Source organism: Ursus americanus, chromosome 9, assembly GCF_024610735.1.
Source record: "Ursus americanus isolate L20-20 chromosome 9, mUrsAme1.1.p, whole genome shotgun sequence".
Lineage (NCBI taxonomy): Eukaryota > Metazoa > Chordata > Mammalia > Carnivora > Ursidae > Ursus > Ursus americanus.
Window position 1 is genome coordinate 72,117,553 of NC_142135.1, and position 576,716 is coordinate 72,694,268.

The window sequence follows — 576,716 nt, forward strand, 5'->3', positions numbered from 1 at the left end:
GAGCTTCAACTCTGCCACAAGACAAGGTTGTTTTCTCTTACTTTTGGGTAATAGCCTTTTTTTTTTGTTTTGTTTTTTGTTTTGTTTTGTTTGTTTCTTTTTACTGTTATGTGTTTTTTTTTCAATGTAGACAATTGAAAATCATTTAATGCAGTTGAATCGCTTCTCCTTTGTTTGTTTGTTTGTTTATTTATTTATTTATTTATTTATTTATTTATTTATTTAAAGACCTTCTCCCCCTTTTAAATGGTTCCTGGATTTTGAGTCTTTATTAGAAGAGGTCTTTCCCACTTTGGGATAATGAAATAGTTTCCCAGGGTTTCTTCCGACTCTCTTATAAATGTTTCTTTTTTTTAAAGGTTGAAATCTTTCAGACATCTGGAATTTATTTTGGTATAAAGAGGGAATTAGAAATCTAACTTATTTTTTCCCCAATAGCTACTTTTGATGCAGATGTCCATCTTGTCCCCACTAATATGCAAAGCCACCCTCGTTGCTAACTAAAAGATCATCTGGAAATGGATTTATTTCTGGACTCTCTCTTCCCTTCCAGTCTCCCTATCTATCCATGCACAATGCTATTCTGTTAATTATTATAGCTTTGTAACATATATAACTCTTTGCAGGGTTAGATTGCCCTATTGTTCTTGTTTTTAGAAGAATTTTCCTCATGATTTTTGCATATTTCTTGTATGGTTCTTCCTTTTTCGGGGGTCATTTTTAGGAGATTTTATTTATTTATTTGAGAGAGAGACAGAGGGAGAGAGAGAATACAGAGGGAGAGGGAGAAGGACAAGCAGACCTCTCACTGAGCAGTGCGCCCGATGCAGAGCTCCATCCCAGGACCCCAAGATCATGACCTGAGCCTAAGGCAGGTGCTTAACTGACTGAGCCACCCAGGCGCTCCTCTGTAGTTCTTCCTTAGAACTCAACTTTACACAGATGATACACATGTACACATTAAACACACTGACAGCTTCGCTTTGGGCTTCTAGACACTCATGAGCTGCCTTTAAGCTGTAGTCTGCTTGCAGGTAGAAAAGATGCTGTGTCTACTCTGTTTGGTGCAGAGCTCGGGGCAGTTAACCAAGGAAGGAGCCCTGGAAGAAGACAGCAATCTACAACTGCTGGAGAATCAAGAATATTAGAGTTGGAAGGGCTTCTAAAGATTAACTTCTCACTTGATAGATGAGAAGGTGGAAATTTTTGGCATTTAAGTGCCTTGGCTAAGATCATACAATTCATTGGTGGAAAAATCAGGACGAGAGCCCCCGTCTGCTGTCTGTCAGTCAAATCTTTCTACTGCACCACGCATCACCCGCTCTAGAATCATTAGCATAAGGTTTTTGTTTTTAAAATAAAAGTGCGGGGGACTTTAGTTCTTTCTAGTCCCTTCCCTTTAAATTGCCCACAAAAGGTACATATTAAAGAAAATGTGCTGGATCTGAAAACTGCTGGATTTCTTCTTCATTGAAAGCCTACTTAGTAAGTTAGCGAGGGTTGAAGCATGAAAATGGGATTCTAGAATTTTTTTTTCTTTACTTGAATTAGTAACTCATATATTTTATAAGAACTGTACACATCTCTACCTCTGCATTTTATTTCTTCCTATTGACAAAATATCCTAAACCATCTGGAGAGAGCTGGAGCTTGGCTCCATTTCTGTTTAGCAGAAATTATGTTTTGGGCAGTGAGGGAGGAGAATGAAATGTCTCTGGAGTAATCATCCCTAGCCAGTGATGGCTAGGTCCAGAGATAACTTTATATTTTTCTCTACAGTGATGGAACAGAAGTTTGCAAGTGGACCCCTCTGAGAGCTTGCTTGGGGAGCGAGGTCTCCCAAATGCATACTCACTTTACAGAAAAAAATGGAATGATATCTTCAGAAAGCTAAGAGTAGAAATTGAAATTGATGAAGAATAACTGAGTGTGCAGCTCAGAGCTTGTGTTTATCTTCCAGGGTTAAATTTGAATAAAAAAAAATTAATCTCTGCATTTCATGCTTATTACTTGGGTGATATATCTCTGTGTTAATTATTTTCTATTTATGTGAGCGAGGTTTAAAATGTGCTAAAATGTAAACCAAATGCAAACAGCTTTTCTTCATTTGAGCCAATTTTTTTAATGCCCCATTTTCCAATAATACATCTTATTTTGGGAAGAAGTCGAGATATGTGGCCAGAGTTAAGTATATTGGGTATTAACTGTCTGTGAGTTGCACGTGGCTATTTATAAAATGTTCTATTTTTGCCGTCTGTTTCCACATTCTCTTATCTCATTCTATGTCCTTCTTTTCCTAAAATGTTAGCTATGACTCTTAAATTAATTTTCAAGTCCTTTTTTTTTCTTTTGACTAAGGTTCCTTTTCGATATTTGATATCATTCAGGGATTTTTAAATACAATGTTATTCACTCTGCTCAACCCTTAATTTTATACTTTTGTTTTCATCCTTCCTTCAGCTTAGTGGAATGTCGTACAACCTCTCCTCTTTGCTTACCTCACACCCAGGTTGAGCTGGGGCCTGCAGAGGGGTGTTGGAGGCCTCTCCCTGAGCTAGCGAGCCATGAGGACAATCATTCTTTCTGCTTCTCTTCCCATCCCAGGCCTAACAGCTTGTTAAACCAGACTCCTTAGAGTAGTTTCTTTCATCAAACCTGAATCCATTTTTATATTTATTTATTTACTTTTAATTTTTAAAAAAGATTTTATCTATTTATTTGAGACAGAGACAGAGAGAGCACAAGTGGGAGAGGGGGGTGGAGGTTGGCAGAGGGAGAGGAAGAGGCAGACTTCCTGCTGAGAGCAGCGAGCCCAACGCATGGTTTCATCCCAGGACCCTGGGATCACGACCTGAGCCGAAGGCAGGCACTTAACCAACTGAGCCACCCAGGTGCCCCCTGAAACCATTTTTAAATCATTGATTTCAGATGAACATTTTCTTAGAGATCACAAAACGCAGTCTCCCCATTTTATGGATATGGAAACTGAGACTCAGGAATGATAAATGCTTACAGAAGTGTATCTGAGTATTGATAGAGTAGAATAATGTAATTTGTAGATTTTTACTCCATATTCATGACAGATTTAGAACATATAAGTGGAAAGTAACATAACACATTCTACAAACTAAATAGTAATAGTGAAACTCATAAACCTATATTCATCCTCGTGATAATCTTGTATGTTAGTTTGCTAGGGCTGTCGTAACAAAATAAGGGGACCAGGTGACTTACACAACAGAGATTTATTTTCTTATAGTCCTAAAGGTCAGGTTCAAGAGCAAGGTATTGGCAGGGTTCGTTTCTCCTGAGGATTCTCCCCTTGACTTGTAGATTTTGGCCTTCTTGCTGTGTCTTCATATAGTTTTTCCTCTGTGCTCTCATCTCCCGCATCCCTCAGTGTGTCCAGATTTCCTTTTCTTATATAAGAACACCAGTTAGATTGGATTAAGATCCACTTTAATGGCCTCATTTTAAATTAGTCACTTTTTAAAAGACCCTACCTCTAAGTACAGTCACATTCTGAGGCATTGGGCATTAGGACTTCAACATATGAACTTTTGGGAAACATAACTCGGCCCATAACACCCTGTTAGGTCAGGATTATCAATATCCCAATTAACTGATAATGAAAGTCACACAGAGATGTCAAGTAACTTGCCCAAGATTGCATAGCAGATAAACGGTGGAGCCAGGTTTTGACGCAGGCAATCTGGCCTCCGAAAACCTGCTGAGAATGTCATTCAGTGCTCAGAGTCCTTCTTAGAAAATGTTCCATAAGTGCATTATTGTAATGTTATGAATCTTCCCCTGAGCAATCTGTGTGACATAAAGATATTTTTCTACAAAGGACAGTTTTTATTCATTTGCCATGACTTTTTCCAGCACATTTAGTTCTTCTTCACTGTATATAAGAAGGTCAGGGTCTTTGTCACCCAAGGAGTATATAAACATAGCCGTGTCACCTGAAACTGCATGAGGAGGCATAGAAATGTACAGGAAATCTTCAAAGCAGATAAGAAATTTTCGTCAAACGAAATCTAATCTTAGATCATCCATAACTAATTACATTTGAGATCAAGGGTATATGAATAAGTAATTTTAATTCCAAAATTATCAGTAAGGATACTCGACTATACCTTCACTCTGTAGAAGTTTCCTGTAGCCTATTATCATAAGAAATGAAAATGGTTCTGTAATAGTTCTATAATCTGGAGAAAATCTCCCAAGGAAATTCAATAACACAACCAAAGGAGAGTTGAATATCTATTAAAGAATGATTTTCTCTGTGGGAAAGCTGTAGATTCACCCTCATTCCTGGTCATCCTGTCAAAACCCTTCTTAATTGTAACTTTGACACATTAGTGACAAAAATAGTTGTCCTCCATTCTTTAGATCTTCCACCGGAAGAATGACCTGCCGGGCCCTGCTGTTATAAAATTTTTACGGTCGCTGTCGGCTAGATGAGTCCTTACAACCCAGTGTGAAAGCTCTAAAGATGGAGTCAAGGCCTTTCGCATCTAAAGGGAGGTCCAGAATTTCACCTTCACTTAACACTTACAATTGAAACAAGATGAAAAATGCGCACAAATTTATGCAACAATGGGAAATTTAAAATCCTAAAATAAAAGTAGGGTCTTTTTCAGCCATATATTTCCAAAGCTCTCAGGGCATAAATAAGAAAATGCATTTGCAAATGCATTCAGATTTTAAACCCTCCACTTCTCAACTTTAATGGTTAACAACAATATTATAAAAGAAAGCCTGTGCTATGGGAAAGCTGTCAATGAGAAATAGAGGTTTAATTTCCTCATTAATAATGAAATTTCTAAAATAAAGCAGGGTATAAGTACATGTAACATATGGCTCCATTTTAATGATTGAAGTCTAGAAAAATTAATTGTCTCTCCTTCATTGCTTTCAGTGGTTGGCTTCTGGTTCTCTGAATGAGATCTAGATGCCTCCACACAGACCCTATACAGGATCATAAGACTTGTCGGGTCGGATTTCTCATTTATTTATAAAAAAATTTGTGACCCAGAAATTTAGACCCAGAGTGTCTAAATCACGCAGCTCCTGCTAGATCCTGGTGGAAACACTAAAATCTGGGAATCTGACCTCGCTTTTCAGCCCTCTGTTCACACCTGTCGTTATGGGAAGATAATAATGGAAAGTGGTACAGAAACACTTTCCCTGGCACAGAGAACTTTATTGTCTTTTAACCTTAGAGAAATTATGATCCCTGTCCTAAGGACAGTTTTATCTAAGGTAATGATATCATCTCTAGGTACTTCCATTAAGCCCAAATATATTTTTCCCTTGTTCCTAAAATCACATTCACGAAGATATTTACAATTCTAAAACCAGGTGCAGCTTTTATGTCTTGCACAATAATTAAGTATGGGAAGCAATCTGAAAAATCCCAAAGCATGCAGGTTTTACTGCAGCTGCAAACTTGTAAATATAGTGAGTGAATACTTAAACACAATTGCAGCTGATTAGTGAGAAATGCCAGCACACTTCTTTCTAAAAAGGATTTGAAGAGCAAACAAATACCTGCCCATGTGGAAACTTCTTCAGAAAATAAGAGCCACTTATGACATTATTAAAATGGTGACTTTGATGATAAAATAATGATAGGTAGATCAGATCACTGAATAAGACCAAGATAGGTTTACAAAAACAGACAAGCTCCTGGCATAAAACCCTGAAGTATACTAGTCATCTGACTTGATGTATGGCCTTGAGGTCAGGCTGCAAATCCACTGAAGGTTGCAGAGACCAGAACTAGCCCTTAGAATCCACCCCTAAAGCCTCTGCAGAATAAGATGTTTGGCAAGAATGGCTAAGCCTTGCTGGTTGTCCAGGTCTGTTCAAATATCGTCGAGTGTTCAAGGCTACTTGTGGAGATGGAGCCATGTGCAATTATGTTATTTGATATTCGAAGGAAGAACGGATTCTGCATGGGAGGACTGGGGAAGTAGCTACCCAGATGGAGTTTGAAAGCTTGTCCTTGAGGATGAATCTGGAGTGTTTAGTCAGGCAGAGCTAGAGATGTCAGGAGAAAAGTGGGAGGACTAGGAATTCCTTTTTTTTTTTTTAAAGATTTTATTTATTTATTTGTCAGAGATAGAGACAGCCAGCGAGAGAGGGAACACAAGCAGGGGGAGTGGGAGAGGAAGAAGCAGGCTCACAGCGGAGGAGCCTGATGTGGGGCTCTATCCCATAACGCTGGGATCATGCCCTGAGCCGAAGGCAGACGCTTAACAGCTGTGCCACCCAGGCGCCCCGGGACTAGGAATTCCTAATATGGACTAGGAATCAATAATTACAAAACAAATTTTAAATTGATAAGAGCTCTAAGTGAAATTTCATTTCCAATAATGGTAGGCTGGGGTATTCAGACTAATCCTTCTTATGTAGGTAATAAATTATACTGCATTCTATGTTTTAAAAATAATAACAGAACTGGAGAGGTGACAAAGTAGTGGGGAACTACAAGGCCTAATCTAAGGGTAAGTGGACTGTTCAACAAGGAAGACAACCCTCCAATTCTTCCCCTCACACCCAAGCTCCAGTGGGGCTGGTTCATAGCACATGATCTAATCAGAACCAAGGAAAAATACCATATTTGGAAGGGTTGGAATACTGTTCCTTGGATTATCCTGGAACCATGGGCTGTGAGGTATGATCACTATTTAGCAACTGTAAGGGGAGAAGATCCTAGAATGGTGCAAACAGAAATAAGATAGATCTAAGATACATGCAGGAAACCAGGTTCTGGAGATTTTTTTTAAAAAAAGATTTTATTTATTTATTTGACAGAGAGAGAGAGAGGGTACAAGCATGGGGAACAGTAGATGGAGAGGGAGAAGCAGGCTTGCCGCTGAGCAGAGAACCCAATATGAGGCTTGATCCCAGGACCCTGGGATTATGACCTGAGCCAAAGGCAGATACTTAACTGATTGAGCCACCCAGGGGCCCCTGAAGACCTTTATAATCCCTGGATCAAACTGTGTCTGGGGTGTGTTCAGTTACAAAGGTCGATATATCCTCTCCTTTGCTAAGTCAGTTCTGATCCGGTTTTATCTCCCATGTAATGGAAAAATCTTGAAATAGGAGGCATCTTTGTGACGGAGATAGTCATGATTTGGATGGGCTAATTTTTAAGATGAATGACCAAGGACAGAGATCTGAAAATACCTACATTCAGGCTCTAGGAAGAGAATGGGAAGCTAAACATGAGAACCAGCCTCTCAGACATAAAAACAAAACTAAACAAAATAACTTTCCTTCCTTATGTTGGAGAAAAGAGGATTGACAAGGGCCAGAGTGCCACCCATTGGGCAGGGCAATTGGAATGGAGGGAGTGAAAGTTGAAAGGAACTTTTTAAAAAAGAGTACAGAGTTAAAAAGTCTTGTATAGATAGGAGAGAGATGGGAGATGCAAAACAGAGTAATCCAATAGAGAAGTTTCTGGAAGTGGCAAAAGGAAATGAAACCGAAAAGGATAGGAAAAGGAAGGAAAAGAAGTAAAAGGAGGAATAAAAGAGAGCTGCTTCTTATTTGTAGGCAGGAATGAGAAGGGAAGATGGAACCAGGAGTGGTGAGTGGGCCACTTGTGCTCATTACATTGAGGGAACACCTGGTACAAATGAACATGAGAGAAATATTAACTAAAGGGACATACATGCACTGTCAATTCTCAGCCACTGAGAAACAGAATATTTTTAGAGAAGAAGGAGGAGGATGAACTGTTACTTAGAGCTCCACTGTTTTGGACAATGGTACAGAGGGCTCTTGTGGAGCTCTGGGCAGCTGAAAGGGACTTGTTCTCCTTATCTCAAGCCTCTCCTGACTTGCCTAAATGCCTGAGGAGGCAGCCCTGATACTTGTTTTCCCAAGGTGAGTATTTTTGTAAGCAGGAACCATGCTTAAGCTTCTTGAAATTCTATGAGTGCGCTCTTTGGGAGATACTTAATACCCACGTCCTTATAATGGTGGCCATGGGCTGCTTGTCCTTTTCATATTCACTGGAACATTTTAGTAATTACACTGTTGGAACTAACTAGGTCCTTCGTTCTGATAAGACAGTCTTGATAGGTGAATGCAGGCCAACCCTAGCCGACCAATTTGGGTTCGGGGAGAGGCCACCGTGACCCTGATTGTTTCAAAGTTCAGTTCCATGAGCAAAGTAAGAACTCCTCATAATGCAAGATGCACCGTCAAGGAAGAGCACCTTTTTGCTGAGACAAGTGACACAATCCGTGTGCCACCTTCTGTGACACATGCTGTTTTTAGAAACACATTAGGGTGTGAGCTCTGGGGAATATTTCTATCTACATCTAAGGCAACTTAATGTTTGTAACTGAGCCTCTAGCTGTGCAGTAAGTTTTTATTTATGTTTGTGGCTTTCGAACTGTGCTGGAAGGAGCTTCTTTGGCAGCTATGGTGGGGAGAGGGTGAGGAAGGAGCTGGGAAAGGGGCTCTGCTGTTTCATATGAAGGTTTTTGGCATCTGAAAAGAATTTTATTTAAACAAAAGTTCTAAGGGGGGGCACCTGGGTGGCTCAGTCATTAAGCGTCTGCCTTTGGCTCAGGTCATGATCCCAGCGTTCTGGGATCGAGCCCCGCATCAGGGTCCCTGCTCAGTGGGAAGCCTGCTTCTCCCTCTCCTGCTCCCCCTGCTTGTGTTCTCTCTGCCTCTCTCTCTGTCAAATAAATAAATAAAAATCTAAAAAAAAGTATTAAAAAAAAAAACCACCAAAGGTTCTAAGGGGAAAAAAAAAAAAAGAAAAAAACCCACTATTTTAAATCAACCAAAGCCTATTACCAAGTACATTATTAGCAATTAAGCAAGCAGAATTTTTTTTAAGGGAAGCTATTATCCTTGTTCTTGAATAAGAACCATATTGGATGATAACTTAAGAATGTCAATGCCATTAAAAGTAAATTGCTTTTTTTTGCAGTTTAAAACCTTAGTGAACCCCCCCGCCAAAGCTGCATCTTTTCCAGCTTTGTATTTGTATTCATCTTTTAAAGATATTTCTTACCCCTAAGGTCTTGCCCAAACACAGCACTTAGAGTGGCACATCTCAGATCCCCAAGTCATCATTAATTCCTTCCTCCCCAGTCTTGCAGTAGCCTTTGCGAGTATCTATTTGTATTACTCTACAGGTCACAGTACACACCTTGCCTAAGATTTGCTTGTGTACGAGCTTGTCTTTTCCGCAAGACTCTGAGCCTCTGGAGGGTTCTCATTCATCTTCATATTCCCCGTTGAGCCTGTCTAGGCATGGAGACTTGTAGCGAAGAAACCCTAAATAAATGTTCGTTTTCCCAAGTTCTCAGCAGTCATAATTTTTTTCCAACAAGATAAGGTAGCTGAGCAAATATTTATCATAATAAAAATGAAATTGCTGCCCATAATAATGAAAAGTATTTGGGGGAATGTTTTCACCTATTTGGAAAAGTTATGGATGACAAAAATCACTGTGGTAAAGAATAGGACAAAATCCTATTTAGGCCTAACCTCTCTTGAGTATTCTGTTTCTGGAAACTGCAAAAGTTTCTAGTATGACAGCTACCAGGATATCCCAGGTACAGTTGACCTATTCAAAGGACTCAAGGGCTTTGAAATATCTTCATCATCTTGGGTCATTGTTGACCAGGTGCTTTTTTTCCTGTCTGTGTAACTCAGATGATCTTTGAGGTCCCTTCTAATTCTAGGTTTCATGAATATCTGTGTTCTATGCCTCCCACCTCCTTCTTTACCTTTTAAAAAAGATTTTAATTTTAAATAATCTCTACACCCAACATGGGGCTTGAACTCACAACCCTGAGATCAAGAGTCATATGCTTTACCAACTAAGCCAGGTGCCTTCATTTTGATTTAAGAAGAAAGACTTTGAAATGGTTTGAATAGCTGAGCTTGGGGATGAAAGTGCAATATATTTATATAAAATTTTCATTACATACATACATGTCAGACAGATCATTTGTCGATAATGAGAAATCCTTGAACTGGCTTTATTTTCCTATGCCCGTAGAGTCTGGGTAACATGTAACAGTGATTTATTTGTTTCAGTTGTTTCTATATTAGATTGGATAGGGAAAGGCTCTTAGAAACACTGGTATACTGAATAATGTCCATCTAAGGATGGCCACATTCTAATGCCTGGCACCTATGAATATCCTACCTAATATGGCAACAGGAACTTTGCAGATGTGATTAAGTTAAGGATTTTGGGATAGAGAGATCATCTGGGATTGTCCAAATGGACCCAATGTAATCACAAGGGTTTTTATGAGAGGAAGGCAGGAGACCAGAGTAGGTAGTAGGAGATATGATGATGGGACCAGAAGTTGGGCTGATGCAATAAGGCCATGAGCTGAGGAGGGTGGACAGCCTCTAGAAGCCAGAAGAGGCAAGGCATAGATTCAACTCTGAAGTCTCCAGAATGAACCAGCAGTGACCACACCTTGAGTTTAGCCTTGTGAGACTCATTCTAGGCTTCTGACCTCCAGAACTATAAGAGACGATATTTGTATTGTTTAAAGGCACCAAGTCTGAGGTAAAATTTTATGGTAGCTATAGGAATTATGTATACCCATAATTCATTTGAAAGTCTGTTCTGCTGTTGTACCATATATATGTATCTATGTATATAGATGGATATATACATTCCCTGTTACTTTTTCCTGAAGTAAGCTCACAGACCAAAGCCTAGGAAAATGGAAACATATGAATACAGTAAGTTTAGTTTTTCTTCAAGGACAAGGAAAGCACTGGAAGTGAGACATGCTGGTAAGTGAAAAAAACAACAACAATAACAACAAAAAAACCAAACATATATATATATATCCCTGTCTGTATCCCTTACTTCCATTAGGCTTCCTATATCTTTGATGGGAATGTTCCAGCTGCTGTTGGAAAATGGGTGCGAATTGGAAGCCTTACTCCTGAAATAATATAGAACTCATGGTAGAATTTTTGATGTCATCACTTTGCCATTTTCACAAAGAAATGTATTTTATTCAGACTATTTTGGTTACAAAAAACACAGATTGCAGATTTAATCAACTTAGTTTGTGGAGTTAGACATTTTTTGTAAGTGGAAGTGGATTGTTAAGTATGGCAAGTATAAATTGTTTTCACAATGCTGGGATGAAGGAAATTAGTATTTTTTAGTTTTTCTAAGTCACATAAATTTGGCTTGGTCCCCACTTGGCCGAGTTGGTAGGAAATTTACAACTAGTGATGGTTGAGCTCTTCTCTCTTCCCAAGAACACAAGCTCCAGTGTGCACAACTGTCTCTGCTTGCATCGTACTGGTATCCCATTGGTCAAAGTAGTCATATAGCTGGGCCTAGAGTCAAGTGGGTGTATTACACAAGTCCATAAACACTGAGAGGTGGAGTTCATTGGAGGTCACACTCTAAGCATTCAGCACAGACTGACCTAGCTCATCCACTTACACAGGTCACTTCAGGTTAAATTTCTCTGGCTTGCATTTTTTAGCATTTGGTGCCTATGGTCTCTATGTTCTATTAGACTGTGAATGCCTGAGGTAGAAACCACATGGATCTGGTTCAAGCCATATCACTACCAAAAGGCACAAGTCCTCTTGCCCCAGACGAGTGTGACCATGTAGACTATGATGTGACACAAACATGTCCCACTAGGCTGCCCTGTAAGCAAGTTTTTCTTAGACCTAGCAGTCCCTGGATTGGACACTCCTCATACAGAGAGTTAAGGAAGAAGTTTGGGGTAATAAGTCTTCAGCATTAATTGAAGGAGCTCCGATCAAGTTATAGGAGAATCAAGTCCTAGGGCAGACCAAGTCCCATAGCACTTTTCCAATTTCCCCTATCAAGAGCCATCTCATTCATCAAGCAGTTCTTGGATGCTCATTTGGTTCCCCAATTGGCTCCCAACTAAAAAGAAATTTCCCTGTTTATCAAGTATTACATCCCCCCATACAAATCAGCGCCATATGGATTAGTTGATACGATCAACTCTCCAAATTCGACCAATGACTTGTACTTGGGAAGAAGCAAGGTAGAGTAGACTGAAGATAGATTTTAGAATAAGACAACCCTGAATGTGAACTTGGGTTCTGCTGCTTCTTATCTGCCTGGTCTTGGCCAACTTACTAAACTTCTATGGGTCTTTGTTTCACCATTTGCAAATGGTTATAATAATATCTTCCCTTTAGGATTTAATGAAGATGAAATTAAATGGCATGATCTTCTCCCATCCCCCTGCCTTCCCTTCCCTCTCAGTTTGTCACACACTGACTGGTATTAAGGATTCTTAGAATGATGGATACTTGAGAAGATATATTGTGGTATTAAACTGGAGACTGAGCATGAAGCATTTTGGTATACTTGATTAAAACAGTTTTAATCTTAGGGAAGAAAAAAATTTTAAAATAGCTTATTTTTAGAATCTTAGTGAAGGCCCCAAGCCAAGAAGAGGGTTCCCTATTTATTAAGTGCAAAAAAAATGAAACATGAAATAAAAACAATGTATCTTAAAAGCTTATATGTACTGACTTGGGGTGATTAAGTACTCGTCTACATAAGTATTTTGTGCCTTTCTTGTAAGTGGTTGTAAAATACAGAAAAAATTGAAAGAGACCCAAGTACCACTCATATGAAGGAAAAGACTGTTATTTTGGTATAGAAAGCAGCACAATGATAATTTTTATATTTTATTTCAGTTTTTATTGAAGAATAAAATGGGAAGATTTTATACCCAATCATCTTTTGAAGCTGATGGTTTGGATAACGCATAGGATGTTCAAGATCCAAATGGCAAAGTAGACATGCATTAGAATGATGGCTGAAATTCACTGTATTGTCGGGGAAACCTTGTATCTTGCACTTATTCCACTATATTGCTGCTCATCTAGCTTTAAGTACTATTGTTTAGTTTAAGTTTATTTAGTTTAAGTTTCTTCCTCACATTTAGACTTGCATTTCCATGGACTTCTTTTGATATTATTTTCTTCAAATTAGAGTGGTTTCTAATGAAACCATCACTAAACCATATGGGATTATGTTATAAATTCACTGGAACTCGAAATGAAAGGAGAATATCCAAAGAAAAATATTTTAGAAATGTTTTTGGAAGAAAGGATTTATAATGTGCCTGGAACCTCTGTCTTTGCTTCTTAATCATGTCATTGGTTTTCTATTAGACCACCTTCCAATTCTAGATAATTCTTAGCATTTTCTAATATAACATATTTATCTTAATGAACCACATATAGGTTGATCAATTTTTGAATTCTTTCCTAAAAAATTGTTTATTTCCCCTGCACTGTGATTTTATGCCTGAACATTTTATTTACTGTCCTGTTCCAGCGAGTTGTTATGGTTGTTAGGGACGGAATGCTCTGGTCCGCTCAAAATTCACATGTCAACACCTTAGCCCCCAATGTGATGGTTTAGGAGGTAGCACTTTTGGGAGGTAATTAGGTTTAGACGTGGTCCTGAGGGTGGAGCTTCATGATGGAATTAGTGTCCTTATAGGAAGAGGAAGACAGCTCTCTTTCTCTCTCATGTGAAGGTACGAGAAGGTAACTGTTGCAAACCAGCAGAGGCCTCTCATTCGGAACCTAGTAAGTCAGCACCTTCATCTTGGACTTCCCAGCCTCTGAAACTGAGAAATAAATTTCCGTCGTTTAAGCTACCCGGTCTGTAGTATTTTGTTATAGCAGCCAGAGCTGATTAAGACATGGATTTTCTCTCCTTTTAAAGAAAGCTGGATTTGCTCAGCTCCTTGTTAACTATCCTAAGTGGAATGCAGCCTGAAAACAAGGGAAAATGTTAGTCAGTTGATGAAGCTGTCTAGCCAGGTGGGAAGGGTAACACAAGGGTAATACACACCAATGAACGTTTGCCAACGATGATGAGTTGGTGATGTGAGCATTCCCTGATAAAAATCCGAAGAATGTTCCAGAAGTAGCATATCAAAAAACAAAATTTTTTTTTCCTCCAAATTAATGAGTCATCTGATTGTTTTGGTGTCACAGCCATGGTCATTTCAGTATCTTTCTATGATTGATGGCTTCATCATCATTTTGCAAGTAAATTTTTAAAAAGTTGTTATATTTGATACACTAATGAACTTCCAAATGAGAACATCTGTTGTTTTCCTGTTATTCACAAATTCTGTTAATCTTAAAAATAGAGCTATTGAATTTGTTGGAGATGGTTTATTAATTTTATGAACTCATGGCATTATTTTCTTATTACTTTGATATCCATCAGTAGGCCCCACAGAATTAAATCAAAAGACTGGAAAGCTCTTCCCTCCTCTCTGCTTGCCCTCTCTCTCTTCCATCATTATTACTATGTGGCCAGTAAGGCCCAGGGTCAGCAATACTGAACTCCCTTATAAATCTGAAGGAGATATATTGATTTCAACTGCCTGGAAATACATCTTAAGAATGGAGATAAGCAATGAAAGGACAATTATTAAATAGTCAATAATGCCATTCCCTCAGATAGTGAACTGGGAAAAATCCCCCTTGGCTTGTTGCAGAATTTACCACTTAACATTATATGTTTGTGTTGATAAACGACTTCAGCCCAGTATTTTCCTTTTTGATTCACGCAGTTTTCCCGGAAGGGATGAACTACAGGGGAAGAAGGCTTTCCAGTTGAAAATTCCTTATAGATGAAATTTTAGCAGAATCTATAGTTTGTGCAAGAGTGATATAAACCACAAATAGGGTGTACCCTCAGGATTTGCTGGAGAAATGAAAATAGGAAAATCACCTTCAGAGATAATTTGTTGCTGATGAGACTAAGAAGAAAGCCTTTTAAATCATATGAAAAAATTCTCCAGGAGGTAATATGAATATAATTTAATAAACTTGGTTTAATTAATGATGACATTTATTATTGTTGAGACAGGAGGGTGATATTCTGCACGGAGATTGGAAAAGAAATAAGGGCGAGGAAGAATTTTTCAATATTTCTTGAGTACAGTACAGTTCCAGGTAACTTAGGAAGAAATATTTTCCCTAGAGCAGAGAATCAAAATTTATCATGAAACTATATATCTTTACCAGCTTCATTGACATTGTAAACGCATAATTTTGGCTTTTTGGTTTCTAAATATGAATCATGACGTATTAATCAGAATCCTCTTGTGAGCAAGTGGCAGAAATCAACTCAGACTAACTTAGGTAGAAAGAGTTCATATGGACTCATTCCGGAGGCTTCATGCGTGTGTGACCCAGGACTTGCGCAGGTCCCACCCTCAGGAGGGCCGTGCCCTTGGGGTGTAACGCTCTGTGGTTGCCACTGATACTTTAAATAATTTTACCTCTGAATTTGTTTCTAACTGAAATCTGATGAGGTAATGGAGCCTAGGCCAGACGCGTGGAGCTTTGGCTCACAGGCACCCCTACATCCCCAGGTTGTGTTCGCTACCGCCGCCTTCTCCAGTCCCTGGTGCCCGGTCCGGGATTGCCAAATTTAAACAAAAGCAAAAAACAAAACAGGATGCTCAGTTATATCTGAATTTCAGAAAACAATGAATCATTTTTAACTGTAGGTATGTCTCAACTATTGCATGAGATATAATGCTGAATGATCTGAAATCCAAATTTCACATGGTGTGCAGTATTTTATCTGACACCTCACTCCGTGCCAAGCCACCTCCCGGGCTTCAGCCGATGGCTGGCGGGGATGCGGAAGCGGGAGGAGCGGGGTTGGGCGCACGTGGCCTTGGGGCGGGGCAGGCGCTGTCAGTCGGCTCCCGGCTGGCGGCGCTGTGCGCTCTGGGTGCAGGTGAAGCTTGTCGCCCACCTTTCATTCGGATACCCCGCGCGGAAGTTGCCATTTGAGGGTCCCCCGTTTACGGTGGGACGGGGAGATCTGAGTTCTTTTACAATGAGATGGGGGTGTGACCCCGGACCTGAGTTCCGGCTCAAGAGGCTTGATGGTCAGGGCTGGCTCTCCCGGATCCCTGCCCCACCCCCGGGGGGCGGGGTTCGACGTTAACCATCAAATAAAAAACAGCGCGACAGATCCAGAATGAGACCGCAGAAGAAAGGCAATTGCGTTATATTTTAGTACCTTTAATGACACGTTTTTCTTTCTTTTGAACAAGAGGCCTCATAATTTTATTTTGCATCATAGCGGGTCCTGGACTCATTTCACAGGAAGAGCTGTGGTATTTTTGAAATTTACTGCAGGTGGAGACTACATTGACAGAATTCTTTCCAGCTCACTTTTCTGCTTCTTTATGAACTTCCAGGTTCTTCTTAGAGCACAGCTGCCAGGACCTTACATCGTTTATCAGCCAGGACCAAAGAAGAAAGTTCCAGTTTGAATAATGTTGGGATGCTGTCTGATTACTCCAGCTTTGGTCCCCTGTATCCCCTTGGACCATTCTTGGCAAGCGAAGTGACAATTGCACAGCCCCAAGTCCTGCCTGAGGTCATCTCTCTGTTAGCAGGAGAGCATTGGAAGAAGGGGTAGAACCAACCTAGTTATTTTAGGAAGTCACTGTGAGATGATTTCATTTTTCTACTTCGATTTGATTTTCCTACAGTTAGTTAGTATGACTTTCTTAGGGCACTTTTATCTCTGAATTAATTCATACAATTAATTTTTTGAAAGTATAAAGTTTACAGCAGGGTGCTTACCTGCTATGACCTAACAAAATGCAAACGTCCTTTGCAACCCAGCCAGAGGGAACTTCTGTAAGTCAAATTCTCTCTTAAAAACTGTAAACCTTCTTCATTTAGAGTTCCTCTAAAATTATGTTTGGGAGGACTCTCAGATGTACAGATTACTATTCATCCTTCCATCTATCCGTTCATTTGTCCATTCAACAAATATGTAGTTTTAGCCAAGAACAAATCTTGGGGCTGAAGCTTACTTGGAGGAGAAAATTCTGTAAACCTGTAAATTTTATGAAAACTATTTAAAGTGTCTTGTAAGTCCAAGCAGAGGCACCAAAGAGATGGAGGGCATATATTTTCCCCTTCCTTCTTCCCTTTTTCCTTTCCTTCCTTCCTCCCTCCCTCCTTTCTTTCTTTCTTTTCTTTCTTTGTCTTTCTTTCTTTCTTTCTTTCTTTCTTTCTTTCTTTCTTTCCTTCTTTCTTTCTTTCTTTCTTTCTTTCTTTCTTTCTTTCTTTCTTTCTTTCTCTCTCTCTCTCTCTCTCTCTTTCTTTCTTTCTTTCTTTCTTTCTTTCTTTCTTTCTTTCTTTCTTTCTTGTTAGGATTGAAAGAAACAGACTTTGGATCATGGAGTTAGAGCTCGGTCTGGCTGTTATTAAATTATTGACATTTTCCAGGAGGGGTCTGGAGGAAAAGAGGAGGAGCTTTGAGGGACTGAGTAGTGTAATTGTGCAGTTGTCATGGTGACTTGTGGCTGGGAAAATTGCTCTGTGTTGGTTCCATTGCACCAGTTGTAGGCGTAGCTGATAGAGCATAAATCAGTTTCCCAGGAAATTATTTTAAAGGTGTGTTCCAACTGCAGAGGGAGTCAGAGGCAGTTTTCCGTTTCTGTGTCTAAAAGGGCACGTTTCTTGCTTTCTCTTATACACACATATAAAGGCTCATTATTTTTGCCAGTCCTTTGCACACACACAGAAAGCATGTAATACTTTGAGGTGAGGGAAGTGTTGAATGGATTTTGGCTGACAGATACTAAGGTCAGTCTCTTGATGATTTCTAATTGTAAAGAAAAAAATACTTTTGACCTCAATTTAACTTGAAACTCCCTGTGACAGCAACTAGATCAATTTATAAAGAATAAGACATTAATGGCAAGGTTCATCTCAGGGCATGGTGCTACAAACAGTATTTTTTTGAGTGCTAGTGTAAATGGTATTGTGTTTTTCATTTCAAATTTCCCTTGTTCATTGCCAGTATATAGGAAAATGATTGACTTTTGTTTATTAACCTTGTATCCTGACTCCTTGCTATAATTACTCATTAGTTCCAGGAGGTTTTTTTGATCATTCTATCGGTTTTTCTACACTGATGATCACGTCATCTGTGAACAAAGAGTTTTATTCTCCTTCCTATTATGGACTGAACATTTGTGTCCCCCAAAATTCATATGTTGAAGTCATAACCACTACTCCTCCCTCCCCCCACCAGATAGTGGTATTAGGATATGAAACTTCAGGGAGATAATTAAGTCATGTAGGTGGAGTCCTCGTGAATGAGATCACTGTCCTTATACAAGGGACCTGAAAGAGCTGTCTAGCTCTCTTTCAGCCATATGAGAAACAAAAAGACAACAGTCTGCAACTGGGAAGAGTGTTCTCGCCAGAATCCGATCCTCTGGGACCCTGATTTTGCGCTTGCAGCCTCCAGAATCCTGAGAAGTAAATTTTTGTATTTTATAAGCCAGAATACCCAGTCTGTGGTATTCTGTTATAGCAACCCAAACTAAGACACTTCTCGATCAGAATACCTTTTATTTCGGGGCGCCTGGGTGACTCAGTCATTAAGCATCTGCCTTCGGCTCAGGGCTTGATCCCAGTGTTCTGGGATCGAGCTCCACATCGGGCTCCTCCGCTGGGAGCCTGCTTCTTCCTCTCCCACTCCCCCTGCTTGTGTTCCCTCTCTCGCTGGCTGTCTCTCTCTCTGTGTCAAATAAATAAATAAAATCTTTTTTTAAAAAAGAATACCTTTTATTTATTTTTCTTGTCTTATTGCATTAGCTAGGACTTCCAATGTGATGTTGAAAAAGAATGATGAGAAAGGACATCTTTGCCTTGTTTCTAACACACAGTGAATATTCAAAGGACCATTTCAGAGGTCATTATTTAGCTTGATTAAAAAAAATTTATTATGTTTTCCATATTGACAAGGATGAAAAGATAATGCCTAGGATTGGTGAAAATGTTTGGCTAAAGGTATTCTATTACCCTCATCATAAGATTACAAACTAATACATTTTCAGAAGACTTCTGATCTGGACTGTCTTCCCACATTTAAAATTTAATCATTAAATTTCTAGGCTATGCTCACACAAGTGCAAATATTTAAGAATAAATATTGCAATATTGTTTTTAGCAACAAAAAATTGGAAACAATCCATTATCCATCATAACAATGGATCAAATAAATTATGATATTTTCACATAGTAGAATACACTATTCAGCTTTTAAAAAGAATACTAGATCTCAACTATGTATTGACATTGGGAAGATAACAGTAAAATATATTATTGGGTTAAAACATAAGTTGCAGAACAGAATATATAGTATGATTCTATTTGCACAAATAAAGGACATTTGTAAGTATGCTTATATAAGCACAGACAATATTTAGCAGAATTTATGAGAAATTGTTACCGTTAGTTACCTCTGATTGGGAATGAGTAGATCACTGGAAAAGAGGACTATTTCTATTCATTTTATATTTTCTGTATGTTAATGGAAACCATGTAAAATATTTTCAATTGGGGGAAAAAAACTGTTGTAATTTAAAAACTGTAATACATTTATGAAACATTTGGGTCCTGTGATTTATAAATTACTAACAAAATATTCTTTCTCTACTGATTTGCCTCTGGCCATTTAAAATAGCAAATTATTCTTTCTATTTATTTTGAATATTCCCTCATTACAGCTTAGAAAGGATTTTTTTTTTTTGGTGACTCAGTAATATATATTAAAACATCATTGAGACCTCCAAATATTCATTGGTGTTCTTGTTTGTTTTGTTTTTAAGGTCTGCCGGGATATATTTAATCTGTTACTACTTTCTTTTTCTTGAGGGGTTTGACATGTTGAAGGACTCTTTTTTTTTTTTTAAATGGGGGAGGCTTAAATATGCGTATATGTAGGGAAGAAAGAGTAAGAAAGAGGCAAAGATTAAAGATTAGGGTAGAATCCCAAGAATGGGTGGATGAATAAATGCAGAGATTTTTTGTAGTGGAGAAAATCAGAGAGAACTTTGGCAGATGATTATTCATCTACTACTTGAGGTTCTGACAGCTGAGGGAGCATATGTGGGAGCATATGGGTGCCAGGGCAGGCCTGTGCTTGTAAATGTCTTACAATGGGCTGTCTGGGAAAAAGTGCCCTGATTGTACTGTTATCCCATTTCTGTGGCATCAGTGCTCCCACCAGGGTCAATTTCAGGATACAAATGGTTTAACGATGGGCTTTTCACATTCCTAGAGATTTATTTATCAGAATTCATGAGCAGGCAGAAGGGTGGAAGACATGCACAGACATTTCTCCAAAAAGATATACAAATGGCCAACACACATGAAAAATGCTCAACATCACTCGACATCAGGGAAATACAAATCAAAACCACAATGAGATATCACCTCACAACAGTTGGAGTGGCTGAAATTAACAACACAGGAAACAACAGATGTTGGCAAGGATGCAGAGAAAGGGGAACCCTCTTACACTGTTGGTGAGAATGTCAAGTGGTGCAGCACTCCAGAAGATGGTGTGGGGGTTCCTCAAAAAGTTAAAAATAGAACTACCTTACAACCCAGCAATTGCTCTACCAGGCATTTATCCAAAGGATACAAGTAGTGATCTGAAGGGACATATGCACCCCAATGGTTATAGCAGCAATGTCCACAATAGCCAAAATATGGAAAGAGCCCAGATGTCCATTAACTGATGAATGGATAAATTAGATATGATATATATATATATATATATATATATATATATATATATATATATATATATTAGAATATTACATATATATGTGGTATGTGTGTGTGTGTGTGTATATTTTTATATATAAAATAGAATATTACTCAGGCACCAAAAAGAATGAAATCTTGTCATTTGTAACAACATGGATGGAACTAGAGTAGAGGGTATTATGCTAAGTGAAATAAGACAGAGAAAGACAAATACCATATGATTTCACTCATATGTGGAATTGAAGAAACAAAGCAGATGAATATAGGGGAAGGGAAGGAAAAATAAAATAAGATGAAAATAGAGAGGGAGGCAAACCATAAGAGACTCTTAAGTATAAGAAACAAACTGAGGGTTGCTAGAGGGGAGGTGGGTGGGTTGTTGGGGTAACTGGGTGATGGCATTAAGGAGGGCACTTGAAGTAATGACCACTGAGTATTATATGCAACTGATGAATCACTAAATTCTACCCCTGAAACTAATAATTATAATAAAAACATATATGATATATATTATATGTATGAACTTATATATGAACTTTGGAGGGACAGAACTCAGCCTATTATACATATCAATGAAGCAGAGATGGCAGTGGGGGCTTAAGGATGAGGGAGGAAGGGAGAGAGACAGGTTGAACCAGACATTGATTATTTTGTGTTGTCCACCTCGCCCTGCCCCACCCTTACCTTCAACTTGCCTAGACTACCTCTCATCCTACCAAGTGGTGTGTTACCTGGAGAAACTCAGACATAAAGGGTACTAGGAAACACAGAATTCTAGGTTGAGTTTATGTATCAGCAAGCCAGGTTTGGCCATGCTCAAAATGAGGAAATTTGCTAAGACAGGTAGAAGGCTGACAGGTGCTTTATTTTGATAGAGGTCATGTGAAGGTTTATTTCCAAAACTCCTCTCTGCATTACTTTCTCATTGGAAATCAGCCATACACATGAAGACCACAGCAAACCACAAAATCCCACTGGGTTTCCAGGCCCCTGCACCTGCTCTCGCATCTCCCTGGTACTTCTTCCAGTGTTGCTTTGCATGAAGAATGGCAAGAATCAGCATTCATCTTCTGTAAGCCCACTTGAATATATTTTCCAAAATATCATTGACTATGTGATTCTGTTTAAAATTATCACGAGAGTCAATTTATAAATAAAGGAGCTGCTATTTGCCAAATGTAGCTGCATTAAATTGACTTGATACTGAAGCACATATGCTATGGGAAAAAAAAAAACGTTTATGTGAATCTTCTTTGAAATATTTTGGGATCAGCTGCTCTGAAGTGTAGTACCTTTACCCGTTATGACATTTCCAGGACATTATTTTACCTGTCTTTTTTTTTTTTTTTAAATCAGTTGCTGCTTTTGGTAAAGACTTCCTTACTTTCTAATTGCCCTAAATTTCTTTTCTTGTTGAAGACATGTTTAACAATTGAATTCATTATCTTAGAAATTAATAAGACTTTGGTTTTTTAGCAACTGCCCATCATGGCAGAGCTCCCAAGGAAGTATTAATCCAAGGAAATCTGTAAAAATGTTATGTATGTAATTAGATTCGGTGAAAAGAGAATTAAATTTCAGACTTGAGAATGGAGGGCTGTTACAAATTGCTGGAACTGAATCGTGTGACTCCCAAAATTCATATGTTGACGCCCTAAGCCCCAATGTGATGGTATTTGGAGGTGGGGCTTTTGGGAGGTAAGTGGTGTTAGATCATGAGGGTGGGGCCCTCAAAATGGGATTAGTGCCCTGAAAGAAGAGACCAGAGCTTGCTTGCTTTCTCTCTCTCTTTCTCTTTCTCTAGGACTCAGGAAGGGCCATGTGAGCACACAGAGAGAAGGCAGTAGTCTATGAGTCAGGAAGTGGTTCCTCACCAGGAATAGAATCTGTTAGCCCCTTGATCTTGGATTTTCCAGCTCCCAGAACTGTAAGAAATAAGTGTCTGTTGTTCAAGCCCATCCAGTCTACTTTGTTATAGCAGCCTGAGTTGATGAGAACACAAATATTCATACATGATGATCATATTTGATAGCACTCTGCAATTCCAAGCTTTCTGAACTTCAGGGTAGGGAAAGCATCAAGTCCATATAAACACTCTGTTCCTTATTAGCTCAAACCTGAATGCTGATCAGTCTGTTTGTGCTGTCATGGTCACATTAGCATCCCCCAAACAGAATCAAAGTAAAAACATGAATCAGCAACTTGGCGTTGAGATTTCTTTGTGTTCTATGTGTCTAGCCCTCTCTGAGGCACTGGGCATGCAATGGTCAATAAGACACAAACGATACCTAATGTTGTTGTGCATATATGCTTTTGGGGGAGATAATGAGAAAATAGACAATAGGAAGACAAATATGTTCTGAAGGCAGAGGAACTGGATGCACTGGGAGACCCAGGAGCTCCTAGAAGGAGTGTGTAGAGAAGCTGAGATTAAAGGTGGTCAGCAGCAGGAAAGGTTAAAGGGGCAGAAAGAGTTCCAGGCAAAGAACTGTTTAAGAAACTGAAAATTTCTTTGTGGCTAGAACAGAGTGAGAAGAGGGTGTCATGAGAGATGAACCTGAAAAAATTACCCCCAAATAGACGATGCAGGGCCTTCTTAGCCACAGGAGTTTGAAGTTATTTTAAGGGCACTGATCAACCACTGAAGTCTAATGGCAAAAACTTGATCATATTGGCATTTTAGAAAGATCCTTCTGGTTTCTATATGAAATGGATCGGACTGGAACAAGAAAAAAAGCCAATGATCCCAGTGCCTGGAAAAGTTGTAACAATGTAGGATGGATGATAGAACTGGGCAGAATTTAGAGATATTTAAGAGGTAGATTCACTTTGATAATTGGTTGCTGGATGAGATGAGGAAGAAGGAGAAGTCAAAGAAGACACCTGGGTTTCTGAGAATTACATTTAGATCAAATAAAGGAAAACAATGACCCATTGGACCTTTTAAAAGGGCTGTGGGGACCTTGTGAGAATCAGACTGAAGCGGCCTGAAGAGTTAGTGGGAGGTGAAGAAATGGTGTTAAGTGTAGGGGGACATTCTTCATTGGAGCACTATTCACTGAAACCCATCATTGCCCACTTGCCACATATTATATAGCTGAGAGAGAATGATGTGCAGGAATACCAAAATATCATGTTTCTGTACTGTAGGGCAGATGGACTTTCAGAATGGGGATTCTGTGGATTGATGATATTTCTCATAATATTCTTATAGGTTCTGGTGAGGTTGGGACAAAGGGAATTTTTGACAGGTCTTCACTCCTGTCATTCTAACACTATTGTGTTGGATCCGAGTGGCCCAACTTAGCAGCTGCTTACATACCAGAAGCCCCAAAATCACTGTTTATAGCTTTGAGTTTAATTGAAAATAAAAAGATAGATCCTGGTTGAACATCTGATCAACCAATTCTTTCGGCCTGATCCTAGGAAGGACTGGGAAGCAGTATGCTTGCCTCTGGCTTCCCAAAGAAGTAACACTGTTTGCTCAGAGAAATTTTGAAAGCCCTTACTCAATGAAGAGTCATTTCTGCACCTTACTGTCTCAGTTCTTTTAAGACTGGAATGGGTGTCTCAGACGGAAACTGCCAAAGGAAGCAGTCCTGGGTATATTCTTGGGAAGGAGTCAAGTAATAGCCTCCAACATGCCCCCACCCCTTTTTGTTTTACCCTATCCCCTTTCTCTGCCTGCGCAGTCCAGAGCTTGGTGGACAATCTCACCCCTTCTTCTAACTCACCAGTCCTGATGTGTTCCTCCTCGTGTCTGGAGGGCGGCACCATCATTCAAACCTTCTACTCACTGATTCAGTGTGATCCCAGTCCACCCCACCGACTGTGGCTTTGGTCTCTGCTCTCAAGCTTGTGGTGCTGGAATGCATCCCTCTGACTCAGTTTTGATTCCGTTCCCCTGGGGTTGTCATGAATACACCCTGCCCTTGCCCATGTCTTGCTTCTCCATGGCCAGTTTGTACACTGCTATGCAGACTGTGGGGTTTCTGGAGAGTTTTGTGACTGACATGATTTGGGTCTGAACATATAAGAAGATGGAAGGTGATCTAAACCAACTAACTAGAATTTAAATAAAAACTTGAAACATTAGAAAAACAACAATGAAAGAACAAAAATAAAGTTTATGGTCGTTTAAGTTTAAAAAAAAGAGTGATCTAAACAACATCTTAGTTTTTTTATTTACCTATTTATTTGCTCATTTCATAATTAGAGATTGGTGAGGCTCAGAAAAACCAGCTAGATGTGTTTTTGAAAGTTCTCTGCAAGATATTTTAAAAATGCTCAGAGGTTGAGGGCTTGGAAGAGGGATAGTTAGCCTGGGGAACTCAAATAAAAGTCAACGTAGTAGTTCAAATGAGAAATAAGAGTCAGTTTATTTATTTATTTTTAAAGATTTTAACTATTTATTTTTGTGAGGAAGAGAAAGAGAACAAGCATGAGCGGGAGGGAAGGGCAGAGGGAGAAGCAGACTCCCCGCTGAGCAGGCAGCCCCATTCAGGGTTCCATCCCAGGACCCTGGAATCATGACCTGAGCCCGCCGAAGGCAGGTGCTTAACGGACTGAGCCACGCTGGTGCTCAAGAGTCAGTTTAATAGTTTAAGGTGAGAAGTGATAAAGATGTGAGGTAGAACAGCTGGGATAGATTTGAAACATTACAGTACTATAATCAGCAGGACTAGGTGACAGAATATTGGGGAAGAGAGTGCAAATAGTTGAAGACAACAGAGGTTTTTAGCTTGATGTGCCATTTACAGTGATGCTTACTGAATAGAGAGAAACTAAATGACAGTGACTTTAGTTCTTTACATGTTGAACTTCAGGTGCTTATGGAAAGATTGAGGAGTGAAATCTGGTTAGTAATCAAAGTGATCTGTGTAGAGTCAGGGATGACAGTTCAAGGTTAAGGATTAACACTAATAATCTAGTTTTTCTTATATATTTGCTTATGTTTATGCTTTCGAATTTGAAAATCAACCAGTCTGAGGCAGTTTTCAAAGATACTGGCACACTATAAAATTTAAAAAAAAAGTAACTTAAAATGAGAACTTTTCAGAGTGGATTTGTCAGTAGAGAACTGAAATGTAAGTTTTGAAAAAACCCAAAGTCTGAAGTGTACGCGCGTGCACACACACACACACACACACACACACACACTCATGCATGCACCTTTACATATTGCTAAAGGTAGGCCTCTCTGAGTCTCCTATGACCCACTGCATAGTGGGAAACATTTGATTCACAGTGTTACTAAGACAGAAGTGCTCTTTGGGGTTATAACTATCCTTGGTACTGAGATCTGAAAGACAATTCTTCTGTGTTCTTTATAGAGAGCAATATTCTTAATGATATCCATAGAATGAATTTAATAATAAGTGATCTTATTTTTTTTAAAGCCACGTAAAACAGTCCAGTGGCATAACACCAAAAGACAGTTTGTTCAAAGTGATTGCTTATGGAGAAGATGATGGAATCCAGGTTTACTAGCTGTCTGGTTTCAACAAAAATAAAAAATAAAATCTAGATCTAGAAAGATCACAAAGGTTTGCCATAGACCATATCTGGTTAGTAGACATTGTTTTTAACATGTAGAATTTAGAAAATGGAATTATTTGAATTATTTAAAAGATTAACTATCAGGGATTTTCAAATTAAGAATCTATATTATATTATATTATATTATATTATATTATATTTTGTTTTTTGCTTCTCATGAACCACTAGAAGACCTTGTACCACTGAGCTTGGCTTCCTGTGTGACAGCCATTGGGTAGCTCTGTCTTTAGATGAGGAATATGCTTTTTGTTTTGCCATAGACCTCATGCATTTACGTTACTTACCTGCCCCCCATAGATATGAAATTTGCAACCTCTGCTACAGAGAAAGATATAGACTGCATATCATTCAGGCAATCCTTAATGTGTATTATTCATTACAACTTTAGATAATTATTTTGTGGCAGAGGTTATAAGGTTATATACTATAATAAAAATTTGGAACACTGGTAGTATATATATCAACATTTTTTGAAGGAGAGCCATACATCGACAACCAATTGCACTTGAGTTAATATTGATAGCTTGTTATGAATTAAAAAAATTATGCCTGAGTATAATGTCACTCTCTTTTCCCCAGAGGTCCAAGGAAGGAAGCCTAGCATTCAGGGTAAAGGTTTTCCTCAGAAAATTGTTTTGGATTCCCACTGATGTAGGAAGAATTGTTGATGGAAGTACTAAATGTCTAGGTCTGATTATGCAGCCTTAAATACATTAAAGTTGGTGCTGTACCCAAAGAACTATAATTTTGATTAACGTAATTTCTTAATGAACCCTCCAATTAAACAAATTTTATCTTAGATAATTGAATACATTGCTTGCTAGATATATTTACACATGGCTTAAATTTAGAAGAATATTTACAACATTTATGATCGGGTTGTAGAAATCTCAATCTACTCAAACACTGATTAGCTAGACGGTAAGTTTTCTGTAAAGGCTTGGCCTGGTTCATGCCAGTAAGATAATTTTATCAGCACATAGAATGTTTCTTTCCAATGTAAGAGTTGCATAGGAAGAAAGGGGATGTACACAGTTCATCCAAAATGAGGATCAAGTCTTTAAGATGCAAATTAATGAGACTGTAGGGACAGAACACATTCCTGTTTCACCCACTGGAAAGATTCGCCAAATAATACTTGATGGTCTAGCTGTTCATAGTAGTTTTGCATAAATCTCAACAGAGATGGAAAACAATGAGTTTATATAGGGTATGGAACCAACAGGTAAGCCAAGGTCAATAATACCAACAATCTTAAGCAATTCTTGACATGTTTCTTCTGAAAGCAATAAAGAACGAGACCAAAATCAGTAGTGAAATAACTATACCCCAAACCTCTGCTCTGTGTGGAAACTTATTCTAGGAATTCCATTGTTGGATTGTATCAAAAAGAAAATGGCCAAACTGTGGAAGGAGCCGAGTTGCCCTTCAACAGATGAAAGGATATAGAAGATGTGGTCCATATATACGATGGAATATTACTCAGCCATCAGAAAGGATGAATACCCATCATTTGCATCGACATGGATGGAACTGGAGGGAATTATGCTAAGTGAAATAAGTCAAGGAGAGAAAGATAATTATCATATGGTTTCACTCATATGTGGAACATAAGGAGTAGCACAGAGGACCACAGGGAAGGGAGGAAAAACTGAAGGGGGAGAAATCAGAGAGGGAGATGAACCATGAGAGACTGTGGACTCCAGGAACCAAACTGAGGGTTTCAGAGGGGTGGAGGATAGGGGGGATGGAGTAGCTGGGTCATGGGTATTAAGGAGGGCACGTGTTGTGATGAGCACTGGCTGATATACTCAACTAATGAATCATTGGACACTACATCAAAAACTAATGATGTACTATACAATGGCTAACTGAATATAATTTAAAAAAAGAAAATGGGAACATATTTGGGATGGCATGTCTAATGAGTAAATAGTTCTAAAATCTGGGGGAATAGATGATCTTTTATTTAGTTTTTAAATAGGAGCTTATATGACCGAGCCTACCGAGATGAGGTATTTTTAGCACTCTTCGGTGTACAAGAGTAGTTAAATCCTTAGAAATGGCCTGGAGAGAGCCTTAAGGAAGAAGAGAAGAGGGCAGAAGAAGGAGCTTTGAGAATTACATTTCAGTGTGAAAAGAAGAAGTTCCACTAAGAGAGAGGAAAGGGAGAATACAGAAAGGTTGAAAGAGACTCAGTGGGGGATCACACTCCTACTTGTAGCCAGAAAAATCAAGCAGCAGAAAGAGCAAAGAGGCCATTGAACTTGGAAATTAGCAACTTGTTTAGATTTTTGAGAGTTAATTCAGTAGCAGTAACATCTTACTTATTATTAAGTTGCAGCCACTGAGCTGGCTGATTTCTGTACAGCCTTCACCACCACCACCATCCCTTAGATGAGGAAAATTAGGTTGCAAGAATTTAATGAATTTACTTGTCTCTGGTAATGGTCATTTATTCATTCAATCAAAACCTAAACCAAAACCATGATGCTATCTCTATTCTGAAGGAATTGACACTTTTAATTTTTTGTTTTTGAATTAATAGGTGAAAGGAAGAAGATGAGAAGAGGAGGAAGAGAGAGAGAGGGAAGGAGGAACAAAAATCGAGGTTTTGGTTTTGTCTTGGGTAATTTCAGCATGGTGGTAGACAGAATGAAAATGGTCCCAAAAAAGATGTGAAAGACAGGGGAGAGGAGATGGAGTGATGTCCGATAAATGAAATAAAAAATCAAGAATTTATAAAACACAGGGGGAAGTTTAAGCCCTGGGAAAAGATGTAGGGGTGTCTTTTTGAGACAGTGCAAAGAATAGTTGTGAATACAGATAGATTCTGATTTTCAGGAGGAGGGCCAGAGTTTATGTCTCTTATTTGTTTGTGAGATAGAAAGGCAGAGATGGTTTCTGTTATGCGAGGGGTCAAGGTGAAACAAGGTGATTATCAGGCTTGGTCATGTATAGAGAAATGGTAAGAGAATTGAAACTGGAAATGAGGAGGATTTTAAAGACAGCGATGATTCAATTAAATTTCTTGGGTGATTCTTGGCTTTTGATGCTCTTATTCAACAGAGATCTTATTATATGTAGTAGGCACTGCTTTATTTTGACACTATTGAAAATCCACAAGTGGTTTATTTGCAAGTCTCCTCCAGCAGTCCCGGCTTCCTGCATGCATGTTCCTTCTCAAGGTGACCATTTCTCATCTGTCTTTTTTAGAACTTACTCTGATGGTCTGAAAAATGTAGACTTTTCCTAAAGTCTTTCCAGACCTAATCGCTTTTTGTAAACTAACTCTAGGCACAAATCGTTCAGAGAAACTTTCAGTTACTGCCCTACATGGTTACATCTTTCTTTTAAAAATCTCTCAAATAAATTCAATTCACACCTAGCGTAGTTGCCAATTTCACATGCACTGATCAACGGGCATGTCAGACAAGACTATTATCAGGTAGCTGCATATTTATCTAGAGCCAATTCTCTCCTTTCAATATTCTTTGCTCATTATACCATTATTTGCTTGGTATTCTAATGTACTACTGCATTTTTTTTTATTTTAATGTTTTTTTTATTATATTATGTTAGTCACCATACAGTACATCCCTGGTTTCTGATGTAAAGTTCGATGATTCATTAGTTGTGTATAACACCCAGTGCACCATGCAATATGTGCCCTCCTTACTACCCATCACTGGCCTATCCCATTCCCCCACTCCCCTCCCCTCTGAAGCCCTCAGTTTGTTTCTCAGAGTCCATAGTCTCTCATGCTTCATTCCCCCTTCTGATTACCCCCCCTTTCTTTATCCCTTTCTTCTCCTACCGATCTTCCTAGTTCTTATGTTCCATAGATGAGAGAAATCATATGATAATTGTCTTTCTCTGCTTGACTTATTTCACTTAGCATTATCTCCTCCAGTGCCGTCCATGTTGCAGCAAATGTTGAGAATTCGTTCTTTCTGATAGCTGAGTAATATTCCATTGTATATATGGACCACAACTTCTTAATCCAGTCATCTGTTGAAGGGCATCTCGGTTCCTTCCACGATTTGGCTATTGTGGGCAATGCTGCTATGAACATTGGGGTGCATATGGCCCTTCTCTTCACTACGTCTGTATCTTTGGGGTAAATACCCAGTAGTGCAATGGCTGGGTCATAGGGTAGCTCAATTTTTTATTTATGGTTTACCAAGACACTTGTTTCTTTGTTCTTTACTTTCAAAATGAAGTTTTAACAATTGATATTGTTATTTAATACAAGAAGATATTTTACAAGTAGTTTATATTTATAGTTGTTCTAGCATATTTCATTATAAGGATATGCCATAGCTTTCCCCCAATTTTCCCTGTTATAAAGATCTTTGTATATATATTTTAGGATATTTGTCCAGTCTAGTAGGTTCAGTATTTTTTTATTCAGTTGATTTTTGGACAACTGTGTTGCTCCTTTAAGAGAAATAATGGAAATATATATCTCCTTTGCCTACTTCCTTATTGCTTATAATCTTTCTCTCTCTCTTTAATGAAACTTGAAATATATTTCCCATATCAGGTGACATTAGTGTACTATTTTGTAGTCGTACTTCTTCAGAGTTATATCTTTAATCTGTATGATTTGATTTGAGGGTATAAGATGTCCCTTGTGGTGAGCTGGTTATTCTAATACCATTTATTGAAGGGGCCACCTTTTTTCTACTGATTTAAAATGATCGTTATCATATACTAAATTCACTTTTAGAATATGTAAAGATTCTATTTCTGAACTTTTTAATATATTCTTGTGCTGGTAGTACACTGTTATTGTAACTTCTGATAGGTTGGGAGGGCAAAGTTCCATCACTACTCTCATTTAAAAACAAAATACTTGATTATTTTAGTGCTTTTATTGTCCCATATAAGCTTTATGATCATTTTGTGAAGTTTAATAAAATATATTTGTGGCTCTGTTTTGAGTTGCGTTATGTTTTGAGATTAATCAGAGGCAAATTTCTTTTTTCACCAAATTAAGTTTTTAAATTCAGGAATATAATGTGTTTTTCTTTTTAAAAAATTTCCCCTTAAATATAAATTTTATTTGTTTTCAGATTATAATAACAATACTCATTCATTGTAGAGAACACAGAAAAATACAAATAGCCATTTCTTTTCCTCTTTGTTTTTGAAACTCAGGTAGGGAGCTAATCATACTCATGGTTGAGCTAATTGTATCTTGCTGGTCCATGAAATGCTCCTTTAAAAGTCAGAAAAAGCTAACTGCTGTAACAAACAACTCCGAATGTCAGGAGCTCAACCCAGTAGAACTTTACATACTGCTTGTTTCCATTTTGGTTTAGCCAGGGTGAGGTAGGGACTCTGCTCCATCCACTCAGTCAGGGACCCAGGCTCCCTTGCTGGTGTGACTCCTTCCCCACCCCATCCTCTTCCAAGCCGTTTTAGATGCTCTTGGAATAGTCTATGCAGACTTTTAGTTTTACTACCAAATCATGTAATTCGTGTATCTGGACTTATTTCCCTACTGGACTGTATTCTTTAAGAAGATTATGTGCTTTGTTCATATTTATAACCCCAATATGCATACCAAATGGCTGCGATTTTAAAAAATATTTGTTAAAATCACAGTGTAAAAAATATAAATGTTTACAAAAAAGACTAGAAAGAAGTACATCAAAATGGTGGATTTGTATTTTTACATTTAGCACATGTTACTATTATAGTAATAAAGAAAACTAATAAATTACTCTGAAAAGAAACTAGTGAATTCTTGAAATTTTTTTCATTGGTCCTTCTAATAGTTTTATCTGATTCTATTTGATATTGATAGTAGTTTCTACGCGTATAGTTAGAGCTTATGTTATAGTTCCCTTTTATAAAGGAAGGCTTTTATTTCTTTTTAAAGATCTATTTATTTATTAGCTAGGGAGAAAGGATAAGCAAGGGAGGGGCAGAGGGAGAGGGAGAGGAAGAGAATCCCAAGCAGACTCCCCATTGCGTGCAGAGCCCCACATGCGGCTGGATCTCACAGCCGAAGATCATGATTTGAGCTGCAACTGAATCAGATGCTCAGCTAAGTCACCCAGGTCCCCCTAGAGGAAGGCTTTTATAAACCAGTAGAACTCTTCCCAAACTGTATAGAAAATAGAACATTTCCTTAAAGCAAAAACATTAGAATATTTTAAGAAAAACAATTATATAAAACATAAACCCTACTTTTGTAGAAAAATCAGGAATTTAGATACGTCATCTTTTTTAAAAGCACTTTTGTTCATTGACAGTTTTTCCTTTTATTAATGTTTAGACAAATTATTTAGATTTTTAACACTCTGCAATCTGAAATAGCTCTTTGCTTTTACAGTGGTTCTAGAGAAACATTCTGTAGCACTTTTCAGAAATAAATGAAACATATCTTAGAAATTGATATAATTTCATTTTTAAATTTATTTCAGATTTGACAGAACTCAGCTTTGTTTATTTTCAGGTTTAAATCACTTTGTCTGGAGACTATGCCTGAGAATATGGCCTTCTCCCCCATCTTCCCATCTTAGGCCCACAATGACTGCTCTCTTCCTAGACTGAGAAAGAATCAGGAACTCAGACTTCTGTTAAAATGACCACAGTGTACTTTATTTAATGATTTTGGTACCTTGTGTTGCAATAAAATAAAAAAAAATCTACAAAATCCAAATATATAAAATTTCAAGTTTTCTTTTTTTTTAAGTTTTACAAGAAAAAATCATGTAACCGAGGAAATTTGTTCATTATGAAGCACTACTTTCCACTTCATTTCATCACAAATTGCAACTTACTTAACAGACCAAAATAACTATGTTATTATAGTACATCAAATACTCCACACACTGTGCTTTCAACTAGAGCACATGGGACCGCGGCCTGAGACTGCGGCCTCCAGCCAATAAAGACACTCTTACAATCTGAACGCTAAAGGAATGTTTGGATACATGGAGTTAGAATATATATATTTACAGGAAGGAAAAAATTTTAATAAGTAGTTTAATTCTCCATTTCAAATAAAATTCCAAATACATTTGTACAATGTTTACAAAGTAAAAGCACAAGAACTGCCAAGATTATCATTCGGGTCCAGGCACTGTGCTCGTACTGGGGGAAATGTCTACACCGTTCCCTAAACACACACATGGGGTCTCTCAGACCTTATTTCTGGAATGGTCATGGGAGAGAGAAGCACAGGAATGGCAATTTCGCACAATCAGGATGTCATGCAGAGTTGACAACAGGGAACTGAGAAATGATTGGTCCATTGTCTTGTTTGATGTTCATCTGCCACCTGTTACATTTTCTTTTCAGAGATAGATTTAGAACAAACAAAAAAAATCAAACAGGGAGAGGAGCACAAAATGTTTAAGGCAAATTAAGCAAATATAGAGCAGCTTTTCTTCGTGTTAAGTGGAAACGAGATTTTACCCCAATAGAACTTAGAAACAAATAAACAAAATTAAGAACAACCTCCTGAGGTTGGGTTTCTTATATCATATACAAATTTTTGAAAATTGCTTTGCACCAAGTATCCTTTTGAAATTTTAAATGAAAAACTTGTTGGTCACAAAGTGCATGATTTCATGTTTCTAAATAAAAGAACAGTAGCTGAGGTAGTTAGATGTGAAAATTATTTACTTAAAATAACTGCAGAATGAAGAACAAATGTCAGTAGCAAAAATCCTTGCCATTTGGAAGCAGGTTTATACTGTGCAATGGTTTAATGCTGAGCAAAATGCTCCTTTTTTTTTTTTTTAACTAGATGTTATTAATGAAACCAGAATATTAAGTCGTATTTGTTTCCGATTTGCTAGGTAAGGTGTCAGTACAGACAAAGTCTGTATCTCTGGTAATTTTGTTTGTGACTCATGTTTTCACCATTTCTGCATTGAAGCTATAACATAAAATGGCATTACTTATCATTACTAGAAACTTCTGATCTAAACTGTAAAACGAATTCAGTAAAAACCAAGGAAAGAACCAACAGGAAGGATAATGTTGCTCATACTTTACAATGTTTGTTTTTCGTTTTAGCCCTAAATTCAATGTACTATTTGGTTTCAGAGGTGTGGAACCTCTGGCTCATTGGTTGCCCTCCTTGCTCTGAGAATGGGAAAAACCCAATTTGTATGTCTTACATCATCTTGATCTCCAGGCTACTGAGCTGTCTGGTAACCGAGAAGAAAAGCAGAGACAATTTAATAGAGGCGAGGTTCTCACCAGAGTGCCCTCTCCTCTTGCCACCTTCACTAAAAAGAAGCTTCAGGTGAGACCTTCAAAAAAACAATTTGCTGAAAACTTCATTTTTTTAAAGCTATCTCATACCATCTAGATATGAAAGGAGTTTGGTGATAATAATATGCCAGGGATAAGAGTAGATATAAATAAGTTGGCAGGCATTCCTCTGGAGCAAAAGAGAATTTTCCATGTGTTTTCTGCCACATGTTTATGGGATAGAATTAACTGGAAGTAACCATAAAAATTGACAACTACATTTATGAAGCATCACATCCATCATAATTACATAATGACTGGTCCATGGCAGTATAGTCACATGTATCTTCGCTAAGAATTAGTTTTCTAAAAAAAGTCTACTATATTCAGGGAAGACTCTGGAGAGTTTCATGTGGGCTGGAAAGACGTAAGGGTAAAATATAAGGGGTTCAAATGTCCTTTTTCCTGGTAATTAGATGTATAGCTTCTGTCTAATAACATGTTGTCTCCACCTGTTTCTCATCTTTTTGTTGAAGAATTTCATTTCTATCATTTCACAGAGGTGTCCAGCTCTACTACTTTTAGATTCTGTTTTATACCTTTGTCATAAAGCCTCCCACTGATGAGTTCTCCCCACTGCCCCTGGCCAACCCCCCTAAAAGGCTGCCACACCTTTTCTTATATGCACGGCCCTCAATATATTGCAATTAACTTCAGTTTTCTTGCACAAAAATAAAAGAAAGACATGGATATTTCCCTTCAGAAACAAGGATATTCTGCTGCAGTTTTGGTTTGAAAAATATTGATGCTTGGGATTGGGAAAAAAGGTCAGAGATATCCAAGTTATTTCGACTCACTATTCTCATATTTTAAGTCTAAAAAACTGTATTTATCTTCAGTCTGGCATGGCAACATAAACATTTTTTTAAATGGATCAGATAATTGCCTAGTTAAATTCATGCTTCAGAAAGTTTAATACCATGCATTAGAAATGTTTCACCAATCTGAAATTTTAAGATATACCACCAGCAACCAGATTTTAGAATCCAGAAGAGATTATGTTGAATGTGTACATTATGTCAGCTCCAGGCACAACATGATTTAAAACCCACTTATCAAGATAAACTTTCTGAAACCTTATTTCATATGTTTAAGAGCATGCATTTTTTTTTGCAAAGGAGTATAATTATTATCTAAGGGCACAATAACAATATTTATGTACATAACTTTTTCCCGTGAAGTCACATTTTTAAAACATTACCTGAATTGTTAGTGTACAAGATTGCCTCTGTGACTAAAAAATGATAACTATTTATAACCCCAAATCATGTTATTTAGCACTAGTTCTTACCAAGACTAAATATTTAAGTAAGAAAAAGCATTTACTTTTAGGGGAAGTTGTATAAGATGTTCCCTGTGGTTGTTTTCCCACCATCTATCTGCTTTGTCCTATGGTTGTATACTCAGATCTATGCACGTGTAAGCATACTTGTATGTCACTATATAGAAGCACTTGTGTAAACACATCTCCGAAAATTTTTAAATTTATTTATAATCTGAAAATAAACCAATTCAGAAGTTCCAGGCAGAAAGGCTTTACATTCTTTTATTGGGTTGCAAAGGGAGAGATGTGTCATCTTAGGGATGAAAAAGAATCTCACAGTAGACAACAAAATCTAATCTCAATAATATCAGTTAAAAATATTCCCTCCTGGTAGTGGATTCCAGAACACCCCTTGGCAATCATTAGTCCTGAACTCAGGAGTTCTGGAAAATGCAGTTTGGGATCAGGCATGCAAACTCTCCAGGCATCAGAAGGAGCCCAGTCTCCTAGATATATTTAATAAATATTTAGTAAAGTTCAGTTTGGCTAAGAGGAAAATTGTCATTCTATATGAAGCTTCTCAATGTTTGTATGAAAGGAATTAATTTTTCTCATTAAAAAGCTGATAATTAAAAAAAAGTTCTACATAGACCTTTGAAGAAAAAGTTTCACTTCTGTGAAGTGTTCTCAAATAATCATACTCTGCTTGGTGACTTATTGCTGTCATGTGGCTAGGCTTTCTCCACCTCCCCCACCGCAGCCTATTCAGGGCTGCACACAGGCCTCCTTTGTGCTAACGCTAGTTATCCAGTGTCAAAGCACTTCATGAACTTAATTCATCTTCACAACACCACTATGAGGTAGGTAGATAAAGATTATCTCTCTTTTATATATGGGACAAAAGAGACCAAGGATGAGTTTCTGAGGCTGAAGTGACCAAGCAGGAATGAGGACTCAAGGGGCTCAACTTTCAGGCCCCTATGTTTCCACCACCAGACCACGGCCCCTCCATGTTCTTGTCTCCAGAAAGGAAGAGACTTCGTAGTGTAAAGGGATACTGTTTTGGAGAATATATTGAAGTATATTTAAAATAGTCATTATATTCAACACAGGGATTTTTAGTTTTCTACTAAACCATAAATTCAATTCAATTATTACATAATAAAAGATAACTGAAACAAAATGCTGAATGTTTTTGTAGTTGCCAATTGATTTTTGCCTCTTCATTGCCAGCTGACTGAAACATTGAACTAAATATCCCGTCCATAACATGAAGGTACAAAGATTTGGAAGAGGATTGAGTGAAGTAAAAATCTCAAGGAAAAAGGAAAGCAGAGCCAAATCAGGTTGGTATGTACGTCTGTGACAGGAAGTAGCAGCTCTATTGGGCCAGAAGGCTTTCACAGGTGTGGGATTAGCACAAAGGAGCATTGACAAAACACAATTAGCACAGAGCAATGACACCTGGTGGCTGGAAGCCCTTGCTACACAAGGCGGAGCACCTGTTTTGATTTGGGGGGAAACTTCTGCAACTAATGGGAGGAGGGAGTCAACAAGGATGGGGACTGCTTACCCCATGAAGTTGTTCTCAGTTGGCACTGAAATGTAGAATTTGACACAATCAAAACACTACCTAGGAATGTACAAAAAAAACCATTTAGGTTTTCTCTGGAAATCCTCTCATGACCTTTGCATAGCTGCATACTTTCTGTGTGCCTGCTTACAGTTAATTCCTCAGAGCAAGTTCTGCAACATAAGCTCATGGAAAAGAAAATCGGTCTGAATGGCTTGCCCGTTTTTCTGTCCAGCTTCAGAACAGTAAATGAGGTAAGCACACGATTTGAGGAAATATACACACTCACCAATCCAGAGCCCAATCAGATGAAACAAGGAAGAAAATGTCCACAGATAATCACAAATACAAGAGTCCCGTGACTATCTCAAACTTCCTTCTGGAAAGTGAACTTCTCTTTGATGACATTTTTTCTTTTTCTCTATTCCGTGACTATAAAGAAGACACTAAGATTCCAATATGTATAACCAGTGAGTCCTCGGCAATCAGAATGACATCAACAAACCAAACCAAAAAAAAAAAAGTATTTTGTTTAATTTGGGAAAAAGAGCTTTTACTTCTGTCGACACCACAACATGCACCATAAAATAACTGTATTGAGTTGTTTACATTATTTTTCTGCTTAAAAGATGTAATCCTTAAAATGAAAACTTCTTATTTGAAGAATAAAAAGTTAACAAACTTGTATTTCTCTTGAACAATTCTGGCAAGTAGACTTTGGGAACAACGAAGATTATGTGAAGAGCAGAGGGGAAATTATAGAATTAGAAAGGATGGAAAGGAGTTGAGTAAAAAGTTTCCTTGGCAGGAAGGAGCCGAGTGGCAGGCCTCCAGAACGGTCTTTCTGAAGGAGGTCTGTGCCACAATCACATCTGAACACCCCCAAACCTCTTCCCTTCATGTGTTTGCCAAAAATAAATGAAAATCAAATAGCATTTGCTCTGCATTATTTATTCCTCTTTGCACAACAAAGAGATTTTTAGCAGCAGAATATCACCAGCAATAGATTACTGCATGAGAAAGTTAAATCTCATTACCTACAACACCTGAGCATTTTCTGCCTATCTAGACAACACCAGACAACCAGATGAAAACCGTATCGTTCAAACACCTGGATTTTCCCAAGTGTCCAAATGTTTGACATCACGAAGACCAAATTTACTGCTAGAGTGACCTACTTCTTCTCTTTTCATTGGGATATTTGCATTCATGTGGACAGTCTATTTTTTAACAGTGCCGTAGTGTCTACTTCAGGTTAGTGAAGATGGTTCAGCAATCATCTGGAAAATTCAGATGTTGAAAGCCTCTAAGTGAAAAGAAACTTAGTCATGAGAAAAAAAAAATCAGAGCTTTAGAGTTATCAGCACTCTAGTGGCTTTGTGGATGGTGAAAAATTGCTCAACTGTCCACTTTTTTTCACTTACATTATTCTAAAGATCATTCTCAAAAAATTATTTTTCCAATTTGGGGATAGATACACAGACCTAGACATGTAAACCTGGTTTAGTGAATTTGAACACAGAGGCTCTCATGATGTCATGGTATATTTACAATGGGATGATGAGTAAGGCCATAGTAACCCTGAATCACGTCATTGTTAAAATGAGGGATAATTCAATTTTTTCATGTCTACAAGCAGGAGTACTTACAATACCTTTAAATATCTCATCTTATAATCCATCAGAAGCTCTTGGCATGCAGAGCTAGCTAGCAGCAAAGGGCCAAAGACCAAGGAGAGCTGTTCCCTTAAAGACAGAGTTAGTTTCAGACCTGAAGCCCCTGACAGTTCCTCTGTCTTCTGCCTTGGCCTTTCATATATGGATGTACTTATCCTCATAGTTACGGAATGGCAGGGGCTACTTTGAACCTCTGCTCTATAAAAAGGCAAATATTCTTGATGAGCAACTTGTAGGTGTCCTCTTCAATCACCTGTCCCAACACAGCTTATAGCCACTCTGACTCATGAGCCTTGCTTAAGAGGATTGTTTATTGCTCCTGGGTCCCCACAGTCAACCAACTCATTCTATGTTACAGAGTCTCTTTGTGCCCATTTTGGCTTTGGAGTTCAGGAAATCAAAATTTTCTTCAACTTAGTTTTCATTGCCTTGCAATTGAAAATAAGTCACATGGTAGTAGGCCAGCTTTTGCCATTAAATTTCAGTGCTTGTGCCAAGAGTTAGTTCTGAAAAATGACTTTGACAGAATAGGGTGTGCAGCACGATAATGAGCCTCTAACTGGGACTACCGTTCAGTAGCTCTCAAATCACTAAGATGGTCTGTTAGCAAGGAGAAACATCTTTGAAATCCAAGAAAAAGGATCCCTGCTTCTTTTCTAAAATTTTTCCGTTAGGTTGTTTATTGGATAAACCTGATGATTTTCACTCATTCATCTAGGGTTCACTCCTGAAATTGTTCTACCAAAAGGTTAGATAGAAACTTTGTAAGAACATATGGATGCCTAACACTTGCAAACTCTAAGACTACTATCTGAAGTATATTCGTTCTTATCTTGCAGCTCGAACTTTGGAAAACAGAGAAGCAAGTGGGAAAGAACCATGATTTTTTTAAATTATGAGACTACCTGTTTACTTTTAAGTGAACATTTAGGCAATAAGAATCTCTACTTGATCTTATAGCTTGTAACTGACATTCTGTCGGGTCTCAGCAACGACAGGAGGGCCGATACCATAAACTCATGTACCTCAGTTTGAAACTGGCAATGTCACCACCCAGGAAGGCAGGAATAAAGTTATTGAATAGTTACATCCATGCAGGTTTTACCCCTGAAATGGAATTACAGATTCAATTTTTCATAAATTGGTTATTACAATGCTGACAACAGTACTCTCAAGAAACCAAGTGAGGGCAGCCATGGAACTCAGATCAATCATTAAAGAGATGACAATGACATTTTTTTTTTCCATTTCCAAACACAAGTAGATTTGTATCCATTTAACAGGAGTCTCCATGACCCAGCACCTATTCTCTGAGCTATGCAAGCCCCAGGAATCCATAGACATTTTTCTTTCTTTCTTTTTTTTTTTTTTTCAAAGCAGCGCTTACTGGCAAAAACAAATGAAGCGGATGAATATTCATAGCATGAATGATGAGGAAGCAGGTAGCACGAATTCATTAGTGCTCTACTTCACAGAGGTCTTTCTCTTCAGGCCTGGGCACGGCTTGGCACGGAACGAGTGCTCCTTCCCACTAACTGATTAATTTTCCCTCGCGGTAGCTTGGCTACAATATTACAAGTCAAGAATTTGCAAGATTAAAGGGTCTGTTGCATTAATTAACGCAAATCACCTTCAGTAAAGCTTGACAAGTTCCAAGATGTTTCTGTAAAAAAAGAAGGGAATCGATACCATCAGCCATATACATCTTTGTGACAGTCGAGGCTCACATTTCTGAGCGACTGGCTTGTCCCCCTTCCCTTTCCTCATGGCACAGAGAGATTTACTGCTCTTCACAGGGCACCAAGCCTCTTGATTCAGACCAAGGGAAAGGTTTCGCCCCAGGATTTCAGAACATATTTCAGCGTTCCATTTTCTTTTCTATGTACAATATAATAGAAAGGTTAATAAGGAAAGTTGAATATTTTAGTTCTTTGAAAGAAGGATATAAAATGACAATTCTTTGACTAGCCAACAGATCTCCTTTGGTTACAGGATGACTTGCTATTGCTCCCAATTTGAATAGAATAAGAACTCACAGTGGGGCCCATAGAAAGACCAGGTCGAAGGTTAATTGCTAAGTTAACATAGCAGTACCGGACACACTCATTTTCCAGAATCACAATGGATTGAAATGCTGAAGTTGATTAAGACACGTTCTACTGGTTTGTAATCAAAATAGGAATTTCGTAAGAGAGAAACCTGAGCTACATTTTCAACGCACTTAAGGGTGTTGTAGAACTTACTGATAAGTGAATTAATTTGAAATAATTAAGAGTGTTGATTTGATACAACTCCATACCAGAATGCCACTAGAACAGTTAAATTAAATTAGCTCAAACACAACATCTCCATTTGTTAATATTTGTAGCACTTAAATGAAATAAAAATTTGATTAGTTCCATTTTAATGCAAATCAAGCAATAGAGAGAGGAGAGGGCCACCAGCTTAATTTGATAGATGGAAGTATAATAAAAACATGAAACCTTACATTTTCTGGAATTCTAATAACAGAGTTAGGTGACAGGCTTTAATAACAACACAAGAGAACATTTTGTGTTGGTACTGGGCTGGTAATATTTACTTATCAAGTTGATTAATTAGTTTTGATGTTGGTTTGTTTTATTATCATGATCTTTGCTCTGCAAACATATCAGCAACTATACTCTTCTTGGATGGTGCAATGGCTAAAACAGCAGTAATCACAGTAATGAACTACTTACAGTGGCTTGAACCTAGAAACCATGCCTCATACTTCCCACTGTTATTAGGTCAACTGTTTTATTGATGCTTGATGGGACTCACCAAGGAATTCTTTGAATTATTATGTGCTTATACAAATTAATCTGCCTTCTCTCCTTCCTTTTACTTCTTAGAGAACCTTTGGGTTTATGCATTCCCTGATCAGAATTATTTCACTTGGAGCAAATTAGTTATGCAAGTTAATAGTTACCTTTAAGCAATATACTCCTTACACCTGTCGGGAGCCAACCACGTGGCAATATTGCAGGGAAAGACTCGGTTTGGGTATTATGCCAGTATGGTGAGTAAGGTGAATCTGGCTATCCAGACTCCTGAATGTAATACAGCAGTGTTGCTCTTCTGGGCATGGAAGTATGGCTTTAGACCAACCTTTCAGGTTGCAGTAACTGAGGCTTAGGTCTGGAAATGTGTTATTCCTAAATAACTACTATGCCGGAGACATAGTGTATGAGCTAATGAAGGATATTTCCTGAAGATCAGAGAAGTAGCCTATTAGAAAAGTCTTCAGACATTTTAGAAGCATTCTCATTTCATGCCTCTTCTTAAGAGAGGTTCTCAGTAATATCTCCAAAGCTTATTCAGATATGATTGTTTTGAGTCAAGCGCTATGTGCCAAAAAAGTATTTCAATTTCTTTTTGTTGCTTTATGACCTCAATTTAAAAATGTCTAGTGTGAAGAGGCATAAAAACAAATCATAAAATTACTTTTCTCTTTATAGATGGTCAACCATCGTTGACTTACCTTTATATGTATATCATTATCTTATGTTTGTCATTGTGTGTGGCAGTTGTTTATCATGAGGCTTCCATAATACAACATTGGGAAAGCTATGTTTCTTTTTTGCTCTAGTATGGAATTAAATGTAGATATTAAAAATAGAAACTGTGTAGTAGAGCAAAAAAGAGTTAAAGTCCAAAGACTCCTGTTTTGCTTCTAATAACCAAAGTGTAAGCCTCTGGATTGCGAGACTCCTTCTGCACTTGGCTGTGTATTGCCTGGCAATGCTAGACCTGTGGGTGATGCTTACTGAACAGATGATTGAAGGAATTTTGATTTCAAAAATTACCTGATCTCTTTGGATCTTGGTTATCTCATCTATAAAGGGAATGTGCTGAAGTAACATTTAGATCTCTTTTAGATGTTACTTTCTATAAACATTAGTGACTTCTAATTTAACATATCTTCATAAAGATCTGCTTAAATCTTATCAAAGAAGGAAGAGAGAAGATTGCTTGTATTTTTCATACATTAAAGTCAGAATGATCACTGCGTATTTTTCTAAAATAAATACCAAGGTTGAGAAAATTTGGGGTTTATTACTGGCTATTTGTTTAGAATCAATTCAAACAACATCACATGCAACTTACTGTACAATGTCATTGAATAGGTTTTTACTGTCATCCTGTAGGCCTCAGACATGTTACATTGAAAGTGAGGAGGGAAAGGACACATCAATCATTTTATATTCAATTCAACAAATAGTTGGTAAACATTTGCTTTATTCTTTACACCTAACCTTTTAATCTAAGGTAAGATTCCTCAATTTATATGATGGGTCAAGCTAAGGGTATAATAATCCTCTTAAATATTAAATTTTGTGAACTACAAGACATAAAATTTAGAGAAAAATCATGGCAATGGAATGGAATAATGTCACTTCAAATGTTTGTTGTTCTATCTTTCCTCCCTGCCTTCCTTCCTCTCTCTCTTTCTCTGTCTCTCTCTCCGTCAGAGCATCAAAGTAAGTAGTGGAGTTCAGTTATTTTTCAGTGTGTCTAACTGGATGACAGTATAGCACATGCACAGAATACAAGAGAAGAACCATCTGGTTAGTTTATATTTATCTCTTACTTTAGTGTAGAGTAGGGCCATGGAGGAGGCCAGTTGTCCAGAATGGAAAAATAGCACGTATCTACATACTATGAATTAAGGAGTGGAAGTAAGATTCAGTTACAGGTGATGGCAATTTCCATTTCTCATCATTGACTTTTATTTTTAACTTTTCATCTTGGAAGACATTTTTGACTTTAAATGAAACTTGCTTTGGAAAATTTCGTCATCAGACCATGACTTTGTTTCTTCTGAAAGCTTGCCAAATCAGAAAAAGGTGTCGATGGGAAACTATTCCTTGGTCTTCTAGAAAATTTTGCAGTTTTAAAAGTTGTTACAAGTTGTGTTCAATTCTCAGCTCCACTGTTTCCTAGCTGTGGGACCTCTGGCAATTTGTTTAGTATCTCTGAGATTAGGTTTTGTCTTCTGTAAATGATACTTAACTCATACATGGTTGTGAGGATTCAATATCACATAGGTAAAGCTCTGTAGCCAGCACTGGACACACGATAAGTTGCCAGTCATGGTAAATTACCATCAATATGGGGAACTGAACTGCAAGAATATCTAAGGGTAAAAAAATTACCAAAGCAGAAATTTGCTTGCCAGTGTTTCCGACATATTATGTCAGTATACTGTTTATGAGTAAAATATTTTAGCAAAACAACTAGGCATTTCAAGGACATTGAAACCCATCCCTTATTGAGCAGAACATAGACCACAAAAGGTTGACTGGAGTTTTACATTTTGGATGAGATCACTGCATGCAATATAACAAGAGTCTGATTTCTTTTCTTATGGAATCTAGAGAAAGAGCTTCAAATGGATGATCAAATAACATGATTCCTTAAACACTCAAGGGAGAGTTTCTGAACCCCTCATTTCTGTGGGCAAATGGCTGTTTGCCATTTCTTCCACTTGGCTTTCTGCTATGAGTACAGGCTGTGTTCGAGCTAGCCTAATTGCTACAATTAACAAAATTAAATGGCTCATTGTGTTTTTATACAATTCCACCCACATTCCATGGAGTTTTACTGTTGAATGAGTAATCCTACTGTTTAGACTATTGATTGCAGGCACAAATTGAGTCTTTCTGTGTGCCCATTTCTAGGATAGCAACTGCACCAGACATAGTTTCAGAGAGGAAGCTCTGCAGTGGACAGGGCAGCCTGCCTGAGTGAGCAGGGGAGATGCAACCCAACTGCTGAAATCACTTCACAGCCTGAGACAGGTCAGGGCCAGAGACTTGCAAATGGAGGTAGGGTGCGGGGAGTGAATGGGCAGTAGAGGGAAATGGCCCTTCCCCGGCCATGTTGAAATACCCCGGCTTCAGAGGGGGAAGAAGGGTGTTATGAGTCACAAGCTGGCAGAAGCAATCATTTTGACTGTTTTCAGAAGTGACACTGGACTGTTAAAGATAAATGAACATGAGTTGATCTGCATCCATCACTGAATTTATAGAAACAACCACCTCAGATCGGCTGTGTTTTCACTATGCACTTCAAGCATCCTCTGAGCTGTATTTCTGAAAGACAGTCTGAGCTGTTTGTAAAAAGGCTTTAAGGAATTCTCCTTAGAAACATAAAAATGCAGGGATCTCATCCAAGCTTTATATAGAAACAGCAATGGCTAATGGCAAAGATGTATGCGAAATCAGGGGAGCATATATTTAGTCTAGAAAATGGTGCATTAGGAAAAAATGGATCCTTGTCTAAATGTTGTGGGAGAACTTGTTCCACTCAATGGCATTGGGTACATTTAAAGGCAAATGTGTAGCCTTACACAATCCTGGTAAGGACACAAGTGTTTTACTTTGCTCAATTCAACCAGTTGGGGGAAAGAAACTTTGAAATGATTCAAAACTATTCTATTCGGCTGCCTAAAAGATGAAATCTTTTAGGAATGATACAGCTTATTTAAGCTCAAAGTGTGAAGTTGCATCTAGGTATTTCCCACATTACAAGTGTGTGGATGTCTTATAGACAGGGACCGGAAGCTTGGGCTGAAAAGGAGGAGGAAAAAGATTTTCCACTAAAAGTTCATGTGTCGGTAACATACCAGTTAATATGCGTGAAACGGCAGTATATACTTCATCTTTTTCATCTCTGTCCCTTTAGTTGTGTGTGTGTGTGTGTGTACATATATATGTAAAACATACATGTGTGTTATATATACATATATGACATATACGCATGTTATGGTAGTTTAAAAAACAGTCATTGAGATTTCAATGATTCCCATTCACTTGTAATTGGTCAGTGCTATCACTTCATTTATTCATAGAGCAAAATAAATTGGGCACTTATGAATTATGCATACATACGTCATTATACTTTCATCTTAGGGTTATCTTTGTATTTTATATTGTGCTAATACTCGAATTGCATGTTCTTGCCAAGTCAGTAAGAGAATTTATTTCATTTGTTGGGCTCACAGCAGTATCATAAATGGGTAGTAGTAACTGAGCGTCTGCAAAGTCAGTGTTACTCAACGAGACGGCACATAGTTAAATAGGACAATGTTAATGGCCAAGAGAATTTAAAGGACATAGTCATTATGGGGGAACCAAACTTTGACTTAAATGGAAAAAATTTTTTTTCCTCCAGACAAATACTTAAAAATCTCAGTATAGTTAAGATATATATGTTCTTTAATCTTAAATACAGTTTCATTTCGAAATGCTACTTTGAAAGTGAAAAAAGTGTTTAACGTTTTCTTTTAGAAAATTATATGATCCTATGCAAAAAGTGAGTGCTAAGAGCAGGACCCCCTCTTCCTTCAGAGAATCCAAGTAGACTCAGGCACAGGAAATCGGGTCCCAAAGAAGAAGAATCCAGCATTTCCAATCTGAATGCTAACCATAGCATGTTCATTTTGGATTCTCTGGTTACTGTTTGTGGAGGGTTTCATGGCAGATTGAAAATGAAATCTCAGGAAGAACTAAAATACAAAGACAAAAATCAAACTTTGTTCCTTTGTACATTGACAATGTCTCTTTAAATCCTAATACTTTAAACTCTCTGTTATCTGTGTATCTAGAAACTAATAACAGTTCTCATCACCACACCATCTGAGGGCAGTGCAGTGCTTTTCTGAATCATGGAAAGAAGACTAGGTCACGATTTTCCTTGGAAGTAAATTTTTTTGGTTCTTGTAATCTTGAGAAAGTTTGGATTTATGGTGGAGATATCATTTCCTTAGCAAGAATTTTTGATTAACTGAAACATCACAGTCTTCAAATACTTTGGATAACAGAGTATTTACAGTATTTGGGAAATCACTGAGAAATGCAATCGTCTTACACCCTCCTAACCATATTCTTACCTCCAAGACAAAGTGCAGTACATTATTGTTTATTCACACAGCACTCATTTTGACTCTTCACATGTTAAATGAGGGATCAAATTGAGAAATAACTCAGGACTTACATGATTGAGGCGTGGTGGGGCCTGATGAGTTTGTGTTGATTGACCACTCTACCTGCAATCTGGTATTTACTCATGGAATCAAAGGTATACTTCAATTGAGCCATTCAATTTCCAAAGATCATCAATTAAAAGTTTTCTTGGAAATAAGGAAGCTAATAACTCATGGTCCTGCAAAAAAGTGAAGAATTTTTGCCAATATAATGATTTTTTTCCTCTTCTACAATGGGGGTGCAATGTTTTCACCAATTGCTGACAAGAAGAGCATCTTCCTGGGCCTTTACTGGCGACTAGGTAATCTTTTCACATCCGAACAAAAGGTTATTATTTTTTAGTGGAAATCTTGCTTGGAGGATCAAATCATGGAGTACTAGGCAAGCATGTCTACCGATAAAAAATCATCTATTTTTAAAATATTGCTCTGGGGCTTTGTACCAAAGGAAGTCATAGGTTGAGCCCTCTGCCATTTCCTGTGGATGTGATGGGGACAGCCGTCTCTGTACAACACACCCACTACAGGTGGTGGCTATTGAACTTGACTATTTTAAGTAGATTGTACAGTCCAAATAACTGAATAATTAAGCTTAATGGACTTTCTCTCTTTTTTTTCTCTCTCTCTTTTTTTTAGTGACTTGACTAATACTTAATATATAAGTTGGGTTAATATAAAACCAGGGAAGGAAGTTTAAGACATCTTCCACTGTGGTCAGGTTTGTGATAATGGATGGATGAAAGTAATCATTTACAGCTTTCACATCCTGGGAAACATTGGCCAGTCTTGACAAGCCCTTTCTAGTTAAGCTGATTCTCTTGTCACCTGATATTCTGATAGCACCCCTGGCCAGGTTCCTGGGTGCACCAACATTGCAAAGTTGGGTGATCTTGCAAGAGACAAGTGTTCTCAATCTGCTGAGGCAGGCTGACGGAATTTGTGGACCAGTTTCTGACATCCCAAGTAATTATGATGCTTAAAGGATTTTAAACGATTCCAGGTCTATAAAAAAAGTGATGATGCCTATATGTATACCCTATAGTTTTTATTACAAAAATATTGAAATAATCCATGAGTTATTCCACTCTGCACCAACTATAAAAAAATACTATCAAAGTTTGACCGGCACTTTTAATGCAACAAAAAGCACCATGACCGAGGACACTGGGAACAGAAAGCAGGGAACGTTTACTTGCTGTACGGAGGTATTTAAAACCCAGAAGTTTGTTGTAAGAGTGCGACTTTACAAATGATTCAAATACAAATCTTAGCTGGATCTAGTGATAAGCCCTCAATCAGTTTGGAAGGGTTTTCTCATAGCATATTCACTGCATTGTCTGCTCATACTTACTAAAAAGTGTCCCAAAGCCTCTAAAAGACACATCACTTTGACCTTGGATTGGGGGGAGGGGGGGAGTCTGTACACAGTGGGAAACTTGATGGTGCGCTCTCACATCCACATCTGGGGGCTTGCGCCACGTCTGGGGGGCTTGCGCCACTCGTTCTCGGGTGTTTGGGACTTGCACGTCAGTCCTGTGGTTGGACGGTGTTTGGCACTAGGAAGGTGTGGCGAGGCGTGCTCTGGAGTCATCACACAGAACCACGCATTTCCACGTCTGGAAACATCCAGTTCACCATGCTCCTTTTCTGCCGCTCTGCATCTCCATGCCGGCCGGGGTGAGCTTTGGCAGGCTGGGAAAATCAGACGCTCATTTTTGCCTTGTTTCCCTGCTTCCTCTTCATGTACTTATTAAATTTTTGCAACTGAATACTGAATCATGATTATCATTTAATTTACATCACGAAATCATCGAGCTCCTTGGTCTTGTCGAAAGCCACACATGTGCTGCATAGGATTTCTGTCGGAAAGGACGTTCTCAAATGAAAATTTAAAATAAAAAACAAATCCTGAAATGTGTTGAAAATGAACCATTCCATCCATTCGAATACACATGTAAACAACAGTTGAGTTTGCGGTCCATGGGATAGGATTTGCACGCATGGTAGTGGTTTCCAAATGAGAATGGTCTATGAAATTCTTTTCTAAGTAGTACTGTTCTTTTTTTTTTTTTTCTGGAGTCTTGAGGGATATATTCTCTCTCTCTTTGTTTTTATATTCAGAATCAGAACTTTGCATCAAGAAAAAATCACCTAAGCTATTTTGACAGAGGACTGGTGCCGCGTGTGTTAGCATGTGTGTGCGTGTATGTGTGTGTATGTGCGTGTGTGACTGAATATATTTTTATGCAAAGATCTGTTAACTCCATCAAAACACCCTATTGATTGGAGGCAACATTTTCCGTGCTCATTGTACCCTCTGGTGGACACGCTGAAAGTGGAGAGGAGGGGCTGGTAGCAACAAGGAGTCCTACTGAGCTGGCACGGTTCGGTTCGGTCCCTTTAGCCACTGTTTTGAAAGGAGACCAGCAGCAGGCAGTCAGCTGATGGAGGGTCAGACGAAGCGCATTACAGCCCGTTGCCCTACTCTAGGACAGAGTTTCATTATTGCCACAGCCCTGCTGTCACCCCTCTACCTGGAGGTTGTGGCTCCTCCGAGGCCTTCTATTTTATAAAGTGGTTTCATACTCCAACCGCTCCTGAATAAGGGCATCATCTTTGTACTGCAGCCTTGGAGGAGACGGGGAACATTCAAAGGCTAAAATGGCCTTTCGAAGGCTTCGGTCCAAAACGTGTCTCTCCCACGCTGGGTACCTATTCCTGAACAGGTCAATTTTAATGACAGATTCTTCAATCCGTGGTGGGCGAGAGGATGGGGTGGACGGGGCAGTGGGCCTCACCTGAAAGACAGGTACGCACCCATCCCGCTCTGCAAATTTCTGGTCACGGTCGCTGGTGACACTGCGGTTGTTGGAGATGGACCGGAGTGTGCTTGTGGCCACTTCTGGAGGCAGAGTGAAGGCAGCGACTGGGTCCTCACAAGCACAACTTGGTGACTGCCCGAATCGGGGTCCATTGGGGTGAAAGAAGGCATAATACATCAGCATAAAAACGACGCCAGTTAAAAAGCTGCTGAACACCACACACAGAGCTGGGATGGCAAAAGCATCTGCAATCTGGGGAGCCTTGTAGAGGTACCAGAGGGCACTCAAGGCTGTATTTTCCAACAGGATCACAAAATAGTAAATGAAGAGCCTGCAGCGTGTCCTGCCTTCCTTGACGTTGAACCAGCTAAAGATGTAGATGATCCCCACCACCATGTCGAACACAATCTCTTCCCATTTGGTGATACAGAATTCTGTCTCACAGTGGACGATCCAGAAGGTCATGATGCACCAGTGGAGGACGATGAAGATCCCAAAGTACAGCTGGAAAACCGAGGCAAAGAGGGCGAAGGTGATGACTCTGGCGGCAATGGTGAAGAAGTGCCAACAGAACTGGATGACAACAGCCATGTAGCTGATGGGCTTCTTGTCATCTCGAGAGTCCCGGAGGGCCTTCTGGTAAGAGGCCAAGGCCCAAGCCAAAGACACGAGGGAGGCTGCCGCTGTGAAACCTACAAAGGCAAAAAGGAAGATGGTCTGTCAAAAGTGTGATGCAGTGCTGTAACCTGAAAATAAGGCATGTGATGCTGCGGGCTTGAGACAGGCTAGCTGCGACCTCAGCAAAACTCTCATTCCTTGGAGTTTGAGCTGGGCTAAACGCTCACTTGGGGCTCCTAGTGTCTGTCTTCTGTGGGCCCAACCATATGGAGAAGTCATGACTGTTGGCGGGAATGCTGCTCAAAGCACACATGGGGTATGGGATTGAGAAATCCTGTGGAGGGCGGGTGGTGGTGGTGAACTTTCTGTGTATATGGTGGAAATAGGGAAACTAAGGCGGTGGTTTTGTGGAGTGGGAAAATAACTATGGACTAGGTCGACAGACTGGGTTGCTGTGTCAACTCTGTGTGACTTTGGACAATCATTTAAACTGGTGTCCTCATTTATAAAGTGGGTGATCTCCAAGGTTCCCAGCAGCTTTGAGATTCTATGGATGAAAGGGTAAATAATCACTGGAAATGTGAGGGGCTAGCTTTTTTACCTTTCTGCTTCTAAGCAAGAATAAATACACTTCATTCACAAGAGAAAGTTTACTTTTTTTTTACAAATAAGAAAAGGAGGCCATAAAACCTCCTTGGCAATGATTCTTGTCTTACCTGCGATGCAGTTTGTCCTACTCTAACCTGAACATAATTCTTCCTACAGCTTTTGTCTGTTCCTTACTGCCTTTCCCTTAGAAGAAGACCTGTCTGTTCACTGCCACTCACCGCTTATTCTTTTGTAGAGGGAAAATTGTTCAGAAATCACCTCTCAACCATTTCTCTTATTTTATGAACCCCGTTTGGATAGTATATTCTCTAAAAGTTTGTTTACAAGTTTTTAAAGTAACTTGTATTATTTCCCTCCACTTTTGCTCCATCTTTCGTGTCTGAAGCATCATCTGTATGGTCCAGACAGGGACAGAGCTCACCTGAAAACACACTGGCCTCCTTTGGAAGAGAGCTCTTGTGGGTAATCACTTTGCCACAGAAATGTTAGTCAATCTGCATACTACACAACAAGTGTAACAAGACTTATCAAGACTAAGAATAGGTGGGGTGCCTGAGTGGCTCAGTCGTTAAGCATCTGCCTTTGGCTCAGTTTATGATCCCAGGGTCCTGGGGATCGAGTCCCACATCAGGATCCTTACTCAGCTGGGAACGTGCCTCTCCTTCTCACACTCTCCCTGCTTTGTGTTTTCTCTCTCTCTCTGTGTCAAATAAATAAATAAAATCTTTTAAAAAAAAAAGACTAAGAATATGTTTTGTGTTTTAAAGTCCAGATGGTTTTCCTCCAGAGATACTAATCATAACCAGGCCACATTCTAGTCTTTGGACTAGAATGGAAAAAGTAGAAGAAGGATTGCCAGGAACTTGTGATGGAACTGGTACTTTGCTTTTATATTTTGATAGAGAAAATCTGTTGTCTATGATCGTTGAAAAACAAATTGGAAAAAAAATGACTCTTGCGGGAACGATACACACTAATTAATTGACGGAAAAAACAGTCAACCTCAACAATCATTTCTTGCACATTCTCCTTGAGTAAGGTGAACTCCAAAAGACACTATTGAGGAGAAAATATTTTCCAATGGCCACGTCTTATATCCACCCCCAATCAAGCTAGCAGAGTTCCTACATCTTACTCTGGATCTTCAGCTTTTTTTTCTGGCCAGCACGAAAATCTTCCGTTACCATAACTCTCTGGCAGTTATGGCAATATTTTAGGTCAGTTAGAGACCAGTACAGAAAGGAGTTTTTGATAATATAATTTCTTTCCTTCTTCTTGTATTTTAAAATTTTTTTCTCTTTTTTTATTGTTTGGTTTCTTTTTTTCTTGTTTAAATGGTGATATAATTTCTATGGGTGGAAAACACTGACATCAATTGTAAAGCAAATTTGGAAGTGAAAAGAGATGGTAGGAAGAAAAATTAGAAAAAAAAAGAAAAGAAGGTGAGACAATGGGAAATAAAAGGTCATGGAATAATGACTCTGAGAACGACACCCTCACTTTCAGTTTAGAACATAACAAAAGGTTGTGCAATTTTAATCCTAACACCTTTGAGCGGCATAGGAGCTGCTCATGACCTCGTTCCTTATCTGTACCATTTGCCACGGTAGGGATTGTTCTGGAGTAGACAGCATCCTCCTCGTGTGCATAAACTGTGCCCCAGGAAAGCCCCTCCCTTTTCACACCCCGAGTAGTGGGTACTGGGCTCACGCACAGCGCCACCTTCCGGAAGATGGCTGCATTGCTGGTCAGGTGGACAAAGCATGTGTGGTAGTCAGAACCACGAGGGTACCAGTTTTCACGGGCCGAACTTATTAAAGGCTGTTTTTCAAAGCAGTGACAAATAGTAAAAAAAACAAAAACAAAAACCAAACCTTACAGACATACATCATAAAATCATCTGTTGTCACATTAAAAGAATTGGCAGATTGGCTAAGTCCGAATTCTCCCGTAATCTTCACCCCTTTTACTGCATGTCCTAAAAAAGGAATTCAGCCTGCTCCAGGAACTTGGTAAGACAATACTTTGGCAGTAGAAAAGGGAAGATTTTTCTATCAGTTTTGTTTTCTATGTATCTTACAGTTTACAAAGTTGATTTTTTGCCTATAGCCAAGGCAAATTTCATGTCCATTGATGACCACCCTCTTTATGAATTCTCTGCTTTAACAACAATTAGAATTTCTCTGGTTCATTTGATTTTTTCCCCTTCTGTTTAGCAATTAATTTTTATAAGACAAATATATGCCTGAACGGAAAATATGTTAGAGTTATTCCTTATTACAAATTCACATTACCATGAAATGCATAAGTTTTTGTTTTTTTACACAAATAATATCAGCTCAGTTGTTTCAAGAAAGGTTCCCTCAGTAAGGCACTGCATTATTATTAAAGTAGAATTCTCTGGAACCTCTGGGGCTGACACATAGAACTCTAAGTACTACTTTAGCTAACAATGTATATTTTAACTTTTTATTGGGAAATAATTTCAAACTTAACAGAAGAATTGCAAAAGTAAAAACAGTACATTGAACATCTATATACTCTTTGCCCAGATGATCATTTGGCCTCCTTTGCTTTATCACTGGCCACCCCCCCCCCCCTTTTTTTTTCTCTCCCAACCATTTGAGAGTAAGTTGCTGCTGTGGTCTGAATGTTTGTGTCCCCCTCCACTCATATGTTAAAATCCTAACCCTTAAAGATGATGGTATTAGTAGGAGGGGCCTTTGGGAGGTTCTTAAATTATGAATGGGATTAGTGCCTTATAAAAGAGGCCCATAGAACTCCCTAAGCCCTTCTGCCACATAAGAATACAATGATAAGTCTTCAACCCAGAAGAGAGCTCTCACTAGACCATGCTGACACCTCAATCTTAGACTTCTAGCTTCCAGAACTGTGAGCAATATATTTCTGCTGTTTATAAACTACCCAGCCTGTAGTGTTTTGTTACAGCAGCACCAAAGGACTAAGACAATGGCCCTTTACCTTAAAATATATCAATGTCTATTTCTTATGAATAGAGGTATTCTTTTAGATAACCACAGTAAATTTATCAACTTTAGTCAATTTAACATTGATACAATATTTTTTTCTAATCCACGGCATCCACTATCAATATTCCAATTTCATCAATTGACTTTAACAATGTCCATTGTAGGATTTTTCCCTGTGGTACAGAATGGAGTCTGGAATCAGATATTGCATTTAGTTGTCTTACCAACTTAGTTTTCTTTAATCAGGAATATTTCCACCAACTTTCTTTCTTTGCCTTTTTGACATTGGCATTTTTTTTGATGAGTACAGTACCAAAAAAAAAAAGAGTGTTCTTTGTTTTGGGTTTGTCTGTTTCCTCATAGTTAGATATTCGGGTTACACATCCCAAGCTGGAATATTACATAAGTGACACGGAACAATATTGTGCACCCCCACCATTAAGATATTGAAATATAAGGATTCCTTCAGTGTTCCAAGAAGCATATGATGTGTCCATCAGTATTTTGCTTCAAAATAATGAATAACATATCAGTTACAAAACTTCACTCTAAAATCAAACTCCTAAAACAGCTACAGAGGACTCAGTGGGATTCTATTATTTATTAAAATGTTAAAATAGATGATAAGACCTCAGAGCTTATCTAGTGCAATGATCTCATTTTATAAAAAAGAAATCAAATCTCCCTTGGAGAGGTTACTAGATTTATCTTCCCTCTTTCCTCCCCCAAGGTTATTTCTGATGAAAACCGTCCTTCTACTCCAAAGCTAACCCCCTGCTTCCTGGAGAAAAGACCCTGTCAGTTATTCCCCTGTGTCTGTATCCCAGCTCTTCCTCCTCAGGAGCTCCTTTTCCAGGGATTACAAACATGTGACAAGCCTCATTTTACCCCAAGAATTGCCCTTCACTTGACTGAATCTCTCCTCCTTTTTTTCAGACTTGTCTCTTTCCTGTTTTTCCTTCTATTTTGTTTCTTGTCTTTCCATTTTTATCTGCTCATCCTTGAGCCACTGGTTGGGATGCTGCTCCCGGGCATCCTCCCTTCGCAGCCTCTCCCTGAGAGAGTCCCTGCACTCCTGTGTTTCCCCCCATCTCCTCCACCTCAGCATTCAGTGAAGCCATCCCTGCACCAGACTTCCCTGGCCCCAGAGCTGTGTGTCTGATTATTTCCCTGAGAACCTTCAGACCAACAGTCTGTGTCTCCGTGTCCACACAATCGGATACCTGGAAGCAATCTGGCTGTAGATGACAGCGTTCGCTTTCTCATGGAAAGAAGACAATTCTTCCTCTACGCCCCCTGTTGTTAGTGTAATACACTTCTCAGAATGAGAGAGAACATGAATTTCCGGTAGGCTGCCACAGTTCTAAGAAGATGATTTTGTAGGCAGCTTGAGGGACTGAGAAATACCGGATTGCAAAGCCATCCAAATCCAAGTGTTCACAATATGTGCCGTTCGGGTGTATTGCGTCGGAAGGGGTCCATACTAAACCACTGTGGTGTAAAAACTATTTTGAGCTGAAGGCATTTGAGTTCTGAAATCTCTTATCTGCCTAAAAGCAGAGCATCTTAAAAGAACTCAACTATCATAAATGCCCTCCCCAGGAGCAACTCGAATCTTCTTAGAGAGGAGAAGTTGGCACCACACCCAAATAGACTATCATAAAACTATTATATCTCCCATCTACTCTCTTCAGTGTTTTATCTTTCCAAAAGTCATTCGTTTTTCCATAAATGCCCTTTCTCCCTCACTTTTAAGAAGTCATTTATTCTCCCAGAAGTGTCCCTTGCCCTTTCCCATCCCCTATTAAGATAAACTCCAAAATCTAATGACCTCCTTGGAGTCACATTTCCTTGGGAAATCCTGTGTGTACATACATAATTACACACATAATTTACATATTTACACACATGAGTACACACATGATTATATGTATAATTAAATCTGACTTTGTCTTGCTAATCTGTTTGTCGATTTAATTTGCATGCCCTCAGACACAGAACCAAGTGGGTAGAGGAGAAGTTGTTCCTTCCAGTAAACCCCTGAATTGAGTCCAGCTGACCCCAGGTGTTTTGTTTTCTCACTGTAGCCCAAATAATTGATCTGACTTTGAATAAGACAATTCAATGACCATAAAGTCAGTGTGATAGTTTATTCCATCATTTTGAGCTGAATATCTATATATTTGGATAAGGTTTGGTAAGGGATGTAACACCTTTGGAAATATAATCTAAGAAATTTTCTTTACAAACTTCTAGATGGGGTGGGGTCTACTTCTAGCTTCCGTGAATTGTTACAGACATTGCTTAGTAATTCAGAGACTAGTTTCTCAGAGGAAGACTGAGGTACTTTTCCTTTTGAATAAAGATTTTTTTCAGAATGAAGGTTTTGAGTCTGATACTAGCTAGTCAGCTAATTAGCATTTCAAAGGGAACTGATAGAAATTGATATCATGTTGTCCAAGTGAACAACAAAGTTTTGACTTTCTTCCCTCTTTTCTCCTTGCTTCTTATAGATGTCTTTTCCCTTACTGCTGTTTCCATGTCTCTTTTATGTCCTTTTCTTCCTTCTCTTTCTTCTCCTTCTGTCAGTCTGTCCTTTTTCCCCGCTTTACTTCTGCTCTGTTCTTCTTCATTCTTTTTTCCCCATTTCCTGGGGGAACGTGACATGGAATCGAATTATTTCTTAAACAGTGGTTGTTTAATTAACTAAGGTTTGGTGTTGCCCAAATGTAACCTTCCAACTGTTCCTAAAACTCAAATAAATTCAAAATAAGAAAGGAAGTTACTCTATTTCAATGTTAATGGTCTGTTCTACATGCTCTTCTCTGGCCCTTGCTCTGAATCCCATGGCTTTGCTCCAAATCCAGATTTGCTTTCAAAGAACTCCCACTGAAAGGATTCAGCACTGCTAACTTCTGTTTTTTATTACAAGTAACTTGCTTTCCTATAATCTTCCTTTAAGTTGGATCTAAATGCAATCTTTTTTTTTTTTTAAGATTTTATAAATGTATTTGTCAGAGAGAGAGAGCACAAGCAGGGTGAGTGGCAGGCAGAGGAAGAAGCAGGCTCTCTGCTGATCTGGGAGCCCGATGTGGAGCTTGATCCCAGGACCCTGGGGTCATGACCTGAGCCAAAGGTAGATGCTTAACCGACTGAGGAACCCAGGTGTCCCCTAAATGCAATCTTAATGACAGATGTAAAAAATATTTATATTTTATTCAGGATAAATTAACAGCTTAGAGTATGGTTGATGGGGACTAGGGGAGGGGGTTGTAGGCAAAAGCTGTACTATCTCAATTTAAACATTTCCTTTCCCAAAATGGGGCTGGTATGGAATATAAGACCCTTAGAAATACTATAATGCATGAAACTGTTTTGATTTGGGGATCTCCAGACCAGGAGGGGGGTACTTCTGGCCCCCAAGTGTAAATTTGTTCTCTCTACAAACATGTTTTCATATAAGGTATGCTGTCCTCTTCCTTCAGGGAACATATTCTGGTCCAAAATCATGTTTGATTTTGTGTTTTAATTTATTTCATGTTAATGCTAATTATTTAATTTTAATTTAATTTAATTGTTGTGTTGCTTGTTAGGGTGGACCTTCAGGTAAGGATGGGTATCTGCCTTGTTTACCTTCCTGTCCTCTAGTGCCTTGTATGGTCCCTGACATCATGTTAAGAATTGGCACTTTGAGAGACAGAAAGCAAGGCCAAAGGAAAGGTAGAACGGAAGGGAGAGAGCAAGAAAGAGGAAGAAATAGAGAGGGAGAAAGAGAATTCCAAATATAAAGCTGGAACCACAGAGAGAATGAGATATTCAAAAAATGTGCACATTTCTTCATTGCTTCTTTCCAATTTCAATCTGAGCTGCAAATGCCAAAACACTGAGAAATAAAGTCTGTACTCCTGTCGTGTTGTTTGTGGTCTGGGTGTAAACAATTCTTGGAAATCCCCAGAGAATGCTTCATAGGATTTATAGCCTAATTCCCCAGATGTAGGAGGTTTGGGGAATTGAACCAAGTACTCTAATTCTTTGATTCTTCAACAAACAGAATGAGCCTGTCTCTTTTCTCCTCCTGAGGGAGGGCAATCACAGCCCTTTCCCTGCAAAAGACCAGCCAAAGGTTACAGGCTCAGGGAAACATCTGGCCCCTAACCCATGTTTATAACCAAACTGTTGCTGGTAAGAAAGTGCTCCCTTATTTTTAACTTAAAACATTCATTATTATGTAATATTTCAAGCATCTACAAAAACCGAGGAATAATACAGTAGATATACCCTCCCTGCAGAATCAGTATCCATCACCAGGGAAGATGACTTTTGGCCAGCAGGGGGACGCCTCTGGATGTCCCCTTGGATGCACTCCTTCCTGAATCTGAATCTTCCTGCGTCTTCCTTTCCCTGTACTGACTGACACAGAAGGCCTGTGCCAGAAGCTAACTCACTGATCACTGATGTTTTACCAGCACATTTTGGAAAGCCCGGCCCGGTGCTCTCACGGCCACCCGACTTTGCCTTGCTCATCTCATCTTGCCTCTCTGCGCTTCAGACAAACTGCCTTGTCTCCATTCCTCACATGCTCAAGACTGCATTTTCAGGTGCTTGGGTGGCTTGGTCGTTAAGCCTCTTCCTTCGGTTCTGGTCATGATTGCAGGGTCCTGGGTTTGAGCCCCGCATCGGGTTCCCTGCTTAGCGGGGAGCCTGCTTCTCCCTCTCCTCCCTGCTTGAGCTCTCTCTCACTATCTCTGTCCCTCTCTCTCAAATAAATAAATAAAATCTAAAAAATAATAATAATAAAAGACTGCATTTTCTTCCTAGAGAAAGGAAATGCTGAGCTCCCTCTTGAAAAGCCACTTCTCTCCAGTAAATCCCTACTCATCTTTCACTTGCTAGGTTCAGCTTCATTTCTTAAAGAAGTCTTTCCTAGCCTTCAACCCAAATCCTGTCACTTAGTGTCACCCAAATCCTTGTCACCTTGTGTTTGTTCCTCATGCTGCACCCAGGCACACCTGCTGTTGTTATGCATTCATGTGGCTGATGATAGACATGTCTACCCACCAGGGCTGGATCTGTGTCCTATGGCTGACCATTGTCCCTGACATCTGTCACTCTCTTGTGTATCAATTCTGAAATTAGTGCATTTGTCATCCAGTAGCCGCTTTCATATTGTATTATTTGCCCACTCTCTTGATTTCACACATCTCAACTTCCCTTCCTTTCACCCCATTTTTTCATCTTGTCAATTTCAACATTTTTGTTGGAAATTAAGGTATTTCCCCACCAGTAGTTTGGGAACAGATGATTTGCAACATCACCCTCTCAGCTATGCAGGTGAGATGATCATTTAAGCATTCATACCATATACAGTCTTATCATCACTAACACGGTAACTTTTCCCCCTAAACATACAGTCCCTAACCAACCAAAAACGAGACTTTGAATTTTAGATGACAATATAATATTGATTTCCTGTAGTCAAAATCTTTGTGGTTTCCTTAGCGCATTTGAGGCTCATAATCATAGACAAATAAAAGAGGAGCAAGCATTTGTTGGGCCCTCGCTTTGTGCACTATGATGTGCTGGGTACCTACATCCTTTGTCCCACCTACAGTTCGTGATGACACCTTGAGGCAAGCACTGTTTTGCACTCTGGGAGACAGACGCAAAGAGTTAAATAACTTGCCAAAGTGCGTGTAATTAGCAAGGAGGGCAGGCATCAGAATTCACACATTCCAAACTCTGTTCGTCATGGTAGGAGACGGGTATGACTATCTGCAATGGGGACACTAGGCACGAAAAAGTGCAGGAGCTCTCAGATCTCTCATGGTCTCAGCTCACGGGATAACAGCACAGAGAAATGTACATGACCCAGGAACAGTGCCACCTCTTTGGGCAGCCGACTCCCACAGGGTTCCCACCACACCCGCTCTTTCAGCCTCACAGCAACCATATTTGTTCCCAGGCTAAAAGATCCCATTTTGGATTCTTTTCACAAAGATCAGAAGCGTGAGCACCTTCACATTTCTTGGACTGAAGCAGCCCCCCTGGTTTCCCTGCATTTTCACCTGAGGAAAAATGTTGTCCAATTTCAGTTGATTATGTGATCTAAGAGTAGGAGATCACAAAATGAAGATCCAGAACCAGAGTGGCTTTCCATTTCTTCAGCATGCTTAGAACTTGTCCCTTAGTTACAGATAGAAAAGCAGTAAATCTTCTTGGCTGGACTCATATCGAATTTACCTGGTTGAAAGAACGTAATAATTGAAAAAAATGGAAAGCCCTCTGTGCTCTGATCTTTGGTGAGTGCAGTGAAGGTAAGTAACTAATATAAGCCCCACCGGGTCTTGGGTGTTCTAAGTCTTACATTGAAACCATTTATCTCTGTTTTAAACCTTGTAATAGTTTTGATTAAAAATATTTAAATGCATAATATGTTTAGTTTTGGTAGGGATATGCATACTTCTCGTAATCCATTCTGAGGATTTCAACTTCTTTGCAAGGCAAATTGTAAGGCTGCTAAGGTGTTGATAAGGAAAACACTGAATTGAAATTAAAAAAAGTGTTTTAATATGAAAGTAGTTGAAGAAAGTTGTTGAGAGAAGCAAAGTGTCTTAGCAAATGTGGGAAGTTATTTCCTTCTGATTGGAAAAAAAATCACAGATGATTTCACAGAGCTCCATCCATTTGATAATTTCAAAGTTTATTATTTTTCGATTTTTATTAAAATTTCTCAAGAAGGGGCGCCTGGGTGGCACAGCGGTTAAGCATCTGCCTTCGGCTCAGGGCGTGATCCCGGCGTTATGGGATCGAGCCCCACATCAGGCTCTTCCACTATGAGCCTGCTTCTTCCTCTCCCACTCCCCCTGCTTGTGTTCCCTCTCTTGCTGGCTGTCTCTATCTCTGTCAAATAAATAAAATCTTTAAAAAAAAAATTCTCAAGAAGACAAACATTTTGTGTAGGAGACTTTGAAAACATCTCCTGCTTTCTCTAGGACAAAAAAAATTCTGTGAATAGAAGGCAAGAAGTCACCATTCTCTGTACAATATTACAAATTGCACGGTTAAATTTGTACTGAAAATAAAATGATGATAGAAATTACTACTTAAAAGACATAAAATAAGTAACCTGAGTAAAATTCAATAGGATTGCATTTTTCTTTAAGTTTATTTTCTATCCCTTTTAAAATTTTTAACCACTGTGCTATTTTTTTCTTTAAGTTTTTCTCCCTTATGTTCCCAAGGTGACTTTGCGGTCTGCCATGCGTGCGAAGTTGATTGCCTACGTGCCACACATCACCTGGTAGCGTCATTGGTATTGACAGTTACCAGCCTACTTAGGGGAATCCGTGATTCAGGGCATTCCTGGGAGAGTGGCAGTCTGAATCGCCGGGGTTTATAATCAACTGTTAACTCTAATGGGGACTACTGTCTAGTCCCCCATATTTACAGTTATTCACGCTCAGAGGACTTGGAAGGGGCCCAGAAGATGGGTCATGGTGACAAAAAGTGCCAGGCACTGAGGACACCAATGCAGTCCCTAGAGGAACTGCAAATCAGTGTGGGAGACAGACATAGAGTCACAAGCACGTGATTACAACTTGGTGAGCAGGGTGTGGAGAAGAGAGAAAAAACCGTCTTTGCCCAGAGGCTCTGTCCTGGAGGGGAAGCAGCCCAGGAAGGGGCAGGCACATGCCAAAGCTTACAGGTGTAGTGAGGGGGGTTTGAGGGGAGCTGGCAGGAGGACCGTGGACACAGTGTACCAGACGGAAGGACTTGTACTTGGACCTCATCCTGGAGGCAAAGGCACCTACATGGCAGGTTGTGTACCATCCCTGAGGTGCAGGGGTGGGAGGCTTTGCCAGACATCTGAGGGAGACAGCAGTGAGGATGGGGGAGACTATACCTGCCAGCCATGGGACTCTGAGCAAGTCACTTGATTTTACTTATTCTTCATAGCCTTGAGCAAGGATCAATGAAATAGTATCCATTGAAGCATTTTGTGGGCAGAAAATGTGTTATATAAATAAAATTAGCCATACCAAATCCTAGCTTTTTCCTAATTTTGCTCCCTTCTGCCCATCCCCCCTCCTTGTGCCCAGGAGCCCTTCTATACCTGGATTCAGTGGAAGTTTTACCAGAGGAGGTTGGCTTTAACAGAATAAGACAGAGAAAGAACAAGATAAGAGGTACAATCTACAGGGTAAGGAAACATGTTTTTTTCCTCTTTACAGATATTAAATAATTTTTTTGACAGGATACAATTTCTAAAAATTACTTTAAAATAGGAAGAAAAAATAATTGGTATTATTTACCCAGGTGAAATTTGTACTACATTTTATTTGGATTAAAGGGTGATAAAGCAGAGGCTACTGGGTTGGAAGGAAGGAGGGGATGCAGAATAAATGGTTTCAGAGTTGGCAGAAAAGTATGAGGCAGGGGCAGTTTTGCTGGTATGGTCTTGGGAAAGCCCAGGTCACTGGGACAGTGTTGGTCCCCAGGATTTGCCTGAATTGCATACATGAGAAGAGGGTTTTTGTTTGTTTATTTATTTATTTAAAAGATTTTATTTGACACACACAGAGAGAGAGAGCACAAGTAGCAGGAGCTGCAGGCAAAGGGAGAGGGAGAAGCAGGCTCCGAACTGAGCCTCCCAGGCACCCCAGAAAAGAGAGTTCTTAAAGAAGGGTATGGCTCAACCTAGAGCAGAGGTCCCTGGAACCCTAGGACCTCTGGGCACCTGGTGGGTCCCTCCTATGGCTGGAGGGGAGGCAGTGGAGACAAGGCGGAGGGCAGGAAAGGGGCCACCAGTTGGAGTAAGACAGGGAGGGAGAGGAGATGGTTGCGCCCAAAGCATGTTGAGGTCCTTGGGAAGCGCAACACACACTTCATTTATCTGCTTTTGATCACTTATTTTTCCTGGCTTCATGCCTCAATTTCAGCAGAAATGAATGTACTTTAAAACCACCTTGTTTTTTTTTTTTTTTCCCCACTGGATGTGGCTTTCTCTAAAGCTCTCCAACATCTGATTGTTTCCCTGGCCTGCAGGGTTGGAGGAGAGCAAGAAGAGGCCATTTGGGAGGTGATGGTGGTGGGAGGGGGTTGAAGGGCGGAGGCTGGGACACCCTAGGTTCTGCCCTATTTTCCAGTGCCTTGCCCTTCAGGTTGCCTCATTTTTACTCTGTCAATAAAAAGGACGTGGGTTGCTGCTGGGACCATTTAATAATACAGCAATAAATTGTGCTTTCAAGCCCCGAAATGCTTTTCTAGGTGATTTACAAAAAATGACTCAATACCCCGAGGACACGGATTTGTAGCATTATCTGTTCTTACAGTTGGATTGGCTCAGAGGAAGCTCACCCTGCGAGGATTCCCAAAGGTTCACAAGCGGCACAAAGCCTGGGAGCTAGGGTTCAGCCTTCCCAGCCCCCCTCCCCCAGTCTCTCCTCCTGTGCTGGGACTGGTGTCCTTTGTCCTTTCTCCCCTCCTCTTGGGGGAAGGGGGTGTAATTGGCGCAGTCCTCTGTGAGACACTTGTGCGTTTGGGATAGGAAAGATGAGTGTTTCTCCGAGAAGAAAGACTCTGAGAGCATCTAATAAGATGAGGAATATTGCCCTGGAGAAGCGAGTAGCTGGCTGCTCTATTTCTGGGAGCCCCAGAAAGTTCTGGGGACACTTTCTTCATCCCCACCTGCCCCTCCCCATCAGGCATGGCCCCCCACCTGGGCTGGTCTCCAGTTCCCCACTCCAGTGGCTTTTTCACTTTGTGGTAAAGTCAACTGGCTACAGTGCACATCTGATCATCTCTTTCCTTCTGAAAATCCTTCAAGGCTTCCTGTTGCCTCACAAGATAAATGAGGAAGCAAACTCTTCCAGAACTGGCCCTTTTTAGCCCCTTCCAATTCTCCCTCATTTCTTGTCTCACCCACCCACACCTCTCCTTTCTCTTGCCTAGGCCTCTGTGTCCCCTCCTCCAGGCCGCCTGAAGGATTCCAGCACCAGAGGCCCCAGTTCCTGGGTTCCTGGCTGGGAAGCCTGCCTGGTGGCTCCCCATCACCTGAACTTTTTCTTCCCTGCATCTGTCATGGCCAGGGGACGTGCCAGCACCCCAAAGCCCTCATCACTGCCCCTCACCTGTAACACACAGAGGATGGTGCCATTCTTCCCGTGGCATGTGGGTGCTTCTATAAATAGGTACAACTCTTAACTTCCAGGACTGTGGCTAGCAAGGGGACAGTGGCTTTGAAAGTGCTTTGTAACCTGTAAAGTTTACTGAGGAACACTGTGAACATTTTAATACATCTGTGGCTGTGAGAGAGGCCTCCCTTCCCAAAAGGATAGACTATCAGACCTTTCAAGGATCCTTCTCATCTAAGTATCTTAGATGACAAAATATCTGGTACTTCATGAGTCCTCAAAAATGTGTGAGGGATAACTGGCTTCCAGCTCCTCTGTGCAGGGGTACTGAGACCAATGGAAACATTTTTTCTGGTATAATGTTACTTTAGAAATAAGTAAGCCGCTCGATGGCTCAGACAAAATAGTTTTATATGTACCCTATGTGATGATGGCAAGGTTCCGCTGATCTTTCAGAGTCTGAGGTGCTCTCTTGGTTACTGCATGTTTGAACCTCAAAATTCTGTTTAGGAAGACACATTTGCTTGAAATTACCTATATCACTGCTGGATTATGGAGACTGACTCACAGAATCAATAAAAAGAAAAAAATAAGAAGAAGAAAAAGAAGAAAAGGGAGGTAAAGAAATTTACTTTAGTTAAAGAATTATTCCTGAAAGTATGAGTTCATCATTCAGTTTTGGCTCTGATGGGTTTAGGACACACTACCCCAAAATATGACACATGGACATATTGTTTATTTCAAGATGAAAGTCTTGCGAAGCAGCAGATACAGAAGGGATTTTCTGACCTTTCCTTGAAGCTGGTCTTTAGACCCTCATTTGAGAGGTGTCCTCCCTCTACCTGGAGGAATGGAGTCTCCTTATCTCTGAAGATGGGTGGACTCCAGAGGAACCTAAAGGAACAGGCCTTGCTAAGTTTCCCTCAACTTACTACAGACCACTAGCTCCTCCTTCTGGCTCCCTATGCCATTTCCCCATGACTTTCCCATCTCCATTAAACCTAGAATACAACTGGGCAGGTTTGTTGCTTTGGGTCTCCACTTCCTCAGGGAGATTCATGTACCACGTAAAACTGTTATTAAATACATATGCGTGCTTTCCCCTTGTTAATCTATGGTTACAGGGGCTCCGGCCAAAAATTCAGAAGGCTAGAAAGAAAAGATGTTTTCTCTCTCTTACAGATCTACAAATCAGCATTTTAAAGCTACATAGTAAGTAAGTGGTTCCAAAGATCAATAGTAGCAGGTGAGAACCTGTCTCACATGACACGGGGTTTCCTGAAAGCCTCCTAGTCATGTACCCGCCACCTGCAGGGTCTTCACCAACACAGGAAGAGGGGAGAGGCAGTGCTCCAGAAGCTGTCCTAGTTGGTGAACAGATGGTGACAAAGGAAAAGGTGACCTTTCTCAGTCTGTATATTGTTTGATAGGTACGTGGGACTGAATGGAGTTAAATGCTGTGAACAGACATTGGGCTATTTCATCTCCGTCCCCCAAAGCTTATATATTGAAGGTGGCTTTCACACTTTTCTCTATTGTCTCCTTTCATTGAAAAAATGGAGGGCTGCTTTTATGCAGAATCACTTCCAAATCAGGTTGATACACTCATCCCCAGTTCAAACCAGTCTATAGCCTGAATGTGGAAGCCCTTTAGAGACCCAGGTAAATCAGTAATGATCACCCTCTAGCCAGTAGTTGTCACTTGCTTCTTTTTAAATTTCTTCATGCTCACTTGTTCAATTTCACAGACATTTACTGGGCTAGGAAGGTGCCCAGCTAGTGCCTGGAACACTCATCTCCCTTTCTCTTGAACTTTTTTTGTTTTTTGACCTATATCATGTTTCTCTGACCACTCTGTGATGTCTGAGCCAACCTCTTTGGGAAGTTATCCTGCCCCCTCTCCACTGCTGGCCAGAAGCTCCTCTTCTTGTTCCCTTTCTTACCACCTCATGTACACCTTGATTTTAATTTTCAATTATTAGACATTCTTTTTTTTGTGGAATCCATGAAAGTAGAGACTGAGTTCTATTCATTGCTATACTCCCGGAGACTCAGAAGATGCTCAGTGCACTTGATAATTACTTGATAAATTGCACCGAATTTAACTGAACTGAATCTGGAGATGTTCTAAATTGAGGTATTGCTTGGGTGCCATTTTTGGCTATAATAAAGAGATACAAATGACCTGGATCTGGGACTATTTATTAGTGTCCTGGGGCTGAGGTAGCCTGCAAGGATAGACTCTATAAAACACAAATCATCAGGATTCCAATGCACATTCCTTCCCTGACCCAGACATGTTCTTAATAGGACAGAAGTAAATTAAATGCGTGCCACTACCAGGTGTAAAGGTTTTTCAATTAGGATTTTGTATGCTAGCAAGCAGTAAAAGAACAGTAATTTCCCAAGACAGAGACTTTTAAATGGAAATGACCAACTCCAGATTCAAAGCTCTCTCCAAATGTTCTAAAAATGACCAGAATAAATTATTTTAAGCTTTCTAAAACACAGATAGGAGTGATTTTGATTGTATTAAGAGAAATCTGAGTTCTCAACAAAAACTCTGGGCTTGTAGATAGCTCAGGATTTTTCAATCAGTACAATATAAGGAACTGTACACTTTGGGCCTACTAATATACAAAAAAGGACTTGAAGCAGGTAGTTATAAAATAAACATACCTAAAAAAATGATTAACAGAGAATAATGATAATAAAACAGAGGGACACCACTGCCCTAGGCAAATACTATTATTCTATCAGAGCATGGAAAAATATGTCTGGGCTTCCAAGATGCTAATTAAAAAAGAAAAAAAAATAAATGGGTCAAATCATTTTCATTTTTGGGTACAAACAAGTCATACTTGTCCTGGTAGAATGTTGTAGAAGTAGTGAACCAGCATAGCCACTGCAGTTTTCATGGGGTCAATCCTGGTTGGACTCACAGACTATTGTTTCCATTATAAATAGCCAAAAATCAAAGCCAGCTCAGATACATGGTAGTTCTGTTCTCCTTGTGCTTTTCCTTTCAGGAATGATGCATAATGAGGGCAGGATGGACCTAAAGTCTGCATCAAACTGTGCATGAGACCAGGTTTTATCAGTTATTAGTAGGGAAAGGGAATGTCAATCAATGGATAGATAATGGACTGTTGTGCACATAAAATGATCTCTGCGTTGCAAAAAGATGAGATTTTGAACAAAATGAATGTTCTGTGCAAGGGGAAAGATGGATATCTGGTTTTCCTAGGGCTTCGTCAAGTTTCTTGATAACGCACTAAAAAAAAAAAGGCAAGAAGACTCGAAGACATTGTGGCGGCTGGGTAGTGACTGGGCAAGGCATTGGAAGACAGGCCTGTTGTGCACTCCTGGCATGCAGTTGTTCCTTCCTACAGAGGTCTAAGTGGGGCACTTGTGGCTGGTGTGTGATTTCTACTGTGAGCCCTTCAGCCGCATCTATTTGGTCTCCAAGTGGTAGAGATCTCAAATGGACTCAGGAGTTTTCTTCCTACATTACCCACTTTCCTAAACCCTTCTAGGATGCTGTATGGGCTGGTAAAAATCATCAGTTGAATTGCACCTGTATTTTATGCCTTCATGGGAGTGGGGAAACCTCAAAACCTCTATCAGAATACAGGCTGTGCATCTAGAGGAGAATTGCATTCTGCCCTTCCATTGCTCCAGGGCTATGGAATGGTAGCTACTGGTCTGCTGAAAGCAAAAGCCAATCCATAAATCCATAATTGGATAGTGCATATACCATATAACCAATATCACAGCCCTAGAAAAATTTGCTTCGAACATTCAAATATATATATTTTGTTATAGGAAAATTATTTAGCACATGGTGGACATGGCCTGATTTGGAACAGATAACTTAAAGTATTGTGGTATTTTCTTTAACTTCCTAACTTTTTTTTTTAAATCACATACTAAACAATCAGAAAGAAGACAAATAAGGAACAGAAGACTTGGAACAATATGTGACAATTAGACCTAACATACATACACAGTGTATTCCACCCAATAATATCTGAATATCCATTTTTGTGAAGGGCACATGGACCATTTTCTGGGGTAGACCACATATTAGGCCACTAAACAAGTCTTAAAAAAATTTACAAAGATTAAAATTATGCAGAGTATCTTTTCTGCCACAATGGAATAAAAATAGAAGTCAATAATAGAGGGAAAGTTGGAAAATTCACAAATTTATGGAAATTAAACACTAAGCTCTTAAAGAACTTATGTGTTGAAGAAGAAATCACAAGGGAAATCAGAAAATACCTTCGGACAACATGAAAACTAAAACACAACATACCACAAATCATGGAATGCAGCAAACCATTGCAAAGAAGGAATCTACAGCTGTAAATGCTTACTTTAAAAACATACAAAAAAAATCAAACGGAAATATCTGACTTTACATCTAAGGGACTAAAAAAAGAAGAACAAACTAAACCCACTTCTAGCAAAAAGAAATAATAGAGAATTAGAGCAGATATCTACAAAATTGACAACCCTTTAGCTGACTTTATGGAAATAAAAGGATTATAACAGACTACTGTGAGCAATCATATGCCAACAGAGTGGATAACCCAGATGAAACAGACAGATTCCTAGAAACACTCAACCTGCTAACACTGAATCATGAAGGAATGGAGAGCTTGAACAGACCTATACAACTAGTAAGAAGATTTGATCTGTGATCTAAAACCTGACAACAAAGAAGTCCTGCACTAGACAGTTTCTTTGGTTAATTCTATGAAACATTTAAAGAAAAAATAACACCAATCCTTCTTGAAGACTTCCAAAGACTTGAAGAGAACACTTTCTAATTCATTCTATGAGAGCAGCATTACTCTGCTACCAAAGCCAGACAAAAACCCAACAAGAAAACTACAGGGTGATGGGTAGTAAGGAGGGCATGTATAGCATGGTGCACTGCGTGTTATACGCAACTAATGAATCATCGAACTTTACATCAAAAACCAGGGATGTACTGTATGGTGACTAACATAATATAATAAAAATATTATTATGGAAAAAAAGAAAACTACAGGCCAATATCCTTGATGAATATTGATGTAAAAATCCTCAACAAAATACTAACGAACTGAATTCAGCAGCATATTAAAAGGATTATACACCATGACCAAATGGTATTTATTGCTGGAATGCAAGGATGATTTAATATATGAAAATCAATCAATGTAATACATCACAGTAAGAGAACGAAGAAGAAAAACCCACACAATCATTTCAATTGATTCAGAAAAGCATTTAATGATATTCAACACCCTTTCATGATAAAACAGCATTCAACAAACTAGGAATAGAAGGAACAACTTCAACATAAGAAAGGCCACATAATGAAAACCCCACAGCTAACATCATACTTACTGGGAACTTTTATTCTAAGATGAAGAACAAGACAAGGATGCCCACTCTCACCACTTCTGTTCAACATAAGATTAGAAGGTCCAAACAGAATGATTAAGTAAGAAAAAGAAACAAAATACAACCAAATTGGAAAGGAAGAAGTAAAATCATCTCTGTTCACAGATGACAATGTAGAAAACATTAAAGATTAAACACACACACACACACACACACACACACACACACACAGATGGAGTAAGAAAACCAATTAAACAATGTTGCAAGATACAAAATCAACATGAAGAATCAGAGGCCTTTCTATACACTAATAATGGACAATCTGAAAATGACATTAAGGTAACAGTTCCACTTATAATAGTGTGAGGAAGAATAAACTAATTAGAGATAAACTAACCAAGAAGGTAAAAGACTTGTATGCTGAAAACTACCAAATTTGTAGTTTGTTGCTGAAAGAAATTAAAGAAACAAATAAATGGAAACACATCTTGTGTTCATGGATTGAGGACTTAATATTGTTAAGGTGTCAAAACTTCCCAAAGTGATCTGTGGATTCATTGCAATCCTATCATGATCCCAATGATGTTTTTGCAGAAATGGAAAAATCCATCCTAAAATTCAGATGGAATCTGAAAGGACCCTGAAAAGCTAAAACAATCTTCAAAAACCATAAAGTTAGAGGACTCACACTTCCACTTTCAAACATTACTACAAAGCTACAGTAATCAAGAGTGTGGTACTGACATAAAGACAGACAAGGAGACCAATGGAATAGAAAAAAGAGCCTGGACTTAAACTCTCAAATATACGATCAAATGATTTTTGACAAGGATGCCAATACCAGTCCATGATGAAAAGACAGTCTTTTCAACAAATAGTGCTGGGGAAACTGGACATCCACAAGCAAAATAATGAAATTGGACCTTATCTTACACCATGTACAATAATTATCTAAAATGGATTAAAGGCCTACATGAAGAGCTAAAAAAAAAGTCATAAAAATATTTAAAACCATAGAATTCTTAGAAGAAAACATAGGAGAAAATCTTTATGACATTGGATTTGGGAATGGTTTCTTCACTATGACACCTAAAATGCAGGCAGAAAAAGAAAAGATGAGAAAAAAATTGGATGTGATCAAAATTTAAAACTTTTGTACATCAAAAGATAACATCAACAGGGGCGCCTGGGTGGCTCAGTCGTTAAGCGTCTGCCTTCGGCTCAGGGCGTGATCCTGGTGTTCTGGGATCGAGACCTGCATCAGGCTCCTTTGCTGGGAGCCTGCTTCTTCCTCTCCCACTTCCCCTGCTTATGTTCCTTCTCTCACTGCCTGTCTCTGTCAAATAAGTAATAAAATCTAAAAAAAAAAAAAAAACCAACAAAAAAACAACAAAAGATAACATCAACAGAGTAAAAAGGCAATCCACAGAAAGGAAGAAAATATTTGCAAACCATATATCTGATAAAAGATCAATACCTAGAATATATTAAGAACTCCTACAACTCAACAACAACAAACCCCCCAAAAATCCACTTAAAAAATGGGCAAAGGACTTGAACAGACATTTCTCTTCTTTCTCTAAAAATGCACAGATGGCCAATGAGCACATGAAAGTAACTGAACATCACTAATGATTAGAGAAAGGCAAGTCAAAACCACAGTGAGATACCACTTCACATCCATTAGAATAATTTTTAACAGAAAACAAACAAACAAACAAACAGAAAATAACAAGTGTTAGCAGGAACATGGAGAAATGGGAGCACTTGTGCTCTGTTGGTGGAAATGTTCAATGGTGCAGCTGCTATGGAAAACAGTAAAACAACCCTTCATATATTAAACATAGAATTACCATATGATCTAACAATTCCACTTCTGGGTGTATATTTAATAGAGCTGAAAGCAGGTTCTTGAACAGACATTTGTTTGTATCCCAGTGTTCATCGTAGTATTATACTTAAGAATCAAAAGGTAGGAACAAAGCCCGTGTGCATTGATGGTTGAATGGATGAATGGAGAACACATATGGTGTGTCCATACAATGGTATGTTATTCAGTCTTCACAAGGAAGGAAATTCTGACTCATGCTACAACATGGATGAATCCTAAGGATGTTATGTTGAGAAAAAAAAGCCCGTCACAGAAGGATAAAAAATGATTCCATTTTTATTAGGTACCTACATTAAAGTCATAGAAACAGAAAGTGGAGGGTGGTTTGTAGGGGCTGGAGGAGGGGCATGGGGAGTTATTGCTTAACAGGATGATGAAAACATTTGGGAGATGGATGGTGGTGATGATTGCACAGCAACGTGAACGTATGTACTTAGTGGCATTGGACTGTACACTTAAAATGGTGAAGATAGTAAAGTTTATGATTTGTCTATTTTACCACGATAAAAACAACCGGGTGCTGCTCCTAGTTAAACTTAATATTTAAAGCAGAAGTTGCACATTAATACTGGGTATCAGTTTTGGTTCCAAATATATTTAAGTTTCTATAAAGTTTTTTAAAAAATACATTTGATTTTGTTGCTTTAAGTTGACAAGTCCTTCCAACCAGCCATAAGCTCCAGAATTCCTTACTGTGTTACACCTTGTCTGTTTCACTTAGCTCATTACCTGCCGGGGCCCCAAAGTTATTTGGGTTGGAAACCTATGTGACTCCACCCTGCATCTCTCTATTTCTGTCAGCTTGCCAGCCCAAATCTGCTGGGTGAATAGCTCCTATTAGTTACTTGCTGGAATGTGTGGTAGAATGGAACGAGGTTAGGTTTTGGACTTCAGTTTAGACTTAGAATTGAATGCTAGCTCTGCCTTCATCACTTCTGTGGCATGGGGACCTTGGGTTTTCTTATTGTAAAATAGCGTTAACAGCGTAAATTTTGTAGTGTTTTGGGAAGGATAGACGAGATTGTAAATACCAAAACACATAGCACGTGCCTATCAGGTATCAAAGGGTTCAGCAAATGTTGGTTTCCTTCTTCTCTGCCTCCATAAGCGATGCATGTTTCTGTGAGAGGAAATGGTGTTGGTGCCATGTAATTCTCATAGACTAGTGGTGGGAGACCGCATGAAGAGTGGTTTTGGGAGTTTGCATGAGGGTCTCCTGTAGCAAGCCTAACTGCAAGATCCTAGAGACAAGGACTGGCCATCTTTGTCTTTCATTTAGGGGACCAACATGCTGCTTAATAAATGTGTAGAGAACAATGATTGAATTTTGTCAACTTGGGAAAATAAACATCAAAATGGCATTCACCTAGCTTTGATGACAATCTCAGAAAGAAAAAAAAATAGGTCATCGTACCTTTGGGAATAGATTATGGCTTTCAGTACTGGTGAAGATAATGTCTTAGGCTTGCAGAAATCTGAGAAAAATTAAAGCTAGGTAAAAAAAGAGAGAGAACTCAAGAGTTACCAGCTTAATACTTCTTTTTTCCTTTTTGCTGCAATGTTCTCATTTCTTTAAGTTTTTTGGCCCAATTTGCTTTTAGTAGAACTTCTGACCAACTTGCTCCTACACTTGACCTTCCTTCCCATAGCACAGAGCATCCAGGGGACACATTTTGGGCAATAATGGTGTTTTCCTCACCTTTCCTCTCAAACTCTAGAGAAGAAGGATGGAAGAAATGAAAGAAGAAAATGAATGTTATCAAATTTTTGACACTGGCTATTTTCTTCCCTCTTACTTTCAAGAGACACGTATGTTCTATTTCATACTGAAACAAGGAAGGCACACCTAGGGACTGATAAAATCATAAACTGCAGGAAAATCTCTGGGCTCCATCCTGAATTTCAGTTGTAGCCCACACAAAACAAAAACAAAATGACAAGGGAGAACGGTGGGCTAAAGATGGAGCAGCAGCTGGATATTTAGCTGGCCACTGCATAAATAAATAGAGACCGAATTGGTATTATTAGTGCATGATGGCTTTCCCTGTGAAGCTGATGCAATCAGTTGCTTTGAATTCCCCCAACCATCTTGGAAAGTTTCAGCTTCTTGGCCTGATGGGTCCCAGGGGGCCGGCTCACAATAGGTCTCTCTGCTTACTAACCACACTGCTGAAGTACTTTTTTCACTTTCCTAACTTGTAAATTTGCAAAAAATAATACCAGAATTGATATTTTACCATTCTTTTTCCAAAGATGAAGTCCTCTGGAGCTGAAAACCTCTGTTTCCCAAGGTTCCAAGGACTAACCAATGTGTCACATGGTAGGTGGGAAACGCTTTTCAAATGGCAGGAAGAATGATCTTGAGAGAAAGTTGCTTTACTTTAGGGAACATGTTAATAACCCATTCTTTAATGGACCTCTATTCTCTAGGCATTTAAAATGATAATGACTCCTTGATTTTAAGTAATGCAGTAGTATTTTCAAAGTGTTTTTTTTCCATACATTATCTCAATACAGACTGTGATTTGATATTTTTCATATTTAACATTTAACTTTGGTGACTATGGTCACCATAAGAGCATTATCTGGAAGTCAGTCAACATTCTTGGATTATGAAGATATTTATTACGTTTCCTCATCTAAACAAGACGGCATTTTACCTTACGTTTGATTCAAATACCAGCAGATAAATTTGTGGAAGCTTTATTATGGCCAGTGTTTATTTCAAGCTTTGCCACCTAGGAAGGTGCTTAAATAATCCAGTATTTGGTCAAAGCAGAGCTTCCAAGTCACACTGTCTAGATGTGTCCTGGTGCTGTGACATTAGGGATGTCACTTCCCATCCCCCAGTCTCAATTCCCTACAAAATGGGGATTCAGTTATCCAGCGAATGTTCATGAACTCCCACTAGCAAGTATCCAAAACTAGGTATGTAGCAGTGAGCAAGACCCAATATATCCTTGCTGTCCTAGAATTTATAGTTTTTGGAGGCAGGAAGCAATAAACAAAGACCCATGAGGGTGAACGTGTTCTGAGGAAAATTACACTCGGCAAGAGGGCCCGAGACTGATGGGCGGGGAGCGCTAGTGCTCTGGGAAGGGTGGGAAGCCCCCATAGGATGGCATTTGACAGAGCCCTTAGAGAAGTGGGGCTGAGCCCTACAGGTCTGGGGAGCAACTGTCCCAGACAGAGGAAGCTGTCACTGCAAAGTCCTTAGACCGGGCCAGAGTGCACTTTAAAGGAAGGGCAAGGAGGGCGGCTACAGGAGCGGTGGGAAGATGGGGTCCTGGTGTGTGTGTGTGTGTGAGGGGGACGTAAGCGTCAATCTTGCCCTCCCACTGGCCTCTGACACGCAGCACTGCAGAAGGGAGAGGCCCGGAGGCTGCCCTCTCTGTCCCTGCTAGCTGACTGGTGTCAGAGCCTGCGCGATGCGGGAGGGGCGGGCTGGGGAGCGGGGCACCTGGAGACCCGGGTGCGGAGGGCAATGCTGGAGCGTGGTTTTCCCCGGGCGCCAACCCGTCTGGACCACCGCGTGGGGGCGGGGGGCAGGCTGGACCCAGGGATTGGGGGCGGAGCGGCTGCCGAGAGCCGAGAGCCGGGTCAGCTCTACGGGTCTTCCCTTCGCTAACACACAGCCAGAGATGAAGTTGTTATACTATCAGACAGCGATGCAGAGCGTTAACCCCCAAGCTGGGGCCCTGCACTGGTGGTGAGCGAAGCAGTGGACCCTCGGGGGTGTGATGAGGGGCGGCAGTGAGGAGGGACCCCTCGGGGGCTGCGGGGGCTTGCGGGCCAGCGCGGGACTTTGGGATTCTCTCTGCGGGGCGGCGAGAAGGGACTGGAAGGTCTCCAGCAGAGGGTGACAGGATCGGGCTTGTACTTTAAAAGATCACTTAGGCTATTGTGGTCACTAGACTTTGGGGGGCAAGGAAGGAAGCAGGAGGTCAGTTAGGAGGGAGCCCTTGGAATAATCCAGGTGGTTTGGAATAGAAAGCCACGAAATGTAAACATTTCAAATTTGCAGTTTGCTAATGGATTGGAAGTGGCAGGCGAGTGAAGAGATAGGCCGGTAATGGGTATTAAGGAGGGCACATATTGCATAGTGCACTGGGTGTTATATGCAAATAATGAATCATGGAACATTGCATCAAAAACTGGGGATGTACTGTATGGTGACTAATATAACAAAATAAAAATTATTAAAAAAAAAAAGAAAAAATCAATGATGATGCCAAAGTTTTTGGCCTGAACTGGAAGAGTGGAGTCCACGTTTTCTGAGATGATATCTTTATCCCTATTGGGATGAAATAAATATAATAATGGGACCTACTTTGCTGGATTGTTTTGAGGGTAGAAAAGTCAATAAAGCAAAAGTTTAGAAGTGACCTATAATAAACATTCCATAAACACTATTTCCCCCCAAAGCTATAGCACATTAAAACACACACACACACACACACACACACACACACACACACACACCAGTAAAAAAACCTAAGCTCATATCTGTTACTGTGGTCCATTTAAAAACATATTAAAATAACAAAAAAATCCCCTTTCAGCAGTTTTGGAGAGTTCTTATCAGTGCCTTTTTCACAATTATATTTTGCTCATACAACTTTATAGTTAATTGTTCATTTGACTTTTAGTGTTCAGATTAAGTACTAAAAATAATAGGGAAATAACAATTTGATAAAAGGACATCTGGGAAATACTGCTCAGAATCTTGATTTTTAGAACTTAAACATATTTTTCACTGATCATTGAAGAGAAGGGAGACACTTTCATGGAGGAAATGCATTCATAATCAGTCTCCTTGTCCTGGTGCGTGTAGAATGAAAACATCTACTTAACTTTTAGCTACAGGGGTGGGGAAGTTTCTGGGCAAGCCCTTACAGGTTTCATTTTGAGATGGAGATCACCTCTGAAGGAAGAACAGAGTGGGTAGACTGGCATGAATATTTGCCTTAATTTTCACCCCTATAACATTCAGATCCACTGAACAAACCCTATGGTATCAAATGCTACTTCATCATCATGGAATTATAATTTTGGTTGAAGTATGTATGACACATAGATATTCTAATACAAAATGACACTCAAAAACCATAAAGATTGCTTTTTAGAGTCTAGCTTTCTGCTTTAGTTTGTAAGGAGGATAACTGATACAGAGTTACCTGTAATAGGTTGGTTTTATAATAAAACTATGCATTATTTGTGTGAGAAGTACTCTGCAACCTTGAAATATTATTATCAATGCCTCTAATTTTAAGATGAATAATCTGTAGCTCAGGAGGCTGACTGTCTTTAAGATCCCACCCTTTGGAAGGGACAGAATCAGAATTTGAACCCAGGTGTCTGGCTGGCTCAAAGGCTGATACTTTTTTAAGAACTACAATATGACATTTTCTTTCCTTTCCTTTCCTTTCCTTTCCTTTCCTTTCCTTTCCTTTCCTTTCCTTTCCTTTCCTTTCCTTTCCTTTCCTTTCCTTTCTGTTCCTTTTTCCTTTCCTTTTCTCTCTCTTTCTTTCTCTCTCTCCCCTTCTCCTTTCCTTCCTTCCTGCTTTCCTTCCTCCCTCCCTCCCCTCCCCTTCTTCTTTCCTTCCTTCCTGTCTCTTTCTTTCTTTCTTTCTTTCTTTCTTTCTTTCTTTCTTTCTTTCTTTCTTTCTTTCTTTCTTTCTTTCTTTCTTTCTTTCTTTCTCTTCTGACTGCTTATTTAAAGAGATAACTTATGTTATCAGTCCTTGGTCCTGGAACTGGCTGAGATGCTGAATAAGAGAAAGTGATTCCGGTGGCTATGGAAAGGTTTCCAGAGTCTTAATCTTTATCCATTAAGCATTAGAGCTTAAAAGATGTCTCCTTAACCTGAACAGCTCCATCCACTCAGTATACCAAGTCCTTATTGCCCTCATTACTATTACTTAATGTATATCAAATGCCTCCCGCTTCCCTGGCTTCCCTAAATAACATATTATCAAAGCTTCCTACTGCTGGCCAAGCTTCCAGATGGCCAGCAGGAGAGTGTGATTGAATGACTGAATTAATTTGTAAGCAAACCTTTTTGAGTTCATATTCTCAAGCTAATTTGACCTCGATGTTATGTCTGTGGCAATTTTTCTTAAATATTTCTCATAGGATGATTTTGAGGTGTGTGATCACTTGCATTTGATAAAGAACTTGTTTTACAGTGAATGGATGGATACAAAGGTTATTAACTTCCACAGTGTTTGGGGACCATAAGTAATTAATATTATGGTGAGCAGGAAATCAATATAATCTTTCTTTATTCTTCCCTCAGTGGGAAAATGAGAACTGTGTGGATGGGCGGCACTCTTGGATAAAGGGCACAATCACCTTTACAGTCTGCTTTTGCAAGATCAGTCCAGTTGTAGGTTGGCTTTTCATTTTATTGTTTATTAACTGATAACATCAAAAACTTACAATGATTTAGGGTGAACTTCATATGTGCCAGACACTTTTCTAAGAGCTTTATGAAATACAGATTCTTTAATTCTTGCAATAACCCTACGATGTATGTACTATTGCCGTTGTTGGTTTACGGATGAGAAGACTAACTCTTAGCAGGTGGAGTAGCTGCCCCAATAAACTGTGATAAGTATTGTCTGTTGATACAACCCCATTCTTGCCTTTTATATTCTCCCCATAACCACTGTGGATGGAAACCTGAACACTTCATTTTCCAGACTCCCTGCTTAGCTGGTGCCCAGGAGAGACAGTAGGAGGTAGTCATAACTAATTAAATGTGGAAAGAAAATAGAAACTACCCCTTTTCTGGCAGTGACAAGTGGCTGCAGACAACTGCAAGTTGCCAGCAGTTCTGTAGCACCTGACCATGAGCATGAACTCCTGCAGAGGCAATAGCTAACAAAACCTCAGTCTTCTGGAGCCCACATACTGTGTCAGGGCAGAGGAGTAGGGGCTCAGGAGACTATTGCCTCCTTCCAGGTTGCTATGGCTTTCTGGAGTTTCTGATCTCTGAAAGCTACCAAGTTTCCCATTTTTTGCTCCTTCAGCTCCCAGACTTGGTCTCTTAATTTCCTAATTTAAATAACTTTCTGTTTGAGATACCTATAGTGGTTTGTATGTCCCTGAATGAACCAATATCATCTCCATATGGCCTATTTTATCTTCCTGTGCCATCTCACAATCTAAGTGTAGAGAGGGAGTACCCCGGCCAGTCTCAAAGAGTTGTGGTTGGCACATTCACCAGTGCCCTGCTACTGAGGATTCCATCTGCTCTGTCTGTAACACAACTCTTTCAGGCTGTGCAGGCAAAGTGCTCACAAATTTATGAGCCCCTATGTCAACAGAATGACTTCAGATGTGAGAGCTGCAATTTTGACAAAGCTATATAAAATATCTACAATCCAGCTGGATATCAATATATCAGTTGTAAGTCTTGAGGCTGAAGAAATACTGAATTCCATAGAATTTAAAGGTTTTTCTTAAAAAGACATAAAGATATATAAAGATATATATCTATATCTAGATAGTTAGATATATATCTATATAGATACATATCTTAGGAACAAAAAAAATGCAGGATCTGATTAATTGATCCACCTGAGCAGAAGATGTGGACTTCTGTGAGTAGACTGAAGAATTAAGTCATGTGTCTATTCCGAATCTAGGGATGAGGGCCAAGTGACACTTCTTTTTAAGTTATGGCTTCATTGACATAGAGACTACAACTAGGACTCAGTGAGTCTTGTCAGCACTGCAAAGAAGAACATAGTGTTGTGTTTAAGTTCTGTTCAACTCGATGGGATGGCAATTGTCTTCCTTAGTGCGTGAGAATCTGTCAAACAGGATTAAGTATAACAATGGCTAAGAGAAGTAAAATGGCGGCATTAGTATTTGAGGCATACCTACTTTGGTTTTAACTTGATAAATATTAGCTGTTATTACTCTTGTTACTATTATTATAGCTATCATTAACTGTTAATTGGTTTCAGATTCAGTGGTAAACAGAGGGGTTAGATTTTTTTCATTGGGGTATAATTGACAAATAACATTATATTAGTTCCAGGTGTACAATGCAATTACTAGGCAGCTGTGTACACTATGATATGATCTTCACAATAAGTCTAGTAACTATCCACCACCATAAAAAGTTACAAAAACAATTTATTTTTTCTTGTGATGAGAACTTTCAAGATCCACTTTCCCAGCAATCTTCAAATATGCACTTACAATACTGTTGGCTATAGTCACCATGCTGCACACCAGATCCCTATATCCTATTCATCTCATAGTTGGAAGTCTCCCCCTGAGCCCTTCATCCATTTTGCCCACCTCCCAACCCCTCTTTCCCCTGGCAGCAATCACTCTCTTCTTCATATCCACAAGTTTTATTTCTTTTTTGTGTTGTTTTTTAGATTACACATATAAGTGAGAGCATATGGTATTTGTCTTTCACTATTTGACTTATTTCATTTAGTGTAATATCATCTATGTTATTGCAAATGGCAAGATCATTCTTTTTTATGGCTGAGTAGTATTCCATTGTGTATGTGTGTGTGCGTATTTTTTTTTTCCAGTGTACAAGTGTTTCACCTTCTTGGTTAAATTTATTTCTGGGTATTTTATTCTTTTTGATGCAATTATAATTGGGATAGTTTGTTGTTAGTATATAGAAATGCAGAAGATTTTTGTATGTTGATTTTGTACCCTACGACTATACTGAATTTTTTTATTAGTTATAACAATCTCTTTGGTGAAATCTTTAGGGTTTTCTTTATATAAAATCATGTCATCTGCAAATAGTGACAGTTTTATTTCTTCCTTTGCAGTTTGGATGCCTTTTATTTCTTCTTCTTCCCCAACTGCTCTGGCTAGGACTTCCAGTACTATGTCGAATAAAAATGGCAAAAATGGGCATTCTTGTATTGTTCCTGATCTTAGACGAAAAGATTTCAGCTTTTTAATGTTGATTGTGATGTTAGCTGTAGCTTGGCATTTACCATGTTGATATACGTTCCTTCTATACTCACTTTGCTGAGAGTTTTAATAAAATAAATTGATATTAAATTGATGTTAAATTTTGTCAAATGCTTCTTCTGCATCTGTTGAGATGATCACATGATTTTTATTTTTTATTTTATAAATGTTGTGTATAATGTTGATGATTTGTGCATATTGAATGATACTTGCATGCCTGGAATAAATCCCACTTGATTGTGGTGTATGTTCTTTTTAATGTATTATTGAAATCAGTTTGCTAATATTTGACTGAGAATTTTTGCATTCATGCTCATCAGGGATACTGGTTGTAGTGTGTGTTGTGTGTGTGTGTGTGTGTGTGTGTGTGTGTGTGTGTGGTGTTCTTATCTGGCCAGGGTAACATTGGCCTCATAAAATGAGTTTGGGAGAGTTTTATCTTTTTCACTTTTTTGGAAGAGTTTGATAAAGATAAGTATTAAATTTTCTTTGAATGTTTGGTAGAATTCAGCAGTGAAGCCATCTGGTCCTGAATTTTTGTTTGTTGGGAGGTTTTTGATTACTGATTCAACCTCTTTACTAGCAATCAGTCTGTCCAAATTTTCTATTTCTTCATGATTCAGCTCAGAAGATTGTATGTTTCTAGGAATTTATTCATTTCTTCTAGGTTGTCCAATTTGTTGATGTATAATTGTTCATAGTAGTCTCCTATCATCCTTTGTACTGCTGTGGTATCAGTTGTAACTTCTTTTCTTTCATTTCTAATTTTATTTATTGGAGCCCCCTGTTTTTTTTTTTTTTCTTGGTGAGTCTAGCTAAAAGTTTGTCAATTTTGTTTAGCCTTTCAAAGAACCAGATTTTAGTTTCATTGGTCTTGTTTATCATACTTAATGTTTAATATACTTAAAATTTTTAAGAAATATGGCATTGTAGAAAGGCAGTCTTACAACTTAAGTAAGTTCATAAAATTTTGACAGACTACTCAGAATTGGATTTTCCTTCTTGTCATAAATGACTAAAAACCTAGACAAAATATATTAGATAGCTATTTCAGATACTGAACAACAGGTAACACAGGCCTATATCCTAGATAGAAAGGAAAGAAATAAGGTGAGCCCAACAATTGCCCTGGCTTTTTGCCTGGAGGTACTTTCTAAAACCATGGCATGGGAAGGGGAACTCAAGTACAGTGCTGTTCTGAAAGACATATTAGCATTCAGGAAAGCTGACACGGCTGGAATTTGTGGGGAAGAATACTGGAGAAAAGGGAATGATGCAGAGAAAGAGCTCCAGAAATCTGCATAGGCATCCCCTTGAATTTTTTGCTGAATACTAAGCCACATGTGCACGAGCCAGGCAAAAATAGACCACAGGGGAGTTGTAAGCTGAATTATTCCCAGAGGTTATATGGGGCTAGGAGACTGTAAATTCTGACCAGCCAGAAATAAAAGACCTGAATAAATGCCTTGAACATACAGAAAAGACACCAGAATGGACTCTTACAAAAATAAGTCTCAACTAGCCCCAGAATAATGCCTACTCCAGACTTGGTCTAAAGATTCTTAAAAACAAGCCCTAAAAGTATCATTCTCATCCATAAGTACATTAATTGCCTGCCAGGTCAAAATGCAACATTCTTCAAAAGAAGACAGCAAAGTTCAGAATAACAATATCCAGCATCCAATCAAAAATCAGCCATGTAAAGATGCAGAAGAATGTGACCCATAACCAGGATAAAAACCAGTCAATAGAAACAGAACCCAAAATGACAAAGATGTTGTAACTAACAGACAATAGCTTTAAAAATGCCATTATAAATTTGTTTAAGAATGTAAAAGAAAACATGAGCATGCTGAAGAAAAAATGGAAGACATATAGAAGACCCACTTGAAACTTTAGGGATGAAAAATGTAACATCAGAAATAAAAAAGTATAGTGATAAGATTAATAGAATATTAGGCCTCGAGAAGATAAAAATTAATGACCTTGAATACATAGCAATAGGAACCCTCTATTGGAAGAACGCAGAGACACAGATACACACACACACCCCATAAACGTTCCCTAAAGCACTTCATAGTCAAATTGCTAAAAGCTGTGATAGAGAAAAAAGTCTTAAAAACTGTCAGAGACAAAAAGGCATATTACATGGTTAGGAACAGAGGAAGAGATGACTGCTGGCATTGGAAACAACACAAGCCAGAGGACAATGGAATACCATCTCTAAAGTGCTGGAGGAGAAAAAAAAACGGCACTGATAAACTAAAATTCTCTCTCTAGAGAAAATATTCTTCCAAAATGTAGGCAAAATAAAGGCATTTTGAATAAATACAAGCTGAATTTGTCACCAGTAGACTGGTACTATAAGAAATGTTAAATCAAGTCTGGATTATAGGGAAATAATATCAGATGCAAAACTTGGATCTGCACAAAGTAGTGACAAGTGCCAGAAATAGTAAATATTTGGATAAATACGAAATACTTCTCTTTTTTAAATTTATTTAAAAATAACCAAATATCTTTGTTTAGACAAAGATGATTACAGTACAGTGTGAGGTTTAGAACACAGGTAGAAATAAATGTTTGATGACAATAGCATAAAGACCGGGAGGGGGTAAATGGAAGCACCACTGGAAGATTTCAAAATATTTATAATTAGCCAGAAAACATATCATTCTAATCTATTTTTAGAAGAGCAAAATCAATCTTCCTCTCCTGGTTAGAAACAAATCACAAGATAAATAAATGTTGTAGATGAGGTGGAAAGAACCTTGTAAAGAAGACAGAATTATGGTCATCTCAATCAATGCAGAAAAAGCATTCTGTAAGCTCATTATTCAGTCCTGTTTAAAACAAAACTCTAAGCAAACTAAGAGTAAAAGGGATTCTTTAACCTAATAAAGTTTTAGTTAAGATAAAGTTTGCTGCAAATGGCAAAACAAAAGAAACAGTGGCTCAAGAATCTTGCTTACTCAAGTGAATGTTGTCAGTGCTGGCCAGCATGGCAGCTCTGAGAGCATCAAACCCCAAAGCTTCTCTGTTATGATTTCCTGTCATCTTTCTGTGTTGTAGTTCAAGATGGCTGTTCTACCTCAGCTATCTAGAATGTATACTATCAACAGAAAGGAATAGGAAAAGGAAAGGCAAGAGCATTCCCTTTCCCTTTAAGGACATGCACCTTCTCTAATTTTATCTTCCTAGCTAAAAAGCTTAAAGATAACCATACCTACTAACTGCAAGGGATCCTGAGAAATGTAGTATGCATTTTGGGTAGTTCTATGATCCGCTAAACACTTGGTTTTCTTTTTAAACATAACTCTCCATGGTTTTTTATTTTGCAAAGATATCTCCATGGTTTGGTTTTGTTTAGTTTGGTTTTAGAGAGAGAGTCTGAGGGGGTGGGGAAGGGCAGGAGAGGGAGAGAATCTTAAGTAGACTCTGTGCTAAGCGCTGAGCCCAACGCAGGACTGGATCTAAAGACCCCGGGATTGTGACCTGAGCCGAAATCAAGAATTGAATGCTTAACTGACTAAGCCACCCAGGTGCCCCTCTCCATGTTTTTATTATGAATGTACTTAACTGATAAGAAGTACTTGAAACCTTCTTTGTGGAAAAGTCAGTAAGAACTTTTTAGAGGGTGGCACTGTTACTGTTAACATATCTTTTTAAAAACTTAATGGTTTGATGTTTTTGAGCAGTTTTAAGTTTATAACACCTGCCACTCCAAGTTTCCCTTGTTATTAGCATCTTGGAGTGGTATGGAATTTGTTACAATTGATGATTCAGTATTGACAGATTATTATTAACTAAAAAGCATAGTTTACAATATGGTTCACTGGCAGTGGTGTACATTCTATGAGTTGTGACAAATGTATAATGACAAGTGCCTACAATTACAGTGTCGGGATGTTTGCATTGCTCTAAAAGGCCTGTGCTCCACCTGTTCACCCCTGCCCCCTGCCCCTGACAACTAATGGTCTTTTCACTGTGTCCACAATTTTGCCTTTTCCATATGTCATCTGGTTGGGATTGTACAGCATGCAGCGTTTTCAGACTGTCTTCTTTCACTTAGTAATAAGCATTTAAGGTTTCTCCATGTTTTTCATTGCTTGATAGCTCCTTTCTTTTTAGCACTAAATATTATTCCCTTGTCTGGATGTACCACAGTTTATCCATTCACCTATTGAAGGACTTCTTGGTTGCTTCTGAGTTTTGGCAATTATGAATAAAGCCATTATAAACATTTGTGTGTAGGTTTTTCTGTAGACATGTTTTCAATCCATTTAGGTAAATACCTGGGAGTGTGATTGCTGGATCATTTGATAAAACTATGTTTTGCTTTGTCATTAACTGCCAAACCATTGTTCAAAGCAGCTGGACTATTTTGAATTCCTTCAGCAATGAATGTGAGTATACCCCCGCTCTGCATCTTTGCCAGAATTTGGTGTTGTCAGACTTCCGGATGTTGGCCATTCTAGTAGGTGTGCAGTGGTAACTCATTGTTTCACATGACTTTTTAAATGTTCTTGACCTACATGTGACAAACCATGTGATAGGATTATGTTCCTGCATTGTGACCTCAGGTTAGTAACCTCTGTTCCACCTTCCAGAGGCAGGATTATTGAAAAAGAGTGGACAATCAAAGGAAAGGGCCCAGGATTCTGAGCTGGCAGGGTTGGGGTTAGGGAGAGCTGAGGTCACTTGTCTTGGAGAAATGGGGTGTGACAGGGTGGTCTGCTGAAATGCTTCTTCTCTCTGTTCCGGCCAGCTTGGCACAGATCTCCCTAGCCAGATGGGTTTGTGTACAATTAGAAAATAGGCCATTTCCCTCTTTCCTCTATGTAGCTTCTCACAAGCTCTGACCTGTTTTCTCAGCTTGACTACTCCAAGGTGAAATGGCCCCTGTTCCAGATCAGGACAGTGGTTTGTTTTCCTATCCTGGTGCCTCCTCTGCTCAGCTTCTGGGACCACAGCAGCGCCAGCCCCTGCTGTGTGCCCCAGCGCTTCTCTGACCATTCAATTGGAGAGAAAGCACAGGGAATACAGCAGTCAGGTCTGTAACCAATGGGAAAATAAATGTTTTTCACAGCTTTAACTAATAAATTGTAAGTATCCTGGCTATCTTGTTTCACCCTACAAAGGCAGTCTTCCATAGGTTAAATGGGTGCATACCTACTTTCTCTGTTGTTCTGTGAAAGCTTCTCAGCTTTGTTCAGATTGTTTTGTTGGCTATAAGCATCTGCGTGCCCTGCCCACCTGGAAGGATATAATGGGGGCTGCACAGAGTTGGGGAGAGCCTTGGGAGGGTTTTCCCAAGGTCCCCCACTGGCTCGGAGGACTCCAGACTTGCCCTTCCTCTCCTTTTGAACACCTTTTCAGCTTTGTCTGGCAATCCCTCTGAACTCATTTTCTTAATGCTAAGTAAACTATTTGTTTGCTTCTGCTTATCCTTGTGTGGGCATTATTATTTGTGTTTAATGAACTAGACAAGTACTCATCCTTTGCAAGTGTCCCTGTTCGGTTTCTTTCTTCACACAGCCTTTTCACAGTTCTTTCCTCTGCATCCAGTTCACTACCAATTCTTTATTTTGTTTCTTCTCCTCGCTCCACCAGGATGGGAAGGGTGTCTGTTCATTACCTTCTTTAGCCACTTCCCTCCATTGTTTGATTGATTCTTTTATTTAACAAGTATTGGACTTCTGCTTTGTGCAACACAGTGTGTTAGGTGCTAACAGCACACTAGACTGATGTCAACTCTCACCCTCACAGGGCTTGCCAGCCGGTGGGGAGGACCTTGGGGCAAGCTGATGATGAAGGCAAGGGTTAATTACCTCTGTGGGCAGAAGTAGTGCTTCTGGGGCATGAAGCATCATGCCCCCATTTCCAAACTGGAACTGAATGATCTGGCGAAGGCTTCCTGAAGAGAAACATGATGAGGTTGATATAGGGAATGGCTTGTGGGGAAACCCAGAGACAGGAGTGTTAAGGACATGAAAGGTACAGTGTGGCCAGAGTTATAGATTGTGGAGAGAGTCCTGAGGCCCGGGAAGTTCAGGGGCAGTGAGTAGAGTATAGTACACCATGCTGTTTGGACTTTACCTTGAGATTAATGGGGAGCTGTTAAAGGACTTTGAGTAGACCTGTGATGTGACAGGTTCATGTTTTGGAAAGACTTACTGTGGAGAGTGGATTAAAGTGGAACAAGAACATTAAAGGAGATGGTTCAGCAATCCAGCCAAGTGAATGAGTACAAATTAGAATAAATGCAGAAGGATGGAAAGACAGTGACAGATTCCAGAGATACTGAGAATGAACCGGTGCCCTTGGTGATTAGTTTGCTGTTAGGAGAGAGAGGAATCAAGTATATTGCTTTTATGCTTGGCTTGGGAAGCTGATTAAACAATGGTGCATTGATTGAGATGGGTAATAATTGAAGTAGACAGATTTTTTTAAAAAGTTAATGAACTTTATTTTTAAGCGCAGTTTTAGGTTCACAGAAAAATTGAGAGAAAGGTATAGACATTTCCCATCACACCTGCTGTTACCACAAATGTGCTACCTCCTCCCCCCCATCGACGTCCCACACCACAGTGGTACATTTGTTATAATCCATGGGCCTACATGGACAATTCGTCATCCAAAGCCCATAGTTTACATTAGGGTTCACTCTTGGTGTTGCATATTCTATGAGTTTGGACAAATGTATAATGTTGTGTAGCCATCACTGTAGTATCAGACACAACAGTTACACTGGCTTTGTGCCCCACCTATTCAGATATCCCTCCCCCTAACTCTGGCAACCACTGATCTTTTTACTGTCTCCATAGTTTTGCCGTTTCCTGAATGTCATAGAGTTGGAATCATACAGTGTGTAGCCTATTCAGACTGTTTTTTTTCACTTAGTAATATGCCTTTAATGTTCCTCCATGTCTTTTCCCAGTTTAATAGCTAATTTCTTTTTAGCATGGAATAATATTCCATTGTCTGATGTACCACAGTTTGTTTATCCATTCACCTACTAAAAGACATCTTGGTTGCTTCCAATGCCTTGGCAATTTTGAATAAAGCTGCTGTAAACATTTGTGTGCAGGTTTCTGTGTGAACATAAGTTTTCAGTTCATTTGGATAAATATCAAAGAGTGTGATTGCTGGCTTGTATGGTAAGACTGTTGAGTTTTGCGAGAAATTGCCAAACTGTCTTTAGAAGCGGCTGTACCATTTTGCATTCCCGTCAGCAATGAATGAGAAAATTCCTAATTCCGCAGCATTTGGTGTTGTCAGTGTTCTGGATGTTGGGCTTCTTCCTTGGGGGGGGGGTGTGTGTCTGTTAATGTCTTTTGCCCATTTTTTAATCAGGCTGTTTGTTTTCCTATTACTGAGTTTTAAAAGTTCTTGGTGTGTTTTAGATAACAATCCATTATTAGGTGTATCTTTTGTAAATATTTTCTCCCAGTCTGTGGCTTCTTTTCTCATTCTCTTGACACTGCTTCTCACAGAGCAGAAGTTTGTAATGTTAATGAAGTTCACCTCATCAATTATTTCTTTCCTAAGTCATTCCTTTGGTACCAAAGACACAGTTTTGAAAGAAAGTTGAGTTCAATTTTGTACTTGTGGGAGTTGAGTCCCCTTTGGAGGTCCCCTAGACAGGCTTCCTCTTGATGTCCAGCCTAGAAGAACAGGCTTGGTCTATTCATTAAGATCTTATCATCTCCTTGCCTTCTTCCATAGCACTTACATGCCTGGATGGCAGCTGAGTCCCCACTAAAGACATTGCAATCCCTGTCACTGTCTCCCTTAGAGACCTCCTCTTCAAAACTAGCAACATAACATTCAGAGACAGGAAAAGGCTCCTGTTCCCATGGCATTCCAGGAAATATTTTCTGCTCTCTGCCATTCAGGAAGCAAAAGCTTTCTATATGCACTGTTCTCTGGGGGAGAAGTTAGGCTTTGCACTAAGAGATTCTTGGCTTTGGGCTCCAAAATAGGGTTTAGGAAATCTGATTTTTCATTCCGAGATGGTAAGTGAGAGAAATGGTTTAATTTGGATTCCCAAGGAGCTTTGTGTCAGATGATCCTGAGCCAAAACCTGCTGGACTGATCATAGATTTTAAACCACAAAGAGGGAAAATGCAGCATGTGATAGAGCAGCAGAGATGAAGAAAGACCCTCAGGAAACCCAAAAGGGTTTAGTGCTTTGCCTTCTGCTTAAAACTAGGCTAGCCACTGTGGAGAACACATGGCTAAGTGGTGGTGAGACCTATTTGCATCATCAGTTCTTTGGCCCATGGGGGTCTCCCTGAGCCACTCAAGCTCCTGGCTCAGATCAATTAATTTTTGAGACGAAGCAGAAGGAGATGCTCTAATGATCCATCTAACCAGATGCCTCTTTTGTGACACCTGGACAATGCTACGTATTAACCCTAGAAACTTACATCACCCCCTGGGAGAATCCTGAATCTGACCTAATATTTATCCCAAATAGGGCAGCTTGTAAAACAGCAGGATCTGAGTTGCCGTGACAAAGCGGGGTAAAGATTTGTTGTTTCGCTTTTCTGTTTCCCTCAACGTAAATCCATGCTCTCGAGCGACTTAAGATGTGGAAAATAAAGTTCCATTTCTGCACAACTGACGTAGAGTGTGAGAGTTTTCCATCTTCTATACAAGCCCCCATGTCACTTCTGGAACATTAAACTCTTTCTTTGGTTCTGAACATCTGTACTGTCCAATTACAGCATCCTTTCCCTAATTTTGCTGCTATGACATCCTGTTCAATACCGGCCCACCTCTTCACATCAGCTTATGTTCTTCCTCTTTACCTTGTTTCCTGACAGCATCTCTAGCCAGTTTAATCTATTTCGATATCCATGGTGGCCTTTTATTACTGCCTTTATTTAGCCTTATGGTTCCGTCACCTCCCTGGCATTAAAATCTCTACATCCTTAAAACAACCACAAAGCAATGGCTTCTTGTTACACTATACTGCTCTGCTTGCAAAAGCTGAGAATTGGCATGCCCCTCAGCCTTTCCCTTTCTACAACCCTGATGCAGCCTTTGGGACACAAAGCTATGGGGACCCAACCAACTTACACCATTCAATAACTTGCTTCTGCTCTCATTTACTTTTTTGTCCAATTCAGATACCACAGTCAGCTATTTTAACTCTCTTTGTTAATACTCCAGGCCTTATTAAGAATCCTGCCAAGTTCAATTTTCTGTCATTGCTGTTCTCATTCTTCATTTCTGCTTCGGGACCACAGATCATTGCCAAAGAAAATGCTGGAACTTGGCCAACCCGATTGACGACATATTCATGTTAACTTCAACTGGGCACACATTTCTGCTGATCGACTCCCATCAGTTCATGTCTTTTCATTTCCCCAGAAGACCACAATGATCTTCTAAACTGGAGTACATCCTAAAATAATTTTGGAAATCTCCGTACATCTGTGTACTTTAAAAAATGGACATACACACTTTTTCAGCAAAGATTTAAATAGTTAACAAGTATGTACTTTCTGGTTTATTTTAATATCAATGGTGTAAAATACAGGTGTTGCTTTTTTCCTTTAAATGAATCCGGTGTAATAGAAACACTATGGTAATTTGACACCTGGCACCTGGCATTACCTATTTGAAAAACGCACAAAGGTTTTTTTTTTTAACAGACAGAGATACTACATTATTCCTTTTATTTCCTAAGCTTATATTCTGTTCTGCTTCCCCCACATTTTACCTCTGTATTTTATGCTCAATGTCATCACTCTGTCAGATTTCTTCACAAAATGCATATATATTAATTTATTTAATTAATTTATTTTTATTTACTGTGACTACAAGATTTATGTGTTAAAACATTCTTTTGGATTCAGCGTGAAAATTATTGTAAGTATAGAGTTGCTCAAAACATCATAAATATATGGCAGTTTGAAAAATATTTATTAAGCAAACATTTTATTGGAAATGAATGAGTATCTGGGTACTTAATGAAAGGAGCTACTGGGTTTTTTCTTTGTGTGGTGAACCTGAGATATTTACACTCAGGCGATGTCTGGGATGGATGAGAGATTTGCCTGTTTTTGAGAAACTGAAGGAAGGGAGGGTTGGGGGGGGTGAAGAGAGAACAGCAAGATGGGTCCACCCCCAGGGCTTTCTGCAGACAGTCAAGAGGAACAGAGGACCCGGAAATCTATTCCACGCCCTGTGCTCCCCGGGTTCCTGGGATCCCACTTAGAAGACCAATGTCCTGAACTTTCCTCTACTCGAGCCCCAATCCCCAAGCAGTGAAAAAAGGGGTCCAAGGAGACCTTGATTTTCCATCCTCGCTACTGCAAGTGACCTCACCTCCCCCATCTTGTCTTTTTTTCTACCCCTTTGAGAGATGTGTCCTTGAGTGTAAGGTTCATGTACTCTTTCCCACAAATGCTGTTTTGTCATGTTTTTAATTGCATCCTCTCTCTCACAACTACCTTCGATTTCTTTCCTTCCAGATGTTCTTCCTTCTGCTGACACACTTGCCAGGTCTCTCCTGTTTGTGTGTTTTTAAAAACACCTTTAATTAAAAAAAAAAAACTTCTCCACTTAATTTTTCTGCCTTGTCAATACATATGCTATTTCCATTCTCTTTCAGCCACATTTCTAGAATTGCATATTCAATTCCAGTATGTCTCATTTCTCTCAATATTTTATGTCCCACCCTCACCCTGCAATGATCAACACTTATACTCCTTCCTAGAGTTTTTTCTCACGTTGTCCATTCCCCTAAGTACATTGATTTAGATTTTCCAGGTTTTTCTACCTCACAGATGCCAACTAGGCTGTTTCATTTTCCAGTTGCTCAAGTGCTGTGCTTCAAATGCACCCAGACTGCTTCTCTTCCCAAGAGCCTCACCACACCCCTGCTTGATGTCGGGACTCTCTTCTGATTGGGAATTTCAGACTTGCTCTGAGAGCCTGCCCTTGTTCAGAAATTCTGTTAATACATTTTTAAACATTTCTCGTGAAACTTCATCTTTGACCCATTTTTGAAGTGTATTGTCTCGCTTTCAGGCATTTCCATTTGGCCTCCACTGACCATGCAAGTTGGGGAGGGTTAGCTTGGCTTTTAAATCCTCCTCAGTGGGCTCAGTCAGTATTACTGTTCCACTTCCCATTGCTGTTTGTGACAGAAACCCAATCTCCAGCCTAACTTGGTGTACCACTCTCTCACTCAATATTACATTGGGCCTTCCTGGATTTGCATTATTCTTTATATTTAGAATTCTTTGATGATCAGGTGTTACTTCATTCTGTTTTTTGTTTTGTTTTGTTTTGTTTTTAGCTTCCCAAACAGTGGTTGCAAAGTCATTTTAAGGCTATTCTATTGCTTAGTTTAGGAAATAACTGTAGGTTGAAATTATGGAAATATAATAAAGAATGGTTATTCTGGGGGGAAAAGAGATACTCTAAAAAGTCTTCGTATTAATGTCCAGAGTCTGGGTTCCTAACCATATACCCAATTTGCTCCCAAACAATATAGAATACCATGCCTTGAGAATATGTGATGGTCTACCACCATCTGAATGAACGACTCCAGTCAATTACCACTCATATTCATTTGCTCTGAGAATTTGAGTAAATTCCTCATGTTCTTTGACTTTCTTTTGAACATGGCTAGTAATGATTCATTTGCAAAATGCTTGGGGTAAGAAGATCTCATGTCTTCAAAGGTTTTTTAAAATATATAATTAATAACGGCATCCATGAAGTTTCACAGAATATTATTACAGTATTTAATCTGAGGGAACAAATACATCTAATTGAGGCCTGTTAAATAATGAAGAATACACAATTATTTTTTCAGAAACCCAAAATGCATTCAATGGAAATTACCAGGTAGCAAATGTAACACAAATAATTCCATTTTTTTGTAACCCTTTGAATTTATATTGCACTCCTTTCAAAGTTCAAAGAATTTAATTAAATGATTTTTTACAAAACCCAACATATAATCATCCAGTCAAATCTACTGGTTAGTAAATGAATCATAGAACATTACTTTTCTATGTAGCTTTGTACATGTGTTTACAATTTCTAACATGACATTTTATCAGTTAAAATGCAATCAGTTCCTTGCTTTTAGTGGAACTTGACATTTCTTGGGATCATTCTAGAATTCCTCCTACCCCTTCCCGTGTACAGCTCATTAATGGTGGCCGAGAACATGGTGAGCCCTGTTACTGACACCCCCATGTCCACACATGGGCTGTTCTTAGTTGAGCACCTTTGCTCTGCAGCCCTTGAACTAGTTCTATCCTGGGAGACCTGTGAAAATGCAGCTTCCCAGGCTCTACCCCAGAGCCACAGAGTCGGAATTTCCAAAACTGATCCTGGAATCTGCTTTTTTTTTTAAATCACTCTTAGTCAAGTCAGAGCTCATTAAAATGTATGCATCACTGATGTAAAACAAGACAAACTATATTTTCGGGCATGGAATTTCTCTGCACATACCATAATTTGGCTATTGAATATTGCTCTCTGCTTCTGGGTGTCATTTTACATTACCATTGTATAAGCTGGTGGGGACGAAGGCCACTACGTTAGTCTTCCTCTATCAGTGCTCATCATCCTTATCTAGTGCTTTTATACTTACTGTTTCGTATCATTGATTGTGTACTATATTACTTTGCATGTATTTATAGGTTCTTAGGTTATCGTTTTTAGTTGCGAAACTTGTGTGTATGTTTAGTCTCCCCAACCAGATTTTAAACTGCTGGAAGACAGAGAGAATGTTTTCTTTCTTGAATAATCTGGACCACTGCCTTGCTCAGAGCTCTGAGGCCAGCAGGTGTTCACTAAATGCATTTTAACAGACTGGTTTTCTGCATACGCATCTTCAGTTTGAGAAGAACAAGTATGGCCTGGGAGCTCTATGGTAATGTAGTGACTGGATAGCCATGTATAGATTACCTAATGAGATATATGAATACAGCATTAGATACATGGCTCATTTGGCACCTCTCGAGAGGGAAGAGGCCATTTTGGTATAGCCTTATTAGCATCCAGGAGGGATTTGTGATTAATTAAAAATGTTAGTGATCATTAGTGCCTGAGAGTCAGGGGAGATGGTTATTCAACATCTGCTCTAATTAGAACTTAAATGCTAAAAAAAAATTGTCTGTATTCTAGTCACTTCAATGTATAGCTATTCCATGAACATCTTACAATAATAGATGACAGTTCACTTAAGCCAATAAGCATTTCCTAAAAACCCAAGAATGCTTTAGTTTTTTCTTCTAAAAAGAATTTTCTTATTAAATGGGAAAGTGTGAGTGTATGTGTGTATAGTGTGTATACAAGTGTGTGGACACTTAGCAGGACTACCTGATTTTTAGCTCTAATGAGGAAAGAGCATGTTCCACTAATATGTGCTAATTGGTGCATAGCATTTAGCCACAACTGTGAAAACTGAAATCCAGCCCACTATGTAAGGTTTTGTATCTTTGTGATAACTCTCCATCAGTGATCAGTAAATTAGTACGTGTCCTTGTGTTGAAAAGACAGTTTTTAACATAATGGTTTAAATCCAGTTTTACTGAAGGAAATCATTAGAAGTCACCATATGAATGTTTCACTACCTTTGTTTCTAGAAATGCCCTCTATGTGTGGATGTGGATCTGAAGTTTCTTTCGGAACTCAGGCAAAGAGGTAGTTTGGTTCCTCTGAGAAACTGGCACACTTAACTCCTTTATGAAAATAGGAACTGGATAATTGACAATGTCTGCCTTTTTGTTTGTTTGCCAAAAATCTTAGAGCTAAATTTAAAGCTCAACTATGCCAAATATGTAGAGATTTAACGACTGAGTGTCTATGTTCTTCTATCATCTTGTCTTGATGTTCTACTCTTATTATTTTTTTCTGACACCGCCCCTGGAATCCTTCATGGAAAAATGTGGAATAAATACATTCATAAAATGAAATAGGATTGTTGCTTTGTGATTTATTTGGGGGGGATATTAGACAAGTCATAGAACCTCAGTTTTCATTTGCAAAAATAAGCAAATAATACTTTCCTACTTACTTCCCAAGATGGCTGTGAGGATTAATTTAGGCCAGGTCAGTTGTGAGGAACAGACAAATGGTATTTTTGTACAGAAGGTCCCAGCTTCAAAGTTTAAGCTATATTTACTCTGAGGATTCAGGATCCTATGTTTTTAGAATATGTAGGGCAGGCCAAGCAAGACTAGGAAGGATAAGAAGAATCCTAGAAAAGAACTCATCCTAGGCAAAGGGAGGATTAAGGTGAACTGAGTCATTGTTTAGGATCAGTGGATCAATATCAACAGGTGGAAGATTTTATTTATAGTATTCTGGCCCTTTCATACCATATTTATGCCAGGGACTTGGGAGAGAAAGTATAAAAATTAGAAGAGTTGTTTCACTAAAATCTCTCTAAGGTATTGAGAATGTAAAGTGGCTCTTTTATAACCAAGGAACAGGGCAAAGCAGATATCTACATTTGCTGCCTCCACTTTTTCACTTCCTATTTTTGTCTTGGACCCCTTTGATCTTCTTAGTTATTTGATCAAATCATTGCCAGCTGCTCTACCAAAATGACTGTGAAACCTTCAACGATGATTGCCTAGAAGCAAAGTCCAAGGTCTCATCTTACTGGTCTTGCTGGAATATGAGTGCTCATCACTTTACCTCGGGAGTTCTCTCTGACGGGCAGGACAGGATCCTATTACCTCTCTGACCACTGCTCCTCCCCTCTGGTTGTTTCTTCTGCTGCAGCACACTCTCCAGGATCAGAGAGTTGGATGTCAGCCCTTCCAACTACCCTCTTCACACTATACACACTTCAGATTGCATGTATACTGTTCGACAAGTTGTACAAACTAATAACAGAACAACAACATAGGTTAATTAGTTACTTTTAAGACCAGAACACATTCACATCTATCTGACCAAATTTGCATTTGAGATGCTTCCCTGTTTGGAGAAAAAAGGAGCCAGGGTTACTTCTAAATCTAGACAAACCTCTCAGCATTTATAGACACCTATAGAAATATCAATTGTGTAGAGAAAAGAATTGGGAGCTACGCATGCAATCCATTCCTGGCTAATCTACCTCTGGAATTCTGACAACCCTAAATCTGTATCTCCATTCCAGAATTTTCTCCTGATTTCTAGACTGACACTTCTAACAGGATCAAAATACTTGAGGTTTTCTCAGGAACTCAAACTCAAACTCATTATCTTGCCCTTGAATATGTTTCTTCTTCTATACTCACCAGCCCACCTGGAATTAGCCTAGATTCATTCTTCCCATCTACCCCACATTTGGCCAAAGTTGCTTGTATTTCTGCACCATATTTTACAAATCTGTCCCTTTCTCTAATTCAGTGGTCTTCACACTTCAGCGATCACAGGTGATCCTATGCTGCTTGTTGAGCAGGTAGAAAGGGACAAATTATACTCTGGAAATCACTGGTTTAAGCCTCTACTAGTAGAGCCTTATTTTTTTCTCTAATACTCTCTCACTAGTACTTGGTAATGGTCTCTCTATGCTCCTTTCCCCTTCTCAAAGGGCTCCAGTGTATCCTCTATACCAGTGCTAAAGAAAACTTTCTGTGATGATAGAAACATTCATTCTGTGCTGTCCTATACAGTAGCCTTTAGTCACATGAGGCTATTGAGCACTTGAAAGGTGGCTACTGCAACTCAGGAGCTGACTTTTTAATTATTACTATTTGATTTGCGATGTGGCTAATGGCTACTATATGAATGGTGTAACTCTATTCCAAGACAAGAATCCATTCACATTTCTTCTTCATTTAAAATATTTTAATGGTTTCATATGGTTCACAGACTAGAGATGGATTATAGTGTAAATCATGTTCAACTTTGAAATCAGGTGGACCTGATCAAATATTGGCTCTAATGCTTAATAACTAGGTTGATTTAGGCACGTGAATTCATCTTTGATTCTCAGCTTCTTTGTCTGTCAATGTAAGTAACTTATTACAGTGATCACAGCAAGTGATCAGTGACTAGAATCCATTAATTATAATAAGAAACTGATAACCGGTAATAATAATGGTAGTAACAACAGTAATTTTCATTCCAAACTCTGTTGCAAGGCACGTATGTCCCTTCACAATTTGGAGCTTGCCTTCCTTTCCGGTTTTAATTTTGATACGTCGTCTCTTGTACCTTAACTTCCAGACTCTCTAAATTGTTTGTGTTTTCCTCAAATGCTTTCACCTAATTCATATTTTTGTACTTTCAGTTGTCTTGGTTCTTTGCTGATCTACCCTGGTAAACACATCTTTTTATTTTGAGATCAAGGGGCTGCTTTCCCCTGTCATAACAAGTAGAGCTGATCACCTCATCCTTTTAGTTGGAACAATGCACAATTTCTATCACAGAACCTATCACCTTTTATTGCATTTACCTGTCCACATACATCTCCTCTTCCTAGACTGTGTTTCTAGAAAGCAGGGCTGTTTTTCATTTATGTGTTCCTAGGACCAGCACATGACACACCGCTGGCACTAAATCCATCTTTGTTGAGACAATGAGGTGACAGGTCCTATGGAGAAAAGGTTTTTGATAGTTCCTTGAACTATAGAAAACTATTTAAATTTTGGCCCAAGATTTGTTCCCCAGTAGCTACTGACTTCAAGAACCTGCCCCCTCCTTTGATCTTGAAAAGTGGGGGGGGGGGAGGAAGGTGGAGAATACTCTAGAGTTCACCTACCTCTAAGACACTCAACCCTCAGAGTCTGCTTTTATTTTAAAGTCCTATTGTATCTCACTGATTTGTAACTTAAACACTGAAAATAAGAATTCAAAATCAAACTAAAAAGGCAAGGAAATAGCAAAATATAAGATGTGTTTAGGAAATAGCAAGTATTCTGGATGGCTAAAACATTGGGCATAAGCTGGGGTGTGGGGGGAAGACAAAGAAAAGTTTGGAAAGCAAGGCTGTGTAGGTTGCAGAGGGGGCTTTATTGACAGGTTCTGTAGTTTGTTCTTAATTCATCAGACAAAAGGAAATGATAGGAATGTCAACATGGCTACAGTGTTTTGTAGTAATCATATCAAAAGTGATAAAGAAGATAAAAATTTTCAACACTGAGTTCTGGAATGACACTCTAGGAGCCTAACCTAATATGTTGTTAAGAATTGTAAGAAGGTTAGGGAGACAAATATTTCTGTGGACAAATACTCTGGCCTTGGGTACTGACTGAATATGGAGAAATAGAAAGATGATGAAACATGACCCTTATTTCATGCCTGCAAGGAGAGTGGAACAAATCCCAGGAATAGGGAAACTGAGGAGTTTGAGAGGGATGGCAAGAGTTTGGTTTTGGATATATTGACTTTGAAATGATAAGAGGGTATTTTACAAGAATGTATAATAGGAATCTGAAAATTAAAAGAGGAAGAACCTGAAGGCACACTTACGACTGGGAGTTTGAAAGGGCCAAAGAAAGAATGTAAATAGAAAATCTCGAGCCAAACGTCAAGTAGAATCCAAATGTTCGATTTGAGCAGGACCTCAGAGATCTGCCAGTTTAACTTTTGTATTTAATAGATGAGGAAATTTAATGCCCGAGACTTCAAGGAGGGCTTATGGAACTTATATCCTTCCATTATGATTTACTCATCTATAAATTAAGGAGGGACTTGAGGCGAGTTTTTAACAGCTAAATCATACAGCGATTGTGTTTCTGCCAAGCAAATATTTCATCGTTATTGTTTTCAGGCAGCAGGGAGAAGTGATCTTGCCTGAAAGGCATGCTCTCTTGGTTATCCAAAATGTTTTATATTTTTAAAAAATAAGATTAGTTTTAGGTCCCAAATTGAAATGGAGATATTAAGTGTAATACAGAATTAATGCTTGGAGATAGGGATATAACTCAAGACCAAAATTAAATGTTTTAGAAGAAAGCTGAGCTCATATCCTTGTTTTCAAATACTCCAAACTGTAATTTGATAGCTTAAAGACAAGAAATGAAAAAAAAAAAATGGAGCTGACCCCTGGTGTCCCGAACCAATAACAGACCAATGTGTAGATTTCCCTGGCCAAACCTTTAGAAGGAATGATGCATTAATCTTTCTGGCTGGACATCTTAGGTTGAGAATTACTTTACATAACAATTAGACCAATGGGTGCTGCATTATTAGAAACACCATCTTTGTATATATTCACGTAGTCTAGAATCTATAACTGTCATCTGAGATAGAAACTGGAAATCGCATCTGACTCCTTTAGAAATAAAATGCTCAGAAAAACATGTCTGGGCATAAAACACAAAGAAAAAAAACTCTACAAGTTAGTAGGTCTGATTTTGATGGTTATTTTTTTTTCCTATGGTGCTAGGCACTATAACCAAGTTAAAAGGAAAATATATCAAGAGAAAATACTTGCTATATGGACCATTAATAATTAATATTCTTAATATTCAAAATGAGATTTCAAAGCAACAAGTATCAGAAAGTTATCCATACACACACACACATACACACACACAGACACAATGGAATATTACTTAGCCATCAAAAGAATGAAATCTTGCCATTTGCAATAATGTGGATGGAGCTAGAGAGCATTATGCTAAGTGAAATAAATCAGTCAGAGAAAGACAAATATCATATGATTTCACTTGTATGTGGAATTTAAGAAACAAAACAGATGAAGATGGGGGAAAAAGAGGCAAATCATAAAAGACTCTTAACTATAGAGAACAAACTGAGGTTTGATGGAGGGAGGTGGGTGGTGGATGGGTTAAATGAATGATGGGTATTAAGGAGGGCACCTGTGATGAGCACTGGGTGTTATATGTAAGTGATTAATCACTAAATTCTACTCCTGAAACTAATATTACACTGTATGTTAACTAACTAGAATTTAAATAGAAACTTGGAACAAAAAAAAAAAGAAAGAAAGAAAGAAAGAAAGAAAGAAAGAAAGAAAGAAAGAAAGAAAGAAAGAAAGACTGTTACCCCTAGAGGAAAACAAATGAATGGATAGATGTTTTGCAAAGGAAAAGTAAAAATTGCCAAAGACCATAATATTCTTTTGTTTTGTTTTGTTTTGTTTTTGTTTATATTTTAGAGAGCAAGGGAGAGTGCAGGCAGCGTGGGGAGGGGCAGAGGCAGAGGGAGAGAGAGATAATTCTAAGCAAGTTCCATGCCCAGTGCAGAGCCTGATATGGGGCTCTATCTCATGACCCTGAGATCATGACCCAAGCTGAAATCAAGAGTTGGATGCTTAACCGACTGAGCCAACCAAGCACCCCAGACCATAGTAATCTTCATATTAAAGAAAAAATGCAAGGCTTATTCTCTCATTGCCAAACCCCTGTCCAGCGGTCCCAATCCAGTAATATTTGCCTATCTTTGGCAAAGATAAAAAATGATGATAACATCCAGCCCTGGGGAAACTAGCATTCAGTTGGTGGGGATATAAATGTTCTTGAGAAAATTTGGCAATTTGAACCATAATCTTAACAAATAATGCAAACTTTTTGTGAAGGGCAGACTTCTAAGAGCCTCTAGTTTTCCTGCTTTCTGTTCTATATATTTGTACAGTTCCCTCCCCTTGAGTGAGGATGGGACTGTGTGTATAATGGGACAGTACTCCTGTGATTAGGTTATAGTATATTACCGAAGTGAAGGAATTTTGCAGATATAATGAAGGTTACCAATCTGTGAGGTAAAAAATGTGCATTGTTTGAAGCTGTGAAGTTCATGGTAATTTGTTCCACGGCAATAGAAAGTAACACATACTTGGAGTAACTAAGTCTAACCTTAGGATTTTTTTTTATTATTATGTTATGTTAGTCACCATACAGTACATCCCTAGTTTTTGATGTAAAGTTCCATGATTCATTACTTGCGTATAACACCCAGTGCACCATGCAATACGTGCCCTCCTTAATACCCATCACCAGCCTATCCCATTCCCCCACTCCCCTCCCCTCTGAAGCCCACAGTTTGTTTCCCAGAGTCTCTCATGGTTCATTCCCCCTTCTGTTTACCACCCCTTCCTTCTTCTCTTTCTTCTCCTACCGATCTTACATCTTATGTTCCATAAATGAGTGAAACCATATGATAATTGTCCTTCTCTGCTTGACTTATTTTGCTTAGCATTATCTCTTCCAGTCCTGTTCATGTTGCAGAAAATGTTGAGAAATCATTCTTTTTGATTGCTGAGTAATATTCCATTGTATATGTGGACCACAACTTCTTAATCCAGTCATCTGTTGAAGGGCATCTCGGCTCCTTCCACGATTTAGCTATTGTGGACAATGCTGCTATGAACATTGGGGTGCATATGGCCCTTCTCTTCCCTACATCTGTATCTTTGGGGTAAATACCCAGTAGTGCAATTGCTGGATCATAGGGTAGCTCATTTTTTAACTTTTTAAGGGACCTCCACACTGTTTTCCAGAGTGGCTGTACCAATTTGCATTCCACCAACAATGTAAGAGGGATCCCCTTTCTCCACATCCTCTCCAACAATTGTTGTTTCCTGCCTTGTCAATTTTTGCCATCCTAACTGGTGTAAGGTGGTATTTCAGTGTGGGTTTGATTTGAATTTCCCTGATGGCTAATGATTTTGAACATTTTTCATGTGTCTGTTAGCCATTTGTATGTCATCATTGGAAAAGTGTCTGTTCATATCTTCTGCCCATTTTATGATTTGTTTATTTGTTTCTTGTGTATTGAGTTTGAGAAGTTCTTTGTAGATCTTGGATACCAGTCTTTTATCTGTATTGTCATTCGCAAATATCTTCTCCCATTCCGTGGGCTGCCTCTTAGTTTTTTTTAATGTTTCCTTGGCTGTGCAGAAGCTTTTTATTTTGATGAAGTCCCAATAGTTCATTTTTTCTTTTGTTTCTCTTGCCTTTGGAGATGTGTCATGAAAAAAGTTGCTGTGGCCGATGTCATAGAGTTTGCTGCCTATGTTCTCCTCTAGGATTTTGATGGATTCCTGTCTCACATAGAGAGGTCCTTCATCCATTTGGAGTTTATCTTTGTGTATGGTGTGAGAGAGTGGTCAAGTTTCATTCTTTTGTGTGTAGCTGTCCAATTTTCCCAGCACCATTTATTGAAGAGACTTGTCTTTTTTCCACTGGATGTTTTTTCCTGTTTTGTCAAAGATTAGTTGCCCAAAAGAGCCGAGGGTCCATTTCTGGCTTCTCTATTCTGTTCCATTGGTCTATGTGTCTTTTTGTGCCAGTACCATGCTGTCTTTGTGATCACAGCTTTGTAGTATAGCTTGAAATCTGGCAACGTGATGCTCCCAGCTTTGTTTTTCCTTTTCAACACTTCCTTGGCGATTTGGGGCCTTTTCTGGTTCCACACAAATTTAAGGGCTGTTTGTTCCAGTTCTTTGAAAAATGTCATTGGTATTTTGATTGGGATGGCATTGAAAGTGTAGATTGCTCTGGTAGCATAGACATTTTAACTATGTTAATTCTTCTGATCCATGAGCATGGAATATTTTTCCAACTTTTTGTGTCTTCTTCAATGTCTTTCAAGAGTGATTTGTAGTTTCTAGAATATAAATTCTTTACCCCTCTGGTTAAGTTAATTGCGAGATAACGTATGATTTTTGGTGCTATTGTAAATGGAATGGATTCCCTAATTTCTCTTTCTTCAGTCTCATTGTTCATGTATAGAAATGCAAGTGATTTCTGAGCATTGATTTTGTATCCCGCAGCATTACTGAATTGCTCTATAACTTCTAGTAGTTTGGGGGTGGATTCTTTGGGTTTTCCATATAGAGTATATCATCTGTGAAGAGAGACAGTTTGAGTTTTTTGCCGATTTGGGTACATTTTATCCCTTTTTGTTGTCTGATTGCTGTTGCAAGGACTTCTAGTACTATGTTGAATAATAGTGGCGAGAGTGGACATCCTTGTCGTGTTCCTGATCTTAAGGGAAAGGCTTCCATCTTTTCCCCATTGAGAATGATATTCACTGTAGGCTTTTCATAGATGGTTTTTATGAAATTGAGGAATGTGCCCTTTATCCCTACACTCTGAAGTGTTTTAATCAGGGAAGGATGCTATATTTTGTCAAATGCTTTTTCTGCACCTATTGAGAGGATCATATGATTTTTGGCTTTTTTCTTGTTGATAAAATCTATGACACTAATTGATTTGCGAATGTTGAACCACCCTTGCATCCCAGGGATGAATCCCACTTGGTCATGATGGATAATCCTTTTAATGCTCTGTTGGATCCTATTAGCTAGGATCTTGTTGAGAATTTTGGCATCCATATTCATCAGGGAAATCGGTCTGTAATTCTCCTTTTTGATGGGGTCTTTGCCTGGTTTGGGGATCAAGGTAATATTGGCCTCATAGAATGAGTTTGGTAGTTTTCCTTCTGTTTCTATTTTCTGAAATAGCTTTAGGAGAATAGGTATTATTTCTTCTTTGAATGTTTGGTAGAATTCCCCGGGGAATCCATCAAGCCCTGGAGTCTTGTTTTTTTGGGAGGTTTTTGATAACTGTGTCAATCTCTTCATAATTAATTGGTCTGTTTAAAAAATCAATTTCTTCCTGTTTCAGTCTTGGTAGTTTATAGGCTTTCAGGAAGGCATACATTTCTTCCAGATTATTTAATTTATTTGGATAAAGCTGTTGATAAAAGTTTCTAATGATCCTTCCTATTTCATTGGTGTTGGTTCTGACCTCTCCCTTTTCATTCATAATTTTGCTAATTTGGGTCCTTTCTCTATTCTTTTGAATAAGTCTTGCCAGTGGCTTATTGATCTTATTTATTCTTTCAAAGAACCAGCTTCTAGTTCTGTTGATCTGCTCTACTGTGCTACTGGTTTCTAATTCATTGATCTCTGCTCTAATCTTGATCAACTGCTTTCTAGTGCGTGGATTAAGCCTATTCTTCTGTTGCTGTTCCAGCTTCTTGAGGTGAGAATATAAAAACTGCATTTTTAGATTTTTTGTTCTTTTGAGTGAGGCTTGAATGGCTATGTATTTTCCCCTTAGGACTGCCTTTGCAGTGTCCCATAGGTTTTGGACCGTTGTGTTTTCATTCTCGTTGGTCTCCATAAATTGTTTAAATTGATTTTTGATTTCCTGGTTTATTGAGTCATTCTTGAGCAGGATGGTTCTTAGTCTCCAAGTGTTTGAGTTTTCCAAATTTTTCCTTGTGATTGAGTTCCAATTTCAAAGCATTGTGAATATGCAGGGAATAATTTCAATCTTTTGGTATCGGTTGAGACCTGTTTTGTGACCCAGCATATGGTCTATTCTGGAGAACGTTCCATGTGCATTTGAATAGAATGAGTATTCTTTGGTTCTGGGGTGTAGTGCTCTATATGTATCTAGGAGGTCCATCTGGTCTAGTATGGCATTTAAAGCTCTTGTTTCTTTGTTGATTTTCTGCTTAGGTGCTCTGTCTATTGCTGATAGTGGAGTGTTGAGGTCCCCTACTATTAACGTATTTTTATCTATATGTCTCTTTATTCTGGTTAAGAGTTGGCTTGTGTATCTTGCTGCTCCCCTGTTGGGGGTGTAGATATTTATTTATTTATTTATTTATTTATTTAAAGATTTTATTTATTTATTCAACAGAGATAGAGACAGCCAGCGAGAGAGGGAACACAAGCAGGGGGAGTGGGAGAGGAAGAAGCAGGCTCATAGCGGAAGAGCCTGATGTGGGGCTCGATCCCGGATCGCCGGGATCACGCCCTGAGCCGAAGGCAGACGCTTAACCGCTGTGCCACCCAGGCGCCCCAAGGGGGTGTAGATATTTATAAATGTCATATCCGCTTGTTGGATACATCCTTTAAGAATAATATAGTGTCCTTCTGTATCTCTAACTATAGTCTTTAGTTTAAAATCCAATCTGTTTGATATGAGAATTGCTACCCCAGCTTTCTTTTGAAGTCCATTGGCATGAAAAATGGTTTTCCATCCCTTTACTTTCAGTCTGAATGCATCTTTAGGTTCAAAATGAGTCTCTTGTAGACAGCAAATGGATGGGTCATGTCTTTTTATCTAATCTGCAACCCTGTGGTGTTTTATGGGAGCACTTAGGCCATTCACATTGAGAGTGATTATTGAGAAATATGATTTTAATGATGTCATGTTGCCTGTGAAGTCTTTGTTTCTATAGATTGTAAATTTCTGTGCTGTATTGCTCTTGGGGCCTTTTTACTTTTATAGAACCCCCCTTAATATCTCCTGTAGGGCTGGATTCATGGTTATGAAATTGGTCAGTGACTGGCTATTCTGGAAGGCCCTTATCTCTCCATCAATTCTGAATGACAGCCTTGCTGGATAAAGGATCCTTGGCTGCATGTTTTTCTTTGAAAGAGCTTTAAAAATGCCCTCCCCCAACCCTTTCTCTCATTCCAGGTCTGTGTAGACAGGTCTGATGTAATCCTAATATTTTTGCCTTTGTACATGAGAAATTTCCTTGCCCTGGCTGCTTTAAATACTGTATGCTTGGATCTAATATTTGCGAAATGCACTATGACGTGATGTGGCGTAGGTTTGTTGTGGTTGAATTGGGGAGGGGTCCTCTCTGGCTTTTGGACACAAATGCTTGTTTCCTTTGCTAGATTGGGAAAGTTTTCAGCTACGATTTGTTCAAATATCTCTTCTAAATGTCTCTCTTTCTCCACCCCCTTGGGGATGCCGATGATTCTGACATTGGAGTGTTTCATTGAGTCAATAATTTCCTGTAACCTACATTCTTGAGATTGGATTTTTTTAACCAACTTTCTGTTTTAGTTTTCTCTTCTACCATCCCATCCTCCAATTCACTAATTCCTTCTTCTGCCTTATTTACCCTGGCCGTCAAAGCATCTAGTTTTGACAGCATTTGATTCATAGCATTTTTAATTTCTGCCAGATTCGCTCTCATTTCCGCCCTTAGAGATTCTATATTCTCGTTAATATTTTTTTCAAGTCTACACATCCTCTTGACCATTGTTACTCTGAGCTTCATTTCTGATAATTTGGTTATATCCATATCCATCAGTTCTGTGGCAGAGGCCACAGACTCATTATCTTTTCTTTGCTGGGGGGGATTTCTCCTTCTTGTCATTCTGATGAGGAGAGGTTTCGGGGTTGCCCAGAGCCCAAATTATTGACCAGGACCCAGGCAGTGTGCTCTTGTTTTATAGGGACCTTAGGGATGTAGGCTTTTTGATTTTTTCAGCTTGCCTTCTGAGGGGGGGGCCTGATGCGCTGATACTCAGGCAACCCTGTTTGTGTAGAGTCGCCCTGTCCCCTGTGAGGGGGGATGAGGATTGGCCCAATGTGAGCCGGTATTTCCAGGCTTTTGTTCTCCGGTGGCTTTCCCTGGTGGTTTTCTGTGACTCTTCTGAAAATCAGAGCAGCAGTGGCCATATCCTAGACTGTCTCAGAATAGAGAGATCGCAGTCCACTCTCCACTGAGCTCTTCTGGCCTCTTTAACTCTGTTTCTGTTGGTGCTGCTAAAAACCCTGCAGCCGGGGTCCCAGCCCTCACTTCCATGCCCGGATGTCTCTGTCCTTTGTGTTTTTAACACCGCTAGCCGCCAGCTGCCCCCGCGCGCGCTCCCGAGCTCCCTGTTTCAGTGAGGTTCCCGTGCACTCCGGAGCACAGGTTTTCAGTCTGGTCGCGCGCGCGCTCTCAGGCTCACCGTCTCAGTCTGTTCTCTCGCGGGTGCCGGTCTGGGAGTCTGGCCGCTCCCCAGCGCAGGTGGCTACTGCTTCCTGGGGCTCAAGCGCGGAGGCTCCCTCCCCCTTCCATTTCTCTTCCACTATCTGTGCTCGGATTCATGGCTCCCTACTTCCTTCCTCAATACTCAGTGCTGGAGATGTTCATTTGTGGAGATCCAGGTGTATCTTCCTGCATCTCAGGCTGATTCCGTGAGTTTTCCAGATGATCTGGTACCTATCCATCTCGGCTCAGAGGACCAGCTGAAAAAGGGGACCCCTACTCCTCCACCATCCTAACCTTAGGAATTTATCCTAAGACACTCAAACAGAAATATATGTATAAGGATGTTTATTTTAGCATTATTTATTGGTGGAAGACTAGAAATAAGCTAATAATCCAATAATAGTAGACCAATTAAACACATTCTAGTATATCATGATTATTTGGAAGAATATAAACCAAAGTGGTAGCTGATTATATGAGTAGTAAGATAGTGGGTCAAGAAATTTATCTTCCATTTTCATTTTCTTTGACAAATATCTATTGGTTTTTAAAATAGCCTTGTTAATGTGTAATTTAATATCATTAATATTCATTCATTTTAAGTGCTCTGTTCAATGACCTTGAGTGAATTTCTACAGTTGTGCAATCATCACCATAATCCAATTTAAGAACACCAAAATATTCTCTTGTGCCTGTTGATAGCAGTCCTCACTCCTACTGTTAGCCTTAGGCAGCCACTGATCAGCTCTGTTTCTATGGTTTTGTCTTCTCTAGCATTTTCATATAACTGGAACTACATAGATCTACATACATCTTTGTGTATGGCTTCTTTTACTTACAGTATTTTTGAGCTTCATCTGTATCTCTCAGTAGTTATTCCTTTCGTATTGCTAAATAGTATTTAAGTATCAATATGCTATATTTTGTTTATGCATTCATTGGTTGATAGACATTTGCTTTTTTTCTGGTGTTTAGCTATTATAAAGGAAGCTGCTATGAGCATTACTGGATAAGTCTGTGTAGACATGTATTTCCATTTCTCTTGAGAAGATACCTGGGAATGGAATTGCTGGGTCACATAAGTATATATTCAACTTTTCAAGAAACCAACAAACTATTTTCCAAAGTGACTATACCATTTTACATCACAACTAGTACCATATAAGGTTTCTAAGTTTCTTCACATTCATTCCAACACCTGCAATTTCTGGTCTTTTATTTTGCAGCCATTCTACTGGTATGTGGTTTTAATTTGCATTTCCCTAATTATTAAGGATGTTGAAGTTCTTTTCACATGCCCATTAGCAATTCATACACCCTTTGTGATGAAATGTCTATTCAAAACATTTGTACATTTAAAAAATTGGATTATCCCACTAAGTTGTAAGTTATTCGTATATTCCAGATACAAGTTCTTTAACAGACACATAATTTTCAAATACTTTATTTCAGCCTATGCTTCTCTTCTCATCTCCCTAAAGTTGTTTCTGAAGAGCAAAAATTTTAAAAATTTTTTATGAAATCCACTTTTCAATTTTTTTCTTTTATGGATAAGGTTTTTGATATCACACACATTGAATAAATTTTTGCCTAAACCAAGGGCAGAAAGATTTTTGCCTATGTTTTCTTCTAGAGGTTTTATAGTTTTAGCTCTTATATTTAGGTCTATGTTCTATTTTGAATTAGTTTTTGTGTCTAATGTGAACCAAGAATCTAGGTTTATTTTTTCCCTCATGAATATACAATTGTTTTAGTATTGTTTGTTGAAATAATTCTCCTTTTCCCATTGGATTGTCTTGGCCTTTTTGTCAAAACTCTACTGACCATAAGGATGAGAGTTTATTTCTGGACTCCTTATTGTCTTCCATTTATCTGTATGTCTGTCCTTACTCCAATATTATTATACTCTCTAGATTAGTATACCTTTATGATTAGTTTTGAAGTAAGTTAATGCACATTCAGCAAATTTGTACTTCTTTATTAAAAATTGCTTTAGCTCTTTTAAATCTTGCATTTCCATATAAATTTTATTTATTTTTTTATTTTTTAAAAATTATTTATTTATTTGACAGAGACAGCCATCAAGAGAGGGAACACAAGCAGGGGGAGTGGGAAAGGAAGAAGCAGGCTCCTAGTGGAGAAGCCTGATGTGGGGCTCAATCCCAGAACACCGGGATCACGCCCTGAGCCTAAGGCAGATGCTTTAACGACAGCACCACCTTCCCCTCCATATAAATTTTAGGCTCCACTTGTCAATATCTCTGAAAAATGCTTGCCGGAATTTTGATAAGAATTGAGTTGAAGCTATACATACAGAATCTAGGGGTGAACTGCTGTATGAACAATAATGTCTTCTAATCCAATAATGTGGTATGTCTTTTTTTATTTAGATCTTTAACTTCCTCTCAGCAATGTTTTGTAGTTTTCAGTGTATATATCTTGCCCTTCTTTTGTTAAATTTAATCATAAATATTATATTTTTCAATCTAATTATAAATGGAATGGTTTTCTTAATATTTTGAGATTGTTGGCCACTAGTATCTAGAAATACAATTGGTTTTTTAAAAAAATCAACTTAATTTTTTAGAGCAGTTTTAGGTTTACAAGAAGATCTGAATGGAAGGTATGGAGATTTCCCATGCAATTGACTTTTGTATATGGATCTTGCATCCTGTGACCTTGCTAAATTCACTTACCAGTTTAAATAGATTTTTTGGTAGATTTTTAAGGACTTTCTATGTACAGATTGTGTCATCTATGAGTGAATAATTTTAGTTTTTCTTTCCAATCTGTGTACCTTTCTTTTTCCTTTTTTAAAAATTTTTCATTATGTTCATTTAGCTAACATATAGTACATCGTAAGTTTTTGTTATAGTGTTCAATGATTCATTAGTTACGTGTAACACCCAGTGCTCATCGCAACATGTACTCTCCCTAATACCCATCACCCCATCCCCCCACCCTCCTCCCTTCTGTAACCCTCAGTTTGTTTCCTGGAGTCCAGAGTCTCTCATGGTTTGTCTTCCTCTTTGCTTTCTTCCCACTCAGTTTTCCCCCCTTCCCCTGTGGTCCTCTGCTCTATTCCTCCTGTTCCACATATGAGTGAAAACTTTATTTTTCTTGCTTGATTATACTGGCTAGTACAATGTTGAATAGAAGTGGACATACTAGAGTAGACACCTTTGTCACGTTCCTGATCTTAGGTGAAAAGTATTCAAATTTTCACCATTAAGTATGATGTCAGCTCTGTGTTTTGTTTTTTTAAATACATGTACTTATCAGATTGAGAAAATTCCTTCTATTTCTAGTTCCTTAACAGTTTTTATTGTGAATAGTTGCCGGATTTTTAAAAACTAACTTCTTATTTGGGGAAAGGTTAAGACTCATAGTAAGTTCCAAAAACAGTGTAGAGTTCTTATTCACCTTACATCAAATTTCCTCCAATTATAGCATTTTACAGAAGCACAGTGCATTGTCAAAACCAGAAAACCAATACGGGTACAATATCATTAATTTATGTACAAAAGCTTTATTTGGATTGACTAGTGGATATTAACAAAGCCTTTTTCTACATATGATAATGTGTCAGTCTTTCTTTCCTAAAACAATCCTCACTCAATCATTCTCCATAATTTTGCTAATATTTTGTTAAGGAGTTTGTGTCTATGTTCATGTCACATATTCTGTAATTTTCTTGTGATATTTTTGTCTGTTTTTAATGTTAGAACAATACTGGCTTGATAAAAATGAATTCTGAGTGTTACCTCTGTCTGTAATTTTTTGAAAGATTTTGTGTAGCATTGGCATTATTTCTTTCTCAAACATCACCAGAGAATCTATTAGGACCTGTCTTTTTATTTGTGGGAAAACTTTAAAGTACTAGCTCAATTTCTTTATTTGAGGTAGTAGGAAGAACTAGAAAATGCTCCAAAGATTTCTGCTTCATGATATACATGCCCTGCTCTTGGGTGAGGGGGAGTTTGTGAATCTGACGAGATGTTATTCCTGTGGCTTGCATTCATTATAACAAAAGCAAGGGTGAAAGGATTTTGGAGGCATAATTAAGGTCTCAAATCAGTTGGTTTATGGTTTTAAAAGGGTAAACATGAATTAATCAAGTGAAAGCCCTCACAAGAGGAAGTGGGTCCTTACTGAGGAAAGATTCTGTTGCTGGCCTTAAAGAATTAAGTTACCATGTTGTGAGTTGTGAGAGACTGTGAGTGAGGACCACATGGCAGGGGACTTCATGCTGCCTCTAGGTCTTAAGGGCAACTTCCAACTGACTTCCAGCAAGAGATGAGCCATCAATCATACTGTAGCAAGGAAATGAATTCTGCCAACAACTTTAATGAGTTTGGATGCCATCTTTCCCTCGTCAAGCCTCCAGATGAAAACCAGCCCTACTGTCATGTTGGCTACAGCCTTGTGAGACTCTGAGCAGGGAACCCAGCTAACTGTGCCCAAACTCCTGACCCACAGAACTCAGATAATAAACAGACATCACTTTAAGATGCCAATTTTGTAGTAATCTGTTACAAAGCAATAGAAAACTAATATACTTGATATAGATCTATTCAGGTTTTCTAATTCTTCATGACAGAAATTGGTTAAATTGTGCCTTTTAAGGAATTTTGCCATTTCATCTAATTGTCTAATATTTTGTCATAAAGTTGTTCATGATCTTTCCTTATAATCTCTGGTATGATCTGTACCTTAATTCCTGATTTTGGTAATTTCTGTCTTTTTTTTTCTTTGTTAGTCTTGGCTTATCAGTTTTGTTGGTATTTCAAAGAACCATTTAGATTAATTGAATTTTTTTTTCTGTTGCATTACTGCTTTGTATTTCATTGATTTCTCCTCTGATCTTTATTATCTCCTTTCTGCTTAGTTTTGATTCCATTTTATTTTTCTACCTTCTTAAAATAGAAGCTTAAATTACTGAATTTAGATATTTTTTCTGAGATAAAACATATAAAGCTGCAGATTTCCCTCTAAACAATGCTTTAGATGTACCACATAAATTTTGATATGTTGTGTTTTGATTTTCATTGAAGGTATTTCCTAAGTTCCCATGTGATTTTTTTTCTTTGACCTATGGGTTTATGTGGTAGTGTATTAATGAATTTCCAAATATTTTGGGATTTCCCACATTTCTTTCTGTTAATTTCTAATTTAATTAAAGTGTGGTTGAACACTGTTTGATGTTAACCTTTTAAATTTATTGAGACTTATTTTGTGGTCAAATAAATAGTCTATTCTAGAGAATGTTCCACATGTCCTTGAGAAGAATGTGTATTCTGGTGTCATTGGGTGCAGTACTTAACATGTTAAGCTAGATTAATTCCGTTCAAGTCTTTATATCACTACAAATTTGCTATCTAGCTTTTCAGTCAGTTACTGAAACAGGAGTATTGCAATCTTCAACTATAATTATTGACTTTTATTTCTCTTTTCAATTATGTTGATTTTGCTTACGCTTTTCTGGTTCTGTTGTTAGGTGCAAATGCATTTATAATTGTTCCATCTTCTTGATTCTTTCATAATTATGAAATATCTTTCTTGGCGTCTGGTAACATTTCTTTGCCTTAAAGACTATTTTGTCTCTTGTTGATATAGACACTCTAGCTTTCTAATGGTTATTGTGTGTGTGGTCTATTTTTCCATCTTTTAACTTCCAACTTATTTGTGTTTTTGTACCTAAAGAGTGTCTTTTGTAGACAAGTTATAGTTGGATCTTGCTCTTTTATGCAGTCTAACAATTTCTTGCCTATGAATAAAGCATCTAGTCCATTAATATTTAATGTATTTATTGATGAGATTGGCTTTATACCTACCATTTTGGTATATGTTTTCTATGTCTTGTATACTTTTTATTCTTCTGTCCCTTTTATTCTGACTTTTTGATGTTAAATATTTCTTAGTGTATCATATTAATTCCTTTGTTAACTTCTTTAATATTTTTTGAGTTATTTTCTTATGAGTTACTCTAAGGAATGAATATGTATGTTTAACAAATTATGGTTTACTTCAAGTTAATGCTGACTTAATTCCAGTAAGATATAGTAACTTTGCTAACAACATATAGCTGCATTTCTCTCCTTGTCCTTTGTGCCATATATATATATATATGTGCCATATATATATATATTTCATTTATATATATACACACAGATATATTTCATTCATATATTACATACTCAACAATAAAGTTTTACAGTTATTATTAAAGTTTATTTTGAAAGGAAATTAAAAAAAGAGTCTTTTAATTTACCTACATATCTGCCATTTCTAGTGCTCTTCATTTCTCCCTATGAATTTTAGTTTCTGTCTAAACATTCTGTTAGGCCTGGAGGGCTCCTTTAGTACTACTTGTAGGTTAGGTCTGCTAGTAATGTAGTCACTCCATTTCTGTTTACCTGGGAACATGCTTATTTTGCCTTCATTTTTTGATAAATAGCTTTTCTGGATACAGAATTTTTGGTTGATGGGTTTTTATTTTTGTTTTGTTTTTGTTTCTTTAAATCAGCACTTGAATATATCATTCTACTGCCTTCCGGCCTCCATTGTTTTTAGTGATAAGTCAGTCATCAATCATATTGTTTCACTCTACATAGTAAGTCATTTTTCTCTTACTGCTTTTAAGATTTTCTCTCTGGGGAGCCTGGGTGACTCTGTCATTTAAGCCTCTCACTCTTGATTTTGGCTCAGGTCATGATCTCAGGGTAGTGAGATGGAGCCCTGCACTAGGCTCTGTGCTCAGCAGAGAGGGATCTCTCTCTCCCTATTCCTCTGCCCTTCCCCCAGCTTGTGCACATGACATATTTGCACACTATCTCTCTCAATAAATAAATAAAATCTTTAAAAAAATATTTTTCTTTGTGTTTCAGAGGCTTAAATATGGTGTGTCTAGGTGTAAATTCTGTTGTTCATCTTATCTGGGATATATGGAGCTTCCAAGATTTATAGATTATTTTTCATCAAATTTGGGAAGATTTTAGCGACTATTTCTCCACATATGTGTTTTTCTCCTTTCTTCCTGGCGCTCTCATTTCATATATGTTGGGATGTTTAACAAATTGTCCTACATATCTCTGAGGTGTTACTTATTTCTTAAAATCTTATTTTGTTTTTATTAGACTGAGATAATTTCTATAGATCTAGCTTTCAATTCACTGTTTCTTTCCACTCTCCTGTCAAATCTGCTATTGAACATAACAAGTAAATTTTTCATATTGATTATTATACTTTTCAATTCTAGAATTTTCATTTGTTTCTTTTTCATAGTTTCTGTTTCTCTATTGAGGTTCCCTATTTGTTGAGTCATTGTCATACATTTTTTTCTTTGATTCTTTGAACATAGTTTTTTTTTTTTAATTCTTTAGAGATACTTATAATAGCTGCCTTAACATCTAAGTTTGCTAAATACATCATTTGGGGCTACTTGGAGTCAGTTCCTATTGACTTTTTCCACCTAGTACTAGTCATTCTTTTCTGATTGATTAAAAATTAGAATTTCAGATAATATATTGTGGCAACTCTGAAATCTGATTTATTTTTCTGAGGATTTTGTTGTTGTTATGTCCATGAACTTAAACTTAAAATATTTATTCCCCATGACATGCAACTACTGAGGTTGACCCTGTGTCTGCATGACATAGTTGTCAGTCAAGATTTAGGCAGAGAGAAATAAACTCAAGCATATAAAGTCAATTGATAATTGATAAAGGAGCCAAGAATCCTCAATGGAGAAATGATAGGCTTTAAAAAAAAATGGTGTTGGATAATTGAATATGCACATATAAAAGAATGAAACCAGACTCCTATCTTATACCACTCACAAAAATTAACTTGAAATGGATTAAAGACTTAAAAGTATGACATGAAACCATGAAACTGTGAGAAGAAAACACAAATAAGGCCCCTTGACATGGGTCTTGTTAATGATTTTTTTGCATATGACACCTAAAAGCACAAGTAACCAGATAAAAATAAGCAATCAGGACTACATCAAACTAAAAAACTTCTACACAGCAAAAGAAACCACTGGCAAAGTGAAACGGCAACCTACAGAGTGGGAAAAGATATTTGCAAGCCGTATATCTGATAAGAGGTTAACATTCAAAATACATAAAGAATCTGTACAACGCAATAGCAAAAAAAAAAAAGTCAAATAACCCAATTAAAAAATGGGAAAAGGACCTGAATAGACATTTTTCCAAAAAATATGCAAAAGGTCAACAGATATATGAAAAGATGCTCAACATCATTAGTCAATAGGGAAATTCAAATTAAAACCATATAAGATATCACTTCACATCTGTTAGAATGGCCATCACCACAAAGACAAGAGATAACAAATGCTGGGGTAGATGTGGAAAAAAGAAAACCTTCATTCATTCTTGATGGGATTGTAAATAACTATGGAAAACAGTATGAAGAGTCCTCAAAAAATTAAAAATGGAACAATTATATGCTCTAGCAATTCCACTTCTGGGACTATATCCAAAGAAAACAAAAACACAAACTCAAAAAGCTATCTGCATCCTCATGTTCACTGCAGCATTATTTACCATAGCCAAGACATGGAGATAACCTAAGGCCCACTAATGGATGAATGGATAAAGAAGTTGAGATATATATATATATTTTGCACACACACACACACACACACACACACACACACACACACACACACACGAGGAATATTATTTGGCCATGAAAAATGAGCAAATTCTATCATTTTGAGACATCATGAATGGAAATTGAGGGCCTTATGCTAAGTGAAATAAGTCAGACAGAGAAAGACAAATACTATATGATCTCATACATGTGACCTAACAAACAAATAACCAATCCCCCTCTCCAACTCATTGGAAAGGAGATCAGACATGTGATTGCCAGAGGTTGGGGCTGGGGGCAGGAGTAATTGAAGGAAGGTAGTCGAAAGGTACAAATTCTCTGTTATAAGATAAATGATTACTACGGGTGTAACGTACAACATGATGACTACAGCTAACACTGGTGTGTGATATATAAGAAAGTTGCTGGAGAGTAAATCCTAAAAGTTCTCATCACAAGTAATTTTTTTTTCTTTTTTCCCCGCCTTCTTTACATTGTATCTTTTCGAGATGATGGATATTAGCTGAACCTATTGTGATAATCATTTCAGAATATATGTAAATCAAACCATCATGCTGTGCCCCTTAAACTTATATAGCAATATATGTCAATCATTTCATAGTAAAACTGGAAAAAAAAAAGATTTGGGTGGAGATTTTTTTCAAACACTTTGAGCCCATAAGACTTTAACCTCTGCTAATAAAACTTTCTGTGGGTCAGGAAGCCCATTTAAAATTCTACCATTCTCAGCTCTGCCCTAACTTTAACTTCCCACCAGGCTCTTTCAAGTCTCCGCTGCACATATGCATTGGTTCTCAGTAGGCCAGGAATGTGTAGATCTAATCCTTCCATGGATTTCTCATATTCAAGATTTCCCTGTTTAATTTCTCATTGGTCTGTCACTTGCCCCAACTAGGATTGCAAGCTCAGCCTGGAAAAGCTACAAGTTTCCTCTTTTGTTTCCTACTGAGTTTGCCATTTTTAGTGGACGAAACTATGAGATTTTTGACACACCTACTTCTAACCAAATCTGGCACCAGAGCTGATGGTTTCCAGGTCCACCCTCAGGCTGGTAAAATTGCTGTTCTCGTGTCTGAACAAGAAGGAAGGATGAAAACAGTCTCTGTGAAGAAGGTCACAGACTTCCACTGTCTTAACCTGGAGCTCTACAAAATTTTCAAGAATATATAAATACCAACTTGTTGTGTGCCTTTAGTTGTAGAGTTGTAAAATGTTGTTTTCATAATTTTTCTAGTTTTATACTTTTTTTTTTTCCCTGAGAGGATTTGCTGAGTTCTTAACACTGCCATGGCTGGAAGTTGAAGTTATCTATTACTGATATATTAAACAAATCATAAAGTTGGATTTTAGGGTTACTAGATGAGCCCAGTATAAAGCACTCTTTCCGGTCTGTAAAAGCCTTTGATCACAGAGCCACAGGTAGTTACATATCCTTGCATTGTTACTCTCTGATTTCCTGATCTGTATACATGGCTGGCTCACCATGGTTCTTTATAATGTTATGAGCAATATATAATGTGCATGTTTGGTCTCAAGCCTCATCCCTAATATGTGAAGCAAAACTCCAGCAAGCTAAGGTTGGCCACATTGCATTTCAGTTGATTGTTGCTGTGCGGGCCATATGGAAGATCTATATCGTGGTAAAAATAAATGGACAAGAAACCAGAAAACCAGGAATTATACTCATTTTATTAAAAAGCAAAACCCTAATAAAAGAAAAACAAATAAAATGTGCTAGTTAGCAAACCCCACCTGAAGCCTGTTCTCCAAACCACCATCTCTCCACTGATTAAAAGAATCTTACTTATAAGCTAGACGTTACACCGATGAGTAGATTTTGGTTTAATTAATCAAATTTCAGTAACATGGGCTTGCCTGGATTCATTCTGATTGCTATGATCCCTTCAATCAGTGACTTATAAAAAATGTTTACATTTTCAAGACTAAGTTTTATTTTGCATAACATGGTTTTCATTTCATTGACTGTTCATTATACAGACGCATCTTGTTCTCTGGATGGAAGTACAGATATGCACTCTGTACTTGAAGGAAGGTAGTCGAAAGGTACAAAGTACCTTTGTACTTGAACACTTTATTGAGTCACTCTTTTCCAGAGCAGTAATATGAATAAAATGAAGTTTAATACATCATCTGGTAGTGCTAGGCTTATGAATAGAAATGTATAAAGCATAAAAAAGAAAACTGATGTCTGTCAGCCTAAAAATACACCAAAAGAAGAAAGGAACTGCAAAATTGTACAAGCTTGGCTATTCCTACTTTTATTGTTCTTTTGAGAGACATCTTGCCTGCCAGGGAGCTTTGTACCCAGGGCTGACTCAATATCAGTAGTGAGAGTGGCAGTTTGGTGTCATTCACCTGTTGACCGATATCCTACCAAGAGTATTTGACAGCCATTCACTGTGAGGGGTTAATGTACTCTCCTTCAAAATGGATAGTTTAATAAACCACACATCAAAATGGAATTAAGGAAGTCTTCAATTTCCCAGTCTTGAATTCCCAATTCTTTTGCTAAAGAGAAAACACCCATGGAATTGTAAGGAGCTTATTGGCTGTCCCTTAAAAGTCTACAGGTTAGACTAAGTCTCAAGAAAAAATACATCTTGCCTGAATTTTATTGCAAGCTGCAAAATGACTGCTGATGACAAGCAGTCTCTTTATGGTGAAGGGAGACCTATGAGATTGTCTTTTAGATAGTAGAGGACAGGTGCCATTTCATGGCACTCAACAAACTCTCAATGAAAGAGTAATAATAATGGTGGATAGGGATACTAACATAGTGGTAAAAAAATACTGTCAAAAGACTTGTCAAGTGGAGCCATTCTTTCCTTTCTTTCTTGGCCACCTTCTTAGAAAGCTAGGCTCCATTTGCTCTTTTCACTTCCTCCCCTCTAAACCCATAAAAGAGCACTGGGAGTAAAAGTGCACGATCTGTCTTCCATGATTTCAATCTTGGAATGATGCATGGATTTGGCTTTCACCGTGTATCTGATTCAAGTCATACCCTCTTTCCACTTTTGCCACATAAAGTGGTTTCTAATATTTTTCTTTGCTCTCTGGCTTTTCAACGATTAGCACATTCCCAGGTTTGGCTTTGATTTTCTCATAACTGACTGATCATACAGATCCCGTCCAGAGAGATAGTCCACATAGGTCGCCATCTGTGTGTTTCATCATTAGGGTGTTTATTCCCCCACTTCAATCATTGCTTTACTTTTTCAACCTGATAGGATAGCATCATTTCAAAAACTTGGGTGAAAGACTAAGAATCTTCTTTGAAGTTAATAGAAATTAGATTTTTTCCTATCCAATATTTCACAAAAAAGGGACTGAGGTTTTTGACAAAAAAATATGAATGGAGAATAAAGCATACTTTTCTATAAGAGCCTGCTTTTTAGAAGTTCTCTGTTCCCCACTTTGTAGGTGTTGATTGATCCAACAGGTGGCTTTTTCTTTAGATAGTTAAAGAAATCCAGAAGGAAGAGGAATCATCTTCCAAAGGGCTTGGTTGGCAATGGGCTTTGGTGTCACTGAATAGGTATTTGTTTGATGGTGAATTACTTTTATTTTTTAAGTTACTGCTTTTTTATTTTTGCATTCATGTTCATTAGGTCTATTGGTCTGTAATTATCATTTTCAGTGGGGTCTTTATCTGGTTTTGGGATCAAGGTAATGCTGGCCTCATAGAATGAGTTTGAACAATTACTTTTTAAATTGCTTTTGTCATTTGTCAGAGTTTTGGTGTGTTGGGAGAGGGACAGTCCATTTCTTCTGATTTGCTTTATTATCAGGCTAAGTGGGAAGGCATCCCATTCAAATCTTCCTCCTCAGCCAGCATGTGACCTTTCTATTCATGGTCCAAAAATGTACCCTGGATGATGTAATTTCAGGCCAAAAAGTTGAATCCATGATTTCCAGGTCTTTGTCTTTGAGGGAAAAAATATTTAGTAAGCCTTCTTTTAGTTCAGTAAAAGTCTCATATTAATGGGGGCAGAGATATCCATATTGTCACTTTATATTAAATTAAATGTATGTAAAATAATAGAGTATAGTGCCCTTGTGTGATTTGCTTCTCTCTTTCCGCTCAGTATTATGTTTTAAAAATCATCCATAGTAATATAGCCATGGTTCATTCATTTTTGTGGCAATATAGGATTTCATGATATAATTATATTACAACTTTTATTTTTCCTCTTTACAATAAATGGGCATTTATGTTGCTTTGTCATAATTACAGATGCTGCTATAATATATAGATGAATAATATATGTATATCATATATAAATATAGATGAATAATCTTATACTTATCTCCTGATATGTGTGCAAGAATTTTTCTAGTGTAAATGTATAGTAGTAGAATTTCTGAGTCTTTGGACTGGATGTATATTAAGCTTTAATAGGGAATGCCAAAACTTTTGTTTTCAAAAGTGGTAGTATGATGTACATTCCCATTTGCAGTGAATGAGAGTTCCCATAACTCCACATACTTACCAACTCTTGATGTAGTGTAACTTTTAAATTTTTGTTAATTTGCTGAATATGGTTTTGATGTGTATTTCCATGATTTCCTTTTTTTTATTATGATATGTTAGTCACCATACAGTACATATTTCCACGATTTCTAAAATGTTTGGAGATCTTTTGCAAAGTTTACTAGTAATTTGTATTTTCTCTTCTGTGAAATGACCAAATGGCTCATCTTTTTTTTAAATTGATTTATAGATGTTCTTTATATATTTGGATTACTAATCCTTTGTCAATTATATATCTTGAAAACATTTACCACTTCTCTACTTGTCTTATTCTTTTTCTAAGGCCTTTTCATGGCACAAAAGTCATTCCTTTTAATGTAGTTGAATTTATGCATTATTTTCTTTGTGACTTTCATTTTCTGTATCTGTAAGAGAAATTCATCCATACCTTTATTGAATAAAGTTTTCTTCCCATATTTCTTCTAAATTTTGCCTTTCATATTTTATTTCATTCATCTAGAATTGCTTTTATTTTATGTTATGAGGCATGAGTCCATTTTACTTTTTATTTGTATATTTAATCCCTAAATCAGAAAGGGCCCTTCCTTTATCACTGTTATGAAGTACCAGTCTGACATATATCAGGTATGCATATACGCATGTGTCCATTTCTGGGCTATTTTGTTTCATTAATCTCTTTATCAATACCTGCAGCATTGCTTTGCAGTTTTAGTTCTTAGAGTTTTCTTTTAGGCTTCATGTCTGGACATATTTTGACTATTATCAAAGCTTTGTTTTCCTGTATAAATTTAGGAGTTAGTTTATATATATGCAAAGCCAAGTAGGAAGTTTTATTGGAATTACATTATATCTATATATTGTATAGGGATAACATCTCTACAAAATCAAATCTTTCCTTATGGATTTCTCTCTATTAAGGCTTTCAGTGTTTCTGAAGTCAGAGTCTTAATTCTTACACATTTTAACTCTGTTTCCATTATGATTTTTTTTTGCTACTTTGAATATATCATCTCTTTTTGAGAACTTCATTTTTAAACTATTGTTGCTGGAGGGAAATATAATTGAATTTTGCATGTTGCTTTCATATTCATCAACTTTATTGGACTATGAATAACTAATAATTTGCTCATATATTTTTTGTGTTTTTATTAGATGTAAATAATCATAAATCTGCAAATACACAGTATTTTTTTTCTCAATCCTATGTCTCTTGTTCTTTTGGAATTAAAAATAACATTCAATGACTGAACATGATCTTTGTTGTGGAAATTTATTTTTTTCATCACTACTAATCTTGAATTTTATCAGCAGTTTTTCTCCATCTGTTGTCCTTCATTAGTCTGTTAATGTGATATATTATAATAACATATTTTCTAATGTGTTAACTTGATACTGGTCCTTGACCTTAGAGAATTATCTTACTATACATTGTTGAATTCAGTTTACTAATATTTGCTTATGATTTCTGTGTCTATGTTAAAATAAAGTCCTATAATTTTTTCTTCCTCACAATCTCTTTGCTGTTTTATAGATTGATGTATAAAATAGTATGATAAAAATGAGTTGCATAGCACTTTCTCATCTTTAAAGAATTTGTGAAAGATACAGAATTCAACTATAAAACCAAATGAGCCTGCTGTTGACTTTATGAAAAAATTTGACTCTACCAATTAATATCTTTAGTGGTTATAGGAGCATTCAGACTTTCAAGCCCTTTTATTTATTGAGATATAATTCACATGTCACAAAATTCACCTTTCTAAAGTGTGCAGTTCAGTCTTGTGCAACCATCCCTACCATCTAATTCCAGGAGATTTTCATCACCCCCGAAAGAAATACTGTTCCTGTTAGCAGTTACTCCCTATTTTCCTCTCTTCAGCCCATGACAACAACTTTCTGTCTCTTATGGACATTCAATATGAATGGAATCATATAATCTGTAACCTTTTGTGTCTGGTTGCTTTTACTTAGCACAGTGTTTTTAAGGTTCATCTATGTTGTCAAATGTATCCATACTTCATTCCTTTCTAAGGCTGAATAATCTTCCATTGTAAAAATATACTATATTTTATTTTTACATTTATTAAACCATGGAGACTTACTTCCCCCCTCTTTTGTCTATTATGAAAAATGTTGCTATGAATGTTAATGTACATGTTTTTGTGTAGGCATATATTTTCAGGTGTCTTGGGTATATACCTAGGAATTGCTGTGTCATGGGATACCTCTGTTGATCTTTTTGAAGAACTCTAAAATTGCTTTCCAAAGTGACTGTATCATTTTACATTCCCATCATCAATGTATGAGGTTTTCAATTTATCTACATCTTATCAACACTTGTTATTGTCTGTCTTTTGGTTTTAGCCATTCTAGTGTGGGCAAGGTGGTGTGTATTCATCTTTGAATCAGTAATTTAAATTTTTAGAAATTTGTCCATTTCAACCAAGTTTTCAAGTTTTTAGGCGTAGTTATTCATAATATCCTTTTCTTCAGCAAATATATTAATTATCCTTTTTATTCCTTTTAAAATTTTGTGTTTCCTTCATTTTGATCAATATTGCTAGATATCTGTCAATTATTTTCAAAGAAAGAACTTTTTCTTTGTTGATATTCTCTGTTATTTCTATTCTTATATTTATAATCTCATCTTGTTCTATCTACCTTGGGCTTATTCTGTTTTTTTTTTTAACTTCCTAATTTGGAGGTTTAACTCATTAATTTTGTACGTTTCTTCTTTTTCTAATATACTGTTCTAAAATTTAGTATTTCTTTCTGTTTTTTAATCAGATTTTATTTATTTATTTAATTGAGAGAGTGAGAGAGATCACAGAAGGAGAGGGAGAAGCAGACTCACTGTTGAGCAGAAAGCCCAATGTGGAGCTCAATCCCAGAACCCCCAAGATCATGACCAGAGCCGAAGGCAGAAGTTTAACCAACTGAGCACCCAGGGGCCCCTAGTATTTCTTTCTAAATATTGCTTTAGCTATATCTCACAAGTAATAATATACAATAACATACACTCAAATTATTTTTCAATTTCCATTATGGTTTACACTTTGACTTATGGTTGTTTTTGGTTTTGATTTTGTTTTTTCAGACTTGTACCTTTAAACTGTTAAATACTTATCAAGTTATGTTGTCTACTGATTTATATCATTTTGTAGTCTGAGAAATGTTATCCGTGTAAAACAAACTCTGAAATATATTGAGACCTGATTTATGGTCTAGAATTTGGTCAGTTTTCATAAGTGATCCATGCATACTCTAAAAGGTTATGTGTTCTTGAGTTGAGTGCAATGTTTCATATATGTCCATTATTAACTCAGGCTTAAATTTTTTTTCCAAATATTCTATGTATTTCCTCATATTTGTCTCCTTCATCCATTATTTACTGAGAGCTGTGTTAAAGTCTGCTTTGATGATGGATTTGTCAATTTCTTTTTATATTTATGAAAATCTTTGCCTTTTATATTTTGTTGGTATATTATTAGATGTCTACAAGTTTACCACTATTATGTATTCCTGGTGGTTTATTTATTTTTAAGTGTAATTACCTTCTATTGCTATGTGTTTTACCTTAAACCTTCTATTTCTTTCCCTGGTAATTGAATAGTTATAACATATATATATGTTATATATATATATATATATATATATATATATATATTATTTTTACTCTTTAATCTTTTTGAGTCCTTAAATTTTAGGAGCATTGTTTTTGCAGAAAAAGATTGAAAATTTTTGCATTTTAACTGGAGATTATATAGTCCATTTATCATCGTTGTTTTCAACATATTTATATTTATCTCTACAATGTAATTTATGCTTCATGCTTGCCCTACTCTTTGTCTCTTTCTGCCTTTCTTGTCATCATTCTGATTGATTAATAAAATTGATTAATTTTTCTTACTACTAGTTTGGATGTTATATACTCTATTTATATTCTTTTTAGAGAATGCCTTAGAAATCTTAACATGCATAAATCTGATTTAAACCTGAAGTTTAAATCAGAATCTATGTCTTCCTTTCAAATAATTCCCAGACCATAATTTCTTTTAAGTCTGATCACCCTATCCAGATTTATATGCTATTATTTTTCCATGATTTTAATTCTGTCTCAAAATCTGAAATCCCCAAATTAGACATTATTTTTTAATATTTAATACCAACACTGTTTGTTAATATTTACCTTCACAATGATTGCTTTTTCCACCCCCTCTCACCATTTCATTGTGCATCATACATTTTCTTTCTGGAGTCATTCTTGTTCTACCTGAAGTTCTACCTATTTTATAAATTCCTTTAGTGCAGGTCTGTTGATATTAAAATTTCTCTTTTCTTTATTATAAAAATGTCTTTATTTAGCCTTTGTAGTGAATTATATTTTCACCAGATAAACACTTCTAGGTTGATAGCTTTTTTGTTCTCCATACTTTGAAGATATTCTAACATTGTCTGATTTCCATTACTGTTCTTGACAGCCCAGTTGTCTTAAAACTGATTTCTTTGTAAATAACCTTTGTTTCCTTCCTCCCACCTCACAGCTCCTTATATTCCACTATTTATCTTTGTTTCTTTGGTGTCCTGGAGCTTCAGTATGTTGTTTCTAATTGTTTCTATGTTTATTCTGCTTGAGACTAATTATTAGACTTCTTGAATATAAAGATAGACATATTTGATCAATTCTGGAAAATTCTCAGGCATTATCTCTTCAAGTATTGTCTATCCTTAGTTTTCTTTAGTTTATTCTTTGAAACTACAATTAAATATAGGATAACCCCTTTTTACTCCATCTTCCATACATTTTAACATTTAAAAAAATATTTTCTATGTCTTTGTCTCCTTGTGTTGCATTTCTTCAGATTTCTCTTCCACTTTACCAATTACTTCTTTGGGTATAATCTGCTGTTTAACCCACCCACTGAAATTTTAATTTTTAATTTTTCAGTGTTTCAGGCATTCTTTTTTAATAATAATTTTTTATTATGTTATGTTAGTCACCATACAGTATATCCCTAGTTTTTGATATAAAGTTCCATGATTCATTACTTGTATATAACACCCAGTGCACCATGCAATACGTGCCCTCCTTAATACCCATCACTGGCCTTTCCCAATCTCCCACCCCCTCCCCTCTGAAGCCCTCAGTTTGTTTCTCAGAGTCCATAGTCTCTTATGGCTCATTCCCTCTTCTGTTTAACCCCCCCTTCCTTCTTCCCTTTCTTCTCCTACCGATCTTCCTACTTCTTATGTTCCATAACTGAGTGAAACCATATGATAATTGTCTTTCTCTGTTTGACTTATTTCACTTAGCATTATCTCCTCCAGTCCCATCCATGTTGCTGCAAATGTTTTGAAATCATTCTTTTTGATGGCTGAGTAATAGTCCATTGTATACATGGACCACATCTTCTTAATCCAGTCATCTGTTGAAGGGCATCCCGGCTCCTTCCAAGATTTAGCTATTGTGGAAAATACTGCTATGAACATTGGGGTGCATATGGCCCTTCTCTTCACTATATCTGTATCTTTGGGGTAAATACCCAGCCGTGCAATTGCTGGATCATAGGATAGCTCAATTTTTAACTTTTTAAGGGACCTCCACACTGTTTTCCAAAGTGGTTGTACCAACTTGCATTCCCACCAACAATGTAAGAGGGAACCCCTTTCTCCACTCCTTTCCAACATTTGTTGTTTCCTGCCTTGTCAATTTTTGCCATTCTAACTGGCATGAGGTGGTATCTCAATGTAGTTTTGATTTGAATTTCCCTGATGGCTAATGATTTTGAACATTTTTTCATGTGCAGGCATTCTATTTGGTCCTGCTTTACCTGATTGTCTTTTAATTCTGCACAATTCTTTCATTTTTTGAAAATATTAAAAATCTGTATTTTATATTTTGACTCTGATAATTCCAATATTTGATGACTTAGCAGATCTGTTCCTGAAACCTTCTGACTCTCTCTCATGGTGGCTTATTTTCTTGTGTGCTTAGAGACTTTTGGCTGGGAGGGACCTTATGTTCCTTGGAACTTTATATGTGGGCATTATTTGAGGTGTGGATTTAAAGTGCATTTGTGTTTTCCTTCTGACAAGTGCTTGGGGGAAAAAAATCAACCTGTGGCACCTGAAATTAAATTTGTAGCTTGAGGATTTTCAGGTCCTCAGGTAATGTAAATTTAAGACACACGTCCGTGTCAGATTGAGCAGTTTGTTTTAAGTTCTTATAGGAGATATGTTAGTCATATTTGCTTCTCTGCTTAGAGTCTAGACTATGCCACACAAATTCCCCTATGTAAGATTGTTTCCCCTACTTCCTACCCCCTTTCTGCTCTGCTTTTCCCACATTTGTGTTTCTGGCTTTATGTGGAGATCTCTGATTCGGCCTCTTCACTAGTTGGATTCATTAAAATTCAGGTTCTTTGTCACTAGGGATGAGCAGATGCTCTCAGAGTAAAAACTGATTTCATAGTCACTGCTTTGGTTCATACTCTCTTCTTTTTTGTAGCCTCTGTTGTTCTTATATTCCTGTCAACTCAGCTATGCTTCAGTATTTAAAATGTATTTCATCCAATGTTTTATGAGTTTTTGTACCAGAGGGTTTTATCTGTATAATAGGTCATGTTGTCTGGCATGGAAGACCACCGATCCCTTCTTTAAATTGATTTGGGCAGGCTCATTTCTTGGCATCTTCTTTTAAAAGCTTCTCTCTCTTTTTTTATCTTCTCTTTGTATTTTGCTTCCTATTTCCATATTTTATTCACCTTCAGGCCAGGAAGAAGGCTGTTCTGAGTCACTGCTCACTGAACATGCAAAGCTATTTTGGTGCATTGCTTTAGGTGTTCCCCCTTGAATTGAGTTCAGACCCAACTTAACTTTTTCTTCTGGTAATGTGCCCCGAGTGTCCCAGCACTGAGTCATTCTGGATCAACTTCTCTTTCTCTTCAGCTGCTCCAGCTATCACATCTTTTATGATTACACCCAGGACCTTTTCAGTTTTAATCCATTCATCTTGTTTCTGCCCCTTCCTAGATTCTTAAAAGGAGGTCCCATGGTTATTAACATTTCTGTGTCTTTGCTCTTTGTAACTCACTTAACATTTCCTTAAAACACTTCTCATTCCTATTGACATTTCCTTTAAAAGTTTCTCATTCTTACAGTTCACACGTCAAAATTGCCAATCAGGCTTATCTGTAAACCACATGCAAAACAATTTTTAGCCATGAATTTTTAATACACATAGATGCATTATTCGCAAAATTTACTTGGGTATTTTCTATATTCCAGGTCTTGGTTTAATCACTATATAGCATTATCTTATTTAATCCTCCCAGCTACCTCAAGAAGCAGATGTAATTTAAAATTCCCATTTTATAGATGAGGAAGTTGAAGTTTATACAGATTAAGTAACATGCCTACATTTTATTGCTATTGAATAGTATAAATGGATTTGACCCAGAAAGTTGATTTCAGAGCCCATATCTTTACCAGTATGAAACACTGCCTTCCAATACATTTTTAAAAATGTGTCTATAGTAACTAGCATTGTCCATGTCACACAGTAGTCACTCAACAAGTATTTGTTCCTCTCCTAATCTCATTCATAGTCTCAAATCCATATAATTTGGGGGGACTAGTGGGATTTCTTTACAAAAAAGCTCTAATGTTGACCATGTAGGTAACTGGTAACCTGATTACAGTAAAGGAAGCTTTGAAGTCATGTTAGAAACCCTTGAGATTAGATCAGAATCTCTAGACCACTGTCTGTATTGTTACTGTACACTGAACATGTAAAAAAATCACATATAATCTTCTAAATATGATTTGGGCTAGCAACCTCCCTCCTTAATATAGCAAATTGGATAAGCTGTTTGCTAAAATCATCTGATTCAGGTTGGATATTAGAATCCTGATATCAATATCTTTATGCATGACTAACCTCCTTTACAAACACCTTTTTTTTTACTATGAAAAATACACATTCTTCAATCCCTGTGTTGAATTCTAAGCAGAAATAACAAATTCTATAACTTGTGTACCATAGGTTTATTTTCCTTGTTTAGAAAATTAGGTATGGTATGATAATAATAATGAAATCAATGAAAAGGCTGAGCACAGACATATGTGTTTGACAATCCTCTCAGGGTGCACAGGCCCTAGGCTCAGCTGACCTCCCATGGTATCGGGATCAATCAGCTCTTCAAACTTGGACAGTCCATGATGTTAATCAAGCCCAACACCTTTACTTTGCAGAGGAAGAAATGGGGACTCAGAGAAGAGAAGTGATCTGCAGGGTCGTCACCTCTGAACCGTATGCCACAGAAGCATGGGATCAAGCCATTTCTTTCTTGTGTGTGTGTGTTTTAGAACAGGGAACATTTGTTTGACCTAGTTGCTTTTATAAATAGCCTCACAACTGAACGTGAGAGTATAACAAACTGTATTATTGCAATTTTTCCATGGAGTCTACGCTAGCCATATTTTTCTATTTCTCCTGCAGGATGAAGACCTACGAGAGATTCAGGAGTTAGCCTGAAAAATGGAGATTCAGTTTGGCCAGTTTTCTGATCATATGATTGTGAAGGATGACTTGCAAGATGCATATGCTCTGTTGTCTGCAGTTCTGAAGGCTTAGGAGGGGCCTAAGAGGCAGCCAGAAACACAGACTTCCTCTGATGCTGTCTTAAGGAGGACATGCTGGAGTTTTTGTTTGTTTGTTTGTCTGTTTGTTTTAATTTAAATTCAAGTTAGTTAATATATAGTGTAGTATTTGTTTCAGGAGTAGAACTTAGTGATTCAACACTTACATACAACAACCAGTGTTCATCCCAAGCGCTCTCCTTAATGCCCATCACCCATTTAGTCCATTCCCCTCACCTACCTTCCCTCCAGCATCCCTCAGTTTGTTATCTCTAGTTAAGAGTCTCTTATGGTTTTCCTCCCTCTCTGGTTTTTTCTTTCTTCTTTCTTTTTCTTTCTTTATTTTTTAATTTTTTAATTTTTTTAATAATATTTTTTATTATATTATAGACCTCCCTCTCTGTTTTAAGAAAAAAACAGATGAACATAGGGGAAGGGAAGGAAAAATAAAATAAGATAAAAATAAAATAAGATAATGCTGGAGTTTGAACAATGGTCCCTGTTACAGAAATCTGGAATCACTGCTGGGATCTAAAGCAACAGTATTTGGTCCATTATAATGTGTGCAACTTTAAAAGTGCCACAGTTTATTGCTTAATCTTATTTGAAAAAAAATATTTATTTTATGGTTATGTAAAGTTACCTATTTGGCTTTTAGGAAAAAAACGTGTTTCCTTTATATCATGCACATTGGTACTGATATAAACAATATTAAGGACCAAGCCATTTCTGATGACATGTATTGGGCAATAAATTGTCAGTGTGGGAGGTTAAAGGTCAAAAGTTCATGTGAAAAAAGTACTCTTTGAATTTAAGAGAAAACTGTAGCCCAAAGAAGCCAAAATGTCTTTCTAAAGTAATGAGAGAAGACTTCGGAGGTCAAATCCGAACACACCTCAGGAATGTTCCAGGATAAACTTCAACGTCTGTGCAACACCATTCTAATTTGGTTGTGGTAAATATAGGCTCTGATTAGCAACTTGTCAAATACATTTATTTTTAAATCCCTCTTTACTTAAAAGCACATCTGCAGAGTATTCTTAGCAGAGCTGTCACATCCGTGACACACTCCGTTTCTTAACTGACTGTAGCAATGAAGGACTCTCAAGGGTTAAATTTTGGTTGGCTAAATATTGTTATTAAAAATAAAAGCACCATAAATTAAAGCACCTAGGTATTCCGGGGATATCAAGAACCCGCTAATTTGTCTTAATAAGAAAAATGTTTGTGACTGAATACATTATATGGTTCATTTCAAAACCCAATCTGTATAACGGCTTGTATGTTAAGGATCAACACAGAGATTATAGATTTGAGTGTGTGAGGAAAATGGTGTCCTTAATAAATATGTAGCATTTGAGAAAAATATTGCTGCATTGAAACATGATTTGTAACAGGGCAGCTCAATGTGCAGAAAATTTTGCAGCATTACATATTTCTACAGAATACTAGAAGCCCTTTGAGGATCAACTGGAAGGTTTCAGGCACAGGTAACATCTCTAAGTGTATATTTTAAGTGGATTTAAAAGTTAAGATGTCTGTTAGGTATAACTGTAGGCAGAACTATGAAATGAGCAAAATTTGCCTGGAAGTTCTTTTCCTTCGACTGCAGTCATATGCCGTCCCCTGCTCTGTGCCTCACTCTCAGGGGACTCACGGAATCCAAGACATGTTCAAAGCCCCTGTTTTCTCCTCAGGGATGATTTCTTCTATTGTACTACATTCTAAGGAAGGAGACCCCTTTTCCGTTTAGGGCACAAGGGCTTTAATAAGTCAAAAATTCAAACTAATCCTGGTTACTGTGTCATCAAACCAATAAATTAACCCTGTAAGCAGACTGAGTGTTTTAACCAAGATAAAATGCATGCATCTTCTGAAAGCCCCGAGCAAGTGACACTCACACTGGGATTGGCACATACCCTGGTAGACTGATGGAGGTGTGTTTTGACCAGCTAAGACTTCTGGACCACTGTGTGTGTGTGTGTGTGTGTGTGTGTGTGTGTGTGTGTGTGTGTGGCCTTGTTTTCAAAAGCATGGACATACCTTAGATTTAGAAGTGCTTGTAAGCATGCTTAAAGTGCATGCATAGTGAACTCTTATTAATTGTTGTAAGATGAGGAGTGTATGATGGGCTGCAGGGTGAACCCCACTTTCATTGCCAGGAAAAGGAGAGCAGACCATGTGTGTCCCCCCATAGTCTTAGAAGCCAGGCAAGGGCAGCTCTGGGGCTTAAATAAGGAGGCACAGTACAACTGCGCAAATAATTTTTGAATCAGACTGTCCTTCCACTCAACAAATAAAAAAGCAGTTAAGTAGAAACACAGTGGGGTTAATCTTCACCACACTGAGTGGGTGGAAATCCCATTACCATGAACAGATTTGTACACGTAAGTCCAACACATCCACAGGAGACTGTTTGCAAACATTGTATGATGAATAATAATGATATAACTAAAATCTTAGGGCTGTTTATTCTGTGCATGTTAATGAAGTGTAGCTTTTGTCTTCATATCACCAATCCCAAGATGAAATCTCATTTTCAATCTGGCCTGTGTACTGTGATTGGATTTTATCCAATTAACTAATATTTGAACAGTTTGAATGCCATTTGCTTATGTATATATATATAAAATTACAGACAAAAGTTTAGTATCAAGCAGAAGCAGCTAAAATGAAGGTTTTCAAATTCACATTAAGTTGTTTCATGAGATACTTTCAAAGCTGCATTTAATTATTTTCCATTGGTAGGATGATTCAAATTTATAAAAAGTTAAGCTAGCAATGTTCCCTTCTTAGCAAATTTATGTCATGTTACAAGTTTTAGAGAAAAGAAAGTATACTGTAGTTTTATAATGTAGTTCACTGTTAAATTTTTCTAATATATCTGTAAATTGATCATATTCCACATGAGATCATATTTCACATGTGTACACACACACACACTTTAAAGTAAGTAAACTATTTTAAATAAAGAGGGAAACACATGATCTTTCTTGCATTCTGTTTTTTTCTGATGATAGCTACTTATTTAACCAACTGGACTCTTGTTCTCTATCCCTTCCTTCCACTCTTCACTTACCAATTATTTTTTTAATGTTTTTTATTATATTATGTTAGTCACCGTACAGTACATCCCTGGTTTCTGATGCAAAGCTCGATGATTCATTAGTTGTGTATAACACCCAGTGCACCATGCAATGCGTGCCCTCCTCACTTACCAATTATTTATTGTCTACTCTACAGTAGAAAATCATTTCCCTTTTCTCCTCCTCAGTCCTTATGCCTGTTTTACCAAAGGATTTCATTCATTCAAGGAATGTTTCTGCCATTGGAGAGAGGACAATGCCTCTTTCCCCGGGGCATGAGATCCAGATGCATAGAAACTCAAACTTCTGCTCCTTTATAAATGATCATCGGTAGACCCATAAGACCATACTTCTCACTTAAATTGGTAGTCTTAATAAGAGTATAAGAAAGGTAAATAAAACTTGAGTCAATGATTTATTATTGTCTACTCCTATATTAACCATTGTTCACACTTACAATAGAGGGAACTTCTGGATTCCATAGGCAGATAACCGTGAAATGCCATCATTAGTGAATTCTGTATGCTATCAATGAAAACAAAAACTCCCTCTCTGATGTGTTAGAATTCCAAGGCAAAGCTTGTTTTTTAACTAATGTTTAAGAAATTATAAGGCAATTACATTTATAAATATTTAGCTTTGTTCCTCTGAGCTACAGTTTTGTCTTAATATTTTGAATGGAAAAAAATAATTATTGGGTTGAAAACAAAACCCTGCTGCTGTGAGAAAAGTGCCATATATGCTTACAAAAATAAATTTGTTTTTTAAATGTAAATTTTAAAATATTTTAAATAAACTAAAACAGCAATGCTTCTTCAAGAGGCAGTTTGTCTCCCTGAAGGTTGGATGCAGTGGGCAGGCAGTGAACAGTGATGTAATGTTGATCAGGTATCTATTTGCTACCTTGCTGAGAGGGGGCCTTAGATGAACCACAGAAAGACCCATATTGAAACATGAGTTCCATGATCTTCCTTTCCTTTACCCTTCTCTTATTTCAGTGGGGAGGTAAAGTCAAGGAGAAAAGGAGCTTTCTTTTTTATGGAAAAGTTGATAAAAATAAGGTCAAGGAAGGCACTTCAATAAGAAGGCTTTCTGGAAGAAAGGGGAATAAAAAAGATGTAAATAACATAATTTCTCTATTAAATGGAATTTTATGAGAACTTCATATCCCTCCCAATGTTTTCATATTCACAAAACAATATATAACATGTATATATGTTGAACTACCCATCACTACCCATCACCATAAAGGTTACTGCCAATACCAATGAACCTTCCGCATGCTGCCCTTCCCTGTCCATCCCTGCCCCCCTACCACTATATGTCTCTTTCTAACTGGAGATAAAGCCAGACTGGTTACTAGGATTATACAATAATAAAGAGTTTACAACAGCTCAGGGGTGAAAAAATATGCACTTACACAGTGCTTACTTTGTGCCAGGTGTTGTTTCAAGAGCTTTACAAATATTTAATCCTCACAAAATCCCTAGGAGGAAGGTTCTACAAGTGGCCTCATATTACAGGTAAGGCACAGAAGAGTTAAAATAGTTGTCCTAAGTCACACAGCAAATAAATGATGAAGCTAGGATTCCAAACCATGCAGTTGGGCTCCAGAGCTCATGCTCTCAAACATTGTATTTTGCAAAGACAAATAATCCTCCTCTTGCCCCACAACCCACTACACATACACAAATCAATGTTTAGATTGCAATGAACTTCCTCCCGGATAAAATTTAGTCTTTACAGCCATAGACAGATAACATTTTGAATTATAGGAAGAGCTAAATGCTATAATCCATAATATCATTGAGGTATGATTGGATTAGCCGTCATAAAGATCCATAAAGAAAGAATCAGGTGCCAGAATAGTTAATTTAAGCAACCCTAAGAAATGCATCCTGTGAGGCAATAGTGAATTTTCTCCAGTATTTTGTTAGCTTCTCCAAGAATTCACTGAAAGAAAAATATAGAAGAAAGTATATGAAGAAAAAGAAATTGAATACAAAAAGTGTTATGCCAGGAACTATGATGTACAATTTCAGATTACTCTGTGTGGAGATAGTACTCAAAAACGTTCATAGGGTTAAGGAGTTGCACATGCAATCTATATATCAGATGTTAGTGATAAATGCTAACAAAACATTCACTTTGACAGCCTAGAAAGGCATGCACACTTCATGCTCAAAATAATAGGAACAATGGGAGGAGTCCTAAGGCTAAAAAAGAACCTATATTCCTCAGATCTAAGCAGGCCAAGGTAATTGATCTTTAGTTGTAGTTACTGATATTATTAAATACCAACATTTAAGAGCATTTTGAACTTTGATCCTGAATTCCTTTGACTTGAAGTGAATTTGCATTCAATCTATACAAAGAGTTACACAGTGTAATGATGTTTTGGGTAATAAAGAAATTCTGTCAATTAAAATCACTTAAAAGTTTTTTTCTCTAAATAAGCAAAGTGAGGCACTTAGATGTTCTTTCTTCTAATAACATTTTGCTTTATCTCAGGGAGAAGACTAAACTTCAGTGGGAACAACCCTAATTATTTCTGCACTTAATCAAGGTCCAGTCACTCCCACTACATATGACTTATGACCTAATCCAACACCTTTATGAATACCTTTTATTTTATTTATTAATTATTTATTTATTTTTCAAATTAAACTTTTCATTTTGAGGTGATTGTAGATTCACATGCAGCTAGCAAACAAAAACACTAATTCAAAAAGATGTATTCACGCCTATGCTTGTTGTAGTTTTATTTACATTAGCCAAGATATGGAAGTAACCCAACCATTGATAGATGAATAAAGATGTGATACACACACACACACACACACACACACACACACACACACACACGCTGGAATATTGCTCAGTCATAAAAAAGAATGAAATCTTGCCATTCATGACAACATGGGTGGACCAAGAGGGTATAATGCAAAGTGAAATAAGTCAGACAAAGAAAGACAAATATATGATTTCACTTATATGTGGAATCTAAAAAACAAAACAAATAACAGAAATAAACTCATAAATACAGAGAACAAACTGGTGGTTGCCAGAAGGGAGAGGGTACAGGGAAGGGTGAAGTAGGTGAAGGAGATTAAGAGGTACAAATTTCCATTTACAAAATAGATAAGTCATGGTGATTAAAAGTATGGTGTAGGAGGGGCGCCTGGGTGGCGCAGTCATTAAAGCGGCTGCCTTCTGGCTCAGGGCGTGATCCCGGCATACCGGGATCGAGTCCCACATCGGGCTCCTCCGCTATGAGCCTGCTTCTTCCTCTCCCACTCCCCCTGCTTGTGTTCCCTCTCTCGCTGGCTGTCTCTCTCTCTGTCACATAAATAAATAAAAAAAATCTTTAAAAAAAAAAGTATGGTGTAGGAAATATAGTCAATAATATTGTAATGAGTTTGTATGGTGACAGATGGTGACTACATTAATCATGGTGAGCACTGTGTAATGTATGTAATTGTTGAATCACCATGTTGTACACCTGAAATTAATATACCACATGTCAAATACACCTCAGTTAAAATTTTTAAAGAAATAATGCGGAGATTCTGTATACCCTTCACTCAGTTTCCCCCAATGATAATGTCTTATAAAACTATAGTACAAAATCACAGCCAAGATATTGACATTGATGCAATCAAGATGCAGAACACGAGGTTCCCTGACATTGACCTTTTCCAGCTACACCCTCTTCTCTCTGTCTCTACCTCCTCCTTAACCCTGGGCGACTAATAATCTATTCCTCATTTGTAGGACCTTCTCATTTCAAGAATGCTATGTAAATTGAATCATATGTCTGTTTAGCCATTCACCTATTGAACAAAATCTGGATGGTTTCCAGTTTTTGAGTGTTACAAATAAAGCTGTTATAAACATTTGTATACAGCTCTTTATGTGAACTCTAGCTCTTTTTGTAAACTGCTTTCTCTAAGATAAATGCCCAGGGCTGCAATTGCTGGGCCATTTGAGATTTACATAATTATTATTTTAAGAAATTGCCAAACTGTTTTCCTGGGTGACTGTACCATTTTAATTCCCACCAGCAATGTACGTGGGATCCGGTTTCTCATTATCTTTACCAGCATTTGGTGTCATCACTATTGTTTATTTTAGCCATTGTGATAGGCAAGTAGTAGTATCTCCTCATGGTTTTAATTTATGTTTTCCTGAAGGGTAATGATGTTGGACATCTTTTCATGTGCTTATTTGCCCACTGAATATGTCTTTGGTAAATCACTTTTCATGTTTTTTTGTCCATGTCTGCGTTGGATTGATTGAGTTTGGAGATCTTTATGTTTTCTAAATACTATACCTTGTCAGATATATGGTTTCCAAATATCTTCTCCCAGTCTGTAGCTTGCCTTTTCATTCCCTTAACAGGGTCTTCCACAGAGTAGAAGTTTTTAATTTTTATGAAGTCCAATTTATCAGTTTTTCTTTTTATGAATTCACCTTTGGTGTCAGGCTAAGAATTCTCTGTTTAGCTCTAGCTCTCAAGATTTTCTTTCATCTGTACCATTTTCTAAAGGATTTTTATTTTTGCATTATACATTTTGCGATCCATTTTGAGTTAATTTTTGTATAAAGTTTGAAACTAAGGTTGAATTTTTTCCCCTATGGATGTTCAGTTGCACCGGCACCATTGGTTGAAAAGGCTGTCTTTAGTCTATTGAATTTCTTTTACATCTTTGTCAAAAATCAGTTGGTCATATTTGTGTGTCTAGTCTACATTTCATTGATCTAGGTACCTGTCCTTCCAATAATACTACACAGTTTGAATTATTGTATATTATACATCTTAACATTTTATCGACTGATTTCTCCACTTTGTTCTTAACTTTCAAAAGTTGTTCGAGCTATTCTAGTTTTTTTACTTTTCCATATAAATTGTAGAATAATTTTGTTTATATCTAGAAACAATCTTGTTAAGACTTTAATAGGAATTGCATTAAACCTATATATCAGTTTGGAAAGAACTGACAGTTTTACAATGTTGAGTGTTAACATTGACGAACACAGTAAATCTCTCCATCTTCTCTGCTTTCTTCGCTCAATATTTGTAATTCTCAGTATATAAGTCCCGTACATGTTTTGTCAGATTTACACTGAAGACGAAGGGGTGCTTCACTATTGCTAGGTGGAGGTGGAAGTCCAGGTCTCTACTGACATGGGGAGAGGTTGAGAGGAGGGAAGTGATTATCCTCTGGTGGGGGTGAAAGCCCAGCTTCCCTACTTGCTTTCTCTAATACCACTTTAATTGGGTTTGGGGCAACTTCTTACAGCCTGACTAGTGGGGACACCTATGCTCTCCACTCAGCCATGCTGGATGTGTAGGAGTGGGATGGCAGTATTTTTTTTTTTGGTGGTATATGGCTGTTATTGTCTAAAGGTTTTCTATCTTGCTAGGATACCACTCACATGGTCTTTTTCCTTGGTTGTGGGTTTTTGTTTTTGTTTTTGTTTTTGTCTGTGCCCATTGGCATTCTAAATTGCTAGGATTAAATTTCAAACCTGAGATGTATGAAGCAAAAAAGAAAACTCAGGGAATTCACTGCTGTGTTGTTCATTAGCTACTGAAGTGTCTATCCAGTCTGGCTTATTCTCTCTACCTTTCAGAGTTTTCTTGTTTTTGTTTTATATATAATGTCCACGGTGTTAGTTGTATTTAGTAAGAATAGGGTTATATACATATATTCCATCTTCCCAGGAGTAGAAATCCTGCAAATATTCTGAAGGCACAGTAAATTATATAAACCACATCCAATTTCCATAGACTAAAAAAACTACACAACATTCTATTTGTCTCAATAGAATTCAGTTCACACAGATGATAATTGACACTTAGAGAATGCCTATAGCAGCCCCACTATGAAAATCTGAGTATTTATCTCAATTAGCCCACCTACAGAATCGGGATAATGACTCTAAGCTGCAAGAAATGGCACCATGCTTCTCTTTCACCATTACAGACTTGGAACACATAGTAACTATTTGCTGAAAGAATAAACAAATGACATCTCTGTGATGTATAACCATTGAATAGGTAGAGACTTTTGGAGGTAAGACATTTGTTCAACAACATTTGTTTAAGAGAGCCTATTATTTAGTTGGGGATAACTGTTCTAAAATTAAATATGGACAATTCCACAAAGCTCATTAAATAGTGTCTATGGCAAAAAGACCTTTCTATCATGCTAATTTTATACAGAGAGGGGGACAATTTTTCCCCCTTGTGTTACGTACCTGCAGGTAACTACAACTTTAACTTAGAGTTAAAAATTGATTCCAATTAATACCATTAAAGACATCAACTTTGATATACTTGTTCGTATCCAACCACAGATAATTTAGAGTGTTAAAACATGTTTTTATTTTTTAACCATTTTGGTAATAATCATCTAATATTTTTACTTTGAACACATCTCTTCCAGTTATTGGATGTCTGTTCTGTATACACTGGAGCATTGTTTATAACTGTTTTGAGATCATTGTTGAACATCAAATTCAATAATGCTGCTATTATCAAAATATATGTTTATTATGGATGCAAAATGTAGTATTACAGTAATAATCTGAAAGAGTGTTACTAACAATTACCATATGTTATATGTAGCACTGACCTAATTTTCTTTTACTACCTGGAAATTCTGGTAAATAATTTGCCATGAATGGCAACTGTAGGCAGTGGTAGGAAATCATTATTGCACAAATGTGATTACATCATCCATGAATTTACAGAAAGTCAGTCAATATTAAAAAATCAATTTATCTCTATGATAGAGGGATGCTCTTCCTTTGTCTACAAATACTAATACATTTGAACAAAAAGAAAATGTACCCAGCTGCTTAACTTTTTAGTTCTGTTTGCATTGGTTTCACAATTAGGGTGGTAAAAACATCGTCTGATTTTAAACTGGTGATTTGAGTTACTTCCAGCTCAACTTATCTAAATATCAGACTCTTTTTTAGTGTCTGATCCACATTTAACTTGTCATCATTTGTTTGCTCATTCATTCATTTAATAGTTTTGAACTATTCTGTGCTTGGTCTGGAGAATCAAAGAAAAATAATACATGGTCTTTCTCTTTAAGCAGTTACATGTTTAGGAAGGGAGACATAAAGGTAACAAGATAATTAAAACATGATGTATTAAGTTCCATGGTGAGTATATGGACAGACCCTAAGGGGAACATACATTAAGGAGGTCAAACCCAGCCTGTATGTGTGTGTATGTGTGTGTGTGTGCACACGTGCGCACGTGTGCACGTGTGTGGGCACATGTGTGTGACAGGGGTGGAAAATGCTACAAGTCTCAGGAAAGGCTTCCAGAAGTTACCTGCACAGAGTGTTAAATACAGAATAGGAATTAGCCAGGCAAAGATGGAGGGAAGAAAAGGAATTGAATTAGCATTACTGAAACAAAATAAACTCTGTGATTATCCATATCTAACTTTTAAAGGTCAAGTTCTTTTTGACTGAAATAGACTTCTATTGCTATGTTTGTGAACAAATATCTTTTTTTTATAATTTTTATTTTGTTATATTAGTCACCATACAGTACATCCCCAGTCTTTGATGCAATGTTCCATGATTCATTATTTGTGAACAAATATCTTACAAAAGTCTCTACATATTTATGTTTATATCACCCCAGAGATTGCTCCAGTCATTCATTTAGTATTTACAAAGGGAACTTGATGCACTTTGGTGTTGCTAATGAACCAAAAGGGAAGTAAAAATGTAGTGGGGATTCAGTCTGGAGATGGAGTTGAGGGTGCTGAACACTGAGGGCCTCTTTGCTAGAGTAAAGGAAAAAGAAACTCATTGATGGGTTTTAAGCAGTTGGGGTTACCCAGTTACATTCAATTTTTAGCTCGATCACTCTGATGTTTCTGTGCAGGGTGGCTTTGAAGGAGCCTTGGACGTGAAAACAGCTGTTACAGAGGATCAACTGGGAGATGTAAAGCTCAAACAAGGAAGAAGCAGAGCAAAGGGAGGGGGGAGAGACGATGGGCCTGAGAAATATTTAAGTGATGTGGTCTCAGGTCTCAGTGTTTGCATGTGATGAGTTGAGATGGGGAATATCACGAGACACCCAGATTTCTGCTGTGAGTTGCTAAGAGGATGCCACCAACACATAACTACCAGAGGGGAGGAGATTACAGAGGATGTTCTTTCAGGCTTGGACATGCTGAGCTGGAAGGGTCTCCAATACACGCAGGTGGAGATGTTAAAGGAAGTAGCATACAATTGCCTGAATCTTAGGAGAAGGCTCAGGACTGGAGGTCTCCATCTGATAATCACCAGACTCAGGATAGTCGTTATAATCAAGACAGCAAGAGAAGCTAGGAGGGAGTGAACAGAATGAAGGGAGCAATTGGGCAGGCACAGATGACAAGAAAGACTAATTTCCCCAAGGGTGAGGGATCAACCTGCAGGTGAGTATGTGAATTCCAGAATCAGCACTGATGATTTTCCTGTGACTTGAAATTATGGGTGACCTAACTCTAGGCTGAGATCTCAGTTATTCTAGATCTAAGCTTACTGTATGGCTCCAAGGGTCAGGCAAGTAACATCAATCAGTAAATCTGCTTAGTTGTAAGGCAGTGAATGGCCAGCTATTGAGGGCGTGAATGCTGATTTAAAGATAATAATAGGTGGTGGGGTTTGAGGCAAACTGGAATGTGTGCCCATTGAAAGAGGCAACCACAACTCATCTCAGTTGTCTTCATTATAGAATACAGGTGGAGGTTGCCAGATCTTCCAGTTTTTCATGGGAATTAAGAAATCCAGATTTTTATATAAAATAGTCCACTTTTTCAATCTTGACAGCTAATTAAAATCTAAAACTATGTAACAACCAAGGGGGAAAATAAAAATGTCTGTGGCCTACAGCTTTGTGCTCTCTGCTATGGGTAATTTGGGTTGGAATGACTGAGAATAATGTTGAGGGTCAAGAGGTTGTGACATCCCATTCACAGGAACCACACTCCATCAATCAGCACTTACGCTGTGCCCAGTATGTGCCAAGTTCAAGAGAGTTAGTGGTGAATAGGAGAGTCAAAATTCCTGAAAAATGAACTACATATACGATTTCCGCCCCCTGTGGTTATTCTCTTTGTGATATTGATATGTGGTCGAAACAAATGTGGGTGGTTTTGGTGAAAGAACAAGGCATGTGCCTGGCTGCTGGTGTCCGATGTGTTCGTATTTAGCTCTGCCACTTATTTGTTTTTGAAACGATTATTAACAGACCCTGGAAAGGTTTTTGAATTCTCTGTGCTTCTGTTTTCTTGCCTGTGAAAGGTGTGTAATGATAATACCAACTAATAGAATTAATGTGAAATTAAAGAGAGAAAATGCCTTAAGTGTTAAGCCTATGTTCTGGCTCATGTTAACTATGAAAGAGGTTAGTTATAATAATGCTTATGATGTTTGACTTGGCACCCTGCCAGTGTGTCTAAAGTAAGTGATTTTATAATACATAAGCAAGCGTTATATCCCATAAAGGATGGAAATATGACTTTTGTTCATGAAAGTATGAGTAGGTATTTGAGAGGTAGCCCTACTTTATTGAAAGCTGTACTATTAAAGAAATTGATTCTTGGAGTACAGAACAGTGCCCTGAAATGATCCTAAGCAGGTGCAAAATCAAATTAATTGCCAGTCAGTTTCATATGCTAGTACAAATAAGATCCCTTGTGCTGAGCTCCTGGGAGGGCACAGGTGTGTATTTGGATTCAGTAGGGATTGGAGGTTACTCTTGACAATGGAGTTGCTGGGGGAAAGATTTGCTCCCATTACCGTAAACTGATACTTCTTGTCTTTCAGGTGAACCAAGTCATAGCCGATCTGTCCTGACCTTCTGTGGCCAGGGGGTATAGCTGACCTCATGAGACAGAACCTGTGAGTTCGATTGGGTCTGACAAGAATTATGCATATCAGAGAGTCTGTCATGCACTATAAAGCATTTATTACTTCAGGGAATATTAATTAAACATATCCTATGTGCCAGGTGTTCAGCCAGGCGCAGGGTTATGAGAACAAAATGGACAAATCCCCAGCCTTTGTGGAGTTGATAGTCCAATGAAGAAGTCAGGTTATTAAGCAAGACATAGCATACATTCTGGTTCCTAGTAAAGCTCATAGAAAGACCACTTCACTTAATCTGAGGATAAGGAATGGCTTCCCAAAGGAAGTGATGTGAAAACCAACATTTAAAATTGAGTAACAGAGTAAGCCAGATAAAGGAAAGATGATGAAAGCTCCAAGATGAGCAGGAACAAGTACTTACTATATTAAAAAGTCAAATAAAGTGACTTTCAACTCAGCTGGTCACCATTTTTTAATTAGGTGTCAAGATTTGGTTTTAGGATAATTTTCAAAGCATGTATTGTTGATTTAAGAGATTACATTACTAAAGTACACACTGATTTGGAGTATTGTCTTGGACTTAGTGCCATTTTAAAATGAGCATACGACCTGTCAATTTCATAAATCTCAAAGACTTTGGTAGGGGCATCAACATTACAGAGATAGGTAATCATCTCCCATTCATCCTCTGCATCCCATTGCCACCTCTCACTTTTAGATCTTGTTACTTCTTGAACTACTGCAATATCGTCTTTACTGATTTCTTACCTCAAGTTTTCTTCCCCCACTTCAATCCCTTTTACACTTGGCTGCAAAATCACATTTCCTGAGACACAACTCCAATTCTATCACTCCGTGCTTGCAGTTTTTCATGGGCTCCCCACAGCCTTAGATGTCAATAACAAACCATTCAGCCTGTACTCAGAACCATCCGTATGATTTCAGCCTACCTTCTCAGCCGCTCTTGTGTTAGCCCACTCCTTGGGAGTCACCATAGACAGCTTGTTGGACTGCTTTCCTCTTCTTTAGTGTTTGGTCACAACATCCTTCAGGTCCCCATGTACATACCCTACCTGGACATGCTGAAATTACCACTTCATTGACCAGCTCAAATGTTCCATTGATTGTGAAGTCCCTCCCTACCTCCTCACTCATCATTGTGATTTCTTCTTCCCTTAATCCCTAGTACCATCTCCATATACACAGTGCCACGCATCTGTCTTTTGAATTACATTTGTAAGATTACACCCTATCAGTGTAATATGTGTATATACTTGGGGTGAAAGCTCTGTATTCCTAAACTGTGCATCTATCTTTTACCATGGGGTTCTTCACATCATAGATGATTAATATTTATTGAGGTCTAGCAATTCAACTAGCTATGCTAATTTTATTTGAGTTGAAAAAGACTTGATTTTATGTACTTGCATTTGGTGTGGTCTCAATTCATGGAAGCATTAATTTTTTATCTTGTATATGTACAGCACTTAGAGTTCGTAAATGATTCCATGTTTATTATTTTATTTTATGCCCTACGGCTCATGGAACATTAATACATGTGTCAATATAGCATCTTTCTTGTCACAACCACAGAAAGGTGAAAAGGCTCTCTGGAGCTCACTGAGTTAGCAAAGAACAGAGGTGGGGCTGGAACCAAGTTCTTTTTGTTCTGGGCCCTGCCACTGACCACCTACAACTGCTTCCCTAGGGTGTCTTTCTCCCTTCTGGAGACCCAGTTAAATGTCAATACTGTAATGGAAATCGGTATTTTCTCGCTATACACAGATGTCAGTTAAGAGTGAACATGGTTCCTGTAGCAACTGGAGAGGAGGAATTGCATGTACCCTATGTAGGTAGTCGAGTGCCAGCCTAAAACCCAGGTAATTAGCTCGGATTATTCAGTGTCTATTCTTGCAGACTAAATTCATTGAGTAAATACCATTTCTTAATTTTCAATGAGTGTTGTTGTAAACAGACTTGTTGCCAGTTGACTAGATCCTGAGAGAGATGAAGAAAAGTGTGTGTGCAAATGGTCTGGATGTTCCTTCTTGGTGGCACTGTTCTTTGCTGTTACTGCATTAAGGCTTCAGTGAGAGGTGATCAGAATCACTAAATATTTGTAGTCCCTCAATGATGCCCACTGCTTGGATGTAGTTTCTTCCTCCCTTCCCCTCTCTCTCTTTCTCCCTCCCTTCCTCCCTCCATCCTTCCTTCTTTCCTTCCTTGACCTGTCTCCAATAAGTAGACTGTAAGTTAAAGTAGGAAGATCCCTGGATTTAAATGTTAAAAATAAATTTTCACCTTCATGTAGCTGCACCATTAATTGCTTTGTGACCTTGAGCAAATTGCTTAAGCTACCAGAGGTTTGGTTACCTAACCTCAAAATGAAGTTATTGTGAGAATCAGATAAAATAATTTATGGCAAATCACCTTATAAACTTCAAAGCACTTCATTAAAGTGAAGTGTTATTATTATTACTACAAGAGGGAAATGAAGCAACACTTTGAATTAACTTGTGTTAAAGAGTTTGAATTAAAAGCCTAACCAACTTACCTGCTAGTTTTTTTTGGGGGGGGTGGTGGGATGGGGGAAGCATTTTATAAAGCCAAGATAACATAAAGCTTGCTAAACTATTCTGAAATATTACTTAGAATTACTTTATATTTTTCATCTTTTTAAATCAGATTTAATAACTAAACTACAAAGAATGAGTAGTAACCTTCACAATCTAAAAAAGAAAATTGAATATAAAAGAAAAATGTAGTTTAACAAACAATCTGAACAACAATAACAAACAAATACGTATAAACACCCTTATGGACTTTCCTCGCTCTAGATTAGAAAGATAGCATGGGTTCCTTTTATGTACAACCTTTTAAAATGGAGAGAGGCTGGTTCCATTTATTGTTCTTTTTGCATTCCTAGAGAGAAAGATTTAATCTGAAAAGCAACAGCAACGTCAAATCTAAAGCAAAGCCAAACCACACCAAAACAAAACCAAAAAAGGGCTTTCCATAATTGTGGTAGTTCATCACTGAAAATACTAAGGCTTTTTATTAAAATTATTGGAGTGATTCTTATTTCAGAAATCGAATAGCAAGAATTTCATGGAACTTCTAAAGGACTTTGTGTTATTATGTTATTATAGGAGCTGGATTTAGGAGAAAGCAATTGGAAGAAGCTGATAAAAATGAGAGTAGATTATTTCTAAAATTGTCTCCATTCTACCATCCAATTTTCTTACATGTCCTGAGTAAAAAACAACAATCAAACCAAAAGAAAACAAAAAGCTTCCTTGGGGTTTTGTGTGATGCAAAGAATGGTGCACCATTGAAGAGAATGAGAAGCTAGGCAAGACCGAAGAACAGATCGATCCATTATTAATTTGTTAAGTAGTAGGACCTTAACTAGGTCTCAGAAGATCATTTTATTGATTCATTATCTGCTTAAGTATCTACCATTCCCTTTAGAAGCCCCAGGGAGTTTGCTCAGTTACATCATGCATCAAAAATATTTGAATACCCAGCAGTGATGATAACAAAGCACTATAATGAAGATTGTTAGAACTGGTGGTGCATATTGAATCATGGAGTCTAAAATAGTCAGTTTTAGAAAATGAGTTTAATAGATCAGAACACCAGTGAGGTGTTCTCTGAGTTTTGCAATTCAATGTCTCCTTGTTGGTTTCTGTACTGGTTAGTTGAGCTTGAACCCTATGTCAGGCACTGCTCCAGGTGCTTGGAGATGCCCAGTAAACACAAGACAAAACCCCTGCTTGTCCTAATGGAGCTTATATGTTATTGGGAAAGACAGTCGATAAACACATTTAAATGGGAAAAATATGTAAAGTTTGATGGTAATAAATGGTACTGAGCAAAAAGGAAGACAAGGGCCGGAGAGGTGAAGTATCAGAGGGAAGTATGGCCAGAAAGGCCTTTTTGAGAAGGTGACTTTGTTATGAAGCCTTGAGAAAGTGGGGGAGCTGGCTACAGGTTACCAGGAAGGGTCATCCAGGGAAAAGGAACAGCCAGCCCTGCGGGGGGTGGGCAGTGAGGGCTGGGGGTGGCTAGTGCCGAGGACACCCCTTGCTAACGTTGGAGTGGTGTGTTCATGTGCATCAGGGAGGGTCTGAGAAGATGTAGCAGGTAATAGAAGATTTTGAGCAGAGGAGTGAAGTGATTTGGGTTTCCATTCAGCAGGACCAGTTTGGCTGTTTTGTTGAAAATAGACTGAGGAGATGAGGGCAGAACAGTGACGAGGTGGACCAGTTTCTTGGGCTATTGTAAGAATCCAGACAAATGTGTCAGGTCAGAATGATGGCAGCAGAGGGACAGACACACAGCTGAATTTTGGATCTGTTTTAAAGTTAATGCCAACAGGATTCGCCGATGGAACAGATGTGGTTGAGACAAAGACGGAGTTGAGGATAGCAGTAAGTCTTTTAGCTTAAACAACTCAAAGAATGAATTTGCCATTCACTGAGTTGTGGAAGTCTGGAAGTGAACAGGTGTGGGAGAACTCTCAGGAACTCATGTCAGGTGGCTGCTGCTACTGATGGCTTTAGCTGAATTCCTCTCTGGGCACTGCCCTCTGAAGGGCACTGCTTTGCCAAAGTTATGCCTCCTCCATGAGGGCAGCCTGGATCCCGTCCAATAGCTACTCACTGTGGGCATAGGAGACCTCATCCCCTTGCCTTAATGAGGGTCCCCCGAAAGGGTCCCTGGCATTGGCTCAGGCCTCTGTGGCAACTATATCACCATTCAGCTGCCTCTGCCCAATTCTTGCCCCCTACTCCTCCACGTTGTTCCTGAGGTCATGTTCCAATAAGCTTTCTGCATCCAAACCTCAGTCTGATTACAGGGCGCCCACCTTAAGACACCTTATGTGGGTCGCCCAAATCAAAACGATGTCTTTCTTCTTGATCCCACCCAGTTCCCCTCAGCCTCTGCTTTGCAAATAACCACAATGAGTCATCTGGAATGACTCTCAACTAGATCGTAGTAGGTCCAGCTCTGCAATTAGACTTATTTCTATACTCTGCTCCTAAAAGATGTCGAGTATTGAATATGCGTTATGTGGTTAATAGATAACTGTGATGCCCCTGGACAGAAATTAAAAACAAGAAATTAAAGATGAAAAGCATACTTTGCAACTGAATCCAAATACGTCTGTTTTCCTCTCTGATTCATGCATGTTGGCAAAATCACAATCCCCTTTGGCTGTTGCTTTCTTGCAGTTTTGAGTGCTCTAAGTCTGCTAGTGTAATGACCAGTTTGCAATTAATTGATTTTCTCCTCGGGCCTCTAGTTTATGCTTGGATCTGCTTGCTATCCAAAATTTGAAAGCAAAAAAAATCTAGGCAACTATAAGCGATTGTTTTTGTAAATTTATATTGTACTAGAGAACATCAGATTTGAAGGTATCTTTTTGAATGGACTAATCTGTGAAACGAGTTAACCAGTTTATGAAATGTTTGACCATTTAGACAGCCCATGAAGAAGATAAGAGAAAATAAAAGAGAAACATTTCTTGTAAACCCATTCACAATGGACTGCAAGGCATCGTCTAGTTCATTCTCAAGATGCCCACTAGGGAAGCCCTTTTGAGTCCTGAAAGCTGTATTTAGGGGAAAAAAAGAACGTAGAGTGCCTACCGCAGGGTGGTAACTTTGTGGGGGGCTTTCTCCTGTCTCATCCCCTACCACCTTTGACAGGAGTGGTTCTCAGCCTTGGCTACTCACTCAGTCACCTGGGGAGCTGCAAACCCCTGATGCTTGGGTGCCACCCCCAGAGATTGTCAACTAGTTGGTCTGGAGTGTGGCCTGGGCATCAGGATATTTTAAATCTTTAATTGAAAACATCCCGAGGTGATTCTAGTGTGCAGACCAGGTTGAGAATCCCTGCTCTATCAGGTAAAATATATTTTTGGCTAAAAACAATGGCATGGAAAGCATCTGGCTAAAAGCAATTGTGGAAGTGAGTTGCCTGATACAATCTGGCCCCTGCCCCTTGACAGTACCCCTTTTCTGTCACCCCCTTGTGCATGATCCCCTAGCCATGCTGGTTTTCTGCAATAAACCAAGCCCTTCCTGCTGCCAGTACAATCTGTCCCAGATCATTTTCAGCATATTAATGCCGACCAACTTTGTATCAACAGAATCGATCTCAGCCAAATAATTTCCAGTCAGAACCTCGAGCCTTCTGCTGTCACTACCATCCACAGATGAGGCTGGGAAGCTATGGTTCATCCACGTTAAGAAATTAGCCAAGTAAGAGGTGGACATGCAATTCAAACCCACAACCAAAATATCTTTGCAGAGGATTTTGAAACTCTTGTGTTAATCCAGAAGTTTCTTCTATAATATAATCCAATGAAATGAATAAGAAGGCAGCCTTTATGTATCCTAATCAGACTCCTCCATGGGCTTCTCTTTCCCACGCTCCGTAGCTTCATTTGGTACTGGTTTTTCTCATTGGCCCGGTTTTCCAGCCCTTTAATCACTTTCAGTGCATTCCTCCAGAGAGCTCCCCCACTTCTACAGATTCATTTAACTTGCAGGGTTCCAGACTGGGTCTTTAATTACAAATTTAAAAATTATGGCAGGAGCGGAAACATAATGACCTCATACGGCTTGGTGCCCTGCTTGCTCCTAAAGACAATGTCACTCTGTTTCTATCGCTTTAGCTGTGGATCCTGTTACTCCAAGCCACCCAGTAATAATGATTTTTATCAGTGTGATTATTAATAAGAATAAATATAGGGGTGCCTGGGTGGTTCTGTTGGTTAAGTGTCTGACTTTGGCTCAGATCAGGATCTCAGGATTGTGAGATGGAGCCTGGTGTCGGGCTCCCCACAGGAGGGGGGGTCTGCTTCTCCCTCTGCCTCTGCCCCTCCCTCTGCTTGTGCTCTCTCTCTCTCACTCTGTCTCTCAAATGAATAAACAAAATACTAAAAAAAAAAAAAAAAAGAATAACTATACAGTTACTCTGTGCCGAGTAGAGAATATCATTTAATTATATCATTTAATTCTCATAGCTATGAATGTAAGCCTTAGGTCCAAGGCCCCAGCTTTGAACTTGCAGGGCCACAATCAAGCTAGGTCTGACTCAATAATCTATGAGTTTTCACTGCATAATGATTCTGTCCTTAAAACAATTTTCTTTTTTTTTTTTTTTTAAAGATTTTATTTATTTATTCGACAGAGATAGAGACAGCCAGCGAGAGAGGGAACACAAGCAGGGGGAGTGGGAGAGGAAGAAGCAGGCTCCTAGCAGAAGAGCCTGATGTGGGGCTCGATCCCAGATCGCCAGGATCACGCCCTGAGCCGAAGGCAGACGCTTAACCGCTGTGCCACCCAGGCGCCCCTAAAACAATTTTCTAATGAGGTTTTCATTGTTTGGAAATTAGGAAATAAGCCGTGGACCAGGAATTGTTTGGTAATAGCAGCCTTCTTTCGAAGGAGTCTAATGGTTCCCAACTACAAAAGAGGATACTGGTTTCTTGTAGCAATACATTGTTGACATATATTCATTTTTTTCCCTTCCTCAGCCTTGGATTTATAATGGGAACTTAAATGTTTGCTGAATGCAAGATAAAGCTTAAGGGGTTAACTTCTTTTCCTATATTACGTGACAGAAACTCAGCTTTTAGGCACTTCGCTTCTAATGTACTCATGGCTTTTTACAAGTGTGGTTTTTCTAACCAATTAATAAATTATTTTTTTCCAGTCCCCCTCCCCTCGGCCCCCATGTCTAGGCCTGGCCCTCCCTCCCCTGTCCCAGTATGGTTCCCCAGCCCTCTTTGCCTCACAAAAACGTAACAGGACAATCGGAAATTTGGAAGGGTAAAGCTTTTCCTTTATTCCTGATCTGAATAATCAGGGATAAAATCATGATTTTGAGAAGGCAGTATATATTGTTGTCTGGCATTTCTTTGTTAAGCTGTCTTTAAGATTTTGGTTCTTTCTTCTGCATGATCACAGACTATTGTTAGGTATGCAAGATGTGCTCTGCTTGTTTTGACAGATCTAAACATTCTGACCAAGACACAAGGAGAAGAGATGTGTAAAGCTATCCTGCACACCTAGGTCTCTTGTCCTGGAGGCACTTAAACACCACCTCATTTTCTATCATGTAAGATGCTTGAGATGGCTGGAAAAAAATAAATATTATGATTCCTTAATAACATAGCAGAGGGAGAGACACACAGCGTGTTTGTCCCCTTCCCAGGATTCTTATTGGAGCTTTGATTTAAGATGAGTTTGGAAAATTGGATGGATAACTCCAGACACAACACAGTAAGTCTTGTCCTGTGCTAGCATTTAAATAGGAAAGATAGGGCACCTGGGTGGTTCAGTCAGTTAAGCATCTGCTTTTGGCTCAGGTCATGATCTGAGGACCCTGGGATCTAGTCCTGCATTAGGCTCCCAGCTCAACAGGGAGACTGCTTCTCCCTCTGCCTCTGCCCCCTCCACTTGTGCTCTCTCTCTTGCAAAAATAAATAAAATCTTTAAAAATAAATAAATAAATAAATAAATAAATAAATAAATAAATAAATAGGAAAGATAGTGTGTTTGTGGTCAGCAGCCTCTAAAATGGTCTCCAGTGATTCCTACTTCCTGGTCTTCATGTTCTTATGTCACACTCTATCCTTGGATGTGGGCTGGACATAATGAATAGAATACAACACATCCACGATTAGGTTACAAAAAACTGTGGCTTCCTTCTTGGGTGCTCCCTCTTAGACCACTTGCCACGGTGAAAGTCAGCTGTTCCATCACATGGCAGCTCTACAGAGAGGCCCACATGGCAAGGGGCCAAGGATGGCCAACAATCACATGAGTGAGCCTGGAGCACATACACCCCTCCCCAGCCCAACCCAGTTGAAACTTCAGATGATACCATAAGCAACAGCTGACCACTTGACTGTCAGCTCATGAGAGATCCTGAGACAGAGGAACTCAACTCAGCCATACCCAGATAGCTGTCTAACGGTAATGAGGAGATGATAAATATTTGCCATGTTAAGCCTCTAAATTTTGGGATAATTTATTGAACAGCAGTAGATAACTTATATGTGAAGATGCAAAAGATTTCCCTTTACTAAACTCCAGTGCATTTTCTGTCCCTTGTCCTTTGTGATAAAATACGAATGCATTCTCTCATGGCGTTCACCACTTTCTAACCTACATCATAGGTGTGTGCCATTTCTCCAGCTTGTTTGTAAACTTCCAGGGAATAGGAACTCACTGCTATTGGTTTTTGAATTGTTCTAGGTCCCAGAAATGAACCTCACACATAGCAAATGCTGATTAATAAATATGTGATTAAATCTTGCCTTCAATGGCCAAGATGCAGCTGGGTAACTTGATGTTAGGCAAGGCTATTTGACCTTCTAATCACTTCCTTGATTCTTCATGCATCTTAACATATTAATAACTGACTTTCAAGCATCATCTCTGCTGAGATTTCTCTGTCTACTGTAGACGACACAAAGTTTGAGTAAATGATGTGGCTTCATTATTTCTTTATGGTGTAAGGAATTTATAACATGCAACCATAAATCAAAGCATAATCTCTATTTCTATTATCAAAAAGGCAGTTTATGTAAAAATGAGTAATCATTTGAGGGTACATAGAAAACGAGCTTGTCTTCTTCAGCAACGTGCAGAACTGTTACTCTAAGCGGCAGCCAGTATTTTCATTTAAATGCTTACTCTTATATTCTTCTACATTAGTTTGGTATTGTTATCTTTTAATATGAAACATAACTGGTACAGGAAGGAGAGGAGGGTCACTGAGACTGACTTGGACAAGTGGAAAGTGTGGGTCTGAGACACATGATGTCACTTGTGTCACAGAATATGTCACTCTGGTTATTATGCAAATTGATAGAAATCAGATTGAGTTTTGAAGGACTTGAACAGAAGCAGAGGATTTTTTTTAAGACTGTTTATGTTAAAGGACATTTAAGAGGTGCTCTTTTGCGGCCCTCATAAAAGGAAGTAATAGGGAAAGAGACTTTAATTAACTGAAGATTGTCAGAGGAAAGTGAAGACCTGTCATTGTCACAGGATCAATATAGCATTCTTTATCTTCATTTTTTTCTCACATAAAGAGGAAACAATTAGTAAAACAATGTCATATATATGATTATATATATATATTATATGTTATATATACATATTCTATATAATATCATATTATATATATATGTGTATATATATATGATTTTGGACTAAATATTACTACCTAAAGGACCTGGAAATGCCAATAAAATGATCCAGGATGAATCTGATTTCATTTGTCTTCTGATTCCTGCCCTTCCACTTAGACCATCACTGTCAATGACTTTGTTATCTAACTCAAACATAAGGAGAGTTCAGCTGGTAGCTTTAATTATTTTCTCATCAAAGTCACATTGGACAGTTTCAGAAATTTCTTCTGTGTCTTCTAGGCCACCTTAAAAGACACATGATTCTCCTCCTTTGGCTGTGCATCAGAAATGGCAAGAAGGCATTGGTTTACCCAGCTTTGTCAGTTTCTTCAGGAGCTGTGTGTGCATGGTGGCAACAGACGTGTTCCAGAGTCTTCTCACATCCTTAACTCAACACAGTTGGTTCTTCCTAAGCCAAGATTCTCCCATTCAAATCAGGCTGACTAGGGACAAGGAACTCAATGACTCTTTGTTTCAATTGTTTCAAATATCTTTCTCCAAATGAATTTTTTGAAAGCTTAAAATGTTTCAATTTCATCTCTGTTACATGGTCCCTTGTGACCGAAGGAAAGGGACAGAATGCAATTGGGTGACCAAAGGACATCTTGTACAAATGTTGCAAACAAATGGACAGAAATCGGGGCCCTGGGTATTAGCCTTAGTTCTGCCATTAGAACTTCATGGATTTTGCATTTTTTTAAATAAAAGAGGTCATTGTTTCCCCTTTGACTTAGCAGGGAACTAGGGACTGGGATTTCAGGGTATATAGAAAGATAACTTTGGCCATGAAAAGTACTTTGGAAACCATGTGTTGCCCCTCCTATCCCAAATTCCTTGAGAGATGATTTCTCGTTCTCATGGTTGATCCATGAATGCCGGAGCTTGCTAGAGTGCTGGTTCAGAACTCCGTCTATGAATCACTTCTGGCACCTGCTTCTGTTTCTTTTCTACTTCTCTGAATGGTCAAGGGATTTATGCATAACTCCCGTGAACTGCCCTGCTGCACCTTTCTGACTGCCAGCCACAGATCTGAAAGCTTCCTATAGTCTAGAGTCCTGTGAGATTGTTCAACTGCTTCAAAAAGGTTTCCTAAGGAGCCTCTTTACCTGGTTTTTGGGAGACTAAATGTGAATCTCCTAAGATGAGCATCTTCTAAGGAAGCAGGCTTTTCAGGGAAGCTCCTTCCATATCTGTAAGCTGACAGCATGTCTTGTCGCTGTCCTTCATGGATGAGTGCAACCTGAGAGTCATCAGGCAGTTCTGGGACTGGGGGACTTGGGCACCCATTGTGATTGACCATTACAGTACATGGGCCATTTCATGACACTAGTGATGGGGTGGCAGTACACTTTATCAAATTCCATTTCATTTGGCTTGAAGACAGACACTGACTGTCAGGGAAAGGGAGGAGAATGCTGACCTATTTCACAAGGTTGACCTCATTCCCAGAATCAAGGGGCTTGGGTCTTCAGTTTCCAGCTTGTTCTTCTATCTCACACACAGGGTTAGATGGGCAAGCAGTCCACTGACCAAGAGCTAGTAGAGACATTCTAACCTCACAACACTCTTAGATTGTCTGAGTCCCTAGATTTAACAATTTCTTTCCTGGAAGAATTCCAATTCTGAAAAGTTACTGAGTTCTTTTCTACTGTTCTGGGTATAAAACGGAAGAATAATAACAATAAAAAAATCAAAGCACATATTTATGGAACATGTATTATGCCAGGCTCTGTGCTACACACTTTACATGTATTGTGACATTCAGTCCTCACAAGAATCTGACGAGATAGGATCAGTTATGATCCTCATCTTATACATCAGGAAAGTGATGTGAAAGTGCTTAGTACACTTGTCCAATAATCCAGATCCCATTAGTGGTGGACTCAGGTTTTAAGTCTCAGTGGTTCTTCTCCAGGATTCAGCTTCTTAACCACCACCCAGGATTCAAGAAACTTGCAGTCTCCTTGAGAAGAAACTTCTAGTGTCATTGGGGATGCAAATAGCTAACATTCAGTATGAGATAATTTAAATAATTGCTAGATAGTGGCAAAGGCAATGTGATGCTGGAGCACAAAGGAGAAAAAGTTGGTTCTGACTCAGGGCGTTCCTGGCTGAGGCATGAACAGAGGATGGATCAAGACACAAAGACCTGGAGGGGTGTGTTGTGTCTTAGGAATGGGAGTGCTCAGCACTGCCGGGAGTGTGTGTGCCCTGTGGAGGCCTAGGGTAGGAGAACAACATGGAATACACTTTGGAACAAGGTCATGAGTGGGTTTGAATCCAAAGCAATCATGTGGATTTTATCCTGCAGACAGTAGATACCAACTTTAAATTTTAGAGAAGAGTGCCATGAGCCACGCTGTGTTTTAGGTGTTAGTAGGTGGATTTGAGCTGGAGATCCTATCAGGGTCCAGGTGAGAGGTGGGAGAGGCTAAAGTAGAGCAGGGACAGGTGGAAATGGACGTAAGGAGAGGCAGAGTCATGGAACTGGAAGGCCTGGTGATGGCTTACACACATGTGGGAAGAGCCTGCAGAAGCTGGAGGAACCTTGGCTAAGACAGGGTGACCCAGGAAGGAGAGGTGGTGGGAGGTGCTTTGGGGCTGGGGATCATGACCCTAGTGACAGCCTCGGTTCTTATGCATACATGAGAGTCCTGCGGCTCACCTACGTGGAAATACCCAAAGTGGGGGCTCGCAGCCCAAAAGAGATCAGAGCTGGAGTCATTAGTGTAGAGATGTTGTCAAAATCCCTACTATGGGTGGAGAGGCAAGGAAGGCAGTGGAGCAGGACCTCCCCCAGGGGGCTGGGGAGCAAGTGTCTGAAAGATGCTCCTAGTAGGAGGCTTAGTCAAGACATGGGAGGAGAGACCTTCAAGAAAGAGATCTCTGACTATTTCCATTTCAGAAGTCCTTCTTATTTTTTTAAAGACAAACGATAGAGAGGAGTCAACTAGCATGGCAACCAGAAATAAAGCAATGCTCCATCATCTCCCAGCTCCAGTCAGACTGCTCAACACAATTTATTTCAAACAGATGAAGATGTGTTTCAGTGTAGCTGGGAGCAGTCAATTAAAGAGTTTAAAGGCAGAAAAATTACTGCAGCAAAAGTATTTAAGTTTTAGTTTCTTCGGCAGCTGTGCTTTCTCCACTTCTCAGAAAGCAGAATTTCCTTTCCCTCTGTTCTCTTTGGCTGTTGGGACCGAGGAAGCTATTTCTTTGGCTCCGGCAGGATTTTTTTCTTTTTAAAGAGATCCTAGGATTGTAGATTTCCATTATTTCCATTATTTATATTTTGTATATCTTCTAAGCGTTTGGCCGATTTACTCAGTTTAAATTACTTTAGAATGCTTAAAGAACTCATCCCTCGATCCCCAATTTGTAGCTGAGCACATCAAAGGTAGAGGTTTTCCTGAAATTAAATTCCGTAGGTTACACAGCCTCAAAACAACCTGAACTTTTGTTTTATGTTCCGTTGACCTCTCCAGACAAATCATGTTTCAGTATCTATTCTTGTTGATTCATGACATTATAGACCCAGAGACTTAAAACTGGAAGGAACTGAGGTGCCTGGGTGGCTCAGTCAGTTAAACATCTGCCTTTGGGTCAGGTTGTGGTCCCGGGGTCCTGGGACTGAGCCCCACATCTGGCTCTCTGCTCAGCGGGAAGCCTGTTTCCCCCTTTTCCTCTGCCTACTGCTCTGTCTACTTGTGTTCTCTCTCTCTCTGTCAAGTAAATAAATACAATCTTTAAAAAGGTAAAACAAAACTGGAAGGAACCATGAAAACCATGCTCCACCCCTTCTTTTTACTGACTGAAGCTCACTCTGGCTAAATGATTTACCCAAAGTCCTGTGGTCAGAGAATTTCTGGGCACCATCTGTAAAAGGCCCCTGCTGCATAGTCGAAGTTTCTTCTCGCCTCTCTTGCAGGCTCAGTCCCACTCCCGATGGGAAAACTTGACTTGGGCCCAAGAGCTTTGACAAACTCTAGCAGGCAGGTCACTCACACTGGCAGTCAGGTCTGCAAGGACACGTAGCTTGGGCCTCTTCCTGAAAGTAGGGCCAGTTTCAGTGCCTCAGTTTCCATCTGGGTCCTATGACTAGTATTTTAGTCCCTCCTGGACACCAGAACCTGCTTTTCCCCATCTCTGGCTGCACAGCTCTATCTTTGGGTTCTATTCCGTGCATAGGGTCCTGTCCTTTTCCCATAGGCTGGAAGTTTGGACTGCTTGTTTCCCACCAGCCAAACTTTGCCCACCTGTGAGGAAACCTCAGGGCTCTCTCAGGACCCTTGTGTCCACATCCTCTGGAGGCACTTCTGCCTGATGCCCTGGACTTCTGGCCCTTCTTGTGGCTGTTTGCTTCTCCCATGGGGAGGGGCTGTCCTTGGGGTCCTTCCTCCATACCTCATCTTCTCCATTCTGCCACAGTCCCCTGGGCCATGTTCTGAGACATTACATAGAAGTAGTGAGTAGCAAAGCCAGGGCCACTAACTTCTGAGCCAGCATTTTTTTTCATTAAATCATTTTTCTCTTTCATTTCCTGTGTGACTTGGTTTTGCCAGCAGTGTAAATTTGGGCAAACCCCTTCACTTCTCTGGGCCTCATTTTCATTGGATGGAAAATCGGGATGATAACATTAATTTCCTGGGGTTGCTACGAGGATTAAATGAGATAAAAAAGCTTGTGGTAAATACCTGACCTTCGAAAAGTGTTTTCTCTGAACTGAAGACTGTTGTTTTTTACCACTCACCTTTTTTCTACTAATTACCTGCTTTCTCCCTATGCTCAATAATGTAATAGGGAGTTTACAACAGGGCTAAGTACTACATTTGTGGATACGTATTGGAGCAGCCATATCGATTAGGCTCTATCTTGGCTTTCTACCGAAGTAAGTGCTCATTCATGGCTTCACTTACTAAGCCATTAATCTGGGCAAGTAGTGAGGATGCTCTTGAATGTTGGTATCATGTCTTTGGGTTAGCTACACATGGACAGTGAATAAATATATCAGGAAATGGAATCCATTGGCCCTATTTCCAAGGTCCCACCAAAGCATTTTCTTGGTCTATTTTTTGTCTTTCAGGAAATAATGGGCAAAATGATACTCTTTTATGAAAGTGTAAATTCAACAATAAAAGCAAAAAATTCCACAAGGAATAAAATCAAATGAGACTTCTTGCCTAAAATATTTCACAAGAAGAAGAAGCCCGTGTGGTGCTTGATCTTCTTAGGAACTTCTTAGGAGCTTCTCGAGCACCTACTGGTGCCTGGCACTCTGTATGTCATCCTGCTTAGTCCTGACAAGAGCCCTCGAAGAGGAGACTTTAAAACTCATTTTGCAAAAAGGGAAACTACATTTCATAAAGACTCAGAACCTTCCCCAGTGACGCAGGAAGTAAGTAAGAGATGGAGCTGGCATTTGAGCCCAGGTGCACTTGCCCTGAAGGCCCACTCTGTGCCACGCTCCGATGCTGTCTCTCTGATCAGCAGACCCATGGATATGAGACAGGGTCCATGACACTAAGGCTGACAGCTGATGACGATGGGACTATAGGTGACACTGAAACTCTTCTAAGTCACTAATTCTCAAGTGGGACTTTGAAAACCATTTTAATGACTATTATAACCCCATAATCAGATGTCTGGAGTTCCTTTTCCTTCTTCTACAGGGTGATGGTTTAAGGGGATGAATACCAAAAACTCAGGTAGAATCCTGACACTTTCCCATTTTCCCTGGAGACTCCTTCTGCCCCTCACCAGGACCTAAACACTTTTTAAAAGTCCAAATCCTATTCTTGTGAGACTGACCCCTTGTGGTCTTTTCTGACTATGGTCCATGTAGGGTGGGTGTCAAAAGTGACCCATGCCTCTCAGGCTCCCTACAGCCTGAAGTTTCTCTGTTTGGGGTGCTTCAGACACTCCTGGACCTCCTGGGAACCCTTGGTCAGTGGTGATGAGGGTGTTTCCAGGCCAGAGAAGCCAAGAGAAGGATAATTGCATTTTGTCATCTTTCTGGTTTTCTGGCAAGTACAAGTACAAAAAGATGTGAATCCTTTTTGACTAAGAAGTACTCTAAGCTATTTGTATATTTCCAACAAAGTCTTTATTGAATATTTTGGCCAATAATTATTCCATGTCTTCAACCTTCCCTCTATATTTACTGACTCTCTGAAAGAGGAACAGGAATTAATAATCAGAGGCTCATTCATTCATTCTCTCATTTATTCCCTCAATAGACATTGAGTGATTTATATGAATCAGATACCATATTACACTCTATACTTCCCATTTCACCCTTCCAACACTGGGTAAGTATTGTAGTCCTCATTTTACAGCTGGGTCAAATTAGTTACAGAAGAGTGCAGTTATTTGCCCCAAATCACAATGCTCATGAAAGACAGGACTGGGATTAAATGCTTGTTGACACACACGCTGACAGAAGTTCCTTATCAGGAGAGCAGAAAGTAGGTAAGATCTAGTTCTGGGGTCCCTCTGAATTGGATATATATATATATATATATATATATATATATATATATATATATATATATAAGCTGTGCCATCATGGTTCTTGGTCTCATCTGTGCAATGAGATGGTATCAGCACTGCCTCAGAGAGGCTCTGTGAGGACTGAGGGACACATGTTCAGCCCTGGGTACCATGTCTGTACAGGTAATGCTCAGAAGTGGTAGTGACTATTGTTTTTTATCATTATTTTCAGTACCAGATTCAGAAGCTGGAATAAGACACAATCAGGGAATCATTTGATTGTCTGCATTACAGTACTAGTTAAATCAATTTTACTAGTCTTATTACTATCCAGTAAATCCTATCCAAAGGCCATGACTCCAACCAGATGTCCTACACCCAGAGGTTGGGGAGGAAAAGAGGCAACATCTCATTGCTGAATTGAGGCACAGCTGATCAACTGTCAATTGGTTAAAACCATAAAATCCACATGTGTTTTAATGACAGTTCAGAACCACATGTCTGTGATGGTATTCACTGCTGTGGGGTCCAGATGCTGGTCAGTCCTGTATACGAATGGAAGGGATCACTTAGAAAGAAAGACACCTGCCACGAAGTAACAAAGGTCCATTTCCACTGTACATGCTCTCTTTCCACGGAGGCCCTCAGGACATACCACATAAGTGGCAGCAATGCCGTTATTATTGTAAAATGACTCCATTTTGAGTAAGTCATACTGTTCTTGGACTAAGATTGTGCCTCTGAACCCATCTCCTTGCCATATATCCTGGAATAACCGTAACCAAAATGAAAGGATTTGGGAACGGAAGAGCATGAAGAGTGTGTGGGCCATTGGCACCTTCTGTGGATTCCTTACTAGCTCATCAGGGCCTGCTGAGTCCTTCTGAGAGTCAAATGCTGTACAAGTCATGAGTCATAAAGCTTTTCCCTCTTAAATTGTTGCTACATAACTGATAGAATCTTGGAAGCAAGGAGGTGATGACATGCTGGCATCTTTCAACTCTCCTTACCATAAAAAAAGGTGATGGGATATTGGAAAGTTCAGGAAGCAAGCAGCAGAGCCAGCTAACTATGCTTTCCTGATGACAGTTGCCATCATAATGGTAATTTCAACTTTTTCAGGGGGCAAATCCCAGCACGGACAGCGGCTTTACTGCCTCCTGCGATTAGATTCCCTTGTCCTTCCTCTTGCCCCTGTCTTGGCTTGCCCCGCCGGGCCATCAAGACCAATTCACAGCTACACACGTTGGATCTGACCATTACAACAATGACAGCTTGACTTCAAAAGAGGATCCAGGGGTTTCTCCCATGGTCCAGAGAGTGTCAGGAAAACCAGAATACCACTGATATTTCAGGCAAATAGCTCTTCCTTCTCGCAAAGCAGAGAAACACTCTAAAGAAACGTCTAAATCACTCAGTGTATTAAGGCATCAAATTCTTGCACAAATTGTAACAGACATTTTTTTCGTTGTGGAGAGACAGAGATTTTGCGAAGATGTCAAATTGCATAAAGCTGCAGCACAACACAGCATCAAAGATGTAATCTGTGCTTGTTGCTTCATGAAGCAGGAAGGAAAGTAGGCATTAATACAGCCCTTGAGTGAAGTGGATCCAAACACAGTTTATCCTCTGCCATGATGAGCAGGTGAATCCCTTGCAAGAGTTATTGCCATTCTTGCCCCCACCCCACCCGATATCTACTTTTTTCCCTCTCATCTACAGTGCAGCCCTCAAGACAGACAGGAATCAAGAGCTGTATATTAAGAGATTTGGTCAAAGTCTTACTGTTGGAAATGAGTTGTGCTTGGACTGAGGCAGTTCAGGCCAATGAAATGTGTAGCTTGTTGATCATAAAAATTAAAATAACAGCAACATGATTAGGAAGATAAATGGACAGAGACATTTCTGTAGTTAGCATGGAAATGAATGTGTGTTTACTTCATCTTTCTTCAGACAGGAAGCTCCTCTACACAAGACAACAGGGTTTGCTGCTCATCATGGCTGCCAAACAGGACTTCAGGTTAATTTCTCTGGTCTCTAATCATGAAACAAAGGGATTGTGCTCTAAATTATCTATCTATCTATCTATCTATCTATCTATCTATCTATCTATCCATCATCTATCTATCTATCTATCTATCTATCCATCATCTATCTATCTATCTATCTATCCATCATCTATCTATCTATCTATCTATCTATCTATCTATCTATCTATCCATCATCTATCCTTATCTATTTCTACACATACATCATTTAACCATCCTAAAGTTAATAAATACCAATAGAAATAATGTTAATATTTTGAAATAATATAAGGATACTATGAAACAGAGCTTAAGGTAATCAATTATACACACACACATGCCCCCCCCCCCCACATGTTACCATACACTCTCTTTCAGAAACGATCCCAGGGACAATTCTGTGCTCTTCTCTTTCTTCAAGCCTGAAGGAGGCTGGGTCAAGGGCATCAAGGGGCCCCAGAAGAGTGAGTAATAAATGGTGGTGTTGACATCCAGGGGGAAGCGGTGCAACCAGGTGGGCGTGGGTCTCTAACTTCTGAGATGGGATATTTGCCAGGTGTCTGCAGTGAACACCATACGGCTTTTCCCAGGGTGGGGGAACAAGAGTTCCTAATGGCATAATGGTATACCATATGTTTTGTGGATGAGCAAGGGAGAGAGGCAGGAAAAGAGAAAGAGAAAGGAGAAAGTTGGTAGGAGAATGGCCAGGTGGAAACCCTGGTAGAGTCTATTGTGAACCCTCAGAAGATGGGTAATGTTAACTGCCTCAAAAAGCAACTTGACCTCCATGGTTTTGTCATAAGGGACACTCAGTACAGACTTGCCAGAGTCATACATGGTGGTGAGGCAAATGGAAACTCAACCTTTTAATTACTTAATTGCTGGCCATAAAGTGAGAGCTGACTGCCAAAAGGCTAATGCTTGTCTGCAACAGGATGGCACTTTTAGAAAGTAAGTCTATTTATTTTTTATCTGTTCCTCACTGGGGGACAGAACACTGGTGGTTGTTCATAGTTTGAACAAGTCACTTCTAATTTACTAATCTTATTTAAATTATAAATTGTTCTCACATAAGCGGCCTATCTATAAAGTCAGAAAATATTAAAAAGTTAAGACAACTATTAAAAGCCCAAGTAATAGATAAGAGATCATTTTGGATCTTAAACGCAAAATTTGCAAAGTTAGTGGAAACTGTACTTCGAAAAAGATATACATAGAAATTTTGAAATGCTCAAAGCTGATATGAAATCTTATTTTAAAACATGGATAAAATATCACTGAAAAAGTTGAATATAAAGAAAAAATATCCTATTATAAAAATGATGTTCAATATATTCTGTAGGGGCACCGTATGGCCTCAGGTGCCACAACCAGCAAATCAGCACCTTGATATCTGGGAAACCTCTCAATGCCAACATTGTGTTTTAGGGTGGAAGCCAAGCCTGGGCCTGCCCTTACCCTTTCTGATTCTGATTTGTGATGCTCCTGACCTGGTGCTGAGCAGGCAGGGGTCTGTGTTCCTGACCATGATTAGACTGTTGGGGCTGACCTCCCTTCTTGTCTGCTGAATTTCCCTGCCGGGTCTTTATCGCCATTCATCGGGCTGCAGCTTGTTAACCTGATTCTGGCCCCTGTCTGCTGCCTTTGCTTGAAGCTTCAGTTTGATGATCATTATCCAGAATGCTACCTGACTCTCCTTAACCCCACTGAAGGGAAAAAGCAGGCAGTGCCCACAGTCTCACCTCATGACATATGAAGGCTCATATTTTCATAGTGGAAATTAAAAGCAGCACTTTGTAGTAAATGCCTCTCATCATTTTGAATGTGAGGGGCAGAAATTGATATTGGGAGGTTGGGTCTGATGGTTGGGTCAATCTGGTATGGGTGAATCCCTTGCATGGCCTCTCAGGGTATGGGACCCCACCAGCTAAGAAGCACAGCCTTCTTAGAGTACCATGTTACTTTTTTGGGTCCACATCAGCAAATGAGAAATCATCTCATCCTTAAAGGAAGACTTAACCTTGAGATCCTTAAGGCAAGGTTTCTAAGACCTATATGCATAATCATTCATGGTCTAAGTGACAGGCTTGCATTGGTGAAGGGGTTTCCAGAGCAACACAGTCAGGGGACCTTCACAAGGCCAACCCAACCGTTACTGTCCACACAGAAGGGTGTGCCAGAGTGCAGCGATTCTTAAAGTATGGTCCAGAGACCCTTGGGGGCCCTGATGCCCTTCCAGGAGGTCTTTGAAGTTAAAAACTGTTTTCAAAATAACACTAAGACATTTTTCATTCTTCTCATGAGTTATCCAGTGGAGTTTTCTAGAGGCTATGTGATGATACTGCAGCAGACTGAACACAGAAGAGGATGTAAGAATCTATTAACCAGACATCTAAGATATTTGCAAACATGTGAAATGTCGTCTCCATTAGCTTTTTTGTTTTGAACCCTAATGTCATGTTTTGTAAGATAGACTGTTTAACATGTAATGTTAATTTTATTGTTGTTCATTATTAATTAATAAATGTACATTTGAAATTTTTCTCCATTTTAATTCGTAAAATGGTAAATATTGATATATATAACCAACAGACCAAGGCTTTTTGGGGTCCTCAATAATCTTAGAGAGTGAAAAGGGGTCCTGATAACAAAAAGCTTACAAACTGCTGCTCTATTGGGAAATACATGGCCTTTATAGTCGAACAGACCCAGGCTTAAATCTGAATTTGTCCCTAAGCATCGAGAACTCTGGCAAGTTTCCTACCTTCTTTGTGCTTCCGTTTACTTCTCTTTGGAACAAGGGAGAGCCTGCAAATTCATTGAGATGCGGTGTGGTAGCAGCAGTAGCCAGCAGGCACTCCAGAGGCTGGAGCCATGCATGAGGTTGCAGCCAGAGCTGTGCCCACAGCCACCCCCACGTCCCTTAGCCTCTGGCTGGGGAGTTGACTGACAGTGTTTGCCACTGGTCCTCAGCCTGCAGCAAGGAGGAAGCTGCTTTTGCTGAACTTTCAGGATGCGATTCACTCGTGTGGGCTCCTTCTCCTTTCCTCTTTATTTTGTCCTCTCCTGAAGATTCATGATAATTAAAATGCCTCCTGCTCACTCTGTGCTTTGGGATACCAGATGGTAGGAGATGGACCATTTCACTCGCAAAGGGAGCCGCCCTCAGGATGGCCACAATAAACGCCAGCTCAGCTGGTATATCCTCTCGGCTGCAGGTGGAACAAGTGGAGCGCAAAGCATCTAATGGACACCTACAATAGGTGGGGAGTCAGGGCATCCATGATGCTTCCCGTGTCTCTGCAGTCAGCTGCTGGCCCTCAGCTGCTCATGCAGATCCCGTGCTTTCCTGGGGCAGATACCAGGCACTGACCTAATCAAGTGCCTACCCGCATGGAAAGGCACAGCAGCTGTGAGCCCGCAGGTTGGGAACTCGGTGTGTGAGGCTAGATTGCTGCACCACCCACCGTGTCCCACTGTCTGCCTTTAAGACTGTGTTCTCAAAGTCTTACTCTGGGTGATCTCACTTGGTGCTCAGGTCTTCACCAGTCATCTTGGAGAAAGGGTCTTGCAAGACTCTCACAAAATAGCTCAGTACATATGCAGGCAATCTTGGGAACACAGCATTGAATGGGAAATGCAAGGCGCAATTACTCCAGGTTTAGAAAGCAATATGCAAATACATCCAAGTTCTATGTCTTTCAGGAAACCATTGCTCACCCAGCTCGCAAAATTCTGGATCTTTTGCTTCACTGGTAGAATGGAAACTTCTCTGGATTTGGATAGACCATGGATTTGGAAGGGTGGGGAGAATCTGACTTAGCTGTGGATTTTCATCTCTGTTACTGCCGTCCCTCTGCTTCAACCCTGCTTTGACCCCAAGGACCATCCATTAGGGTTGCTTCCTCTGGCCTTGCCCCATGACCTCAAAGAGAAAATGACCCCACAGGGACTGTGTGTGCCTTGTGGTTCCTGTATCATTAAGGTGACATTTCTCCAAGTGTGGTTTAGTGATCACCTGCTTTCTTAGGATATACCTCAGACAGGCTGCATCAGAATGATCGTGGTGGGGGGAGGTACAGGGGGAGCTGTATTTATAAGGTCCTAACATGGTTCTTAGATTACCCCCAAATTTAAGAATCATTGCATAATAATATTGTATATTTTCATATTATGACCCTGATTTAGAGGAAATTTTAAGATCACAGTTACCTGAGCCTATGGATGGGTCTTATTTGGGTGTTTTCACAGGAGATTCCAGAGGAGTGCATAGCTGATAACTGGACTAGGGAGAAATTAATGGTTTTGGAGGTACATTGAGTTGGAACTCAATTATGAGTAGGATATCAGAAACTGGAATTGGGGAAGTATGGGAAATCTAGGTCTGAACTAGATTATTGTTTCCTTTTCTCTTTCTCTTTCTTTCTTTCTACCACTTCTTAGAAAGAAATGGTATCAGGGAGGTCACTTCTATGGAATGGGAAGCAAGATGACAGTAGGTGAATCTAAGGAGTGGGAAGGAAATTTGAGGCAGCCTGTCGTGGGCTAGAGAATTTAGGTCTAGGAAACCTGTTGGTTTCCTCAGGATCTGAAACTTGTAATTTGAAAAGCTGACCTATGGGTTCGCTCTATTCTCTGAAATTATTTCCTCTTCATTTTCTTTCAGTGTTTATAGGTGTTTGAGACTTCCAGCCTATCTGAAGTATGCCAAGGACAAGGGTACAGATGAAGCCTTAACTGACCTTGAGTGTGAGTTTTTATGAGAGACTAGCATAGGCTTGGCATGTGTGGGACAGTGGGAAAATCCTGGAGAGTCTGAAGTGGCCATGCCAGGGAGTCCTGTCAGGAAACATGTTGTGGAAAGTCCAAGTTCCCTGTTATGAAGTCAGGGGCAAAAGGCATTCTTCAATTCCACTCTGAATAAATCTCTTTCCTTGAGGTAAACCAAGACAACAAACCAGTGACTTACCAATTCTAGAAAACCTTTATTGGTCATAGAAAAAGGAATGGGAAATATAGTGCTTTTGTGTACTAAAGTATTGCCATGATACATAATAAAATTCTGAATTTATTGTGAAATTCAACAGGTGCATGAACTTTTATGGAAAACTGTTACTGTTTCTATTAAGCCTCAAATACAGCAAAACATTTTTTTTCAGATCATAATATTTGAAGGCAACAAGAAGCTTTAAGACCCTCTTGTGAAAGGGTCACCCTGCAATGAATTTGCCAACATGTTTTACTTGGCTTTAAAATTTTAAATATAAATGTCTTCAGGTTGCCAGCAAGCCCTATTTCCTTACCAACCTGTCTTTTCACTCATTTCTAGTCTCCTCTTGACAGTTATGAATCTGATGCTGGATTTTTCTTTTTTCAGTGTCTCCATTTGAAAGATGAAGCCCAAAGTGGTGAAGTGATTTGCCTACAGCCCTAGAGACTGCTCATATCCAAGAAAGATTGTACCCCGTCCTCCACCACTTCCACTGCGTGTTCTTTCATCATCATGCTGACTCGCTTTAATTTGTTTAATCCAAACAACAAAGAACAAATGCTTCCTGATGCATTTTTACACAGCAGGCCATTTTGGACTGATATGGAAATTTGCAAAGGCTTAAAACGACATCTGCGGAAAGACAATGCTGGACCAAATCCAAACAATCTCTAAAAAGGGGGCTTTAACCACGGATCAGCTTTCATTTGCTCCCTAATCTGGCCATATACGGGCAGGGAGAAGGCTGTGGTGGCTGGTGGAAGTCATTGTCACCTTCCTTCCTGCAGCCGTCTGGTGTGGGGTGGCTGGCCCAGTCTGCATGTGGGGGGTCAGCGTCACTCCTGGGCTTGAGAAAGGAGTGTGTGTATGTGTGTGTGTACGCATGCATGTCTATGTGTGTGCATGTGTGTGCGTGTGTGAGCGTGTGTGTGCGTGTGGGGGGTGGGGTGGAATGGCAGGAAGGAGTCTCCAGAGATGAGAAGAAAGTAGTGTTTCATTAATGGCACAGCTCTGAGAATGGCAAAGTCACAGCCCACTAACCACAGTATTGATCACGCTCTCCCTGCCCATCCCATCAGCCACCTCTTACTTTCAGGTCACAGATTTCCAAACCCAAGCTAACCCCCCACAGACAGAGATGCTTATTTTAGTGTCAGCATACTGCTCAGAGATGGGAGCTGACAGTCTTTGGAATGCAGCCATGGAAAGGGCTCTGGCTTTCCTTGCACTGTTTCCTGAAAACTTTTCCACAGAGATGACCCAGTAGAGCCAAGAATTACTGTGGCGAGAGAGAGTTTAAGTGTGCCCCACATGATTTACAGACACACAGAGTCTGGCAAAGAGTTTAAGTGAACGGCCACACAATTCGCCTATTAAAAATGTTTCCATTGGAATAAAGAGAATAATTGAAGCACAAAGTTACTTTTATTCTGAGTTATCTAGAATATCACCTTGTTTCTCACTTTGTATGTGCAGACACAGAATTAGGTGAACCAATCGTAGAGAAATATTGGGGAAATTCCATCAAAAAAGCTGGAATTTGAAAATTAACCAACATTTCCTTTATCTCATACTGTTTTGTGGCTGGCAATATGCAAACTATTCCCTACTGAAAAGAAAAGGCAATGATAGTAATTGTCAGATGGTGGAAAATATATTCAAAGAGAGTTTCTTAGTAGTTTTATGCTCTACTTAGAAATGACACAAGTATAACTCAGCCCTCTGTAACAGCTGGAAAATCCAAAGTAAATACACATCAAATCTTTAAAAGCCTTTGTTATTGAAGTATAGTTAAACCTCACTAATTTATCCCAGAAAGCCATGGCTGGAATGGGGATGTGAACATACACATGTGCTTTCAGCATATAGTTCTTGTTAAAGAAATTAATAAAACAGGTTCAGTTTCACTTTTGGCCACCATCCTAAAGTCAGTATCCAGGAGTGAGAAGTGAAGATGTACCAGGGGCAGATGCTGGTCTTACAGATGGCTGTAAAGCAGGTGAAACCTTTCTCCAGGCCCATCTCCTGTGCTGTTCTTGTTCTCTTCCCCCTGGGGCTCTGGTGACATTGCTCTCTTTCCTTTGGTCGCTGAGGCTCTCAGACTGACCCCCAATTGCCCCGAATTTTCCACAATATTGATTTCATACCTTGCAAGAGACCTTCCCCCTTCCCTTTATCCCAACAAAATTTTTGCAGGGTATCTGCCTTGTCCAAGTGATAAACCAGTGAAAATGAGGTATAGATTTGCTGCTGTGGATTTTCTCCAGCCAAACAGCACGTGCATTTCAAAAGAGGCCTTGAATCCTGTAAGAATTGAGTAATATAAAAATCATCAGCACTCTATAAGGGTTAGGGGGAAAATATTTTGTGAAGGCCAGTTTTCTCCATGGCGCCTTTAGTCACACTCTTACTGCACTGCATGCTTTCCATCAAGACCTAAGGTAGGAAGGATGGATCTGAATATACTGTTTGAAACCTCTCCTGACTTGATGTTTGTCCTCATCTGCTTCTTTAGCAAGAAGTGACTACCTTGGAAAACTGGGGTCCAGGCCACTCTTCTCTCCAAAACTTGTCCCGGATTCCCGCTGGCTACCAAATGAATTCCAAACTCCTGTTCTGTCCTTCTAGATGTGCTCATTCTAGAAGACGGAGCCCATCCTGCTTTTCTGGCCTCTTGATTGATTGCACCCTGGCACAAATCCTGTGTGCTCATGGCATCCCACTATGGATTTCTGAAACATCTGAACTTTTCTACTTCATGGTCACGCTCTTCCTTGGCCTTGAGCCTCTCCCCATTTATTCTCTTTGCAATCTTCCACATTCACATTTGCAGATTTAACTCACCTGCTCTTTTCTCCATGGAAATAGAGCATGAGCCTTTATGTGCCCAATAGGGGCTCCCATAACATCTATCACACTGTTCCTTGGTGGTACTCCATGGAAAGAGATGCTTATCACAACTTGGAAACTTTCTCAATGATTCCTAACTTTCCTTTCCCTACCCTCAGATCACTTCATAAAGCTCCTCAGGTGATGTGATACCTCCCCAAGCTGGAGAGGCTGCATGCTTCTGCTTTGACTTACCCAGGAGGGCTCATCAGCCGAGTACTCATTATCCAACACATCATAACTATACCACTTCTTAAGGCAGTAAATATTACTAATAAATTGACCAATTATACAATTAGCTCCCATTAATCATGTCTCCCTGGTTAATCCTAGCATCTCTTTTGGTGGAATCTCTCGGTCAGTCTTACTGATTTTTGGATGGCAAAGTGATTATGAAGTGAAGGTGAAAAGCTAGGCAGTTTCATGATGAAGGGTGATGAAGCGGATGCTGGGGAATTCTGAATCACAGGCAAGATAAACGCATGTCGGCAAATGAAGACTAGATAATTGAGGAACAGCAAATCAAAAATGATAATTAATGAGATGATAGGTGCTTCTAGAGAGAATGATTTGAAGAGAACTGATTAAGAGATGCTTAAGGGAAGACTGGTGGAAACTCTGTGTTTTAAAACTCTCTTTATGATCCCGCTATGAAAGTCAAACAGGAAGTGAAAGGTATTATGTCATGCTATTATGTAATTTGTTCGGTAAGATTATGCCCACACCCTCCAGGACCATGTGTAACCTTGTTCTATGAATCAGTGCATGGTGTAAATGTAAACTATGTCTCATTAAAATACAATGAAACAAATTTATTTTCATGATGTTTGGTTTTATTTTGTAAGATGAAGATGTAATATTTTAGATCTTCGTCTATTCTAGGAAGTTTTGGCCCTTATTTATGAGAGCTATTTGAATTTGTCCTTTTTTTGTATCAGTTTTCTTCAAATAGTAGGCACCTCCTGTAGTTACTTGTGCAGATGTCCAAATACTTTACTAGGCAGGAAACATCTTGCCGGCATGAACCCTGTCTTCATTCTTATATTTACAGTATGCCATCCGTATTCAGGGGACACTGAATGAAAGGGCAGCTAGTTAAAATGAATAGTGAATGTAAAAGTTAGGTTGGTTTTCTTTGCTTGGAAGCGTGTGGAGAATGGGATTCTCTTGGGCTTCAGAAAAGCAGCCTAGTCTCATAACCTTGGCTACCAAATCAAGAAAACAACATTTTTTTAATGTCCATTTCTTACATTTGTTGTATGTTACCAGTTAAAATTCCTCATAGTCAAGGGCTCCTGGGTGGCTCAGTGGCTTGAGTGTCCAACTCTTGGTTTTGGCTCAGGTCATGATCTCAGGGTCATGAGATCTAGCCGACTTTGGACTCTGCACTCAGCAGGGAGTCTGCTGGAGATTCTTTCTCTCTCTTTCCCTTTGCCCTTCCACATGCACACATGTGCGAGCTTGTAAGCTCTTTCTCTTTCTCTCTGAAAATAAATAAATCTTAAAAAAATAAATTCCTCATGGTCAGGATCTGTGCTGTGTTCTGAATATTTCTGTTCCTGCTAAATCCATATGTTGAAATCCTAATGCTCTCTGTGATGGTATTAGGTTAAGGTAGGGCCTTTGGGAGGTACTTAGGTCATGAGGGTGTAGCCCTCATGAATAAGATTAGTGCCTTATAAGAAGGGTTCCAGAGAGCTCCACAGGCCCTTCTATCATGTAAGGATACAGCCAGAAGGTGCTGGCTCTGTATGAATCAGGAAGGGGACACTCACCAGAGAATGTGACCATAGCCAGTACCTTGATCTTGAACTTCCAGCCTCTAGAACTGTGAGAAATAATTTCTGTTGTCTATAAGCTACCCAGTCTGTGGTATTTTGTCACAGCAGCCCAAGGGGACTTAGGCAGCCTACTTTGTTTTAATCTTCACTGTGCCAGCAATGCATTATTCTGTATGCAGGACAGAAGATGCTCCAGGCAGTGACTAACTTGGTTGGGCAAAAAGGAATTACTCGGGTAGGCTCATGGGCACAATCTCAAGATCTGAGGAAGGACAATTCTAGTTCTTATTTATTTTCTTGGAAAAAGAAGGCATCTATATTTTATGGTTGGTGTTTTAGGATGGCTCAATCTCTTTGAAAGGAATGTTTGTTTCTTGTTACCAACCCAACTTCTATGCTTTGGATTTTCACCTGAAACTAGTAGCCAGCTCTAAGACTTCCAACCATGACTTCATTGCCAGATGTAGTGTTCTCTATAACTGGGCTGATTATTGCACATAACCAAGCAGGCCAAGTTGCTCCAAGGTTTCTATGCACCATAAAATAAGATGTTTTCTTAATATTTGACTAGAGAAAATTTTAAACAAAATCAAACTGGAAAGACTAGTCCACATATTCATCACATGGCTTCAACTATTCTTAATATTTTGCCACTATTGCTTCCTCTGTTACCCTTCCTTCCTTTCTTTTCTTTCTTCCTTAAGAAATGTATTCTATTCATTTATCATTCCATCCTCACTTCCGAAAAATCAAGATCAGTTATGCTTTAGAAAACCCATGTTTTAGAATTTTCTGTTCGATTCCTTGTAATGTTATTTAGCTTGATTATAGTTTTGATCTTTTCTGGAGAGGAGGTGTCAATGTATCCATCATATTGCATCATTTTAGGAGACACACAATGTTTGTTGTCCTGCTTTCCATGATGCTAAGACAGTCTGATCTCTACATTATGAAATTTCCCATCTTCATTAAATGGCTTCATCCTTAATGATCTTTACTGAACTTATTTTCTTTGGAGTTTCAAAATGATGATTTTTAAAAATTTTTATTTATTTGCCGAAGAGAGAGAGAGAGAGCGAGCACAAGCGGGGGGAGTGGCAGGCAGCAGGAGAAGCAGGCTCTCCACTGATCAAGGAGCCCAATGCCAGACCACCCCAGGACCCTGGGATCATGACCTGAGCTGAAGGCAGATGTTTAACTGATGGAGTCACCCAGGAGTCCCTCAAAATGATGATTTTTCTGATTCTATCATTCTTTCCAAATTTATTAATGGAGATTCTTTTCAAACAAAAAACTTTCCTTTATCAGTTGGGGCTACTTGATTACCCTGAAATGTAATTCTTAGAGGAAAGGCAAGATATTGCCTTATTTTTTATTGCCAACTTTTGGAGTAAGAAGTTGGCATCCTAGTAATTTCCCAGGTGTTTAATATGGTTTTTCTCTCCTTTGGGCTTCTTCTCTTTTACTCGTGACTATCAATTCAAACATTTAAATATATATATTAATGCATTTCAATTACATTCATTATTATTTTAATTAAAATTTTTTTATCTTTTGCCAATGGAAGTCCCTTCATGTTGGCTTTGGTTTCCATTTAATATGACCTGAGATTCCTTGATAACTTCTTTGTCTTCTGGGGTAACAGGATACTCCAGGCTCATCTTGTATATTTCCTCCCTGGACTGGGAATCAGCCATCTCTCCAAGGAATTCCTTTGGTAGGAAATGATATTTAGACTTGACAGTCAGGGCTTTTGGTATGTTAACTGCACTTGGGTTGTCATTTCTCATTCTTTTTTATATATGAAGCATATACATGAAAAAAATCATGAGCTTATACTGATGTGTCAAGTAACAGGTTTTTTACTTATCTTCTTTCATTTTATACTTATAACTCTTTTCTTTTACACTTGATAGTCTTGCTTCTTAACAGCATTCATGTAATTATGTTTTCATCATTCTGCACCCTCTATAGGACAGTTTCAAAAGGACTGGTAATAATAGGACAAACTACAAATTTGACTATTAATATTTTAGATTTCTTTGCAGTTCTATTTTTCTGTAGACTATGTTCCAATAAGTGTAGCCAAAATACTGTTTTAACTACATTTGAAATAAATCTTTTCTTTGTAGTTGTTATTAACTTGGCCTATGGATAGATTCATTCATATACTTATTTTTATTTTTTTAGGTACTTTTATGTTATTTTATGTGTATTATTTTCAAATCAGATCTCTATAAGAAGGTACATGTACAAACCACATATACTTTTAAAATTTAAAAAATAATATATGCTGGAAATTGCTCCAATTAGAACATAGTTCTAATTTTATTTTTATTTTATTCATAGTTTATTTTTTCCTCTTCTATTTTTAAAGCTGAATTATGTTCCATTGTGTAGCTATATCCTAATATATTCAACCTGTCCTTTACTAGTGGACATTGGGCTGATTCTAATATTTGTTACTATAAGTAAATGTATAATGAATAAATTTCCTAAATATTACTTCATATTTTGGAGGTGTCTCTTCAGGGTAGATTCTAGGAAATGGGATTTCTGGGTCAAGGAACAATGCAAGGACAAATTTGTTGGATGTTGTTAAGTCCCACCCTTTGGGGCTGTTCACCCACCATCAATGCCTGAGGGCTTCTGTTTCTCCACAGTCTCCCCAACAAAGAATGTCATCAAGCATCTGTATTTCTCTCAGTGTTATGGGAAAGAAATGCTATCTCAGTGTGCTTTCTCTCATTGTAAGGGAAGCAAACCATTTCTTCATGTTCATATGCCAACAAAGAATATGGTCAATTTTTGGATTTTTTACAATAAAGTACCTAATCAAACTTATCATGTAACCTGCTAATTTGAAAACTCCAATTTATTTTTGGGTTTAAAAACTTGGTAGCAGGAAAAGAAAAAAGATGAGAATGAATTCCAAGTTCTTTTTTTCCTGTAATTATTTTGGGGGTGCTCCCTCAGATAATTAAATCTCTCAGTGTACCTGGCAATGCATAAGGAAGAATCTCATTGTCATGGCCACCACAATGCCCTGGGGAAGCAACCAGCAGCTCCAAATGGCTTAGGGCCAAAATTTGGGGTATGCAGAACAGCACCAGGGAGACAAAACCCCAACATTTTGCAAATCAATACGTGAGAAAGTGATTCAAACACTAAGCCCAGGTGCATAGCTCTGAGCTTTACTGAAATGATTCAAATACGGATTCGAATGGAAGGAGAAAGTTCCAAAGACTCCATTTTACAGGTTTTTACAACATCAGGATCTCTGTGTTAGAAGAAAACAATCACTTGGTGTGAACTGTAACGTATGTTGAGGGAACAAAAATTCAGCCCTTCCTTCGTGAAGAATCTTTGTCAGAAACCTCTAATGGGAGAGCAAATGATTGAGGGAAAAGACTAATTTCTTTTTGATATTAAAATTATATTTATGATCAAGGTTCTAGATGACTAATTATAAACTTTAGATTAAAACTGACAAATGGGGGTGCCTGGGTAGCACAGTCGTTAAGTGTCTGCCTTCGGCTCAGGGTGTGACCCCGGTGTTCTGGGATCGAGCCCCACATCGGGCTCCTCCACTGGGAGCCTACCTCTTCCTCTCCCACACTCCATGCTTGTATTCCCTCTCTCGCTGGCTGTCTCTATCAAATAAATAAATAAAATCTTTAAAAAAAATTGACAAATGATATCATTAACCTAACTCCTTCAGTTTTTTGATGTGATTCACAAAAACATCACTAGAAACCTAAGGCCAAGAAGTTAACCAGAGGAAGAAAGAGATTTTCTTTTTGTTCTTAAATATACCTCTGCCAGAACCCTCCAAACACTCACCAATGAGTTGTTAAATTTATCTCTTGACCTACAGGCAACCTTACTGGAAACTGAGATAACCACAGGCCAGTTTCCATTTGTCAAAATTTGGTTCTTTCCCTTAGTGTTTTTCCCTGGGATCGAGGGTCACTTCAGAGGCCTTGTACAACTTGCAGATAACAATTAGAATATAGAAACCAGCCCTTGGCAGGGACTTTGACTGTGAGCCTTGTGTCAGACAGAGGCAAAAAGAAATATTATATGTATGGGCTCTAGCAGGCATTAGGAACCTGAGGACACATTTCCAGTGACTGAAAATAGCAATAACCAAGCAGAGATGAGAGTGGGTTGCCAGGGACTTAAAAATAGGCTTACAACCTCACTTTATTTCCACAGCAATTTAATAAGCACTGGGACTAGAAGAACCTGGCAAAGTAGAGGCCCTCAGTAAATATTTGTTAAATGAGTAAACGGTTGTGAAACCCTGGAGTAGACTTTACAGGAGATGAAATCTAGCTCTGACTTTATTTTTCTTATATGCGTGGCATACTCATGTGCCTCTTTACTACTTGCTAGTTAACTTATTTCATCTTCCCTTAAAATTTCACATTAAAATGCACTTCTTCCAATGAGTTTTCCGATGGATTTCACGAGACAGACAATATCCATTAGCCACTATGTAGTCTTCATCTTATATTGCTCTTTATTTTAAAGAATCAATTTTACAATAATCTAGGGTCTTCTAAACATATAAATTCTGGCTGCTTACAGGTGACTTGGAATGACACACTAACACAAGAAATCATTTTCCATCTGTATGAAGATGGTATTAGTTTGCTGGGGCTGCCGTAACAAAGTACCATAAACTGAGTAGCTTAAACAATAGAAATTATTGCTTCCCAGTTTTGGAAGTTACAAATTGGAAATAAGGCATTTTCAAGGCCATGTTCCCTCTGAGCTACCAGGGAAGGGTCTGTTCCAGCCCTCTCTCCTAGCTTCTGGTAGTTCCTTGGCTTGTGGCAGGATAATTTCAACCTTCACATGATGTTCTCCCTGCGTGTGTGTCTGGTCCATGTTTCCTCTTTATTTTATTTTTTTTAAGATATGTTAGTCACCATACAGTACATCATTAGTTTTTTGATGTAGCGTTCCATGATTCATTGTTTGCGTATAATACCCAGTACTCATTGCAATATGTGCCCTCCTTAATACCCATCACCAGGCTAGCCCATCCCCCACCTCCTCCCCTCTAAAACCCTGAGTTTGTTTCCCAGAGTCCATAGTCTCTCATGGTTCATCTCCCCCTCTGAGTCCCCCCCTTCATTTTTCCCTTCTTCTCTTAATGTCCTCCCTGCTATTCCTTATGTTCCACAAACAAGTTTCCTCTTTTTAAAAAGTAGACCAATCCCATCAGTATGGGGCTCACCCTACTGACCTTATCTGAACCAATTACACCTGCAACCATCCCATTTTTCAACCAAGTTCACTCTCTGAGGTACAGGGGGGTGGTTAGAGCTTCAACCTACATATTTTTAGGTGTCACAAGTCAACTCTTAGATCTTATTGGTGAGATCCTCAATGGAAATTAATTAATTGCTATTAAATGCATGAGTACAATCTTAGGCTGATAGATCTTAACATGGGATTTATAGAACCCATTATCCTCTCTCATTATCTTGTGAGGTGGACATGGCTGAGAAAGCCTGTCAATATGGAAAATTTAAGAGTTAAAAATTGTTTTTTTTTTCTTATTTCAGAAGAAGGCTTTTGAGAATGTGCCAATAAGAATAAAAGCTGTACCTTGGCCTGAAGAAAATTATCTTATTGGGATGCCAGAACACATGATTAGAATTTATGAAGCAACATATTGGTTAAGTGATACTCTTCTGATCTGACAGTGAAAAGGATAAATGTTTAGATTGCCATGATTATAATAATTTAAAAGTAAGGAGATATTGACCTCCTAGATGACAGGCTTCAAAAATGGATAGACCCTCTCTCCAGTGAAACCACCTTTTAACTGCTGAAAATTATTAAACAAGACAAAAAAAAAACCAAGAAAACCTTTTAAAGTCTCTGAAAATTGTTTGGAGAGACTATATCAAATGGAAAAGCATCTATTTAAGAAAATCTACTAAATCTCTGTAAGAACAGCAAGACACTGTGTTATTTGAACCATGAGCTGCTCACATTCGCTCCTGCCTTCCCTCAGCTCAGTGTGGCAGAAGCTCTATTCTGGGCGGTATGGCTCAGAAGAGGGGGCTCCCTTTTCCTTCTGCCTTGCAGTCTAGATGTACAGTTTCGCCACAGAAGGGGCATGCTACTGGCATCCCTCATCACCCCAGCTTCCAGCTTCATACTGCAGAAGCTCTAGTCCACGTGGATACAGCCAAGAGGCCAGGCCTCCCTTTCCCCACTGATTCCACACCTGTAGAGTCAAAACTCTAATCCAAATAGAGCTGGCTCATTCTGGACTTTGGTCTCTCTCCTCTTCCCAGGCTCACTCATAGGCCAGAAGAACCATGCTGGGAGGGACAAGCTGAGACGACAAGGTACCACCCCTACCCAGAGCCCCAATAATACCACCAAGATGTCCTTCTGAGAGAAGTGGGTTGCTGATGCCAGACCCAAAGCTGGGAACTGCATTTACCAGGAACATAGCATGGGGGAAGTTCCTGCTTAAGGGCGTTGTCAAAAACAGTGGAGATCTTGGTGGTGAGAAATTAAGAAGGGGAGCCATGGTACTTATAGCAAGAGTGAAACAGTAGATCGGCTAGAAGTTGAACAGAGAGCTAAGGAAATAGACAGAACCCTCTTGTGGCTAGCAGTGCCCTGCCCCTACAAAAGGGGTACACCTGAATAGGATCAGATGTGGGGCAATCTATGCCACCGGATGTGGTCAAAAACAATAGAGCACTCCACTAGTAGTGGAGACTAATGGCTGGTCTTGATACCTATAGAGGCAGACCAGCCAGAAGCTTAATGGGGAGATCAGAGAAACAGACCCAGAGAACCCTGCTAAAGGCACCCTGAAATTGCCAAATTGAGACCAAGATTTGAAGTCTCTGACTTCACATAGTATTTTATGCAGTATATAGTGCTATGTGGTATGTGTTAGATCTGAAATTTTTAGAAGGGAAGAACTAGGATATATAATACATGTTACAATGAAGTTTCTTCCTAGGAAAGAATTGAAAACCAAATGTGTTAGAAGAGAGAACCCTATAGATTCAAAATGAGGCGCATTAATTCCAATGGCTTATATTTGCACCTCCCATTGTGAAATATGGGGATCCAGAGCTTTTCATATTTATTCAGTTGTATACCTATCTCTTCTTTGCTATTACATACCCCCTTGGTATGTTAAAGCCAAATTGCTATAGAGGCAACAGGAGTAGAGTCACCTTCACTTTCATTTCCGTCAGTCATGGGTAGGACTTCAACAACACAAGAAACTTCTTATTGAATCAGCAATTAGAAAAGAGTGAACACATTGCAAAGATGTCAGTCTGTTTGGCCATTATTTGAATGAGTGCCTTTTCGGTTCAGCTATATCCAGACCATTAGATAGGAGTTTTCAAAAAAATACTTTAATCAGTGCTTTGTGAGGTGTGCTAATTGGCTTCTGGAGACAAGTAGCCATGATGAAAGATCAGGGCCATAATTCCCTTTGCAGGGACAGTCAGGCTTTCTGTATTCTGTGTGAAGGTCACGCCTGGTGTGGGGCTCTCTGGGGCAGGCTCAGGGGAGGCCCTACAGACTCTCAAGGAGGGGTGATGCAATACCTTCCCTGATCCTTGTTGGGGGTCCCTAAGGATTGGAAAGTTACTAAATTTGTCACTAGAAATGTTTCAGCTCACGTTGGTGATTATTTGCTCTTCCCTAGTCCTATAAAAAGGATAAGCATTTTGATGTCTTGACATTTCATTAAGCATAGGTATATTCTATTTCAGACAGTAGCCGCTCTGTTTTCAGAATCTCTAAAAATAGGCTTTGAAAAAATGACTTAAATTTTTGAATATGGTACATATGGGGAATATCCAAGCAATTAATAGAAAAAATAAAGGCAGCATACAGAATTTGAGGACATAAAATACATTTGTGTTCCTATCACATTCACTACCAGTTCTTTTTGGGATTCTTTTTGTTGGTACAATAGAATGTCTCCCCTCTTGGCTCTTTCCAATGGGTTAAGTACAATATGCACACAAATGATGTTATGTATTTTTAAAAGTAGAGACTAAAGATGGGCCCATTTTTTAAACACGTATGTGGCAAAATATACATATAAAAGCTAGAATTATTTATTTTTCAAAGCAATTTTCTGAGACCACCCTTCTGTCTCCTCTCTTCTGTAATGCTACTTTGCTTAACATTCTCTGGAATTGGCTTATTTCATTCACTTCTTCAGCAAATATTTATTGAGTACTCATCATGTACTAGGTACTCTGTAGAAGCTACAGGGATACAAAGACAACTGAAGAATGAGTCTCGACTCCAAGAAACATAGATCTTAGTGAGAGAGGGAAAAGTAAGTTATATGCCAGGGGATGTGCTCTCCTTATGGTCAGGGGTGGCTTCATGATAAGGATGTACTATTGAACAAACTCTTAAAGGGAAGGATTTTGCCAGAGTAAAATGGAAAGGGGTCAGGGTTGAGGCCTCATGAACAGTAAGCGAATATCCACATATGCTGGAATACTGAAGCCTGTTAGCTGGCCTTCAGGTAGGCTGTGTTTCTCAAGTAGGGTATAATTGGAAATGCAGAAGGACTTGGCCAGTTAGTAAGCAGAGCTTCTGACAGAATAGCCTTCAGTCAATAACGCCCATCTCTTTCTTTGAAACCACAATTTTCGTTGACCCTAGGGCATATTGCAAATTTGAAGCATCTTTATTTATCAGACTTAATTCTCTAATTTTGTTTTACATATTCCCCAAATAACAGTTACTCTCAAAGAAAAAAAGTTATATTATTAGTTGTAGTAAAGATACTCAAAAGAATTGTCACCAGTCATGATAGCAACTCTTAAAGAGGAGTCCCTGGTATCCTTTTAGTTATGACAATCACTCACTAAGCTCACCCATGGAATCTGTTTTGGAGGTAACAATCATTTGAAATTTATATGTTGGTGTACATGCTAGAGAATCAGACTTATTACCTTATAAACATGTTCTGTGTGGGCTGATAGATGCTTCCAGAGGCAACTTATTCACTCTCTGCTATTGTCTTCAAAGAATATTCTGGACAACCTGTATTTATTGTCATTATGCCTAACTCCTTGTTTGCTAATTTGTAGGTAAATGTCTCCAAGGTGTTGTGCCACCTCACTGTTTTCAGGGATCTTTCTCCTTCAGGCAGGATAAACCTAACTCCTTTGTTCATTCTAACCAATGGTTCAGTTAACCAAACAAAACAAAAAATACGGAATCTTCACCTGGAATTGCCACTTCTCATCCTGTCTTTGGGCTATTATTTTCTCCCTCAGTAAAAATATGTCAGCAGCTCCAATGATAAGTTAAAAAGCTACTATTTCTAGAACTTTTTTGTTCTGCCCCTGCCCTCAGCACTGTAACCATGGTCTGACAAGTTGAACACAGTCAAGTGCAACAACAAAAAATATGAAATACCTAACACACTTGATATCTTACAAATTTTTCCCAATGTACACTCAAGTGAGGTGTTTTCCTGGAATGGTTTTGCTGGTGGCTTTTTCTTCCTGCAAGGAAGACTTGACTCCAACCTGCTCCTCCAAACTTTGCCCACAACTCCTGATGTCAACACACTTGTCACCACAGGGCACATAAAACAATTTGCTGGTTAAGTTAATTCCAAGGTAACATATGGTTTTTGGTGCTATTGTAAATGGGATGGATTCCCCAATTTCTTTCTTCAGTCTCATTATTCGTGTATAGAAATGCAACTGATTTCTGAGCATTGATTTTGTATCCCACCACATTACTGAATTGCTGTATAACTTCTCATAGTTTGGGCGTGGATTCTTTTGGGTTTTCCATATAGAGTATCATGTCATCTGCGAAGAGAGACATTTTGACTTCTTCTTTGCCGATTTGGATACCTTTTATCCCTTTTTGTTGTCTGATTGCTGTTGCAAGGACTTCTAGTACTATGTTGAATAATAGTGGTGAGAGTGGGCATCCTGGTCGTGTTCCTGATCTTAAGGGAAAGGCTTCCAGCTTTTCCCCATTGAGAATGATATTTGCTGTAGGCTTTTCATAGATGGCTTTTATGAGATTGAGGAATGTACCTTCTATTCCTACACTCTGAAGGGTTTTAATCAGGAAAGGATGCTGTATTTTGTCAAATGCTTTTTCTTCATCTATTGAGAGAATCATATGGTTCCCGAGTCTTTTCTTGTTGATATGATGTATCACGCTGATCGATTTGCAAATGTTGAACCACCCTTGCATCCCAGGGATGAATCCCACTTGGTCATGATGGATAATCATTTTCATGTACTGTTGGATCCTATTAGCTAGGATCTTGTTGAGAATTTTGGCATCCGTATTCATCAGGGAAATCAGTCTGTAATTCTCCTTTTTGATGGGGTCTTTGCCTGGTTTGGGGATCAAGGTAATATTGGCCTCACAGAATGAGTTTGGTAGTTTTCCTTCTGTTTCTATTTTCTGAAATAGCTTTAGAAGAATAAGTATTATTTCTTCTTTGAATGTTTGTTAGAATTCCCCAGGAAAACCATCCGGTCCTGGAGTTTTGTTGTTTGGAAGGTTGTTTATCACTGACTCAATCTCTTCATAATTAATTGACCTGTTTAAAAAATCAATTTCTTCCTGTTTCAGTCCTGGTAGTTTATAGGTTTCCAGGAAGGCCTCCATCTCTTCCAGATTGCTTAATTTATTGGCATATAGCTGTCGATAAAAGTTTCTAATAATCCTTCCAATTTCATTGGTGTTGGTTGTGACCTCTCCTTTTTCATTCATAATTTTATTAATTTGGGTCCTTTCTCTATTCTTTTGGATAAGTCTTGCCAGCGGTTTGTCAATTTTATTGATTCTCTCAAAGAACCAGCTTCTAGTTCTGTTGATCTGCTCTACTGTACTCCTGGTTTCTAATTCATTGATTTCTGTTCTACTCTTGGTCAACTGCTTCCTCGTGCGTGGATTAGGCCTGTCCCTCTGTTGCTGTTCCAGCTTCTTGAGGTGAGAATATAAAAACTGCATTTTAGATTTTTCTATTCTTTTGAGTGAGGCTTGGATGGCTATGTATTTCCCCCTTAGGACTGCCTTTGCAGTATCCAGAGACGTAAAGGATCTATATTCTAGAAACTATAAATCACTCTTGAAAAACATTGAGGAAGACACAAAAAGATGGAAAAATATTCCATGCTCATGGATCGGAAGAATTAACATAGTTAAAATGTCCATGCTACCCAGAGCAATCTACACTTTCAATGCTATCCCGATCAAAATACCGAGGACATTTTTCAAAGAACTGGAACAAATAGTCCTTAAATTTGTATGGAACCAGAAAAGGCCCCTAATCGCCAAGGAACTGTTGAAAAGGAAAAACAAAGCTGGGGGCATCACAATGCCAGATTTCGAGCTGTACTACAAAGCTGTGATCACAAAGACAGCATGGTATTGGCACAAAAACAGACACAGACCAATGGAACAGAATAGAGAACCCAGAAATGGACCCTCGACTCTTTGGGCAACTAATCTTTGATAAAGCAGGAAAAAACATCCGGTGGAAAAAAGACAGTCTCTTCAATAAATGGTGCTGGGAAAATTGGACAGCTACATGCAAAAGAATGAAACCTGACCACTCTTTCACACCATATACAAAGATAAACTCCAAATGGATGAAAGACCTTGATGTGAGACAGGAATCCATCAAAATCCTAGAGGAGAACATAAGCAGCAACCTCTACCACATTAGCCAAAGCAACCTTTTTCATGACACATCTCCAAAGGCAAGAGAAACAAAAGATAAAATGAACTTGTGGGACTTCATCAAGATAAAAAGCTTCTGCACAGCCAAGGAAACAGTCAAAAAAACCAAGGGGCAGCCCACGGAATGGGAGAATATATTTGCAAATGATGCTACAGATAAAAGACTGGTATCCAAGATCTACAAAGAACCTCTCAAACTCAATACACAAGAAACAAATAAACAAATCATAAAATGGGCAGAAGATATGAACAGACACTTTTCCAATGATGACATACAAATGGCTAACAGATACATGAAAAAATGTTCAAAATCGTTAGTCATCAGGGAAATTCAAATCAAAACCACATTGAGATACCACCTTATGCCAGTTAGAATGGCAAAAATTGACAAGGCAGGAAACAACAATTGTTGGAGAGGATGTGGAGAAAGGGGATCCCTCCTACATTGTTGGTGGGAATGCAAGTTGGTACAGGCACTTTGGAAAACAGTGTGGAGGTCCCTTAAAAAGTTAAAAATTGAGCTACCCTATGACCCAGCCATTGCACTACTGGGTATTTACCCCAAAGATACAGACATAGTGAAGAGAAGGTCCATATGCACCCCAATGTTCATAGCAGCATTGTCCACAATAGCCAAATCGAGGAAGGAACCGAGATGCCCTTCAACAGATGACTGGATTAAGAAGTTGTGGTCCATATATACAATGGACTATTACTCAGCTATCAGAAAGAACGATTTCTCAACATTTGCTGCAACATGGATGGCACTGGAGGAGATAATGCTAAGTGAAATAAGTCAAGCAGAGGAAAAAGATAATTATCATAGAGTTTCTCTCATCTGTGGAACGTAAGAACTAGGAAGATCGGTAGGAGAAGAAAGGGATAAAGAAAGGGGGGGGTAATCAGAAGGGGGAATGAAGCATGAGAGGCTATGGACTCTAAGAAACAAACTGAGGGCTTCAGAGGGGAGGGAGTGGGGGAATGGGATAGACTGGTGATGGGTAGTAAGGAGGGCTCATATTGCATGGTGCACTGGGTGTTATACGCAACTAATGAATCATCGAACTTTACATCAGAAACCAGGGATGTACTGTATGGTGACTAACATAATATAATAAAAAAAACATTAAAATAAAGAAAATAAATTAAAAAGCTGTATAAGAAAAAACAATTTGCTATTCCTGAAACATGTCCTCATAGCCTGTTTTTGATATGTGCCGTTTCTTCCTCTTGAAAAGCGCTCCCCTCCAGGATTACACTTGCTGCAGTCACATTCTGCAGGTCCAAGAATATACCAAAGACTCTTTGCAAGGAAGACTTGTGAATTAGGGCTCAGAATTCTTGCTTGAATCCCCTCCTCACTAATTATTTATTAAAATGCAAGATAAGGTGAGATGATTTATGGGTAACTAATGCTGGTGGTATAGTGGAGTGGATCCATGGGCTGACTCTATAACCAGATGGCCTAAATTTGAATCCTGGTTCTGCCCTTTTTCCTTCCTGAGCCTAAGCTTAGATGGCTTACTTTTCCTTTCAAGTGACATTGGGATAATAAAGTATCTACTCAGTCTTCTCACACTCAGGTATAAAATTGTGATAATGTTAGAATTTTAAAGGCCAATGGGAGGATTAAAGGAAATTAATACATTAACAATCAGAACAATGTTCTAATTATTAAGAAGATAGGAATGTTAACTATTTAATACTTACTATCTTAGCAAATGGTAAATTATCAATTCACCTAAAATGTTAATTGGTTGGACCAGAAAATAAAAACCCAAACCCCAAATTTCTGCTCTTTCAAAGCCTAAGTTAAAAGAATCTCAATGGCTCCCTTTACTTTGATTAAGTGCCTTACTCTCTTTCTCTTTCCCTCTTCAGGCACTTAAACAGTTCCTGTGGCTCTTTGCTGTGTGCACTGTGGATCCAAAAAGGTGCCTGGGACTTCAAGTGTGTGAACAGAACTCTCTGTAGGTGAGAGTTTGGTGAGGTAGGGCAAAGGCTGGGTGAGAGTCTGGTTTGGAGCATCAGCACATTCATTTACTCACCACACCCATGCCCTGGTCTGCGGTGTGTGCATCCACACATCTCTCTCCCCAGCCCTCAGACTCCCCACTGGAAAATTTCGTGAATCCTGAGTGATAAAGAAAGAGATGCTAAAAAATAGCTTGTGGTAATAAATGAAACTTCCCCCCCCCCCCAGAATACAAGCTCATAAAGCTTGGTATGAGTTGGGCACTCAGCCAACCTTCTGTAACAAAACAATTTTTTACAAATGAATTTTCCACCTTTAGGATGCTGTAATTGTCAATGGAATCAATACCTAATTGAAACCTTACAGAATCGAAGTTTTGACCTTCCAAATGCCCTCCCTCTCTCCTTCCTTTAATGGCTCCTCTGCAGTACTCTTGGCAACATTAAGAATCACCTGATTACCTTTATTGCTATAAACTCTAAAACAAACCACCTCAGCCATATCAGCCAAAATATATCACCCCTCAATAACTCAGTATCATATTTTATTCTGCTTCTCAAAACCTAGTAGCTGGCATTTTTATTCTTTGGAATATATTCACAACTGCTTTTAAAAAGTGGTTATCTGAAAATAAATGCACCACTTTGTGTAATAGTGTCATGTTCAAAGTGATCTTGTTCCAGGTCAATGACCACTCCACTCATTACAGCACATTCCTGTTGGAATAGAGTTAAATACATGGCATACTTTGAGTTCTTCTGCTAAAATTTATCAAACCTCAGCAGCAGGCAAATAATAATTGCTGTTCTTGGCCATTTAAGATGAGAAAAGTGGGCAAAGACATCTCCAAGTATAATGTTACAAAAATTTAAAGAATAGCCTTTTCCTTTAATAGTAGTCTTCAGAATTTGCAGAATATTTGAATGTTTTTGAGGAGCTTTGTCATAAAATCAAAATGTAACTCGAAGACAAGATACAGGTGTCTTTTTGACCCTGACTTGACTTTTCCTCTTATTCCTGCTGTTTTACCTTCTGGATCTCAGCTTCCCACCTGGAAAATGGGAATAAGAATACAGATTCTAGCTGTGGAAAGAGGAAGAAACATGATAGAGGTGGAGATGCTTTGATGAAAAGATGTCATCTAAATGTTTATCACTGGAACATCTACTTAATTTGGAAATCTATTAAACATCCACGAGAAAATCATATTTAGAAATTAAGAACACATTATTGATTCTGAATTATTTTCTTTTGCATTGGCAACAAAAATAAAATATTTCTCAGTGAAGAAGATGCAAAGGAAAATAATTTGGAATCAGCAGTAAATAATAAAATAAGAAAGCTGAGATCTGAAATATATTCAGAGTAATTTTAATTTTTTTCTCTTGAAAATAATCACCTTTTTATCAACTTGTCTAATAAATTTGAATTTTATCATATCTGGCTTCATTGTTAACTACATGTACTATATGCATTCGATGTTCAATACATCAGCATTTATTTCTAGATATGAAATGATTTTAAAGGATAATTGCTACCTTCATATAAGATCCACCAAAAAAGATGAACAGAGTAGCCATAAAACATTTTCTGATGGAAATAACCATAATTTGTACTTACGTTGAAACTTAGGTTTAGAGGTAGTGTAGTTTGAGTCTTTCGTCAGATGCATTAATCACCTCCAACTGTAGTAGTTTGTGGAGGACCTACAATGTGAATTACTAGTCGGCACTAAGCACAGAGCCACTGCTAATGATACCAAAGATGCATCGTGAAATGGAGAGAGGGAAGTCCTGGTAGCACATGGGTGGTGGTTAGAGACCTGGGCTCTTCTTTTGCTGCCCTGGTGGACCAAGCTCAGTTTCTCGATGTGTATATAGGATTAAATCCCACCTAATAACCCACAAGAAATCCCTGAGTAGTTCCTTGAATAAATTGCAAACACAAAAAATAACTGGGAATTAATGAAATGAGAAAAATACAGCCCCTGAAAGTTCACATAAATTGTATGTTTCTGTTACTGCCTGGATGTTTGCCTCAGTGGAAGAAGACCCCCGCACTCAGATTTAATTTCCCGAGGCTTTCCTTTCTCTTTCAATATTTAGAATGAACTTGTCTTTTCTCGATAATTTTATTATAGGAATGGTTTGTACTTTTTACATGTTATCACAGACATTGTGCAAACTTAATCAATCTTATGCTAAACTTGTATTGAAGGGGGTCGAAGTAAGGAAAATGGCCAAATCACCTTCAAATCGCCTCTTGATGACATCAATTTTTTTATTTTGCTTCCCAAGATGCCACAATACACTTGGTGTCCAACACTGTCCCCTTAATTTAAGTGTGTGCTTAAATTTGATTATTCCTCAAGGATGCCTGGACGTATTTGAGAGAACAGGATGCTACCTGATTTCCTTAGCCAGGCTCTCATCGTAACCAACAGAGCAGGAATGCAGCAGGCAATTCTTCTGAGGATAGAAAATTTCTCTTTGAAGCATGATTGTGTATTTAATTATGTGAGAACAGTAAGAGGAAGCATATGTAATTTTTTTGAGTCAGTATTAAGTGCCTGGTCTTGAGCTCAGTGCTTTACATGTGTGACACCATATTTCATGTTCACAATGCTCATTGTAGGTCCCCATTTCAGAGTGAATAAATGGAGCCTCTGAGAGGTTAAGACATTTGCCCAGTTTTCAGACGTTGGTATTCGGCTTTAGGACCCAGGTGATGGGTTCTTCTATAGCCTCTCATGGGGTTCTGCCTGGGGATCCACCACAGGATGTTTGGACAGCACTGTTCTCAGGATGGAGCCTAAAGGACTGGCCAGGACTGACAAGAGTGTATTCTGACTCAGTTGACATGGGAACCTGAAACAAAACCAGAAGTGGAAGGCAGCAGCCCAGATCTATCTATTCTTATTTGATACACATATCCAAATGAGTATGAGTGAATACCAGTACCTGAGAAATTTGCTACAATGCCCTGGGGCACATTTGTAATAATTACATCTCCTATCTGTGCTTTGAAATTAAGTAGGAATCAGCAGTCAGCACAGGACTTGGCCCACAGTAGGCACCCTATAAATACTTGCAGATAGAATGAGGAAAGCAGATGTTTGCACTCTTAATTCTGCAAACACAAAGGGAGCATTTCTTTGTTTTTGTTTTAATAATAATTTTGTATTATGTTTTGTTAGTCACCATACAGTACATCCTTAGTTTTTGATGTAGTGTTCCATGAAACCCTATTAGGATGGTGATTAGCCCCATCCTGAAAATCATAGGGTTTTTTTGGTAACTTGGGGGAAAATCTGAAGTACCTGACAGCATTGGATGACCATAAAATAGATACCTCTTGAGTTCAATATATTGTTATCTTATGTTCAGAGAAGATGACAAGGTGAGCTGACAAAGAGAGAAGTGTGGAGTGTCGGTGTCAGACAGGACTTCTGACTCCCACATTGTAAGCCCCATCGCTGACTCCATAATATTGTGCCTTGTAAAGAAGATCCAAAATTCTGCTCAACAGTTAGCAGGATTACTTTTAGGGGCTCACCTGGGATACGAGAATAACGTATTTTGCTAATTAAATTGAGGTAAATAATCGAACGGTAACTGTCGGATTTTGTTGGTTTTGTATGATGAAAATAATATTCCCCAACAAAATTAACAGTATTGTATTCCATGTGATAAACATTGAGTTGGACAGTTTTCAAGCTGGAAGTATAGTGATCATTTAGCATACCTTATTTCACAAATGAGAAAACTAAGCCTCAGCCATGGTGATATGCAAATCACTTAGCTACTCAGTAGTTGAGTCAAGACTCGAATCCACTGCCCCCCATTCATTGACTTGCTGTATTCTATTCTCTCTACCTCTATAAGCAAATTTTTGTTGTGACAATATGCAATATCTATGTGGAGTTCCAAGAAAAATAATAAAATGCCTTTCAACTTAAGAAATTGAATATTATCAATGACTATGAAGCCCTATTCCCCCTCCACTTCATTCCCATGGGCAACCACTTCCCGAATTTCAAGTTAATCATTCTCTTGTTTTTCTCCATAGCAGGCTACCTCTCTTGATTTGCAATATTTCTTTTATTATGAGAGCCAAATGCACAGATGTTCCCCAAAGCACAATGGATATTTCATAGCTCTAATATAAGATCAGAATTTTAAAGCCATAAAAATAGTCAATTAGGCTTCCAGATCAATCTTGCACTTGCACCCCATTAGTCACTGATTCACTCTCTTTGGCTCTGAGATGACATCGCTGCTTTTGACCATTAAGAACTCGCTTTTTGGCATTTCTACATCCTTTGATAATGTAAATGTATGAGAATAATGAGCTCCTTTGGGGGATTCTTTGTTTCTCTAAACCCATTGCACTATTTCATATCTTACTTGTTTTAATGTACTATTGTTTCAAAACCAGAAAACAGCAACAGCAACAACAAAACTAGACCTCTTCTCTATTCAAGCACTAGCACTGCTTATGGGGACAAACAGAAACAGTTATACTCAAACGTTGTCAGTTTTAATTCCTATTCCCAGATGAAGACAAAATCTGATTGGTACCATGGCAACATGTTGCCTTGAGCGTCAAATAGGTATTACTCGCATACAGTCTTGCTCACAAATTCTGTTTATAAGTGTTAGGAGAGGTGTGATCTTCTCCTAGAACTCACTAAATTAAAAAAGGCTGAGGAGAATCTAATTAGTGTTTCCAGAAGTGCCTTTCTAGGGTTTGATAATGTCAGATTACTGTTTCAAATTTTTCACCTGCCCCCCCCCCCATATGCAAGACGTACAGGTGCAGCACATAGATGTCTTAGCAGGCATCAGGTAAGTGGAGAATTAAGGCAACACCAGGGCATGCAGGAACATTAAACTCATGAAGTCCTGGTGGTTCTCTTTTGACTTTTCGATTTTCACATTGTTGAGTTTTCCTCCCTTCCTTCCCACCTTCTTTCCTTCCTTCCTTCCTTGAGGGAAAAACAGTGATGTATTCCTAACTAATTCCCTGAGTTATTTGGGAGTGCAACCTAAGTGGTAAGGTTGATACTTTGGTTATACATGGTCTGCTCTTGATTGTCTATACTGGCCCATCTGAGTTAAATATTCCCCGTGGAAGAGGACACTTCTTGAGTGCCTGCCACACACGCCAGGTATGATACAGGGCATTTGCCCTTCACATTGTCTCAGCAAATTCTCACAGATGCCAGCCCTATGAGGTAGGGCATACTTTCCACACTCCTTTGATAAAGAAATGGAGGCAGAGAGGTAAAGAAATGAGCCACAGCTCAAAGTTATTAGGTCATGAGTCAAGATTCACAACAGTCTATTAATCTTAATTTTCTCACCATTATGCTCCTTAGCAGACAGCATGCATTTCTCTCTCATTCCTTGGGTGGTAGTAGAGATGGGGGACAAGTGTCATTGCCATTAGGCATTGTGACCTTCAAATACTATATTATAGTTTGACAAGTACTTTGTGCCTGTAATCACAGGTACATTAGTGTTTCTCTTTCTGTGTGTCTGTGTGTTTGTGTGTGTGTGTGTGTGCACATGCCTGTATGTTGGGGTGAGGGGGAGGGAGAGAGAGAGAAAGAGAAAGGGGAGAAATGAGGAAATGGAAAGAAATATAGTCATTTGTGATGATTTACTTATTAGACTAATGCTTTTCACTGAACCTGGACTGCCTCTAACATCAAGAAGATATGGCAAGAAAGGAAGTAAAAAGTGTGCAAATTGGGAGAGAAGAAATAAAACTATCTTTGTGCACATATGAAATGATTAGAGAAAATCTGAAAGAATCAACAAAAAATACTTTTGGAACTAAGAGATTACAGAAAGGTTGCAAGATACCAGGTTAACATACAAAAGTCAATTGTTTTCCTATATGTCAATAATGAATAAGTGAAATTTGAAATTAAATACACCATACCATTTACATTAGCATTCTCCAAAATGAAATACTTAAGTATAAGTCTAACAAAATATGTACAAGATCTACTTTAGAAAAACTACAAAACTCTGATGAAAAAAATCAAAGAACTTTAAAAAAAATGGAGAGATATTCCATATTCATGGATGGGAAGACTCAATATTGTCATGAAATCAGTTCTTCCCAACTTGATCTGTAAATTCAATGTAATCCGAATCAAAATCCCAGTAATTAATTTTATGACTATTCATAAACAATTCTAAGGTTTATATATCAGGTAAAAGACCCAGAGTAGCCAATATGATGCTGGAGGAGAAGAACAAAGTTGGAGGATTGACTACCTAACTTCAACACTTACTATAAAGCTACAGTTATCAAAGTGTTCGGTATTGGTTAAAGATTGACAAATAGATTAAGAGAACAGAATAGAGTCCAGGAATATACCCACATAAATATAGTCAACTGATCTTTGACAAAGAAGCAAAGGCAATAAAGAAAAGATAGCCTTTCCAAAAGAATGTCCTGGAACAACCAGACATCCACATACAAAATAATGAATGTAAACACAGACTTTATAACCTTCACAAAAAATAACTCAAAATGGATTGCAGACCTAAATTAAATGTGAAACTATAAAACTGCTTGAAGATAACATAGAAGAAAATTTAGATGACCTTGAGTAAAGTGATGACTCTTTAGATGCAATATCAAAGGCATGATCCATGAAAGAAAGAATGGATAAGCTTGACTTCATTAAAATGAAAAACTTCTGCAAAAAACACTATCAAGTGAACAAAATAACAAACCACAAACTGAAAGAAAATAATTGCAAAAGACTGATCTGATAAAGGAAAATAGACAAAGGACAAGACTGAAACAGGAAGAAATTGATTTTTTAAACAGACCAATTAATTATGAAGAGATTGAAACAGTGATTAAAAACCTTCTAAATAACAAAGCTCCAGGGCCTGATGGATTCCCCAGGGAATTCTACCAAACATTCAAAGAAGAAATAATACCTATTCTCCTAAAGCTATTTCAGAAAATAGAAACAGAAGGAAAACTACCAAACTCATTCTATGAGGCCAATATTACCTTGATCCCCAAACCAGGCAAAGACCCCATCAAAAAGGAGAATTACAGACCGATTTCCCTGATGAATATGGACACCAAAATTCTCAACAAGATCCTACCTAATAGGATCCAACAGTACATTAAAAGGATTATCCATCATGACCAAGTGGGATTCATCCCTGGGATGCAAGGGTGGTTCAACATTTGCAAATTTATCAGTGTCATAGATTTTATCAACAAGAAAAAAGCCAAAAATCATATGATGCTCTCAATAGATGCAGAAAAAGCATTTGACAAAATACAGCATCCTTTCCTGATTAAAACACTTCAGAGTGTAGGGATAGAGGGTACATTCCTCAATCTCATAAAAGCCATCTATGAAAAGCCTACAGCAAATATCATTCTCAATGGGGAAAAGCTGGAAGCCTTTCCCTTAAGATCAGGAACACGACCAGGATGCCCACTCTCGCCACTATTATTCAACATAGTACTAGAAGTCCTTGCAACAGCAATCAGACAACAAAAAGGGATAAAAGGTATCCAAATCGGCAAAGAAGTCAAACTGTCTCTCTTCACAGATGACATGATACTCTATATGGAAAACCCAAAAGAATCCACCCCCAAACTTCTAGAAGTTATATGGAAACTCTATATGGAAAACCCAAAAGAATCCACCCCCAAACTTCTAGAAGTCATATGGAAACATTCAGTAATGTGGCGGGATACAAAATCAATGCTCAGAAATCAGTTGCATTTCTATACATGAACAATGAGACTGAAGAAAGAGAAATTAGGGAATCCATCCCATTTACAATAGCACCAAAAATCATACGTTATCTTGGAATTAACTTAACCAGAGACGTGAAGGATCTATGTTCTAGAAACTACAAATCACTATTGAAAGACATTGAAGAAGACACAAAAAGATGGAAAAATATTCCATGCTCATGTATCAGAAGAGTTAACATAGTTAAAATGTCCATGCTACCCAGAGCAATATACACTTTCAATGCTATCCCGATCAAAATAACAATGACATTTTTCAAAGAACTGGAACAAACAGCCCTTAAATTTGTGTGGAACCAGAAAAGGCCACGAATTGCCAAGGAACTGTTGAAAAGGAAAAATAAAGCTGAGGGTATCACAATGCTGGATTTCAAGTTGTACTACAAAGCTGTGATCACAAAGACAGCATGGTACTGGCACAAAAGGACACATAGACCAATGGAACAGAATAGAGAACTCAGAAATGGACCCTCGGCTCTAAGGGCAGCTAATCTTTGACAAAACAGGAAAAAAACATCCAATGGAAAAAAGACAGTCTCTTCAATAAATGGTGCTGGGAAAATTGGACAGCTACATGCAAAAGAATGAAACCTGACCACTCTTTCACACCATACACCAAGATAAACTCCAAATGGATGAAAGACCTCAATGTGAGACAGGAATCCATCAAAATCCTAGAGGAGAGCATAGGCAGCAACCTCTATGACATCGGCCAAAGCAACTTTTTCATGACACATCTCCAAAGGCAAGAGAAACAAAAGATAAAATGAACTTGTGGGACTTCATCAAGATAAAAAGCTTCTGCACAGCCAAGGAAACAGTCAAAAAAACTAAGAGGCAGCCCACGGAATGGGAGAATATATTTGCAAATGATGCTACAGATAAAAGACTGGTATCCAAGATCTACAAAGAACCTCTCAAACTCAATACAGAAGAAACAAATAAACAAATCATAAAATGGACAGAAGATATGAACAGACACTTTTCCAATGATGACATACAAATGGCTAACAGACACATGAAAAAGTGTTCAAAATCATTAGCCATCAGGGAAATTCAAATCAAAACCACACCGAGATACCACCTTACACCAGTTAGAATGGCAAAAATTGACAAGGCAGGAAACAACAATTGTTGGAGAGGATGTGGAGAAAGGGGATCCCTCCTACATTGTTGGTGGGAATGCAAGTTGGTACAGGCACTCTGGAAAACATTGTGGAGGTCCCTTAAAAAGTTAAAAAATGAGCTACCCTATGACCCAGCCATTGCACTACTGGGTATTTACCCCAAAGATATAGACGTAGTGAAGAGAAGGGCCATATGCACCCCAATGTTCATAGCAGCATTGTCCACAATAGCTAAATCGTGGAAGGAACCGAGATGCCCTTCAACAGATGACTGGATTAAGAAGTTGTGGTCCATATATACAATGGAATATTACTCAGCTATCAGAAAGAACGAGTTCTCAACATTTGCTGCAACATGGATGGCACTGGAGGAGATAATGCTAAGTGAAATAAGTCAAGCAGAGAAAGATAATTATCATATGGTTTCTCTCATCTATGGAACATAGGAACTAGGAAGATCGGTAGGAGAAGAAAGGGATAAAGAAAGGGGGGTAATCAGAAGGGGGAATGAAGCATGAGAGGCTATGGACTCAGAGAAACAAACTGAGGGCTTCAGGGGGAGGGGGGTGGGGGAATGGGATAGACTGGTGATGGGTAGTAAGGAGGCACGTATTGCGTGGTGCACTGGGTGTTATACGCAACTAATGAATCATCGAACTTTACATCAAAAACTAGGGATGTACTGTGTGGGAACTAACAATATAATAAAAAAAAACACACAGTAAGAAAATACAACAACCCAAGTGAAAAATGAGCCAAAGACCTTAACAAATACCTCACCAAAGAAGAAATACAGATGGCAATAAGAATATGAAAAGGTGATACACATCATGCATCATCAGGAAAATGCAAATTAAAACAGCAAGAATATACCACTACATACCATTACAATGGCCAAAATCAAGAACACTGACAATGCTGAACGTTGGTGAGGATGTGGAGCAATGGGAACTCTCATTTATTACTGATGGCAATGCAAAATGTTACTACCACCTTGGAAGACAGTCTAGTGGTTTCTTATAAAACTAAACTATAATCTAGCAACTGCACTCCTTGGTATTTACCAAAAGGAATTGAAAACATATGTCCACATATAAACCTGCACAGGGATGTTTATAGCAGCTTTATTTGTAATTGCCAAAATTTGAAAGCAACCAAGATGTCCTTCAGTAGGTGACTGTATAAAACAAACAAACAAAAATCTATGGTACATTTAGGCAATAGCCTATTATCCAGTGCAAAAAGAAATAATCTATCAAGCCATGAAAAGATATTGAAAAACCTTTAATATACATTACTAAGTGAAAGAAGCCAGTCTGAAAAGGTTACACATTGTATGATTCCAAGTGTTTGACATGGAAAAGACAAAACTATGAAGACAGGAAAAAGATCAATATTTGCCAGGGGCTGGGAGGAGAGAAGGAAGAACATGGGGAGACCATAAGATTTTTAGGGCAGTGAAAATACTCTGAGTTTGTCGTGACAGATACATATCATTACACATTTGTCCAAACCTTACATGTACAACAGCAAGAGTGAATCCTAATATATACCATGGACTTTGGGTGATAAAGATGTGACAAAGTCAGTTCATCCTTTGTAACAAATGTACCATTCTGGTGGAGGACGTTGATAACAGAGGAGCCTACGCATCTGTGGGGACCGCAGATATAGGGGAAAATCTATACCTTCTTCTCTTTTTGCTGTGAACATAAGACTCTTCTAAAAAATAAAATCTATTTAAAAATGAAGAAAATAGGACCAGCAATTTTAGAAATCCTATACTTTCCTAGAACTGAAGAAAATATCTGAGAATGTTCAGATCAACACTTAGCATGTTAATGCTAATGAGCTTGTGGGGAAAAGATTATTTTCAATGTCTAATGGGGTGAAGATGATCCACTTAGAAAATTTAAAGATACTGCACAACATCCCCCCCCAAATATGTATTCTTTCAAAAAATCAAGGCTAAAAGTAATTCGTGCTAAAAATACAGGTCAGTGGACAGATCAAAGCCTAAGTGGCATTTGCTGGAAGAATCTGAGGTTTCAACCCCTCTGGGACAACTGTGAGTTCAAGAGACAAGAGCACAACAAATGCAGTCAGCGTTGGCTCTGGAGGGTGTGCATAACCTAAGGGCAGACAGAGAACTCTGGGCGGCGGGGAAGGGGAGAACAATTCAATATTTAACTTCACGGTTAGGTAAAATGAGTTCAAATTGGTCTACATCCATTTAAAAGAGAAATAAAATGTGAGTTATGAAACCTCATTTCATTGCAAATTTAGAAACAGGCTGAGGTGTTCTTCCCCTTCTCCATTTGAGACAGGAAAGAAGGAAGCGAGAGGATGGCACAGGTGGACAGCTGATCACCCTCATTGCACCGGACAGGAGGCTGAGGTTCTTTACATTGTTTATTTGATTCTAACACAACATTGCAATTTAGATCATTAAATTCTTTTCCGGTCAGAGAAGCTAATGCTCAGTGTGGTTAAATAACACACATAGGGCTACAAGGTGAGTGGAAACATAAAAGATCATTCATGATGGAATTTCTCCATGTTGTGGTCCTTTATTGGTGGGATAGAGCCTGGAACCTTGGGCTCTGGTTCAGCTCTTCCTGTTACTGGTGGTGTCCCCTTTGTCGACTCACAGTAAACTCTGTTAAAGACCAGTGTAAGGGAGCCACAACTGTATTCAAGGAAGATTTTGCTTTGGTTCTGCTTTTCAAGTCTATTTTTTAATGGTTCCTTCAACACAGTCTTATGTTTATGTCTCTATCCTGACTTATGCTCTTAGCCACTTTTTACTCATTTTATTCTTCCCTTCCTAGTCTAGAAATTCTCCCCTTTCTACTACTGTTTCTTCTCTTCTAATTCACATTCTTCTTTTTTTTTAAAAGATTTTATTTATTATTTATTTGAGAGAGAGAGTAAAAGTGAGAGAGAGAGAAAACATAAGCAGGGGGGAGGAGTAGAGGGTGAGGGAGAAGCAGACTCCCTGCTGGGCAGGGAGCCTGATGCAGGACTTGATCCCAGGACCTTGGGATCATGACCTGAGCCGAAAGCAGATGCTTAAATGACTGAGCCATTCAGATGCCCCTAATTCTAAGCTTTGCACTGTTACATTCTGGGAGGTGTCACAGTGATGTCACAGTCGTCAAATCTAATACTATGTTGTTCAGTTCTTATCTTGACTGGTCCTCCATGGACATTTCTTTTGAAACAACTGCCTTGCCTACCATATCACTGTGCTCTTCTGATCTTCCCACATCTCTTATATCCTTCTGTGTTTCACTGGCTCTTTTCCATTCTAGACTCTTAATAGGTGATAACTCTAGGATTCTGTTCTTGGCCTTTTCTTCCCCCACTGATCTCTCCCTAGGTGATCTCTTCTATTTTTACTGCCTTAACTATCAACTTTGCTCAAGCTGAGGTGTGTATAAAACCTTTCCCATCCTTTCCAGGTAGAGTGGGTCACTCCTTTCTTTGGGTGTCTACTGTCCTCTGGGTCTGCTTCCATCACGGTACCTATGACAACCTTTGCACTTAGTTGTTCATGTGTTGCTCATCATTACTAGCCTGGAAGCTCTTCAAGAGAAAATAGTTTTAGTCATCTTCATTTTCCTAGTACCCAAATTAGTGCCTGTTATGGATGGGCACTCCACAAATGTTTATTGAGTAAATGAATGTAATAATTAATGAAGATTCCCTTAGGTCCTAATTAAGACACTGCAACCTGTTGTTGAGACCTTAGGAATAAAGAGTGGTTTTCAGGACCCTCAAGTTTCAGGATCAAGTTCATGCTATTCCCCTCCTGTTTCCTGGAGTTAGTAGTGTGATGACACACATGTCTCATGCTCTGACTTCCACTTCAGGGCCCAGCAGACCTGCCCAAGCATTCAAAATAATTTCACTTTTTTTTTTTTGAGAGAGAGAGAGACAGAAAGAAAGTGGGGGTTAGGGGCAGAGGGACAGGGAGGGAGAGAATCTCAAGTATGCTCCATGCCCAGTGTGGGGCTCAATGTCACAACCCTGAGATCCTGACATGAACTGAAAATCAACAGTCAGATGTTTAACAGACTGAGCCACCCAGGTGCCCCTCATTTCACTTATTCTTTAAGATCCAATACTCCCTCTTTCATGAAATTTCCTAGTATCCTTGAATTTAAAATTAGTATCTCCTTCTGTGTTCACAAAACATTTCAAAAATGCAACTTACTTCAGGGGTGCCTGGGTGGCTCAGTCAGTTGAGCCGACTCTTGATTTTGGCTCGGGTCATGATCTTGGGCTCATGAGATCAAGCCCCGCAGGGGGCTCAGTGTAGAATCTGCTTGAGATTCTCTCCCTCTCCCTCTTCTCCCCTCGATCATACTCTCTCTCTCAAATAAATAAAAAGAAAATCATTTTACTTCATGTGACTTTTGTAGCTGCTTTACTTTCCTATGTTGATTTTTTAAAAATCTGTGATATTTACAGTCTGTGCATTTATTGACTCAGTCATTTATTCCTAAAGCCTATGGCAAAAATATTTGTGCCCTATTTACGTCATAGGAGATATGTTTTACATTTCTTACATTTTGATTTTAACTTAGTGTTTTAACTAACAAAAATCTGGAAGTTCTGGCTTTTGCTGAAGCCTACACACTGGAAACTCCTATGTTCCAACCCCACACTGAGAACTGGAGCCCCATAGAATTGTCCAAGTGTTTGAATTGACACTATTATGGATGGTTAAAAAGTTTTGGAGTTTTGGAGTCTCATTTGTCTCCCAGACTCTCAGACTTTTCCTACAGCTGAGTGGAAAGCTTGGAAATTTAGGATCACAATGAAAGTGCTGACCAAACCTCAGGCAGACAGCGCTCTGCAGGCCCTATCCTTCTGCAATCAGTGGCTCATTGTGCTGTGAAGAGTGAGTCTCCCCACGGTTTTATATGGAGGACTGTTTACATACCAATTGAATCAGTTGCTTCTTTTTCCTCCTGCTTGCATCTGGCTCTGACAGCGTGCAGGGCTCTGGATCTCTCACACATACACAGTCCTATGCACAAGTGGGACATTTTTTTTTTAAAAGGCTTCCTTGAATCATTCAACCGGAAATGATCGTAGTTCTTTATCCTGCTGAGTCATCAAGAAAATATTCACTTACATGTCTAAGGAATGCTTTAAGATTCAGTCTGATTCTAATCCGCCGAATAAATGCAAAATGCATTTCTAGACTGCAATGCACACTTTGGGATGGCAAAAGTTTGTCCACAAAGAGCAGGTTTCATCAGGAAAACTATTCACGTGGTTGGGGGAGCTTCCCTCATCCACCCACCCAATCAGAATTGAGTCAAACAATCCTGATCCTCAAACTGTCTGTGGCTTCCTATGGAAAGAAAAAAAAAAGCTATTTGGGGAAATACCATAGTAAGGCACTTGTGAATTTGTATTAAGTTGACCTTGTCTTGTCCCTGCTCAGTGAGTATTTTGACTATTCACAGTAGCAATTTTTAGTGTTTAGAAATAATAATTACAGTATGTCAATAGTCAAAGTAAATACCTGCTCTGAGTTTGGGCTAAATGTCAGGTAAATGGAAAATAAATGTGGACTTCCGTGTCCTTGAAGGTGTGAAGTGTTGAAATGTTACTGAAATTTGGGGAGGTTGGAGGTTGGCAAAACAAAGCCATAAGAAAGGCAAAGGAACAGCCAGTGTTTGGGGACACTATTCGCTGCAGACAGCCCTTTATTTATGTATGCCTCTCTGTTCCGACAGCGTTGTAGAACCACTCTGCACCTCTCTCCGGGTCTCTTCTCATACACACGCAATTATTACCACCTGTTGATCCTACACATATGCCTGTTTGGGACCCCATGCCTGAACATGCATACAAATTCACTCACATCTCACAGGGAAGGAGAGAGGGAGAGAGAGGGAAGACTGGGTGGAAAAATACCAAGATTTGTGCTTGATTATTGGAGATAATTAAGTAGAACCTAAAAATAGTCAGTCCCTTATTTCATATTATGTTCAAAATGATTCAAATTCAAAACTACTCACAGCTGTGCTGGGTGCTGATATACCATACAGAGTTGATTTCAAGCACTTGAATCAATGATAAGCAAATGAAGCATCTCTCTTTTCTTCTAAGTATAACTTGGGGAGGTACCATGACTCAGAGGCTATTGAATGTGAAATAAAGAGATCAATAGTATCATTACCCCCAAGACACTCATCGTTTATTCTGCCAATACTTTTCAATAGGGTGGAGCGGATGGCTGACACATCATGTCAGTTTTGTAAGTCTCTCCCTACAAAGTTGTTGATAGTTTTTAAAACTCAACTCCTTATATGTATCGATTAAGCAGACTGGCAGTTTACTATTTTATTGATTTATCTATTGAGAATCTCGAGTACCAAACAATGCAAAAACACAGGCTGGAAAGTAAGAGATAGAGGAAAATAGGCTGTATTTCTTTAAAAGCATATATGCAAGGACTTATCCTGCTACTAGAAAGATCCTTCAAGGGTAAGAAATAAATCTTAATCCTGTACTATAAATAACACCAACAATCCCACTGCTTTGAGGAGACTAGTATCACCAGCATTACTGAACAGACAGGCATAGACAAAACCACCAGCCTCCCTCTTCTGGTTTTGTTCATGTTTCTTTTCTTTTCTTTTCTTTTCTTTTCTTTTCTTTTCTTTTCTTTTCTTTTCTTTTCTTTTCTTTTCTTTTCTTTTCTTTTCCTTTCCTTTCTTTTCTTTTCTTTTCTTTTCTTTTCTTTCTTTTCTTTTCTTTTTTCTCTCTTCTCTTCTCTTCTCTTCTCTTCTCTTCTCTTCTCTTCTCTTTTCTTTTCTTAAATCGAACATGAAAAAAATGTTGGGTATCATTTGTGACCCAGCTCAGAGGCCATTCTTTTCATGAAAACTTCCCCGATTCTTCCAACATTCCTTGACATCTTTTTTTGAACACAGACAGCAAGGATGGCAATTCTGCTTCCCTTGTATCATTCTCCATAAGAGATCATTCTGTGTCACCAAAGGGTCTTAACATGGCCACAAATAGAATGTAGAGCATAAGAGAGTTAAAACGGCTTTTTGGTCTTTCTTTTCTAGTCGGTTGGATTCTTCGAATGCCAGGGCTGTGCCATTTGTTTTTATATCAATCAACCTAGCATAGGGCTCTGCCACAGAGCAGGCATTCATTCTTCATTTTACCCATTGATTGCTTAGTATGTGACAAATGTGGTGGTCCATGCTGCCAGGAAGGAATGTGTAATGGCCTTTGAGTGCCGGCATCATCGCTAACCTTACCCTTGTTTTTGGCAGTCTCTACTGTATTTGTACCTGGACGGGTACAAATTTGCACCTGGAAGGGAGGACATGCTGCTTTTTAAAATTTTTTTAATACATAGTAGGGCTTTGCACTAAATGCTATTGCATAAATCTAGTATGTTCATAAAGCCAAAAGAGATCACAACTGTCCAGTATAGAGGCTGCTGTTTTATAATTTTTGTATGGTTTAACTCTTTACAAGTTTTCTTTGGTCAGATTTTTGTCATATGTTTTGAGGAACTTGCATCTGCTTTCCTTACAATTTTGGTCCAAATCAAAAGTCTCTGATGAAGCTGTTCTTAAATTTTTGTTTCATCAACAATGAAATGATACTGCTTAGTAGAACAGATTTAATAAAGTTTATAAAGGTGGATACAATGAAGTAACAAGGGAAGAAATTAGGACACTTCTTGGAATTAAGCCCTTCATATTCGAATGGGAACTATTAAGAGCTCTTTCCTACATATCAAGAGATTTGCCCATTTCTCAGTCCTTGTCATGATTATTGCACTCACTGACTTCCTATGCATATGGATCAGAAACTTCAGACATTGCAGAATTCTTCTTAAGAAGTATACTTTAAAATTGCCACTTTGACATTATGTATCAAAGCCTTCAAACCCTGCCCATAAATCCAGCGATTTCACTTTTATATATTTATCTTTGAGAAATAATTGGGGCTATCTGCAAAGATTGAGTTCTTAATATGATTTGATAACTTATAATTTTAAAAACAGGGAATTAATGGAAAAGAAAAAGATAATCCATGTTGGTAAACTACGCAGTTGTTAGAAACGATGTAGAAATTATATATACATAGTTATGGACATATGTTCATGGTATGTTGTCAGAAAAAGGTTATAAAACAGCATCTACATTTTAATTCCCTTTTAATGTGATATATACTGAATTATGAAAGAAGTCTATAAGAATAAGCAATAAAATATAATCACTAATTTCTCAGTGGCAGGATTTTTATTACTTCTGTCAGGAAGATGGCTTTGATTTTCTTTGTGTGTATTTGTGCTTTCCATTCTATCTTTTTTTTAAGATTTTATTTATTTATTTGATAGAGATAGAGACAGCCAGCGAGAGAGGGAACACAAGCAGGGGGAGTGGGAGAGGAAGAAGCAGGCTCATAGCGGAGGAGCCCGATGTGGGGCTCGATCCCAAAACGCCAGGATCATGCCCTGAGCTGAAGGCAGACGCTTAACCGCTGTGCCACCCAGGCGCCCCTCCATTCTATCTTGAATAGCGGATGTAATAGAGAATAAAAAGGTAACATTTAAAAATTCCCAAATATGTAGAAGTCTTAAAAATACAATATTTGAGGGGAGCTTATATTATATCTTTCATCCATGTAAAATAACACGATGCTTTCCCATGGAAACTTAACCAGCAGAATATACTGCCTAGTCCAACTGAGAAACCAGTAAAAACTAAGATAGATTCTGAGCATGGTAATTACATACTAAATTCTTCAGTCAAATACTTTTTGAGTGCTTTCTCTTTTTCAGTCTCATCTCTATTGTCCTTGTTCTCATGCAGCTTGCCTTCCATTAGGGATGACAGAGAGCAATAATAGCAACAATTCATGTGAACGAATAAAGTTTTCAGTTGGCTATTGCAAAAAATAACAGAGTGAAGAGGGAGGGAGAGGGAAAGTCTATTGGTGGGGAAGGTGATGTGAGTTTTAGAAGTGATGCTTGAGCGTGGTCCTGAGTGAAGAGGATGAGTCATGTGAAGACCTGAGGGAATGACAAGACAAGGGAACAGCAAATGGCAACATGGCATGTCTAAGAAATAGCAGATCAGTGCTACCGTACTTGGGAGAGTAGGGGAAGAGTAGAAAAAGGTGGAGGTCCCAAACCAGGGCACCTTGTCTCACACTCATTACAAAAATGTTGAACTTGTTTTAATTGCAATGAAGACTCATCAGAATTTTAAAGAGGGAAGTAAAGTGATAAAAAGATACAAAGATCATGATGACTGCTGTATGGCAAATAGACTGTGTGGAGGCAAGGATGAAGCAGGGATAGCAGCTCACTGGAGAAGTCTAGCTAGGTTGTAGCTTGGATGAGGATGTGGTGGAGGTGGTGTATGGTGATTAGCTTTGAGATGTATTTTGAGGGTGGAGCAGATAGAACTTGCTGATGGATTAGGTGAAAGGGGTGAGGAAGAAGAGAAGAATCAAAGATACTTTTTTTGCTGGATCATTATTAGGAAATGCAAATCGAAAACACATTGAGATCCTACTCATGGCTAGAATTAAGAAGAGCAATGATGCCAAATTTTGAAGATTTGGAGCAATCAACACAAACTCATTGCTGTAGGAATGACTGTGAATTGGTACGACCACTTTGGAAAATACTTTGGCATCATCTACTAAAGTTCAACGTGCCTGTACTCCATGACTCAGTGATTTCACTCTTATTAACCCAAGAGAAGTATGTGTACATGTGTAAAGGCATATAAAAACCATCATGGTATCATAATTCATAATAGTCCCAAACAGAACAAACCAGGTGTCCATCAGCAACAGTAGAATGGATACGTAAACTGAGGTTTATTCTTACAATGGATTATTTTAAAGTGATGAAAATGAATTATACCTATGTGCATAATGCTGAATGAAAAAACCCAGAAACACACAGACATGCACATGCACACCCATGCACAATAATGAATGATTCTCTTTACAGAAAGCTCAAAAATCCAGAAAACCCATTTATCAGAATAGTCAGCACACTTAGGGAGAATGGAGTCAAGATGTTGGTGTGGATGTATGAAGCACAGAGCTTCCGGGATGCTGCTCATGTTCTTCTCTTGGTAGCGGTTTCTTAATGATGGTTGTGTACTTTGCTATATATGTGGTATACTTCAAAAATAGCATTTTAAAAATTATAAAATGAAAACAGATATAGATGATAGGAAGTGAGGAAGAGGGGAGAAGGTATATGAATCTTTCAAGGGGTTTGTGAAGAGCAAGAAGTTATGATGGTAATAGGCGATAAGGGCCAATTTTTGTCTTTAATAAAAATGGGAGTGATTACAAGAAGCTTGCTTATGGGTGCTGGCAGCAATCCAGTAAAAAGAAAAGTTGATAATGCAGGAGATGGAGAGAGGCTAATTTCACCAACAAGATGCTTGAGTAGGTGAGCAGGGACGGAATCCAGCACAGAGGAGGGGTGGACAGATAGGCTTGCACGTACTTTATCCTTGTAAATGGAGGGAGCCCAGGTACACAGGCACAGAAGCTGGTAGAGCGGTACAGTTTGAATGGAAAATAAAGCAGCTTGGTTGACTGCTTCTATTTCTCACTCAAATAAGAAGTGAGGCCAGCAGTTCAGAGTGCCAGATGCAGAGCGTTGCGAGGATGAGAACGTAGCGAGTTTGGGGGCAGGACAATGAATTTCAAGGAGAAATCAGGTAGGATTGCTGGACACTGCTGCATGGTCACTTGAGCTCTGTGGTCTTACACTGGAGGAAGACATATCAATTGCCAAATTCGGCCGCTTGGATATCTTTCACATGACACAATCTCCATGATCTAAAGCCTGTGCATTTGTCCTGTACAGTGGTCTTTCTGGCTTTAACAAGCTCAGTTATCATTTCTCAGCTAGAAGTAGGCACAAGTAACAAAGCAGAATGGGGAGTGGGTTACCTCTTGCCTGAGAGGTGCAACTGGGCCCGTGGAGATTTCCCTGATCCCCTGACCAGCTGGCTTCCCATTAAGTCCTGCAGAGAGGTAGCACTGGCAGCATGTTGGAGGAGAAGAGAGAATTTTTTCTGGATTCCAGCTGAGATCAGCATCCTCTCCTCACTGGCCTCTAAAGCTCCTGCTTCTGTCCCCAGCTTCTCTTGGCCCACAGCCTCACACCCTCACCACATCCAGGGAGACTTGTTCCATCCCTGCCTGGCTGGCTTCGCCGGGGCAGCCTCAGCAGCCACTATGCCCCGCCCCTTTGCCACCCTTACCCACCAAGCTGTGCCTTCCTCAGAGATCTGAGCACTTCTTCCTTCATTCCTCTGGCCCTGGGTGGGTGGGGGGAAGCTTCTCCCTTTAATTAGGAATCTCTTACTTTGATGACATCTGCTTTTTGTCCTCTCAGCATCCCAGCACCCATTGGAGTAGATCTCCTGATTTAAATCTCTTCTTTAGGAATATCTAACATGTTCTGCATTCCTGATGAGGGGTGGCACTCTAACTGACATATCATCACACAAAGAAAAAAAAAGGCAATATTCAGAGATACAATACTAAACCTCACGGAGTGGTCTGGGGACATTGGAGGCAGGTGCATACAGCTCTTGGATAGCCTTGTGCAAAGGAGGGCTGGTGGCTACAGAGGACCAGGGTGCAGCCCTCACCTGCAGCCCCTAGGGCAGCACAAACCATCTCTGGTGGCCAGACAATGGGTGACTGAAGAAGGGTCCTGACACTTTGATGCTGCCTAGTTACAAAAGCACTACCCTGGTTAGGAAAGTCTGATCCACTCTTCCTGAGACTGTGAGCTCAGAGTTCATAGAAACACCTCTTTTTTCCACATTCAGATTTCAACAGTTTATATGCTAGCTAATTAAACTAAGTGGTCACAAGAACAATGGTTAAAAAAAAAAAACAAGCGGTTAAAATGAACAGCTTCAGAAACCCAAAATGACTCTTGTGAAGCCTTTGGCTCAACTAGAGGAGACAACTCTGCCCATGGACTAAAGTAATCTGCTTGGTATGAACGTTCAATGCTCTAAGGGCAGCAGGAAGAACATTCCACAGAGAGGATGGGGTACTGTTTGCCCAAAGTTGGAGAGGAGAGCTTTTGCTTATCAGATTTATGATGATAAGTCGCCTTCCTGGCGAGATGGTGGACCCCGAGATTGAATGCAGTGAGCAAAGACAGAACTGATCAGAGATTCATGTGTCAGGTAGAGTGATGGGCTAGATGCTGGGTAAGGCCTTTTCCAACAGTCTGAGATTCAGTCACAAGTGCCATATATTGAACAATGGGCTCAAGCAGAGGCTCAGTGGCCCCTCAGTGGGGGAGGGTGAGCTAGATATGCTCTAAGGGTTCCTCTCATTTAAAGTATCCCATCTAGAAAATGGAACATTCTAGAATATGCCCAGATAAATTAGGTGTTTCTAAATATGTTTTGTCACGTTGTTTATAATGTCACATTATAAACTTCTAATAAAAACATGAACTTTTTTTAGGACAAATTTTGCAGAGCTTCACACACCATCATACACATAATAGACATTCGATAAATGTGTTAATTAACGAATGAAAATAGCAACTGCAAAGTAGACAGATCTAAAGAGATGTGGGACATAATCCCACTCACGGGCTGGCACTCTTGCCTTGAAGAAACCCAGAGGTGGAGCCAGGCACAAGCAGAAAGAAGCATCTGGCAGAGAAGGAAGGCCTTGACCCTGGAGGTAGCTGGGTTCCTTCTCTGACCTGAGCCATGTAAAGGTAGCTGGGTGTGGCTCTACCTGTTTGACCGTGAGGTTGAGTGACTGGACATCCCAGATTTAAATCTTGAAAGTCTCATCAGGTCATAGCAAATGAAGTGTTTTTCACACTTTAGGATGTCTTAGTTCCCCGAGTTTCCTGGGCATAGTACTGGATGTTTGAGGACAGACCCTTCACTTGTGACTTTCTCAGTGGTCTCACAGGAGGCAAGACAGGAAAAGAATAATTAAAAAACTCCCATCCCCTCTTCCTCTCTTCTTTTCATGAAGTATTCAGGATAAACTGTTGGCAAAAAGGGCAACACGTGGGGTTTGGGATCTAAAGAAATCAGAATTGAAGTAGGTGTTGGTGTTTTTTTTTTTGCTCAACAATGCTGTCCTGGACACATGGCCTGTGGGAAGGCATTTGTTTGTCACTCACTCTGCATATCAAAGCTAAGTACATGTCAAGTGTAAAATGAGATTTTCTAGTAATGACAAGTAAATGTGGAAATTGGAAATGAAGAACTGAACCCAGCTGAAAAAAGTGGAAACATTTGGGTTCGCAGATTGGCACCCAACTTGCAACTTATGAAGGCCTGATTCCTTCTGGTTTACCTAGATGGTTCCTTAAGAGGAATCACTGTTCCTTCATGATGGCTTCACTGGTGGGCAGGCACACCTGGCCGCCAGAGCCAGGTGACTGAGCTGTACCAGCCTGGGCTGTGGCTTACAGACACACACACTGGAAGGGTAAATACATGGTGTGCCATGATCCTGTACAGCATTCCCCAGGCTGTTCCATGGAGCATGGAGCATGGTGCATGGAGCCCGGCACTGAGCAATGCTACATGGCTAGGGAAGGCCTGTAGACACTTGTTTACACATGAATCAGTATCTTCTCCACCAACCTTGGGAGGCTGGGTCTATACAACCAAAACCAAGTTTTCAGAAAATCACCACAAAACTCAAAGTGACTTAGAGACCCTCTAGATGCAGTTTGCTCATTTTAGATCCAAAAGGCCATGTAGGGTAATTTCTTTCTATAGAAGGTAGACAGTCAACCGTTTACCTTTTCTTGTACCGTTTAGATATAATCAAAGGCCCTGGATGGGTTTAAGATGTTGCTTGAAAAAAGGATAGCCAGGCCTCGGACTACATCTTAACATCTTTAACACCGAGAGCCATGTCCTCAAATTAAGACAATCAGGTGCACCGTTACCCATCTTGGTTTACCTGGCTGACTTTCTCCCTCGTTCTCTCTCTCTCCACCCCTCTTTCTTTCTTTCCTTCCTGAACCTCTCTTTCTCTCTCTCTCTGTCTCTTCCTCTTCTGGCAGGGATATGGAATTGGATTGGAAAATCTTAACGAGGTGTATACTGGAAACTTATGCAATATGTGCCATCTTAGCTATGCATGTACAATTGGAGCCTCTTGAGTGTTTCTTAACTTCAGAGATAGATATCCCTAGGAAAGCTCCAGATCCAACGAAGAGCAGCAGTTGTGTCTAAGGTAACAACATGGAGTGAAAAGACTGGATGTTCATGTCCAAGTTTCAGTCTTATTCTGATTACTGGTCTCAGGGCAGGAGCTAAATTGTCCTTCCTGGGATACTGCCAACTGAGAAACCATGACACTTTACTTGCATGGTTCACCACTGAGCATGTAGCCTCCAATCCAATGAAGTGCCTCTGACTTAATTATTCAATAAGTAAGGAATACCGAAAAGGATTTTCACAGCTAACAGTGTTTTAAGGCAATGCCAACTTCCATAAAGGAGAATGCAATTTTTAAGCATCTTTTTTAAAATGTCACATCTTTTCTTTGATTTTCGTATTGGTTTTTAAAAGAGTGTCCTTCAGAAAGTAATAAATGGTTGAAATTGGGCTAAAAAGGCATCATTTCTATCCTAAAAACTAATAATTCTAGATAGGCATATACAAGAATGACTTGCAGACATAGGACCACTCTCTACCGGCTAAATAAGAATATTTTACAGATTTTAATTCAGAGCTATTTGCAAATACTTCAGAGGGTTCATTCCATTGATTATTTGCATCCATTGCAGGAAGTTGTATTTTTATATATAAATCCCAAGAATCTTGTACCATAAATATATATGAAAGTAGATGTCAGACTAGTTTCTATCACATTTACTTTTCTTCCCCTAGAGGGGAAAAGCTCTGTTCCTGTAATTTATTCACACAGTTTAATTTATAAGCTGGTTCATTTTAAGTGGGATCATCTATCAGTGGAGGGTTGAATTTGGAAGCTCTCTCTGAAGACAGGTTTCTATTCAAAATGCAACCTGATTTAGATAGTGTTGCCTGGGCTCATCTTCATTTGCTGGAGGTTTTGTGGTTGTTGTTTGCTGTCATGTATTTTCTACTGTTTGGTCTTTTGACATAACTTTCTGCCCACCTCCCTCGTTAAAAAATGGCAATGCCAAGACCCACCTAGAAGGCTAATTCCTCGTCTTGTGCTCAATGACTTGCATTGATCCTAGTGATCTTTGAACCAGCCAGTCTTTTGATTACCTAGGGAGCAATACAGAACACATTTCCCCTACAGCTTTCCAATTTTGACAGCATGGCTTCCCTTGGCCAAGGAAGAGGTCTGGCTCCCAAAGTAAGCCTCGTGCAAATGTGAGCTTGACAGATAAGCTGGGGACACCAGGGTCAGTGAAGAGCCACAACTCTGTGAAACAGAAATTTTGATTCCTATGCTTAGAATGAATAATCTGAGAAAAAGTAAGGATTGCTTTCTATGTTTTTTCTATAAAACTACATAAAACTCTCCAGCCGAAGTGATCTCATTTTCTTAGGCCCTCTCTCACCTTTCTTACTCTATCTCCACCATCTTTAGTATAAAAACTTCTCTATGATTTTCTAAATCTTTAGAAAACCGGTAGGGACACCCAGTAATCTTGGGCCACAGGAAGGCAGGTTGCAATGCTCCACATTTGTGCCTGGGTTTTCTTTTGTGTAATTATTATTATTATTATTATTATTATTATTTAAATTTTACTTATTTATTTGAGACAGAGAGAGAGAGAGAGCACTAGTGAGAAGGAGGATCAAAGGGAAAGGAGAGGCATACTCCCCACTGAACATAGAGCCCAATGTGAGGCTCGATCCCAAAACCCTGAGATCATGACCTGAGCTGAAGGCAGACACAACCAACTGAGCCACCCAGGTGCCCCTCCTCTTGTGTAGTTATACTAAGAGGTTGCCAAGTTGTTCTGGAGATAAGTACCAGATTCTGTGATGGAGGTTTAGTTTGATGTTGCCTCTAAATTTGTGTCCTCATTTACAGACCATTTCCTAATGCATACCCCTGGCCCTGTAGGGTTATTGGGCATTAATTGATGCAAAGATGGAACAGAGCTCCAAGGAGTTTAGAGATCATCTAGTTTCATTGGTGACCTTTACATTTGAGAAGTGGGGGCCCAGAGACATTAAGTGACCTGCACGAGGTCTCACAGCAAGGAAGTGAATGACCAAAGCCAGATCCTCTCTCTGCAGCCTGTTGTCTTTTACAGCTAAAGACAGTCATCCACAGCTAATTTATACGTCTTGTTTTCTCCAGGCTTTTCCTGTCTGTTTCTGTGCTAACACAACACTGTCTTTCTTCCAATTTGCTTTCTAGCATTTGAGAATCACACCCCATGGAACTCTTTGACCCTTTTCTTAAACTTCTTGGACCAAAGATATTCTAGTGTGGAGCAGGGGTTGACCAGACATTTACAAATAAATGGGTCCCCAGCTACCAGTACAGTCTCCATCTTTCTTTTCCTCTCATGTAGCCCCCATCCCTCGCCATTTAAAGTGCTCAGTCTAAGCTAATATGCTCCTTCCTATAAAATGTTCTAATGACACTGTAGAGAATCCCCAGACCAATCAGATCAAATCTCGAGTTAAAGCATGGCCCAGAACAGGACACCAACATGGGTGTACATAGAGGAAATCACAGCAAAGGCTCTAAGGAGATAGAAACAAAATGAGCATGTTATAACATGTTAACTGATTCACAAAATCTATTTAGTTATAGGATAGACAAATTGCCAGGAAACTCCTTATTTAGAAAATGTCTATCCATCCACCCATTTATTCACCTATGCACCTACTGGTCTGTCTGATCTTTTTGCTGCTAGAAAAGATTTAAATAGCAGAGCTTAAGGAAACATCAGAGCAGATAAGTGACAGTCTTAGTGATGAGGTTATCAAACAAGACAGCAAAACACAAAAATATTTATCTGATAATATTTGTGTTATAAAACAGTAGTATATAAACAATGTATTGTTAAATAATGACATTTTTTCTCCTATAATTTTGAAAAAAATATTATGGTAACCTACCATTTCCTTTTAATCTCTCTCTGTTTCTTCATGTCAAAATGAAATGACAGAGATTACCCTCATATTCAAATATGTGTATAAATATTATTAGAAAGATAGAGAGCTAGGCCTTTTTTTTTTCAAGGTTTTGAAAATTACTCTATCACACAAGCCAGAAAAACCCAGTTGCCTCTATTTTCATTCTGACCAAATGTAAAATCATAGAAATGTTTTTAACTCAGAGAGCAGCTTGAAGGCAAAAAAGAATTGTCTTTCTGTAAATTAGCCATCACAAGTAATCATGAAGAAGAAAATACACATCATTCACAAATTCTCGTGTCAAATAGCAGACATATAACAGGGAGAACCATGGCCTCTGTCAATAAAGGATATTAAAACAGTTTTTTGGATTGTGACAAAAAACTTTACTTTAGCCAATCTTTCCCCAAAGTCAGAAACCAAATGACAAGCCCTTACCTTGGAGGGCCTGTAAGGTATGAGTCTGTACGATAATGCAGAGCTGCAGGACCAGCTGTGGAGCACTTTCCAGAAAGGTGGCTAGCAAATGCAGCATACTCACATCGGCATACTCATACACCATTTTCCAGTAAAACCTCCATCTGTCATTCTCCCCACTCTGTCGACTTCGAATACCTAAGTAGATTGTGTGGAAATATCTAGAAAGAAAACATGGAGAATAAGAAAGAAATGAGTGATCATTTATAATTCAAACACCAAGGCTGCTTTTCTTTTCTGCAAGCCAGTATACACAAGCACACAAGAAACAGTTACTTTAGTGGCTTGTTAATTTAAGGTCCAAAGATAACTGCTTAACAAGTACCCTTATTCTTAAATGTTTGCTTTGAGAAGTCCCTGCAATCTTTGGCCTCATTAAAGGCAATCCACTGACTTGAAGTATGAGGAGTGAGTTGAAATGTGTTGGAAACTCGGGTGTACAAGGGATTTGCCACTTTGGCAATCTACACACATCCTTTCTGGTCAGTTTCTTTATGTGCTCAGTGGTACTCGGGAGATGGATTTCTCGTAGGGCACCATGCAAGTCTGAAGTATTAGACTGCATTTGCTCTGAAACCCTCCTGAAGTCTTCTAAAAAAATGTTTTATTACTGAGAATTTCAAACATATACAAAAGGAGAAAAAATAGTGTATTGAGTCCACTATACACTTCACCCAGATTAATTATTGATACATGTATGTACAATACATACATTATTTTTTATTTATACCTTCACGTATTCCTTGCTACCAGATAATCTTGAAGCAAATCCCAAGCATCATGTTACTTCATCCATAAGTATTTTACTAAAAATAATTGACAAACATAAATGCAATACAATTATTACATTACAAATAAGGATAATTTAATAGTATCAAATACTCAGTTTTCATATTTTCTTGATTATCATATTTTCTTTACAGTTTGTTTGAAATACAATCCAAACAAGACCTATATGTGATGATTATTTGATATGTATCTTGTCTCTTTTACACCAGGGATTCCTCTCCTTTTTTTTTTTTTTTCATTTCCTGCCTATTTTTCACTGTCTTGGTCTTGATGACTGCACACATGTGGTATAGTTAATGTATTTGTCCTTTGTATTTTCTTCAGTCAGGTAGTGTTGATCAGATTCAAGTTTGATCATTTTTTAGCAGGTGACTTTCGTGAGGAGACCCTAATGTTCTCCTTTATGATGCCATCATCCACTAATGACCATTTCCTAGATCCATTCATTCATTAGGGCTTGTGAAATGGTGATATTCTGAGTCTATCACCCTTTAGAAATTTATTAAAAGTTTTTATTTAAATTCCAGTTAGTTAACATACAGTATGATAGTTTCAGGTGTATAATACAGTGATTCAACACTTCCACACAACATCTGATGCTCATCACGACAAGTGCAGTCCTTAATCTCCATCACCTATTCAGCCCATCCCCCGCCCACCTCCCCCATGTCAACATCAGTTTGTTCTCTACAGTTAAGAGTCTGTTTCTTGGTTTGTCTTGCTCTCTTTTTTTCCCCTTTGCTTATTTGTTTCATTTCTTTACTTCTGCATATGAGTGAACTCATGTGGTTTCTGTCTTTCTCTGATTGACTTATTTTGCTTAGCATAATACTCTCTAGCTTCATCTACATTGTTGCAAATGACAAGATTTCATTCTTTTTTATGGCTGAGTAATATTTCTCTCTCTCTCTCTCTCTCTCTCTCTCTATATATATATATACACACACACACACACACACACACACACACACACACACACAAGCAAATGATATATATAGCACATCTTCTTTATCCATTCATCAGTCAATGGACACTTGGGTTGTTTCCATAATTTGGATAGTGAAGATAATGCTGCTATAAATATTGGGGTACATGTATGCCTTCGAATTAGTATTTTTGTATTCTTGGGTAAATACCTAGTAGTGCAGTTGCTGGATTGTAGGGTAGTTCAATTTTGAACTTTTTGAGGAAACTCCATCCTGTTTTCCAAGTGGCTGCACCAGTTTGCATTCCCACCAACAGTACAAGATGTTCCCCTTTCTCTGCATCCTTTCCAATACCTGTTGTTTCTTGTGTTGCTGATTTTAGCCATTCTCCGTGAGTTTAGAGTTTTGATTTGCATTTCCCTGATGATGAATGATATTGAGCCTTGTTTCATGTGTCTGTTGGCCATCTCTTTGTCTACTTTGGAAAAATGTCTATCCATGCCTTCTGCCCATTTTTTAATTGGATTATTTAGTTTTTGGGTGTTGACTTTTATAAGTTCTTTATATATTTTGGATACTAACCCTTAATCAGATATGTCATTTGCAAATATCTTCTCCCATTCCATAGGTTGCCTTTTAGTTTTGTTGATGGGTTCCTTCGCTGTGCAAAAGCTTTTTATCTTAATGAAGTCCCCATAGTTTATTGCTTTTGTTTCCCTTGCCTCAGAAGACATATCTAGAAAGAAGTTGATATGGCTGATGTCAAAGAAGTTACTGCCTGTGTTCTCCTCTAGGATTTTTATTGTTTCATGCTTCACATGTAGGTCTTTAATTCCTTCTGAATTTATTTTTGTGTACAGTGTAAGAAAATGGTCCAGTTTCATTCATTTGCATATTGCTGTCCAGTTTTCCCACCATTTGTTGAAGAGACTGTCTTTTTCCTATTGGATAGTCTTTTCTTCTTTGTCAAAGATTAATTGACCATATAGTTGTGGATTTATTTGTGGGTTTTCTATTATTGTGTTCCATTGATATATGTGTCTATTTTTGTGCTGGTACCATACTGTTTTGATTACTCCAGCTTTGTAATATAACTTGAAGTCCGGAATTGTGATGCCTTCAGCTTAGTGTTTCTTTCTCAGGGTTGCTTTGGCTATTCATACCACCCTCTTTTTTGTTGTTGTTGGCTAGAATACTTCTCCAGCTGTTACGTAAATGACTCTGCAGTATGTTGGGTTGTCTGAAGCTTATTCTCTAGTAGATCCCTTAAGAAAGGTGCATAGGGACAATATTCCCTGAGTTCTTGCATATTTATAACAGCATGCAGTTATCAATCTTGGCTTGCATGGGAATAAGTTTCCATCTATTATGAGGACCCTGAAGTTTCACAATTTTACATGAAAATTGGTGCCCATTTCTAGAGTCTGTGAAAGAACTTCACCTACCTGGTGCAAAGACTTTCTGATATCAAGAGGGGAGGATGGTAGGGATACAGCAATGAAGTACAAAAGCAGAATAGCTGGGGAAAACTTTTCATTGGAGGATTGGGTTGGAAGGCTGTACAGTCCATGCATATTCCATACAAAATCCAAGGTCTGCAATTTATTTATTTAAGTCTATTAAATCTGTTACTTCATTGCTCACTAGCATGAATTTTTGTCATGGAAGTTCAATAAAAATCTGATATTCTTTCTCTTATAAACTACTTGAACTTTTTGTTTGGATATCTGAGGAATATTTGGTTCTTTTGAAGACCTGTGGTTTTTGTTTGCTTGTTTGTTTTGACAGAGAGAGAGAGAACACAAGCAGGGGGAGTGGAAGAGGGAGAAACAGGCTTCCCACTGAGCAGGGAGCCTGATGCAGGGCTCTATCCCAGGACCTTGGGATCATGACCCAAGCCAAAGCCAGTTGCTTAATCAACTGAGCCACCCAGGGGCCCCAAGAGCTATGGTTTTATTAGAATGTATCTTGATACTGGCTGTTCTGCATCAGGTTTCCATTCATTATGTAGTTTCAAGTTTCAATATGTAGTTTCAAGTCTTCTTTATTTATAGTATTGAGTATTTTGTTGCTGTTGTTGTTGCATTACTTTGGTATTCTTCTTTGAGGACTCCTATTTATTTATGTTGTGTCTTCTTTATCTTCTGTATCAGTCAATTTTCCTGAACATTTTTGATCTCAAATAGCTTACTGATTTAATTTTTTTTCCTCCTTTCTACTTTCTATTTATCTTCTAACTATGGTATTTGATTGGTGTCACACCCCTACTAGTTGAGTTTTCATTTCTGAGCTTCTTTTTAAAAAAATTAGAATTCTATATTAGGTTATATCATCTTTCTTGTCAAATCTTTTTTCTATACATCTCTTTTCTAATTTTTTCTAATTCTGATTTATATTATTCTTTCATAATTTTTATAATTCTCTTAATTTCTTTCAACTCATTTTGAAGTATTTACTTATGGTTTTTATCTGTTTTCTACATATGTTTTCTTGGTATGCTTTCATTATCTGTAGACACCATCATTATTTCTAGTCTCTTTTTCTTACAATAGGTTTGATTTTTTTCTCATTCCTAAGTTTAAAAATGAGTTAGTTTACTTTTTATGTAGTTTTAGGAGGAGTAAGGGGGCCAGAATGGCTTGGCTGGTGTCATAGCTCCAGAGCTCATTCTTCTTTTGTTCTTATGAGTGATAAAAAAGAATTTCACTTGTCAACTTTCTGACATCAGCTGTCTCTGTTTCCCTGACTCTTCCTTTGAATCTGGACCTTCTCCTTCATTTCTCATGGTTGTCCCTGTCCTGCTCAACTTAGAATCTATTCCCAGCAGATTCTCTTCAATGTGGAGCCTTATCTTGGAAGAGTCTTCAGTCTGTGTATAATAAGACTACTCCAATAGCATCAGATATTATTTCATTACAGTCCCTGTGGACTCTTTCTTGCACTGGATCATTGAGAACACATTTCTAGGTCCTTCTGCTCCTGTAAGATTGGCCCACTGCACTTTCTAGTGAGTGGCTGTTGGGGATTTGGAGGTTCTGTTCTCAAAGCCTTCCTTCTGTCTCTTCCTGCATATTTGTCAATTATCACACAGCTCTTAGGAGCTGTCCCTAATTTGTCCCTTGGTAATTATGGAGGTATCTCAGCGCTGAGTTGTTTTTTTTTTTAAGATTTTATTTATTTATTTGACAGAGATAGAGACAGCCAGCGAGAGAGGGAACACAAGCAGGGGGAGTGGGAGAGGAAGAAGCAGGCTCATAGTGGAGGAACCTGATGTAGGGCTCGATCCCATAACGCCGGGATCACGCCCTGAGCCGAAGGTAGACACTTAACCGCTGTGCCACCCAGGTGTCCCTCAGTGCTGAGCTTTATTTGCAGGTATTAGTCATGATCCTTCACTTTTGCTCTGCCCATTTTAATGGGATCATTTTGGTAGGTTCAAAAACTATGCAGCCACTGCCACTATATTTACAGAACAGGAGCATTTTAAAACAAACAAACAAGAAAACATATTTAATCATTCTCTTGGGCCTTGAATTGCCCTCTATCAATTATAAGATGAGATTTGTAGAGTGCTGTTTACAGGAACTTTCATGAACAGATCACTGTGTTCTCACCACTCCACAGCTGCAGCTTGTCATCAGCCCTGTGCAAACTGCTGGCACCTCCTTTCTTAGACTTCCATGCATTTTCGCAAGCTCATTTTTTTTTCTTGGAATATCTTATCTGCTTCTCCTACTGGAAAACTCATTTTTGAAATGACAATATATGTTCAGTCATTACCAATAATCACTCACTCTTCCATGCTCTCCCTGTTTGTATTACTTTGCTAAGGCTGCTTTAACAAAGTATCACAAACTGGTAGCCTAAGTAACAGAAATTTATTGTCTCCCCATTCTGGAGGCTAGAAATCCATGATCAAAGTGTTGGAAAGTTTGGTTCCTTCTAAGGCTGTGAAGGAGACTCTGTTCCATGCCTCTTCCTTAGTTTGCTGGCACTCTGTGTTATTCCTTTGATTGTGGATGCATCACCCTGCTCTCTGCTTTCATCTGTGCATGGTGCTCTCCGTGTGTGTGCATCTGAGTCCAAATTTCTCCTTTTTATAAACACACAGTCATAATGGATTAGGACTCACCTTAATGACCTCATCTTAACTCAATCATCTGTAAAGAGCTTTTGTTTTCAAATAAGACCATATTCACAGGTACAGGATGTTAGGAATTCAACATCTTTTAGGGGGACACAATTCAACCAGTAGCACTCTTCTATTGATATTTGATCTTGTTTACACTCCCCCTGTTCCAAATCTGCATCTCCTACTTTACTAAGATCCAAACCTGTATGTCCGCCTTCTTACTTGTATACCCATATGCTTTCCAGATTTCCCACAGGCATATAAAAGCAAATATATTTAAAATGCCTTATTAGCTTTTCTCCTAAATTTGTCCCATCCTGTACACAGTAATCTACTCTGCCATGCACTGAGTAACCCAAGCTAGAAGCCTAGGAGGCATGTGAAGCTCCTACCCCTCCCTTACCCCTTTTATTTGATAATAGACTATGTTCTGGAACTTTATCTCCTTAATACATTTCCCCCTCTGTTTTCTAAAGTCTGATTCTCTGGGTTTCTGTTTTGGTTCCGTAACCTACTACAGTATGACCTTAGGCTTCGCATCTCTCTGCCTTAGCCTTCCATCTCTAAAGGGGGATGAGAGAAATAAATGAAATAAAAGTGAAGGACTTAGCACAGAGCCTGGTAAATAGCAGGCATTCAATAAATGTTAGTTCTTACTATTAATCAACTTTGAATTCTCTTATGGACCCTTCCCAGTGTCTCCAGATGTATAAATTGAATCTTAAAAACCTTAGTGACTCCACATTGCTTGGGAGATATACAATAAACTCAAGCAATGAGATACAGACATTTAAGGCTTTTAGTTTATCCTTTCTAACCTAACTTTTAGCCTCTGAAACTTCCCTCTCCCTTTTCATCCTATGTTCTGTGTCTTGCCACATTAAAGCACTTGCTCTTCCTTGGTTAAGAATTCACACCTCAGTACATTTGTTCCTGTGGTTCTCTTGCCTGGAAAGCCTCTCCATACCCTTTAGCATCGTGGGATTTCTACTATTTTATGACTCAAGTACCACCACTCCCTCACCCTCTGCTACCACCCAGGGAGAACTGGTCGTTTCATTGTTTGCACCCAAACTATTTTTACTCAGACTTTGACCAGAGAAAATAACATTATTTTTGTATTCATTCATTTGTGAATTCACCTCACATCTCCAAATATAAAACCCTGGAGAGAAAAGACTGTCACTGTCTTTTTACCCCTACATCAAGCTCAGATTCTCATGATTCATAAGCACTCAATTAATTCATGTCATTTTATTGATTCAATGAGTATGTATTAAACACACGCAATGTTTGCAATTTTGTATTTTTCTGTAAGGGGGTTGGAAGCCACTGTAGAGTTTTGAGCAAAAGAGTGAGAAATCCAATTTGCATTTTAGCAAAATTGGTTATTATATGAAAAGTAGGGGGCAGGAGGGCAAAGGGGTAGATAGGGACATTAGCTGGAAGACTATTGCCATAATCCGGGTGAGAGAAGACGCTGACTTTAAGTAGACTGCCAGTGGTATTGGTGGTAAAAAAACATCAGAACTGAATAATTGTGAAGAGAACACTGACAGCCTTTGCCTGTTGAGTGAACAAATTAATGATTTTAATGCTCAACTTTCTTGTGACTATCACAGAAGTTTAAAATGCAGGACCCTCATGGCATTAACAAAGGCAATAAAGCTTCCACAAATGACTTCCTGAATTATTTTACTACCAGTTTTCACCCAAGGAGGAGATTATGCATACTCTAAGCTCTCCAGCCATAGGCTAAAAAGCTACAAATGGATCTCCCAGGTCTGTGGCCCATAGGGACTTGAAGTCTTATAGTGCAATACTTGTTTCTGGAGCACTGGGAGCTCACAGTGAACCTGATGATGGTGGTAGGTTTGTTCCTAAGGAATACAACAAAAAAGCATCCAGCTTTATGGAGTTTCATATACTAAGACACAAACCCAAGTCTTCCAATAATGCACATACAGAGTTCAAACACCTATAAACCAAGAATGGTAAAAACCAAAACAAAACAAAACTATTTTCAGGCCAAGTGAGCTCCATATACAAAGGCAGAAAGATGGGGAGTGGGGGATCCCTGTGTTCTGATAAGTGCCTTTGCATTTGTATTTGTATTTCTCTAGGCCTGAAAGTATTTTGCACGTTCATGTTAGCTTTTCTTATAATGGCTTTCCCTCTTTTCTCCACTAAGGAGATTTAGTATTTCTGGTTTAAAACTCTAGTGATATATCTCACCTCAGAATACCTTCCTTGGGGACCTGCAACCCAGAACCCTTCCCTGCACCTAACTTCATGCCTACCTTTAATCCTGCGGGTATCTCACTGTGTTGCGATTATTTGCTTATATGTTGGCTTCTATCCCAAGCCCTCCCAGGCTGGAGCATGCCCTTTCATCACTGAAGCTATCCCATTTAGCACTAGTTTTGTTCATGTAGGCATTCACAAATATGTGTTGAATTTAAATGGGAAAAAGAAAATCTCCAATTGTATTTCTTTATAGTTAGTTACTTCTACTTCTATTGATAAATAGCCTATGTCATATTGAGTTTTGTTTCTGGTTGGAAGAACACAATGGTTTATGATATTTAACTAATATTAGAGCTGTCATGAATATTATGCAATATCAGGATAGTTTTCTACTTTCTTTAAATCAACAGTGTTAGACATCAGGACTCTTACGCCCATAACTTAGTCATGAGGAAATGTCAGCTTGGGTTTTTTCTCAAATTCATGCTCTGAAAAATGGTGAGAATAAGGAGGCCTTGCAATCACAATTGGATTTCTTCCATCTCGTGAATATGTTAATAGTATAATACATTTTGGTCATATTATTTTTTTAACTTATTTTTCATCTGCTTTCCAGAAGAAGAGGTTGAAATAGAACAAATTGATGAATGTGAGCAAAAACATGTACTATGTGTTACTATGTGTCACACATGTTCCCATTTATTCCTCACAGTGTGGTAAGAAAAATTTGCCACAGGTGAGTCGGGGGATGAAAACATAAAATTATATTTCAATCTCATATTCTTTCCCCTCTGCCACTGCTACCTCCTGTGTGGGCCATGTTGACTTCTGCCTTCCAGCTGTAAAGCAAGCCTCCAAGAGAAGTCTTCAGCTCTTCAGCTTTTATTCAACATTTGACCACCAGCAGGCAATTCTACCTTGTGCTTCCACAGAGCATATGGCAAGACGTTTGACTTCAGGGAGAGCTGCTTCTATAAGGATTTACTTCTCAGGGCAGGAAATTCTGTCTTTGTTGACAAAAGCCCCAAAAAGCACTCTATTAACTAGTCATATCACCTATTCTGTAGACAAACCATCAACACAGAAAGCAAAGGAAAACTGGTAATATTTGCCATTCAATTCTAACAAATGGGTAAAGATGTTGAATCTTTCAAAGAAACCAGACTGCATAATGTTTTTTATCTAATAATTGCATAGTAAATACAGAGAAGTAAATACAGAGAAATAGACCCAGGAGTTCCTTTTCTACAAAAGTTTAGAATGACATGATGAAGGGCTTGTGTTCCAATGAAAAGTCGTTATATTCCTGAAACAGAAGCAAAACTGTCAAGTTTACTTTTGGATGGTGGTATTTTTTGTTTGTTTTTTAGCTACCCGCCAAAAGAGCCTTGAAGTTACTTCCTATGTTAAGCACCCTTAGGCTGTAGTTGAGTTTCTAAAAAGGAAGAGGTTTTCAAAATTAAATGTCTTCTGTAAAGAATTACAATCCCTTTGGTGAGGTCTGGGGATGTGCTAGATGTCAGGCCTCAGTTCTGAACTGAACCCCAGGAGACAAAGAGGCCCCTGACTGGGAATGGTAGTACAAGGTCACTTGGAATCACAATAGGGACAGAAGAAACTTGAGAGGTGCTGAATTCCACCTCTTTGTCCTGGATAGATGTGGGGGAAACTTTAGCCTCTGTTGTTGCCAGCCCATTAAGGACCCTCACTGTGATGGATGGCCTTTGCACATTTCACCCAATTGATCTGAAAAAATACTTCCACTGTTTTTTGTCTAGCTCAGAATGCTCTCAGAGGTACAGTGTTGGGTGTACAGTCACTGAGAAGGGGACAGCTTGGTCCATATGACACCACAGATTAGCTTTTGAATTGTTCTTGGAAGCAAGCTACCGGGTAGACACAGCGAAAAAGATCGTGGTCATGAGCTACCCTCCTAGTCTAATCCAGATCCTTCGCATTGCATTGTAACCCCATGTCTATTCTGACAATGGGGCAGAGGAACATGGTTAATGGCCTGTCTCTGAAAAACGACTCTTTCTATATCTCAAGGCAAAAGCCAAGCAGTCTTGTCTCCTTGGCATCTGTGTTATTATTATCTCACTGGAAAGCATTTTCTCCCCACTGATTCTTACAGCCGCTTAGCTTTTGAGCCAAGTTTTGCATCTGAAGATGGAGGTAACCATCCCTTCTGAAAGGCTGCTGGGAGGGGTGAATGAGATGTGTCTTACACGCGTGCTTGGCTCACAAGAGGAACGTTGCTACTCTCCAAGGTTATTGATGCTCTGGGTTCTTCTAGAATGTTTGTCTTCTTTACCCTAATAACTGAAGGTAGTTTTTTTATCTTCAATTCTTCCCATTTTCCTTAGGCATTTTATTCTAGGGAGTGTTTCCATCACACTGGATTTAGCCTTTGTCTGGTCTTCCAGAGTGGCAGATGGAAAAGATTACCACTCTACTGAGAAAGGAGACAATTTCTAGACCTTTTGAGTATCAAAGGAATCCAGGCTGGGGTCCAGATGGGAGTGGAGAGACTCACTCTGATTTTTCGTCTTAGGCTTTGGCTTTGCTGTGTTGATGAAAGAAAGATTATCTCTGAAAGGAGCACTGGTGATCAGGGAAGTGCATAGTAATGAAAAGTCTCAGTACTTTTTAGATATTCATACACACAGCAGGGAGGACAGCCATATTTACAGTTAAACATTTAGCATAATTACCGGAGTTTCATGTAAGAAGGAAAAAAGTTTCAAAGCTTTAGCATTGAGGATGAAATACGCCCTAAGCATGAGAGAGCAGGGGCTTAACTACACAGCTCTTATTCGTGTTAATGGGAGATGTTCCCAATAAAAGCCCACTTGGCAATATCAATACGCTCCACCTCCTCCTCTGAGGTAAATACATCCAGATGACATTTGCTGCTGTTATTGTGTGACCGATTCATTTTCTAATAGGGTCGTTCTTCTTATTTATTGCCTTAAGAAGTATGCTAGTGGAAGATTTAATTTTCCTTACATCACAAAAGGTCACCAGGAATTCTGCGCCAACTTTATCAACATAATATCAATCTAACAATATCTTGATTCTGTCATTTCCTCAGCATTCTTGAAGCTGTGCACACAAACACACCTACACAACTCCTACCATGCTGCACACACAGACACCCATACATAACCCACCCCTTCCACACACCTGGACACTAATTCAAGTCCAAGGATTTTCTGAGGATTTCAATTGAATTGAAATTCTCGGCTCCTTCTCATCAGAATTTTCCAAGTGCCAAGAGCAACCTGGACTAATGTCGCAGTCTCCCACATTACTAACTTGAGACCCAAACATAACATGGCAAAAGTAATAAACTTGGGAAGAAAAGTCCAAACATGGACTCATCATGTGGAGCATTATGTATGAGTTTAATCTGAAATTTAATGTGACTGAGATAATCTTTCAATTACTTGTGTGGAAATGAGGTGTGTATTACTGTTGTTTCAGATAGTTCAGCCCTTAAATAATATTTGATCAAACGCTCACTGCTGACATGTCAAGAGCTGAATCAGAAATCATTATGAGCTATAAGGATATAATGCACACATATTCTAACACTAAATTGTTTCCCTGTCTTCTAGCACATTAAACAGATTAGCTGTTGACTGTTGTTATTGTTACTATCTGAAAAATGCAGAGAAAAATCTGTGCAGAAGAGTTTTAAAGAAACCACATTAATAAATGGTAATTCAAAGAAGTGGTATTTTCTTGTTGCCCGTCTACAAAAGAAGCTTTACACTATGTATGTATACACATTTACGATATATACACCCACACGTGTATACATATTATCTCCTCAACAGTAGGTACTGATAAGTAACAAAATAGTATGAGTAAGTATAAGTTTTTGTCATCTTAAGAAGCCCTTTATTGGATATGTTAAGGAATAAGGACACAACTGTCACTTTTTTAAAAACCAGAACATCAGGTCTCAGTTTATGCTGAACAATAGTCAAAATGACTAAAAACTGTGGCCTATATTTCCATGGTGGAAAATTTTCCTAGTGGCAGTTAAAATTAGATTCTGTTTCCCATCAATCATCCAAGAGGGGGAAAGAATAAATTGGATGACTCTGCACTTGACAAAAACTAGGGGTCACAGCTATCAGAAGACAGTCTGGTCTGCCCCTCACCCTGAGAGAACCTGAGTGAGCTGTCACCCCACACTGCAAGGCCACCTCCTCACACCACCCTGCTCTTCGTTGTCACAGAGCTCTGGATGTGTCTTCTCTACCAGAAGTGCAAGAGTACTCCCAAATCTGTGAGGACTTGTGCAGTGTGCCTTCAGCTACATGATAAGAATATTAGCAATATGAAAAACAGGAGAATGTACTCAGGATCTCCCAGGAAATCCTTGAATGGGACATGAGCATGAATACCTTCTCCTCATTTACCACACTTAGTTTTTCCCTCCAAGGGCGGCACTGCCTCTCAAACTAACGAGGTTTTGGATTTCTCTGCATATATTTGACCCCTAGATGTATTTCTGTCACCTCTATCTCCTGTTCAGATAATTAGAATGAATGTAGGTCCTCAGAGAAGAATAGTACTCTAGCAGCTGCATATCATGGTATGTAACATTCTTACATAGTATGATCTTATGCAAAGTAAAATCACATTAGTTGGCATCTTGATAAAAGGCCTTTTTAATTATTTTTATTGTTCTGTGAAAATAAAATTTATGTATGGGATATGGTTATTTTTGTTTTGTTTAATTTTCATGCATTCTTCTCATACATTTAATGCATAAATAGGTACTCTTCATCTATTTCCTCAAATTTAGAGTAGGAAATAATAGAGTTTTTTTTTTCTCTACCAAATAATTTTCCCTGTAAAGGGCAGCATAGCCAGGGCCTCTTGGGAGCCACGATATGTTCAGTTGAAACAGGCAAAAAAGCTGTTAAACTTGAAAAGAAGATTCTTTACTTGCTCTTAACACCTCCTACAAAGTCGTATCTAGCCCTCAGATAGAACAAAAGATGCATTTCTCCCCAAATAATTTTTTTCTTTAGAGTTCTAATATACTAATATATTAATAGTAAATAATGTGTTAAAATGGAGAAGAGTGGCTTGGAGAAAATATACTATTGGCATAGTGTAAGTTAAATTCAAGCCTTCCAATGATTAATAGACTACTGGCAGAAATTATTAACCATATTTTTTAAAGATTTTTTTACTTATTTGAGAGAGAGAGAGCATGAGTGGGGAAGGGCAGAGGGAGATAGAGAATGAATCTCGAGCAGGCTCCCTGCTGAGCATGAAGCCCAATGTGAGGCTCCATCCCAGAACCTTGAGATCATGACCTGAGCCAAAATCAAGAGTCAGACACATAACCAACTGACCACTCAAGTGCCCCAGAAATTATTAACCATATTAAAAAAGCAGATTAACAGAATATTTGTTTTATTCCTCAGGAAATAGTGGCTGTGATAGAATCTTCATCGTAAGCCCTGTTAGATTGATTTTAGACAAATAAGGAAAGTTGTGTGTGTGTGTGTGTGTGTGTGTGTGTGTGTGTGTAATTTTTTATTCTTTAGATAATGCTTTGCAGCTTTTAAGTCCTTGACTTTAGCAGACTTATGGACATTCATAGTTTTAAACATTAACTGAGAAATCCATAGGCCCGGAGCATCTGATCCATCACATCAACTGGATGGCCAAGTGAGGAGGAAGGAGAATGAGGGGGCACACCATGAACATCTTATTACAATTCAGGGAATGCAGTGATCCTGTGTGGCTCTGGGGTCCCATCAGAAGTGTCCACAAGCAGATGTACATGATAGGGATTAATTTCAACATTGCCATTGAATTCTTAAAGCTATTTGGATCTAAGCGCATTAAGACACATTATTACTGGGGCACCTGGGTGGTTCAGTTGGTTAATCATCTTCCTTTGGCTCAGGTCTTGATCTCAGGGTCCTGGGATTGAGCCCCGCATCTGGATTGCTGCTCATCAGGGAGTCTGCTTCTCCCACTCCCTCTGCTGCTCCCCCCTGCTCGTGTTCTCTCTCTCTCTCATGCAAATAAATAAAATCTTCTAAAAAAGATATTATTGTTTTTATAACTTTATTTATTTACCCATTCGTGCAGAATCTTGGCAGAATTCAATAGCATAAAATACAGTGCTGGGGAAAGACAGGGCAACAAAAGAACTGTAGGTCTGGACGGAGTGAATCTAAAGAATTTGAGTGCTTTTGCACGGGAGACCTTCATGCCATGAGCCAACAGGCTTCACTTTCCACTGAGGCCATGAGTTGTGCCCTGTGTAGAAAGTTTCTGAGAGGAGAACATAAGATGCTTGCCGTCTCCAAGCTTACATTGGTCAGTTTAGTGTAGAGTTTATCACGGCTTCACCCTAAGCACCTAATTCCTTAGAGTGGATCTCTGAAAGGCTCCGCAGGCCGGAGTTTGGGAGGTTGTGATATCAGTTCAGCAGGAAAAAAGCACAGGGGCTTCCTGAGATTTGGAAGGTTGCCTTCTGGGGGTCGCTGACATGCAGTACAGGGTGGCTCATGGCGATGAGTCAGGAAAGGGGGAACACCTTTCTCTAAAATGACAGACATGATTGTTTCCTTCTCCCATTTGTTCAGCAATCTGTGTTCTCAACTGTTTTTAATGCTCCAGGGAAAATTTTTATAGCACAATTGGTTGTAAGAATTTGGCAAATGGGATGTGAGAAAACAATATGCTAACCGTGGCAGGGGGTGATCCTTTATCCAAATAATCTGACAGCATGTAGAGTCCTGTTCAGGAGTGCTGCAGTCATAGCTTCCATGACCACCTACAGGCTACTAACTAGAGAAACTGTTCTCTAGGAAATGTGCCTGCAAACAAAAAGTTCGGTGTTGCCAAAAGGAGAGTCCCCTTTGCCTAAAATAATGAATTCAGGAACTCATTCATTCATTCAGCAAGTATTTATTGAGCACTAATTCAGAGATAGGCACTCATTTTAACTCTGGGAATACAGCCGGGAATGAAATATGTACTTACATTCTAGTGGGAGAAGACAGGCGATAAGCAAAATAAACAAGTGGAAGATAAAATATAAAATTCATGCTAAGTGCCAAGGAAAAAATAAGCCAGGAGGGAGGATAAGAAATGTTGGGACGCTTGTCAAAGTAGTTATACAGCCAGGAAAATTTACTGGAGAGATGAAATCTTGGTTTGAATTCAAAAGATAGAGGGGAGGTAAGCCCTCTTCACTTAAAATCTGAGGAAGAACATTCCAGGCAGCAAGGAAAGAAAGTACAAGGTGCTAAGGTGGGCTTATACCTAGTCCATTCCAGGAGCATCAGGTAGATAAAAATGAGCAAGCTGGGGAGTAGTAGGAGATAAGATCAGAGAGGAAATGGGACAGTCTGATCATGAAGGGCCTGCTGGGCTCTGCACGGACAAAGTGAGACAAAAAGCAACTTGAGGGTTTGAACAGGTGAGAGATGTGATCTGGCCAGCATTTCACAAGGATCTCCTGACAGCTGTGCTGAGATCAGGATGAAGGGAAGCAAGCATAGAATCAGGGAAGTTATTGCAATTACTTTGGCAGGTGATGATGGCAGTTTGGACCTGCACAACAGTAGTGGAGAACTCGGTGGACCCTGGGTGTTAATTTAGAAGTTAGGGCCAATGGAATTTGCTGCCAGATCAGATGTGGGTGTGAAAGAAAGAGGAAGCAATGTTGATTCCAAGATGTTTGCCCCGAGCTCCTGCAAAATGGAGTTGCCATTTACTGAGATGAGGAAATGGAGATGAGCAGATTGCCAGATGAAGATGAGCTTCAGACATGCTAATTCTGAAATGCTTCTTACATATTCAAGGGGAGATCTTGAATAGGCCAGTGGGTGCATCAGGAATTCAAGCCCAGTCTAAGGATGGTTTGGGAGGCATTACAATACTTAAAGCTATAAGATAAGATCATCCTTACAATGAAGTTGTGCCAGCTTAATAATTTGGTGTGCCTCCTCACTAGGCATAGGTTTCATTGCCCATCATGAGAGAGGGTTTTACTTCAAAAGACACTATACCTAAATACATCAGGTGACCCCAGAGGTAGAGAATCCAGGTTCTCTCTGGGAAGTGGGAATGCTCAGGAAGTCACTCCCTTCCCAAAGCCTGGAACAGGGAAAGAAGGCTACTTAAGGGGGTACAAGGGTTGTCTACCTAAGAGGCCATAGGGTTATTTCAAACTCCTAGAAGAAAGTTGAATAGTGTGGGTTTGCAATTAATGTGATAATAAGGTATCCATGATGTCTAAACCTAGATGCAATTTTGGTCACCTTTTTTTCAATGGATATGCTGGTGACAATGACACAGTTGTATTCAGAAAGTTCTTCCTTATGGAGTAGCAGAAATAGCTGGGCTTCCCCTTAATTGGAAAGGGAGGAGAGAAAACATAGAGACTTCAAAGTACCACCAAGGCAAGTGTGGGCTGGCATGTTGATGTCTTGCCCATGGTCCCTCGTCAACCATACTCTTGTACATGCTGAGGTTTTCTCTCAACCCATATGCAAGGTAGATTGGAGGGGATGCGAAGTTAATGTCCTAGGTTATCACTCTGCCAATGACAAAGCTGAATGGTTGGATAAATAACCCAGCTGCTTCAGGCAATATAATTCTGAAGTGAATTCTCTACTGCCTCAAAGATTCCCTGGTGGACTTGTGTCCCAGCTGCCCACAGTGGTTACTGACTCATTCACATACACTCATACTGCCTTCTCTTTCCTGTCCTGCTTCCCCACTCCTATCAGTGCTTCCTGAAATTGTCTTCAAATCAATGATTTATACCCCCCCCCTTAATTACATCATATGTTCAGAGCAGCACCCTCAATGATGCATGTTCTTCCTCTGGACATCAGTCCTCTAAATATACTACTGGCATCACGTCAGTGACATGCTCATCAACCCCAAGATGGCTCCTGATTTTCCTACTGAGTGTTGATTCCTCTACTAAACCCTCCACATTGTCTCTTATCAGGTCCAGCTTCACAGGATATCTCATTGCATGGCAGTACAGATGTGGCTCATGTAGTCTTCTTTTCCCAGTCCTGCATGCCCCTTTCCTTCCTCCCTTGGTGATTACTCACATTAGTTCTCTCTACACAAAGTGTCTAACCAAATCTGAGTGCCATTCCTCCATGCTTAGCTCAAGCTTTCCCCAACTGCCAGTCCTATCGCAGTGATTCTTATCCTGAGATGCTATTGAACTCTCTCAGCACCAAAAGTCTTGATACACAATGATCCTTAATCCATGCCTAAAAAATAGGTTTTGTTTTGCATGCTAACTCCGCTTCACTGGAGGTAATTGTGTTGAGAAGGATTCTGACCTGGTCTTTGAGCTTCTTGGTATTAATTAGTGGCAGCTGCCATTTGATAAGCAATAGCTAAAGCAACAGATATTTGCTCAAATTCCTTCATGAGCTATTTAGTCTTGACTCATTGAATTATAAATCCCTCAAGACGGTTATTCTGTGGTACTTATATTCTCCCTCCTTTGAGCCTATCCAACTTACCAGTCTATATGTAGATTCATAAATCTAAACTTAAAGCTGAATTATAAGGTTCAGACTCATACACACACACACACACACACACACACACACACACACACACACATTGGGTGTGTCAAGAACCAATGTCATCACCACACACAACCATACACCACACAGGCTCAGCTGAAAATGCATCTCTGGTGGTTGGCAGTTGAGAGTTATGTACTCATAAACGTAAAGGATTTAAAAACAGTTTTTCTCATCTTTGAGCATTCTGCTACACAGACCTACCTCCTGTATCATATCACATTTTATTTTGTTTTTTAAAGGTTCTATTTATTTATTTGAGAGACAGAGAGCATGAGCAGGGGGAGGGGCAGAGGGAGAAGCAGACTCCCTGCTGAGCAGGGAGCCCTATATGGGGCTCGATCCCAGGACCCTGAATTCATGACCTGAGCCAAAGTCAGACACTTAACCAACTGAGCCACTCAGCCTCCCCCATATCACATTTTATTTTCAGCTAGTGCTTCTTAGCCAATTTTCTTTAGAATCACAAAATAAATCAAGAGAGAATGGGCATGTACACTCATTCTTTCGGGTATAATTTGAGCTGTTCTGGTAATTTATGAACTGAAGTTATACATTGTGCTTTGGACTCAATTCAGCAACATCAGTGGTCAGCGAGACTTAATTTTGTGTTTTATATCATAGAGAAAAATCCAACTGATTTCATGCTTTATTTAGAGGATGGTTTTAGTTGAGGAAAAATAATGCTAGTAAAAATCTAACACATTCTTATAGGTTTTGCCTGAACCTCCATTGTGGTTTAGGGAAATGTGATTCATGATGATGTATTAAATATTAAAACACAGTAAGATTTAACTGAAATTTATAGGGCAGCTTTTCTTAATTTACTGTCTATCGCATAATTTTTAGCATGCTGCATAAATAACAAAGGCTGCCTACATCCTTCTGTTGTTTTACCATAGCTCAGAATTAAAATTAAACTTGCTGACATTAAAGAAAAAGGAAGGTACCATGCCCACCCAGGCTTGAATTTGCAACTTGGTTTTGAACAGCAGCTGAGGGCCAGTGCATGGAACTTGTCCGGTAGAGGTATGACAGTGTATGTGAACAGTTTCAAAGTTTCTGCTAGTCATCCTTCTGGAATGAATGCACATGATCAAGCAAAGGGAATTAACTTTCTGCCTAAAATACACAGGCACTGGGTAAAATGTTTTATATATGTTTTCTTAGTCTTCTCAGATGCTTTATGAAGTGGTGTTATTTACTTTCTTTGATCCATGAGGGATCCTTCCCAGAAGAAGCTTAGGTCATTTAGGAACATCATACAGTTAGTGAGCAGTTGAGCTGACAATAGACACTATTTTTCCAAGACCCATGTTATTGAGACATAAACAGATCAACTTCCATGGAATCCTACATTATCAAACAACCTCAGGTTTCCAGCCCAGGAAAATGTGTCAGTCACCCATGCCTAAATAGCTACTTGGTTTTCTTATATTAAAATGCATTTGGGTCAGAACAAACTAGTTCCTTGAATATAGAGTTGAACCTGATGTACTGTGTGGTTTAAAAGAGCCATTGAAATTGCTGGAGAGGATGTGGAGAAAGGGGATCCCTCCTACATTGTTGGTGGGAATGCAAGTTGGTACAGCCACTCTGCAAAACAGTGTGGAGGTCCCTTAAAAAGTTAAAAATTGAGCTACCCTATGACCCAGCCATTGCACTACTGGGTATTTACCCCAAAGATACAGACGTAGTGAAGAGAAGGGACATATGCACCCCAATGTTCATAGCAGCATTGTCCACAATAGCCAAATCGTGGAAGGAACTGAGATGCCCTTCAACAGATGACTGGATTAAGAAGTTGTGGTCCATATATACAATGGACTATTACTTATCTATCGGAAAGAACGAGTTCTCAACATTTGCTGCAACATGGACGGCGCTGGAGGAGATAATGCTAAGTGAAATAAGTCAAGCAGAGAAAGACAATTATCATATGATTTCTCTCATCTGTGGAATATAAGAACTACGAAGATTGGTAGGGGAAGAAAGGGATAAAGAAAGGGGGGTTAATCAGAAGGGGGAATGAAGCATGAAAGACTATGGACTATGAGAAACAAATTGAGGGCCTCAGAGGGGAGGGGGGTGGAGGAATGGGATAGGCTGGTGATGGGTAGTAAGGAGGGCACGTATTGCATGGTGCACTGGGTGTTATACGCAACTAATGAATCATCGAACTTTACATCAGAAACCAGGGATGTACTGTATGGTGACTAACATAATATAATAAAAAAACATTAAAATAAACAAAAAACAAAAAAACAAAAAAAAAATAAAACAGCCATTGAGTTTCTAGAAGGCAAGGCTGGAATTCCGATCATTAGTCCTGACGCAAAGCAATCTGCTTGTCAACAGCTATGTGAGGAAGTTCAATTGATTGATTGATTGACTGATTGATTGAACAAGCATGATTTTTCTTGAGCCTGTTTTTTAAACTGTCTGTATAAAATCCAACCGCATGGCTTGACCTGGTTAGGGTGCTCCAGACTTCAAGTATTGAGAAGTGATTCTGCTGGACTCACTGCACTCTCTGTGCCTCCTGACCTCCAGGACAACCACACCGTAGCCACAGCTGAGTTACTGGTGTTGCACAGGATAACCAAATAGCACCTTGTCAGAGCTGCAGTCTTTTCTCACCCTTTGGTCCACCCTTGGTCAGGGAGGATCAGAGGAGTCATTGGATAAAAGCTCCTCTCTTCCCTCACCTGGGTGTGCCCAGGGGCACTTGCCCACAATGGTGGCCAGCTTGACAAAGTACCCCGGGCTGGCAGTCCCTGCTTTTTTTCTTTCCCACTCAGACCCCCTGGGACCACATCCCCAAATAAACCCCATACACTCTAGCTCTTGTCTCAGGCTTTGCTCTCTGGGGGTCCAGACTAAGACATTTACCATAAGTAAATCTAGAGTTTTCTTTTTCTCATCAAAGACTGTGTGTGAGTGGGACCTAGGTAAGTGACAGTTGCCCAGACTAAAGATGCAAATTTTGTAACAAAATTTGGGGAAGGAATTAACATTTTTAAAAACAGATTATTTTTCATTTTTAAGAGCAGATCTTTTTTAAATCTGTGTCACTTTCCATTTTTACAACACCTGACAAAATTCTTGTGTTTTCACTTATTGCTCAATTAAGTTTGTCATAAAGGCCATGCCAAACCAGCCTATTTCTGTAGTCGGTTTTTGTTTCCAGGCAGCTCAAGCAAGAGATAATACTGGAGACATGCTCTTCATCATGAAAGGAAGACACTTCATATCGAATATGGCAGCATATGACAGTAATCAAATGTTGCATGTTTGATTTTCTTATAACACAGCAAGAAGAATGCCCTGCCTTTCCTATCAAGAATAAGAAAACACTTATCCTATTCTCAGAAGGACCATTGGATTCAGAGTTGAAACAAGATAACAAAGAGTCTTCCTTTAAAAAACCTTCATCCAAAGTATTTCATTGATGTTGCAGATCACGTGACCCTTTCAGAGCGCCTCCCTTTGTATCTACTGATTTATGGAAATAATCATTACTATTTTTATGTTTTAGTATTACAATTTCTATCACATGCAAATTCTCTCTCCCATCCTCTCACTTCTTCCCTCTTTTTCTTTTACTAGTTTCTGTCTTTTCTTCATGTCAATACTAAATAGGGTATGCCCTTCCTAGATGCTTTCACTCTTCTCCAGAATAAACTGAAAATGGAGAGTAAAAAAACACGGTGTGGTGCATTCCTGAGCAGCCTTCATTATACATTTAAGGACTGAAATTACTAAGTGAGAAACATGGCCTTGAGTCATAAAATATTATAAAGGAATATTAAAGTATATCAGGCACCTGTTAAGGTAAAAGAGGAGCATGAAGAAAATGAGAAAAGTGGTGCAACAAAAAAGGTGATTTGATCAATGAATGGGGCATTCCAATTCAAGAGTCCATCTTGCGTTCCAGAAACCTCCATGTTGACATCTCTAGGAACTATAATTTCTTTTCTGTTGAAAGGCAAACCTTGGCAGTAGGAGACACTCAGACCCTTATCAGTGATGAGACCACATTGACTCCCCATCTGCTATTTCCCACTGAATTCCCAAGTTTATTGATGGCAGTCCCATTCACTTTTGGGTAAGAGCTGGGCATGATGTAACTGTATCACACAGAAATGTTTCAGACTCAAATATAAAGCATAATAATTAAAGTATATAGGCACAAAATTTCAACATTTCCACCAATAATCACTTGCAAATTTAGGATTGTTTGTTTTATGGAGCTCAGCTATGAAATGGATATGTTCACTAGTTCATTCATTTAATAACAGAATGAATATTCAATGTGAATCCAATATACACACACCACTATGTGTATATATATATTAGTCATGCAGAAATCTGAAAATGACTAGTAAACAGTTCTTGACTTCATGGTGTTTATAATTTAGTAATAGAGAACTGAACTGTTCCCCTGAAAATTATAAATCAGGTATTTAAATATACTCCGCAATCTCTCTTTCTCTCCCACTCTGGTTCCCATTTCCTTCCTCCTATAAGCAGCCATTAAAATGAGTTAATATGAATTCTTTTAATTGGCATTTGGTCTTAAAAAATTTTCATTTAGAAATAATTTTGGACTCATATAGAAATTAAAAAGATAGTATGAAGAATTCCCATGTGACCTTACCCTAGCTTCCACCGAAGGTAACATCTTATATGACAACCATAGTACAGTTAGGAAACTAAGATGTTGCTATTGACATTGAGGCAATGCTACTAACTAAGCTACAGACCTTGTTTTGGCTTTTACCAGTTTTTACAAGCATTCTGTTTTTCCTTTTTTGGTATATAGTTCTGTCAAATTTTATCAAATGTGTAGATTCATCTATCACCACAATCAGGATACATATCATCCTAAATAAACTCCCTTGTGTTAGCTATTGACAGTTATGCTCAACACTAACCCTAACTCTGGCAAGCGCTGATCTGTTCTCCATAGCTATACTTTGTATAAATAGAACCATTTTTTAGATTAGGTCTGTTTCACACAGTGTTATGCCCTTCCAGTCCATCTAAGTTGTTACATGTATCAATGATTCATCTCTTTTTATTGCTGAGTAGTACTCCATTGTATAGCTGTACCACAGTTTGTCCATGTACCCTTTGAAGGACTTTTGGATTATCTCTAGGTTTTGGCAATTATTAATATAGCTGCTGTAAATATTCAAATCCAGGATTTAGTGTGAATGTGAGTTTCCTTTCTCTAGAATAAATAACTATAAGTGGGATTGCTGGGTCACATTGTAAATGTATATGTAACATTCTAAGACACTGGCTTTTATTTTTGCATATGTTCTGTTGGCATGCATTTGTTTATTAAATGGCATTGTGTCAAAAATATTTTACTTTACTATTTCACCCAGTACCATGTTTTTAAGATCCATGGGTATTGCTATGTGATTATCTAATTCACATAAAGATTATTTCTTTTAATTACTGCCTCCTATTGCAAGGAAGCTCTCTACTTCAAAGAATCATTTAGTCATTTTGTAAAGTAAATGGTTCTTTGGAAATGAATATGCCCCATAAATAATTTGTTCAGTGAATTTAGGTTTCTACTTATTGGGTTTTCTTAAAATACTATGTCTCTTTATTGCCTCTGGGTTTGCTTCATGGTTTTGCATATTAATGAAAACATTATCAGGAACTAATATCAGTTGTCTAAGTTTGGATCCAGGTCATGCATACAGTAGAGATCCTATGTTGTCTAAGAAATTTCCAGAGGACACAGCAGCAGAGCTAACTGCCTGTGCATGGAGCAGCTCCATAGACTCATGTTCTTTCTGTAGGTCACTATCAAGCTCAAAATGACTAGTCTTAGAATTTATTGATACCAAGCCTATGGCTGAAGGAACTGGAAGTGACATGAAGTAATCCAGGAACAGTATCATCATTTGCAAAGGGCCCTGAACAATTAACTACAGGCCGTAAATACATGATTTTCACACAGGTCTTAAGAGATTACATATCCTTAGTCCTTCAGACACATACAAATGTTCATTTTTTGGTATAGTTTTCTCATATAGAAGGCAGTAATTCTAGGAAGGGCCCATAGGTTATATATATATTTATACCTATATACATATGCATTCTCAAGTAATCAGGCCATTAGTTCCTTTATTAAAAACACTTAAAAATTCTGGAAGGCACAGGTACAGGGGGATGGTATTTTTGGTGCCTAATGGGAAGATGGGATTAGAGAAATGGGCCTGGGGGTTTGCTGCAGGTTTGATCAGCTCAAACTTCAGTATTCATCAGAATCAGCTAGAGGGCTGATTAAAATACAAAGTTCTGAGAACTTACCCCAGAGTTTCTGATACATAGTAGATCAGAGATTGGGAACTAGAATCTGCTGATGCTGCTGGTCTGGGGACCACATGTTGAGAATCTCTGCTATAGATGGAATGGGACAAGGATCCAGCCTTGAGCTCCAGTTATGTTTGATTATATGTACACTTGTGCCCATATCATCATTTAATTTGTATCCTCTGACTCACAAAGAACCTCCATAAATGTATTTGTGAGGTAATTTATCCCATAGTTAGATTCTGGCACAGCCACCTCTGCTCCCCTACATGGTCACTTCAACAAAACAGTTGAAATTCAATGTTCCAGGCCCTTCCCCTCTCTCAACCAGTCATCTCCCTTCAAGTTGTGCTCGCTGTGTTCACATCTTTGGTTAAGGAGGATATATTGTTCTTTTCTGTTTCTTTCTTTTCTCTTCATTAAAATATAGTGAGTGGTGTCATCAAGATGGCCAACTAGGAAGCTCCAGGACCTGGATCCCCAAGAGACACATGAAATAAACAATAAAGACTGGCTAAAATAACTTTAATAACTATGGGAATCAGTCAGAGATCTACAGCAACCAAATGAACTCTTAATCAAGAAAAAGTCATACTAAAAATGGTAGGAAATTTCATGGCATTTTTACTCACCCTTTCTTCACACTATCCCCAGCACTGCACAGCAAGTTTTGAGGGAAGCAGTGGCCTGATCATCAGGCCCTTTCCCCAGGAATCAGGGAGAGCAGAAGCAGACAAAATCTGCAATTTTTTTAACCTGTCTAGAGGAAGCCTGAAGGCTTGGTATCTGTGTTGCCTAACCTGGAGCGCAGATGGCTAAAAGCAGTGCAGCTCAGATTTCAGGCTAATGGAAGCCATGGGAGGCAGTGGTTATGGATCTAGAAAACTGCAAGGAGACTCCACATCTACAGATGCTGCAGCAAGAGATTACTGATTGAGAAATGTGATAGAACAATTAAGACCCTGAGAAGAAGCAGGGGTAACAGTCCTAGGGAAATCAAGACATTTAAAAGTAATCATGTAAACTGAATCAGAAAAAAGCACACACATACCACACCCTGGTGCAGAGAAAATACATACTCAGAGAAGGTTTGATACCTTAAGTCTTCACACTTGGCTAATTAGTGAAGATCTCTGATTACTGGCTCTTACATGGAGCCAGTCATCAAAGATGGGGAGAGGTGGTTATTTTTTTCAAATGCCAAGTTTTTAACAAAAACACAGGCATACAAAGAAACAGAAAAACATGGCCCATTCAAAACAACAAAATACATTTCCAGAAACCATCTGTGATGACACATTGCCATTGGGCTTGCTAGATAAAGACTTTAAAACTACTGTCTTCTATATGCTCAGAGAGAAAAAAGAAAACATGGGCAAAAGACTAAAGAAAATAATATAAATGATAACAAAATGAAAATGTCAACAAAGAGATAGAAATTATAAAAAATGAAACAGAAATTCTGAAGCTGAAAATATAACAACCAAATTGAAAAATTTACTGGAGATACTCAACAACAGACTTGAACAGATAGAAGAAAGAATCAGCAAACTTGAAGTAGGGTCATTTGAAACTATTAAGTCTGAGGAGGAAAAACAAAAAAAGACTGAAGGAAAGTAACAGAGTCTGAGGGACTTACAAGATCATTGTCCAGTGGACCTACATATGTCTTATAAGCATCAAAGAAAAAAAGAAGGAAAAGGAACAGAGAGAATACTTGAAGAAATAATGGCCAGGGACTACCCAAATTTTAGAAAAGATAAATACACAAATACAAGTTCAACAAACTCCAAATAAATAAGCACAAAGAAACCTATGCTGAAACATAATCACGCTGTCAAAAGTCAAAGACAAAGAAAGAATATTGAAGTAGAAAAAAAGAACATGACTTGTAAGATTTTCAGCAGATTTTTCAGGAGATCCCTTGCAGACCAGGAAGCAGTAGAACTGTGTGTTTAAAGTACTGAAAAAACATAACCTGTCAACTGAGAAATCTAAACCCAGCAATACCGTCCTTCAAAAATGAAGGAGATATTATGATATCCCCAGGTAAACAAAAGCTAAGGGAGTTCATTTCCTCTAGACCTGAATGAAAGAACATTAGGCAGTAACTTGAAGCCATATGAAAATGAAAAATTCTCTGGTTAAGATAAATATGTGAACAAATGTAAGCACCAGCATTATTGTAATTTAATTTTTAACTCTAATTTTTATTCTTCTACAGGATTTAAAAACCAAAAGCATAAAAATAAATATAAACCTTTGTTAATGGGTACACAATATATAAAGATATAATTTATTATATCAATGACATAAAGTGGGAGGTGGAGTTGTAAAAGTAGTTTTTGTATGCAAAGTTAAGTTGGTATCAATTTAAAATAAATTGTTATAATTTTATGGTATTATGTGTAATTCCTATGGTAAGCACAAATAAAATATCTATAGAATATACACAAAAGGAAATAAGAAAGTAATCAAAGCATGTCACTACAAAAATTAACTAAATACAAAGAAAGACAGGGGTTAATGGGGCTAATGAAGGACAAAAAGCTATAAGACATACAGAAAACAACAGCAACAACAAAAGCAATAGGAATTCTTCCTTATCAGTGATTATTTTCAATGTAAATGGATTAAAATTCTATGAGCAAAAGACATAGATTGGCAGAGCAGATAAAAAAAAGATCCAACCACATGCTGTCTACAAGAGATTCACTTTACAGCTCAACATATACACAGATTGAAAGTGAAAGGACAGAAAAAGATATTCCTTGAAAATAGTAACCCAAAGAAAGCAGGAGTGACTAGACTAATAACAAACAAACTTTAAGTAAAAAGCTATTATAAGAGTCAAAGAAGAATATTATATAATGACAAAAGGGTCAACTCACCAGGAACATATAATAATTGTAAATATATATGCACCAAACATGAGAGTTCCTAAATATATGTAGCAAACACTGACAGAAGAGAAGGGAAAAATAGACTTTCCCACAGTAATAGTTGGAGACTTCAATATCCTGCTTTCAATAATGAATAGAGTATAAAACAAAAGACTAATAAGGAAATAGAGAACTTGAACAACATTATAACTCAATTACATTAACAGGTATATACAGAACTCCACCAAACAGACAGACTACACATTCTTCCTAAGTGCATATTCTCCAGAATAGACCATATGTTAGGCCACAGAACAAGTCTCAATAAAAATAAAAAGATTAAAATCATGCAAAGCATGTTTTCTGGTCATAATTGAATAAAACTAGAAATCAAGAGGAGAAGGAAAATTTGGAAATTCACAAATATGAGGGAAATAAGAAAATCTGTTCAAACAAATAAAATGAAAACACAACATACCAAAGCGTATTTGATCCAGCAAAAGCAGTTCTAAGAAGGTAATTTTTTAGTTATAAATGCTTACACTAAAAAAGACCTCAAATCAACAATCCAAATTTACATCATAAGGAACTAGGAAAAGAAGAACAAATTAAAGACAAGGTTAGAAGAGGAGAAATAATAAAGATTAGAGCAGAGCTAAATAAAGAATTAAACAACAATAGACAAAACCAATGAAACAAAAGAGCTGGCTTTTGAAAGTTTGACAAAATTGATGAACCCAGAGACAGATTAAGGAAAAAAAAGAGAAGACTCAAATTATTAAGATCATAAATAAAAGAAGGAACATCTGATTTCACAGAAATAAAAAGGATTGTAAGACCTTTCTATGAACAACTACACACCAACATTTGGGAGATAAAAATGAAATGGATAAATTCTTAGAATCACAGAACCTACCAAGACCAAATCACGAGGAAATAGAAAATCTGGACAGAGCAATTAATAGTAAGGAGATTGAGTCAGTAATGAAAAATCTCCCAATGATGCAAAATCCAAGACCAGATGGTGTCCCTAGTGAATTCTACCAAACATTTCAAGAACTTAAATCAATCCTTTCCAAACTCTTCCAAAAATGTGAAGAGAAGGGAATACTTCCACACTCATATGAGGACAACCTTACTCTCATATCAAAATCAGACAAAGACACTATAAGAAAAGAAAACCACATCAATTTCCCTGATGAATATTTATGTAAAAAATCCTAACCCAAATAATAGCAAACTGAATTCAACAGTATATTAAAAAGGTTATATTCCATGATCAAGTGGAATTTAGTCCTGTCATGTGTGAATGGTTCAATGGTGAAAATTAATCAATGTAATACACCACATTAATAAAATGAAGGATAAAAAAACTACATGATCATCTCCACTGATGCAGAAAAATCATTTGAAAAAATTCAACACCATTTTATGATAAAAAAAAAATTCAACCAACTAGCAATAGAAGAACATTACTTCAACATAATAAAGACCACATAAAGAAAAGGTCACAGTTAACATCATGCTTAATGGCAAAAGACGGAAAGTCTTTTTTTTTTTTTTCTAAGACCAGGAACAAAAGAAAGAGGCTCACTCTTGCCATCTCTATTCAAAATAATACTGAAAGTCCTAGTCAGACCATTAAGCAAGAAAAAGAAATAAAAGTATTTAAATCAGGAAGAAAGAAATAAAATTATGTCTTTTTCCAGATGGCATGAAATCTTTAGGGTAGAACCCCTAAAGATGCTACAAAAAACACATTAGAACTAATAAACAACGTCAGCATAGGTACAGCATACAAAATCAGCATGCAACAGTTGATTGACTTTTTATACACTGAAAATGAACAACCTGATACAGAAATTAAGAAATAATTTCATTTCAGGGCAACTGAGAGGCTCAGTCAGTTAAGTGTCTGCCTTCGACTCAGGTCATGATCTCAGGGTCGTGGGATGGAACCCCACATCAGGCTCTCTGCTCAGTGGGAGCCTGCCTCTCCCTCTCCCTCTGCCTGCATTCTGTCTACTTGTGCTCTCTCTCTCTTTCAAATGAATAAATAAAATCTTAAAAAAGAAATAATTCCATTTCTAATAGCATCAATAACCACAAAATAATTAACAATAAATCTATCCAAAAAGATAAAGGACTTGTGCACTGTAAACTACAAAATACTCCAAAATAAGAAAACACAAACAAAAATAAAGCCATCCTGTGTTTATGAATTATTAGACTTAGTATTGTTACAATGTCAAAAATATTCAAAGCGATTTAAAGATTCAATTTTATCTCTATCAAAATCCCAATGATTTTTTTGTTTTTCTGCAGAAATAGAAAAATCCATCCTAAAATTTATATAGATTCTCAAGGGATCCTAAATAGGCAAAACAATCTTGAAAAGGAAAAACAAATTTAGAGGTTTTACACTTCTTAATTTTAAAAACTCACTACAAAGCTACAGTAAAAAAAAAAAAACAGTGTAGTATTAGTATATGACAGATATATAGACCAATGGAATAGAATAGAGAGCCCAGAAAAAAACCCTTGAATATAATGTCAAATAATTTTCCACAAGAATGACAAGGGTATTTGATGGTGAAAGGACAGTATTTTCAACAAACAGTGTTGGGAAAATTGAATATACACATACAAAAAATTAATTTAGACCATACGCAAAATTAAGTCAAAATGGAATAAAAAATAAAAACATTTGTAAGGAGCTAAAACTAAAATACTTTTAGAAGAAAACAAAGAGGAAAGGCTGCATGACATTGAGTTTAGAAATGATTTCTTAGGGGCGCCTGGGTGGCACAGCGGTTGAGCGTCTGCCTTCGGCTCAGGGCGTGATCCCGCCGTTATGGGATCGAGCCCCACATCAGGCTCCTCCACTATGAGCCTGCTTCTTCCTCTCCCACTCCCCCTGCTTGTGTTCCCTCTCTTGCTGGCTGTCTCAGTCTCTGTCAAATAAATAAATAAAATCTTTAAAAAAAAAAGAAAGAAATGATTTCTTAGATATGATATAAAAAACACAAGCAACAACAAAAAGACAAATTGGATTTCATCCAATTTAAAAATTTTTGTGCATTAAAGGATACTATTAAGAGAGTGAAAAGGCCACCCACAGAATGAAGCAAATATTTGCAAATCATATATCTGATAAGGATTAAAATCCAGAATCTATAAAGAACTTCTAAAACTCAGCAATAAAAACAAACAAACAAAAGATTCAAAAATGTGCAAGTGACTTGAATAGGTATTTCTCCAAAGAATGTATACAAATCTCAATAAACACACAAAAAGGTGCTCAACATCATAATCATTAGGGAAATGCAGTCAGAATCACAAAATCACAACTGGATACCACTCTACACTCATTGGTATGGCCAGTATTGAAAAAAAAAAAAAGAAAACAAAAAGTGTTGATGAGGATGAGAAATTGGAATCTTTGTGCATTTCTGTAGGGAATGTGAAATGGTGCAGCTGCCGTGGAAAACAGTATGGCAGTTTCTTAAGATATTAAAAATATATCTTGCTGCGCAGAAGCTTTTTATCAGATAAAAAGCTTCTACACAGCAAAGGAACCAGTCAGCAAAACAAGGAGGTAACCCAGGGAATGGGAGAAGATATTTTATTTGCAAATGGCACTACAGATAAAGGGCTGGTATCCAAGGTCTATAAAGAACTTCTCAAACTCGATACACGAGAAACAAATAATCAAATCAAAAAGTGGGCAGAAGATATGAACAGACACTTTTCCAATAATGACATACGAATGGCTAACAGACACATGAAAAAATGTTCAACATCTTTAGCCATCAGGGAAATTCAAACCAAAACTACATTGAGATACCACCTTACACCAGTTAGAATGGCAAAAATTGACAAGGCAAGAAACAACAAATGTTGGAGGGGATGTGGAGAAAGGGGAACCCTCTTACACTGTTGGTGGGAATGCAAGTTGGTATAGTCACTTTGGAAAACAGTGTGGAGGTCCCTCAAAAAGTTAAAAATAGAGCTACCCTATGATCCAGCATTGCACTACTGGCTATTTACCCCAAAGATACAGACATAGTGAAGAGAAGGGCCATATGCACCCCAACGTTCATAGCAGCATTTTCCCGCAATAGCCAAACTGTGGAAGAAGCCGAGGTGTCCTTCAACAAACAAACGGATAAAGACGATGTGGTCCATATATACAATGGAATATTACTCAGCCATCAGAAAGAATGATTACTCAGCATCTGCATCAACATGGATGGGACTGGAGGAGATTATGCTAAGTGGAATAAGTCAAGCAGAGAAAGACAATTATCATATGGTTTCACTCATTTGTGGATCATAAGGAATAGCAGGGAGATTTGTAGAAGGAAGGGAAAAATGAAGGGGGGGTAAACAGAAGGGGAAAGGAACCATGAGACTATGGACTCTGGGAAACAAACTGAGGGTTTTAGAGGAAAGAGGGGTGGGAGGATGGGCTAGCCAAGTGATGGGTATTAAGGAGGGCATACATTGCATGGAACACTGGATATTATACGCAAACAATGAATCATGGAACACTACATCAAAAACTAATGATGTACTGTATGGTGATTAACATATCATAATAAATTAAAAAATAAAATAAAATAAATTAAAAATATAATTACTATATGATCCAGTAATTCCATTTCTGGATATAACTCTAAAATAATTGGAAGCAGGAACTCAAACATATTTTTTTCACCCATGTTCATAGCAACATTATTTACAATAGCAAAACTTAAGAGTAACCCAAGTGTCCACCAACGGATGAACAGATAAACAAAATGTAGTATATACATTCAACCTTAAAAAGTAAAGAAGTATTGACATGTGCTACAACATGGATAAATTTTGAACACATTATGCTAAGTGAAATGGACCAATTACAAAAAGACAAATACTGTATGATTCTCCTATAGAAGTAGAGTAGTCAAATTCATAGAGACAGAAGTAGAATGGTGCCTACTTCTCCCCCCTTTCATTCAGGGACTGGGAGGAGGGGGAGAATGGGAAGTTAGTATTTAACGGATATGGGGTTTCAGTTTGGGGTGATGAAAATGTTCTCGAGATAGATGGTGGTGATAGTTGCATGACAATATGAATATACTTAATGGCACAGAACAGCACACTTAAAAATGCCTAACATAGTTAATTTTATATATGTATATTTAACCAAAATAAAAAAGATTACATAACATGCAAATTGTGCCCATGGACTCAAAACCTTTGCAAAATGCAGATTTCTCTGGACAATCATGTATGAGCTAGCACTTACAGTCTTTTCCCCATACTGCCATCTTGTTCTGGTCAGCAAGAGTGGTGAGTGGTTGAAGGAAGAAGCACTTCATGATGAGGACTCTCATGACCCCCAGTGAGGGAGATGATGAGCCCTACCATGGAGACTAATGGAATACACCTGGATATGGATGACTGAGGAATATGGAAGTGAAGTTTCAGGAAGTTTAGGATCTCAGTAGAAAGCTTAGAAGAAGCACAACTTTATTACTGCTGAACTCAGTCACTTTGGGTAGGGTAGAAGAAGCAAACTTTCAAATGCATTACATTAAGAAGATTTAAATGGCACCTAATTTACTGTGGACCATAGTATATATATTTACAGAACAGCATGTCTTTCCTAATCATTTACTCTGACAGAATTCAGTACTGACACAAATGATATTTGACTACTTATCATGTAACAGATACCATATTAAGCCCTTATTTTCACACTTAATCCTTGTTTCCTGCCTCTGTGGTAAAGACATTTATTTCCCTCATTTTTCAGGTGAGGAAACTGGAACTAGTGAGATTAGGTAACTGGAGAGAAGTCACCCAACTGGTAGGTAGCACAGTTGGGCTTTACGGTCAAGTGTGTTTGACTGCAGTTTTTGTACTCTCAACTGCTTAGCTATGTTGCCTCATTTATTTTGTGACAGGTTCTTCAGGAAGAAAAATATTATATGCCAATTAAAAAATCACCAATAATGTCTGATCTGGCTCAAAGATGATGATGATGATAATATACCTTCATTTATAATCACATTCAATTCATAAAGCAGTTTACCATCCTGAAATTAGCTCTGTGATTTTGTTATTTTTCTCATTTTCCCAATGGAGACTGAGGCTTGGTGAGGTTCAATGAAAATCAGAAAATGATAGAGATTTATTTATTTATTTATTTATTTATTTATTTATTTATTTATTTAGAGGGTGCATGAACATGAGTGGGGTTGGGCAAGGAGGGGCAGAGGGAGAGGGAGAGAACTTTAAGCAGGCTACATGCCCAGCTTGGAGACTGAGGTGAGATTCAATCTCACGACCCTAAGATCATGACATGAGCTAAAATCAAGAGTCAGACACCTAATGGACCAAGCCACCCTGGTGCCCTGGTAGAGTTCATATTTAAACCAAACCTCTGTACTCTACATCTAGTATCTTCCATTGCATCATGCTGCCTTATACACTAGGGTGAGTGCATTTTTTGGTAGTTGAAAATGGGCCCAGTCATGGAAATTCAAAGCAATATTCCTGATAACAAAATAATAGGATTTATTTTTGTGGGTGGATTGAAAAAAGCCTTATCATTTTATAGTCACCTTTTGTACAAAACTGTTGGGAAACCTTAATGCATCTTAGAGAAAGAAAAAGGGAAAGGGATCCTGTAAAAAGTCTAGGAAACACAAGCTAGTCAACAGAAGTTAAATCATTAAAATCCATGATTTTTAAAATACATAACTATGAATTCTACCATCTTGGGCCAGGCAGAGGTATGAGAAGGTTTAGGAACCTAACTTTCCTGGTTGAAGAGAAAATACCATACTATTATATCAGGGTTATTATGAAGATTCCACACATGTTCATTGAGGGTCTACTTTGTTCCAGGTACCTGAGCACTGGAGACAGAGCTGTGAACAATAGGGTCTGGGACCCTTTTCTCAGGATGTCTACAAGGTTGTTGTTGAGGAGAGGCCTCAAACTAATGCATGAACAAGGTAATTCCAAGAGTAATAATTTCCATGAAGAAAAGAAAACAAAGAGAGTATATGTGTGGTGGGTTAAACTGATTGAGTAGTTAAGGAAGTGTTCTCTTAGAAGGGGATATTGCAGCCAAATCTGAATGGGATGGCAGTGCTGACTCCAAGAAGATTCAGGGAAGGAGGTTGTAGGCAGGAGGATGGTGAGTGCAAAGCCTCAAGGTAAGCATAGGCTTGGCATGTTCAAAGAGTAGAAACAAGGCCATGTGGTGAGATTGCCATGAGTGAAAGGTGATGGTGCTAGAGAGGAAGCTGGGCCAGGCCAAGCAGGACCAAACAGCCTTAGCAGGTGGCTGGTTCTTGCTCACTGTGAAGTGTGAACCTAGCTCATCAGAGAAGAGATGATGGTGGTGAACTTAAAAGGCAGTAGATGGGCTGAGACATATCCTGGAAGCCAAGTGGATGGCACTTTCCAAAGGGCTATATGTGAAGAGTAAGGCAATTTAGAAAATCTGAGACACTATTTAATATTGCTTCATCATTGGTGACATTATCTGGGGCATTGATGTTATGTTCTGGAGAAAATAGGCTACCCGAAGACAAAGACTGTGCCTTCCTTATTTTCCATGTACTGTTCCAGTAACATCATGTGCCATTCACTTGAAGCTTATGCATGAAAAACTCAATCCATAGAATTGGGAATGCAAACTTTTCTAAGAGTTGGTGGACACCATCACCGTAGTGTACTAGCATTTTGATTGCAAAACTCTATCTCATTTTCTGTTGCTCAAATTAACCATATAAATTCGGCAATTGGTGTCTTATTTGCTCTGGCTGAAAGGTCAGGTGGACTTATTTTTCTCCATTTAAAATGTCACAAAAGTCAAAGTTACTGTAGGGAACATTTGTTTTTACTCCACTATTTTCCCAGGTTCCATGTAAAGTATGGCTCTTTATGACTAAAGAATGTTAATGAAGTTTGTGGCAATCATTGAAAAGATACTATGCTACATTTCTACTTATTAAAGGACATAAATACTACTTGATTGCAAGGTCTCATTCAAAAATGGCTTCAGCAGAGTACAGCCTTGAAGCACTCTAAACCTATAACGACCTTAATTATCATGCAGTGGGGAGGCTTATTTTAGCTCCAGTTCGACCTCTGTGCCATCTCCAGCAGTGCATTAATAATATTGTTTGTTAGAAATTAAAGGGGAAACTGCCTTACTTATAGTACTGGGGCAGTTTGTGTGCTTTATAGATACTGATATCCCTTCCTCTTGATCTGGGGGCAATATAAAGAGCTTTCAAAGCAAGGAGTGGATTTTGGGTATATATTGTATAGACAACTTATTTTTCTAAATGGAGCAAAAAAAATCTAGCAAAATCAATAAAAGGGTCCTGACATAAAAGCCACTTTTAGTCAAACTGTGAAGTAAGTCAGCATTCCTATCATTGCCCTGCTTTCTTCATTTAGGTACTTACTGACTTCAGGCTTTGGCTTCTGGACAAGCTAGTTAAAACGTTTTTGTCAGAAATGATCTGACATGTTTCATATATGCCTTAGAGTGAACTCAGACAAGTGAGTTTTTTCTCCTGGGGGTAGGAGCATTGTAGGTCTTGCCTTTTCTACAGTGACTTCAAGTGTGCAAAAGCAAGTGAGATGAGCTTCCTCCTTCTTCTGAAATCATGTGTAAGAGTCCTGTACTTGACTGTTGTCCATATTCATTTTCTGGCTTCTTTTGGCCTCCTTGTTCTTGAAAATTCAAACCATTTAGGCTTAGAAACACAAATATAATTTTTCAGCCTACGTTCATAACCCAAATTTACCTGTCACAGTTTCCAAACCAACAGAGGATAACATTGTGTAGTATATCTTAGGATCCAGAGGGACTTGGCTTATACTCTCATTAAAGAAATCACATAATCACTGGGAAACTCTCTTCATCTGCAAGATGAAGAAAACAATACAGATCTCACTTGGATTTTGTGAGAATTAAAAGTAATATATGTTAAGCTTCCATGACAGGACCTGGAATAGTAGGTATTAAACAAAGAGTGGTCATTACTATCATCAATATCCTCATTCAGGTGCATATAGTTTCCTGCCTGGACAATTGTAGTCTATCCCTAACAGGTATGCCTGCCTCCAGTTTTCTATCCTCTGTATTTGTGTTCCTAAATATCACTCACAGCAGGTCATTCTGTAACTCGGACATATTCTGGTTCCTGTTGACTGCAGGATCAAGTCCAAATATTTGGTTTGGTGTTCAAAATCGCATGCTACACATTTTGACTTTATCATCTTTATCTTTACTCTAAACCCTGGCACGTTTATGCTACTGATTTGAAATTTATCACATTCTACCTTGTATAGTATTTTTTTCCTTGTGAACAAGGCCTTATCTCCCTAACTATATATGAATTTCTTAGAGAGGAATTACCATGTCTTATTCTTTTGTAAAAATTTCCCCATAGAATCTATTTGTATAGTCTCTCTTACATAGAAAGTTTCTAAAAAAATTGTTCCTGACAGTGATAAGATTGTAGGCCAGGAAGACAGGCAATTATGTATAACAATGATGAGGAAAGTGAACAATATTTTAGTAACCAGTGCTTTTGTATTCTGTCACCTCTTCTTGAATTCTTCTGAAATTAATTAGGAAAGAAAAAATAATATTTAAAGTTGAAATAAAGAACAGTTTACATGAAGCTTTCCTTACAAAGTCTTAAAACTCAATGTTTGAACACATTTTATTTATATTCAAATTCAAAGGAGAAATTTTTTTCGTCTTAAAATAAACTGAAGGCCCCACAGAGTAAATCTTTTACTCATGCCTGCACAGTAAATCAGTGGGAGATTTGGGATCAGAATTAGATTTGTCTACCTTGCTGTCTGGATTCTCAAAACAGAGAGATTAATGGAAGGAAGTCCTGAGGTCAGGAAGCCCTAGAAGCAGATTCAAAGGTTAGTGCTGTATATATAATCAAACCTAATCCATCGAACTCAAAATAAATATATAGGAAGGTGTATAGGAAACATGTTCATTAAACAGGTTTTTCTCTATTTTTATTTTCTGATTATAGCATCTCAGTACTAACATCTTCCAAATGGATTACTCTTTGTGGCTACTAGCCAAAACATAGCCCAAAGTATGTCTCATATTTTCCCTATAACTAGGGTTATATTTAGTTGTTCTATCTCTAATCTCTATCTCTAATCTTGAATATGCATTTCTATAGCATTTATTTTGTGGTACATAAATATTGTGGTATATAAGATATGTGATATATATTTTGAGAGATACATAAAAGAAATAGAAGACTCGATTTTGACTTCCAAGAATCATTCTTATTGAAGAAATAAGATGTACACTAGTCAACGACCCTATAGGATCGTGTGCTAAGAAGGGTGGTAAAATATTTGTAAAGGAGGCCAAATCCAAGGTTTGTAAAGGTTGATATTGTAAGAGAAGGCTTCATAAGGTTGTGAAAGGTAAAGGAACAGGTTTTTGTAGGAGACCTTGTTGAGTTTGAATCCTTGCGCTGACACTAATTATATGATCACAGAAAAGTTATCTCCTGTCCCCTAGTCTCAACCTCTTCCTGTGTAAATCAAGCATTAAAAATATCCACTTCACTGGGGCATTGCTTTCTAATACAAGGTCTAACACATAACAGGAATTCAATAAATGATAGTTTTCTTACATATTGAGTTAAGCCATAGTAAAATGTGACTATGTAGAGATGAGAGAGAAAGTATTAAAATTTAATAGACTACTGAGTAAAACTTCAAGGTCAGAGGAAAATGGCATGTTTTTATAATAACGAGTACTTATCTAGTTGAGCTGCAAGGCCATGGGCAATAATGATGGGTAGATAGGAGCAGTGGTGTGGGGACCTTGGAGAATTTGGATTTGTAGATAGCAGAGGAGATATTATGTTATTCAGTAGAATCTGTAAGCTTTCTGTATTAAGATATAACTGAAAGCTCATAGGATTGACTCCTGTTTCTTGTCTCAGTTTGAGATTAGTTTATGTTCTTCCTAGATTCTTTTATATCTTGTGTGGAGGAAGAGTGGAGTTGCTGTAGAAATGAAAAACAGATTTGGCAGAGCAAATTCAAGGGTGCATATGGATGAGAGAAGATAAGAAAATAGTTTTGTAGCATTAGAAAGAGGAGATGGAATAAACTGATAAGCTAATTAGAGAAGACAACAGATTTGAGAGATATTTAAATACTGTCATATTAAATTATGGTTTGGTTATAAAGGAGGATAAGGGAGAGGGGATATATCCAGAATGACTCCTAGGTCTCTACACAACTGGACAGGTGTTATTGGCTTTCACTGAGAGAAAGAATTCTAGATAGGAAATAAGTTAGCTATTGTGGCACTGCAGGCCAAGTGTTGAGTTTTAGACACTGAGACTGAGAAACCTCTGGGTCATCTGAATGCAGAAGTCGGGTAAGCAGTTTAGTACTTGAACTTGGTCTTAGAGCAGTGGTTCTCAATCGGGGTGTAATTTTGCTGCCATCCCTCCACAGGGGACATTTGTCAATGTCTGGAGACTTTTTTTCACAATTGGGAAAGAAGTGTGACTTGTGTCTAGTAAAATAGTGGCCAGGAATGCTGCTAAACATCTGACAATGCATAAGACAGCAGCCACCCCTCACCACTGCCAGCTAAAGAATTATCCTCCAATGTCAACAATGGTGAGGTTGTTGGTTCTTTGGAAGAAAATGGAAGAAGGAAATTCCCTGATTCTGTGTATGAACTCAAAGTGTCAGGCTGTCTCCTGAGCTGTGTATGCAAGGAACAAATGCAAAGCATATAGTAAAGGTTTTGATGACTGAACTAATATTTAGACAACCTTCCAAATCTCAGACTAATCCCTGAGTGGTGCCTGCAGCTTTTCACAGATGAAAATCAGAGGCTTTAAAAGCTGAACTGAGATTAGAACTGCCAACCAAAGAATCTAAGATATAAACTGTGGTCCAAATCAAACTGGATTTATTTCCTCTCAGAAGAACAATGAAGCAAATATTAACATATTACAGAGCACAATAACAGGATCAAGGACACAATTAAAAATTACATGACATATAAGAAAAAGAAATGTGACGGGTGCATGGGTGGAACAGTTGGTTAAGCATCCAACTTTTGATTTCAGCTCAGGTCATGATTGCAGGGTTGTGAGATTGAGCCCCACATTGGACTCTGCTGTCAATGGGAGTCTGCTTCTCTCTCTCCCTCTACCCTTCCCCCTGCTCATGCTCTGTTTCTCTCTAGAATAAATATATAAAGCTTTTTTTTTTTAATGTGGCAATTCTTAAGGACAAAGACACCAAGAAATGTTAACTCTAAGACACCCAGATACTGGAATTATAAAAAACAAAACAAAACAAAAAGCAGCTATTTTAACCATACTCTATAAGATAATGGGAAATAATCTTAAATAAATGGACAGGTAGAAGTTTTTAGCAGTGAACTAAAAGCTATAAAAATGGATTAAATGGAAATATTAGAACTGAAAAATATAATTTCTGAAATTAAAAAAAATCATTTCCTAGATGTAATAGTAGAACAGTAGTGACAGAAGAAAGAGTCAGTGAACTTGAAGACAGATCAATAGAGATTATTCAGTTTGAAGAACAAAGTCAAAAGAAAATTGGAAAAAAATGAACAAAGCATTGGGAATATATGAAACTATGTCTAGTAGTCTAACACTACGACCTGGCGATCCCATTAGGAGAAAGAGAAATTTTGGCTTATAAAAATATATGTACATGAATATTTATAATGGTTTTACTCAAAACTACCAAAATCTGGAAACAACCCAAATGTCCTTCAACTGGTGAATGGATAGGCAAATGGTACATCCCCACAATGGAAAACTATTCATCAATAAAAAGGAACAAAATACTGTTAAACTCTACAACAGGGCTGAATCTCAAATGAAAGTATCTCAAATCTCAAGGGAAAGAGGCCTACCTCAAAAGCTACATACCACATGATTCCATTTATATGACAGTCTAGAAAAAGTAAAATTATCAAGACAGAAAAGAGATGAATGATTGACAAGGGCAAGAGCTGGGATTGGCATTGACTTCAGAGGAACAGAATTAGTCAATCCTGGGATGAGGATGGGGCGCCTGGGTGGCTCAGCCGTTAAGCATCTGCCTTCGGCTCAGGTCATGATTCCAGGGTCCTGGGATTGAGCCCCTCATTTGGCTCCCTGCTCTGCGGGAAGCCTGCTTCTCCCTCTCACATTCCCCTTGCTTGTGTTCCCTCTCTCGCTGTCTCTGTCAAATAAATAAATAAATAAATAAATAAATAAATAAATAAATAAAATCTTAAAAAAAATATTGGGATGATGAAACTGGTCTATATCTAGATTGCAATGCTAAGTACAGGACTATATGTATTTGTCAAAACTCATAGAACTATACACCAAAGAAGTGAATTTTACCATATGCAATAATAATAATATTAATAAGTATTCACCACATTAATAAGTTAAAGGAGCAAGATAATATGATTATCTCAATACATGCAGAAAAATAACTTGTGATAATACAACATCCATTCATGATTAATTTATTTTTATTTTTTAAAATTATGTTATGTTAGTTACCATACAGTATATCCTTAGTTTTTGATGTAATGTTCCATGATTCATTAGTTGCGTACAACACCCAGTGCACCATGCAATACGTGCCCTCCTTAATACCCATCACTGGCCTATCCCAATCCCCCACCACCCTCCCCTCTGAAGCCCTCAGTTTGTTTCCCAGAGTCCACTGTCGATTTAATTTATAATACTTTAACAAACTAGGACGATAAAAGACAGTTCTTTCAGTTTTGCTCTTCTTTTTTAAAATGCTTTGGCTATTCATGGTCTTTTGTGGTTCCATACAAATTTTAGGATTATTTATTCTAGTTCTGTGAAAAACGCTATTGGCATTTTGATAAGGATTGCATTAAATCTGTAGACTTCTTTGGGTAGTATGTACATTTTAATGATATTTATTCTCCCTATCTATGAGCGTGGAGTATCTTTCTATTGGTTGGTGTCATCTTCAATTTCTTTCATCAGTTAATTTCAGAGTGCAGGTCTTTCATCTCCTTGGTTAAATTTATTCCTAGGTGTTTTATTATTTTGGGTGCAAATATAAATGAGATTATTTTATAAATTTCTATTTCTCCTACTTTATTATTAGGGTATAGAAATGCAACAGATTTCTGTATATTGATTTTGTATCCTGCAACTTTAATGAATTCATTTATCAGTTCTAGCAGTTTTTTGGTAAAGTCTTTAGGGTTTTCTATATATATAATATCATGTCATCTGAAAATAGTGAGTTTTACTTCTTCCTTACCAGTTTGGATGCCTTTTATTTTTTTTTCTTGCCTGGTTGCTATGGCTAGGATTCCAATACTATGTTGAATGAAAGTGGTGAGAGTGGACATCCTTGTCTTGTTCCCAATCTTAGAGGAAAGTCTGGTTTTCACCATTGAACATGATATTAGCTGTGGGTTTTTCATATATGACTTTTATTATGTTGAAGCATATTCCCTCTAAGCCTACTTTGGAGGTTATCAGAATCCCATATTTTAAGATATACTACACAGATGTAGTGATCAAAACAGTATAATACTGGCACAAAAATAGACACATAGACTAGTGGAACAGAATACAGAGCCCAGAACTAAACCCGTGATCATATGGTCAATTAATCTACAGTAAAGAGGCAAGAATTTGCAATGGGAAAAAGACAGTTTCTTCAATGATTAGTGTTGGGAAAACTTGACAGCTACATGCAAAAGAATGAAATGGGACCACTTTACACCATACACAAAAATAAACTCAAATGGATTAAAGACCTTAATGTGAGACATGAAACCATAAAACTCCTAGAAGAAAGCATAGGCAATAATATCTCTGACACAGGCCATAGAAACATTTTTTTTAGATATGTCTCCTTTGTCAAGGGAAAAAAAAAAGCAAAATTAAACTATCGGGACTACACTCAAATATAAAGCTTCTGAACAGTGAAGGAAACCATCAACAAAACCAAAAATCAACCCACTGAATGGTAGAAGATACTTGCAAATGATATATCCAAAATATATAAAGGATTTAATATCCAAAGTATATAAAGAACTTCTACAAGTCCACCAAAAATAATCCAATTAAAAATGGGCAGAAGACATGAACAGACATTTTTCCAAAGAAGACATACAGATGGCCAACGACACATGAAAAGATGCTCAGCCTCACTCATCATCAGGGAAACACGAATCAAAACCACAATGATATATCACCTCACACCTGTCTGAATGGCTAAAATCAAAAACACAAGAAACAAGTGTTGTAAGGATGGGGAGAAAAAAAGAACACCTGTGCACTGTTGGTAGGAATGCAAACTGCTACAGCCACTGTAAAAGACAGTTTGGAGTCTCCTCAAAAATCTAAAAATAGAATTACCATATAATCCAGTAATTCCACTACTGAGTATATGGTTTTGGTATATGGTGACAGACGGTATGGTGAGCATAGCATAGCATATAAATTTGTCAAATCACTATGTTGTACAACTAAAACTAATGTAACATTGTGTCTCTACTATGCTCAAAAATTTTTAAATATGTATATAATACATATAATATAAAAAATTAAAAAATAAAATTAAATCCAAATAAACCATTTCTACTTTTGTGAAATGAAGCCCAACCCCTGTAAGTTTTCATAGCATTTGTGCAAAAAGCAGAATGCTCCTCCTCCCCCTACCCTTTCCCCAAACCAACTCCTACTGTGCAGAGCTGCTGTCTCTGAATTTTCACATGAGTTCAGTACCAGTTGGCTATTTTTTGATATTATGGTGAGTGACCTAATCTACACTGAACTCATATCTCTTGCACCATTCTGGATAGTTAGTTAAGGCCTAGGTAAGAACATTAAGTCCTGAACATTTTCAGGGCAACTTCTGAGCCCAAAGGGTGAGATACTGAGGTTAGGCTGACATCAAGCAAGTGCTCTGGCTTTTCTTTCTCACTAAAAATATTCATTGTTTGAACCTACTGTTAGTTCTGTTGTTTTTCACCATTAAGGCACTGCTTTTTGATGGCTGTTTTTTGGATCAATATATAATAACATTTTCCAGCCTGCCTAGCTCGATATAACCCATTGCAATGCACTGGCTCCTGAGTTCTTAAGCCCATGTGTTCTGCAAGAAATGGCACAAGGAAATTAAGTGCAGAAATGAGACAGGGCAGACAGAGAAGTCAGTTTCACCTTTCCAGCAAAGAATAGGACGAAAAATCATAATAACTGCTATTAAGGCTCACTTCGTTTTGCTTCTGCAATTAATGCTACCTCATCTTGATCACACTGCCTTGCTGAGAGGTACCGCTATGGGTCCCACAATCATATAGATAGGAATTTCATTTCTGCTACTGCCTAACAGGGAAAACAAAAGGAAATTATTCTGCCTTTTCAAGTAACTTCGTTTATCTCTAAAATAAAAATAACATGCTTCCTAGTACTGTAAAGATTAAGAGATGAAATAGCTTTAGCTAATGGAGGTCCTTAATACTTTGCTATATTATATCATGTGTATTTTATAGCAGTTATCATGATATACCTTGAATTTTACAGTTAACTGTGCTTATGTTATCACTTCCAGTAGACCGTAGTCTCCTTAAGAGAAGGGATCATGACTTATTCATCTTTGTAGACCTGTTGTACATACTACAGTTTCTTGCCCACGAATTAATGTAAATTGGAGAATGATTATTTTCACATTTGTATTCTTACAACAGAATGGGCTTTAGGAGCATGGCAAATGACTTCAGTGTATTAACCTTTTGGTATCCAACAGTGCATACACCAAAAGAGTGATGCATTTGATATGCAAAATGAATTTAGATACTTATATTTCACGATATATTACATTATTGGTTAAGGAACAATGTTTTTGCTTTTCAGCGGTAAAACTAAAAGTCAGCAAAGAATCACAAATTGCCAAATGTACTTTACTTCTGAGTATCAAATAAAACTTTGAGTCTAGGTTTTAATTTTCTTTTGAATGTTTTTTAGAAAAAAATTTCCAGAAAAAAATAAATGAGTTGCTTTGATCTGATATTTTGATTATGATATTTTTTTTCCCAGTGTATTTCCGTCTTTTCTCTGTCACTCTGTAACATGGTATGTCACAATGACCTTAAGAGTTTTCCATGAAAAAAAATCAGATGCAGAGAGAGCAAGCTGCCACAAAAAGAAAAAAATAATGAACAAAAGTCAGACAATTTACAATTCCTTGGGAGGCACTGCTCTTCTGTTTTGACAACCAGAACTAGAACATCCTTATCCTACAATTTTAATACTGAAATCAAATTCTATTATCCCCAAATGCTCTTATTGTTGTGGATCTATATTGCCCTACTTGTTAATTTGTCACATCTGATAATAGAGAAACTTATAGCAATTCTTTTCCTGCAGAGTAAGAAGCACTATCTTATATGAAATGCTGGTGTTGAGGTCAAGTGTCTGATGGGAGCAGACATGTTCATTCCTAGGGAAATGTGCACTGTGTGTGGCCTCCCTTTGGACTGTGAGCTATTTTAAGCCAGGAACCATTCTATAATCATCTTTGCATCCCAAGAGGCCAGCACAAAGCTTGGCACATAGTGGGTTCTCAATACATTTTCCAGATGGTAAGCATAAATCACAGTTCCCAATTCTGAAATTTCTCATTTCACAAAAAGTCAAAATTTCACTTTGCCTGCTCTCTGGTTTGGGGCCAGGCAATGGAGAAATAGTTTTTTGTTTCTGTTGAGGTTGGAACAGACTCCTAAAGAGAACAGAAGAGAGGCACTGAAGTCAACATTGTTTTGTTTATGCCATTATAGCTTCCTGCACTTTTCCCAGTTGATAGTAGGTGTTCAATAAATACTTGTTGATATGAATAAAAAATTTCACTGGATTTTAATTTATTCAAGAACAACCATGTATTGATGATCAAGGTATTTACAATGCTACTTCTGGTTCACCAGATTCAGGATTATCTATTTGTCATGATTCAAATAAGGTGGAAGATATGGGCCAATGAATCAAGCTCGTCAGGGTAATTTTTTAAGATGTTTACAAAACAGAAGATCACCCTGCCTGTCTTCTAGCTCCAAACCTAAATGTCAAACCTTCAATGTCAGCAGAGACATAAACCCCAGCCAACAATTGAAACAACTTAATATCAAGCCAACTTTATACAGGTTTCTGTCTGACCCTAAACTTACCTATAGTACATGGGATTATTACTTGGTCCTTATGAACAAATTATATCCTGTTACTACATTTTTAGGAAATGGCCATCTATTTTTTTTGTTTTGTTTTGTTTTTGCATTTTTCTGATTCTTCAAATGCATCTAGATTGTAGTCATCATCCTGGGCTCAGGGCCTTGTTCTGAAGCCCAGTCTCTGGGGCCAGGACCTTGTTACTTCCTGTGAACCTCTTTGCCACCAGTCAGGTCTGTACTGCCAAGTGATTTCCATAATGTTTTTGTCCCGAGCATCTGCTGCTCAGGTGGTCCCCAGCAGTTTCTGTCACTCATAGTCATGGAATGATCTCCAGATCCTGAGCCTTTCATCATTGCAAGGGCCCTGAATGGGTGTGATCAAGGTCTGTCATGATCACTGGCTGGAAGCCTAGGGCTGACTCCCAACCAACTCTGAGCTGAGTACTCCCTAATACCATTCCTTATCCATAAATATATCACAGCTAAGCAACATGGAAATGCATGAGACACGAATCCTGCTTTCCCAGATGTGGTATGAAATGTTTTTTTCAACAAAAATGAAATGATGGGTGGGGGGTGTTTTAACTTATCAGTCTTGTTCAAAGAACTTAGACTAAATTCCCAGACTCAAAAAGACACATTAAATTTGAGGTTAGAAAAAATATGGCTAATTGTGGGGAGGGGGTTCAGTTTCTTATTTGTTTATCTGTGATCCATCTTTGTGAGACATCTAGATGCAAAACAGACGAGTTTCATGCTACCTTAGATGTAAGTAATATTTTGGCCACTCATTATCTATGATAGTATGCCAAGTAATTCAGATTTGAAATAAGGGACTATAGAATCTTGCAGAAATGAGCAAGTTAAAGATTATTTCTTTCTTTCATTTCTTTCTTTTTTCTTTCTTTCTTTCTTTTTTTTTTTTTTTGTAGTTTGTAACTTTCCAAAACAGGTATCTTCATATGCTCTGGCACAAGAGATTTTTGTTATTTTAGAGGGTCATGGAAGTGCTAGGAGTAGTGGGCCATGTAGATGTGAGGAGTGAGAGAGAAAATAAACTCTAACATAATGTTTGAGCACAATGAACCATGTTAATTCTCTTCAGATACTGCACCATTCTGCCCTGCATATTATAGGAACAATAACTATTTTAGGGTAGAAGAATCTGACAGAACAAGGCCACAGACATTTTTCCAAAGGCAACCTTAGGAAGTTTTACAGGCAACCTCCTCACTTTGTACACAGGAAACTGGAGACCCGTAAGATAAGTGAGAGCAAGGCATCCCTGCCATTTTACTAAACAGTTACACATACATATATTTGGATCCTTGTTTTGGGGGAATTATGTCAAGGTCTGTTGACAAAACACTGTACTTCTGGTAAATCAAATGTTTCTAGTCCCAAATTCTATGCAAGACCTGCTCAGTGAATGAAATTTCAAGGACAATTTGTTTTATGGAAAATGGCCCCCAAAAGAAAGGACATCAAGATAGAAGAAAAATGTAAAGTGATACGACCCAGGACAGAACGTAAATGATGCCTAATACTGAAAACTCTAAAGGTAAGAAGCAGGTGCTTTGAACAAACGAAATTCCAGAGAACTGCAGTGATGAGGTACGTGTAGAGCACCAGCCACCACTAATTCATGTCTTCCTGAAACAATAATTTCTTTTTTTTAAAAGACTTATCTATTTGGAGGGTGGGAAGGGCAGAAAGACAGGGAGACAGAGACTCAGTCTCCCCTGAGAGTGGAGCCCAACACAGGGCTCCATCTCACAACCCTGAGATCATGACCTGAGCTGAAATCAAGAGGCTGACACTTAACTGACGGAGCCACCCATGTGCACCCTGAAATAATCATTTTATGGGAGACACTGGTTCCAGATTCAATTGACCAAGTGCCTCTCATGTGTTGGGAAAGCAAGATAAGACCTTAACTATTACAAGCAAATCTAATCAACCTCAGGCTATTTTTAACAAAGCCTAAAATCATCTCCACTCCCCTCCCTCCTTCCAGCAGCCTTATTTTTTAAGTCATAGAAAGTAAATGTTTATTAAAAGCTTCCCAGTCAGCGACTCCTTTCAATTAGTAGTCCCCTTAAGATCCGACATCCTTCTGCTATTCCCTTAAGAACCATTTTAGCTGCAATCTGCACTTAATATTGAATTTGCACCAGAGAAATTCATTAGATACAAAGACTATGAGAATTCCTTTTATGCATCCATTCTTTTAATTCAGTCCAAGCTACTGTGCCTCTGAGTTATGTCAGATGAGCTTGGGGGGTGAGATAGGGAATGGGTGGACTGAAGCAGGGCCAGAGGGGAGAACAAAGTGAAGAAAGAGGAGCTGGGATTTCAGACAGGTTATCTGCAGTACAGACAAAAGGTAGAGCAGGACCAGAGACAGGGGCAAAAGACAAGAGTGGGTGGGGGTTAGCTGCAACACAGGGCAGCTGAGTTTTGTAAACCATCCTTCTAAACCAAAACCAATGTGATTTTCTTTTAATGTCATCTCTACATGATCAATCTCCTGAGGACAGTTTGAGTTTTAAATAAATTTCTGCTATAACTAACTTTGCAAAGGGGGTTTAGCTCAATAAGTCACAACTTGAATCCTGACTCAGTGATTGTGTCCTAGGTACTACCATATATCAGGGCTTGTGGGCCAAGGAACGTGGCAGGGATGGGGTGAGGCTGGAGCTGGTTTGTGACTGTTGGCTCCTTCACAGCCTGAGATTCGGGGCTGCTGTTCTCAGGAGCAAGGGCAGGAAAGATTCGGTGTTTGGCTGGGGAAGTTCCCTCAATAGATTTGCAAAAATAAGAGGAAATGCATGTAAACACGCTTTAGAAATTGTGAAATATTAGCATGAGATCTCAGCGTTATTTTGAAGGGGGTCCACGTAAAATGGGTCATCTGGGGATTTTCTGGACTGAAAGGGCATACTGATGTGGTTTTGTAGAATAAACCATTCTTCTAATTTGAATGTGTTCTAGGTTCTTCCTTAGAACGGCATAACCCAGGAGTAGGCTTGGGTCACCAGCAGCGGGCCTCCCTCAGAAAGCAGGTTAGTTGTCCTTGCAAAGCTCTGTTTATCTATTCTGCAACTTTGCCCAGAAGATGCTCCCTGCTGACACTGGCCAAGACTGGAGACAAAACTCAGCCATTTATTGCATTCTCCAAAACTCCACTGAGGCCACTGGACTGTAAACTCCTGACATTTAGCACCTGGCTTATTCATCTCTGTGTCCTTGGAGCCTAGCATAGTGCTGGATACCTAACAGTTGCTCCATGAATGAGTGCTAAAGATAATTGCTAGTGAAATTAGTACCTGTCACTTAAAATAGGTCTCCCTGTCCCTTCCACTCTGGCCTAATGTTGGCACATTGCTCCAACCTAGAATCCCTGTCATGAGAACACTTGGGAATTGCATTTTTAGTTTTAAGGATTATGTAAGGAAGACTATGCCATAAAATCACTTCATTCCGGATGGCAAATGCAGGCATTTTGTTCCCTTTCTCTCCTCTCCTGTCCTTGCTGGTCCATCAGGTCCCTCCATGTGGACTTCTTGACCTCCAAGCCTTCTCCATACTGAGGTGGCACTGTAGAAGAACCAGCCTTCTCTTTTTCATCTAGTTTATCCTCACAATTTTATGGATGCGAAAACTGATGTCCAGAATATGAAAGGTCTCTCCCAACAGTTAGTGAGAAGGATAGAGGAGTAGCTACCAAATTTTGGCAGGTTGTTACCCATTTCTCTCTCAAATCCTTTTTTGTTGTTACCACTTTTTAGAGAAAGAGTAGGAACATACATATTAATAGAAAAGTCTAACTTTGCAAAAGTATATATTTTCCCCTATAACCATGGGTGAAATTGACTTTAAAATTCTTAATAGAAGAAATTAGAGGCTTGAAATTATTTCATAAATACCATCCTGGCTGCATACTTACTAACATACAAAAATACCTTTCTTTAATGTATTGATGTGGAGAGATTTGGCCCTATGTGACTTTTTACCATGCTCCCGGGATCTAAAATAATAATAATAATAATAATAATAATAATAATAATAGTAATAATAATTAGTAGTAGTAGTAAATTTTAAAGGCAGAATACTCAATGATAACAAGAAAATAATATGGTCAAAAATGTACCTCCTTAGAGAAAAACATTTTCACTTCAAGATCTTATCAGAAATACTCACCCATCTTCCACTAATCTTTTTATAATAAACACAGCAAAGGCAAACTTGGCTATTGAAGTGCTTGCATCAGCATGGCAGTTTTCCAAGGGGCTGAAGTCAGAACAAATGGTGCCCACCTGCTGTACTTCAAACACCCCAGAGATGTGGGCTTGGGGCAAAAAGGGCATCCGAGAAATTTTCCACCCAAAGAAGACCTATTATGACTCTCAGGTTTCCTGGGGTCAGAACCTTAGGTCTGGGGGTTGGGATGTAATTGAATTACCTCTGGTTCAGGGAATAACATCCTTGACCTAAATGTAGGGTATTTATCTGCAAGCTTTTGGCATCAGGTTGGCTCCTAATTTGACTCACATTTTAAATCTCAATTGCTGTAATAATTGGGTCTGCCAAGTTCACCAGTTGGCCAAAGTCTTGGAAGAATTTTAACCAAAGGATGGGACTCCCATCTGGTGTTGGCTGAATCCTGAAATCACTGTGCTATCGCTCTTGCTCCATCACTTCCAATTCATTTATTGAAGGACTGACCATATTTGGAGCTCACCTATAAATCACAAGTTAACATCATGATTGGTGGCCATCACTCACAAGAATTCCTCTCTTCGCTGGGAAGAGAGAAAACTGTGGGGATCCAGAAAACTGTGGGGTTTAAACAACCAGGCCAGAATTACTCAGAGCCATGGAGAAAAACTGAGCAGAATGCTGCCTTTCTATTCTAATTAGTCATTCTGCATTGATGGGTTTCCCAGAGGAATGGTATCCTCTTCAGTCAGGAGCCCCAAGGATCAGAAGATCTAACTGGCATTCCTTCTCTAGTCAAATCACTGGACGCAGTAGGTGGCCACAACAGCCTTGAAGTTAGTTTTGATGGTCAGCACATTTCCCTTTCCATAGAGGAACAGCATGAAGGAATATGGAATTTACCCTCCTGTTAACCTTTCTTTCTTTGATGCCAGCTGGCTTATGGGGTATTTGACCAGACTGACTAAGTAGACACCCCCATCTAGTGGCTTCCACAGCAGCGCGATTTCTCACAGCATCTCGGGCAGCTTTTCTGCCCAAGCATTATGCTGCTGCTGTGTAGCCTGTGTGGTTATTTCTGCTGGAGCCAGAGCGCGCATTCAGGAAACTGCCAAGGTTACTGCCTCCAAAGCCCTAATGCCACTTTGATCTTTTTCTGAAGTAAATTTTAGCAAATTAGCACTCCCTTCATTTCACCCATTACTCTAATAGCGTCCTCAGGATGGGTTGGACACTAAGCTTGTACAAATCAATGTTACAGCTCCTTGCCGATTACTGTTTATCCTACCCTAAAATATTCCTCCTACTCCCGATAGTGATGTTGTAAAAAGAACACAATGTATATAGCAATTTTATTTCGAAGAGTGAATTAGGGAATCTATCAAAGCACTAACAGACTAGGAAATGCATAATAATAACACTTTTTACTTCCATGGGTTCTATCCACTAAGGGAATTTTGTATGCTTTATATAAAGCACAAGATTAAAACTGCAATTAAAATGCTATAAACCCAGAGACAGGAAGGAGAATAATGTAACCAAACAACTGTGTCATGTGAAGTTCTTCAAGAAAAACTAATCAAATGCTCTGTCTTGTTTAAAGAATCTAAATGCAAAACTATCCTAAGGGACAAGACTGAAAGATTCCCATCTAACAACCACAACAGTCTGGGTCTAGTGTCTTTCTTGTTGTCTTGATCCTACCTATAAGCTGAAGATGATAGGAGGGATCTCAGGCTGCAGCTGGGTTTCAATTCTAGTGATCTGAACTTTATCAGAAAAATTTAAGTTAATTCCGAAAGACTGAAAAAAATGTTACCTTCATTATAAAAAAAGATATTCATGCAATTCATGAAAAGAGAATACTTCTAAACAAGATCCTGATAGGCATTAATTACGCTGGTGATGTAATAGCAGGAAGATTGGTATCCACTTTAAGTTCCAATCATCATCCTGTAAAGTGCTGCACCTTAGACAATTTAAAGAATTACTGTTCAAATCCCACTTTAAGTGCTAAACTATGATCCTAGGATAGAGATCGTTGAGGTAGCAGATTTAATCGCAGTTTGGGGGTTTGTATCAAGTTGTTAAATATGCAAAGCAATTGTAATGCTGTTGTAATTGATCATATAAATAAATGAAAGAAATGTAAATTTTTTACTTAAAAGTCTCATGTAATGAAGCTTGAAAAAGATAAAGGCTTTATTATAGCTGGCAAGGTATGAGTTATTGCTATTACCTTTAATTAACTTGTGGCAACAGTTCAGTAATCTCTATGAACAGAAATACCAAAAGTGGTCTCCTATTTTCAGTCAAAAATCTCTAGTTTTTCCTATCAACAACAACAAAAAAAACCATAGAGTGGGAAAGTGGGCACAGGCAAAAACGTTATTATATCCACATCTAAAAACCACAGAACAGGTTTAAAAGTGGCTACATTTGCAACTAAAAATCACAAGAGGCTCACGGCTAAAAGCTTTTTGGAATAATTATCCTCATTTGACCATGAAATTAAATTGTGCTAGAACAGGCTGTTTCAGAGCAAATCTAAATGAGAATCTACAGATTTAATTCAGTAGATGGTAGACCACTCTGGACCATCATAAAATGAGGAAAATCCATGACATTATTAACATAATCAACCATGGAAACTTTTCCTGTGTTTAGTTTTAGTTTTTTCTTTTTTAAGCTAAATTACGGAGACATTTTTTAGTTGTTTTAGCCTCTACATATATATTTATATTTTACCTTCCAGTATGCAAAGGATATAAGAAGAACCTTAAACCTACCTAGCTTTAATTCGTTAAAAATGATGATATGTCACCAGTGACTCCTTTCTCTATGGCCCATGGATATTAATGGTAAAACAGGATCCAGTTTACAGGTTATAATCTCATTGTAAATTGAGAAATTTAGATCCTCTATTCAGCTGCCACTTGTCTCTACTCAAACTGTGTATAACCATAAGACTCTACAAATTAACTCACGTGATTCTCTTAATGATCCAGCTTCTCCCCTTCCAGCCTCACCTGCAGCCATGCCTGTCTCCTTCAATCTGTTTATACTGGGCTGATTTTAATTCCGGGAATGTCACATTCTGTGGAGCTGGTTGGACCACGATCATCTCTCCCTGTCTCCCTATTTTGCTTGGCTAATTCTTTTTCTTCTTTCACTTGCTCTTAAAAGTCCTACCTAAGGTCCTCCCGCGACCTGAGGCTGAATTAAGGCCATCTACTCTGTGTTCTTCAACACCCTGTGTGTGTCTGAACCCTTCTAATTGTGTGGCCACTTGTCATAAATTGGGGGCCCACTTTCCTCCACTATGTTGTAAGCGCCGTACAGAGGGAAAAAAAGCTTTACCTCACAGAAGCTGTCAATACGTTGCCCATGTCCCCTTGGATCTCTTTCACAGTTTCAGACACATTAGCCCCCTGTGGACTTTCACTCCCCGAAAAGCTGATATTTGTATCTTTTTGCCAAAGGGTTGCCCTGACGTAGTCAGAATTTGCTTTGCTGGCTCTTGCACAGAGCAAGTAGTACCTGGGAAGTTGTGCAAGTGTGAACTGCCTAAAATAATGAGCAACTGGTAAGGGGCATGAATACCCCAGTTCCTTGGCCCCTGCTGGAGAGCTGCTGGGGCTGATTTACATTGTCTCTAGCACTTTCTGCAGAACTGGCCCTAAGCTACCCTTTGCAGGTCTTTGCTTGACTTTTTCTCTTCTCTGTCCCACTTCCCCATTGCCCCCAGCCTCCATTTTTTCCTGGGTACTCCAGAATAAACCCTTTTCCATGATTCCCCTGTTCAAAATGTTCTTCTGGGGAACTCAACTCAAGAGCCTAAGGAACACCCTGTAAATGCTTGTTGAGTGAATTAATGCATCTTGATAACCAGTGCAAACATAGAATCCTTCCAAATCAGAATTTTGACCTTCATATTTTATGGATTGAGGCTCAGAGAGAGTGTGACTTGCCCAAACTTACTCTGCAAGCCAATGGCAGAGCAAGTCTACTAACACCAATGTTTTTTCCAACTAAACTATTTACCTTTTATTTTGTTATTTTGAAAAGTTCCTTTGAAAGGAATAATCACAACTTTTAGTTCTTTAAATTTTAACCATAATAGTAACAACACTAGTAAGAGCTAGTATTTATTGAGCTCTTACCCTGCATTAGAAAGTACACTAAGTGATTCATACACATTATTTCTTTTGAAACTCATAATAACCTATGAAATAAGGAGTCTTATTTTCCCCATCTTACAGTTGAGAAAACTAAGGCTTATAAAAGAACAACAACTTTGCCTAAGGTCACACACACACCTAGTAAAGGACATTTGGGACTTGAAACTTGGAAGTCTGACCCCAGAGCCCATTCTACTAAAAATTGCGCATGCTTTTTCACATTAAATTTAAAAAAAGATGCAATTGTGCATAGCATTACTTTAAATAGCTCCAAAGAAATATATTTTTAAAGTTCATACTTGGTGCATTCCTAAGGCCCTTATGTCTTTTCTTTTTTTTTTTTAATTTATTTTTTATTTATTTATTTTTTTAATAATTTTTTTTATTATATTATGTTAGTCACCTTATTTCTAAATTATAGGAATGCAAAATTCGAAGGCAATGGTACTTGATCTTTTGTTTTAGGGGTAATGGAACCCTTTGAAAATTATAGACTCTTTTGAAAGATGTTATACATACACATATAATGTTGAATATAGTTTCCAGGTAAAGTAAGTACCCCCCTGAATTCCCAGAAATAAGTTAACATTCCCTGCTGTAAGCTACATTCATTCAGACATATTCTCATTAATAAAAAGCAGCTCAATGATTGATAGCATATGATACTGAAGGAACTAGTGTACAAGATAGTCTGGCCCACACCTTCTAGATTTTAACAGAACAGTTCATAGTCATGGCTATACTAAGCAGCACAGATAACAATTTCTGACATTTTTTTTTTTTACTGAAAGTTTTATTGAGATAATTGTAGATTCATGTGCAATTGTAAGAAATACTAAAGGGGAATTCTTTGTATACTTCACCAAATTTTTCCCAATGGTAACATTTGCAAAAGCATAGTATAAGAGCTCAACCAGAATATTGACATTTACTAATCCACCAATCTTGTTCATACATCCCATTTCACTTGTATTTATTTGTGCGTGTGTATTAAGTTCTATACAGTTTTATCACTGTATAGTTTCCTGTATACACCACTACTGTCAAGATAACTAACAACCCCATATCTACAAATACTCACTATGCTCCTTTTTATAACAACACCCACTTTCCTCCCACGTGCTCCTCCCATTCCCATTCTGAACTCTTGGCAACCACTAAATCTGTCCTCTTCATCTAAAGTGTTTTCACATAAAAAAATGTTATCTAAATGGAATCTAACAGTATGTAACATTTTGTGGTTGGTTTTCTTCACTCATTCTCTGGAGATTCATCCCAGTTGTTGGTGTATCAATAGTTCATTCTTCTATTGAGTACCATTCATGGTAGGCATATTAGTTTTCTATCGATGATGTAACATGTTATCACAAACTTCATGGCTTAAACCAAAATAAATATATTATCTTATGGTTGTGTAAGTCAGAAATCCTATATGGATTTCACTGGGTGAAAGTTAAGGTGTTGGCAGCACTGTGCTAGTTTCTGAAGGTTCTAAGGGAGAAGCCATTTTGTTGCCTTTTCCAGCTTCTCGAGGCTGCCTACACTCATTGGCTCATGATTCCTTACATCCAGCTTCAAAGCCAGCAAGAAGGGGTTAGGGCTTTCTTACATTGTATCCCTCCAGCCTCCTCTTTGTTTCCCTCTTCCACTTCTTTCTTTTCTTTTTTCTTTCAAGATTTTATTTATTTATTTGTCAGAGAGAGAGAGAGCAAGCACAAGCAGGGAGAGCAGCAGGCAGAGGGAGAAGCAGGCTCCCCGCTGAGCAGGAAGTCTGATATGGAACTCCATCCCAGGACCCAGGGATCATGACCTGAGCTGAAGGCAGATGCTTTACTGACTGAGCCACCCAGGTGTCCCTCTCTCTTCCATTTCTAAGGACACTTCAGATTAAATTGGACCTGCCCTTAGGGCACCTGGGTGGCGCAGTCCTTAATCGTCTGCCTTCGGCTCAGGGTGTGATCCCAGCTTTGTGGGATCGAGCCCCACATCAGGCTCCTCCACTAGAAGCCTGCTTCTTCCTCTCCCACTCCCCCTGCTTGTGTTCCCTCTCTTGCTGGCTGCCTGTCTCTGTCAAATAAATAAATAAAATCTTAAATAAATAAATAAATAAATAAATTGGACCTGCCCGGAAGATCCAGGATAATCTCCCCATCTCAAGGTCAGCTGATTAGCAACCTTAATTCCATCAGCAACCTTAATTCATCTTTGCCATGTAACATAATATATTCACAGGTTCAGGGGATTATGATGTGGACAGTTTGTTTATCCATTCAACTGTTAAAGAGTATCTGGGCTGATTTCAGTTTAAGGTTATTTCAAACAGAGTTCTCATGAACATTCATGTATAGGATTTTCTGTGAATGTCAGTTTTCATTTCTCTAGTATAATTGCTCAAGATTGATATCTTTTGCCTAATTTTTAATTGGATTTTTTTAACTGATTGAGGTTTGAGAGTTCTTTGTAACTTCTAGATACTAGTCTTAATTGGGTATGCTGTTTGCAAATACTTTCTCCCATTCTGTAGGTTTTCATTTTATCCCCTAAATAGGGTCTTCTGCAGAGCAAAAGCTTTAAATTTTGATATAGTCCAATTTATCAATTTCTGTTTTTTGAATCCTGTTTTTGGTATCAAATCTAAAAACTCGTCAAACTCTAGTTTTAGGTCCCAAAGATTTTGTCTTTTTTTTTTCCCTAGGAACATTATAGCTTTAGGTTTTATATTTAAGTCTATGATCCATGTTAATTTAATTTGTGTATAAAGTGTGAGGTTTAGGTTGAAATTCTTTTCTTTCTTTTCTTTTCTTTTCTTTTCTTTTCTTTTCTTTTCTTTTCTCTTCCCTTTCCTTTCCTTTCCTTTCCTTTCCTTTCCTTTCTTTTCATTTCCTTCCTTTCCTTCTTTTTTCCTTTTTTTGCAAATGTCCACTCGCTCCAGCAACTTAAATAGCACTTCAAGGGACTTTGGTTTTTGCCTATGGAAGTCCAATTGCCCCAGGACCAATTTCTCCTGCTCCAAGGTTATCGTTCCTCCATACTTGCCTCTGTACCCTTTGTTGAAAATCAGTTGAGCACATTTGTGTGAATCTACAATCTCTTAAACCATGTCATGTTTCCTTATATATCCTTTCTGCACTGTTTTAGGAACTGATTTTCTTCTTCTTAGTTATATTTGATCTTCTTCCCTGTGTCTTTCTGCTTGCAAGTTGAATAGCTACCTACAGGAGATGCTGAGTTACAGAGTACAATATTACTTCAATAAGCATTTCCTTAAATGAAGCCGGCCTACCATTTTTTCAGTGTTTATAAGCCATGGGAAGTTTATCTGCCCACATGCACAACTTTCTGACAAAAATGCACACAGCTTTTATTTGTCTCTGTTTAGGAGTAGGTAAATATACCCTACTCTAAACAAAAGTGTGGCATGAGAAGTCTGTCTTCTCCAAGCATCATCTACATCTTGCCTTCCTTATACTCTATTCACCAATCCTGCAACTCCTTCTTCCAGTTTCTCATAGTCAGAAAAAAAAAAGAACTAAACTACTTATTTGCATTTCCTGGTTGAATATATTGAAATTCAGTTTTGCTTAAATGTTATATATGCCATTCTTATATACTTCAAAGTTTTGGCTATCTAATTCAGGTAGTGTTATTTTTCTTGGGGGGAGAGCTATAAAGACATTTCATAAGTCAATAGGCAAGTCAGAATTTTTTTTTTGTTTTTCTTCAGTGATTTGAGAGAGGTACTGAATTTGGTGGGTCGGGAAGGGAGATTGCTGGCATCTTCCCAGGCTTATTTCCAACATTACTAGTATTATTCCTAATGTGTAAATGGTGCTGTGTTAAGTTAATAAGTAATGTTACACATTATTTAAAACTTAATCCTCATGGCCATTGTGAGGTATTATTATACCCAATTTAGATCAGTAAAGTCTATAAATGACATACTCGCAGTACATATAAACTTAATTGAAGTCTTATGATTTCAAATACAATATTCACTATACTCTAACAAGCACAAAGGCAGTTAAAAAGTAAGAGATGAGAAATAGCATAGCCTTCCTGCCTCCCTTCTTTCCTCTGGATTCCTTAGAACAATGAAGTGTCCAGGAATCCTTACCTCAACTCAGGATTCTCCTTCTAGAACAATATTTAATACCACCTTCTGCAGTGACAGAAAAATCTTGTATCTGTGTTGCCCAATATGGTAGCCACTAGCCACATATGGCTATTGAATAATGAAACGTGATTAATGCTAGGAGGAACTAAATTTTAATGTTAATTAATTAGGATTTAAATTCCAATAGCTATATATGGCTAGTGGCTGTGGCATGTTCTAAACCTTCCCTCTCTCTTCCCATCTTCATTGGCGAAGCACAATTTGGGTGCCTCTTCTTCTTCTTCTTTTTTTTAAATCTTCTCTCATTTCCATTATTCACTGAGGTCTTTGTCCATAGACTAACTTTTTATCCCAAGATCCAATCACCATTCAGATGTTTTCATCACCCACAAGGACGACTTGATTGCCTTACCTTACTTGATCCCCTTAGTCTCAAGGACTTCCACTGTCACTTTACCTTAGCTACTGTCTGCCAACTATCCTCAACCCAGTCATCATTCAAAAGTATACTTAAGAAATCCTGAAACATGAACATTCCAGTCTTGATTTCTACCTCCTGTATAGAACTCCCTTCTTTTCACTCAGATAGAGCTACTGCATTTACTGTTTGACCTATATAGTCTTCTAGGCTCAACACTCATGTTTCAGCTTCCATCTAGCATTACTTCTTTCATGATGCAGCTCAGAGTCTGTCATCTGTTGTTTCAATTGCTCATTTGCCAATAATTCCCACTCCCTTCCTTTACCGCTCTCTGTCATACCAACCTGGTTTGTTTGAAGTGTCTGCTGTCCTTTTCCTGTACCTGATCTATGATGTGCTGCTGGAAAAGGCACCCTGTCAACATATTGTTGCCTATGAATTCATGGTTCTCCCACCTCAATGGGGCCATCAGTATTGCCAGACTCTCCTGTGTGCTCCCTAGTCCCTCTCCATCCCCTTCTTCAGGCAAATCTCCAGGGAGATCTCCCCATGATGTCAGTGACTGTGAGTTGATGGCACCTCAATCTGTGTTTCTGGCACAGATCTCTCTCCTAGGGTCCTGGAGAACAGCTCCGCTTGAATGTCCCCCAGACACCTCAAATGTGCTGTATCCAAAATGGGATCCACAGTTCACCTGGGTGGCTCAGCGAGTTAAGCCTCTGACTCTTGGTTTCAGCTCAAGTTGTAATCTAATGGGTCATGGGATCTAGTCCGTATCAGGTTCCATGCTCAGTAGGGAGTCTGCTTGAGATTTCCTCTGCCTCTCCCCCCAACTCACATGCACTCTCTCTTTCTCTCAAATAAATCAATCTTCAAAATGGGATCCAGCCTCTTCCTCTATCCACAGAGCTGCTTCCCCCTGCATTTCCAATCTTAGCAGATCACACCACCTGACATTTGGCACATACAACAGAATTTTAGTTGTCATGCTGACCTTCCCAGTCTTCACTCTTTACATCATCAAGTTCTCTGGATTTTCTACTACATTCTCTCAACATGTTCTTACTTTTACTACAGTCCAGATCACGGTCATTTTAACAAAAATCTCACCCCCTGTTCCATGCTCTCAATCAGACTGATTCACTAAATTATTTTTAAAACATTATCTTTATAAGAAACAAAAATTATTGTGTCCTTGACTGAAATTCTGTGACCATCTCTACTGCCTTCAGAATCAAGGTCACTTTCTAAGCCCTGCTTCAACACCTGACTCTGGATTATCTCTCTAGTTTGTCTGCTTGCTTCTCCCATTCACACTTTAACTCCGCAAATGATAAGCAAGGTATACCAGGCCTCTAATTTCCTCATCTGTGTTACATGCTCTTTCTCTTGCTCTCTTTGCATTAGGCTCCTCATGCTGCCAGGAATATCTTTACTCAAAATTTTATCCTAGTGGGTATTGATTAGCACCTAGTTATTAAAATTAGCAGGGCCAGATGAACTCATTTTGACAGCCATCCCATAAAATAAGTGACTGCTGTTCTCCAAAATGTCAATGTAAGAGAGATAAAATAAAGCTATTCTAGACTGAAGAAAACTAAAGAGATGTGACAATGAGATGCAACATGTGGCCCTGGAGAGGATCCCGGGTTGGAGGAGAAAAGACACAATGAAGTCTGGGCAATTGGAAACAGACTATAGATTAGATAAAGATTTTATATCAGTGTTAATTTCCTGAATCTGATAACTGGACATTGGCTGTAACATTTATTGTTACATTACATTGCTACATTGTTACTGCTTTGGGAGTATTAAAGGGCAAGACAGCATGATATACTCTACTTATTTTCAAACCACTCAGAAAAAATAAACTTTATGCCCACATATTCATGTGTGTATATATGTATATGGTGGTATATGTATGGTGATAGATGCATGTATGTATGTACATGCACGGAGGCACACACAGAGGGAAGAGAAAGGGATAAAACAAATATAGCAATATGTTAAACTTGGTGACTTTAGGAAAAGGGTATAGGAGGTACATGTATTATTCTTGTACATTTTCTGTAGGTTTGAAATTATTTTACAAAAAAAATAATAAAAAAGTTTAAAAGGAAGTTCTAGGATTTTTGATTTCCAGTTTTGTAACTGTTGTCAAGCAAATGTGAGAGCTTCTGTTCTCATCATTATTTTTGGTATATAAGAGCTAAAATTAAAAGATGTTATAGAAATTTTTACAGCATAAAATATTTTATTTAAAAAAATTCTGGGTACAAGCCAGAAGAATAGACTGTAAGTATAATTAATCATATGCAATGTTTAGAAAAACTCTGCATATGTACAAAAGAAAATTATCAATGGATGATGGAATTTTTGTTGGGATTTTAAGTGATTTTCTTTTTTTTATTCTTATTTATTTTTTTAATTTAAGTACATTAAATATGTGTAAATTGGTTAAAAAATTGAAAATACATCTAAGGCGCTTTAACAATGAACAGAAAAAAAAAGAAAAGAAAGCAAATAGGCTCCATTTCCTCATAGCCTTGGTTTGATAGGATCTGGGAGCAAAGCACATTTAGACAGAGCCTCCTTTAAGGGTTTCTTAGGTTACTTGATTATCTGTATACCTAAGGAGTCTAGGTATGTCTTTCTTAGAGAAAAAAAAAAGTATCCACAAAAATTTTATAGGCTTAAAATTTGTGACAATTTTCCAAGTGTTTTTTCCTTATTTCCACCCCCTTTCCAATAAAATGGTAACCTTGCCCTTTGTTCTATAAAGACATATTCTTGTACCACAATAGGTCATGACCAGATTATATACAGATACCCCATGCCAAATCTCAAAACTCTGAAATTCTAGATTTTATGTGTAGATATTGTCTATTGTAGGCTTTTTGAGGACAGGGATCCTACTTGTTTCAAACTTTGTTAAGTACCCCGCACATACTAATTTTTAACAAAAATTTTATGCAGAAATAACACCATCTTGTTTCAGTTGAATATTTTCTGCTTCTCCTCATTTGATTGTCAATTTCAATTTAGTATTGGATCTTGGTTTTAGTTAATAAAATTATAATTCAGTATTTCTCCTTCATCACATCTGATGGTTCCAGTCTGAATCCAGAGCCCATTGTAAGTGTGTTCCCCAAGCACCTGATACCTCTCCCTGTGACTGCATTAACCAGACTGCCTTGCAATGGCATGTTTACTAGTCTACACCAAGCCCCACATCCAACCCAAGAGAACATAAGCTCCTTGAGGCACTTTACTCACATGTCTAGAATGTTGTGTGGTACAAAATAGGTTTTCAAAGAGAATTTTGTGTTGTTGATAAATCTAATTTGACATCTTTATTTTAAGATAAAGAGATAGAGACCTTGGGGTTTAAGCATCTTGTTCAGCACTGTGCAGCTAAATATCTACAGACAATAAGAAGAACATGGACTTCTTTCTTAGTGGCCATTGCTTTTTCTTTTATAATATAATTCTGTTCTTGCTTTTGAACATCTGCATATGTTCATAAACATGTAATGTTTTTGTTCCAAAACAAAAGCTGTGGTGAGTGTGAAATTGTGGATTTTAGGTCAGCAGTTTTGCTTGATTGCCCCAATCTTAAGGTTCCCTCTGATCCTGCCTGGTCTTAGGTAATTTCTTTATATCTAAAACTGCTACTTCCATCTTCTGATCTCAATAGGAGCTCAACTATGACCTTTTATGTATGCACGAGTGGTTCATTATTGTTCATTAACTCTAAATTTTTCCTGAAATTGGATTCTAATGATGAGTTTCTGTGTGGTATCTGCATCTGTTTTCTCCATAAGGAAAAAAAAAAGTAGTGGCCAATTAGGCAGATAGATAAAGGAGCAAAAAGCCTCCATCAATGAAACAGCTTGCTTATAATTTTAACAGATAATTATGATAGAAATCATTAGCTCCTGCCCAACTTTTAATAATAGGATGCCACAGTTTAGCTGGTCATATGGACACTCAGCCAAAGACTCCATTTTGCAGTTTCCCTAGCAACAGCAGCTGAGGGTGGCTATATGACCAACTTCTAAACAGCAGAGTGAAAATGGAACTGTTATGTGCTGTATCTGGTTCATTTCCTTCAAGAGAAAGATTCTGCACCACCTTTCTCTCTTCCCCTTTGTGCTGGCGGGAATCCTGGTACACCGGTGGTAGACAGAGCAGTCATCTTCAACATGAGGTGGACGATGTGTGACAAGGATGTCAGAGCAAGAAGATGTAAGGAGCCGGGATCCCTGAGGATTGTCCAGTCCCATACCAGCCTTGGACCATTTGTCTTCCTTTTGTATGAGAGAGAAATCAACTTCTATCTTATCTATGTCACCATTATTTTGAACTTCTCTGTTACATCAGGCAAACTGATAGCCTATGAAATATAATCTTCATTTAATACTATTCAAAGTCTTAATAGATTTGTGGAATATGAAATAATAAAAATGGAATAAAACATTAATGAAAACCACTTGAACATAAAGTGAATACATATGATCAATAAATCTACCTATTTATAAGCCACCAGGAGTAGGCAGATTATAAGTATTTATACTCTATTGAGCATTTTAATTATCTTTTTTTTGTGCAATAAGCTTAGAAGACAAAATTCTAACAAGAAGAAGCCTGAAATCCAGTGAGTGTCAAGCAAATATACACGTCAAATCAGTAAGTGACTATTCTTACCTGAATGATCCCATTTTACACTAGCACAGCTTTTACCCCTTATTTCCCACCACTCCCTCACACGACTCACTGCTCCAGCTGGACTGAATTACTTAGAGTTTGATGCAAGAATCACTTTGTCATCACACTTTGGTGTTTGTCAATGTTACCAGCACATAGTAGGTGCTCAATCCAATGTATGGCAAGAATGGATAAATATTTTTTTCACTGTGGAATACCTAACCCCATCTCCAAAGTTCTCAGTTCTATCAAACCTCATGTATAAGCCTCAAAACCCATCTCCTCCAAGAAATTTTCCCCAATGCCCTCAGCTGGAAAAGATCTCCTCTTCCTCTGAATTCTCAAGTACCTTTTCTGCGTCTCTCTCATGTCATTTATCATTACCTTCTGTCACAGAATTTATCTCCTCTACTCTTGTAAGTAGAGCTTGAAAGCAGAGAATCACTTCTCCATTTTTTTGTATGGCTACCATGGTGTCTTACATTTAGCATTGGTAGTAGTAATACACATATTAACACATAATATGAGATACACATATTTTGTAGATATAGTTTTATCATGAATTATCTCAAGTAACTTTGTTCATTTGGCATGGAGAGAATACTGAAAAGAATGAAAATGAGAGAGATCTATTAATTTAATAATCTTCTTTTGACTTCTTAAGGAGTAAAGGGATACTGAATTAAATGAGGTTAATTATGGAAATGTGGTTGGGTAACATTTTCAAGTGGTTTTATGTCAATTTCCTCACTGGTATCCTGAGGGCTTCATCTTTCCCTGATGGCATTAAGAAAGAACCAGAAACAAAGGCTGCAAAAACACAGCTATTAAGCCACCAAAGCAGGTAGTCCAAGTGACAGAAGAACGTTAAGGAATATTAGAAGAATAAATTTTCCAAACCCTGAGTTACAGGTAAACAGACTGAACAGACCTGGAAACAGAGAAAGCAAAGGAGCAAACATAAACCATGCCAGGAAGTTGTAGGGGTGAAGTGTCAGCAGCGAACTACCCCTCTTGATGCCATCTATTGAGGATTACTAATCACCCAGATGTTGCCTATCAATGTTCTAGCTGGAGAGATGCTCATTTGTGTCCAAGGCTCTTCCCAGTATCCCCCACCACACACCATCCAGCTAGTCTGGGGAAGATCACTCTTGAGCCAAGGTGGAGAAATTAGTGTGTTGTAGGGTGGGGTGGGAACATGGTCGTCTTGAAGTGATGATGGCATGAAGGAAAAACATGCACTGACCAACACAAGAATAGCTAGAAATTTAATGCTGAGATGGCACAGCAGGGGATGAATTTTTCTGTTCAAGAGATTCTTAGAGAAGATGAATTTTAAATTAAATCTTTATGAAGATTGCTAAGAAGGCCTGGAAGGGAATTCTAATATAGGAAGCAATCTAGCAGGAATGAGCAAATCATGAGGTGAGAGACCATTGATCAGTGTTGTGAAATTGATTGGTGATAATGGTGGATAGTAAGAAATAAAACTGAGGGCTTCAGAGGGGAGAGGGGTGGGGAAATGGGCTAGCCCGGTGATGGGTATTAAGGAGGGCACATATTGCATGGAGCACTGGGTGTTACACGCAAATAATGAATCATGGGACACTACATCAAAAACTAAGGATGTACTGTATGGTGACTAACATAACATAATAAAAAATTATTTAAAAAAAGAAATAAAACTGAAGATGCAGTGAGGTAAGTTGATAGAAGGCTTTGAAGATTCTGTGTCAGTCCAAATGTTCACATTCCTGTGACCCAGTGTCCTCGGTTTGGAAGGTTTTAATGAGTTAGTGTTTCCAGAAGTCAAGCTTAGATGTTGATGGGACTTTCAAGAAGTTAATCTGATGATAACTATAATTGATAGCTTAAATTCAGGTATAAACAAATCAAGAATGAATTGATATTTTTTCCTGAGTATTTTATTTTCCAACTATTAGTCCGGATTTACCATATCAAGTTGATTATGACAGAATAAATCAAATCAATATCCTGAGCTCGGATTTCTCATGCGACACTGTAAATGCCCATCTATACAAAGAAACAAACAAACAAAAATAGTGCACATTTAGTACATAAAGATATCTTTAGGAAAACAGTGTGAAATATGATATTCTCTTAAAAAATGGATGAAACTTTTCCAGTTTCTTTTTAAGATAAAAGTAAAAAATCTGCTTTACTGAAATCCTATAATTTTTAATAAATAAAACATATAGTTTTAATAACATATACATCATTTCTCATAATTTGAGCACCTCTGAGGATGAAATTTATGATTTGTTTTACATTTTCTTTCCCAGAATGTAGCCAGTTTGTCATGACCAAAAAAAGAGAACTTCTAGTAATTTTATCTTACAAGAACTATTGAAAAAATTATTACAAATGAACATTTACAATTTCACATTTGTTCCTTCTTCTTAAAAAAGAGCTTATGTTAAACCATTTGGATTTTAAAAGACAACAGGAAAAATGGCATTTGGTGACACTAATAAGTATGTTTTCTAACCACGATGGAATTGACTAGATGTCAACAGAAAGATAAGAAGATCTACAAACACATAGAAACTAAGCAACATAGTTGTAAATAATCCATAGGTCAAAGGGGAAATTTCAAGGAAAATTAAAAAATGTATAGAACTTATATGGTAACTCATATGTGGAATCTAAAAAACAAAATGAATAAATAAAAAGAACAGACAAAAAGCAGAATCAGATCTGTAAATACAGAGAACAAACTGATGGTTGCCAGAGGGGAGGGGGTAGGGGGATGGGCAAAATGGGTGAAGGGGAATGGGAGATACTGGCTTTCAGTTATGCAATGAATAAGTCACAGGGATGAAAGGTTCAGCACAGGGAATATAGTCAGAGGTATTATAATAGTGTAGAGTGTATACACTAGACACAACGTATAGTGACAGATGGTAGCTACATCTGTAGTGAGCATAGCATAACATATAGCCTTGTCAAATCACTATGTTGTACACCTGTTACTAATGTAACATTGTGTGTCAACTATACTTAAATACAAAATTTTAAAATAAAATAACATAAAATACTTTTTGATAAATGTATATTATTTAGTATATATATATTACATATATAATATATGGACATATAACTGATTGAAAATGAACTACAATATTTCAAAATCTGTGGGGCACAGTTAAAGTAGCACCAAGAAAGAAATTTATAGCACTAAAAATCCTCATATCAGGAAGGAAAAAGAGTCTCATATCAATAACTTATGTCCCATCTCAAGAACCTATAAAAACAAGAGCAAAATGAACCCAAAGCAGGCAGAAGGAAGGAAAAAATAAAGATTAGAGAAGAAATCAATGAAATTGAGAACAGAAACAATGGGGAAAATCAATGAAACAAAGTTTGGTGGTTTTTTTTTTTTTTTTTTTTTTGGAAAAGATTGATAAAGTTGACAAACTGCTATCCAGACTGACAAAGAGAAAAAAAGAGATAAGACACAATTTACCATGAAATGATTTGGTAAACAAACTGTGAAGTACATCCATGGCATGGAATACTACTCAGGAATGAAAAAGAACAAACTATTGATACACGGAGCAGCTTGAATGCATCTCCACATAACTATGCTTCATGACCAAAACTAATCACCAAAATTCCACTTATATCACATTCTTAAAAAGAGAGCAGATTCGTGGTTGCCAGGTTTAAATAAGGGGATGGGAATGGAAAGAAGTGAGTGTGGTTATACATGGACAACACGAGGGCCCTTGTGAGTGGAAACATTCTTGATTGTATCAGCGTTAATACCCTGTAATATTGTACTCAAATTTTGCAAGGTGTTCCACTGGGGAGAACTGGGTAAGTAGTATAAGATCTCCCTTTTTGTTTCATTTCTTACAACTGCATGTCGATCTACCATCTTTTCAAAATAAAAAAAAAATGAATTAAAGTACAATAGGAAAAATAGCAGTTGGAGGAAACAACAAACATCTGCTTTTAAAAAAAAATTTGCTCTGTCCTGAGTTTCAACATTCTATTGAATATAAAATTATTTGGTGCACTAGGAAGATGAGGCTGAAATTTCTTTCTTTCTTTTTTTTTTTAAGATTTTATTTATTTATGTGACAGAGAGACAGCCAGCAAGAGAGGGAACACAGCAGGGGGAGTAGGAGAGGAAGAAGCAGGCTCCCAGAGGAGAAGCCCGATGTGGGGCTCCGTCCTGGAACGCCGGGATCACACCCTGAGCCGAAGGCAGACGCTTAACGACTGCGCTACCCAGGCGCCCAACTGCGCTACCCAGGCGCCCTGAAATTTCTTTTACAAGTGAATTGTGATGTCTGTTTCACGCCAGAGAGTAACTTCAGGATCTATTGTAGAAGCCACGATTTTGAAGTTTTTAAGCCTAGAATTCTTAAGTGAATTTAATGAATGTTACATCCCTTAATTTTCTTGGCAACACCTTTAGCTATTAGTTTTTAACAACCACAAAACGGCAAAGCCTGAAATTAAGTCACCAGGCATTGTAGCCTTCACAAATAACAGAGATCTTTCCCTGAGTCCTTGAAAGCTCAGTTGCAGTCTTTGTGTGTGATTGAATCCTGAATGTCCCCCAGTGGGGACACGCTGTCCCTGATACTGATAGAATTCCTCATAATCTTAGATACTAGAGTGGAAAAAGGAAGGGCGAATATCTTGTGCAAAGGAAATTTGGTCAGGTTCTAACAATAAGTCAGTTACTCTTTTTCCTACTAATTTGGGTTAGCAGTGCTCAGAGAAAGTCTCTTTGAACATTTTAGCTTAGCAGGTTTTTGCAGCCATATGCTTCAACAAAGCTTCTAATTCCCACAAGCAAAGTCAGCCCCCCCCAACAGCATTCTTTGTAAAGGCCCTTAGGGAGAATAGGGGTGGGAAAAGAGGTGGGTTGGCTGTCCGTCTCTCCTTGAAAGAGTGAACAACTTTTAGTCTACAAGGAAAGCCTTCTGATGAGCTCACTGTATCTGGTTCTGTTAGTAGAGCAGGGCCTGACGAGCCCACAGCACATTTCAGCATCCATTTCCAAGATCCTCTGTCCACCCCATTAGGTAAAAGACTTTCTTCTGCTCTGGGTTCCTTGACCAGAATCCTAAGGTTTCAAGAAGAAGCATCTTAAATATTGAGAACTAGTATTTGGGGATTCCTAATGCCTATTCTCACCAGTACTACAGACTTAGTAGATGCACCTAAAGTCTCTAATATGCAAATATGCTGATTTTCTAAATATGGCCTTCAACTTAACAGCAACATAAGACTGCCCTTCTGAAATCTCCAGTGACCAGTATCCGATTGCTTAGTATATGGAATGTATTCAAACCTTTACACTTTTAATATGCCTATTTACATTTTGATTTTTTAAAAAGATTTTATTTATTTATTTGACAGAAAGAGAAAGAGCACAAGCAGGGGGAACAGCAGGCAGAGGGAGAGAGGGAAACAGCCCGGAGCCCGACGTGGGGCTCGATCCCAGGACCCTGGGATCATGAACTGAGCTGAAGGCAGACGCTTAACCAACAGAGCCACCCAGGTGCCCTTACGTTTTGATTTTTTGAAAATATAAATTGGCTGAAAATGTTTGGTGATTTGTTCTTGTATATGTGTGTGTGTGTGTATATATATATATATATATATATATATATATATATATATATATATATATATATATATTTAATTTAAAGCGCTCCCTGGGTTATTGGAGATTTTTTTCAATAAATATTTGAAATACTTTGTTTTGACACTTCAGTTTCTAACTTTCTCTTCTGTACTTCAATGGTCTACAGAGAACCAAAAACAGAGAGCCTCTAACCAGCCAGATCTGTCTGCCTCGTTTCGCACAGGATGGACATAGGATGAACTAGAACTAATTTAGTTTACAAAGAATCTATAAAGCATGGGGAGAAAAACGAGGATGCTAAAAATGAAAAACAATGTAAGTCAAGAAGTATCACAAATCTATGCTATATTTTTGCAAGTGAATAACCCCCTAGACTAAATAACTTTGTTGACTAAACTGTAGTTTAAAGAGCAAATCTTCTGGAAGGCATTAATTTGGTCCTGAGCAAAAATCTGTGTCATGTCATTTCATGTATCTTTCCCTACAACATAGACCCTTCAACATTTGAATCTAAATATTTTTGAATCGTGGTGTTTTGAAGAAGTGCTCTCCTACTTGATGGGAGGTGGGTACTAAACACATCTGAGGAAGTCCCCTATAATGCACATTTACCAAAGGAATAAACTCAAAAGTTCTGTGATCCCACAAAAAGAGGAAAAGAGCATAACATCCCAGATGTCATCAGCTTTCGGCTGAGGGCATATTGCCAGAGAGGTGAGTAGATCTGTTTCCTAGAAGACACTGGCTGCTGGCCTCATGCCCAGGGACCTATGCAGCCCTTCAGTTGGAAAGCTCCCCTCTTCAAGGACATTCACTCCTGCCTCCATGTGGGCTCAGCACTCAGAGCAAAATCCTCACAGTCCCATATTCCCGTGAAGCCACAGTACTTCCTACCCAGTGTTCCCAAAGCAAAGAGGCTGCCACTTGGCACAACGCCTTTGAAAGATGTCTATTCTGTACATTTACAGTAGGGACATGAAAATAAATGCTGACTAATGTGCACTAGTGGCTGTGAAGACCGAACGCTTCCTCTGGGTGTCTTCCTTTTCTTCCCATTTTTGCAAATCCCATGTCTCCCTTTGAAGCCCACCTCCAGTCTCCCCAACCTCTGACTTTTCCAGACAATCCCACTTTGGTGTGGTGTGACTCCTTTCTCTTTCTCTGTCATTTCCATTCTCAGAACTAAAATCATTCATTTTGCAACTGTCACCTTGAGATAGGAGGTCCTGGGAAAAATCTCCTTTAATTTGCTTTGGGGCTCTTTGGCAATACCTATGACAATTTTTATTCTTATGGGACATGAATGTAACTATCATTCCCAGGCCAGGTACTGCAGTCCCCCCTGAAGATAGACCCATGCCTGCAGTGGGTGAAGAATCAATAGTGTCTATAGAATTTCTGTGAGTCCCCTCTAGTTTCTATTAGAAAATAAACACATGCTTGCTTCTCAGTGTCGTGGAGGAGGTGATATCAACTGCCTTGAATAAAGTAAGAGAGGTGGTAGGCTGACATCAAGGACAGCTGTTGGAGGGGGCACCATGAGAGAAAAATTCAGAGTAATTGTCCCCATGTGCTCATAAACCTTGGTTATAGTTTGGCAGAGCAAGGCAAAGCCATCTGCATGCTGCCCAAGACCAGGCGAACTATGGCAGCATGTAGATCTGAATCACCTCTGACGGAGAGGTGGAAGCAGTGTGTAATAAGGAAATAGAAAATAAAAAGACAGAAAAACTCTTTAAGTAGTTTCCTTCCTGTTTCATTTCAATTAGAAGGAGTCCCCAAGTCTTGATCTAAATATACCATCTATATATTCCTTCTATTCTTCCTCTCTCTTTCTTTCACACACATGTACACATGCACACACCCCTCTTCAACTAGAATAATTCAATTCTTCATTCAGTCACTCAAAACTGTGTGTTACTACTTTTTTTAAGAAATCAATATTTTTTCCCCATAAGTTTTAACTTTTGGGATTTTCCACTTCCCATCTTAGACCTCAAGAGTCACACCTCTTCCTTCTCCTTCTCACTGGAAGGATGAATGATGTCCATTTCACTGAATAGCCAATGACTTTGTAGAATCAAATAATCAACTTTACTTCATGGGCATGTGTGTCTATTTGATGTACTATGTAATTTTGGCCAGCCAACTCAGCTGGGCTCAGGGGGTCAGTGGGGTTAGTAGGAGCTGTGTTTAAAGATGGAGGAGGACCACAGCATTACCAATCATTGTGAGGGTCCAGGCTTCTACTCCATGGGGGATGGGTTGTGATATGACTTGTGTTTTAACAGGATCCGTCTGACTGCTACATTGAAAATAGCCTGAAGGTTGAGGGTCAGGGAGGGCAAAGCAAGAAATTACAGTGACTTAGACAGGCGTAGCATTTGAGTTAGTAGCAGAGGGTTGAATTCTGGATTTTTTACAAAGATAGAGTCAATAGGACTCCCTGATGGATTGGGTGTGGACTGTAAGTGAAAAAAAAAAAAGAGTTAAGGCTGATGCAGTAGTTTAAAAATATTACCACACATCCTTAACAATCCTTTCTGAATAGGTGAAGACTAATAAGCTCTGCCTTTAATGTGGGCTGGACTTAGTGACATGCTTCAGATGAATGGAAAATGGTGGAAGTGCTGATGTGTGACTCACAAGACTAGGACATGAAAGGTCCTGTGGTTTCCTTCTTCACGCTCTGTTTAGGCACTCACCCTAGGGAAGCCAGCTGCTATGTCATGAGGACACTCAAACAGCCTTATGGAAAGACCCATGTGTAAGCACTGCAGCTTCTTGCAACAGCCATATGATTTCTACTGTCTTGGAAGTGAATCCTCCAGCTCCAGTCAAGCCTTCAGGTGATACAGCCCTGTGTGACATTATCTCAGCAACCTCACGAGACATTCTGAGCCAGAACTACAAGGCTCCTGAATCTATGACTCATGGAATTATGAAAAAATATGTATATGTTGTTTAAAAAACAAAGGGATGAATTGTTAAAATTTAATAAAATCACATTTACAAATATTAATAAGGCTTCAAATTTCATAATTTAGTAAGTTTATTGATATAATTCCTGAATTTTCTCACATAATAAATGAGAAAAGACATCTATAAAGAAACCCACTACCTTGGCCATCACCTAATCATAATTCAATCCTCTGCATCTCTATTTTTTTTTTATGATAAATAGATCCCTAGGCATCAGTAAGAAAAAGGAGAGGAGAAGGCATATACTTTGTACCTATGGATCAATCATATTCAACTTTTACTGTGACCTAGTTTTCATTGGGAAACTGTGGCAGGGTTGGTAGGGTCAAGTGATGGCTCTATAGAACTGCCATTGGCCATCTAGTTTAAAAAATTACTGAAGGATAAATTCCCCGTTATGTCCTCTCTCTTTCCTGATAATTTCCCAATATCATCAGCTGTGAAACAAGCTGGTCTCACATCAGACCTGAGGTGAGTGGGAGTTACACACAGGCTTCAGGGAAAGCCCCTGATGAAACTACAATTTCCTTTGTTATTAATAGAGAAAAAAATGTGCATTTGGATATGCAAAAATAAATATTTTGTTAGTTATCATTTTATTGGAACTTATTTACAAAAAGAAGGTTCTGGAATGCTTTTTCAACTTGAGGAAAAGTTCACCAGCATTCCCCACAAAAATAGCCACGGATAGTCAGGATGGTAGCTTCCATTCCAGCATTCATTTGCTGAATTAATTTGAATCAAAGTCACAGCTGACATTTGGATAGCACTTTACAGTTTATACAGCACTTTTATATGTATGAAGAGATTTGTCATCTACATCACAGCCTTTAAAGGAAGTGTGGATGTGTAAAGTTGACAGATGGGATCCTGATTCTCAGGGAAGTTTGGAATTATTTGGGACATGGAGCAGTTGGTAGCAGAGTGGTTATTCAGAAGTGAATCTTCTACCTTTAGGCCCACTTCTCCATAACTACTTCTCCAAATCACCCAGTTGTCATTAAAAATAAAGCATTTAGCACCATGCCAGGGATGTAATACTAACACAACAAATGATTACATTTGTTAAAGGAACCAAAATGATACACTGCTATAAGAAAGAGCCATGACTAGAACTATTTCACTGGAGTTAGTTTGGAATACAGATCTCTCTGACTCCATCCCAACAGAACAACCTCTTGGGTGCTCCATCACTTCCCAGATTTGACACTGGGATGTAGCTTCTACTGCCTGAGACCTGGGAAGAACCATGCGGCCGTAGTAGGTTTTTAGTGAGTTTCACAGTTACTCTGCCAACCTACTTTAGGAATAATCCAGGTTTAGCCAAGAAAGAGCAGATTCCAACCTGCTTGTCATTATGCAGTCTGATAGTTACAGTTGATGTTTGGATTTAAAGTTCTCAAACAGTCTTTTCTTGAAAAAAATCATACTAAGAAGTTCACGTGGGGATTTTTTTTGATGCAGCGTGCCAAGGCCCAAAGAATATAAAAAATAGAGAAGTGATTTTAAAAAACTCCCTTTCATCAATCCCTCACTCCACCTCAAATCAAGAATGAATCATAATAAGTTTTCCTCCTGATGTCTACATTTCCCTCTTTTCTTACAGGTTAGCAAAACTTGACATTGGCTGTGAGGCTCACAATTCAATATGAGTGGTATGTACAGTTTCTAAATTTTTAATCTGAAATAAATATTTTTCTCATTCAAGTTTTAACATTAGAGATTTCTCACTTCCCATCCTAGACCTCTAGAGTCCCTCCTCTCCCTTCGCCTACTCAATGTTCCTTTATGAGAAGATATATGATATCCATATCTCTGAGAAACTAATAGTTTTATAGAATAAAATAATCAACTTCACTAAATGGTATGTGCACATATTTGACATACTACTTAATTTTTACCACCCAACTCACCTGAGATCAGAGGATGATTGTTTAGGGTAGACCAATATCATCATGAACCTAATACTTTTTTTTCACCAAAAGAATAATTAATATTGAAATCTTATCTTAAGAAAGTCATTGGCCAACTCATAAAGAGAGAAGAACTCAAACCCAAAAAAGTTCTATGATTATCCTAGAGACAAATCAGGATTTTATTTTTTCCACTGGTATCTGTTATCATTTGAAACCTGAACCACCAGGAAAAACTGGTCTTTTCTCCCAAATACAAAGCAGAAGGTGATAGAAGAGGCAATTCTTTATATAGTACATTTCAACAAAACCATTAGTTCAAACTCCAAATAAAATCCTCTTAGACCTATCTAGAAGTGTTAGTTAGGAGATTTTACTCTGATGTTTAACAGAAAGAGGATGAATTTTTTGTCTTGAAACCCATATGTAATTATAATATTTTAATATTTATTTACAATGGTTATTATTTAGTTCTGCTTTCCAAATTTCTATTAATTGTATTAAAGCTATTGATACCTCATATTATCATTCAATGGCCTCTGAGTAATTTTTACTTTCATTTCTAAAATCAAATATTTTCTAAAAATCCCAAATATCTTACTAGTTCAAAGTGACTGTAAGTCCTTTAAAAATGATTATGAATGTTTATGCCAAAGTAAAGAGTTAATACTTATACATACACTCATTAAAAAAATAGAATAATCAAGCAAAGTATAAGCTTAAGCTGTGCTTCTCACATTGTCTTTTTTTCAATGTCATGGAAAAATGAGTGGATAGATAGCACATATGACCAGAGAGCTACAAGAAGAAAATTTTCTTCTCTTGTAATAATGTAGTTATTTACAAGCTGATTAATGGCAAGGAGTTCACAACCAAATGTTTGCGTTTAAGAAACAGGACACCCTGGGGCACCTGGGTGACTCAGTCAGTTAAGGGTCCGACTCTTGATTTTGACTCAGGTTATGATCTCAGGCTCGTGAGATCAAGCCCCGAGTTGGGCTCCCTGCTCAGCATGGAGTCTGCTTGAGATTCTCTTTCTCTCCCTCTGCCCCTCCTCCCACTCTCTCTGTCTCTAAAATAAATAAAATCTTAAAAAGAAAAAGAAACAGGACACCCTGAGTCAACAGAAGCTTAGCTAGTGGATTTGCCTGTTTACACATTTACTAAATTACAACAATACTCTCAGTTCTATGTGGGATGACTCTGTACATACACAGCCAACTCTGTTTTGTGCCAGATGGAAAGAGAAACAATGAGTTTAACAAACATAAAAACACTTCGAGTAATTCTTAGGCTTGAAATACACCATTGGGTCAGAGACATTAAAATGCTTTTCTACACTCTCTTCACACAGACCTTAATAAAAATGACTTTATTTTTATTCCAAAAGTCAGTAATCCTCTAATCAGGTAGCTTGTGTTTGAATGAAACACAAAAATTAATTACAAAACCAAGGGGAAATGATTTGACCATAATTAATGATATTGTTACCTTTAGAAATATGATGCATCTCACCAAAACCAATTAAGAAAGCTTTGTCAGTTTATGCTTTCATTACTACTGGCTCATATTTGAGAGAAGAGCAAATGCATGGCTTTATTCTGAAAAAAGTTATAAATACTTGCATCTAGTCCATCCACATCTAGTCATTTCTCTATAGGCTTCTGAATGATAGCTAAGGGAACTGGCACAATTCTGGAGGAAATAAGTGTGACTTCATGATGAAGACTTGCTCCCACTGGGTGATGAGGTTGAGAGGGAGAGTGGTCCCCAGCACACCACCCTGACTTGCTCTTCTAGCATTTGAAGAGGTGGCCCCACCAGACAATAAAGGTTCTTCTCAGACGGTGGCAGATTTCAAACCAGTTAAATATGACAATTGGGTTGAAATGATATCTGGTCTACTAAACTATAGAATTTGTTGCCCTTATCACTTACAATATATCAAAATATAGGAGAGAGGATAACAAGTTTCCCTCAACACAGCTGGCCCAGCTAAAAAGTGAGCAAAAGGGCACATCACAATTGAAACAATTCTGTTGATTTCTGCCAAACTGAGAACAGAGTCACTGAAAACGTTGTCACATCAGCACCATTTGTAAATTTACAGACATACAATGGCAGAGGTCAATGGCGGAGCATCAGTACTTTACAGCATTTTAGAAGTGGGAAAGAGGAGTGTGTGCAAGCCCTGCATTGCACACACATATTGTGGTTAACATTTTTCAAACTTCAGGGAAATATTTCTCTACAGGGCTTGCCTGTGTTCTCTAGACAAATGGAGACCACAGCTGAATGCCTTCAAGTTTTGTGTTATTTTGCTGCCAGAATTGATGATCTTTGGTGTATGGAAAGTACTGGCGCAGGGGAATCCCTTGGGTAAGAAAAAAGAAAAATGAATTAATCTTCGAGTCCTTTATCTTAGAGGGCATGGACACAATAGGCTCTTGAATAATAGAGAATTATTTCCCACTAACTACTTAAAGTCCATTTTTTTTCTCTTTTCTTCCCTCTCTCCCTCCCCTTTCCTTCCTTCCTTCCTTCCTTCCTTCCTTCCTTCCTTCCTTCCTTCCTTCCTTCCTTCCTTCCTTCCTTCCTTCCTTTTTGTTTCCCTCTCTCCCTTTTCTTCTTTCTTTCTTTCTTTCTTTCTTTCTTTCTTTCTTTCTTTCTTTCTTTCTTTCTCTTTTCTTCTGTCTTTTGCTTCTCTTCATGTTCTAATCCATGGTTCCTGAGATACTCATGAAGTAGCTTAGTATCTCAAGAATTGCCCATAAAAGCTGAAGAACACTTGGAAATATTAAATAGATCATTATATTAAATTTGTATATATGTAGGTATAGCTATAGAGAGATGTGCCAGGCCAGTTCTTTCCTAACTATATGGATCCAGCAATTGTTTTCAGAGGTGAAGAAAATCGTACTTTCTGAAGGTAATTAAATTAAAGTTTTGTAATATTCTAAAAATAATGGTATCATACATGACCCATTATAATATTTGATTATGGGCATGATTTCTGAGTCTAAGCATTGCTTTAACAATTTTATTGACATTCCCAGTTAGTAAGCACTTGCTTACTAGAATGAAACTTCTACAAACTGAAATGAATGAAAAATGTATATAAAAATTACAGTAACCCAAGAAAAGTTGTTAATTTGGTAGTCCTCTTTAGAACAAAAATTGTGTGATGATATTGCTTATAGCAATGTTTCATGAATTTTTTGGAAAAAAGGTCAAAAATAGTATTTTTGGAATAAATATATAATATTCTGTGAGTTACATATGCTTTATTTTATTACTTAGCAAATGTTGCTGGTCCAGAGCCTAATACTTAGACTTGTGCATTAATAAATAAGCTCAGTCATCAGTGACATTTTGATGACTTTCAGTCACATATAAGCAACAGGAACAATATTTTCACATTTTTAATTTTGATATTTTGAAGGCATATTTACCAAGGTACGAGGATGAACACAGTAGAACATATTTCGTTTAATAGCTTGTAAGATTAATTTATGACTTTAAAATATTTAGACATGATACATGGGCCTCCATCTATATTCTTACTCCATAGCCCCAAATGTTTCAGGAGGTATGTGTTGGTTAAGTATGTATATATACTTACAAAATAGTTATCAAATAGCATATCATTAGATATACTGTTCTATTCCATTAGTAGAACCTTAGGATCCTGGATTTATAAATGATGTGAGGAGACAAATGATGGTATCTGAGAGATGCATATAATAAACAATAGTAATTTGGAATATGACATGTCCCCAGCTTATATTGACCTCCATGGGAGCTGAGTGAGTGTTCTTAAGGGCAGGATCTAGACATAAATCCTGGGAGGCAGTCATTCTATCAAGCCTTGCTCAATAATCCAACCTGGCTTTTAATTGGTTCCTCCAAGCATTGTTAAGCTCAGCTATTCACAGAGGCAGCAGATGAAGCCTAGGCCTTCAGTTTAAATCCTCCATAAATAGTTACAAAAAACAAATGTTTCATGGTAATACTGCAGTTTACATAGCTTTGCCTAAAATAGAATTTATTTTTTCTATTGTCTGACTGGTTCTTTCCTTTTCTAATTCAGATGCTAGATGTGGATGTATCTCTGGAATTTGCAAGAAAAATTAAATTTCCTTTTTAAAAAAATATTGCAAAATGGAATAACAGTCAATGATTTGTTTCTGTCTTGACTTTTCAAAAACAGCAATTAATGTGTCCAGTATTTACTGAAGTAGTATAAATCAAATTTATCTGTAATTGCTTATTTAGAAAACAGTAAGGAAAAATGGTTGACTATTTCACAGCAGGACTCTCAGAAATTGTGGGGTTCTAAGGAATGAATAGGAAGTAGAAATTACTTTAGGTCGTATCTTTACATCTCCATCTACAAATTGATGTGAAGAGTCGCATTATGGTTTCCGGGTGTTCAAAAAAGTAGTGGAAAAGGTAAACGATGAGGAGTGATTATTGATTTCTATATGAAGTTATTCACTGGTTCTTACTATTTTTATATTTGCTCTCTATCGTACAAATACTCAAGCAAGGGAATTAGAAAGGCAAAAGCAACTTTCTTGTGCATTTGTCAGACCACAGGAATAATTTTGTCCCAACCCTGATGTTTGAGAGGGGGTGAAATTTATTGCTGAGAAACTTGATTTCTCCAGGTAAAAAGCACCTTTAGCTTTCCAGTGTTCATCGCCAAACCAATGTCTTCAATGAAACTAAGCATTGAGAGTATTCTGTTAAATACAATATAAAAGATTCAGGAAAATATAGGCATTTTAAATGCTGTGTGAAGTGTAATTCAGTTACTAGGGGGGCACAGTATGGAGTGATTTTGGACTTTCTATTGGAGGAAATTGTTTTTATGGATTTGCCAGAAGCCTTAAAAATCCTATTAACAACACTGTTAAGGGAGGTTTGGAAGAATTAATATGTAAATTAGCCTTCTAAATGTTAGTGTGAACAACCTTCAACTTTCTAACAAGATGAAGTAGAATCTGGAGGAAGAGGACATCTTAGAAATGCTGTACCAGGTGGGATGGTTAGAGCCAGTGGTCCTCCAGTGAGGATGAGGTATTTTTAGGGGATTTTGGCTTTGAAAAGCACTTCACAATTTTACTTAAGACCAACCCTCTACACTAGGTGATTTAGATTAATTAGTTTAAACTTGATAAACTTGGAGTGAACTCAATAAACTGATGGACACATGAAATTTTCTGAACTGAGCAAATGCTCAAGAAATTCATGAGGAGTACAGCAATATTCTGCTGAAATACCAAAAGTCATTTTTTAAAAGACTTTATTTATTTGAAAGAGAGAGAGAGAGAGACACTTCCCTGACATTCTCTAGCTTGGTTACACCCAAACCAAAATGCTATTTGTGTTATTCAGCCCAAAATGAATATATTTATTATACAATATCTTCAAGGAGTCAAAGATACCCATGTGATTTAAATTTTCTTTCCTTATGTAATTAAAAATCAAATTTCATTATCATATTGCTTTTTTCAAATATTTAAACTGAATTACTCTTTACGTTTATCACTACAAAATCTATTCACACTGTCTTCCAAAATAACAGCATGTAAGATAGCCATATGATGTTATATTTTAAAATCACATGCTTTAAAATAGAAATATGAAATGATGAATCCTTTTACTTTCCAAATTAAAATGATTTTCTTTAAAACTGAAACATATCTGTCTTTCAAATATTTTGTAGAGAGATTTCATAAGAAAGATTTTCTGCAAAATACATAAACTTAATAAATTTAAAGTAAGATTTTAGAATTCCAATATTCTCATATTTCCCTAGGAAACAAGATGTAATTCCAGATTAGTTTCAATACAGGAGTCCTATTTTTACCCGGAGCACACAATAAAGGAGACTGCTTTTACTGCAAGAGGAACTTGTTATAAGCAAAAATGTGTCTCCCCCAAATTCTTATGTTGAAGTTCTAAACCCCACCTACCTCCGAATGTGACTATGTTTGGAGATAGGGTTGTATAGAGGTGATTAAGGTAAAATGAGGTCATTCGGATGGGCCCTACTCCAATACGCCTGGTGTCCTTATAAGAAAAGGAAATTAGGACACAGACACTCACAGAGGGAAGACCATGTAAGTACACCGGACACAGACAACCATCTGCAAGCCAAAGAGAAGCCTCAGAAGATACCGACCGTACAGATGCGTTGATCTTAGACCTTGGCCTCCAGAACCATGAGAATCTAAATTTCTGTTGTCTAAGCCACCAGTCTGTGGTCTTTTGTGATGGCAGCCTTAGCAAACTAATACAGCACTAAACCTCTTATTCGTGATAGCCATACTGACGTTATTTTGTTTTCCACATTCCTGGATTCATGATTCCCAAGATCATCATCTGTATCTGCATCTTGTTTATATGAACTGAACTTGTTCAATGCCCTCATTTCAGTCTGAAATTCTTATGCATGAACATAGGGAAAGAAATGACTCTGGGCAAACAAGCTTTATTCCTGGATTCCTCATTCTCAGGGGCAAGAATTCAGAATTAGAGAGTGTGGCATGTACCCTCTCCTTTGAGCTTTACTAGATGATACTGACTCACAACAAATTTGCTAACAAAGACATAATTAGCCAGTGAAGGCACAGCAACACACACACACACACACACACACACACACACACCCCTCTTTTCCGGATGCCGTATAGCTTTCATTTTATTCTATTCCTATTATGCTTGTGGGAAAAATTCAGCTAAGAGATACTGTAGGTCTTTTCTCCATTGAACGTGATTATATCACCTCAGCACATTCCTTAGAGACAGGAAGGCATTCTAGGCATTTTTGTTGAAATTCAGTTAACGGGCCAAAAGTAGGCAGTGGTATTATTTATCAGAGGAGTTTATGTCCAATAGTTTAGCTATCTCCAGACATGATTAATTAATAGAGAAAAGTAAGTCATTCTACAACTAATTAAAATGTACTCTGAAACATAATTCCTGGAATTCTTCTGTAAAGGGCAGAAGAGAGTAACCATTCACCATCACTGCAGCTAAACATAGAGATGTCATCTGTAGGAAATTTTAAGAGAATGAGAATGTTTAAACATAACATAGCCCTTGTTGTGTTTGCTGAGCTAGCCTGACTCGGGGATAGGGGAGACAGAAGCTAAGGGAGAGGCAGCATGACACCGGATCATGCAGGCGCGGAAGACAGATTTGGTGAGAGATCCTGGAGGCAGAGCTGAGGCTGACAGATGGACAATTAACAGAAATCTGGAATGAAGTGCTGAGACCCTGTCAACAGTGTTCCAAAGCTGTAATCTAGGAAGTAGGCTTCGATCTAAAGCTGAGCATTGCTATGAGGTCTGTGGCAAATGAAGGACCCCACAAATTCTGCAGACTGTCTTCCCCTTTACCCCTGTTGCTTTTATCAGGCTCTCCCACGACATGACAGCTTTACCTGGCAGCCTCTGGAAGAGCTCACATGGTTCTATACTTTATTCATTATCCGCTTGCTTGTTACTCTTGAGTTACCCACTTACTCTGAATCTTTATTTGAAGAGCAAAAGGTGTCCATTCTCTATTTGCCCTAATAGAAGTGGAAGTACTTGACGTATTCTTGTGTGAGATGGCCCCCTCACTTTTGTGGTTACTTACATCATAAAGAATCACATCATTTCTTTTTTTTTTTAAGATTTTTTAATTTATTTGATAGTGAGAGAGAGCACAAGCAGGGGGAGCAGCAGGCAGAAGGAGAGAGAGAAGCAGGCTCTCCACTGAGCAGGGAGCCTGATGAGGGGCTCTATCCTAGGACCCTGGGATCATGACCTGAGCCAAAGGCAGACGTTTAACCAACTGAGCCATCCAGGAACCCCACATTACATCATTTCTTATTGCTCGCTCTGTTAGTTGTTTCTCTTAGGGTCTATCACTCCCCAAATACCTCTCTAACCAACTCTGTCTCCCATTCCTTGCCACATCCATGTTTACAGACAAAACAGCAAACTCAGGTCACATCTCTGTCTTGAGAAACAAAACATACACATGGACAACATCCAGGCAATACATATAAATACAGAACTTCAACTCACAACCTGCAGCAACCTATCCTGGAAGCCAGCCCTTGATTGATGACAAACCCTCCCAGGATGCCAGCATGTTCTCAGACTCACAGGAGGCCAGATTGCCATCTCTAGTGACAATCCAGGAAGCTAAACAGTACCTTCTGTAACAATCAGCCCCAAATGGCCAGGACTTGATTAATATCTGGCAGCTGCCCTAATTTTTGTCCCTGCTTTCAGTCTAGGACCAACCAGAGAAAGCCACATAAGCTTTCCTGCCAATCACTGAATAGCTAGTCTAGTTGTAGCTTTTCCACACCAGCAGCCTTCACTCAGGGCATACATCCCTGAAGAGTCCCTTTATGGCACTATACAGCTCCCACTCCTTTGTCTGACTTTGGGTGTTTGCCAAAATGCCCATACCATGGCTGACCCCCTTGCTGCAGCAAGCTCAGAACAGTCTTTGCTTCTCTCATCGGTTGGTCTTCATTTATTTCTATTATCTTCTCCTCTCCTCCACCTTTACTGTTACTTTTTTTTTTGAGCCCTTAAAACAAAAACCAACCATCAAAGATATGTCTACTTAGCCTTGCCTTCTATGATTTTATTTCCCTGGGTCAAAACTTACTTTATTTAGTAATAGTTGTTACTGTTATTCTGCTTTCCAATTCTCTCCTTCTCTTAGTTTTATATAATTCAATGATTAACTTTGAGAGATTTTGTTCTCTTGAACCAGGAAGGAAGCAGTAGAGAAGAATATGGGACCTGATGATTTTCTGGGAGGCAGGGGGTGAGAAAGAAGAGTTAGCAGTCAAAAGTATTGTGGAATTTTGAAGCCCAGTGACAGGCAAGATATTCATGGCATTAAAAAGTGAAAAATGGTATTCTGGAAGAAGTGTCCACCAAAATGCATGCTCTCCATTCTTCTAGGGCACACGAATAGAACCCATATTTCATCTCGTTTTAATTGGTGATTTCGGGGCAACAGCCCCTCTTCTGACTGGTGTCAGACTGACAGGAACCAAAATTGTTAGAATATGTGTGAAATAAGGGGAAATTATCTCTGAATGAAGACCAGGTGAACTTGCTTCAAACAAAGTCATACACTTTTGAAATAAATATTGCACATTCTGGCAGCTCTGGGACTTCTAGTCATTGGTTTGTTTTTTGGTCTCTCTTCTGGTTCTAAGTTGTGAATTGAATAGTTAGTTTGTGGCATAAATGAGATACTGTTACATATGTTACAAAAAGAAAACATTAGCAATACTTCACTTACTATGATTTATAATCACTAAACCCTTAGCACAGGTTATGAACTGTGTATTCTAAACAGAGCTTATGAGCTCCACTTGAAGGATGACTAAAGGGTTGCCAAGTGGCCAAAATCTCAGCAAAAGCAAAAATGGGAGGTGGGGATAATGAAGACAGGAATGGGTGCTGAGCAGCAGCCTGGCCAGGCACAGAGCAGGGAGCCACCTAACAGCCAGGTCGACTTAAGAGGTGGTTTTATCTAACATTTTCTGATGCATGAACCCCCTACAGCTTCCCAGGCACGTGGCCCTATCCTTCTAGGAGAATAAGCAGAGTGCAGGGAACTCACTGCCACAAAAAAGGGTCCATCTTCTACAGAACATGCCTAAGTGGAGCATATTTATTTTTATACTGAGTTCAAGCAAGGAGTTGGTAACATAGAATGAAAAATTCATATTTGGCCAGTTGTTATAAATAAAAGGTAAAGATAATGACAGCCATACTGTGACTCTGAAATGCCACTTCTGAGAATGCAGCACAGTTGTACCATCAGCTAAGCACCGTGAACCTCTTAATGGCTTATTTGTCTAGAGCTTATTTACTGACATTTCTATAACAGGGATCTCCACGCTTACTCATTTACCAATTTGCATAGGGTCCTTGAGCACTATTATCGGCATGAAAAGATGCAAAAGCCCACCATGGACAAAGTAGCCAGCTTCCATGTTCCAGGATTCCTTTGGGCTTTTGTCCACTCATCTGTGCTTTTTGGGCAGCTGTAGAGGAATGGATTCTTGAAGGCTAATGGTACCTCTGTCTTGCTGCTGTCTTTATGAGGAAGGCCAGCTTCCCTGCACTGGGCTCTGAGACCTGCTGTTAAACATAATGTACTCTTTGGATGGCAGCTGTCATTCCGATCCCTCCTGTCCTCATTCTTTGTCCACTAACGCACACAGTGTTCTTGGGAAAGTGAATACACACCTTCCCCAACTCTGGTAACATCACATGCATACAGAAGTACATTTTTGACATGGAGGCTAAAATTGAAGGCTTTCAAAGCCATACTGATGATTCCAGATTAAACAATGTATAACCTGGGCTAAGGATCTAGTGATTATAAATCACAGCAAGTGAAGTATTGCTAATGTTTTCTTCTTACAACACATGTAACAGTATATCGTTTATGCTACAAACTAAACATTCAGTTCAGGGCTTAGAACCAGAGGAGAGACCAAAAAACAAACCAATGACTAGAAGTCCCAGAGCTGCCAGAATATACAACATTTATTTCAACAGTCTATGACTTTGGAGCAAATTCACCTAGTCTTCATTCAGAGATAATTTACTCTTTTTTTCCCCTCAATATTTTATTTATTTGTCAGAGATAGAGTGCACGGAAGCCGGGGGAGTGGCAGGCAGAGAGAGAAGCAGGCTCCCCACTGAGCCAGGAGCCCGACATGGGACTCTACCCCAGGACCCTAGGATCACCACCAGAGCCAAAGGCAGGTGCCAAAGCAGCTGAGCCAACCAGGCATTCCAGAGATAATTTACTCTTATTTCACACATAATTCTAACAATTTGGGTTAAGCAAATGTAGGGATTTTGAATGTTTCTTCATTTATTTGGAAATGTATTTTTGTATAACAACGTATTTTCTGACAGAGATGGATGAACTCCCCAACCCCCCTTTCTTCATCTATATAATGGGAGTAGAAATATGGCTCACTTACAGGGTTGTTGTGGGGATTCATGATTCGTGATTTAATGCCAGTAAAAACAATTAGTGTAGTGCTAGGCACATAGTAAGAGCTCAACTGTTGGGATGACGATGATGACGATGGTGATGATGAGGATGATGATGAGTGTGAGTACTGACTTCCTAATTAGATCACCTTTTTTGAAGGCATGAACTGTACACTAAAATTCTTTTTATTTTCTGTACCGCTTGGGTCAGGGCCTTATTTTGTATAGGTATGTAGTACGTATCTGTTGAATAATAAAAAAAATCCCTGATTATATAGTACAGTAATTTTACATACCACACATTAAAGTATCTATGACAACACAATTAGAAGTATCAACATCACTTGCAAACTGTCTTTTCCTTACGGTGCCAAGTCTCGTCAACATTTTACCTTGATACTACTATGGTTATCATTATACTTATTTACTATTATGATAGAAATAAATTCCTTTTTACTTCGTATTACTTTATAAAGTTCTTATATGCTAGATCTCAATTAAAATACTGAAAATATGACATACTTTCTTTTTCTCAAAATGAAAATGAATGACTCTAATTTATGGAGAATCTTCTTACTCCCTCCATTCATTTTAATCTCATGAAGGTAAGAGAATAATGTACTCGTGATGGCAAAATCAATAGACTCATGTACTGTTTCGACAATGTCTTTTCATAATTATGTATCATCCATTAGTTGATGTAATGAGCATCCAATATAGTGCAGAGCAAACTGCACTATTTTCTTTCTCCAGTTAATCTCTCAATCTCATTTCCATTCATGGCCTTGCCTTCTCTTCTATTTCTCAGTCAGGATTTTTTTTTTCTAAATTAACACCACTTAACAGAGAAACAAGGCTGTCTCAGTTTATACATAACTACAAACTATTCAGTGGGTCAACAGATGTTTCATGATAGCAGCCTTCTTCCTGTAGAACATATATGTTCCAGTAGAAGAGACAATGTGGAGAGAAGCAAAAGGCAGAAGAGGCTCTTACACGGGTCTGTCATCCCAAGTCCAGAAAGTGATAAAAGGATTACATTTTGTCAATTATATTCATTATAAAAATAAAACTATTTTACAAAGATGGAAAAAAAATGAATAAAAAGAATAAAATCCATAAGCCCACCACATTATCACAATCCTTGTTAACAGGTTGGTTACAATTTAATGCCTGAAATCTCTTAGTTATGCTGTAGCTAATTCTATCTATTATCTATCTATCTATCTATCTATCTATCTATCTATCTATCTATCTACCATCCATCTATCTATCATCTATCTATCATCTCTATCTATCATTTATCTATCATCTATCTATTTATCATCTATAATCTACCTATCATCTCTATCTATCTATCTATCTATCTATCTATCATTTATCTATCTATCATCTATCTATTTATCATCTATCATCTATCTATCATCTATCATCTATCTATCATCTATCTATCATCTATCTATCTATCTATCTATCTATCTATCTATCTATCTATCTATCTATCATCTATCTATCTATCATCTATCTATCATCTATCATCTATCTATCTATCTATCTATCTATCTATCTATCTATCATCTATCATCTATCTATCTATCATCTATCTATCATCATCTGTCTACCTATCATCATCTATCACAAGGAATATGCTTCTGTCTATTAAACCACTTCACTTTGGGAGTTGTTTCAACAGCTAGTGTGCATGACCCTAACTATAATTTTATTTTATTTTTTTAAATTTATTTTAGAGAGTGTGTGTGAGCAGTGGGAGAGGCAGAGGAAGAGGGAGAAAGCCCTACACAGGGCTCAATCCCAGGACCCTGAGATCATGACCTGAGTCAAAATTAAAAGTCCAACGCTCAACCAACTGAGCCACCCAGGTGCCCATGTTCCTAACTAATACAGACAGGTTCTGTGTCCTAGAGACAGTCACTTAAGCTTTCCTGGGTCCCTCTTCTTCAACTGTAAAGTGAGGATATTTCTATTGCGTTGTTGGGAAAAAAAAATAGACATAATGTAGAGACATGCTTTGTAACCTGTACAGTGTCACATAAATATTATACCAGCATTTAGTCTCCTTGTGTGCTCAAATTTCATTTATTTTATTTATAATACCTGATAGACATTGGATGCCTTTATATAGTAACCCACATATTTTTAGTCTCTAGTTTGAATAATCCCAGTTATACTTTAGTTTTTTGTCAGAGCCTCACATTTTGCCCCACTGGTCTTCAGCTTCTCTTCCTTGTCCTCCTGTAACCACTTCATATCCTCACATCTTCGTGCTCTGGTTATACTAAAACATGCACAATGCTTCCTTCCCCATCCCCTTCAAAGTCCATCTTCTTTGTTCCAGCAGTTATTAAAATATCACCTCCTCTTTGATCTATTCCCTGCATGTTGGGAGAAGATGTGGCAAATTCATTTTGACAATCATTGTTTGTACACGAGTCCCCTAATTCTTCTCGCTAGAACACTACCACATACAGAACATGCAATTTATCCCACAGACATGAGATGTTCATGATATTTAGACATGGTATTAACTTCTTAATCTGTGCCTTCTACCTGGTTTGAATAAAAGAAACTCAGAGAAAAAAAGCTATGTCTCTTTAAGAGGATCAACTGGCCCAGGGTGGGGACGAGGGTTGGGGTAGGAAGTTGTTCTGGTGATAGAAGACTAGGTAGATGGTTGTTCTGGTGATAGCTCTGATAGAGAATCTCAGTTTCCTGATCCTTTAATTGCAATACATGTCCACACCATCCAGAAAGTCACAAAACCTTTCATTTCTGACCTTGTATTTGAGAAAATTTCTTTTCCCCTTTTCCCTATATTTGATACTGGTTGAAACTGACCCTGGTCTTCAATTTTTTCAAGGGTATATTGAATTTCTATCTTCTTTTGAAAGAGCTGAACACTCCTCCTTTCTTGGGGTCCTTTCATTAGTGTTACAGGCATCCTTTCTGCTCCATTGTCCCATTTGCGAATGAAATCTGTGACCATCCTCACTGTGGCCTTTTAAGGCAGGCCTGTCCAGTGCTATGTGACACTCTAGTGTGTAAAGAGGCAGCTCACGAGCACAGACCACTGAAATGCTGGGCTTTCTCTTTCCACTCTTCTGCCTTCTTCCTGACAACTTGGTCTCATAACTGCTCCTGGGGTTGCCTCATCAGACCAGACCATCAGGCCTATAATTTTCCACTTCTTACTCTTAGCTTGAACATGATTTTTCTACTGTCTCAAATTATTTTCCCTCTTTCCTTCTCTGGATAACTCCCTCCACCCTTCAAATCCAGCTCTAGCCTTTGGGAGGTCCTGCTGGGATGGGCACACTTTGAGACCAGCCTTGGGGGCCGTGTGGGGGCATAATTCATAGCTGCTTCCAAATAGCATAGACGCAAAACTGGGTTTGGCCTTCAAATAGGCACACATCTAACGCATGTTTTGAAGAATTGTAGATCTCATGTGACACATACTTGCTAGTCCTTATTTCCTGACATGTTGGAAAATACTCAGCAGAGATGACAATCTGCCAATGGTCCCTATGATGGAGGATTTCTACATTCAGAATTATATATATAATCCCCTCCCCCCTCCCCACACAGAACTGAGAAGACCACCAGATTCCCATTCTGGAACATAATTCATCTGTCAGTACTGAAGCCCTGCTCGCTGTAATACACGCTACTTGATGGACCAAGGATAGAAACTGGTTGGTAGTACAATGGAAGAGCAAATGTCCTGCGGTGAGCACCAACATAGTGGCCAAAACGAATGCTTCAAAGACATAAATTGTATCTTCAGGGGCGCCTGGGTGGCACAGCGGTTAAGCGTCTGCCTTCGGCTCAGGGTGTGATCCCAGTGTTCTGCGATCGAGCCCCACATCAGGCTCCTCCGCTATGAGCCTGCTTCTTCCTCTCCCACTCCCCCTGCTTGTGTTCCCTCTCTCGCTGGCTGTCTCTCTCTCTGTCAAATAAATAAATAAAATCTTTAAAAAAAATAATAAATTGTATCTTCAGAAGCAATTACAAACCATGAATGTTATGCGTGTGTATGTGCGTCCAGATATTCTATGGACTCTACTCTGTAGAGACAGAAACAATCATACACAGAGGAGGAGTAATGAAAAATGATCACTTTCATGTGATTATTTCAATTTGCACACTAGTAATATAAAAGTTTCTGCCTTGATGACAACTTGTAGACCATGTGAATATCTTCCCTTTACATGGGTTCTAGTTAGATTTACAAATCTTATGGAAATTCTAACAGTTTCATATACTAAGGTACTACAAATGGCTAAGCACACATGTAAATAAATGTACTGATGATTCTAATTACACCACAGATGTTAGTCAGGGGCCATCTGTTTATCCACATATTCATTCATTCATCAAATACTTATTGAGGGCCTCTACATTTTGGGCACAGTTCTGGGCACTAGGGGACCCAAGAGTAAAAAAAAAAATAGACAAAATCCCTGCTCTCATGGAGTTTTTACTATGAAACAGAAAAAAAAAGAATAATAAACAAATAAGCATAAAATCTGCCAGGTACTAATAAAGGCAAAGCAGCCAACAGAATAGTAAGTGCAAAGGTCCTGAGGCAAGATCATGCCTAGTATATTCTTGAAACAGAAGAAAGCCAGAGTAATAGGATTGAGATAAGCAAGGGAGAGGGCGAGAAATAAAAGATAGCAAGCAACGTCAGGAGGCAGATGAGGTGAAGCCCAGAAGTACTGTGCCTTAGCCACAGTGCCTGTTCTGGATGGCAGGAAGTAGCAAGCTTTTACAAAACAACTCACGTGTGGAGGCTGCTCTGGCCTTCAACAGGCTGATAATTATTACTTTCCCAATTTCAATCAAGAAAATGACAAGTGACCCTAATGGGCCTTTGGTACATTTCTGCACACCTGAGTGTGGCTTGATAGTCTGTTTTAGGCGTTCGTTACAGCTGAGTGCTTCATTTTGGTCTGTCATAGGAAAGGCATGGATTCTTGCATGTGGCATCTATGTTAAGTACCTAGCTGCCTATGTTAAGTCACTCAACAAATTACCCGGTAACGGTGTGGAAGGTAAAAGGGAGAAAGAAATTCATGATTTGAAACTGCATTTATCACAGAATATAATGGAGGATGGTGAAGATTAGAAAGAAAATATCTGTAAACTGCTTTGGCATCTTTGGGTGAAAGAGTGTTACATAAATAGCATTACCAGTGATTACTTTAAATATGCATTATTTACATTTGCATACAATTTCAGTTTCAAAATCTTAATGATCTATTTTTGTATTTATTTCTGCTTTTTTACCTAGAAAAGCATACCTGCCTACCAGATCTGGCCAATCCTAAGGACAGAAGAGAGTTTAGGATCAAGGGGAGGGATTGAGAGATTGAGGGAGGGATTGGGGGAGGAATTGAGAAGGGGAGGGATTGAGAAGAATGGCATCAGTCCTGCAAAGGAGACATAATGCATGGGGCACAGGGCAGAGCCCACAGTGTCGCCTTGTGATCGGCGGCTGTATTTCCCACACTGACACTGTCAACCCCTCCACTACCATGTGTTCTTATAGTGGGACACTGACACCACCCCCTCCCCCGTGGACCTTGTACCAGTGAAGGATTTAAAGCAGGAAAGTAACATAAATCATATTTAGTTTTAAAGAGATGGCTCCAGGGTTAAGATGGACTGAAGGCAGGAAGACCAGTGGAGGGAGAAGCCACGGGATTAAGGCAGAAAGGTCAGGCTAGTCAGAAGGGACAGCTTTGAAGTAACATAGAAAGGGAGATGCTGCAGGGCACAGAGCCTGATTCTGTGCTGACACATGTAGGAAAGAGGGAAACCTAGGCAGGTGTCTCCCACTTTCGGGGTTTCTCCTTCGGTGAAAAAGGAGTTCATCACCATCAGATGCTAGGTGCTTGGTCTGTAACAATCCGAAGTCAGTCCTTTGGGACATCCATCTATCCTATCAGTACCCCCTTGCCCATGATAGCTTCCTAATTCCATGTCCTTGTTGGTGTGGACTTTGAAATGTAATGGAGTTGGGTTGCAATGCCAGCTCTACCAATGTGTTAGCTCAGGCTGCCGGCCCACATACCACAGACTGGGGGGCTTAAACAATAGGCACTTCTTTCTCACAGTTCTGGAGATTGAAGAATCCAAGACCAAGGTGTTGGCAGATTTGGTTCTTGGTAGGATTCTCTTCCTGGTTTTCAGATAGCCACCTTCTTGCTGGGTGTGCTTATGGAGAGACAAAGCTCTGATCTCTCTTCCTCTTCTTATAAGGATATTAGTCCCATTGTGGGGGCTGTACCCTCTGAACTTAATCACCTCCCAAGGGTCCTACCCCCAATACCATCACACTGGGGGTTAGGGTTTCAACATAACAATTTGGTGGGGGTTGGGAGGAACCACAAACACTCAGTCTATAACAACCACTCATTACCTATTTGGTCACAGGCAAGTTACCCAATCTTTCCCATTAGTTTAATGGGGAAATAATATCTCCTTTACATGCTTGTTGTATGGATTAATTTTGGCAACTTATATGAAGGACTTGTTCAGAGAAGATGCCTAATCAATGTCAATGGCATTCTGTTTAACATGTTTCATTAAAAATAATTTACTCATCAACATCCTGTGTGCTTACTAATATTCATAAAATATTTACATGTAATGTTCTCCATTAAGACTATGCGAAATCAAACTCATTTTAAAATTTATTTAAGGCAGTTTTCAGAAGATACCTGGGAAATGTTGGTTTTGACCTTGCTTATCAAAGTTCCCCAACTAGCGCTCTCATGACCTCTCATTTTAATAAAACTAATAGCTCTCTTTTCCAAGAGATGGATAAAGACCGATTACAATCTAAAAGGACATACTTTAGGGGCGCCTGGGTGGATCAGTCAGGACTTTGGTTTGAGTCATGATCCGGGGTCCTGGGATCCAGCCCTGGATCTGGCTCTCTGCTCAGCAGGGAGTCTGCTTCTCCCTCTCCCTCTGCCGTTCCTCCTGCTTGTGTTCATGCTCTCCCTCTGTCTCTCTCTGTATCAAAGAAATAAATAAATCTTTAAAAAATAAATAAATAAAAGGAGATACTTTGTATGAATATATCTTTTTTTTTTCCCGAAATCAAGTCTTCTCTTCTGCAGTGGAGAGGAGTTAATATTACCAGCAATGTCTCAGATTCCACAAGAGTGACCCTTTAGTCTATTAATAACCAAAACCTATTTTTAAATTGCTTGTATTTCCCATCCCCCATGGAGAGTCAATGTGGTATTTACAGAAGGAAATCTGCTCAGCTGCCTGTTTCCAAATCCCCTAGTTTCAAAACAATTTTATTTTCAAAGAAAGCTTGAGTCTTTATTTTGCATGTTTTGCATGAGCCTAGAGAACAAATCTGAACGGTTGCCAAAGGCCAGCTTCCATCAATTTTGAAAAGCCTGACAGTTTTGTTTCTATTATTCTTCAGAAAACGAAGGGTTGGCTTAGGTGCAAAGGAACTCAAAATAGACGATCTTTAAGCTAAGCCTTGTTGGATCAATACTTACACTTGTACAAGAAGACAATCCTTTTACCACCACAGAAAGAAGTAAACCTGAAAAGTGTCCCTGACATTAGAAAACACATTTTGAGTTATCTTGAGAATGTCAGACCTGGTTAGATCTGTATGGGGTAAAACCTAGAAAGTTAGACCTTTGGAGAACTTTGAGGTCATCTGTGCCGACCCACTTGTTTCCAACAGAAGGAAACTTAATTCCAAAGAAGTACTATGATGCTTTCCCAAGTCACATGTCCAGTAATTGTCAACATGAAAACCCAAGTACTCTGATGCCTGGTCCACAACCCTTTCGTCTCCATCTTTCCTTCCCTCTCCTTTTTCCCCTTTAAAATAATCTGGTTTTCCTAAAGTCTCAACTCCCTAGGTATAATGAGAGAAATACTAAACATCCTTTTCCAAAACTTTCAGAGAAGTAAATTCAACACTTCCAAAGCAAAACAGACCTGTATCATTTACTGACCAGTTTATTTGAGGTCATAATAGGTGATGGATTAGAAATCAAACTTCTTGAGAATTTTAGGAGAAAACTGTAAAAGGGGGAGGTAGTGGATCAGCTGGAGAATTTTGGTTCTGTGGAATAGTCAGGCCAAAGAATAAACAGACATAAGGAAAATGATAGGAATGCTTTATCCACTTTTCAGTGAGTATTCACTGAGTACCAGTATCTGTGGCTTACACCGTAGTAGGAGAAAAAGCCAGCCAACAAGATGAAGAAGTGAATCTAGAGAATCCTGGATATTGGTGAGTGCTAAGTAGGACACATAAAGAGGGAAGGGCAACAGGACGTTTCATACATCTGTTGAGGATGTATGTGTAGGTGTCATGTGAGATTGTTTATTGGCCTCAATGAGATGTTATTTGAAAAAGGTCTGACAAGAATGAAGTTGAATTAAGTTTAATAAGGATTTCTCATTTCTAAATAATAGAGTGTGTTAGAATTCAAAACTATTAACTTGTATAAGCCTTCAAATTCTACACTAAAATGTGCCATACAAATGACCAGATAGGTGCATCAACAGGACTAACGATTTTTTTTAAAGATTTTATTTATTTATTTGAGACAGAGAGAAAGCATGAGCAGGGGGAGGAGCAGAGGGAGAGGCAGACAACAGGACTAACAATTTTTTTTAAAGATTTTATTTGTTTATTTGAGACAGAGAGAAAGCATGAGCAGGGGGAGGAGCAGAGGGAGAGGAAGAAGCAGACTCCCCACGAGACCAATATGGGACTTGATCCCAGGACCCTGGGATCATGACCTGAGCCGAAGGCGGATGCTTAATCCACTGAGCCACCCAGGCAGATAGGGTTAGTGATTTACACCAGTGGAAAGCCTTGGAAGAAATCAATTCCTGCCTTCCACTCTGCTCATGTTTCGTCCTCACGGGCATCAAGGGGGGTCCTCACCCACTCAGGGCTGCTGTACCTCCTCACAGCCCTGGTGTGTCTGAGGAGCTCTGGGCCAGCAGGGGGGATGGTGTTAGAGTCAGAAAACCTGAGAACAACCCCACCTTGCCTCTTCTCTAATAGCTCCATTACCTTGGGCAGACTTCACTAATTCACTGAACCCCAGTGCCCTCGTCCATAGCAGGGTGGCAGGGATTAAATCCACTGATAAAATATTAGAAGCTGCCATTCACATAGTGTTTAATAAATATCAGACACAGTGTTAAGACCTTTACATACATTATCTAAGTCAGTACTCATGATTATATCAGGTATTACTGTCACCATTTCACAAACATGGAAGTCAAGGGCTAGAAGGGTTAAACATGAGTCTCAAGAATGGTCTGAACCCAGAATCATGGAGCCAAGAGTCACCACTAGGCCCATCCCCTGCCCAGGTGTTCTCTTTAGTGATACAGGTGCCATCGAAGGTCTGAAGCTCAGAAGGTGCTTGGTCAATGTTAACTTCATCTCCCCCCCCCCCCATTCACTGTGTCGTAGGATATGGTGGCTTAAGGAATCACAGGCATTTCCAGATGTGACAAGTGTTCCTATGAGCAAACCACAATGTACTTGCCAAACTTACATTCCAGAAGCTGGTGATTGCTTACCATTAAGAAAAGGAGCATCCAAGCCATTGACCTGAGGAGTGACCTCTTCATCGGCATATGTGCCCATGGGTTTAGTGAGCTACTCAATGCTATGTTTGTTCAATGTTTCTGACACTTTGTTCTACAATCTAGAAAAATAAAGTAGGTAAAGACTAGAGAGGTCTGTAGTGACCCCAAACTGCCTGCTAAATCTTGAGTGCAAAGGGTCAGGAGAGGTGTTGAGTTTCCTGAAATCACTCTAAGATTCAGCTAAAAGGGAACAGCCTGATGAGGGAGATGTGAACATAAGGCACTCCTATCCAATAAGATGGAGAAGTGGTGGAAAAGGAGAAAGGGGAGGAAAAAGGAGAGGGACAGGGAGGCTGACGGAGAGAGAGGGTGCAGGAGGAAAAGCCTGGGGTATTTAGCCACAGAATGCAGCCTGCCCTCCTTCCACCCAGTGCCCTAACATTCCAATTATAGGGCAGGCCAAGGGAGATCTTGAGTGGGAGCCTAAAACTGTGGGTTCCTCAGGCAAATCACTTTCCGGGCCCAGGAATCCATGTAAAGGTTATCAGTGCTTTTAGGCAAGGTTCTGTCAACCGGTCCCAATGCCTTTCCCATAAGATGTGGGCACAGCTACCTGGAAGGGACTGACTGATATACACCGCACACCACCTGGGTGGAGGTTCTTTTAAAAAGCTTACGCATGTATGTCTCCTTAAGTAGAATAGGGAGAAACTTCTCTCTTTGTGTCCCAAATAAAGCCAGAGAATGTTGCAAGGGGATTTCTTCAGAGGCAAAAATTGCCATTGAATCTTGCCCCAGAAAAAGTAAGAATAGTGATAGGGAGTGGAGCAGTGCTCTCCTGCTCCAGTGTAGCCAGCAGCCCTCAGACACTCTGCAGTCAGCTCACTGGGGACCATACCAGCACCGGGACAGCCTGACGGGCTTAAGGTTTCTGACAAGAGCTGCAAGAGGGGCAGAAAACACCTAGTGACTGTGTCTTTCTTCTGTATCGTGACATTTCAGTCTCATTGTGATGAAGACATTCGGTTCCTGTCTGGCCAAGAGAAGGCAGTGGTTTTCAATTTGGGCAATTCTAAACCAATCTGTTTTTACCATGGCTTACCCTGTTCCCTGGGGCTGCACCTTTACTTCACCAGCCTGCTCAGTCCCTGAGCCTTGGAGTTTGGGGTTCATAGAGACAACAAGGAAGTGGTTTATACTCTGGAGGCCCATTCCCACAGGAGTTCAAGTAATAGTAAAATATAAATGATCATTAATGTAATAGTAACAACAATTGCTCAATATGGAGTGTTTACTCCTTGCCAGACATTAGGCTAAGTGTTTTACCCACATCTTTCTCATTTCACCTACCACAGCTCTGAGAGGTAAGTGATGACATTATCCTGGCTTTGAATTTGACACGACTGAGATACAGCTATTAAGGCGCCTTGCCCACGGTCATCAGCCCAGGACCCAGTGTTGGGATTTGAACCAAACTTGTCTACTCCTGTTCAGAGCCTGTGGTCTGCACCATTACACGGCCCCTCCTTATCTTGTAGGGCTTCTGCTGGGTGCCCACTGGTGGCAGAAAGAAGCCACAGTGGAAGGGGCACCTCAGAGGAGAGTACAGAGGCTGTGTATGAGGAAGAAAAGTATGACCTGAGAAACATTTTAAAACTCAAAAAGGCTCAAAGGAAATACAACAGTGTAAAAGTTAGTAGTTTCCACCTTCTGAGCCCTTCATTTGAGACTGACTCACCACTGTATCAATTCATTATTAATAAAGTGCCATCTACCTGAACACACCCTTAAAATTTCCAGATGGAGACCCATGCATATTTGATGTGTACATATAATATTAATTCGGTATATATTTGCATACAAGTTTAAGTTTCCCCACTTGAAGAACAACAGATAGGGATAGTTGCAGGATTTTAAGTCCATTCTGCAAACGAGTGGCCAGGATCATCTTCAGATTCTCATAAACAGGAATTCTTTTTCTCCCATGAGATCTCTGACCTTTCTGTCTCTACTCTTTCCCTCTACTCCCTTCTTTCTTTCCTTTTATAAATCCCTATTCTTCTCTCTCTTTAGAAATATCTGATTTTCAGATATTAAACTGTGGATATACATTTACTGAATGAACTCTTTTGATGCCATTCTTTATTTTAAAATTTATGGGTCGACGTCTTCTTCTAATTCTCAAAGAAAGCCCCAGGAAATTCAAAGCAGTTATATATAGGCCCTGATCTTACCTTCATTGGGTCAGTGTCCTACTTATGTTATGTAACCATGTCAACCAGTCATTCTTTATGCCACAGGGGTATCTCAGAAGTGAAATCCCTGACCTTCTTGGTGCAGGTGACCCCATCCCTCTGGTCCAAATCTTTTCTCTGAGACTTAGGCTCAAATACTGCTAGCATCCAGTAGGCATCTCAGACTCACTTCATCACTTCTACCACTACAAACCCATTTCTCCTTTGGCATTCTCTCTTCCAGTGGCTAAAATCATCTTGTTAGTAGCCATGCAAATTTCAAATTGTCTTAAACTCCTCTTTCAACTAAATTCCAACATCCCACCAGTCACCAATTTCTGTCGATACTATTTCCTAAGTATTTCCCAAATTACTACCCCCTGTCTATCCCAACCTTCATGGCCCTGGTTTCCAGTTCCTCAGACCACAGTTGACCCTTGAACAACGTGGATTTGAACTGCGCTGGTCCTCTTACATGTGGATTTTTTTTTTTACAAACACAATACAGTACTGTAAATGTATTTTCTCTTCCTTCTGATTTTCTTAATAATTTCTTTTCTCTAACTTACTTTAAGAATACAGCATATAATACATATAAAATAAGTTTCATTGACTTTATGTTATTAGTAAACCTTCTGGCCAACAGTAAGCAATTAGTAGTTACATTTTTGGGGAGTCAGGGCATGTGGGTGGCTCAGTTGGTTGAGCATCCGACCCTTGGTTTCAGCTCTGGTCATGATCTCATGGGATGTGGGATCAAGCCCCACGTCAGGCTCGTTGCTCAGCGGAGAGTCTACTTGAGGATTCTCTCCCTCTGCCCCTCCCCCACTCACACACATACTTGAGCTCTCTCTCTAAAATGAATAAATAAATCTTTTTAAAAAAGGTTTTGGGGAGTCAAAATTATGCAGATTTTCAACTATGTAGAGGGCCGGTGCCTGTAACCACCACATTATTTAAGGGTCAACTGTAATTGCCAAGAGAGTCCCTCAATGATTGCTCAGACTCAGTCCAGTCTTCCTCAAGTCTATTCCCCACGGATCCACCAGGGGGATTCATTCAAAATGCAGTCTGACCACGACACTCCTTGGTTTAAAATTTTTAGGGCACCGACTATCTATGGAATAAAGTTAAGTTCATTAATAAGATCCAGAGGGGCCAAGTCTTCTACAACATAAGGCTCTATGACATCTCCACTTAATTTTGTGGAGTAACTTTATCCTGAAATGTCTTTACCTTGCCCTGTCCTACCCAACACTCCCCCTTCCACACCCCCCAACCTCCCTACCCCTGCCAATCCTCACCTCACCCTCCAATTTTCCTAACCTACTGACTCTTTCACACTCTGCCTAGGCACAACCCCTCCCAGAAACCAGGTCCCTTCCCCACCCACTGCTCCACCCACCTGTGGCATCCTGGGAACAGCTCCATCATTGCATTTCTCTTTCTCTATTGTAGCTATTTAACTATGTGTCTCTTTTACGATTTGCCTGTAAGCTCACTAAAGGCAGGAAACATCCACCTTACACTTTCTGTCTCTAGCACCTAGAATTTATCTGGCATATAATGGAACTCATTTTTATCTCTCCAGCTCCCACTACAGGTAGTTTTACTATCACAGGTCACCTAATTCATGATGTCACACACTTAAAATCAGAGCCACTCCTTCAACTCTAAGGGTCAGAATCTCCTATTCATGGAGGCTTTGCTTAGTGGTTTACTTTAATGTTTAATTGTGCATCTTATACATATACAGCTGTGTATATTATAATTATTATCAAGTAATAGATTACTTACTACTATTCATCATTCTTTAAATGTAGTCATTTTTCTATCACTAAGAACATACTGATTGCTTTCTTTATGCTTAAATAACACTGTCACTGCCGAGAATCCAAAAACTAACTCAGTTTCTGCCCTCACAATGTTTACAATAAAGTATTTAATTATTAATTTGGTAAAAGTAAAAACTGTTAGGATATATGCCAGGAAATGTGGAAGAAATGATGATGGCAGTTGAATGATAGGTAGATCATTTGCAAAATGCTACATTGATTAAATGCTCATTATGTAACAGACACTGTTGTAGGTACTTCATATATTTTCTCTTCAATTCTTACTCTGAGAAGTAAAATAACTTGCCTAAGTTAGCAAAATTTAAAACCAGGTCTGACCATATTTCAAAACAGATACTTCACCATCCAGAACCAGAAAAGAAAACACATGCCCGGAATGAAGTTTTCTCTGGAGAGCTCATGAATGCAATAGTGGAGACATGAGGGTACCTAATAAAAAAGTCACATTTATGCTCAAACAAGTTGTGCAGAATAATGAAAAACTTATTAGCTGTGCTTGGTTTTGGCTTAAATTTTGCAAACTGGATGTGGCAATGCTGGTTCTTCCATGGCACTCAGAAGCTCAACTTGGCTGTCGTGTATGACCCTGGCTAGTAGAGAATATGTATCATGACTTCAGAAATACAATTTGTTGGTAGAGGAAATCTTTCAATATTGGGGACTCGTGGGGAGAAGTGGTAAGAGGAGCCCTTTGTAATCAGGAAGTTTATAACCACTGAATAAGGCAATTGAAAGTTGTGGGAAATCACTTGGAGACTGGGTTCCGCTTCCTGGGGCAGGGACCACAGCATGAGGCCCGATGGGGGGCAAGAGGCTGGGAGGCATAATGAGTAGATGATTTCAGTTAGCATGGGATTCTCAGGCTCACGGGGACAAATTTGGCACACATTTTCCCCAGCTTCTGGTACAATCTGTGCCCTAGCACCAGGGAAAGACTGTCTTTTCTGCTACCAATGTTGTCTTTATCAAAGTGTGAGCATTCTTTTCTGTTTTTGAAAAACTCATTTGTTCCATGAGATTATTTGGCAAGGCATTGAAAGCGGGACATTTATAGATTTTGCTTGGAAAAAGAAAAGCCCTTAAAGTTTGTACTTTGTCCTGTACTCTTTGAACTGCTATACACCCAATCCACGACAACTGTGTGTAATGGAGAGAAGTGTACCAAAGGAGACAGGATTACACACACTGATTATTTGGTTGGAACAAGTCATTCCAGTGTATTTAAAATTTGTTCAGACCCATTCTTCCAGGCACCATGCAAGAGAATAATAATTTTTCACATTTGGAAAGGAAGAAAGTCTGTGAGAGCAGAGAGATCACACCTCATCTCCTTCCCCCCTCCCTCCCCTTCTCTCTCTTTTAACATGATACAGAAGGAAGAAAGACTCAACTGAAAAATGTAATCCATATCAATTTAACAACTTCACTGCAGGAAGCACTTTCTCTTGTTGAAGAGAAAGATAAGACCAAGTGAAAATGGTAGAGGAAAGACAAGGTGTATATGAGAACATAAGATGACCTTTGAGAGATCCTAACCAAACACAACGCTGTATCACAAAGACAATAACCCCTCCACTCCTGGCCTTGATCTTCTCTGAACAAAAAGTGCTTGCTGCCTGCATTAAAGTTCATCATAAATCTTTGAGAGAAGACTCTTGGAATAAGATGCAGTCTAGACAGTGCCTGAGAACAAACATTATGGAACTGTGCTGGCCTTTCTTTTCCTTAATGGTCAGTCTGAAAAAAAAATAGATAGGGTGTTGTATATTATTTTCCTGGTACCTTAATTGTTGCTATAAAAATAAGTGCAGTAAAAACTAACATGACAGTTACCAAAAAAGTATGCTTCCTTACCTTCTACGTAATAAATGGTATAAATCCATCATTTTAGAACAATGAGTTCATGCTCATTCTAATCCTCCTAGGCTACTGTATCAAAATCGAATAAAAGGTAATATACTTCCTTCATGGTTTAGAGATTTAGATCTTTATTTTTTTAAACTAATTTTGTGGATTTTTCCCCCAAATCATCAAGCTTCTAAATCATTAATAAGAAATAGCCACTTACTATTTCCCAAAGCTATATGGGTCTATAGGACCCTTTCTTTTTTAGCTCCATAACTACTGATCTCATTCAATGGTATTTAATGTCTAAAGAGAGTTAATAGGTTGACAGAGGCAATGAAGACAACACTCCGTGTAAAACCTTGCAGAAGATCCAGTTGACACTTGAACACAATTTGAAATTCAACATCCTCTTTAATATTCAGCAGCTGAAAGCTGTCTCTGGCTCCATTTATCTTGACCTGAAATGAATGTGGATTATTTCTAGAGGTCTGGATAACACCAGAAAGTGATAACATTGGTGCGAGCCAGTAACAATATATACTTATACCTACACCTATACCTGTGCTTATATCTGTACCTATACCTATTCTTAATCCACTTCCTATAGCTTCTTGAGGGTATATCTGGTTCTCTGTTGGATCCTTTAAAACTGCCACAGTCTGCTCAATAGATATTGTGGAATCTATGAATATATTGTTCTCTCAGAATTAAGAATGAATTATGACGACCACAGAAAGTGGCATGATATCAAATGCTGTCACAGTGCCCAATAACAATGTTTGCATTGTTTTAAGAGAAAGGATCAGTTATTATCATGGATCACCTAGTATGTACTAAGTCCTGTCTTCATTTCTATTTTAATTGAACATCCTGAAATTGACATTCATAGTTGATACTACATTTTTGCCGTTTCAAACAATATGATCAGAAGCCAAAGGATGTATTTAGATATTAGAAAGTTTAGAAAAATCGTGAAATTATACCTATTAAAAATCTTTTTATTTAGGAGAATCCATAGCCAATAGAATCACGTAAGGTGTACTAAATGAACAGAGATGATGATTCTGGGTCAGGCCCACATAAGGTGAGTCTAGGTATCTTCACAAGAGTTAGGGCACTCATCCAGTGCTCTTAGAGAAAAGTCCCTTATGAAGTTCTAAATTAGACATCCAAAGATACAGAATCAGGGCAGCCAGAACCAGAGTGTGAAAAAGCAAATAAAAAAAGGCAAGTCGGATGACGTGTTCTTGTAGACATTCCTCAGGATCTATGGATTTCTTTACAATATATGTGAGTCATTCTGTCGTGTAATTGTTGGAAGAGATAATTTTGGTTTTATGTGTGGAAACCAACGTGCTGCATTCTTTCTGGAAAAAAAAAGTGGGTTCTTGATTCACATGTAGTTATCCTTAAGCTGTCTCTAAAGTTCACACTTTTAAAATATCCATAGTAACTTTCTAGTCAAACCATCAGAAACTTAAGACACTTTTTCTGAAAGAATTATGAAATTTTACAATGACCTTGAAAATGCATATTAATTTAAATGCTATTCAGATTTTAGTGGCTAAGAAAAGCATCATGCAACTTGCTAATGCTGGAAAAAAAAAGTTAACTTTTCAGATAATTTCTCTGATCCAGAAGATATAAAGAATTAATAAGCAATTTTCCTTAGTTACTAAAGTGTTTAGTTTCCCACTCACATTCTCATACATTAGATTATCTCAAGTCAAATGGTGCTATTTAATGATGTGTAATTCCATGTACAAACAAAAGTAGTCAATATGGATATAAAATAAGTATCACAAGAGTTGACACATTAATTCTACAGAATCCCAAGTCTAAATAGGACACTGAATTTGATGTGGCTACATCACTGGCTAGCTGTAAACTAAGTCTATTTCACCTTTATATAGGTCTCTGTGGACATTTTCTGGTGCATCTTCAACTGGTGCTTAGAATGATGGAGATGCCAGACAGTTGGAAAGAACATGATCTATTATGAGGGAAGTCCCAAAGCTTAAAACTCAAATGGCAATTTGAAATAGTCAATCCACAAGCCACATGAGCAGCATCATGCACTTGGTCTAGGAATGGAGTCAGTCCACTGGGTGGATGGGACCAATCATGAGAACCAGGAATTCAGAGACTCAACTGGGAGGTCACATGAAGTCAAGCTGAGGCAACCATCTTTTTTTTTTAAGATTTTATTTATTTATTTGACAGAGAGATAGCCAGCGAGAGAGGGAACACAGCAGGGGAGTGGGAGAGGAAGAAGCAGGCTGCCAGCGGAGGAGCCCGATGTGGGACTCGATCCCTGAACGCGGGGATCACGCCCTGAGCCGAAGGCAGATGCTTAACGACTGCGCTACCCAGGCGCCCTGAGGCAACCATCTTGACTATGTTTAACTTGAGTGCACAAAACCAGTCTACAGAGAGAATCATGATGTTTCCATGAACAACAACAACAACAACAAAAGACACAAAAGCCCATGATGTTCTAGCAAAAGGAAAAGGGGGAAAGAACCATTGCTTTATCTCTAACGACTTCCCAATTTCAGATTTAGTTCTTCATGGGCATTGGCCATATTCACATCCTTGAATTGTATGACTTGCCCCTTTTGTTAGCTTGAGTCAGTTTCATTTTATTGTAATCAAACAGTTCCTGACCAGGACATGAGTTTCACAAAAGTGGGGGCATTGCTTGTTTTGATAATGACTTAAGAACCACACTTAGCAATCAACAAAGATTGTTGAATGAAATGACTACATAGAAACAAAATGCACCAAAGGAATCTGGGAAGGATAAGGTGGTGAAGATAGAAGTGGAGAAAGGACTTCAATACTGGATAGGACTTACATAACAAGAGAGAAGCTTTAGGCCAATGGTGACCCTAGCAAAGTGTTTCAGATTTGTATTTAACCAATATTTAATGTGTGCCTATGATGCAGGAATGGTACTAAGTGATTTCAGACATAATTAACAGAGTAGATCACTTTGCTATTATGTCTCAGTGCCTTAACTATACCTTCCTTTGCTAATTCTAGGTCCCAGAAGTCCTATCTTTATGTCTCCACTGAGACATGATCGTAAAGTGGCATGTGGAAGGAATGGTTCACAAGTTGGAGTGGGATAACATTGCTCAAGGCCACCTACTCTGAAATTACAGCCTGCCTACCTTGGTCATTATAGCATTTCATATAAATTTCAAATTAATGGAGATAGAAGTGAGTCTGGAAAAAGCAGAGAAAAAAAGAAAAGTTTAGCTTAGATGAAGGAATATTAAGTTTAAAAATATGCTGATACATGTATCTACTTGTATGAGAACATTTAAATTATTTACATGCAGGTGCCCTATGAAACATGCCAAAAACCCTGAACATAAATGAAACAGAGTGAATATACGAGTACTTTGTGAAGTAAAAAGGCTCTGTATAAACCCAAGGCACTTTTATTGTTATGTATTATTTTGATGTACAATAAAATATTCATCACTGAATGAGAGACATGGAGGGAAAAACTGTGTGTAATGCAATTTGACTTTCAAACTTGGCTGACATGTCTGCTAATCCTGAGCCATGATGTTAGTAGCAACCACACGTATGTATGAATGTCAAACGACAGAAATTAAATTACAGAACAGAGAATGAATGCTCTTTGGTGGGGATGAATAAGTTCTTTAGAAACCATATATAGCATTGTATGCCAAGAAAAGGAAAGATTAAAAGCATTGTTAGAAGTTGAGCTTCATGCAAAGGATGACATGTGTCCCAGGAAGAGGCTTCCAGGCTCTCTCCATTGGATCTTTGGTAGGGGTAAATAAGAAGAAAGAAAACAATGTAAGTAGTCCCATTCTGGTTACTCACAGTAGCCCAGTAGAGCTCTATGGCTCACAAGAGAAAAGGTAAAGCACTACGCTTGTAACTGCGAACTGCAGAGAGGCCAGATCTTTTGTCTGGCAGAGAAGGCAAGGCAAATAGAGGCATGAAGGAGACAGAGGAATTCCAGCACCATCTCCTTGAGTGGTTATTTAGTCAGGTCATGTTAAGAGAATAGGGGACTTAGAGTTGGAGGGTCCAGGGTTCCACTAGACTCTATCACTTATGGGCTGTATGGGCCCAAGAAAGACATTTAATTTCTCAGACTTGGTTTCTTCATCAGAAAAATGATAACAATAATGCCTTTTGGCCTAAGTAAGGAATTCTGAAAGTCAAAAGAGCTAATGATGCTTGGAAAAATACCTTCAAAATGGGTGTTATAAAATCCATCATTAAATCAAAATCCTTTGAGGAGTCCCAGGGCAAGTTTGGGGTCAAGCAGTTTTGGAAGTGGCAGGAAAAGGTGTCACACTCCCAAATAATTCCAGGAAAGTTCTAGCTCACAACACCTCCATCTTCCCATCTACAATGACCACTCGATGAACCTCAGGGTTCATTTCTCCCCTCGTTATTCATATTAATCCAATTTCTCCTCTTTGGCTTAAAAATATTGGTGAGGGGCAGGGAAGGAGGAAAAAGACAGCAGCAATACTCAGACAATTATTCTTGGCCCTAGTCTCCAAAGGATGCCCTTGCCTTAACCTTACCCTCTTGGCTAGGATGTCATGCAATTCTCTCCATACAGGAAGATGTCTTATCTCTCCTTCTGCAGGTCTGCACTCAGCTCATCCTAGGGAATCTCCTCCCAGAAACCCAGAACACAGTGAGTAAAGAGGAATCTCCATGGTGCCCTGGGTGATGGATGTGGCAGCTCTCGTTCTTATGTTGCAAATGAAGAAGTTTAGAGCTAAAAGATTGAGTGACTGATTCAAAGAACCACGCTCTGAGTCATTGTTGAAGTTGAAAATAGAATTCAAATTTCTTCAATCTGGACTCAAAGTTCATGAGTTCTTCTTGAGGCCCAGAAACTCCCCAGAATGCTCATTAGTTACAATGGTTGTTGGAGAAATTTGCTTTGTACATCCCAGTTTGAGGAACAGAGGAAAATTTACATGTCCAATATTAACTATATATCTGGTGGATAGAAGAAACCCTTTCAAGGAATTAGGATAAGGAAACCTCCTGTTCTAGAAACCACAAAGTCAAGAGCTGATCAGTCCATTTGGTCTGTCTGCAAGTACAACTGACCACAAATAGATGGGACCAGGATATTCTTTCATCCCTTTCCCCAAATTATGTTCCGCCTGTGACATCCTGGGGAAACCACACAATATTCTCTTCTACCATTCTCCCTTGCCCTCTGTGCTTCCCTAATGACTTGCCTCAGATTGTGTCCATTGCTACTGAACATCACAAGATTCTCATCCACACCAATCTGGCTCTGAGTTTTCCTGCAGGCCCTCCTCTGTGTCTTCACTTCAACAGTATATACCAGATACTGTTAGGTGCTTGGGACACAATAATGAACAAAATTGGTACAATCCCCAAACAAAAATATAAAAGGTAGAGGCTATCAAAAGGGGAAAGGGGTCAAAGGGTCTGGGTGTGTGTGTGTACGCACATGCACATACACATGCAAGCTCACATGTACAGTTTTTTAGATAGGGTGGTCAGCAAAGATGAGAATTGAGTAGACACCAGAGAAAGTAAAGGAGTAAGACAGTTGGAGTAAGAGTTTTCTCGGAAAACTCATGCATTCCAAGCATGCTGGTACAGAGATAAGGCTGGCGAACCATGAGGGAGGGCCAGAGTAATGGGAACTGTCAGGGGCTGAGAGGATTGTGTAAGACTTTAAGGACTTTGGATGTCAATTGGGAAATTCAAATTTCAGACAAGAAGCCTTGGGAAGTGGTTTTAGGGTTTTTTCCCCCCCGTCTGTAGTTGGTTTTGAGCACAGAGTAAAAAGATCTGGCTTCAATAGGAATACTGTGGCTATAGGGTGGAGAAGAGATAGTTGGCCAGGAAGATCAGTTATAGTCCAAGTGATCCAGGTGACACAGGACGGTGACTTGGACTTGGGTGTTTGAGGCCAAGACAGTGAGAAGAGGCTGAGTGGGGCATTGCTAAGATCAAACCAACTGCAGTTGATGACAGGCTGGGTGTGCCATGTGAAAACAAGAAAGAAGCGAAGGGGGACATGGTAACTCTGGGCCGGCTCCGGCAGGGATCTTCAGTGCCTCCCTGAAAGGGGGGCACTCCTGCAGCAATAGTTCTCTGTGAAAATTCAAGAGCTCTGTTTTGGAGCTGGTAAATGTGTTGTGCCTGCTCAACCTCCAAGGAGAAATGCCATACAAGCATCAAGAGCAGGAGAAACGGGGCCAGCAAAAAAAGCTGAGAGGTGCAATCAGTGAGCTCAAGAACAAGTGAGAGCTGGGATTAATTAGCTGGGAGACATGTGGACCATTTATTTTAAGTTGTTGTATATCACTGTAGGATTTTTTTTTTAAATATAAAAGTTTTTCCCTTACTCCAAAAAGAATATGAGGGTTTTTTTTAAATTATAAAATACCCAAAAAGGTAAGGTAGGAATCAGAATATTTAATATTCAGTTTACAGCCATTGCCTATTTTTCCTAAATGTTCATGGATACACATGTAATAATTAGTGTTATAATGCTTACTGAGTGCTTATCATCAGGCAGGGTGCATGCATTTACATGCATGTCTCCCTTCTCACCACTGTGTCGAGATAGCCTGCAATCACCCTCCTCCCAGAGATATGCTTGCAGCAGAGATGTGACTGGAACTCGAGTTTTTTGACTCCAGAGCCTGTTTTCTGCCTACATTCTCAACCCTTACAGAATTGCCATTAACATGTGCCTATTGAGCAACAGGAGCTCCTGTTCATTGCTGGTGGGAATGCAAATTGGTGTACCCACTCTGGAAGACAGTTTGGTGGTTTCTTACAAAGCTAAACATACCCTTACCATAAACCCAGCAATCAAGCTCCTCAGTATTTACCCACATGAATTTAAAACATTTGTCCATGCAAGAACCTGCACATGGGTATTTATAGCAGCTCTATTCATAACTTCCAAAACTTGGAAACAACCAATGAAAAGACAAGGAAGACACTTAGATGTATATTACTAGATGAAAAAAGTATATCTGAAAAGGCTACATATTGTACGATTCCAACAATATGATGTTCTGAAAGGCAAAGCTAGAGACTGTATGAAGAGCAGTGGTTGTCAGTGGTTTGTGGAAAGGGAGGGATAAACAGGTGGAACATAGGGAATATTTAGGGCAGTGAAATTACTCTGTATGATACCACAATGGTGATACATGTTATAAATTTGTTAAAGCTGTAGAATGTAAGAGTGTCTGGGTGGTTCAGTCAGTTAAGCATCTGCCTTCAGCTCAGGTCATGATCTCAGGGTCCTGGGATGGAGCCCTGTGAGCAGGGAGTCTACTTCTCCCTCTTCCTCTACTCCTTTCCCCCACTCTCACCCTTTCTCTCAAATAAATAAGCAAAATCTTAAAAAAAAATCTATTGAATATATAACAGTAAATGTGACCCTTAATATAAGGGTCAATATAATTGTGTCAGTGTGCGGGTTCACTGATTAAAACAATGAGAGCTGCATGGGCAGAGCCTTCCCACAGAGCTGGGGTCGGGGTGGGGGGTCTGGAGGGCGGAGGATGGGACAAATGAAGATTATTCTCCAGCCTCAGGATCTAATGGAATTTACCTTGTTCAGTTTTGGACTATGCTTTGAGCCTCCTCCTCCTCCTTCTTCTTCTTCTTCTTCTTCTTCTTCTTCTTCTTCTTCTTCTTCTTCTTCTTCTTCTTCTTCTTCTTCTTCTAGGTTTTACTTATTTATTTTACAGAGAGAGAGACAGCCAGTGAGAGAGGGAACACAAGCAAGGGGAGTGGGAGAGGAAGAAGCAGGCTCCCAGTGGAACAAGGAGCCTGATGTGGGGCTCGATCCCAGAACCCTGGGATCAGGCCCTGGGCCAAAGGCAGACGCTTAACAACTGAGCCACCCAGGTGCCCCCGAACCCCTTCTTCTTACCTACTTCTCCCTTCTGGAGGAATGTCTATTCTCTGCCTGCTCCATCCTATTTTGGAAGCACCACAGTTGCACAGGGTCACAGCTGGAGAGGAATTTGAACTCAGGATGAATCATACCTCAAGCCTCAGTCATATCTGATTTAGAGATATTTAGATGAGACTTTGGACTTGAGACTTTCTGTTGAAATGTGTTAAGATTTGAGGCAGAGGATGTTGTGATGGAATGAATGTATTTTGCATGTGAGAAGAATTTTGGGGGGTCAGGAGTGGAAAGCTTTGGACTGAATGTTTGCATCTCCTCAAAATTTATATGTTGAAGTGCCAACTCCCAATGTGGTTGTATTGAGAGATGGGTCTCAGGGGATAATTAAGGTTAAATGAGGTCATAGGAGTGGGGCCTCTGATAGAATCTGATAGGATTCACATAGTTAAAGGAGAGCTGTGTCTCTGTGCACACGCAGGCACACGCACGCACGCGGGCACGCACACAATTGTGTAGCAGAAAGGCCATGTGAAGGTGCAAGAAGGTGGCTATCTGCAAGCCAGGAGAAAAGTCCTCACCAGGAATCAAGTCACCTGCACCTTGATCTTGGACTTCTCATCCTCAAGAACTGTGAGAAAGAAATGCCTGTTGTTTAAGTCACAGAGTGTGTGGTATTCTGTTACGGCAGCCCTGGTGGACTAATGCAGTGTCCAATATCTTTCATTCAGCTTCTGAAGTGTTCAAACTGATTTTTTATAATTATTTTTTAAAATATATGTGATGGTATTTAGAGATGGGGCCTTTGGGAAATCCTTAAGGGTAGATGAGGTCATAAGGGTGGAGTCCCCATGATGGGATTAGTGTCCTTATCAGTATAGACACCAGAGAGCTGCTCTCTCTGTGTGAATGCACAAAGAAGAGATCATGTGATCACACAGCAAGATGGCTGCCAACAGCATGCCAAGAGAAGAGGCTTCAGAATGAAACCTATCTCGCTGGAACCCTGATCTTGGACTTTCCAGCTCTAGAACTATGAGAAATAAATGTCTGTTGTTTAGACCAACCAGGCTGTGGCATCCTATTATGGTAGCCAAGATGACTATGACCCTCATTATGATTTTCCTCAAGTAATGGGTACCTTTATACAGAAATCTTTTGATAACAGTTTTGATAATATCCATAGAATAAATTCTTAGAACTAAAATTGCATGCATACTTCCTGTGCTGCTCACTGTCAGCCATCCTCTAGAACCCTGGGACCATTTCAGAGTCTTGATGCAATGCAAGTACATGTTCCTCCGCCTGCATTCTCACCAAGGTTTTGAGTTATTTTTTAAATTATTACCATTTTGAAGGTGATAATGGCATCTCATCAATTATTCTATTTGCATTTCTTTGATTATTAATGAATATTTCAAACATTTTTATTTACTCAAAAATCCCATTCTGTTTTGCAATCATTGTCCAAGTGACGAGGAATCTAGACTGCACTCCTAACACTGTCTTGTTAAATGTCTCATCTCATTTCCTCTCTCACCGATGATCCACCAAGTCCTGAGGTCAGCCTGTCTCACTCTAAGACTCAGAAGACAATCAATGCTGACACAGTAGGGAGGGAACTGGGACAAATTCCTGCAGGCTGCTACCCCCCCCCCCCAGACTCTTTGTATTGATAACATTACACACAGTAGAAGGACACCAGGGAGGTGCTGATGTTGCCTTCTACTCCCAAGTGGAGTCTCTGAAGACATGCATACCAATCATGACAGGAGAAAAGTTACTGAACCCTATGGGGGACTGAAAAGAGATTCAGATGGGATTAAGTTATAAGTAAGGACAAAGCAAGTGTTTAATAAGTGAGTAAATGAATAAACGGAAGTTGCTTTTATCTTTTGGCACTTACACTTGGCACTAAAGAGTTTAGAATATAAGAGAGTTTTTTGTTTTTTAAGAGAGTCTATTTTTTTAATTAGTAACATTTTAAGAAAAGATAACTAAAGTTTAAGACTTAAAGATTTGGAAACACATTTATTATAGCTATAATTTACTATTGTCAGCATTGCTGTTGTTGTTAAACACAGCTAGGGAGTTAGGATCACCTTTACAGTTTAATCTATATACTAGTTATCATTAATTACATATTAGCTATAATAGCTATCATTTATTGAGTACCTACTACATGTCAGACATTAAGTACTTTATAAACATTATCTCATTTGATTAAAATCTAGCTCTGGAACCCTGAACTATCAGGGTAGGTGGCGTGGAGAGGGATTTTCATCAAATTACTTCAGCGAAATATGAGAAATAATGGAGCCTTTGGCTGAATGATTACAGCTCCAAATTTCTGTCATTAAGATTTTGAAAAGAGTATAAAGTCAACTGAACCTCTGAGAGGGTCAGAAATTCCCTTAGGCAGGAAACAAAATACATACCAGGGATATTGCCTGCGCTGGGAGTCTGTAGGTCAGTCCCTGAAGGAACTGTGCTCCTGGGCTGAAGGGATCACAGTGAAGATAAAGACTAGTTTTGAGGGCTTAAGAGAAAGAACTCCATCCACTCATGGTTAAAGTGCTCATGCAAGTTTGAGAGAAGTGAGAGCAGCAGCACAAGGACAACTGAGGCAGCTCCAAGGCAGGACAAACAGTCACTGAGTGGGAATCTTAGGGCTCAAGTCAGAGACACCCAGGGAAGGAGGATGGACTGGTGTGTAAGCACCACACAGGCAGAGACGCACAGGAAATATATGAAGGGCAGACATGGGAATATACAAGGAAATATAAATAGGAATGACAAGGTACTCAATCCATTCTTGTTGAAAGAATGAATGGGAGTTCCAGTGGCAAAAACATGATGAGCTAAGAGCCCCAATCCACTGAACACTCAAAACCTACTGGACACTCATTGTCTGAGACTAAGCCAAACTCAAACACACCACTTTAGAATAAATTCTTTTTCTTTAAGTAGATATAAGCACAGTAGGTTAGAAGTCTTTATCCTTAAAATGGGCTGGATGCTTGGTCCCTGCTGGCTAAGACTCAGTCTGACTGGCAAGCAACATTGTCTGTTATTAGAAGGCCAAGCAGTTTCCTTCAGGTGGTTTGTACAGTGGCTTACCTATCAAATAACCAGAGCATAACACACGGAAATTAAAAAATTCTCTCAAATTGCAATTGCTTTCCTCACCACGTGTAACTCGACTATTGCCTCATTTTTAAGCTGTGTGAGTCTTGGGAAATGTCGTGGTCATAAATGAAAGTTAGTGTGTTGTCTTGTGAAATGACGGTTTATTTATAAAAAGTTTGTGGGCTTGTTGTTATTGTTGTTGTTGTTGTTTTTATACCATTGGCTTCCGGAGTCTCAAAGCTAGTCCCTTTGTCTGGGGTTCAGTTTCCCCGTGGGGAAAATAAGGGTTTGTTTTCTTCCTGTCACCCTTCTTACTATGGGGAGGGTCAAATAATTCCCAGACACCTAAAGATTTAATCTCCCATTCCATTTAATCATGTTCTCTCTTGGTATGAACCCCTATTTTTCATTTTCTCCCACCCCAGGCTTTCCCTTTCCAGCTTCTAATCCCCCAGAGCAAACAGCCACCCAAGCTTGGGTCTTTCTTATCCATTGGCCATGCCAGGTACTATCCCAAGATTTATCATTATAAGTTACAAAGCCCTTCAGCTCCAAGTCTTTAAATACATTCTTTATGTATCAGAGACCATGTGGATCACTTAGTATTCGAATGTTAGATTTGGTGTCCATTATCGTTCCTTCCACTTCTCGTTTTGTTAAGATTTTCTTTCTCTTCAAATTTTTAAAAAAATATTTTGACAGAGAGAGCGAGCAGAAGCAGGGGGAGGGGCAGAAGGAAAGGGAGAAGCAGACTACCTGCTGAGCCGGGAGCCCAACAAGGGGCTCTATCCCAGGGATCTTGGGATCACAACCTGAGCTGAAGGCAGACGCTTAACTGACTGAGCCACCCAGGCACCCCAAGATTTATTTTTCTACAGCAGTTTTAGGTTCACAGCAACATTGAGGGGAAGGTACAGAGATTTCTCATATATTGCCTAGGCCCACACATGTACAGCCTCCCTTATTATCAACATTTGTTACAACTAATGACTACCCTGACACTTTATAATTACCAAATGTTCATAGTTTACTGCGTGGTTCACTCTTGCCGTTAGACATACTGTGAGCTTGGACAAATGTATAATGACATGTATCCACCATTATGATATCATGCAGAGTAGTGTCACTGCCCTAAAAATCCTCCTATTCATCCCTGCCACCCCAGCATTTGGCGGTATCTGTGTTCTGGATTTTGGCCATTCTAATAGGTGTATAGTGGTATCTCATTATTGTTTTAATTTGCGTTTCTCTAATGACATATGGTGTCATTATTATAATATGCCAGGAGGATTCATGGCTGGATATATAAATTTGGCAATTTTTCAAGTTATTGAAGAAATAGGAATGGATGGGTTTCTGAAAGAGAACACTCAGCATGAGAAGAGTTTCGGGGCAGAATGCTAGCAGAACATCCACATGTAGAGGCGAGGGAGGCAAGAGAGCACAGGGAAACCAGAAGGAGGAACAGGAGCAGAGCAAGGGCAGTGCAGGGAGCAAAGTACGAAGACACGCTCCAATTCTTGGGAGTTGGAAGTCAGCATAAAGATGTTGCTTGCTTTTCAAAGAGCGAGAGGCATTTCTAAATTGCTCTGGGCTGCAGGCAGTATGTCTTTTGCATATAAAAAAGCATCATATGGTAGAGCATAGGGTTTATGGATATTGATCTGTTGCCTTCCTTTTCTATCTGAACACAATTTGAGCTATCACCCATGACCAAACAACAAGACATTTCGTGTATCAAGTGACATGAATTCATGACATCTCTACCTAACATGGAGCAGGGAAGCTAATAGTGTTTTTCAAGCTTTAGTACCCTGAGAATCAACTGATATTTCACACATCGCCATAACAATAAATTATATAAGTGTAAAGAACAAAGAACATTAAAACAGAGGTCAAATGATTACATTTTTCATATAGATTAAAATGAAAAAAATAAAAGGTGCTAGTTAACCATGGCCATTGGGAAGATAATCTTAAAATTTATTCACCAAATGCATCAATAACTAGTAGAGTATAAGGAAAGGTATAGTTTTTAAAGTCAAACCGATTTAGGATTGGGTCTTACCTCCACCATTTACTTATTTGCTACTTGTATGACCCTAGATAAATTATTCGTGTTTTCTGAATCTCATTTATTCACCCTTAAAATGCAATCAGAATAGCTTTGTTGCCAACATAATTGGACAATATTTGAGGTTTTAATTTATGTTGTTTTTATTTTTTCTTATATGGGGCAGACTGCTGATTGGGCTCTGAAATTAATTCTCTACTTCTCCTTTTAATAATAGAACCACATCTTCCATAGGGGTTTTAGTTAGGCTCATGGCAGCCAGCTCCTGGCCACATCTTGCCTGTCTTGAAGCTAGGGGTGGCCATATTCAGTTCAAGTCAAAGGGCATGAGCAGAGGTGCTGTGTGTAACTTCAGGTCATCACCTTAGCTATGCTTACCCTGAATTCTGTTTCCTGCTCCCTGCTGACCGGAAGATAGCATATTTGGGTCTTGGATACAGAGTTGGAAGCCACATGTTCTGGATGGTACCATTGGCCTGTTAGTGGACAACTGTACATCTGGCTGGGTAACATACCTATTTTTGAATTGTTTTAGGAAAGAGAGATAGAAACTTCTATTTATTTAAGCTACTGGATTTGGGGGGTTGCTTTGCCTACCGATAATTCTCATTTTCATCTTTGCTCCTCCAAATCATGCTAGTTCATAGTATCATTGCCTCAAAGGAAATTTGTGACCAGGTCTTTTTTTTATTCCCCTAAAAGCTTAATTCCTTAGAACTTGGAGGATTTGGGGGGGAAGCAAAAATAACAACAACAACAACAACAGAAAAGGATTCTTTGGTTGGAAAAAAAGTGTCTTGCAAAAGCAGCAGGAAAATGAGGTTGTCAATCTCCTCTTCCCACTCTCAGCCAAGACTAAAAAATATTTCTTCTGGGGTTGGGGGAAGAAAAGGGGACTTCTAGCATCCAAGGTCATGACATTAGGGCTAGTTTCTTATAGCCTTCTGGAGAGAAAATAGGACCCCATAGGAGAGGTAGACAGAACCCATACCACTGCAAGATTTGATGTCCAGAGGATGTCCATGAGCAGTAGAGTCTGTTGGACCTGGAAGGATACTTCAAACCATGGAAAGGAAAAATTAAACAGATTCTATGTCAAACAGTTACCCGGGAGCAGAGACCCTGAACTCCAGCACTCTGGTGATACCTCAGAGCTAGAACTGGGTATTACCATGGGGATTGAGGAGAAGGCCACACAGAGTATGACAAGTTAATTTTCTACCAGCCCAGAAGCATGACAGAGTCAGTGACATAAATGAAGTGGAGTTATAGAAGAGAAAGTGATTATTTCTTTCACATTTAATTTTGACAAGATTTCAACATTGTCCACCTGGATAAAATGAATTAAGAAATATAGTATGCATCGTACAGTGTTCATTCCCTCTGAGCCTTATACTGATCATCTACTTTATGCTCATGAGCAAGGTATGAAAGTGTTTGAGATATAGTCTCTGTTCCTTCATCAAAGGAACTCAGATCAGTGAAAGAGAGTGAAATGGGCACAAAGTTTTCTATAAAGCACTGTGGACTTAGAGAAGTTAAAAACACTTCTGCCTTGGAGAGTTGACCACTTCAAATCAAAGTGATATTTGAACTAGACCTTGAAGCAAGAAGTGTAAGCAGAGGGGACAGAAGGAGAGGATGCATTCCCTACCCTGAGTCCACACTGTTCAACAATACACAGGTGATAGGTGGCCATGGGGTTCTGAAGACCATCACCAGAGCAGTGGCAGCACCATGATTGAAAACAACATTGGAAAGAGAGAGATGGGCAAAGAGATGGCTAGCTGGTGGTCTGGTTTCCCCATAACACTTACTTTCCTCCATGAAAACCTGGCCTTACTTGTACATTAAAGATCAATAGAAATTGTCAGGGTGGGAAGAGGGAAAGGATGGATGCAAAGATCAATAAGGAGAAAATACCTAGTGTTCAGAGAATGGTGAGCAGCTGGGGTGTGGAGGAGCTGGAGCCAGAGATGGGGAAGGATGGAGGGATGGATGGAGGGCAGGTGGGAATCACTGGTCCAGCCAGGGCACTGCACTGATTTTAGACAATCAGTGGTGGTCATCCACAGCGTGAGAACAAGATTTGTTAGTCATGAGAACTGTGTTCACAGGGAGTTCACCCAAGGCCTCCTCCATGTGCTGCCCACTTGGTTGTCTTTCTTCTGAATCAGTGGCTCAGGGGATTCCCTTCACATCTGTTTTGAGAAGGAACTGCAGCCTCATCTGGTTGGCACTGGAGTCAGGTTGAATAAATGATCGCAGGGGTTATAGGAAGTGCACATATGGTTAATATGACGTGCTCATCATGTAGACTGGGAGACATGAGGCCAGAAACCGCTGGAAATCGGGGCCAGTGGGGGACTGCATGCTGTCTCGAAAGGCCCCACTTTCACAATATTTCCCATATGAAAGGAAGAAGGGGAAAGACAACAAAGCACCATGTTCCCATCTTTCCTTGTAGCTTGCCCAGGCATTTATACCCCTCCACATCTTGTATACACCGCAACCGATCTTGTCCTGCAAAGGCCACCCTGGGTGTATAGACTGGTAGAACCTGTGCTTTATGATCCATGGGAGCCAGGTATTATGGCTACACCGGCCAAATAGGCCTGCAGTGAGACAAGCTTTGGGGTTTGAAATACAATCAGACGACCACAATTTTATGCCAAAAGGCCTGAGCCGGCTCACCACAGAGCCAGACTCAGTATGAAAAGTCATAGCCAGAAGCTCAATCAGAGGCAATTTAATTAAAGTGAGTTGGTTATCTAGGCCCAGACAGGCTTGCCAATTTGTAACTTGGCAACCAGCAACCATGTGCTTTTCCGATGGATTCTTTGTCCTCTGTCACCCAGGATCAGCCTGTGGACTGGTTTGGCTTTCTTTCCCCTTTCTATTGTTGTGGCAGCATTTCATGCCAAAGTTTGCCTTCAGGTTATTATTTTTTTTTAACATGGACAGTTTGTAAAGAAAGAAGGGTGGGAGGGAGATATTTGGTGTTGTGGGGAAAGGTGATCCTCTTATAAATGTACCTGAAAAGGATTCTATGACAAATAACAATGAACTTACGTTTATTTAGTTCAGTGTGACCTTTTTACTCATGACCCCAGTGAAGAACTAAACACACACACTGCTTACCAGGTACAAAGTATTGCTCTAAGCACCCTACCGCCATTACAACAACGTATGAAGCAGACATTCTTGGCAGCCATGCTTTACAGTTGAGGCAACTGTAGTGGGTTGAATTGTGACTCACTCCCCTGAACTCGTGTCCACAAGGAATCTCAGAAGGTTACCTGATTTGGAAATAGGGTCTTGGGAGATGTAAACTAAAGGGAGGATGGAGATGAAAGCATTGGGGCTTTGTGAATTAGGATTAGGTTGGGGCAGTGTGAAAATGGTGGCAGAGACTGGGGAGATGCAAGGGCAGGTCAAGGAACACAGGCCACTACTGGAAGCTGGGAGAGAGGCAGGCAGCGGGTTTTCCCTCAGAGCCTCCAGAAGGAACTAAACCAACCCTGCTGACACCTTGATTTCAGATTTCTGACCCTTTGAACTGTGAGAAGATAAATTTCTGTTGTTTTACGCCACCCAGTTTGTAAAATTCATCATGGAAGCCACAGGAAACCAATACAGCAACAAAAGCCCTTGCCCTTGCTCAAGGACACTCGGGTGGTGAATGCAGAGCCAGGCAGTCTGGGTCCACAGTCTGTGTTCCTAATCACTATGCTGTGCTGCCTCCAGAGCCAAAGGGATGTGTGTGTCCTGAGAGGTTCCTCAGAGCCATCATACCTGGTTTCCACTGTGTGTCTTTAATGCATTTGATTATTGCAGTCTTGGTGATAAGCCATTCAATATACCCATTTGCTACAATACTCCTGTATTTGCTTCACTGGCTGCCAGATTACAATGCCTGTTAAAATAAATATGCTTCAATTACCTTAAAATCACTCAACATCACCAGTGTTCCTACTGATATAAAACTACTGGAGTGATACAAATTTTAACAAGAGTTTGAATTTGGAAGTAATAAGGTTTTGTGATATGTGTAATGTGGAGTGATTCCAGCAGAAGACATTTAGAAATGTCTGGTTCAGACAGAAAACATTTAAGTTCAGGGGCAGTCTGCGGACTTAGCTTCAAAGGTATTTAATTTGGGGTAACCAAAAATCTATGCCTCTTCTGTTTTTATTAACCATTTTAGTTCAAAATTCACAACTGTTTTTAAGGAAAAGTATTTCCAAGGTAGCTAAAAGTGGACAAGGATGGAAAACAAAAGTTTTGACCCACAAATCTGACTTTTTTTTTGCTTTAAATATGATAAGAAAAATATCCAAATCTTTAGGTTAGGCACAAGCCTGACAGCACTTGCAGCACTCAGGAGCTGTTAAAATTACACCAGTGTGAAATTGAAGGCTGCATCTATGTGGGTAATGAAGACTTCTTCATTCCTGGTCCATGCAAATTACATTTTGCTAATATCATCCTTGACCACAGTTTCCTAAATCCTGTGCTATATTAATTCAGACTTCAGGGGATTGATAATGGCATTGGCTCTGGTACACACCTGTAAGCTCTTCCTGGCTCTGACACATGTTTTCTACATTTCCCATTTAGGACAGTTTTTCCTATCTAATGTTTGTCTTTCATCTCTAAGTCCACAAATGTAATAATCAAAACTCTGAAATACTGTTTTCTGCTCCTGAATTTTTCCATGGTTTATTCAGTGTGTTTGCAACAGGTATAAGCTTATTGCATTTTCTTAGCTCAATATTAAAGGAGAGTGTTCCAGTGGGATTAAGGAAACAAAGGGCTAAAGCAGATGTGGTAAAAGCCCATGAAAATGTGTCAGATTTCCCAATTTTCATGTTTCTCTTAAAGTCCCAGCTCAGGCACTTGCACACTTTGGGGGCATTCCCTGTGCCCCCCCCCCAAAAAAGCTCTATGACTGGGAAATCTGGCACCCCACTGTGGCAGGTATCATGGCTCTGGGCTATGTAATTACATGTGGTCTGCATGCCCAGGCTTCTCAAAGGATCGACTTCCTTCTAGAGGCTGCAGTGTGAGAGCAGGCATGAGGCCACACCTTTGCCCCAGCACAGCTGACTGAACCAAGTGCTGCCCCTCATCAGAAAGGAGCCATCCATAGTCTGGCCAGTAACTTTGGCCTAATGAAACAAAGGGTGAGCTGAATGAGATTCTCCCTGGGGAATTTGGAATGGGATAGGCAACTGCGTAGCAGGACAGAAACCACTAGACATGGAGGAATTTAGATAAATTTCATTCATGGTGGAACATGGAGGAAAACTCTATGAGCTACCACTGCTGAGGTCAATGAACACAGTCCACTTCCTACGTTTCTGGGGTTGGGTGTTGTAGCTTTCCCTGTATGTCTGAGTCCTTATAATGGATCTCTCTTTCTAATTGGTGACTTTAGTTGACAATGAATCACCTGAATCAAAACATGGAGTAAAAAGCAACCCATGAACAGAATTTTTCCCAAACCAGTCTGCCCAGCCCTCCACATACCCACTTCCTCTCTTACAGATGCACAGTCTCTCCTTCCTGTCCATGTTCCACTCACTATGGGCAGCAAAGACAGACAAACACAGCCTAAAAAATGCAGACACAGAGAGGGCTGTGGGAGACAAAGGATCACAGAGCCAGAATGCAGAAAGTGGGAGAGATCATGATGTACATAGCAGAGAGCACCAGACCCATGACAGACTGTGGGTAGCTCATGCACACACACTGGTAGATGGTGACGCTAATTTTATGTGTCAAGTGGACTGGGCCTACAGGTGCCCAGGTTAAACATGATCTTTGGGTGTGCCTGTGGAGGTGTTTTGGATGAGATCAACATTTGAATCAGTACCTTCAGTAATGTAGTTTCTGTCCCCAACTTGGGTAGGCATCATCTAATCCATTGAGGGCCTAAATAGAACAAAAAGATGAAGAAAGGAGGAATACACTCCTTTTTATTTCCTGCTTGCCTATATGAGCTGGGACATCAGTCTTCTGCTCTTGGATTGGGATTTACATCACTGATTCCCCTGGACTCAAGGGAGGTCTTCAGACTCAGGATGGTACTACTCCACTGGCTTTCCTGGGTGTCCAGCTTGCAGAGCAACAGACTGTGGGATTTCTCAACCCCCATAACTGCACGAGCCAATTCCTCATAATAAAATCTCTTCATATATATTGGTTCCTATTTGTTCTGTTTCTCAAAAGAACCCTGACTAATACGATCTCTTACCTCCTCATTGGAAATGCCTGAAAATGAGATGGAAGACAGAGGAAAAAGAGATGTTCTTTGGGGCACCTGGGTGGCTCAATCATTTAAGTGTCTGCCTTCAGCTCAGGTCATGATCCTGGAGTCCCAGGATTGAATCCCACATGGGGCTCCCTGCTCAGCGGGGAGTCTGTTTCTCCCTCTGACCCTCCCCACCTCATGTTCTCTCTCTCATTCTCTCTCTCTCAAATAAATAAGTAAAATCTTAAAAAATAAAAAAAGATGCTCTTTTAAGAGCATGGAAAGCAACCATCCTAACATTCTGATACATTGTTATTATGGTTATTTTTTTATTTAGCTCATGAGTAATTTTTAAAGTATGGGTTTGCATTTAATAAAATCCTATTATATGGGGGGAAAGTCAAGTTTACATATGATTCTCTGAATGTTCATAAAGATAACAACATTTGGTCATTCATCTGATGTTTCTAAACAAGCTCCATGTATACCTAATGCACTCGGGGCCTGACCACAATTTTCTTTTTCTTCTGTCTTTTTGGCATTTTAGGGATAACGTATCAAAGTGATTGTGGAATATGACTCATCTTTGCTTCTTTCCAAGCCATCTGCAGGATATTGAGAGAAGCACAATTTCCAGGCTGTGAACATATAGCATGCTCCACATTCCAAACCATTGCTGGCAGCTGGGTGCTAATGGCCTCTTCCCAACAGTGCACCCAGCTAATGGTCTCTTCCTGACACTCGGTCAAGCATTGCTAATGAACACCACATTGCCTGCCAACACCAAAAGTGAGAATTCCACTTCTGCATTTGAAGAGAGCTATCCAGGGGTCCCTCCCTCAGCCACAAGAGCCAGGGGACTTGGATGCACAGCATAATAGGAAATGCCTTTTGAGAGGTAAGATGTGATCTGCAGTCAGGAATGATGAGTTTGAGATGGGATTCAATTTTGAACCAACAATGCCTTTGTCAGGGAGACATAAAACCAGAAAGGACAAAACATCCTTCTTTTATGGATCCATCTATCAGTTTGATTCTGATGTCAGTATCAAAGAAGTATTTGTGAAAACCTCAGTTACTCTAAATGGATCTGAAGTGATAACTGGCCCTCAGGGTTGGAAATCTACATGTGAATATACTGCAGTTAAGTTATCTCAAGCTCAGTAATCTTCTCCTTACATACATGGACTGGTAAGGAATCTTTTAAATTAGATCAGTTGGGGTGGAATTTACAGGGTTTATAAGTACTTGTGTTCTGCAGGTGCCGACCCAATGTTCATGTTTTTCTGCACTCATTTTTCACTCAGGTCTTCCTGGATAGCACTGGAAGTATATGAAATAGAGATAGCATCCTTCTGCCAAGAGTAGGGATCACAATCTTCATAATTCCTCTGCCTAAAAATACAGTTTGGTATGATTGATCAATCACCCCCCTCTTTTTTGGTCCTGGCTACCTTAGTTTGAACTCTGCCTCCATCAGAATGGGAAGGTAAACAAAGCCAAATCAAAAGGATTAATACCAGTGTAAGTTAAATCAATGGTTCTTTCACAGTTAAATGAAATGGGAGGGCAGATATTCTCTTCTGATGTCACTGATGTTTTCATTTTATTTTTTTCCCCTCACACTAAACTGATGTGTATTAAATGAGTATTTTTATCATCTGTTCCATTTCACTCATGATGTTCCCTGCTTTCCCAATTTACAGATGTCAAGCTAACCAGGTGTGAATAAAGAAGAGTTTCAATTTTACACTTTGATTTATCCCTCATCCTCTGATGGGAAAATCCTTGCCTATAATCCTCAACATTTTAATTTAAGTTTATGTACACAGAAAACCATAGTTAATGAATACAGCTATTACCTTTGACTAGGTGAATCAATCAATCAACAATATAGACTTAAAGATTGTAAGAAACCTCATTATCGTCGATTTCAAAGTCTCCATTTTAAAGAGGAGGAAGCAGACCTAAAGTGGTTGGGCAGTATGTCATATGCCTTTCAGGTAAAATGGCCAGGGCTCAGACGTGATCAGACTGGGTAGCTTCCGGTGGGAGTACAGAAGTCTTCATGGGGCTGGACAGCACCTGTTGTTGCCTTGCCCATGTCACCACCAGTCCAAGGAGATGAAGGTGACCAAGGGCATGAGCTTTTCATAAAAACGCTATTACCTGTTTAAAAGGTTGTCTTCTATTTCGAGATGGTCATTCCCACTTTTAATTTTTTTTAATTATTTTTTTTCAGTTAAATATTGACCATATTGACCACCTTTATTGAGATTTGGATTACACTAAGGATATGTTAAGACAACAAGATCTCTCCATGGTATCTAATACGGCATAAGCTTTACATTCCTAAAATTCCACAATGAAACCCCAAAGCACATAGTTTATTAGGCAAATATTGTCCCACAAACTACTTTGCCCCTTTTTAGGATTAAACATCTTTTCCCAAGTGTAATGATGGCTACCACAAACAGTGATGTTTAAAATGTCTTTACTAGGAGAAATAAGAGATTTCCCTCCCTGATTTTTTTCTAGTTTTGATTTTTTTCTAATCGCTTTATTTACTGCTCTATCATATCTAAAATTCTGGGAAACCACTGCCTTAAGCCATAACAAGTCACTGGAGATATTTAAATCAGAGAGTAACATGAACAGAGAAGTAATTTGGGAAAATTAATTGTTCTTCAGTGGATAGTATCAACTTTAGTGGAAAGGAAATGGAGTCAGGAAGCCTGCTTAGAAAACAATTGCTACACAATGAGCACAGAGTAAGAGAAAAGAGCGAGTTGGGGGCTGGGGATGAGTGGGGGCACAGCAAAGGCTGAAACAAAGCAAACCAGGCAAAGGAGAGACAACAAAGATGACTATGAGATTTCAAGCCCAGGTACACAAAAGAATAATGATTTACATAGGGACCAGGAAAACCTGGAGAAGTTAAGGGTAAAAAACAAAAGCAAAAACAAAAAACTGATGAATTTGGCAATAGCTATATTTGGTTTGAGACTATGGTAGGTGCATTATGGAGAATGTTAGATTGGAGTTTGGCAATGCAGGACCCAGATCTTATAGGGAGGCCAGGGGAATCCTATGGGAAACCACAAAAATGTAGTAATCACAAGAATGGAGAATAGAGATACACAGGGGACAAAGGGCTGGAGAGAAGGATATGCAGATAATGATAAAGATAGAGAAGACTGGCCAGAGAGAAGAAACCCAGGTAGAAAGGTGTATTTCAATATGAGAGAAATAGTGTTCAATTTCTTCCTACCTCCCTCCTTCTTTCCCTTCTTTTCATCCAACCATCCATCCATCCACCCATTTACTGAGCACTTACTCTGCTTCTAGCCCTGGACTACACTCCAAATAAGTCAAAAGCTGCAGTGTAGGTATGGAGAAGGCAGAAACAACTAAAGGAATCCATCAGATTCCTAGGAAGAGGTGAGCGCAAGGCAAAGGATACACCTCACCTCCATCACTCCATGTTTCCCTGCTCCCTCTTTCCTTTCCTTTGCTCTTTCGTTCACAACCTGTGGGCTGCCCAGAAGCTTTGGTCAGACTGCTGAGCTGAAATCAACAAAATGTGGACAGTGAACACAAAGTGTAGGGCAGGCTTCCATTGCTGCCTACATAACAGGCAGGACAGATTTAAGCAAGGACCATGAGGATCCTTATCCAGGGCAGATAGGCTTAGTTTGGGAACCTGGCCACAGACATCTAATAGCATAATTCCTGTTGGGGACAAAGATTTTATTCGGTTCTTTAGGAAGAAAAATGCTTGAATGGCAAGATGCAGAAATTGCTGACTGAAGTGAACTGATTCTTCCTTAATCAAACATCAGCCAAATGGAAGGGAGCCCCACGATCGGGGTGTTTAGAGACAACATTTTCTTTTGTCTTTCTTTTTTCTTTCTTTTTCTTTCTTTCTTCTTTCTTTCTTTCTTTCTTTCTTTCTTTCTTTCTTTCTTTCTTTCTTTCAATTCAATTAGCCAACATATAGCACATCATTAGTTTCAGATGTGGTGTTCAATAATTTATCAGTTGTGTTCATTGAATCACATGGCCTTTAATGCCCATCACCCAATTACACCATTCTCCCATGTACCTCCTCTCTCCTCCACCAACCCCCAGTTTGTTTCCTATAGTCAAGAGTCTCTCATGGTTTTTCTCCCTCTCTGTTGACTACCCATTCAGTTTTCCCTCTCTTCCCCTATGATCCACTGTGTTGTTTTTTATATTCCACATATGAGTAAAACCATATGATAATTGTCTTTCTCTGATTGATATATTTCTCAGCATAATACCCTGTAGTTCCATCCACACTGATGTAAATGGTGAGTATTCATCCTTTCTGATGGCTGAGTAATAGTCCATTGCATATATATACCACATCTTCTTTATCCATTTATCTGTTGATGGACATCTCGGCTCTTTCCACAGTTTGGCTATTGTGGACATTGCTGCTATAAACATTGGCATGCAGGTGCCCCTTTGGATCACTACATTTGTATATTTGGGGTAAATACCTAGTAGTGCAATTGCTGGGTCATAGGGTAGTTCTATTCTTAACATCTTGAGGAAACTCCATACTGTTTTCCAGAGTGGCTGTACCAGCTTGCATTCCCACAAACAGTGTAAGAGGTTCCCCTTTCTCTGCATCCTTGCCAAAGTTTGTTGTTTCCTGACTTGTTCATTTTAGCCGTTCTGACTGGTGTGATGTGGTATTTCATTGTAGTTTTGATTTGTATTTCCCTGTGATGTGAAGCATTTTTTCATGTGTCTGTTGGCTAACACTTTCTTTTAATAAATTTCTGGATCCAGAATCACAGTTTAGAGACAGAAATAGAAGTGTGTGTGTGTGTGTGTGTGTGTGTATACAAAGATACATACACACATACACATATATACATATTATATATACATACATTCATTTAGACATTTCAACAAATATTTAATGAAACACACAAAATGAAAAGAAATAGAATAATTACAGGGCCGCCTGGGTCCTTAGTGAGTTGAGCATCTGACTCTCGATTTCAGTTCAGGTCATGATCTTGGGGTCCTTGGATGGAGCCCTGCATTGGGAATCTGTGCTCAGCAGGGATTTCTGTCCCTCTCCTTCCCCCTCTCCCCACTCCCTTGCATGTGCTCACTCTCTAAAGTAAATAAATAAATTTAAAAAAAAAGAAAATAATTACAACTATGGTAAGTTATGAGAAATATGAATATGGTCCTACTATACAAGAAATAACAGTAGGAAGCCTACAATAAATTAGAGTCAATTTCCTCATTTTGGAGAGGAGCATGAATCCCTTATTAAGTTCTTTAATTTGTTACATGTTTTAAGTGATTTTTTCAATTAAATTGTAAACAATAGCATTGCATTGATTTTTTTTTTCCTTTGTGGAGATTTTGACTCTTAGGTTTAATTATTCCATTTATATTTCACACATGAGCCCAAGGCTTTTGAGCAATGAAAATGCTGGTAGTAAGTCAAATAAATAATACAAAATAAATAAAATACACTCTCAAACAACTTTACCTTAAAATTTGACTTTCCTTAAAAGTTACCATTTCCTGTAGGTTCATCTTCTTTAGATGAAGAATAGTTTTTTCCAAGTGGCTCTTTCTGATATTGAATATTCATAGTAAATTGTAATGAATGAGTATGTTATAAGATTTGCTATATTCAAAGCTATGCATGGTTTTGGTCTTCTATCTTTGACTTTCTGTTCCCATACGACAGGGGTGCTAAAGCCAGTAATGGCATTATGTGGTGGGTGCAGAACCAATGACAGTCATGCATAGGAGGATGAGTCTGGGCTGTAGGTTCTGGCCACGCCACACAGCACGAGGATGGCTGGATGGCACAGACTGTGGGCTGGTGCCATGCCTTTGGCCCTAACCCTACCCTTCCACCCTCTCTTTTTCCTGCCTGTCTCCTCAGAGTTCTCTGGCTGTTTGTGCAGATGTCCCATTGCAACCCTGAGTCAGGCAGCTCAGCCAGAGTCCTTTCTAGGCCCATTGGTTCAGGCAACTAATTTTCTTTCCCTATCTTAAAGAAGAGACATTATTATTCTTGATCAAAATTGGAGAAAGGTCAATAAGTTGGTGGCATCACCATCCTGACTTTGCTCCCCCTCACAAGAACAACTAATATTTAATCATGAACAAGACACCACTGAGAGAATCTTGTACACGGCGGCGGCGGGGGGGGGGAGCTAAGGTATCCCTTGCATCACTGGGGACCAGACAGACTACACTGTAAGGTAGGAGAGGTGGCTACATGCTGACCACATTGCCCCTCTCCCAAGCCAGTGCAGCACCACACGGAGAGTCTCCCTAGAGCTTCCGGTTCCTGCAGTGGGAGAAGAGAATCCAGAAAGACAAGCCCCCGCCCCAGCACTGTGGGTGGCTTTATGGGAGCCACTACTTGGATCTTGCCCCATGGGGATCTCAGAGGAATCTGCCAGCCAGCCTGGGACTATGACTGTGATGAAGAAGTGGGGAGGGGTTTGGAACAACAAGCATGTGCAGTCCCTCCCCTCCCCACCCAGGCAAGAGGCTAAGACATAGTAAGACATAGATGCCTCCCAAGCCCCATCTGACCAGAAGGCCTGGAGAAAACACCAGAAAGCTGTGGCGTCGTGTGGTTGAGCTAAGAAGGGCAGACAGAGCCAATAATTTGCAGAGCAAAACCAGTAGACTGTTTGGCCAGGGAACATGGGGTGTGGGTTGGCTTGAGTTAAGACAACAACAACAAAAAGCTTTACCAGCTTTAGAGCTGCTTCTCCCACTGTGCCCAGGCAAGGAAACTAACTCATAGCTCCGCTCATTGCTGAACATAGCCTCCAGTCTGATTTACCAGGGAACTTAACCAGAGCACAAAGGAAGTTGCAGAGCCCATTCAACAGCATTACATACAGTGGCATTTGAAAAGAAAGCACAGCCCTTGGCTTCCCCCACCTGTAGAGCAAAACTGGTAGCCTCACCGCATCAGGGAATTCAGTGCAAACTCTTGCCTGATTCCCATTCAAGTTGTACATGCCATAGAGCCCATCCTGCTGCTCTACCAAAGTGGGAAAACTAATTCATAGCCCCATCTACTACTGAATATAGTACCCAGTCCCAACCATCTAGAAAGCCTAGACAGAGAATCCAGGCAACTACAGAGCTCATCCTACAGCTTCACTTGGATAGGAATGAAGCCACGAGTCCTATCCAACTATTCTCAGCCAGTGGCACATCCTCCATCCCCAACCTCAGAGCTCAAATGGTTGCTTCACCCAAAAATAGACCATAATAGTACATTACCCAAAACACACCCATAAACACAAATTAAGCAGACTGGTGAAGATCTGTCTCTGTCAAAGCAAACCAGAGAGTCTGGAAGAAGAGCCCCAGTACTCAAATGTGTACATAAGGACTCTCAAATGAACAAACAAAAAGCTAAAAGTGTTCATCACCACCAGCAGAGCTTACAAGAAATGCTAAAGGGAGTTCTTTGAGTGAAAGTAAAAGGATGTTAATTAACATCATAAAAACATAAAAAGGTGGTGTGAAACTCATTAGTTATAGTAAATATATAGTCAAAGTTATATTCTGTAATTCTGTGATACTGGTGTATAATTCACTTGCAATTCTAGTTGAAAACTTCAAAAAATGAACATAGTAAAAAAACCAACAAACCTATAACAATAACCATCTGTTATTAGCTACACAATATATAAAAATATGTATATTGTAACAGCAATAACCTAAAATCTAGGCGGAGAAGTAGAAATGTACAATTTGCAAATTCTATTAAAGGTAAGTTGTTATCAGCTTAAAATAGTGTGTTATAACTCTAAGATGCTTTATGTAAGCCTCATGGTAGCCATAAAAGAAAGCTTATAGTAATTACACAAAAGAACATGATAAAGAAGTCAAAGCATACTGATACAAAAAAGCATCAAAACACACAAAAAAAGACAGCAGGATTAAAAAAAAGGGGAACAATGGATCCACAAAACAACCAGAAAATAATTAACAAAATGAAAATAAGAAGTCTTTATCTACCAATAATTACTTTAAACATAAATGGATTAAATTTTCCAATCAAAATACATAGAACAGCTGAATGAATTAAAAAAAAAAAATAAGACCCAGGGATGCTGGGTGGCTCAGTCAGTTAAGCATCTGCCTTAGGCTCAGGTCATGATCATAGTGTCCTGGGATTGAGTCCTGCATCAAGCTCCTTGCTCAGCAGGGAGCCTGTTTCTCCCTCTGCTTGCTTTCTCCCTATCTCTCTGATAAATAAATAAATAAATAAATTTAAAAATAAGATCTAATGATATTCTGCCCACTACGAACTTGCTTTAGCCTTATACACACATAGACTGAGAGAGAAGGGATGGAAAAAGACATTTCAAGCAAATTGTAACCAAAATATTACTTTCAAAATATTACTTTTTGTGGACAATTCAGGTAGTCACCCAAGAGTTCTGATAGGCATGTACGATGAGATTCATGTACATTCTGCAGCTCATGGATCAAGGAGTAATTTTACTTTCAAGTCCTATGATTTAAGAAATACATTTTGTAAGGCCATACCTGCCATATACAGTGATTCCTCTGAAGGATCTGGACAAAGTAAATTGAGACTCTTCTGAAGGATTCACCATACTAAATGCTGTGAAGAACATTCCTGATCATGGGAAGAGGCCAAACTATCAATATTAATAGGAATTTGGAAGAAGCTGATTCCAACTCTCATTGATGACTTTGAGGGATTCAAGATCAGTAGAGGAAGTAACGGCAGATGGGGTGGAAATAGCAAAAGAACTAGAATTAGAAGTGGAGTTTGAAAATGTGACTGAATTGCTACAATCTTATAGTAAAATTTTAATAGATAAGGAGTTGCTTCTTATGGATGAGCAAAGAAAGTGGTTTCTTGAGATGGGATCTATTCCTGATGAAGATGTTGTGATGATTGTTGAAATGACAACCAAGGACTTAGAATATGACATTAATTTAGTTGATAAAGCATCAATAGGATTTGAGAGGACTGACTCCAATTTTGAAAGAAGTTCTACTGTGACTAAAATGCTGTCAAATAGCATCACATGCTATAGAGAAATCATTCATGAAAGAAAGAGTTGATTGATGCAGCAAACTTCATTGTCATATTTTAAGAAATTGCCACAGCCACCTCAACCTTCAGAAATCACCATCCTGGTCACTCAGCAGTCATCAATGATGCAAGACCCTCCACCAGCAAAAAGATTACCACTCAACTCACTGAAAGTTCAGATGATGGTTAGCATTTTTAGCAATAAAGTATTTTTTAATTAAAGTATATACATTGTGTTTTCAGACACAATGCCATTGAACATTTAATAAACTACAGTATAATATTAACTTTTACATGCACTGGGAAACCAAAAAATTCATTTGACTCCCTTTATTGCAATATTCACTTTATTGTGTTGGTCTGGAACCCAACCTGCAGTATCTCTGAGGTATGCCTGTATGTGAAAGGCCAACAGGTATATGAAAAGAAGCCCAACATCACTAGTCATTACTGAAATGCAAATCAAAACTATAGGGAGATATCACCTCATGACTATTAAAATAGCCATCATCACAAAGACAAGAGGTAACAAATGCTGGAGTGGATGTGCAGGAAAGGGAAGCCTTGTGCACTGTTGGTGGGAATGTAAATTGGTGAAGCCACTATGGAAACCACATGGAGGATCCTCAAAAAATTAGAACAACCACATGATCCTGCAATTCCACTTCTGGGTATTTATCTGAAGGAAATGAAAACACTATCTCAAAAAAAATACATGCCCCCTTGTTCATTGCAGAATTATTTACAATAGCCAAGACATGGAAGCAACCTAAATGTCCATCAGTGGGTGGATGGATAAAGAAGTTGTGGTGTGTATATGTATGTGTATGTGTGTGTGTACGTGTGTGTGTGTGTTTGTGTGATATATATACATATTTATATATACATATATATAAAATGGAATATTGTTCAGCCTCAAAAAATGAAGAAATACTACCTTTTTTTATAATAATTTTTTATTATGTTAGTCACCAGAAATGGTCACCATTTTTGACAATATGTATGAACTTTGAAAACATCATGCTAAGTGATACATTTTGACAATATCGATGGACCTTGAAGGCATTATGCTATGTGAAATAACTCAGACAGAGAAAGACATATACTGTGTGATCTCACTTATAGGTGGAATCCTAAAACAACAACAATTAAATGCATAGAAAAGGAGATCAGATTTGTGGTTACCAGAGGTGGGAGGTAAGGGGTAGGGGGAAGGGAAAGAAGGTGCTCAAAAGCCACAAACCTTCCACTTATAAAATAAATAAGTATCTGGGACATGATACAACATGATGATTAAAGTTATCGTATGTTATACAGAAAAAAATTGTTAGGAGAGTAAATCCTAAGAGTTCATCATAAAAAGAAACATTTTTTTCTTCTTTCTTTTATTTTTGTTGTATCTGTGTGAGAAGATGGATGTTAGCTGAACCTATTGTGGTCATCATTTCACAATGTGTATGTAATTCACGTCATCATTCTGTACACCTTGAACCTCTACAGTGATGTGTGTCAATTATTTCTCAATAAAACTGGTGGGTGGGGGAGAAGGAAGTGGACAGAGTGTGGGTTTGGACTCAGACCAGGTAGTTGCAATAACTCTGGGACCTCAGTACAGATGAAGACCTCCTTTTCCTCATCTGAGAAGGGAATGACAAATCTTACGATGTAGTGTCATTGTGAAGTGAAGCAAACAAATGGGGGCAACACCATCAGTGCTGGACCTGTCGTGGTCCTTCTGTGGTTATTTATTGAATGGAATCATTGTCTGGAAGTTACATACGTCAAATAAAAGAAAATTCTCAAGTCTTTGTGCACAGTGTAGGGAGACCATTACATCATTAATGTATAATAATAATATCAGTAACCAGTTGAGATCTATCAAATGGCAGAGTTGCTTATGGTCTAGAGAAGGACATAGCTAAGAAAATAGATAGTCACGATACATGTGACAAATGCCCTGAGAAAGTGATGTACAGGGTGGCCTACCAGAAGGTGGAGGGCTCCTGCCACATACTGGGAGGGTGGATGGTGTTGGAATACTCCAGAAAGTCCTCTTGAATGGGCTGTTCCCAAGAGTATGCAAAGATAAGTAAGAGTGAGCCAGGTATATGGGGTGCATTTTATGAAGCAGCCAGATTGGAGAGTCAAGGTGATAAAAATCCTCACTTCTTGCTCAAGTTCATTTTCATCTTGAAGGGGATGGGTCATCAATAAAGGATTTTGAAGTACAGGATGAAAATCACATTTGTGTTTTAGAAAGATCACTCTGTCAGCAGTAGGAGTCTTCTGCCGAGAAGCATTGAAAAAAATGTGGGAGGGGGAGATCTGTTCGAAGGTGACTTTGGTAGTCCGGGAAAGAATGATGGGATGATGAACTAATGCAGTGAAAGTGGGCACTGTGAGAAAAGTAGAGGTGGGAGTTATTTAGGAATTAGGATAGGTCATCCTGGATGATTTGTTGAACACTGGGAGTTCTAGGGAAAAAGAAGGAATCTAGAAGGAATCTTTTAAAAATGAGTTGGGAAGACATATTTTTTCACCCAATGGGATGCATCCCTCTTTCCCTACCTTCAGCACATTCTTCCTGACACTTGGAGTAAAAAAAAAGTTTTATTCTGTGAGTAGACAATCATTTCATAGGTCATGGGCTATGTGAAAGCCCTTCTTTGTCATTCTTGTGATTTCACACTTAACAAAATTTCTTCTTCATCCTAATTTCTATGGTAATCTAATTACCCTACTGGGTGTGCATTTTCTCTTTTTCATGAATTAATGCATGATTCCTATAGATCTGAGAAAAGATTTATACTCTTGCCCTAATTTTGAAGTTCCTTAAGCCTCATTTCCTGCTTTTTCAGTCTCATTTCATGAATTATTGAATAAATTATATTTTGCTGATCTTTCCATTTATGATACTGACCCATTCCCATCAGGGTATGCTGAGGTTATTGCTTGTATTTTGAGGAACTTTTTTTAAATGTTACTCTCTTGATTGTTTTAGCTTTAGTGGACCATGGTCATTGATGGATGCAGAGTAGGTAGCCATGGCAGAGGGCAGAGTTATCTGGTTCATTAGGAGACATGGGTCCTAGAACTTTGGCCATCTCCAGTCTTGCCAACTTCGGTTACTAAATACCTCCCGTTTTGCTTCACCTCTTACAAAGCAAAACAAACTTCCTTACTTTAAAAAGCAAGACTAAAACACTTGAGACATTATAACAATGCATTCCATTTGGAGTGTCTAGTTTCACTTGCTGGCTGGTGCCTTTTTCTAACACTCTCTAGGGAAAAACAACCATTGTCAGCACTACACAGTGAAATGTCATTTATTCAAAACAACCAGTCACTATGCTGGAACAAGTTTGATGTGAATATATTTATGTGATGGTTTTATGCATAGTTCAGCCTTTGGCTCTGGTGGGATATGACCAAAAGGAAAACATGAATCTAAGAGCTAGCATTGTGGGTCATTGCTAAACCATCTGTCTCCATAGGAAAAGAATAGTCCCATAGAACTTTCCAGGCATAGAGTATCATTAGTCGGATTATTTGTTGCAATTCACCATAATGGGGTCAATGATAGCAAAGATCCCATTTAGGCTCTAAGAAATACAAACAAGACTAAGAGGCAGAGAGCACCATATAGTTCATTGCATAATCTATGCCACCCAAAGACTAATACTACAATTGTGTCATACAATTCATGAGCCACTCTGTAAATAACTGTTTGACTTGTAGAATTAATCATTATCTTTAAAAAATGTAAATTGTGAATTGAAACACACTATACCTTATCAAAATAAAAAACAGCCAAACGAAGAGGTAAGAGTCATTCAAGCTTGTGAAATCTGGAATACACACAGTCACACAATGGCACTTTATGTTGCATATGTCCTAAATGAGACAGAGGTACTCACTTGTATAGATTAAGGAAGCACAGGGAAAGCGCAACAAGGGAGAGAGGTTCAGTAAGTTTTACACCATGTTGTATTCTAAATATATATAACATACGAATAAGTGTTAAATTATCACATTTAATTCACTAAGGTGGGAGCACCTGGGTGGCTCAGTTAGTTAAACACCTGCCTGACGTCTCAGGTCATGATCCCAGGGTCCTGGGATGGAGCCCTGTGTTGGGTTCCCTGCTCAGTGGGGAGTCTACTTCTCCCTCTCCCTTTGCCCCTCCCCCCTGTTGTGCTCGCTCTCTCTCCCTCTCTCATACTCTTTCTAATAAATAAATAAAATCTTTAAACAAATAATTCACTAGGGTGATACCTTATATCATAATGAGGATGTGTATCGATCTTAATATCATAAATGATAGTTCATCAATATCAGAAAACACTTAATTCTTATTTTTTAAAAACACGCTTGATAGCCCCTGCAGGGCTTCTGAAATCATAGACAGTAAATGCCAGTACTTGCAAAACAATGTTTCTGTAGAATGAGAAAATACCACAAAGCAATATTTAGATAATCTAATCTAACATTTTCCAAAATGTTTGCACACAATGATAAACCTTTATGATTCTCTGTAGAAAAAGAGAAAAGAAAGGATGGTTAAATAAGTTTCAGAAGTAGAACTACTTCTCACCTTGGTGACTCTGAAATGCTCTTGAGAAATAAACATGCACTTTGTTTGCCCCAGTACCTTCCTGGCCTGTTCTCTTCCCTCCTATATTGAACATTAAATTCTCATGTAGCTAGGGTTCCATGCAGCAAACTTTGGGAAGTGCTATTTTTAAAGGATTTTGTAGCCCCAATCAATTGTGAAGCATCAAGAATAATTAAAAGGAAATGACACTGCTGAAACTGAACGAAGTTATATGACAAAATCATTGAGTCTGTTCCATAGACTACACAGGGGTCGAATATTTTTCCTTTTCATTTTCTATCCCAATATATTAGTTTGGAAATTCTAGAACTGACATTATGAAATTTGTATATATTTTCATCAAGAAAGATAAATGTACTTTCAAGACACAAATACTATTATCCATTTTGTTTACTTGAATTTTATCCTCATTCTTTCTTCTAAGGTTTACTAAATTGGACTCAGTTAATAGGGGTCTTTCTGTTTCACTAAATAAGTGTAAATGAGCTTAAATAATTTTTTTCTGCTAGTTCAATTATTTCTTTCTGAGTCATCTCTCTCTCCTTGGATTTCTTTCTTTTACTACTGGCAGACACGCATTCCTCGCAGAAGGAGTGAAGAGAAGTGTGGTGGAAGATCAAGCAGCTTAACTTTACCTTGTCCCACACCATGTCCTACTATCCCTCCTCACACTGCAAAATCTGTTACCTTCCAATGGAAGGTCACAATACCTGTCCAAATGCCCGCAACAGAAATGTAGTCTTCATCGTGAATGTCTTTCTTTTCCTTATCCCTATGTTAAATAAACTAACAACTCAAACAACTGTCCAAGGAGGTTTAGAGTGAAGGAAAACAACTATATTTTTTCATTCTAACTAATTCAAAGAATTTAGAGGAATTTCAGCTACTTTCTAGAAATGCCTTCGAAGAATTTTAGCTTCTTTTCAGAAATGCAAAATAGGAGAAAAGCCATCATTTATGTTACAAATTTTGATACAAGCCTATATTGCATCACTTACTTAATGTGTCAAATGTCCTGACTCCCATTTGGACTATAAATTTCTAGAGAGGGGAGTACCATGTCCCATTTTTACCTTATAAATTTCCAAGGTGCCTCATTTATTACTGAACACAATATGGCATCTTACATACTTTTCCAATAAATGGATTAATAATAATACAAATACAAAATCACAGTAAAACAGATGTCTTCCATAGGAGACCTATTAGTTATAGGGAGATGTGAAGAAATAAAGTGTTTAGAAGACTAAGATATATTATCTTAGGTCCTTGGCCACCATCACACCCAGACTGTCATTGTTAATTCTGGCAAGAATGGCAGTCATAAAAACATGTGCACAATGGACCTCATTGGCTTTGCCCATACAGTCTTATCTGTGGTAAGAGCATCAGTTTTTCTTTGAGTAACTAAGTATACAGCATTACCCCCATTGCATGAAATATCACCCTCAGGAAAGTGCTCTGTCCTCTCCTACACAAAACAAGGACATGAGATACAAGTTCAGCCAATCAAATGCTCTTTTCTAGGAATTTGAACAGTGAGTAAAGATGATTTAACCTCATGATGTTGCCCTAAAAAGACAGTCCCCCCTATATACACTGCCTTGATCCCTGAAGCTCCTTGCTTCTGCTTTTTTCATGGCATGAATGACCTTATAGTCCTCAAATGAAAAGAAGTTCCCTCCTTTAAAAAAAAATTAGCCAGAATCAAGTAAGTGAAATGGACAAATAATCAAAATGACCCCAAGAACCAGGTTTCCTTGTATATATGTATGTTGTGAAGGTTCCATCCATTAATTCAACAATTCAGCTAAGCTGTGCCAGGGACTTCATGTGGGGAGCATAGTGACGACAAGACCAACTCCAGCCTTTGTGGATTTTCATTTTAAGGAGATAGAAATCAGGACATAAACAAATGGATAGCATACATACAGATTGCTACAAATGTTATGAAAGGAATAACAAAGATCTATGACAAAAAGTATTATCAATGACCTATTTGGGATTTGGTGATCAGGGAAGCCTCTGTGAGGTGGGAATAAGTGCCCTCACTAAAGAGACCATGACAGAATGTCAATAAATTTGCATGAATAAGTTCTTAATACAGTATTTTTCAAACTGTGGGTTTTAACATATTCATGGGTTAAAAAAAAATCAACGTAATGGGTGTGGCCATTATTTTTAAAGGGTGGAATAGAGCAGAGTAGAACAGAAAATATTAAAGAGCATAGCCCATAGTAAAGAAGAATGTTGAATGAAACTTTTGTTTCTATGGGTTCAAAGGAATTTGAAAAACATGATTTAGAGAAATGTTCTGAGGGGCACCTGGGTGCTCAGTTAAGGTTCTGACTCTTGGTTTTGGCTCAGGTCATGATCTCAGGGTCATGAGATCAAGCCCCACATGGGGCTCTGCACTCAGTGGGGAGTCTGCTTGAGATTCTCTCTCTTCCCTCTCCTTCTGCCCCCATCCCCAACATTCTTTCCTTCTCTCTCTCTCTCAAATAAATAAATAAATCTTAAAGAGAGAGAGGAGAGAAAGAAATGTTCTGAGAAGGCAATGATTCTTTTTTTTTTAATGATTTTTTATTATATTATGTTATTCACCATACAGTACATCCCTGGTTTCCGATGTAAGGCTCTATGAGTCATTAGTTGTGTATAACACCCAGTGCACCATGCAATACGTGCCCTCCTTACTACCCATCACCGGTCTATCCCATTCCCCCACCCCCCTCCCCTCTGAGGCTCTCAGTTTGTTTCTCATAGTCCATAGTCTCTCATGTTTCATTCCCCCTTCTGATTACCCCCCCTTTCTTTATCCCTTTCTTCCCCTACCGATCATCCTAGTTCTTATGTTCCATAGATGAGAGAAATCATATGATAGTTGTCTTTCTCTGCTTGACTTATTTCACTTAGCACTATCTCCTTCAGTGCCGTCCATGTTGTAGCAAATGTTGAGAACTTGTTCTTTCTGATAGCTGAGTAATATTCCATTGTATATATGGACCACAACTTCTTAATCCAGTCATCTGTTGAAGGGCATCTCGGCTCCTTCCACGATTTAGCTATTGTGGACATTGCTGCTATGAACATTGGGGTGCATATGGCCCTTGAGAAGGCAATGATTCTACAGGCTACAACCATCAGTATGAGGACAAAAATTTTAAGCAAGGATGGGCAGCTGGAGTTAGGATGCCCCCAGCATCTCTGAGTTCCTAGAGCAGGCAAGGAACTCTCCCTGAGATAGGAAAAAAGCAGCATCCACAGACTTAGCTTTCCGGCACAGCTTTCTGCCACAGAGCTGGCAAAGCTCCAACTTAGCTTTTTTTCTTGGTGAGAAGAATCCATTAATTCTACATTGAACAAGGAAAGAATAAAGAATCTGCTTAGTGTCCAGTCCTCTGTCTTGCAAGACAGAGGTGGTTTTGACATACTACATGAAGCTGAAGGTGAGAGGTGATGGCTGCAGTGGATCAGTTTATGGCCATTGGTATTACCCAAAATCCCAGCAGACAGAGAAGAATCTGTCCCTGGAGAAGATGCTGTAAGATGGTGAACATGTCTAAAAAGGAATTGGAACACTATAGCACTCAAGGAGAGCATCTTCTCTTCACTGCACACCAGCACCACTGGGGAGCCTGGGGAGCAAATTTATGGCTGGTTAGAGAGAGAACTTCCTGAGCTCAGTCAGAGAATGTGAATGACAATGGAAAGGGGGTCACTGAGAAGTAGGGCGAGCACCACAAATTTTAAAAAAACAATTTATCTAAGGAAATATAAACGTGAGGTGATGCCCACCTTGGCTCTGGCCATCAGGAGCATCAAGACAGCAAACTACAGCCCTTACTGAACCCTACAGAGTGTAGGTAAGAGAAACTACTACACATTACTTGCCAGAAGACTTGGGCTGCTAAGGGGAAGAAATGAACCCTGTGGGCCTTTGCAGAATAAAGGAGATTGTCTCATTGGGTTTCTCAGAGCCAGAGATGGTCATTATTGTTGTTTTATGCCTTTGTAATTTACCACACTTGCATAGAAGTTAGGTTGACAAAATTCACTTGCCACCCAGGTTCATAAAACACATTGTCTGCTTACCTGCTATCATTGTGCAGTATTTTATCCATGGGTTGACAGGCAAGGAAAGTAAGAAAAAAACAAAGAGACTCCAACCAACAAGGCTGGGCTTCACATTGGTTGGCCAGCTTTGCAAATGCTGGTGTTCAAAGGCCAGCTCATCTAATCTAATCTTGGCTAGCAATGATACTCAAAATATTTAAGCTAATGTGGATGTAGAAGGAACAATAGGTATGTCTTATCAGAGGTGATAACTGAAGATGGGTTGTAGGTAGAAGTCTGTCCATATTGGACTATAAGTAGCAGTAGTATCTACCATTGATGTAGAGTGTGGTATATGTAAGGCACTGTAAAAAGTACTTTACATTTAATCCTTATAACAGTCCTATAAATTAATATCCTCATTTTAAGGTTATGATTAAATATTAAAATTGAGATTAAGTAACCAGCTCAAGATCTACTAGTTAGTAAGTGGTAAGGCTAGAGCCAGACACTGGAAGTAGAAGATAGAGGTCTTGGCTCTCAGGAAAAAAAAAGAGATGGAGATCTGGAAGCAGTCAGAACCAAACCGAACTTGTCCAGGGTTTAAGAGTAAAAGTGTGCAGAATCCAGTAGAAGGTTACAGTGTGGAAGCCCTGTGGGCCCATGGCTCTCTTTCCAGTCATACCAGGACCTTCATCATTTCCCCAAGAGCCGGTCTTGATGGGTATTGGCTCAGGAGCTCCAGGTTCCAGTCTGTGAAGCTAGTTGGTGCTAGGGCAACAGGTATTGCCGAATCCTTTTAGCATAATGTAAAATTTTGTTTTCTATCTCAAGAAAATTAAACACTTAATGATCAGTTTCACTGGCATTGCAGTATTTGTATGGGATGTTTAATGTCCAAGAAGACTCATTTTTTTTCCTTTGGCTTATGTCATATAACTGAACGTTTCAGAATTCTTGCCTTTGTTACACTTAATCTCTAGTTTATTCTATTCATTTGCATATATAAGCCAAGATTTGAGATCTGTGGTTTTCAAGGCTATCATAAATGTTTGATCTAGCAAATTAAGAACTCAGTCACCCGGAGAGAATGATAGATGTCAAATTAGATGCATATATTCAGACAATTTTCTAGGACTTCCTATTTAAGCAATCAGTGGATTTGCTACGGGCACATACTCCAGCATTTTACAAGAGGACATGCTCCCAGTCATTTTTTGAGATTTCTTAATTTCAGCAATGCCCCTGTTACTTGTATGTTAACTTTAAGATTCTAGTTTCTATAATTATCAGGACACTTATAGGGACCTACTTTAAGGAGATCCTATAAGATTGCAATAAGGTCATAAATCAATTCATTAAGCTTTTCTTTCATAACAGAACCATGTACCAGCCATGGGGCAATGTGAGAAGAATAGAAAAGAAGACTAGAAAAAAGAAAATGTACTCCTAGCTTTTGGGAGCTTATGGTCTTGTAGGGATCTCAGGTAAACACATGTAAAAAAATGTGTAAAAGGAACAAAAAAGGAATTTTCAATTCTTCTCTTTCCTTAAAGCTCCCATAAAACAGAATATATACATAAAGTTTAACTCTATTTCTATCCCTTTGTCACCAAAGCAAAAGAATTAGTGAAGGTTATAGGAAAGTAAAAGTTGATGGGATAGCTTACACACCTCTAAACCTCAGGTTTGGCCTTTTAAAAAGTATTTATTCCAGTGGGAATCAATACTCAGCTGGTTGGCTCTGAGAAAGGGTGTGGTTTGCAAGGCCGGGGTCTGGGTATTTTCCAGATTTATCAGAAATTGACTGAGGAGAGAGCATCATTCATTATGCAGAGCCATACAACCCCTTTTCAGAGTCCAGGCAAAATGACTGCAATATTTTAGTTTTCAGAGCCCCTGGGTAAGCAGATCAGTTTTGAGAAAGTTTGAACAGACCACTAAGGCCCGCCTCCACCACTCCATGCCAGCCTGCCCTCCTGCGCAGAGCCCAGCTACACAGGAGTTATGTAATCCAAGCCCATGGGGGAGCCTTGCCAAGAATGAATTGCTACTCTCAGCATGAACTGAAAACACCCAGAGTGAAGTGGGAAGAGCCAATTCTGAACGGGAAAAGAATAAAGATCCATGGCAGGACCATGAATGAATCAGCCATCATTTACTACTTAAGTACCCAGCAAACAACAATGCTTTTGACAGGTACCTTAGATATTACTGCCTTTTCCTGTAATTACTTAACGATAATGGGAACTGAGCACCTGATTGCTTGGGGAATGGCTTACAGAAGTCCAAGCTCCCAGAGGCATCCAGGATGCTCCTTATCTGTAGGATTCATGCCAGAATTAAGACCTCTACAGAAAAGAAAGGAAAAGGAAAGGAAAGGAAAGGAAAGGAAAGGAAAGGAAAGGAAAAGAAAAGAAAAGAAAAGAAAAGAAAAGAAAAGAAAAGAAAAGAAAAGAAAAGAAAGAAAAAAGAAAAGAAAAGGAAAGAAAAACAACAACAACATTGCTTCTAGAATTTGGTATCAGGTGGATCTCACTGTCTCTAAGACTATTAAATACCTTTCTGAACCTGGAGGTGTTTGGAATGCCTGGTCTTGTGTCTCAGATGTGAGAACAATTCTTGCAGAACACTAATGGCTCCTCAATAAAGCAAGTAATGATTCTAAACAAAATGAGAGGGATGCTTCTTTTCATGGAAATGTAACAACATCTCAAAAATTGTTGGAATCATTACCTATTGTTTGTTCAAATTTATACCTACTTAAAAGAATATGATAACTTGCTGTAAAGGTACCTTGTCACTAAAAACTGAAACGTTCTATACAAAGGTTTATATCATGAAGAAAAGCGAGATCTACGGACCCACAAATATTGAGACCGTTTTAAAATCAGTTTTCAAAAGAGATGTGAAATCTTTCTATTTCTTATAACTTAAAAGGTATTGGTTGTAATGATTTTGATACCAAATTTTACCCTTTAAATTTAATTCTGGTGGTGATTTTTGTTATTTTTATTACTCACAATCTATGCAGTACACATATGTATGAGGTGGTGTGTCAGTCTATTTTGATATGTGGATAACTCCTACTTACCATTTAGGTCATCCTACTTCATAGGATGTTTTATAAAAAGTTTAGTTTCTTGTTTAAAGCAAATTGAAAGTCCTCCTTTTCCCAGGGAAAATGTCCTTTGGTTTTAAAGGATGATAATGGCATAGCACATGATTTAATTGAATCCCTTGCTACAAAAATGGCACTTCATAAAGCAGATGTGAATTCCAAACTGAGTTCTGCCATTTTAGAGCTATGTGATGTCGTACAGATAATCGCAGCTGACGTGTGAACAAAACAGGTCCACTTATGCATGATTTTTTAAAATAAATACACTACAATTCTGTAAATATATTTTCTCTTCCTTATGATTTTCTTCATAACATTTTCTTTTCTCTAGCTTACTTTATTGTAAGAATACAATATATAATACATGTAAAATCAACATATGTGTGAATCGACTGTTAGTGATAAGTCTGGTCAACAGTATCCTATTAGTAGTTATGTTTTAGGGGGAGTCAAAAGTTCTATGGAGATTTTTGACTGTGTGGGGATTTGGTGCCCCTAACCCCCACGTTGTTCAAGAGTCAACTGCATACTTTCTTAGCTTTAGTTTTCTCATCTCTAGAATAAGTAATGTAGTATGTAGCTTACTGATTCTTTTGAGAAGTAAATGGAAACATTTGTTGAGTGCTGACCCACAGACCCTCCTCTCCATCTCCAATACCTTTTGAAAGAGAAAGCTTTAAAAAACATTTAGTTAAAAATGAATGAGAAACAGCTAGAAAATATCACCTATTATGTTTTTTGCTTAATAGAGCTGTCTCGTGCATTTATCTCTGTTCTCATTAAATCCCCCCCCCCAGAGGTACCTACTGTCCTAAGGTTTGTGTTTCTGATTTCATTGCCATTGCAAAACAGTCTTCTGAAACTATATTACTTACATTTATATCCATGTATCTATCATACATCTATACATCCATCCATCCATCCATCCATCCATCCATCCATCCGTCCGTCTGTCCGTCCATCCATCCATCTATCCATCTATCCGTACTACCTGGTTTTGCCGTATGTATTTTTGATTTCTATTTTTAAAATGTACCATGTTTATATAGATTTCTGCAACTGGCTTGTATCTACAACTTATTTCTTTATAGTTGTAAATGATTCATTTTTATTTCTGAGTAATATTCCATCATTTAAATATATCACAAAACTGTAAGGGTATTTCTAAGTTATTGACTCCGGAAAGGAATGACTAGGCCAGAGAATATTCACAAGTTCACTTTTATGAGATAATACCTAACTCTTTTCTAAGGTGGTGATACCAATTTACACTCCCACTGGCAGTATGTGACAGGTCTTAGGACTTCAAATCTCCCCCAGTGCTTGCTATGACCTGATTTCTTAGTTTTTGTCAATCTAGATGTTATAAAATGGCATCACTTTATAGTTTTACTTTAGATTTTGTAGATTACTAATATAGTTTAGCATATTTGCATCTGTTCATTAGCCATTAATTTACCTTTTCTGTAAAAGGACTATCCATGTCTTTTCTGCATAGTTCTTTTGAACATTTTTTTGTCAAAGATACTTGTTTATTTGCAATTCTAATGTTTTCTTGTTTCTTTGTATGGGAAATACCTTACTCCAAAGCAAGTCTCGTTCTCCCATTATCTTTATGGTAATTTTATTAACAGAAATGTCTAATTTTAATGTTACCAACCTCATCAAACTTTTACAGCTGACACTTTTTATTGCCTTGTTTAAAATCCATCAACCTTTTATGGCTAACACTTTTTATTGTCTTATTTAAAAAGATATTTCCCTACCCTGAGTTCATAAAGATATTCCCTTATAATAACTTCTAAAAGCTTTGCCTTTTATACTTTAGTCTTTAATCCTTACAGAATTATTTTTTATTGTGTGGTATTAGGTAGGATCCAATTTCAACTTTTCTATATTAATATATAATTGATTTAGCATCATTTATTGAATAGTTGTTTTCCATGGGTATTTACAATGACATCTGTAGCAAAATCAAGTAACCACAAATATGTAGGTCTGGTTTCTGGGCTCTCAATTCTGTTCCAAAGTCTATTCTTCTGTCTCTGCTCCAATACCATAAACTTCCTCAATTACTATAGTTTTATTATAAGTCTTGATATCAGGTAGAGTATGTGCCTTCTTAATCTTTCAGGAGAGTTTTGGCTATGTTTGCCCCTCTGCCATTCCATACATTTTAGAATCACCTTGTCGAGTTACTGTGAAAATACTCTATGGATTTTGATTCGATTTTCTTTGATCAATCTATAGAGATCAGTTTGTGAGGAATTGGCGATGCATGATTTTTAATCTTCCTAGTCATGAACATGATATATATCTTCACTTAATTTGTTCCCCCTTTAAAAACTTTCAACAACTTATACAATTTTTCCATGAAAAATTGCTATATATATATTTCTTCTTTAGTAGTTTATGTGTCTAGATTCTTCTGTAAATGTTTATTTTGGGGAAGAGGAGGAAGATAATTTCCAAAGTAGACAATCATGCCATTTGCAAGAAAAGAGTTTGGTTTCTACTTTTTCAATCCTAATAATTGCATTTCTTATTTTAATTCATTAATCAATACCTCAAAAGCAATCCTGAATAAAATGAACATTAGTGGACATTTTTGCATTATTCTTCATTTTAAAGGAAATGCTTCTTTTTGAGGGAGAGGGACAGAGGGAGAAGGAGAGGGAGAGGGAGAATCTTAAGTAGGCACCATGCCCAGAGCAGAGCCTGATGTAGGGCTCGATGGGGGCTTGATCTCAAAATCCTGAGATCATGACCTGAGTCGAAATCAAGAGTTGGATGCTTAACTGACTGTACCACCCAGGTGCCCCTAAAGGAAATATTTCTAGTGTCTCACTACAAAGAATAATGTTTGTTATTATACAAAGAATAATGTTTTTGGAAGATAGCCTTTATCAATTTAGTGAAGTATTCTCTTATCCTAGTTTCCAAGAGTTCATTTTTTAGTTATGATTAGGTATTGAATTTTATCAATATTTTTCTGCATTTAATAAGATGGTTAGGTAGTTTTTAACCTCTTTATTTATTATGGTGAATTACATTTGCAGATTTCTTAAGGGTAAATTATTCTTGCATTGTTAAGATTAATCCAATTTGATCCTGGTTGGATTCAGTTTGCTGGTATTTTGTATACTAATTTTACATCTATATCCATGAATGAGATTGGCGGTAATTTTTCTTTTTTATACTTATTATTTTTTAGTTTTAATAATAAATACAATAAATTAGTGGGTGTTCATTTTTTTAATTCTTTGGAAACAAAATTTAAGATTGAAATAATCTTTACTTTTTGTTTAATTCCAAAGAAAACCTTATTATGCTATACGAGGATCTTCATTTGGCCAGGTTAAATTATATGGTCCATAAGTGTTTGGGCGAGTTGTGACCTCAACAGTAAGCTGTAAAAGGTTCCCTCCAATGTGGTGGGATATGTAGGAAGAGTTCCAGCCTATCCATGTTGATGGAATTCTCCTCATGAGTAGAATGAAGGTTAAGAGAAAAACAAATAAACTCAGCCTGAGTTGTTTTTATAGTGTACTCTAAACTTGAATCAGTTTAAGAGGCATATAATAAAGATGTTAGAATTTACAATACAGGAAATATTAACTGACAGTAGAATCACAATTTACAATCTTTTTTTGTTAAAGAAACATAGCCTGGAGAAATAATTTCTGGTATATTTTCTTCTTTTGTGTACCACTCTAAAACATGCATTTGATAAATCAAAATTCTCTCTGACATCAAAAGAGATAAACTTGTTCAATAAATGATGCACTGTTTTTCTACTTGTCCTAGATGCAAGCACAAACCTCCTTTACAGAGTGAAATGGAAAAGTAGTTCTCCTCCCCATTACTCCTCCACCCAGCTACCTACAGATAAATAGGGAATGTCAGGATCAGTGAAGCACTGCCCACTGAACTCCCTAGACCTGAGAATCATACAACAGATTACCATAGACATTACAGGGATGCAAAATGTCAAGTTCAGTGAGACTGAGGGATTTGCCTAAATGATACTATGGCATTTTAAAACGAAAAACCATCACACCATAACATATTCTGGTAACGTCTATGTGCTTGTATGAATACAATCAATGACAGCTAGGTATTTGTGACAAATTACTTTTTTCATTTACTTATTTATTCTTCATCAGCATTTATCAAATACTTACTGTAGTCAAGTTATAAGAAACATAAATAAAATATTCCATGATGTAAGCATTTATTAATTACCTTCAAGTACGAGACACAATGCTAAGCATCATAAAAATTATGAAGTTAAGGCAGCATCATTGCCTTGGATGACCTTAAAAAAATGTCATCCTCAATATATTTACAATATAATATTTTTACTTGCAATTTGCTATGAAAACCTTGTAAAAATTTGCTAAATTATTTTTAGTCACTTAATTTGCCATTTTATTTTTCTGAGCCTATCCTGTATTGAAAATAAGTTTTTATTGATTCAACTCTGCTTACCAACTCAGCAAATACATGCATAATGGCAGCTTGCACAAAAAAGAGACTGGAGCCAGGAAAAGTGTTTGACATTGTCACATGGGAAGTTTTCTGGTGACTTGATTTCACTATTGAGTGAAAGGTAAGAGTTAGAGGAATAGATAAACCATAATCAGTTTGGACCACCATCAGGAAGTGACTCTGCCAAATGTGTTTAAAATGCCCCTTATTGCCACACCCTGTGGAATACACAAAGTCATGAAAGAAGAGAGTACGTCAGAGGATACAGAAGACAGACTTTTAACGAGGACTAGGACCTGGATCAGAGAGAACTGCAAGCCAAGGAAGCACACAGCAGACACTCAGGGTGGTAGGCAGGCAGGCAGCCAGCATTATGCAGAGTAAGATGAAAAGAGCAAATCTCAACAAAAATCACTGGATAATGATGACTGAAAAGATGCAAAGATAAAGACCTCTTTCCTAATAGTAACAACGATTATGGAATGAGAACATGATAAATCAGCACTCCGACTTGGGGGCCAGGAATTGGGTAAGACACACAGAAAAGGATCAGCAGAACTTGAAAAAGTTTTCATCCATTTCTACTGAGAAAGAACTAGCCTAAGTCTACTGGATAGTCCTTAGTGTTCTGTGTGCACATTTTTACTTGCATAATGTATAATAAACAGTAAATTATCCTTATCCCACAGTGTGCAATCATTTTCAGCAAATTACATTTTGGTGTTTTGATAATCCTTAATAAATGAACTGCTTCAGTTATTGTTATAAGCTGATGCAAAAATTGGGTGAGGGGCTCCTGGGTGGCTCAGTCAGTTGAGTGTCCGACTCTTGATTTCTGCTGGGGTCATGGTCTCAGGGTCCTGAGATTAGCCCCACTCAGGGCTCCCCACTCAGTGGGGAGTCTGCTTCCCCTCTCCCTTGCCTGCTGTGCCTCCCCACCATGCTCTCTCCCTCTCTCAAATAAATAAATAAATCTTTAAATAAATAAATCTTAAATAAATAAATGAATAAATAATAAAAACTGGGTGAGCATCATCAAACAATTTGATCAAAAGTCTGTTGCTGAGAAAGGAAAAAAACAAACAAAAAAACCCCAAAAACAAAAAAAAAACCACAGAAATGCATGACATCTTCCAGATTGTTGCTTTAACGAGATTTACTTCTGTCTGAATTACATGAAAAGTGTCTACATCAGTCTCTGGATTTTTAAGGCAAAAACAGCATAGCAATGAGGAATGGTTGTGGGGAACTATCTTTCCTTGTCTATAACTGAAACCAATAGGTTAGTATTTGATCAAGCATGACAGACCTCAGACACAGCTATAAACGGCATTATCTGACCTCAGTGGAAGAGGAAGCACAAACTTTTCCAGTTATATTGAGATGCAATTGACATATAAGCACAAATGTTTTTAGAGGAAGAGAACTAATGTCCAACTTCTTTCACATAAATCAAACAATAAAATATTTTGATAGTTATTAAAAGAGAGAATTATTTTAAAAATTGAAATAAAAAAAAACAAAAACAAAAATTCAAAATTCAAAACTGAAATCAATATAGTACCATACTGTTGTAAAGGGCCAACTTGGGTAGGAAGTGTTAATACTCCCTTCCCACGTTGGGGCATTCCTGGCAGGTACCTGTCAGAGGGATTGTATACCAAATCTTGATCCAGGCAATGTTCATTTTGAAAAAGTACTTGCCTTAGAACCTGATTAACTAATCTCCAAGCCCAAATCCAGTTTGGGGAGGAACAATCAAATTTTCATCTTCTTCAGGGGCGCCTGGGTGGCACAGCAGTTAAGCGTCTGCCTTCGGCTCAGGGCGTGATCCTGGCGTTGTGGGATCGAGCCCCACATCAGGCTCCTCTGCTATGAGCCTGCTTCTTCCTCTCCCACTCCCCCTGCTTGTGTTCCCTCTCTCGCTGGCTGTCTCCATCTCTGTCGAATAAATAAATAAGATCTTTAAAAAAAAAATTCATCTTCTTCAAAGTAGATATAAAAATAACAAAATGGTTAATATTTAAAGCTTTAGAATAAATAGATGTAGAGACATACTGTGAAGGATGTTTGGATGTTTTAGGACCTTCTGATGATGTTGTCTCTGACCAATTAATAATTTAAGAACCCAATTTGAAGTCTCAAACATTTCCAGTTTTTCTTCTTATAATTACTTACAAACCTGCCAATTTATTCATGGGAAAGAGATGAAAAATATGCAAAAGCTCTGACAATTGTCATAGAGAATGACTTAAATTTGCCACAGTTGTTAATCTTGATCACACTTACGTGTGGCAAATTTGTCAAAGAGAATGCCAAGTACAAGATCAGAACATAAGAATGGAGAGAGCAAAGATACAAGATGCTAGAATAGTTGGAATCTGTGTTTGTTGGTCTGGTGTCCAATGTGAGTTCATTGTTCAAGCTTTGGGCAAATCAGTGGATCTTTCCATAACCAAATGTTCAAAAACAAGTGCTACCAAAGATTCTGTACTCTTGGATCCAAAACACTTGGACTTGTGTCTAGAAAAAATGTGGGCTTAAAATCATAAAAAGAACAGGTTTTAGTACTGAACTTGCCATCTTACCCTTACTGGGAAGGCCTAGCAGAACCCAAGCTACTCAACTGGCTCCCTCTGGGGATGGTCCCCTCTGGCTGATGGATGGGGCCCCGAGGAACTGTGAATCTGTGTGGTGAAGAGCCACCTCCTGGCCTGCAGAGCAGAAGCAGCAGCTGCATCCAGCAATGGGTACCAGGTGGGTCATCCATATGCAGGACTTGGACCTTCTGCAATAAACCTGGCTTTCCCCAGCAGCACGTCTTCTGAGCACACCATAGCAGGCACACAAAAGAACTTTGCAAACTCTCCAGTTGGGATTACTATCCCTCATTCTGCCCTCTTTGCAAACCTACTTTGACAAAGATGCTTTAAACAGGATCAGGTGGAGACTGCACAGGGTAGTTTAAGAGCACAGACTCTGAAAGTAGACTGTGTGGGTTCAAATGCCAGGCTGGCCACTAGCTAGCATCATACCCTAAATAACTAGTAGATAAACTAATCTCTCTATGCTCAGCCTACTCGTCTGCAAAACTGGGATGGTGATAGCAATGCCTAAGTGCTGGTTTTGAGGAACAGGTGTGCTAACACATGCAAAGCACTGAGCTCAGTGTCTGAGCCTAGGAAGTATTAGGTAATGGGGTGGACAAAAAACATACACAAACACTGCTCTCTTTTCCTGCCACTGTCTCTCTTCTACAGGTGTCCAGAGAACGCATCCCCAAAACCAAACATACTCTACGTGAAAGGGCGTTGAGCTGATAAGTACTATTCATAATCAAGATGATGGCCACACAGCTGTCTGATCCAGCACATTTGCTTATATACTTTCGGGTAATATTAGCGCCGGATCTCAGTGGAGTGGGTTGACTTCCTGAGGTCACCCAGCTAGTTAACTGCAGTGCCTTGACTACAAAGCTCATTGTCCGTGAGCCAAGAGTGGATCTGTTTAGAAGATATTAATTAGAAATATGAAAGGAAAAAGGGAAAAAAACACGTTAAAACTGATGACAGTGCCAAGTTACAGGCTATGGATAAGAACTTTCTTCTTTTCCTCTACATCGAATCTGTGATGTACATCTGTCCCCCGGAAGGTTCATGTTACTTATAAGCAAGGAGATTGAAAAAAAGAGCAGCTCGCAGATTCATATACACCAGCACAGACTTGTGAGGGGGTGCAGTGGGGGTCCACACACCGTACTAAAGGATTTTAAGGTGCCTTTCACAAGAGAAAACAAACCACAGCAACATGGAACTTCACTGCTACTTAATCCTAAAATAAATCTAAAAAATGTAGTTTAGTTATACACAACTAATGAATCATTGAACACTACATCAAAAACTAATGATGTACTATATGTTGGCTATTGAATTTAAATTTTAAAAAGCAAAAAGAAAATAATGTAGTTAGAAATTCTCTCCTTTTGCTTAAAGATATTTTCTTGAGTGATAAGCAGTGTTTTTGAAAAAAAAAATTAGTATGAGGAATCTCCATCACATCTCTTCAACTCCATGTGTCCAAGAACAAGCTGGTCTAGTTCTGTGAACTTGAGTTCCTTCAACTAAAACAACAGATTACTGGATATCTATAGACTGTTGCTTTCCATCACTGTTCAAATGGGAAGGCAACAGGAGGTTGTGGGGCAAACCATGTAGCAATACATTTGTGACATCTTTTCCTAAAGCAGTTTATGTAAGGGGAGTTGAGGAAGAAGAGTGAGGGCAAAGGAAACTCGGGGCCCAGGCAAGGGTGGGGATGGGATGGGGTCTAGACACCAGGACTGACCTCACTGGTTTACTCAGATCTAATCACATTGCTGCTGTGAAATCGTTTTTCCCCCTTCCTCTACTTCCTCTACCTAGTTTTCTTTTCTTGTGTGGCTTGACCCACTTTATGAGAAGAGGGGTAGGGATTAAGTACCTATTTACTTAGCATTCCATACGGGCAGAGCCACTGTGTGTGTGTGTGTGTGTGTGTGTGTGTGTGTGTGTGTGTGTGTGTGTTGGGGGGTGTGGCGAATCTGTGTTTTGCAGGAGAATGGAGGGAGCCATAGAGGGAGAAGGAGGGATGGAGATAATGACACCTGCTATAGCAGAACTCAAAATGTAATGGAGGTGACAAGCATGTCACACAAAAGAAACCTCCATACAAACACAGTGTGATTTAATCCTGGGGAACAGAGTTCTTGGAATAGTTAGGGCAGCGAAGATGACTGGGGAAAATCCAGGGACAGAGATTTACCAGCATCCTGAAGGAGAGCAGTCAGGGAAAGGAGGGGCAGGGAGATCTCTGTCCTGAGGTCCTTGAACAAATGGCCCACTGGGAGCAACAGGAACGTTGGGCATGTGACCTGCCTGAGGTCAAGTGGGAAGCTGCTATCCCACCCTGACTGCCTGGTCCCCAGGAGCTCTGCATGCTGCATGCTAAATTATAACTAGCACACATAGAAGCTGCGGAAAGATACTGTCCTTAGTACTGAGTCAGGGTTAGTCAAGAATGTGGGGTAGCAAAGCACCGAATTATTTATAGTTTGGCCTCCCCTCCCTTGCTCAGGGCGCTTTCAGAAAAGAATGACAAACTTCAGCATGGGTTTGGAATTGGGGGAGTGTGAAATCTTTCTTCCAAGACTATTCTTAGTTGAAATGCCGTGAGGTTCATAGGACTCAGATAGCTGGATTTCTCTTGATTAAGCAGACTGATTCCTGTGGGGCTGGATGGCATTCTGTTGAACAAGATCAGCTCCAATTCCCCTCCCGCAGAAATGGTCTGCATGCTAAGCCTTGGTTTCTTCAGTATAATTAATTAACCTTCTTCCTGTGATAATTATATGGAATTTCCCTCACCACTTCCAATTTAAATCCTCACTCTTGACCACACAAAGAAATGGTCTCCAAAACACATTTTTCATCAGAAAGAGACCTTTTTCCAAAAATCATGAATATATCCAAAAAAATCAAATGCCTACTTGGGTGGACAATCCAGCTTCTTTAGTGACAATATTTGCAGTTTGTCTGGCAGTTTCTCTCTTTTTCAGAGGCTGGAATTTTCTTTCTCATAGTTGTAGGGTTATCCCTACTCTTATTTCTGGCTCATAGAAGACACTCGGTAAATCCTTATGAACAAAAAACCTCCAAATTCTTATTGTGTGCTGTAGACAAGAAAATTTCACATCCTTCATATGCTATTTACATGTGTACCCTAAAAGGACATGCCACATAACGTTCTCATCATGAGATGTTCCAGAGACAAATCACTTCCTTGAACTCTTAGCATGTGATGTTTTATCAAACAGAGAAACTTTATTGTGGATTTACCCCTTCCTTAAAATTATTGAATGCACTAATTTGTAATAGAAAAGAAATTAAACAGTGTTGATTTCTGTTGGTCAAATTTGTCACTTAATAATTTTTCAAAAGAAGTTGGAGCACACATTCTTTGCCCAGGATAACCCCGTGCTCCTTGTTCTTGAGTTTGCTATTTCCAGTTTGCTGACATGCTAAACGTGTGTTCATTGAACACACAAGTCTTGTGGAGACTTTCAGCATGAAAATAGGGTGGAAGGAACATTCCCCTCTTCTGAGTTTGAATCTAGTTGTATAGCAAGTGCATGTCAAACAATCTAAATATAAAACAGTTGTTTTGCTGTTTATGTTTTAGTAAATATAAGAAAGCAGAGAATCAAGTGGGTGTTCTTCACTTTTCTGGCCATGTGGGCACTAATCAGAATACTTCTGGAAAGCCTTATAGAGAACTGCCTTCACAGCTAGTTACAGTGACTAGGAAAGTGAGTCACATTAAATGCATGTGACCCCAGGAAATATTGAACTTGATCCCCAGTGTCCTCCCAACCAGCCTTCCAGCCCATCTCCAGCGTGGTCCTGTGGGAAGTTTTCTTGAAGTTATTATTTACCTTTGAAAACATTTACATGTATTACTGATTATTCTTACCTTCCATTTTGTCATCTCTGATGCTATTAGAAACAAAGAGCATAGAAAATAACTTTTACTTTTTAATAAAGTACTCTCAGGATTGTGTAGTTGTACACTTGAAATTCCAGCTTAAAATACACTTTCCAGCAATCATTCCTTCTTTACCCACTCTAGATTCTGATCTTTTTCTACTCTCGGTTCCTTCAGATGGATAGTATTCATTTTTAAATACCATTTCCCATTGTGATTTGTTGCTCAAAAACTGTGAATTCACTTCGTGTACATATCTCGTCCAGCAAATCAAAGGCTCCAGAAAGGGAGGGATCTTTCTGTCACTTAAAATAAGGCCACACAGCTTACAGTGAAGTGCTCTATACACAAATGTCAAATGAGTGCTTGTTAAGACACAGATTTTTCCGACAGCCAGAAACTCCTTTATGAGCCAACCTATCCAGTTTGGTTGTTCTCAATCTTGGCTACATATTCAAATTACATGGGCAGTTACCAATGCATGGGTCCCATCACCAAAGATCATGAGTTAACAGATGTGGGTATGACCTGAACATTGGTATTTTTCCAGTTCTCCAGGTGATCTATCTCCAGCTAAGATAGAATCGCTTTTTCAGAGGTACACTTACTCTAACTTCCCTGAGAAGAGAAGCCTGGAAAAACCTATTAACCATACGGACTACTGAGCCTATTCTATCAACTTCGACCAGTGGGTCTAAAACAGATTCTCTCCGTATGTAAGTCAAAAATTCTGGAGAAATTTTTATCATCTGGGCATTTGGAGAGACATAGAAAATGGCTCCCCTGACAGTCACAAGGTGCACTATTGGTAATTGATGATCATTAATGCTATGTTATTTTCATCCCACCTTCATGTCCCCTTTCCCCAGTGAATGCAGACATGAGGTGTGCTGAGATACAGTTTGGACGGCAGGGGAGGCAGGGAAGGGGAGGACAGCGTGGTATTAGTTCAAAGCCAAGTTACAGCTTTTCGAAACAGGGGCAGTGGTTGGCAGGTGTTCATGTCTGCCGTATTATTACAGACAATGAGTCACAGCTGGTGCCAACTGTGACACGCACACTACATGCCTGTCATTCTATCAAACACCCTGGTAGCTATTCTACACCAAGATCCTTGCCCCATATTTTGCTGAGCCTGAAATCGTTTGAACTTTGCTACACATGGAACAAGCATTCAGTGAAGTGGGCTCATCAGTCATCTCAAATGCCTGCAACTTCAGGATAACCTGCCAGCTGTGGCTGGATTCAAAGGCTCTCCTAAAGGTCTGGGTGGCTGAGCAGGCAGAGCAGTTCTGCAGACTGCAATGATTTGGGAAATTACCATCCCCAACAGCTGCTCTACTGGACCTCGTAAAAAATAATTTTTGCATCTGAATTTAGAAAGGGTCTCATTTCCTTCTTTAAATCTTGATCATGACGAAACATTTAAGTCTGTCCTTTGCTTAGAAGCAGAATTAGATCTTACCCCAATGGAGGCACTCTTATACCTTGAAAGGATTACAGGTAAGCCAAGATCCCTGGATGGGGTCTTGATGTAGCAGGGGACCACAGACCACAGGCATTTATGGCCGGAGGTCATTTCCATGTGAGCTGTGATAAAATTTTGGGGAGCCGTGCCTAGAGAGCCTCACTGGTGAGTAAAATGTTGAGCAGTAAATGGAATGTGCATGAGAGGCATAAAGATCACATCATTGGTAAATCTTGAAATAGTAATTGTTGGTCTGGAATCATTTGGGAGGCACTGGAGAGTCATTCAAAGTCTGGGAAGGGGCCCTTTGAAGAAGTATCTTTTCAGGGTGTTGCTCCTGTCAAGAAAGTACATTGGTTAGTTCTTTCCTATAAACCTCTTATGGCAGGTCCCCACCTCCCTCAGTAGCCATCCCACTCCGGTTCTATAAATCATTTCCTTTCTCATAAGGCCTGGAGCCAATTGGCTGTAATGACATATCGAACCTTGGGTCCCACATGCCCCTGACTGATTATATATTCACTAGATTTTAAAAGGCAAGTCCAAGCTATTGAGTACCCTTCAGATTTGGAACCAATTCCCTTGTTAGGATTTCGTCCTTATTAGATTCTGAATAGCTGTTGGCACCAGTTCCTTTCTCTTCACACTGTCTGCCTAAGTGAGAAAAATTCTCGAGCAGTTACTATTCTTAAATGCAGGTAATACTGACTGAGCAAAATGAATAGCAAATTCTCCATTTTGTACATAAGGAAATGATGTCTCGGTTTTAGCAGCCTAAGAATGATGTTCATTTTTAATATTAAGAGGTCATCTGATTTAATAACATATTTCCCAAACAACATAAATAGAGCCCTCATTTGGACAACAAGATATTGATTGGAAGCCGTCTCTTCCTATAAATGTTCTACTGATGTAGGGAGCAAGAGGCCGTACAAACTCCATAGGCAATCTCAGCCCCTCTCCAGAGCCATCAGACCATTGGCTTGCGATTTGGTCATGCAGTCATCCCTCATTTCACAGAACACTGGAAAATTCCTGAATCAGATCTAAAGCTTCATTCCTTCTATCTCATGGTTCCAAAGCTCCCCATAGCTGTCTGTCTTGCAGGCTCTCCTACAGACAGGATAAGAGATGAAGCTGGGGGAAGGGGGAGGCTGCCTACTGCCACAGTATCTCTGTGCTTCCCAGGGAACTGCAAAAATTCTCTGGGTCTTAATTTTCCCAGACATGCTAGGAAAAGAAATTCCACATTTTAAATTACTCTAGGGTTCAGAAAGGACAGGTATATATAAATGTAGCATAACATTCTCCTCACTGTTGAGGTTAAACTAAGTTTGCATTATAACAACATGGGCTCTGTCACCATACCAATTGTTGGCACAGAGATGTCCCACTGACATGACAATTTTTCAGATGCATTTTCTCCACAATTCAGCTACAGCCACAAATATTTTTGAGCACCTTTTATTTGCCTGCACTGTCCTAGGCTCTGCAGATAGAAAGGGTAAAGCCCAAGAACTGATTAATCTTGATTTCTTTAAGACATTCAACCAGGAGATACAAAGTCAACTTTATTCACTTTATTTACTTTTAGATTCACAGTTGTTTCATTATCTGTGCTGGAGTCAAAACCTATTCTTAAAAAAAAAAAACCAGTAAACAACAGTAGCAACAACAAAATCCGTGAAGAAATTCAAATGATCTTCTGAAAGGAAATGCTACTCAAATAAGTCATACCTCATTACTGGTTAACATAAATTAAAAGCATATTTCAGTTAAATTTGGCTAGTCTATACTGTTAACTATGACTCACCTCAATACTGTGTTTACAAACATTTAGTTTGTCTTACTTTGTCACCTTATGTTTAACCTGTTTAGTCATTATTAAAACATTTAAAAACATTGTTTCTGTTGGCCCCAGAAGTCAAGGAGGCACAGACTCTGATATAGAGCCAATCATGCAGAAAGTGGCTTCTCTTCTTATAACTTTCACTAAAAAAGGGCTTTCATTTCTTCAACAGTAAAAAATTACACTACATCACACTACGGTGTCAACATATTGCAAATCCGAATTCGATTTTTAAAGATTTTTTAAAATTTCTCTTTTTATTGTAGTATAATTAACATGCCGTTTTTATGTTGCTTTTAGGTGTACAATATAATGATTCAATAATTAGTTGTTTGGATTTTTAATGCATTTCTAAAATGCTTGAAAAAGCTATGATCACTTCTATTTAAAAAAAACACATTTTACTGATACCATTTTTACATTTGCTTCCTTGGTAAAGAGATCAAATATAAACTTTAGTATTGCCTAAAATGTCTACCAAAAGTTCTGAATATTATACTGTATTTGTAATAATTTCCCTGTCTACCTTTATCCTCACCATCTCTTCTTGGACGTATAAATAGGGTACAGGCTTATCCACATGGCACTAACTGAGGCATAAGTGAAGCTGTTAGAAGTCGAGGATTCTGAAATCAGTATGTTTGATACATTCTACAACTGCCCAGCTCTATGATTTCAGGAAAGCACCCAGTGCGAGCTTCAGTATCTTCATCTAAAAGATGAAGAAAATGATAGCACCTACATCAGCAGGATACTGAGAGAATTAAAGAACAACGCAGGTAACATGCTTAGTGCATGCAATACCTGTCACGCAGTAAGCCTGGGATAAACACTAGCGGTTGAATTTCTTTGCATTTCTTATAAAATAAATGCTAAATTGACCATTGATCTAGCTAGAGAAGTTTTTGTCTATTTCTCTAATGTCAGTGGTACCTAGCTGTGATCAGTAAAGTTGGCATATTGTTGAGACCATCAAATTAAAGATTTTATTTATTTATTTGAGAGAGAGAGAAAGTGCAAAGGAGAGCACAGGCCAGGGGGAGGGGCAGAGGGAGAGGGAGAAGCAGGCTCCCCGCTGAATAGGGAGCACGTCTGGGCACTGGATCCCAGGACCCCAGGATCATGACCTGAGCCAAAGGCAGATGCTTAACTGATTGAGCCACCCAGGTACCCCTGTAAGCTATTATTAATGGGTATTTCAAATAAAAGGAAATCATGATGAACTGATGATGATAACTGATAATTATTTTATGTTTGCCACGAGGCCAACACAGTGCCAGGCACTTTAGATGCATTATCTCCTGTCCCTAAGTGTAATCTGAAATTATATAAAGGGAGTTTTGGAGTTTTGCAATGTATGAACAGGTGAATTGCTGATTTTAACTTCTCTTCTTTTACCTTATCATTATTATTATTATTTTTAAATCAAAATCCAACGCAGCCTACTGTAGTTTTGGGAAATGCCTTTAATGTTCTGTCATTGTGTCATTTCCCATAGTTCTGTAATGGACCATTTTACAATGCTACATTAATATGTAAGAAGCAGTACTACAAACACATTTATTGCCTTAAGCTTGTTGCCTATATTGAGAAAAGTTTTTAATAGCTTCTTTATATGTGAGCTGAATACTTTCTTCGTTTTTTAAAAATTGTTTTACATACTCTTTTCAACTGTTTATAGCTGGTTCAAAAAGCTAGACTATCAATTTGTTAAATTTAAGGTCAAATTGTATTTTTTGTTGACATCCGGATTCATAATCTCTCTCACCATACAAATGAGAGTGTTGAGATGTGTTTGTCACATTTATCCTAATGTCATAAAAGGGCTCTGCACCACCTACATTTATGAGTTTGCATGGTACACAACAGTAGTGTGCCACTCACACTGTAATGATTATTTATTACAACAAATTTATGGTACGTATATTTTTCTGACATTTCTAAAATAGGAGTACAATTTTTCTAATAAAATCAGTATTTTACTTCAATTTTCCAATTAAAGTGTATTCAAAAGTGAAACTTACTTCTGAATTTACATGAAGGCACCCATATGGGTGGTATCTACATAAATACATATTTATATAACACATATTTCTATATAATATGTATAAAAATATATACTTAGAAGTTATATTTATAATTTTTCTTGACCTAGAGCCTCAATAATTTAATCCTCTTTATCAGTTTTAAGCTATTCTTTTACTATTTTTATTGATTTTTGATAGCCTATACTATACTCCGTGAAAACGTTATTTATGTTCAGGAAGCTGTGGTTTTGGTTTTTGTTTTGTTTTTTGCTTTTCAGAGAGAGAGAGTACACAGAGTGGAGAGGCACAGAGGAGAGGAAGAGAGAGAAACTTAAGCAGGCCACACTCCCAGGGTGGACCTGATGCGGAGCTCAATCGCATAACTCTGAGCTCACGGCCTGAGCCAAAACCAAAGAGTCAGATGCTTAACCAACTGAGCCATGCAAGCACACCAGGAAGCTGTACTTTAGACTTGACACCAAACTACAAATTTCCTGCGTAACGCAGATGAGAGTTAACATCATTGTCATGACTAGTCATTACTCTTACACAATCCCTATAATACAGTGTAGCATATCTCAGTCATCAACCTAGTCAATATGTACAGGGAGAGTATTTTTACCCTTCAGTTTTTGGCTGCTCTCTTAGGATCAATGGCAGCCATGATAGTGATGTACTAATATTTCACGAAAAACATAAGGAGTACTAGGGACTGATACTGCCAATTAGGCAAGACTTTTGATTTTTCAGAAAAACACTTTATTTGGCCAGTGTAGATACTTTGAGCATTTATTTATTCTGAAAGTCTCAGGATTCTTAGCAACACCATAAAATTTGACAGAGCTTTAGTGAAATGTCTTACTTCTTCCCACTTTTAATCAGGGATCTTACTTATAAAACTTCATTTTTAAAAATTTAGCCAAAGCCAGTGCTTTAGTGTTAGACAGATCCCATTTAAAAGTTTCAAATATAAAGCTCATAAGGAGCTTATTTTACCCATCCATTTAATTGCATTCAAATTATCACAAAGTGAATACCTTTGGCCCATAAAGTAACAAAAATCCAATTTTTACAAAAAGGTCAAGGATACTTCTTACCAAGTGTTATTAATACAATAGCAATGTATTACCTAATAGGAAGGTGGAGGATACACTCCATTAAAAGGGTCACAGAGCAAAAGGAAACAGATTATAAGTATATGAAGATGACTGAGACAATGATTGAGCTGTATCATCAAGAGTTGTGGTGGTCTTCAACTTTATTACCTTCAAGCATCAGTGGCATCATCATAGCACCTGAAACCACAGTGTAAACTACCAGGCCTAGGGTTCTTCCTATGGACATCCATAACAAACAGATAATAAAAAGGAGATACAGATTGGTTTTCCCTCTGTACATCTTCTCTTTATTCAGAGTCCTGTTACTAGTTACTTACCTCACTTCCATCAACTACATTAGGAATGGTTGTGGATGAGGCAGCCTACAAGCCTTCCGTTGACTGACTACCATACAAATTAGTTCTAACTCTCTTCTGGTGTCCAATCTATAACATTCATTGTGTGCATGCCTGGGAAGCAACAAAGAGAGGACCACCCTTCTTTCCTTCCATTTTATTCAGTCTTAAAGATTCTAACTCATTTTTCATCTTTCTAATTCACTCTCATTCTTTGAATAGAAATCTAGATATTAACACTGGTTTTCTTTCTTATTCATTCTTTTATTCAACAAATTCAAGTGTTCCTTTTTTTCCCCGAGGAACTTAAAAAAAAAAAAACTTTTCTTTTTTTTTTTTTCCCAGTAAGCTTTACATCCAATGTGGGGCTTGAACTCACAACCCCAAGATCAAGAGTTGCATGCTTTACCAACTGAGCCAGCCAGTAGCCCCAGTGTAATATTTTTAAGATGCTCAATTATGAGCTTTGAAAACATGGATTCAAATCCTTAGTGAAAGCACCATACTTTCATTTTTTTATGTTTTATTATACTTTTACTATACTATTATACTTTTAAACACTTTCATGTTTTACTATATTTATTCTGAAGGAGTAGGATGAAACCTCTTATTAAAATATCGCCATGTATCAGGTAGCGTACTGTCCTCTGAACAGTCTAAGAAGGCCTTCTAGGCCCCAGAGATGGGAAATGCTTTGCCTCAGGCCACATAATCAGCAAGTGGCAGAACCCAATGCAAGCACAGTTCTTTTCAGAACTAGCGACTTCTCTCCCAGCTTCACCGGCTGCTTCCCAGATACCTCAAATGGCAGCATAAGAACACCACCCTCAGCTCTAAGAGGTAGAGAAAAGAGGTTTTGCACAAGGTCTGGGCAGTTTAGCTTGTGTCTTTTGGTGCCATAAAGCAGTGGACAGCAAGCCAACCACTTGGCTGATTCACTCAGAGAGATTTATAAAACATTAACTTCTCGTGTCACATGGCCAAAGAGTCTGATTCGGCAGGTTTGGGGTTGTGGCCAGAGCTTTGGTATTGATAAAATGTAAAAATACCTCAAAGTGATTTTCATGGGTAGCCTCCTTTAGAAACCAATCGTCTTCATAGATTTGTTTGCATACTCAAAAGAATCTCAAAAACTAGACACATCCTCTGACATTTAGTGAGAATCTAATTAGGAATGGAAGGAGTTTCCTAGTAGTGACCTACCCAATTCATTGTATTCTTTCCAAGTTATATGTTCCAAAGCACGGTCATTTGTTATGAAATATAATATTTCATAGTCTATCACTTGAAAACTTCCTTAGATTCTCCTTCCATTTTGTTGAAAGAAAAGAATTGGAAATCAGCTAACCAGCTATGAGAACTTGTTAGCCATACTTAGTACACACACATTAATATCACTGACTTCTTTCAACAACAGTATTGAGTTATCCCTTCGCTTGATACCAGGGAGTTGTTTGATTCCCAGGGCTATAAACCACATTAAGGCTCCAAGTGGGTATGTCTTTCTTTTATAAAGTTGGAAAAGGGGTAGTAAAAGAGAGAGCTGTGTAGATTAGTGTTAGGACAGTGCCTAAGGAAGTCGATGATCTGAAAACATCCTGAGCCCATGAAACTTGTTGAAACACATCCTGTTTCTCCAAAGGTACATTTATAGTATTATAAACGTGGCTGCCTTAAAGTATCCCGAGACTCTCTGTATGACAGACTGGTGCCCATGGGGTAAAGGAAAGAATGATGTCAGATAATTGTGGCATGTGGGTCTAAGGCACCTCAAACCTGAATCCTTGCTGAGAAGAAGGGATGCTTAGTTGCCTTGCTTGTGAGGACCTCTAAGTGGGTCAGCACTGAGACCCTATGGCAATGAAGTTGTTCCTCAGGGAGGGGGCATTTCTCTGCAGCAGCCAGAGAGAATGGACTGACCTCCCATAGTCATCAGGGTTTATGAGGAGCTGACCAAAAATATTTCAGAAACATCTGCTGGGGTGAATGACATGTCATTTCAGTGGCTGCTGGGGGCACCAAACTGCCAGTCTGCAGAACAAGCAGATCATTCAGTGGGGATTAAGGAACCACTCTTTCTGTGAGACATCAGGAAATCTAATCTGCCATTTGGTCACTTAGTTCCTCTGAAAGAGGGCGGCTGCCCAGTAGAGCAGATCCTGAAGAAGGGTGAGCACTGCAGGGTGTCTAAGGAATAGACTGAAAGGTAGCCACGAGGGGGACATAAGCAGGGTGCTCTTAGGGACTAACTGACAGGGGAGGCCGTAGCAGAGCCAGCTAGGAGCCTGTAGGGGCCTCATGCTCTTGGCTGTTGTGGTTTAAGTTCGGGAGAGTGTCTGGGTGGCCAGCATACCCGATCAGAAACCCAGTGTCTGTACTTCTCATACCCAGGGTCCCAAGCGCCAAAAAGGAACATAGCCCTGTACCAGACCCAGTGGCCTGGCAGGACCTCCTACCCCAGGGTTTCTAAGAAAATCACAGGTGGGCTCTGCATTGCTTCAGGTCTTTTCTAGCCTGAGGGCTCTTGCTTCTGCAAAAAAGCAGTCATTACAAGACAGAACTCTAGCAACTTGCTCCTGGGGGTGGGGGGTGCAGTCAGGAAGGGGGCACAGGTGAATGGACCCCAGAAATGTGGCTACGGGGCCCACAGTGGGACTGGGCCACCCCAGGCAGGCTAGGTAAGAGAACCAAGGCTCCAAAGGGGTAGAGGTTAGGGCACAGGGGGTCTGAGATGTGTGGGCACTGACCTAGCAGTTCTTTAAGAAAAGAACGTGAAGAAGGAGGAGGGAAGAGGGATGGGAATAAGCTAACAACAAAGAAACCCTGCATAGACAATATGAAAGGGGAATAAGATGTGTGGAAATTAAAAAAAAAAAAATCTGTCAGATTAATCACCACAGAAGGGTTGGAGGTAAAAAGGAGAAAAAGGAACATACATAAATCAAGGTAGTTGCCTCAAGGCGGCACAGTTTGATGGCTTGGAGGGTGGGGGTGGGAATGTAGTTCTGAACCAGTCCAATATATCAGTCTTTTCATCTTAAGACCTCAAATCAAGGACCTTGCAAGAATTGTGTTTAAAAAAAAATAAGAAAGAAAAGAAAAGGAACTGGAAATTACAGCATAGCCAAATCCTAAGTGTCACATGTGTGTTTATGGAGCAGTTGGGAGTTCAAGGCAGACCTGGAATCCTGCAGTCTTGCTCCTGCCCACCGATCACCACATTGCACACATTGCAATAGTCAATTTTTTTTTCGTTTCCCAGTGCATACAAAAGTTACGTTTACACTATACTGTAGTCTATTAAGTGTGCCATAGCATTATGTCAAAAAAAGAATGCATATATCTTACTTAAACACTACTTTATTGGTAAAAAATGCTAACCATCATCTGAGCTTTCAGGGGGTTGTAATCACTGGTCACAGATCATGGTCACAAACATAATAACAATGAAAAAGCTTAAAATATTGTGAGCATTACCAAAATGTGACACACATTACCAAATGAGAAGCACAAAGTGAACAAATGCTTTTGGAAAAATGGTACCAATAGACTTCCTTCCTTCATGAGGGTTGCACAAAACTTCAATCGGTAAAAACTGCAGTATCTGTGAAATACAATAAAGTGAACAACCATAAAACAAGGTATGCCTGCATCAACAGTGATTTACTTGGACACAAACTCACTGGACCCTTTTAACAAATACTTGTGAAAAGAACAGGCAGATCCACAGACAGCAGGTCATGATCTTCAGAAAAAGGCAGGTCCTAGGCAACAGAAGGTCTAAAAGTAAAATGGCAGAGCTCTGGTTTTGTATAAAACCTAAATGACTGAATCAGTATGAATAAACATGTTAAAGGTCCAGAAAGCTGGCCACTGTACACCCCTTCTTTTCAGCTGGTTCCAGGATGGTCACAGGATTCGGAAGTGAGGAGCGGCAGTCCAAACTCACAGCAAAGCCAACAGGGCCTGGGGTAGCTAGAAGCAGAGTCAGGGATCTGCACAAAATGCTCAGTGTATGGAAGACTCATAGGCACTCATGAAAAGACTCAGACAGCTTCCTTGAGATCCCACCTATTCACCCAGGCTTTAAAGGACAGATCTTCCCACAGAGCTATCGACTATGGCAAACTCCATTATAAATCGGGAAAGACCAGAGAAGCCCTGTTAATCCAAATGGTACTCATTTCCGTTCTCTAGGGCTTTGTAAGGACCAGACATTTAACTAACTGCTGATTTTGATTCCAATGCCCTATCTTCCTAATTTTAGTAAAGAGCGGAAACACTTTGCTAACAAACAAAAAGGTTGAAATTACCAGGTAAGTCTAGTCGTTATAAGATGAAGAGTCTGGAGAGAGGGGAAAAAAACTTAGTCCTGTATTATATTGTTTCAAACCCCCTGGTGTTCAGTTCCTTTGGCTATTGGTCCAGAACACAACCTACTTGAAAAATATTCGAAGGCTCCTGTCCTCTGTTTTAGCATATCAGATGTTATTTTTCAAAAATTATTATTCCTTGCCACATACACATTCATTCTCTTATTTTCATTTAAGCCTACATAGTAGCATCTCATAAACTTAAAAGACCATAAGAATCAGTGGAGTTCTTAAAAATAGAATTTCAAACACCCACTTTCTGGACATTCAATTCAGTGGCAGGCTCAGAAAGCTAGATTTGTAGAGTGCCAGGGTGAATTTAGGAGAAGTTTTACAAACATTGTGATAAAGAATTGTTGAATTAAACAAGAACTCCTTTTCCTAGCTTACACTTTTTGCAAAGAAATATTTCTTTTCTTTGTCATATAGCAATGGCTACTGGCAAGGAATTGCTCTTCTCTTATTGTAAATCTTTGAGACTCAATAATTATTTCACCCTTATCATTGGGCATAGAAAATTCTCCTTGGTAAGAAGAAACCTTGGCAGTGCCTCTCGCTCTGAACTCAGCCATTCTAGCCTTCTGCTCCTGCTCCCAAATACTTGGAGAAAGAAAAACAGACAAGCAGCCACAGACAGCAAGCCTTCATGGGCTCCCTTCAGAAACATGGTCCCATAAACAGTGATCTCAAAAGCTTCCAAATATAGTTACAGGGTAAAGCCAATCTGTTTTAAGTATTTTGGAATTTATTAACCCAGCAATACACTTCTTCAGGTTTGTCTCTCTGGACAAAGGGGTCCGTGATTCTTTCTAGAGCTGGAATTTTGATCTTGATTCATGAATGTCTTTCTGACTAACAGAACCAGAGTGCTATAAGAAATAAGAAATCTAGCTTTAATTGATTGAAATATGACAAAAGTGCCTGCTATGTGGATTTTCAGATTGTATTATATCCATTTCTGATTGTCTCTCCTTTTCCTAATATGGGATTCAAACTCAGCATAGATTACATCACAATCAAATGGGGGCAGAAAGAAGACTTTACAATGAACAGGAACAGAAGTCCTGACAAATACAAATACTGATACATCAGCTGTGATTTGGCAGATAATTCCTTAAGAAGCCTCAGAACATTTGCATCTTTGAAAAAAGTTTAAAAAAAGATCATCAGCTGACAGGCAAAACTCTTTTTCAGATTATGCTAGCCTCTTTTACTAGGGTGTGTAAATCTAGGTATGCTCATTCTGAGAGAAAAAAAAGCTGAAATAAAATAGGTTAAACAGGAGTCTCAATTCCATTAACATCACAATTAAACTCATCAGTGTGGGAGGTGAGGTCCCAGTAGAGCAGAGGGAGTAGTTCAAGATTCCAGTTCTGTGTATCTAAACTTGTACCTTGAATTAATAATTGTGTGTTTAGATTTCCAGCTCCCAATAAAGAAGTCAGAAGAAATTTGTGTATTCTGTCACTTAGCATAGAGCTGGTACTCCACATACTTATGTTGAGTAAATAATAACTGACGTTAATTCAACACTTACTTTATGGACTTAAACTTGCAACATCTCATTTAACCTCCCCACTCCATAAGTAGGTACTAATATTACTGCCGTTTTATGGATGGGAATACTGAGGCTTAGCAAAGTTAAGTAACATGCCCACCTCACATAATCACTAAGCATTGCCACTTACTTGTCATCTGTTTAGGAATTGGCAGAATAAGGATTTAAACCCTAGCAATTTGACCCTAGACCCACAGTTCTTAAGCATTTCTCCATACTCTTTTATAGATACCAACTCACTTGGGCAATATTAGGAATTCAGTGCCTGTATTTAAAACAAAACAAAACAAAACTTCAAAAACTGCTTCCCCTTTTATTTTTTAAAAAGATTTATTTATTTATTTTAGAAAGAGAGAGCGTGAGGCAGGGAGGGGCAGAGAGAGAGGGAGAGACAATCTTGAGCTGACTTCACTTGCTGAGCGTGGAGTCTGACCTGGGGGCTGGATCTCATCACCCCAAGATCATGACCTGAGCTAAAAACAAGAGTTGGATGCTTAACCAACTGTGCCACCCAAGCACCCCAAAATATGTTCCCCCTTTTAAACTTGGAAGATTAATGAGACCAAATCTGTTGAACTACTGGACCACCTTGGGAAAAGGTGCACTCAGTGTGGGGTCTTATTCTTACTATTAGGCGGTGGCGGCTGCTTCTTCTTCTTCTTCTTCTTCTTCTTCTTCTTCTTCTTCTTCTTCTCCTTCTTCTTCTTCTTCTTCTTCTTCTTCTTCTTCTTTTTCTTCTTCTTTTAATTTGTTTTCTTTTAATCACTGAAGATTACTTTGAACAAACTGTGAACTATTAAAAGGTCTCAAAGAGCTGTGAGGTTGCTTTTTTTATTTTTTAAGGGAAATGAGTAATTACCTTCTTGATAAATTAAGTTCCTACCATTATAAAGAAAATTAAGAATAAATTAACTCAGACTGATTTCATATTAAGGCTACAAGCTTAAGACAATAATGTGACTATGTCTCATGAAACACTACTAAACAACTGTGAAAGGTTAGTTGCAAGAGATGTTCTATAAATTTAATTCTAGTTATAACTTAAATATACAGTCCCATACATTTTTATGAATCCAGACCCAAGAATCTACTTCAATATCTGTACTCTGAAACAAAATTAATAGCATTCCTTTAACAAATTATTTTTACACTTTTAAGAAAATTATATAAGCACCAGGAAAAGTTGTTTTGAGTTTTGTCTTCATTGGAAAAGGCAAAAAAACATACACTTAAGAAAGCTGTTAAATTTCAAAGCAGATCGGGAAAATTCAATCTTCACATGATTGTCAAAGAGACAGTTCTTATAATTCATTTGAATTTTAAAAGAAAGGGAACTTTACCAAAAAAAAAAAGGTGACAAACCTTCTGAACATGTTTCATGGGAGCTCCCTGCAACTTTTGACTCATAATACTTTTTCCAACAATTGGCAATCTGGTCTTACATAACTCCATTTCTCTGAGCCTACCATAGCTCTCATTCTGTGTACATGCAGAACCAACATACATACAGAATTATCCAGGATCTAAAAAAAAACATAAAACATCCCTCAAACAGAGATAGAGAGAAAATAACAGCCTTGAGGTCTATTTGAAATGTAGGTATTTTTGCTAAATAGAGGTTTTTTTTAATGCTATTTTCTCTAAAGTAAAATTCTTGTGTTCCATTGTACCAGTTAAAATAAGATCTTGATGGCTTAAAAAAACTACTACTCATGTCTAGTAAGGTCACTGAAGCCCCTTACTATTCACAGGGCCATGCTCTGAAAACTTTTAGAACTCCCAAATTTGATCAAATCTCTTCAGTATGTCATTTCCCCCAAGGTTCCATTTTCCCCTGAGTTTGTGACTGTCTTAGTCCCTTCTGGCTGCTGTAACAAAATACCACAGACTGGGTAGCTTCTTTTTATACAGTGGAAATTTGTTTCTGCCAGTCCTGGAGTCTGGAAATCTGAGGCCAGGGCACCAGCAAGGTTGGGTGAGGGCCCTCTTCCCAGTCGCATGCAGACTTCTCCCTGTGTCCTCTCAGGGCCAAATGGGCTGAGGAGCTATTTGTTATGTATTTATGTATTTATGTATGTATGTATGTATTTATTTATTTATTTATATTATGTTCAGTTAGCCACTGTATAGTACATAATTAGTTTTTGATGTAGTGTTTAATGATTCATTAGTTAAGTATAACACCCAGTGCTCATCACAGCACATGCCCTCCTCAATACCCATCACCCTGTTACCCCCTCCCCCCGCACTCCTCCCCTCTGAAACCCTCAGATTATTTCCCAGGGTCCATAGTCTCTAATGGTTCATCTCCCTCTCTGATTTCTCCCCCTTTGGATTTCCCTCCCTTCCCCTACGGTCTTCCATGCTATTCTTTATGTTCCACATATGAGGGAAACCATATGATAATTGTCTTTCTCTGATTGATTTACTTCACTTAACATAATTCCCTCCAGTTCCATCCATGTCAATGTAAATGGTGGGTATTCATTGTTTCTAATGGCTGAATAATATTCCACTGTATATATGTACCACATCTTCTTTATCCATTCATCTGTTGAAGGGCATCTCAGCTTCTTCCACAGTTTGGCTATTATGGACATTGCTGCTATGAACATTGGGGTACATGTGCCTCTTCTTTTCATTAGATTTGTATCTTTGGGGTAAATACCCAGTAGTGCAATTGCTGGGTTGTAGGGTAGCTCCATTCTCAACATCTTGAGGAACCTCCATACTGTTTTCCAGAGTGGCTGTACCAGCTTGCATTCCCACCAAGAGTGTAAGAGGATTTCCCTTTCTCCACATCCTCACCAACATTTGTTGTTTCCTGTTTGTTAATTTTTGCCATTCTGTGTGGTGTGAGGTGGTATCTCATTGTGGTTTTGATTTGTATTTTCCTGATGGCTAGTGATGTTGAGAGTTCTTTAGAGCCCTTTAATAAGGCACTAATCCCATTTGTGAAGCCTCCACCCTATAACTTAAACACCTCCCAAGGGCCCTAATGACGAATTGCCTTTGGGAGTTAGGATTTCAACATATGAATTTTGGGGGTGGGGGTACACATTCAGACCACAACAGCTATGTTCCCTTAGCTCCGTCACTGTGGATAGCAGCTATTTTTATCTTTTTGTCCTGGACCACGAGCTTTTCTTGCTCGACAAGAGACCCCACAGGTCATGACACCAGGGTGCCACACCAGGCAGTCTAGAATCCTGCACAGAAATCTTGAGCAAATGATTCAAATTCGTGCTGTAGACTAGTGACAGTAAGCCACTATCCTTCAAAACGTCAGTCATTAGGCTGAAATCGAGAACGTCAAATCCAGGAACACCAAGGCTTCCTGAATGAAACGGTGCATGACAGATGCACATTCTCTCAGACCTGAACAAACATCCTCTATGGATTAGGGGACTGTGTTATGTAAATGCCAGTCTTAAGAGGAAAAAAAAAAAAGCACAACTAAGAGGGGTTTATCTTTCATCATAATTACTTCTTTAGTAATCATAGCTCATATAATTGCTTGTTCCTTAGATACTGGCCACTTATTTGGTGACTACATAATTACTGATTATAAATATAACAGTCTATTATTTCATCACTATTATTATCTTAATCTAGGGAGCATAATTTCCTTCAAGAAAAGCAGGATATATTATGAAGCACATTTGAGGGTGAAAAAAGTATATATGCTGTGTAAAAGAATTACAGCTGATTATCTCAGATGGATCACTACTATTTGGATTCTGAAAGCCAAATCTTGTTTTCAAACTTTTACTGGTATTTGGCTTAATTAAGCACTTTGTTAACATAAACGGGTCCATGTATCTGCAGACATCAGAAGAGCAGAGCTTTTAAATCTAAACTATTTCTCTGCCTTTTAGGAAAAACACAAATCAGCAATTTTGTTACGAGGGTCAAGTTTGTCCTCATACTGATTTTTTGCATTATTTTGAGAGGTGAAACAGTTCATCACCAGTGAGGAGGGGAAACAAAGATTACTGAGTTTGCAGTTTGCTCTTTGGGGGTACCATGAATGTCTGGAACCTTAGAAAGACCTTTACAGATATAAATATGAAGCACTTCCTAAAAAGAAGTATGACTTATTTAGCAACCACCAACCATTTTTGATCAGTTTTCATGCTTCAGTTATTCTATCAACCCATTGGCTTTTTTGTGCCTAAGAAGTTCATAGGAACTTAACTATAACTTGGCTGTGTTAAGGCCTGGGGGTGCACAACGATGCCAGCGTGGTTCACAGTTGATTCCCCTCTAGGTGGAATCAAACTCTTATACTCCCTTCTGGAAAATGTCTACCATCCATTAATAAGTTAATAAACTATGATTTCAGCGACAGCCATCATGCATCTACTATTCCAGCTACAACTACATATTTTAACCAGACACTTTTTATCTAACCGCAGAAAGTGATAGCAAACCCTTAAGAGCGAGAGTTCTTGAATTCCAAGTAATGCTTAAATATCTGCAACAGCTTTTCATCAAAAGTTCACCTAGTTCCATTCTTATTACTCTGAATATTAGACTAGTGGGCATGGCAGCAAGAAGGCCTTTCATTAGCTTCCCAAGTGTCTTAACAATTATTAAAAGGTCATTCAAATTGTGGTGATTTTCCGTTTGTGTCTATCAGAAAACCCAGTGGATATGAAAAATAGTTGCATGAAAGGAACTGTGTACACTGGATGTATAAGGGAGTTAAAAGGAGGATAAAACAATGGAAGGTGACCTTTCAATAGGAATTATTGCCTCAATGCCACCAGGTAAAAGTGGGATTTCTAAACCCAAACATATCAACACTGAAAAAATTATTCTAGATCATTTACATAGTGATAGATGGGCTTTGGTTTGAAATGGTTTTGCAAATGAGATTGCCTCAAGCAGTAAAAACAGAATCCCCGTATTTCTCTAACCCCTTTTCATCAAGCCAACCTATTAAAAAATAAATTTGCTTTGTGTCACTGCTTAACAACACGATGTCCCAGATCGGCTTATGTGCAAAAACTGCTTGTTTCTTATTTTTTATTTTTTTATAATTTTAAACTGAATCTCAAATGGTATATATAAGATTAGATGAATGATAATTAATGATTGGCATTCATTAATGGATATTAAGATATTGGTATTTATACCTTTTCGTAGTTAAGTAATTCTTCAGTTGAATATTACCATGTTATGACTAATAACAATCTACCCTAAAAAGGGAAAACAGAAAATACTCCTGAGAAAAATGATTCCTATTACCTAAACACAACACACATACTGATTAGAAGACAGAAGAGCTGAGGCTAGTGCTGGAGAAATACTGCTTTGGAGACTGTAAAGTGAGTGATGTTTACCACAGTTTTCATTGAGATTATCATTTCCCTTATTTAATGCATACTCAACAGTGAGCCCACCCCACAGGGCACAGAGATTTATGAGTAGTTTGTTTCCAAAAAGACACCAAAGTAATTGTACAGATACACAAAATGGATACCCATAACTATAGAAAAGAGCAGCAGAAAAATACAGTTGACCCTGAAATGAAGCAGAGATTAGGTGTGCCAACACCCCAAACAGTTGAAAATACTCTTATAATTTTTGACTCCCCAAAAGTTAACTACTAATAGCCTACTGTTGACCAGATGCCTTATCAATATCATACATAATTAATCCATCTTTCATATGTTATATGTATTATATAATATATTCTTATAATAAATTAAGCTAGAGAAGAGAAAATGTTATTAAGTCATAAGGAAGAGAAAATAGATTTACAATACTACATTATATTTCCTGAAAAAAAAAATCCACATATAAGTGGACCCATGTGTTTGTTCAAGGGTCAACTGTACACTATTTCTTTTGTGAAAGTCAGTGCTTGGAAGTGTCCAGAAAGATATAAGTAATATTCTGCCAGTGGAGAGCTTCAGTGGACCATGATTCTTATAAATGCGGGAAGTCAAAGGGTAAAATAGCACAAATTTCTATCAGTGAGATGGTGGCAACAACAAAAAGAGATTTTCAATTTTCAAAAATATTTGTGAGGCATCTAGTTTCACCTTGGAAATGTGGAGACTGTCAATCCTACTTTTGCAACCAGGAAAAGGCTGAACAGCAAATGGACAACTTCTCTTAAACCTATGAGAAAACTAAGGTTGGAGAGCAACCAACCATGATGAAATCTGGAGAAAGAAAGGTATCTATAGGGAGTAACAGATCCCAAGCCTTTGCTTACCTGGAGCAGACTGCTGGACACCACAGAAGCTGGTAAGAAGATTAAGCCAAAAATGTTTTTAACAAATCACTGAAAGCTAAGTGTGGGCTATCAGGAGGGGCCAAGTCCCTGGGGATATGGAATAACCAGATTTGGGGTCTCTTGTAGGGTTCCTCTCTATGAACCCAGGAGACATTCAGGCAAATTTGGTAAGAATCCTAAGGAAGCTTCCTTGAAGGAGCTGATGGTGGGGGGAGAGAAGAGTAACAGTTAGTACACAGCTAACAGAGATTCAAATTATGTGAAGCAAAAATTATTAATAGAACTTAAAAGAGAAAAAGAAAATCCACAACTGTAGTTGAGACTTCACTCCTCTCTCAGAAATTGATAGAACAAATAGGCAGAAAATAAGTAGGGATACAGATGACCTGAGTAAAACTATCTTTCAACTTGATTTAAATGACATTTATAGAACATTTCACCCAACAAATGCATGATGGAAAATCCCCAAACATTTAAAAATTAAACAGCACACTTGTAAAATAATCCATGGATCAAAGAGGAAATGTCAAGGAAATATTTTAAATATTTTGAATTTAATAAAAATGAAAATACATCATACAAAATTTGTGGGGCACAGCTAAAGCAGCACTTACAGGTAAATTTGTAGCAGTAATGCTTACATTAATAAAAAGAAATTTCTCAACTCATTCACCTAAGCTTCCACCAAAAGAAACCAGAGGAAAAAACATCAATCTAAATGCAAAGCAAGCAGAAAAAAGACAATAAAATTAATCATCTATTTATTAAATTTTATTAGAATGGAAATCAATGAATTGAAAATAGAAAAAAAATCCATGAAACCAAAAGCCAATTCCTAGAAAAGATTAATAAAATTGACAAAACTCTACTCATATTGAACAAGAAAAAAGAAAGAAAATGCAAACTACCAATATTGAAAATGAAAGAGGGAATATCACAACTGGCCTCATAGACATTAAAAGGAGAATGATGGAGAACTACAAACAACCCTATCCCCATAAATTTGGCAACTTAGGTAAAATCAATAAATTCCTGAAAGATACAAACTACTAAAAGTCATTCAAGAAAAAAATAGATAATGTCAATAAACCTCTATCTAATAAAGAAATAATATTACAGTTTAAAATCTTCCAAAAAAGAAATCCAGCCTCATATGTTTTCACTGATCTATAACTAATAAGTGAGTTTAGCAAGGGCACAGAATAGAAGGTCAATATACAAAAGTAAGTCTTATTCCTAAAGGCAATAAGCAGTTGAAGTTGAAAACAAAACAAACAACCCCCTCCCAAAAAAATAACACCAAAAACACCATTCACAATAGCAACAAAGAGTGGGCCCCAAAACAAAGCAAATGTAGGTGAGAAGAAAACGCGTGCGGGATTTACATGTTGAAAACTACAAATGTTCATTAAGAATATTTTAGTCTTGAATAAATGGAGAGAGATACCATATTCATGGATTGGGAAATTCAATATTGTTAACATCTCAATTTTTCCCAAATTGACCTATAGCTTCTATATAATCCCAATCGAAATCCCAGCAAGTTTTTTTTGTTGCTGTTGGTAGTTCTTGACAAGCTGATTCTAAAATTAATGAGAAAGGCAAAGGACCTAGAATAGCCAAACCATATTTTAAAAGATGAACAAACTTGAAAGACTCAGATCTCAGATTATACAATATCATAACTTATAAATTTATAGTAATCAAGACTGTGGTATTGGCAAAACCATAGACACATAGATCTATGGAGCAGAATAGAGAGGCCAGAAATAGATGTGCACCAATGTAGTCAATTGACTTTTGACAAAGGTGCAAAAGCAATTCAATGAAGAAATGAAAATCTTTTCAATAAATGCAAAAATTAGATATCCATATGCAAAATATAAACCTCAAAGCTTACCTTATACCTTAAACAAACACTAACTCAATAAAGATCATAACTGAATGGAAAACATAAAACTATAAAACTTCTAGAAGGAAACACAGGAGAAAATATGTGATCTTCATTTTTGCAGAGCTTTGGAAATACACCATAAGCATGATCCATAAAATAATAAATTGATAAATTGGACTTTAGCAAAATTTAAAGGTTTTGCTCTGTCAAACAGGATGTTAAAAAGAATGAAAAGACAAGCCACAGACTAGAAGAAAATATTTGCCAATCACATATCTGATTAAAAAAAAAAAAAACTCCTTACCAAAATATCTGAAGAGGTCTTAAACTTGAACATCATCATGCAACTCATAGAAACCTAGGTATTTGCCTAAGTTGAAAAATTATGTTCATGTAAAAACTTATTAGCAGCTGTATTAATAATTGCAGCTTTATTCACAATTGCTCCAAACTGGAAACAATTCACACATCCTTCAGTAAGTTAATGGGTAATCTGTGGTATATCCATTCATATGAAGGAATGTCGCTTGGCAATAAAATGAAATGAACAATTGATTCATGCAACGACAGGAATGAATCTTAAATATATTTTTCTAAGTGAAAAAGTTAGACCCAAGCAGCTACCTATCATGATTCATTTATATTACATTCTGAAAAAGGCAAGATTATAGGGGCAGAAAAGCAATCCCTTGTTACCAGTTGGGGGTAGAGTGAGCAGTTGACTACAAAGGGGAAGCATGGGGGAATTTGTGTATGATACAATGGTAGTAGATATGTAAACTCTGAATTTTTCATATCTGTATACTGCAAAAAGTGCATTTTACTCCATTTAAATGAAAAAAAAAGTCATCCAAAATGTGGGAAGAATCCAAGATGGAGTGCAGCCTGCGACAAAGAAGTCTAATTGTATTACACATGTATACATAACCACAATAGAGAGGATGGAGAAGAAAATTGCTGATCTAAGCAACTTTGGAAAACAGAGTTTTGGCTAGATATTGTGAGGTGAAAGACAAAAAGAAATGTACACAGACACTGCATTCTACTCTGTACCAACTCTAAAACAACTTTACATGAACATGAGGGTTGAACAAATATGGAAATATATGTAATGTGAGTCAGGGTTTCAACTTTGCAAATAAGGCTTCAAATAAGCAAAGGGGAATGCTTGAATGAACCCTGTGGTGCTGGATTAGAGTTTAATCATCATTACGAACTCATTTTTATTTTAGTAGATAGATGATAGATAGATAGATAGATAGATAGATAGATAGATGATAGATAGATAGATAGATAGATAGATAGATAGATAGATAGATAGATGATAGATAGATAGATGATGGATAGATGATAGATAGATGATAGATAGATAGATATAGATAGATGATGATAGATAGATGATAGATAGATAGATGATAGATAGATAGGTGATAGATAGATAGATGATAGATAGATAGATAATAGATAGACACCGAAATATAGATAAGTGCATATACATGCATTAATATACATACATGTATTCCCTGTCTACTGAAAGGAACCAGAAGCAGTGACCCCCAAGTAGCAACCATCACATCTTAAGTTCAGATTCTGGATTCTAAATAACATTCTCCAGTAAAAGGAATCAGGGCTCCTTGGAGAAAATGCTAATTTTAGAACTGTGACAGATAAAATACTGGATGGACCTAGAACACCTTGCTGTGCCAAAAACTAAAAGAGTGCATACCCACAACCACCATTACCTTGCCCAAACAACAACAACAAAAAACAAAAACAAAAAAACAAGCCATGGGTCATATGAAAAGAACACAGAGGCTAAAAAAAAAATGTTCCCAATGGCCAAAGCTGGAACAATTTTAGCAATAAAGTAATTAATAATAGTTCTGGATTCTAACACAAAGAATAAAATAAAAATCCCAAGTCTGTGCAGATATAGATAAGTGATAAAATAAATAAGCAAATGGAGAAGGGACAAGTCTTCCTTTCAGAAGAATTCCAACCAATAAATGTATAAAAAACTAGAAAAACAAAAAATTACCATATATCACTATGGCAGTAGTTGCTGCAAGAAAAAAAAATCCATTTATGAGCATTAAAACTAATGACTTTAAGGAAAAACAGGATATTTACATAACCTCAAACTAGTTCCTCCAAAATATTAATTACTGTAGTGGTTTTAACATGTTTTCAAATTCTTTGACATTCGTTTCTCCAGGAGGCAAAGGCTAAATCCCCTTCTCTTGAGAATGGGCTGGACTTAATAACTTTCTTATAAGGAATATAGTATGCCAAGGGGAAATAGTAACTTACAATGGAGAAGGAAACCTGGTAGATGCCACCTTAACCAAGAGATCAAGGTTAACATCACCAATAATAAAACATAATGATAGCAAGTACTCCTGATATGATGTGACAGGAAGGGGACATCTTTGGGATATTCTTTCCCTAAATCCATAACATCAGGTCATTCATGAGAAAATATCAGACAAAGCCAAAGTGAAGTACATTGTACAAAACACCTAGCCAGCACCCTTCAAAAGCATCAAGATCATCAAACAGAGATGGATGGAAGAACTTTGAGCAATTGGAGAAGACTAAGAAAAAAAGAAAACAATTTGTGGTATCCTAGATTGTCTCCTGGAATAGAAAAAGAACATTGGCAGAAAAACATGGAAAATCTGAATCAAATTCGTAGCTTACTTATTAGGATTTACATTAATTATTGATTAATTGTATTAAATCATTATGTATATTATACTATTATATTATATTATTGTACTATATTATAGTATACTATAATTATACTTTATTATATATAGTATTTTATACTATACTATATTGTATTATACTATATTATATATCAATTAATATAAATATTAATTATACCATATTAATTATACTATTATACTATACTATGTTAGTACTAATTTACTATATTATTTATTATACTATACTATATAATTATACTCTATTAATATCAATTTTTAAATGTAGATAATTATACCATGATTATATAAGATGTTAGCAGTAGGTGATTCTAGATATAAGAACTCATTCTACTATCTTTGCAATTCTTCAGTTTGTCAAAAATCATTTTTTAACAAAAAATTTAAAATATATTTGTATTTTACTCAAGGAATTCTGACCTACATTGCACGGTAGACTGAAAGATTCACAGAAGTGGAAAGTATCTTTATTTGTAAGAAAATGTAAGAAAAGTAACCAGTGTACAGCATTAAATAGGGTTTCAGTCCCCAGGTATCTGCAGAGGACTTGTAACCCATCAGTGGTCATGCTGTGCATGGAAGGTATACTAGTAAACCATGTATAGCCTCAGCCTTGAGGAAATTATAACATTTAGATGTTTACAATCAACAAAACTAAAAAATTTCAATTCATTGTAGAGTGATGGAAATCAAGAGAAGGGAGCAATTAATTCTATCTGAAGGAGATCAAAAAAAGATTCTTGGAGGAGAGGACAGGACTTTTATGCTGGTTGGGTCTTAAATTACCCAATGAATGTGGGTGTTATCTCTTATCTGCCCTCCTGGCTTTGATATACAACCTCCCCTTCACCAACAAATCAGTCTCCAAGTCCTCTTCATTCTACCACCGAACTTCCTCTCATTTCAAGCTTCTCCTCTACTCTATCCTCAAAGTCAGGTCCTTATCATCTCCAGCTGGCATGGATGCAGCAGGCTCCTAATAGGTTTACCTGCTTCTCAACCTTCATGCTGCTGCCCAGGTGACCTTTCCAAAATGAAGATGGACTATTCCTCATTCATTGCACAAACCTTTACCTAATGCCTACTTTATATCAGTAGTGGGCCCTTAGCTTAAGACATTTCAATAAAAATCCCTAACAAGTGTTCCTAGAAGGATAAAATAAAGGAGGGAAGAAACGAAGGGAAGAGAGTGAGGAAGAAAATGAGCAAAGGGGGGAGTACAACATGCAGACACACAGGGAAGGAGGTATAGAAGCTTGTGGAATGGTCATCACAGTGACCCATGTATAGGAGACATGTGGGGTGCCAGGAGATGACACTGCTGAAGAGTTTAGGGCCAGAACAAGAGATATGGAGAGAAAGAAACAATAATTTTAAACCCACCTAATTAATGCTCACAAAGAATGATGTGGAGAGTATAGACGCTCATTTGACAACCAAGCTTAAATACTAGAAGAATGACATCAGGAAAGCCAGAGTAAGGATGATAAATAAGACTTGGTCCATTGCCTTAGAATTGCAAATTTACTCTTTTTTTAGACATAGTAGGTCTTTGGATCTATTCATAGAAGACCTGACAATCGGACTCTAAGTCCAAATTTACTTTAAAGTTTTTATTCAACAGTTTCATCCATCAATTTGCGTTGAAAACATCAAACATCAGCATCATTCATCAATATTACTCATGTGAGTTTGTTGTGGTCTGCGTCAGGTAGCTTCTCATCGTATGAGAACAAAGTGAATCTTTTATAGATAAGGAAGTCTGGAGAAGGAGAAATAATTATACAAAAACAGGATATTTTTGCACAATCATTTTTTTAAAAAAAAAATGACTTCCAGGGGTGCCTCGGTGGCTCGGTCAGCTAGGTGTCTACCTTCAGCTCAGGTCATGATCTCAGGGTCCCAGGATCGAGCCCCACAGTGGGATCTCTGTTCAGTGGGGAGTCTACTTCTCCCTCTCCCTCTCCCCCTCCCCCCACTTATGCACACGCTCTCTCTCTCTCTCTCTCGTGCTCCCTCAAATAAATAAATAAAATCTTTAAAAAATTTTGAAAAATAAAAAAATGACTTTCATGTTCCTTTGGCCACATTGACTTCTGTAACACAGGGAATGAGTTACCTCTTTTTTTTTTTTTAAGATTTTATTTATTTATTTGACAGAGAGAGAGAGACAGCCAGCGAGAGAGGGAACACAAGCAGGGGGAGTGGGACAGGAAGAAGCAGGCTCCCAACAGATGAGCCTGATGTGGGGCTCGATCCCAGGACCCCAGGATCACACCCTGAGCCAAAGGCAGATGCTTAACGACTGAGCCACCCAGGTGCCCCAAAGAGTTACCTCTTGAATAAAGTAGGCAAGTCACCTTCATTAGAGCTATGAACTCTGCTTATTCAATTTCTTTGCCAAAGACTTCAATACAACGGTGCATATCCATCCAACTCACACTCATTCACATACAGGTATACTTGCATGCACACCTCTCCACGAAGCTGTGCCTATACCAATGACCTCTGACAGATTAATGATTAGCAAATCCTGAATATGTCATGCCATGAATGGTCTTTATAAAGTACCTTCTGATTTATGAATCTTTTCAACCATCCAATTTAAGATGATTTAGTTCATTAGAACCAGTATTTAACTAAAATACAAAGGTTGACAATCCATGTATTGACATCAAGATATAGCTCATTATGCATATAATTATAATAAAACTGGATTTAAACATCACTGAACAAAAAGAAAGACTGTAATCAAGGTCTTCTAAGAGAACACTGGATAATTCTACTTTCTGTTAGAAAAGGAAGAAACTATTCCATAAAGGCTTCTCAAAATTTTCTAATTTTCATCAAAAAGAAAATATGATCATATTTAAGTAAGTTATTAGTAATTTTTATTATAATATGATATTAATAGAAATAGCACAGAAGACAAATTAAAAAAAGGGTAAAGCTGAGCGACTTATTACAATATTCCATTATACCAGCCACACTTCACTGTTTATTACAATCCACTCTGTACTATTGCTGTGCGTCCAGGAAGCCCATGCAAAGCTATATTATTACCTAGGCAACGAAAATAGATTCACACATTTTCTACTGAAAAATGTAGAGAATAAACACCCTACTTCAAGCTAGCTGTGCCTTTGACATTTGCAGATCTGAATGCAAAGCTGAAACTTACTCCCTCAATCTTTTCAAAAAGTTGATTAATAAAGCAGATTTTTTAATTCAATAAGTTTTTGGCTCTAGATAGTTTTCTAATGATCAGTAGTGCAGCACAAAAGCAGCAATTAATTGGTAGAAATCCACAGATGGAAATCAGTCTGTAAATGTGAGAGATGATCTGTTTGGGGTCAAAATAATATCTCTCTTGCTAACACTGGAGAATCTTAGGATTGAAAGGATTTTGGGAAGTCATGCATATCAGCACCGTATACAGCAGGCACTCACTAAATGTGTGATGAATGAGTGAATGGAGAGGTGGAATGTCCTCACGCTCCTGCCATTGCTGTTGTTCTTAAATCATCTCAGAAAAGGGGTGCCTGGTGGCTAGGTTAAGTGTCTGCCTTTGGCTCAGGTCATGATCTCAGGGTCCCAGGATCAAGCCCCGCATGGGGCTCCTTCCTCAGCGGGGAGCCTGCATCTCCCTCTGCCTGCCACTTCTCCTGCTTGTGCTCTTTCACTCTCTTTCTCTCTCTGACAAATAAATAAATGGAATCTTTAAAAAAATCATCTCAGAAAAATTAACCTGTTTTATTTTAAAATTTCTAAAGTAGATATTCCAAATATTATTTGGCAATTGCATTTAAGACTATTATTGTCAGGATTTTTTGTACTGACAAACTCTAATATTCCATTATGTGATGCCAGTCTCTGACTCCATGATTTCTGGTTCACTCTGCTACATTTCTTTTTTTTTTTTTGCCTTTTTTATTTTTTATTTTATTTTTTTAAATTTTTTATTATAATAATATTTTTTATTATATTATGTTAGCACAGAAGACATGACTCCATGATTTCTGGTTCACTCTGCTACATTTCATTTTTTTTTGCCTTTTTTATTTTTTATTTTATTTTTTTAAATTTTTTATTATAATAATATTTTTTTATTATATTATGTTAGTCACCATACAGCACATCCCTGGTTTTTGATGTAAAGTTTGATGATTCATTAGTTGCGTATAACACCCAGTGCACCATGCAATACATGCCCTCCTTACTACCCATCACCAGCCTATCCCATACTGCTACATTTCAGCTCACTTCTCCTTGTCTAATTTTTCAGGGAAAATAAAGAAAAGGCTCTCATTATCACTCATATTTCTCCAGTGCTCAGATAAATCCACTTTACTGTACCACACTCCACTAACAAGAAGCAAATAAGTGAACATTCTCAGCTCTCTGCTATTTAGAGGAGTAGGATTGGATTATTCCTTGGGGGAAACTGAGGCAGTTAGGGCCATGATAATAACCTCTGGGAAAGAAGCAATGTGACATTTATAGCTTCAGAACAATGACATCTCTTCAGTTGGTGTTAGTGAACGGTACCTATAAGGAATGACAAAGAGAACACATCTTTCCTCAGCAGGAGGGAATCTGCCAGGGCTCACAGGCCAGCTCCCTCTGACCCACAGAGCTAACACAGTCAGGTAGAATAACCTTCAAAGCCAATAGGATATTCCGGGCATGGGTTAGCTTTATGAGGTGCGTGCCTAATAGAAGGATATTCAAAAGTGGGCATGTGCTTAGGTTCTGCCTGCAAAATCAAATGCGCTTGAGAGGGTCCCTGGGTGGGAGCCCAATACTTAATTGTGTTATTAGGTTTCCTAAATTTAAGAGTCAATCAAGAAGCAGTATGCTATCTTCTAGCTAAGAAGGGTAGACCATTGGCATTTATGAATTGAACATTTCTGCTGTGGTTATTTGAAAATTATCAGGCTATTACACCTGTTAGTTTAGAATTTGGCTGAGCACAAATTTGCCTGTACACACTGAGATCAATGTTGGTATATAGAAGTGAGTTAGCCAAGGCATGAGATGACTGATCAACACTTCCACAGTTCAACCCATTTCCATCATCCTTGTCTCCTGATTCTCATGAAATTATCTCTCACTGTTATTTACTTGTGAAAAAATAAATAAATAAAATGGCCATCTCGCGGGAGAAAATGTCAACAAATGTGAAAAGTATACCAAGGTATGCTATGAGCCTTATTAATAGGAAGCACATGACTCTCAACAGAAACAAGGTCAAATCAAAGTCAGAAGCCTGTCCATACATGGGGATTTGGACATTTACAAAGGTTTAGAGACAACCCTTGTGAACATTTGGCGTCCACCATAAGTCAAGTAGATTTCTTCCAGAAATCTTTCAGAAATCATGCAGTGCTTCTAAAACCTGACAATCAGAATTAGCTGCGGGGGGGGGGCTTTCTACATTTGCACACACATGCATTCTCACACACCAGCCTCCAGCCCATGAGCAGGAGTCCCTAGGCACACCGTGGAGTATAGGACTCTGCATTTAAAGGTGTGTCTCTCTAGAGCCAGTGGTTGAGGGCCAGTGCATAGAGACTGCAGAGCTGGCAGAACTGGTTCTATTGTGGGCCCTTCTAGTAATGAAGGGACCAATCTGTCTACATTGCAGTGTTAATCTCCAATTCAGGCTGCTATATTTATAGAAAATATACTTCTGAGCTCCTTGAAAAATGATGCAATGTAATTTTTCTATAGGAGAGATAAATATTAACAGTTGTGCACAATTTGTTCTTAGGTGCTGACAATACAGACCTGGGTTTTGTCACAGGCCACCTGCGTTTCTATGATTTACTTTATTAGGTAACTTGAAAGAGGATGTGTGCTTATCTCAAGCTTTAGGAGGCAGTCTCAACTTCCTATCTGTCAAGGACAGAGAGAAAACAAAATCTCACATTTTTCCAGATACTGAGAATTTCATTCCACAGAGTATGAAGGGACTATTACATTACTCAACATATTTCCCCTCGTTAGCAGAAAGGGGTCCTACACCCCCAAACATCTAAATGTGCCCATCTCCTAAGACTTGTGGATCACATATAATTGATATTTGCTTATTTTATTATTTTTTATTTACCATTTGGCTTAAATATTTTTTTAAAGTTTTTACTTATTTGAGAGAAAGAGAGGGAGAGAAAAAGAGTAGAGAGAGGGAGCACAAGCAGAGGGAGGGGCACGAGCAGGGGGAGGGGCACAAGGAGAGGGAGAAGCAGACTCCCCACTGAGAAGGATGCCTGATGTGGGCCTTGATCCCAGGACCCCAGGATCATGACCTGAGCCGAAGGCAGACACTGAACTGACTGAGCCACCCAGGCGCCCCTGACTTAAATATTTGTACACACTGGTATGTGCTTTCCTATCCACAAGTGACTCAAAGGCAGGTCATTTTTTTATAAATGGAATCTATAATAAAGCTTAATCAAGCATAATGCTTTATTTCTTTTCAGAGAGTACTAATGTTCTTTGGTGCTTCTATTTCCACGACAAAGGCTTAGCCATTAAGAAAGCTGAAATTCTGAATAGGATGCTTTCTCCATGGGCCTAACATCCTGACATAACTCTGAACATGTAGTATAGTGCTTAAAAAGACTCCTTGAGTCATTAAACGACCAAGCATAAATCTTGATTATTTTGTCGGTAATTTGTAATTATAAAACTGGACATTTAAAAAACAAGTCAACATTCATTATTGGTCAGGTAGCTGCATCTCTTAACCATGGTTCCAAGCTTTTGGAAGCTCAAGCTTATATTATTTTTATATTATTCATAATCTGCCAAATTGACTCCATAGCAACAAAAATATTGGATACAAAACTGCTTTCTGACAAAGCCAATTTGTATTATAGCTTTGAGTTACAAAACCTAAGCTTCTCATAAAAAATGTCTTAAAAGCCTCTTCAACCATCAGGTGAAATTATGGTTTTAAATCTCTTAATTATTTGCAGTAGACCACCATCTCCTGGGTTTCCTGACAAATCTCCTATAGATGATAACAATGTTCAAAATATTATGTTATCTTTGGGTGTATTATGAGCCAATGCAGCACCATCCTATTACTTGTATTCAACATTAGTGCATATGTAGTATAAAATTCTGAAGTTTACTAATGACATTACTTTCTTTCCTGTTACCATTAAAAGAAATCTAGCCTTTGGTCACATGTCATTGATTATCTTCTCAACTGAAGGGGAACTTAAGACTCTTTTTTTTTCTTTTAAGGATTTATTTATTTATTTATTTGAGAGAGAAGGAGTGGGGAAGGCGCAGAGGGAGAACCAGACTCCCACTGAGCAGGGAGCCCCACGGGGAGCTCGATCCCAGGACCCCGGGATCATGACCTGAGCCAAAGGCAGCCTCTTAACAGACTGAGCCACCCAGGTGCCCCGGAACTTAAGACTCTTAATGAGATCCTGGAAAACAGCCTGAGACAGACAGACCATGTTGTGAGGCTTGCTGGAGACAATCATGCCCTGTCACAGGCCACTCTGTGGGAGATGTTTCTGGCTAAATCACTTCCCATCTCAAACCTCTTGAGTAATAAACAATCCCTGAATTATCTTTAACTGGTATACGATTTTCTTGTCAACTGGGAAAGATTAGTCACTTGGACTAGCTAGATTAGTTACTACTCCAACTAGCTGATAAAACAGAGTTGGATCAAAGCCCTAAGTCTTGAGTCTTTCCCTATGTACTGCCCAACACCTATGACAAGGAACCAGTAAGTCATAGGTGGAGGGCAGTAGGAATTAACCTAAAATCAGAGGATGATTGCTGTATTTTTTTTCCTGAAGAAATTGTTCAACTAGACATTCAACAAGCATTCCTAACTGTTGTATGCCAAGCACCCCGTAAGTTCCTGGACACTCAGAGTTATAGATGTGGTCTCCATCCTACTTTTCTAGTCCAATTAACATTCTTTTGTTCTTTGAAAGGACTGCAGGGCAGATGAAAAGAAATCAGCTTTACCCTTCTTGTAGGTGGATATAAATTCCATTTGTAGTGCTGCTTTTACTGTAAATGAAACTGACCTACAAAAGCCAGGTGACTTGACATCTTAGGCTGATGGGTTTAGGCAAGAAATCCAGAAGACATGTTTTTAGACATTTTTTTCTGACATGAAAAACAAAACTTGTCATTAGATTAAACACCCATATTATTAACCAGTGGTATTACTTTACAAGGCAAACATGTTTGGGAAAGGCTATTGTGCCAGGCCCTATAACCACGTTAGTTCAATTAAAAAAAAAAGTGGGTTTTTTTGTTGTTGTTGTTTGTTTGTTTTTACAGTGTGCTTGGTACTGTGCTAGGCAGTGTGTTGCGGAGATGAGGGAAACTATACAGATAAAAGTCAGCTCCTTTGTGAGAAGACTAGAAAAAGCGTTGGAAAAATAGTGGAGACAGGTGGTCCAAAAAGAGAGGGCAATACAATTAAAGGCATAAAGCATGAAACACCGTCACATGTTCTACAGCTAGACATATTTTTGTATTGATGCGGCATGAAGTATAAGACAATGGAGAAGGGGAAATTTAGGAACAAGGTTAGAGAAGTTGGGAAGGGCAATGCCATACTGATAGACAGCTACAACTTACATTTATTGACCCCACGTGACATGCCAGGAATGGCCCTCAGCATGGGTGCATTAACCCATCTAATCCTCACCAGACTGGGCTCGGGCCAGGCAGGGCTGGGAGGTGGGGGGTAAGCTATTAGCTGAGTGCACTGGGGAGGCAAGGCATGACAACTGCTGGGGTGAGCGTTTGCAGCAACTCAAAGCCCAAAGACTAAGAGAAGTTGTGAAGTGAGCACCTACAGTCCCCAAACAACCAAATTATCTGCTCCAGCTGCAAAACTGTATAGAAGCAATGCTGACACGTTTCCCTGATGCCATGATGAATAAGCATCTTCCACCATCAGAGGAAAAAAAAACAATCAGATCATATGCTGAAACCAAATCAACCAAGGAACAAACCAAAGCAGGGTCAACCCATCTAGCTCTAGTTCCCCAAATAAAGATTTTTTAAAAATTTATTTACTTAGAGAGAGACAGAGCACTAGCGGCGGGGGGGGGGGGGCAGAGGGAGAAGCAGACTCCCTGCTGAGCAGGGAGCACGATAGTGGGCTTGATACGGGGCTCGATCCCAGGACTCCAGGATCATGACCTGAGCCCAAGGCAGACACTTAACTGACTGAGCCACACAGGTGCCCCTCTAGTTCCCCAAACAAATGAAAGCTTGAACATCCCCATAAATTGCCGATACCCTAACAGAAGCCATTTTGTTTCTGGCTTTTCCATGAATGATGTCTGGGAGGGTGTTCTGGACCTTGTGGATATGCTAATCATGCATGAAACTGATTGTTCTTCTTCAAGATCAGAAAAACTGTAAACTTGATAAATTTGATAACTGTGTGTGTATTTTAAATACCTGTGTTATTTTAAATTTGGCCAGCCTCCTTATACTGCTGCACAAGTTAGCTTCTTTCCTTTTCTAAATGTTTTTGACTTCAAGTCTATTTTTTAGTGTAAGAAAGGGGGAATTTAAAAAAATCATATACATAAATACATATATATACACACATATGTGTATATGTATGCATATTATTTATATAAAGAAACTGAAAGGATGCAAAGAAGGTGTAAAAATTGTTCCCATTTGGAGCAGAGGAACAACCCTTGGGTGGAGCAAGCGTGGGAGTAAGATTTTTCTCATTGGTTTGACTTTTGATCCATGGAAATGTATTACCTACTTAAAAATAAAATTTAAGAACACTACATCAAAAACTAAGGATGTACTGTATGGTGACTAACATAGAATAATAAAAAATTATTATTAAAAAATAAAAATAAAAAATAATAAATTTTAAAAATGTTGTAAGGTTGAGGTAACATTTTAGAGATGAGCAATCCGCAGCAGAGTAAAAGCAAGTAACCACCCAAGACCCTTATCCTGTAGGTGAGGGGAACCCTTCCAGCATTTTCGTGATGGCCATGTGCGTGCTACATAGATCTCTGTCAGGACAGAGGGAAGTATGAGCAGAGGGGCTGGAACTGGAGACAAGGAGGCCAGCCAGGGAGCAATGGCAGCAGTTCAGGTGAGGGGCAGTGAGGTACAGGTGACTCAGGAGGTACAGAGGGAGAATGGGCAAAGTAGCTCAGGGACAGTAGAAGGTGACATAAATGGAACTGGTTATCTGATTGACAGGCGAAGGAAGGGAGAGTGTATAGCAATGCTGGGGTCTGTGCCTGGACAGTGAATGTAGTGTAGTGTCCCCAAAAGAGACAGGGGAAACAAAGCCACATGCGGATGAAGATTTCAGCCACATTAGGCAGCTGTGCAGAGGTCCGCATCAGGGCAGGGCATAAAGAACAGGGCGACTTAAAGTGATGAGTGGGTGAAAGACCACGGCAACCCAATGAAGTAAGGCCTATGTTGTCCCATTTCATAGGTGGACCTACAGAGGCCCTATGCTCTGGAAAGACTTTCAGAAAGTCTATGGCTAAGTACTAGGTGTGAGATTCAAACCAGGCTTGACTGGTCCCACACCCCATTTTTCTTCCTTCTTCCCACTCTGCCTTCCATCAGATGCTAGAACAGATGCCTGTAGGGACACATTTTCCATCAAGCGCCTCACAAATAAAATTCAGCATCATCACCTCAAAAATATTCTTTAATTATTCAGAAAGACATTTTTATTTTCTCTGTCATAACTACCGAAAATCATCTTCACTATTTCCTGATCTCTTTCTTCATTGTATAGTGTATATATGTGTAAGGATTTTGATCCATTTTTCTGTCCTTCACCAAAGAAATATAATCGATGAAGTAAATATATTAGCTATTTTCAGTAAATATTTCTAGAAGATATTTCATAATCTGATACCATAAATATCACAGAAGAATTGACAGAAAATTATTAGCAATACTGCCAGGAAGCACAAAGTTCACTGCTTAAGAAGGAAGTGTGGAGAGACTTTGACCTGCTGTTTGACAGGAAAACAATGAGCTATGTGTCTCACCCTTTGCCAGTTACCACACACTGGCTCATATCCAGAAAGTCAGAGGAAAATTATAGTCCAGAAGCTCAAACTGTGGAGGAAAATGCTACCACCTCAAGTGATGACTGGCTGAAATATTTCCACAGAGCCCGTCATCATGGTCCCTATGCTTTCCAGATGAAAATAAACATAACCAATAGATTTAAAAAGTGATGGACACATATGTCTCATGAGTATCTGTATTAATTTCCCATTGTTACTGTAACACACTACCACAAACTTAGTGGCTTGCAATAATACAATTAACTTTCTTTAAGTTCTGTAGGTCAGTAGCCTGAAATGAGTCTCACTGGACTCCAATCAAGGTGGTAGCAGGGCTGTGGCCCTTCTGGAGGCTCTGGGGGAGAACGTGTTTCCTTGTCTTTGATGGCTTCCAGAGGCTACTCACATTCCCTGACTCATGCCCCATCCCTCCATCTCCAAAGCCAGCATCTCTCTGATCCTTCTCTAATCCTGTCTCCCTCTTTCTTTTTCTGCCTCCCTCCTCCACTTTTAAGGACTCTTGTGATTACCCAGGGCCCATCTGGATAACCTAGGATACTCTCCTACATTAAAGTCAGCCACTTAGCAACCTTAATTCCATCTGCATCAGTAAACCCCTTTGCTTTGTAGCCCAACATATTCACGGGTTCCAGGGATTAGGATGTGGGCATCTTTTGGGAACCATTATTCTGCCTTCCATGGTATCTACCATACTTGACTAGTTCACCATGCATAATCTGAACTGGTATGATTGGAATATGTTTTAAACTTTGGTTGATGTATATGAATATGAAGAATGAGAATACGAATATGTATTTGGAGGAGGGCAACTAATGTCTGCTTTATGATCGGGTAAGACAATAAGTTACTTTCATAACTCAAGACACATGCAACATTATTCAATGGCAGATTAATAAAAGTTAGACCGGGGTTAAAAGGATGTTAGCTCACTCTGATAATTCTTATAAAAATCAATACTGATTAGGAGGAAAGTAAGAACCCCTTACATCCAATGACCCCTTTTCATTGGGGATCTCTTGGCTATGTAAATATTCTTATTCAAGGTCCAAAATTTTAAACTTTGGAATAGTAGATATTTCCATTGTGGTTCTACAATTTTAAGTTTTTATTTAATTGAAGAAACAGCTTAACATCACTTTATCTGAAATCAATAAAGTTTAGTTGGATGGAACAGAGACAAATGAATTATTTCGGCACACAAGTGTTTCTGAGTACAAAGGAGGGAGGATTCCCAATCCTGAGTATCCATTCAGCCACTATGGTTTTGTGAAAGGACCAGCCCTGATGCTGGTCCATTGTCCACCTAGTATTATGTTGGAAATGGAACATAAAACACAGAAGACCTTGAGAAAGTAATGAGTCGGAGCCCTTCTATAACCCTGAATTGATAACTTTCATATTGGCTTTGGCATTTACTGTTCAAATTCAATCTTCACCAAGGGATGAAGCCACTGATGGCCATTATTGCCATTTTTACCCACCATCCCGTCTTCTTCCTTACAGTGTCCAGTTGAAGCAGGCTTGTTAGAATCCACCAGCTGCAGAAAGGCATAATAGATACAGAGCCTTCCCCAGTGCCAAGGTCATGGGAAATAAGATGAGTTTTGTCTTTTAAACTATATATAAGACATTAGTAAATGGTACCAGGTATAAGAACTTTGGATCATGTCAATTTCTCAATGAACACATGTTAAAAACTTGACGACTTGCTCTTCAGAATTTAGTATGCAACGTGTGTCTTGAAAGAATAAAAACTAGATCAAAAGATATTTTTAAAGGAACATGACTTGAAAAAAAAAAGAGATCTGTTTCTGAAATGCTCATTAAGAAACAGTCTAGCAGATGTGAAGTGGCTTTTTCATGGGCCTGCAGTTTGCAAGGACTGTTCCATGGGACCACAGTTAATTAGTTAATTGGATACTGACAGACTGGTAGGTTCAGTGTTCAGGGTATACACTTCTGAGTTAATTGTCATGCCCTTGTTTGTAAAACAGAGGCAAAAAATCCAGAATCCTAGCTCATATGAAGGAAAAGAATATGATCATCAAGGGAAAGCAGAGAAGGTGATTTGAAAAAAGTCTCCAAAAGTGTAAGGATGACACAAAAGAATTTTAACATGATTTTAACAGGAGAAGATACATTGGAGAGACATAGGAATTAAATACAACAACAAAACAAACAAAAACTCAAGTCAGTAGATGAGATGGTACAAGGGAAGAGAAAACAGCATAAGTTCTTCCCACGGTTTTAATGACATCATAACAATATTGCTGGAGTGACTTTCCTGACTCATAAAGTAAAGCACAGTAAAGGAGGGAAGCATACAGAAGTAGAAAAATGGATGTATTTAGAAATCATTATAAAGTCATAACCTATCTGCCTCTCATGTAATTTAGAAGGAAACCAAACAGGATGAAGGATTTGAGGTTTGTCACTCATGTCCCACCTCCCAGTTTAAAACATCCCTCTTTCCTCTCTATCCTTGATGAAAAACAACACAAACAAAACAAAACAAAAAATTGCAGTGCAAATGAAAACAACTTTTCAATTCAAGATCCCACTTGTCCAGAAATGAAGAAAAATGAAAGCTTGGCCTATAGAAGAGTTCCACATTCAGGTGGTAAATGAGAAATGACTATTTTTTACTGGGCTATCATTTAGAACAACATATTTTTCTAGGCAGTTATGTGATTCTTCTCTTCTTAAACAATGGGTATTGTTTTTAAAGAGGCCAGAGTTTCCTAATTTTCACAACTGCATTATATTCACTGTAAAGTTATCTTCTGTCCAAAAGTACCCAAACATATTGTGAAATGGCCCATTCCTTACCTTAGTTCATTTTACAGCTGATCATCCCCTCCACCTTGAAATTCTGCTTTGCAGTTTCTGAATATCATACTCTCCTGGTTGCCCTTTACTTCCTGGGCCACCCCTTCTCTGGCTTCTATGCCGGGTCAACTCTCATCTCCATGATCAGTAAATATTGGAGTCCTCAAAGCTCAGCCAGTGGGTGTCTTCTCTTTTCATTCCATGCTCATTCCCTTGGGGATCACATTCGCTTGTATGACTCTGAAACACATCTACCAGCTTCTGACTACCAAACATGTACGTCCCAATCTGGATACTGCACTAGTGGGTGTAATACTAGTACCTATAACAGATAAACCACTAAATCTTAAGGCAACAAAAGCTTATTTTTTATTCTCAGTCTATAATAAGAATCCCTACTTGGCTGGTGGCTTTAGACCAAGTCTCCTCCTGTCTTGTGGTTCTGCCCTCCTGTGCCAGCAGTCCTTAAGGATGGGAAAAGAGATTGGAGTATCATGCTTGTGAGGTGTTCACAGCCTGTGCCTAGAAGTGATGAATATCTCTGTGCTCACATTTTCAGGCTAGAATTACCCACAAAGCCAGACTAACTGCAAGGAGGCCAGGAAATAGCTGGATGCCACGGAGGAAAAAGAAGGCCTACGAAACATCTCAATCTTAGCATACCCAAATACGAAGTAATATTCCTTCTAAAAAAAAAAAAATAACCCTCATTTTTTCCCCCAAGGTCTTTCTTATCATATTAAGTGACAACTCATTTCTTCCAGTTGCTCAGGCCAAAGTTTTCAACTTCTATTTTTGCCTTCTTGCAATCTATTCTCAACACTTAGTATGAATGAAACTTTTAAAATATTAATCTGATCATGACTGCTAGAAACCCTCCAGTGGCTCCCCGTCTCACGGAAACCAAGACCATCTTTGCTCTGGTCCACCAGGTGGCACTGGATTTGGGTCCTTATTCCTGCTCTTCATCCCCTCACTCACTTGGGATTCTGACATATTGACCTTCTTGCTGCCCTTGAACATGCTGTGCAAGGCCTGTCTTTGATCACTCTACCCGCATATCCCCCAGCTGTCACATAGTTCACGAAATACCATCTTCTTAGGCAGATTTACATCATTCCCCCACTTCATTGAGAACCCCCTGAGCAAATTTCTGCTTTACTTTCTTCTGCACAGCACTTACCATCATTATACGTATTATATGCTTTAAGGCAGAGACTTATGTGTATTTTTTGTTTGCTTGCTTTTGTTGCTGTATCCACAATACTGGGTAGTGTTGGGCACATGATAGGTGCCTAAGATGTATTTTTTTTCAATAAATAAATGAAACATTTATCTTTAAAGACTCAGGCAAGATGCCTATTCCTACACCAACTAGCCAGTCTCCTGCTCCATCCTCAGGATGACAGTACTGCAACTTCTCTACAACTTCAGGGCCCAATCGTCCTTAAGTATTACCGTAGTAATATGCATCATGGCAAAAGAAAAGAAGATACATTCTATGGCCAAATACAGAGACAGTTGGACTGATTAATTATTTGTTGACAATAAAGCATTTATTGAACTACAGTTTGGGCCACACTAGTACTATAACTTCCTCCCTTCTCTAACTCACCTGCTTGATAGAGACCCCCAATGCTACACTTTGCTACATGTACATGTTTTCCCTACTCCCCATTAATTTTGTTCAAAGTAACACCCCAAGTCATTTCTGAATACATCACACTTGACCCTGAGTGAGAAAGATATAACAAGGGAAAAGGTCAAAAGTATCCCAACTTATTTTATTTGTATAAGCAGCTACTTTCTCTTGGGACATACAAGCACTGACATCCTATTTTTCCATAAATTTCTTTGACTTTCAACTACCACATTTTATGAGCTCTCAGAAGAAGAGATGAAGATTTAGTCACTGTGATTTTGAAATGCCTGTTCACTGACATTGATTATGACACCAAAATTGACTGCAGACATTTAGAATTTAGTGAATGTTTTGTAGACAATTTTTAGTTTTTCTTTTTCTTTCTTTCTTTTCCCTTTTTCTTTCTTTCTTCTTTCTTTCTTTCTTTCTTTCTTTCTTTCTTTCTTTCTTTCTTTCTTTTTCTTTCTTTTCTTTCTATATTTTATGATATTTGCAAGTTTAGCACTGCCAAAATTTTATATAAACTATTCAGGCAAAAATATCTTATTTGCTTGTACTGATGATTAATGTTTTCTAACATTGGGAAAATTAAAAATATAAAATTGTCATGAATAGTAATGGTGCATAATATGTATGAAGGTCATTACATGGTCAAGGAAAGATCTTAAAATAGCTGGCATTTTGATTAGCCCTGATTCTTTTTTTGTCTTCCTGTACATGGGTTCATTAATACACCTCTAACATGTCATTAGTCTCACATTGAGAGGTTCTTACAAATCAGCACTTTAATTTCAAATAAAGACCCATTAAGCAACTTTGTCTCTTCATCCAAAAAGGAACTATTGGGGAAAACAAGCACATTGAATTTTCATTGTCTCACCTTCTATGGGAGCTGACCATCTTCCTTCCAAGGGCCAACCTACTTCCTCTGTGCCACTAGGGCATAATTTCACAGATTTTGCCTTTTGACAAGAAATGAATACCTTGCCTTCATGTGAATTCAAAGCACTGATCCTGAACACCAAACCTGAAGGACGTTAGAGAGGTAGGGGTGAGTCAGGGAGTCATCTCTGGGGAACTGGAAAGCAGAACACACCATTTTTTGGTATGAAAAATGGCCCTTATTTTTGACCTGAGCACTGGGGAATATATATCAACTTGTGTTAAGAGAATGCAGAATAAAACACAAAATAACTTAACAAATTGGTAATGCTGCTTATACCTGGATCAGATTGGACTCAGCCTTATTGTCTCCCTCTCCCTCTCCCTTTCCTTCTCTCTATAATCTTTAAATAAAAACATGTGTTAGAATATGACCCATGTTCTCCTTCCCCTCCCTCACAGTCTGGCCATCACAAGGGCTAGTACTGTGAGCATCTGTGTTGCCCATAGGCACTACCCTTGGGGCAAAAACAATTCTTAAACATTTTCTGAAGACTACTCTGGTCAGGACTTTGTGCTAGCAACTCTGGAAAATACCCAGATAAGAAGCTTCAATCTTTGTCCTCAAGGGGTCCACCAGTAAAATACACATAGTAGCTTGTTAGAGGCTGGATCTCTGAACACAAGAAAGTCCTCTCTATTTCAGAGTCACTTCTCCCACCAAGCAGCAATGGATGAAAATAGAAGAGTGTCAGGGGAAGAGACATGGAGAAAGAAGTGTAGGACCCAATGCCTGTGGACTATAGGAGGGTGCTGAGGGGTGGGGGCGCCCGGGGAGCATGCCTGTGTGCTCTGCCAGAGATGGCTGATGTGCGATGCTCAGTGTGAGCTCCTGTGGGGCTGGTCTGAGTTGTGGCCTGCATGGAAGAGAGGATGGAGGTCTCCGTGTGGATCATGGAAGAGGGTGAAGGGGCCTCCAGAAGTAATTGTGTACATGTTTGATGTGTGTGCGCCTATGTCCACACTCATGTTTGAATATGTATGCAGGTATCAGTGTCTGGGCACTTCTCAGTTGGCTTTCTCACTCTATTTTAAAGATCATTTATATAGTATTTATAATTACAGGTGACCCTGGAACAACACAGGGGTTTGGGGCATGGACCCCCCCATGCAGTCAAAAATCCACATATAACTTACTAATTGTCTGTTAACCAGAAGCTTTGCAAGTAACATTAAGAGTCAATTAACATATATATTGTATGTTATATACTGTATTATTAGAATGAAGTAGTAAAGGAAGCTAGAGAAAAGAAACCATCCCTAAGAAAGTCATAAGGAAGAGAAAATACATGTACAGTACTGTACTGTATTTATCGGAAAACAAACAAACAAACAAACAAACCTGTGTATAAGTGGACCACACAGTTCAAACCCATGTGTTTCAAGGGTCAACTGTATTTCTAATAATGCTAATGATTTAACATGGTTACTTGAGCTATGGAATCAAAAAACACAGAATCCATGGGGATCAACTAAGAATAGTTAGACAGTTATGTTGAAGTGAAATCCTAATTGAAATCACACAGGTCACCTATAAAACCCGAGCTGCCCCTTTGGCCATTTATATGTTCCTTTGTTTTTGTGTTTCCTCTCTTGGGGCCATAGGGTCTTAACTGTCTCTTCCAGGGGCCCCTACCTAAACACGACCTATTTTAATGGAAGAACCTGAAAGCCACTCACACTTACATTGCAAACGACTAACAACAATTAGTAAATGTCTTCCCTTCTAAGAGTTAAGTTTAAAGAATTCAGCTTTACATGTTCTACCAGCTATGTATTTACTGGGAGGGAGGGTGGATTTATTTTAGGGAAGGCGCATTCCCATATTGCTCAAATTACAACATAAATACTCTGGCCTGGAGACAGGTAAGGTCAGGACTAGAAATGTATATGAATTCTAACCCTTCTGTATACTGTGAGATTAGTGGAAAATGAAAGGCATTATACAGCATTATATATGTGTATAATATGTATTTCACACGTTGGGTTATTACATTTTTAAAATTGTGCCCATGTTAATACCTACTATTGAGTTCAGATATTCTGCAGTTTAGTTCAGAATAACCATTTCATATGGACAGATATGATACAGTTTTATTAGGAATTTAAAAAAAGAACTTCTAGTGTGGATTTTGGATATTTCAAACTGAATAATTAGAATTTTAAAAAGGCACAAGTAGTCTAATTTCACATGATAATGCCCAAATTGTGCTCTTGAGACCCTACTGATGAATGTGCTTTTTGTGCATCTAGCTTGCTTTCAAGACAGGGATTCTGGGTAGTAAGTGGAAAGAATGATGATCTGGAATCAGACTCCGGTTTGAATCCTGACTTTAAAGTAATGATCATAACAATAATACCATTTATTCAGTGGTTACTCTGCACCAGGCTTTTAGTAAAGTGTTTAAATACATTCTCTTATTTAATCTTTACAACATTTGTATAAAGAAGATATTATTATCTTCATTTTACAGATGAAGCTGTGATTTTAAGAACTTAAGGAACACAGTTCATTTAACTACTAAGTTATGGATGTGAATAAGTGAACTCACTTATTTCAAAAGGCCTTCTTGCTCTCAAGCCTAGTGCTCAACATAGTGCTGGGAGCTGTGCATACAAAAACAAATAAGGCATGGTTTGTATCCTTAAAGCCCTTCCAGCCCTTTTGGGGACCTGGCCCTGCACTCCTGTGACCACAGTAGACTGTGATGAATGTCATGTGAGGATGAGAGACAATGTTATCAAAGGCTTAGAGGAGAATGTTCATAGTCAGACTTCCAGTTAGATTAGGGAGGGCTTCCTGGAGGAGGCATTGCTTAAGATGACCTCCAAAGGACAAGTAGAAATGATTTAGGTAAGGATGGCCAATTGGTAAGGAGAAGATCATGTGAGAAGATCTTTCTGTAGTCTTGAAAGCACTGTCAGATCAAAGGTGTATGGTGGCTACAAGAGCAGAAGGAGAGACTGGAGGGAGGGAAAAAGCCAGATTATTGAAGAATTTATCTGGAAAATGTAAGATGCACAGCAAGATATAAAGAAGGCTGTCAGGAACACATTGATTTTTTAAGACCTTGGATATTTAACTTTGCTAAGCTCTGTTTGTCACCTATAAAATGGACAAAAGGATTTAGTAATGACTGCATGAGTTAATACATACAAAGCAGTAGGTGACACCTATCCAGAGTGACAAAGAGAGAGGAACCAGGTGCTTGTAAACACTGTCCAGATAGTAACCCATCTGATCTGCACTGCATCCTAAGGAATGGGAAATACTGTTCATCCAACTTTAGCCAATGAAGACAGGTGGAGGATGGGTTGAATATTGCTTACCTGCCCTCCTCAGCCTCTCAAGATGATGACTGTGATGGGCCCATCATTGCCCAGACCATGGCAGGTCCTCAGGGGCTTCACGTCCCCTTCAGGTCCTCAGGAAGAATCCGGGAGTTTGAATGTGTGCCATGATGTAAGGAGGAAACCAACCAAATCCACTGCACTGAAAAACATCCTTTATATATTTGAATAAGTCTAAGTCTGTGTCTTATATTCCAAGAAATAGGAAATAAAATAAATACATCTGTAAAAGCAGAAATGAGAGTGTCTAATTTTATGACATCTACTTTGTACCTATGACTATAAAAAAGCATTGCTGCTGCTGTGCACTCACAAATCTTCCATCCTGTGTGTACCCAAGCAACATGGAAGCCCTGGCTGTGACCAGTTCCAGGTGCTGGCAAGATCCCATGAAAGAGATTCACCACTAATGCAAAAGTGCGGAACACAAGTCCTACTTGAGTTGCAGGAGCCATCACTACTTGCTGGCTGCTGACATGTGTCCACTCTTGCCTATTCATTAAATTGCCCATATGCTGTTGAAAAAGTCCATCCAATGGAATATAGCATATGGTATCTTCAAAGTTTTGTGTGTGGGTCTTATTTACCAAATTTTATTTATTTATTCAGAAACATTTAATGAATCCCAATTATATCAGAGACACTGTGAGAAGTGCTAGAAATAAAAAGTTAAATATAACATGGCTCCTACCCTCAAGAAGTTAAGGTGAATGCAAAAATATTTGGTTGAACGTCATGAAATTGCCTTTTTTTTTTTTTTACCAGCAAATGAAGTCAAACACTGGTAATTGTAAGTGGTTCAACCTAATATAATGTTAATGATAATAATAAATAATGCATGTTGACAGGGAATTATAGCAATGCAAAGTGAGGCACAAGAACTTCTATGAGAGAGTTAGGGAAGGCTCCACCAGGAACTGTGTTTTGCAAGATGAGCACATCCTGCACACTCTTGCCTTTGAACTCACTCTAGACCTTGTCACTGCCAAGAGCTGCAGCCAGCAACCACCCTGAAATCTCAGCCCCAAGAATACAACTAATGGACCATCACCTCTTTTCCTTTCAGTTCACACCTGGAGAATTCCAACTCCAACCCTACTGGAACTTTTGATCCATTGATCCTACCACCTCTTCACTGTCCCTTACCCTCTTTCCCCTTCTTTCCCAGTTATATTGCATATCAACCAATTTAAGCATTCCTTGCATTGCATACATATTGCTGTATTGTTCTCACTTGGAAAACACCACATCCTGATGAAATCAAACCTTCCATCTACTTCAGGTCTGCACCCATGACTGGAGTGGAAGCACAACCACAAAGATGGCCTCATTTTACATCCCCGACCACACCCTTACTGCTTCTAGATAATACCATAAGCTTGTCCACTTATTCTCTACGTTCCTAGATGGCTTTTGTACAACTTCTCTTCTTCACTCAAATCCATAGCACCTCCTTCTCATCCTTACTCTTATCCAATTATTTCATTTAAAGAAGCAATCAGAGAAAAACCATACCTACCATCGTACCTATTTACTGACCACATCACCATCCAAATCCATTGACAATGTTACACAGTCTGGTACCATAGATGACCTAGCGCTGCACATAGGTCAAGCCAATCCTCCTATTTGTGCCCTAGATTCATCCCTTCATCATCAATTTCCCGCTCTTCTAGATTATCCCCATCAGCTGTCATTTCTCCTGTCTTAAACAAACAGACAGGATCTTATCTTGCCTTCTTTTGATGCTCAATTTTGCATCAAAACTGTTTTGAAGGGTCATCTGTATTTGACATTTCCAATTTTTTCCTCTCCCTTCTCTTAGTCACAGGCTTTCATCCTTACTGAACTACTCATATCAAAGACAACATGACTTCTTCAATCTTTGTTCAAATGATATATCCTCATAGTATTAAAACTGCATGCTCCCCAAAAACTTCCTCATAGCTCCTCTCTTCGTTAGTTTTTATAACATATATTGCCTTGAACCGTAAAATGTATGTGCATGTGTGTATATATGAATATACATAAATCATTTATTTTGTTTGTTGTCTCTTGCCTTGCCCACTAGAATTTAAGCTCTATGAGGTCAGGGATCTTTGCTTTGTCCGCTGCCGTATCTCAAGTGCTTTGGAAAGCATGGCATATAGTAGACATTTAGTACATATTCATGGATTGAAAGAGTACTTTTGATCATATATACCTCAAAAACTTCTAAAAAAGTTCTGAGGTATATATGTTTTTCCTCATACATTTAGGAGGATAATCATATTAAGAATTGAAATAATGTTCGAAGTTACTAAAACAGACCTCATGTCATCTTGTCTTCTATAGATGACAGTGCATTCCTTTATCATTATTCTTTTAATCCTAAGGGAAAAAGACTCCTTCAATGCAAGAAACTTCACTAATCAAGTTGCATACTTGACTTGTTCTATAACTAAGTAAACTCCACGTCTTAGTCATAGACAAACTTCCCCAAGAAGTCAGAACTATATAAGCCAAGATCAGAAAATAAATTATAAGGGTTAAACATATAAACCAATAGGTTCTAGCTGCTATAGTTAACAAAGATGAACATCAATCTTTCACATGAATGGTTATATAAGTTATAATAATGCCATACAATTGCATCGTGAGCTGGCATTGCAAATATTTACTAAAGAGCTTATAAAATTGGGGAAATATTTATTTTGTTAATTGAAGAATATAAGGACACAAAGCTTTATGCATAGTGGGATCAGAATCATACAATAAATGCAAAAAATAGAAGTTAGTTGGCTTTAGATGGTATTACTATGGATGATTTTTAAACTTTATTTTAATTTTTCTTTGTTTTCAAATTTGCTTACAATAAGTGTACAGGAAATTGAAATAGAAAAGAGTTACACTACATTTTTTATACTTCCCTGTATTTGGTTTGACTTTTATGCCATTTAAAAGCAATTAACAATTTCCCTTCTACTCATGCATTCACCAGCTAAGCATTTTCAGCAGCCCCTTGCATAAGCACTTACAAAAACGGTAACCCGAAGGCTCATTCTGGGACTGGGGTGCCCTCTGTCAGCTCAGAAATATTTACAGAGGGGCTTCTGGGTGGCGCAGCTGTTAAGCATCTGCCTTCGGCTCAGGGCGTGATCCCAGTGTTCTGGGATCGAGCCCCACATCAGCCTCCTCTGCTAGGAGCCTGCTTTTTCCTCTCCCACTCCCCCTGCTTGTGTTCCCTCTCTCACTGGCTGTCTCTCTCTGTCAAATAAATAAATAAAATCTTAAAAAAAAAAGAAATGTTTACAAAAACTTCAGGTCCGATTAGACCACGTTTCTCTATACCCTGTGATATGCGAAGGCTTCTTCCTTCCTTGCCTACTCCCCACAAAAATCTGTTGAAAGGATGATCTCGGCCCCTCCATGAAAGAAAGGAAAGGAATGGCTCTTCAACAGGTTTGAAACACTCAAAGCAGACACTCTTGCCCAGCCTTATGGATTATGTTGTCCTCTTTAATACTCTTAGATCACTGGTCCCAGCAGCTCACAGTCAACCCCTGGATTTAGTTCACTATTATACAATGTATACAAGGACAATGATGTCCAGGAGACATTTCTGGGTGATGAAACTCCAACTTTGACTCTTACATATATCTCTGCCTGTGGGAACCCTAACACAACCCCCTCCCTTGGTAGACTGATGACTATTGTCCTTATAGCTGAGACCTTGGTATAACACCAGTAGTGGTATCAAACTCAAAAGCTGTATGCATCTTGGTGACCAACAGTAAAAAAGAAAAAAGAGAGGACACCAACTCTGGGTTGGTAAACCCAAATCCCACACCAGAGCTATCTGAAATATCTAAATCTGAGATGAATAAAAGCAAGAAATGTTAAGAATTTCCCAATTATCTTTCTCTTTTGTCTGGATCATACTGATTTTCTATATCATTCCAACTTCACAATGACTGCATAAGTTCCACTTGTAAGATTCCTACGACTTCTATTTTTAAACCTATTCATAAATATCTCTATAAATTATGTAGGATGTGAATCAATGTTTACTTGACAGATTAAAAATAAAGTCGGCAAAGTTCATGACTTGCCCAAAGTCACATAATGTAGATGGTGGTTTGTCCTAGAATTCTGTAGGATGACTGGGCCGTGGAAAGTTGCTTGTAGAAAGTATAGGAGCACACACCAATATCCAGAGTAGGGCTGGGATAGGTGATTGATGATAGAATGTTGAATATGAATGTGGTGGTAATAGCATCAATTCTGATGAGATAGGAAAAAAGAAGCCAGAGTGGGAAAGTTTCCTCAGGGTACATGTAGCAGGAAAGCTAATTCAGGATCCTGGTAAGTCAGCATAAATCTGTATATTATCAACAGAAAGAAGCCAATACAGCATCAAACGGAAAGGGACAGTCCAAAAGTAAGAATCAAGTTGTTCTTGGTGGATGAGGTGGTTAGTTACCTTATTTCTACTTGTCTTTATTTCCCTGAAAAGTGGGCAGAATGCACATTTTAAGTGGCATGAATCTGAAGGTCTGCCAGGAAAGACCAGTGGGGAAAAGACCACATGTAGGGAAAGAGCCTAGGAAATGGATCCTGTACACATTCTAACATGCTGAAATTTCAGGATGAGCCAGCCAAAAACCTAAAAACCTTCCATTCTGAGAGTAGTAAACAAGTCAACAGGTCACTTGTCTAACTGATAGAGGGATGATTTAATTTTCCAGTTCCCCATGCCGTAGGTTTGAGTTTAGATGACAGAACAATAAATTATCTGCAGGAACAGCATGCACCTTAAAACACAATGAAAAATGATTATATATATTCACTGAGCACCAATTTAAAAGATGATGTGATGTTCCCCTGTGAAAGTTTGCTTTATATTTTATGGTCTGTTACTACATTTAGAATTCTGGATATTCTGTTCAGCTCCATTGCTAGCACTCTTCTTAGAGACCAGTTTACCAGGAAAGTTCACAGAGACATGTCCTTAGTGTAGCCCTGAACACCATGATGTGGGCCCTCCTATGGATGGACCATGCCCCAGTCTAAGGGGGATATAACAAGATTTTGACTCTATGGACACTTCTAGTGTACAGTCCTTTTCCTGTCTCTTCATTTTTTTAAGGATTTTTTTAAACTTTTATTGAATTTTAAACTTCTATCATTTAAAAAAAAATCAAATAGTACTAAGAGATTTGCATTGGAAAAAGGTAACCCGTGCTCCATTCTTTTTTAGCTTGGATGCCCAATCCCACATCCCAGAGACAAATACTTTCAACCCTCTTAGGTATTTGTTCAAGCATTTATCTCCAAGGGAAAGATTTAACCATTCAATCCCACCCTACTTCTGTCTCTCCTTACCATCTCACTTTGTGATGACGTAAGCATCATCTTCTGTTCAATGATTACATCTCCTTACAAATATTTATCCAATTATTTGAATTTACATTTATTTGTCTTCTTATGTATCTGTTGCTAATTTCTTCCTAAGCATTCCAACAGATTTGCCAAAGCATAGCAAGATATTTTCCCAAATGTACAAAAACAATAGCAAACAATCTACCCATTTTTTTCCCCATGGAGAGTCTCCTCCCACAGTCATGCTTCTCAGCTCCAATCAAAATTGTAGACAAGATTCTTCTTGCCTAAGCCTTACACTGTACACCAGCACATTTTCTGACTGTGTGACTATAAATTTTACACTGATCTTTCCCAGTCAATACATGCCCCCAAAATCTCCATTTAATTGACCTATTTTTCTCCTCAATAAATAAGCTGCTTTTAATTAATGATAACTACTTTCTACTGAAACATTTGCAGCTGCAAATAACCTAATGACAGGAATGAGTTTCTTATCTCTATTCAAGTGCAGTGTCCTTATGAATAAGACTTGGCCCCAGTATATCTCCGGTGGAAAGATTTTCAGAGGGTTTTACCTCCTACCATGAATATGGAAAGGATGCAGTGAGATCTGAGGCCTAAGGCAACCCACAGGAAGCTGGTCAGCCATTTACTATCCAACATTACATATGGCTTGGAAAAATGTAATATCTGATGTCATCGACATTGACTATATTTTTCTCAGGAATCTTTATTTTTTTAACAGAAAAAGTTCCCTCAAATATTTAGAAATATCAACTTTTGTTGGGTTTCAATGTTGCAATACACAGGACAGATATCATACGTAGAAAACATCACAACACACGAATAATGTAAAGCTTTTTCATACAACTTTCCCCAAATTTCATTTGAATAGAGACTCAAAAACCACAACTGGAATTGTCTGAGTTAAAACAATATTCCTAAAATATTTTAAGAATTACAATAAAAACATCTCTTGAAATAATTGCTGAATTAGTAATAGAGTCTGAAAATAGATTTACACATTCTAAAGTGTGTTGAGACCAGAACGGAAATGCTGCTAACCTTCCTTATGTATACAGGGAGAGGAATTCAATCTTCTTTCCTGTCATTAACAGTCCTAAATGCAATCAATGGGCCGTATACTCTCTAATCTATGCCTGGGGCTGTAAGAAATGTCAATAGAACTGTGTTGGAAGATCAAGGACAATGAGTTTATCAATGTGTTTACCCTTCCTGGGAATAAGCTCTCATCAAAAGTATACTCTAAGCTAATGTACTTTGTCAATTCCCCAATATCTTTTAATTGCCTGTATATCTAATATCTTCATGAAGTAACAAGCCTGGTTTTCCTTTTTCCAAGTGAATTTGCATAGACTCAAGATAGCACCGAACCTAATAGAGGCAGAGGAAATATTTGATCCATCTACACCCAGGACTCAGTCTCTGTTTCCAGGCTTGGAAGGGTAGGAGAACTGGGTACTTCACAGTAAAGATTTGGCATGAAAACTATCCTTTCAAAGAGGGAGAAATTGTTATTAATTTGAGCATGTTGCCCTTGTATTGCAACTCAATGGAATGTTCTCAAGATCCACCATGTACAATAAAGTATGAAGAAACAAGTGATTCAGCCTGACCCACATCTCAGGTGTTTTATTTTTATCATTAAAGTGGATACTCATCTGTGAAGGTAGTTCTTCTCCTAGCAACAGCAGTGCTAATTTCCTCCCAGTCTTCTCTCTGGAAGGCTAAAGTGTTAGTATATATGCTCTTTGAAAGTCCACAGGTCATAGAATAGTCTTTGAATATTTTCTCCCATTAAGGGTCTAAAGCTTTCAAAAATAACTGGCTTTCTCCCTTACATCTTCCCTTGGGGCAAAGACTAGAAGGTGAAAGCACTGAAAATGTCAATTTTTATATGTTTGTTTCAGTAAAAGTTTTTCTATAGCACACTTGGAGCAAGAATTGTATGTAAGCTGAGAAAGCACAGATAGCCCATCCCATTTTAAAATTGGGAGACCCCTGAAAGACCAACTTGATGTTACAATTTATGTGGCAATTAAGGTCAACTCTAGTGTGGACTTTGAGTGTCGATCATTCTAAACCAAGGAAGCACACTAAATTCAATCCAGGGTGAACCTAGACCCTCCCAAGGGTGCACCAGAAAAATGCTGGTAAAAATACATCCCCTGGAATAGGAGCTATTTTCTCTAGTTCTCCAGCATGTTATTCCCAAAGCCTTGGGTTAATATTTACAAAGAGCATGTACCATATTTCAATTGAGGCCCTCTAGTTACGCTGCATCCTCACACTTCCAAGGTGAATATGTGATGTGTGTAACCTGAAGTAACTTGCCTAGGGTAGAATCTAGTTAAGAGATGAGCTGGAATTTGATCTGTGTCTCAATCCACAATGTTGTGTGATATGTTCAGTTCTCTGATAAATATCACTTCTCATTTGGACCTGATTCCTGAATTGATTAAACTTACAGCAAATCAGTTGACTTTCCCCTTCACTTTGTAATCAATGATCTAGGTGTCCAACTCTACAAATCATTAATATTAATAACTACTTTCACTTTCTGTTTGGATGAGTACCATAGCTAGATTCAGCATATAATTTAAGTTATGCAAAAGTTAGAAAGATTCAATTAGGGGCGCCTGGGTGGCACAGCGGTTAAGCGTCTGCCTTCGGCTCAGGGCGTGATCCCGGCGTGATGGGATCGAGCCCCACATCAGGCTCTTCTGCTATGAGCCTGTTTCTTCCTCTCCCACTCCCCCTGCTTGTGTTCCCTCTCTCGCTGGCTGTCTCTATCTCTGTCGAATAAATAAATAAAATCTTTAAAAAAAAAAAAAGAAAGATTCAATTAAGCAGTGCTCTACACTTTCTAAGTATAAGAATTTAGGAACCTAAATGACTGACCATTCATTCCATTTCTTGAAGAAAAAATGGAATTTTCAAAGCCTGTGTAAATTTTCTTATTTTTTGCCTCATTAAAGGTTCTATATAAAACCTGCCATTTTCCTGTGAAGGAAAGATAAATAGTACATAACGAACATCTTATTGGATTTCAAATCAGGCCTTAAAACCTTCTAAAGAGTCCTCTAAAGGTATGTAATATCTCTTATCTAACTTTAAACAGAGGATGGAGACGTAAAAGATAACAAAACTATCAAAGCTGCTTCCTCATTAACTTCTGGTGAATCTGAGATCTACAGCCCTCTTTCATAAATACAGCTGATGTTAAAAGTACCTTATTCTGTTAATATTCCATTCTCTTGGGAAGTTTTATAGCTAAGGTTAGTTCAAAGCTACTGGTTTTTTCTGCTATTGTGAGGGTGGGAATTATTTTCATTTAAGTAGATTTTGTTGCGATTAGAAGACATATAAGATAAGATGGGCAATTTGCCGTCATGTCAGAGGGCTTAAAAACCTTCATGTTTTGACCCAGCAATTATACTTCTGGGAATTTAATTTTAAAAAAGAAGATGTACACAGAAAATTACTCACAACCCTCTTCATTGTATTTTGACAATAGAAATAGTGGAGACATTAGGGAAATGGTTAAATAAATTATGATAAATGTACTCACTAAATATTAATAAGGCATTAAAATCATGTTTTTGAGAGCCATCTAATGATATGAGGAAATGCTCATAATGAAATGTTAGGAGAAAACAGGATACAAAAACCATTTACATCTTTTTTTTTTTTTTTTTTTTTTTTTTAAAGATTTTTATTTATTTATTCGACAGAGATAGAGACAGCCAGCGAGAGAGGGAACACAAGCAGGGGGAGTGGGAGAGGAAGAAGCAGGCTCATAGCAGAGGAGCCTGATGTGGGGCTCGATCCCATAATGCCGGGATCACGCCCCGAGCCGAAGGCAGACGCTTAACCGCTGTGCCACCCAGGCGCCCCAAAACCATTTACATCTTGATTCCAATTCTATCTATGGATTGATCGCTTCATCCTTGCAGTTCAACAAAAATATTGATAGTGAGTGGAGGGCATAGAGTGATGTAAATTTTCTTTTTTTATGCCTTTCTAAATTTTTACAGGAAACATATTTTTTTATACTTCTGAAAAACAATAGCTGAATGTTTGTGAAGTGCACTCTAAGATAATTACCTATTTTTTGTCACGTAGCAAGATATCTGTGCTTAGGAAAGAGCAGAGCATCTGAATTTTTATGTGTGACTGATTCACTGATCAGTTTGTGGTCATGTCATGTACTAGACGACAAGGAGAGACACAAGCTTACAGAGCGACTGGCAGCGTGTCTTTTGCAGATGAAGTGGGTGATAGAAATTCACCTCACATTCCTGTTGCTTTTCCCTCGGTCTCAGCTTCTTTCACTGGCAGGTCTGGTATTAGGCCAGATAAGTTTTTAAGGTCAGACACTGTCTTTTCAAAGTACTTGGGAATTTTACCTTGCAAACGGGAAATTGAGGTATGAATTCTAGATTTCATAAGAGAGTGCTATTGTTCGTTAACTATTAATATGCTGCCTTATGAGATGGGCTGCTGATAGGCCATCAGAGCTGGCTTTGGGTATGTATTACCTACAGTTTGAGAGAGGATAAGCAAAAAAATAATAAATAAATAAATAAATAAATAAATAAATAAATAAATAAATAAAAATAAATAGAAGACATCCTTGCACAGACAAAAAGTACTAAGACATTACTACTATTAAACTTCCTTTAAATACTGAAGGCAAGTTTAGTAATTACTAAATCAAACACTGTTATTTTCAACCAATTATAACTTGGCAAAGCTTCTGTTCCTTAAAGAGCTGAGATGCAACAGGGAAGGGAATGTTAGCTCTCTCACTTACTGACACACCCCAAGGTAGACGCATTCCTTCATTCTCCATTCAGCTATCCACTCCTTCACTCCCCCGAGCAATGCCTTTTGGCACCTTCTGAGCATCTGAACCTGGAGATCTTTATGAAAAAGACACCATTCTCTTCCCATGGATCCTACAGTTTATTGGAGGATAAAAACACACAAGTAGTTGTGACACGTGTTAAATATATGAGAGATAGTTATAATGGACTGTGCAAATCTGGAAGAAAAAAAATTTACTGGGACTTCCAGGGTGAGGAAGAGTTTTCTGAGCAGAGAAAGGGAAGAGGGAGAGAATGCAGACAGCATGTCAAGGGCAAGGCTTGGTGGTGTGAAGACATATGGCTTGCTGATGGAACCATGACTGTCGGGGTGGGATGTGGTCTAGGGGCAGAGGTAATATGAGTCAGCCTGAGGAATGGGGGAGTTATGAAGGATCCTGCATGACTTGCTAAGTATGAGTGATATCCTTACAAAGATTATTCCATAATTGTTGGATGCTAAAATTATGTTTTATCTACATAGTCTGGAATAGCTAAATCTAACCCTCTATTAGCAACTTTCTCCCTCCCACTTCCTTCTTCAGCAACTCATACCATATACGAAAACATACCAGCATCAGTCTGCAATAAATCTGCTGTGTTTAACTTATAAGCACAGATTTGAATGTAAACTGAACCAAAACAAGAAGAGAAAGAAATGGCAGAAAAATGCAGTTCCAGTTACAGTTACCCAGAGTGTTTGGGTACAGTTACAAAAAGTGTTTGATGATGAAACTATTGCTCTGATTAATTTCAAGACTCAGTTCTATAAACCAACGATGATTTCACCAAGTAACCCATGAAATGGTATCCACATCATCTTCGAGTTGTAAAGCACAATCAAGGTAAAGTTTAATCAGTCCACATTTTACAGATGAAAAAATTGAGGCTTTCTGCTGACTCGTCCAGGAATATACAGCTAGGGGTAGAATAGCCAGTATGGGGTCTACGCCCCTGGGTCCACAGTGCAGGCTCTTCCTACTGTCCCACAGTGCACCACTGGAAGGCAGGCGTTTCCAAGATAAATAACAGGTCAGTACAGTTTCCCCTTGTACAAGATTGTTACCAATAAATAAGCCAGGTTCCCAGTAAGAGTTTTGATAGGCAAGTCTCCCCACACCTCGTCCCACATGATGCTGTGACAGGTGCTCATGGATTGTGCAGTAGGTCTCAAAGAACCAGGCTCACATACAGCAGCTAGCTCCTTCCTGATCCTGATCGGCTGGCTGCTGCCTGGCCATGACCGCAGCTGAGCTGTAAATACTCCAAAAGGCAGAGCTTGGGGCATCCTCTGAAATGCTCTTTCCAGCTGATGACCATGATGAGAACAATCATTCTGTTAGTTATCAAAAACGATCCCCACGCTGCCAAGAAACCCTGAGGAACATTAGGTAATGTCTAAATTTAAACTTTCTCTGAATTCCAAAGGCTTCCCCACCACCCCTTCCAAGCCTACTTCTTCTCTTCCTTTCTCTCCTTCTCCTACTTGTATGTACATCAACTTTTTCAGATGCATCATTTCATATTCCTGTCCCCAACTCTGGCCTCCTTTTGTCTTCTCTGATGTCACATGCTTTGGCAGCTCTCTTTGACAACGTTAGAGTTTTTCCCCCTCACTAGCCCTTGGACAAAGGAAGTTCAATCGAAAAAGAGAACTAGTTGACTAAGGTAAGTGAAGGGAACCGTTAGGTGATTCAGTGGCAATTAGAATACTCGGATGGGTCAAACATGCTATAAAGAAGTCTCAGGAACATGAAAGATAAAAGACCCGCCAGCAAACTCTGCCTGCCTGAGATCTAGGGCAAGGTACACTGCCCAGTATCCAAATAAATTAATCACTGTTCTGAGGCAAAACTAAATAGGAGTATGTCCTAGGAGTCCAAAAATATTTAAGTGTTTCCTGGACAGTATTTTTTGAGAGTCATCTAATGAAGCTATGGGAGCATTTGTCTTATTTGTATGTGTATCTTGATATTACCTTCATTTTTAAGAATGAAAGGATTAATAGCAGGGAGGCAAATCACTAAGAAGGAAAGTCCATTCTCTACCAAGAACTCCTCTGTGACAGAGTCAAGGAAGTTTACAACCCAGCTTTTTAATGTATAACCCACCAATTTTAATGTAGCTGCACATCATTTTAATTTGCTGTTAAGCTAACTGACCACTTCATGGGGCTAAGTTTGGGTTTTACTTGTGGAAGGAAATAAAGAAAAGAAAAAAATTTTAACTTATTTCGAAGACAAATAATAAATTGCAATCTTCTAGATAATTACATTGTATAGAATTTGACACAGTTTGGTGGGGGTGGGAGAGGCCAGAATATGAGTATTTTATGCCATCATGTATTTTACATTATTTGGCCTGATGATTTCACAGTGACTTAAATGAGAAAGCTCCACATTGCATCCCAGCTCTGGACAGGAGACACACTTCTCATGAAGGAGATGGGGATCATCAGTTCCTGGTCAACCTAAGCTATGATAATTCTTAAGAAAAGGAAGCTATATGCCTGTGAAATGTTTCCTTCTTAAATCCAAACCTCTTAAAATTCATATATCAGAACTCTATGATACCACTTGAACATTCAGTGTTCATGCATTAATGTTATAACATGAACTAGTACTCTGGTAAAGCGGCACACAATCCCCTCCCCCTCCCCTTTTTTAACAGGTTAGAGAAGTGAGGAATGAGTCCAAGGCCACCAGAAGTTCCAGCCCCTGTCCCTTCCCTAGAGGACCTACAGTCTTATCCTCCAGAGTCAAAGAGAGCTACGACTCCACAAAGGACAAAAGTCTTGACTCAGAAATGTAGTAGCTTTAGTTTTCTTGGTTTATGTCACTCATTAGGTTTTATTTTCCCCTGTGGGCACAATTTCATATTTATGACAGGAAATTATAAGATATATAAAATATGACCAAAGTACCAAAGCCTGAAGGACCTGTGGTTTTACTTCTTGCCCATCATTGGTAGTTTATCGACCTGCCATCACACGTTTACAGAGATCCTTCCTAAGCCTAGATGTCAATGCTCTACAAAACACTACATTTCAAGACACATGCACAGTTGAAATGGGAAAGGAGCAAGTGATCGATGAGCTTCCCACCTCCTCTCAACAGGTTTCTCTGCCACAGGCAAAGGCCCTCCATTCTGCATCATAGCATCCAGGACTTGAATGAGCCACATTCTGCTCCTGATACATTGGAAAAAAATTCAGTTTGTCTATTTAAGAGTTTGGAGAATCTGTAAAGCATATAAATTAGAATCTGAATCATGAGGCTTAGCATAAAATAGGATGTTCCTCATAATTAAAAGATGAAAGAGGTTATTAGATCTCTTCTCTAAAGGTCTCTAAAAATAGGAGAGAGATTCTTCCCTTTCAGTGTTCTCAGCTCACTCCTGAAGCTCATCTAGCTAACCACTCAGGGGCTTTCCTAATCTCTTACTTATGGTATTGTACTATTTGATAAGCTGCTTTATTTGCCTATTTTGTGATCAGTAATTTTTTGTTCCAAATGAAGCTTCAGTCTCTTTTTAAATGAAAACAGATGTTAATTGAAGCTGTTAAGATATGAAATGAAGCAGATGTGTATTGACTTTCTTGTATACCTGTGCCTCACATTTCCTGGAACACATGTGTTGAAAAAAAGATGTTTGACTTGAAGGATCCTCAAACTTACTTTAATGATAATGATGAATATGTTTAATACTGTGACTTATCAAATTATATTGCCCTTGACTTTAATAAAATGCCCAAGTTATTTTCAAAAACGGCATTTCATGGTATCGGGTACAGCACAGCTTATCCTTCTATGGAACGACTATCTCTAAACCCTGACACCTGCTGCCACTGAAGGAGTCTGGCCTGGATGTCCCCTCACCCAGAGGTCAGCTGTGTCAGAGGAACAGCGGAAGTGTTGGTTTTTCTTCCCTGCCCAGTGTCAGTTGTGCCTTCTACTCACACTGTCTGCATCTTATCTCTGCCTGAAGACTTCACCTTGAGAAATGAAAAGCAAAGACCTGCGTTAAAGATATTCAGGGTCCCTGACCTGGACGGAAGAATAAAATTACTTTAAGCCTTTCCAAAAGACATGAAAAAGATCTATTTCTCTCCAGAACTATGCTGTCCAATACAGTAGCCACTAGTGGCTATTTACACTTAATTAAAATTAAAAATCCCATTTCTCAATCACAATTGCCACATTTCAAGGGTTCAGAAGCCATATGTCAGAAAGCACAGATGCAGAACATTCCCATCACTGAAGAAAGTTGTGCAATGGGAAGTTCTACTCTAGAAAATATGGTACTCTGTAAGAGAATGGTATTTATCATATTGGAAACTAATTTGCACCTCATTGTAATTATCTCATGCTATTAACACTGTTTCAGAAAGTCTCCTTCCTTAACCTCTTAGAAACCAGAGGCTCCTATTTCTCATCCCCAACTCCAAGGTCTTCTTCCTGGAAGTTCTCTCCTAAGCTTATGGCAGCTGTTTAGGAGGGCTCCCAGGGAAAGTACTGGCTTTTCCTTGGGAATTTCGATCTTGTTTTTGGAGTATGTAAGGAACGGATATCCCAGCCCTCCTGGAACACTGGTAGTAAAGTCATTTTGTTGAATGTAAAAGGCATAACAGAAAACAGTGTAGCCTTAGATCACATTTCATGCTCTGTGGTGACTTAGGTTACAATGTCATTTCATTGTTCACCTTTGCAAAACATCAGTTTAACTTCACAGCTTGGTCAACTAATAAAAATAAACCCAAGATAATATCTACATTATCAATGGGGCCTAAGACATTTTTTTCCAAATCTAAATGAGTGATAATGTCTTTGTTTCACAAATAGTTCTGCTTGCAGTAATGAGACTATTCAAATCTCTTCATGAGACTGCAGGAGTCAACTATCCAGCCAACATGTATTTCATTTTGCATCTGTTGCACACAAAATGTATGTGATGGAAAGACACAAATAGATGGCCCTGTTTCTTGAGTACTTCACAAGGGAACTGCACCTTCATGAGCATACATATCATTAAATGAGTTAATTTCAAAATCCAGACTATTTAAATCTATTTCAGGTGTTTAAAAAGCAAACAAAACATCTTGAGTTAAGGTATGTATGCATTGGGGTGCCTCGGTGGCTCAGTCTGTTAAGTAGTTGCCTTGGGCTCAGTTAATGATCTCAAAGCCCTGGGATTGAGCCCCAAGTCGGGCTCCTGGCTCAGTGGGGAGTCTGTTTCTCCCACCCCCTCCCTGCCCTCCCCCCTGCTTTTGCACGTGCTCTCTCTCCCTCTCAAATAAATAATTAAAATCTTTAAAAAAAATAAAGTATGTATGCATCACAACTAACTGAATAGTTGCTAAAATATTATGATAATTTTAAAGGGTTGAAGATTACATTTTATGTAATCAATCAGGCAAACAAAATAGCTATTAAGTACTCTACATGCTCCAAGTTATACCAAATATTGCTGGAAAGAGGGGCACTACAAAATGAACCTAAAACATGACAGCAAACAATCCTGTTAGGAAAATTAAATTTTAAAAAATGTTTTATGGTGATTGTGGTATCAGTGATTTCAAATACACAGTTTTAAAATCTTTTCAGAAAAAGGAGAGATCGGGGTATGCTGAAGATTTAAGAACAGCTCGATGGACAAATTAGGATATCAAGTGAGATTTAAAAGAGAGAAGGAAGTGGGATAGAGGGAGGCAGGGAGCATGAGTAGATTTAAAATTCAAAAATCACCAAAGGGACAGCCATAAGAATGGGCAGATGTGTTCTCTGAAGAAGGTGGGGGAGGGGGCTGCAGCTAAGCATGTGGGTTGGAGAAAATGGAAAATAATAGCAATCACAAAGATGGCCTCACTACTGAGGGCCATGACTGTATGATAGAAGTGCATTTAATGTGTTTCATAAAGGGCAGAATTCAAACAGGCAGCCAGGGACCACACATCACATTGCTTTGGTTTTGACTTACAGGTTTTTCCCAAAACACTTGGATTAGATGTCAATATCTCAACTTAAGGAGACTTCATAGAAAAACCTGGCTTTTCCAATTCTCTTGAAATCCTGGAAGATGTAAAAACACTAGGCTAAAATCCATCATTGCAACAATTGCCTAGAGCTGAATAGTTGCAGACAGCCATCTGTAAATGGGGGTTCCCAGCATTATTTTTGGCTGGACTTGTGCTGTTGGGTTTTCCCAGTGTAGGGTTAAAAGGCAAGTGATTTTTTTTTGATGCAGTTTTTATCAAATCAGGAAAGTGAAAGACCAAGAGGTCCCTGGATTTCAAGGGAAATGGAACAAAGCATAAGTCTCTGTGGACTTAAAGAATATTACCAGGTGTATATTATGCAAAAGCCATCACTTGGCCTTCTTCATGCACATGCATTAAGTGGCCCCATTGGCGTATGGGTGTGTTACTCCTGTTGAAGACTATTGACCAGAAGAGATGCAAAATTAATGGGTTATTTTACAAAGACTAATCTGATCACTAACAGGATCAGAAATATTAGAGATGACAGAAATGCAATTGAGGAAACCGGCCAAGAGGTTGTCGTAATTATTCAGTCCTGGAATGATGAGGGTCTGCATTAAGAGGAAAGTAATGAAAAGTGAAAGGAAAAGGGTCAATTTGGTGTAAATGACAGATTATCTATTAAACATAAAATTCAGAAAAGAGTCAAAATCACTCCAGCCAAAATACTACAGGGGTTTGCTTTTGCACTGAGGATTAAGCTCCTACACTACAATATTCTTTTCTGCCTTTACTCAAAATTCCCACGTTGCTTAGTGTTCTGACCTGCTTAGAGAAGGATGCTAAACTTGTTTGTAGAATTCAATGACAATGAAAAGCACACGAATCATATAAGTAAGGGACTTGGAGCAAGTTCTGCCCTGCCATTCCTTCCGGATGTGACTCTGGTATCGCCAAATTCTAGGCACAGTGTTTTGTATCTCAAAATGCCCCAGATGACCTCTATATTCTCTTTTAGTGGAAAGTTCTAATCTTTTTTGCGTTGTATCCTTCTTTGAATAATGATTCCTACTCTTCCAGAAGTGAACAAAATGCAGTTTTTACGTTATAAAGATATTAGTTCTCTGAGAAAGATCTGAAATGTGGTTATTACATTATAAATATACTACTTCCTTTGAGAAAAACTGAAATTTTATCAGATGTTCAATAATTTTTTTACACTTTTAAATCATTATTAAGAGGTAAAACAACCTTGAAGGTTATTGGGCAGTGCCTACTGAAACAGAACATATATATACTCTATGACTCAGCAATTCCACTCCCAGTCATCGCCCAAAAGAAGTGTGCATATATGTTCACCAAAATACATGCAAAGGAATGATCATAGCAGCAGTTTCTGTAATAGTCCAGATTGCATACAAATTTCAAGCATCCAGCAGTAATTGAATGATGTGGCAAATTTGTAGGACAGAATAGTACATGGCTATGAGAATAAATGAACCATAACAATACACGAGGACAGGGGTGAGTGTCCCCAGTTTAATGTCAAGTGAAGGAGGTCAGACAAAAATGAACATGTATGGTACTGGTCCATTTATGTTACATTAAAAAACAGACAGAACTAATCCAGAGTGTTACGAGGTATGCTAGTGGTCACCCCTGAAGGACTGCTGGCCAGACAAGGTATGAAAGGGGCTGCTAGACTCTGCTTCTTCATTGGGGTGCTGGCCACATGGCTGGGCTCACTCCCTGAGCATTCACTGAGCTGTATTTCATTGCACATATGTGTGCATGCATGGTAGACTTCATACATCCATACAGCAAATGCTTACTAAAACACAGCAGAAAACGTCAACCCCAAGTACCTAGCTTCAAAGTTCAGAAGATCGGTAAATTTACTTACTAAAATTAGGAACTTTGAAAGAAAAAAAAAGTTTATTGAATACTAAGAATTAATATACTTCTAGGTCTCACTATTTTTTTTATTTCTCAGTATTTAAATCTCTGAAGATCAACTCACCAAATCTAAGTTGTGAAAAAAATCCATTTATGATATACTTGAAATAAGAAGTTTTAAAATATACTTGAGTAAATTAAAAAAGTAATGAATAAAGATATAGAAATCTGCATTTTGAATAAGTTCTTGGCCTTCCAAGAGGACCCAAGAAGATCAGTGGGACCTCTGACAACCTCAGCAGTGTAAGTGGGACCCAGGACAAGGGAGAGTTGGGAGCATGGGGAAAGGGCCCTTAGTAAGGACAAGGAGGTAGGAAAGGCACAATCGTCTATAGTGTGAAGAGAGCATGGTGCACTCCACCGCTTTCATTTCCAGGAGAATGGTGACAATTTTGACTTTTGAGAAAAGTAGAGAGAGAAAGGAGAGGGCAGAGAGTCAGTTTTAATACCCTGAAATTCTCCAATTAGACCAGCAGATGGATAAACAAAAAGTGTTCAGGATAAACAAAAAGCAACAATGAGTCACTGCCCTGGGTCCCCTGGGTGGAAGAATGGACATAGGGAGGAGACAATAGCTTGTTAACAGCTCCCTGGAAGCCAGGAGAGTCACCAGGGGGATGCCAAGACCAGTGTTCTGCCTTTCAAGACAGCCAGGCTCAAGATGGAAAGTGGAGCCAGGGAAGCATCTTTGAGATATGCTGGGCTAAGAAAGGGGTGCTGGGGCTAGCATATCTGTTCTCTTAGCCCTGCTGGGTCCCTTCCTTGGAGGACAGCCCCTGCTGAGTGTATAACAGTATGAGACCCCACTCCACATGCCTCCCTTATAGCCGATTGACTAACAACAAAATTGAATCAAACCTATTTTCTTTTCTAAGAGACTGCAATTGAGATTCAGGGATTCAAATCTATGCCAAGTTGTTTTGGGGACGGTTACTGATTTACTAGGAGGAAATGGACCAGAGGCGGCCATTCCACTGAGAAAACGAGAGAACAAGGCAAAAGCAGTAAGAGAGGCAGAAAGAGAGCCCCAGCCCACTCAGACACAGAGAATGATCAGAACCATCACCCCCAGCTGCCCAAGTCCCCAGACCCACATTCCTCCAGTCTTCCCCAGCATCTCTCTCCTTCGATTATGTCAGTTTCAGTAGGTTTCTGATTTGTGAGACCCAGCATTCCTTCAGGCACATGGGTTTTGGGATTGAGGAGGAGGAGGATGGGGGTGAAAGAGAAATCAGACATCCCCACTCTGGTGAGCAGGGACCTCAGGTGATGCCAAAGCATCAATAATATGGAGGAAGGGATTCCAGGGGGAGGGACTACATTCATTTGAACACTTTCTCAAGAAAGTGTTCCCTTGTGTTATAAGCGTTCTCTTAGCTTTATTTTTCTCCCTGATGGATTCTCTCAGGAATAGCCTGAAGTCTGCTGGCAGGCCACTCTTTGTCATGCCAGCCAAGGTCCCACCTCACCCATCACACAGGATGGTACTTGAGCCAACCAAAGGACAAGCACCCTCTCCAACTAGGAAGCCACCGCAGCAACACTCAGATGGATATGTAATATGTATGTCTTCCATTACACACCTTCATGTCCATTTCAATATGAAAGAGAAAAAAAGAGAGGAAATTGAAGAGTTGAAAACCCCCAGAGCAATGTATTTTCTAGCACACCTATAGCACCATAATAGCGGTAATCCTCAGTGCCCTGATGAACACAGGCAGAGGTGAGAAACCAGCACAGAAGCGCTGGGTGGGGAGTTTGGGAACCTCTCCCCTAATCCATGAGATGAAGCCATTCATTGAATTGAGATCTTCAGGTGTGGATATGGTGGGGCAGCAACAAAAACGTCCTTTAATAAGCTAAATGAAGATGTTTCTGTCATATGTGGCATCATAATTTGATGTCTTTATAATGGTCTGTGAACAAAATAATGGCCCAAATGCAAACATTTTCACAGACTTCCACTAAGACCACATTCCTCCATTTTCACACTTCTCTTCCTAAGAGTTGAAATGGACTCCAGGATCTGAAACTGATCATTATTTATTAGAATCTGCAGAGGAAACTCAACTTTGAGATAATTGCATTGAAGAAGATATTCTGTCAAGATGGTACCAACTCAGAAAAACTGAGAGAATACTCATTGAAAGGAAAGACTTCACCCTGTAAAATGGTCTAAAAAAGTAAGATTTTTCTAATTTAATAAATAAACTAGGATGTGAACTTTTTCAGTAAGACTCTCCTAATTTTTGCTAGCTTAAAAACCAACTGTTAGCTAATTGAAATGGAAGGGAATCAATGATTTGCAAATACATTAACTTTAATTATGCATAATTTGGTAAATTAAGGCCATGGCTTAATGGTGTACATATTCAATTAAGTATAAAGTTTTCATTATTGTTTTTTATTGATGAGGATGATAGAAATAATAGCTAACCATTCCTGAGTACTCTTACTATGCTAGGCACACTTTAAATTTATTAGCTCATAAAATGCTCAAACAAATCTTTGAGGTAGCAACTACTATTATTCCCATTTTGCAAATGAGAAATTGGATGTTTTAGTTCGGTATTTTTTCAAGGAAGATCATGGTACTAAAAGATTATTCTCTCTTTAATATTAGATTTATGTGTTCTAGGATCTTCATTTTGACAATACAGCACTGATACGGAGTATATTTCCCTCTGAGTAACATGTTTTAGTAGAACCTATTTCAGTTAGGGCTCAAACATATTAAATAGTACTGCCTTCTTTTCCTTACAAGTTCTTTCTTATCAGCACAGTAGACCCTCCTGGGACAGAGAGGGGGTCAACATTACAGTTCTCTTTTCACAGAAGACGGAACATAGGTGTAAAGTCAGACGGCCATGTGGGGATTCGAATTTGGGATTCTAGAATCCTGTCTCAACACACAAAAAATATACACATGAGCACCATTTACACTTTCACTCTCTATGATGCACAGATTAAGTACAGAATTTGAAGATTTTAGACAGCACTGCCTCATTTCTTGTTCAAGGATACACACTTAATACATGTTCCTGATCTTGTTCCCTCCACTCTATTTTAAGACTCGTCCAACAGTTAGTTTTTCTCTTGTCCACATAGCCAATTTATCTTCTTGCATGAGTCCTTCCCAACCAGTTCCAATTCCCTCTTATCTCCAAGAAAATAAATAAGCAAAGCTAGACAAACAAAAGAATCACCTCCTTCAACCCTGCACCCCTACCTAGAAACTCTCCTATCATTTCCCTCAGCACAGTGCCTAGCACATTATAGACTCTCAACACTATTTGTTGAATAAATGGATGAGGCGAATGCAAGCCTCATTTCATAAGACAAAACACTAATTGAGTTATCTTTAATTAGAGGCACAATCTTTGCACTGATGGAGTTTGACATCAGTTCTCAAACACCATGTCTTAGAAATATCTAGGTACTCTTTACCAGTTAGAGCATCTAAAAAAAGATTTATTTTTTCTCTATTTTTTTCTGGAAAATTCTCTGAGTATTTTCCTGACATTTAACATTAAAAAGTTTTCTCTTCTTTCTACTTTGCCCAGACACCATCTCCTTTTCATCCTCCCCCCAAGTCTACACTCTGAGTTACCCGTTATTGGAAGGTGAGAATAGAATGGGTACCTAAAAGCCCTGTTGTATCCATTGGCTTTGGTCTCCTCATCCAGGGTATCTTTTTAACAAGCTTACTCATAGCTAGTAAACTTGCCTAAGTGAGCTAAATGTCAGCAAAGAAATAATTGGTGAGACAACCCTAAAACAAAAAAAGCATCCCTTGAACTAAGGAGCCATAAACAGAAACTTGCTTTAGAACCAGCCTCCTCAACCCCCTCGTACCCATTTTAAGGCACAAGCAATGGCAGGGTTTTAAAGACAATGAGCCAGCCTCCTTCTTCCTGCTTTTGCAAATATAGAAATCTGTGTCCCAACTCCCCCCAAAAAATTCTTAGCCTAAATATCTTGCCCCAGTATTAGACTTTCCTTACCTATTTGAGACTATAAATTAAATATGCAGAAACAGCCACTCTTTCAGGATAACAGAACATACTAATTAACACCATTATATGTACCCTCTGTACTAGATATTATTAAATACCCTATCCAAATTATTCTTTAATTTCAAGGTTGGATCTTTTCTCTGCTATAATTTTCTGTGAAGTGTCTATGGCTCTTATCATTCTTAGTTTTGGATTATTAGTTATTCAGATTATTTCAGGTATTTTTATATTTTCTCTCTTCAGTTACATAATCATCCCTTAAAGGACTTGAGAAAACCTCTTTCTTTACATTCCTCTTTAATTTAACTAAATGCCTTGATCAGACTAGGTACTCAAAATATAATTTGATTGGATAATAATGGACAACTGGAGTAATTCCCTAAAAGGTTAATTTTAAGATCTCTAGGCAGAAGAGGCCTGGAAGGAATTTCAGAAATTTTCTTGTTTATCTCCTCCTTCTCCCCTCTCCTTCCTTTTCTTCCTACCCATCCATTCCCCAGTCCACCCCACCCCCAACTTGCTTGTGACTTTATATAAATCCTTCCAACTTTTTTTCTAGAAGATTCTCTGGATATCTTCCCAGAAGTTAACATGAGAGTCTAGTCTTAAAGATTATAAACATAAAATGTTCATGCTGTGAGTTCAGCTCCAGGACCTAAAAACTGTTGTTCTCACAAATGTCTAGCATTATCTTTCTTCCATGGTTAAGGCCTTAGATTCCAGTTCTGTCCTCAGTGGAAATGACAGCCACTTAATCATGCTATATTGTAATTAGCTCTCCATTCCTCAAAGACAGGCGTCTTTTCCATGCTTCTTTTTTTCTTCTTCCTTGGAAGTATCTGTTGTTATGAATTTAAAATTATAATATGTAGGAGAAGTCAAAGGGTATTTAAAAAACTATTTTAAGAGATAAAATTGTTTGAAACTAAGCTAAAATGATTTAATAGGTTTTCTTATTTCTTTGTACAACTACCACTTTAAAGTCCCCATCACTAATTAAAGAAGTAGTATCAATTTGTTAAAATACATCAGATTTATTAACAGTAGAAACAGAACTTGCAATTCACTTATCATCAGGGAATAAAAATTGTCAAGACCTATAGATTTGAATTACTCTAATTATTATTGTTAGATTACTGGCCAAAGTTTCTGATAATGCAACCAACAAAAGCTTTTACACTATTCTTGGGAGCATGCATTTTATACTAAATATACTATTACCTTACAAACTACCACTTACTCAAAACTCTCATATGCATAACACTTTGCTGGTGTGAGAAAGAAAATTAAAAGATAAGCTCTTTATTTTAAATGTATATATTTACAGAAAGTCTCAAAGCATTAGTTAACTAAGGAGATACTTGAAGGGCAATTCATTCAGCTTCAATCCATAAGGGATAAGCAAGTGAATATTTAGAAATTCTAGAGTTCTCTCAGAAGGAAGATATACCTGCCACTCCAAAACAATTCCCTACTCACTTCAAGCATACCCAATAATATACCCCAATTATAAAATAACAGTGCATAATTATATTGTGATTTCCTTGCAGTAAAGACAAACTCTTGAACATGTTGAAAGAAAATACAAAAGAATAATAAAATAGAATAAGTATATCCAATCTTCTCTTTGAGGAGCCTTCCCACCACCTAAGACAGGTGAGAATAAGTAGCCAACTAGCAGGAACGACATGAGTAGACCTGCCTAGTAGGTCTGGGATCAGGGAGGTACCCAAAGGAGTATTGAAGATTAGACTCCCTTCTCTAGCTCTACAATCCCATTTCTTTTTCTTGACTATGAGGTTGTCAAAAGGAGTCAGGAAAGAACTGAAAACTGATATTATGGGCTATAATGGGATAAATGGCAAAACCTCAGTTGTGACATTACTCTTCTGTCCTTTGAAAACTCAACTATCTGGATAATACACCTGTCCTGGGCTTCCTCTCACCAGATTGCTTACATGACGGTAGTGCAGAAAGTCATGGTATCATTAGATTGTGCTTCTTGTTACCAAATGAGGAAAAGAGTTAACATTACAAGGGATTGAAGATCGAAGATATTGGTTCAGGTAAGATTTTTAGAGGATCTGCAGATTTCATTATTTCTATTCATTATTCATGAAACATTAAACAAATATGTATGCATACATACATACACATATGTTACATATATTTATGTGTGTATGTATATATATATGTATATGTAATCTGTATTTATCATGTGTCTCTGTACTGATTCACAACATATAATATATTTCTTATTGTGCATGCCATTTAAGAAAAAACCAAAACTGTTCTATATCTCTGCCACTAGGGTTTAAATACCAGTCTCTCTACTTACTAGTTCTGTGATTTCCAAATTCTCTGTGCCTCCCATTTTTCATCTACTAATTAGGGCTTGGGATGTAAGAATTATATGAGATAAAGTACCTAAATTACTCAATGCGGTGCATATGAATATGCTTTTTTTTAAAAGATTTTATTTATTTATTTGACAGAGAGAGAGATAGCCAGAGAGAGAGGGAACACAAGCAGGGGGAGTGGGAGAGGAAGAGGCAGGCTCCCAGCAGAGGACCCTGATGTGGAGCTCGATCCCAGGACCCTGGGATCATGCCCTGAGCCGAAGGCAGACACTTAATGACTGAGCCACCCAGGCGCCCCATGAATATGCTATTTTTACAAAAAGTATGAGCTAATTTCACAAAATTTGCTTCAGTTGGTATAAGAACCTGCCAAGACAGGGTTACAGATATTATTACCCTCTTACAAATGAAGAAACTGCAGCTCAGAGATTATAACTTGCTAGGAAATAGCAGTGGGAAAGCCAGAAACCAGGTTTGTGACATTCCATTCCACCCCCATGGCCTCTTGACCACCTACATAAGAGATGCCCCTGCAAATGGCGCACACCTACATGCTGGGAGGGATGAACAGGGAAGAATGAAGAAAGGAAGGAATAAATGTAGATAATATCACTGGACCGTCTTTTTCTCTATCTTCCTTTTGTCCTTTCCTAGGCTTTACATGAAAGTAGCATAGACCTTTTCTTTTTCAATGTTGCTTTCTTTACCTTCACAAAGAAAATACTGGCTATTGCCATCTCCATAAACACACACAATAGCTTCCCAAGATAGCTGAAATATTTTTAGATAAATCTAACTTATTTTGAAAAAAAGAAACGTCCCATTCTAAAAAGCATCCACCAATCTAATAGTCCCCTACTTTCTCTTCTAGAATTCATATGAACTGATCTGGCAGCCCTCATTTGGAGAAAATTTTAATACATAACAAATATCAATATATTTGAGCACTGTGGGGAGAGTATTCTTTTCTCTGATCAGTTGTTATAAATAGTCCTTGACTTTCCTTTCAAATTCAGTAATGGAAGAAACTTAGAAATTGATTTCAGAGAAGAAAATTCTGTCTAGGAAGAAAACTTTTCCAAAGCATCTCAAAGGCTGAATTAGTGAGTTTCGAGTCTCTGTAGCTATTGTGGACATTCTCACGTTCTAGGCAATCCTTAACTGAAAAGGCTCCAACAATATTAACTTCGCTTCATCTCCCAGAATGTCAAAATATCTCTTATAAATCTTCATCTCCATTATTTGTGATTAAATATTCAGACAAAATTAAGTGCAACATAATTCTCCCTATCCATCTCTTCTTTTTAATTGATGACAGTTACGGAGGGGAGCAAACTATATATCCATTATGTATCAAAATACCTAATTCAAGACTTTGACAACTTTGACTAGTAAATACATTCTCAGTTTTCCTGTGCCCTGGAGTGTTAACTTATTATTCAGTAATCTTCAGTCTCAGCTGCTACAAAAATCTATCACTCTCATGCTGATTCGCAGACACCAGATACCCTCAGCACACAGTTCCTGTCCACAGAGCACCCTTCCGCCCCATTCTGTTATACCAACCACTGAGCTATATCTTGCCAATGATACACTTATTGCCGGCAGAACTGAATTTGTTGCATTCGATGGGAACTGCATGTATGTATCTTAGGCAGACTCCCACGCCCTCCTCATTGAAACTTGTTTATCCATGCTTCTGTGCAAGACACACGTATGCCCATCGTTCTCCAGTCTCCACACAGAAGTGACAACCAGAGCAGATTAATAAATTACTTTCACCCTGCTCTTATCCTTCATGGTAGATTTCTACTATTTACCTCTCTCTCACCTCTTCCATCAACTTTTCCATAAATCTGTGGTTGTTTTTCAGCAACCATGTCCATTTTTATGGCTATGTATTTGGAGAAAGGGAAGGAGCAAGGCAGACAAAGCCCTTTTCACTCAGGCAATGATGCATTTCTCTCTTTCCTCCCAAATGTGTCCAAACCTTTTCATCTTTCAAGGACCAGCCCAGTTACTTAAGTCGCTTCCCACCCACAGGCATAACACCATCCCAGCCAGGACCCAGGCCAGATGATTATCATAGGCTTTCAGCCACACTCACAATCATCAGTGGCTCCCCACAAAGTCATACAGGAAGCTGGGTGCTGCTGGGTCACCTGGTTGGGGTAACTGGACACCTGCCTTTTTCCTAGACCTTGGCCTCTTCTCTGTTCCTTTTACCACAATTTTATTTGGATACTATCCTGGATGAACCACTCCCACCTTACACCTGAGTGTTCCCACTCAAGGGCTCCTCAGGAGGCAGGTATGCTCTGCATTCCTAGTAGCCATACCCCCTTGAAGTTAATAGTCTGCCACCTCAATTTCTGACAAGTGGTTCTAGCACGGAGGTTAATAATACATCCCTAGAGTCAGGTACACCTAAATTTGAAGTTTTGCTTTGCCTGCTAATTATACGATCTTGGACAAGCCACTTAACTTCTCTCTCAACCTCTTTGTAAAACAGGCAAATAACAGTGCTTATATTGTAGGGGTTATGAGAACAAAAGAAGGTTCTTTGTGCAAAGCAAGGGGCCTGGTGACCATACGGGCTCAATACACAGAAGCCATTGTTATCAGTCCATGCCATCGTTTCTGCCCACCTGTGAGGAGGTCCGGTTGCTTGGACAGGCTCAACGGATGATACAGTGGCACCACACCCCTTAGGCCCCGTGTTTGTCCTACCCAATGAAACTGCTCTGCCAGGACAGAAGAGTGATCATTTTATCCCCAGAATGCTTTTCATGAATGTATGCACAACGCCAAGCTCTAATAGCACTTGTCCTGCAACCAATATCAGGAAGATGTTGGGAAATCTTTATAAATACACTTTTGAAAAGCATCCGAATCAGGCAGTATGACTTATTTAATTCAACTAAATTCAGAGGAAGCTAAAGTGAGACATTTGATGTAGCTGAAGTGGTCCAAACTTCAAGGGACAAGGACTCTTATCTAGAAAGACAAAAGGATCTGGATCTTAAAAGAAAAGGTAAGATGAAACAGAAATGGTTTCCCATTACACACGTAATTAGATGATGTGTGCTCCACTTTGTAACAAAGTAATTATACAAATGTTTCTACTTTGTTCAGAGAAAGTAGAGAAGTTCAGAACATGCTTAGAAGGATCTCAGAAAAATGATCTGAAGTACAGAAAATTAAAACCTTCTAGATTTTTGTTTGCTTTTTTTTTTTTTTAGGATCTCTCAAGCAGGACTTCTCAAGTTTAATATGCATACAAATCACCTGGGGATCTTGTTAATACACAAGTTCTGATTCTAATCCATTAAATTTAAGGTGTGGCCCAAAAGTCTGGACTTTTAACTAGCAAGTGAGTACCAAACTTGGATTTGGAGGCCCTGAGTCTCACCAGTAGCAGTGCAAAATCACCTGCAGGTCCACACTGGCAGGGACTGACTCCAACTTACCTTTGCAAGGAGACTTGTACGTGCCTACACACACTTGTACACAGCACAAGTTTTCTGAACTCTCTCACAGACGATTCAGGGTCTGGTCATCTGGTTATCCATACTGTGGGGCTGGAGTCTAGAATACGATCTGGGGCAAAGCCAGAGCAGTGTGCATACATATGGTAAAGAGGCTCGTGAAAGACGATTAGAGAAAATGTGGGGGACCCCTGACCCAGGCTGTCCACTCCCATTCCTGCCACTCCAGGTAACTCAGCCTGGGGAGGGGACATCCCTCTCATGTCAGTGAGCTCATGGGCCTCCTTCACCATCGATTTACCCATATAGCTGAGTAAGACCACTCAGTACAGTATGCAGAAAGAATGCAATACATCTCTACACTACTTCCTATGCCACTGACGGCAACCCACCAACTTTCCAGGTGACTTCCTCAAATATCATCCAGGCAAACATCCCTCAAGGTCACAAGGTGTGGCAGTCCTGAACCATTTCCATTTTTCTCTCCTCTTCCTTCCTCCCCTCCACCTCCTTCTCCTGTCCTCTCTCAGAGCCCCTCAACCATATTCAAACAAGTTTCAGACTGACTTTCCTATTTAAAATGTAACATCGCCAAGGCAAAAAAGATGAGAAAAGAACAGAAAAGAAAAAACGGAAAGGGAAAAAAGTTTCTCCCTTCCTGGATGCATACTCCTGTCCAGCCGCTCTTTCCAGGCCTCACGGGCAACCTTGTCTTGAGTTGCCCATACTCTCCTTCCATCTTCCCCACCTCCACACCACTGATTCAGTCCTGCATCCACAGAAACCCTCTATGCTTCAGCAAAACTGCTCTTCCTCAGTCACCAATGATCAATCATCTCATTACTAAATACAAGGAACATTTTGCAGGAAGGTAATGAGTGAAGATCCACATAATTGAGGTCAAATTATGGTAGTTAGTGAAGACTGAAATCTTTTAACAGTGCCTCCCTTCAAAAGAAGGTACAGCTCTGAGAACACAGCAGTTTTGCCTCCTGGCACCAGACTTACAATGGTGCTTGAGATGATACAGGATTTCTTTTATTGGAATTCGCCCAGAGGGGAGAAGTCCCTTGAGGGCATCATTCCTTTATCTTTGAAAATTCTTTTCTTGACTTACAATATAGGTCTTAGAATATAACGTGGGTAAACAGCCTCGTAACTGGAAAGGAAAAAAATTTTTTCTGAGATTTTTGGGTTCTCTCTCCATTTTCAAAACTCAGCAGATATTCATCCCTTCTCAGGAATTTTGTGGAAAAAGCTTTTTTTCCCCCCATAAGGTCAATATTTCCCTATTTATATTTAAAAAGTCTCCTGAGTTCAACTGAAATACAAGAATGTTTGTAGAAGCTTCCAGTTCATTCGGTGTTGTTGATGAAGTCTTCAGAGCCTATCACCATGGGTGAAATTATCCTACAAACAAACGTTGGATGTCCATTTATCCTAAATTCCAGTTCTTAATCCAAGCATCCATGTTTCAGGATCCTGAATAAAGGTGCTGGTGAATGAATAACATTTGGTGCCTTTTGCACTTTGGTTACCTGTGCTCTTCATTTTTTAGAGAGATTTTTTCCCATAAGATTTCTCCCAAAAGAGAAATCAGGGATCACTTTGTGGTGAAGGTCAAACATAAAGTGCTGACATTCAGGAATCATATATATATATATATATATATATATATATATATATATATATATATATATATATATATATATATTTAAAGATTTTAGTTATTTATTTGACAGAGAGAGAGAGAGCTAGTGAGAGAGGGAACACAGGGGGAGTGGGAGAGGAAGAAGCAGGCTCCCAGCAGAGGAGCCTGATATGGGGCTCCATCCCAGGACTCTGGGATTACGCCCTGGGCCGAAGGCAGATATTTAAGGACTGAGCCACGCAGGTGCCCGGGAATTGTATATTTTGTTTGATTGTCAGAGAAAACCTCAAGGGCCACATCACTAGCTTTTTTTTTTTTTCAATTTGATAAGTTTTAAATGAGCTGAAAGTATATACAGTCATCCAAGACAAGCTCAACCACAGTTGCTCTTACTGCATTACCATGAGCAAGATGCTTTTTTAAAATGAAGTCACTTAATCCTGTCTGCGAAGGCTTGCCTCTAACACAGACTTGACTCAATCCTTCAGAGAAGTGTGAATGATGTTCTTGGCTGGAGCACAGTTACGGTGGCCTCAGCAGCCTGTGTGTGTGTATTCCGTTACCACACACTGAGGATGCTCCCACTTCGACACCCAGAAGGGCACCCAGGGGAAGGGTCAGGGGAACACCATTCTAGCTGCCTTGTTACAGTACAGTTTCAAGGTGGAGAGATCCTGAGTTTGTCAACTGGTTTTTCTCAATCCTCTGTGTTCCCACAGCACTCTCTACTACCTACTGGTTGTAGAACTTCTCTTGTGGCACAGTTTGGACTGGTTTGCTAATTGGTTTATCTAAATGGATGAAATTTTCCTGAGACTGAGAAACCATATCCTGTTCATCTCTGAATTCTCTTTATTATTATTATTTTTTACAGGATTCTTGTTAAGATTTTTCAAAAACAGCAAGTTATTATGTAGGTTTATGCATGTTAAGGAAAAAATATATTGTATAAATCAAAGTATGCCTGAATTCTATAATTGTGGTTAATTTGGTGAAGCACTTAATTGATACATGTTATTTGACGAAATGAATGAGAAAATGTCTAGAAAATAACATTTTATGAGATCTCGATGGGGAGAACAAAAAGTAAATTAAGCTTTAATTTAATGTGTTTTTCAGCAGTGAAGCAGCTTGAACTGAAAATAGAATTTTTCTTGGTTTTGACTGGTTGGTTTATTTATGGGCCTATTTCCCCCTTCATCTTACACCTTTACTCTCTGATTAGGAAAACACCATTTTACTTTTGAAATGCATCTGTTGAAACTATGCCAGACGGTTTAAATGGAGAAAGATTTATCACAAGGTATTAGATCACTTGAAGAATTACTGGGGTGATCAAGGAACCAAGCCCGGATGTTCTGTGGCCGGGAGCAATGCAGCTGCAGAAAGCCTTACCGCCTCCTGAGACCTTTCCTCTTGCAGCTCCTTGTGGCTACCACCCGCTGCTCAGCATTGAGGACTGCAGGAGCAGGACATGCTGATCTCTATCACAGTTTCCCCAGAAGAACAGAACACTTCCCAGCACACAGCCTGCACCCTAAGTTGCTCACTTCATCATTCCAAATTACCACGAAGGCAACTTTTTGCCAGAGCCTGGGTTTTCTAGCTGCGTGAAAGATGAAAATTTGTCTCCCTCCCTCCTTCTTTCCTTCCTTCTTTTTAATTTTTTTAAGCTTTCCAGTTTCTGTCCCATAAGACACAGTAAGAAGGGAGCTGGAATGGTGCTTGGTGACCCAATCTATGATATCTGCTACCCAAACAAAGGGATAAAAAGACTCTCAACCTCAGGTTCCACTTCATGGATGTGCAACCTGTGCCATAATACAGGGCCCTGCACTTGCTTTCAGGAGACACAGGGCAGATTTTATATATTATGCAAATGCAAACAGAGCTTGCAAATAAAGATGAATTTCTGTAATTGTGAGGTTGTTCATTGTTTTATGTGCTAAAAACATTTCTTTTCTGTGAACCATCTACATGTGTTCTTTGTCCAGTTTTAAGTGGTTAGTGGCCCATTTCTTCTTATTGATTGATGAGAATTTTTATGTTAGGAAAAATAGCCCTCTGTCAATAATATGTAATATGTGTTGCAAAGATATTTATCCAGTGTGTCATGTGTATTTTGACAGGTTTGGCCTCTGTGTTTGTGTGTGTGTGTGTGTGTAAGGATATTTTACCATATTATCGGGTATACCGATATACTTGTAAGGAAATGAAAACCAGCAAGTTAATATTGGTAGGCAAATAGTCATTCTTATAGTTTCCACAATCTGTAGCCATCTGAAAAACACTGTTAAATTGGATTTTTAAATTGGATCACATCAAGTGTACTTATTTCTCCCATCAACACCATTTTCCAGGAAAATGGCTTCATGCCAAAAAAAAATGGCTCATGCTAAGACTTAAAAATTGATGAGTGAATTAGGGATTAGCAGAAAGACTAGGTGTTGCCATGAATGGCTGCCTAACATTCAGTAGGACCTTATTAAGTACTTCTAATGAATTCTTGACTATAATATTTCAAGCACAGACAGATTAATTGTTATTGAAGAAAATGATGGTGATCTTGTATTATATTTAGAAACTTCAATGTAGCTTTCCAATTAAAAATTAGAATAATGAAAAGAAGTTGGATAGTGTCTATGTCTCTGAGAAGAAAACAGTAAAACCACAGTTGAATCTCCATGATATCCAGATGCTGAAAACTCTTCTAAAGAGTTTCAACACTTACTCTGATGTGATAGAAGAAATTGCCATAAAAATACACTTAGCTTAGGGGGTACCTGGGTGGCTCAGTTGGTTAAGCATCTGCTTTGGGCTCAGGTCATGATCTCAGGGTCCAGGGATCGAGCCTCCTGCCCCTGCAAGCTCCCTCTGTCGGGCTCCCCGCTTAGCAAGGGGTCTACTTCTCCCTCTCCCTCTGCACCCCCATGCTCTCTGTCTCACTCATTCTCTCTCTCAAATAAATGAATAAAATCTTTACAAAAATATATTTAGTTTTAAAAGTGTGTGAGAATGCTTTGGAAAAGATAAAAGCTAAATCAAACTAAAACAAGGAGACACCATATGGTGGCCACTAATACACTGACGAAGTCATTAACAGCAGTGGGATTTAAGTCAGGTAGCTGCCTTGGGGTTCAGAACCAAACTGAAAGCAAGTCCGGAGGAGGACCACTCGGCACACCTTTGCTTTGCCTTGGGGAGGGATGCAGTGTGCTCTGTAGGAACAAGAGGCTGCGGAGAAGGAAGGCAGATACAGTTTGTTCTCACTGCACAAGAAATGCTAAGGAGGCGGGACGGTGATGGGACAGGAATTGACATTAAGTACCTAACCAAGGAGCTCTGGAGAAGTGATCACATTTAGTGAAAGCCTTGCGGTCAGTGTGGGGTAGTAGACGCAGCCTGGCAAGCTGGGCAGGAGTAAGTCAGGGGAAGCATTCGGGAGCCATCTCCAAGTTAGGATGATAGCACTAGGGAGGGAGAGGGGGAGAGAAGATGGGTACAAATAAAACACGAGACTTCATCTGGTTTTCCAGAAAGTGGTAAAAAAAAAAAAAAAGTAGACTCTGAGGGATTGCTATAAATAAACGGACTTTACAGTGACAGGCAAGTAGGTAAAAATGATGTGATACTATCATTACTCTTGCCATTTGATTTGTTCAATCAGAATTGTTTAGTGTAAAATGTAGGCTAGGGCCTAAGGAAATGGTGCAAATTGTATCTCTTGCTCACTACTACTCCACAAGACAAATTAAGAATGGGACCACCTGGAGTCCTAAACCATGGCTGTCACTAGGTAGCCCCAGGGGATCTCCCCTGTGGGACATACACTGCAGGAACCTATAAGCAAAGACAAGTTTCTGAGGCTGTTTTCTGGAAAGGACCCAAACTTCTACTTTTTTAAGGGCCAGGCTCATCCTGGGTCTGGGATGGGAGACACACAGTTTTCTCAATGGGTAGCCATTCCTCAGATGTTCTCAAAGGGAACCCACAGACAAACTTAACCATGCAGTGTCTTTATAGCCTGGAGCCTCTCGGGTCCTGATGCATACATTCAGGGGTCAAAGTCAGTCCTGACTCTGTAGAAAACCCATCCTTCCATCCACTGGCCTGATGTCAATTGCAAAATTTGCTAGGGAGGGCACCAGGCATCATATACTTTTTTAATCCATGGATTAAACTCACAGGTAAAATAGAACATATAGAAATAAGGAGTATACCTGTCTTTCATTGGAATAAAAATAAAATCCTTTAAAAATTTGCTGATTTTCATTTTATTCATTAAATCAACAAATATACGTAAATGACAATGTGCCAGACATCATACTATATGCTGGGGACACTGCAGAGAACAAATCAATTTTTGCTCTCACAAAGTGCACATTCCAGAAAGGGCCAGAACTTACCAATGAAACTTAACTAGTGTGAGGTTGATAAAACCAAGCATCAATCTTGGAATAACTATATTCCAAAATAAGCAAGCGTTGGGGAAGTTCATGGAAAAGACATGGCTGCCCATTCACCTGTGAGCTGGACCCCGGTGAGACCCCTTACCCTTGCCCCTTGTCCTGGAATGTGGATCCCACCTACCTTTCTGGCTTGCAGAAGCTGCTCCAAGGACAAAGTTTTGAAATAACGATGTGGTTTTGAGAACACCTTCACAGTGTACTCAACTGAACCGGTTAAGGCCGGTTAAGATTTGGCAACCGGTGCAAGGACCCACTTATCTTGCAGCAGCCCAAGACAAGCCTCGCATATTCAAGTTCCCCCTGCTCTTTAAAACTGCCACCCACCTATCTGGTGTGTGTGGCCTCTTTTTTCCCATCTCTCCCTGCTCCTCATGTTCCAGGGACCAATTCTTAATTTCACCTGGGAAGCTCCAGAGGGTTGCAAACCAACACCCAGAGAGATCACTGAAGCACAAGCCAGTATATAAATATCGGGCCCAAGTGAATTCATGAGGCGTTTTTGCACACACCTGATCCACAACCCGCCTCTCCAGTCCTCTACCATCCTTCCAGTTCGTCTTGGTCTCACTTCCCTAGGAGGCCCCCATGTGACCACAGGAAAAGCCTCAAGGGACTGCAGGTTTAATTATTTCTTTTACAGAGGACAAAGACAGCACTTTGCTGCAAGTCACAGCATTTAGACCAGAATTCATGTGAACCCCATTTCTTTTCTATTGTTTTTGTATTCTCTCCTTATTCCTAATTCAGTAGATTTCAGGGCTTTCAGGTATATCAGATTAAAACTTTGTTCTTCCTTTCAAGCACAGGAAAAAGTGATTCTTCAGCATTTCTCTGTTAATTACAATAAATAAATAAATAATAAATAAATGCCTACACACTGCCCACTCAAAAATTACCCCATTCTATCCAACCGACTTAACATTTATACTCGAGACAGAGAAGCAAACATCTCAATTCTTTTCAAAGCTAAGAGGTCTCAACAGATAGAATGACTGATGCTGTCTGATGAATTTAGCGAAGGTTTAGTGTCCTTTTCAGCCAGATAGTCTTGCTAGAATTGTCTTTACATACCATGTAAAATTTTCAGTTTCGCAAAATTTGTATACAATTTTAAAACCCAAAAAGGTGGAGTCATGGAGACAAATTTTAGAGCCCATATTGAAATGAATATTTATGCATAATGCAAAGACATTTGACACTGATAACCAGGTTGTTTTTACATAGTACAGAGGAAAAAAGAAAATTATCTGATTATATAATTTAGGCTAAAAAGCATTAACATGTTGATCTTATTTGCTGCTTTAGTTGAACAGAGGAGAACAAAAATTTCAATTCATTATCTGCTTTAAAGAATTACAAAAATAAAAAAAGTAAACAAAAATATAAAAAAAATTACAAAAATAATTCCACTCAATCTTAGCCAGTACTATCACTTTTCAAATAAAGATCCTGACAAGCCCTTTGAAAAGGTAGAGAGACCAATTTTTCATCATTCATTTGTGTACAATTTCCATTCAAGTCCATTGGAGGCAAATCAGCTGCTGCTACTTCAGGGTAATTGTTCACGTCTTTGGCAGAACTCCAAAGTATTTCAGAAGGGTGTGTGTGTGTATGTGTGTGTGCACGTGCCTGTGCTGTGCATTTTTTTTTCCTGAAAAACAGAAAGCATTTACCTCACAGTTACAGTTTTCGAGAAATAATTACTGAGCAAGTTTTTAAATTCATGAAAATCACGAATTTTAAGAGTACGTTAAAAAAAAAACCATTAGTGTTGTTCCAACAATTTTTCTTTCATCCCTATGAAACTAGAGAGTTGGTACCAGAACCCAATATCTCAATGTCCAGTCAGAATAATTTTATAAAACTACTTAAGTACATCTTTGGATTAATTGTACTGCTTTACTATAATTTAAATTTTTATTATATTACCCACTTCTCATTTAAGATTTATTATGTGGTGCATACTATAAAGCAGAGATCCTAATCAGTAAACCACTCCAAAATTTTAGTCTGTCTATAACCTGGACAAGTGCATGATATCTTAACTCTTTCTAGAATAACATTTTGTGTCCTGGCACACTCACTTTGTACCCTCAAATGAGAGGCATTTGGCACATAGTAGGTACTCAAAAGTTGTTAAGCGTGGGAATGTAAAATGATACAACCACTTAGAAAATGGTCTGGTAGTTTCTTATAAAACTAAACATACTCTTCTCATGACACCCAGCAATTGTGCTCCTTGGTATTTACCCAAATGAGGTGAAAACACATCTACACAAAACCTGCACACAAATGTTTATAGCGGCTTTATTCATAATTGTCAAATCTTGGAGGCAACCAAGATGCCCTTTAGCAGGTGAATAAATAATTGTGGTGAATAAATAGTAGGTGAGTAAATAATCCACACACTTCAGTATTTCTCAGTGCTGGAAAGAAATAAGCCATCAAGTCACAGAAACATAGGGAGGAACCCTAAATGCATATTGTGAGTGAAAGAAGCCAATCTGAAAAGGCAACGTACTGCACGATTCCAAATACAGGAGATTCTGGAAAAGGCAAAACCAAGGATAGAGTAAAAAGATCACTGGTTGCCGGGGACCGAGGGTAGGCAGGGATGAATAGGTGGAGCACAGGGGATTTTTAGGACAGTGAAACTATTCTTTATCATACCGTAAGGGTGGATAGATGCCATTATACCTTTGTCAAAACCTATAGAATTTACTAGACAAAAGGTAAACTCTAATGTTAGACTTCAGCTAATGATAAGGTGTTAGTATTGGGCCACAAATTGTATCAAACATACCATATTAATATATGATGTCAGTGTTAGGAAAAATGGAGGTGAGGGGAAGTACCCAAGAACTCTGTACTTTCTATTCAATTTTTCTGTAAACCCAAAACTGCTTGGGAAAAAAAAGTCGTTTAACTGAAAAATTAAAATTAAAAAATTTCTTAAATGTGTTAAGACATACCAAAAGAAAAGAAGTTGGTTGGGTCTCAAAAGTACCTTCCTCCAAGGAATGTTCACTGAACTAAGTATCAAAGGTGGAGTATTCACCGTATCCTAATGAAGAATGAATGGCCCAGTCCATTCAGGTGATGCTCTCTCACCTACAGAGGCCTTTTCCAGGTTGGAGTTCCCCTACCAACAAAGAGAACAGAAGTTCATTTCCTAAACTAAGAAAGGTAAATCCTACTAAAAGCTAAAATAGTGTCTAGAGCCAAGGGAGTGGAGGAAAAGGAGAGGGGAATTTATAACCAAACTCCTTCTAGGCTCAATAAGAAAGCCATGAATGAACAGCAGTGGGTCACCTTTGGCTCAGGAGGTTAACCAGCAGGCTCCTTTACTGGGAATCCCTAATTAACTTCTGTGGGGAAATTTCCCAGCTAACTGGTGTTGATTGTAAATGCAAACCCTCCTTCCAACATGCACAGATGTTAATGCGCTATTTTAAAAGTTCAGAGTACTTATTACTGAGTTGTCAAAGGCCCATTAATTATCTACTATACTGTATTTAGCTTTTCTCTGGTAAATCTTTTTTAATTGCCCAGTCTGCATTTACAGAGCATCTTTATTTAACATGCTCCCAACTCTGTTTATGTTTATGCCTTTTCCAATAGCTCATTAAATAGAGTTCTTACCAGTACTATCAGAATTTTCAGTGAGAACTGTCCAAGCCCACTTAAGTGCTTTCATTGCATTCCCTCATTATAGAGTATTTTCAAGTTCCGGATATGTTTCAAGTCTACCCTCATTCATATCTTTTCCCTGACCCTAAAGAGTACAGGAGACTTCCTTCTCCCGTATTTCCAATATTTTCACTGTTTTATAAGAGGTAACCATTTGGAAATACACCCCTGACTGTATTCCCTGAGCTTCCACTCTCCAACAGAATCAAGTCCAGATTCCTCAGGAAAACAAGGAGGCCCTGGTTAGTTGGGCCCAAAACTCGAAGCTCATCTGTTGACAGTCTTTCCTTCACACCCCCCATTTCAGCCCTTTACAGAACACATCATGAAATATCTTTGTCCCTTCTTTTCAGAACTCTTTTAGGTCTTACACAAATGTCACTCCCATGTGAAAGCTTCTGGAAAGAGGTCCTCCATCTTCATTCCCCAAACAATTTTATTCCTGCCATTGTTGATGACATATCACCCTTTGAGGTATAAACAATTATAAATGAAAGACCCTATTGCAGGACAGCAAACTCCTTTAAGTCAGGGAGTGTCTTTCACGAATCTTGGTGGGTACAGAGCCTGCACTCAGTGAATGTTTGACAAATATTTATTAAACAAATGAAAGCATTTTTACTCCAGACCATCTGGGTTTTATTAAATTATTTCTGCTCTTTCCAGCATGTCCTAACCCACATAATTACATGATCAGTATGATCATAGAAAAAATCATGAGAAAAATAACTATGGTATAGACATATATGTTTCCTAGAACATATTACTTGGGATAAAAAATCCAGTAAATCAGAATCCATTTAATGTCATGAACATCAAAAAAAAATATCTGGAAATCGTCAGCCTCTCTGGAAAAACTACATTTTGCAAAGATACCATTGAACCAAAGGACAAACAATACTGCATAGTTTTCACTGAATGCCACACACACTCCCCCCCTAAAGCTACCCCCCCCGCCAAAAAAAAAGGACCGTAAAAAGGACCAGACTGCAGTTGGCAAGCCCTTCCAAAGCAAATCATATCTACTTGGGGGGAGGGGGGTTGCATCTATTGAATAGGCAGAGGGGGATTGGTTTTGGTTTTTAGAAATAAACATTTGGAATTGCATTTATAAAAACTAGTTCTGTCTGATTCTGAAGATTCTGAATTGTGTGCATTAGAGAATGAATTTTCTAGCACTTGCATATGCTAGACTTTTATAGAGTTGGTCCTCTGAGATAATAGGGCTTAGGAGTTGAATTTGAAGTCGTGTCACATAGACGTAAATCTCGCTGGTCTCAGAGAAAGAGATGTGACTGACAGAGGGGTTCTGCCTTGCATGCTTGTAGCTGAATTCATAATTCATGAACATATGTGGAGGAGAATGCTGGTAGATGCGAAGCATGACTGCGTGCAAAATGAGGATATAAATACAGGTTAATTACATACTATTCACATGGGGCTGGAGCCTACTTAGTATTCTTTAGTGTTATGCATTTCCCAATGGAGAGAACATGTATTTTTCTAGTAGGTTATCAAATGAAAGTGACACATTATGGCTAATATTGATCCATAGTCTCTGTTTTTGAAGTTTGGTGTGAAATAGCAATCTCAGGAGTGGTTTATCCGAAACCTCGCCCAGGTCAATAAAGCATGAATATTAGTTCCCACGTGAGTATTCAATAAGGTGTGTAAAAAAGAGTTGATAAGCTCCGTATAGGTACCAGGTTTCACAGAATTACAGAGTGGAAAAGGACTTCAGAAATTATCTAATGTGACTCCCACCCACCATTTTATAGTTGAGAAGTCAAGAATCAAATCTGACCTCGCTCCTCGGGTAGGTCTTTCTCTGTCTCGGTAGTCAGAACAAAACCTCAAAACCTGTCTTAAATAATTTCCATGGATGACACAGTAAAACTGAACCTGCTGCAGGTTTCAGCACTGTTGCCAGTCTGAGAGGGAGGAAATACTCCTCCCAGCGATTCTCTTGTTAATCAAAGAGTAGCAAGATATGGCGGGACAAGCACAAGATGTGGAAGCTGAAGTCATGACTGTAAGTGCAGATGCCTGCTAGTCAGCAGCTGTGTGCACTTGGGCCAGTCTCCTACCTCCTCTGAACCCCAGTGAATTCATCTTCAAATGAGAACAGTAATAATACCTACCTTGAGAGGCTGAAGAAAAGATTGGATGGCTTAATATGAGCCAATGTGCTTGGCAAGCTGCAACAGCACTTAACAAAGATTTGGTCCTTATTGTCATGATCAAATATTATTTATTAAACCACCAAATAAGCACAGCATGTCACTAGGCCTTAAGCAAAGCAGAAAGCAAGGAAGACAATGGGCTTTATTCACATTAGGGGTTTTCTCTCCCAAAGAGTCAGTTTTTACCAGCAGGTAATCTTATTTGTAAAATCCATTAAGTCAACCTGCTTCCGCAGTGAAACAACCCACTGCTCTTTCTCTGGTAACTTCTAGTAAATTCTTTTCTTAGTATTTTAAGATATTTCACTTAGGATTTTCTTCTTCTTACTTCTAGAGAACTGAGTTCTGAACATTACCTAGAGCAGTTCTGCCCAACAGAAATATAATGTAAGCCACGTACATAATTTTAACTTTCTGGTGGTCACATTTATAAAGTATAAAAAGCAACAGGTGAAATTAATTTCAACAATATAATTTATTTAACCCAATATATCCAAAATGTTATTGGTTCAACATATAATAAATATGGATATTATTAGTGAGATGTTTACCATCCCCCCTTTTTTTTTTCCACACAAAGTCCTCAAAATCCCCAGGGTATTTGACACTTACAACACACATCAATGGGGAATAGCCACATTTCAAATGTTCAATAGCCATGTGTAGCTCACAGCTACCATATTGAAAAGCCATGTGGGTCTAGAGCCTGGCAGGGTGACCACACCTACTGGTAGCGCAGACCTAGAAAAATTAACTTAGTAACTCTCCATGGAAACACTTAAGAACACTGATGGAAACAATCACATTCTAGCACATAGATGGGGGAAGGAGCCCTAGCAACATAAGTGACAGCATAGCAACACCGGCTGTTGTACAAAAGGGAAATTAGAAAACTATTACTTTGAAAAGGAGCACTTCTGGGAAGGTCATCCTTTTTCCATTTTGTTGAATGAACTAAAGAAACTGGTAATACCTATACGTGAATATACATTTGATAAGACAACATTCTCATTATCTTCTTATTCTACAATGCGGACACTGACATATTTTGTCACAATGTTGACTGTTCTATTTCTCACTTAGGATGACAATAAAGCAGGAAATCTTCCTATGACATAGCCTGCTCTGTGGGTCTTGGGGTCACTGGGAGGAGCTGAACTGCATGGAACAGGTTGGTCATCGGAAATCTTTCCATAACATTTTGTAAAAATACCCTGCTAATTCCTGGCTGGGGTCTAGTCTTTCAGTCTTGGAAGCCTAGTTCCATTTTCTTCTATTCCTCCCTTAGGTCCTCTTTCCCTTTGTAGCTACAGAGGCTGCTTGATCTATCAGAATAAAAACTGGTGGTGAGAGATGCCCAGAACTTGACTTCCCTCTCCATTGTCCCGACACCTAGTGGAGGGTGATGTCCTTTGCTCACCCTGAGGGTTGTTGTTTCTTCCGAAACTTATGAATAGGAAGGAATACACCAGCAGCCCAGCTCCATGTCTATGAGCAAAGTCAGCAATCATTATGTCTTGGTCGGAACTGCCGCCCTACCTCCCTCTCCTCTTTCTTTCTCCTCTGTCTGCTTACTCTAAATCCAGTGTTTTCCTGGTGTCTGTCTGTTTCCCTCTCTCACGACACCCTGTCCACTCCATCCCAAGGACTGAATGCCATAGGCCTGAGTAATATAAAACTGTGAGGGGCTCCTGGGTGGCTCAGCCAGTTAAGCATGAAACTCTTGGTTTTGGCTCAGGTCATGATCTCATGGGTTGTGAGATCCAGTCCCCTGATGAGCTCTGTGCTCAGCAGGGAATCTGCTGGAAGAGTCTCTCCTTCTGTCTTTCCCCCATGCGTGAGCACACTCTCAAATAAATAAATCTTAAAAAAAAAAAACATAAAACTGTGAGAGGTGGGTGATCAATGTGCTGAATTAATTTCCTAGAGATCAGCTGTGAACAGCAAACCTGTAAAGTAATGGATTTTTAATAAAGATTTTATTAAAACTTTTCACTTTCTTTATCAATGGAAGATTTCATATCTTTGCTTATAGCATTGCCTATAAGGAGAACCCACTGTTACCACTTTTAAACACCAGCCCTTGCTTTCATAGCAGGTGAGCTGACTCTGGTGAGAAAGCCAGTGAAAACATCTGGATCAGCCATAGTTTCCATTAATATTCAGCTGAGTAACCTTCCCTGACCATTTCAGTTGAAAGGGATTGCTCTCCCTCTGCTTCTCAAAATTCAATGTGCATACAAATCCCCAGGGGATCTTGTTCAATCATAGGTCACGGTTCAGTAAGTCCACAGGAGCCTGAGATTCTGCATTCCTGAGACACCTCTGAGAGATGTGGATGCTGCCAGCTGCAGATAGATCCTACACCTTGAGTTGCAAGCCAACAGCTCTGCTCTTAGCACAACATCACAGACAGATTTGGAGGTATGAATGTGACAGGACTCCTCTCCTAGACAACAAACCTTTTGAGAGCATATTCTTTTTCATACATGTTCCTTACAATGATTTGAAGTAGCTGTTTGTAGAATCCATGATTAAAAGGTTATCACTGGTCACTTATTTTTGTCATTTTATTCTCAACAACTGATTACAGTGACCAAGTCATGATTTAGTCGGTGGACTGTTAATGAATCTGCACATATCAACAGTGATTGAGTGAGAACGTACCTACGATCTCAGCTCTTCGCCCTCCCCAATCTGGGATCAGAAGTAGACCTCCAGGCTCAGGCCTTACTCTCAATATCTGATCAGGCAGAAATTATATAATGAGAACATAAATGAAACAAATTTCCCTTCAGTTTTATATCGTGAAGCACACTGTTACAGTTTGCTTTCATGATGCCCTTGATTTCAGAGTCTCACTTACCTTTACTATTAGCAAGTTTGTTCCTGGCCCTCCCTTGGATTCCCAGGTTTCTATTATGTTACCATTTGTGATGGCCACTGGCTTCTTCCCCACTTCTGACCTGTGTATTAACACAGGACTCTCAAGTCAAACACTTCCACACTACAGACCCCACTGGAGCCCTTAATATCAAGTTGACCTAAACCTGAGCATTTTCACAACTGAAGTTTTGTCCCTTTATTCCTAGAACCAGCTCATCTAATGGAATCTTGGTCTGGCTAGCGAAGCCTCGCTTTCAGCTTTGCTGTGATGAGTTTTATAATGGGTGTCAGTACAACTTTCCCATTCACACTACCAAGGATTGAAATTTCACCCTCCAATTTTGGAACAAAATTCTCTGTTTTTGTTCATTTCTTTCATGGCCTTCTCTCATGGCCTTCTCTCATGGCCAAATTTTTCTCCCTCAAGCTGAAAGTGCATGCCTTATGTACAATACCCTCATCTCCTATGAGCAGATCAGAGAATGGAACTCAGTGATGGTTTCCAGGATATTTGGTCATGCTTCCTTGACAGAAACTTCAGGTTTCCTCCATCACTCATTTGAGTCCAACCTTTATTTATTTACGTATTTATTTAGGGTGGGGGTGCAGAGGCAGAGAGAGAAAATTTCAAGCAGGCTCCACACCCAGTGCAGAGCCAGATGCAGGGTACGATCTCACGAACCTGAGATCATGACCTGAGCTGAAACCAACAGTAGGATGCTCAAACAAGTGAGCCACCCAGGTGTCCCATGATTCCAACCTTATCTTAAAGTAGGTAGATATTTTGCCCTTAAATAACCATAACTAATGACTACTTTTCAAAAGTATGAACACAGATAATATTTATGCCCTCCTTAGAATAGTGTCACATTACCTGTTCCTGTGTAGAACTCAATGTTTCAAACCCAACCATTACCAAATCAACAAAATTCCTATAGGACATCTGTGACTACTACTCTTAATAGCACATCCCCTGGAACTATGAAACCCTATGGGACATACTTCCTAATTTATTTTAAAATAACAGATCCAAGTACTGCAAATCTCTTTGGAGAGTCTTCTGGAATTGACCTACATTTAAAAAAATAATTATTAACAATTGTACTTTTGTAAAGCAGGAAATTAATTAATGAGCTGTAAATCTACCAAAATAAAGAAATCTTTACAAATCCTTTCCCCTGCTTTGCTGAAGGATCATTTCTTCATTGTTACTGTTACACTGATACAGCGACTAGGCCATAAACCAAAGATGCAAGTAACGGAGGACCATTTTGCTATGGTTCCTGCTCTAAGGGCTATCTTTGTTTTGATTATTGACTCTCTGCTACTGAAAAAAAGACCTGAAAAGTAAAGAATTCCCATATCTTTATTCATGACTATTACCTGAGCTTCAGAAAGAAGTCCAACTGCTCTTTACATGGATGAAATGTCTCAGATTGGTGGTTCAGAAAGGTGACTTCGTCCTTCTTAAATACAACATACTTGATGGGAAGCCAAGTCAAAGTCATCCCAAGTCTTTTTAGACTCGTATTCACTGTAGATCCTACTTTTTCTATATATGCATGATTTTCTGTTTGACTAATCCTCACCCACCTCACACACTGCCCACTGCTCTGTTTATATAAAAGGATTCCCCTGACAGGAAAACAGGGCATGTGCATAAATTAAACAAAAGAAGTAGAACTGATTCAAACAGCCTACTTATGAATCATGAAGATGAAAAAATAGTTTGACATACTTCAGATCACTTTAAAATAGATGCATAAATTTTTTTTTTAAATTAAATATCTGAAATGTCATCATGGGGTTGAAAATTGTTCAGCTTCATGACAGATGTCTAACATCCTAGAGATCCAGGCAATTCCTCTCCAGGAAAGGTTAATGCATTGTTCTCTTGTTCTAGCACACAGTAACATATCCCTATTCCTTAGTGAGTACAGGCCTGGAGACAGTCTCTGTATAGAGCTTAAATTCAATTTCTAGTATACTAAATCAGTGACAGTGTAATCCAGGACAGGCTTTTAATTTTAAAGCAAACCTAGCTCTGACAACAGTCTTCTCATTGACATAATGGATAGCTCTTTTTAAGCCCATGAAGCATTGTTCTTTTGCTAATCATAGCACTCCAGCTGTGCATACCTCACTATGTGAAATGGAAATGGTAATTTTAGCTTCCCAGGTCTACACGGTAGATATCTTAGAATTAGTGATATGGGAACACTTTCCACATCAGCTTCAAATGCTTAGATATGGGTTTTTGCGGACATGGTGTTATGTGATTATAACTAAAATTCAGAAACAAGTTACAATTCAAAACAAGTTACATTATACAAATAAGCTTAAGATTCTCTCTTCATGTATGAAATCATACTAGTTCCTAGAGGTTAGACACTAATGTTACCAACTCTGGAAAGTCCCTTATAGATGCCCTTTGACTTACGTAACCAGAGAAACGCTATAACGATGGCCTTAGAAGAACACGTACAGACTCTGCGGTGCACGCACCCTGGGGACTGGGCAAATAGCAAGAATATATAAGAGGAGCAAAACCAGCATTTTGGACCTGGAAAGAAACTTGAATGTTATTTTTTGACCAATCATACCATACAGATAGAAAATTAAGACTCAGAAGGAGGAAACCAAAAGAATATTTCAACTTCGTTGGAAGCCAGGAGCTGCACTGTATCATCATGGTGACACAGGTAACAGCACTTAGGTGACCTGCCTGGGGTCTGGGCCACCAAGCAATCAATTCATCTCTCCTAACTCCTCACATAGTCCACTTCCCAAAAGGACAGCTGCCTTTGTAAAGAACCATCAGTGATGGTTCTAATTTTGACCCATCATCTTAGGGTTGGAAAAGATCTAATGCTATCATTCAGATCATTGTTTCTAGAAAATATCCAGACTGACTTATTTCCATTTTAATCCTTCTTTAGTTTCTTTTGCAATCAGTAATCTATATCAGCTCTATGTGTATACAAGACATGAAATTACTGTTTTATGGTGATAAGAATTATGGTATTGATGGGAGTGGTAGTAGTAATAGCAGAAGCTACGAACTTTTTTTGCATTGACAAATAGAAGCACCAGAGATACAGAAATTGTCCCATACATAAATATATTCTCAGGCAGTCAAGTGTAGGTAAGAATTCAGTGAAAAAGATCTATCCCAAAGATTTCCCATTCTGACGTTTCTATCAGCAAGAACAGGAATGTCAGCTGGGCTTCTGGATGCATCTTTCTCAGAGGAGAACTAGTACTTTGTGAAATTTGGCCCCACTTCCCTAATTCTAGTGATCTAAAAAAAAAGAGAGAAAGAGAGAGAGAGAGAGCTGGGGCAATGGGTGGTATCCTTTCTAGATAACAAAATCCTTTTGGATTCACTGTACCCTTGGAAACTCAAGAAGCAAACAAACAAGCAACAAGTTCAGCCCCTTTCTCATAAAGAAGAGAGGATAATGCCTGGGCTTTATCCACAGGTCAGTAAATATTCACTGAGCATGTATATTTATTCACATAATTTCCACAACTACTAGAATAACTTCACAAGGGCTTTCCTGTGGTCTTCCTTCCCGACTGGCCATGCCATCCATTACCAGTGACAACAGCATATAGCTAGAAGGAAGTTACTTGGTGGTGGTCAGAATTAGGCAATGTCATTCAAGAGAATTTGTCTTTCCCTGACATTCACCAACACATTACAACTATTTCATAAAGTTACACATGATAAGCACTTTCTCATGACTAGCAGCACACTGCACCTTCTATTTGATAATGCATAAGAATATAAATCCAATTAAATCCAGTTCTAATCCCTAAGTCTTGCTTCCATAGGCCTAGTTAGTACACCATTCAAATTCTAAAGCAAGGCACTGGATTAGCCAGTGAGCCCATACAAAGGGGAATCATTCTGTTTATCTGTTACTCAGTGATTGGTGCTATTTAATATCATAGGTAGACAATTTCATTTGAACTGTAAAATACAGAACACGTTTAATAGCAAGTTGTGTACTTGGATATTCACACATTAAGGAGCTTTCTGTACATGACTGAACAAAGACCTTCAAAGCTACTGACCCAAGGATTTGTGCATGCTGTTCAAAAATGATAGCATCTATTTGTATAGATACTACTTTTAACTGCTCTATGAAGGAAGTCTGCAATTCCATCAGAATGTAGCAAGTATAACATTTTTTTTCACCCTTGTGAAGCAAACAGGATATAGTTCAAGTGAATGGAAAAATACAACTTTTGCACTAGTTATTGCAAAGATACTGAAATAGGTATATTGACCACATAGATTTATGCATAAATTATTCCAACTCATATAGAATCCCCAGTAAATGCACAGAGGACTGTCTGGTTTTGTGTGGATTTATATCCACTAGGTAACTCAGAGATTTAAATACCAAGCCCAGCACTCAAGGATGTTACATAGATTTGTGATGCTCCAGCAAAAACACCAGGTCCATAAACCAATGAATGGATTTCAAAGTAACATAACTGCAGTGTTTCAAGCAACCTCCTATTTCTTTCATCCGTGAAAAAGCAAAGGTTAGTCCACTATGTTTGGAGTAGCATGTAATGATGGAAACTGTCATAAAATCTCAAGGCTGGAAGATGATCTTTTAGTTCAACCTTCTGCATGATACTTAAAAGTTTTTTCTGCTGCAACTCTGCCTACAGTTTTCAAAACTATGCTTAGACCCTCCAACAGCAGGTAACTCACTGCTTCTAAGGAATCATTGTTGATCTTTGGATACCTTGTGATTAGTTAAAAAAATGCTTCCTTACATTGATTCAAAATCTCTCCTGTAACCCCCTTGCATCTTGTCCCAGAAGTCCTACACAAAAGCCCAATGCCTCCTCCTCGTTACAACCCTTCAGTACTCACCAGACAACATTGAACTTCTCAGTCTTCTCTTCTACCTAATGATCCCCAATCTCATCAACCATTTCTCATGTTGTTTTTTTTCTCCCACATCAATACTGAATTCTAGCCTAGAATTGGTGCAGAACTATATGACCTAAAAAGAAAAACACTTAACATTCTCTTTCTCAATTTCCACACTTGCAAAATGGAAGTGTTAGCTCAAAAATCCTCAGAGGATCAAATAAGAAAGACATGGAAGTCCTCTGAAAATTGAAAAGTGTTAACAAAAATAGAAAGAACAAGTTTCTAAGGACGAGGAAACCTAAATTTCAATAAGCTAAAGACCACAGTATCCTAAGGAAGAACTCTCCAAAACGTAGCAGAAAATAATTTTTTTTACTTTAGTGTAAATCAATGAAAAATTTCAACCTATCTGTTTTTCTGAAAAATCACTCCTTCACCTTGTTGGGTCTATTTATACACCCCAATTACATCCAAACTCTACCTCTTTAAAATCAATGAATTTTAATAAATGGAAAAGACTTTACTGAACCAGAGAGGAATTGATGACATGTTCTCTGAAACTCAACTTGCCATACCTTTGGATAAAACAATGTTTTAACACTTTGTTAACAACCTCACCTCTCCTCCCTGGCCCTTATAATCCTTCAAACATTCCTCCGTGCCTTCAGAATAAAATCTAGGTCCCATTCATTGTAGACTCAACAAATTCTCCCTCCTTATCTCTAGCTACTATCTCTTACTCCCTCTCTGTTCAAAGCACGCACTTAACTCACCTTGTTCCTTCTTGCCCCGCCCACTCCTGTTCCTTTACACAAAGTCATATACAAGGCTCTGTGGCCAATGCCGCACTTTATTCAGACAGCAGATTTTTTTCACCATTCAAACCTTCACTCAAACACCCCCTGCTCCAGGGTCTCACCTGAATCACTAAGATGGTCTGGGTTTTTTATTTCTATCATTGAGCTTATTTTATTGTATTGAAATTATCTGTTTACTTTTAGTCTTCCTCACCAGACAGTAGAATCCCTGAAAGATGATGTGTATTTTATCTATCTTGGGGTAGCTAGTAACTAACACAGTGCCTTGCATAGAGTAGGGACTCACTATATGTTGAATGAATAAACTAATTAATATGCAGTAGAGGGAACACAAATATACAGGAAAGTGACCATTGATTCCGCCTGACCTATGTCAGAATTCAGAACTAACTCCAAATCAATAAAGTACTTTTTCAGTAGTCAAAGGTGTAACCTAGATGCTATTTCCCTACCCATTCTTGATCTCTAGAACCTCTTTATCATTTGCAAAGCACTTTCCACACGTTCACATACATTCCACCATTTAATCATTAATGCCACCGCAAGACCATGTTACTTGGCTGCAATTTAATGCAACAAGCTCAGCATGTCCACATGGTGTATAGTAAGAGGAGCACCTGCCTTAACAGTCAGACAAGTTGAGGCCTAGTCCCTATTCTGCCAGTTGACTATGGGTGTGTTACTGAGCAGATCTTCTATCCTGTCTAAAGAGTGTCATGCCTGGTAAAGGTAAAGTGTCATTTTTATACATTGTTGTCATTATTATCCAAGTTGGCAGTTGGAGATAAGCTAATTGATCCAGAAAGAGCACAGACTTTAGGGTAAGGTGGGCCTGGCTTTGACTCTTAGCTGTATCACAAAAACAGCATGGATTTTTGCACCAGTTAATGAATCTCTCTAAGCCAGTTTTCTTATATATAGATAGATACTAATGATTTTCTCTTGGGTTACTGTAAAATTTAGATGAGATAAAGAGTATAAACATAGTTATAATTTTTTAAATGCTATATAAAATTGCTATTATTATTATTATTAGGCCAGGTTTAAGAATGACTTAACATTTCTCAAAGTGCCCTGTGTGCCACATCATCACAAGAGTATTTAATAAGTATACCCTTAAAAAGTTATTGATAACAGCACACTAGCTTATTAAAGGCTCTGAGAAGTCCTGTAGAGAGATCCATTTAACTCTATTTAACCTGCCATTTTCCAATTTACTTGAATAAGGAACACATGTTAGACCTTGTGGACTATCAAGCATCAGAAAAGCAGAGATGTTCTTTCACCAGGTCTTTCCCACATGATTCTCATGATAGATATTCAGAAACAAAAACCAAAATAGTAAAATAGTAAAAATACTCCCCATTCTACCATCCACTAACTCACTGACTTATTGTTTGCAATATGCCTACTTGCATTTAGAAGACAACCAAATATGTATATACCATACATACACAGGAAAAATGAAGGTAGAATTTTAAGAGTGAGTCATAAATTCTGAAGAAGGTATCTAGATATAATTGATCATCAGTGTGAAGACTAAAAATTGTTCTGATGAGGCATTTGTGATTCCCACTGGCTGAACTGCCCTCTTAGTAACTTCTGGAATCATATGAAATGAACAAGAAAAAAAAGTACTTATTCATTTGCAGTCACATTTCCTTTAAAGTCATAATTGCTCTTTTCACATGGTAGCAAAAGTTCACTTCATTATTTCAAATGGCTCTTTCTCAGAATCAACTCCTGTGACTTTAAAAGCTGCCATTAATTTTCCATTAGTAAACTTTAATTAAAATGAATATGTATCATTGCTTTCAACAGTTGCATTTGTAATAAATGTATAAATACATCTAAGTCTTGCCCAAAATGTTTCAAATAGCTATTTCTGAACAAGCAAACACTTTGATGTTATTTCAAAGGATTGTATCTACAGAAAGCTTTTAGAATCTTGCCCTTACCTAAAATAACTAGAATTTCATGGAAATACAAGGAAAAGTTACCAACCTAGCTAAAATCTATTTTATTGATCTTAGAAAGTAGCATGTTAAAACATGAATAATGACCTCTGAGCTTTGAACCATTCAGTACCTTGGTGTTTCTGTAGCATTTGTGTATAACGCATGGAAAAGAAAAGCTAGAAGAAGCAGAGGGATATTCCTAATTTAAGGCATCCTAATGGTCTAAGATAATGGTCTGATACAATAATCTGAGATGAACTGCATTTCACCAATTTATTATCTCAAAGATGCATCTGCTACACAAAGTTCCATTCCAATATCCCCACACTTGGAGAAGCTGAAACAATTTAGAATGTAACTGAATTCCACGAACTTTCTGATCCCTTTCCCATGTCCTACATTAGGCTAAAGTTTGTTTGTTCATTTGTTTAAACATACTTCATAAAGAGAAAGTGAGGCTAAGTCTTAGATCATACTTCCACCAAGTTACCCCACTAGCCTCCAAATATCTTAACTAGAATCCAAGAACAGTTAGATAATTCAGATTTACATATGAAGCACATTATGAAAATATAGATAAGTATCTGAAAATATTTTCAACAATACTTCCTTCCAGACAACCATGTATTAGCAGGAAAAACTTCAAAACCTCTAAGGAAAACATTGTAGAGATACCTAACAAAGAGGAGTCATGTGTGACCACAGTTTCTCCAAGGGTTGGGTTGGTTAATGCGTTTGTCGGACAGCGTGTGCTTTTCCTTCTGCATGCAACCTTACCCTTCCATTCCTCCTCCTCGTTGATCAGCTTTTCCATATGGCCAGTTGACCAGTGGCTGTGGTCTCCCTGACATTTGTTTAGGCCCTTCCTTTTCTGAATTACTTCTCACTTTCTGCATTTTATGTCCTCAGATAACTAAATGTCATTTTTCCACTGGGAAAATGTTCGGTTTAGAAGGTTTAGTAAACACAACGATAATTAAAATTATTTTTTTCAGTTCACAGAACTGGATATGATATTTTTCACAAAATATCAATCTGTAGGAAGCAATGAATAGTTCTTCAGTTAATATATTGAGAAGTGTTTGCATTATTTACATGAAGGTAGACATTTTAAAGGTGATTGAAAATAAGTGATTTCCAAATCTTGCATAAAGTTTGCAAAAGTTAACAAATGGAATGTTCAGCTTCATTTTCCACATTATCAGATTAAAACTACTAATCATATGAACCTAGCCACTAAACAATGTCAGTAATTAACACAAATATTTGAGTTCTTCATCAAACTTGAATAAGGGCATCAAGCTGTAAGTCTTCATAATAGTCATCCATGGAACATAACAGCTATTCCATTTAATTGACATTTCAAAGTCCTTTGAGTCCAAAACATGGAGGTTTCCAACATCAATTTGTCTGACTGCATATCATATATCCCTTTTCCAGAAAGTATCTGTTTGGGAAAAAAGTTTCACAATTTGAAAAGTCACCACCTATGGCAATGTTTACCCTGCTTTACAAAGCAGTGGTCCCAGGAAAGGTTGCAAAATAACCACATTTGCTCTTATCAACGAAAGCACAACTGTTCACCACTAATAAAAGAAGTATTTAGTCCCATTCCACAAATCCTCTGAGTCGTTTCCACATGGGATACCTCAGCAGAGTTAATGATTTCTAACGTCTTTATCACAAAGGTCACTACAAATGAAATTGAAATGGACACCAACCTAGCAGCATGTAGCCCCACATTGGCGCACTTATTAGGAAGTTTTCTCATTTTACTTAGACTACTTACTTATTAAGACATTGGAAACAGAAAAAGCTCTGGAATATTAACATCTAAGTGCTTCAACACAAATAATTTTTGTAGGTGTAAGATATTGCTTCAAAAAGCTATCAAAAACATATAAAAGTTGAAGGAACATATTTCTGAGCAAACTGTTTCATTATATTCCTAAATCTAGGTGGTGACTGCTCAAATGACAGCTCCCTTTGCCCAGAGAGTTTAGCCTTGTATTCCAGTTTCTAAGTGGAAGTGATATCTGTGTAAAAAGATCAGATGACAAGTAGCAGAGCAACCAATGAAGATGCCAAGTATGATTGAAGTTTACAAGACGCATTACCCCTTTCCAAGGGTTCTTAGTTTTGTGAGAAATCAGAATATGGGGATACTGCAAGATAATCAGAAAGTGCCTCATAAAAGTAAGTCTGGGCCCCATAAAGTTTACTTACTCATATTTGGAGATAGATATATAGGTTATAGATAGAGATATAGGTATAGGTATTCTCCAAGAAAAAGACAAGCCAACTCCCTACTAAGCTTTTCACTTGGAGCGCAGTACTTCTCCAACATTGAGAATTAAAAAGTGGGTACTTCACAGCAGTTAAGAATTCCCATATAACTAGAATTAGCAACTGGGAACAAAAGAAGCCATCCAAATTGCAATATAAACCTAGAATTCAACATAATAAAAAAGGATTTTTAGAAGATCTGACGGAATTCTCTCCTATTCAACCGAAACAATATCACTAAAAATGGGGAGGGGGTAGCGTATAAACACAGAGAAGCTAGTGAAGCAGAGTGGGAACACAGAAGGGATAGGTTGATCAAAACCACTTTGCTGCCTGTCGCTTGTTTCTCACTTCCCTCCCACCCTAGGCTGTGATCACAAATCTTAAAAATGCAAAACCCAGTTTAAGGAAAAAAAAAAAAAACTGAAAGAGTGTGCCTAGGGTTACTACCAGAGAAACCCTAAACGATTTCCGTGCAAAAGCAAAGCAGTGAGGATGTAGTAGCAGCAGCAGATCTCCCTCTTCCCCACCCCTGATACGGTACCTCCAGATTTGCCCGAGCTGCAAGATGTGGATGAGTGACTGCAGGAGCCAGATGCAGAAGGAGCAGGACGCAGACCTGTGTTTGCCGCTGGCCCGGGTGGCCCCGCTACTGTTGCTGCCGCTGTTGGTGGCGGCGATGTTGCTCTTACTGGCGTTGGATGCTTGCCTTTGCGGCGTGGAAGGACGAGCCTCGCCTTCCGCGGCTGCAGACCCACTGCTGGCCACCGTCTTGCAATCGGCTCCAGGCTGAGGGCAGCTGGAGGCAGCAGCGGTCGTGGCGCTGTCCTCGGTGCTGAAATCGTGCACAAACCAGCGGAAGCTGAACACTTGCACCGAGAGGGAGCCGAGCACCACGAAGAAGAGCGTGAGCCCGAACCACCAGCGCTGGCCGCGCAAGTAGTAGTCCACGGCGAGCCAGATGTCCGTGCCCACGTCCGCGAAGTACACGGCCACGGCGGCCAGGATCCAGAGGCAGTCCCACAGCGAGTAGCGCCGCTGCTCCCTGCCCAGGCGCAGGCACAGCGCCGCCGAGCCCGCCCCGCTGCCGCCGGGGCCGCCAACGCCGCCGCCCGGGCCGCCCAAGCCCCCGGAGCCGCCGCCCGAGCTGCCGCTCCCGGCGCAGCAGCAGCAGCAGCGCGAGCAGCCGCCGCCGTCCGGGCAGCAGCCGCCTCCGGCCGCCTCCTCGTCCTCGGCTCCCGACCCCGACGGCAAGCCCGGAGCCAATCCCTGCACCGAGCCCGAGTGGTCCGAGTTCTGCAGCGGGGTGAACGCCACGTCGCTGCTCTTCTTCATTTTCAGCCTCCCGTCTGACTTAGCGGCCATGATGCCTCCAAACCGGAGGAGAGCCCTCCTTTATCTGACACCTTTCCCCGCTGTCTCCTCCTCCCGCCACCTCCTCGCCTCGCCCCGGCTTCCCTCCCTGGCGGCGCGGCTCCCCCTCCTCCTGCTCCTGCGCCGGCTCGCCCGCCGCCGCCCGCCGGGCTGGGCGCTGGGCCGGGCTAGCGGCGCGCCTGGGGCCGGCAGGAGCGCCGCCTGGCTGCCTGCGCGGAGCCAAGCTGCTCGCGGCGCCCCGCGCGCGCCCCTGCCAGCCGCCCGCTCTCCTCGCCGTCCCGGCCCCGCGGCTGCCGCCCGAGCCGCCGCCGCCGCCAGCAGCAGGAGCAGCAGCGGCCGCCGCGGCGCTCCTCGGACCTGCACATTCCTCTCCTCCCCTCGCGCGCGCTCCCTCCTCCCGCTTCCTCTCCTCCACCAGCTGACTCCGAGGGAGAGGATGACCTCATCCCTTCTCTTCCAGCTGCCGCCGCTCCCACCCCGGCTCGGGAGGGGCGAGGGAGGAGGAGGGCCCCGGAGGAGGGGCCGGGACCCAGAAGCGCGGCTGCGGTGGGGGTGGGCGGCCGGCCGGTCCCGGGGGCCAGGAGCCGCGGCCGACAGGTCGGAGGGGGACGGTCGAGGACCCCAGCTCACGGGATTTCGGGGAACGCTGGATGGATTTTAATGACAGAGGGGGAGGGGCAGGAAGGCGCAGAGAGGAGGGGTCCCGGCGTCCAGCCCTCGCGGAGGTCGAAGAAGAGTGGGCACGGGCGGGTGTGGCAGCGGCGAGGGCGCAGTGGGCGCAGGCTTCTTTGTATTCCGTTCTGATCTGCGGGTACCTGGAGAAGGGCTGGATGTGCAGCTAGGGCTGGCGACGGTTGGGAGACCGGGTTTAACTCGGACGCCAGGGCCCCGAATGCTGGAAGCGACAGTGGGTGTGCCCGGCCTTGGAAGCGCTGGGGAGAGAGAGGGCGTGCAGGGCCCGCAAAGGCACCGAGCGGAGCGCAGAACCGCGGGCCCAGAGTGCTGCGGCGGGTGGGCGGGTCCTCGGGGAGCCCTAGCCCGCGCCCTCGGGGGAAGGAGCGAGCCGGGGTTCTCCGAGGGGCCGAAGCGCCGGGCTCCCAGAGGTGAGGAGGCGGCCCGGGCACCCTCCGCGGTCCAGGCCCACGCCGCCTGGTCAGCACGCCCCACGCGCTCTCAGCCGCCGGGAAGCAGCCGAGCCAGGGGGAGCGGCGGGTCCGGAGGCTGCCCTCGACCGTCTCCTCCCGCGGGTGGGAAGCGCAGCACCCCTGGCGGAGGTTCCGAGCGCCGCGGGGCGGCTGGGCGGGGCCGGCAACAGCGGGAAACTGAGTACCGGCCGGCTGGTGGGGAGCGGCAGAGCCGCGAGCTGGCGCCACCTCCCCTACTCCAAAAGGAGAATTACCTTCTCTTAAAGCTGTAGGAGTTAAGGGACTTGATGTGTGGTCCCACAACTCCAGGAATGACTCGAATAAATTAAATCCGTGATCGGAGTGGTTCACCAAATTAGATATACAGAGGATATAGGATACTTGGGGGCTTGAAAAAATTCTTAAAAATTCAATACATATAGGATCCTCATTTTTTTTCAACAAGAAAACTTAGTCTGATTTGTCTCACTTAACTTCTGCCGTGTAAGAGACAGAGAGTGTAATTCTTTAATTACACTGTGACTCACATGTTTTAAGACCAGAGGGAAGTGAGGCAACACGTGTTACACTGCCATTAAGAGCACCAGTTGTGGTCTTCTAAATCTGGAGGCAAAACATAACACCCTCCCCTCCTTCCCTGTTGTAGACACAGGCTGTTTGAACCAGTGTATGTGCCATTCTTAATTAGTAGCATCATGAAGTAGAAGTGCTTAAGAACTTCTGTATGTAGAAATAGCCACTGCAGACATCTGGTGCTAAAGCTCATCTGCTGTTTAAGCACCTACCTGAACAAAGTGGAATTCTCCCCCACCGCTGGATGCGTCCCCCTTCATTCTTACAGATTGGTGCCCTGGGCGCTGCTTTAATTGGCTTTTCCTGACTGTGTGGAAGGAGGGTATTGGGCCACAGAGCCCATAAACGTGACATGGCATGTACAGATCCAGTGTTTCTAGCAAAAGGCATGGCCAAGTGATGAATAAAGGTCAGTGCAGTACCACTGAGCCAGTTAGAATGCCAGGCGAAGGGTGTATTTTTAAATCTAGCTTTAAACCTGGATCCTCTTGAAGTAAGAAAATTCTTTTTAGAATAACACTCTGGTACTATTTCCCCAAGGTCCAAATCTAAGATTCCGTCTCCAGGGCACTACAGCTGATCTTACTGCGTGCCAAACCACTGGGGAGAGGTATGATCTCTTAGGTGACCGGGTCCTAAGGGATGGAGTGTATTCTAGGTCAGATGCAGTAGCTTTAAAATGCCAGATGTGAAAAGGCCCTGCAGAGTATCTGAGGTTCTAAAGGCCTGAAGCTGACTGAAGCTTCCTTTAGAGCAGGGGTGTTTCTTAGTTGGTAACTATGTACCTAGCACAGTACCTGCATGGACTATTTGCTCAGTAAATTATACTTGAATGAATGCATGAATTTATAGAACATTCCACAACAGGAAGAATGCCACATTCCATACTATGTTCCCATGGAAACATAGGAATTATAAAACTTACCTGTTAGGTTCTAAAAAAGAAATAGCTAGTAATGGTTTCCTTAATAATACATTTATTCAAAACTGTCTCGACTCTTTTTAAAGTTTCTGTCTAGACCATCTCTGGAAAGTGATGGTGGAAGTTAGTGGAAGGAGTGTTCAAGTAGGAGATCAGAGGATGAGCATTCACATCTAGGCTCTGCTTACTTACTGGCCCCAGGATCTAGGCAAATTGCTTAATACACCAGATTAATAGGAGGATTAGATGAGATAATGCATATTACTGGGCTTTGTATACAATATTGTTCTCAAGAGTCTCTAATCCCATAAGTCTATTATTCACATCTCAGAATGCGGATTTTAATATCACCTGCTCTATCATAATCACTGCACCTGTCAAGGAAGATGGACATAATGGTTAAGCACTCAGAGTTCAGACTCAGACAGAGGTGTCCTTGGGCATGTTATTTAACCTCCCTGGCTCTCACGTTCATCATTTGTAAGTAGGGATGACAACAGTCTCTAGTATCCACAGTTGTTGCCAGGAATAAATTAAATGATACAGGTAAACTGATACCATGTCCAGCCCATTCAAACACTAAATACATAATATTCTCTTAATAGTCTTCATGTTTCTTCCGCCCCCTCATGTTTTCTGGTTTAACTAAAATTTTACGTTCAGTTTGTTCACTCTCCCTAAAATGAGACTTCCTCAAAACACCGTCCTTGGACCGCCTGCATCAGAATCAGTTGGTTTTTGATAGTTTCCTGGCCTATCAGAACTGTAATCTCTCCTTCGATGATCTTGTCTTCCATTTTATCTCAGAGGTTTACTTCCATTGTCATAATCTAAACCTTGGCGTTACCCAATTGCGAGCATCATCTCCATCACAAGTATCCTACCGTGATTAATCACTCCTAAATGGTTAACTCACTCCCTCAAGTACCCTTGGATTCAATTCCACTTCGTTTTCATACCCATTAACTAATCTGGTCCTCACCTTTTTCCTTACATCACTGAACTTCCATGGTCAGTCAGCATTAGCCCTGCCTTGAACACATCTTCATCCCTGTCATCCCTCCTACTTGACGAAACACCAAGCCTGTTTACACCCCACTCTCCACTGACTGTGGGTCTGAGCCCTTGCAACTGGCCATGGCTGGAGGAACGGTGCAGCCACGCTGACTGAGCTCCTTTTGGATCCATCACAGAAAGCCTACAGTGGACCCTAGGCCTGTTCGGCATCACACCAGGCCTTCCTTGTCCCTTTTCTCTTCTACTCTTCTAAATAATTATTTCTTTTCTGATTTTCCCTTCTCAAACTTTTTTTTTTGAAAAGATGTTATGCATTTATTTGAGAGAGAGAGAGAGCAGAGCGAGAGAGAGCAAGAGCCGGGTGAGGGACAGAAGAGGAGGAAGAAGCAGATTCCCCAATGAGCAGGGAGCCAGGTGCCAGGGTTGATCCCAGGACCCTGAGATCATGACCGGAAGCTTAAGGCAGACACTTAACTGAATCACCCAGGTACCCACCTTCTCAAATTTTAAATACCTCTTTCCCCTTACTCTCAGCTGATGCTTCCCATTTCACTGAGAAAAAGGAAGCAATCAGAAGAGAATGCACAAAGCTCTCAGTACCTTCTGCCCCCCCACCAACATTTGTACCCACATACTCAGCCTCCTGCTTGTACAAGGAGACCCCACTTGCTTACCAGCTCCCATCCTCTCTTAATGCTCAAAAGCACAATTCATGGCTAATTTCAACAATCATGAATTTTCCCTCTGTTGGAACACCCTAATCAGCATATAAACATGCTGTTATTTATCCACTAGTTAAAAAAACAAAGCAAAATAAGCAAACACACAAACAGAAACCCACCAAAACTTCTTTTGATTCCAATGCCCTTTTAGCCACCATGAAATCCCCCTACAGCCTTTCACACAAAGTTCCTCTAGAGTTGCCTAGGCTGGGTTTCTTCAATTTCTTTTCTACCCTCTCGCCTGCAGTCAGATACACCCAGAACCGCTCCAGTGAAACTGCCCTCACTAAGTGCGCCATTGATCTCTACTTTACTAAACGTCCCACTTCTCATCTTACTTGGGACCTTCAGCAGCATCGGCCTAGTTGACCACTGGCCCACTGTTCACCAAAATGTGTTCTTCACTTGGCTTTCACTGTACCACACACTTGTTTTTTTCTGTGTCAGAGCCTGCTTCTCTGCTAATTCTGGGTCCTTTGCTAATTCTTTCTCATTTCCTCTATCTTTAAATAGGCTCAGTCCTCAAACCTTTCTCTGTGTACTTTTGCTCCCTTGATAATTTCATGAAATCTTGTTTTAAAATACCAGCTATATGGTGATAACTCCCATATTTATTTCTCTAGGCTGGATATGCCCTGAACCCCAAGAATACACCAAACAACTTTCTCAATGTCTGTACTCAGATGCCTAATGGACATCTCAAATTTAAATAGCCTGAAATTGTACTTCAAATCCTCCCTCACCCCTCAAAATCTGTTCGTCCTTCCTCATATCAGTTAATGGCAACTCTGTCCTTTTGCTTCTCAAACAAAAAACAAAACAAAAAAAATTGTAGAGTCATCCTTGGCCACTTCTTTCTCTGAGGCCCTATGTCTCATCTGCCAGAAAATACATTTTGGCTCTATGTTCAAAATGTATTTTTATTTGACCATTTCTTACCATCTTCCTTGATGCCACTCTGATTTGACTCACAATTATCTCTCCCCTGGACTCTTGCCTCCCTACTGGTCTTCCTTTTTTTTTCCCCTGTGGCCTTACAGTCAGCATAGCAGTCCAAGTGATCCTTCCGATAAGCAAGCCGTATCATGCTATTCATCTGCTCAATCCAGGTTGGCAACATAATTTGGGGCCCAGTACAAAACGACCCTGGCAAGGGGCAAGGAAGCCATTCTCCTTTCCCACAAGCCTCTGCTTCAATCCATAGTGGACAAACAATCCTCAAGAGATTGCAGCCTTCACACTGAGACATGATCAGTACGTGGATCCTGGGTGGGCAAGACACCCCTGCTGAAGGCTCCTGGGGCTGCCAGCCCAAGAAAGGGAAGGCTACCGCCTTGCCTCACCCTGAAATGCCATGGATCACACACCTGGCCCCAATCTTCCCCACTTCTGTGCCCAGGCCTCCACTAAAAGTGGAGGACAATGGTAATGGGACACAGGGGAGAGATCACCAGGAGATGGAGAATAGGTAGCAAAGAATCCAAGAGAGGCAGGGAGGCAGAAAGAGAACTGCTTGTGAGCTGAGGCTCTAAGTCTTTACATGTGCTTCACTGTCCCATCAGAATTCACTTACAAAACACAGATTCAAAGAATAAAAGTTGGCAAACGCAACGCATTAAAGTGTGAGGACCTTCTGAACATGGAGCCCTGTGCATCTGCACTAGTCACACCCTCGTGAAGCCAGCCCCGGCTTATCTTCATCCAACACCATCTCATCTTTCACCATAGAAAAATAAAAGTTTTCACCTTGGCATGCAAAGCCGTGCATAATCTGACTCCTGGGGGACCAGTTTTCTTCAGACCCTGTTCATCGATTTACTTCATCTGCTGCATCTACCCTGCTCTGGTTATGATACCTCAAATACACCAAGAAGGATACTGCCCAGGGTCTTTGCAGATGCTGTTCATGCTTTCTAGGATGCTTTTCTCCAAGGATCCGAAAGGTTTGTTTCATTTTCTTCAAGTCTTTACTTCAAATCCTCATTCATGAGACCCTTCACCTCTAGCTTGGTCATCCTTATTTTGAGTAAAGGTCCTCTCTTCACCTTACTTACACACTTAGTCCCTACATTTAAGCCGAGGGAAAGAGGTCTGACTCTTTTGCTTACCTATCCAAAGCCCTTACTCAAAATTCTGATTTTGAACCTCTCTGAACCTCTCACTCAGGGTTCTAAATTTTTTTATAAAAGCTAGCATGGGGGACAGAATAACCTCTCCATTCTGCAGAGAGCCCACACACCTACCAGTAGGTACTGAGCTTATCCTATAGGTTCCAAAGTAGAAGACATATCAGAATATGCATTAATGTTAACATGTGCCCCAAAGATTCACATCAGATGAGGTGGAAAGCAGACTTTGTTAGGGTCTACCTAGAGTATGTTTTTGTATTTTTTATAATCCAACTTTTGAGAGGGAATACATGGACTCAGGAGAGGTGTAGGGAGAAAAACAGAGTCCATATTAAATATTTTCATTCAATTTATTTGACCTTGAAAAAATAGAGGTGAAAAATAAAGTAGACCCAGCTATTTCCTATGGTCAGCCAGGAAAACCTGTGGTTAAATATTAACCAAATTAAGGATTCTACTTGCGCTATGGTACGGACTGAATATTTGTCACCACCAGTCTGTGGTGCTTTGTTATAGCAGGCTGAGTAGACTCAGATGGAGTGGTTATCCATACTAACAGTCTTCTCTTGTATTTTTGTTTACTAATAAGAACTTTGTTTGGGGGGAAAAAAAGTTAGCCTTATATTACCGAAGTAACTGAATGCTACAGAGACATTTGTCTTAACGAATAAGCCAGTGGTATATGTTCCAGAACCTTTCTCTGGAATCCACCCAGAAAATTACCAAATTGAATATCTTCCACTTAAAGTATCAACCATAATTTTGAGAAGATTATAGGGTTTCACATCCAGTCATTTCAAATTAATGCAGAAATACCCTCTGGGCGTGTTCTAAGAATTGGTAGGAACCCATCATGATGGAGTTATTTGCTCTTGCTTATTGACCAGTGACTCCTCCTATGTGCCAGGACATCCCCCAGATATGGGGAGATGTCTCTTCTTGAGACATCTGGACTATACCCTTGCCCTACCATAAAACCCATTTTCCTAACTCATGTCCATTCTTTGGGCTTCCATTTAAATGAATAGAAGAACATATAGTTTTTTAAATGTAATTTAAAAAAAGAAAGAAAAGAAAACTAGGGGCACCTGGGTGGCTCAGTTGGTTCAGCGGCTGCCTGTGGCTCAGGTCATGGTCCCAGGGTCCTGGGATTGAGTCCTGAGTTAGGCTCCCTGCTCAGCGGGGATTCTGCTCCCCACCCCCCCACCGCTCCTCCTCCTGCTCTTTCACTTGCTCTCTCTCTCAAATAAATAAACAAATAATCTATTTTTAAAAAAAGAAAGAAAAAGAAAAACTTTGCAACCAAGAGGAAATAAAATTATCTCCTACCCTATATTTTTCAAACACTATTGTCTTGTTAAGACCTCATGACAACTTTGAAAAACAACACTGACAGGCATCAATATCACCATTTGAAAAAAAGAGTCAAATGAGACCTTGAGAGTTTGAAAGACTGCTCGGTATCACAATTCTTCTGGGATAAGTTAAGAAGATGTGTTTTTCCCTTAAAACTGTAGAGATTCTTGAAACCTTTAAAATAAAAAGAGTGGCATGACTAATTTTGCATTTTGGAATGAGCAGCCTAGTAGCAGAGTGGAGAATTAAAGAGAGATCTTGTATAGGACACTTTATGATGTATGATAGTCTACCAAACTTCCATGTATGTACTCTGTGCCCAGAGTCTAACACAGTGTCTGCCATACTAACAGGCACTTGATAAATATTCTGGGAGAAGGTTTCCCAGACAAATAACCTGCACCTCTTCTGAGGACCATGAGAATTTCAGAAAGCTAAAGTTCCAAAAGCACTGAGATGTCTGGACTGCTCAGAAGTCAACAAAAATGAGCTTTTAAACAAAATTTAGAAAAGTACTATGGAATTTAAAGTTTACAAGTTGGGGAAGGAGCAGATTAGTCAAGAACCAAAAATGACTGCTAGAGGAAATTGGAGGGTTGAATTGTCCCAATATTTTAATTTCCAAATTGGCATAGCAGCACAAGCTGATTAAAAGCAAATACAGTGAGATGCAATTTAGGGTCTAAAGTGAAGTGTCTTAAGAGCTGTGAGCACAGGTTTAGATTTGATGCAGAAAAAAGGAGGGAGACCTGTGTTTCTTTCTATACTTCATAATAGCCTCCGACTGGCAAGTGTGCTTTGTTTCTGAGGTATTTTGGTGAGTCACTTAAGTCTTAAAATGCATTTTTCCCATCAGAAAAAAAAAAAGGACAAATGGTGATTAAGTCCCCAAACCAGCCAATAAAAACCTGTCTAACTCTGACATAGTTGAAATGTACATTTGCAATAAAAAAGCAGAAAGCACGTTGTTTCCATTCTAGCACTTAGACAAATTTTAAAATTACTACAGTCTTGAATAAGAAAGAGTTTTACTTTTATTAGATGCTGGTATTTGAGAGGAAAGTAAAATGAAAAAAAAGCAGATGAGCCCCTTCAGGAGAAAGAAATTAATTCCCTCCCTTACCTTCCACCCTGCGCGTGACCTACATTTGATGACTTATTGCCAAACAATAGAGTATGGTAAGGGTGGGGAGTAATTTTCCAATGGAGAAATCTGGCGAACATTCCCTTGGCCAGGTGATCTAGGTCAACATTCACAATGATAAGTCATGTTGATTGCAGGTACCCCTAAAAAATGGGATGAGGACACTTCCCCTCTGTGGTCTTCTCCCAAACCCACAACTCCAATCTAAACATGAGGAAATCATTAGGCAAATCCTAATAGAGGAACATTCTACAAAATTCCCAACAAGTACTCTTCAAAATTCTCAAGGCCATCAAAAATAAGAAAAGTCTGAGAAACTGTCACAGCCAAGAAGAAGCTAAGAAAATGATAACCAAGTGTAATGTGGTATCCTGGATAAGATCCTGGAATAGACATTAGTGGATAAATCAGTGCAATTCAAATGAAATTCAAAGTTGGGTTAGTAGTAATGTACCAATGTTGGTTTCTTAGTTGTACCAATGTAACACACTAATGTAAGATGTAAAACTGAATGAGAAGTATATGTAGGAACTCTCAGTGACATCTTTGTAACTTTTCTGTAAATCTAAAACTAGATTAGCAAAAAAATATATTTGCTTATACAAAGTATAAAAAGAGCTTTATAAAGATATTGAAGGAGACCCTCCCACTCTCAAGAGCATTAGAAACTGACAGAAAAAATTCTTTATTCTAATTTTACTTCAAAACTTATAGTCTTTGTTTTCTATGATGCAGACACATCACTGGCATTTTTCTTAAGATAGGACTTGAGGGATGTAGAGGACAGCAAACAAAATTCGTGTTAGACCAGGGGAGTGAATAAGAAAGGAGTGGGGCAAGATTTTGGTGAGGGCTCAGCTGGAATTTTGAGGAATGCTAATAGAAATGAAAAAAACAAAAATGTTGTAATAAAGAGATGAAATTGCAAGACTGAATAAGATAAAGCAAAGGAGATGAGTCACCATAGTGTGGGGCAGCCAGCCTGGACTAGCTTGGGTATAGAGGGTGGGTCAGACCCTCTGGCCCCACAGTGCTACAGGAAATAGTTTCCTCTTTTAGAAATTCATGTACAGTCCCACTTCACCCTGAGACCCAGTGAAAAGAACAGCAGTTTGCAAAGTACCTAGACTCTATGTGAAGAGTTATTAGCTACCTTAAAAGCATTGCTGGAGGTGCAGGAGAGAGTTGAACTGATGGAGACAGAGTCACTGGTGGACACTGTTTTTGCACTCTCCACCTACCTGGTTAGCACAGGTGAGCAAGCTTGGATGTGCCATCCTCCTGATGTCTTACTAAGGCAGGCAGGGGTGAGCAGTCATGGCACAATCCCACCACCTTTCTGAAACCAGTGAGCATGCCCTGCTGCCTATACCCTCCAGCTGCCTAGCCAAAGCCAACAGGTGTATACAATCCTCATAGGTGACACCCCTTGATTGCCTGGCCCTGGTGGCCAAGGGGCTTGCATTCCTGAGTTCCATGGGAATGTAACAATTAGAAAGACAGTTCTTAACAGGTCACTATTCCTGGGGCACTGATGGACAGCAGACTAAAACACAACTTCAATATTCCTCTGATAAAGGCATATTAATCTGAAGCTTCAGCTTGAGGGATAGGCTTCAGGTTTCCCATACATCTAGAGGCTAAAAAGGCCCTCCTGGGGAGCATAGGCAATGAGACACATACCATCCTTGTACAACTCTTTGATCTCATTACAGGTCAATGAGACCTCCAAGAAAGGAACTTATACACTTGTCTACTTTTTTACAACTGTCACCCAGGGGACATCTCCTGACCTCCTGGTCTGTAGGCCAAAGAGATTATGATCACAGTTCCACAAACTGTATATATTTGTATACTTTAAAAACTGCAACCTGACAGTCTGGCTTCAAAACAACCTGAAATTTGATGCTGGGTGAGATCCCTTCTGTTGGAACACTGACAAATCTTGGCACACCCTTAACAACAGGGTCATATCAAGAATAAATCAAGTGGTTTAAACAACCACAATAGTTCAAGAGACAACCAAGAGATAGGGCAAGGTTGCATAAGAATGATTATCACCTGCACAAGGTGATTCCTTCAAGACTGAGAAGGTAGCCATTTTACTTCACACATAGAAACAAACCAGAGAATCCAGCAAAGTGAGGAAACAGAGAAATATATTCCAAATGAAAGAACAAGAACAATGCCAGAGAGAAAGACCTTAATGATGTGGAGATAAGTTGTCTACCTGGTAAAGGATTCAAAGTAATGGTCATAAAGATGTTCACCAAATTTGGAAGAAAAATGCATAAACACAGTGAGAACTTCAATAAAGAGATAGAAAATATTAGTACCAAACCGAAGTCACAGAGCTGAAGAATAAATAACCAAACTGAAAATACACTAGCGGGACTCAACAGCAAACTGGATCAAACATGAATAAAGCAGTGAGCTGGAAGACAAAACAATGGAACTCACCCAGACAGAGCAGCAAAAAGAAAAAAAGAATTTAAAAAAATGAAGATAACTTAAGGAAACTGTAAGATAACATCAAGTGGAACAATATTTGAATTATATGAAAAGAGAGAGAGAGAAAGGGGCAGAAAATTTATTTGAAGAAATAATGGTTGAAAACTTCCCTAATCTGAGGAAGGAAACAGACATTCAGGTCCAGGAGGCCCAGAGAGTTCTAATAAGATGATCACTAAGGTATCCACATCAAGATAAGACATTATAATTAAAATGTCAAAGTTAAAGATAAAAAGAAAATCTTAAAATCAGAGAAAAACAACTTGTAACATACAAGGGAAACCCCATAAACCACCAGCAGATCTCTCAACAGAAAGTTTGCCCACCAGAAGGGAGTGGCATTACATATGGAAAATGCTAAATGGAAAAAAAAAACAAAACAGAAAACTTCCAGCCAAGAATACATTATCTGGCAAAATTATTATTCAGAATTCCAGACAAGCAAAAGCTAGAAGAGTTCATCACTACCAAATTTGCCTTACAAGAAATGTTAGAGACTTTTTTTAAGCTGAATAAAAATAGCACTAATTAATAGCAAGAAAACATATGAAAGTAAAAATCTCTCTGATAAAGGTAATTATATTGTAAAGGAAATGGATTAATCACTTAATAAAGCTAGTATAAACGTTAAAAGACAAAATAGCAAAGTAAAAACTACAATAATTAGTTAGGGGGTATGTAAAATAAAAAAATGCAAAACATGACATCAAAAAAAACATGGTGGGGGGAGTTTAAATGTAAAATTTTGGAATGTGTTCAAATTTAAGTTGTTATCAACTTAAAATAGACTGCTACATACATAGGGTGATATATGTGAACCTCATGGTAAGCACAAAACAAAAACTTATAGTAAATACACAAATGAAAATGAGAAAGGAATCTAAACATAACACTAAAGAAAAGTCATCAAACCACAAGGAAAGAAAGCAAGGAGCAAAGAGGAACTACAAAAACATCAAGAAGATAATTAACAAAATGGCAGTAAGTACATACCCATCAGTTATCACTTTAATTGTTAATGGACCAAATTCTCCAATTGAAACACAGAGATGGGCTGAATGGATAAAAAAATTTGAAAAACAAAACAAACAAAAAAACAAGGCATATCTACATACTGCCTACAAGAAACTCCCTTAGTCGTAAAGACATGCAAAGATTGAGGGTAAACGGAAACAAAAAGATATTTCATGTGAATGGAAACAAAAAGAAAGCTCGAGCAGCTATACTTATATCGACAAGACAGACTTAAAAGACTGTAATAAAAGACAAGGAGGGGGGTTATATAATAATAAAGAAGTCAATCCAGCAAAAACATATAACACTTATAAATATATGTACACCTAACATAAGACCACACAATATGTAAAGCAAATATTAATAGACCAAAGGGAAAAATTGAGAGCAATGCAATAATAATAGGAGAAGCAACTTAAGTTTCCATCAATGGATGAATGGATAAATACAAGGTAAACACCCACCCACCGACATACACACACTAAAAGTCAACCATAAAAAAGAAAGAAATCTAGCCATTTGTGACAACATGGATGGACTTTGAGAGAATTATGCTAAGTAAAATAAGTCAGACAGAGAAAGACAAATGCTATATTATATCACTTATATGTGGAACCTAAAGAACAAAACTAACAAAACCTAGACTCGTAGATGCAGAGACTAGTTTGGTGGTTACCACAGGGGATACAGTTGGGGGGTGGAATGGGTGAAGTGGATCAAGAAGTACAAACTTCCACTCATAAAATAAAAAAAAGCATGGGGATGTAATGTATAGCATGGTGAACATAGTCAATAATATTGTACTAACTTTCTATGGTGACAGATGGTAACTAAACTTATGATAATTATGTCAAATAACTATGTTGCATATCCAAAACTAGTATGATGTATGTCAATTACATCTCAATAAAAATAAAAAATATTAAAATTGCTTGACGATCTTTGAAGAGGCCATAAGAAGGCCAAAGGATTAACTAACTATGTCCAAGTTGCTCAATATCATGTGTGGGCTGCGACAAAAACTCATATAGGAGCAAGAGACCCTCAGTTTTTGAAAATAATACTACTTCAGAACTCAAAATTCAGAACTCAAAACAAAACAAACAATGTCACCAGAAAGCCACCTGAGTTAAATAGGACTCTCTCATTTCTTTACTAAAATCTTAACTTAGGAGCATAGGGTGGCTCAGTTGGTTGCACATCCAACTCTTGATTTCCACACAGGTCGTGATCTCAAGGCTGTGAGATCCAGCCCTGTGTTGGGCTCCATGCTCAGTGGGGAGTCTGCTGGAGATGCTCCCTCTCCCTCTACCCTGCCCCCCCCTCAAACAAATAAATAAAATCTTTAAAAAATAAAATAAAATTTTAACTTATTTGGACTCCTACTTCAATTTCATGAATTCAGATTACCCCTCTATTTTAAAATCTTTTTCCCTGAGAAAGAAAGATTTAATTTTCGATGACATCTAATATGCTTTGGAATGTTTAAAAATGGTGGCTGTTTGAGTCAGGACCAGCCTATATGATGAATATATAGATGCAGCTGCAGGGCCTTATTGACTGACAGATAGCTGGTCTACCAAGACAAGCCTCCAGTATTAAGTGAATAGGCACTTTTGGAGAGCTGAAAACAATTCTTACAAGTCAAAAAACCTCCTGTTTCTAGTATGTAATTCTTAGGAGTATTCCATACTCACTTTTTTGGGAAAGATTATTTAGCTTGATGTCATCACACTGGACTGACACCAGGAATCAGTCTAATGCAGGCTTGATAAGAGCACAGATGCATATCAAAGTGAATATTATGTTTGACCATCTTTAGTTTTACCCTTACATAAAAGAAAAGAAGGTCTTAAAGGCTGCAGGCAGTTCAAAGAAATATTATTAGAAGGAAACAGAAAGAGTAAAAATATTCTACAGTAACCATGGAGCCAAAAGAAATACTTGTTATTTTTATGAAATATAAGTGATAAACAGTAGCTGTTTAATTGTCTTCTTGTCTTCATACTTTCCTTGTTTTAAAGTCTTACATTTATTTATATTAAGAATATACAATATGAGCTATGAATTTAAATATCCAAGATTAGAATAAATTATTGTCAATAAGGACAGAAATATGAAAAATTGTTATATTTTCTCACACATATCATTTTATTAGCCCTACTATTAAATACTACTACTTGCCTCTGTTAATAAGTCCTATTGTTTTGTATAAATAATAGCATGAATGTAACAGAAAATAAATGATACAGAAAAACATAATTTTATTTTTTTTGGTGGCGGGGAGAGATGGGAGAGAGAGAGTACACACATGTGACTAGTGGAGAGGCAGAAGGAGAGAGAGAATCCCAAGCAGGCCCCACACACAGTGCAAAGCCCCACGTGGGGCTTGACTGCAGGACCCTGAGATCATGACCTAAGCTGAAATCAAGAGTCAAATGTTCAACTGATTGAGCCACCCATGCATCCCAAAAAATGTAATTTTAAAAGAACATCTATTTTTCATATTTTAAAATAAAGCAATAACACAGGTATACAATTATTTTTCAGTGAGAGTGCCCTTCCTTACAAGAGACAGAAACAACAGACAGAAACACAGAGGAAAAGGCAACATGGGAAGGAAGATGTTGGAGTGATGCAGCCACAAGCTAAAAATCGCCAGGAGCCACCAGAAGCTAGACAAGGCAAGAAAGGATCCTCCCTATAGAGACTTCTGAGGGGACATAGTCCTGCAATTTCTTTTCTTTTCCTTTCTTTTTCTTGCTTTTCTTTTTTCTTTTTCTCTTTTATTTTCCTTTGCAAATGCAAAAATATATTTGGTCAAATGTGCATCACACTCTGTGGACCAGCAAGTGCAAGAGGCTAAAAGGAAATTAATTCTGGGGTGCCTGGGTGGCTCAGTGGCTTAATCGATCAACTCTTGGCTCAAGTCATGATCTCAGGGTCAGACTTCTGTCTTCCAGAACTTTAAGGATCAATTTCTGTTATTTTAAACCACCCCCCTTGTGATAAATAGTTAGGGCAGCCCTAGGAAAGCAGGATGCACATCTACCAAAAATATGCAGGGATGGGGTCATAATGACGTAATCATATTAGCATCTGCGTTTTTGGATTCATCGTGAATTTGTTTTTGTTCCCCTCATTCCAGGTGTCAGAACCTGGAATTAAGTTTTCTTTCTTTCCTTCCTTCCTGCCTTCCTGCCTTCCTGCCTTCCTTCCTGCCTTTATTCCTTTTACAGAGAGAGAGAGTGTGAATGTGGAAGAAGGGGCAAAGGGAGAGGGAGAGAGAGAATCTTAAGCAGGGGCTTGATCTCACAACTCTGAGATCATGACTTGAGCCGAAATCAAGAGTAAGATGTCTGCTTAACTGACTTCACCACCCAGGGGTCCCAGAATTAATTTTCTTTTAGCCTCTTGCACTTACTGGTCCATAGAGTGTGATGCACATTTGACCAAATATGTTTTTGCATATTTGTTTTTGCATATTTCCAAAGGAAAAGAGAAGTTGGAAAAAAAGAAGGAAAGAGCACATTAAAGATGAAAAGAAAACCATTGTTTTAATAGAAGGAGGGGTACAAATAGGTGTTTGTGTGTGGATGTGTGTGCATGCCTGTGTTGCACATCACTGTGCTCAAATAACAGGTCATAAAACAAATTGGAAATAAAGTGACTTCCTTGTTGCATAAGCTTCTATATGGAACATACACTTTCAGAGCCAACCATATTATTAGATACAGTATCCTTATGTTATCTAGTACCAAGCTTTTTCATATCTATTTTGTAGGTCCTTTAAGGCTGGAAAAATGTTTTTACATGAAGTAATCCCTACCTGTGTTTTATAGAATGGTAAGAAATCATATCTTTAATGGAAGTAATTTTGTATAAAAAAATAACATGTAAAATAGACTTTGATGATCAACTGAAGGGGGGGTATTGTGGTCCTTTAACACATTTATAGACTTCATTCATATGTTTTTATTACACACTTCCCTCTCCCTCTCCTTTCCCTCTTTCTTTGCCTCTTTGTTTTCTTTTCTTTTTGCACCTTCAGATAATCCGGTGAAGTTATATGTGATGCTGTGTTGACCTGGCTCAGTGGAAGTAATACTCTGTTTTAAAATTTTGTCTTCTAATTGTCCTGGGTACCAAGTAAAATTATCTCTGAACCCCAATGATAATTTCCTTCATAGAAAAGTTATTAAAATAAAAAACTAAGAAATACAAAATTAATAATATTATTGTTAAATAAGAGAGTACTTTTAAAAGATTTTATTTAAATTTCTGTTAATTAACATACGGTGTAATATTAGTTTCAAGTATACAATTTAGTGATTCAACACTTCCATACATCACCTGGTGTTCATCAAAAGTGCACTCCTTAATCCCCATCACCCATCCACCCACCCATCTCCCCTTTGGTAACCACCAGTTTGTTCTTTATAGTTAAGAGTTGGCTTCTTGGTTTGCCAAGGGAGTATTTTTAATAAAAATACAAAACTGGAATTTTAATAAAGAAGTAACATCAATGTTTTTTTTTTAAATACTGACTTTGAAATAAACCACTAATTGGATCTAACTCTGATTCATGATTAAATAAAATATAGATCAATTGAATTCATATTCAACAAAATCAATCTTAAATTCTTCCTGCTTTTTGAATCTGTCACTGTTCTACATGGTTCTGAAAATACAGAAGTTTAAGTTTCTTTTTTTTATTTTTATTTTAAGTAGGCTTCACACCCAATGTGGGGCTTGAACTCACAACCCTGAGATTAAGAATCATATGCTTGGGGCACCTGGGTGACTCAGACGGTTAAGCGTCTGCCAGGGTCCTGGGATCGAGTCCCACAGAGCCTTCTTCTCCCTCTCCCTTCTGTTCCTACTCTCTCCAACTACCTTTCTCTCTGTCAAATAAATAAAATCTTTAAAATTTAAAAAAAAATCACATGTTCTCCTGACTGAGCCAGCTAGGCACCCCAGAAGTTTCAGTTTCATAACCAAGAGATAGTCTAATGAGACTGAAGCATCTCTGCCCTGGGAGCCAGGAAAGTTGGGTTTTAAAGGCTGTATAGACCAGGATCCCTTTTTTTGTGGCTGTAGCATTTGGGGATCTTGGTTAATAGAGAAAGAAGTGGATACAAGGTCTGGATCACAGAAACATAAGAAACTTCTGTGATGTCTTTTTTCTAGCCAGCATCATGGGGACAAGTTTTTGTTTGTTGTTTGTTTAAAAGATTTTATTCACTTATTTAGAGAGAGCTCTTGAGTGGGAGGAGGGGCAGAGGGAGAAGGAGAGGGAGAATCTCCAGCAGGCTCTGGAGCCCAATGTGGGGCTTTAACTCACAACTGTGATCATGACCAGAACCAAAACCAAGAGTCAGAGGCTTAACCGACTAAGCCACCCTCGTGCCCCTCATGGGGACAAGGCTTTGATGGTCTCCAACATCAGTCAAGTAAGTAGTTTGGCCAAGGCTATATGCCAGAGACACTTTCACCCACTGCAATATTTCCTCATCCTTTTCTAGTCTAGACTGACTCTTCGCCCTCCCTGCAGTGGCCTCTCTTTGCCACAACAACACACATCTGAATAAGAGCAGCTTAAGCATTATTAGGAGAAACCACAAGTGTAACTTTTACTGCCAGCTCTGCTTTGGACAACTCATCCCAAATTCTTCTTGTGAGTTCTTGTCATCAACACCCAGTGCAGAAATGTTTCCAGTGGATCTGGGCTTATTTCACACTTTGAAACCAAGGGAGGTTACACTAGCTATTTTATCCTTCGATCCCCCATACTCAGAATCTAAGAGACATACAAAGTTCACACATGTAAATGTGAAGCACGAGATTGTACAACAAAACAAGGTACAGTTTATCAACAGCTTGTACTATTCAATAAAGAAGGAAATATAGAAAAATGAAATGCTAACCTATGCCTAGTGTTCAAGAACAGTGGAGTAAGTACCAACCAAGCATGTGCTGGTTAGCATGGCTTCACATCGTTCAGTCCAGATCACCACCAATTCTGGCCAAAGTTCCTTTACCAGTCCCCTCTCTGTCACTTGTTATACGGTTAACTTGAACCATGTCCTCTTACCTTGTGGGTTCTACTCCACTCATGTGACCATGAGGGAGGTACCCTCAGTGTTTTGTTGTATCCCACTTTTCATATTCAAGCAGCACCTACCTGAGGGGGATTTTCTGGGGAACCAGAAATGATGCAGTAGCTCTGTCTTCTAGGATCTATTACTTCTAGAAACTGGCATCTGTCTTGTTGACCAGGAGCTGATCATCATGCCTATAGTACGAATCACCACCAAGCATGGTCTGAGTTTTTAAAATCAATTACTCCATTGACTCAACAAACATTGCATGCATACTTTTTAATTGTCTACATGTTTGATCTATATAGCAGTCTGCAGGATGTGAGCATAGTGGCGCCTTAAATGAGCCTAGACGTTAGAGTCCAACTGGCCATGATTTCATTCTGGACTGGAATTCTGGATGGTTCCCCTTGGGAATGTTGCTTCTGTGAACAACATCATTTGAGCTCAGTTTCCTCATCTGAAAATAAATTGGAGATACTACTGCCTCTTTGTGTGTTGGCTATGACACTGCTATAAAAATTAGAACCAATATAACAATTATGGATAGTAACTTTATCTGTCAACTGATCTATCTATCTATCTATCTATCTATCTATCTATCTATCTATCATCTATTTACCAGGGGCCAGGTTTAATGTGTGTGGTAACCTGGCCCCTGATAGATGAGCATAAGAAGTGAGGATATATGCATCATTCTTTCAAAAGCTTTAAGTCAAATATGGCAAACACACATACATACCAGTAACATAGGATGAAAAATGTATTAGTGATACATATAAGATAGAATCGGGATTCATAGTAATGTATAATTAACCCTCTGGAATCAGGGATGGCTTTGCAGAGGAGATGATGTTTGATGAGGGTTGCTAAAGAATTAGTAGGAATTCATCAGGCAAGCAGAGGAGGGAAGTGCATTTCATGCAAAGTTAGCAGAATTTCTCAGAGTAAAGAGGCATGAAATAGCAATTTTATGAATAGATAAGGATATAGGGACAAGAGAATTTTCAAAACCATGAATCTAAATGGAATAAACTCGAGATGGCTAGTGAAAAATGGGTCTACTAAATCTTAGTCGTTATATATGTTTCTGGTACTGATATGAGTGAATTCTGTTGCATGGTGCTTGCTCCTCACTACCGTCAATCCTCCTGTAGATTGGCTCCCTGGGCTTCCATCATACAAAGAGAATGTAGAAAGCAGGTCCTGATGTGCCCAGAGACCCCATGCTCACCTCTCATCTCCTCCTCCCAAATCACTTTGGCATCAGGAGCTCCCTTTGAAGTCTGAGGGTACTGGGCCTTGCTCCAGAGGCTGCTGATTTCCTTTTTCCTAATTAAGTTTCCAAGTTCCTTGAGAAAGAGTATTATAGCAAACAGGTGATTCATGTATGCCTCAGAAAATATGAAGGTGTGGAAGGTAGTGGAAATAGGAACTCCCTATTGTTTGTCTAATAAAACTGGAAATAATTGAAAAACCCAGTGGCTTTACATTTCAACTTAACTTCTTCATAAATTATATGTAGATTTAAATTCTTCTTAATTGTTCTGATAAAAAGATATGACTAAACATAAAAATTAAAATAGGAAATGCTGGAATAATTATCTTTTCTCTCATATTTAAGCTTACATACATTAAAAAAAAAGACCCAAACCAAAATAAATAAGTAAATAAGCAAAAACACCCAACACTTTTCCAGAATTATAATAGGCATTTAATGTTGTAATGGTTCTGATTCTTCCAAAATGCTCTAGTGTATGTTATGGATAAATTGTGGAAACATAATAAACCACTTGTCAGGAAGAATAAAGATGTGATAATCTTTTACATAAACAATCCCAGAAGAATTTGAATTCAATTGAATTAAATTGAATCATGACAAATTTTTTAAGGTGGTGATAAACAGACTTTAGTGAGTAAAACATCCACCAAAATATATAGATATTATTTTGGACATTGGGCAAATCTTAAGGAATGATATAAATACATTCAAAATGTACCGAAGATTGATGTGAATAATTAAATTAAATAACATAAAAAGCCTAGCAAGATAATTTCTCTACTCCAACGCAGTTTTTATTTTCTAAATTTATAAAGGTTAAGCCTAACTGTCTGCCTCACACAGGAATAAGAACAAAAAGAATTGTGGACTCTCATGAAATAATTCTCAGAAGGCAGATTCAGATGGGACACTTAGTTCATTTAACCATGCAAGAGACTTGCAATGGAATTTAAAGCCTCCCCAAGAACTCAAAATTCCTGGACTTAATTCCTGAGCAAATGTCCCATTGTGTATTTGACACAAGTGTGTTTTTGGATAGGCAAGTTATACACAAAGTGGATTTGTGCTTTATTCACACAGGTTCCAGTTCTGGTTGAGGCCTGGATGTCACTGAGTCTGAGGGCACAGAGGTCAGTTGGACTTTGTTTTTTTGCAAGGTAGGATTAGGTTTCTTGCTTGGGGGGAGTCAACTGATTTCTCTGATTCAAGAAAATAGGGATTGATGTTTTTTGCATAGGCGATAGGCGTAGGTACAGGAAATACTTCATGGGGAGGAAGAGGATCTGGCCATAGTGGGAGTGAGGGAAGTCCAGAATTGTTACTGCCATGGTTCTAGGGTCAACAGAAGGAATAGAGACAAACTCTAGACCCCTGGATGTTGTGTTGCTCTTGAACCCTGAAAAGAATCCTACTGATAATCAAAATTAGCTGAAGCCCTGGAGGTACCTGCTTATACCAACGTGCTCTTGTCAAGTCATCCTTAGTTATGCTTCCAAGTGTGTCAGAAACATAGGTGTAAAGACCTGGAAGAGATGCAGAATGTGGAGAAGAGGACGATGATCTTCACTCAGGAACACTGTATTGACCACCATGCAGCTAGCCCATTAATTGGAGTCCCCTGGGTTATCAGGGCAGAATTTCTTGCTCTTGGCCACCAATGAAAGGGCTTGTCAACTCTTAAAAAAATAGCATTTGACTATGGTTATGCTTTCCAAAGAATTGAGTAAGTCAGATGAAACCAATGAGTGAAATGGACTTGTATTCTGAGATTTTAAAAACAACTCAAGTATGCTACCTAGCTTGTGCTGAAAGCACACTAAAAATCATTGAAGGTGCCCATACCATAGAACAAATTATTGACAAAATTTCACCGTTAAGAAACCTTGAATAGTATTCATTTTTTATTATATTGGTAACAACTATAATATATCCAAAGTGGTGTATTCAAGTGTGTATTGTTGGAAAGATTCAATTGAACAAAACTCAATACCTTGTGGCATCCTACCCATCATCTAAATGTTATGGACAACAGAGGTAACAACTTTCTTCTAGAGTAATGATAGCCAAAGGAGACAGGATCAAAGTTATCAGAATTAACCCAATAAATACCTGTAAGTATAAAAATACTTTCTTATTCCTCTGTAGATTTTTTTTACCCTAATGAATTTTAAATTATCCTATTTGTTTCCTGACTTACATGGATTTTTTTGGAGCGATTTATTTATTAAAAGTATCTCAGTTAAATATGTATACACATATGTGACTATGTACCTACCTAATCAGAATTTCCTGTATATATATATATATATATATATATATATATATATATATATATATATGAAGTGTTAGAAATTTTAGAAAGCAGATAGAGAAATCCCCTTTTTCTTTGTTAGAATTGGATACCCCATTCTTCAGCGTGTGCCTTCTGTTCCCTTTTCAGACAAATCCTTTCTAGTTATTCATTCAGTTGGTCTTCCCAGCACTCCATTCACATAAGCAACTTGGGAATTGCTCTCCTGTTGAAAAGCCTAGAAGTATAATTCCCAAGCACAATCTTTAAAATCGGAGAGGGCAGTTGGCACCCTCAGTACTTGATCAAAATAAAAACAACGTATTTGAAAGGGTTTAAAGGTCAAAATACATTCCCCATGTGTTTGCTCCACAGTGGATGAGCACAGTGATCAGACAGACAGGTGTGGTGAAGGCTAGCTCCCCCACCCCCAGAAGTAATACTGCCACAAAAGGAAAGTATTCTTTTTCAGTAGTGGAAAACAGATTAGTTAGGGCTTATGTATGTCTGAAAATCAAATATGGTATGAAAAATAATTAATATTACACACAATTAATGGAATGTCACAGTGATGAAACAAGCACATAACTGGTCACAATGAAGTGGTTTAGGATCATGAATACTGATACCAAATAACCAGACTATACTCCTGGGATTAGAGTTAAAATCCATTCCAGGCCCTACTGTAACAGTACAAAAGGAAATTATATTTATTTTTTTAAAAAGCTTTTATTTATTTATTGGACAGAGAGACACAGCGAGAGAGGGAACACCAGCAGGGGAAGTGGTAGAGGGAGAAGCAGGCTTCCGGCTGAGCAGGGAGCCTGATGTGGGGCTTGATCCCAGAACCCTGGGATCATGACCTGAGCGGAAGTTAGACACTCAACGACTGAGCCACCTAGGTGCCCCAGGAAATTACATTTCTGAAGAACTAATATTATATCATTATTTGCCTACTTAGATTCTCTCAGGAACCACTTGAATGATTACTTTTTGGGACACGGAGAAACAAAGATAAAACTCCAAAAGGACTGTATGGTTTTCTGTTGGGAAATACAGTAGAGCCTATGGAACATGGTCAGTCAATAATCACTCCTGAATCCGATTTTTAAAAACAAAAAGGTTTTATTTCAATTCTGAAATTAGCATCATCGCAACATATAGACTTTGTATTAAGCAAATAACTACTGTGAAGATAAGACAAGTCGGGACAAACATTTGGTTTACAAGGAAACCTCAAGAGAGCTTGGGCCTTATCAGGATCTGGATCTGACATTTGAAAGCTCCCATGTGTATGTAAAACTAAGACTTTTCAGGTTCATTTTTCTAGTTAATTTTCTCCAACCTCTATACTTTTTATTTCTGATCATAGCATGAGGCAGATGCCAAATCTTATAAGAAAGGCTGTTCACAGAGTATTTCTAGCCTGTCTGAAAATAGGAAGTGCTAGAAATTTCATAAGGAAGTCAGTTCTTGTTAGCTTTCTGATTCAATTTTTGCAGACCAAAGTAATTTGGATAATTAAAGCCTGGGATAAAACAATAAAATCATAATTATTAGCAAAGGTGGTGCTAATCAATGTGAGGAGGCAGTAAAGTGTAATGAAAGACCACTGGACTGCAGATTAAGAATCCAGGAATTTTCTTTAAGTCTGAAATTTGCCATGAAATCTTGGACAAATCATTAGCTTATTTTAGGCTCAATTTTGCAATCTTTAAGATGAGGAGTTTAGACTAAACCAGTGGTTTATATATTTAACTGCATAATAGTTTATTTAAAATAAATTATGTTGACATCAAATAGTAAAAACAGATAAAGTTGGAAGCACTCTTTGAAGAGAGGACGGTTGTCACATAGTATGTGTTCAATAGGTTCTTCTTGAATGACTCTCCAACTCCTTTAAGAGGCAAGTGAGGAACTCCATAGAGTATCTTGGCTAAATTATTTATGAAAATTTGGAGAAGGAGTTAAGGCCTTTATGACATAGAAATATCCAAAGAGAAAGAGAAACCTTGGGAAAATTACTGCTAAAATGGAGTATACTTATGATCTTTCTTAGATAATTAGAAGATTGCAGCCATTAGCATGCTTTGGTTGCCAGAAACAGAAAGCATGATGCAAACTGATTCGAGCAAATTGAATAAGATGCTGGTTAATGTAATTAAATCATACTAAACCTAGCTTCAAGAGAGGCTTAATCCAGAGGTCTCTGTCGTTAAGCTTGGGCTTTCTTTCTCTGCATTTCCTCAGCATTGGCTTCCTCTGTGTGTGCTCATTATCTCTGGACAAACTCCTTTCCTGGTAGTATCATAGCTTCAGTTCGGACCTTAAACCTATAGCACACTATGCAGAGAGAGAAACTACCTCTTCCTGGTAGCCTCCAATGAAGAAAGAGGCAGTTTCTTCTCCAGAGGTCCCTCAGTAAGCATCTCAGTATTATTGGCCCAAATTGTAACACATGTTCATCCATAGAAAACCCCAGAGTGATGGAACACAGCAATGGAGCTAAGCCAAGGCTCACCCCTTCAGTGGGGCATGAGGGCGATCCCATCCAAAGGACACAGCTGGGAATTTACAGAAAGAGAAGAAAGAAAGGCCTTTCAACAAATGTCCATCCCAGTTCAGCTATTAACATTATTAATTTAATGCACCGCTGTGTTTCTCCATATAGATCAAGTGAAAGATTTTTTGGAGGGAAAAAAATGTATGCCCACATCTGATCGTTACTCTCCCATGTCATCTTATTAAAAGTCACATGGACCATGAGCTATTGGGTGGAAGGACAGGGTCTTAATTCAAAGAATTGAATAGGAGCTAACTTGCATGTATCAAAAAATATACACAGCCCACAAACTCACAGCACAAGTCTGTATTTGTTCTTTATTTACACATTATTTTGGCGAAGTACTTAGTATTGCACATGAATGGATTACATATTAAAGAGCTTTAAACTCACAATGTTATTAATGTGTTGTTTTGATATTCTTCATAAATAATTATGGGACTCTCATAATTTCATGTGAAGAAATCTGGTAAATACAATTAGCATTTACTAGAAAAAAAGAGAAGTACATGGAGAATAAATGTTGGAAAAACATAAGATCAGATTCACTGGCAAAGCCTCATGACAAGGAGCTCATCGACATCACACTCCGTCAATCACCTGCGTGGGTGAGAAAGAACACATGCTTGCCTCAGGTACAGCCCAGCATAAATCCAAGAGGCAGTTAGGAAACATTCTCACTAATTGTAAGGACTAATCCCCACTTTATCTGAAACTCAATCAGCCTGCTCATGCCCTGAAGATGAACTAAATTGCGATTTTTAGTCACACTGGAAAAAATCACCGGTTGCTGTCTAAGACTGCATGGCAGCAGAATGCCAAAGGAATACACAGAAGCATTATGCCAGAGAGAGGGGAAATGGCCCTTGGTTGGACAACTTTAGGGTCCCTGGAGGGGCCAAAATGTGCTCATGAGTGTTGGGTACATCTTGGTGATAAGAGGTGATGAGTAGGGGGCTTGGTGAAGCCCCCACGACAATCCTGCTCTTCCTCTAGATGAGGGATATATAAGGCAGGAGTTTTGGTCTTCTGACCTAGGAAGGATTTAAAGCTTTGCTAAGGCTTGTTAAGAGACTCTGCCCTGTTTCAAGTGACCAAAATCCTGCAGATTTCAACATTAAAGCTTTATGGGCAGCAGCATGGGTAGCATCAATGCTGGCACGTGAGACCCTAGTTTCTCAGCTGGCTCCCTGATTGTCCAGTGATTGAGTTCCACAAACAATTAAATCTTTCTGAGCCTCGGTTTTTCTATCTGTGTAGTAAGAGGGCAATACACTGGTTGCAGCGTTTTCGAGCTTTTAAATGAAATGCATATAAAGTATCTGATGGGATATCTGGTGCAGGGCTGTTTCGAAAATGCTCAGTCTCTTCCCTTTCCTTCTGTATTTCATTCCAACACAGATTATTTTCTGATTTTGAACCAGTGGTGCCAGGTCGAGATGATTGAGAAGTAAAGCTGAAGATAAAAGCAAAGCAAAGAGCCCAGGTGAGAGATTTATTATTTCACTTTTGGGGGATGGATTATTTGGATATTTCAGGACAAGAGAAAATCCCTGCTTTATGTTTGCTATAAAGGAGATAGTTCTTGAGCCATAGGCTTTCTTCCTGGTTCGTAAACCTCTTGGATGGCAGTCAGAAGAGGCGATCAAAGAGGATTTGGGGGTGACACTGAGGCCAGGAGGACAGCTTGAAGAGGAACATTTCAGGTTTGAGCAGCGGTTCACATTTTGTACATGCAGAAAGCACCACTCGAAAAGTTAAAACTGAACAACACTATAAAGAAGAGCCCCTTCAGTGTTGGATGCTGAGTGTAAATTCCCACGTCTGCTTCATCTGGTGCCAGCTCCCTTCGTAGGGCAATTTGATTCATGCAGGAAACATACTCAGCAGGAAGCCTAAAACTGTCTTTATATATTAATTGTATTTTCTTATTTTATTTGGATTGGCCTAGGTTGTGAACTGAATGTTTGTGTTCCTTCAAAATTCATGTGGTGAACCCCAAGTCCCCAATGTGATATTTGGAGGCAGAGTCTTGGGAGGTAATAAGGGGCGATCATGACCATAAGGGTGGGGTCATGGTTCAATGGGATCAGTGCCCTTACAAGAAGAGATTCCAGAGAGCATTCATTCTCTCTTTCCCTCTCTCTCTCTCTCCCTCTCTTCACCCCTCCCTCTCCCTCCCTTACCCCCACCCCATCTCTCTCTCTTCCTCCATGCACGTGCACTGAGGAAAAGCCATGTAGGGGTACAGCAAGCAAGCAGCAGCCTACAAGCCCCAAAAGAGTCCTCATCAAGAACTTAATCAGCTAGTGCCTTGATCTTGGACTTCCCAGCCTTCAGAACTGTGAAAAATAAATTTATATTGTTTAAGCCATCAGTCTGTGGTGTTTTGTTATAGCAACTCAGGAGAACTAATACAGCCTATCTACTTTGAGAGTTATAATAGAAAATATCACTTTCTAAAATGTATGCTACAAATTTTGAACTGTTCTGTTTCTTGGAAATGCATAACTACCAGCTGTATGAGGTCCATAATATTCAAAGTCTTTAGCCTGACATGATCTGATCCCAAATGACTTTCCAGCCCCATTTCTCCCTCCCTCCCCTCTGTGTTCCAGGCAAATCAGGCTGCTACCTCTCCCCTTTCTTCATGTGTCCACTGCTCCTTCTATTCTCCATTAGCGATCCTTGTCTCTCATATCTGGCAATGCCAAGCCTACCACCTTGCAAATGCTTCTTCCTTTATAAAGCCCTTTCTTATATCTTTTACCCCTGTAGAGCAGACCCCACCCAAAGGTAAAATATCAGTCAGTTAGGTGTCTGCCTTCAGCTCAGGTCATGATCTCAGAGTCTGGGGATCAAGTCTGCCCCCCTCCTTCCAGGATCTCTCTCTCTCAAATAAATAAAATCTTTTAAAAAATGTCAGAAGGGAACACACACTGATTTTGGGGTTTGCATCTTCATTCCACCTTTTCTAGTCTAATGTTCTATGATGATAGGTTCATCTTTCTGTGAAAAAAAAAAGACTTATCTAGCTTAACAAAATGTTGAATGATATGCATTTTTGTGCTGAGCACAGCATTCAGCAATTAGCAGGGGCTCAACAAATAAATACTATTCCTTTCCCTGCTTTTTTTCCCCTGAGGTCTTACCTTGAAAAAACATATTTCAAATGCCTGCTTTCCACTTCCTAAAGTCCTTCCTAGAAGAATGCCAATGTGCAAGAAGTAGGTAACAGCATCTGTGATACTTAACTCACCCTTCTCCACTCTCACCACCCCCTGCAGGAAAACAACAACAACAAAACACCCAGGAAAATGAAACGAACTAAGGAAATCTCCTGCTGGACAAATATTGTCCCTCAACAAAGAGACAGAGAGGGAAGTAGAAGTTGGAGATAAACACTTGAGTAGAGCTATCAGCAAAGCAGGGCAGGTGTCTGTGATTAGGTCATGTGTCCCCAGTGTAAGAAGGGAACAGAGAGTCAGAAGCTGATTGGCAGAAGAAGAAAAATGAAGCAAACACACAGAGAGAAGCTAAGAAACCAAGAGACAGGAGAAGCATAGAGGCTGGTCCCTAAAGCCTACTTGTATCTGTTCTTCACTCATCCATTTATTTATCTAATTATTCTACAAATATTTACTAAGAGCTTTCCATGGACAAGTCTAGAGGGGAAAGAGAAAATAAATAAACATTAAGGCATATACAAGTTGAGGTGTTGGTAAGTGCTATGAGCGAAGATAAAGTAGGGTAAAGCAGATAGGTACAAGAAACAGAGTAAGTGTTATTTTATGGCAGGCTTCAAGGAGGGCATCTATGACAGGTGACATTGAGCAAAAGCCTGAATGGGGAAGCAGTGAGCTGTGATATTTGGGAAGGAACATTACCCTGCTTCAGTGCTTTGAGGCAAGAGGGCCCTTAGCATACCGGCATTACAGCCAGGAGGATGACGAGGCTGGGATGGAGGGAGGCCTGGAGTCAGAGAGGAGAGACACGTGACAGGCCACGTGAAGTCTGTGTCCTCAGAGTCTGTTTTGTTTTTTCCCCGGACCCTGGGTTCTTGTAAGACCAGTCTGCTTCCTTCAAAAGAAGACTTTCTTGTTTTAATTGAGCAGATTTGAATGGAGTTTGGATCCTTGAAACAAAAGATACTTCTATGGAAACATATATTTAAGTTTTTTTTCAGTTTCTATTGTCCTGTGATTTGGTCTCAGTCTTTTTGTGACCCTGTGACCTTCAGGTATGATATTCACAAGTGCTTCCCTGCTTTGTTTTGTTTTGCTTTCCCCTCTGGATAAGGCAGGAAGACGAGACAGTGATGGAGTTGGGTGTTTCCTATCCCCTGGGGAGTAAGGCTTTAATAAAACCCCAATAGTTGAGGCTCTGGTGAAGGTTTCTCTTGAGGACAAGCCTTTTCAGGAATAGAAGGTTCCAGCACATTTCAAAATAGTTCCTTTTTTCTTCCCCTTACCAGAAGTATGAGGGGATTTTTCTCCAGTCTTCACTGTGATAAACTGGTAGAGCTCCTGGAGACAAAACTTAAAAAAGTATAGGGGTCTCTTATGACTAGGTCCTCTCAGAATTCTTAACTTTCACTTGGAGCCCCCAGCAGTCTCTCAGTTATGGCTTAGATTTCCTATCCTGGAACTGGTTCCTGGTGGTTTCTGCTCCTGAGCTTCCACTCCACTAAGTTGTGATTCTCTTCATTGCTAGTCTGTCTCTAGGGCCACAGGACAGCAGTTTGTCCTGTGACCTCAGTTCTCTGGTGGATCTAAGAAGAGTAGTTAATTTCCAGTTTCTTTAGCTCTTTTTCTTCTGTGGATGAGAGAAAAATGAAACGGACAATTTAGGAGAAAGACACAAACTACACAAACTACACAAACTTTCCAAAACTGACTAAAAAAGAAATAGAATATCTAAATAGACTTGCAATGAATAAACAGATTGAATCAGTAATCAAAAAATGTTAAAAAAAAGAAAAGCCCAGGGCTTGATGGCTTCACAAGTGAATTCTATCAAAGTTTTAAAGAAGAATTAATACTAATACTTCTCAAAACCTCCCCCAAAAAACAGAACAACTCCTAATTCATTCTTTGTGGTCAGTATTACCCTGCTAACAAAATCAAACATTCACTTTTAGCTTATATTTGTTTTAAAACAGTGTATGTAGTATCTCTCTTCTGTATTAGAGTGAAATTGTCCCACCTTGGAGACAATATATATGTGTTCTTCTGAGCACAATATTGTTGGGTGCAATGAATAAGTAAAATCTATATAACATTTCTTTGGTTCATACATTTATAGTCTGACTTTCGCCTGTGTATGTAGGGAAGAGAATGGCACAGAATAAAAAATTAATTAAATAAATACATAAAGATAAATTAAATAAATAACAATAATGAGTCCAGAAGACAGGTTTGTGATTTCATCTCATAGATACCTCCTTGGACACTTTTCAAAGCTCAAGTGTGTATGTTTGATAAATACATATTTGCTGCTGTCTTCAAGAGACCTTCAGAACTCTTCCCTAAAAGAGGGTGAGAATATCAGAGAGAACTGGAGGAAGGTGAAAATTGGGTTTAGGGTAATAATTAAAAATTAAGTCCTGATGTCAATATTGGATAAAGTGTTTTACAGGGTGATATTTGAATAATCGGATATATAAGCTAAAATTTGGGGATTTTGAATGAGAAAGGGAATAAACTAAGTGAGCAAAATAAGTCAGCATTTACAGAAGTCCCTTAGGGTATCCTCTTCCAAAGGCTCAAAATCTTAAAGATCAAAGAGAAAAGTTAATTCGATTTATCCGTAAAATGGACATTATTATTTCTTTTTCTCTTTCTTGAACTCTTTAACTAGTAAGTGTTGCCTTTGGGCAAGGATAAGTTGTTTTCTTTTACCAAAAAGTGCAAGAAGTTTTAAAAAATAACACTGGTTTCCTACTAGTCCTCATCAGGCAGATTTTATTTTCCCCATCCCAATCTTCGGCTTGTTCTTTCTTTCACTCAGCTTCTCCTCCTTCTTCTTAACTTTTCTTACCTTTTTTCCCTCAAACAAGTCACAGCTTGCCAGCTATTATCACCTTCTGAGACGATCCCTGGCAAAAACGGTCCAAACCTTCGTAACCTAATAAGAATTCTCAGGGTGTTCTGGGCCACTGTCCTTACCCATTATGCCATCTGATTAGCAAGGCCATACTCAGGCACATGCTGGGCTCTCAGAAAAATAGGTCTTTACAGTGTGGTATAATTAAGAGAGAACAGAACCTGGAGTCAGAAAACCCATGTTTGAATCCTGTCTCTGTGACTTTACCAGTTATGTGACCTGATAAAATCACAATCCCACGGAGCTTCATCTTTGTCCCCTGAAAACTGGATATTAATGACATCTAGCTCAGCGGGGGCTTTGAAGACTAAATGAGGGAGTACAGAGTTCTTGTATGAGAGAGTTTTGTGCACATACATAATAATGTGTATATTATTGTAACGTCACGTTCTTCACAGGTCCCACCATTCCAAATTGCTACTCTTCATTTCCAGTTTGAGAAGCAGAGGAAATTAATAGTAATAATAATAATAATAAATAATAATAATAATGTCCTTGATAACAATGGTGGCTTGTCACCACGTGTTACGCCCTATATTTTACATATGTTATTTCAGTAAATCCTAAGAGGAACTCAATGAGGTAGAAGCTGAGGCTCAGAAAAGTTGGGGTCAAAAGCCAATGCATTGTCAAGCTGACATTTGAACCTGTATCTCTCTGACACTAAAGCTTGTGTTCTAATAATTGTATAACCTGTTTCTTGATAGCCACTCTGTTTTTTCCCAGCTCACCTCTGAGATCTACTTCTGCCCTTTGACAGGAAAGCTGCACCCACCCTTACACATGCAGAGAGGAGCGTGGGAGGCTTGTATAAGGGACAATGACTAAAGAACACCCTTGTCCTAAGGAAATGGTGGTGTCTCGTCAGACAGGGAGGGGAGTAATCATTAGTAGTAGCATCACATTTTGTCTGTTGGAATCATGGGTCCTATCTGTAGGCTATCCCTGCAGAGAAAGTTAAAGTCAAGTGTGCCAAACTATGGTAGCCATCATTTTTGGTTTCCTAACACATTTTCCAATACCTTTTCTTCTGATTGTAGCATCCCTGTCTGTTTGCAGAATTCCTTCCCATTCTTTGAGGCTCTGATAGATCTATCATATGGAAGCAGCCCAAATGTCCATTGATAGATGAATAGATGAACAAGTAGTATGTGTATACAATGGAATATTATTCAGCCATAAAAAGAATGAAGTCTTGCCATTTGCAACAACATGAGTGGAACTAGAATATATTATGCTAAGTGAAATAGGTCAGAGAAAGACATATATCATATGATCTCACTCATATGTGGAATTTAAGAAACAAAAAGAAAAACAAGGAAAAAAGACAGAGAGTGGACTCTTAATTATAGAGAACAAACAGAACAGAGGGGAGGTGGGTGGCGGGATGGTTGAAATAGTTGATGGGGATTAAGGAGTGCACTTGCTGTAATGTATGGAATTGTTGAATCACTATATTGTGCACCTGAAACTAATATAGCACTATATGTTAACAATACTAGAATTAAAATAAAAAACTTAATTAAAAAAGAATATACAAAGTATAAGATGTTTCCACTTCAAGACAAAACAAATTTGTGTTGTGAAGAAGGGACTGTATTTTCTCCTTGGACTTCTATAATTAATACTTAAAAAAAATCAGCCATAGCTATAGGAGCTATAGGAGAAAAATACTTAAGTGACAAAATATTTTAATATGCTAACCATCCAGATATAGATAAAGAATCTCTGTGTATTTATTCTTACCATAGCCTGAGGCTTATAGAGAAATCCTGCTTGAGAGGTATTTATTATTCTCCCCAGACCCCACGCCAAAAGCCATAGCATAAAGCTTACAGATTGTTTTAGAAAGTTATTTAGTGGTGATGGTGGGGGTTATGAGGACAAGTCTCAAAACTCTGAAGGTGAGTTTTGATCTCATTTAAAGTACAGTCCAAACAGCAGCTTCGTGAATCACATCAAATTAACAACATGAGGCAACACAAGACCAATTTCTACATTTAAATGTTTCCTTCTTCTCCCAGAGTGAAATGCTATTAAAGAATGCTGTTAGAGCCTAATGATCTTGATGCTCTGGCCAGGTAAGACAGCAAGTAATGGGAGATTTTACTTTTTCTGAGAAAAACAGAGATTACAGAGTAGATCAGACTTAAAGAAGAGAGCTCACACCATCACCTTCAGGCTTTGGACTCATTGAATATATTTGCGATTTTGGTAAGCATGTAACAATTCCAGATTTCTATTTTGAATTCTTACCACTAATTGTATTTTCTCTTCTCAAGGGCTTTTTTCCCAGTTGCAGTGGGAAGGTCCATGAATTCGGTCAAAAGGCAACTAGCTCCATGATGTTCATCTCCTAGATCTTCACTCATTTCATTATGCAGTTTCACTAAACTAACTTTCTGCTAATACACATACCAATATGAATCCCAAAGAATGGCACTTTGTATTTCTCTCACTTGCACAGAATCAGCTCATTCTTCATTAACATTTCAGCATAGTTCTGGCATTTAATAAACATGAGTGGTTGTTTTCTTGGCCTAAGTGATCATGACAGCCTAGTTGATTTGTGTTCATAAAGTGTAAGAAATATACTTTTCTACCACCATTCCAAGGAGAGATGCTGACATGTAATTCATTGATTTGACTTATGACAAAACACATGAAAAAAAAAAACCAGTAGACTCAAGCATATTTAAGTGCATTTATAAACGTTCAGTGAAATTTGATTGAAATGTATGGCTTTCTGCATGCTAATATTTTAGTGAACACTAATATATATACAGATATTGGTTTCCAAAGTTAGACAGTCTACCCTAATATTTTAAAATCATGGGTAGAAGAGGATGCCTATATAGTCTCATATTTTTCCCATGACCTTTAAGCTGCTGAAGAAAGATAAGGATTTCTTTGAAATCACAATCAGAAAGGGAAGGGTGGATAATAAAAAACTGATTAAAGCAACTCATCCATCAACTCTTCTGGTCTGGCCAAATCCTGACCAGTTAAAACACGTTGCAAAACTATGGATTTGGTAGAACTTACAGATTTTTACAAGCTGTACACAAAATTATTTACATGAATGATAATTTTCCATAGCTTAATTAATTTATATTTATTTATATAAGTTGCACATATTATAAATCATTATGTCTCATAGCAACTGGATGATGTAAATACCATTGTTATGCTCATTGTCCTGATAACTTAATTGAAGGAGAAAATAGCTTTCAAAGGTCATAAGCTTCAAGGTACAGAGCTGGATGATGAACCCAGGTCACAAGGCTCTAGCACCGTGCTTGTGACCTTGACGCCACGGTGCCTTTCACCATGAAGAGGAGAACTAGGATTGACTTTGGAGGATCATAGTTCGTAAGTCGTATTTGAATATTTTAGAATGGTTTCTATTGAGTGCTGTATAGAGGGAGATACCATAGAGTCTTTGCTTTCCCCTAGGACATCCCTAGTAGATGGGAAGAATATTGAGGCTGCATGCAGAGGAGGTCACATCAGGGAAGATTTGAGCTGCCTGGCTAAGGGGTAGTGGGCTCAAATGAACAGAGTATTCTAGTGACATGAGGATCCTGGTGGGTAGAAGTGTATGGTCTTAAATGTCAGTGAATGTAGGCCAGGGGCATAAACGTCTAGAGCCTAGAGATTATGCAAGAAATTGTGTCCTGTTGGTCAGTCACAAAGATGGAGAGTAAACTCGTGGGCAATAGATATTGCATATTCATCAGCAAAAAGCCAGAGATTTCTTCACCAATTAAGATCCAGGAGCAGTCATCACACTCTGCTTTGGGGAACAGATTGGACCAGATGTCCAATAAGCAGATCTCAGGGCACCAATCAAGGGGATGGCCAGGCCTGTGGAGAAGCTGGTGGGTAAAATGAAGTGTCAAGCTACAGGAGGTCTAAATTCTGACGGGACCAGGGGATTTAAAGTCATGTGGTGTGGAGGCTTGGATTCCCCTCAAATTTCACATGCATCATTCTGGGCAGTTTAACCAGTGTCACTGGGGACCCAATACCCATTAATGAATCGCTAGATGCAAACAAAAAAACTGAATCTCTGGAAAGCAGCCAGTGAACCAGCTCTACTGAAACACTGCTTGCAACTTCTCTGATGCTCCAGATGTGAGGCTAATGTATGACCGCGGGTTCAGTACATAGGAATAACAATAAAGTGAACTGAAAATTGGGAACAGAAAACCTAGGAGTATATGCTGCTTTATAGTCCTGAGCCTCAGGAAAATGGATGGAGCGCAGCTGGACAGGAGGACTACCAGAGATGGTGTGACTTTCCCTTTCTTTCTTTTCTTTGTCTTCTTTTTTGAAGAAACCAGGATCAAAAATAGCAACAAGCTCAGCAAACAGCATCCACAGCTGCTAAGGAAAGAACAGCCTTAATTCAAATGCACTAGAAAGGACAGCTGCTCACACTGGTCTTTCCAGCCTTCCTCGCCCACATATTTAGCAACAGAGTCAGTGGCAGTATCTTTGAATATAAAAGACACTGATAGATATCTGGGATAGCTCCAATTCAGTTACATTTTCCTTAAGGAGAATGTACCAAGCCATTTACCGTTATGCCTGAACTCAATTCTCTCTAGTTGTCCCAGATTTTTTGTTTTAATGCAGACTGCCTCAGCCTTTAAAATAGAAAGAGGTAGGGCTATTAAAATATACAGAAGTCAGAGCATTAAAAGTTGAGATCTTGGAGGGCACCTGGGTGGCTCAGTGGGTTAAGCCATTGACTCTTCGTTTCAGGCAGTGATTTTTGGGGTCATGAGATCGAGCCCCTTGTCAGGCTCTGCACACAACGGGGAGTCTGAGATTCTCTCTTCCTCCCCTTCTGCCTTTCCCCCCAGCTTGTGCACTCTCTCTCCCTCTCTCTATCTAAAAAAAATAAACAAATCTTGAAAAAAAAGTTGAGGTCTTGGCTGGGTCAGATTTGTGACTGCACCATATAGATGGGTGCCAGGATGTCTTGTGTCTTCTCTCAGAGGTCACATTCTCTTCTTTAAACGTTGAGAGATGCGCTTTCCAAGTTATCAACTGACACATATTAACTTTGAAGTGGGGGTCAATAGAGCGATGAGGTCCCCACCCAGTCATGATTTGACAAATGCAGTCAGAAAACAGGTATTTGGTGTCACCAAAGTTGTACAATTTGTAGTGTACAATCTGTAGGGCCTGAGGAGGGCACCACATAATGAAAACACCCACATTTCCCCTAGGAAGATATGTACACTCAGACATGGGTTGAGCCAGTACACAAATAATTTATAACTGAACCGCAGCAAGGCAGAGTAGATGAAGCGTGCACACACGGAGACACTGGAAAATGTTCTAAGGGGACAGAAAGAGGAAGAGTTTACATCCAGGAGAGGGAATCACAAAGTGTCTTGGAGGTGAACCTTAAAGAATTAGCAGGATTTTGACAGAGGAAGGTTGATGGATAGCGTGGGGGAGGAGTAAACATGAGAAATCACGAAGTCGTCTAGTTTGGATATAAAAGAAAAATTCAAAAGGGAAGTCTGAGCCCTATATAAAGGGATTTGGATAGTACTGTGAAGGCTTTTGAGCCAGAAAGTGACATAGTTGGAACTGGAATTTAAGAAAATATCCACCATACTCAGATATTTTACTTTTTATTATTGTTGCTCTGGGAACACAGGAAGACCAGTGACAGAAAAGGATAAAATAGAGTAAATGCTTTGCATTTTGTCATGTTGCTCAAACTCATCTCCCTTTGCAGTCTGGAAATGTGAGATTACTTCTCATAATCTGATAGTAAAAGGATGGCAATAAATTTCAAATTAAAATCTCTCTTCTGGAGTACTATAAACATATCAACAAGAAAAAAGAAATGTGATTCCATAGGCTGTCCTGATCATAATAATCAATACAACTCATTCTGACAAAAGCTGGGCAAGTGTTCATTATCTTGCTTTTCATCCTCGGGCGTCAGACCCTGGTCCTGTCCTAATACCGTTTGCACTCTTCCTTGGCCTCCATCAAACCCCCACCACATTCCTTATGTTCCTTCCTCGCCTCTTTCTCCAGTAGTTTGTCCACTGGAGTTTTGACACTTAAAAATATCTCTAGCAGGGTGAGAAGCTCTTCACTAGCCTTTGTGTCTGTCTTCCTTCCTAATCTATTGTGGGGGAGATGGGCTTCAAATGTGGTTGTCAGGGTAAACATTGCTCGTTAGGGAAGACAATCTTGAAAGATTTGGGAACTGATTAGCAATTTGATGAGGGAGGGAAACCAAGAAAATAGCCCCAGAAACTTCTCACAGACCTGTGTGACTATCACAACAACAGCTCAGGAATTAAGAACAGAACAGGACTCGTGCCACTAGAGCAGATATTAAAAAACACAAACAATTAACTCTAACGGATCAGTGTGAACCCTCACCATCACCACAATATCTTATCTTGCCAATCAAAACCTTGTCCTTTTTACTCAGCCTGGTCTTTTCCCTATACTCAGGTAGCTACTTCAGTAGCCAATACTCTGTTTCTTAAAAAAAGAAAAAAGTAGCTGGCATAAATATCAAGCATTACCAAGATTTTCTTTAAATAAGAAAATGAGGGATGCCTGGGCGGCCCTGTGGGTTAAGCTTCTGCCTTTGGCTCAGGTCATGATCCCAGGGTCCTGGGATCGAGTCCCACATTGGGCTCCTTGCTCGGCGGGGAGCCTGCTTCTCCCTCCGCCTCCTGCTCCCCCTGCTTGTGCTCTCTCTCTCTGACAAATAAATGAATAAAATTTTAAAAAGAGCATAGTTAAAAAAAATAAATGAATCAGAAAATGAAGAGAATGATGGTATCTGTGTGCAAGATGCTAATTTCCTTATTATGACAGACTTACCAACACTCATCGTTGGTCTTTGGAAGGGTGTGAATGGTCCCAAGACGTGCAGAGGTTCGGAGGAGCTCTCTTTCCCAGATAGTCACCGCTTCCACTTACATACACTTGAATTTCATACTGTCACACTGTGTCCAGGTCTTTTGCCTCCTGGGACTTAAGAATGATTTCAGCACCAGAGTCAGCTCCTCATTTTTATCAATAATGGAAAAAACCATGTTTTGTTTTGTTTGTTTTTCTTGAATTTCAGGCGTTTCAGTGTTCATAATGAACTTTCTGACAAGTAAATCAATATAAAAATAAGATTTGTTTGCCCTTTAGCTGGGAAACATCATAAAAACAGGTTAAACTCAGGTAATAAGCTAGAAATGTGTCTTCTGAATAGCCCCTCGTTTTTCTAGGAGGACTAACCACTCCCCTAGCATGGGAAACAGAGCTCAAACCTTGTCTTCTTGACTTAGTGGAATGCATGAGTCACATCTACCCTATGCTGGTCCATGACCGCCTAAGAGAGGGCAGACTTTCAGTACATGGGAGTGAGGGGAAAGCTCTTTCTGTCTAGCTGCAAAGCCAGCTCCTTTTTATAGGAGACAGTCTCCTTCCTTCTCAAGTGGGTAGCTGTGCTTTCCTAAAGCTGAGTCACTTGTGCCAGAGAAGAGCCACCTGACAGACAGGTACAGTGCTCAGATAGGAGTGATAGAAGATGCGTATTCTTTTCAGGCATGTTTTGATTTTAAAAAATGTCTATTGTAAATAACAATTGTTCTAAAATGATTAATCTTTTATCATAGAGCTCCGAGCACCTGTTCTTGGGGTTGAGTGGGGTGGTAAGGTAATTTATTTTAGAGAGAGAGAGAAAGAAAGAGAGGGAGAGAGAGCAGAGGGAGGGGCAGAGGGAGAGAGAATCCCAAGGACTCCACGCACTGAGCTCAGAGCCTAAAGTGGAGCTCAGCCTCACGACCCTGAGATCATGACCTCAACAGAAATCCAGAGTTGGATGCTTAACTGACTGAACCACCCAGGTGCCCCAGACCCACAGATATTATTGACTCCTAGTCATTTTGTCAAGGGGATTATCTAGGAATGGGGTGAAGCAAGGGACTGGTGTCACAGGCACTTTCCAATTAAACTCCTACTCTCACTGGCTCTGTGACCTCAAGATGGTAAGTGTGTCTCCTCAGCCTCAGTCTCCTAATCTATAAAATAAAGATAAAAACAATCATTTTTACTACGGTAATGACAGTGCAAATATGTACTATTAGTTATCCGTCCTCACAGGAGTGGAAACTCTAATCCCTTCCCCTCTCCCACCATGATCCTTTGTTGGAGATCTGACATGTGTCAGGAGCTCTGAGGCCACAGTTTGAGATAAAACATGAGAAAGTCTCATTTCTACCTGAAAACCTATTTTGATGGGTCCCAAGGCTTTTGTATCTCTAATTTTTAAAAAAATTTAATAATTCTCTTCTAGGATTATAAAGGGGTTTAGTGTGCCTCTCAGAGATCTCCTTCATTACCACTCCTGCCCACCTTAGAACAAGAAGGAACAAAGACCAGGAAAAAGAGCCTAAGGAACAGGCATCCTAGATGGTCTCTCCATCTAGTGTAAAGCTGTAAACAGCTTTCCTCTGCTGTACCACAATGTTACTTGGGGAAGGATTCTGAGGCCGTGATGGATTATCAGTGTTGGCAAGGGGTGTCTCATGGGGCTGCAGAGCACACAGGCCATGAATTTGCCCTCCCCGATCTACTTAGATTCCACCAGACTCACAAGGGGAAGCTTCCAGATAGAAATTTGAGGCTCAAGCTGTGGTTTGATAATAAAGCATATACTTTTGCCTTCACTGCCCTATTGTGTTAATTTTTCCCAGGAACATACTGTGCCGTGGCCATGTTAGCCCATCCAGGATCTGGGACCCTGCGTTTTTCCTAAATCCCTTTTCCTGATGACAAATCTGGCATCTCTCAGCAAACCAGAGGCTGGGTCCCTCGGGAACCCCAAGCTACAAAGGCAGCTGTGAGACTAATTGGCACACTTTTGTTCAGGAGAGGAAAGCTTTGGGAAGGAAGCTGATTCACAGGTGGGCTAAGGCAGCCTTACTGTAGATGCCTGAGGTTGCAGCCTGGTGGACTACAGGATATGCACATTCCATCTAGTTGCAGCAGAAAGAGAGATCCCTCTGGGGCCAGGCAGGCTTGTTTCAGAATAGGAGATTCCAAGGAGAGCCTCCGGTTGGGCCTTTTGAACATTGATGAGTGAAACACTGTTTGCTTTTCCTTTCTCTCTCCTTTCCCAGGAAATGCAAAACCCTGGTGTGTTTTGGAGACGTTTCTCTTACAGATGCTCACAGGAATAAAGAGTGTTCTAGACCAGAGTTCTTTTTCAACTCAGGATTAAGGTATCAGAAAGCAGAAGCTAAAGAGAGAGGTTAAAAAAGTGTTCTTTAAATATTTATTAAGGATGGTAAGGAGAATAAGAAGGCCTTGGGGAAGACTGGAGGGCTAGTGTTGCCTGCATTTAAAATTGCTAAAATTTGTCAGAAAAAAACAGTGTTTCTGAAGACACTCTCCTCAGATGCGGCAGTCTGCACAGTTGTGGGAATATTTTTTTCAGTTAACCTGTTTATGGGAAACTTCCCCAAATGCACTGATGATAGTGTCTTGATAACTGGGATAAACAGAAAGGAAAATTCCTTTCTCTTTTTCTCTTTCCCTTTTCCCCGTGCACCTCCTTCTACCAACACTGCCTTCATTGTCCTGGACAGTTAATCGTGGAACAGAACTCTAGAAGGCAGCATGGTTTGGCTTCTGGGAATAGCCCTGTGCTGGGGAGACACTACTATATAGGCTTTTTTTTTTTTTTTGAGAGAGAGGGAGAGCACAGGCAGTGGCAGGGGAGGGGGGGGCAGAGGGAGAGGGAGAGAAAATCACAAGCAGGTTTCATTCTCAACATGGAGACCAACTCAGGGCTAGATCTCAGGAGTCTGAGATCATGACCGGAACCAAAATCAAGAGTTAGATGCTTACCTGACTGAGCCACCCAGGGGTCTCTATAAAGTTCTTTTATGTACCTGGGATACTGGCTACTGCAGAGGTCGCATTAGGCTCTGGGATTTGAAGCTTCTGACATCTTGTAGTTGTGGAGTGGTAGCTGTAATCTACTGCAGTGTTCATCTAGCTCCTGAAACTGGAACAATGGAAATGTAATTATCTTATCATCGGCTTATTCTACTTTTTTAAAAAAGATTTTATTTATTTAATTGAGAGAGAGAGAGCATGACAGAGAGAGATCACAAGCAAGGCGGAGGGGCAGAGGGAGAAGAAGACCCCCTGCTGAGCAGGGAGCCTGATGCAGGACTCAATCCCAGGACCCTAGGATCATGACCTAAGCCAAAGGCAGACACTTAGCCGACTGAGACACTCAGGCGCCATGGCATATTCTACCTTTGAAGGCACAAAAGAAACTGGAAAATTCAAGTGGAAGCTGACCCAAATTTTAGCTACTGAGCCAGACACCTCAGATTGCACCAGGATTTAGAATGGAATCCATTGGCCAGAGCTGAGCAAAAGGAAAATATGAGAGGGGAAAAGCTTTGTCCATGGCTTGTAACATTCATTTCTCCAAATTAATCAGAGGGAGTCAAAGAATGAATTAATTCTATCTGACGAAAAATTTATCAGATGATAGGAAATTTAAGCAACTTAGATTATTGTTATTCTATTTTATGAACAGGGTTAAAATCCAGGACACATTGCTCAACTCCATCTGGATTTTGTTGGTTGATTCAGTTGAGTATAACTCAAGATAATAGAGATAAGAGTGGATTTCTGGCCTACTATGTGATCTAAGGGTATTTTTTCTTTTTCTTTAATTTCAGCATAATTTACTGCACAGTGAAATGCATAGATCTTAATTTTACAGTTCCATGAGTTTTGATGAATGTATGCACTGTGTAATTCACACTGTGATTGAGATATAGACCATTGTGAGATCATAGAAAGTGTACATACTGGTCTCTGCCCCTGTTCCTGGCACACGGCTCCTAAAACCATTGTAAATTCCTAAGTGATAAGAGCACTGGAAGCATCTTTTGCTCCTAATGAGAAAACCCTGAGTGGGCTCCTGGAGGGCACCTGGATGTAGGCTGGCCACCAGAAAGCTCAAGCAATGATTAGAAACTTGGTATTTTCACTCCCAATCCTCCAGGGAGGGGAGCAGAGTTGGGAATGGAGTTAATAATTTATCATGCCTATGTGAAGAAGCCTCTACAACAATCCCAACAATACAAGGTTTAGAGAGATTCAAGGTGAGTGAACACATCCACGCTGGAAGGGTGATGCACCCCAACCCCACAGGGACAGAAGCTGTTATGCTCAGGAACCTCCCAGACCTCTCCTTATGTATCTCTTCATCTGGCTCTTCAAATGTGTCCCCTATCGCATCCTTTAATAAACTTGTAAATGTGTTTCCCTGAGTTCTGTAAGCTGCTCTAGAAAATTAATTGAACCCAAAGAGTAGATCATTGGAAGCTCTGATCTATACCCAATTGGTCAGAAACACAGGCATTACGTAAATGTGTGTGTATGTGGCCAGGGGGAGGGGGGGACAATGTTGTGGGATTGAGTACTTAACCGGTGAGATTTATACTATCTCCAGATAGATGCTTCAGAATTGAATTAAATTGTAGGACTCCCAGCTGGTCTGTCAGAGAATCACTTCTTGAGGGGAAAAACCTCCACACGTTTGACAACCAGAAGTAGAATTTTATTTGAGTAGTAAAGGAGATACACAGGGAAGAATCACGTAGTAAGGAAGACTGGGTTTCCCTACATAGGAAGGAAAAAGCTGTGTTTTACATTTTAACTATCAACCTAGAAAGTCCTTTGTCCCTCTATCCACTAAACATCTCCCCAATAAGAGGCAACCACTGTTCTTCTGTCACTACAAATAAGTCTTACCCGTTCTTTAAACGTCACATGGATGGAATCCTACAGCATGTACTCTCTCTAAGCATCTTGATTTGCACAGCATGATGTTTTTGCAGGGCATCCATGTACTTGCTGTTGGTCCTTTCTCTTATTGAGAAATATTCCATTGTATGAATATGTTGTTATGCATCTCTCCATTCTCCTGTTGATGGACATTTATGGTATTTTCAGTTTTAGGAAATTATGAATAAAGCCACTATGAACATCATTAGACAAGTCTCTTCTTGAAAATATGGGCACGTGATACCACTTTGTCATAGGAAAGTTCTGGGTTTAAATTTGCAAGAATCTGGCAAATTGTTTTGCAAAATGATTGCACATGGTATACTCACACCAGCAATACAGGAGTTCTAATGACCACATTTAGGAATTTTAGCCTTTTTAATTAATCGTTCTGTTGGGATGAAATGATATCTCCTTGTGGTTTCAATGTGCCTTTCCTTCATGACTAATGATATTGAGCACATTTTGATATGCTTATTGGCCATTTAGAGATCTTCTCTACTCTATTTGAATCTTTTACCATTTTTAAAAATTAATTAATTAACTAGTTAATTAATTAGAGAATGCATGTGTGGGGGAGGAGGGGCAAAGGGAGAAAATCTTAAGGAGACTCCATGCTGAGTGTGGAGCAGGTCACCGGCCTTGATCTTATGACCCTGACATCGTGACCTGAACTGAAATCAGGAGTTGGACATTTAGCCACCTGAGCCACTGTAGCGCCCCTCATTTGCCAATTTTTATTGAGTTTCTTTTCTTGTACTTTTTAACTTAAGTACACTACTTTTTTACTTTTATGTTACTTTTTACTTTACTTTTACTAGTTTTTAAATATATATTTAATATTATATATATTTTAAATATATATATTTAATATATATATTTTAAATATTAAATATATATATTTTAAATATATATATTTAATATATATATTTTTTAAATATATATATATTGCTTCTATTTCTTTGGAGAGCCCAGACTAATACAGGGAAGAAAATATGGTCTTTACCATTAGGTATAATGTTAGCTGTAGGCTTTTATCATGCCCATTATCAAAATGACAAGGTTTCTTTTATTTATAGTTTATTGAAAACTTGTAGGATGAATGGAACTTTCATTCTGTCAAATGCTTTTTCTTCTCTTTAGATGATTACATAATTTGTCTTTTATTATGTTAATGTGGTGAATAACATGGATGGATGTTTCACTTTTAAGTCAATCTTGCACTCCCTGCTAAACCCCATTTAAACATAATGTATTATCCTTTTTATATATTGCTAGATTTAATTAGCTAATACTTATTAAACGTTCTATATGTCTAGGTTCATTATAAATCTTGGTCTTTAATTTCCTTTTTGTAATGCTCCTTGTCAGGTTTTTCTTTTAGGGTTGTGATAAAATCATTAAATGAGTTAGGAAGCAATAACCTCTCTGTTTTCAAAAGACTTTGTCTAAAATTTCTATTATTCAAGGTAGTCATTTGGGTTCAGAGTTTTCTTTATGAAAAGGTTTCTAATTATAAATTAAGTTTATTTAATAGATAGAGAGCTATTCACATTTTCTATTTCTTTGTATGTCAGTTTTGATAATTTTGTCTCTCAAGGAATTTATCTATTCTATGCAACCTGTAAAATTTAGTGGCATAAAAGTGTTTATAATTACTTTTTTCTTAATGTTTGACCAATGTCTATGTTTTCTATTTCACTCTTAATAAATAAATAAATATGAGCTCTACCAGGGTACCTGGGTGGCTCAGTCAGTTAAGTGTCTGACTCTTGATTTCAGCTAAGGTCATGATCTCAGGGTCTTGAGATCAAGCCCCACATTGGGCTCCGCACTGAGCATGGAGACTGCTTGAGATTCTCTCTCTCTCCCTCTCCCTCTCCCTCTGCCCCTTCCCACTCCTATGTACATACATGTTCTCCCTCTCTCCCTAAAAAACAAAAACAAAAATGAGAGAGAGAGAGACAGAGAAAAGTCTTTTATGTTTATATAGATACATATATACATTTCTTCCTATAGAGTCAAGATTCCTTGTGGTATAATTTCTTTCCATCTGAAATATTTAAAGTGCAGGTGTGCTGATGACAATTCTCACAGCTTTCATTTATTTGAAAATGTCACTATTGTACCTTAACGTTTGAAGGATATTTTCCCTGAATAATAGAACAGAATTCTGGGTTGTTAATTACTTTTTCCTTTAACATTTTAAAGATGCCATTCCATTATCATCCGATTTACATTGTTTCTAACTAGAAATCAGTTATAATTCTTATTGTTGATTATCTCTATGAATGTGTCATTCCTCTTGCTACTTGAAAGTGGTTTTTTTTTATTGTTTTTGTATTTCAGCAAACTGCATAGGGTTCTTTCTGTCTGTCTCTTTTGCAATTATTTTTGGTTTCTTGGTTCTATGCATCTATAATTTTTATCGAAAATTAGAAAATTTCTTTTTTTAAAATGTTTTCAACTTGACACCTAATTGGGTTATATTTTTTTATTGAGATATAATTGACATACAACATAATATTAGTTTCAGGTGTACAACATACTGATTCTGCATTTGTATATACTGTGAAACGATCACCACAATAAGTCCAGTTAACATCCATTACCATACATAGTTGCTATTAGTGTTGCCAGCCTATACTGTGATCTAAGGTTCAGCTGATTTTTCCTCATTTCTGAAATACCTCTCTATATAGAGCTAACCAATTCTGCCTGACCACATCAATATTTAGGTACCTTGCCTCATTTATGGAAGCTGCCATTGTTTGGCGCTGATCAAATACGAGCTTATTTCTTTCTGTTTTTCAGCATATCAGGGTTCATTGTGTGCACCATTTCTGGCTAGCTCTGTAGAAAACACGTTCATAGTTTTATCTGGGTTACTCTTGTTTCTACTGAGGTAATAAAGGTTTCTTATCTGTGTTTCATACCCTAATCAGAAGCACACCTTTAAGAGGTGAGTTGGGGCAAAGTCAAATTGATACAACATGAATACAAACAAGCAAAGACAAGTTCTGAAAACTGGACTTTGAGGGAAGCAGAGAAGATTTTCTGATAATTTGGTGGTCATCTTTTTTGGGTGTGGCATTAGCATCATTAGGATCTTTCATGGGTGAAGAAGGTCAAAATCTCCTCCATCCCATTTCTGTGGAAATTGCTGAGGTAGATTGCTGCCAATGAGTATTGGACAGAGACACTAGAGGTGGCACTTTGGGACAGAGAATGCAGTTCTTCACTTCGTGTGGAATTGCTGACACTGGATGATCTATTTCTTTCATGGTCTTGTTTAGATGCCATACTTCTATTTTGAAATATTTTCATCTCTTACAATTTATCTTCTGTGTAACCAGTGATCTAAGATTTATCTGTGGCCTCTTCACACTTGAGAACAGGTGACTTTACCTTCCCATGATCAAGGGGAATAAGGGTAAGATAAGGGGTAAGGGGTTTAAAAGAAGAAAGACTGAAGGTTCATCTAGTCTAGCCCTATCCATCAGCATGAAAGATTATAGGGAATTTGGAATCCAAGCATCACATAGTGTTAGACTTTTTCTTTGCCTGGAGAATTCTATGAGACCATATCCTTCAAAATATGTGATAACCGTGGACAGCTGACCAAGAATTCCTTATCTGGGGAGTTCAGCTAAACGTTTCTCCTCTATAATGCATAACTTTTATTCACTGGGATTGTTGTGAGAAATACATGAGCTACTATATAGAAGAGGGCTTTTCAAACTATACAGTTTCTATGAATAATAATAACCACTTATTTTACTATTATTATAACTTTATTTCTGTAAAGAGAAAAATTGGCTAGGCCACATGCATTGAGAGATTCCTGGCTCTCCGTGTTAAAGGGAGAGAGAGAGAGCTGTCCTCATGGCACAGACTTCTAGTCATAATGAGTTTCAGCTAGGCATCCAACATCTCTCTTGGGTTTTAGTAACAAAGAGAATGTGAAAAAAAGAAGTAAATCTATAGCCAGGGGATGGCTTGCAGCTCTAGTTCTTTTTGCTACAAAATGGTTTGTGCACTATCCTTGCCAATCAGAGCTGGGTGTTGCTGCTTGTCACCAGGTGACCCTTGCCTGGGCTGGGGTCTGGGGCATCTCTCCATCATGATAATGTAAAATAGGCTCTGTGGGCCCCAAATAGCAGAGTTGAGAGTTGAGAGCTAACTGACTTTCTATTCTGTTGTGTGAATAAAACTGAATCTGCTGCCTACTGAGAAGAATCTGCAGGGTTTATAATCCTGAAACTTCTGCCTTGTGTTCTATGTGCTCTATTCAAGTAATTACGGGGGTCGTTGAAGACAATCTATAGCTAGGAGTCTGGAGGAGAGTATCTTTAAAAGCCTTAATCTTTTTTATGCCCATTTCGTAGGCAGCCCATGTAGTATGAGAATTAGTCTCATGAGCCTCGTGGACACATTTGACCCTTCATGTGACAGCTTGCTTTTCTCACATATGGAGGAGATTAGAAGTCTGCGTATTTGCTAAAAGGCCTTCTCCCAAGTTCCCTATACACCAGATTGTCTGGTGAGTTTTGAAGATCAAACTTATTTATTCACTTCAGAAACATAACTGAGCTCTCTTCTATGGGTTTCCTTCAGATGGAGTGCTGTAATATCTAATTCATAGCCAAAGCAAAGAAAGAAAAGTAAGTAGCATTGACTTGAAAAGCTTATCAAGCTTCCTTCTCTGAATGCTGGCTTTAAGCAGATACTTAGAGTTCTCAGGCCATCTCAGTGTGACTCAAGGGTCTGCTTGTCCATGTTCTGAATAATTCACATTCTCAAAATACAAACTAACAAATATTATACATCATTATTATGATTCTTTTCAGCACTATGAGAAATATACTTCATTATCCCCATTTGATGCAAGTAGCAATTGAGGTTGGACAACTTGCCTAAGATTCAAAGACTGCTAAGTGATAGAGATGAAGTTCAAAACACAGAGCCATGTCACTTAGCTACGCATGCTGCCTTTTGTCCTCCCAATGAGTAACTTCCCAAGGATTACCCCCACTTGTCAGTAATGGAACCAGGGCTCAAACTAAGGTCTTTCTGACTCTGCAGCCCCAGTCTTCCTGCTTTGTCTCACCTTCTTTCCAGGTCCAGTGAGAAGATAAAGTTCTAAGGGCCAGGCAATGATACATGGATTGCTAACTCCTTCCCCAGAAAGCAGAAGTTAGGATAGTTAACATTTGTTTCACATTTTCGTTTACAAAACATTTTCAAATGTTCAATGCTTTCAATGTTTACAGTAATCCTGAGATGCAAGAATTCTTATTTCCATTTCCATTTGAGGAAGCCATAGTCCAAGACTCAAACCATTTGCCCAAAGTCATCGTGTTCAACTCTAATCCTCCTCATTTAGCTTCAAACTCCTTATTTCCTCCAACATACAATTTTACATAAACATTTTACCCTTGGGAAAGTTGAGTTCATCCTTCATTTTGAAATGTCTCAAAAAGAATAACTGTACCTTTTGTGAATGTGGAATTTGCACAATGACAAGCATTTTTTCAACTTTAGCATGGTCCTTGGGACATTCCTTGCCAAAGCAGAACTTTGATTCTTATCTGAGTTACCTCATTATACCCTACATTGTATATAAGTGGGTATGTACAGGTATATATGACACAGTTTATGACTAATAATTTTCTTTTCTCTTATTCGAATTCTTTTGCTGGAACTGTACACTGCTTCCCACAGCCTTTCACAGAAAATGGACAAACAAATCCACCTGAATGTGTCCTGCCCCCCAGGGGGATGCACAGTAGGGAAAGTTCTCCTATCACACTTCCCAGGATTTCTGGGGTGAGCATGAGTGGAATTCCAGGGGAAGACTTTGGCTTCTACGCCTGGGTGATAATTTTTCTTCCTGACATTAAAAGCTGCCCATGTCTCCTGAGATCTGGGTTGGATCTATTTTCTTTCAACTCTTTTAGCTTACTTAAAGGATACATTTGTTTTGCTGATAAAGAAGATAATATGATGCCATTTTTACTGAGGAAAAAAAAAGCAAACAAGCAAGCAAACAAACAAACAAACAAACCCCAAACAACAACAACAGCAACATGAGAACAACAACAAAAACATCCAGAATCATGATCAAGTCATTGAAAAAAGAACTGGGACAGCATTACTAATTCAAAGAAAATAGGAAACGCATTTCCTAGAAAGAATGAAAGATGGAATGCCTTTCTGCCTCTTTCAAGACTTGCTTCTGATTAGAGAGAAGTCCCTGTGTCTCTACTGGTTCTGAAGATGAAAGTTTTAAGATGAACTCAACTCCCCAAATCAGGAAAATGGCTAGAGATCAGGGTCAACCGACACTTAAACACTGACATGTGATAAGATTAAAAAACACCAAACAAACACAGGGGGTGCCTGGGTGGCTCAGCCCTTAAGCGTCTGCCTTCACCTCAGGTCATGATCCCAGGGTCTTGGGATCAAGCCCCGCATCAGGCTCTCTGCTCAGCAGGAAGCCTGCTTCTCCCTCTCACACTCCCCTTGCTTGTGTTCCCTCTTTTGCTGTCTCTCTCTGTCAAATAAATAAATAAATAAAAATCTTAAAAAAGAAAGAAAGAAAGAAAAAAAACCACACAAGTTGCTATTCTAATATAACTTGGAAATTTGCCTTTAAAAGAAGACATCATCTTTTCATTTTAAAGCAACATGTGCAAATACAAATTGAAACAACTGTCACAAAGAGGTACATGAATTTCAGATTTTCACTATGACTTTAATGATTGTAATATAATAACCATTACAAATTAAATATGTCTTATTTCAGGAACCCAAATATGGCTTCATGTACACTTTTGGTATATGTATATGAATATATATATTATAATATTTAGATTCTATAAGTATACAGGTAACTGTTTCTTCCAATAAAGTATATTTTGATGCTTGAAGCTTTAGAGAACAAATCATTTAAGGGGAGATCAATTCTAAGCTATAGATGTGAGTTAAAAGTTTGTAGCAACCATTTAATAAGTCCATAAAGCATGAATGTTTCATGTGTTAATTCATAGCTATTCAGTATTTATTAAACCTAACTCTTGTGTTACATACTGTATTTGGTGCTAAGGATACAGAGGAGTAGGTTGAACCAGAATTGCTACTTTTTTTTAAGTTAAAACAGTTAGTGGCAATTTAAATAGCAATTTTGCATGATTTAACCTAATAAGTAAAACCCGCTCTTGTCCTCATGGGGCTCAGTCTGGTAAGGAAAACAGATTTACAAACAGACATGTACAAATACAAGGTGAATTATTGCAGTGGGTTTTTAGTGATAGGGATATACACACACACACATATACACGTATATATGTATATATATATATATATATATATATTTTTTTTTTAAGTAAAAGCAGAAAGAATTAGAACATTGGACTGGAGTGGAAGGAGTGGAGCTGGAAATGTTCAGGGCATATTTGTTTTCTTTTCTTTTAGAAGAAGAGAGGGAAGTTTATGTGCTGAGAGGGGAAAGGAGTCAGGAGGAAGGTTATGGAGAGTGACCCTAAAAATGCCAGACAGGAGGGCATTGACTGTTTATTGAACCATGCGATTCTATGTACCGTGCACATGACTTAGTAAGTAGGAGGCGTGCAACAAATGTTTCTTGAACTGAAATAAAAACCATGCTGGATTTTTCTGTCTAATTTTTGATGGCACATTGTTCTCCAGGGAAAACAGCTGATGAGAGTCAATTCTGGGGAAAAAAATCTTACAATCTCATTTCTAAATGCTTTAAGTAAATAATGTTTTAAGGAAAAAAGGAGAGAAGAGGAAACAGTATTTTGGAAGACTTTGAGCAGAGCCCAAAGCTCAGTAAAAGAACAGTTTGTGGTAGAAGCAAGAAAGAGAGCAGTCTCACATTCAGAACGAATGAGCCATGCATAAGAAGGATTAATGAAAGAAGAGGGGATAAGAAAAAGTTATTAAAGATGAAAAAAATCATGAAAACAAGAGTGGATTTTCAAAGCTCAAAGAATAGTATTCTAGAAAGGCAGCAAGAAAATTACTAGTCCCCGTTGACAGAAAGAATGTTGTTATTAATTACTTGGTGGAATATAATAGCTCTCCCTTTGTCTGACAGAAAGTTAGTCCATGTAATGTCTGAATGGAGAATTAGCAAATGGTTATATTAAGCTGTACTCTGCTCAGAAGGTAAAATTTAGAAGGAAGTTCATAGTCAGGATGAGTGGTAGTGTCACAGAATCCTACTTCCAGAGAAAGAAAGAGAGAGAGAAGAGAGAGCGAGAGAGAGAACTATATAGTCAAGAAATAGAAATCTTTCCAAAATTCTGAAGTTAAAGTAAAATAAACAATTGTGTATCTGTCTTTATATAATCCTTGATTAGTTTCCAAATATTTCAAGCCAATTTAACTCTGATTTCAGAGCTTTTTTTCTCCCCAGAGTACTCGGTTTAAAGGACAAATTGTCTACATTATCTCTATTGTACACAGGGCAACAAGCCCTGCTCTGCTCCAAGTGGGTTGGCTCCCCAAGTGCCACCATTTCAATTCTCTCTCCTCTTCAACTTGTCCCTTTCTCCAGCCTCCTGTGTGTTACGACATCTCCATGGATATCCACTTGAAAACCATTCTGTAATTCAGCCTTTTAAAATGATCCTTGTTTTTGTTTTAAAGATTTTATTTATTTATTTATTTATTTATTTATTTATTTATTTATTTGAGAGAGAGAGTGAGAAAGAGCATGAGCTGAGGGTGGGGGGCAGAGGGAGAAGCAGACTCCCTGATGATCAAGGAGCCCAATGTAGGACTCGATCCCAGACCCTGGGACCAAGACCAGAGCTGAGGGCAGATGCTTAATCGACTGAGCCACCCAGGTGCCCTGATCCTTGTTTTTGAAAATTCTGTTTCCTAGGGGTCAAAATTCTCCTTCTAAATCCAGTCTCCCCGTTTCCCCTCAAACCTCACCTCTTCCAGCTTTCCTGGAGACTGTCACCACATGGACAGTAAATGTGCACTGGGTTCTGGGTGGTGCCAAGTGTGTGTCTGAATTATGTATGTTATTACTTCACAAAGGGCCCCTGCTGTGCTGTGCTCACTGCACCCCCCCCACAATGTCCCTCACCTTGTCACCAGTAGAAGAACTGGCTTAGTAGAAGTTTGAAACCCAAAACATCTAACTATATGTCCGATCTCCCAGAGCTCAAAGACAAAAAACGATTAAGTAATATTTGGACATTTTTATAAGAGCACGAACTTCAATTCAGATGGATCTATGTTCAAATTCTGATAATAGACATTAATGGCCAAGAGAGGTTAGCAGAGTGACCTCACCATTGAGTCTCAGTTCCGCCAAATGTGCAAAGAAGACAGTAGTCCTTATAAGTAGCAGTGATGTATTAGAAATGATACAGGTAAAATGCCTAGCATTATTCCTGTCTCAGAGAAGCCCCTCAATAAATAATAAGTAATTATTAATATCATTTTTATATGTTCTATATTTTCTCAATGTTTTGAGAATGTTAAAGTTCCCAAAAGACTGTCCCAGTGCAACATCAAGATGAAATGACTTATGATGTGCAATTTATCAGACTTAGTGTAATGTATACACCAGAGTTGCCTGCTTAAGAACACATTGAAGGCGGTCGATACTCCTAGCACCAAAACTTCCCTGTCATAACATTCTACTTAAACAATCAATAGACAAATAGGAAGACCGTAATGATTTAGCATATTATTAGCATAATGCAGTGTCTGCTTGGAAAGCGATTTTGAACTGCAGTTGGAAATTTGAAGCAAGTGATTTTTTTTTAAAGGCCACTCTGCTTTTTTGGCAACTGTCCATTGACAGCATGTTACTTTTGCTCTCTTTGTCAAGCACAGAAAAACAGGAAGCACAAAATCAATTTGGACAGGGGATGGGGGTGGGAGGAAGCTGGCAGGGAAGAGTGTTGTTTCCTGCAGTGGGGTCTGGTCCACGTGAGGAAATAAGAGATCACACAGTCTCCTTCTGGGCTGCTCCGTTGAGCATTTTGGGGCACACAGAGAAATTCTTCTGTGCATGTGGGATTTCTAGATGTCTCTTAGGACCGGTTTTTTTATTTTATCTTATTTTATTTTAATTTTTCTTAAATGCTTGCTGGGTGTATAAGACAGTGGAATAAGTGGGGGAACAAGGAGACTGAGATATGGATGTAGACCTAGCTCTGCAAAGAATTAGCCATGTGACCATGACAAAATAACTGAATATCCCATTTGGGCTCTGTTTTTTCATCCATGAGAACACTAAACAAGGAGGAGGAGTTCCACACTCAAATTCCAAGCAAGGAATGCATTGTGGGAAGGTTCTGGAGGCGACCCAGAGAGGTGGGTTGGGCTGTGGCCGATTGGGGATATCTTGTGTCCCATCCAAAGACATTCAAATCCCATTAAAAAAACAGTCATGCTCCAAGAGAGAACACTTACTGGCTGCCAGTTTGAGCCCTCTGGACCAGATGATCCAGAAGGTCTTTCTTCGTTCTATGATCCGCACACCCCTGGCACAGGAAAGTATCACCAAAGGATGTTGAAGGATGTGAAACTAGAGTGACTTGCCAAATAACATTTAGCTATGCATTATGTGAAAAGCTTGAAGTGTGTAAAAAATGAACTTGCTCTATACTAATTCTAAAACAAAAACTAAATAAATTCTGGTTTAATTAGAATTAAATCTAGGATTAATAAATGGCTTTCGGGAATTTTTATATATACCAAAAATGTGCTACTTTGAAAAAAAAATTAGATGACAGACATTAGCTTCAGAATCATTTACCATATTCTATGCTACTAGATATATATGAACCAGACAGTGCTTCCTTTAATGGCCACTCTGCGGGGAACTCAATCCATCTGTCTCCATTAAAAGAAAGAGGACGTGTTTTATTTATAGAACAACTAAAAGTATCCATTGTTACTTTATTCTGCATTTTAAAATTATGAAGAAACACAGATGCTGCTTTGCAAACTTTTTAGCTCCAATAGGACTTCTTTGATTGTTCCCAAGTCAAAGAGAAAAGAACCTAGAAGGCAGTGACCCAAATTATCACCCGATGGACAAGTCTTTCAATAAAAAAATCACATATACTTTAAAGGAGTCCTTGATTCTGCCACACGGGGCATCATACAGACAGCGAGTTCTACAGACCATCAGAGACATATTAGGATTTTTTTTAAGCTTCTTGTTTTTGAAGTAAATATAGGTTCATAGGAAATCACAAAGATAGCACAGAGAGGAACTACATACCTCCACCCAGTTGCCCCCACTCGTTACCTGCTACATAGAGCACAGTCTAAAAACTGGGGAACTGACACTGGAACGAAGTGTGTGGATGGTTCTGTCATGGTGTTGCATGTGTAGATTTGTGTAACCACACTGCAGTGAGATACACAATTTTTCGTCCTGGCAAAGTTCTCCCATGGGGTTCCCTTTTGTAGTCATACTCACCTCCCTACCCCCGTCAACCTTAACCCCTGCCATGAAAAATTTCTCCATCTCTATATTTTGTAATTGTGAGAATATTATACAAATGAAATCACATGGGAAATTACAGGGTGGCTTTTTCTATATTGGATTTTTTTCACTTGGCATAATATCCTTGAGATTTACCCGGGTTGTTCCATTTCTCTTTATTTGTGTGCACTCCTTTGTACTGCACAGGAGTATTCCATGGTGTGGGTTTGTTTAACCATTCACCTATTTTAGAACATTTTTAGTTTGTGTTAGATAAATGTCCAGAAGGGGAATTGTTGGGTCACATGTTAAGAGTGTTTAGTGTTTTTAACAAACTTTCAAACTAATTTCCAACATGGCTGCACCATTTTGCATTCCTACCAGCAATGTATGAGAGATACTGTCTCTCTGCATCCTCACCAGCATTTGGTATTGTTGCTGTTTTTTTTTTTTTATTTTAGTTGTTCCAGTGGGTGTGTAGTGATATCTCATTGTAGTCTAATTGCTAGTGATGATGAATATCTTTTATGCCCTTATTGCTCTCCATATATCTTCTTCAGTGAAGTGTCCCTTCATGCTGTTTGCCCATTTTTTAATTGGATTTGTTTGTTCTTTGTTTTTTACTGCTGTGTTTTGAGAGTTCTTTTATAGTCTACATATGATTCCTTTAACAGACATGGCTTGCAAATATTTTTTTCATAATCTGTAGTTTATCTTTTCATCATCTTAAGAGGGTATTTTGCAGAGCAGAAGTTTTGAACTTGATGAAGCCCAATTTATCTTTTTTTTTTCTTTTTGAGTTATGTTTTTCATGTTTGAGAACTCTAGTGAAACAAAGGTCCTGAAGTTTTTCTTCTATGTTTTCTTTTCTTCTAAACATATTAGAGGAGGGTTTTTTTTTTAAGATTTTATTAATTTATTTGAGAGAGTGAGGGAGCATGAGCAAGGGGAGGGGTAGGGGGAAGAGGAGGGAAGAGGGGAGAGGGAGGGAGAAACAGATTTCCCGCTGAGCAGAGAGAGTCCCACAGGGGGCTGGATCCCAGGACCCTGAGATCATGACCTGAGCTGAAGGCAGACACTTAACTGACTGAAGTCACCCAGGTGCCCCTAAACATATTATAATTTTATATTTTGCTTTTAAATATATGATCCATGTTGAGTTATTTTTGGTATAAGGTATTAAGTGTAGGTTGAAGTTTACCATTATTTTTTTGCTTATGGATGACAAAACTTCAATGCCATTTGTCAAAAAGGCTTTCCTTCCTCCACTGAATCACTTTGGCACTCCTGCTAAAAATAAGTTGGGCATATGTGTGTGGGGCTATTTCTGGATTGTCTAATCTGTTGCATTGTTTGAGGTATCTGCTGCTCCACCAATGCCACCCAGTCCTGATTACTCAAACTGTATAATAAGTCTTAAAACTGGGTAGACTGATGGCTCACAGTTTATTTTTTTCAAAATTGTTTTTAGCTATTCTAGTTCCTTTGCCTTACCATTAATTATTTTTGAATAATCTTTTCTATATCAAAAAAATTGCTTTGAATTCAATAGAAATGCATTAAACCTGTATATCAACTTAAGGAGAATTGATATCTGTATTAAGTAGAGTTTCCCACTCTTCTGGGAGAGAGTGTAAGCAGTATTGTATTTTTATTTCAGAGTCCATGTGTTCATTGCTAGTATATAGACATGCAATTGATATTTTTGTATGGATCATGAATTCCATGATGTGGCTTAATTCAATTATTAGTTCTAAAAGGTTTTTTCTTTCTTTTGGTAGAGTTCTTGGGATTTTTTATATATATGATCATGCTCTCTGTGAATAGGGAAGGTTTCCCCCCTTTTCTTTCTAAATTATATACCTTTATTCCTTTCTCTTGTCTTATTGAAGTGCTTAGCACTTCTAATACTATATTGAATGTTAGTAATGAAACTGGTCATCCTTGCTTGTTACTTGTTTCTCCTGCTTAGGGAGAAAGCATTCAATTTTTCATCATTAAATATCATGTTAGTTATAGGGGGTGTTTGGACTTTTTTTTGTCAATGGAGAATTTCTCATCTGTTCCTAGTTTTCTGATATTTTAAATATGAATAGGTGTTGAATTTTGTCAAATGATTTCCTTCATCAATTGATAGAATTATGTGATTTTCTTATGTTAATATGGAGACTGCATTATTAATCTTTGAATATTGAACCCGCCTTATATTCTTCAAATAAATGCCATTTTGTTAAGATGTAAATTTCTTTCTACATATTGTCAAATTATATTTACTAATATTTTATTAGGGATGTTTGCATCTATATTCATGAGTGCTATTGGTATTTTTTTTTATTTGTTTTGTGCTGTCTTTGGTTTTGGCATCAAGATAAAACTACCTTCATAAAATGAATTGGCAAATGTTCCTCTTCTATTTTCTGGAAGATATTGTGTAACACTGGTGCTAATTCTCCTTTTAATCTTTCACAATTCTTTAAATCAATTCTCTAGTGAAACTATTTGACCTGGCGATATCTTTTTTTGGATGGTCTTTAATTCCAAATACAATTTCTTTAATAGGGACAAAGCTTTTCAAATTACCTAGTTCAAATTGGGTGAGTTGTAATACATGTTTTTTGAGGACTTGGTCCATCACATCTAAGTTGTCAAATTCACGTGTCTAGACTTGTACATAATATTCTCTTATTACACTTTTGATGTAGTATCTGCAGTGATACCCCATTCCTTTATTCCCGGTGAAAGCTCTGACTCTCTACTCCTCCTCCTCTGATGTCACCTCAGGGAGGAAGTAGAAAAGCACCTCATTGCTACTGGATGAGATGGAAGTTCAGGATCCTCATATGGTCTACACTAACATCCCATGGAAGGAGGGGGGTCTCATTACCACCCAAGAGAGGCAAAAGTTTTGTTTTTTGTGTTTTTTTTTTAAAGATTTTATTTATTTATTTATCAGAGAGAAAAAGACAGAGAGAGAACAAGCAGGGGGAGCAGTGGGCAGAAGGAAAAGCAGGCACAATGCAGGACTTGATCCCAAGATCCTGGGATCATGACCTGAGCTAAAGGCAGATGCTTAACTGACTGAGCCACCCAGGTGCCCCAGAGGCCAAAGTTTTGACTTCCTACTCATTCTTTTCTGATATCACCCTGTCTAAAGAGGTTGAGGTATCATTTTATAGTCTGGAGAGTGTGAATATCTAGGCTTTCCATTCAGTCTTTGGTAGGAAGTGTAGGAGAGTGGCACATTTTTTTTTTCCTGTGGTCTTGGCTAGAGTAAAACAGTTATTGCCTAGAGGATTTTCTGTCTTTGTACACTTTCCTTTTCCTGGCCATGTGACCAAAGAAAACAAGATTTTATTATTTTATTTTATTTATTTCCTTTTATTTTATTTTGTTATTATTTTTAGTCTGTGTCCATTGGCATTTCCAGTATTCAGTCTGGGACATATGAGACAAAAGAAAAGGCAGAGAATTCATCTTCATGTTCGTCTTCATCAAGTCTCAATGTCCCCAGTCAAACTTCTCTCCACCTTTTAGAATCTTCTTATGTTTGTTATACATATAATGTCTAGAGTTTTTTGTTCTACTTAGTGACAGGAATATAGAAAAATATTTCTTCTACTCCAGGTATCTGAAAGCAGACATTCCCCCAAATAAGATATATTTAGCCCAAATTTTTCACATTCTTGTGCTGGTTCTCCTTGAACCATTAGGCATATTTTCCATATACTTTGTTTCTTTATTCCTCTTCTTCTTCTTCTTCTTTTTTTTTTAATTAGAGAGATGGGGGAGGGGCAGAGGGAGAAGGAAAGACTCTCAAGTAGGCTCCATGCCCAGTACGGAGCCCCACAGAGGCCTTGATCTCACAACCCTGAGATCATGACCTGAGCTGAAATCAAGTCATATGCTTCACCGACTGAGCCACCCACACACCCCTCCATACACTTTTTGACCAAATTATATAAGGAAGGATATAATAAATGTAAGATAGCATTGTCTTCACTATAAAAACTCTGATAGCCAAAAAAATTTCAGGAAAAGGAAATACATTTCACTTTTTTTCAATCAAGGACTTATCTGGGCAACATAACACCCAACAAAGTATATTTTCCAGTGTTTATATTGCTTCTACCTCAAAGCAGAAAGAAGTCATTTAGGGAAAATGAGCTATTTTTGAAAACTTCTATGTTTCTTTTGGGGCTAAACTTATACCAGAAAGTAACTTAAGGACCAAAAAGAAGTTAAAATAAATTAAAATGTGTATTTTGACTGGATAATGTACTCTAAACATATTTCCATTTTTGAATAGCACAGGAAAACATAAAAAGGCTTCCCTGGAAAAGGCAATTCTCACATATGTATTAACAGCCAACATACGACTAGATTTAAATGACCTGACACAATATTGGTGGTGGTGACATATGCCTCACCTGATTTCTTATATTGGTGTCTTAGTGACAAGGCACTTACATTTCTGTTTTCCTGGATTTCTAATTGAAAAGGAGATTGAAATCCAAATTAATGTCTTGGCAAAACAGGATCTAAATGATAATGAGCATATGTATTCATTTGTGGTTAAGCAGTTGAGTATCATTTAGATCAAGACTAAACTGAGAATTCTACAACGCGACTTTCTACTTAACTTTACCCTCCCAGACACTGCTCTGCATAATGAGCTGGTTCTAGAACACACACAATGTTTTGAAAAGCTTTAGATCTAGACACTAACTATTTTTCATTTTTAATTATTTATGCTTCATTTACATAATTATTGCTCTCACTGTTTTGGATGTGTCTGATTTAATCAGATACTTCTAATACCAAGCCAATTACTTAAATTATAACGAGATACAATTGTATACAATAAAATGCAACTTTTCCTTTCTTGATTTTGTGATAAAGTGAGCAAAAGCCCTTTGTGTTTCTGTAGTTCACAAAATACTTTGTATCAAAGTTTGTAATATCCATTGTTGTTAAAAATTACTTTTTAAACTATTAAGACTTATTCAAGATTTTTAATAGCACATTGTGAATGACTTAATTTGGTATAAGCAGATGACAATGATTCACGTCCTTTAAAAAAAAGTAATAAAATTAAGGTTAGATAATCAAAAATTAGATAACAATGCACATACTAACAAACACTAGCAGACCACATTATTGTCCTATGGCTATAATGCAGAGTAAGTATCAAAATGTTTTCTTTTTTTCTTATAATATAAATAATCATAAAATCTGTAAGAGGTAAGAATATTGCTGTTTGCAATTGGATCACACTGGGACTTTTTGAGAACAATATTAAATGGATCTAATAAATTCCCAGACTTCAATTTCCAATCGAGTTTCCTAATTAAACAAGACGAGAAGCAGGGTCTCGTCTGTGCGTGATGCTGGGTCCTGTGATAAGCTTCACATGCATGGATCATCCAATTAGATCTCACATTGCTCTCAGTTGCTATAGCTCAGAGAATCTAAGTTTTGTTATTGTTGGGGTGACTCTATTATCTCTTTTCCCAAGTTCTTTCAATAATTAAGCTCCAAAATTGCAAATAAAAATCAAGTTCTGCTGACTCCAGCTTTGCCTGTTATGCTGAGTCCAGTCCAAGCTCTTCTGTTTGTTATAAAATGGAAACAGCTATGATATTTTCGAACAGCAATGGCAACAAAAATGCCTGGCTAGACCACTTCTCTTCCAAAACTGTTTTAGAAAGATATTAACAAACTGATAATGGTTGCAGGAGTGATTTTTTTTCAAAAGAAAAAACAAACCACTTGTGATTTTTTAGTGTAACCAGGGAATATTCTGTTCTGTTTCAGAGCAGGTCTGAGCCAGAAGCAGCAGTGCCTTTGTGTTCCTGGATCCCTCTCTCACGGTCAACCTTTTCAAATGCTAGTCAAGGCCTTGCCCCCTTTTCACATTCAACGTTTGCAAAGGCACAGAGACTACTTCTTCTACCCTGAATGTGTCCACCTGCCAGAGGTTGTGTCCTGGTTAGCAATGATGAAATCCTCCTCTGCACTTACCCTGAGAGAAGCAAGACAAAACTTTCATTCTAGGAGAAACCGCTGACTCCAACTAAAACTGAGTCATAAATTCCAACCTCCTCTCTTTGTGAGATAAACCTGACAGCTTGTGTTAAAACCATTTTATACATCTGGGTCTGTAAGCCTTTCTAAGAGGGGTGTGCTTGACCAACACTGCGCAGATCTGGAGTTTCCATGATGAAAGAAACTTGTTCTGAATGCAAGAACCTCTCAGCAGAAATCCCCTAGAAGAGGTGCTTTCCAAACCAAGAAAACCACAACTCAGTGCATTAGTTGTTTTTACTTTTACAGTGTCCAGGCAGATGAGGACACAAACACCCTTGCCATGAAGTTTTGCTAATCTATATTTTAATCTAAACAGTTCACAGGCTCAGATTAATCAGAACAAATTATTGTCAGGAGAAAGAAAAAGAGAAAAAAATGAACAAATATGTATTGAATGTCACTCTGTACCTGTTTTTATCTTTTAATCCTCACATCCCTGTGAGGCTGATTTGATTTTCTCTGTCTGGCCAGTGAGCATACAGAGACTCAGAGGTAAACAGTTTGCCCAAATTCACAAATCTGATAAGCAACACATAAAATAGAGATACTACACAAAGCATTTCTAATTATTAAGCATCTATTACTGTGCTAGACATGACATTTATTTTTAATTTTTTAATTCAAGTGTAATTAACATATGGTGATATATTAGGTTCAGATGTACAATATAATGATTCAACAATTACACATTTCTCAATGCTCATCAAGGTAAACATACTCTTAATTCCCTTTACCTATTTCACCCATCCTCCTACCTGCTTCTCTCTGACAACCACCAGTTCTCTGTGGTTTTTTTTTTTTTTTTGGTCTCTTTTCAAAAAATTTTTTGATTTATTTATTTGAAAGAGAGAGAAGAATGAGAGAGAGCACGAGTGAGGGCAGAGAGGGGCAGAGGGAGAAGCAGACTCCCTGCTGAGCAAGTACCCCAATGTGGGACTCCTGGGTTCATGACCTGATCCAAAGGCAGATGCTTAACTGACTGAGCCATTCAGGCACCCTATTTTTTTGTTTGTCTCTTTTTTTGTTGTTCATTGTTTTTCTTAAATTTGACATATGAGTGAAATCATATGGTATTTGTCTTTCTTTGACTGACTTACTTTACTTAGCATTATACCACCTAGGTCCATCTTTATTGTCACAAATGGCAAAATTTCATTCTTTTTTATGGCTGAGTCATATTCCATTGTGTATATATACACCACATCTTCTCTATCCCTTCATCTATCTATGGGCACTTGGGTTGCTTCCATATCTTGGTTATTGTAAATAATGCTGCCATAAACATGGGGTGCGTGTATCTTTTCAAATTAACATTTTTTTTCTTTGGATAAATGCCCAGTAGTGGAATTGCTGGACCATAGGGTAGTTCTATTTTTAATTTTCGGAAGCACCTCCATCCTGTTTTCCACAGTGGTTGCACCCATTTGCCTTCCCACCAACAGTGAACTACATTTAGTCCTTCCATAACCCTATAAGTTAAGTGTTATTTCTCATTGGACAGATACATCAGTTAAGTCTCAAAGAGGTTAAATGACTTGCCCAGTGTCACGTGGCTACCAAGTCAAGACTTTAAGGGCTTCTCCAGTTGACTGCAGAGCTCATAATTATCCCACCAGTGCAGGGCTTTCTGTCTGTGTGACTTCAGGGCAGCTTGCTTGCCACTGTGTCACAACACCTCCTGGAAGAAATATTCATAATCAAAATACCAAATGTAGAAACACTGAGCTCTGTCAAACAGCACAATTTAATGCACAAGCCACACATCATCTATTAAAAAAATAATTCTGTCTGGGAAGTTTGCTAGTGAAATATAAGGTGGAGGAAATAAGAATCAGGGGATGACAGCTTATCATATCTTTGTGTTGATTTGTGACTTGGAAGCCCGTTTGCTATTCTGGAGAGAGAATGGAGTGCAAGTTTGGAGTAGCCCAGCCTAAACTGTAATCTAGTCTAGTCTCATTGGGCCAAATTTTCTCATCTACAAAAGTATTTGATTAAGCTTAACAATAAACTAAGACCCCTTCCTTGACTTTTTTAAAAAGGCTGTTCCCAATAACTAAAGAAGCAAATACTGTTGTACTCATTTATAACAGATTTACCTCTCAAATATATAATGTATAGCTACCCTAATATCCCTTCACAAATTTACCACTCTCTAAAAAAAAAAAAAAAAAAAAAAAAAAAAAAAAAAAGCTAAGCTCCCTTTGAAACCTTAGAGCACCTTGAAAAAATCACTTAAAGATTTTTTTTTTGCATTATCCATAAAACCAAATTAAAAAAATAGAGGCATGATCTCTAAGAACTATTATGTTCTAAAGGCATCAGGCAGGAAGTCCAAAGACACTTTATCAATTTGAAGCATTTTTACTGTGGTGACTTCTCACCTTATTTAAGGAATTTCAAAATTAAATGGGGGCCCTTGAATAATTTCTGCTATGCCAAGGATTTGTCTGTGGTTGCCCAGACACTGCAACCAGGTGAAACAAGGGGTCTCTTCATGACAATCACGCCTAACATCAGCTTATCCTTGAGCACAGAAAACTAAGCAATTGTTATAAGAAGTGATGTGTACAAGTGTATGCACAAGTAGATATCACGTTTAATTAAGTAACATAAAATAAAAATTAGTGAACATCTTCTGTACATATTAACTCAAAACACCTCAATTGATAACATTTTGAAAAGTAACAGAAAAAAAGTAGCCATTTGCTTTTATTTATTTATTTCTATGCTCTATGGGACTTATTCACTTAATATAAATATATAAGCAAACATATATTTGGTCTTTGTGCCTGCTTCCTGGTACAGAACTCCTAAAACCCTGGGAATTTCTTCAGTGGATAAGAGCTTCTTTAGTCATTCATAATAAACCCCTTTCAACCATACCTGAGTTATGCTAATGAAGTGACTCTTGAAGGCTCCAAAACAGCTTCTGGATGGGCTGGTTGCCAGAAAGACCAAGGTATGGTTAGAAGGTTGGACCTTTCAGTTCTTACCCCCTCCCACGACTGACCGCTGGGAAGAGAGAGGAGCTAAAGATTGAGTTCAATAACCAATGGCCACTGATTTAATCATCATGCCTATATAATAGAACCTTCATAGAAACACCTTAGACAGTGGGGTTCAGAGAGCTTCTGGGCTGGTGAACACATCAAGGTGCTGAGAGGATGGCTTAGCCAAGGAAGGCACAGAAGCTCTGTGCCTCCCTTCTTCACTCCCATATGTTGCCCTATGCATCTCTTTGATTTGGCTGTTCCTGTATTGTATCCTTTATAATCAACCAGTAAATGTAAGTAAGTGTTTTCCTGAATTCCATGAGTCATTCTAGCAAATTAGCAAAGCTGTAGAGGGGTCTTGTGAACCCCTGAATTTATAGGCAGGTTAGACAGAAGTGCAGGGACCCTGGGGACTTAGAACTTGCAACTGGTCTCTGAAGTAAGGGCAGTCTTGTGGAACTAAGCTCGTTAATTTATGGGGTCTGCATTCACTCTGGATAGTTGGTATATTCGTCTGTTTGAGCTGCCATAACAACATAGGCTGCCAACAACATTGAGCTGCCATAACAATTTATTTTCTTACAGTTTTGGAGGCTGAGAGTTCAAGATCAAAGTGCCAGCTGGGAGTTCAAAATCAAAGTGGTGAGAGCTCTCTTCCTGGTTTCTAACAGCCATCTTCTTCCTATGTCTTCATAGGACCTTATTCCATGCATGTGTGGAGAAGGAGAGGGAGAGAGATTGAGAGAGAGAGAAACTCCATCCACTGGGGGTTGGGGCTTCAACATATGAATTTGGAGGGAACACAGACATTCAGTCCATAATAGCTATTGTCTGAGAATTGGAGGATTGGTGTTGGAAAAGACATATTGGGCGTCAGGGAACAAACTTCTCAGGATGCAAATAAAATTTATCTTCAGGAAAAGGCTTCTCTTTTGATTAGGAACACATTCTTATATGCCTTTTAGGTTCCATAAGTTATTTTTCCAGGATTTAGATCTAAGAGACAGATTGAGATGAGAAACTGAGTTGCTCTTCAGTCTCAACTAAGATGACCCATCCAATATCTCAGTCTCTTAGTTCCCAGACCTCCTCCTGTTATAAGGTTTTCTTCCCTCTGCTTCAGCCATACTCTCTCAAAGTCACAGCCAGGACTTTGTCACCACCTGACCTTGATCCACCCCAAGTATCCCACATTATTCCCAGAGCTCCAGTGGGCCTCCGAGGATGCCTTCTCCATGTTCCAATAATGTTCCAATCATCATGTTCCTAACTTTCTTTGTGTCCTTCTTATCCAACTTCAATTGCATGTCCCTCCATTTCAGAGACAGATTTGTCACCACCCTAAACTGCCTTTTCCCTCTTTTCATCATATTCATCTCCAATGATCACTTTGAAATTTCTCTACTTTCCTCCAATCTACAACTCCACCCAACCATCCTTTCACCAGGCAAAGATTAAACCTTCTACAGAAAAAGTGGAAGCCATCATTTGGAATACCCTTTAACGTCCAAACCTATCCAGACTGCCTGTGTCTAGAAACATCCATTTTCTTTTCTTCCTGTTTTTCTCAGCCGTGCCCCACTCCCTATCCAAAGCTAACCCCTGTGCCAGTGTTTTGGTCCTAAGGAAACTGAAATTACCAATTATCCCTTCTGTCTAATGTAATCACCCACATGGATCCACCCCATTATTGCCATCAGCATTTAAACTCCTCCAACTAAATCACATACATGATCAACAAAAACCTTTCTTCATTACACTTCCCTGTCTACACCCTTATCTTTTACTCTTCTCCTACTTCATAGAAAGCTTCCTGAGTGACTGGTCCCTTCTAATTGGCTCCATTCCTTTCTGTTCTATCAGGTTCATTTTCCCTTCCTCCACTTAATGGGGCACCCACTCTCCTGCTCATCCCCCTTTCTAAGCACACACTCCTCTCCACAGCCATTAAATGCTAATACTTCATGCCCTTTGCTCTTTTCACATTGTACTCTCTTCCCAGGACAAACTCATCCACCCTTAAATACATCTTCAAACCAAATATTGAGAGAGCCCAGGTCTCTCTTGAGTTCCAGGGAGCATATCCAACCACTATTAACAAGTAGGCTTGAGTATCTCAAAGGCACCCAAACTCAACATGACCAAAACTGAACTCATGACTTTAGCCTCCAAGCCTGCTCTTTTTCTAGTGTTTCCTATTTCAGTGTAGCCCACTTCCATCTTTTCAGGCATGCAAGTCACATTTGTAGCTTTTCCCTCTTTTAGTGCTAATATCCAATCCATCAGTGATTCCTATTGCTATTCTTCCCTTCATGATTCTCAAATTCTCCCCTCTCTCTCTTCTTCAACTGAGAGTGGCTCTTAGTTACAGCATTTATCATCTCTTGATTAGACTGTTTTCTGATGCAGACTCTGGCCACTTCCGGTTCATTCTCCACACTACAGCCAGAGTGACTTTTTTTTCCAAAATTTAAATCTGAATTTTAACAATCCTCTAAATTCCTGCATGGTCTGGACTCTTCTGTCTTTCTTTCCAGCCTCATCATGTGTTTCACACCATTCCCCTCTTTACCCTCTGCTCTCCAACGACACTGGACATCTTCTGTTATCCTAACTGACTGGACACCTCCTTTGCCTGGAAGACTGTGCCTCTGCCCCCTTCTCCCTCTCTACCTTCTGGCCTGCCATGTCCACCGATCAGTGGTAATGTGACTTTGCCCTCCCTGATGCCCAGCCTAGGCTAGATGCTATTGTTTAATGCCCCTCAAAGACCACGTTTCTTTTCTTCAGAGTACTAACTTCACTTGTAATTGTATATTCATTCATATAATTATTTTATTTAATTTATATTTGAGAATATGGCTATATATATTTTTTTGTTCTCTATTGTATACTAAGATCTACCTCAGTGTTTGGCACATAGTAGGCATTTAATACACATTTTCTGAAGATGATAGTATGATTATAAAAAAGGGGATTTTTAAAATTTAATTTTCATTATTTTTAATGAGAATGCTTCAGCAGCCATTTTATTAATACTTATATATGCCACCTTTTATTATTAAAATAAATGGTGCTCTTCTTGTATCTAAACAGTAGGAAAGTATACGGAGTCACCAAAGTAATATATATATGTATATTTTGGTCAAAAACCAGTGAACAACTAAATAATCATTAAAATAACCCATTCAGATTGTGCAACAATATGAAAAATTTTTAGAAAAAAGCTAAGTGCAAAAATAAGATATATAAGCATATGTATTTTTTTAATAAAAGATTTTGCTATTGTTTATACATGTAGGCTTGGAAGTAGCTTAGGAGTTTGGGAGCAAGGAGAGAAGATAGAGATCTCTTAATAGAGTAGGATAGGAGTTGCAACAACATGGTGGTGCAGAAATTATGACTGAGGGACGGTCTATGATGGACCACGTCAAATAATCTTTGGGAGCAGTGATAGCTGGTCAGGCTGGTTACCTTCCCCCCCCCTTTCCTGTTTTGAAATTATCTTATGACGTGCATTTCCAGAAAACTACTTAACTAGGACAGTTAGGTGTTCTTCTTTTTCTGGAAACTAAAGAGAAAGTTATATACAGGTGTTGGAACTCAGTAATTTGAGTGAGAGATAAAACATAGAGATAGTAGTAAGTTGGTAAGAAGTGACTGGGCAGGGGGTTCTAGGAGCAGGAGTTTGAAATTAGAGATAATAAATGATAACAAGGACAATAAATTCTCAGAAATATTTGAGAAATGACTGATTTTTTTTTTATACTCACACCATATGGGAGCCATAAAGTGTTTTTGTTTGGACATTAAAAGGAAGTTATCATCCAAGAAGATTATAAAACAGGGTAATCACTTTACACAAAGAAAAAGAATAGCCCAAGATTATCCAAACATTTGTAGACCTGTGTGCTAAGCCACTAAACTCAAGTATGTTATTCCACTGGCAAGATAATCACAACTGTGGAGATTAATGCATCAGACTATCTTAGTCTGATACTATTAAATATTCAAATCACTTATCGATTTTCCCTTGATCTGACTCCATGCTCATCCAGCAAACTTCTGATTATATCTGACTTCCCACATAGAACTAACCAAGAGACATTGCCCTTCAGTGTTTATGACAGTTCATTTCTCACTGTGAATTAATAAATCGATGGTCTGATTTTATCCATCGACCTCATGCATGTGTTTATCTTAAAGATGAAACCACTCTCCATTTGCTGTTGGAATCAGTTTTCAAAGCTAACAAGGTGAAGAACTAGTCTCCGTACCATCAAAGGTCTATCAAGGAAGTGTCGTCCTTTGGGGTTCTTTTCCGTAATAATCTGTCTCTTTTCCTACTTGAGCATTTTCTCTGTTAAGCCACCCTGTAATACAAGGATCTGTGTTAAAAACATATATTATAAAAATAAGTATAAAGATGATCCCTCATTTTGAGACTTTATAGCCTTTTGGGAAGAAGAAATCTCCACAAATACCTTCATTCATTTGAAGTATTTATTGATTGAATAATACCATATATTAATGATATAGAAAATAAGTACTAGAATAAATAAAATTGTTTAAAAAATAAAGTAAAATAACTAAATATAGTACTCAAAAAATTAATTCCACTCTAGCTAGAGAAATCAGGAAGAGCTACATGGGGGAGGTGAGCATTGAATCAGACTTGAAGGATGTGAGAACTTTCAATAGAAAGACTTTAGGAGAGAAGAAAGAGCAAAAGAGAGAACAGAAGAGGGTGGGCTCAGATACTCAAAATAAAGCAATACCACTTGTTATGAGTTGAATTGTCCCTCTTCCCTGCTCCTTCCAATTCTTATGTCCAAGTCCTAACTCCAGTGCCTCAGAATGTGACCTTATTTGGAAACAGCATTGTTGCAGATATAATTACTCCAGTTAAGATGAGATGATTAGTGTGGACTTGAGTCCAGTATGACTGGTGTCCTTATAGGAAGGGGAAATTTGGTTGTATAGATGGATAATGCCATGCGAATGTGAAGACAGCTTTCCACAAACCAAGGAAAGTGGCCTGGAACAGATCCATCCCTCACAGCTCTTAGAAGAAACCAACTCTGCTGACACCTTGCTCTAGGACATCTAACTCCACAACCGTGAGACAATTCATTTCTGTTGTTTAAGCCACCCGGTGTGTAGTAATTTGTTATGGCAGCCCTGGCAGACTAACATGCCATTTTTGTAATAAGAGTTCCAGACATAAAACTCATAGAAAATAATCCTAGATAGGTGTTGGAGGTGTTTTGCCTTGTTTTTGTTTTTTAGGAGTCATAAACATCAAACAAAGAGTATAGCATGTTATCTTGAAAAGGTTGGAAAAGGGTAGAAAAATAATTATTTACTAACTTCGTACCAGTTAACAAGTATTGTTAAGTAACTTTATCTCATTTATTTCTCACAAGAAACCCTGGGAGAAAGTGTGATTAACACAGCTATGAACTGAATACCAGTCATCAGAAGTAATCAATAAATGTGCATTAAGTGAATAAACAAGCAATGGTACTTTGGCCTTGCTTGAGCTCAGCCACTATAAAATCTTAGCATAGTGTTTTCTGCTTGGTAGGTTTCTCATAATATTTCTTGAGTAGGTTGCCAAATGTCCTGACTCTCTCTACAGTTCCTATTAAATGTGAGAAATAATAAATTTTCTCACTAGTTTAAGGGTCAGTATCTCAAAGAGGAAGGTCCATTTCCTCCTTCTGAATAGCAAGTTCATATGAAACAAAACAAATTAATTTTTAAACTGCATAACATATTTACGCAACTATAGCTTCTTATATGCCCTGCCCACAAGCCTTATCCTCTTTTTAAAGAAAATCAGTTCTTTGGTTTCTAATTCATATTCCTCACTAAAGCGTGGAGAGTAGAGCAGTGTGGCTAGTCTAAGATACTAACTCCCATAGGCCTTTGCATTTTCTAAGACTCCTTTATTTTTCTTAAGCTTGTTCTGCTAGCGACAGTGATAGTGTAGAGCTGCCCAGATCACTGTGAATCCTGCTGTAATCAAACAAGAAGAGAAAGCCCTCACACTCAGGAAAGGAAAACCACTGACTTTCCTTTCCTTTTCATGAAGCATCACGGGACTCTGTGGCCCAGTCCATGTAACTCACCTATATAAGGCACATTTCTCAGTAGTGTTGGGGAGAGAGAATAGCCAAGACAGAGTGACAGGTAAGTAAACACTCTCAAGTAAAGAACCAACTTGAACCCAAGTTGAACCCTAACTTCTCAAATTTAGGCCTCGCTGTACCTGTGGAAAACTGGTAAGGGGTACCATCACATGAGAAACAAGAGAGGCTCCTGGAAAAGAAAGAAAGGGTTCACCTCAAAGGAAGAGGAAGCAGAAGTGCCAGAGGCTAAGGATCCCTGAGAGGGAAGGACAACTTGAAGCCAAGCATGTTGCCTACTCTTCAGCTTGTCTACAGGTGTGGTCACCACATGCTCCAACTGAGTCCTAGGGAAGGAAGACTGCCATACAAGAAAGGCATGAACAAAGAGCTCTGCTATTGTCACCCTGGCACTGGCATAAGCAGTCATTGTAGTGGCCCCAGCTCTCTTCTTTTTGGATCTCAGGGGAGACCCCTTCCTAGACACTCCCACCTCTGTCTGAGGGGTGCTTGAAGCTATGAGTGCTTCTGAAGAGCATGTGGGTAGTAGATTAGACAAGTGTAATTTGGTATCAGCCTGGCCCACACTGCTCTCCCACCACACTATATTGTTCCTGCAATATAGTGGGGCTGTTATCTCTGAACAGCCTTTGTACCTGCCCTCCCCTGGAAGCTCATCCTCTGTGGCTTCGGTGGCTAGTCTTCCCATCATTCAAGTCTCAACTCAAGTGTCCATCTTTCAGAGCAGCCTTCCCTGGGTTCTCCATCCATCGACCCATCCCCCTTGTATGAAGACTGCCTCACGTGGTAGTCCTCACATCACTTACACATGTGATATTTTAAATGAATATCTATTATACGTGTGCTAGTCTTATTTATGATTGTAATTTATCACCCATCTTTCTCCCAGGAAATTTAAGCTTTGAGAAGAGGATGACCCTGCCTATTCTATCATTTCTTTATGTCTAGTGCTTCAAACAGTACTGGGCAAAAGATAAGCTCTCAGTAAGACTCTGTTGCCTGCATGCATTCTTACCCTCCGATAGGAGTGCAGGAAAAACATGGAATACAAATGTATGGCAATGAACTTATTTTATTGGTATCTGGGTATAAAGTGAGCACCTAGAATAATCCTCAGACTCGAGGTGAGGAGAAGTCTTAAGGACAAGGGAGAGTTACTAGTGATCAGAGGCTTATTTGCATCCATCCTTCAGCCATTCTTGGACTTCCACAGTACAGAGCAACAGTGGCGCTCAGATGGCCCACCTCCCCTGGTTGCAGGAGTCCAAGAGCAGCGGGGCACGTAGCCTTGGCCAGACAGTATCTTTCATCTCCCTTGAGTGGCACTAAGTAAGCACCTCCTCAGAGCACGCCTGCGCCTCCCTTGCTAACATTTCTTCGCGCAGCAGTTGCCATGGCACCGACCTGCCTGGTTGACGTCTAAATATAGTGATAAAAGATTTCATCTGCTCTCAACTACTAAAAGACAAATTTGAGGAGCAAAGAAAAATAAATGTTTCTGTGCCATTATTTTTTTTTGAGGGGGGAGAATACATTTTAGTCTTTTTTGTTAAGACGTAAGGAAGAGAGATTTGTAGTTTTTATTCATATTTAGGAGGTTATTTCTTGCATTATATAGTGATGTTGTATTAAAGTTTGTTTTTTTTTAAAGATCATAAGCTTTTTTGGAAGTGGGGGGGTGATACATAAACAAGTATGTTCTAGAATGACTATTTTAGTAATTCTCAAGTAGGTATGACATACATGGAAATAACTCAGGAGAAACACTTGTGATGAATTAAAAACATTTTAGGCTGAGGGGAGAAAATACATATTAAGGGGAAAAGGGGGAGAGGGAATATATTTATCCAAAGATATAACCCAAAGAAAAAGGCAACACTGTATAGCTCATGGCCTACCCATAAACTTTCTATGTATTACAAGACACTTCAGTTTAGGACAGCCAAGATGACAAACCTTTGCAATAGTTATATTTATTAAAAGGACTTTGAATACATTCTAAGAATTTGTTCCCTTTTTCAGAATAATGAGCAATAGCTTGAACTTTGAGAGAACTCACAAAATTTAAAGCATTCAGGGAAAAAAAGGTATTAAATCATAAAAGTACTGGTTTGACTCTGGTCTTAAACAGTTTGTTCATGTAAAGCAGACTGATTTATTTTAAAACCAGCCACTTTGAACAACATGTCAAATAAGTTATCTCTTTCTCTAGGGGGATTCCTTATCCTAGACTTGGTTTATGCAGGAGCCTTGGGCCCAGAGTCCGAAGCGTGCATGTTTCTGGCTGCGGAAGGGGGCTCTGTCTGCTCATCCTTCATCCCTGGGCTCACCCGGAGCCTGGCACACAGGAAGGACCCCCATAAGCCCCTGTGGTGCCTTGGTGGATGCTGACAGAATCTGGACAGTTGTCCCTCTGAGACTAGTATCCTCACAGTAAAATGAGGCTTGGCCAAGACTGAATGAGTGTCTTTGAACACCACCTGGAGGGACTAGTTTACTCGGGATGTGTGACCTAGAGAACCCAACTTCAAACCTTGGACACGAATGATTTCAAAGGTAGAGAATGGGACTGTGATCCATGCCCATCCACAGGGCAGGTATGAAAGGACCCTGAGAAGGTGCTTCTTGATGTTAGGGCTGCCACATCTCAGAGCAGCACCTCTGTCTGCAGCAATACAAACTCTGAGACAGGGAGCCATTGGGTGCCAACCTTGCTTGTGTCTAATGGTCCAAACATTGCCTTTCAGGTGCTCCTTTAACACAACATCCCATTTAAAGTGATTGCCTCCACAGCGGTTAAGCGTCTGCTTTGGGCTCAGGGCGTGATCCTGGCGTTATGGGATCGAGCCCCACATCAGGCTCCTCCGCTATGAGCCTGCTTCTTCCTCTCCCACTCCCCCTGCTTGTGTTCCCTCTCTCGCTGGCTGTCTCTATCTCTGTCAAATAAATAAATAAAATCTTTAAAAAAATAAATAAATAAAGTGATTGCCTCCATGGTGAGTCAAGTGGGCACAGCGTCCATGCGAGGGCCCTATGTTTGTCTTCCTTTCTAGAGTCGAGGGGTCTTCTCCATTTCCTTCACATGAACCAAGTGCTCAGCTGCTCCAAAGCTCTTTTTCTCACAAAAAAAATCTGAAAAATTAATTTCCACTAAGATATTAATCACATAGTAGAGTTCAGCATCAAGGAATATTTATTTTTGAACAAATAAATGCCCATCCACATTTAATTTAATCTAAAGACCTAAATTGCTAACTCCTACTGTTGCTGGTTCTCAAAATGTGCACATAGTCATTAAATTGTTTTATGTAAGCCAAAGGTTGAGTGAAGGAATTAGTCGTATTAACTTCAGCCAGAGGTAAGTCATGTGGGACAAGAATGAAGCCAATGAACTTGATAAAGAATGAAAACAAACTTTGGGGGATGTCTCAACAATCAGCACCTTCGACTCCAAATTTTTGTGTGTGTGTGATTTATGATTTAGTGCATCATTAATGAAGCCAACTGAACCTCATTGATTGTCTCATGAATTTGAGAGAACACAGTTTCTATTTTTTTGGGGGGGGGCAGGAAGAGAAGAGGCAGATGTAGGTGAATATGAGCAACGTGTTGAGCTCCTTTTCAAACCCTTCTGCCAAATTTATCCAGATCCTCAGAAGAGGAGTTAACGGATTCTGGGAATTGTGTACAACTTAAACTCCATCAGACCTGTGCTGTGGTCCATATTCTGGGCAAAGGCAAGGGCTCAGAAACAACATCTGTCATAAGAGCTCTGGGGGCCAAAGGATTAATCAGTTCTAACACAATTTTTCTGCTTTGGTGGGCTCTTCTTTCTCCTTCACAGGCAATTCTCATCCTTACCTTGAGCTGTTTCCCCACTAAAATGCCCCTCCCCACCAGTTTGGCTTCATCCATTCAGGCTTAATTCTGTTCAAAACCTGCTTCAAGGGATGCCTGGGTGGCTCCTGATATTGGCTTAGGTCAAGATCTCAGGGTCCTGAGATCAAACCCCACATGGGCTTTGTGCTCAGTGGGGAGTCTGCTTGGGATTCTATCTCCCTCTGCTCCTCCCCTCGCTCATGGTCTCTCTCTTCCTCTAAAATAAATGAATCTTTAAAAAAAAAAACTGCTTCAAATACTCCAGTTCAGATCACCCATTGTGCTTAACTGCCATAATGTTCACAATGCAGTCAGAGAAGGTTGTCCTTTTATATAATTCTCTGGTTTGTTTTGTGTCCCCACTGCATTCCAAGTGTCCTTAAAGTCAGGAGTCATTTCTTCCTTTATTTAACAAGCACACACCCTAAAAGTTCCTCTTCCTTACCAACTGAAGGAAAAGACACTGAGCAAAAGAACATGCAAATAGATATATGATTATAAATTGTGACAAGTGAAAAGAAAAAGAACCTAATATTGTGAGCAAAATGGTATTGACTGAAGCTTAGTGATCAAGAAGGAAATTGATAGGAGATGATATAGTACCATTAGTTAGGAGAATATGCATGGAGGGTCTCAGAAGTCACTACCACAAATCTAAGGTTTTATTCTGAGGACAAAGGAGTCCAAAGAAAGGAGGTAGGCAAGAGAGTGATTTGATGTTATATTCCTGTCACATATTTCTATGAAGCAATCAGCCCAACTTTAGACACACAGTAAAGTTTATTATTCAGTCCATGTGGCAGAAGGAACAGAGTAATGCTGATTGAATTGAGTTAGCAGTGACATACCACCAAGTAGATACGCGCTGCAGTGACCCTCTACTGTGATAAAGGAACAAACACCAGAAAAAGCCACGGCTTGCTGCATTACTTCCTTTTTTCCCTTTCCATTGGAAATTTTATCATCTTAAGTAATCTGGTCAATTTACATAGATGTAAATTTAGAGTCCAATCACTATTCCTGAACAAATCTTATTTTGGAGAGAAGTTTTTTATCAAGGAGTGATTTTTAACATGTTTAGATTCTTTAATGAGTTGAAGCAACTTATGTCTCTGTCAGTTGAGAAAAAAAAACCCAAACACATAAAAAGTACATTATCCTCTCCATATGCTCTTTGAAGATGCAGCTTAACTAAGTGTGTGGTATAGATCATCAATATCTTGAAGTCTATCTTCTGGACCTGCTCAAACATAGAGATCAGCTGGGATGACTTCTTTCTGCATTCAGTCAACAAGTAAGTATTAAGCATCTATGTGACATGTGAGGGCCTGCTCTAAATGTTGTTGGGGCAAAATCCTGGGGATGGACAGAATCCCAGAAATGCACACTTCTACTGTCTCTTTGTCTTATTTATATCGCCTCTTGTGGATACCAGATTTGATTTCCATTGTTACTGTGTTTGAATATAAAACTGCACGTTAAATTTAATATCCATTGACCTACAGCTGGTGTTCGGCTCACAAGGGGAAAGAATCTATCATTTTCTAAATGAGCTTTCAGTTCATGGGAAATCATTTTGAATGTTGATGTTTTCCATTTTCCTTTGCACCTTGCTAGTCTTTGGGGTGCAACAGACCTAATATTTGTATTCTCGGTAGTTAGATTGTTATATAACTAATTTAATATTTTGACAGCACTTTATTTCAATGGTAAAATATAGATGCTGTTTGCTAGCATTTTTGAGGCAAGATAAAGTCTTAGGAGAAAAAAGAACATTTTTTAAGATTGTCAATGTAGCTTTCAAAATTAAAATCCCATTTTTGTTACCATCACAAACGCTTTTTCTTCTAATCCTACTAGAGCATCTTTCTACTTGAAAACTGTGTGGAATTTAAGCATAAATAATAATTACACCTTTTGGTTATCTTCTTCACGTACTAGCTCGAAACCATAATATTTGGTCATTTGCTGAATTCATCAGTCTATTTAATGAAATTATCTTATTTTTCACTTTCTACTAATCCCTACCTATTTTGTTTCCTATTGAATGCTTTCACTAGTTTCCAAATAATATTAATGAGCATGTAACTGTTCATTATAGCATAGCGGTTAAGAGTGAGGTTTCTGGACACCGTTGGTTTGGGCTCGGGTTGGGCTTAGGGTTGAGGTTCAAATTTTGGGTTTCTTACCTTCTATTCATTCTTTACCACTTGGAGTAAGTTATTTAACTTAATTGTACCCGAGTTCCCTCATTACAAAAAGAGGATATTAATAGTGCTTGAATTATGTCATTGTTTTACAGATTAAACGCTCAAAGCATACAAAGTGCTCAGAAGAGCACCTGGCACAAAGGAAGAACTCAGTCGTTTTACTTCTGTCAAATATAAATCTGATGACAATGCCAGCACAAGTCAGGATTTCTTGAAGGGAAAGGATTATTTCAAAGTCCTGGTAATGACAGAGCAAGGAGAGTGTGCAGCTCATTAGGGCCTCCTCCTCTGCTCCCAGCCTTCCCAGCCTGAGCCTCAGGGTCACATCAGCACCCAGGGTGTGTCCCTGACGCCCCCCACCCATTTGAGAGCACAGCTCTACCTTCCAGGGGCACCTGACCTACACAGGAGGGCCCACTGAAGTGTGAGGAAGATTCCAGATCAGCAGCAAGAGATTGAAATTTAAACCCATCAAGTGGTATTTAAAGCTTATGGGCCTGGATAGTGTGGAAGGCAAGGTTTTTCCAGGCTCCCTCCCTCTGAAGTACAACAGGCTTTAAACTAAAACCTGTCTTCAGATTCCAGTCATGTCTTTCATCAGCAACTGCCAACCAGGTTGACATGTCTGATGGAACAGGGATTTGGAAACACATCCATCGGTATTGCTGCCACCTGAGATCCTGATGTCTCTAAAGATAAAACCCCAAGGGTTAACATCCTTACACTGGCATTCATTTCAAATTAGCCAAACAGCTAAAAGAAATTCAAAGCTAAACACACACACACACACTTACACACAGGAAGGAAGGAAGGAAGGAAGGAAGGAAGGAAGGAAGGAAGGAGGAAGGAAGGAAGGAAGGAAGGAAGGAAGGAAGGAAGGAAGGAAGGAAGGAAGGAAAGGAAGGGAGGGAAAGAAGGAAGGAGGAAGAAAGAAAGGGAGTCACAGCAATGTTCTTGTCAAAACTTTTCTGACTAGAAACTCCCTATCATGACAGTGCCCCTGGATCCTGTAGTTGTCCTTGGAATTGATCTCCTAAGGTTTGGGGTTGACTTCCATTTATTATCTCTCTATGGTTTGCAGGCTGGGGGCCAGTACTCCTGGAATAAACTGAGGCCTTTCTGAGGAGGGAAACAAAGGTGTCTGTCAAGATGGGAAAAGGGGGAGGAAATACCATTTGTGTCCCACAGAGTTTCATCTACTAAGTTGGCATACGTTGGTCAGTCTGTTATTCACTGTGCATTCCCTAGCTGGCCTTAATGTCACCTAATTCTAACCAGTTATAACATATCAGGAAAGGAACTATGCTCAGATGTGCAAACTATCTTTCTCAAAGGCAACATATTATCTTCAAGAGAGGAATCGCTTTTTGAATTTAGAAGTACCAGTGACCATCAGGGCAAGGTGACTACTTAACTAAAGATGTGTCCTTCTGGGACTTAGATGCTTCTAAAGAGTCCAAGGTCATTTTCCAAATATCCTCTCAGGAATCAGAGAGGCAAACACTTACCTTTTTTTTTTTTAATGATTTTTTATTATATTATGTTAGTCACCATACAGTACATCCCAGGTTTCCGATGTAAAGTTTGATGATTCATTAGTTGCGTATAACACCCAGTGCACCATGCAATACGTGCCCTCCTTACTACCCATCACTGGTCTATCCCATTCCCCCACCCCCCTCCCCTCTGAGGCCCTCAGTTTGTTTCTCATAGTCCATAGTCTCTCATGCTTCATTTCCCCTTCTGATCACCCCCCTTCTTTATCCCTTTCTTCCCCTACTGATCATCCTAGTTCTTATGTTCCATAGATGAGAGAAATTATATGATAATTGTCTTTCCCTGCTTGACTTATTTCACTTAGCATTATCTCCTCCAGTGCCGTCCATGTTGCAGCAAATGTTGAGAATTTGTTTTTTCTGATAGCTAAATAATATTCCATTGTATATATGGACCACAACTTCTTAATCCAGTCATCTGTTGAAGGGCATCTCGGCTCCTTCCATGATTTAGCTATTGTGGACATTGCTGCTATGAACATTGGGGTGCATATGGCCCTCCTCTTCACTACGTCTGTATCTTTGGGGTAAACACCCAGTAGTGCAATGGCTGGATCATAGGGTAGCTCAATTTTTAACTTTTTAAGGGACCTCCACACTGTTTTCCAGAGTGGCTGTACCAACTTGCATTCCCACCAACAATGTAGGAGGGATCCCCTTTCTCCACATCCTCTCCAACAATTGTTGTTTCTTGCCTTGTCTATTTTTGCCATTCTAACTGGCATAAGGTGGTATCTCAGTGTGGTTTTGATTTGAATTTCCCTGATGGCTAATGATTTTGAACATTTTTTCATGTGTCTGTTAGCCATTTGTATGTCTTCATTGGAAAAGTGTCTGTTCATATCTTCTGCCCATTTTTTGATTTGTTTATTTGTTTCTCGTGTATTGAGTTTGAAAAGTTCTTTGTAGATCTTGCATACCAGTCCTTTTCTGTAGTGTCATTTGCAAATATATTCTCCCATTCCGTGGGCTGCCTCTTAGTTTTTTTGACTGTTTCCTTGGCTGTGCAGAGATAAAAATCAAGATTTTTATCTTGATGAAGTCCCATAAGTTCATTTTATCTTTTCTTTCTCTTGCCTTTGGAGATGAGACACTTACCTTTTGAAGGAGTATGGTCTCACTTAAGTCAGTGAAGCTTTATTTTAATTAATGGAACAGTGGACTCTTTCCTAAAGAATGTGGCAACAATTTTGAAGAATTCATTAACCTTCAGAAGTGAGGAAAATGTAAGTTGGTGCAACACAAGCACTAAAAATAGCTCCTGATATAGATGGTAATTATCACCTTCAATTTGTGAATGAGAACACTGAGGCACCAAACTTAAATTCTTCTCTGTAACTTTTCAGGACTGCATCAGTCTCTTTCTTTCTCTCTCTCTCTCTCTCTTTTTTTTTTTAAGATTTTATTTATTGATTTGAGGGGGCAGGGCAGAAGGAGAGGGAGAGAAACAGACTCTCTGCTGAGCAGGGAGCCTGACACGGGACTCAATCTCAGGACTCTAGGATCATGACCTGAGCAGAAGGCAGACACCTAACCGACTGAGCCACCAAGGCATCCCCTGCATCTGTCTCTTACACTGAGCGTGGATGTGGCTGAAGGTGGTGATAATGACAACCAACTCAACTAAATTCTGGGCAATGCTGGTTGCTGTCCTGGGTGTTTTATAGCGCTCATCTTCACAAAAGCTCTAGAACATTGGAACAAAAGCTCTAGGAGGTTTTCATGTTTGTTTTATAAATTAAAAAAAAAAGTGGCAGAGAACGGTTCAGTGGCCAAGGTGGAATGGAACTGGGGCACCTCTCCGAGCAATCTGTGTTCCTAACAGCTCCTACTGCCCGAAGCCAAGACACAGAGCTGCAGTGAGTAAGTGAGCAGGGAGAGAAAGAAAAGAGAATGAGAGAAATATCAGGAGAGGGTGAATAAGTGGGAGAGTGAGAGAAAGAATGATGCCTTTGGCTAAGAAAATTAAAGGTCTGTGGGGAGCGTACTAAGAGCAAGTTGGAAGAGGCAGAGCATGGAGACAAAGCACTGTCCTCCTAAGGCAAATTGCCTGGTCACTTTTTCCATGTTATAGCCACCAAGAAATGTAAGGTATATGCTGAGAAAATGATCAATGGCAGAAAAACTATTTGATTCTGGGAGGAAATAATTTGCCTAAAATAGTACATTAATGTGTTCATGCAACCCCACCCCCCACACCCCGCACCGATTCAAAGAAAAGGAATATAAGCAAAAGTCAGGAAACCTGCAAAAGTATCATCCACTTTTCCTCTTGCTGAGCACCCTTCTCCCAATGAGAGTTGAAGACCTGACACCTGACCGTAGAGGCTGTCCAGTAGGGATGGAAGCTTGGCTTCCCTCCCTGGAGCGAGTACAGTAGTCATCATAAAGTAAACACACTGTTCATTGGTCTGGTCCTAAATGGAGTGTCATGTGCCTCTTGACCTTGTTTATTTCAATTTTCAGTGAGAGGGTTGAGCGACAACAAATCCAGGACCTTCCCATCATGCTCAATTTGCCATGTGATTTGATGACACATAAAATTCTTCACAACTTTGAGGCTGAATCTCACTGAAGATTAAAGTACTCATATTAATTACAATGCTATATGTGGAATTTATTTATCTTGAAAAGATGTTATTGCTTATGTTTCCAGCTGTGTATCTGGCTGTGACGCCTCCATGAGGGTCCCTCACTGCATGTGATGGTGTGGGGGTGTGTGCATGTATGTGTCTGTGTGGACAACTACCAGAGGTGCTGCAGGTGGAATTTTCCATGGGTTGGCATGATGAAATCACATATAGTCAAAGAAGGTAAAGAAGAATAATGGTCCTCGTGAGTAGAACAAGTATGGTCAATAACATGTGACCCTATGGAAGCTATTAACATCTCTCAGTCTCAGTTATCCCAGTTAAGAAAGAGATAATGTCCACCTCATGGTGTCTTTGTGAGGAGGACCAGAGAAGACTCATGCAAAGTGCTAACAAAAGCTCTAGCTCATAGTAAGTGTCCAAATGTTCACAATTATCTTGTAATTATTCACACCATCTGAGAGTTCTGGCTCTACACACATACTTTAAAGGGAGTGTTAAGTTCAGAATTACTGATTGCATTTAAGTTCTTAATAAAACTTACTTTTTATTTTCAGTGAATATTTATTTCACTAGAACAACATATTACTTCTGGTAGAAGCACTGAGTGCTTTTTTCTTTTTTCTTTCTTCTGTTGTAACTCAGCTGTTTGTTCTGACCTACCTGTTCCTTTCAGTCACTGAGAAACTTTGAAAGAGTAGAATGATTCCATCAGAGAATAAATTAGAGAGTATGTCCATTCAAACTAAGGTCTCACAACATTGGTAATCTGAGAATCGAGTATGGAATATTTTAAATTGAAGCCCACTTATAAAAGGATGAGACATCTGAGATCCACAAAAGTTGGACAGTTGACCATGATCCCATAATCCTTTTGACTGATCACCTATCCTGAGTGTGGTCTCTTATAACTCCCCTGAACACATCTTCAGCATTTGTATTCAGGTGATAAGTATTTATTAAGTGGTCCATTTTGAGGATTCTAAAATTAGAAGCAGATTAATATTAGAGCATTACTCAAGGTTTTCAGAGAGAGATAATTAAGGCAATTTCTTCAGGATCCCTTTTCTTATTTTAATGAAAATGTACTAAGCAAATTAAAACCTGCTCCATGGTGCACCCCATTTCAGCTGGCTGCAGATTTTGTGGAGTGTTGGGAATGACACAGCATCTGCCAGCACTACTCACAGATTATATCTAGAAATGATCCATAAGTAATGCGACATAAATAATTGTTATCTTCGCTAGGGCAATTTTTGGATGTTGTAAGATAAATTGCTGAATTTTATAACTGAAAAGAAAAGTAGACACCATTTGTCCAACTCACTCATTTTATAGTTAGGGAAACAGAGATCTAGAAAAGCCTAATGCCACACAAGTGTAGACTTTGCATTTCAAGCTTAAGAAAAAGTATTGAAAACCCAAAAAAGATATTGAAATCTATTACACTCTACTCTTGAGATGTGAAAAAAGAAAGAAAAAAAGAAAAAAGAGAAAGAAAGAAAGAAAGAAAGAAAGAAAGAAAAGAAAAGAAAAAAGAAAAGAAAAGAAAAGAAAAAAGAAAAGAAAAGAAAAGAAAAGAAAAGAAAAAGTACTGAAAGAAAGAAAGAAAAGAAAAGAAAAAAGAAAAGAAAAGAAAAGAAAAGAAAAGAAAAGAAAAGAAAAGAAAAGAAAAAGTACTGAAAGTAGCAGTGGTACACTCCTAACAATGCTCATTGGGTGACAGCTCCCTATTTTATATAATTTTAAATATCATCATGTAAAAGCACAGCTTGACTTTTTAGCATTTTATCTCAAAAACATGATGTATGTGATGAAGAGAAGGGGCTGGTTTTCAGAACTGCACCTTCAGCCACTGAGTATTCATTGGCATTTGGGAAGAGTTTCTAGAAAGGGGATCCTAGGCTCCCTTGACTTGCTCTCTGTTCAAGAGCTATCTGAGCAGACCAAATTGAAGATAACAAGTAGTTACACTGGGTACATGCTACCCTAAGTGCCAATAGTCTCATGTGACTCAAAACATCATCCTAAAAGTAAAGCCAGAAACAAATGAAGAAAGAAATGCTCTGGTTGATGAGGTATCTAAGGGCTTTCTCCACCCCTGAGATTGCAGGAGTAAAGTCTCATTCCATGGAGAGGTCATGCCATGGCTCAAGGGGAAAAGAACATCTTGCTCTTGGCTTAACCTGGCTTTGCAATGCTATTTTTTTTCCCCTAATAACTTCCCACTGGCCTATCTTTTACTGTTAAGAACAACCTTCAAATCCAATGAAGAAAAGAATTTTAAATCTCCTTGGAGAGCTGGGTGTGATAGGAAATTTCACTAAATTAATAATTCTGGCTTCCACATTAATTCTACAGGCCTAACAAAAATTTCAGAAAAGAAAGTTCCATGACTGAAGTAGCAGGATCATTTTAAGTGAGCAATCAAGAAGATGAGTTGTAAAGCAAGTTAACCTGGTTTAAAAAATGTTTCTACTATAAATATAAATGTACAGAATACAGGTATTTATAGAAAAATTTTTTGTAATACCAGAAATTATTTTGTTTCCAATACACGTATCAAGAATTATGGACTCTCTATTTTATTTTATTTCATTTTTGGTTTTATACAGTCATTGTCCATTCTACTACTTCCCATTTATCATCCACATGTACATATAATATTCTTCTGGTTAAGAGGACAGAAAATATATTGTCCCTTATCTCAAAGCACCTGTGTTTGCTTTTGCCAATAATTAATTGACTGGCATAGATGTCAAGTTTAATATAATCACCACCACCTGCCTGTTCATATACCTTGAAAACCAATCACTGATGTGCCGAGTCTACTAATCTAATAAACCAGTTGGATCCCTTAGTAAGTAAATTCTACCAGAACGGCAATGCCTTGATGATGGTATTTCGACCTAGTCAAAATGAACTGAAAACCTAAATCCAGGGGCGCCTGGGTGGTGCAGTCGTTAAGCGTCTGCCTTCAGCTCAGGGCGTGATCCCGGCGTTTCGGGATCCAGCCCCACATCAGGCTCTTCCACTAGTCTTCCTGCTTCTTCTTCTCCCACGCCCCCTCGCTGGCTGTCTCTGTCTAATAAATAAATAAATAAATAAATAAATAAATAAATCTATAAATAAATAAATAAATAAATAAACCCTAAATCCACACAGTTTTTTTTTTCAAAGAATGACAGCCCAACTCAATCCAGATCAGGATTATTATAACTGATGTCTGATGAAAAGAAAGCATAACTAAGCAAGCCTTTCATACAGCGATGTCACTTTACGCTCCACTGATATCAAAGTGCCTACAGTTCCCTGCATGGATGAGGCTATGTCCCACTCCCTATCTTTGCTTATTCTGGCCTCCTCCCCAGCTGGGATAGCTTTCCCTTCCCCAATCTTTTTAACTGGCTAAGACTTATTTATGCTTTTAAAATTTAGCTCAGTTGTCATTTCCTTCTGATGGCTTCCCTTGTTCACCCCCGACTTGACCTCTAAACCCTGTTGTTCTCCTGTGTTTCTATCATTCCCAGTCACCTCTGCATACCTTTGCCACAGCTCCTCCTCACTGTACCCTAAGTATGTCTTCTCATATGTGATTCACCCACTAGAGTTATAAATCTCAGTGTATGGTTCATAAATGAGTGCACCATAAATACCTAATTATCGTTACACGGGTTAGCACCTGAGCTAGATACTAGCCTAGAGCTAATAAAATATAATTTATTTATATTTGGTTTAGTGATATTCATTTTTGAGTAACTTTACAGGAAGATATTTATTCACACTAAAATTTAAGAATAATGCAGAAGACATTGTAACTCCATGAGGGCAAGAAAAATGATTTCATCTATATTCCTAGAATCTTAGAATAGAGGCTAGCACTTGAAAAATGCTTGTGAAATAAATGGGCATAAGGGTAAAAGAGTCAAAACAATACAGAAAAGTAACATAAACAAAAGTTGGTTCTTTGAAAAGATAACCAAGATTGACAAAATTTTAGAGAGGTTAAATGAATGGCTTAGACAATAGACATTTATTTCTCACAGTTCTGAAGGCTAAAAGTCCAAGATCAAGGTTCTGGCCAATTTGGTTTCTGGTGAGAGCTTTCTTTCTGCCTTACAGACAGCTATCTTCTTGCTTTGTCTTCAAATGGCTTTTATTTGGTTCCTGTGCAGGAAGAGAGAAAGAAAGAGCTCTCTTCTGGCTCCTGTTTTAAGGACACAAATCCTATCAGTTCAGGCCCCATCTTTATAATGATTCAGAGATCATCGAAGCTTCCACTTCTGCCACAGGCCCAAGGGGCAAGATGGGTTCCTCCTCCATTTCAAAGGGTACGGCCAGCCCTCTGGTTTGAGGGAGAAAGCATACCCTTGCCCAGTGTCTCAGGGCAGAATCCTCACAACAAGTCATGTGCGTGTGTTCCTCCAAGAGCACAAGGGGGCATGGATCCCCTGAAGAGCTGAAGGGTCAGGGCTGCCCTGCAGTCTTGGGGGTGACACTGCCACACCCGTGAGCCAGAGGGCAGAGCATCGAACTGAAGAGGATTATTTTCAAGGCTCACAATCTAATGGAATTTGCCTTGTTAAGTTTTGGACTTGCTTAGAGCTAACAAAGCCCACCCCTTTCCACCTTCCAATTTCTCTCCTTTGGAAAGGGAATGTCTATAGTATGCCAAACCACCATTGTATTTGGGAAGTACATAACTTGTCTGGTTTCATAGTTTCACAGATGGAGAGAAATTATGCCTCAAGATGGATTATACCCAGAGTCCCACCCATATCTGATTTAGATGATATTTAGATAAAACTTTAGAGTTGATACTGGAATGAGTTAAGACTTTGGGGGTTATTGGAATGGGATGGGTGTATTTTGTATGTGAGAAGGACATGAATTTTGGAGGGCTCTGTGGAATGTTTTGGACAGAATATTTGTGTCCCCTTAAAATTCATATTTTGAAGCACTAACCACCAGTGTGGCTATATTTGGAGATAGGGTTTTAGGAAACAATTAAGGTTAAATGAGGTCATGATGGTGGGGCCTTGATCCAATAGGATTCATGTTCTTGTAAGAAAAGGCAACAGAGAGCTTGTTCTCTGATGCATATAGTGAGGAAATGCACATAGTGAGGAAAACCCATGTGAGCACACAACAAGAAGGTGACTGTCTACAAGCCAGCAGGGGAGTTCTTACCAGAAACTGAATCAGCCAGCACCTTGGTCTTGGTCTTGGACTTCCTAGCCTCCAGAACTGTTAGAAAATAAATTTCTGCTGTTTAAGCTATCCAGTCTATGGTATTTTGTTATGGTAGTCTGAGCACATGAATATACTAAAATAAATAAGACTGAACACTTAAATTATAAATATCAGGAATAAGAAAGAAATGACTTTACAGAAACAAAAAGAATGATAAGAGATTATTATGAACAACTATATACCAACAAATTGGATAGCTTTAATGAAATTGACAAATTCCTAGAGAAACACAAACTATCAAGACTCAAGAAATAGAAAATCTAAACAGATCTGTAAGTAAAGATTGAGTTAGCAATAAATAAATTGTTTAAAACTACCGACAAAGAAAACTCCAGGCCCAAACAGCCTTACTAATGAGTTATACCAAACATTTAAAGAATAAACATCTATACTTCACAAGCTCTTTAAATAAATTAGAAGAGAAGGAATTACTTCCCAACCCATTCTATAAGGCCAGTATTACCCTGATACAAAAACCAGACAAAGATACCTCAAGAAAATGAAACTACAGAATCTCCTTTATTAACATAGGTGCAAAATTATCAACAAAATGTTATCTAACCAAATCCAGCAATATATAGATAGAAGTATATGCCATGACCAAATGGGATTTATTACAGGAATGCAAACTTGGTTTAGTATTTGAAAATCAATTAACAAAATACACCATTTCAATAGAAACAAAAAGGAGAAAAGCCATATGATCAACTCAGTATGTGACCAAAAAAAAAGCATTTGACAAAATGCAACACACTTTCTTGATTAAACCAAAACAAAAGAAAAAAAAACTAAATAAACTAGGAATAAATAAAAGAGAACTTCCTCAAACTGGTAAAGTACAGCTATGAAAAACCATATCAAGCAGCATAACTAATAGTGAGACCAAAAGCTTGCCCCTAAGATCAGGAACAAAATAAGGATATCTGTTCTCAGTAGTTCTAGTCAATTTTGCACTGGGGATTTAACCAGGGCAATCTGGTAAGGGAAAAATAAAGTGACATCCAGGTTGGAAAGGGAGAGGTAAAATCTCTATTTGTGAAGAACACAAATGTATATATAGAATTGTAAGGCATCCAAGTTAAAAAAAACTATTAGAGGAGTGATGTCAGGGAAATGCAGATGAGATAGTGCAAACGGCCCATTTCTTCACAGAAATCTCAAAACATCAAGCAAAATTGTCAAAATCAACTTTGTCAAAGGTTCACAGAAACCCAGCAAATGATGAATTGAGAAAAAGACAATACAGAGCAGTAAGAAAGTTTTGTGGCATTTTTATTTGCCTTTGCCACACTCTGTTGTCCCTGCCTTATACACAATGTATAAAAGGGTAATTTGTGGTTATGCATCATAATCACAACATAAGAGGATAGAATATTTAGACGCTGTTTTTGCATGCTATTGAAGCTAAATTGATATCAATTCAAACTAGATTGTTATAAATTAGGATGTTGGTTGTAATCCTTGCAGTAATACTAAGTAAATAACTAAAAACAGAGGATGGGTCACCAATCAAAAATCTCAGTAAAAAAATGTCCTGGACCAAAAGGCTTTACTGATAAATTCTATCAACTACTTAAAGAAGAATTAACTCCAATCCACAGATCCTTCTTAAATTTTCCAAAAAAACACAAATAAACAAAAATAGAAAAGGAGGGACCAGTTCCTAACTCATGCTATAAGACCAGAATTACCCTGATACCAAAGCCAAAGATACCACAAGAAAACTATAGATTAATATGCCTTATGACTATAGATTTTAAAATCCTCAAAAGATACTGAAAGCTGAATCCAATATCATAATAAAATGATTATATGCCATGACCAAGAGGGATTTTTCCCAGAAATTCAGAGGTGGCTCAACATGAAAACTATGTACTATACTACATAATTAACAGAATGAAGAAAAAAGTGATCATTTAAACTGATAGAGAAAAAACAGTTGACAAAATCCAGTACCCTTTCATTTAAAAACAAAAAACAAATCTCAGAAAACTAGGACTAGAGGAACTTTCCTCAACATAATAAAATCAATATATGAATAACTAACAGCCAAAACAATGCTCAATGGTAAAAGATTGAAAGTTTCTGCACTAAAATCAGGAATAAGACAAGGATACCTACTTTTACTACTGCTATTCACATTGCACTAGAGGTCATAGCCAGAAAAATTAAGCAAGAAAAAGAAATAAAAGCCATCCAAATTGGAAAGGAAGAAATTAAACTATTTTTATTCACTGATGACATGATTCTTCATGTAAAAATCTCAAATGAATTCATGCCAAAAAAGCAAAAACAAACCAAACAAACTATTCAGGCTAATAAATGAATTCAGCGAAGTGATAGGATGTAAAATCAACACACAAAAATCAGTTACATTTCTATATATTAACAATGCACAATCTGAAATGGAAATTAAGAAAATAATTTCATTTACAATAGCATGAAAAAGAGTAAAATACTCAGGAATAAACTTAACCAATGAGGTGAAAGATTTGTACACTGAAAACTACATAACATTTCTGAAAGAAAATTAAAAAGATCTGAATAAATGGAAAGACTTCCTGTTTTAATGGACTGGAATACTTAATATTATGAAAACAACAATACTGCCCAAGGCAATCTACAGATTCAATGTAATCACTATCAAAATTCCAATGGCTTTTTTTTTCTTTTGCAGAAATGCAAAAACTGATCCTCAAATCCATATGGAATTGTAAGGGGCTTAAACAGTCAACACAACCTTAAGACGAACAGTTGGAAAGCTCACACTTTCTGATTTAAAAACTTACTACAAAACTTTAGTAATAAAAATAGTGAATAGTCCTGGGATAAAAATAGGCATAGTCAAAGTAGAATTGGAAGTCCAAAAATAAACTCATATATACATATGGCCAGTTGTTTCTATTTATATAAAACACTCACAATAGGTAAATCCATAGAAAGGGAAGGCTGACTGGTGGTTGCCAGGTGCTGTGGGTAGATGGGACTAGGGTGTGACTCCTCATGGGACACAAGGCTTTATTTGTGGTGAACAAAAATATTTTGGAACTAAACATAGGTAGTAGTCACACAACACTGTGAATATAGTAAATGCCATTGAATTGTACACTTTAAAAATCTTACATGAATTTCATCTTGATAAAAAATTATTAGAACTAATAAATAAGTTTATCAAGATTGTAGGACCAAAGATCAATATAAAAAAATCATATTTATATCCACTTAAAATGAACAATACAAAAATGAAATTTAGAAAACAATTATATTTGCAGCAATATCAAGATTATAAAATACTTAGGAATAAATTTAACAAAATAAATGCAAAACTTGCACTTTGAAAAATGCCAAATATTGTTAAAAAAAATAAAACAAATCTAGGTAAATGGAAGGACAACCTTGTTTGTGAATCAGAAAACCTAATATTGTTAAGATGGCAATGTTCCCCAAAATGATCTAAAATTTTAACACAATTTCTATCAAAATCCCAGTTGGCTTGCAGAAATTGGCAAGCTGATCTTAAAATTCCTATACAAATTCAGGGGACCCAGAATTGCCAAACAAATCTTGAAGAACAACAAAGTTAGAGGACTCATATTTCCCAAATTCAAAACTATGAAGCTACAATAATCAAAACAACGTGAAACTAGAATAAGGATAGACATAAAAATTAATGGAATAGAATTATGAGCCTGGGAATAAATCCTCACATTTACAATCAATTGATAATTGATAGGGCAAGACAATGCAATGAGAAAAGTCTTTCAACAAACGGTGCTGGGTTAATGGGATATCGATATGCAAAATAATGAAGCTGGACCTCTACCTCATACCATATTAAAAAATTAACTGAAATGAATAAAAGACCTAAATATAAGAGCTAACACTATAAAATCTCTTAGGAGAAGACTAAGATGTTTGTTAGATGTAACACCAAAAGCACAAGATACAAAAGCAAAAACTTAAAAAGTGGGTATCATCAGAATTAAAAGCTTTTATGATGTAAATGAAACTATCTAGATATGAAATTATGACCCATAGAATAGGAGGAAATATTTGCAGATCATATATCTGAGAAAGGACTTATATTCAGAATATATAAAGAAATCTTTCAAGTCAATGAAAAACAAACCATCTGATTAAGAAATAGGCAAAGGAGCTGAGTAGACATTTCTCCAAAGAAGATATACAAATGGCCAATATGCACGTAAAAAAGATGTTCAACATCATCAGCCATCAGTGTAACTCAAAACTACAATAGGATGGGAAAAAATTTTTAAAAAGATAAGAACAAGTATTGGTGAGGATGTGGAGAAATTGGAACCCTTGTAACTTATAGAACATGTAAATTGATGCAGCCACTGTGGAAAACAGTCTGGTCGTTCCTCATATTCCTGTGGTATAGTTACCCTTTGACTTGACAGGTGTGTGCCAAGGGGCAAGTCCCAGCTATATACCCAGAAGAATTGAAAACCTATGTCCACAAGAAAACTTCTATATAAATAAATCACAGAAAATATCAACAAACTGATGAATGGATAAGTAAAATGTTGTGTATCTATACAATGGAAACGGAATTCAGATAGAGCACTGTAACTGTATTTGAACTAACCGCAACATAGATGAGAACATCATGCGGAGTGAAAGAAGACAGACACAAAGGTTTGTTATGCAGTTATTGTGATGTGAGTGAGATGAGTAACTTTTCTAAGGAGCTCCAGTGTTCCAGCCTCTGAGTTGTATATACTGGAATACAGACATACTAATAAACCACTTAACATGCAGTCATACAAGCCTATGACATCAATCAAGTATGTGATTGGAAAAAATTTCAAAGAACACATAGGTTATGTTTTGAATGATTTGTGCAATGAAAACAGACATCAAAATAAAGCTACACATGCTTATGTTGGAGACCAAAGATAAATTTTGACTTTTCCTATAATATTAAAATGCTTATTAGGTTCAGGCAAAAATGATCTGCCTCAATTTCAGGTGACTGTTCCTTTAAGAAATGTAAGTGCCTCCCTTAAAGAGCTTTTCTTGAAGAGAATCAAATTGTTGAAAAATAGTATTTTCTTTAGTATCTTATACCAAATAACTGAACATTTTCTTAACAATCCACTTTGTGAGTCTGTATCAATAGGTACTGAGTCCTCCAAGCTCCAGTTCCAAATTTTGACCTTACTAGATTATAACCTTTCCCACTAATTGGTCCCATAATTCCTGGATTTGAGATAATAGAAATTGGGGGTAGCTAATATTTGAGGAGTGTGTGCCAATTTACCCAGCATGTTTATACCCCTTGGCTCACAGGATCCTCAGAAATAGACATTATTACAATGCTGATTCACAGATGTGTAAACTGATGCTCTGGCAGGGTAAGTGTCTTGCCCATAGCTCACGCGTATGGCTCTCAGATCCAGGCTCAGACCCCAAAGGCTGCACTTCCTCCGCAGTAGCCGCACAAACTGGAATTGTGAAGTTCCTTACCAAATGTCCCAGTTTCATTTTCAACATCCTCTGGCACAGTTCCACTGTCTCCACCCACACTCTGTGAGATTAAGCCCCAAGTAGATACAGGGAGAAAACCCCTTAAGATAAAGATCTAGTATTCATGTTAGGGCTGTGGTAAAATACCCATTGTTTCAATTATACAATTTTTGTCCTGAAAGAGAACGCGGCTGGAAAAGACAATGCAGTCGTTGCTAAATGGCTAAGATATAAATTGCCTCTATGAGTGTACAAATGCAAAGCCTTGAAGCATTGGTCTGCCTCTGGCAAGAACCCTGTGGCTTTATTATTATTCTGTGCTGGTTCCTTTGCTCTTCATCACATCAGGTTCTCCCAGATGGGCATATTCTATTTTGGAGGCAATGAAATGCTGAAGCTGAAGCAGCCCTGAACTCATCCTCCATTCTGGAATGACACTGGAGAAGCACAAACCATTAGGCTCTGGTCCCCAGACATGCTGTGAGTCAATACTGGGCCACGTCACAATGGGCATCCTGACATCCATGGCTTAATATGCCCTGGTTGTGGGCACACTGATATGAACCCTTGGTTAGAGTGTTGTTTCATCTTTGCTATGGCTCTAATTCGAAGTGAGATACACACTAGATTGGGAGTCCAGAAATTCTATTGCAAACCCCCTGCACAGCTTCCCAGCCATGTGGTCCAGACCCCATCTAGATTAGCTTACCGTCTTTTTAAAAAACTTTTTTTTAAGATTTTATTTAGTTATTTGTCAGAGAGAGAGCGAGCACAAGCAAGGAGAGCGGCAGGCAGAGGGAGAAGCACGCTCCCAGCTGAGCAAGGGGCCCCATGTGGGACTTGATCTGACGACCCTGGGATCATGACCTGAGCTGAAGGTAGACACGTAACCAACTGAGCCACCTAGGCATCCCATAGCTTACTGTGTTTTTTAATGTCAGAGGAACATCAAGTCCATAAGCATATATCCAATGGTTAAAGACAGCTAAAAATTGTATTTTTATTGGAAATGACAATATTAATGATGACATTTTGAAGAAAAGTGCCTCTTGTGAGGTGACAATCCTGAGGGAGAAAAAAACAAACTTCCGTGAGTCTGAAGGATGATCGTGTGCCTAAATACTTAATGCATAAATGTACATTATTTTATGCCTGGTATTATTAGGCTAATATTGAATACTCTTGACATTCCATCAAACTGAAGCCTGTGTATCGAAATTTTGGCTCTGAGTATATTCATTGCAAAGGGCTTTCCGGACAATTAGCTAATAGCGCCTGTGGGGCAGGCACAGAACCCAGAGTGATTATCATTAAGCTCTTCAGACCAGAACACACTGGCAGTGAGACCCTCCCTTCTGTGTTTGTCATGAGAAAATCTGACATACTTAACAGCTCCAGGGAACAGCCATGCCAAATTGACACGCCAGCTGTGAAAACCTTCGGGGTTGAATTATTATTATTGCTCCAGTAGCTCTCTTCTTTGATCATGGCTTTGTATCATCCCCGGCTTTCGTGGAGGGTCCTGTGCCAGGAGTTAATTACAAAGTTCCAGTCCTGAGTATGTGCCTGCTATTGTGACCCACCAGCCAGTGAGTGAGGTCTTTAAAATCACTTTTAAATTTACCAACTGGCCTAAAGTGTACATCTTTCACAGGAGGGTGACGGTGAAATTGGCAGGTGAGCCTAAAGACTAATGTTCACTGTTTGTTTCATTATCCTACCAGTTTCAACACTTAACAACTGATAAAGAGGTTTTCTTTCTATTCTTACAAAGAAAAACAACAAGATAGTCTTAGATACCAGCTTGTAAACCTTCAAAGAGGGTTTATTTATTTATTTATTTTTCTCCTTTCTCTTTTTCTTTATTACCAGGGCAAATGGATCAGAGTCTAATCTGCTTACTATGGCGGTACTTGCACAGCAATTTTGATGTAATCAGAGGATTATCTTCAGCATCCTCACACGCTTAGATGATTCATTTCATTTTTAGTGTGTCAACCAATGTGGCAGACATTTTTGTCAAAAGGCATTTCTGGAATCTCAGTGTATTACCTCTTTGGGATTATATGTCTGGAACATATAGCAGCCAATTTACAATTATGGTAATAATCTCTTACAAGCTCACAAAAAGTAAAAATGCATTGAACTGGGGCGGCACTAAGCTTAATTTTCACAGGAAACCACCTCCTGCTCTCTTCCAGTTAGAAATAATTTTACAATTCACAGATCATCTAATAAGAATACACAAGTGGTATGTTTTCCCATCACATGTAAAATCTTTAATGCTGAGATTTAGCAGCTAAAATAATTTTAAAAATAAGCACCTTGTGTGGTAGTGCATGTCATTAGCACAACTGTAAAAAAGCAAGTCGATTCATGCTAAGAGCTTTATCACTGCAAAGAATCTGTCAAACTCCTGCCTAGATGGAACACGATGCTGGGTCCGTGTACAGTTCCTGTCCTCCAAAAATATATAAGTAGGGGCAAAACACAAACACAAGAAATAAGAGAATGCAAATGATTTAAGGTTTGACTCGATGGCAATGGCAGATTTCCCATTATGTGCTTCCGTGATGTACTGACCCCCTTTATTCACGGCCCTTTTACTTCTATCTGTGGGCACTGCTGTCTCACAACCCTGTGGTCTCTGAAGAGAGGCTTTTGGTACCAACACTGCTGCCCAAAAGCTCTGATCACAGCAAACTACAAAGGTCATCTCAGGGCTCAAGCTTTGGCAGGGACATCACAAGTTGCCACGGTGATTTGCCAACTTTCTCTTTTTTTAAAGCGCAAGCACAATGGCCATGTGTACACTCATAGCCATCAATATGTACAGCATTTGCTCCGAGAAGCATAAAGATAACCATAACGTCTGTTTTCAAGCAGCTTTAATCATTTTTCAGGAGGTACCGAAGGAGAAAGTCCTGATACTGTGATGCTCTGTTTCTAGTATTATTCCAGAATGATCTAACATAATGCTTTCTGATCAAAATGGAATATGTGCCACATGCACAGTTTTATCATTTTCTAGTTTCCCTACTACAAAGGTAAAAGAAAAAAGTGAAATTAATTGTAATAATACATTTTATTTAATACTACCCTAAAATATTATCATTGTAGTCAATATATGAATGTTAATGAGGAGCGCCTGGGTGGCTCAGGTCATGATTTCAGGTTCTGGGGTTGAGCCCCATGTTGGGCTCCCTGCTAAGAGGGGAGTCTGCTTCTCCCTCTGCCTCTGCCTCTCTGCTTATGCTCTCTCTCTCAAATGAATGAATAAAATCTTTGGAAAAAAAAAGAATGTTAATGAGAGATTTTTACATTTTTGTTTCACATGAAGTGTTTGAAATCTGTGGTGTATTTTACAATTAAAGCACAGGTTGGTCTAGACCGGTCACATTGCAAGTTGATAGTCACATGTGGCTATTAGGCTGTAAAGTACAGTTCTAGATTGCAAAATACAAGTTTTGGTCTTCCATTGATACATATGATGAATTGGACCACATGTACTTTGTGCATTATTCATCTCAGTGTTACTATTTTTATTTTTTATCACATTTGTTTAATTTTTTGCTTCCTTGTGATTTATTTCCTTGTTTGCAAGGTTATTAAGCAGTGCCTTCACAAGAGGTGGCAGGTTCTAATTGAAACAGGCCCTCTTTAGAAAAGGGTGTTGACTTTCCTTCAGGACACCTAAAGATGCTGTTTGCTTGGGGATGTAATAAACACATCAAAAGATTAATTAAGAATTAGTTATGAAAATAAATATATTCAGTTCAATCACAAACCTTCAACTAATACAAATCCTGCAGAATTAGTCCCTACTGTGATTTTGTGTGGCCTTCAATAATGGAATCTTTTCCTTCTGTTCTGGCTTCCTTGCTCTTCACTGCCGCAAAATCACCCCATGACCTAGTCATACTGATTTATTTGCAGTAATCATTCACAAGCCTATAAGACAGGTGTTTTTACCACTGTGTTACAGGTAAAAAAAATATCAAGTTTGATGGGGTTCAATGAGTTGCCCAAGTTTACATATGTGCTAAGAGATAAAGCTGGGAAATAGGTCTTCTGACAGCTTTGCAGAGCACATCCCATTCCATAGGAGGCAAGAAGTCGTAGACTTCTCAGACCCTTTGGGAAGGGTGTCCTTAGCTACTCTATTCATAGCTTGAGTAGCCAGGCCAAGCTTGGGAACTCTTTATCATTAGCCTGTTGCTCTGCATGAGTCAAACACAATATTTTACTGCAAGATTTGACTTGTGTTTTGCAGTAGAATACTGTACACACTCACCAACTACAAAGAAGCAAGGAATTATGGTTTTGTTTCCATTTCAAACCGTACTAAGTGTTTAACTTCTGTTATTTCAAAGGCTGATCCGTCTAAGAGCTTGACAAGGTAATTTGAGGGAACATTACAATTGATGCCTTTGAAACTACTGTTGTGGCTTTGGGTTTTCCTCCTGTTGTTTCCAAAAACCTAGTATTTTATGTGGGTGAATAAATAGTTGTTTTCATTTAGGAAATTGCCTGTATTAAAGGAATGAGTCTGTTGGTTAGCAAATATTTTAAAGGAAAGACCATGCAGTGACACATAGAAATCATTTCTTCACTTTTGAAATGAATGTGGCTTTGTGATTGTCCAGCTGCTTGCCTTCATGCTTCTTCCTGATTCTTTCCAAATCCTACCTTATGCAGCATGTCACCACCGATTAGGATTGACATCAATAAATCAAATCAAAATGCATCCTATTTTACTAGGGCTTCCTCATTATGCTTTATTGTTGCATCATTGAAGTCAATAAAGAATCAAGAACACATAATCAGCCACACCCTTCAGAGCACTACCAAAGTGTGATGTGTAACCAATTGGTTAATTTTAAAATTTCAATAAAGACCCCAAAAGCATAATCAACTCTCTGGTAACCATGAGCATGAGAAAGCCTGAAATTAGAGAGGGGATTGACTCTGAATGACAGTGTTTGTGTGCTGGTGTAGAGCAGGCCGGTTGGGGGGATACAACCAGTTTTGATGCTATGAAGGGCACACTCAGGCAGATGTAAGACATTATCTTGAGCATATAGAGTGTATCAAAAGATTAGAGGCCCAGTCATCAGGAATCATGAAGAAGCTGCCACAAGGAGCAAATGGTATCCCTAATGTTGGACATAGTAAAGACAGAATCTCTGAACAAGAAATGCAGAGATCCTAGTTGGCTATCAAGGCGATTATGTAATAGATAGTAGAGCCCCAGTCATTGATCTAATGAACTGTGGTGGGACAATCTCTGATTAGCATTCCATCAGTTGGTCAGTTTTAGACAAGTAAGACTTCCTATACCTTCCCAACATCTTCAAAGAGGAAACAAAAAAGGCAAGTACTTAATTTTTAGAACAAGTCTTGCTTGAAAAATATGTGCAAATTTATAATTATTGAATATATCATCAAAAATAAGTTTGAAAGTATATTTGGAAATCATTCTGTTTATAAAAGCAATAACAAGTAGAAAATACTTAGGAATTAAAATGATGTGGAAATTCAAAATTACTAAAATATAAAAAAAGAACTATTTGACAAAATAGCTGGACATATCATGTTTCTCCACTATGTAAGTCAGCATTCTAAAATTACTAGTAATCTCTAAGTTAATTTAAAAGTTTAATGCAATTGCAACCAAAATCTAAACACAATTTTTCTTAAGATTGGGATAGTAGCGAATCTCTGACCCAAGCATGACCAACCCTGGGCTGAATGAACTATTCAAATGTTTTATTGAAGATATGAATTAAGAGATGGCAGAGAGTAAGTTATATAATGCTGCAGTCAAGTCCAGGTAGAGAAGAAAATAATAGGGAATCAGAACTACTGCAAAGCTCCTCTGCTGAGAACAGTGTACCGATGGAATAGAGCCTCAGAGTTGATCCTGACTTTCTTGTTCCTGTTCCTATTTTTTTTTACCTCTTTTGTGAAATTTCTTATTGTTTTCTTTTGATAAAAGTCCTCTTACTTGAGCAACTTAGAGTTCATCAGTTGACCAAAATAATCCCTTAGCTATGTGATTATTTCTGGGTAGTGGCATTGTATTTTTATGTTCATTATGCTTTACAATTTCTCTATTTGTCCAATATTACTTTTGTAATCAGGATTTAAAAGGAGGTATCTAGGAGCACCTGGGTGGTTCACTCAGTTAAGTGCCTTTGGCTTGGGTCCTAACCCAAAGGTCCTGAGATCTAGCCCATGTAGGGCTCCCTGTTCAGCAGGGGGTATGCTTTTCTCTCAGCCCCTTTTCCTGCTCTCTCTCTCTCTCTCTCTCACTGTCGATCTCTCTCTCTCTCTCATATGCACTCACATGCTCGCTCGCTCTCTCTCAAATAAATAAAATCTTAAGTAAATAATTTTATTAATAAATAAATAAATACATACATAAAAATAAAGAGGTCTCTAGGAGACCTAAAGGGAACTATGCTAAGTGAAATAAGTCAGAGAAAGACGAATACCATATGATCTATATGTAGATTGTAAAAAAATATATATGAATAAACACAAAAACAGAAACAAGCCCATAAATGCAAAAGAACAAACTGGTAGTTGCCAGGGGGAAGGGAGTGCAGAGATGGGCAAAATGGATGAAGGCGAGTGGGAGATACAGGCTTCCAGTTATGGACTGAATAAGTCACGGGAATGAAAGCTATAGATAGCATAGGGAATATAGTTAATGGTATTGTACTAGCATTGTATGGTGACAGATGGTAGCTGCATGTGTGGTGAGCATAGCATAATGTATAGCGTGGTTGAGTCACTATGTTGTACACGTGAAACTAATGTGACATTGTGCTGGAGGAATGGATACTGGGCATTCAGGCAGGGAACTGCATTATTCTGGGAGCCACCTTTACACAACAGTCATCAGTGATTTGTAATTGTATATTCGTACTGCAGTTTCTACAAGTGGAAGTAAAATACTTGAAGAAATGACACCTTCCTCTAATTCTCACAATGATGCTGTGTGGACCAGTGACATCTTTGTTAAGTAGTTTAGCAAAGAGGGAGTTAGCACAGGGTACCATCTGTGGTTTCAGTGCACAAAAGTCAGTCAGTCTGGTGAGAAATTAGGTATCAGCAGAAGAGAGAAATGAGTCACTGAGGTCAGAGATGGATCATGCCCTGTTAGATGTCTACGGGAAGTTGGAACTTGAACTTGGATGATTTAAGAATGCCAGCAATATAGAAAAGAGCAGCTTGGTGGCAGAGAAAAGGTATGTGAAAATGATATCATTATATGTGAGTAAAAAGGTGCACATATGTTTACTTGCATTGATGTTTGGTGGTTTTTGATCTGTCGACTTTACCTAGCACTTGAGGACAATCAGATATTAGCAGATATCACCTCTGTTATGTTCCATGAACAGTTGTAGAAAACATGAGTTAACAATGAGATAGCCCTTGTATTTTGGTCCTGTCCCCACATTTAGTGGGTTGGACAAGAAGAATTTAAGGACAAGAATTTATTTAAGGTGTCATAGTCAGTATCATTTTGTGCTGGAGAAAAGCAGAAATAAAGTCAAAGGGTGATAAGCTCAATATCTAGAAATGATTGAATGCAACCATTTTAACTGACCGGACAACTAATTAAGTAAATGTAAGGACAGCATGTTTGACATGACTGATTTTAGTAAAAACTGTACTAATCCATAATATAACTGAATCTAGACAGGCACATTAGATAAATCAGATGCACACAGAAACCCTGTAAGAGGAACGCGTTCTGGATAACTCATTCTGAACCCCAGGAGGACCCAGAACTTTTGCTTAGAGTAAGAAAGTTCCTGCTTTGAGTGTAAATCCATTTTGTTTAAATAATATATCATCTGAAATAATAATGTCAGTCCTGAATATGTAATTTGGGGGTGTATCTATAAGAAAATAGTCACGCAAGCTCTTCAAGTATATTTTACCATAGTGGTTAATTTTTTAAAGAATAAAAATTTTAAATATATGAACCAATGTAACCCAAAGCATTTTTTACAGTATTACACACACACACACACACACACACACACACACACACACAAACATTAAAAAAAAAAAGCTATTTTTAGTCCAGTAGTTCCCTTGGCAAGGACAGCTCCCCTTGACTATTACCAAACAGTACTATCTTTGTTGATCCAGCCAAGGAGCCTCACCTCCCTACCAGTTTATCCATCACTACTTTCACCATGAAGCCTTGCTGGCAGGGAAAGGCAAAGGTATTATCACTCCTCCCTATCCCTGGGTAACCTCCAGATGACAGATGACCTCCAGCACACCCTTGTTTAACAGGTACCTGTCTTCACCTGCCAGGTCACCTGCACACAGAGTGAAGGTGTTCAACTGATCAGGAGCAAAAAACAAAACAACACAGGGATACTAAAATGTCTTTGATGGGAGAGTGAATTCTTATATGCACATGTGATGGTTTGTGGGTGTTGTTGTGGTTGTTGTTAGAATTTGTAGAAAGATCAATAAAGAAACACCAAGGCAGTTAACAGCAAAGGTTCTTCATTTCCACCTATAGGGATCCCTTTAAGTGAGGATTTCAGCCACAGCCCTATGGATGAGTGCATTCATTTTGTCTCACATTTCAATACCAGTAGTTTATAATTAGTGTGCTGGAGTGGTACTTATGGTCCTTAAAACCCTCATGAGTGCCTCCAAGATTTTACCAATGCATATAATTTGTTTTTCTAAAAATGAGGACACTTGCCCCAGGTGACCTTTGTCAGGAGGAGATGGAAGCTGGGGGATCCTGAGACACAACTCAGAGTAGGGAAAAACTGGCTGCAGATTATGAGACACATAAGAAAAACCTCTGACTGTATCTACAATGGGGCCAAGCCACGACTCTCAGCAGTTCTATTAACACAGAGCCACGTGGGTTTGGAGCACAAAGTGAATAGTAAAACAACTGTAGAAATATTTTTTTCCATTTTCTATAATTTCTTTTTTGAAAGTGGTGTTTACTTTTTACATCCTTCAGCTTTGCCACCATGAATTCCCATATTGGAAGGTGTGTCCTGAACACAGCAAGGTGAAGAACCAGTTTGCTTATTGGACCAGGGCCCACCCTAATGGCTTCATTTTAACTTAATTACCTCATTAAATGCCCTATCTCGAAAAACAGTCACATTCGGAGGTGTCAGGGTGCTAGGGCTTCAACATATGAATTTGGGGAAAACACAATTCAGCTCCTAACTGACAGCTCATTACTATCATCTGAGCGGCAGGTTTTCGGTGACTTTGGCCCTTTCTGCTGTCTGTCTCTTCATCCCCATGTTATGGTCCAGATGGATTAATTTTAACATCCACATGGACACACAACCAACATTCTAACTTCACAAATCCTCAAAACATCACAGTTAGTAATAACTCCCAGGAGCACTCCAAGAACCTCACTCCAAAACAGCTTCACATCAAAGGTGAACTTGCAGTAGCCCCCCCCACCCCCATCAGGTATCCCAATGGGAAGATGGCCATAACAACTGGAGCCAGAAATTTTAGAAAGGAGGGAATTGTCTTTGTTTAAGAAAATGCTATTAAAACTGATCTGGAGTGGCAGACAAGTCCTCAGGATATGGTTTGACGGGAGAAAAGGAAACTAAATTAGATTAAACCTTCAGTAATATGGGATAAACAGGAATCAGAGAGGAAAAGTCAAGGGAGACCAGACAGACAAGGAGAGTGCTATGTTTTATAGCAGGTGGCTGGAGCCTGAGTTGGTAGAGAGAGAATTTTTCAAAACAGCTTCGGTCAAACACTACATTTTAAGTGATTTGTGTTCTGTGATGTGAACTCCTATAAAGTCTGCTTTATATGAGGCCTCTTCCATATGGTTCCTCATGTAGAGGCAGTAGAAAATTAGTAAATCCACTTCTGGTTTGACAGGGAAGGAACAGGGGCAGCATACACAAAGTGAATGGCCCACCCATTAAACTGGTGGGGCTCCAGGAAGCCTGGAGACTGAGAGGCCAAAGTCTCTGCTTTTAGCACCAAATCTGCAGAGGCAATGGGAGGAATGAGGCTTTCATGGCACCAGAATGGGGATTCCAGCCAATGTCATCTGAATCTAAAGGACAATGTTACACAGCTGACGTTGATCAACCTCGTCTGTCTTTCCAGCTCGCATTGATTATTCCCCCTCAGAAGTGTTTCCATTTTACCAGTAAACCACTTCCTGGTCTTATTTCCTTCCCTTTCCAATCTGAACCTCATTATCTACTACACAAAATATTTCTAACTACTTTTTTCTTTTTCTTTTTTTACATGTGATGTTTTAATTTATTTTTATTTTTTTTTAGTATGTTCAGTTAGCCAGCATATAGTACAATGGAACGTTACTCAGCCATCAGAAAGGATGAATACCCACCATTTGCACCAACATGAATGGAACTGGAGGGGATTATGCTAAGTGAAATAAGTAAAGAAAGACAATTATCATATGGTTTCATGCATAGGTGGAACATAAGGAATAGAGCAGAAGACCACAGGGGAAGGGAGGGAAAACTGAATGAGAAGAGATCAGAGAGAGAAACAAACCATGAGAGATTCTGGACTCCGGGAAACAAACTGAAGGTTACTGAAGGGAGGGGGGTAGGGGGATGAGGTGCCCAGGTGATGGGTATTAAGGAGGGTACGTGTTGTGATGAGCACTGGCTGTTATACAGAACTAATGAATTGTTGAACACTACAACAAAAACTTAGGATGTACTATATGCTGGCTAACTACTTTCTATCCACTTTCTAGTTGTAATTTTCAACCACATTTAATATTTCCCCTTAAAAATTCTTTGTAAAACCGTAGATTCTGCCAGTTACTAGCCCATTTCTCTGTTCCCTTTAATATCAAAATTCCTCAAAGAATTTTTCTTTTTCTTTTTTGTAAAGATTTTATTTATTTATTTGAGAGAGAGTGAGAGCCAGAGAGATCACAGAGGGAGAAGGGGAGGGAGCAGCAGACTCACTGATGAGCAGAGAGCCTGATGTGGGGCTCAATCCCAGGACACTGAGATCATGACAGATCATCAAGGCAGATGCCCAACCAACTGAGCCACCCAGGTGCTCCCTCAAAGAATTTTTCTTACCAGATGTGGCACCTGATTACTTCCCATTTGCTTCTAACTTCACTCTGACTTAGACTTTTGGTACCACCACTATATTGTAATTTCTTGTCAAGATCAACAACGACCTACATCTTGCCAAATTGTATGGCTAATTCCCAGACTCCATTTGTCATGACTATTTGGCACAATCGATCATTTCCTCTAACTAAAGACAATTTTTTCACTTGGGTTTCAGGATACCATGCTATTTCCTTCTGAATTCATTGTTCATCTCTTCTCTTCTTTGCTGCTACCGCTTCATCTTCCTAAAGGCTAAATATTGGCATGACTCATATCTCAAACCTCAGCCATTTCCTGTTTTTATCTGAACAAATTTCCTAGGTTTCTTCAGCCAGTATTTGGCTTTAAAATTCACCTATATACTAATGTACCTCAAACTTATACTTTTATTCCAGACTTTCCCTTGAGTATCAAAGTTGATTATCCCCAACTGCCTTTCTAATATACTCTACTTGGAAAATGGCAATCTCAAACTTAAAGGGGTCCAAAGCAGAATTCTCCATTTCCTTCCACCCACAAACCTCCTTCCCATCTTCCCTATTTTAATTAATGGCATTACTGTGAGCCTAGATGTTGAGGCCATACCCTAGTTATCAAATTCTTTGTATCCAACTCCACATCCATTCTGAAAGCATAGCCTATTGACCTATCAACCCTACCTTTAAAGTATTTCCCCAATCCAAACAACTCTTCCCACTTTCCCTGTTTCCATATTACTCTAAGCAGACACCAGCTCACAGCAAGAGTATTGCAGTAGCCAATTTATTTTTCCACTCTGGCCCCCTCCAGCCAATTCTCTAGGTGGCAGCCAGGGTGATATTTTTCATGTAAATTAGATTATACTACTCTCTCGTTCACTAACCTCCTTTTGACTTCCTTCTACAGTCCAAGTCCACTTAAGATACATATGAGGCTTTCCAAAGCTCTGCACAATCTGAACCTCTACTGCTCCAAACTTATCTCTTACATGTCTCCATTTTCTTCTCCTTCATCTAGCAACACCCCAGGTGTACATTTCTCTGCCTGGATACTCTTCCCCAGATCTTCTCTGGAACCACCTCTCATTTTATTAAGGTCCATATTCAAACCAAATCCCCTCAGCAAGGTCTTGTCTGACCAACATGTCTGAGATAGGCTTCTTGATAAGTCCCCATCTGTTTATGTTTTTTCACTGTACTGCTTGACATTATTTTATATTCCTGTTTGTCTATTTTTTGTTTCACCTGCTAAAATGTAAACTTCATTCATACAACTCAACACCAAAAAAGCCAAATAATCTAATTAAAAATGTGTAGAAGACATGAACAGACATTTCTCCAAAGAAGACATCCAGATGGCCAACAGACACATGAAAAGATGCTCAACAACACTCATCATCAGGCAAATGCAGATCAAAACCACAATCAGATATCACCTCACACCTTTCAAGATGGCTAAAATCAACAACAAAAGAAACAACAGATGTTGGCAAGGACGTGGAGAAAAAGAAACCCTCATGTACTCTTGGTGGGAATGCAAACCTGTGCAGCCATTGTGGAAAACAGTATGGAGGTTCCTCAAAAAATAAAAAAAATTTAAAAAAGGTATTTGATCCAGTAATTCCACTACTGGGGTTTTACCCAAAGAATACAAAAACACTAATTTGAAAAGATATATGCACCCCTGTGTTCATTGCAGAATTATTTACAATAGCTGAATTATGGAAGCAGCCTACACACACACACACACACACACACACACACACACACTGGAATATTATTCAGCTATAAAAATGAATGAAATCTTGCCGTAGATGGATCTAGAGAGTATAATATTAAGCAAAATAAGTTGGAGAAAGACAAATACCATACAATTTCACTCAGATGTGGAATTTAAAAAACAACATATGAAAAAAGAAAAAAGAAACCAGAAACATGGGGCGCCTGGGTGGCTCAGTGGTTGAGCATCTGCCTTCGGCTCAGGGCGTGATCCCGGCGTTCTGGGATCAAGCCCCACATCAGGCTCCTCCGCTGGGGGCCTGCTTCTTCCTCTCCCACTCCCCCTGCTTGTGTTCCCTCTCTTGCTGGCTGTCTCTATCTCTGTGAAATGAATAAATAAAATCTTTAAAAAAAAAAAAAAGAAACAGAAACTTGACCACTCTCTCACACCATACACAAAGATAAACTCCCAACGAATGAAAGACCTTGGTGTGAGACAGGAATCCATCAAAATCCTAGAGGAGAACATAGGCAGCAACCTCTTTGACATCACCCACAGCAACTTTTTTCATGACACATCTCCAAAGGCAAGAGAAACAAAAGATAAAATGAACTTGTGGGACTTCATCAAGATAAAAACCTTCTGCACAGCCAAAAACAGTCAAAAAAACTAAGAGGCAGCCCACGGAGTGGGAGAAGATATTTGCAAATGACACAACAGATAAAAGACTTGTATCCAAGTTCTACAAATAACATCTCAAACTCAATACATGAGAAACAAATAATCAAATCAAAAAAATGGGCAGAAGATATGAACAGACACTTTTCCAATGAAGACATACAAATGGCTAACAGACACATGAAAAAATGTTCAGCATCATTAGCCATCAGGGAAATTCAAATCAAAACCACCTTGAAATACCACCTTACACTAGTTAGAATGGCAAAAATTGACAAGGCAGGAAACAACAAATGTTGGAGAGGATGTGGAGAAAGGGGATCCCTCTTACACTGTTGGTGGGAATGCAAGTTGGTACAGCCACTCTGGAAAACAGTGTGGAGGTCCCTTAAAAAGTTAAAAATTGAGCTACCCTATGATCCAGCCATTGCATGACTGGGTATTTACCCCAAAGATACAGATGTAGTGAAGAGGAGGGCCATATACACCCCAATGTTCATAGCAGCATTGTCCACAATAGCTAAATCGTGGAAGGAGCCGAGATGCCCTTCAACAGATGACTGGATTAAGAAGATGTGGTCCATATATACAATGGAATATACCTCAGCCATCAGAAAGAACGATTACCTAACATTTGCAGCAACATGGACGGGACTGGAGGAGATAATGCTAAGTGAAATAAGTCAAGCAGAGAAAGACAATTATCATATGGTTTCACTCATTTATGGAACATAAGAAATAGGAAGATCGGTAGGAGAAGGAAGGGAAGAATGAAGGGGGGGTAAACAGAAGGGGGAATGAACCATGAGAGACTGTGGACTCTGGGAAATAAATTGAGGTCTTCAGAGGAGAGGGGTGTGGGGGATTGGGATAGGCCAGTGATGGGTATTAAGGAGGGCACATATGGCATGGTGCATTGGGTGTTATACGCAAATAATGAATCATGGAACATTGCATCAAAAAATGGGGATATACTGTATGGTGACTAATATAACAGAATAAAAATTATTTTTCAAAAAAAACCTATTATTATTATGATCATTATTATTAATCACTATAGTCTCTGAAACCATGGCAAATGGTAACATTTTAATAAAATTATTGAATAAAAAAAAGTAACAAACCAATAAACGAAAAAACAAACTCTTGACTTATAGAGAACAAACTGGTGATTACCGGAGGGGAGGGGGGTGGGGTATGGGTGAAATAAGTGAAGAGGATTAAAAGAACATTTACCATGATGAGCACTGAGGAATGTATGGAAGTGTTGAAGTATTGCACACCTGAAACTAACACTGTATGTTGAGTATGCTAGAATTAAAATTTTTAAAATAATGTAAAGAAAGAAAGAAAGAATAAAAAATAAAGAATAATAACTTTTTTAAAAGTTAAATAAACTTAAACTCCATAAGGACACTGCTTCCTCACCTTAAAAACAAACAAACAAACAAACAAACAAACAAACAAACAAAAAACCTTTAACAATGCATTGCTCTAGTGCTTCACGTTTACTAAACCCAATTGAAGAAAGCAAGAGTGTTCAGCAATATGGTCCATACAGGCCAGACTAATGGGGAGAGAATACTATGGAGAGGTGGAAAATGGATCTAGAGGTACAAATGGAAGGTTTCCAGCGTAGCCAACCCTGTGTCCTTTAGACACCAGAGTTATCTTTCTGTCCAGTGAAAAGTTTGTATCCCTACACAGAAGACACACAGAGTGTGTAATCACAGAGTGATATCAATTTGAACCATTTCTCCCTAAAACTCAAAACATTAGCCATCACTAATGTACTTTACATAAGTTAGTGGGATAAAGAGAAGATAGAAGAAACAGGTAACATAAACATAGCTGTTATACCCCTTTTTCTATAGCCACCCCTGAAGCTTCTGAAGGTCATCAGTTGGTTGATGGAACAGGTCAGATGCAGTCAACCTGCCAGAAGGGGACTCTGCAGGGGCTGATCATACACAGCATCTCAGTGTTGGCCTTGCCTGTTTACAAATTGTGTTCTACAGTCAGAACAGCCAGATAAATTTTGGTGAGACAAAGTCCATTTTGTTGAGCCTATCCCTGTCCTCCATCCCCACCACTATGCTTCCTTTGCACATAGTCCTACTGATTAGAAGATTTGTTGAAAAAGGTCGTGGGGCACACTAACCTGCGTTCTGAATATTTCCATGGCCCAGGAAATTCCCAATGTTCCATCTGTATACCCCTCCTTCAGACCACCTTTTCAACAACTATCCCGTCTTGTTTTATTTTCAGTCCACATCCAACCTGCCAGCCCATACACCAGTGCTCATGAATTAGTATAGATTTGTACTTGAAGTCATCTCTCATTTCACACAATGTTTTCAATTTAAGGTTGTAGCCACTGAGATTTCCTTCAATGGTTGCCTTCAGGGCCACCCCAGAGCAGAGCAGAAGTGCCACAGACAAGAAGACTAGGCCTGTGCTTTTTCTTCACAGTTAATTGGTCACTGGGACATTGGATGATGTCCATGAGGCCATGGAATTGGGCTGATAGGGAAAATGGCAAATGATTAGGAATAAGTAACCTGGGAACCTGAGTAACTGGCCAGCACTCTTTACTTATGTTGTTTTATAATGGAATGTTTGGAGTATGTCAATATTTATGAACAGTTAGATTGTATAACACCCACTTCATGCCAGCCAGTTCTTTGATATACTGTGGTTGAGCGTGCATTTTCTATTAGGTACAACAACAATCTATGAGAGCCGTTTCAGAAGAATAATTCTCAGTAGTAGAAATACTTCTACTACTCTCTCCAGAGCCCAGGAGACTCACACTGATTCCCTTTCTGGGGCTTGCAACAGACCCTCTAAGATCATGGGGTCTATTGTGACATAAGTCCCATGAGGCAGGGCAGCGGGACCTACTGCTGAGCCTTTAAAAATTTCTTTGTTGCTTGCTTGGTTGGCTTCACCCTTGGTCTTACTTAAGATTATCAGTCTTATTGGTTACCAGATAAGTAGGTCAAAACAGCATGCCCAAATATGGGACGTGTTGCCTCTAAAATCCAAAAGGGGCCTCCAAATATTGTATTTCTTTATATACGGTGTTCAATGCAAGATGCACCAGTGTATTTCTCACTTTAGGAGAGATATCACAAAGACTCCTGAACCTCAGAATCTTCACTGGTGTGGCCGGTCCCTGAGTCATTTACTCCCCAAGATATGTAAAACTTACAAAGGCATCAGAGATGCCCTACTTCCTTCTTACTAGGTCATTATTTTAATTTCATCAATTTAATGGACATTTATGTTGTGCTGTTGGTTACCAATACAATCTAGTTTCCTCTAGACAGACATTGTCCAATAGAAATATAATATGAACAGAGCTCCCCCCACCTCCAGGTAGCTCTGTTGGTTAAGTGTGTGACTCTTGATTTTGGCTCAGGTCATGATCTAAGTCTTGAGATTGAGCCCAGCATCAGACTCTGTGCTGGGGGTGGAGCTTGCTTAAGATTCTTTCTCTCCTTATCCCTTTGCCCCCCCCACTCTTGCTCACTCTCCCCCAGAGGAAAAAAAAAAAGAAATATAATATAAACAGGAAATACAAGCCATATTTACCCCTTAATATTTTCTGGTACCCCAATTAAAGAGTAAAAATAAAATTAGTTTAATATATTTTACTTAGCCCAATATAACAAAATAGTATTTCAATATGTGACCAATATAAAAATATCAATAACATTTAAAAATGTTTTCATACTCAGTCTTGAAAATCTGGTATATGTTATTCTTACAGCACATCTATAATTGCACCAGCTACATTACTAGTGGTCAACTGGTCAGCACAGCCTTATGCAATCCAATGACAAAGAGCAGAGTTGTTGATGAAGGTTTTCCTTTTATCTTTGCCATATGAAGACAAACTGTTGCTGATAATCTATCCTGATATCAGTGGGGAAAATACAGTGATAGTAAATAGGTATCAGGGGCTATGTTTATTTCTGCAATAAAGAAATAACATCTGGAATCACAGATGTGATTTCATCATCACCTGGTAAGGTTTGCAGCAATATAGACTCTTTCCCCATGATCCATCTGGTTTTGTATTGTCTGAAAAGGCAAATTAAATGGTGATATGGTAGGAATAACTACTCCTGCACCTCTCAATTTGTTGAAGGCAGCAAAAGCTCTCGTTTCCTTAGGAGTGTTGTATTACCTTTGGTTTACTATCTTGTTACTAAGCATATCTATTCCCATTATATGTTTGGGGATTTGAGGAAGTAACCACAGGATGGGTCTCCACTCCTACTGGACTCTCTCTGGGACAAACTCAAGCCAGCACTCCATCCATCATGTGACTTCCAGAAGTTCCCACTTTGATCAGTGTATTGAAGGGGTATTTCCAGTCTCTGCATATTAGCAACAATTTATACCCAGTAATAATAATCCTTAGAAAATCTATGCATTTCCTTTTTCCTAGGGCAATCACCCTGATAAATGGCTAAGGTCCTTCTAGAGAAAGTTTGGGAGAAGAATTACCATGTAGAGAGTCCTAACTCAGTTGGGCCTCCAATCTAAAAACTGACTTAGGTCTTAAAACTAAATAAGTAGTCATGAATCCCCACAACTAATCCATTGGCATCCACAGGGAGGAAGATAGGAGGGGGTGATACAGACCTTGGGTTCCTGTCCTTCTTCCCTCCAGTCTCTTTTCTGTGTTTCTTATCTGTAGAGGCCAACAGGAACCCAGATTGCAGGTGAATGCGCTGGTGTAGACTGTACAGGTCAATCTCCCAGAACAGACAGCAGGGTAGAGAGGGGTGGAGAGCACACCTGCAGGGGCAGATGAAGGATCACTAGAACAGACTTCAAACACACACACACACACACACACACACACACGCACACTGATGTATCTTTTTTTAAAATATAGATTAATTTCATATTACTGCTTTTACTCTGTGTGCATCTCAGAAACCATTCTGCATTGATACGCAGAAAAGTTTCATACTTTTAACTACTGCATATTATTATCTGTATTTTGGATATATTATATGGATATATAATCTATATTATGGATATATGGATATTATGGATATTTTATAATTTATTTTACTTTCCCCCTGTATAGATAAATATTGGTTCCAAGCTTTGCCATTGCAAATAATGCTTCAATGAATATCTGTATAAATGTGTCATTTTACACATGAGAAGGTATATGTGTAGAATAAATACCTAAGGTATTTTAATTTATAATTTAATTTAATTGTGATAAAAATTCACAAAGTACATTTCACACTTAATTCTCTTATTCTTTAGACCAGGGCTTCTCAATGGGTATATCACACAGCATGCTGTATGGTGGCTTATAGGTGTGCCATTAGTAATAGCATGGAAGTGGGGGCTCACCTATATGCTGTGTTTAGTATAGAAATATTTTCTCTTTTTTTATAAAAGTATTTTCTATGTGGTTCATGATTTGAAGAAACTATATATTAAATATCTATTACCCAATATGAACAGAGATGAAATCATTACATTTACATGATATCAGCTCCCTTTTCTCTATTACACAACCTAAATTTCATTGATTATATGATTTGCATTTGTATTCCCTTTAAGTATTTTCTAATGGGTGTGGCAGGTTGGTCCTACCTGCTCTCCTTCTGTTTCCCTGTGTTGCAGTGACTGAAAAGCTGAAGTCTCCATTTTTCAGACACTTGTAGCTACAGTTCCAGATGTGATTTAGATTTGATAAAGCAGGTGCACTCTCATGAGCACTGGGAGGCAGAGGTGACATCCATGTCACTTATGCTATTTCTGTTAGCAAGTACAGTAATGTATGGATTTCTGCAGCAGCACCATGGGTGACCAGCAACATGGGTGTCATGATGAAGGTCATGGGGTATTTATTCTCCTGGCGGGGACCAAGCATAGGCCTGGGTCTGGACCCAGGAACAATAGCTCTGCTCAGGGTGGCTTTTTCCCCAGGGTGGTTTCTTAATCATAGGTAGCAGTGCAGCTCGGGGTCAAAGTTCCTGATCTCTTCTCCAAGCCATGTAACTGTAATATATCTTTTCTCTGGATCCATTTTATCACCAATTTGCTTCATCAAGTTTTCGAATTCATAAAAACCCACTTGGGCAAAATTTTCACTATTCTCTTCCAACATTTTTCTAAGTGTTCTTTATCTTTGGTTTGTTTTTTCTATTCCTTTTCTCTCTTCCTTTAAAAAAAAATCTGTTGGTGCTTTCTGTTCCAAGTAGAGTTTTGAAGAAGAAAGTTTTTCCTGGGCCAGTTGTAGTGGGCAGTTCCAATAAGGAAGGGCCCAGGGCTTTCAAAGGCTTCAAGTTGAAGGCTCCTAGGAAATCTCCCTGGAGCACAGCAAAGTTTCTTATGATACACACTTGTGTGAGTGGATGAGGTATCTGGGCTACAATGGCCAGTAATGCCACAGCTGCTCCCTATACAGAGACACTCCTCCTACCATTTCCTACAAATATGGCATCTGCCTCATTTCTTCTTCAATCTTCCCTGTCAAAATGAGTCTCAGGAAAACCCCACAGCCAGTTTGTGCACCAAGGTCCCATTGCTTTGAAAAACAAATGTATTTTTTTTTTTTTAGTTATTTTCTTGTAGAGTACGACACATGCTTTGGAAAACCGAGTGGAGAATTATGCTCAGGGAATTTTGTCTGAGCTCTCCAGCCTCCGACCTCTTCCCTCTCAACTTCTGCTGGCCTCCCTTTCTGCTTATGACCATCCTTCCTTAATTATTGTGGTTTGAGTTTACAGAGGTTTCCTATTTTAATTGAATATGGAGGTTTTCTTTTTCTTTGATGTTATTAGTAATTTATGCTATTACAAAGAGGTAGCAGCATCTTTATGTGTCCATTTTCATATTAGGATGTTAGACTCGGAAGTCCTAGTTGTGCTGTGCCTGGAGGCAGAGGACATGGTGCAGACACTGAAAATCAGAGACAGGGAGAGTAAGAAAGTGATGGGGCCAAGTTCTAGAGGAGGCAGGGAAGAAGTGTCTAGACAAGTCTAGCACCATGCTGTCCCACACCTTTTCCACATAGAGCACATCAGAATTTCTGCAGCATATTGGAACAAATGCACAACGCTGGCTCATACCAAGGTAGTACCAGCCTAAAGGCTGCCCCATGCTTCTTGAAACCAAAGAGATCAGTATCTCAGCACCTTGTGGCTATCTTCAGTACTACAATTTGCTCCATGAGGAGGCACTGAAGGAGCAGAAGGTTAGATGTGGTGAGAAATGTGATACAGGATCCTCTTATTTGGGACATAAGCAGATAACAAAAGTAGTAAAATAGATGGACCTTAAGATGGAGAGGTGATGTGGGATGTTTACTAATAATTACAGGATTAATTGAATCTGATTCAAAGGTTCCACAAATATTGTGAAACACCTGATCATAATACCTATGCAGTAACTGTAAAATGACATGGAGAATCAATCTCTTTATCCTGGGCTGATTCTGCCACAGACACATGGGTGAATGTGTGGGTGACATGAAAGAAACCAGCTGGAAGGGAGAAGCAGGAAGTTCAATCCTTTATTGCCAACCACTACACCATTGGGGAGTGCCAAAGACCAGAGGGACAATGACAAATTTGGCATCTAATTCAACTTTTCTTCATCCACCCAATCTGCCGTATGAATCCAGTGTAGTTTGCTAGTCACAGAGCACCTAGAAATGAAATCTGGAATGGGGAGAGGAAAATGTTTAGTGATGGTCTCGTTCCTCTCTTCAGGACTTTAGCTTCTCCAAGTGAGCCTCAAAGAGAGAGATAATAAATAGAATAGTATAGTATAAATAATTTCACTTTTTACACCAGAGTTATTCTCCTCTTTCTTTAAACCAATAAAAACAACTAATTGGTTTTTTTGTTTGTTTGTTTTTATCAGTCTGGAAGACTCTTCACTTAGAAAAATCTAACCTGTGTGAATTCTATTCAACTTTTTTCCATACAACATAATTCAAAAGAAGCCTATCATAAACCTCAGTAAATATTAGAACTCTCATTCATGGTAATCCAAAAATCTAGGCCAAAGATAAAAACAAGTAAATCTACAATCTCATATTAAATTCGCAGTAAGAAGTATGAAACTCTGTAATGTCTGAAATTAACCATTAAGCCATAATTAATTACTCATCCATGACAAAGTCATTGTTTCAACTGAACATTATTTTGAGAGTTGGGAGAGGTGGGTTGTAATTTTTGAAAGAGGTAGTTAGTAAGAAACTCCAGAAAATATAGTATACCCCATTTCTTATTTGTCATAAGAGTTATTATGGTTAAATTTATTTTTACTATTAAGTTACAGATACCAAACTGATATTTAACCAGAAAAAGTTGTCTTCATTCCTATGGCATCAGTAATACTTTACCTGCTATTTTAACCAATATTAAGTGAATCTATATCTATTCTTCATACATACAATAAGAAAAGGCTTTCTTTTTGTTTAATAACTGAATTTTGCAGTTTATAGCAGAAGTAGAAAATAGCCATCTGGTCAGACAATGCAGAAGTCTCTCATATCCTTATACTCAAAGGAACTTACATTTACAAACCAGGTGCCATGCTAAGGGTTTTACAGAACCATCACATTTTATACTCACTCCCAACACTGTGACATAGTTATTATGATCTCCATATTTACAAATGAAAAATATTGAAACTTAGGGAAGTTCAAAAACTAGTCCAAGGTTAAAGAGCAAGGATTCAAATCCAGCTTTGTTCCACTACAGAATAATGATTCTCATCAATTTTTATTTTAATAGTTGATGTGGCAGCCATGAAAATATTGCTCACATATCCCACAGAAAGCTGTAAATTTGCCTGATGGCCTTGCTGCTGCCCAGCTGAAATCTATCTCCTCCAAGGGGCAGTTTGGGGGCTCATGAGCTCTCTATCAGCTTGACCAAAAATTTCTGGAGGCTACACTATAGTCAAGATGCTTCCTAGCCAATCCCCTACTTTCCTGCTCTCCTTCCAGATGGGTCATACCTGAAGTGGGGGGTGAAAGCAATCTAATTTTTTCCTGCTCCTTCTTTCAATAAATTTCTTGCAGATAATCCTAGTTTTGTGCATGCTTTCTGGCAGACACAAACTAAGAGAAGATGTACTGGGAGTGGTCAAAAACATAGTAAATAAGATGAGGATTTGAGACAAGTTCACTCACTCTCTCAGCATAATTTATACAATCTACATTAGCGAGGTGTCCAGAGTAGAATACATGGAAAATCATGTCTATCCTGTCATCAGATGTTTCCTAATCCTTCCCTGGTAAAAAAACATATGCAGGTCCAAATGTGTGGATGTGTGGGGAGTAGCTTGCTGGGTAAATGATGAAAACTTATATTGTCTTGAAGAGAGCTAATGACCTAAAAATCATGCTCAGTAAGATTACACTGGGGACCATTCTCAGTGACAATCCTGGGACAGGATGTTGGGGTTCCTTATTTCCCTCCTAGAGCAATGGTATTTGAGGCTTCAGAAAATCAGTTCCTTGCAGGAATCCCACCTGCACCTGACCTGTCTATGAAGTTCTAAATTAACAACACATGTTCTTGCCCATACTTAATGCTCTGTTTAATGATCCATATTTCCTAATAGTAAGTCACACTTGAGGGTCATTTCCTTTTCTCTCATGATTTTCAGTGAGACATTCTATCAAGGGTTATACATACCATTGCGTTAATGATTTCAGGCGAATAGATTTCTTTGATCATAGATATATGCCAAGTAGAACATTAGGTAAGGGATGAATCCTGCCCAAAGGCAACAGGTTTATTCATTTAGGGAACCTAAATACAAATATATGTATATAATTTATTTCTCTGAGAGTGTCACTCCTAAAGGATCCTTTGGAAATAGAAATCTTTCCTTTATACCTGAAACTGATCAGACTATAAATTGAGGAAATTTTTTCTTAAGTGACACCCTGGAAAACATTCACCTCATTTCTCTATACAAGTGTAGGACAACTGAAACAACAATAACAATAGCATGACCAGGGGGTACATCTGGGATTGAATTTTTGAGAATTTTGATAAAGGAAGCTGGAACTACATAAACAAGAATTTATTGATGTGGAGACACTTTCTTGGGACATGAGACTTAATACCCTGGAAAGGACCAATAGAATGGAAAAAATCACTGCTAGAATGCTTTAGAAGCCTAGTAGAGGTTGATGGTCAATGCCGAGCAAACCAAAGATGCCTGAGTGCCCTGTCAGATGGTAGAGGAAGAAATAAAATGTTCAGAGAGGAGATGGATCTGGTACATCTGGGATTGAGTCAGAGAGGGATAAAAGAATGTGAGTAAGCTTCTTGAGCAGTTAGCCCAGATGCTTATGAGACCCACCATGGACTTATCAGTGTCCTCCCCCAGCTCACACCTATAGCTATTGAGAAGTGAGGGTTCCCACATGACTACTAATGCAGAAGAATAAATGGCCAAGCTCAGTTTAAGGATAGGTCCCTTATGCATGTGGGGACAAGCCTAAATTGATGGAGACTTCACTACTATGGAAGAAGAAGTAGTCCAAGGGAAAAACACATCCAGATGACTGGGTAGTGGCCAGTGGCCTGTTCTCAAGGGAAAGGAAAGGTAATGGCATGTCTGAGATAAGGAGGTCTGGATGGAGACATAGACAGACATACAAGAGTGAGCACACTCTTGAGACCTTCTTCCATTCAAAGTGAATAGCCAGGAGCACTTTTTGAAGCTCTCCAGTTCAGATTTTTTCCTCTCCACAGTCTTTCAAGGTTCCTCTCTCTAGTAGTAATGAAGTCTCCATCAATTTAGGCTTGTCCCCACATGCATAAGGGACCTATCCCTAAACTGAGCTTGGCCATTTCTTCTACAAGACTGAGCACTATGAGTAAAGATTTTTCGGACATTTTTCAAAGAACTGGAACAAATAGTCCTTAAATTTGTATGGAAACAGAAAAGGCCCCAAATCTCCAAGGAACTATTGAAAAGGAAAAACAAAGCTGGGGGCATCACAATGCCGGATTTCGAGCTGTACTACAAAGCTGTGATCACAAAGACAGCATGGTACTGGCACAGAAACAGACACATAGACCAATGGAACAAAATAGAGAACTCAGAAATGGACCCTCGGCTCTTTGGGCAACTAATATTTGATAAAGCAGGAAAAAACATTCGGTGGGAAAAAGACAGTCTCTTCAAGAAATGGTGCTGGGAAAATTGGACAGCTACATGCAGAAGAATGAAACTTGACCACTCCCTCACACCATACACAAAAATAAACTCCAAATGGATGAAAGACCTCGATGTGAGACAGGAAACCATCAAAATTCTAGAGGAGAACATAGGCAGCAACCTCTACGACATCGGCCAAAGCAACCTTTTTCATGACACATCTCCAAAGGCAAGAGAAACAAAAGATAAAATGAACTTATGGGACTTCATCAAGATAAAAAGCTTCTGCACAGCCAAGGAAACAGTCAGAAAAACTAAGAGGCAGCCCACGGAATGGGAGAAGATATTTGCAAATGACACTACAGATAAAGGACTTGTATTCAAGTTCTACAAAGAACTTCCCAAACTCAATACACGAGAAACAAATAAACAAATCAAAAAATGGGCAGAAGATATGAACAGACACTTTTCCAATGAAGACATACAAATGGCTAACAGACACATGAAAAAATGTTCAAAATCATTAGCCATCAGGGAAATTCAAATCAAAACCACACTGAGATACCACCTTACACCAGTTAGAATGGCAAAAATTGACAAGGCAAGAAACAATTGTTGGAGAGGATGTGGAGAAAGGGGATCCCTCCTACATTGTTGGTGGGAATGCAATTTGGTACAGGCACTCTGGAAAACAGTGTGGAGGTCCCTTAAAAAGTTAAAAATTGAGCTACCCTATGATCCAGCCATTGCACTACTGTTTTTTTTACCCCAAAGATACAGACGTAGTGAAGAGGAGGGCCATATGCACCCCAATGTTCATAGCAGCATTGTCCACAATAGCTAAATCATGGAAGGAGCCGAGATGCCCTTCAACAGATGACTGGATTAAGTTGTGGTCCATATATACAATGGAATATTACTCAGCTATCAGAAAAAAATGAATTCTCAACATTTGCTGCAACAGGGACAGCACTGGAGGAGATAATGCTAAGTGAAATAAGTCAAGCAGAGAAAGACAATTATCATATGATTTCTCTCATCTATGGAATATAAGAACTAGGATGATCGGTAGGGGAAGAAAGGGATAAAGAAAGGGGAGTAATCAGAAGGGGGAATGAAGCATGAGAGACTATGGACTATGAGAAACAAACTGAGGGGAGGGGGGTGGGGGAATGGGATAGACTGGTGATGGGTAATAAGGAGGGCACGTATTGCATGGTGCACTGGGTGTTATACTCAACTAATGAATCATCGAACTTTACATCGGAAACCGGGGATGTACTGTATGGTGACTAACATAATATAATAAAAAATCATTAAAAAAAAGAGTAAAGATTTTTCTATCATATCTTAACACCCTGCAGGAAACATCCTCCAGAGAAGAGTCATTGAAAAGCCAAGTAGACAAGATGATAGAGTAACTTGGCTGCAGCCAGCCTTTGTCATTGGTACCTTAGAATTAGCATAAGTACCACAATGAACACATAAGCAGGGTGGCTTCTGTGTTGGTAGAGATGGTTATGTTTGGTTATGAACCCAAAGGCATGGACTCCCACTTACCAAGGCTGAACTAGCTACTGCTGCCTCTAAATGTCCAATTGCCAGCAAGAGAGACTTAAGCTAAGTCCCTGATACGAAATAATTACTCAACCTGTCACTGGACAAACCACCTATGTTAGGCACTTCCTGCTCTGGAAGGGAAGCAATTTATCTTCAAACACTTCAAGACCTATTAAGGGTATGGGTTTGGGTTGCCTGGTGCTAATCTTCAGTCAACACCACTATCTGGTGCTTATATGAGGCCTGATCACAGGAATAGAAGCCCACACAACATAGAATTCATCCAGGGTATCCTCTTCACAGCAAAAGAGGTGACCATGGGCCTGTGGTCATAGAACCACAGTCATACCACATACTACACCACTTGGAAGCAGTGAGCTTCACAGAATACTGGAACAGTCTTCTTAAAGAGAGCTAAGTGCCAGCTCAAAGGTAACATTTTGAAAGGATGGGGCAACATTGTTTACAGTATGTTATATGCATTAAATCAGAAACTTCCATATGTTTGTTTCTCAATAGGGAGGATATGTAGGTCTACTCACTGTCTCTCCCAATTACCCACTGGGGGTTGTTGTGCTTTCCATTTCAATAACTCTGTGCTGGAGGTTCTGGTCCTCAGAGGGACATACTCTTACAATGGGACAAATCAAGGGTTCTACTCAACTTCAAGTATGGCTGATACCAAGGAAATTTGGACTCTTTGTGCCCAGGGTCCAGTAGGCAAGAAAAGAGTCATCATGTGGCAGGAGTTACCAACCTCTGCAGGAGAAAGAAGGCTGCTCTTACACATGGGAGTAGGATTGTCTAGTTGGATGCCCCTGGGTTGTCCCATGGTAGCTATGAATGAACATGAGCAACAACTTTGGCTTGAAAAGGGTATAATGCCAAGGGCTCAGAACCTTGAAGATGGAAGGTTTTGGCGATATCACCAGGTAAGTCAACAAGACCTGTCAAGTGGATAATGAAGGGTAAGAAAAAGTCAGAACGGTTGTGGGATGGCAAGAATGAGAACTAGTTGTAGCCCCCAGACCAACCACAACAATGGGGGTTGTAGTTGCTCCTGCTTAGCTCTGACTTCTACATTTCCCTTTAAGAAAAGAGGCCTACAGAACCATGGAGAAGTTAGCTCCAAAATTACATGGAGAAGTCGATCTGTGTGAGGCAAAGTTTAAACTTTGTTATACTGAACAAACTCATTGACCATATCAAAATGTAGCACTCGGGACTCCTGCTAAGGGGATGTAGTTGTCTGATGGCCCCAGTTGCTGGATCCATTGCTAAGCTCTGAAGTCACACTTGTGCTGGCTGTTCTAGCTATGAATGGGAATGGTACAGGAGCAAGGCCATCCCATTCTGCTGAGGGGTCAAATGGTAACTAGCCTGAGGGTTCCATATTGGCCTGGCCCAATCTTT

At 38.8% G+C, this 576,716-nt stretch overlaps 2 protein-coding genes and 1 non-coding gene across 3 annotated transcripts; 1 reads left to right on the forward strand and 2 right to left on the reverse strand.

The window, feature by feature from the left end:
* Positions 1–46,813: 46,813 nt before the first annotated feature.
* On the reverse strand, positions 46,814–58,587 carry LOC148109496 (XK-related protein 4-like). The gene is made up of 3 exons (XM_087864431.1): positions 58,342–58,587; positions 52,669–52,894; positions 46,814–50,538 (listed from the first exon to the last, which is right to left on the reverse strand). The coding sequence occupies exons 1-3, from the start codon at positions 58,585–58,587 to the stop codon at positions 49,592–49,594; spliced, it is 1,419 nt and encodes a 472-aa protein (XP_087720557.1). The 3' UTR covers positions 46,814–49,591.
* A 150,099-nt stretch (positions 58,588–208,686) lies between these two features.
* On the reverse strand, positions 208,687–458,764 carry LOC123786726 (XK-related protein 4). The gene is made up of 3 exons (XM_087864432.1): positions 457,763–458,764; positions 209,535–209,734; positions 208,687–208,700 (listed from the first exon to the last, which is right to left on the reverse strand). Exons 1-3 carry the CDS (start codon positions 458,581–458,583, stop codon positions 208,687–208,689), a joined length of 1,035 nt encoding a protein of 344 aa, XP_087720558.1. The 5' UTR covers positions 458,584–458,764.
* A 113,148-nt stretch (positions 458,765–571,912) lies between these two features.
* LOC123786839 (small nucleolar RNA SNORD115) lies at positions 571,913–571,993 on the forward strand. Its single transcript, XR_006778061.1, has one exon. It is a non-coding gene; the product is annotated as a small nucleolar RNA SNORD115 (small nucleolar RNA).
* Positions 571,994–576,716: the final 4,723 nt, after the last annotated feature.

Excerpts from the sequence above, each read along its gene's own strand:
- LOC123786726 (XM_087864432.1), bottom strand. The coding sequence starts at position 458,583 with ATGGCCGCTAAGTCAGACGGGAGGCTGAAAATGAAGAAGAGCAGCGAC. Across the intron at positions 209,735-457,762 it reads CAGCTCGGGCAAATCTGGAG|ATATTTCCACACAATCTACT; the intron begins GTACCGTATCAG and ends TTTTCTTTCTAG.
- LOC148109496 (XM_087864431.1), bottom strand. The coding sequence starts at position 58,587 with ATGAGCAAGGCAAAGTCGGGTGGCCGTGAGAGCACCGGGCCGGGCTTT. Across the intron at positions 52,895-58,341 it reads ATACTGATTCTGCAGGGAGG|CCTTTAATAAGTTCGGCCCG; the intron begins GTATATCTACTG and ends TTTGAAAAACAG. Across the intron at positions 50,539-52,668 it reads AATCCCTACCGTGGCAAATG|GTTTCACAGCGGCAGCCTCC; the intron begins GTACAGATAAGG and ends TTGCCTTTGTAG.